Source organism: Staurois parvus, unplaced genomic scaffold, assembly GCF_062004578.1.
Source record: "Staurois parvus isolate SC_StPar_1 unplaced genomic scaffold, SC_StPar_1.0 ptg000145l, whole genome shotgun sequence".
NCBI classification, from domain to species: Eukaryota; Metazoa; Chordata; class Amphibia; order Anura; family Ranidae; genus Staurois; species Staurois parvus.
Genome location: NW_028317941.1, coordinates 16,522,721 through 17,099,436, shown reverse-complemented (window position 1 = coordinate 17,099,436; position 576,716 = coordinate 16,522,721). Strand labels below are relative to the sequence as shown.

Genomic DNA, 576,716 nt, shown 5'->3' with positions numbered 1-576,716 from the left:
GTCTGTGCTCTAGTTGCAAACATCTCAATGGGTTGCCAAAGGCAATCTGTGAAAGTGAAGCAAGGTGTTGATGAGCCTAGTGGAAAAATGTACTTTTACTTTTTGAATTTATAGCATGAATGATGTGTAATTAGCAATGAGGCATAAGTATTTTTTGTGTATTTTATTATTCTGCAAATTTACATATTTGTCCCTCCCCAACTGAATTTATTATATTACATCATATTGAGACATTCAAAGAAGGTCCATGTAAAGATGAAATTATAGTTTTACTTGGATAGGAAGATGATCTTATGTGTATGGGCTGCTTCAGCCAGTCCTGGATCAGATTTCTCACAGAAAAAAACTAATTTCCCCCAAGAAAAGTCAAAACTGGGGCTGTTAGCATGTCAACCACGTCTCTTCTGTCCATCCTGTTAGCCCAAACAACAACTCTAACAACTGTATTGCAACCCGAGCATTCTTGTTCCTGTCAATGCCATTCAATACTTTATCACATTATAATTTTCACCTAAAAATATACACTTTATGACTATGAACACAACATTTCTAAGTTGTAAATTTGTTATTTTTCACTACAAGTGGCTTTTTGACTGTTGAAAGCCTCATTTGTACATGAATTATTTTATTGTTCCCTGGGTTATTTTATCACCACCCTAAACAGGTCCTTTTCCTTTTCTCCTAAACAGACACCTTATTTAAAATTCACAGTTATCCCCAGCCTGAAGCTAGTCATGTTTTAAGGAGTGATAAGCCATTTGATAATCTTTGTAAATTGACTTTTACAACCTAGAAACCTCAAGAAACAATAAAATAGCATATGTGCTGTAATTAGAATGTGCCTGTTGTTAATTCATCTGTGCAGTACTGCTTTGGTGAACTGAAAAATCTATGCTCAGTTGTAAAAATAAGCCATTAGAGGATGTATTTCTAATAAAACTATCAATTTAAAAACTTATGAATATCCAAGTAAATTTCTGTTACAAGCATTGCCTTTTTTGGGTTTTATTCTTATGTGCTGTTTGCTTGGCATTTCAGCTTTGTTGTATTACATCTTACTAGTTCTTCATTGCTAAAGGGGTTATTGGTAGAAAAATCTCTTCCTATTTCTAAGAAACAAACAAGGAGATACGTTTTTTCCCTCCAAGGCCTTTCATGCAGCAGCTTTAATACCATGTGCCCCTGGGGTACAGAAGATAATAATGCTTCAAGTGTCCACTGAAAGAGAACAAAGAAAGTCATCATTTATCATGCAGTTTCTGAGACAGATAATTTGACAGGAGCTATTTTATTTTGACTGGAGGCTATGAAGTAGAGGGGATAATTTGGAAATATACTATAATCACGAAGAAATGCAATTTGCATTTGGAAGTCAGACAAGAAATTGTTATGTTCACAGGATGACTAAAAGGACATTACAGTTTTTGTGTAGAGGTTGTGTACATTTTTCTCTATTGTTGTCCAAAGAATATTTTCAGGTGTGATTTCTGGAAATGTGGAATGAAAATCTCTATCTTTACTGTGTAACATTTCCTTCAAGCTGGCCTATTTTATGAGGCAAAAAGCAATGTGAAAAATGGAGTATGTAACACACAGATGGCAAAAGGCAGCCATTGTCTACTTTTGTGAAACCTAAATTAATAAATGACTGTTACTGTAAGTGACTGTACATCATTGAGAGTTAAGTTGAATAAACCATTCTGCATCACTCATTGTTGAATAGATACAGTATTCTCCCATCAGACTGTGTTATGCCTGAATATTCTCTTCAGTTTCTGCTACTTAGCACAGAGTGCTCTGTCTAGTTGATGTGATTGCATCTGCCATTGTGATACCACTGCAGACACAAGTATAGACAGCTTTTGCTATGTTGCACAGTGTACCATCCTTCGAGGGAAGGGGGCACCCAAAGCTGGAAATTTACCACTTTAACATTATTATGCATATTAATATTTATCAAAATATATATTTTAAACATATTTCTAGCTGAGCTCTCTGATTTGTTTTTAGTTGGGCACTTTTGTCCTGCTAAATCCTCCCCCAACTCCAAACTGCTTTAGACCATAATCACCGTCTTTTTATTGAACTTTTGTATAGTGTTAGTTCACCTTCACAGAAAAAATTGTAAAAATGAACTAACACTAGACACCCTCCCCACCCTTCTCGGTCCCCACTGTACTTACCTCTAGAGATGCTGAGCTGTCAACACCCCCACAGCTGGTCCAGCAGTCCAGGGATTTGAAGTCCCCACTCTTCTCCCTCTTCTCCATGCAGCACTTCTTGGACAAACAAGAACAATTCTAATTGGTGAGCTCTGTCACAGTGAATCATTCTTGTCCTTCTCAGATGCTCTGCATGAAGAAGAGGGAGAATTTCAATTCCTTGACCACTGGACTAGCTGTGGGGGTGTTGACAGCTCAGCAACCCAAAAGGGTGAGTACAGTGGGGACTGGGAGGGTAGAGAGGGTGTCCTGTGTTAGTTACATTTTTTCCGTAAAAGTGAACTAACTCTTTAAGGCAAACCAGTACTTTACCCATGCCAAGAAAAGCAACAGGTTCATCTTAAAGAAGCTGAAATAAAGTCCGCTATACTCACTTCCCCTTCAACAATGCAATGCCCACAATCTCTCGTAACAGCACCAACAACTTCTTCTGTTTTGGGTTAGGCATCTTTGGTCATCCTGCACATGCACATGGGAATTAATTCTCATGTTGAGAATGTGCATTCAGCTGCACATTTACATTCTAAAGAAGATAAGAGGCTTGTATTGTAGTAGAGACATTCGGTTTGATTTGCTAAATGCAAATAGGCTGTTTTCCTTGCAATGTAATTTTCTGCTGACTTCCATCATCCAATCATGATCATGCAAGAATATCGTTGTTTTTATTTTCCTTGCACATTATTCGGTATTCTTTACAAAGTGAATTTTCACTGCATTCACTAAGCTAAAGGAAAATTCCCTTGCAAAAGGAACCTTTCCTTGAAAAGTGAACAGCTTATTTGCCTTTAGTCAACCACATAGCATGTCTCTTCTGCAATAAAAGAACCTTCCTGCTAGCAAAGTTCCATTTTAATGCCCCCCCCCCCTTCCAGCAGTACATACAGTACGCACCTTATTTCACTTCCCTGCCACACTATTTAGATATTTTCTTTACTCCTGGAGGCTGAATGCAGCAGCGGGGCAATGAAGAAAAAAAGTACTGTTGGAGGGGCAATAAAGGGAACATGTTGCTTTCCCTCCTGTTCAAAGCCTCTATACCCAATACTTCCTGGAATAAAAGAGCATATGACTTGCTCCCCTTTATCTCATATGACGGCGCTTGCAAGTTGTGAAAGGCCCAGTGCAATCACATACACAGGTCTACCTTTTCTTGGTCGTGGGGACTAAATGGAGTGGCTGGAACTAAAAAGGGCAAATCTTGAGGGCTAAATGGAGCAGCTAGGGTGCAAAGTGACGTACAGATAAGCTGCTGATTCTACATTGGCAAAGCTTCGGTTTGTTTTATGTAGAAGGGTCAGGACACCCCAGGGACGGACTGACCATTCAAGCACTCGGGCACTGCCCGGGGGCCCAGGGTCAGTAGGGGGCCCCATGAAATGCCCCTGGTACCTTTTATTGGCTTTTTCATAGGCTTTTTTGGGTGTGGGCGAGGACACAGGGGCCCCATGATCCCCTATTGCCCAGGGGCCCCATGAGTTGTCAGTCCGCCCCGGGACACTCCTTTCTATTCAGGGTGAAGAAGAACTCATAAAATGCAATTTGTATTGCACACTACTGACTTTTACTTGATATGCTGTATAACAAGGTTCTTTAGAGCCTTATCAAATATAAAGCAGCAAAGGGACATTTTCTAGCCTACTCCACAAAACAGTAACAGAGAAATAGTGAGACTTCCTTGCAGTTATCAGAACAAACCCTTTGTACAGAAAAGGATCCTGTTTCTCTGTTTGTGGAGCCATTTATCTGATAGCCAGCAGATGCAGATCAGACTCCAGCAGTGTTGCAGATCATATTGCTTATTGTGATGCACCAACTCAGCAGTATGGATTCCCTGTCTTTGGTACCCTGGTGTCACTAAGACATCATTGCTTCTCTCTGATATCAGATGTTATAAGGAGATGGGAGCTGACAGAGAGGTTCCATCCACAAGGTTGCTTTTCACAAAGTCATTATGAATGGCAGTAGTTTCAGCGAGAGTTAAAAAATGTGCTTTTCAACTAAGCTGCGGAGGAAGGGTTACTAACTGGCTGGACCTATATGTTCATATCAAATTCCTATGATTCTCCCAAAGTCATATATCTTGGAACAGAACTGGACCTCTCAATATTGAGCAACAGAAGGTTGTAACTTAGTGCCAAGGGTCAGTTGCCTACCTTGCAACATGTAAGTAAATAAAGTAATGACCCTGCTCTATCCTGCTCTACCTTAGATGCTGGTTACCCAGGCCTCACTTCTAACCATGCACTAGAAGGGAGAAGCTTGTGCAGTTTCTGCTTTAAAGAGACCCTGTCCCTTGACCATTCATTTCAACAACAACTTTCCTCTAAGATTATTTGTGCAGTTAATGTATTTTATGTATACACATACAATGAGTGCACATCAAATAAAAGTCCACAAACATCAAGTGAAAACATCATTGATGTGCAAATCTTCTAAAAAATAGGAACAAGTGAAAACATTCAACTATCCACTGACTGACTGTGAATGTATCTTGAAGAGACGACCAAGACACTCATGCCCTTCACCTCAAATAAGGTTGGTCTCTTACCAAATATGAAAGATCCCCACCACAGGGATCAGCCAGGCATGTAATTCACAGACCTCCAGACATTCATTGATGGCAATAGCAGGACACCAACTTCCAGTTTCAGTGATTCCAAGGATCAGCATGCCAGATCAGGCCACATCCACACTAATGGAGAAGAACAGAGGTTATACATACTGTAAAACTGCCAAACGGTTTATTTAAAACAATAGCCAGGTATTCACAGAGGTAAAAGAAAATACAGCATGTCACAACATGTACTGATGCCTCCCCATTGGCCACACAGTGAGCACGCTGATGTCACAAGTTAAGCCCCGATGTAACTTTTTATTGATGTGCAATGGTGGCAGCGTGGGAGCCTAAATGCATAAACTGCATTAGACGTCACAGGTATTTGCTTCTGAATCCCTGATGACACTGTTTGATGGCAAAATATGTCAGGCGGGGCTTAACTTTAGACTATCCATATCAAATTCAGATCCATGTAGCCATTACCTCCTGGAATCCATCTGCTCTTAGCTCAGGCATGCATTCTTGGAGGGTGGGCTTAGCTAAGAAAAACCCTCCTCCCCTTCTGAAGACTCCTGAGATGTATGAAATCATTTTCCTAGGTCTGGAAACCAGGAAGTAACTGAAGAAATGTAAAAAAAAAAGGCTAAAACAAGTAAATATGATATACTTTCCTATATAAATGTTGATCGAGAGTATGAAGGCCCATTTAAACGTTTCTGTGCTTTTACCTGATTTTTTTAAGTTGATGACAGGGTCTCCTTACTTAAGAAGGAAACTTAGCTTAAGTCTGCCATTTTTGCATCCTCTAGTGTGACAACTACATGTGCAGCCCCTGCACAGCAAATTCACCTATGTGATGTGGTCACCTATGTGATGTGGTGCAACTGATGAAGGATAAAGGAAGCACATTATAGAAATGAGTAGGTATGTTATTACAATAATTTAACAACCTTGTAAAACTGATTCAGTGGGTCGAATAATTGACAAGGTGGGATGAGTGATATAACACAGCATATTCATTGCTCAATAAAATTAATTAAATCTCTGGTTTTACAATACTATTATAAAGCTGTGACTAACACTTTACAATGTGAGCAGTAATGATTGAAAAAACAGCTTTTCTTTCTTCTTTAAGAATTAGTATAAAAAAGCTGGCTTCTACAATATGTAGCATTTTACCTTGTCATTGCAGACCTAGGCTTTACATTTTAGTTATTGCAAATAATTGTGATTATGTCATAATATCATTAGATATTGATTATAATTAGATATATAACACTGACGTATGTTCAGTTCAGAATAGAATCTACAATATACAGTATATACAGTGTATGTGTGTGTGTGTATATATTCACTATATTGCCAAAAGTATTGGGACGCCTGCCTTTACACACGCATGAACTTTAATGACATCCCTTAGTCTATGGGTTTCAATGTTGAGTTGGCCCACCCAGCTATAACAGCTTCAATTCTTCTGGGAAGGCTGTCCACAAGGTTTAGGAGTGTGTTGAATGTTGGAATTGGGAATGTTTGGCCATTCTTCCAGAAGCGCCTTTGTGAGGTCAGGCACTGATGTTGGACGAGAAGGCCTGGCTCGCAGTCTCTGCTCTAATTCATCCCAAAGGCGTTCTCTCGAGTTGAAGTCAGGACTCTGTGCAGGCCAGTCAAGTTCCTCCGCCCCAAACTCTCTCCTCCAGGTATTTTTGGATTTTGCTTTGTGCACTGGTGAGCAGTCATGTTGGAACAGGAAGGGGCCATCCCAAAACTGTTCCCTCAAAGTTGGGAGCATGAAATTGTTCAAAATGGTATGCTGATGCCTTCAAAGTTCCCTTCACTGGAACTAAGGGGCCAAGCCCAACCTCTGAAAAACGACCCCACACCATAATATCCTCTCCACCAAACTTTACACTTGACACAATGCAGTCAGGCAAGTACCGCTCTCCTGGCAACCGCCAAACTCAGACACGTCCATCGGATTGCCAGACAGAGAAGTGTGATTCATCACTACAGAGAACACGTCTCCACTGCTTTAGAGTCCTGTGGTGGCGTGCTTTAAACCACTGCATCCGCCGCTTTGTAATGCACTTGGTGATATAAGGCTTGGATGCAGCTGCTCGGCCATGGAAACCCATTCCATGAAGATCTCTATGCACTGTTCTTGTGCTAAGGTCACACAAAGTTTGGTGGTCTTTAGCTATTGATTATGCAGACAATTGGCGACTTCTGCGCACTGTGTGCTTCAGCATGCACTGACCTCGCTCTGTCATTTTACATGGCCTCCCACTTCGTGGCTGAGTTGCTGCTGTTCCCAGTTGCTTCCACTTTGTTATAATACCACTAACAGTTGACCATGGAATATTTAGTAGCAAGGAAATTTCATGGATGGACTTGCACAGGTGGCAACCTATCACAGTACCACACTTGAATTCACTGAGCTCCTGAGAGTGACCCATTGTTTCACAAATGTATATATATATATACACTGCTCAAAAAAATTACAGGAACACTTTGATAACACATCAGATCTCAATGGGGAAAAGTATCATGCTGGATATCTACACTGATATGGACTGGGTAATGTGTAAGGAATGTAAGGATGCCCCATTGTTTGATGGAAATGAAAATTATCAACCTACAGAGGACTGAATTCAAAGACACCCCAAAATCAAAGTGAAAAAATGATACAGCAGGCTAGTCCATTTTGCAGAAAGTTCATTGCAGCAAGTCAAAATGGTAGTTTGTATGGCCCCCATGTGCTTGTATGCATGCCTGACAACATCCGGGCATTCTCCTAATGAGACGACGGATTGTGTCTTGGGGTATTTCCTCCTAGAACTAGACCATGGCATCACTGAGCTCCTGGACAGTCTGAGGTGCAACCTGGTGGATGGACCGAAACATGATATCCCAGAGGTGTTCTATTGGATTTAGGCCAGGTGAGCGTAGGGGCAATGCCCGCTCTCTACATGAGGCCGGGCATTGTCATGCACCAGGGGGAACCCAGGATCCACTGCACCAGCACAAGGTTTGGCAATGGGTCAGGACTTCATCCCGATACCTAATGGCAGTCTAGCTTGTAGAGGTCTGTGCGTTCCTCCATGGATATGCCTCCCCAGACCATCACTGACCCACCACCAAAACGGTCATGCTGAATGATGTTACAGGCAGCAGAACATTCTCCACGGCTTCTCCAGACCCTTTCACATCTGTCACATGTGCTCAGAGTGAACCTGCTCTCATCTGCGAAAAGCACAGGGCGCCAGTGGTGGACCTACCAATTCTGGTGTTCAATGGCAAATGCCAAGCAAGCTCTATAGTGCCGGGCAGTGAGCACAGGGCCCACTAGAGGACTTCAGGCCCTCAGGCCACCCTCATGAAGTCTGTTTCTGATTGTTTGCTCAGAGACATTCATACCAGTGGCCTGCTGAAGGTAATTCCTTAGGGCTCCGGCAGAGCTTATCCTGTTCCTCCTTGCACAAAGGAGCAGATACCAGTCCTCTTGATGGGTTAAGGTCTTCTACAGCCCTGTTCAGCTCTCCTAGAGTAGCTGTCTGTCTCCTGGAATCTCCTCCATGCTCTTTAGACTGTGCTGGGAGACACAGCAAACCTTCTGGCAATGGCACATATTGATGTGCCATCCTGGAGGAGTTCCTGTGCAACATCTGTAGGGTCCAGGTATCGCTTCATGCTACCAGTAGTGACACTGACCCTAGCCAAATGCAAAAGTAGTGAAAAACAGTCAGAAAAGATGAGTAGGGAAACAAATGTCAGTGGCCTCCACTTGTAAAACCATTCCTGTTTTGGGGGTCATCTCAATGCTCCCATCTAGTGCACTTGTTGTTAATTTTATTAACACCAAAGCAGATAAAACTGATTAACAGCCCCCTCTGCTACTTAGGTTACCAGATCAATATCCCAGGAGTTTAATTGACTTGATGCTATACTCTGATTAAAATGTGTGGCTTTAATTTTTTTGAGCAGTGTGTATATATATATATAGATTGTAAGCTCGAAGGAGCAGGGCCCTCGAATCCCTCGTGTATCGCATTGTATTGTTATTGTACTGTCGCATGTTCTGTCTCCCTTTGTAATGTACAGCGCTGATCGAACCGTTGGGAGCTTTATAAATACTGTATAATATTAATATATAGTATATATATTATAGACAGAAAGCACAATGCAGAGAGCATGTAATATATATCTATTTGAACACTTATTGAAATATACTGTATGTGAACGCACAATCCCTGTTTTTAAGCAGACGTTTGCTATGATATGGAAGGACTATGATGTGATTATGTCTCTGCAGTATTTCCTTTAATATATATATATGGAAGCCATTTAGGACCTGAACACAGATACTGCATATCTCCATTTTTATTGTAAAGTACAGGTCAGTGATTAAAAGCCCTCTCTGTGCTTTAACCCCCTTGAATTTTGTGTATATTGGTGGTTTTGAGGGATACAACTGAGGATCGATATTGATCACTGTTCAACAAATTTTTATTTTTTGCCAGTTTTGGAAACAAAAGGATCCATTTCTTAATGAATTTCACATTCTGAGTTCAAATATAACAATGAAATTTGTCAATTGGCTCTAGTTTTTCTGTAAACGGAAAGTTTTCTACTATAGGCGTAATGACTACATAATGCACAATAATTATATAGATAGATGTCTTTCCACAAATATAAAGCAAGTGATATTGACTACATAACAAAGCCTAAATGGCATAATATATTGCATAGGATTACCAAGAAAAATTATAGCCATAAGCTAAGTTGAATCATTTTAATACTTAGGATTCTCACTAGTTTTGTCTTCAGTTTGTGTCGGTTTTGCTTCTCTTGGCTTTTCTCTTGTATTCGAGGAAAGGGCTATCTCTTACAACTGCACGTGACTAAACGCTTCAGGTTCTTCCTCACTTGACTCAACGACGAAGGATTCTGGTGCTTTAGGATTTGGTAGCCGCTCTCCATGAGGAACTGGACGTATTGCCGATGCAATATTTGGATAGTGCACAGATAACTTTTTCTTCTTATTTAGCCCTTTTACAATTGGAGGCACCATACAAAAGTAACAATTACTAACATGATCTGTTGGCTCTCTCCAAATCATTGGCACAGCGAAAGGCATAGATGCCTTTTTTCCATTCAACCATTGCTCCAGTGCCGTTCCACAAGAATTGCAGCATATATGTGGTGCCCAGCTCTTGTCCTGGTCTCCTATCTTGCAGCCAAAATACAAGTTGTAGGCTTTCTTAATCATTCCTGTTATCCTCCTTTTTTGTGAGATAAAAGTTATTTCACCGCAAATATAGCAGAAATTATCTGCTTTATTCACACAAGTTCGAGGCATTACTGAGTAGCCTATATAAGCATAAAACGAAATGTAAAGACGCTGTCGAACTACAATCAGCTACAGATACTGCAGCTTTTATGCAGTGAAGTGATGCAATTAAATGCTAATATTGCATCATCTCAGTATACATGCAATTTTCTATTGGTCACCAGTATCAATTGCGCAATATGCAGCTGAAGTTGCATCATCATTTTGAATGGCTTACGTCATTAGATGGGTGAATATATCATGGAAACTAGAGCCAATCAACATTTTTTAGGGTCATTTTCGTGTTCAGCACCCCAAAATTATGTAAGATTAGCTAATTTTATGCCCAAAACTTTTTACCTGTTGAACAATGTTATCAGTGGTGGTTATGGTGGTGGTGGGGGTTCCGGGACAAGATGCATCCTCCTCATCACTTCTTCAGCATTCCTATTGGTCAATGAGGTTGTCCAGTGAGGCTGTCCATCATAGTGATGTGCTAGTAGGAATTAGGGGTGATGCCGAAAGCTCTGAATTTACCTGGAAGTGTCTGAGATTTGCTTGTCACAATGATTTTACAGTTTGCTGCTGGAATTTGCAAAAATATACTATACCTGCAGCATATTTTCTTAATTTCTATGTTTCTTTAAGAAAGTAGTCAAATTATTGCTAAAAAATATAACACTGGTGAAAAAGGTCACTTTTTTATATATTATGTTAGCTTCCCAGTATGCAAACCATGATCTCTACAGAAAACATCAGTGTGTATATATTTATTTTATGCAGAGAATTAAAGACCAAGATTGAAGGTTAAGAAAATCTTCTGGGATGCCTGGAACATCTTCAAAGTTCAGTCAGGTCCTTGACACTATTTGATCAGGGCTAAGCACTTTGAATTGTCACAGATGTGCTTCCTCTCCAGTATCTATTATTCCAGAAGCATGACTGTTTTCACTTGGGCTCTACATTTTAAATGGTTCAATCATTATGCTTTATTTGTTTTTTATGAGGTTTGTGCAGAAAAGAAATTTAGGAGAGCTCTACAGGGATTAGATTGAAAAAAAAAAATGGGATAAATAAATGTTACAGTATACAAAAAAGTGAACAAATAAAACAAGATGTACTAACAGTAGCAAGGAAGGACAGCTTTAGGAAATAAATCGAACATAAACTTTAACGAGAACCTACTATCTCAAAAACAATGGTTGTTTATACTGTGATGTTGAACCTCTGGCCTCTCTAGTGTCACCAACCAGAACTAATATGCAGGTTTGGAGCAGGGGCGGACTGACCATTTGGAAACTCGGGCACTGCCCGAGGGCCCGGGGTCAGTGGGGGCCCCATGAGATGCCCTTGGTACCTTTTTTTTATAGGCTTTTTTGAGTTTGGGAAGGACACAGGGGCCCCATGATCCCCTATTGCCCGGGGGCCCCATGAGTTATCAGTCCGCCCCTGGTCTGGAGTGATGTCTTTACCGGGTTCATACTTCTGGGTTCTGGGTTTGTGTTACACCAAGCAATGAAGCTGAACAATCAGCATCACAGTCGGGCATCTAGTATTTCCAAAATGTAACCCGACTAAAAAAAAGTCAAATAAATGCTCCACAAAACACTAAAACATTCTACTCATAATACATGAAATATAAAGAATGAAGAAAGGAAAGATGAGGCTGCTGTTACCATTGAAATATAGCAGACAAACTTTTTAAATTCACCAATTCTTAAAACACCATGGTAAAATTAAAAACCCCCAACTATAGCCAAAAGATATGCAAAAATCATAATCATCTATGAATACATACAAATTGAGAAGCAATATACAGAAAAACAGTAAACATGTACAGTATGTATATTAAAAAGTAATCTAGCTCCTTGCCACAAATGTGTTTACAAGTATTTTATTGGCATGTGGTAAAATGCTTATACAAGGACATACAAATTAAACCTATGATATTATAGCATTATGATATGAACTGTAGCTAAAATATGTAGGCATGTATCAGTATTTTGCTTGCCTATTTCATACTTTGGTATTGAAAATGTCCATCCATATTTAATCCAAACTACTTTATGCCTGAGCCTCAAGGCACATAAAATGATCATCTAACTAAATGTATACAGTGTATGAGAGATTCATTATTTATGTCATTTTTTTTGTTCTAAAAGGAAACTAGTATAAAAAAAATTTAATCCGTTCCTTTTTTTCCATCCTGTACTGGTTTAAAATGTATTATATTTTCCCATATTTTACATCTGAATCCAACTGAAAAATCTTATTAGCATATTCTATAACATTTCTCTGAATAACACAGTCATACTTTATTTCCACAATCACTGGGAAAGTTAAAACAAAATCTTCTGTAGCTTTCTTAAACACTGACATTTATTATGATATATGATGAGTTTAAAGTTCTAAACTACAAGCATGACTGCCTACACAAAATTTGGTTCAGCATCATTAAAAGCCACAATTACTAAACATAGTGCTTTATGACTTGTTCTTCTAATATAAATGTACACATACAGGTTAGTAACCAAAAGAAGGAAAATATGGTCTTGTATCTTGTAAGAAAAATAATAATATTATATTTGATATTATATTATATTATATTATATGTAATAATCTATACTAATAACATTTATAGTGATTGTTCTTTATATTTTGCATGCCTCCTAGGGAGCTAAATTACAAGCTGGTTCATTATAGATCTCCATAATTCCAGTGACAAAATATTCCCAACAGAATTCATAGTTTTACACAATTGCCACAACCGTGGTGTTGTGTTTACAAGAGGATTCCCTCTAATACAATGCAGAGTAAATAATTGTTTGGGTACTCCAGCTGTATAAAGCAAAAGTCTATCTACAGCATTACAGGTCTGCAAAATGAATTACAAATATTTCACTAATACCAAAACAATAATATTTTTCGAAGTTGTTGCTTTTGTAAATTAAAAAGCACTCCCTAGCTCCAGAATTGTGCCTAGGCTGAGAGAAGAATAAGTCTGCTACAGGCAGGAGGAAGCATTTTCTCAGTCTCCCTTCCCACACTGACTAGTCCCTGGGACTGTAGGGACATTGTAGCTTTTACACTTTCACCAGGTAAAAGATAGGATTGGGGTGTTGATCTGTATGAAACAACACAGGTACACATAGCCCACAATTTCAGGACCCATTCACACTTGTGTATTGCAGTGTTCCAAATGTGTTCCTTATCGTGTATTTCTGCAACACATGGCAATGCACCTGCTCTGCTTCATTGTGAATGGCACCCCAATGCAATGTACAGTAGAGCCCAGTGCACCACAATGCATATATAGTGTGTTTTAATGTGCTGCTTTCATCTGTTGTGGTATGTTAGCAGTCCTTTCTAAACCGCCTCCCGCCTGCCATATAAGGTAATGACGGGCGCAAGGCAGTTCTCTCATTCTGGGAAGACGTCATATGATTGGACACAGCGGATCACCGATCAATGGAAATAGCCGAAGATGTCGGCTCGGTCATGTGATCAGCTGTGTCCAATCACAGCTGATCGCATGTAAATAGGAAAATGCCGGTTATCGGCATTTCTCACCTCACAAGTTGTCACGCTGACAGCTCGTGAGGAGTGGAGAGCCAGTAATCGGCATTCCTCAGAGGGGACATGTACACTGATCATCAGGGCACTGTGGATCAGTGTGCCCTGATGATCAGTGTAGGCCCAGCAGTGCCACCTGTCAGTGCCACATATCAATGCCAGTCAATGCCACCTAAGTGCACATCAATGCCACATATCATTTCCCATCTGAGCTGCCTTTCAGTGTCACCTATCAGTGCCAGTCAGTGCCACATATCATCGCCAGTCAATGCCACCTATCAGTCCTGCCAATCAGTGCCACCTATCGGTGCCAGTCAGTGCCACCTATCAGTGCCAGTCAGTGCCACCTATCAATGCGCATCAGTGCCGCCTATCAGTGCCCGTCAGTGCTGCCTATCAGTGTCGCCTAACAGTGCCAGTCAGTGCCACCTAACTGTGCCTATCAGTGCCGCCTATCACTGCCAGCCAATGCCACCTATCAGTGCCACTTATCAGTGCCACCTATCAGTGCCATATATGAGTGCTGCCTTTCAGTGCCCATCAGTGATGCCTGTCAATGCCCATCAGTGCCACCTACCAGTGCCCATCAGTGCCACCTATAAGTGCCCATCAGTGCAGCCTATCAGTGCCCATTACTGCAGCCTCATTAGCACACATCAGTGAAGGAGAAAAATCACTTATTTACATATTTTTATAACACAAACTAAGAAAAAACTTTTTTTTTCAAAATTTTCATTTGTTTTTGGTTTGTTTAGCAAAAAATAAAAAACCCAGAGGTGATTAAATACCACCAAAAGAAAGCTCTATCTGTCTCAAAAAAATGATAAAAATTTCATATGGGTACAGTGTTGCAGGACCGCGCAATTGTCATTCAAATTGTGACAGCGCTGAAAGCTGAAAATTGGCCTGGGCAGGAAGGGGGTATAAGTGCTCTGTAGGCAAGTGGTTAAATAACCAGATGCCTTAACGCAACACACATTAGCAGCATTAATACACTGAAACAGAACCCTTAACGCCCAGCAATTCCAACAAACTACCCTTGTAGACTAGACTCTGTGGGCCTGCAGTTGTCATCATTGACATCATCAAGCACAAACCAGGACCAACAGCCCTGCATTGTAAGTGAGGCAGGCAAGGGACCACCCACAACCCGAAGCAAAGGAGAGTGATGGAGTGAAGAGTAAGATAAATATTACATCTTATTCTTCATCCCCTAGCATTAACAAGAGTTTAACCCTTGCAATATGAAGGGGGGGGGGCACTGCAAAGAGCATCTTCTTGTAACTTTGTGTAGTTTGTGTTTAAGCAGTACCCTGAAAAATGTACCTTTTGTCCTAAATTCTTCAGTGAACTTCCTGTTTGCTGTCAGCAGTTGACATACCTATGTACCATCTTGTAGGGCAAATCAAAACATAATTATGTATATCAAGTATGAGGGACTGCATGCTTCCCAAATATCCTTCAAAACCCCTCTGTTCCTTTGTGCACTTTAGTCGGCCCTTTTTTTAGTCTAAGGTACAGATATCTATGAAAATATTCTATTTAACTACAAAAATAGAAGAACTTCTGCTTGATTTTTACTGTAGTTGCTGACCAATGCTTGGGGTCCAGCTCTGTCTTTTTGCAGCTGGTTCTTCTTACTGCTGCTGGTCACTGGCACTGCTGTTTTGGATATGGGAGCCAGCTATGGCCTCCGGGGGAACCTCAGCCAGCTTCCCACTGCAAATGTATGAATCCTGTAGCCTCCTGGGACATATGACATGTGAGAGGAGACTGCAGGAGGGGAGGAAACAGGTCCAGAGACACCATTCCAGGGGCAGACTGACAACTCATGGGGCCCCCGGGCAATAGGGGTTCATGGGGCCCCTGTGTCCTTGCCCAAACTCAAAAAAGCCCATGAAAAAGGTACCAGGGGCATCTCATGGGGCCCCCTACTGACCCTGGGCCCTCAGGCAGTGCCCGAGTTTCCAAATGGTCAGTCCACCCCTGCACCATTCTTGCCTAGTCGAGGATTGTAGAAGTGGGAGTGGGTTCCAATAAAAATCAGTGTTCGCTCCCCCCCTAAGAAAAACTTTAATTTAGGGAAAAGTGGAAGTGAACCAGTTAAGTTTGCTTTAATTACCTCATTCTACTATACTGCTATTCAGTTCTGTTGAAAGCCAGAAGAAAAAAATGATTGTTAGAAAATTAAAAAAAATTCTGGGTTTGTCCTATAATGTGGCAAAGGTGTTTCCATTTCCTAAATACATTGTGCTTGAAGGTGTCCCTCTTTTTCATCTCAGAAAGTTGGGAGGTAAGAGATTGCAAGGAAAAGCTCCCTCTATTCTAGTTTTATATTGTAAAGCGCTGAGCAAACTGTTGGAGCCATATAAATCTTGTATAATAATAATAATAGTAATAGTTCTACTGCAAACATTATAGCGATACCTGTTTGATGGTATAATTTTGTGTGCAGGTTTTGTACCTGGCACAATATTGTTTGCTTATTTCTATAGAATAATTGATGATAGTTCTTCAAGGTAAAGAGCATCTAATTTACCCTGACCAGTATTTCCCGTGCTACCAGAATGACCTTCTTGTATTGCTCATTTTTATGTTATTGTTGAGTGCACTATCCATGTTGATATTTCAGTCGATAATCTGCTAAGTGGTGCAGTGTGACCACCAGAGCATGTAGAAATAGCTTTATCAAGGGGCTCTGCTGTATTTAGTTACATTGTTCCAGAGAATAAGGCTTTTCATTTGTACTCTAGTGAAAATACAGTAAGAAATATTGATCTCAAAGTGACAGAACAATATGTCTAATTAGAATAGCCTATGCTGAATATATAGTACCAAAGATAAGTGATCCACTGAAAGAGCTCTATGTTGAAAGAACAATTTGTCAGTTTTACATCTCCTGTGCTTGTCAGAAATGTATTTATGTAATCAGGCTACCTTGATGTATCTATAGTTTTATTTCTCACAGTTATAATATAGAACATCTTGAAAGTTGTTTTATAAAGGTACAGGTTCCTTCATGTTTCAGGAACCAATATTCTACAGCTTTATTAGTATATTAGAAAACTATTGCATGGGCATTGTGGTCTCAAACAAAATTGCATACAGTATATGGTATAACAATGTGCTCTTTAATTGGAAGGTGGGAAGTTGTAATGATGCTCCATACCACCTCCAATCACAAAATTCCTTGAATTATTTAAAAAGAATGCAAAAGGTTTTCAGAATGGATGAGCTATAGAGCGAGCTACCCACTGTGATCAACTCCAGCTGGAACCTTAGGTTGGTATTGAAAACAGGAAAAAGGCAAAGTGCTCCCCAAATGTCCTTGACCTCTAAAACGTAAACAAGAAGTATAGACAAAGCTTGTTTGGCTCAACTTCTCCCATGGATCACAGGAGTGCAGTTTATTCTGGAACCAGTCAGAAGTTGGAATGTATCAGAAGTCAGAACCTTCTTCTAATCAGCTTCACCACAACCATTAACAGGTGAATGTGAAAATAGATATTTTAGCTGGAGTTATTAGACATTAACTATTGGTGAACCAGATGTGTGTCTACTGATGGACCATTGGGAGTTCAGTATATTTTGTAGATTATCATTGTCATACAAGTAACTAGATTATTTTTAAACTGCGCTCAGGACAATAATACTAAATGACAAATAATCTGTGAAAACAAAAAAAAACAAGTGTGTATATCCTGTGTGATATTATTATTATTATACAGTATTTATAAAGCGCCAATAGTTCACTCAGCGCTGTACATTACAAAGGGGGACAGAACATGTGACAGAACAACAACAATACAATGCAAAACATGAGGGGATCGAGGGCCCTGCTCTTTCGAGTTTACAATCTAGGAGAATATAACCTGATAATTAAATTACAAAGGCTGCCACTCCTATAAAGGGTATTACCCTCATCAACTATACAACATACATTTAGGAGTGCTGCCAAGTGAGACATACAGACCAAATCAAAAAATAAATCAACATATATTATATATATAATTAGAGATGAGCGAAGTATTCAAAAATTCGATTCGACTGATTCGGCGAATTCGTAGAAAAATTTCGATTCGAGTCGAATATATTCGCTGTGAATTTAACTTAAAAAAGGGTGTTTCTAGGCTTCAGAGAGACTTAATATTAGTGCTGAACACTGTACCTTTAATTTAAATGCCCTTGGAGTCTGCTGGGGAAGAGAAATAATACTGTCAGGCAGTATGACATGCAGATGAGTGCCGTCGATCTTAGAATCACCGCACACTTCACTCATTTGGCCAGTCACGGGGCCAAAACCAGAGTGTGGAGCCACAGTGTGGCGGTGGAGGCAGCAGCAATGGGAGGCCATACAGCACCCTATGACAAAAATGGAAACCACCAGCAGTGTGAGGAGACCTGAAAGTGGCACATGGCAGAGTGTGGCGATAGAGACAGCAGCAATGGGAGGCCGTACAGGGACCCATGACACACTCTGGACCTGGCAGCAGCATGAGGAGGCGGTACAGGGGCCCATGGCAGATTACGGGCCTGGCAGCAGCATGAGGAGTCGGTACGGGGGCCCATGGCAGATTACAGGCCTGGCAGCAGCAATGGGAGGCCGTACAGGGACCCATGACACAATCTGGACGTGGCAGCAGCATGGGGAGGCGGTACAGGGGCCCATGACAGATTACGGGCCTGGCAGCAGCATTTGGAGTTGGTACGGGGGCCCATGACACACTCTGGACCTGGCAGCAGCATGAGGAGGCGGTACAGGGGCGCATGACAGATTACGAGCCTGGCAGCAGCAACTTGGACAGGAGGACGTTCAGTTTCTGCACCGTCTGGTGCGTGCTCGCAAACAGTTGTCTCTTGGAAACGGATTCCAAGAAAGACTGCTGACGGAATCCGTGAAGAGGAGTAGCAGGAGAAGGAGCATCTGAACGAGCGGAATATGCCAACAAGCGACAACAGGGGCCCATGGCAGATTAGGGGCCTGGCAGCAGCTATGGGAGGCCCGTAATCTGCCAGCACCCTATGACAAAAAATGGAACCCACCAGCAGTGTGAGGAGAACTGAAAGTGGCACATGGCAGAGTGTGGCGATGGAGACAGCAGCAATGGGAGGCCGTACAGGGACCCATGACAGACTCTGGACCTGGCAGCAGCATGAGGAGGCGGTATATAGGGGCCTATGGCAGATTAGGGGCCTGGCAGCAGCTATGGGAGGCCCGTAATCTGCCAGCACCCTATGTCAAAAAATTCTACACACCAGCAGTGTGTGAGACCTGAAAGTGGCACATGGCAGAGTGTGGCGATGGAGACAGCAGCAATGGGAGGCCGTACAGGGACCCATGAGAGACTCTGGACTTGGCAGCAGCATGAGGAGGCGGTATAGGGGCCCATGGCAGATTAGGGGCCTGGCAGCAGCTATGGGAGGCCCGTAATCTGCCAGCACCCTATGACAAAAAATGGAACACACCAGCAGTGTGAGGAGACCTGAAAGTGGCACATGTTTGGGGCATGATTCATGGCGGATTTAGTCAGTTGTGTCAGGAACTGGTGGTTTGAAATCCAGACTAATCCACGCCTGATTCATTTTCACAAACGTCAGTCTCTCCACACTTTGGGTGGACAGTCGTGTCCTCCGCGGAGTTGCAATACCTCCTGCCGCACTAAACACGCGCTCCGATGCCACGCTACTGGCCGGGCATGACAGCCTTTCAAGGGCAAATTCAGCTAGTTGGGGCCAAAGGTCAAGTTTCGTTGCCCAGTAGTCAAGGGGATTGTCTACCTCGGTTGGCAGGGTGCTGTCCAAGTAGGCCTAAGCCTGTTGTTTGAGGTCCTGCTCCAGGTCCACCTGATGCTGCTGCTGCTGCTGCTGCTGCGGCTGGTTAGTAGTTTCCTCACTGCGCTGGTGAAGAAAGCTACTCATCATCGACTGCAGACTGAGGCAGCCGCTGCTGGTGGAGCTGCCACTGCTCCTACCACCCCACCCCTCCCCTGCTGCCATGGCAGCGGAACGCGAGCGCACAGGGCCCACAGTGTCTGAGGATGGACGTTGGCGCAGACAGGCAGAGACCAGCTGACTACATAGGTGGTTTTTATAGTACGTTATTTTGGCCTCCCTCTCAGCAGGTGTGAAAAAGGCCACCATTTTTGAACGGTAGCGAGGGTCCAACAAGGTGGACAGCCAAAAGTCATCCCTCTGTCTGATGGTTATTATTCGGCTGTCGCTACGCAAGCAACCGAGCATGCTATGGGCCATTTGTGCCAAGGAATGCGAGGGACTCCCTGCCTCCATCTCCACAGCATACTGCCACGGTGCGTCTGGGTCCTCTGTCTCCTCCTCCTCCTCCTCTACCAGATGCTCCTGCTCCTCCACTCCTGTCCGCTGAGTGGAAAAACCACCCATTTCACTCAATAATTCCTGAGCACCAATGTCCTCCTCTACCTCCTCCTCTTCTTCCTGTCCTGCCCCCACAGGGGTCATGTGGCGTTGAGATCTGTGCGCCACGTCTACCGCACCCTGACCAGCCATTGTTAACAGCATTTGTTCCAGGACGTGCAACAGAGGAATGACGTCGTTCATCCCATAGTTCTGCCGACTCACGAATAGCGTGGCCTCCTCAAAGGGCCTGAGCAAGCGCAGGTGTCACGCATGAGCTGCCAATGGCTGACATCTAAGTTACACAGGGAGTACCTTTATCCGCTTTTAACATCAGGAAATCGGTGATGGCCTTTCGCTGTTCGTAAAGGCGGTCTAACATATGTAGGGTTGAATTCCACCTTGTTGCAACGTCACAGCATGAGGAGTCGGTACGGGGGCCCATGGCAGATTACGTGCCTGGCAGCAGCAATGGGAGGCCCGTAATCTGCCAGCACCCTATGTCAAAAAATTCAACACACCAGCAGTGTGAGGAGACCTGAAAGTGGCACATGGCAGAGTGTGGCTATGGAGACAGCAGCAATAGGAGGCCGTACAGGTACCCATGACACACTCTGGACTTGGCAGCAGCATGAGGAGGCGGTATAGGGGCCCATGGCAGATTAGGGGCCTGGCAGCAGCAATGGGAGGCCCGTAATCTGCCAGCACCCTATGTCAAAAAATTCTACACACCAGCAGTGTGAGGAGACCTGAAAGTGGCACATGGCAGAGTGTGGCGATGGAGACAGCAGCAATGGGAGGCCGTACAGGGACCCATGACAGACTCTGGACCTGGCAGCAGCATGAGGAGGCGGTATATAGGGGCCTATGGCAGATTAGGGGCCTGGCAGCAGCTATGGGAGGCCCATAATCTGCCAGCACCCTATGTCAAAAAATTCTACACACCAGCAGTGTGTGAGGAGACCTGAAAGTGGCACATGGCAGAGTGTGGCGATGGAGACAGCAGCAATGGGAGGCCGTACAGGGACCCATGACAGACTCTGGACCTGGCAGCAGCATGAGGAAGCGGTATATAGGGGCCTATGGCAGATTAGGGGCCTGGCAGCAGCTATAGGAGGCCCATAATCTGCCAGCACCCTATGTCAAAAAATTCAACACACCAGCAGTGTGAGGAGACCTGAAAGTGGCACATGGCATGAGACACTGTGGACCTGGCAGCAGCATGAGGAGGCGGTATATAGGGGCCCATGGCAGATTAGGGGCCTGGCAGCAGCTATGGGAGGCCCATAATCTGCCAGCACCCTATGTCAAAAAATTCTACACACCAGCAGTGTGTGAGGAGACCTGAAAGTGGCACATGGCAGAGTGTGGCGATGGAGACAGCAGCAATGGGAGGCCGTACAGGGACCCATGAGAGACTCTGGACCTGGCAGCAGCATGAGGAAGCGGTATATAGGGGCCTATGGCAGATTAGGGGCCTGGCAGCAGCTATGGGAGGCCCATAATCTGCCAGCACCCTATGTCAAAAAATTCTACACACCAGCAGTGTGTGAGGAGACCTGAAAGTGGCACATGGCAGAGTGTGGCGATGGAGACAGCAGCAATGGGAGGCCGTACAGGGACCCATGACAGACTCTGGACCTGGCAGCAGCATGAGGAAGCGGTATATAGGGGCCTATGGCAGATTAGGGGCCTGGCAGCAGCTATAGGAGGCCCATAATCTGCCAGCACCCTATGTCAAAAAATTCAACACACCAGCAGTGTGAGGAGACCTGAAAGTGGCACATGGCATGAGACACTGTGGACCTGGCAGCAGCATGAGGAGGCGGTATATAGGGGCCCATGGCAGATTAGGGGCCTGGCAGCAGCTATGGGAGGCCCGTAATCTGCCAGCACCCTATGTCAAAAAATTCTACACACCAGCAGTGTGTGAGGAGACCTGAAAGTGGCACATGGCAGAGTGTGGCGATGGAGACAGCAGCAATGGGAGGCCGTACAGGGACCCATGACAGACTCTGGACCTGGCAGCAGCATGAGGAAGCGGTATATAGGGGCCTATGGCAGATTAGGGGCCTGGCAGCAGCTATAGGAGGCCCATAATCTGCCAGCACCCTATGTCAAAAAATTCAACACACCAGCAGTGTGAGGAGACCTGAAAGTGGCACATGGCATGAGACACTGTGGACCTGGCAGCAGCATGAGGAGGCGGTATATAGGGGCCCATGGCAGATTAGGGGCCTGGCAGCAGCTATGGGAGGCCCATAATCTGCCAGCACCCTATGTCAAAAAATTCTACACACCAGCAGTGTGTGAGGAGACCTGAAAGTGGCACATGGCAGAGTGTGGCGATGGAGACAGCAGCAATGGGAGGCCGTACAGGGACCCATGACAGACTCTGGACCTGGCAGCAGCATGAGGAGGCGGTATATAGGGGCCTATGGCAGATTAGGGGCCTGGCAGCAGCTATGGGAGGCCCGTAATCTGCCAGCACCCTATGTCAAAAAATTCTACACACCAGCAGTGTGTGAGGAGACCTGAAAGTGGCACATGGCAGAGTGTGGCGATGGAGACAGCAGCAATGGGAGGCCGTACAGGGACCCATGACAGACTCTGGACCTGGCAGCAGCATGAGGAAGCGGTATATAGGGGCCTATGGCAGATTAGGGGCCTGGCAGCAGCAATGGGAGGCCCGTAATCTGCCAACACCCTATGTCAAAAAATTCTACACACCAGCAGTGTGTGAGGAGACCTGAAAGTGGCACATGGCAGAGTGTGGCGATGGAGACAGCAGCAATGGGAGGCCGTACAGGGACCCATGAGAGACTCTGGACCTGGCAGCAGCATGAGGAAGCGGTATATAGGGGCCTATGGCAGATTAGGGGCCTGGCAGCAGCTATAGGAGGCCCATAATCTGCCAGCACCCTATGTCAAAAAATTCAACACACCAGCAGTGTGTGAGGAGACCTCAAAGTGGCACATGTTTGAGGCATGATTCATGGCGGATTTAGTCAGTTGTGTCAGGAACTGGTGGTTTGAAATCCAGACTAATCCACGCCTGATTCATTTTCACAAACGTGAGTCTCTCCACACTTTGGGTGGACAGTCGTGTCCTCCGCGGAGTTACAATACCTCCTGCCGCACTAAACACGCGCTCCGATGCCACGCTACTGGCCGGGCATGACAGCCTTTCAAGGGCAAATTCAGCTAGTTGGGGCCAAAGGTCAAGTTTCGTTGCCCAGTAGTCAAGGGGATTGTCTACCTCGGTTGGCAGGGTGCTGTCCAAGTAGGCCCAAGCCTGTTGTTTGAGGTCCTGCTCCAGGTCCACCTGATGCTGCTGCTGCTGCTGCGGCTGGTTAGTAGTTTCCTCACTGCGCTGGTGAAGAAAGCTACTCATCATCGACTGCAGACTGAGGCAGCCGCTGCTGGTGGAGCTGCCACTGCTCCTACCACCCCACCCCTCCCCTGCTGCCATGGCAGCGGAACGCGAGCGCACAGGGCCCACAGTGTCTGAGGATGGACGTTGGCGCACAAAGGCAGAGACCAACTGACTACATAGGTGGTTTTTATAGTACGTTATTTTGGCCTCCCTCTCAGCAGGTGTGAAAAAGGCCACCATTTTGGAACGGTAGCGAGGGTCCAACAAGGTGGACAGCCAAAAGTCATCCCTCTGTCTGATGGTTATTATTCGGCTGTCGCTACGCAAGCAACCGAGCATGCTATGGGCCATTTGTGCCAAGGAATGCGAGGGACTCCCTGCCTCCATCTCCACAGCATACTGCCACGGTGCGTCTGGGTCCTCTGTCTCCTCCTCCTCCTCCTCTACCAGATGCTCCTGCTCCTCCACTCCTGTCCGCTGAGTGGAAAAACCACCCATTTCACTCAATAATTCCTGAGCACAAATGTCCTCCTCTACCTCCTCCTCTTCTTCCTGTCCTGCCCCCACAGGGGTCATGTGGCGTTGAGATCTGTGCGCCACGTCTACCGCACCCTGACCAGCCATTGTTAACAGCATTTGTTCAAGGACGTGCAACAGAGGAATGACGTCGTTCATCCCATAGTCCTGCCGACTCACGAATAGCGTGGCCTCCTCAAAGGGCCTGAGCAAGCGGCAGGTGTCACGCATGAGCTGCCAATGGCTGACATCGAAGTTACACAGGGGAGTACCTTTATCCGCTTGTAACATCAGGAAATCGGTGATGGCCTTTCGCTGTTCGTAAAGGCGGTCTAACATGTGTAGTGTTGAATTCCACCTTGTTGCAACGTCGCAGATCAGGCGATGCTGTGGAATTCCGTTCTGCCGCTGCAGCTCAAGGAGGGTGTGCTTTGCGGTGTAGGAATGGCTGAAATGCATGCAAAGTTTACGTGACATTTTAAGGATGTCTTGCAGTGGGATGGTGGATTTTAAGAACCGCTTGACAACCAGATTGAACACGTGAGCCATGCATGGCGCATGGCACAACCTTCCTTGACGCAGAGCAGACACCATGTTCTTTCCGTTGTCGGTCAACATGGTTCCGATTTTCAGTTTGCGCGGAGACAGCCATCTGTCGATTTCTCTGTTCATTACACTCAGAAGTTCCTCCCCTGTGTGACTACGTTCGCCAAGGCATACCAGGTGCAGAACAGCGTGACACCGTTGCGCCCTGCACATGTGATATGCCGGTCGGGTAATGGGACTTGGCACGGGGGTGGCGGCTGAGGACACGGCGGAAGAAGAGGTGGTAGAGGCGGACATCTTTGCCGGACCAAGGACGTGCAAACGTGGAGGCAAAAGCGGCGTGACCTGTCCAAGTTGCTGGTGCGGCTGTGACGGCACCACGTTCACCCAGTGGGCCGTAAATGACATGTACTGTCCCTGACCATAGTTACAGCTCCACACGTCGGCGCTGCCGTGCACTTTGGCAGAGACCAACATGCTCAAAGACTGGCCCACCATGTCTTCTACATGTGAATGCAGGGCTGGCACTGCCTTTTTGGCGAAGAAATGACGGCTTGGCACTCTCCACCGCGGCGCGGCACAAGCCATCATTTCTCTGAAAGGTGCTGAGTCCACCACTTGGAAAGGGAGGGACTGCAGCACCAGCAACTTGGACAGGAGGACGTTCAGCTTTTGCACCGTCGGGTGCGTGCTCGCAAACTGTTGTCTCTTGGAAACGGATTCCAAGAAAGACTGCTGACGGAATCCGTGAAGAGGAGTAGCAGGAGAAGGAGCATCTGAACGAGCGGAAGATGCCAACGAGCGACAACTCCCCTCAGCAGAGGTGTTGGAGCCTTGACTGGCTGATGGAGGGCGATTGACGTCGGGTGACGGAGCAAGTAACGGAGCGGGTGATGGAGCGGGGGCTGGGGCGGGCAGAACCGCCGTATCTTTATCACGGTTTTCCCAGGCCACCAAATGGCGACGCTGCATATGCTGCCGCAACGCTGTAGTCCCAACATGGGCCCCCTGGCCACGCTTGACTTTCTGGCCACATAGTCGACATACGGCTACGTTTACTTCCTCGGGCGGCTTGACGAAAAATTGCCACACCGCCGAGTAGGAAACTTTGCCCCCGATACTCCTCACTGGCTGACTGCTGCTTCCTCCGTGCACACCGGCACCACTACTGGCCGTGGTGGTAGGCTGCAGTGGAGCTGGTGCTCTACTCCGTGGACGTTTGGCTCCACTGACACTGCTGCGACCCTGCTGCTGTCTCCTGGGCAACCCACCGACTGTTTTGCTCGCTGCCAAGCTGCCACCCTCTTCTCCTGATGATGCGGAAGAAATTGCCTGATGACGACGAGGCTGCCAAGTGCGATCAACCTCCTCATCATCAAGTAGGGTCTCCGCCTCACTACTAGCCCCCTCGGCTGCGTCTGGGTCAGGAGACAGACCTGTCTCTAGACCGGCTACCGAGCCACTCTCCTCGCCACTACTTCTTCGCCTGGCTGCTGAAAAGGCGGATGTCTCCCCCCGTTCCTGACCGCCCTCTGTTAGCTCTTCCTCACTGTACAGTGGGGCTGAGCCCACAGCATGCGATACTTCGCTTGGTGAGGGAACACCAAAGGACAGGGGCAGGTAGAGGACACGTGATTTCAGTGGGCTTGGTCCCGGGCCATGCCAACTAACGGTTGTGTCTGACGTACCCACCGACCGTTGGCTGTAGGTGTCAGAGGTGACCTGGGAAGAGGAAGACGACCGAGCCAACCAATCGACGACGGCAGGGTTGTCGGTGGAGACACGACCGCTGGATGACACCGGGAGCACTGGCCTCTGGCTGCGAATAGTGCTGCCTCGACCCCTTCCTCTGCTGCCACGTCTGCTCGCTCCTAAAACATTGCCTCCTCTGCCACTCCTCTGCATGTTGTCTGACATACTCTTTAATTAAACGATTATGTGTCCCTGAGTAACAATTCTGTGTCCCTGAGTAACAATTCTGTGTCTGTGCGAGTAACAATTCTGTGGCCCTAAGTAACAGTTCTGTGGCCCTCAGTAACAATTCTGTGTCCCTGATTAACGTTTCTGTGGCCCCAAGTAACAGTTCTGTGGCCCTCAGTAACAATTCTGTGTCTGTGCGAGTAACAATTCTGTGTCTGTGCGAGTAACAATTCTGTGGCCCTAAGTAAAGTTTCTGTGGCCCTAAGTAACAATTCTCTGGCACTCAGTAACAATTCTGTCTGTCCCTGAGTAACAATTCTCTGGCACTCAGTAACAATTCTGTCTGTCCCTGAGTAAAAATTCTGTGGCCCTAAATAAAGTTTCTGGGGCCCTGAGTAACAATTATCTGGCACTCAGTAACAATTCTGTCTGTCCCTGAGTAACAATTCTCTGGCACTCAGTAACAATTCTGTCTGTCCCTGAGTAAAAATTCTCTGGCCCTAAGTAAAGTTTCTGTGGCCCTGAGTAACAATTCTCTGGCACTCCGTAACAATTCTGTCTGTCCCTGAGTAACAATTCTCTGGCACTCAGTAACAATTCTGTCTGTCCCTGAGTAAAAATTCTGTGGCCCTAATTAAAGTTTCTGTGGCCCTAAGTAACAATTCTCTGGCACTCAGTAACAATTCTGTCTGTCCCTGAGTAACAATTCTCTGGCACTCGGTAACAATTCTGTCTGTCCCTGAGTAACAATTCTCTGGCACTCAGTAACAATTCTGTCTGTCCCTGAGTAAAAATTCTGTGGCCCTAATTAAAGTTTCTGTGGCCCTAAGTAACAATTCTCTGGCACTCAGTAACAATTCTGTCTGTCCCTGAGTAACAATTCTCTGGCACTCCGTAACAATTCTGTCTGTCCCTGAGTAACAATTCTCTGGCACTCAGTAACAATTCTGTCTGTCCCTGAGTAAAAATTCTGTGGCCCTAAGTAAAGTTTCTGTGGCCCTTAGTAACAATTCTCTGGCACTCCGTAACAATTCTGTCTGTCCCTGAGTATGAATTCCGTGGCCCTAACTAGCGTTTCTTTGTCCCTAAGTAAAGTTTCTGTGGCCCTCAGTAACAGTTCTGTGTCTGTGCGAGTAAGAATTCTGTGTCTGTGCGAGTAACAATTCTGTGGCCCTAAGTAAAGTTTCTGTGGCCCTAAGTAACAATTCTCTGGCACTCAGTAACAATTCTGTCTGTCCCTGAGTAAAAATTCTGTGGCCCTAAGTAAAGTTTCTGGGGCCCTGAGTAACAATTCTCTGGCACTCAGTAACAATTCTGTCTGTCCCTGAGTAACAATTCTCTGGCACTCAGTAACAATTCTGTCTGTCCCTGAGTAAAAATTCTGTGGCCCTAAGTAAAGTTTCTGTGGCCCTAAGTAACAATTCTCTGGCACTCAGTAACAATTCTGTCTGTCCCTGAGTAACAATTCTCTGGCACTCAGTAACAATTCTGTCTGTCCCTGAGTAAAAATTCTGTGGCCCTAATTAAAGTTTCTGTGGCCCTAAGTAACAATTCTCTGGCACTCAGTAACAATTCTGTCTGTCCCTGAGTAACAATTCTCTGACACTCCGTAACAATTCTGTCTGTCCCTGAGTAACAATTCTCTGGCACTCAGTAACAATTCTGTCTGTCCCTGAGTAAAAATTCTGTGGCCCTAAGTAAAGTTTCTGTGGCCCTGAGTAACAATTCTCTGGCACTCCGTAACAATTCTGTCTGTCCCTGAGTATGAATTCCGTGGCCCTAACTAGCGTTTCTTTGTCCCTAAGTAAAGTTTCTGTGGCCCTCAGTAACAGTTCTGTGTCTGTGCGAGTAACAATTCTGTGTCTGTGCGAGTAACAATTCTGTGGCCCTAAGTAAAGTTTCTGTGGCCCTAAGTAACAATTCTCTGGCACTCCGTAACAATTCTGTCTGTCCCTGAGTAACAATTCTCTGGCACTCAGTAACAATTCTGTCTGTCCCTGAGTAAAAATTCTGTGGCCCTAAGTAAAGTTTCTGTGGCCCTGAGTAACAATTCTCTGGCACTCCGTAACAATTCTGTCTGTCCCTGAGTAACAATTCTCTGGCACTCAGTAACAATTCTGTCTGTCCCTGAGTAAAAATTCTGTGACCCTAAGTAAAGTTTCTGTGGCCCAGAGTAACAATTCTCTGGCACTCCGTAACAATTCTGTCTGTCCCTGAGTATGAATTCTGTGGCCCTAACTAGCGTTTCTTTGTCCCTAAGTAACAGTTCTGTGGCCCTGAGTAACAATTCTGTGTCTGTGCGAGTAACAATTCTGTGGCCCTAAGTAACAGTTCTGTGGCCCTCAGTAACAGTTCTGTGTCTGTGCGAGTAACAATTCTGTGTCTGTGCGAGTAACAATTCTGTGGCCCTAAGTAACAGTTCTGTGGCCTTCAGTAACAATTCTGTGTCTGTGCGAGTAACAATTCTGTGTCTGTGCGAGTAACAATTCTGTGGCCCTAAGTAAAGTTTCTGTGGCCCTAAGTAACAATTCTCTGGCACTCAGTAACAATTCTGTCTGTCCCTGAGTAACAATTCTCTGGCACTCAGTAACAATTCTGTCTGTCCCTGAGTAAAAATTCTGTGGCCCTAAGTAAAGTTTCTGTGGCCCTAAGTAACAATTCTCTGGCACTCAGTAACAATTCTGTCTGTCCCTGAGTAACAATTCTCTGGCACTGAGTAACAATTCTGTCTGTCCCTGAGTAAAAATTCTGTGGCCCTAATTAAAGTTTCTGTGGCCCTAAGTAACAATTCTCTGGCACTCAGTAACAATTCTGTCTGTCCCTGAGTAACAATTCTCTGGCACTCAGTAACAATTCTGTCTGTCCCTGAGTAACAATTCTGTGGCCCTAATAACGTTTCTGTGGCCCTAAGTAACAATTCTCTGGCACTGAGTAACAATTCTGTCTGTCCCTGATTATGAATTCTGTGGCCCTAACTAGCGTTTCTTTGTCCCTAAATAACGATTCTGTGGCCCTCATTAACAAGTCTGTGTCCCTGAGTAATGGTTCTCTGTCCCTAAGTAACTTTTCTCTGTCCCCAATTATCGTTTCTGTGGCCCTAACTCTGTCCCTGTCCCTAGTACAGAGCGGTCTGCCTCTGTTCAATAACTGCAGGCAAATGAAGAATTCCAAAATGGCCGCTATTTATAGCTCGACCATTACACAGTGCTGGCTGGCTGGCTGCTGATAGGCTGATGCGATCACATGTAGTTGAGGAATGCATTATGGGTCAGCGCGCCTTGTCTGCGCGCCTTCCCAGACATCCCCGCTCCGTCGCCGCACATGTCAGCCGCCATTTTCTGAAAAATTTCGATTCGCGCGTCCGAATTAGGCTATTTTTCGGATTCGGCACGAATCGAAATTTTTCCGATATTCGACTCGAATTCCACTTCGGATACTTCGATTCGCTCATCTCTATATATAATATATATAATACATTCAATAAAGTCCTTGGTGTCAAACTTATTGCTGAAATAGTGCACGTGCTGCTTCCATATAAACTTTGTGATTCATGATCTGTGCTCCCCACCATTGGTCCCACTCACTAACCAGCTACTGTGGACTCCATCTCGCTTTGGTGGGGCAATATCTGGTTCTGCTTGTAATCTTCCTAGGATCGGCTTTGCATGTCACCCTCAGTCATCCCGGTATGTCAATGGAGTATGATGTTTGCGTATATAAAGAATGGAGGAAGGCATCCAGATAGTGTAATACTGTTTATTAAGGTTACAAAAATATAAATATTCCACTCACATAGTTCCAGAGAAAAAGAGACATAAAACACCGGACTAGGAAGCAACGCACCATCGTGCATTCCAAATATACGTCACCATGGTCCGCAGCAGACGCGTTTCGTCCCTCCCACTGGGCATCCTCAGAGGTATGGCATATACAGTATACTATATGGTGGGATACTTATTTAATATTTCCAGAAGTATTCTTTTACAACTTATTTTATGACAGTTTATACCTTAGTAAAGGAATAATTGCACATAGCAAGTTGTAAGATAATATATTCTTTTAGCTGGATTAAAAGCCTAGTTGTGAGAATTACACTTAATTATCACCTGTTGTGCACCATTGCTGCCCTGTTTAATCATACCTTTTATAATTAGTAATGTCACACTTATTCTTACAAAAATATCACATTCTCTCTGCCAACAAGAAAAGCAAACTGACAGCTTTTTAAACCTGCAAGCAACGTGTTTATTAGGTCATAATTTTATCTCATATTAATCATGCTGTTGTAAACTCAGCTGAAAATATATTTCTAACAATTTATAAATGTGAATGATTTCTATGGCCATGGGTAGCACTGAGGTCTGTCTAAGCTGCCAAACCAAACATTTTACGTGACTTAATATTATTATTATACAGGACTTATATAGCACCAACAGATTCCGCAGTGCTTTATGAAATGAGAGTAGACATTACAGTTATAATACAATTTGGTACAAGAGGAACCAGAGGGCCCTGACTTATGATTTGAACATATCAGAAGTTGGAATCTTCTTTTAATTAGCTTCACCACAACCATAAACAGGTGAATCTGAAAACAAGAGATATTACAGTTATGGTTTTTAGTGATTATCTATTGGTGAATCAAAGGTGTGTCTACTGATGGACCACTGGGAGTTCAGTTTATTCTAAAGATTGTCATTATCATACAAGAGACATCAGAGCTCAATGCAGTAGATTAAGTTAATTGAGCTCTATGTATCTAAGATGAATAATTATATTTACAATATAATATTCTATAATATATTGCGATAGAGGAAAACTATCCATAAATAAAAGAGTTGCTAATCTCTGGTCCTCAAGGGCTGTCCTGGGATCCTCACAGAGCCTTGGGTTTAACAACAACTACAATGAATTTAGTAAGTAGTGGTTGTATAAAAAATATTGTGTTTAATACTCAAGGATCAGAATTGTTGACCTTGCACCAGGGTTTGCTGTTGTTCTTTCAAATGATCAAGGCACATGCAAGAATCATTTTTTCACTTGATAATAAGCTTTGTATACTGTATAATGTAAGGATCTCATTGCCATCTTATCACCTTTCCTTGCACAGTTTCCTCAGATTATATTGTAGTGTTCTTAACACCTTTCACAATGTAATTGTCATACAGCAGTGCAGCTTTGTATTGTACACCCTCCCAGTATATGTGAATGTGAAGTAATGCAGTTACCACCATTAAATATATACGTAGATGAAAATACACACTGTATAAACAATGGTTTTTCCACAATAAAGAGGAAAATGGAAAAACGTTAGCCTTGTTTTTGACAGCGAAAACAACCCTTAAAAGGAAATCGGAGGCTAGAATATCATAGTCCTGGAAAGGCACAGCTGCTCCAAGCACTACATCAGCCTCAGTATTGCTTTTACAGGGCCAATAAAAGCTGATTAGTTGGAGCCTGAGTTGGACATCTACTGCAACTTGACATCTGTCCACAATTGAAAGAATTTTCCATTTTGCTGCATACTTCAGGAATCTTGTATAATGTCACATGTGTTATGCTAGCAATGTTACAGTATTTTTATAACAAAGTTTTATATGCTATTTACTAATGTATTAAACTGTATTATGGAACCATTTGATTATGTGACACACCATGTCAGTTTTAGTACCCCCACCCCCATCCTCCTTTTTTTTCATACCGAACAAGAGTAATAGATCAATTATGAATGTGACAGGTGCATCTGAAATGGTGAGCACAAACTGTAATGTAGTAAATTTAGATTCTGACAGCAGAGAACTTTCTCTTCCTCATCAGAACGTCATTTCAAGTACTTTTAAGAACCTGTTTGTCATCTATAGAGAATACATCAGGAAACAAAACACCTGTGTTGAGGTAGCTATTCCCTGGCTCATGCATTACATACTAATTATTAGATAGTGAAACTGAACCCCTACCCTGCCACTTCTGATGAAAACACTTTGGAACATTTGTTTAATTCAGTAAAGTGAGTGCCAGCTGATGATTTTATGTACTTTTTAAACAGGTCCAGTAGATAACGAAAAGGAAAAATTATTGTAAGCCTCAAAGTACTGGCTGTAAAACAACCCAAAAGCCATCATTATTAGGATAGCCAGACAGGCAGATATTCTTTAGGCCCCAGCATTGTCTTATTCCCAATTTCGTGTTGGCTGCTGTGGCTCATCAGATGCATCACTATCAGATTTTTTTTGGCCCTCTAGATTAGTCAACTCTCTATATTAACATAATGGAAAGAAATTGTACATTTTTTGTATAGTTGACCATCTGTGGCTGATGCAAACAGTTGCTCTATGATGTAAAAGCAGGGCAACCTAAAGGTATTCATAATTCTAATGCAAAGGCTTGTGGGCTGCAAACATCTAACAGAGGTTACAAACATTCCAAAATGCATGCATTAAATTAAAGCTTATTTTAGTTCTTTATCTAGGTTAATGTGTGCTTTGTATTTAAACAAATATATATATAATCACATTAATGCTCAAACCACTTGTCCCTTTAAAACACAGAATCAAATAATTTTACAGGGAGCTGAAATATTACATTACGTACAGCCTCATTAATTTAGTTTATGTGATTTAAATTCTGGTGGCAGATCCAATGTATTAAGGGGCCTGGGGCAAATGCCTTTTCAGCCCTTTTAGTAAACCATTTTTGTACAAATCTATTTTGACTGCACTGACCTTTATTTGAAAATAGAACCTATTTAACTTCAGAAGGTATTTAACGTTAGAAGGTATTATTTTAGATACAAATTCTGAAAGATCACCTTTGTACTTAGCTTAGATAAATGTTGATATTCTCAAATGTAAGTCTCTTTTTTCATATATTTCCCTTGTCAAAAAGGACTGCAAATATTTATATAATAATTTAGGGACTGTGCCATAAGCAGAAGTGTAGCTATCTTAAATTTAGTGCTGTTAGGCTATAGTCAGCTTGAGTTCTGTAAACTGTAAATTCTGCTGTGCCTGGGTTTTCCCCAAGCCCAGATTATTGTTGACTTCAGCCTGTTGTTAGAGAGTATTCTTGACAATACAGCAAGAAGATACAAGTTAGGAATATTTATGTCTCCCTGACCAACCACTAGGAGGTTTACTGCAGTGGTGCATGCTGGGAGAGGATATTCATATTTGGGTGACCTTCCAGAAAGGTCTTCTGTCCTTGCTTTCTGAGCCGTTGCTGGGAGCGAGAGAGAAGGTTGTATTGGAAGCCTCTGCCTCCTATGCCTGTTGCCTGGTGAGGTTGAAGACAAGAGTGAGCCTGAATCTGGGGCCTGAAGGGCTTGCACTACCTTGCTGGAGCTAGAAACTAGTCCTCTGATTTCAGATTTTTTAACCACTTTAGCTCTGGAAGGTTTTACCCCCTTCATGACCAGGCCATTTTTTGCTATTAAGCACTGCGCTATTTTAACAGGTAATTGCAATGCTGTAACTAAACAAGATTTATATAATATTTTTTCACAAAAATAGAGCTTTCTTTTGGTGGTATTTGATCACCACTGTTTTTATATATATACTGTATTAAAAAAAAAAAAGGATGGTCCATGAGTGGTTAAAGCTGATATCCAGGTAAACTGTTAATTACACGGATGAAATACATCTAAAGTAACACAGCTCTGGTGAGGCAGAAAGCCTAATTTTCTCCTGTTTTAGTCAATTAACACTTCCAGGTCTTGTTCCTTGCCCAGCTTGTGACTGGACAGTGAAAGGAGAAGCAGCAAGCTATTGAGCTCATCTCTCTGCTCTCTTGTTTCCTATCAGCAAGCTCCTTGTTGGCTCATGAGCACTACAGCCCACCTGACTCTCTCTCCCAGTATGAGCTCTTCTGTGCAGGGAGATGTAAGAGACTAATATCAAATAAAACTACAGGTACTTACATTGCTTGCACTAAAAAAATTTAATGATGCATTATAGAAAAGGGAGCTGTAAAAACCTGTTTTCTTTTTTCAGCTTTAAATAAGGATTGATTTTCAAACTTGATGAACTTGTGTCTTTACTCAACCTGTGCAACTGATGTATTACTTGTTTAATTTTTGCCCTTACAAGGTTGTTTTAGATTATGCATTTCATATATGCTGTATACCAGGAGTGCTCAACCCATGGCCTGTGGAGCCCTCTGATGTGGCCTGAGGTACCCTCTGATGTGGTCCGCAGAGCCCTCTGATGTGGCACACAACCTCATGTTCTGAGATGGCGGGTCTGCAAGCCTAGATTGCAGGTTGCCAACCCACCATCCTAGAGCATCAGAATGCATGGCGCTAGCAGCAAAGAAAGCAAGCGGCTGCCGAGGGAGCAGGAGATGCATAAGCCGAAGCTTCCTCTGTAGCACTAACTCCTGTACCAGGTGGAGTGATGCTAAGCGCACTTCACCTGGAACCTTTCTATCACATTTTGCTTTACACTTGGACAGGAGAAGTGGTGGGGGGTGGTATATACAGGAACTGATGCTCTCCATTTTTCTCCTGCAACCGCTGAAAGCTGGCTTCTCCTCCTCTACCTCCTGCTGACATTTAGCAGCTGCAGCAGGAAAATGTTCATAATAAAAAATTTTAATTCTGAACCATTTTATTTTCATTGTGGCCCATGACTGGTTATCAAATCACTTAAGTGGCCCTCACTCTTCAAAAGGTTGAGCACCCCTGCTGTATACTATATATTGTATAATTTAATCATTTCTAATAGAAAATAATATAGGCCTAAAAAACATACAAACCACCCAAATTTACTTTTCATTGTTTCATGTGATGGACAGGTTGATTTAAAGCTTTGCTAACAAAAGGGTAACAGAAACAACTGGTTAGGCAACTTCCAGTGATCAAAGTATATATGTAAGTGTGATGCCTGGAGACACATGAATCACAAAAATGGCTGCATGTCTTAAAACGTATTTTAAAATGACAGCAAGATGAAAAGATGCTGTCAGAGTGAGCTGTAGTTTGTGCATTTTGCTGCTATTTACTATTTATGTTGCTCAAAGACATCCTGAATGGGAAGGGCTCTAATTTAGCTATTATAATCTGCCTCGCTTTCATATTGCATTGCCCAATATCCCCCTAGGACCGTGGATATGGTAAAATAGATTTAAAAAATGAGGAATACCATACAGAGGAAGATTTCTGAGCTGATGCAGCTTGCTTTGTATGAAGCTTATTCAGATTCAACAGTCCAAGTAGCCAATGCATTTTAAATCTATAGCATGTCATCAGGAAATTGAATTAACTATACTAAAGAGACAATTTTCTTTGCAGGCTTCATGTAACATTACTGACACACAGATTAGGCAATAGTGATAGATTAGGACATCTCTGCTGGAAAAACAATCAATGAGATAAAACAAATGCAGTTTTTCAGCAGAGCCTGAGCTGCAAAAATGGAAGAGTAAATGAGTAGGTCTTTTACAAGACTGGATCGCAAGCACAGAAGCATGTACAGTAGCAAAGTCATATTCACAACATTGTTACCTTGCACCCCATTTGCAGAAAGCATTATGGAAAATTTTCTTTTTAATCACCTGGCATCACATGTCTGAAATTGACGCGTCAATTTTTTTGCAAAGGGATGTACAATGCCCCTTCATTAAACAAGGCATGGAGCAAGGCTCCAGATATAAACCGCATTTAACTATAACAAACATCCAGAATTTTTTAAAATTAAAGTCAGATCAGTATAAGATGACTTGTCATTGGTTGGCATGGATAGAAACAGTGATCACAAGTATCTTCTACATCCCAGGTATGGCGTTAGAGCCATATTTAGATTAAAGTCCAACTCTGGGCAATTTCTTTATTACTAAAATAAGCTGGAAACGTAAAGGGCTTTAAAGCCCGCATGAGGTAGTGATTGACGCACCAGAGAAGGATGCAACATTAAAGTACTTGTATATATAACTTGTACCTTTTATTTTATTTTTGCAGTGGTTAACCTTTAAGCATTTGGGCTATTAGGTAATAGAAAGGAAGGGTAAGTGGGGCACATGTGTTCCATAGTGGAGAGGAGTCTCTATAGTCTATGTTGTTTAAGTAATGTGCAGCCATCCCTTTCCTTTCAGATGTTTGTTTGTAGTCTAATGAGGTGTTACAAAAGCAGGCAGCATGCCGCATCCATTAGTCCTTCATAACTATGGTTTTCTTTAATTAATTAATAATGTACTTTGGTTGGTAACAACAAGGATGAAGCCCTTCAGAAGAATAACGTCTCTCACATGTACCTATGGCATTATGATCTCTTGTATGCAGTCTGAGGGTTGAAAAACCAAATGGAGTCTCACAAAAATATTTTGGGCTCCCCAGATTGTTAGACATTATGGTTAGTCACTTGGAATCTATTAAGTGAACTCATGAGCCATTTTAAACGTGTTAATGATCTGTGTAAAGCTACCAAACACATGACCATTCCAGTCAGATCTGCTTGTCTGTTTTTCAGGTGGGTCTGAATGGAAGCTCAACGTTAGTCTATGGGTAGGCAGATGTAAATAGATGTGCGCCTGTTTATATCCAGTTACCTCCAAGTTTTTCTAGAGCCAAAAAAAGGCAAAGGTTTGCATCCTTTGCAGTTTTTTTCAGACCTGAACATGATGGACTGGAGGTAAAAGGATGTATACAGATGCATGTCAGTTTACAGGGCATGCGCATAGACCCAATGTGGGTATATTAAACTTTGTTTTTTATCTCCACCTTCAAGATGGAGGAAGAAATTGAACAGACATTAATGTCACCAAAATTACATCTGGTTTAGAGATCCTCAGTTGGAATGGACACCACCCATGTGAAAGCACCCTAAGCCAGAAAACCCTCCCCTGTACACCAACCTAAACTGATTTGACTTTACTACAAAGGAATTGGTTTCACTGACTTCAGGAACAACTCCACTGATAGAACCCATTGATCACCTAGACACTCTTTTTGCACGGAGCATTAAAAGTGAGTGAGTCACAGAAGTTAATCTCTTAGTAACAAAAGGAAAAACACTTTGCGGTAACATATGAAAGTTTTTTCTGGTTAACAAAGATAATTGCAGGGACCTAGTGGTGACTTCTCTTGGACAGGACGTTTAAGAGGCTTAATGTCTGATAGACTTTTTTAACATAAGTGACATTTAGAACCATTTTCTGAAATGTATAAAGCCTGACAAATGGATCCAAGGCATCTCTGAAAGCTTTCACTTTTTCACATTTGCATTTAGAGACAGACTATGAATTTCTGCAACACAATTACACAGCCACTGAATTTCACGTTTGTTTATTTTTAAATTAAAATCCTTTTTTAGGTCCTTACAGGAATTCCAGCAACCCTATCCCAAGCCATGATAAAAGGGAATCCTTTGGTCCCCAAACACATTGGCTACTACATTTCTGATGATTGTCACTACACTGTCAAGAATAAAAAATATATGGACATCTGAGATGATCAGATAGACACTCTATCCCATCTGTTCACCCAAAACTTTTCACATTGGTAAATTCCCATCCAATGGGATCACCCCACCCCCCAACTTTGTGTTCTCTGAGAAGTCAAAGCAAAATTTTGCATCAACTTGCATATGAGTGTGTGAGTATAACCTGTGCAGAGGACTGATCAATTAGACTGGCTGCTGCTAGCAAAATCACAAATGTGTACCAGTGAACAAATGTGTGAGTGCAAACATAAAAATTGCTGCACTGCCTCTCCCAAAAACTACTTTAATTAATTAAATAAATGAATGAACTCCCTACTACACAAAGGCTCCCCACAAATGTGCATGTGCTATAATGTCCCGTGGGCTGGCAATTATAGCCCTCCTCCCCAGTGACTAAATCCCAAATAAACCAATAAGGTGCTTAAATGACAATAGTGCTAAAATAGCACATATACAATGCCATGAAACTGTGTATACAGTGAAATTGTATAAAACAATATATATATACTGTATATATTAAAGTCCCAATATTGTGGAAACATTTAAAAGTTCCAAAAAATTTAAAGTTCCAAAAAAAACCCAAAGAAACCCCCATCCACATCCGGTGTAAATACTAAGTGATACAGTAGTAAATCTTCTTATCCATAGCAATTCTCTGTGCTCTAATTAGTGTTCCCCCTCCAGATCCCCACTCACCACAGATAATTAACCCACTGGAATGGTAGGTCAAATATCGCATGAGATGTTGCAGCTCTCTCCTACAGGAAAGTTGGCCGTCTGTGTGGTCTTGACACCTCTATACGCTGATGACAGACTCCATAGTGGAAACACCTCTAGATCAATCGTTTGCTACAAAACTCCTCCACAGCCTCCACAGTACCCCTCCACCACCGTAAAAACATCAAAGGGAAACTTCCATAGCGTAACACCAAATTTCTTAGGTAAGAAACATTTAAAATTGCACTTACATATGACATCATCATACAACGAAACATGTAGAGCGGGGCTTGATTGCTCTACACTTGTCCCCTGAGAAGGAATTGCTTTTTGCTGGGATTTAAAGTACCATACACATGGTTTTTATGTAAGTGCAATTTTAAATGTTTTTTACCTAATAAATACGGTGTTATGCTATAGAAGTTTCCCTTTGATGTTTTTACGGTGGTGGAGGAGTACTGTGGAGGTTCTGGAGGAGTTTTGTTGCAAATGATTGATCTAGAGGTGTTTCCACTATGGAGTCTGTCATCAGCGTGTAGAGGTGTCAAGACCACACAAGACGGCCAACTTTCCTGTAGGAGAGCGCTGCAACATCTCATGAGATATTTGACCTACCTTCCAGGTGGTTAATTATCTGTGATGAGTGGGGATCTGGAGGGGGAGCACTAATTGGAGAACTTCACGCAGAGAATTGCTATGGATAAGAAGATTTACTGCAGTATCACTTAATATTCACACCGGATGTGGATGGGGGTTTCATTGGGGTTTTTTGGAACTTTAAATGTTTTTGGAACTTTTATATGTTTGCACAATATTGGGACTTTAATATATATATATTGTTTTATACAATTTCACTGTATACACAATTTCATGGCATTGTATATGTGATATTTTTAGCACTATTGTCGTTTAAGCACCTTATTGGTATTTTTGGGATTTAGTCACTGGGGAGGAGGGATATAATTGCCAGCCCACGGGGCATCATAGCACATGCACATTTGTGGGGACTCTTTGTGTAATAGGGAGTTCATTTATTTATTTAATTAATTATATAAAGTCGTTTTTGGGATAGGCAGCACGGCAATTTTTATGTTTGAACTTGCATATGAGGTTAGCCATTTTTTAGTCCAATATCTAATTTTTGTCAGATTTTTTTTCTACATCACACATCCCAGGAAGCCTTGCCCCAGATATCACACATATGTAGATACACCAGAAGCTGGCAGAGAGCAGAGGCATTTCTGTGCATGAATGGGGGACATTGTGCATATGAAGAAATGCTGTGGGCCTCTGCCAGGTTCCATAGATCCATGGCATGCCTATATAAATGCTGGATCTCCCTTCCAGATGGCATAGCAAATAAACTTCACTTGCAAGAAGACAACACTGCATTCCATGGACTAGTATTTTTTTTTAATTTTCATACAGAGACAATTTATACTGATTTTAAAATTAATTCAGGATACCTAGAGTGGAGGTCCTGTTTAAGTTAGCCAATAAAAGGTATCACTCAAACTCCAAAGTTTTTGCATTTAAGTCTAGCAAGGTGTTTTTTTACCTTTTTCAATCAAGGCACCCTTTGAAATTATGTCTTGAGGCACCCCATTCTACAATGTAAAAAACTGAACTAATATTTTCACATAACGCAGGAACATCGACACATGTAGTACACTCAACATGTAGTGACCTATTCTTCCAAAGCAAATATACTTATACACTTGTATTGACTAGCATTCCAGTGTTTCTCTTCAGTTTCTCTCTCTCACTCAGCTAATGTGACCCCAGTGCTGATAGATAGGGGCAGGGAGGGGGCATCAAGGATGCTATGCAGGACCCCAAAGTCCTTATCAACCAATGACATAATTGGTTGTTAGGACTCCGGCAACTGGAAGGTTGTAATGGTACACAATGATAGCCTTTGGCTTTGTGTAACTAAAAGGAAGACTTGATCCACCTGCTTGCTTGTATACAGTTTTGGGGCAATTTTAAGGTATTTTGCCAAGGCATCCTGTAAGAAACCTGAAGGCCCCCCCAGTTTGCCTAGTCACCCTGGTTGAAAAAAAGCTTGTCTAGCATACAGATGTCAAAGCTGCTTGCGCAGCACATAGCTAACAACTGCATTATAGGTAAATTAGATAATGTATCTTTACCAGGCTTGTGTTTTTTCTGTAATTACATCAATCCCTTATTCATCCAATTTATAATTAGACCTCAGCTGGTATGATAATTTACAAATAGACTTTTGTCATTTACTCAGGCATCCACCAGAGTAAGGCTTTATGGACTCAGTCAACATCTCAATTAGTTGTGACTCCATCGCCACTGTCTGCAAAGCAAACCACTGAGATTTTCATTGCACTAATATGTTATTTTAAGATATTATAGCTGAATCCATGGGCTGAACTATATGAGTAATTGAAAGTGCATGCTGCTAGCAATTTAACTCTTTGTTACAATCACCGAGGTGGTGGTCAGCAAGAAGGTAAATTGCTCATTAGCATAGAAATAAACTCAACCACGTAATTTAGATTTAGGATAAAGATGCTGAGGTCAAATCTGGTTAGTGGAATTTATTGAAAGGCTAGAAACAAACAGCTGACTTAATCAATCTCCAGCCAGACACCTTAAAAAAGGTTACACTTTATTTGAACAAATTTATTTTGCGATTAATGTAATGTAATTAGTGCAATTTGAATAGCAAAAAGCAAGGTCAGATGTCAGAATGAAAACTGTAGAAATTGTTTGGATTTTAAAGTACCACGGATGTTAAAAGCTTCTTCTTTTTTTAGAGTTTCTATTGTGTATAAAGGCTTTAATCTATTAGCAGCATACCTTTTGTGACTATTTTGTTAGAATGGAATGTCTCTCGAAGTAATTGTTCTTAAAAATGAAAGGAAATTCATAAACTTCCATGCTTTTACTTATAAAAAGCATTTTAATTTTAATACGTTTGTCTCAACATGCAAATGTAGGCATTGGACCCTCTTTTGTACTGTAACTGCTTATATCTGGTTGTTCCCTAATGGATAATAATGTTTAGATTTATGGTTTCTTTTTAAACTGTCACTGTTTTAACTGTCAGGGGACAGTAATTACATTCAATAAGAAATTTCCCTGGTGCTGGTGACTTCCGTCTTAATTGAAGTCCGAAGTCCCCCCTCCATCATAAACTAAAAGCACTTAATAAATGGAGGATGGACAGATGGAATGAAAGGTCCGCCCTTCATTCATAAAACAGTATAGTAAAGCTTCAATGAATGGAGGAGGGGGGTGGAAAAGGTGGGCAGAGTTGGCGCTCTTGACAAACACCTATGACAAGTCCAGCAGCTGTATTAACCCCTACAGCACCAGAAGATAACTTCTAGGGGTGTGCTGGAAGAACCATAGGACTTCTGGTTTCAACTAAGAAAGCAGCCACCAGCACAAGGGACACTTCTCATTGAATAGAAGTATGTCCCTTCTGCTGATTTAAAAAAAAAAGCAAAATGTAGGCTTTAAGTGGCAACAAAAGCCCTTATTTTGTTCCAAACCCGAGGCAGTATTTTGTAAATAGATTTAACCTGTTAGCATGATCAACCCATGTATCAACAATTTAAAGTTTATGTATAGCCACTTGGAAGATGTCCCCTTACTTTCAGGTACCAGATGAAATATTTTGTATTTACCCTTTTTCTATCCCTTTAAGTTGGTCTGGACCAGGACAGATAGAGAGGGTAAATCTACCCAGACAGCAATATAAATCTAACAGAGATTCTAACCCTTCCCTACGCATACACTTTATTTAATTACACTACATCTACACAATGGACTATAACTGATGGGTCTAATTTAATAAATTGTCACACAAAATCAATTATTCTGTGACATATGTGACATTGTAGCTATGAACAAGGAGTAAATGATTGCATTGGGTAGGTGCTAGCCACTAGAAAGCAATTATGAAATCATTGGATGGTTCATAATTGTTCACTGCTGTATAATCATAGATAAATTAATACCAACCATACTGCCCGGTACATTCACCCAACATGCACTAGAGCCTTGGTACCTGCAACCTGTGGCCCTTTATTTTGCTGACCACAGTAGTAAGACTTCCATGCTTTCCATTCCTAGATGCCTGAAGGAAAATATTAATTAGACTGTCTTCTTCTAGTAAATGTTTTTTTTTTTTTTTTTTTTTACTTTGTGTCTTTTTTTTGTACTGTCTATTCCTTTTCTCATTGTATGTATATTCTTCTCTTATCTTTTTTGCAATGGGTCTAGCAAAGTGCATTATCATATATGGTAGCATTCCCAATATGGGAGCATTGATTTGTAAAGAGGCTGTAAAGGCAGCAATCTTTAGAAGTCTTCTGTAACATGTCCCCAATCATTTCTATATCAAAAGAGATGGAGGAAATGCTTTTTTTCTTTGGTGGAGACACTGTGGTTGTATATGTCTCTTGGATGATCCAATAAAGTAACTCAGAAGAGCACAGACTGGAATGTGGTTCCTAATAATCTATTTTCATCTTGCAACAAGCAAAGAGAGGCTTTTTGAACCTGAACCCAGGGCCCCAGAAGATCACTCAAAAGTGAAAAGTCTAGAGAGGTGCATCTGGACTGGGATACCGCTAACTATTTCTATAGAATGTCAGCAGTCTCTGACCAACTTCTGTAGCACACCTACAGTATCTGGCAGCTTTCCATAGCGCTGCTTATTCTATGTGTAACTCTTTATATTAAGTGAGATAAAGTGTAAACATGAAATAAAAAAATTAATTGCAGTTTATCAGTCCCTGGATTAGGTGGCTGCTTAGTTTTCAAATTCCATAGATACAGTGGAGAAATGAGCATATCCATGAAGGGCCAGAAAGTGTGTTATATTTTGTAAGATTATCAGGGAAAAATAAAAGAAAGAATGAAAACAAATGCAGACATTACACTGAAGGGCTACTAATCTACTATATAATACATTTTTGTTTTTTTGGCTTAGATTCGCTTTAACAACTACTAGAGTTGAGGATGTGTATCATCCAAGGCATCGGCCTTCCTTGTAGAATGACTGCTAGCACTAACATATTACCAGTTTGGGCTACTAATTTTTAAGTCTGCAACACCATCAAATTTGCAACGAGCAGATGGAGAAAATAGGTTACCACTGAATTGGTTTTATAGCTCTTTTATATATGTGACTTGGGATCTGACGTCTGAGACCCCAAGTTGCATGACATGTGAAATCCCATGTTAGTCAATGAGAGGTGTCCTAGTTTGTACTACTGAAGTTGCTCCGACTTTAGACAATGTTCCTCTACTACTTCAAGACAACTTCTATCCGACTTGTGCCCACAGACTTTAATGGAAATCGCCTACAAATCGGATCATCATCTATATTGATGTGATTTGGATCCGACATTACAGGATGATTACCCAGGCAAAGTCGCATGGCATGAAAGTCACTCATTAAGTTGCATCAAAGTTGCATCAAATCGCCATCAATTCTCCAGGAAGTTGCCTGGCAAAGTTACACCGAAAGTCGGTCAATTTTCAGGTCGCAGTAGTGTGGACCGAGCCTTACAGTTTTTTATTTTCTTTGTTACGGTGCAATGTTGTAAACATTCAGTTGTGCGACCAGAGAAAAAGACTCACATAGCTCACTTGATGGCATACCTGCTCGCAAGTGTAAGATAGCTAGAAAGCTCAAATTCCCAAAGTGACATGTCTATGTAAAGCCCCCTGTGTGTTATAGCAATCCCTTAGCTTTCAGTAAAATGTGAATATGGATTTACTTAGCTCTAGCTATAAAGCTGTAGCATGATGAGCCATGTGAACTGCTGACTCCTAGGTGGGAAGCCCTGGAATTGACATGGTTTAGTCAGTGCCTTATATCAAGTGTATTTTTAATACCCCTCTCTTGCCATTTTACTGAATGACTAGGGATTGAAATAAGAATATTATAGCAGAGATCTACATAAATATAGCACTTTAGGGATTTGAACCAGTGACCTTAGATTTAGAAGACAGATGCGTTGCTGATGGAGCTACAACAGCATCACACATCAACAGAAAGTCATAATACAGCATCTTTACGAAGGAAAGACCTGTCACACACACAAGTGATTCCTTATTTTTTAGTTTTGAATCTCTGTAGTTTCCTTATGATATTCTGGCAGGAAGGAATATATTCATGAAAAAAATTGCTCAACAATTTGTCCAGTGGATGTGCATGTACATTCATTCTGTGTGAATGGTATTAGACTGTTTTCTGTGCTAAATGAATAGTTTTCATTGATTTAAAACAGAAAATTCCACATTTGCCTACTAGATAAAGCTAAGTATGTTAGGAAGTTCCTATTATACTTAACACCATCTAATGGTCGAATGCAGGAGATTCTGTTTTAAATCAATAAAAAGGTATTCATCCAGCACAGGAAATAGCTTAATGACATCTTAATGACATTCTCTCTTGAGAAGAGGAGATTAAGGGAGGATATGATCAACATGTATAAATACATCAGTGGTTCATATAGTGAACTCGGTGTAGAGTTATTCACCCTGAGGTCATCACAGAGGACAAGGGGGCACTCTTTACATCTGGAGGAAAAGAAATTTAATCTCCAAACACAGAAAGGTTTCTTCACAGTAAGAGCTGTGAAAATGTGGAATAGACTCCCTCAAGAGTTGGTTCTGGCCAGCTCAGTGGATTACTTTCCTAGATACATAGAATATAACTGGATACTAACATTTATAGGTAAAGTTGATCCAGGGAATATCCGATTGCCTCTTGAGGGATCAGGAAGGAATTTTTTTCCCTGCAGGAGAAAAGTGGATCATGCTTTGCTGGGTTTTTTTGCCTTCCTCTGGATCAACTGTGGGTATAGGATTATAACTTTTTTTTTTTTATTTAATGGTTGAACTGGATGGACTTTTGTTTTTTTCAGCCAGACTAACTATGTAGCTATGTAAACGTATAGAAAACCCTCAGCGCAATAAACCTCCTACAAAACAAATTGTGCAGCTAGCATATAATGTGTTCCCAAATGTAAACCATAACTCAAAATAAAAAATGCAGCGCAACACTATAAACTCAAATGGTGTTAATAATACAAATGTACATATATGAATAGTGAAACAGAAATGGTGTTTGTGAAAATAGATATGTGCTACACCCAATACCTTCTCAACGCATACACATAAATAACCATAGACTTGCACATAACAGTGCTAAAATGAATACAAATACCAAATAAATTGTACTTAATAGTGAACTGTCCCTTTAAATCTCAAATATCTTCAAGTGTGCTTGTGGGATGACTCCTGATGAAGTCACGTGACGTGACGTAACACGTAGGGTACGCCAATGACGTCAAGTCGCAAACCAAAAGTGCTTGTGCTTGTGCACATTTTGGAAAAGGGATTCCTGTACATTGTTCACAAGACATGCTGTATAGTGAGTTTTTACCCTGCAGGTGGACACTTTTAAATGTGAGTTTACTTTGATTGTTTTAATAAAGTCCGTTTTACTTGGCAATACTACACTATATGGAGCATTTTTTTCCTATGATTGTGGAGCATTCTGGAGAGTTTAAAGTGTTGACGGTGGGAAAAGGGTAGTTTGACCTGGCATTACGGGTCGAACCTGGAGGTGAGCGCAATAGTGTGTTGGAGGTGAATGTACACTAAGGGGTGACACAGGAGCACAGTACACGTGTATGCAGTAGTGAGATTATACTGATCCACTTGGAGTAAAGCATATTTAAAGGGGCGGTTCACCATTATTTGGAGATTTCATTTATGAGACACTTGTTGTTGGTGTAGCTGGACCACAATATATAGGAGACATACCACACAAGCACACATGAAGATATTTGAGATTTAAAGGGACAGTTCACTATTAAGTACAATTTATTTGGATAAGATATTGGGTGTAGCACATATCTATTGTCACAAACACCATTTCTGTTTCACTATTCATATATGCAAGCTTGTATTATTAGCACCATTTGAGTTTATACTGTTGCGTTGCATTTTTTATTTTGATTTATGTAACTTTGAAACTATCTGTTTTTTTGCTACATTCACACAGAACGAATGTACATGCAAATTGCTATGCAACTGTTTATAAATACACCCTAAACAGTGTGTTGTGCTCTCCCTGCTTGCATTTCCGAAACAAGACACTCTATATATTATAGTGCTTGCCCCCCCCTTCCATTTTATTATATTATGGGCATACGGTGCCTCAAAGTTCCTTCCTCTCCAGCGTTCCAGTTCACTGTCACTTACATATGTGTTATGCTGACGTTTCAGAGCCTGATGTGCTGCCACTGCTAGTCTCCAGGTCAGTTAAAGATAGCAGCACAGAAGGGGAGGTGATAGAAATGGAGCCATGTTGTACAAGCTGAGATAACTAAGCCCAGCAGTCACCTGTACTCAAGCCAGTTGGAATACTGTGAAGCATGCTACCTGGTGGCTGAAAATGATAAATAAGAAATATTAATACACTGCTCAAAAAAATTAAAGGAACACTTTTTAATCAGAGTATAGCATCAAGTCAATTAAACTCCTGGGATATTGATCTGGTCAGTTAAGTAACAGAAGGGGTTGTTAACCATTAGCCGCCCGGCCAATAGCCGTTTGGCGGCTTGAAAAGCGCTGCAGCTTTCCGGGTCCACGCCATTTGGCGTGCTCCCGCACATGCGCCGTTTGCGCTATTGCAGAGCGGCGCAGCAGCGGGATCTGTCACCGCCCGTGCACCTCGGACACGGCCGATGACAGATCCGAGTACCGGCTCCCGTTGCCGGTACCATGTGACCTGCCGCGACCAATCACAGCAGGTCACATGACAGTTGTATACAATGGATGGCTTCATTCATGATGCCATCCATTGTATACTAGTGCCTAGCTGTGAATGGTCACAGCTAATCACATGCACATGTCATGTGATTAGCTGTGACCAAATCACAGCTAAGCACAAAAAAAAAAAAAAAAAAAAAAGCTGAATGAATCGATTTCATTCAGCTAAATGCTTGCTTATAGCAAAGTAATTCTTTGCTATAAGCAAATTGTGTAAAAAAAAAAAAAAAAAAAAAATACTGATCACTTCCCCAAAGTAGTACAATGTTACTATGGTAACATTGTACTATTTTGGTCATAGTAAAATATGAAAAAAAATCTTAAAAAAAATAAAAAAAAAATGTAATAAAAAATTAAATATAATAAAAAAATAAAAAAAATTAAAAAAATATATAATTTTTTTTTTTTTCATACTGTCACCAGTCAGTGTCCCTGTTCACCGCCATGCCAGTTATATGATGATGCTGTACTGCACTGGTGACAGTATGTAAAAAAAAAAATAGTGAAAATAATATTTTTCATTTTTTCATTTTCGGAAAAATTATGACAAAAAAATACAACTTCAAAAAACTCGCCATGCCTCTTATGAAGTACGTCCGACTGTCTACTCAGCAAAAAGGGGTCATTTGGGGATATCTGTACTATTCTGACATTCTTGGACCTCAAGAAATTAGATTGGCTGTCAGTACTTCAGGATTGATCAATATTCAGATCTATACCATAGTTTGTGAACTCTATAACTTTCCTACAAACTAAATAATACATCCTAATTTGGGTTATTTTCACCAAAGACATGTAGCAGAATACATCTCGGCCTAAATTTATGAAGAACAATTATTTATTTGTAAACTTTTATAACAGAAACAAAGAAAAATGTGTTTTTTTTTCAAAATTTTTGGTCTTTTTTTGTTAATTTAGCAAAAAATAAAAACCCCAGCGGTGATTAAATACCACCAAAAGAAAGCTCTAGTTGTGTGAAGAAAATGATAAAATTTTAGTTTGGGTACAATGTTGTATGACTGCGCAATTGTCATTCAAAGTGTGAGAGCGCTGAAACCTGAAAAATGGCCTGGGCAGGAAGGTGTAAAATTGCACGGTATTGAAACGGTTAATCAGTTTCAGCTGCTTTGGTGTTAATGAAATTAACTAGATGTACTCCTCCTGGTATATGACTAGGTGTACTAGATGGGCAACAATGAGATCAACCCCAAAGAGGAATGGTTTTGCAGGTGGAAACCACTGGCATTTGTTTCCCTACTCATCTTTTCTGTCTGTTTTTCACTAGTTTTGCATTTGGCTAGAGTTAGTTTCACTACTGGTAGCATGTGGCGATACCTGGACCCTACAGAGGTTGCACAGGCAGTCCAACTCCTCCAGGATGGCACATCAATACGTGCCATTGCCAGAAGGTTTGCTCTGTCTCCCAGTACAGTCTTAAGAGCATGGAAGAGATTCCAGGAGACAGGCAGTTACTCTAGGAGCGCTGGACAGGGCCGTAGAAGGTCCTTAGCCCATCAGCAGGACCAGTATCTGCTTCTTTGTGCAAGGAGGAACAGGATGAGCACTGCCAAAGCCCTATAAAATGACCTCCAGCAGGTCACTGGTCTGAATGTCACTTCCCAAACAATCAGAAACAGAATTCATGAGGGTGGCCTGAGGGCCCGATGTTCTTTAGTAGGCCAATGGCACTTGGACAATGGAAATCCTTGGACCTATTCTCAGACCCTACACTGGTGCAGAGGGTCCTGGGTTCCTCCTGGTGTATGACAATGCCTGGCCTCATGTAGAGAGAGTATACAGGCAGTTCCTGGAGGATGAAGGAATTGATACCATTCAATGGCCCCGACGCTCACCTGACTTAAGTCCAATAGAACACCTCTGGGATATCATGTTTCGGTCCATCTGACTCCGCCAGGTTGCACCTCAGACTGTCCAGGAGCTCAGTGATGCCCTGGTCCAGATCTGGGAGGAAATACACCAGAACACCGTCCGTCGTCTCATTAGGAGCATGCCCAACATTGTCAGGCATGCATACAAGCACGCGGGGGCCGTACAAACTACTGAATACCATTTTGAGTGGCTGCAGTGAAATTTCAGCAAAATGGATTAGCCTGCTGCATAATTTTTCCACTTTAATTTACGGGGTGTCTTTGAATTCAGTCCTATATAGGTTGATCATTTTCATTCCATCAAACAATGGGGGATCCTTATGTTCCTTACACATTAATCAGTCCATATCAATCCTTTAGACCAGGGGTCTCCAAACATTTTAAACAAAGGGACAGTTAAATGTCCTTCAGGCTTTAGGGGGACAGGAGTGAGGCCAGTGGGAGTAGAAAATGTCCCGGCGTCAGTGGAAGTAAACAATGCCCCATTATTAGTTTTACCAGGAGGAATAGTGCCCCACTGTTGGTTTTAGCAGGAGGAATAGTGTGTCATGGTTGGTATCAATGGGAGGAATAGTACCCCATTGATGGTGTCAGAGGAAGGAATAGTACCCCATTAATGGTGTCAATGGGAGGAACGGTGCCTTATCATTGGTGTCAGTTGGAGGAATAGTGTCCCAAGGCCCAAATAGAGGCAAACAAAGGGCTGCACCTGGCCCCCGGGCTGCAGTTTAGAGACCACTGCTTTAGACTGTAAGCTGCACGAGCAAGGCCTCCTATTCCTTCTGTACTGAAACGTATTGTAATTGTACTGTAGGTGCTATATAAATCCTGTTTTATAATAATAATAATAATAATATCAGTATAGATATCCAGCATGATATTTTTCCCCATTGCGATCTGATGTGTTTTCAAAGTGTTCCTTTAATTTTTTTGAGCAGTGTATATAAAATGTATTTAGCAGCTTTCAACATAGACTAATAGATTAAATGAGAAACATTAATTTTATTTAAGTCAAGAAAACAAATTTAAAAAAAAATTATGAATTCCTTTTAGATTGGATCTTCAAGGGCATTTGATCATGTTTTGCTCACATAACAAGACAATGTTATCCTACTAAGACAGCATAGTGTATTTTTTTTACTGGCCTCCAGGTCAGTTGTAAAACATTAGTTAGTTTAGAAAGATGAAGAAAAGATATTTCACCTGCTTGAAGGAAAACAAGCTGAGATGCTGTTTCAAAGTATCTTTCTTTTCTGTGTAATGAAGATTAACAATAAGGTAAAATCGTATAGCAAGGGAATAATCATTTTTTCATTGTGATATGCTGTCTGCTTTATTCATTATAACAAATCACATGTATAGTATTAAAGCAGAGATTGGTCAAGAACAAATCCTGCACATGGTATTTAGCTAATAAATCTAATATATCCAGTTAAATATACCTACCGTATATATTGCAACAGGATAAATTGAAGTATGGAGGTCAAAATAGACATTGGGGTTGGTTTAATAAATGAGTACATTTCAGCTAGCCTATATTTACTTTAAAAAACCCAATCAGATTCAAGGGATTTTTATTCTAAATCACACATATTGTACCTGAAATGGCATGAATGGAATGGGTTATTAAATTGAGGTTATGGTGATGTACACACCGTTTAGGGCAAAGCACTCAGTTTGAGTCCGTCCCTCCTTTACACAACAACACATGTTCAGCACTTGGAGTTTAAAGGGACCCTGTTGTAGGCTATTCATTTCAGCAAAAATCTTTCCACAATATTATTTACATTATATTAATATTTCATATTTAATTCCCCCACTATAATGTACAGCACTGAGCAAACCTTTTGGCACTATATAAATACTGTATAATAATAATAATAATAATAATTTACCTGTAAATGCCCTCCTTTTTTGGTATAGACACCAAAAAAAGAAAAAAACAGACTGCTGATGGGCACAACCATCTTGTATGTGATGTCAGCAGCCCCAGCAGACTCAGAGCTGTCACTTCATCCCTCCAAAAGATAGTCAGGGAGGGGTGAAGATGGTGGTTCAACACAGAAATTAATTAGATACTCCAAGAAGAGGGGAGGACTATGATGTGGAAGGAGGGAGGGAGCTTCAAGAGTAGTCACATACTGTATATAGCAGATTCAAAGGCACATTGCAAGTGAATACAAATATTGCATTCTTCCTACCACTCCATCCCCCACAGCTATCTCTTCCTGTGCCACCATCCCCTCTCCTAGATTGTAAGCTTGAAAGAGCAGAGCCCTCGATCCCCTCATGTTTTGCATTGTATTGGTATTGTTCTGTCACATGTTCTGTCCCCCTTTGTAATGTACAGCGCTGAGCGAACTATCGGCGCTTTATAAATACTGTATAATAATAATAATTGCATGGAATGTAATAAAGTTACAAGTAAGCATTTAAAATACTTGATTGTATGTGCTTTTACTAAAATACTAAAAAAGTTGGTAGGAAAACCTATTTCTTGGCATGAAACTCACTCTGTGTGCCAATGCTGGGCCAAATCAATACTGTCAGATGAGGAATCCACAGCCCCATGTAAACTATGACTCTAGTGATATAGGGATTTCCTTTCACACCTAGAGGCAAAATAGAGCAAACAAGGTGAGCGATAGGAAATGAAACATTCAATGGGCAGGCCATTCACTTACAGGCCTACCACTTACGATATGGCATAGCCCAGAATTTCTTTCTTGTTCTGCGGAGGGTATTTATTTGGATATGCCTTAGATTCTTATTTACTCTAAGGGGACATTTTCTAAAAATTCTGACTAATTATATCAAAGTTATGAAATATGTTAGAATTCTTTAAAAAAAAGCTATACCGAAATGAAAGCTAAAATACAGTATAGGTACGCTGTGTTCCTTTAACCTCAAATTCACCTCCATGTTACTACAGTAATGTAATCGCTGAGTGCTATTGGAGACAAAGGAGGCTGACACACCTGGAAGTGTCATTTCCTAGCAGACTTGTGGGGGCAAATTCCATTTGACTAGAGCAGCAGTTGGCTATTAGACAGATAAGTACTAACACTTTTCTTTTACCAATGTAGATTTTCTGGAGCACTTAAGCTTAGCCACAGGGAAGTTTATATTTCAGTATTGACTGGACTGTATCAGTGAATATAATTGATTTGAAATATTGTTTTAGTATGAATATAGGCCAACTGATTCTCTTTCCCCTGTAGTTGATATCTGTTTGTTGGCATAGCTTACTTCCTTATGTTGTATGCTACAGACCTTGCCACAGGCAACAGAGATATCAAAACAGGCTTGTTGGCAGAATTAGAGCAAACATTTTGCAGTAGATTGCTTAACCACATTCCCAGTATACTGAACCCGTCTGCTAGATAAACAATTGACATTTGATATGTGACATTGGTGAGTTTTTCTTTTCATCTTTTTGAGGAAATGAAAACATGATATTTGAAAGGGGGAGCATCTGAACGACAAAACTGGATCACCATCTCACTGTATAGAAAGGCAACACTCTGCCAATCCGGCATCCCAAGGTGCTGGCTTTATTACCTTAACTCTCTTCCATCTTTCCTCCCCCTTGCCTCCCCCATTTCCATTCTAGTCGTTTCCCCTCGCTCCCTCCCCCCCTTTTTTGTTATATTTTATTTTGGGCTGCTCTGTTTTTGTCCTTCATTTCTTGGTTGCCCTGCACTGGTACCCACCTTTCTTTTGATGAGTCACTCTTTGACATACCCTGACAGTACGGGCTGCACAGTTCCATTCTTCAGCTTGTGCTGAATCTGGATCTACCATCCTTTCCAACACGACTCCTCTGCATATGGACTATTGTAGTCTCATGTGTTTTTTTGTATATCTGGTACCGGCATAGGGGCATTTGTGACCCCCTCCTGCTGTACTTTGTGCAATTTCATTATGTTCTGTACTAGGCTCTTGTAAATTTTGTAAACCTTCAATAAAAATGTATTGTAGCAAAAAGTTAGTACTCATAGAATAAAAGTAAGTGAGCATAGCAAACTCTTATGGCCTACTTAGTTTAACCAACACTTTTCTATGTCAATCACGGGGGGAAATCACGATTAGGGGAAACCGATGCCCTAAGTACAACCCAACAGTGGTGCTCCCCTTGACCCCTCCATTGCTCAATTAAAACTTTAAGGCTTAATAAATGTTGAAAGTCAAATAGAAGCTTCAAAATGTATTTGGGAGATGAAGGCGGACGAGCCCCATAGAAGTCTATGAGGCTGTGCAAGACAGGTCCTCTGGAGCAATGTAAATAAATAAAACAGGCTGCAGCATAACAATCTCGGTAAGAATACATCTGTTGAGGAAAGGGGGGAGGTTGAATCGGTTAGCTCAGGGCAAAAGGGCAAGAAGGAAAAGTGCATTTTAAAACAAAATTCAGACTAATTCTGCGAAAATATCTTAGAATTCTTAGGAATAAAATTACAGATACACCTGAAATAAATTTCAACTATAGCGTAGGTGCACTGTGCTTCTTTAACTTCACGCTCACCACCATATCACAACAGGATGCAGGGGTGATGCTTTTAAGGGTATGATAGATAGAGGGAAAACTCTGTGGTGCCCCCTTCTATCGGTGCCCCAAGCACATGCTTATTTTGTTTAATGGTTAATAAAGCCCTGACCAGCTACATGCAGTTGCAAATCGGGAAGCACAGTTGCTAAATGGTTAACACTTCCACCTGGCAGAACTAGGGTCGTTGGTTCAAATCCCAACCACGGCACCACCTGCCTGGAGTTTGCATGTTCTCCCTGTGCCTGTGTGGGTTTCCTCCAGGTACTCTGGTTTCCTCTCACACTCCAAAGACATGCTGGTAAGTTAATTGGATCCTGTCTAAATTGGCACTAGTATGTGTATGTATGAATATAAGTTAGGGACCTTAGATTGTACGTCCCTTGAGGGTTATGGACTGATGTGAATGTATATATACGTAAAGTGCTGCACAAATTGACAGCGCTATATAAGTACCTGTAATAAATAATATAAAGGTCCATTAAGACCTGTGCATTGCAGTACTGTGCTCCTAAGTGCCTGTTTTAGTGCACAGTGTGTGGTAACACAAATCTGTCATTCTCTTAGAACAGGGGTGGGCAACTGTGGCCCTCCAGCTGTTGGTGAACTACAAGTTCCATCATGCCTCTGCCTTTGGGAGTCATGCTTGTAACTGTCAGTTTTGCAATGCCTCATGGGACTTGTAGTTTTTTACAACAGCTGGAGGGCCATAGTTGCCCACCCCTGTCTTAGAATATTATCCTAAAGCACAACAGTAAGCAAATTGCATGCCTTGTGCCATGGTGCTCAGAGTTACAAAATGGTCAAGTCCATTGTTTCATGTATTAAGGTGCATTGCTATCCCATTGAAAATGAATGGGCTTTCTTCATGCAGTGCACCTTACCCCTTAAGGCGTTGCACTGACACAAGTGTGAATGGTCTGGATTAGGGTCATTACAGTGGATGAGTGAGTTTGCTTTGAACATTAAAAATGAACTAAATAGTGTTTTCAGTTTGTGGGGTTAAGATTTAATTTAAGATATTTAAGTTCTACTTTAAGGTGTTTTTTTATCTGTTAATATTTATGTAATCTTCCTTGATCACCTAAAACTGCTACTACATCATAAAAGAAACCTTTCATAAACTTTACTTTCTGTGCTCAATGTGTAATCCATTTTAAAAAGTACAAATAGTAAGTAAGGCTGGTCATAAACAAAATTCGTGTCGATCATCAAATCGTTCGTTTTTTGCATCATTTAGTGTGCCAGTTGTGACACGTAATTTTCATGCCACAATCAAAAGTGCCAGGTCCAACATGCTGTTTTTTTTTTTATTAAAATAATTGATGGCACCATCGTTTGAGCTATTTTCATTTTTCAATCAACAGAACCTTTGTTTTTCAAGTGGTCTATGACCAGCCTTAGACATTTTAATGTTATTGTAATTGTCTTTCAATCAACTAACACTTTACAAAAAGAACACATATTTTTAATTCTTGATTTTTTTTTTTAAATGATAACAGTGGGTGTAGGATTATAACATTTTTTTTTTTCTTTTAATGGTTGAACTGGATGGACTTTTGTCTTTTTTTCAACTATGTAACAGATATTGTATAATTAACAGCACACAATCCAAATCAAATACTAGGTTGTAAGAAATGAATCAATGTTCTGTATAATATATATTTTGTTGTGCTGTGTTTTATCTATGACATTGTGAATCTGTCATTTGGTCCTCTATCTCACTTACCAAGATGATCTTTTTACAGGACAGGCCAGATTTATAATATCATTGAACTACTCCCTGAACTATTTTCATATTTATTGTAGAAAATAAAATATAGAAATTAAAACCAGCTCAGACGTATAAAATTGGGGACTTGATGGCAGGGAGCAAAATAAAGCTATGTAATCTGGACAAGGAAAGGAAAAGCAATATGAGGAGGAAGAAGCAAAACAGCAGGATAGGAAAAGACTTGTAAAATCTGCTATATGTCATATTGGCTAAGTGCTGAAGTTTAATTATTACCATCCTTTTTCTTTATGGCTAGTCATAACCTTCTACTCTGCGCTGCTTGGAGGGCAGTTTATGTAGAATGAATCAGTCCAATTTATCATTTCAGCATTGGTTTTGTGCATAATTTCTAAAGTGCATGCCAATATAGAAGGAATGGTTAAAATGATGAATGTGGGAGACTATCGTCTGCTTTACAAATTATCTCAGTAGGACTCAAGTTGTTTTTACTTAAGCGCACTCTTTTCCACTATGGAACCTTAGGGTTATTCAGGGTTATTAAAACAAGAAAAAGTGGAATTTATATGTTTATTTTGCCAAGTTATTTTAAAATAATAAGTCATTAAAGGTGACAGTTGTGAGACTAATTTCTTTATTTATGTAGTACCAAAATCAAATTTGTTTTATCAAGTGGATTAGCGCATTATTTCATCCATTTATTTTCTGTGTTTTATTATGCTGCCATTCTGCTTTACTGCTTTTTATACTGAATAATATTGTTCATTTGTTGTCTGTTATGTTTCCATCTGCTTCAGTTCTTAAACTCAATATTGTTGCTAATTTTATTGTTACGAAAATGAATTTCCATACAGAATATTGGATTTAAAATTTATTTCATAAATAACTTTTAACCCTATGTGAGTTTTTGAAAATGGAACTCCAGTCAGAAATATTTTCGTCCCTGTTGTCATGACACCCAAATGAAGACTGGTACCCTGTTGTGTCTTTAGGGCAGGAGTAAAGCCAAATCACTCCAATAGAAACACACAAAAGAATGAAAACATTATTTTAGTAGCAAGGGTCAGAATTTCCAGTATTTTTCTATTTCCATGCTACCCAAACATAGAATAATAGTCATGGATATCACTGAGACTAGTCATTCCTAAATATTGTGATTTAAAACCTACATAGGATCCATGGTTTATAAAATTCAGCCAATGCCTAGCTTGCATTTTAACAGTCATCGAAACTGTGTTAACTGCTTTCCTGATGCCCTATAGTAGAACTACTGCTACAGAGCATCACGGCTGCACAAAATCACGTGATTTGTATTTCCTGGTAGGAGCGCATGCACTGCCCTACTTGCACAATGTCAATCACTGGATCCCAGCCGGAGATTCCCTGCCAGCATCCGGTGATCGCCGTGTAGAACTGGCAGGGTAGAGATCTGTGTGTAAGCAACACAGGTCTCTCTCCTGCCAGCAAGGGCATGCTGCTGTGTATTTCTGTGCGCAGCAGAGAAATACACAGCAGCATGTCTCCCTAGTTAAACACACACAGCACATCATGTAAAACAGCACACAGTACACTGTTAACCCTTTGATCACCCCAGATGTTAACCCCTTCCTGTCCAGTGTCATTAGTACAGCGTCAGTGCTTTTTATTACCACTGATCACTGTATTAGTGGGATTTTATTGGCAGTTCCCACCCAGTGTCAGAATGCTGCAGTCCTGCAGTCCTGATATAAGTCGCTGATTCACACCATTACTAGTGTAAAAAAAATAAAAAAATTTCAGTATATATACTGAACGCTATAACTTTCATGTAAACCAATTAATTTACATGTATTGGGATTTTTTTTTTAGCAGACAAGTAGCAAAATACATTTTGGCCTAAATTCATAAAGAAATTAGATTTTTTATTTTTTTACTGGATATGTTTTATAGCAAAAAGTCAAAAATATTGGGTTTTTTTTTCAAAATTGTCTTTTTTTGTTTATAGCGCAAAAAATAAAAAATGCACAGGCGATCAAATACCACTGAAAGAAAGCTCTATTTGTGGGAAAAAAGGATATAAATTTCATTTATGTACAGCTTTGCATGACCGCGCAACTGTCAGTTAAAGTAACGCAGCGCCATATTGCAAAAAAATGGTCTGGTCCGGAAGGGGGGTAAATCCTCTGGAGGGCAAGTGGTTAATGATGTTTGAGTAGTTAATGATGTTTGAGTAGTTGGGTAGTAGTAAAAAGGGATGAACTGGTGACCTTGACTTTAGGAACCATATGACCAACAGCTGGATAAAGAAGTATAGCCAGTCCCTGTGGTACCAGTTCTGTGCTCTTTGTTCTGCCAGGAGTGAATAGGGCATTGGCTTCCAGTTCATGCAGATACTGCAAGCCATATAACTGGCCATCATCTGGCGCCATCTTAATAGCATCATGGGCCCCTAGACAAAGTAAATCACTGGGGCCCCTACCAGCCTGTCCCAATTTACACACCTGCTCTCAAGAATTAATGTATAAATAGTTGATAGAATTAAACATATATATAAATTAGTACTTTTAATAAAAATCCATTTTAAACAGTAAGAAAACATGCCATAAATCAAAAACTAATCAACACAAAGGGCACAGTATCAGGAGGGCACAATACTGGGATAAGGAGGACACAGTACAGGTTCCAGGACACTGCTTAGGACACAGCCATCCTGGGACAGCTTAGTAAAAAATGTGACTGTCCCAGCTAATCTGGGACGATTGGCAAGTATAATGTAATGCAAACTTATCATGGGGCACCCATGCACCTGAGGCCCTGGCCTCATCCAGCCCAAAGGACTGAGGACATTTTTTGGCATAAAAGAAATACTGTGGGCAACAGCTCAGAATTTAAACTGAGTATTGCAAAAAGCTGTTTTATTTTCTTTTGATGTGCAACTCTTCTTTTTTTTTGGAGTGGATTGCTCTGCTTTAAGACTACAGGACAACCATAATTTAAAAGATAGATGCCATTATTTAAAGTGTAGATGGTCAGCTATAATAACTAATCTCCCTAAAATTGTTTGAGTTGCATATAATAATCCAAAAGTATGTTACAATGGTTTGTTCACATACAATCTTTTCACTAAAGAATTTGTTTCACATTCAAAGACTCTTAGGGGGGAGCACTCAGAATCTGGTACAGCTGTGCATGGTAGTCAATCAGCTTCTAACTTCAGCTTATTCAATTAAGCTTTGACAAAAAAACTGGGAGCTGATTAGTTTCTATGTAGATCTGCACCAGATTTTGCAAGCTCCAGTTTTTTGTAAATCTACTTAGTCCAATTTTCCAAAAAGTAGTCCATGCACGGCCAACCAAACATTCTGTCAATGTCAATGGGAAGACTGTGCATGTAAATTCCTTATCTCTTTCTGTATTTTATGTTAGGATAGATTTTGAGATTTTATCTTATTAATTGGTTGTTTTGACTATTTGTTTTACTTCATTTTTGTAACATGAAAACACCTCTAAGAACAGAAGACATTTTGGTACAAAAGGAAACAATTAACATGCAGTCTGAACTGTTCCAATGCAGGTAGCCTCTTGGCAAATTCACAGCGCGTCTGTTGACTGACGGAATAGGTTGACAGGCTTAACAACAGAGCCTCAGTTGTGCACGACCCTCAATGTAAATTCCATATTTTGTTACTCAATACCATGATAAAATCACCTAAGGGAAATCATACAATCTTCCCGTGATAAAGTACAGGAAGAAGGGGAGCTCACAACATCTGTTTTTAGTAATAACACTGGTATTTTTTCATTTCTAGCACATCAGCAAATATTACAAGCCACGTGTTTTGTTGAAATATTTATATTGCCCAAAAACAATTTCAAGACTTTTTTTTTAACTGACCAAACGGAATCGAAAATGATTGAGGCAAGGTTCACCAGTTTTTTGATTAGCAATCGAGAGACATATACAGTTGAATTCTGTATTCTATGATGTTCATTTCTTTAAGCAGACCTATCTCCAGTATAACAGTTTATAGGTGACCAAGCATGCACCAAGCATAGACAGCTTTATTCGATGTTTACATAACTTTCTTTCACATAAAAAAATTTCTTAAACTATGATTATCTAAAATTATGAATGTAAACATGTCTGTATCACTTATTAATTTTTACATTTTTCCCCCACATTGATATTACAGTGTAAATCCTTCTATATCCATTACTTCTTGTTGGAGAAATGGGGGTGGGCATGGGAAAAGAGGGTATCATTGGGAGATTAGCCAATATGTACCTGGTCAAATAGTTAGTTTGTCAATTCAGGAATCTTTAGTTATTTGATTATGTTATGGTAGTAGTAGTAGGTACTTTTATACACAAAAACTACTTTACTTGTATTATTTTCCCATAAGCATGGGTAAACATGTTATGAGAGTTTATGATGTGTGTGTGTGTGTTTGTGTAATTTTGTTCTGCATGAAGATATCTGTCAACCTTTTCCTGCTTATGCTTCAATAAATGATCCAGGTCTTCTAATTGATTTAATTATAAATTAGTCATTCATTTTTTCAGTTTGCTTGTTTCCTTCTCTGGTGGGCTAGGTGCCCTGTCTTCTACTCATTCTCTTGCACTTTGCTAGGCAAATTTAGTTTTTGGCCCCTTCTGTAGTCAAGGGAGCAGTAATTGTTTGCTTTAGTCTGTTCAGGGTTTGAGAGTTTGACTGAGAGTTTGACTACTTCCCTCTGCTTCTAGAAGAAGTTTCCAGAATATGGGGCTTGGAGAGTCAAATGACCAGTCTGAATATTTATTATGCTCTAGCTAATACCTGGCGGGGAGTGTGAAGAAGGTGGCTGGGAATGTGATAAATAGTTTGAAGCCCTGGAGAGATTGTTCTTTCTTTGTCAGGGAGGGGTCTGAAGTTCCTGAGGCAGCCTGTGGACTGTTTAGCTGTTCTTTTAAGTCTAGGAAAGCTGAGGGCCTGGAGAGATTTTCTAAGGTGCTGGCTTTGGGACTTCCCCAAAAGGGACCAGGTATTGAGAAGGATTGTCTCCCTCACTGGACTGTGTCTGAAGGAAGCTGGAAGGTCTGCAGATGTACTAGGGACTTGTGAGTACAGACCCTATATTGTAATCCCTGGTGACTGCGTGCTTTTGGGATGTAAGTGCCAGAGGTATCTGTGGACAGATCTCATGCAGCCTCAAAATTCTGGCCATCCCCTCATATCCCCAGAAGAACCCATGCATGTGAGCCTAGAGAACAGTGTTTTCTGATTACCGTGCAAGCTTTTTGGAGTATCCCATGCTCTAACCCATCTCCTGTTTAAAGTTCTTCCAGCAAATATTTCTATAAGACATCCCCTAAACTGAGTTATTGGAGCCAGAGTGCATGCACTGGAGCTTGTGGAGATAGGTAGCCTCTATACTGTTTGAGAAGAACCAAATATTACCAGCACCCTGTAGGGGGGTAGTGCTAAACACATTTTCTGCACGTCTGGTCTACTGCAAATAAAACTTGATGTCCTCATCTGCATTCACTAGTTTTGGCCCCCTTCTTCCGCTGCCTGAGACATTTACACCTACCCAAACGTGCAGGTCGTGGAAGGTGAATATAACTAGCCTACCCTGTCAATGACAAACATTCCTTTAGGTTTTCCCAATATATCGGTCTTCTTTCATAATGGCGTGCACTAATATGTGAGTACCTGCATGGAGAATGGAAGTTGAGGGCTAGCCAGTACCCCTTCTCCTCTTGGGCTTCATTTAAATTCTTAAATGTGATAGGCAGGCTTGTTAACTGGTAGTGAGACTCTAAAGGCTGAAATAGGCAGACTAGTCTTTGAATTTTCTTCTCCAAGTTGGTAGGTGTACAGCAGAGTGACCCGGGACCCTAAAACCTGGGGATCTCTGACATGCAAATACTGAATTGACTTGAAATAGGAAAGCTGAGAATTGGCTAGCCCTTTTGTGTCTCGCTTTTGCCTTACTGTAAAGTAGAACTTACACTGGGGGAGGAAAAAGCCACACAAAGAGCCATCAGTAGTGCAGCAGACCTGAAGGAATAAAAATCAGGTCTACTGCCATTCCAGATGCGGCCATGCTGTGTAAACCTTAGGAGTGGATGGACAGTCATATATGGAATTTGTTTTACCTAACAAAGAATTTCATTGTACTAAGCTGTTTGCCTGCAGTCCATATTTTTGTTATTACTTCAGACAGCAAGAGAAAGGCATGGGAAATTGTTTTAATTACCGAAATAGGTGCTGTGTGGTTAAAAATTGGAACAAAGGTTTGTGGTGTGGCTTAACCCCCCCCCCCCCCCCTTTTTTTTTTTAAACTGAGCTATAAAATTGATACCAAAAAATCTTTGCTGATGGTTAAGATAGAAAATAGAAAATAGAGCATAAATATTGAAAATGTAACAGTAAGAGTAATGGTGACCTAAAAATACTCACAAAATCTATCAACCATAGTTAGCTGTTGACAGCTTGATATAACATCCCTTAACTATCGTATGCTACAATTATGGCCAGTGTAGTATTCTATGATATTTTTAGATTTTGTTTGTATATGTATCACCCCTGAAATGATGATGTTGCTATCCTGCCATCATTAAACATTCTGTTTGCTATAAGGATTAGTGACCCCATCTCTTCTGGGTCACAAGATATTAATATAAAATTGAATCAGCTTGGGGTCACATGAAATCCAGAAGCCCTGAACAATATCTCACATTTTATGACCCGAGTCTATTGTCAGAAAATGTATTTCACATGTGAATAACATTTAGTAATAGGAGCTTTCATGCTGTAAAATATCACATCAGAACAAAAGAGATGATAACCTCTACACGGGAAAATCATGCATTATACAGATAACTCTACCATGATGGCATTGTAAAGTAAAGTACAATTGTGTGTGTGCTAGCCTTGTACTCTATTATTATTAAAACATAAATTTGAATTTGAATATCATTTGAATACATGAACAACTCAATGTTATCATCATTGTGCTTATGACAGAATTTGAAGACCACTACAAAAGCCTTGTGTGCATTGTATTCTCTTTTGTGGGTTTGTTTCTATGTATATTGTGTTTTATTTGTTATTCCAGTACTTTAAAAGGAAACCTGTGCTGAGAAAAATATGCATGATGCCATTCCTGAGCTTCTTTAAAAATGCTTGTTGCCAGGCTGCAATACTGATCCAATGGCTTCAGTAAGTAATTGACCTGGACCAATAATGTGGAATAGAAGTTCTGTTTTCACTCTGACACCACTTGTGGCATGCTTGTCCTGGGTCAATGAATAAAGAAGAAATCAGTAGTTTTAGGGGTTAATTTACTAAAACTGGAGAGTGCAAAATCTGGTGCAGCTCTGCATAGAAACCAATCTGTGTCCAGTTTTCTTTTGTCAAAGCTGAAGTTAGAATCTGATTGGTTACTATGTACAGCTGCACCAAAATTTGCACTCTCCAATTTTAGTAAATCAACCCCATAGCGTTTTAGTGAACTCGCAATGCTATTTACCGTGATCCTCAGCACTCAAATTGATTCTTTTTAGATTGCCTCTGGCAAAGACCACAGATGAGCTTACAGGATGCAGCCTTCCTCCCTCAAAACTACACCTTTGCTGAGGAATATGGGATGTGTATAATTACAATCAGGATTCACGTTGTGGTGGAACTCTAAGGAGACAAAGTCAGAGGATAGCCCCTTTTAAGCTCAACACACACATTACAACCTACCAACAAGTACATAGTATGGGGCCTGCCTGATTAGATACAAATTAGTTGGATAGTCCGGGTAGGTCGTCATATTTCATAGTTTTGGTTAATCTAAGGTTGATTATACAAAGATCATATGGTCAGATAGTACATGTATGTTCTCACCAGAACAGGTTTACCTAGTGAAAGATTTCCCATCAATTCTTGTAATTGCAACATTTTCTGAGATTTTCAGAGACAGTGGTCACTTGAATCAAAAGAGAAGGTGACACACAAAGCAATAAAAACCTTACAGAGATTCTAACCTTTCTGTATTTTATATGTAGCTAAAAGAAAGTTCTGGCTTTACATACACTTTAACTGCAAGCCCAAGAACAAGCATTGTTAAGGTAGACTTTGTCTCCTAAATGCATCTAAATGGTATATTTTCATATTAGACCAGAGCTTGCCTTTAAAAAACCTTAAATATGTGAATAATCGTGTGTTTATATGTATACAAAAAGGCTGGTAATGTTTGGTCTAATATTATAATTTCTATTGTTAATAGAAAACCCTTTAAAATTTGTATCCGGTAAAGTTAGGTAGCCCAAAATGTGGCAGCTTAGTAGAATAATAATGATTTACTGCCTGTAAAGCATCTTACCACCTTCTTAAGAAACTCATATGACAGTATTAACAGCATTATGTTAGGTTGGGGACAAGTAAAAATAATGACTTCATTAATGGGCTAAGGTGGGGATGTTGAATAGTTTTCGCAAAAAAAAAAAAAACAGTCATCAATGACATGATCAAGCTTTTCAGGTCACCTCATGCATGATTCATTTGTCTTTTGTCCCAAGGAACATAATTAGAGAACTTGATACTCTTTCCACATGAGCACTATACATGCTTTGCAGCATTTCAATAGGACAGAAGCTGGCTTCGAACAGGCCACTTCTGTGGGATTGCTCATCTCTGTTCTCCATCATTTATTCTTTGGATACCTCCCACTTAGATATGGAACCTCCTGTGGTCATAAATTGGAACCTGATACCTTGCACCTGACTCCATCTGAGACTTTAAATTAGTTACGGGCCAGTAGGATGCAATTCTATATTTCTTTCCTTTTTTTTTTAAACAACAAAACAGGAGCTTTAAGGATCGCCAGGCAATGAAAGACTAATAAAAAGTCCAGAAATTCATTGAAGGATTTATTCTATTTGTTTCTTGTGATTCTTTTTGGCTAGCACTAGAAAATATACTTCATGCCTTTGGTAAATTATAAAAAGTGCAACTAGCCATACTAAAGAACCACTAAAGCTATATTTTCTTACACAATGACATTATTACAAATATATACAGATATATATTCACCAGTTCCTAAATTTTAAAGCAAACATGCAATTAGGAGTAAGTCACACCTAGTTTACCTAAATGTGGCTTCTACATGCCCATTAAAGCCAAGTGTATAATTCAAATTCTGACTTGCAAAGAAGTTAAAACCTCTGGTTATGTGGATCCATCTCTTTAGGCCTGTAAAGCATGTACATTGCATTATGATGTTCATTTGGTGTGTGCCATAATGATTATAGCATGAGGTTGGCATTAAGGATGACCAGGGACACTGGAGATACTTACAGAAAAAAGCAAGATAAGTATTTTGTGATATTTGCTATTAGAACTTTAAAATAGTAAAGTAACCAGTAAGGATTGAGTTAGTTTAGCCTCCGCAGCAGGGAGGGGGGGTCAATCTTGGTCCATTCCTCACCTCCTGAGCCAGCAGGGAGAGGGTTTAAAAGGTCTGATGGACTGATAAGAATTGAGCTTTGTGGAACATAGCACCATGCAGCAAATATAGAGCTGTGCCCTTATTTTTATTAGTAAAAAATTGCAAATAATCAATAAAAAGGCTTTGTATTCTGAGCTAATCAAATATGGTTTCCCAAAGGAAAAGGTGGCTAAGAGGAACTTCTGAGAGATCTGAGAAGGAAAACTGATTCTACAAATTATTTTATTCTATTTTGTAACAATTTTAAATGTATGGTTGCCTGTGCACCTCTCAGTTCCAGCATTCATGCAGTGCACAATTATTATAAATTATTATTTATAATTTTTTATGCCAAAATTTTAAGAAACTGCTACATTTAGAGGGTGAACCCTTATTTTTAACGGCATAGTGCATTTTTTGAATGTTTAAAAACAAAGCTCAATAATACTTTCAAGTAAGCTGTGTTTTACAGTATAGTTGGCCAAAATACTGTATATTAGATTTTAAAGACGAGAATCTTTAAAGTCTCTTAGGCAAACAATAGGATATTATATAACACATTAAAGTTTGGTTCAGATCAGCCAAACATACACTGCAATGAATATTTAAACATGAAATCCTCTAACAAACAGCATCCAATTTTTCAAATAGTTTACAATAATAACTGAGCTGGCAGTGCAGCTTATAATATAATTGGCTTCATGTTATGTTGAATTTCAAGAAAATCATGTTTGTATTAAAATAACTATTTTTATCGTCTCATGACCTTGCCAAGTCAAAAGAAAAACAAAATATTATAAGAGGGTACGGTAGAAGTAATAGTTGAGGGCACTAAAACCCTATGTAATTCAATACTTTTATAGGCCTATGTGAGTATCCATAATTAATAGATATATTATAGTCTCAGGTTATGCATTGCTAGGGGCTGGGAGGTGCTGAGAAAATGTTGGTAGGTTCTTATGTTCAACATTCCTAACATTTTTCATTAGTTAGTTATATATAAAACATCATTGAATGCCTAGATGTCTAGGGTGGAGAAAATAAAATTAGAGATATAAAAATAAACTGGTGATAAAAAGGCATAAAACAGAAAGCTATAACTCCGAAAATTAAAATATATTGAACATCAGTGGATGTCTTTGTCTAGGGTGGAGAAAAAATTATAGATATAAAATAAACTGGTGATAAAAAGGAATAGCACAAAAAGCTTTGAATTGGAATTTTTAGCATGATTAGATTTACCCTTTAGAATTGTCTGTTTATTTTCCATCGTTAGCTGATTTATTGTGTTTAATCCTGAGCAAATGTTTCAATTTATGCCCTGTACTAGACTCCAATATGTGTACTGTAGCTTCACATGGTTTACATGTCCTGCCCGGCCGCTTTACTCATTCACAGTATTCTGTGAATGAGAACACCACAAGTTCCAACAGCCTTTGCAGCTGTCAGCTTGCAGTTCTCAATGAACTGCAATCCGCTGACCACTGGTGAATTGCTAGAGTGCTAGAGAGGCTCCAGAAACAAAAAATAATAAATGCACATTTTTTTAACTGCACAAAAATGGGTATTTATTTTTTTTTTTAAAAGGTGAACTTATCGTTTAAGTGGATAATATTGCAGTTTCCAATCCTTAGATATAATGGTTGCATTAGTTTTTCCTTGTTTGGGCTAAGAACATTCTCAGCATCTGCAGAAAATACATGCTTATTTTACCAGATATTCAATGCACTTTCTGTGACCTGAACTGGAAGCATAGAGTAGTTGTATCTTTCTTCTGCAAACTACAAATTTCCCTATCCCCCATGTAATGGAAATGAACAAAGGCTAATGAAGTTGTGGTCCAGCCTGCGTGTCAACCCTGACTCTCTCCATAGATACAGTGGTCAAGTATTCCCCACTGCACTCATTATATTTAACTTTCTCCTTTCATCACTTTAATGTATCTGCTTATTTCTATGAGCACCTATTACAGGTTGTATAGCCTCAGCATGCAGCCCTTATATCCAACTCCCTCCTGCGTCTTTGTTGGTGAGGGTGCTGCTTTCCGTTGTTGGACACGGACTGAGATCTTGCTTTCTTAACCTGCATTAAGGAAGACAGTATAGTGCTAACATTGTAATTAGCCATCAGAGCTTTCCCTCTAAATGAATTCCACATTACAGTTCACATGCAGAACCTGGCACCCTGGTGTTGAATCTCAGTAGTATGACTCAAACAAGGCTTAGTGATGCTTTCCCCCTTCCCCCAGGCATCTTGGGTGCTTCTTCTGCCTGCCTTTTAGCCCAATACTTTCTGGAAGCATGTAAAAGGGTACGATACTGCATAGCAATTCTCCCAGTGAAAGTGAATGTACATTCTTTCTGAGTAAATGGGACAAAACAAATGTTGATAAGCTATATCCTGTGCTTTTTGAATGCTTTTTGATTGATTTAAAATGGAAAACACTTTTATTCACTAGAAAGGAATCTAGGCAGAATGCAGTATTTTCCAGTTAAAAAAAAAATGTTCAATTGCTACAGGATATAGCCTAATAACATTTGTTTTTACCCCATTCGCACATTATGAATGTACATGCATAAACACAATATATTTATAAATACACCCCTTAGTGTAGGGAAGAGACGATATACTGTATACATATATACATATACACTATATTGCCAAAAGTATTGAGATGCCTGCCTTTGCACGCACATGAACTTTAATGGCATCCCAGTCTTAGTCTGTAGGGTTCAATATTGAGTTGGCCTACCCTTTGCAGCTATAACAGCTTCAACTCTTCTGGGAAGGCTGCTCACAAGGTTTTGGGAGTGTGTCAATGGGAATGTTTGACCATTCCTTCAGAAGCACATTTGTGAGGTCAGGCACTGATGACGGACAAGAAGGCCTAGCTAGCAGTCTCTGTTCTAATTCATCCCAAAGGTGTTCTGTTGGGTTGAGGTGAGGGCTCACATGTGCAGGCCATTCAAGTTCCTCCACCCCAAACTCGCTCGTCCATGTCTTTATGGACCTTGCTTTGTGCACTGATGTGTAGTCATGTTGGAACAGGAAGAGGCCATCCCCAAACTGTTCCCACAAAGTTGGGAGCATGAAATTGTCCAAAATGTCTTGGTATGCTGATGCCTTAAGAGTTCCCTTCACGGCAACTAAGGAGCCAAGCCTAACCCCTGAAAAACAACTCCACACCATAATCCCCCCTCCACCAAACTTTACAATTGGCACAATGCAGTCAGGTTCTGCAGCCAGTTCTCCTGGTAACTGCCAAACCCAGAAATGGCCATTGGATTGCCAAAACAGAGAAGCATGATTTGTCACTCCAGAGAACACATTTCCACTGCTTCAGAGTCCAGTGGTGGCGTGCTTTACACCACTACATCTGACGCTTTGCAATGTCACTTGGTGATGTAAGGCTTGCATGCAGCTTCTCGGCCATGGAAACCCATTCCATGAAGCTCTCTAAGCACTGTTGTTATGCTAATCTGAAGGTCCCACATGGTTTGGAGGTCTTTAACTATTGACTCTGCAGACAGTTGGTGACTTCATACACTTCCTGCACCTTCATACCTCAGATCAGCTCCAATTCCTGCAACTTTAGACCTCAGATCACCCCTAGTTCCTGTACCTTCAGACCTCAGTTCAGCCCCAATTTCCTCCTTTAGACTCAGATCACCTAAATTCTTGCACCTTAAGACATCAGTTAATCCCCAATTCCTGCACCCAAAGACTCATATCAGCCCTGATTCCTGCACCTCAGATCTCAGATCAGCCCAATTCATGTAAATTTAAACTTCAGATCAGCCCCTATTCCTGCACATTCAAACCTTTGATCAACACCAATTTCTGCATCTTTAGACCTCAGATCAGCCTTCTGTACCTTACGGCCTCAGATCATTCTCAATTCTTGCATCTTTAGGCTTAGATCAGCCTCAATTCCTGCACATTAAAAAAAATCAGTCCAGCTACAAGGCATACAAGTTCAGACCTCAAATCAGCCCCAACTCCAGCACCTTCAGATCTAAGATCATCTCCAATGCATGCACCTTCAGACCTCAGATCAGCCAGAAGCCTGTAAATATTATTCTACTTCTGACCAGATAGATTTTGGAAACCACCAACAGCTACTCGTCTCCTCTTGATCATAGCTGTGCTTCCAAAGTTCTGCTCTGTGGTTCCTAACCTTCTACATCTGCCCAGCAGCTTCCTGGTTGCCACAGTGACAACCTACAGAGTGCCTGGACAATCCTTAGCCAGAGCCACCAGTATAGGATACTGCTACACTGACAGGAAAAAGTGTCCTCAGTGCAGAAGGGGTGGTGGGTGCCATTTGAAAAGGCATTGCATGCTAGATTGGGCACTTGTGGCAGGGGTATCACTTGAATGACAGCTCTGAGTCTGTTAATGCTGCTGGCATCACATCCAAGATGGCTTCACCCAGCAGAAGTCTCAGGACTTTTGGATGTCTTCACAAGGAAGGCTTTTGCAGGTGAATACCATGTAAAAAAATATGTTGAATGTGCATACAATCAAGATTGAATGAATGGTCTGCCAACAGGGTCTCTTTAAAGGATCTAACCTGTTTTAAAACAGCTTTAAAAAAAATACAGTTTGAAGAAATATCACATGGAAATTATAAGTGGCATGGCATAAAAATAATCTGATGGGATGTGTAGCAAAAGAAAACGTGAGGTATCACATAATTTTGTAGACATTTCTGCCATAGTGTTTTCAAATTTATAGAGAATTATATTACTCTTATCTAATCTTTTTTTCCTTATGTAATGTTTTAGTGGAGATATTTTAGGCATAGTGTGTACTGACACAAAAATGTGATGGAGAGGAGATTGCTGAATAGTTATGATGAAATCCTGTACTACGACAAAGCCTCTGTCATCATGACTCAGATAACAGGTACAATTATATCAGGCTAACTCCATTCATCTGGTACATATACAGAAGAAGGGGGCTGTTCTTATAAGCAATTGTAGACTTTTGAATGCTTTGACATCAGAGATTATACAAGTGGATGATGAAGAATGAGATAAGTATGCATTTCCCACATCCCTCTGTTTATACTGTCATTCCAATTCATTGGTGGCTAGAAAAGAGCATAATAAGGTTTTACAGGAAATTATTCTGTCAAAATAGACAGAACAACTTAGAACAACCAACACTTATATGCTGCCCATAGCCTCTACCCCAAATCGTGTATCACCGGTCTTTATATTGGTGCAGAGACACAATTTTGTGCTACTAAACTAAAACCCAATGCAATAGATTAAAATGCAATATATTTCAGCTTTCAGTCCATATTTGTGGTGGCTGCTTTTTTAAGGCATAGACCATTTTCAGCAAATAAAGAAAATATCTATTAACCTTACAAGAAAACGAGTGTCCTTCTTGCGTCCTGTGAGCTGTAACAAAGAATACTTTTCTTCCTAGCTATCATCTGTAATTACTACCAATTACTCTGCCCTCCATGTAATAGATAGATAGTAACAGATAGGGACATGTTTAGAGCCCATATCATAAGAGCAGCTTAGGTTGACATTGACAACCATGGTTCACCCCATAGATACAGTGGAGGATTAACATAGCCACCCAGTGATAGGAAGTGTGTAATTTGTAGGCTTACCAGATGAAAATAAAGCAAAAAGAAGCTTGAAAAAAAGTGAATGCATCCACCAGAGCAAGGACTAGCAATCTGCAATATATTAAATTTTTGGTTTTAGGTTTAGATACACTTTAAATCTTAGGGCTCATTCACACTGTGTATTTAGGGGAATATAAGACACAAATTAGTGCAGTTCTGTATTCATCAACTCAAAATTCAATTATTTTGTTATGCAAGCAGTTAAAGTAACTGAATTTGACTTGATATCAGCCTCTTCTAGTCTCCGTACAGCAGCTGGGAAAATGAGAATAAATGCAAGAAGCCAGTAAGTCGTGCTGTAGTGCTCATCAGCAAACAAGGAACATGGATAGAGCAGAGTGGCATGAGATGGGGTGATCACTGTGCTGTTTTTCTTTCCCTGTCCAGTCACAGGCTGGAGGTGGGTACATGACAGGCTGGACTTAGAACAGGTGGGTTAAATGATATTGGCTGTCATTCCACCCAGAAGACTGAGGACATCTAGGGGTGGGAAAAATGCACTGTGGGGACAGCACAGATTAAAGGTAAATAATACAGAAAAGGCTGCTTTATTACGGTATCTTTTAATGGGCTATTCACTTTTGTTTAATTGGAGTTCTGCTTTTATAAAATTCCAATGACTGTGCAGTAGGTTGACCCGTGCATAACAATGCTTGTTAGGTAATGATTGGTAAATTTGTGCAATAGTCACTTCAATCATGCATTCATTCAAAAAATACATTATTTCCCTTGAACATGATTGCATATTCAAAATGATTACAATTTCACAGTATTCACTAAACTATCTGAACACACACTTTTTCAAAGTGAACAGCCTCTACCCCTTTAGTAAATCAACTCAATGCTGTGGCACTTTTCAGCAAATTTAATACAAAAAAGTGGGCCTGCCAGGCTAGGAATAAATCCTTATTCAATGCTATCCAAAAAGCTAAAGTTGCCTATTTTGTTATGCCAAATATTTAATGATGTAATCAATCTTATGAAATAAAGTAGCATTTCTCAGCTCTGGTCCTTAAGTTCCCCCAATAGGTCACATTTTCAGGTTTTTCTTTGACTTGCACAGGGGATTTAATCAGTATCTCTAGCACGGTAATTACTCCAGCTGTGTTTTCTGTTTGAAATCCCGAAAACATGATCTTTTTCTAGGGTTGCTTGAACACTGGAGTTGAGAAATGCTGAAAAACGGCAATATGATAATTGTAGTTCCTCTTAGCAACCAGCCATCAATAATCTCTCTTAACTCTTCCCAATGCATTTAACTGAAAAACTATAACAGTGGATATACTGTGACTGTATGGATTAGTGCACTATTCCATATAATGATGTGTATATAAGGTGTTATTAAATATAGGCCTTATTTATAAAAGGCACATTACAAAGATGAAGATGGTAAAAGGTAATTGTGTTGTGCTGCCATTGGACGCCCTCCATTTCATTACATTACAACTGAAGTACTGTGCATTTTTTAACACTGCAGGATACATGGAAGATCCCTCTGTCTATTTTACTGGTTCAGACATGCTCAACTATGACAAGCTGGGTTGGAATCATGGTGACCACATAAAAGTACACTTATTTTCACATGAAACGTTGTGGTTTTTCTGAAATGGTCAAGGGAATTATAGATATAAATAGTGCTTAGTGAAGCTTTTCAAATAGGTATTAAAAAGACACACATTTGCAGTATATGTAAAGCCAATAAGTAAAACCTCATATAATCTTTAACATATTAATATTCAATATCTTAAATCTACAGTTTTCTGTAGTCATTCTAGTGATCTTCCTCGTTCAGGCATCTCTTTTTATAAGGTGACAACTGTCCATCCCTTATCTACAGTTCTTACAGTTGCTTTCCAGTGTAGTCACCCTGTCATGTTCACTTCTTTTGGAGACTATAAATGCTCATGCTGGGCACATATGGTCCAGGTATGGTGATGCTGTGAGACTAGTTTCTCATCAGGTCCACCTCCCCTGTGATTAACAGTGAATAGCAGCGGGTGAATTCCATAACTGCTAGATGCTATGTAATTGAATGTAACTGCTGTCAAACACAATAGAGGTGGACCTGATGGGGAACTAGTCTCTCAGCATCTCCATAAGGCTCCATTCACTGTAAACGTTCAGCTCAATGTCATTGGTTGCTAGAATGCTGGTGGCCTGTGTCCTAGCAACCATTGAAACTATGTGGCCAGTGACCAACAGTGTCTTAGCAATCAGTGACAGGTGCTTGGGGTTGGCGGCGGATGTGGCCTGCCTTTGTATGCCAACTTAGACGTGAACTTTATTACACCCAGTTTTGCTGTCTTCAAATTGGTGGCTGATTCATTTTAATTTGTCACATCCATAGGGACACCTTGTGAAAGTGGCATAAATACGAACTACCCGAATCTGTTGCACATGTCAGAACTGTTAAAAGAACTATAGCAAGGCTTTCATGTATTAGATGCAGGACTTTCCTGTTGCGCCAATAGTTTTTATGTCCTTTAAACATTCAATCAGATGCAGATATTTAAACATTTCCTGAACATCAAAATATTAAAGGTGATCTTAGAGAAAATAATACTCCTTTAAAGAAAGATAAAGCTAGCACTTTCATGCCATGCCTGAAAAACCTAAATGAATTGCTACCAACTGTCTTAAATTGCATTTACTTAGCATTTTCCCTAACCCTATCATTAAATATTTTACAGGCTGTATGTGAAAACACTAGGGCAATTCCTATGTATTAAAGTGGACCTTTCCTTTCCTGCAGCATGTAATTTTACAATAATCTTCTTCCTTGGATCAGCTGACAGCTTCCCATGCTTTTCCAACACCATTTTTATGCTGATGACACACAAATCTCTCTCTACTCCTCAGCTCACCACATCAGTTTCCGCATGTATCACTAATTTACTAACAGACATATCAGACTGGATGTCACACCACTTCCTAAAACTCAATCTATCCAAAACTGAGCTCATAATATTTCCTCCCGCACATGCCTCTTCCCCTGATTTCTCGGTCAGGATCAATAGCACCACTATCAACCCATCCCCGCAAGCCAGGCTGCTAGGGGTAACCCTAAATTCTGAACTATCCTTTCAGACCACATCCAATCCCTGTCCAAATCATGCCACCTCAACCTCCGCAACATCTCCAGAATACACCCCCTTTTACCCAATGATACCACAGAGCTTCTAATTGATAATTAAGAATCTGCTTGCGCTCCTATGTAAAATACAATTGGTAAACGTGTGAAGCTGCTAACATCTGATCCAATACCCCAAGATCAAAACAATGCAGAAGAAATACAAATGATGTAGCGCTAAAACACCCAGTAAAAGCGTCAGTGCCTTAGGACATGCAGCATGATGTTAAAATCCTATATGAACATAATACATATATGTGCGTGATGATACTGACAAAATGGAAAACAGATGTGTAACCCCTACACACAGTGCACATATATGAATATAAAGTCCAGTGATCCTGTATCAATATTTGCACTCAAACAGAGTCCTTGGACTGTATGTGGGCCCGCACACCACCACGTGCAATCCGAAATCAGCTGAAGTGGCCTCTCACCTCCTCCCTGCGACCCTGCAGGGCCACAGAGCTTTATCAGATCCCCACTGAGTCAAGGTATGCTTCTTCTTGAGTGGATGGTTGGTATATCCCCAGTATACAGCTTCCACCTCTCCTGTGGTATCCTCCGAGGTGAGCTGAGCAGCCACTGTGTGTAGGGGTTACACATCTGTTTTCCATTTTGTCAGTATCATCACGCACATATATGTATTATGTTCATATAGGATTTTAACATCATGCTGCATGTCCTAAGGCACTGACGCTTTTACTGGGTGTTTTAGCGCTACATCATTTGTATTTCTACCACAGAGCTTCTAATTCACTCATTGGTTATCTCTCGCCTCGAATACTGCAACTTCCTCCTCATTGGCTTACCTTTACATAGGCTATCCCCCCTCCAGTCCATCAGGAATACTGCTGCCAGACTCATCCACCTTACCAACCATTAAGTGTCTGCTACCCCTCTCTGCCAGTCCCTCCACTGGCTTCCACTCGCACAACGAATACAATTCAAAATACTGACAACAACTTACAAAGCCATCCACAACTATGCCCCCAGCTACATCACCAACCTGGTCTCAAAATATCAACCAAACTGCTCTCTTCGATCTTCCCAAGACCTTCTGCTCTCTAGTTCCCTTGTCACCTCCTCCCATGCTCACCTCCAGGACTTCTCCCGAGCTTCTCCCATCCTATGGAACTCCCTAACCCAATCTGTCCGACTATCTCCTAATCTATCCACCTTTAGACAATCCCTGAAAACCCTTCTCTTTAAAGAAGCCAATCCTGCTTATAATTAGTAAACTGCCTTTTATTTCCTCCATCAGCTCATCCCCCACAGCTATTACCTTTTGTATCACTCAACCCTTCCTCCTAGATTGTAAGCTCTAACGAACAGGACCCTCTGTTTACTCTTGTACCAAATTGTATTGTAACTGTAATGTCTACCTTCATCTTGCAAAGTGCTGTGCAAACTGTTGGCGCTATATAAATCCTGTATAATAATAATAATAATCTGCTCTATCAGTTACTGCAAATGCATTCATTCTTTCCTTGTAATGAGCAGTCCAAACAGACTAAACAGAAAAGGGACTGTTATTAAAACTTTTTCTGCTGACCAAAAGTGAGCAGCTATATATTCATCAATATTTGTGAACACCCCCTGACCATTGACATATACACAGGGCAGTAAGACATGACTGTCACAGGAAAGGCCGTAGTATATCTGGTGTGTGATTGAGAGGCTAGCTTTACCTTCTTTTGGCTGTGCAATAGACAAGATGGCAGCACCTAAGGGTACATTCACACTAGGTGAGCGTAGTCCCAACATGTAGACAAGGCAATTTGCTATGCTGACAATTAAGTCAGTTCACACCACAGGGAGAAACTCTGCCATCTTTGGTTTCTCATATTCTCCAGACATGAGGACCACCTCAAGAAATATGGAATGTCCAACCTTTCAAAGATTTTACTGTCATAGAAATATATTGAATAGTTCTTTACAACACAAATTTCACCTCCGCTCCTCCAAACCCAACATATATTGAAGATTGTAAGCTCCAAGGAGAAGGGTATTGAACTGTATTGTTGTACTGACCAAACTGTTGGCGCTATATAAATCCTGTATAATAATAATATTCAGCACAGGGCAAGGATGTGGAACCCTACACCCAAAGGGTTCTCTTCCTAAGGCTACAGGCTTACATATTAGTATTCCAGGGGTAGCCTATTCCCATTACCCACTGCCCAATGCTCTACCAGCTCAAGATTATACAGGAAAGACTAGCTCCACCCAGTATATCTGCACAGGGGAGGTATTTCCCTAATAGGGGTATTAGGTCTGTTTACATGCAGTATGTTTTTCCCTGCAGCATGTTACAACACAGTACACTGTATTGCAACGCCGTTGTGGTGAGTAGAAATGAATGAAATGTTGCAGTGCAATGCACTATTTTAAGAGCATTGACACTGCTCCCTACATGGTGCACACCAGTGGCTGCTTTCTAATGCAGCTGATGGTGTGAATAAGCCTCAAGCATATTTGGGTATCTAGGTAAAGACTGTTGCACATTGACCATGCGCTGGTTAGTTGTTTATTAGCAGAAAAGTTCACCTTTTAGGGCTCTTTCACATGGGCGGTCAATGGGGGACAGTAAAAACAGGTGGCTGCCCCATGGATTTATTGCTGACTGGCAGCCTACCCATATTTTAAAATGACAACATGACAGTTCTTTACATATGCCACAATGCTTTGCTTCATGAGTGTGGCATTTTTTTTAACTCACCTATGGAGATGAATGGGGCCACTCTGCAATGGTTCGACAGTTGTGGTGCAGTCCCGTAATGGAAAACTGACATGCAACAATTAAAAAAAGTAAGTAACAAAAAAAAGAGGTGTTAGATCGCTTTTCAGAGGAGTGTAAACTTGCCATCTGTCTGAAAGAATCCTTACAGCAGTTTCTGGCAAAGGATTGTTTTAACATCATATGGCAGCATTTAAAAAAAAAAAAAGTCTCTCATCATTGTTGTGTGCTAGATTGTTGGTTCCAATCCCTTGCATTCTACAACATTTATAATACAAATCCAGCCAGGATTGATGTGGAGCTGTAAATGCCCATTGATATTCTGCTCAGTAAATAATCACATTGTCAGATTCATATTCTTTTTTGTTTCGTATTTGGGAACACCTGTAGAAACCATTTTCAAGCAATTTCTTATTTCATGGGATTTTTGCGCAGAGTAAAAAAAAAACTCCCCCTGATGAGAGAATTCTTTATTCTTTTTAAAGTAGTGGAAAATGTGATTTCTTTGAGGAATTTCTAATGAAAAGGAAAATAGTGAGACGTTATAATCAGCCGCGTTGTGCATGCCATGACATATTGTGCTTATGTGTAACTGCTGGGAAGAAAAATGCAGCCTGTTTATCAAATTGAAGGATCATATTAAGTCCCATAGTTACTGTACCCAACAGACATAAGGGGAATGCCAAGAGGAATGCGTTTAAAACATTGCTGTGAGCGGTGGCGGAATACCAACTACATTTTCAAAGGTTTTGGAAGAGGGGGACACTGTAGTGAAGTATACACAGGATTTGGACACCTTTGTAAAGTATTCCACATTCCGACCAATAAAATATATTTTCCACACTTACAGACAGAGTCATAGTGGTAGAAAGCCAAGTAAATACTGGCATATTGTGACTTGATAATAAAGTTTTGTCAAAGGAAAGAAAGTTTGTATCGGCTCCATTATATTAGGAATAACAATTACATCAGATGTGTAGGAAAATAAAAGGGGTTTAATAAATGGAGTGTTTAATTGTAGGCATAACCGTGCTGGTAATCGGACAAAGTTACTGTCTGAAAGTTTCAAGATCTTAGCCTTCTCCCGCCAGTGTAGTGCATATATGCGGTAGCAGGATTTGTGGACTTAAAGTATACCTAAAGGCAAAACATTTATTTTAGTTTCAGATAGAGTAGACTGGAATCCTTGTCAGGTTTTATCACTTTCTGTGTTCCTGTGAAGGAGATTCATCATTTCTATTTGTCCTGTTTATCATTATCATTGAAAGTGAAAGTAAAAGAAAATCCCAAATTTTGGGTTGTCCCCAGAAAAGCAATAGAGGGAAAATCTTCCAATTGGGACTAGTTCTGGTGACCTGGGGGTCCCCAAGGGATTCCCTTAATTTTCAGGGATTTCCTCTCACTTCCTGTTTAGTTATGGGACGGGAATTGAGGGGAAATCTCTGCAATGGGACACAGATGGTGAAAAAAACTTGACAGAGGTTATAACCTTCCCTTACTCTATCCAAAATTAAAAAAGTGTTGTCAAGAGTTCTACTTTAAAGTGAAGTGACTAGCCTCAGGTGATACATAGAAATGAAACAAATCCTTCTATAAAAGTTTTAAAGATCTAGCTGCAGTCTCCTCTTCTCTACACCCATTCAAATTGCTTATCTGAGAGTTCAGAAAAAGGGGGCAAAGAGCTGAAGTTACACTCTGCAGAGCTCAGTGAGGAGAGCTCTGAGAGCTGATTGGAAGGAAGAGACACCCCCTCCCCCCTTCCACACAGCTCACAGGAATAGAGCTGAGGCTGTCAATCTGCAGGAGGTCCCTCCCCTGTCACCATTTTTCTCTTGGTGTCAGAAATTTTTTTTTAGAAGTGTTTCATGCTGATAGCAGAGGAATGAAGCAGCAGACAGAATTGACATTTAGTGGTTTTAATTGAGACAAGTACACACTATAGAGGGATATTCTTTGTTCATATATCATGTCTGAGGTATGCAACCAATTTAAATGCCCAGCAGCTAAAACACGTAAACACTTTCTGTGTATAGGACATTGCAGCTCCTGATGGATCTTTAGTAAAGATGATTTTAAGAGCATAGGACACAGTGTTGCTGACCTTCTTGTTTGGATGCTTTATTGACATCTTCCATTCTTTCTGTCCAGAAACCAGCAGGATGGGCTTCTAATCATGTGATCCCTGTTACAACCAATCAAAGCTATCACATGATGGGGAAGCCACCTCCACCTCCTAGCGTTAGTACGCACTTAAAGGGCTTCCAGGTGGCGGCATATGGGTAAGCAAATTGAAAGTGGAATGTAAGCTATATATAGTATAAATTCTAACCTCCCATAGTACAGGTCATATGGTCTCTGCCGAAGGGCAGGGCAGACGAAGCCACTTGTCTGCTACTACATAAAACTAGACATGTGCACCCAAGAAATTTTAGTTTAGTTTTGGATTCATTCGTTAATTGGTACTTTATATTTTTTATGTTGGACCAATTTGTGTTTGGAATTCGTTTGGTATCTTTGGCATTTGTTTCATGTATTCACTGGTCTGGGTAGATTCAAACAATTGAGCCATTTTTTTTATAAGATTACTATATATTAGTTTTCGGTTTTGATATTTTGGGTGGATTCGTTATTCATATATGGAAACTATTCAATATTTTTGGACACAACAGAATAAATATCAAAATTCTGCAGCCCCAATTTTTTCAAACCTAAGAATTGCATTAAACTGTGGAACTGAACTGGTTGACTGTGATAATTACAAATTCAATGTAAATCACAACTTTACTTAAATCTAAATTATCGAACAAATTTGAAAATTTAATTCATTTCCTCATAGGCCCAAACTACACTTACATCATGTGACATCATCCAAATGAAACTAATGAAACAAATGCATTTGGTAATTTTGTTATAACTTTTTTCAGATTCATTACTAGATTCCATTTGGAGATTTGCATACATCTCTAAAAATCTAATTTTCATTCTAAAATGGATTTGTTATGAAACAAAATGCACATGTCTACATAAAACCTTGGTCCTCAAACCCTGTCAGCAGAGACCACATGACTATTACTTAATCATTCGGTCCCTGAACAACAACCAGAAGGAGCCAAAGTGCTGATTTCTGCAGAAGTTACGATCTCAGAGTTTCTCTTACCGGCTATTACTTTCATGAGCCATGATTGACAGAATCGGTAAAGGATATAATTTGGGTATAGTTCTACACTAAAGTGCATTCTACATGTTTATCCCATTAAAAACACTACAAGTACAAAAAAATGTCTGATGATCTGCCAGAAGTTCAGTGTGCTCATAACTTCATGTTTGAGCTGTCAACACAATGCCATTGCTGAAATTTCAGCCAGCATTCTCAGCTCTGCCTGTTAAGTCCTGTTCACACCATGCATTCTGAAAGGTACCCCAGCACATGGACTAGTTTTGCAGCGCTTTATTTTTTTACAGTGCACAGCATCAGAACACTCAATAGTATGTTGCCCCACCTTGTGCTGCACTGCAATACTCCTCCAACAGCAGAATGAATTCAGAATGAATGGCACCACATCATATCAATGCATTTTGGTTCCACATGTTCAGCATACAGGGTACATTTGGGGACTCGCACTCGCCTGCATGTAATATTAGTACACCTTGGCTGTGTCCGTGCAGCCCTGTGTCCCAATAGAAATCAATGGGATGCCACCACAAAACACCTGTGCACCCCTGTGCCAGGAAGACAACGACCTGCACGAGGCCCGCAGTAAAGCGCCCTACGTAAATGGACCCTTACTGTGTTGCACATGTTGCCATGTTGCACATGGTGTAAACAGGCCTTTAGACTGTGCAACTCCTCCTATTCCCACTCTTCTCTGTCTCACTTCAAATGAATACATAGATTTCTTTCTCAGCAATACATTGCTGTCTTGACTGCCAAGACCCACTGTGTGTATGGAAAGGGTCCTTGGAAGGTGTAGTTCTGGAGACATGCCTATAAACTGAGCTCCCCTGGAAGAATTTTACAACCCTGATGATGAGGTTAGAAGGAGAAATAAGAACAGGTTCTTGCTCAGGACCAAAGTATAAGAAAGTACAATGCTGGGACATACTCTAGAGGGGAAGAAGGACATTTTGGAGTTAATTTGGGTAATGCCTTAACATACACTTTAAAGGAAACTTGGGAGGTGATAAACACATAGACTGCCATTGCTGACCACCTTCAGAAAATATTTGTTGCTGAATTTCTTACTTTCTAAGTCATTGACCTGGACCAGGTATGCTGCAAATGAAGTCAGAACTCCTTAATTGCATAGTCATCCCAGATGGGGTTTCCACGCTGGTTCTTGCACATTAAAGGGACAGAAGGTGAAGTAGATTGCAGGGCTAGTATCTGAATTGTCCATAGTGGGCTGAAGGTCACATAACTACACTAAATTATGATGTCACCTTCCCCTTGGTGCTGCATGGGGAATCACCCTTTACATTAGATTCCTCCTGAATCGCGGGGGCCCAATACAGTCTACATGACACCCCCCCTCCTTCCCCAGCTGCCGCTGCTGCCTATATATAGAAGAAAAAGAGAGAAATGTATTGCTTCACATAAAACAACTTTTAATGTTGAAAAATCACCATATAAAAAAGTGCTCAAAAATGGACAGAGCCATAGTGTTCAACAAACAGTTTTGGGCTATTATGTTAACACCCTTCTTCAGATCAGAGCACATATTAACACATAGCATTTTTGTTTGAATTCTGGGACAATCCCATATTATACTAGATGAGTGGCAACACTAGTCCAAGGCCAACTGTCAACCAGGTCATTGTATCAGCAGGACAGGCCAGAAAAACAGCAGTTTTAGAATGATAGATCATCAGTTCTGGTCTCAAGAAGGGCGTTAACATAATAGCCCAAAACTGTTTGTTGAACACTATTATGTATGGCTTTGTCCATTTTTTTATCACATTTTTGTATGGTGATTTTTCAACATTAAAAGTTCTTTTATGTGCAGCAATCCTTTTTTCTATACTGTATATGGCCTTTGGGAGGGCCTGATTGCTATGCCCTGTGATTGATCATCGTTGTGCAGTTCACCTACAGTGGGGCAAAAAGTATTTAGTCAGCCACTAATTGTGCAAGTTCTCCCACTTAAAAGATGAGAGAGGCCTGTAATTGTCATCATAGGTAGACCTCAACTATGAGAGACAAAATGAGAAAAAAAATCCAGACAATCACATTGGCTGATTTGGAAAGAATTTATTTGCAAATTATGGTGGAAAATAAGTATTTGGTCAATATCAAAAGTTCATCTCAATACTTTGTTATATATCCTTTGTTGGCAATGACAGAGGTCAAACGTTTCCTGTAAGTCTTCACAAGGTTGGCACACACTGTTGCTGGTATGTTGGCCCATTCCTTCATGCAGATCTCCTCTAGAGCAGTGATGTTTTGGGGCTGTTGCTGGGCAACACGGACTTTCAACTCCCTCCAAAGGTTTTCTATGGGGTTGAGATCTGGAGACTGGCTAGACCACTCCAGGACCTTGAAATGCTTCTTACGAAGCCACTCCTTCGTTGCCTTCGTTGGTATGTTTGGGATCATTGTCATGTTGGAAGACCCAGCCACGTTTCATCTTCAGTGCCCTTGCTGATGGAAGGAGGTTTGCACCCAAAATCTCACGATACGTGGCCCCATTCATTCTGTCCTGTACATGGATCAGTCGTCCTGGTCCCTTTGCAGAGAAACAGCCCAAAAGCATGATGTTGCCACCACCATGCTTCACAGTAGGTATGGTGTTCTTTGGATGCAACTCAGCATTCTCTCTGCTCCAAACACGACGAGTTGTGTTTCTACCAAACAGTTCTATTTTGGTTTCATCTGACCATATGACATTCTCCCAATCCTCTTCTGGATCATCCAAATGCTCTCTAGCAAACTTCAGACGGGCCCGGACATGTACTGGCGTAAGCAGGGGGACATGTCTGGCACTGCAGGATCTGAGTCCCTGGCGGCGTAGTGTGTTACTGATGGTAGCCTTTTTTAAGTTGGTCCCAGCTCTCTGCAGGTCATTCACTAGGTCCCCCCGTGTGGTCTTGGGATTTTTGCTCACTGTTCTTGTGATCATTTTGACCCCACGGGGTGAGTTCTTGCGTGGAGCCCCAGATCGAGGGAGATTATCAGTGGTCTTGTATGTCTTCCATTTTCTAATTATTGCTCCCACAGTTGATTTGTTCACACCAAGCTGCTTGGCTATTGCAGATTCAGTCTTCCCAGCCTGGTGCAGGTCTACAATTTTTTTTCTGGTGTCCTTCGACAGCTCTTTGGTCTTCACCATAGTGGAGTTTGGAGTGTGACTGAGGTTGTGGACAGGTGTCTTTTATACTGATAACAAGTTCAAACAGGTGCCATTGATACAGGTAATGAGTGCAGGACAGAGGAGCCTCTTAAAGAAGAAGGTACAGATCTGTGAGAGCCAGAAATCTTGCTTGTTTGTAGGTGACCAAATACTTATTTTCCACCATAATTTGCAAATAAATTCTTTCCAAATCAGCCAATGTGATTGTCTAGATTTTCTTTCTCATTTTGTCTCTCATAGTTGAGGTCTACCTATGATGCCAATTACAGGCCTCTCTCATCTTTTTAAGTGGGAGAACTTGCACAATTGGTGGCTGACTAAATACTTTTTGCCCCACTGTATACCATTGCTTTATATATCGGTATATATATATATATATATATATATATATATATATATATGACCCCAGTGTGTCTATTCATTCCATGAGTATCACACTGTGAAGTTACAGTTTTTTTTCTAGCATCCCCCCAGGGAGCACCCTTTCCCCCGATTACGTAAAAATTTGAAAATCGGTAATACAGTGTTAAGTGGCTACTGACACTTTTTAAATGCTGGTTACTGAACACAATGTGCTTTCCTGACCTTTGAGATTAGCTCAGTTTGTTATGAATTAACAAAATTCAAAGTCAAGCAGAGATTTTTGGCCTTGGGACTTGTGCTTTTGCACCCTGCAAATATATGAGCTTCCATTAGCTTAGCCACTAATTCTACTGTCCATTAAAGTGTATGTAAACGCTAATAATGAACTTCTCTTTTTATAAAATAAATGTGATAATGTGATCAACATCTATTATATCGCACTAATTGCAACCTAAATGTGTAGGAGCTGCCACTATTTATAAACCAAAAAACTTTTTAAAATAGAAAACACCAAATGAATAAATTGTTAAAAGTGGCGCTAAGTGAATTAATCAATAATAAGTACAAAACCATATAATAAAAATCACAAGAGTGCCCATGAAATTCAATAATAATGACAAATATGTGAAAAGTCCGTGATTTCTGTAAACAATTATTGCAAACTTAAAAGTGATGGAAAGTCTATGAAAAAAGTGTGGTACTTTTGGTGAGGTTACATCCATGTGGGGTATCCTATGGAGCACTTTGTTGTCAGTTTGCTGCACATGGTGAAATAGAAGATTTACTTTCATGGACTTTTGGATTACTTTACCACACTTTTTTCATGGACTTTCCATCACCTTTTAGTTTGCAATAATTTTTTACAGCAATCACAGACTTTTCACATATTTGTGTTATTATTATTGAATTTCATGGGCACTCTTGTGATTTTTATTGTATGGTTTTGTACGTATTATTGATTAATTCACTTAGCGCCACTTTTAACACTTTATTCATTTGGTGTTTTTTATTTTAAAATGAACTCCTCTTGTTTGCTCCCTTTTGGCCAGTTAGGTATACCATTGATTTATTATATCTGTTCAATAATTGCAAAAACATGCCTGTTGTCCCTTCTGGAAATTTAGCTTTTAGCTTCCTACGCACTCTGCCATTGCTGCATTGTTTTCAGTTGAATTGTTTATGGATCTCTCTGTAAACTACAGAACCCTACACCCCAGGTATGAAGAAGTGGAGAGAGGGGAGTATTTTGCAGTTCTGTCCTAGGGGTGACAATACTGCTCAACCACAGGTACAATACAGTGAGTGCTAGGATAGTATGTGTGTTTCTGGCAGGATCGTCACATGAAAATAAATGAAAAAGCGCCTGAGACAAAAACAAATGCAGCCACCACATTGAAGGACTTATCTGGTCAAGTAAACATTTTTGCAATCAATACTAATTATTTCAATTGTAGATCATAATTTAATTTTCAGATTTGTAAATGGTTGAAAAAGGTTTACAGAAAACACAAGATTCTGTAAATGGAGGGGACAGATAAGTGACAGTAGTGCTTCCATGTATTACACCTGTAATGGACCAGAAGAACAGCGGGAGCTGTGCTATGCAGCACAAAGGAACATATTGTGATTTCAAAGGACAAAGCAGCAAACTCAGTATGGCATACACCTCAACAGAAATAATATTTGTATACACACCATTGATTTAAAAAAATAGAAAATGTGCCTGTAGTTCTGTTTTAACATTTAGGAATGGCCCAGCTTAAACCCGTGTAAGTATGTACTGTACAGTTGTGACCAAAATTATTCAACCCCCAATGCTGTAAAGGGGTTTAGGGACTATAGTGTACATTTGGAATTGTATTCAGAATCAAATCCTACAAGGACGTTGTAACTACCCAAATGCAACTAAAATGACATCAATTGTTTATGTAATACAGTAGTAAATGGTTCTTATGTGGTTTCTTCATTGCCACAATTATTCAACCCCTTAAAGACTACCACTCTGAAGAACAGAGGTTCATACAGGTGCTTTCCATCAGGTATTGAAAACACCTGTGGATGTCACCGAGCAGCAATCAAGCATAATAAGCACCAATTAGGCAGCTTTAAAATGACTGTGATACTCAGCTCCTTCTAGACATTTACTGGTGTGGTTACAAACATGGTGAAGGCAAGAGAATGGTCCAGGAAGACAAGAGAAGAGGTGATTTCTCTTCACAGGAAGGGCAATGGCTATAAGAAGATTGCAAAGATGTTAAACATACCAAGAGACACCTTAGGAAGCATCATTCGCAAATTCAAGGCAAAGGGCACTGTTGAAACGCTACCTGGTCGTGGCAGAAAGAAGATGCTGACTTCGACTGCTGTGCGCTACCTGAAGCGTAGAGTGGAGAGAAGTCCCCGTGTGACTGCTGAGGAACTGAGAAAAGATTTGTCAGATGTGGGTACAGAAGTTTCAGCCCAGACAATAAGACGCACACTGCGTAATGAAGGCCTCCGTGCCAGAACTCCCAGGCGTACCCCCTTGCTGTCTCCAAAGAATAAGAAGAGTCGACTGCAGTATGCCAAAAGCCATGTGGACAAACCACAAAAGTTGTGGGATAGTGTTCTGTGGACTGATGAAACAAAATTAGAACTGTTTGGGCCCATGGATCAACGCTATGTTTGGAGGAGGAAGAACAAGGCCTATGATGAAAAGAACACCTTGCCTACTGTGAAGCATGGTGGAGGGTCAATCATGCTTTGGGGCTGTTTTGCTTCTGCAGGTACAGGGAAGCTTCAGCGTGTGCAAGGTACCATGAATTCTCTTCAGTACCAGGAGATATTGGATGGAAACGTGATGCAGTCCGTCACACACCTGAGGCTTGGGAGACGTTGGACCTTTCAACAGGACAATGATCCCAAGCATACCTCCAAGTCCACTAGAGCATGGTTGCAGAGGAAAGGCTGGAACATTTTGGAGTGGCCATCGCAGTCACCAGACTTAAATCCGATTGAGAACCTCTGGTGGGACTTAAAGAAAGCAGTTGCAGTGCGCAAGCCTAAGAATGTGACTGAACTGGAGGCCTTTGCCCATGAAGAATGGGCGAAGATACCCGTAGATCGCTGCAAGACACTTGTGTCAAGCTATGCTTCACGTTTAAAAGCTGTTATAACTGTAAAAGGATGCTGTACTAAGTACTAAGATTGAATGTCACTTGGGGGTTGAATAAAACTGATAATGCTGTGAGCACAGAAAAGACATTTGTGGTTATTTCATTATAACTGTTATGTTATATTTGTCTGACCTACAAGTGCCTCTTTAATGTAAATGTAAGCAAGATGACTGAATGATCAAAAGCAATGTCAAACTGGCCAAAACACTCAATTTCAGTGGGGGTTGAATAATTTTGGTCACAACTGTATGTGTGTGAGGGATCCTGTGGAAGCTGGAAAATTCTGTAGTAAGCACCTCTACTCCAAGATCACCACTAGCTGCCTGGTCCTGTGCGGAAATGCTGTTCCGCTGCATTGTAAACACAGGAGGACATTTGCTTGCCGTGGATTCCATTCAGGGAATACTTAGTGGAGAAGCAGAGCAGTGACTTCACAATATCGACCTCATCCATTCAGAGAACACTTTGCATTTATTGAAAAATGCAAAGTCTCCTTTGAATGGTATTTGTGCCGATTGGGAGACTTCCTGTGTTCAGTAAGGAGGAGCCATTTGCCACAGGAACCTGGAAACTACTGGTTATCACTGCACACCTCCAGCACTGAATGATTGTAATGCATGCTGGGGTGTGCTGAAGGGGTCTATTGACGCTGGCTGCTGGGGATCTATTGTCACTAGAGGGGATTTATTTTTGCATGGTGGTCTATTGGCATGGTAGTCTATTGTTGCTGCGGAGGTCACTTGCTGCTGGAAGGGATCTACTGTTGAGGTAGGGGTCTATTATTGATTGCTGATGGGAGATCTGTTGTTGCTTCTGGGGGTATATTGCTGGGGTGATATTTTGTTGTGAGGGTCCATTGTTGCTGAGGAATCTGTTGTTGCTGGGGGGAAGGGGGTTTACAGTATTTTACTGCTTTTCTTGTTATCATTCACAAATTCCATACAACATTATACTTGGCTCTGTATTCTCTAAATGGAGTGGTACTGGGAGGTGGGTAAGGGGTGGAGCCAATGAACATGCTCAAAGGTGGATGGGGATGAAAACAAGGGGTGACTCAGCAGGGGCAGTTCCTGCACCTCAGGAAAAAAGCCCTGCATACTTAAATTAGTCCAAACTGGTAAAAACTGCCAAACCTAAACTTCAGCTTGAAGATTTTAACACTAATTTCTTTTTCATCTCTACTTCAAACTCTTAACCGCTTTTTTAAAGAAAAACTATACTCACCTCCACTCCAACAATCCGGAGTCCAGAAGCTCCCTACCAACTGTTGACATCTTCATCTGATTTTCTTCTGGATTCTGGCAATCTTCAATTGTTTTAATTGGCTGGACCAAGATGATGGCAATCCCACCCATATGCAGGAGTTCATTTATGTCGACAGGTGCCGACATTGTACACTCAGCTTGCACTCTTGCAAACAGGCAGGTAAGAATACTTTAAAGGAGATGGTTACTTCAGGAACATGTGACATATTCAGGGTGGAACTTGTAAAATGTTCCAGTTCCCGCAGCCTCTCCCCACAATGTTGCTTGCATTGTGATAGCGGGCGAGGGATCTTCTGTGCAGCTGTGTGGGGCTCTGCCCACACAACCACGTCATTCATTCACAGGATCCTGTGAATGAATGAACTACAACTACCGTCAGCCTTTGTAGCTCACAGCTTGTAGTTGTCAATGGACTGCGGGGGGAGTGGTGAGCACTCTCGTAGTTCATTTACAAGCCTTGTAAACAGTCAGTCCGCATGAAGCTATAGGCTGAGATCTGCAGAAGCTTTGTCTGCAGAAGAAGCATACTATGTTTCTTCTGTATAAAAATGCCTGTTCACAAATTTTTAAATTAAAATCCCACTTAAGATGTGATTTTCCTGTCTGCCCAGTGATGAAACCTTCATCCAGGGTCACTCATCATGCGACATCATCAAAAGTGGACTCGTTTTCAGCACCCTTCCTATGTATATAATAATATAGGTAGCTTTCATTGGTCCTTGTACTGTATAGTCTGCCAATTTAGATGTATATAGACATGTGCGAAGACCACACACTATGATAATAGAGCCTTTTCATTTAGCTGGTATATTTTTGTTCCCTCCGTACAAAGATTTTATGTTTGTCTAAATTGTGTCCCAGTGACAAATGTTTTTATCTTATTAAATTCTTCTGAAAGACACAGTTCAATTAGACCCTCACAACTAATATATTGTCACTATAAACCAAGCATGACACATCAACATAAACTCTGGATAATTATGTATCTGTTCTCTCATATGGAAACTATAATGACTCAAAACAAACACGCGTATGTTAAAACTATGCACGCTATCTGACAGGCTGTTGCAGTTCACATTCTGTCACTCAGCTGATAAATGGTTAAGGGAGTTACGCTTTAAAAGCCAGAGGAAATGGAACTGGGCAAAGCACAGGCTAAAAGGCCTCCTATTTGTTCTTTGCAAACCGTATCATTCCCATTGCAATTCCATCACTTGACATTTCCACTATATATGACATTTCAATCTGATGATAATAAAGACTTTGATGGTAAACAAACCACTAGGAGTAAATATTCATGTCCTGACATTTTATTGCCGACTTTCCTCTGAATACACAAGTACCAGTTTCACTAAGCAGCAAAGCAGCAGTCTGTAATTTAAAGACACAGTATATATATATATATATATACAGATATATAGATATATATATATATAGGTATATTTAAAAAAACAAAGCTCTTCCTTCACATAAATATATACTTTTTCACGTATCTCCATATTTTAGCTAATCAGCCCCAGGTTCTAGTACCATAAGAGCTTTATTGGCACATCAAAGTGGAATATACATAAACGCAATGAGCATAAACATCAAAGAATGCACTATATATGACGTGGGGCAACATCATGGACGCACACAGAGGTCTCTAACAATGACAGCTTGATAAAGAAGTTGTCATTATGGTCCATTACAATAAAGATAATGTTGCATATACTATATCTTAATGCGTAGGCTGCATGGTGTACAGCTGCCTAATGGTTGAACAAACTCATCCAGCCCTTTGATCAGGTACAGGATACAGAAGGAGAGTGGAAATAGGAAGGAAGGTTGACCTGAAAGCATTCTAATTGAGTGTTTGACCATAAAAATTAGACCTGGATATGCGTGTTGATAATAGTGAGTAAAGGCTGAGGTTAAAACTCAAGAAAAAAATGGGAGAAAAAAAGGAGAAGGAGGGTCCCTTGGTGAGCTACTGAGAAGAGAGAGACAAACAATTCAAGAAAAGGTACCAAGGGAGGTAAAGTAGAGGAAGAAGGAAAAAGGATAAGGGACTTCTTGCCATAAGGGAATTCGAATGCGAGTCCGTCTCAAGACGAACAGATCAAGTGGGGAGATGGCAGGATTACCAGTTACAGATGGACCAGTTGTGTTGTAAACCTAGAGACTGGTTGATAGTCGAGCCACAGCTACCAAATCAACAGAAACATTGTGTTTGTCTTCCAATACTGCCGTTAGCTTTTCATTAATAAATTGCCCTGTATTCTGGATTTCACTTTCTCAAAGTGGAGTGTTATAGATTTCAAGGCACATGCTATGGTTTGCCTAGTTGCCATAAAGATTAATTCGATCAGTATCCTGGACTTGCATGGGATCTCTTGTAACTGTCTATAGAGAAGAGCTTTGTTGTTTTTTGCGCAAGTTGACATATATGGCCGACTTATTTATCCTAGTCAAGCAGCAGGCCATTGGGCAGGACCACCAAATATGAAACATTGTTCCTGTGTTCGCACACCCTCTTAAGCAAAGGGGGTTATACTTGGCTATGCGCGCAGGGGTAAAATACCAATGGGTGAGAACCTTGTATGAATATTCCAGGAGCATTTTGAGGTGGCCTGCCAGATTGGTATCCAATCCTCCACTGATAAAGATTCTTTAAGGTCTCAAGACCATTGGGCACAGTTAGAAGGCAATACCTTCATTAGATGGTTGCGAATGGACCCATAAAACAGAGACAGGGTGCCTTTAGTGCTTGAGGAGGATTTATACATAGATTAAAAGCTTGTAAGAGTCTTTGGAGAGACAAGGTTTTACACCAAATGTTCAATAAAATTACAAAGTTGGAGATACCAAAAGAGTTCAGTAAAGTGGATGTGATCATTATCCTGAAATTGGGAAAACGTTCGTAACCCTTTCACTGTTAGCATTGAATGAATTGTCTCGAACCCCTGAAAAATTCAGCAATAGAAAGAAGTCTTGTTTAACATTCCTGGAGAAAATAGGGGACAGTCAAACATTTGGAGAAGGGGTAAATGAGGAGACATTATTCCCGCCAAATACTTGCAGGAGTCCCACACCTTCAGTGTGTGCACCAGGATTGGGTTTAGTTGCTTTGGCCTAGCTGTAGGAGGAAGCCAGGGAAAAAAGTTATGGGGGTCAGATGGACGTCTAGAATGTCCACCATGACCCAAAGCAACAAGTCAGGTCCAGCAAAGAATTGAACTAATGGTGTTTGAAATCCCAAGCCCCCCCATGTATTTTAGCGTAAAAGAGAATGTGGTGTGACAGTCACAGGTGGCTTGCGGCACATACAAAGTTCATAACTTGTCATTAAAAGATTTGTAGTATCTGAATAGGTAGAGCCCTAAGAGGGTAGAGTAGTTTCGGAAGAGATGACATCTTGATGGCATGGGTTAAACTGAACCATGATAAAGACATTGTTTCAAGAGGAAAGCAATTTCCGCAAGTGTTGTAATAGTGGCAGAATATTTGCCATATAAAGTAAGTCATATGGGGACGTAAGAGTTATTCACAGGTAAGGAAGGGAGTTTGTCCATTGATATGGAAATTGTGTTTGCAGATGGAATCAGCTCCAGGTTCATCAGATTCAATAAAGAGAAACATCAACTCTCTCCAATTAATTTAGATAGAATATGGAAGGATTAAAAGCTGGGTCCTATCTTTTTGATGGGTAGATTTGTCTTCACTTCCTATACCAGTGGCAACCTGTGACAATTTTAGCATATAGGGTTTCTCAACCAGGATTCCAAGGAACCCTAGGGTTCCTCCAGAGGTTGCTACGGGTTTCTTGAGCAATGAGCAATTGCTACCTCTCAGATAAGTTTCCACTGATGCCAGTGATCTTTTAACTATCTGTAAGGGAGTAAATCTTCCCAATAACCACAAGTGTAAGAAGCATTATTTCCACTGTCCATCACACTAATGCATCGTGAGTTGTAGATATCGTACTTTTTAACAGGGGTTCCTTGGGACCAGAAAAGTTATTTCAAGGGTTCCTCTGTGTTGAAAAGGTTGAGAAAGGCTGATACAGGGTGACAGGAAGTGAGAGAAATCCAATCCAAGATATCTCCAGCACATGTTTATATAAACAGACAGGACACTTTGTGGGACACTAATGTGACCAACAGAAATAAATTATATTTTGAGGCCACTGAACACCTCTACCTCTTACCCTCTAACCACTGCTGCTTGATGAAAAACCCCCTAAGAATTTTAATTTGAATGTTATTCTATTACTAGTCTACTATCTACTATCTAATAGTGTATGGACAGCTTTATGCTTTGGCAGCAGCATCTGTTATTGCACCACAACACCCTTCTGTGACTTGGTCTCATTGTTATATGTAGTGTGCAGAATTGTTTGTATATAGGAAGCAAGGAAAATCTCATTAGCGGGGGCCAAAAAATCCATGAAATTGTCGCAAAGATTCTAATCCTTTTCTGGTCTACTTGAAAAGCTGTGTGTCTCTTTTGGAGTTTTTCTTTCACTTATTGTCGCAGACAGGAACACCTAATTACATGGCACAGGGAATTGAGGGAAATCTTCCCAGTGGGAACAGTACAAGCTGTAAGAAGTTCTAACTCCTATCTGCTGCACTTTTATGTATGGCTTTGTTGGAAAATTTTCCTAACACTTGGCCAAGAAAGGGATACCCAACAGCATGACACGAAAAATTAGGGGAAATCTTCCCAGGCAAAAATAAGAACATGGCAGAGATACTAACTCTAGCATTACAATTTTTTTTAACGCATTCTTTATTTACAATAAGTGTACAATAAGTATAGTTAGTGACCATGGATGACAATGATACAGCTTACATACATATGGAATCAGGTAGTGTGATAGTGGTATCTACTCTAATGAGCTGTGACAAACAGTATTCCACTTTGGAGTCTGCCACTTGACTTATGAACTGAGTTTTATTTAGCCATGTCAGGTGCCCCAATCAAAGCTGTTTTTTAATTGACATTTGTCTAACATTGACAGCAAGGCCTTTTTTAGTCTTGGTTAAAGTGGGTAGGAGTTTCACTCTGTCTCAAACCCATAACCTGGGCATTAAGTACAGGGAAAACTCCACAATAGAGAAAACTAAAGTAATAAAGAGATGCTACTGCTCTTTGAAAGTTACAGGGACTATCTGAAGTGATTTAGACATGTTACAAATGACCCTTGGAAACCTTATACGGAAGTTGTTCTAATCAAGGCCACCTGGAAGCATTCTAAAGATTTGCATTGGATTGCCAAGATCACAGTGGCCCTAAGCAAGCAGATAGCTACAGTGATACTTCTAATTTCAAAATTGCAATTTTGCGATTGACCTGTTTTGACCACCTAAGTAGAAATAAAGAGCACCTCAATAGGTGCTTGTTTTTGAAATCCTTCAGGTACAATCTTTTAGTTTCATATGAGGGTAGGAGAACAAGGTAGGAGAACAATTAGGAGACAACAAACAGAACACTCTTAAACATGGATCTTTATGGCAGGATCACCAGACATTATTTTAATATACGCTGCAAATGTAAAAATATTTTTTAAATTACTTTACTTAATCTCAAAATCTCCATATACTAGCCCTCTAGTTTCAGTTTGCATATTGCATTGTGAAGCTAGTCCTACATGTGGCATTGGATAGAATTCAACTCTATTTTTGTTGAAATTGCAAAGCAGCAGATGACATAAAATGTTGGTTTTGATTATCCTCAAGGAAAAAGAATCAAAATGACTCATAATGAATCGGGCATAAAAGTCCAGTCATTTTCAAAGACAATGCTGTTATTTTTTTCCCCATTTTCCTTTTGATCTATCAATAAATTGTAATAAAGCTGTCAATTTATTGCCCAGTTTTGGCTTTACAATGAGTCTGGTAGTCAATTAAGCTGGTTGTAACTTTGTTTCTAGTGAATTTGCGATCATGTTTGCAATATTTGTTTAAATGTTAAATGGATGAAATTGACTGAAAATTTGCAAGTCTATGGCCAGATTTAGGCAAATGTCCTCAACCTTTATATGTCCCAGGAGATGCAGAACAGCAGCTCATACAAGTGCATCAATAATGATTGAACCCTTTAAGGAAAATATTTCATATATCATCTTTATTTATTATGTTCAGTACTTAAAAAAATATGAATATATACATCTTTATTTTTTAAAGTTAAAATGCAAATATTACATATTAAAATCCTGTATTTACTACTAACATCTAGCTGTTCGCAAGTTACAAACAGGAGTTCCAGCATTCTATTATTTAGAAAACACAGACCTGAAAATGAAGAATTCCAGAAAGCATGCAAGCCATTCCAAGCCTATTTATAAGAATGCCGAATGTGCTTTCAAAACAAAAGCTGGCTATGCATGCTAAACAGCGAGGATGGACAAATCACCCACTTCTGGTTGTATTCTGGCTGCAGTAACTGTTTGGCCAAATTTTTTCCATTAAGCTCTTTTGATCTCTCAACTGAAATTTGTTGAACTAGGAGGACAACCCGTTGGGATTTTGTCTGATTCAGAGGAATCGGCCAAAATACAAGCCCTGTATGGCCTACTTAAATGTCATTGTGTTTTCTGAAGTCTACTCTTGCATGCATTGCAAACAATATGACAGTTCAACTTGTGTAAATACCAGAACCTTAATCCTTGACCTGAAACAGGTATTCAGATCAGATGTTAACTTCAGACTTTACTTGCCACATGACTTTTCCCAGAAAGCATTAAAACCCAAAACAGTTAGTCAATTAGCTTTTTTATGAGAAAGCCAGGCCATGTATTTCTTCTTTGACACGTGTTCTTTAAGCCTAGCTAAATTTTCATAAACCTCACCTCTGATCTATAAAATCATACCTAAATATCTGAAAAGCCACATCGATCTGACATTGTAAACAATCCTCAGATTTGCGACCATTGTGTAATAAATGCATTATGTCTGAACACTGGAGATGCTAAGTACATCTTATGGACTTTTAATTTTTCCTACAGCTTTATTATTTTAACAAACCTTAACTTTTCAGTGTGTTTAAAAATATTTAACTATGAAACCCAAAACCACTGTTATGTGTGATAAGGCATGAAGTAGTAGATTGTATAGTTTGCACAAGAACGTTAGTGTAGCCAACGAAAAATGTGTACTATGTACATACATGTGTTATTACTTTATTTTTACCTTATTTTATTGTTAAATGCTATGCTTTTAATATTGCAAACAGATGATACTATTTTGAAAAGCTTCAAAGGCGATTGATGCATATCTTCATAATTCTTTTACACCAGCTCAGATTTTGTTTCTTAGAAATGCCTGCTCGTCAGGACCAAATGGGCCCTTCTGAAGGAAACGTGGCCCATCTTGGTAATATCAATAGTATAATAATATACACCATGTAATCCTCACACCGTGTCCAAAATCTAAAGATTTTACCATTTATTTGTACCATGTGTGTATAACGTCAATGAGCCAAGCTTTTGTGTACTCATAATAGGTTGCACCAATATTTCGAGCCAGTGCAAAAATAATCTACAACACAGCTGAAAAAAGAATCACATTTTTATGTTTAACAAATTTAACAAAGATAAAGTGGAACTCCTTTTTAGATTTGGGTAGAGTGGGGAATGGTTACATTTTGCATTACTTCCTGTTATGTCTTAGGGAGAAGAAATGGGGAAAAATCTTCTTAATAGTTTTAATCCTTCCCCCACTCTATCAAAAGGAAGAAATTGTTTTGGCTGGAATTGCACTTTAAGAGTGTGTTCCTTTTACCTATATGTGTGAGTGCCGTCTCATTGAAAGGTTTTATATGGTTTACAAAAAGTCAGCTGCTTTGTGCAATGAACCTTTTCCCTGATACCGTTTTTTGAGTGGTGGTGTATTGCATTTGAAGAAATTGCATCCTGGTACGTATGAATGGTCAAGTTGGTGGCAAGACAACTTGGTGGCAAGTTGGGTCCAACTAAAAAATACAGATAGACCTACCTAGTAATAGAATGTCCATCCATTGTGGTGAGTGCAAATCCATGTGGGGTCACCTGGAGCACCTTGGTCACCTGAATGGGACTTACTGATACACTGGACATTAGTTGGATTTTCTGGTATTGTTTATTTATCTATTTTTTGCACTTTTACATGTGGCAAACTGTTTAGTAACCTTGATTTACATTTTTGACAGCACGGTATATATACACATTTATAGGGTTCACAAGTGTGAAAGTTAGACACATTTTGAAGACTGCAGCAGCCATAGTCACATTAATCTGTGTTTCCTTATTTTTGGTTTCTTTTGATTTTGCCTGTGTCGCAGTTTTCATTATTATTTCTAAACATTTGAGAGTGTCTAGCCTGGGCACAGGTGTATTTATAGGCTGCAAACCACATATTCATTGTCCACTTTTCATAAAGGTCTTGTTGGTCTGGCTTATCACGTATTAACAAATCACAAACCCATCAAAATCAGAATCTAACAGTAATGACAGTTAGATATGTAGAGTATTCGGATACCTTTACATATTCTGAAATTTTCATTGTCAATTAAAAAAAAAAGATTTGTGTTAACTAATTCCTGGTAGATACGTACGTAACCTGCCCTGTGTTCTATGGACATGTTGTCATATTTAACAGACAGCAATTCTCTAAAGATCTCAGTGTCAATCTCCTATTGTAAGGGATATGTATTACTTACCATGCAATATAACCTTGGCCATAATAGAAAACACATTACACTGGGGTCTGCTGTAAGCCTTTTTTCCAACTCCCTTTGGTCCTTATCAGCCAGATAAAAGCCTCTGATATGGGGTTCTTTATTGCTTTTGGAAAAGTCCCAACAAGAGTTGAAATTAATGAAATGCCATAAAAATGTGTTTCATCCTAAATGTGTGTGACTTTACCCTGAACAGCAGGAATGAATTTTCTGAGACTAAGTCAGATTACTGTCTTTATGTTACACCATGACTTCAAGGGAGGGGAGTTACCCATCTGTTGTCTACATATGCTGTATTACCAGTATATATGGCAAAAAATGTCTGTTTTCAGCATAAACCATTTTATGATCTTGTTATTTTATGTTTAAATGAGGCTCACCTCAAGCAGATATACATGGAGGTGGGGAGAATAAAACATGCAATATAACCATAATGGAGTCAATTCATTAAGGTATATGATTGATGTTATTTTACCTTTTTTCGCATTATAAAATTGCATATGCTTGGAATCATTATTTTGCCTGAAATAGGCATTTAACCATTAAGGCCTCCATGATTCATGAATCAGTATACTATTAAACTTTACTGAAGATAATGTATAGAATCCCTGGAACGTTTGTGAACTGTTGCCTCATTTTGTTAAAGTGGTCGTAAACCTTACATATACCCATTGAAGTGACTGGCATCAAGTGATACACAGAGATGAAACCAATCCTCCTACGTAAGTTGTACCTGTCTATCTGCAGTCTTCTCTTCTCTACAGCCATTAAAAGTGCTGAAATTATAAGCTTATCTGAGAATTGAAATTACACACTGCAGAACCTAGTGAGGAGAGCTCTGAGAACTGATTGCTGGGAAGAGGCCCCACACACACACACACACACACACACAAAGCTCATAGGAACAGAACTGAGGCTGTCAATGTGCTGGAGGTCCCTCCATGTCACCAGTTTTCTCTTGGTGTCAGGTTAACTTATCAGAAGTGATTCGTGCAAATAGAGGGATATGCTATAGAGGGATGTGCTTTGTTCATATTTCATGTCTGAGGTTTACAACCACTTTAAGTAGGATTGTAACGTGTAGCTCTTTGGAAGTACCAGATCCCACTTGAAAGATTTCATGTATTTTACTTATTTATTTCAGGTACTTACTGTATATAGTGCCGTCAGTTTTTATGCAGTGTTTTACATATATATATATTGTACATTCACATCAGTCCCTAACCCTCAAGGGGTGTACAATCTAAGGTCCCTAACTCACATTCATACATACCAGGGCCAAATTAGACAGGAACCAAATAACCTACCAGCATGTCTTTGGAGTATGGGAGGAAACTGGAGTACCCAGAGAAAACCCACGCAGGCACAGGGAGAACATGCAAACTCCAGGCAGGTGATGCCGTGGTTGGGATACAAACCAACAACCCTAGTATTGCCAGGTGGAAGTGCTAACCATTTAGCCCGATAAAGATACCTAGAACCTTGTTGTTTATTGTGGTGTCCATAGCTAGTAAAGACATAGTACAACTGTCCTCATGCTCCTATATTGGCAGGACAGTCCCTAACCATATTTGATTGAGCATTTTTGTTAAATCCCCATCAACACCAAAGAAATAGATAAATACCCTAGATTGTAAGCTCTAACGAGCAAGACCCTCTGTTTCCTCTTGTACCAAATTGTATTGTAACTGTAATGTCATGTGTCAGCTTATTAGGGGAAAATATCTGCCCTCCGATGAGAATTTCTAACTAGTCCAGTCAGCTTGAATTGTTTATTGTGTACACCTCATTGACATAAGGCCATGATACAATGATACATACTGGTTAAAAACACCTAGATTAGGCAATTGTCATCTCATGTCTATGGATACCTTTAGATGATCTTCACAGAATGCCTTCATGTGGTTGGTCTCTGAGCGCAGCACCTTGTCCCTGGGAACACCAGCCAAGAAAGACTTCCTTCAGATAAGGACCTGTTTCAATCTACACATATGTTTCTTAGCAGTTTACACTCTAAAAGTGCATTTAAAAGGAGAATTTCACAAATCGGTATTACTTCTGAGGTGCCTTTAACATAGTATTCCCAGGTTTTCTTTCCAAAGGGTGCAGTGGTAGGGTTCATCCAGAGGCACTTACCAAAACACTTAAACTACATTCATAGATTTCCATGCAAATATCTAAACAAAGCCTAGGCTTACAGCACTTTACATATATTATAAAAACTACTATATATTCTGTTACATTATTCAAAAGTTTAAATACAAAGCGGACCTAGAGCCATGGGATGCAGTTTTAAGAGCTTTAAAATGAAGCTGGGTGGTCTACAGAAAATACACAGAAATGGTAACTGACACTGGCTGACCAGTAAAATTTCTCTTTACCATAATTCCTAACTTTGTGAGATGACAAGGAGGGACATCTTCTAGCAAAAAAAAGTATGGATGCAAAGGACATACCTATGCCATGCACAACAAAAAAATAATATTCAAAAATATTTGTTATGGAAGTCAATCAGTTTTACTGGGGAGGGACAAATCAATCTGGTTTCCAAAGAAGGACAGCTCCTCCAAATAAAGGACAGTTGGAAGCTATGCCTTTAACTAAAAAGCCACATATAAACATGGTTCTAAATTACTATGTTCACACAATCTATGTTAAATCTTCCTAATTTTTTATAGCTAAGCTTTTTTCAGATAATTTCTGTAAAGTATGTTGCAATCCATCATTCATTTTTAAATAAATAAATGGTGTCCTTTTTAATTACTTTGTATGTAGAGAGTCTATAAACTAAATTTACTGTTCATAAATAAATTAATGCATAGATGAAAGTAACTCATTCACATGGGATGCTGATTGTTTACTGTGAATAATGAAACCTTACTATGTTATAAATTACTGGTATGCATTCACATATATTAAATGTAAACACTAGACACAGGCTGTACTTTCACGCGTTGCAGTGCATTTTCCAATGCATATAGAAGAAATTCCCCTAAAAAGGAAACTATTGAATGGGATCCTTTGCAATGTCTATAAAAAAATAGCCAAATATGTCTAAAATGTGTTTATTAATATACATTACATTCAGTAAAACGCATTAAATTTGTTATAAAGCACTTTCGCCTGGCAGTACTAGGGGTCATAGGTTTGAATCATAGCCACAGCACCACCTTCCTGGAGTTTGCATGTTCTCCTTGTGCCTGCATGGGTTTCCTCCAGGTACTCAGGTTTCCTCCCACACTCCCAAAGACATGCTTGTAGGTTAATTGGTTCCTGTCTAAATTGGCCCTAATATGTGTATGTATGAATGTGAGTTAGGGACCTTACATTGTACACCCCTTGAGGGTTAGGGACTGATGTGAATGTACAATATATATATATGTAAAGCACTCCGGGTACTCCGGTTTCCTCCTGCATTCCAAAGACATGCTGTTAGGTTAATTGGCTTCTTTCTAAATTGGCCCTAGTATGTGTATGTATGAATGTATGTTAGGGACCTTAGATTGTATGCTCCTTGAGGGTTAGGGACTGATGTGAATTTACAATATATATATAAAGTGCTGCGTAAATTGACGTCAATATATAAGTACCTGTAATACAAATTTTGTCCAGTTCCTAATGAACCAGCTGAAATTCGCTCAGTGGTTGGCCCTGTCTGCCCCCTCCTGCCTGACCTCCTTTGGCTGAAAAACCATTGTCCAAACAGCACCAGTATCCAATTAGATGCAGGCACTGTTTAGATTTTTTTAAAGCTTGTTGGGCTGGTTGTCCAAATACAACAGCTGCAGTAGGAGATTCGTCCACTTATGCTGTGAAGCATGGATGGAAGATTTTTTCCTATCAGCCTGCAGAGTGAATGGAGAAAATCTATATATATATGGCTAGCATGTGATTCTGGTGCATATATACACAATTATTGAAGTCCCTGTGCTGGCACAGTAGCCTTTATGTTTTTAGTTGTGTGTACACACCTCAGCTCCTGTTGCTACCTCTAACCTTGTAAGTCACCTTGTAATGTATAGTTTGAATGATCCCTGGAATGGAAAAGACAGAAGAAATACTTTCAGCAGCAGACCGAGTACATAATTTTTCCAGATTCCACCTCTTAGACAGACAATGAGCGACTGCCTAGGTACAGTTACTTGGCTGGAGCTCAGATACAGCTGTATAATCTGAAATGTCAGAAATGTATTCCAAAATAACAATAATACTGAAAAATAATAATATCATTATATGTTCCAATACAAAACTATAGGATATGTATTGATTGTGGACAGAGTTTCTAAATGCTAGTGCTTAATTATAAACATTTTTCATATTAACATTTAATATACATTTGGTCTTATTTATCAGAAAGCAAAAAAAGTTATTAATACTTTTTCTTTGATTTCCGGTGGAGCAATAAAAGAGGATTTCTGATTAGTTGGATTACTTGCTTTATGTCTTAATAAAACAATGGATGCTTTTAAATGACTATTAACCGGATTATTTTCTGCATTGGTAAATATTCTCTAATATATACCTTGTTTTAATCAGCCAGGACAGCCTTTGTCTGTTTTAGATCTCCAAACCAGACCTGGGGCATATGGCTTCTTTACTTATATGGTGTTTACTTGACCTGTGAACTGACTTCATACTTTAATCCAAGGAACAGGCCCATGTCTACACCAACGCCCTTCCATCATGGGTGACTGACCAAAGATGAATATAGCAGGATCAGTGGAAAATAGCATTAACTGCTGTTGAATTGCATGACGTATACTGGTACTCTTTAGAATTTATGAAGCATTTGAGAATACCTTTTAATGTTTTTGCTTAAGTTATCGTTGTAATCAGTCATGTGTAGACAGAATTGTGAAATGTGCAGTCAGACGTCTCTTCATTACAATGGAGACGAAGATACCATGCGTTCAAAGTTAAAATGATCACTATACGTTTATTGGGAAAACAGCAAAAACAATCAGACATTCATCTGAAAACACTCCTGCCGTATCATTAGCAGCAGATCAGAATACTTTGTGCGGATCATTTCCAGGAGTTTATGCAATACCATGACCTCTTTGTTGCTTATCAGTTTTTTAGTGATTCAATGTGCTTATGCGGCTGATGGGAGACTTGGGGTGGGGGAAAGTAAAGCCCTTTCATTCATCCTCCAACAAAGCAGCATGTCATTTTGATCTGCAAATCCTCTTACAAATTGTTTCTATACTAACTCCAGGGAAATTCACATTGACACAAGTTGGGGGCGGAAACCAGGGAAATTCTTCCAGCCATTGGAATAGTGACATCATTTCTAATGTTTTTAAAACACTAAAACTTGATTGGCTTAATAAGTTTGCCCAGCATTAAATGCTGTTTGTCTCTGACTACTATTATGTCTTGGAAACTCAGACGGTGAGATCTCCCTTCCTCAATTCCAAACTCAGTTCCTCTTCTAACTGGATGTTTTGGGTGTTCCCACATTTCAGTGCCTCTTCTTGCAAGCTCTATAATATATGTAAAAAAATTAATAGGGAAGATAGGACTCTCACATAATGGCCATAGCAGAGGTGCAGACCCAGGAAAAGCACTTACCAAAAGATATATAGAAATAGACTGAGATATCACTACTGTATATTTCCATATGACTGAATTCTCCAGCATCTGACAAACCTGAAATGTCAACTATTGGGTTGACCGACCCTTTGAAGTCAAAGTTTGTTTTTAGCTTTGTAAGAGTGTTTTAGGAGGGTTATGTGAGAAACGTGCACACTAGAAGCCGTGAGCTTCCACTAAGTGGGAGATTGAAAATTGTCTTGTCTTCTTTATTGTTTCCACTTAGAAGAACCTTGGACTTGCAAGTGGGACTTTCTACTAAGAACATCTCATCCCCAGGCAGTTAAACGTATTTGAACTAGCAGTAAATGCAGGTGCGGTATTAAATGCCAACCCTGAGGCTATAGAATACAGGTGAAGGTGGAATACCCAAATCTGTTTAATGGCTTCCACAGCTTCTCTGACTGACAGTTGCTGTCCTGCATCCAGAAGCACAAGGCAACACCCTCTAAGCCCAGGGCCCCCGCCGTTGTGCCTCTGCAAAAAATTTTCAGATACTGTGACAAGTAAACTTTTGTTTGACCAAATGTAGCTCCAGATAAAGTACTGTAAACTGTTAAATCTAAGTTTCCACATATAACTTAATATAAATACTGACTTCAGGAAATAAAGTCAAGCTTGTCACCTCTTACCTGATGCTCTCAGTTGATCCATTACTAAGGTGGACAGTCTCATTATTCCATAGAAAAACTAGAAGATGGGAGATAGAGGGTCCGAGTTTGAAGTCAGTATTTGCATAATAGATTTTTTTTATGTTCAGGGTTACCAAGGCATTCTAGAAGATAATTAACTGTATGTGGAAGAACTACTCAAAACCTAAATTTATCCCACCTTCAGTAAAATGTTTGTCTGTGTCCCAGATTCTTAAGATCTACCCCTGTACTCCTCCTCCTCATACTCTTCTCCTCCGTCCCCTAAATCTCTTCTCTCTATCCACCCGCTCCTCCCAAACAACTATACATCGCTCCCTCACTGCTTCCATCTCCCCTCTACGGCTCTCACCACCTCCTCCTGTTACTCCACTCTCCCACTGACCTGAACGCCACCAATGGCAGAACCACACGCTCTTATACTTCCCGCTCCCATGCCACCTTTCTTACCCTTCTTCTCCTCCTAACCGCGGGGGACATCTCCCCAAACCCTGGTCCTCCTCAACCACCCTCACCCACAAGGCACCCACCTACTTCCACGAACTGCCGCAACCCCCTCAACCTAATACTGCTCCCCAAAACCACCCCTCCGTTTTCGTGTGCACTCCTGAACGCCCGTTCGGTTTGCAACAAACTTACCGCCATCCATGACCTCTTTGTCTCTGTCAGGGCAGGAACGCTGGGATGGGCAGGCAGGCCTATGGTACGGTCACGCTGCGACTGACGATAGCCACTACCCACAGACCGGAGTCCCTCAGGGCGCGGAGTCTAAGCCCCAGGCTACCTTTCACCAGGGCCCCTGATGGTGGGGATGGACTTGACGCAGCCTGAGACCAGGTCGCGGCCCCCGAGTGACCCCAGCTGCGATCACGACTGCCGCCAATGGCGTACAGCTGGTGGGAGCTAGATGGGAACACGAGTAGAGTAGTCAGACAAGCCGGGTCAATACCAACGGAGCAGACAGTACTAGACGGTAGGCAAAGAATACTCAGGTCACGGGCCGGGTTCAGCAACGGGAGGTCAGGTAAAGGGTTAACACAGAGAATAGTCTTGTCAAAGCCGAGTCGGTTACCAGGAGAGCAATGGGAACAACACAAGAGCCTGCAACAGGGCAACATACAGGACACAAGTGCAGAGCACACTTGCAGACAGCAGGTTTAAATGTGCTCAACCACACCCTTCTGAGGAGGAGCCGCAGAAGCCTGAAGGCATAAAGGTTCCCACCATGCTTTGCAGAAAACCAAGATGGATGCCAGCTCATGGAGATGCACAAGCTCTGAAGAAAGGTAGGACCTTGACAGTCTCCCGCTCCCTCAACCTCCTGGCGATCACTGAATCCTGGATCTACCTCCCCTGAAGCACTCTCCTATGGAGGTCTCACCTGGACCCACTCACCCAGACCCAGCTGTCAGAAAGGTGGTGGGGTTGGTATGCTCCTGTCACCGCAGAGCACCTTCCAAGTCCTCCCTAACCCTCCCTCTCTATCCTTCTCCTCCTTTGAGGCCGACTGCATCCGACTATTCTCTCCAATATCCCTGAGGATCTCAGTCATCTATCGGCCCCCTGGACCCGTATCCCGCTTCCTCGATGACTTCTCCGCCTGACCACCCTTCATTCTCTCCTCCGAACTGCCCACCCTCATCCTTGGCGACTTCAACATCCCTACCAACATCAATAGCCCGGCCACATCCAAACTCCTCCAACTAACCTCTTCCTTTGCACTCACACAGTGCATACAGTCCTCCACCCACTCTGACAGGAACACCCTGGACCTTGTTTTCTCCCATCTCTGCACCCCCCACAACCTCACAAACACCCCTTTTCCTCTCTCTGACCATAACCTCATTACCTTTTTCGTCTCCTCGTCCTCATACACCTACCCCTCCAAATGTCAAACAATCACCAACTGAAACCTCCACAACATGAACCCTGCCCCCTACCACTCTGCAGCTGACCAACTTTACAACTTTATCCTTCCCCTGTCCTGCCCTGACCTGGCCAATACTGTCTATAACAACTCGCTGTCAGCCGCCCTTGTCTCCTTCGCACCCCTAACCACACAAAACCTTAGACCCCAACCGCTTCAACCCTGGCAGAATGAGCATACAAAAAATCTCAAATGACGCAGTCGCGCGCTAGAGCGACTATGGCGCAAAACCAGATCCCAACAAGCGTTCTCCCGATATAAATCCGCCTTCCTCACCTACACTTCCTCCCTCCACGCTGCCAAGCAAGCCTACTTTGTAACCCTCATCAATACCCTCTCCTCTAACCCTCGCCGGCTCTTCTCCACCTTCAACTCTCTGCTCTCTCCGCCCCCTCCTCCACCCAGTACCTCACTCACCATCCACGAGATTGCTAACCACTTCCAAAGCAAGATTGACGCAATTCGCAGGGGCATTACCACTGCTCAGACTTCCACCCCACCTAGCATCCCTCACACAAAAACCCCCTCAACACTCCTCTCCCTTGACCTCGCCACCGTCCAGACCTCTACCCCGCCCAACACTCCCCACACTCAAACCCCCTCAACACTCCACTCCTTCGACCCTGCTACCACTGACGAGGTCACTAAGGTCTTCTCTAAAGCTTGCCCTACCACCTGCCCCCTTGATCCTGTCCCCACACAACTCCTACGATCACCCTCCTCCTCCATCCTACGCTCCCTCACTCACATCTTCAATCTCTCCCTCTCTACTGGCACATTCCCCTCCCCTCTGAAGCATGTGCACATCACTCCCATACTTAAAAAACCCTCCCTGGATCCCACCGACCTAAACAACCTTAGACCCATCTCCCTGCTGCCATTTACATCCAAACTCCTTGAGCGCTTAGCCTATAATCGCCTAAGCTCCCACCTCACCGACAACAACCTCCTTGATCCCCTACAATCTGGCTTCCGTCCCCTACACTCCACCGAAACCGCCCTACTCAAACTCATCAACGACCTGCTAACTGCCAAAACCAAAGGCCACTACTCAGTGCTATTACTCCTCGACCTCTCTGCAGCTTTCAACACGGTCGACCACCCCCTCCTCCTCAAAAAACTATACTCTTTTGGCCTCAGAGACTCCACTCTCTCCTGGCTCTCTTCCTATCTATCACAACGCTCCTTCAGTGTTACCTATAACACTGCCACCTCCCCCTCACTCCCCCTCTCTGTTAGGGTCCCCCAAGGTTCTGTCCGTGGGCCCCTTCTCTTCTCCATCTACACCTCCTCCCTTGGTCAACTGATACACTCCCACGGCTTCAACTACCATCTCTATGCCGATGACACTCAAATCTATCTCTCCACCCCTCACCTCACCCCTTTAGTATCCGCCCGAATCACTAGCCTTCTGACCGACATATCAGACTGGATGTCACTCCACTTCCTCAAACTAAACCTTGCTAAAACCGAGCTCCTAGTTTTCCCCCCAGCCCGCGCCCCCCCGACCTCTCCATCATGACCAACAACGCCACCATCAGCCCCACCCCACAAGCCAAAGTACTAGGTGTCATTCTAGACTCCAATCTGTCTTTCCAGCCCCAGATCCAATAGCTGACAAACTCATGCAGACTCCACCTCCGCAACATCTCCAAAATACGCACGTTCCTAAATCCAAAAACCACAAAGCAACTCATCCACTCCCTTATCATATCACGACTTGACTACTGCAACTCCCTCCTCGCCGGCCTACCCCAACACAGGCTATCCCCGCTTCAGTCTATCCTGAATTCTGTGGCCAGACTCATCCACCTCACCAACCGCTCCATACCCGCCTCCCCCCTCTGCCAATCTCTCCACTGGCTTCCAATTGCCCAATGCATAAAATTCAAAATATTAACATTGACGTACAAAGCTGTTCATAACACTGCCCCAAACTACATCACCGATCTGATATCCATCTACCACCCAACACGCACTCTCCACTCCTCACAAGACCTCCTACTCTCCAGTTCCCTGGTCTCCTCCTCCCATGCCCGTCTCCAGGACTTCTCCAGGGCTTCCCCCATCCTCTGGAACTCACTACCCCAATCCATCAGACTGTCACCTACCCTCCTCACCTTTAGGCGCACCCTGAAAACACATCTCTTCAGAGAAGCCTACCCAGCCCTCACCTAATTGCTGATCTCCTCCTCTCTTCCCACCACTCCATCCCCCACAGCTATTTCCTCCTGTACCACTCTCCCTTCCCTCCTAAATTGTAAGCTCCAAGGAGCAGGGCCCTCGAACCCCTTGTGTATCGCATTGTATTGTTACTGTACTGTCTCCCACTATAATGTACAGCGCTGAGCAAACTATTGGCGCTATATAAATACTGTATAATAATAATAATAAAACCCCACCTCCTGTCCCATGTCACTGGGGGAGGTGATCTTAATAGACTGAAACTTATGATGATATTCATTTGCTAACTGTTTAATACAATCTTTCCAAAACCTTTCTTAGGTTCTTAGAATAAATATTTGACTTGATTAGCAACAGTCCTCAGGCCACTCTCTGACGACAATAAGTAGCCAAAGTCTATTTATCTGCACAGACCAGAAAACCCCAATACACCTTCTTTGTCATTTATACTTTTAAGGGAAAGTAGGGGCAGCACAGTGGCTAAATGGTTAGCACTTCCGCCTGGCAGTATTAGGGTCATTGATTTGAATCCCATCCATGGCACAACCTGCTTGGAGTTTGCATGTTCTCCCTGTGTCTGTGTGGGTTTCCTCTGGGTACTCCAGTTTCCCTGCACACTCCAAAGACATGCTGGTAGGATAATTAGTTCCTGTCTAAATTGGCCCTAGTATGTGTATGAATATAAGTTAGGAACCTTAGATTGTACACCCCTTGAGGGTTAGCGACTCATGTGACTGTACAATATATATATGTAAAGCACTGTGTAAATTGACAGCGCTATATACAGTAAATACCTGGAATAAATAAATAGGTGCTAACAACAACTGTCTGACATACCAGCCAATACTGAGGAGAATATACAGTATATGTCATATCTGCTGAACCCCTCTTCTAAAAATGATGGTTGCCTTGTCAAGCTGATCCAATGGTTTAAAATTTTCATAGGCAAAACCCTGGGAGACCTAGGCAGATCTCAAATTTTAACTTTATTCTGACTTTCTAACCTGCATAATTTTACCAGGTTGGTACTTCAGAAAGTACTGAAGCCAGCGACAGCCAGGCAAATAGTATTCCCAGACGTCGACAGTGATGGCAGCTCACGTATTGCTCTCAGTGCAGGTTTCCTTTAACAATAGAACAAAAAGCAATAATTTGCAGTTACTTCAGTTATTTTAGTCCAGCAAATGTAATTTCTTCTTTATGCAGTCAGACCAGCTAAAATAATGTATGATTCATCACCATTAGTTATTGAAATTTGAACATTGCTCTGTACCTTGTTGTGATGTCAAGGTCACCGTGTGAAGTAAAAATAAAGGCTGTGTTAATGGAGATATTTCACTAGCAAAGAATACAAATTCGCTTTTACATGAGATAGCTTCTTTAGCAGTTTAAACAATGTTACTCAGGTTGCTACAGCTCAGCAAAAAATATAGGCAAAGTCTATTTGTTTTTGTTTTTTTTAGGGGGGGGGGCTATTTGTAGGCAAAGATAGACTAAAGCTAGCAATACAATGATAGATTTTCAAATGTACGTTCATATGAAAAACTTGATGAATGTCATATGAAAGTACTTAAAAAATTGATTTGCTTTCAACATTTCATTTTGGTATGAATGAATTTTCCAAATTCAAAATGTTTCTTGCTTTCAACATTCAAATTTGATATGAATAGAATTTTCAAAATAAAAACCACATACACTGTTGGAAATTCATTTGTTTGAGAAAAATGATCAATCAAAAACGAATGCTGTTTGTAACCAATATTAGAAAACTGAATGAACACTCCTGAAATGAACATGAACATGAAATTCTACTAGTGTATGGCTAGCTTAAATATATTTAATTACTAAATAGGCCCACAATTGCCATAAGAGCATAGTGGCTAGAACATCTGTCTAGCAGCACTAAGGTTGTCAGTTTGTATCCCAACCATGGCACTACCTTCCAGGAGTTTACGTGTTATCTATGTACCTGTGTGGGTTTCCTACCCCACTCCAAAGTCATGCTGGTAGGGTAACTGGCCCTAGTATGTGTATGTATGACTGTCTAGGGACCTTAGATGATAAGATCCTTGAGGGCAGGGACTGATGTGAATACTCAATATACATGTAAAGTGCTGTGTAAATTGATGGCACTATATAAGTACCTGTCAAAAATAAGAGATTCCCAGTCAAAACATTTTTTAAAATTTTGGATAAAGTAGAAAATTGGGTTCTCTTTGTTTACTTCTTGTACCAGGGACCACCTAAAAACAAACATTTTGAATGTTGGAGTATTTATTATTAATGCCTTCTAGACAAAGCCCTAAAAAGCCTAATCGTTGTCTAAATTGTGCACTGAATGGGGGGTGGCATTGGATAGTTTATCATCAGCTTTACAGTTGCTAAAAAAGCATTCAACATGCACCTGTGCCAAGTCCATGGACCCTTACTTATTTGCATACTGAAGTTTAGTGAATATATTTTTTGGGAGCTTGGGGTTACAGCACTAAACACATTACTTATGTGTAATGGTGTCCTATTCATAGCTGGTGGATATTGCCCTAGGTAGTTATCTTCTGGCGATGTGAGAATTAACACAGAGATACTAGTCTAAAAAGCTGCACTTATCGCCCATCTGCTCTCTTCACCATTCATGAAGCGCGTATTACTTTTCTCCCACAATGCATCACACTCTGAATAGAGGAGGAGCAGTTCAATGACAGGATTCCACTACTGATTCACAAAACATAATGCATTGTGGGAGAATAGTAATACGAGTCTTGTGAATGGTGGAGAGGGCAGACGGGGGTGGGCTAAGCAGAGCAAATTTTCAGACCAACTGCATCAGGTGGTAATTCTCACAGCGCCAGAAGATTACCTCTTAGGACAATATCTGTTGGCTATTATGGAAGCACTGAAAAAAATATTTTACCAAAATAAACAGCTAACAGGTAATGGGATACACATCATTACATATAACTAATGTGTTTGGTGTTGTACCCACCCCTCCTCATAAAAATACCAAACTTCAGCTTCAAAACAAGCCCTCACTGACCTCTAAAGCTGCTTGTACTGATCTTTAAAAGGTGAGAAGGGGAAATATATCATAGAAGCAATAGGAGTATGGGGAAAGGGAGTGATAAGAAGGGGTAGATGGTAAGAATGGGGTGTGGAGAAGCATTACAAACTGGCATTAGGGTGAGACAATGTTTTTGTTAAATAATTATCATGGAGATAGCGTATGTGAGGACTACAGAAAGTTTTTCATTGATCATTGTCAAAGTCAAACAGATTTTAAAAGCTGTGAACTAAAGGCCCCTTTTTACTTGGGTTGGACTTCGTTTTGATCAGGAGGGGATCTGTCCACTTATCTGCTGAGCAGAGCAGGAGGATGACGGGTCCATGTCCACTCAGTTTATGCAGAGCGGACACAGACAGAGCCTGCCTTGCTCTATGGGCAACCGATTGTAAACGGACAGCGCTGTCCATTCATACCCAATGGCCATTGGATCTGATTTGCCTAGACAGAGGAGGACAGATCCCCTTCTACCATTGGATCTGTTCGGGGGTTGATGGGTATAAAAAGACACAAGTCCAAAGGGTCCGATCAAGTCCACCTTGAAAACTGACAGGTGGATCTGATAAGACCCTTCATGTGCAAGGGTACAAAGTGTTATAGATTTCTATGCTGTGGCTGTTGTCAGCAGTGACCATAAGAAGTTGTGATTTTAGTGTCTGTGCAGTGAACGTTGAAAATTTATTTTTCCACAATGCATATAACTACATGGATGAGTAAGGACTTGTTTTAAAAGGTTGTTCAGAATATGCTAATAGTGTATTTAGTCTGGGCACAGGCTCACATTAGGATGACACAAAACTATAAGTCTTGTTTCAGAGACCAAAAGTTAATCCAAGATAAATGATGACTCAAAAACGAACAAACCCAGACAGTACAGTATAAACATTGTCACGTGGATGTCATCACAATAGAGTTCTTTCACATGAGTGTACATGGGCCGCAGTACTACTTCATTAGTATTTTTCTTTAAATCACATAATTACCATCCTTGCTTCATTCCTATGACTTCATCCAGGATTAGAGAACTGATTTGTAATTCTATAATTAGCAAGAGTGAGTTGAAGACATCAGGCTACAATAATTCAATGCAATCAATGTTGCCTTGACAGCGCCAGTATCTTTTCTGTGTTCCATGTGCTTATCCATTCAAATCAAATCAATGGTATCCTAAAAAGCACCAAACGGAATCACAGTGCTGAGCACTGTCTATAGACATTTCCTTCCTGTCCTTCCTTTTCATTTCATTACATTGTTGGGAAAATGTGATGCTATTTGCTTTATTACTGTTCAATATCTAATACATATTTAATAGGAGTCAAATTGTGTACTACAAGCCACAATGCTAATTATCATTGCATTCCCATTTCATTTCTGATTGCATTGCATTTCTTTAACCCAAAAAAAAACTAATAAAGCAAAGCACATTTTGCCTCAATGTTCCTGCTAAAGGATAAAAAAAAATCATGATACATGAAATACGTAAAGGATGACTATGACTGAATGCAGCAGATAGCAATGTACTGTATATCTACAAACATCGAGACTATACTCTGCTCACCATCCCTATCCTGTGCTATGCCTAAGGATGCTTTTTTAATGTTTTATTACTGCAAAAAAAGCTTTTTATATTTCTATAATTCATACATAATGTAAACATGTGCTTTTCCAATGCAGAGTTAAACAGCAGGTTCCCTTTCATGGCAGCCCCACCAGCAGCTTGTTTTGTGTATGTAAAACATATTTCTTGTTATGTTAGGATACAGTAGGAAATTGTTAAGACACCACCAGTTTTTTGTGTCCCAATAGGGAGATATAATTTCCTCTACCAGAGACACAACAAGAAATCTCCAAAACAATGGGACATCCCCTCTTTGACATTTGTCACCAAGGAATGTGTCCCTTCACCTCTGGATCCTGAAAGAGTTTAAAGATTTTGGATTTTCCACCACTTTCTCTACCAACACAAAGGTTACAATCTGTCTGCAAAATCTTCTTTAGTTCTACCAACAATTATGTAGTCCAGGGGCCTGCCTGATACAAATTGATCGGATAGTTTAGAAAGGTCCTCATACTACCATAGTTTTCATAAGTCTAAAGTTGATTGTACAGTCAGATTGTGACATGCATGGTGACCTGAAGACCAATAGAAAGGGTAAATATTATTAGAAGGGACACAGACTTTCATTAACTACTTGCCCTCCAGAGGATTTACCCCCCTTCCTGACCAGTCCATGTTTTGAGATACGGCGTTACATTAATTTAACTGACAATTGGGCAGTCATGCAACGCTACACACAAAACAAATTTACGACCTTTTTTTCCCACAAATAGAGCTTTCTTTTGGTGGTATTTGATCTCCTGTGCGTTTTTTATTGTTTGTGCTATAAACAAAAAAAGACTGTTTTGAGAAAAAACAATATTTTTGACTTTTTTCTATTAAAAATGTCCAGTAAAAAAATTTAAATAATCTAATTTCATCATAAATTTAGGTCAAAATGTATTCTGCTACATGTCTTTGCTAAAAATAAAATCCCAATATGTGTAAATTAATTGGTTTACGTGAAAGTGATAGCTTTTACAAATGGCAGTATAGATAATGGAATTTTTTTTTTTACTAGGCAGCGACCAGCGACTTATAGCGGAACTGCAGCAGCCATTCTGATACTGGGGGAACTGACTTGGTGTCAATGACATCCTCAGTGACACCAATACAGTGATCAGTGCTAATAAAAAGCACTGACACTGTACTAATGACACTGGGCAGGAAGGGGTCAACATGTGGGGAGATCAAAGGGTTAACTGTGTGCTGTTTCACAGTATGCTGTGTGAGTGCTTTCTGCTGTAAGCACACTGCTTTTTATGGCTCTGCTATGCAGAGCCATACAAAGCAGTGTGCAGAAGCTACATATAGTTACATAGTTAGTCTGACTGAAAAAAGACAAAAGTCCATTCAGTTCAACCATAAAAAAAAAAAAAGTTATAATCATATACCCACAGTTGATCCAGAGGGAGGCAAAAAACCCAGCAAAGCATGATCTAATTTTCTCCTACTGGGAAAAAAATTCCTTCCTGATCCCCCCTGAGAGGCAATCCGATATTCCCTGGATAAACTTTACCTATAAATATTAGTATCCAGTTATATTCTGTGTATCCAAGAAAGAATCCAGGCCTTTTTTAAAGCAATCCACTCAGCTGGCCAGAACCAACTCTATTCCACATTTTCACAGTTGTTACGGTAAAGAAACCTTTCTGTTTTTCCGGATTAAATCTCCTTTCCTCCAAACGTAAAGAGTGCCCCCTTATCCTCTGTGATGACCTCAGGGTGAATAACTCTGCATCGAGTTCACTATATAAACCACTGATGTATTTATACATGTTGATCATATCCCCCTTAATCTCTTCTTCTCAAGAGAGAATAAAGTCAGTTCCTCTAATCTTTCCTCATAGCTGAGTTCCTCCATGCCTCTTATCAGTTTGGTTGCCCTTCTCTGTGCTTTCTCCAGTTCCCCAATGTTCTTTTTGTGAATTGGTGCCCAAAATTGAACTGTATATTCCAGATGAGGTATTACTAATGACTTGTACAGGGGTAAAATGATATCTCTCTCTCTGGAGTCTATACCATACAAGAGAGGATTTTGCTCACTTTAGAAACCGCAGCTTGGCATTGCATGCCATTATTAAGCTTGTGATCTACCAGAACTCCCAGATCCTTCTCCACCATTGATTCCCCCAGTTGTACTCCCCCTAGTATGTATGATGCATGCATATTTTTAGCCCCCAAGTGCATAACCTTACATTTATCAACATTAAACCTCATTTGCCACATAATTGTCCAATTAAACAGTGCATTGAGGTCAGCTTGTAAGTTAGAGACATCCGGTAAGGACGTTATTCCACTGCACAGCTTGGTGTCATCTGCAAAGACTGAAATGGGATTTATAATCCCAGACCCTGTATCGTTTATAAATATATTAAAAAGTAAGGGTCCCAACACTGAACCTTGGGGTACACCACTGACAACCCTAAACCATGCAGAGTATGAATCATTAAGCACTACTCTCTGAATACGATCTTTTAGCCAATTTTCAATCCATTTACATATGGATTTTTTCAAGCCTGTAGACTTTACCTTACACATTAGCCCTGTGTGGGGAACTATGTCAAACGCTTGTTCAAAATCCAAGTATACCACGTCCACAGCCACCCCCCTGTCCAATGTTTTGCTCACCTCCTCATAGGAAGAAATCAGATTTGTTTGACAACTTCTGTCTTTCATGAATCCATGCTGTCTGTTGCTTAAAATATATTTTTTTTAGCAAGAACTCATCTATGTGGTCTTTTAGTAAACTCTCCAGAATCTTCCCGACTATGGAAGTTACACTAACAGGTCTATAATTACTTGGTAAAGATTTTGACCCCTTTTTAAATATTGGCACCACACTGGCCTTACGCCATTCCAGTGGTACTATGCCAGTCATTAAAGAGTCCCTAAAAATTAGAAACAATGGCTTTGAATGACAGAGCTCAATTCATTAAGGACCCGTGGGTGTATGCCATCCGGTCCAGGTGCTTTATTCACCTTTATTCTGTCTAAATATTTCTGGATCATATCAATTGTGAGCCAATGTGGATCATCTGGGGCTCTGTCAATACCATGCCCATTATGGACAAAGCTCCCCCATGCTCCTTTGTATACACAGAGCTGAAGAAGGTATTTCATAAATTTGCCTTCTCTTTGTCCCCAGTCACCCACTCTAGATTATTTTGTAAAGGGCCTACATGATCGGACCTGACCTTTTTACTATTAATATATTTAAAGAATTTTGGGGGGTTGGTCCTGCTATCTTTAGCAATCTGTAGTTCATTTTTAATTTTTGCGGTCTTGATTTCCTTTTTGCATATTCTGTTATATTCTTTGTTATGTTTAAATGATGATCACGTTCCTTCATATTTATATTTAATAAAAGCTCTTTTCTTATTATCTATAGCTTTTTTAACTTTGGCTGTAAGCCACATAGGTTTGATTTTTAGCCTTTTAAACTTGTTGCCCATGGTAATATATTTTGCAATGTGTTCACATACTGTCTTTTTAAAGAACTCCCATTTCTGTGTTGTGATCATCAGGAGCTGATAGGGGAGAGATCTGTGTTGTTTATACACAGGTCTGTCCCCCGTGGAGATACTCAGCTATCACCGGGTGCTGGCGAGTAATCCCCAGCCGGGACCCAGTGATTGACAGTCGAGGCCGCAAATGGAGGCACGGGTAGGGTGCCCGTATACGTGATTTTGCGCACCTGTGCCACCCTGTAGCAGTACTTCGGCTATAGGGTGGCACAGAACCGGTTAATCAATCTGTCCCACACTATCACCCACAGTCAGTATAGGGGGGTGTACAGTCAACAGTAGCACCTTACAAATCCAAAATAAAAAATTAGCCGGGGATCCTTCAATATGTGTGTAAAAAACAGAAGTTCTAGTTGCATGCTCCAACACCAGTGTGAATGAGGCCTAATACACAGTGATAAGATTATATACATTAAAGTGATTGTAAATCCATACTTAAAAAAAAAAAAAAAACGTACCTGCTCTGTGAAATGGTTTTTCACAGAGAAGCCTCAATCCTCCTCTTCTGAGGTCCCCTCCTGGCTGCTCCGCCCACCAGGTGTCCACCATAGCAACTTGCTTGCTATGGGGGCACTGTGCATGTGCTCCTAAGCTGGCTGTGTGCTCTGTGTGCTCTTTCCTCACTGGCTGTGATTGACAGTAGTGGGAACTAATGGCTCTCGCTGCAGTGTCTAAGCCAATGAGGAGAGAGAGTGCTAAGAGAGTCCCTGTTCTCATGCACATCACTGGATTGAGATCATGCTGGGGTAAGTATAAGGTGGGGCTGGGAGAGAGGAACTGCACACAGACATTTTTCACTTTAACCTCTTAAGCTATGAAAAGTTTTACCTCCTTCATGACCAGGCTATTTTTGCTATTTAGCACTGCACTACTTTGGCAATTGCACGGTCATACAATGCTGTGCCCAAATAAAATGTATCATTTTTTTGCACACAAATAGAGCGTTCTTTTGGTGGTATTTTATCATCCCTGGATTTTTAATTTTTTAATATATAAACAAAAGAGACTGAAAAACAATAAGTGTATATTAATTGGTTTTTGTGAAAGTTATAGCATCTAAAATGATGGCATATATACTATAATTGTTATTTATTTATTTTTATACTAGTAATGGTAATGATCATCGACTTATAATGGGACTGTGATAGTGCGGCAGGCAATCTTACACTAACTGACACTTTTTGGGAACTGACTAACTGCCACTGACATTTACTCCAATTAAACTAATACAGTGATCAGTGCTAATAATACAGTATACACTGTCACTGTACCAATAACACTGGCTGGAAAGGGGTTAAAGTGTTGCTAAACCCAGGATCCTGCATTCACTATATCTGGTCTCCCACGGTACACAGAATATATAAATGCAATTATTTTAGTAAATATAAACTGCTAAATATCTTTTCTCATCAGCAGTACGAGGGGCGACTGAAAAGTTCTCGGCCTACCCATGAAGCATTTGTCTTAGCCCAATTTTATTTTTACTACTCATAGTACATATCTTTGCAAGGTTCCATACCAAATTTCTCACAAATAGCATTTTCTTTGTTTCAGTTATTGAAGACTGAAGAGCAGAAGGTCATTATTGTCTGAAAGATGGAACCTTGCAAAGATATGTACTATGAGTAGCAAAAATAAAATTGGGCTAAGACAAATGCTTCATGGGTAGGCTGAGAACTTTTCCGTTGCCCCTCGTATAGCAGTCTTGTGACATCTATCATTGTCCAGCCAAGTATTGGTTAAAGCTTGCAGGAGGAGTTTTCATTTTACTCTAGGTGGATGCAGAACCCCTGACCTCTGTCTGGACAGTGCTGATTGGTCCTGTGCTGATCCCCCCCAAAGAAAAAAAACCTCTCTGGCAATACAGACTAAACTGAGCATGTGCAGAGTGACTCTTAGGGTTCTGTACTAGCAGCAGATTGATAGAGGACAGTAGAAGAAGGGGAGGTTCAGAAAATCCTTTTTTCACAATGTAGAGAATTAACCCCTTAGGATCCTCAGTGAGTATAACAAGCATGCTGTACTGCATATACAGACTGATTTTACTGTTGTGGGTTTAGTTACACTTTAACATTTAGGGGCAATCAAAGTGTGCCTAACTATATTTACTGTGTGTACTGTGTGCTGTCAGTAGAGAGCCCTGTGTCATTGGCCGGGACCCGCTGATCGGCTTGTGCTGTGGCGAATAAAAGCAGAGCCAGGGAGGAGGGCGTACTAGCACACGCCCCTTATCCGGTAATCCAAGATCACGTACATGTATGTGATCTGACGCAGGAGAGCTGCCAGCCCTCAGTATATCTGCATGGGCCAGTTGGCAAGCAATTAATGCAGAGATGTATTAATGTAAAAACCCTCAGCCTTAACCTCCCTGGCGGTATTCCCGAGTGTAGCTCAGGGTAAAGGTTTAGCATCACAAGCGGTAACCCTGAGCTACATTCAGGAATACCCTGCAGCGTTGCTCCGGGATCTCTTCTTCACTTACCTTGTCCTGCACTCCCGCGATGTCCCTCGCAGTGTCCCCGGCAATGTTCTCCGGCCGATGCCGGCATCTGTCTTCCGGGTTCCGTTCCCTGAGACGTCAGGACGTGCGGGGACGGAACGGCGGGAAATTTAAAAATGTGAAAAAGTGACATTCACTCAATACACTAAAATCACATAGTAAAACATTACCGTATCAAACCATTTCACATACATTTTGTCCCTAGTGCTTTGTCCTGTGCCCTGCCTGCATTTTTACTGTACTTTCTGCCTGGAAACTGAGAAATGTCCATGGCATCCAAAATGTGTCCCTTTAGATCAAAAGCGGTTTTAGACCAGCTAGAGAACAGCGATAGTAAATTAGAACTACTTGCAGAATTGAGTGATAATGATTCGTGGGGAAATTCGTCATCAGACACTGAAAACGATTTTGCGACTTTGCTCAGCGATGTGCGAACTTGGCGCTATATTTCAAATTTCAGTGTTTTTGGTTTGATTATATTATTGAATTAAATTTATTATTATATTATTATTTTTATGATTATTTATTAAATTATAATTTATGATTTTGTGTTTCAAATTTTAACATACCCGGTTTACTAGACTCTTGTTCGGACAGATTTCAGTGAGTTATTCCTAAATATTACAGGCCTACAATAAAAGAAATACATATTACCATGCAAAAAAATGTACCGCTTTTAGTACAGAAATACTGACATAATCAGACTGCTAGGGAGGCTACGAGCCACTATGTGGTGGTCACATTACATATATTTTTAAATATATTTTCAAAGACTATAAATGCCAAATAATTTGCAGCACGCTTATTAAAAAAGTCATCATTCACATTGGATATTTAGGAGTGGCAAGATTACAAATTAACTAAAGAGGAAACAATTGTTTAATGTAAACAATCAATTGAAAAGATCCAGCACCATTTGTTTGTTTAGTTTGTTATTCCTTTTAGAGAAATAAGGACTTTAGATTTATCAAGGCTAATTTCCTAAACCCACATATTAAGTGGTGCTTGATAAATCCTGTATTGTTTATTCTGTCTGGGGGACATATTCTCTTTGCGCTGGAATGAAAAGTTCTCCCGGAGGCATTCAGCAATATACAATGTGTTTTGACAACGGCACAGTAAATTTGCAGAGGCAAAGGCGTCCTTTATGCCAGTAGTATTGCTGGATGTCACTGGAAGCAGCTTACAGCATCTTGCTAGGTGCTGGCACTTGTCATAGCGATATCGCTGTAGGCTCTGTAGCTACGCAGTCTGCAGAACAGATCTGCTACATGATGACTGAGGATCTTCATTCCTGAAAACCCCAACAATCCATAAATCTTTATCTTGAGTCTCCACCCTATTTCATCTCAATGAATGTGACAGACTCAAGCTGTTAAGGACAAATGTGAGATTGCTACTATCTCTAATGTTGTGTTTTGTGTATAAAATGTTCATTTTTCATCACCTTGATATGAAAATAGATTTGACCATATATGGACTTATTTTATTATGTAGCTGGAGATAGGCTTTAACCACTTGTCCTCCAGAGGATTTACCCCCCTTCCTGACCAGGCCATTTTTTGAGATATGGCGTTGCTTTATTTTAACTGACAATTGCGCGGTCATGCAACGCTGTACATAAATGAAATGTATGTCCTTTTTTCCCCACAAATAGAGCTTTCTTTTGGTGGTATTTGATCACCTGTGTGTTTTTTTAATTTTTTTGCTATAAACAAAAAAAGACCGACAATTTTTAAAACAAAAAATATTTTTTACTTTTTGCTATAAAACATCCAATAAAAAAAATTTTCAAAATAAAATTTCTTCATAAATTTAGGCCAAAATGTATTCTGCTACATGTCTTTGCTAAAAAAAATCCTAATATATGTAAATGAATTGGTTTACATGAAAGTTATAGCATCTACAAATGACGGTATATATACTGGAATTTTTTTTTTTACTTATACTAGTAATGGCAGCATTCAGCGACTTATAGCGGGACTGCGGTGGGCGTTCTGACACTGGGGGGAACTGACTAACTGCCATTGACATCCCAATGACACTAATGCAGTGATCTGTGCTAATAAAAAGCACTGACACTGTTCTAATGACACTGGGCAGGAAGGGGTTGACATCTGGGGAGATCTAAGGGTTAACTGTGTGCTGTTTTACATGATGTGCTGTGTGTTTTACTAGGGAAACATGCTGCTTTGTACTGCATCTCTCTGCTGTGCTGAGAAATACAAAGCAGCATGTCCTCACTGGCAGGAGAGAGACCTGTGTTGTTTACACACAGGTCTCTCCCCTGTCAGCTTTGCCAGACGATGTGCCGGTGGGGAATCTCGAGCAGGGACCCCGTGATTGATATCTCTAGCCACCAATGGCTAGGGATATATACGTGATTTTGCACAGCCCTGTCACCCTGTAGCAGTAGTTCTACTATAGGGCAATGGGAAAGCGGTTAAACAGCAGAGTTGATTGCATAAAGTTTGGTTAAAGCTGAACATCAGGCAGATAAAAATAAGACACAAATGAGTGCAGTTATGTATCAATTAATAAATCAATAAAGTTGCTTATATTTTTTCTTACCTGGTTCCTCGGTAAATATGCCCCCCACCACGTTATGATAATGAAACTAGTAAATAAAATTCCTTTCATTTTTATTACACACCATATTTTAGACACAATAGAAAAAGAAAGCACTGCTCCAGGTCGGTCCACTGATCTACTCTTGCTAACGCACTGGGTGCAGGCCTAGCCCATAACGATCTTCACAGGAAAGGCAAAAATGGTACGCACATCTAAAACTACCTTTATTGTAGACTGACTGTCTCAGCTATGATAAAGCTGAGAGTAAGTGAGAAACATGTTAGCTGTTTTCTTCTGTGACCCTTTGCTATAGCTTGTGGTTGTGCGTTTTGTTCAAGAATCTACAATAAAGGTGGTATTTAGATATGCAACTGACTACCATTTACACCTTTTTCGCAAAACAAAATGAGGTTTGCTGGATGTTAACCAAACAGTTAAATAAACCCAGAAACCCAGGACATAGCACTTGAACCCCAGTGATGTCTATAGGAGCTAAATCTTTTTTTTTCCTGGCCTTTTTCAAAGCTGATTTCCAAGCATTGTTTGAGAAAAAGACATGGTAGTTGGACAACACCATCGAGGACAGGTATCAATGCAAAAAAAAAAATCAGTAGAGAGTAAAATTTTAATAAGGTTTAAAGGGTAACATTAAAATATACTATTCCTTTAACCCCTTTGCTGCCAGAGCCATTTTTGCAGGTTTTTTTTTTTTTGCACACATTTAAAAATCATTTAGGTCTGAAGGTTACATATAAACCCCAAAATATTATATATATCTATAACTCGTGATACATTAGTGTTATGGTCAGTAGGAAGAATGCTTCTTACACTTGTGGACATTTGGAAGAATCAAAGTAAACTAAAGGCAAAACCTTTTTTGTTTTTGCTTTTAGTTTTGATAAAGAGTAAAGATGTATTAGAAAATTTATTTTTTCATTCACCCTGTTTACAATTATCATCGAAAGTGAAAGTTAAATAAAACACCAAATGTTGGGTTATTCCCAGAAAAGTAATAGAGGGGAAATTTTCCAATGGGGATACTAATTCTGGTGAACTAGGGGTCCCCAAGGAATTCCCTTAATTTGCAGGGATTTCCTCTCACTTCCCAATTTGCGTCAGAAAGTGAAGGTAAATTTACCCAATGGGACACAACTGGCAAAATATAAACTGACAGGGTCATAACCCTCCCTTACTCTATCCAAAATGGAAAAAATAGGCCTATAGTTCTACTTTAACCCCTTTACAGATAGCTAAAAAGATCAATGGTGTCAATAGGAACTTATCCTTTAGGCAGAAATTGCTCATTGCTCAAGGAACCCCTAGCGACTTTTGGAAGAACCCTAGGGTTCCATGGAACCCTGGTTAAGAAACCCTGCCCTGTAATAAAATAGAATAAAATAGTAATATTTCCAATTTTTTTAGTAACTTGACATTATAGCAAGCCGCTGCTTAGTCCCACCCCTACTCTCTGCTCAGAGGATGTGATTGACAGCAGCAAGTGCCAATGTCTCCTGCTGCTGCCTAGCCTCCTGTGAGAAGAGGGGAGAAAAGAGCAGTGGTTCTGCAAGCGGACATAGCGCTGGATCAATATCAGGCTCAGGTAAGTATTTAGGGGAGGGGAGGGGGGGGGCTGACAATGGAAGATTTTTTACCTTAATGCAGAGAATGCATTAAGGTAAAAAAAAAATACCTTTTACCTGTACAACCACCTAAAGTCAATTTTATAGCACATATATTATCCAAAAGATGAGGTTACGCTGAGTAAATATATGCCTAATATGTCAATCCTTAAAATTTCATGTGCCAGTGAAACAGGACAAACTTCAGTACCCTATATTTTCCATAAATGACACTTTAAATTCCCCTACAGGTTATCAGTTTAGAGCAGGGGACTCCAAACTTTCTAAACAAAGGGCCAGATGACAGTCCTTCAGACTTTAGAGGGGCCGGACTGTGTCCAGTCAGAGTAGACAATGCCCCGGGGTCAGTGGGATTAAATAATGCCTCAAGTCAGTGGGAGTACAAAAATTCCATAGTGCCTGAAGTCAGTAGGAGGAGGAACAGTACCCCATCATTGGTATTAGTAGAAGGAATAATGCCATTTGTTGGTATTAGTGGAAGGAATAGTGCCATTTGTTGGTATTAGCGGAAGGAATAGTGCCTCATATCAGTGAGAGGAATAGCCCGATAAAGGCAAGCAAAGGGCCGCATTTAGCCTGGGGGCTGCAGTTTGTAGACCTCTGGTTTAGAATTAACCATAAATAATGGGCGTAGAATTTTTACATGTTCAGGGTAACATGTGCAGCACAATGTATTCGTGTGTAGGCCCTACTGATGTATCATGCATTTACATTTGTATGTATGTATATGTGGAGGTGGAGGTTCATTATACATTTTTTGGGGTGGATTTTAAGTTCTTGGTTATAGCTTTAATTTTCTACGCTTTTTTTTAATAAACTTTTTTTCATCATATAGGGGATAAAATATCCCTTATGTGATGCATTTTTTGTTATAGGTTCTCTTTATTGAGACATAAGGGGTAAACAGAGCAGCTGAGGATCCTCTTTAAAATCCATACCAGATCCTTTTATTGGTATGTCTGGTATGGACTGCAGGGGGGGACCCCATGGAAAGAAAAAACCTTGCAGTGTCCCCTAAAGTCTATACCAGATCCTTACGCTTGATAAGAATCTTATATGGGTTTTAAGGGGGAATCCCCTATACTTTTCCCTGGCAGGGTCTGAAGGAAGTGTTTCTGCAAACCCTGCACCTGTCTGCTACCCTGTGGAAATAACCCCCTTGCCGCACATTTGTGAATACTGGTGGCCATCAGTTCACAGATTTAGAAGCACTGATTTAGATAATTTCTTACCATATTTGCAAATTCCCCACATTACAAAGTTCAATCAAATTCATTCATATTATTGTTCCCATGTTACCTATGCAATTTGTTTACCTTAATTTTTAAATATATAAACTGCTCATACATGCATTTCCAATCAAAGATGATTGTTATTTTAACGCACACAGAGAGAAGAGTTTTTTTGAAAGAAGGTCACCTAGTGTGTGCTTGTATCTGCATACCTAGACATGCTTATGCATAACAGAGAGTGGAGTAACACGATAGAGCTCCTTTTAATAATTTATCACTTGTATAAGATTAATTTTCTTCTGCCCCACAAGGTTAAGGTCTGATGTAGACATGGGATTGTAGGCTTAATGTTGAACCTATCTGCTATACTTCCCTACATACTTTAAGGCTTTCACATTAGGAAAATGATCCTAACGGATTATCTGACATTCATGTCGGCAGTGGTTTTCATACCAACACCTGGCCACCAGTGAAAATGACTGAAAGGTAATTTACTAAAGTGCTTACATGGTGAGCTGAATTCTTTCTGTTCTTTTCTTGCATGGAGCTATTATCTCAAGACAGTTTGAGGCAAGTGTTGCCTCCAGAAAAGAAGCACAATTGTCAAGTATTCAAAACAAACACACGTACTAATACCATACCGCAAATGTGGTATTTCTGCTCACTATATAAACCATGACTAGCTGAAACCAAAGTCCCTCTCAGCTACTGTTATAACAATACACTGTTTACATGTATGTAGTAAAAGGAAAACTTTTTTTTTTTTCATTTACAGTTTGTTTTCCTTTTTGCTTTTTTGCTTTTTTTCCCCAATCTTTTATTTTTCCCAACAAAGGTTCATTTTAAAGGTTTCTTTGATCAAAAGTTCTTTGGAACAATACCATCACATTTAATCAGTATTAATTTGGATGAAAGCATGGTCCTTGGCACCAATGATTCGATTGCTAGCAGAACATTAGGTTTGACGTACAAATCCACAAATTTATTGGTGTCAGTCTGCATTTTGCATCTTGGTTTAGCTCTGGTTCACATCGATGCAACTTGTCATGCGATTTGACAGTTACAAATTGCATGACAAGTCGCACCCTATTTGTGCCCATGGGACCGTTTAAATCAGTGCGACTCTGACTTTGACTTGCAGCTAGAGATGAGCGAATCAAACTTGGCGAAGTGGAATTCGTTTCGAATATTAGGAAAAATTCGATTCGCACCGAATCCGAATTTTAGCAAACTTCGAATGCACGAATCGAATTTTTCCCGATCAGCCGGCAAAAAGTGTCACTGCAGAAAGCTCCGCTATTTCTGACAGTTCTCTGACAGTTCCTTCACATTTACAGCGGTTGAAACATTGTATCTATTTGTTTCCATTTAGGATACAGATGTTTTTATTCGGAAATAAATAGATACAATGTTTCAACCGCTGTAAATGTGAAGGAACTGTCAGAGAACTGTCAGAAATAGCGGAGCTCTCTGCAGATACACTTTTTGCTGTACTGGAATTCTTCTTCTTTTCATTCTTCTTCTTCTTTTCATTCTTCTTCTTCTTTTCATTCTTCTTCTTCTTCTTCTTTTCATTCTTCTTCTTCTTCTTTTCATTCTTCTTCTTCTTCTTTTCATTCTTCTTCTTCTTTTCATTCTTCTTTTCATTATTCTTCTTCTTCTTTTCATTCTTCTTCTTCTTCTTTTCATTCTTCTTCTTCTTCTTTTCATTCTTCTTCTTCTTCTTTTCATTCTTCTTTTCATTCTTCTTCTTTTCATTCTTCTTCTTCTTCTTTTCATTCTTCTTTTCATTCTTCTTCTTCTTCTTTTCATTCTTCTTCTTCTTCTTTTCATTCTTCTTTTCATTCTTCTCATTCTTCTTTTCATTCTTCTTTTCATTCTTCTTCTCATTCTTCTTTTCATTCTTCTTCTCATTCTTCTTTTCATTCTTCTTCTTCTTCTTTTCATTCTTCTTCTTCTTCTTTTCATTCTTCTTTTCATTCTTCTTCTTCTTCTTCTTCTTCTTCGTCGTGCCCCGTGACTGCCCAAATGAATGAAGTGTGCGGTGATTCTAAGATTGACGGCACTCATCTGCATGTCATACTGACTGACAGTATTATTTCTCTTCCCCAGCAGACTCCAAGGGCATTTAAATTAAAGGTACAGTGTTCTGCACTAATATAAAGGCTCTCTGAAGCCTAGAAACCCTTTTAATAAGTTAAATTCGCAGCGAATAAACTCGCATCGAATCGAATTTCTCCCGCAAATTCGGCGAATCAGCCGAATCGAATTTTTGAATAATTCGCTCATCTCTACTTGCAGCATCAATTTTGAAAAACAGTTCCTCACTATTTTTGGTGATTTCATGTGTGACTTGCATAGACATCTGTGCATAAATTCAAACAGATATCAAGCAAGCCTCACATGAAATCTCACTGACCAGTGCCTTTCAAAGCTGCGTTCAGTGTGAATCAGGGCTTACAGCCACAAGGGCCTCACACTCGCTGTAATGGCCAACACAAAAGAGTTGTTTTACATTTGAATTTATATACTAGTGCATGTTTTTTTTTATATTTCAAGAAATACAGTATAATCTATGTCTTCTGCATTCACCTTTTTTAACAATATAATTTTTCCAACAAATAATGTTCAGCCTGAAGTTCATCAAAGATACTGTCTATTACGCCATGCTACTGATTAGTCTATCATTTACAAGAAAAACTGGCAAATGTCGTTTCTAACAGCTGGTAGCAAAACCTGGAGTTAGTATTGACCCTCTGCTACTCAAGTCCCAATCTTTGGGTAACTTAAGGTACACCTGTATTGAGAAACAAACATTCAAGATCAGTGCTGGGTCATATGTACCATAAGGTCATATATTAATTTTCAGCAAAATAAGGTTGGAGTAGTTTTAAGATCCACAGTCTCACCACTACAAAAGGAAACATGTCTGGAGGCTACCATTGCTCAGCCCCTTCTAAGGATACTAGAGGCATGGCTATAGCCAAAATGCATGGAAACCACTGGAAAATGATGGCAACCAGGCAACTAGAATTTGTTTGAGAGAGAGAAGTCAGCAATGGAGGCCTTTGTATTCTCTATAACTAAAGACCCTGCCCCTCATTTCCTACTCCCATATCTCCCAACTATTTTTCCATTTGGTATACATATCTTTTTCCATGATTTTTCTGTCTGGTTATTGAACATTATGGGGCCTCTTTCTCCTCCAGCCATGAGTGGGTTCTGAATGCTGCAGAGAATGTAACTGCAAAGGGGAGGTCCTCGGGAGGAGACGACAACAGAAAGAATAGTGAAGTAGCCTAGTTTAGAGGAGACTGTTATTGCCATGCTTGAGGACAAAGATTTTATGATACATCCAGCAGGCAGTGGCTTCTCATTTTGCTTCTAAATGATGATGATGGCTCAGCTTGGCTCTAGCACCTGGGGTTTGAGTGGCAGTGGGGAAAAGCTGCTTGGAACAGAGTTTTTTCTGTTGGATCTTGCCATTGGGAACAAACATTCAGGCAGTAAAACTTTTACAGAGTCCATTTCATACTCTGTTCAAAATGTTTTTTTACCCAGTAGCTACAGTATTTTTTTTAAGAAATCTTGTCTGCTACTTCTAATATTCATTCCAAGCAGTAGTGATAATAGGACACCTCTGTATGAGGACATATGTAATGTTATCTTATACAGTATCTCACAGAAGTGAGTACACCCCTCACATTTCTGTAAATATTTTATTATTATTATTATCTTTTCCTGTGACAACACTGAAGAAATGACACTTTGCTACAATGTAAAGTAGTGAGTGTACAGCTTGTATAACAGTGAAAATTTGCTGTCCCCTCAAAATAACTCAACACATGGCCATTAATGTCTAAACCGCTGGCAACAAAAGTGAGTACACCCCCTAAGTGAAAATGTTCAAATTGGGCACAAAACGTCAATATTTTGTGTGGCCACCATTATTTTCCAGCACTGCCTTAACCCTCTTGGGCATGGAGTTCACCAGAGCTTCACAGGTTGCCACTGGAGTCCTCTTCCACTCCTCCATGACGACATCACGGTGTTGGTGAATGTTACAGACCTTGCACTCCTCCACCTTCCATTTGAGGATGCCCAACAGATGCTAAATAGGGTTTAGGTCTGGAGACATGCTTGGCCATTCCATCACCTTTACCCTTGCTTCTTGAGCAAGGCAGTGGTCATCTTGGAGGTGTGTTTGGGGTCGTTATCATGTTGGAATACTGCCCTGCAGCCCAGTCTCCGAAGGGAGGGGATCATGCTCTGCTTCAGTATGTCACAGTACATGTTGGCATTCATTGTTACCTCAATGAACTGTAGCTCCCCAGTGCCGGCAGCACTCATGCATCCCCAGACCATGACACTCCCACCACCATGCTTGACTGTAGGCAAGACACACTTGTCTTTGTACTCCTCACCTGGTTGTCGCCACACACACTTGACATCATCTTAACCCAATATGTTTATCTTGGTCTCATCAGACCACAGGATATGGTTCCAGTAATCCATGTCCTTAGTCTGCTTGTCTTCAGCAAACTGTTTGTAGGCTTTCTTGTGCATCATCTTTAGAAGAGGCTTCCTTCTGGGACAACAACCATGCAGACCAATTTGATGCAGTGTGCGGCATATGGTCTGAACACTGACAGGCTGAACCCCCACCTCTTCAACCTCTGCAGCAATGCTGGCAGCGCTCATACGTCTATTTCCCAAAGACAACCTCTGGATAGGACGCTGAGCATGTGCACTCAACGTCTTTGGTCAACCATGGCGAGGCCTGTTCTGAGTGGAACCTGTCCTGTCAAACCGCTGTATGGTCTTGTCAACCGTGCTGCAGCTCAGTTTCAGGGTCTTGGCAATCTTCTTATAGCCTAGGCCATCTTTATGTAGAGCTATAATTCTTTTTTTCAGATCCTCAGAGAGTTCTTTGCCATGAGGTGCCACACTGAACTTCCAGTGACCAGTATGAGAAAGTGAGAGCAATAACACCAAATTTAAAACACCGGCTCCCCATTCACACCTGAGACCTTGTAACATTAATGAGTCACATGACACCAGGGAGGGAAAATAGCTAATTGGGCCCAATTTGGACATTTTCACTTTGGAGTGTACTCACTTTTATTGCCAGCGGTTTAGACAATAATGGCTGTGTGTTGAGTTATTTTGAGGGGACAGCAAATTTACACTGTTATACAATCTGTACACTCACTACTTTACATTGTAGCAAAGTGTCATTTCTTCAGTGTTGTCACATGAAAAGATATAATAAAATATTTACAAAAATGTGAGGGGTGGACTCACTTCTGTGAGATACTGTAAACGTATCATTTATCTTTGCTGCAGCTAATGCTTTTAATGTATAAAGCATATATGTTTTTTTAAAACCTACTGTATATCAATAAAATATATGTTTTACATTTTTTATTTGTGTGATCTCAATACCACCTTAAAAGTTCCATCTACTTGTAATGTTTTGGGTTTTTCATAAAAATTTAAGATGTGGTGCTTTGATGTTAGTACTGGCCCCTAATGCCTTCTCTTTTCTTTATTCAAAACTACAAAATGTTTGGCTTTAGATATGCTTTAATTTTTTTTTTTTTAAGTTTGTAAAATTACATCTAATCCCTATATAAAAATGAGCATTGCACATTTTATAACATAACAATGTAATAACATATGGCTGAAACACATTTACCAGATAAAATATGTCAGTTATGGCGTATGTGAAAAGAGGTCAGCTTACACAGTAACCTTGCACTAAAAATGCAAATAAGGATGTTTTGTGTGTGTGTTTGATCTCCAATATTTTCCACACATGGAGGAGAGGTTTGCAATGTTAACTGGAAAGTACAGTTAAAGAGAGAATAATGATGCTTATCCCCATTGTCATAAGTGACTTTTCCATTTCCACATATTGTGTAACAAGGTGACAGATCCTTTCCCCCTTGGTCTTCCAGTAGGTATATCCATGAGAGGAAATAATATAACATTTTATGAATTATTCTGTAAATTTTCTTTTTATAACATCCTTGGAAAATATTGCATACATAACATTGGAAGACAATTGTCGTTTTGTGCCCAAAGTTGTGACAAGACTTGTCACATAGAAATAAAAAGAGGTCATGATTCACACCAAACTAAGAAATGATCACAGTGTGCATGACAACATTTCATAAAATATAAACTGATGCTCAGGAACAACAGACACATTCAGTTGTGAAAAAAAATTATGGAGAGTATTAACCACTTCAGCTCTTGCCTCGCATACCTTCTTAAAGAGGAATTCTGGCCCCCCACCCACAAATACTGTAGCTGCTGGCACTTACCTGTCCAGGCATCCAGTGGTGTCCTCATCTGAGCCATTTCTTTAATTGGCTATTGGGTGCTGGCGCTGCCATCTTGACTAAGTAAAACAAATTGTGCTTCGCTTTGTGAATGGACCACAGTCCTCTGGGACCTGTAAAATGTCCCAGAGAGATGCAGGGGGAAGGAAGGGGGGGGGCAAACTTCCAGCTTAGCTTACCACAGCAAACTGAGACAGAAGTGGGAGCAGGTACCTGTCAACACCAGGCACTCGTTCCACCCCAAAAGGTGCCAAATGTGGCAGTGGAAGGGGTAGGAGGCAGATAAGCAGAGATTCCACTTTTGAATGGACCTTTAAGGACCAAAGAAATTTATATATTTCAATAATGTGTTAATGATTTATTTTCTATGCAATCTATGGACAAAAAGACTTAAAAGTACACACCTTTTTGTACATTGATCATTGTTAGTGTTTGCAAAAATGAGTGTTACTGTAGGTAAAAGTATAAATTTTTTTCACTTGTCCCATTTTTAATGACACAAAAATGTCATTTCTGATACAAAGTATTGAAAAGCTATTTAGAAATTAAGCTTCTTGAGGGCAGGGACTGATGTGAATGTACAATATGGAAAGCACTGCATAAATTGGCATAAGTACCTGTAATATATAAAAATAAAACCTTTTTTTTTTAATTATGTGAATTTTTTTTTATAAAAGAAATTAACTAATAAAACAAAAAAAGTTTAAATTGTGCAAAAAATAGAAATGATAAAAGAAAAAAAAAAAAGCAAATGGGGGAAGTAAATGAGAAAAATTTGGGGGGAAGTTAATTAGGGTTAACTAGGGTTAGGTCAGGGTTAATATAGATAATTAAAAAAGTTTTTTTTTTCACTTGAATGAAACAGATCAAACTCTTACAGAAATTGAATTGGTTTTGGGTGGAAAGATCCTTTAAGGCCCCTTTAAGGTTTAAATTGAAACCTAGAATGAAGAAAGCATTTCTAAATTAATCAATAAATATTTAATACTATGGAACGCTGTTTAAAAAGGTCATGTTACAATATAAAATAAAAACATCAAGGTTTTTTGTAGTGCATTGTTTATTAGCTTTTCCAAGAAAAGAAGCACAGTTCTCCTGAGCCAAATATTTCACATTGCAAACTTTTTCATTTTTTTGTTGAACATTCAGAACAGAGAACACCCATAATGTATATACAAAAGACGTGTGCCAAAAATTACATGATTTACTTAATATGCATTAATATTTGTATAATACAATGGTAGATGTTTAGTCTCACATTAAGTAGGACAGCTTAATATGTTATAGTAAACAAAGCAAATGAAAAAATGCAATTTGCAAAATAAAAAAAGGTATCTCACTGCTTTACATACTAGGGAATGTTTTGAAGTTGAATTCCTGGCACAATATGTGACTGTAATTAACTGTAACTATATTTACACCCCTTCCTGACCAGGCCATTTTTTGCGATACGGCGCTGCATTACTCTGACATTTGCGTTCATGCAACACTGTACATAATTAAAATGTATGGCCTTTTTTCCCCACGAATAGAGCTTTCTTTTGGTGCTATTTGATTGCCTGTGTGCTTTTTTAATTTTGTGCACTATAAACAAAAAAAGACCGAAACGTTTGAGAAAAAAACAATATTTTTTACTTTTTGCTATTAAACATGTCCAGTAAAAAAATTTAAAAAATCTAATTTCTTCATAAACTTAGGCCAAAATGTATTCTGCTACATGTCTTTGCTAAAACAAAATCCCAATACATGTAAATTAATTGGTTTACTTGAAAGTTATAGCGTCTACAAATGGCGGTATATATACTGGAATTTTTATTTTTTGCATACTAGTAATGGCAGCGATCAGCGACTTATAGTCTGACTGCGGTGGGCATTCTGACACTGGGAGGGAACTGACTAACTGCCACTGACATCCCCAGTAATACTAATACAGTGATCAGTGCTAATAAAAAGCACTGACACTGAACTAATGACCTTGGGCAGGAAGGGGTTAACGTCTGGGGTGATCAAAGGGTTACCTGTGTGCTGTGTGTGTTTTACATTATGTGCTGCATGCTGTTTTACTTGGGAGACATGCTGCTTTGCATCTCTCTGCTGTGCAGAGAAATACAAAGCAGCATGTCCTTGCTGGCAGGAGAGAGACCTGTGTTTTTTACACACAGGTGTCGGCGGGGAATCTCCAGCCAGGACCTGTTGATTGACATCCCTAGTGGCCAATGGGTAGCGCGGCGTATGTGCCCCCCTGCAAATCACGTATATATACAGTATATATGCCGCCCTGTAGCAGTAGTTCTAATATAGGGCAGCAGGAAAGCAGTTAACATTTCTCCTTTAAGCCACTCCCACTGTTTTTGCAGTCTGGCCACAAACACATTTTGCTGTGACATACTAAAGCTGGCCATTCATGGATTAGTTATTTTAGTTCAACCAATGGGTTGAGCTAAAAAAAAAACAACTGATTCCCCCATCAACCTTGAATGTGTGGACTGGGTAATCCTTCCCACTGCGCTATTGTATTCTGACAGCAGGGAGACTCCCTTACTGTCAGTAGCTGCTGATCGAAACAAGCAGAGAAAAAGCCTTATAAAGCAGGAATCCCTGATTGTCACCAGGGTCACCAGAACTAGTGTAACCATTGGAAGATATCCCCACTATATCTGTTCTGGGCACAACTCAAAATTTGCATTTGTCTTTTACTTTTAGTGATAATAGTAAACAGGACTAATAGAAAGGGTAAATCTCGCTAATAGGGGCACAGACAGCAATGAGAACTGACAGGGGTTCTAATCCCTCTTCACTTTATCCAAAACAAAAAAAAAAAGTTTTGCATTTTGATATACTTTAATTGGAATTTACAGAGGTTTTAAACATTTTCATTCTTGCTAATTATGACCATGAAAACAAAATGATATTTTCCCTTTATTTAATCAGGTATATATTGTATATTATTTAATTTGCTTTTTAAGCTAGTAGGTAGAGCTTTCAGCTCCTGTGTATATGTGTATTTAGCTATTTATCTGTTTAAGGAACTTATATACAGCAATGCTGCCAATTCATGCAGCGCTTTACACTAAAGTACATTGCACATACACATCAGTCTCTATCTATTATATAAATATACTGTATAATATATATATATATACACATACACACACTGTATATATAACGTGCTATATATAGTAGAAATAAAACACCAGTCACTGACCTATCAACATAAAACTGAACTCCAGCCATTTGCACTGTAAGGACTCATGTACACTGCAGCTGCTAAAGTGACGTTCAGGAGCTTTTCTGCGTTTTTTCAGCAGCCCCTGAACTCTCCCTAATGTTTTCCTATGTTTCCATGTACACTATGTCGTTTACAGTCAGTTGAGTTTACAGTCATTTTTTGAACTCACCAAACTTGCATTCAGGAGTAGAGTTTATCAGCATTTCAAAAGCCAAATGCTTGTAAACGCGGCTAACCATGTTTATAAGCGTTTGTGTTTAGAAGCGTTTTTTAACTGTTCCATATCCAGATGCTGTCCAGATTCTTTTTTCATCATCAGAAATGCATGCAAAATGTTTTCCATGTATTCAAATGGACCTAGTACACCAATGCAGTCAGTTCCAGGTTTCGTGTGAAGGAAAATGGTAGAACGTGCTGCATTATGCTCATGATGGGATCCATAATGAATACAACCAGAAACGACAGGTCATCTCAACACATACTGCTCTCTCTGCTTCTGCTCTCTATTTCTCTCAAAATGTCTGAACTAGTTAATTTTTTACTGGTTTTCAGTGCATTCTGGGTATTTTGGAAGGTCTGCTGTTGTCTTTAAAAAACAATTCTAAACGCAAACGCTCATAAACGTGCATAAACACGGTATGCAAATGCAGCTAAAACAACTTTTTTTTACCTACGTTTTCCAGCAGTCAGTTTCCATCGTGTGTTTTCCAAACGTCCCGTGTACATAATGCCTAAATGTTAATGAAAACTAATGAAGTGTGTGCAATGTGTGGCCACTGCTGTGTTATGTATTAGGGCTCGTTCACACTTGGCTGTTTTACCAAAGCTTGCCAAACGCCCCTATAGCGTTTGGCAAGTGTTGGTCCGGCGTTTGAGTGTTTTTTAATGCTCGGCAAACGCTCCGCAAACGCCGCTTATGCGGTTTAGCGGCGGTTGCTAGACGTTTGCCAAACGTTAATAACGCCCCACAAATGCCTATAATGCAGTTTGAGTGGTGTTACCGCTCCGCAAATGCCCCGCAAGCGCACTGCAAACGCCGGCCGGGCCTTTGCGGAGCGGCACCATAGACGAGAATAGGAGGCTTCAACGCCTCCTGACTCGACCAGAGGCATCCGTTTTGCCGCGATGTGACGCAAACGCTCCCGTTAGAACAGCACCATGTGCTGTAATGTGAAGAATTGGCAGAGGTGTTTGGGAAGCGGTAAAAACACTTCCCAAATGCCTCTCTGCCGCCTGCACACAACGCTAGTGTGAACGTAGCCTTACTCTTACTTTCATTCCCCCGTACAGTACAGTCAGCGCCAAATGACTACAAGGAGATCTGTGACTGAAGGAGGGAAAATTGTGAAGTTTATCTGCACCTCCTCCAAACACAGAACACCTTGCACTCATTAAAATATTGCAAGATGTTTTCAGAATGAAGGAGCTCAAGAGTGAGTGGCCTATTGTGATTTTAGTAATCCAGATGGACCCGTGTGTTTCATTGCCAGACGTCCGGTGCTGATTACATGGGGGAAATGAATGTAAGACAATTACAATATATATATGGCCACACGTTGCACACTTTTCATTGGTATTCAATTGTTTTTTTATCTTGCAAACGTCCAATAACTGGTTTTGGCCACAGTTCAGCTTTTATAAAAACAACAAAATGCATTGAAAAAGACTGAAATTATTATAGTTTCCCTTTTAAGAAATAAAACTGACTAGAGTAGACCCAGCTTGTTCAGTTCTGTGATTTCTTGGCTTAATACAGTATATCACATAAATTTTCAGTAATTGGTGGATACAAACATGAATTTTTCTTTGTTGGAATTATATAAAATATGAGCTATCAAGTAATAAAGCCAGCGCAGAGAGCAATCCAACCCTCCAGATAAGGGAGCTTTGCTCATTTCTCATATGGGTGCGGCTAGTTACAGTGTATGAAAATCTGGAATTGTATAAATCTCACTTATATTACATACAAGTGAAGTTATTCTCATAAGGCTTCAACAATGTACATCATGTCTTGATGCAAAATATTAGCCAGCAAAAAAATAAGTGTGCATTTTAAAGAAAGATGACTAAAAATAAATCTACTAAACAGTGTGAAAGTGAATACATTACATAACCCAACTGCAATATTAGAACGTTAGAATTTCCAGAAAAGACACTCTCTATATAGGGTCCTAATTCTTCTAAATGTCAAGCACATGTGGAAACTGAAGTGTATGCAACCCTGACAATGAACGTTTATTGATTGCTTCCTTTAATTCTTAAAAAATACAGTTGAAAGCAATTTGTTATATCTGTTGGATAAAAAAAAATACTTTGCATCATAAATTCAGCGCTGTCCTGTGCAAACTTCCTGTGTTATTTCAAGGAGAGTAATTAGCCCTCTAAGTTCTTATCATGGCACTACAGAATAATTAGTCTCTATGTTGTGTAAAAGAGGTTAGGGGGAGCGTTTGAGCAGTTAAGCAAAAATAACTGGGCAGGGCTGGCATCACTCAATCCAAAAAATGTTTTATCAGCTCACAATAGGTCCTAGGACCTACTATGGCAGCAGTAAGGCCATAATGCTGCATTTTGGTTTTTCCCCTTCATAAAATCAGCACTATTGTACCTTTTAGGGTTAATTAGCTTGAAAATAAGGTTAGGGCTAAAATGGGGGACAGTGTTTGGCTTTAAGGTTTGGTTAAAGGGTCAGGTATAGGCTTTAGGTTTGGGTAGAGGGTCAGGGGTAGGGTTTAAAGTTGAGTAAAGGATCAGGTATAGGTTTTAGGTTTGGGTGGAGGGTCAGGGGTAGGATTTAAAGTTGAGTAAAGGATCAGGTATAGGTTTTAGGTTTGGGTAGAGGGTCAGGGGTAGGATTTAAAGTTGAGTAAAGGATCAGGTATAGGCTTTAGGTTTGGGTAGAGGGTCAGGGGTAGGATTTAAAGTTGAGTAAAGGATCAGGTATAGGCTTTAGGTTTGGGTAGAGGGTCAGGGGTAGGATTTAAAGTTGAGTAAAGGATCAGGTATAAGCTTTAGGTTTGGGTAGAGGGTCAGGGGTAGGATTTAAAGTTGAGTAAAGGATCAGGTATAGGTTTTAGGTTTGGGTAGAGGGTCAGGGGTAGGATTTAAAGTTGAGTAAAGGATCAGGTATAGGTTTTAGGTTTGGGTAGAGGGTCAGGGGTAGGATTTAAAGTTGAGTAAAGGATCAGGTATAGGTTTTAGGTTTGGGTAGAGGGTCAGGGGTAGGATTTAAAGTTGAGTAAAGGGTCGGCTATAGGCTTTACGTTTGGGTAGAGGGTCAGGGTTAGGCTTTAAGGTTTGGTTAAAGGGTCAGGGTGAGGCTTTAGGTTTGGGTAGAGGGTCAGGGTTAGGCTTTATGTTTGGGTAGAGGGTCAGGGTGAGGCTTTAGGTTTGGGTAGAGGGTCAGGGTTAGGCTTTATGTTTGGGTAGAGGGTCAGGGTGAGGCTTTAGGTTTCAACTAGAATTAAGCTGGCCATACATATGTAAATGTTCATATGAACCGTCATACGAAAAATCTCATCAGTACATTCAATGATGCCATCAGAGGCTTGATGAATGTTGTTCAAAAGTACTTAAAAATGTTGATTGCTTTTAATATTCAATTTGCAATGAATGGATTTTCCCGGATGAAAACTACATTCATCCTTTGAATTCTTGCCACTACAGTTGAAAAAAAATAGTTGATTTGATGTCCATTAACAATCAGAAAATAAAATGAACATTTTGAAAAGGAAAATGTTCTAACAATATTCTACTAGGTATAGCTAGCTTTGGGTTTTAATCTCAGGATGATCTATAGGACTAGGATATTGTCCTGGGGTTAAGGCTAAAGCCTCGTACACATGATGAGAATATGATCATTCATTTTTTTTTCATGCTAACCTCATATTGATTTTGTAAAGCACTGCACAAACTGTTGGCACTATATAAATCCTTTATAATAATAATATTGAAAATGAAGAGGTTACTAAAGGTATGTAAATTCTTGTAGGATATAATACAACTTCAGAAGTGATGTAATGTATTGTATTGTAATGAATTCTTTCATTTTTGAGCATGCGTGGTCTTGGTCATTCAATTTTTTTACGAACGAATACTGTAGTGATTAAAAGAAAATCGTTAGTTCTGTTATTGTACCAGAACACTTTTTGTTCTTGTCCCCTCAGATAATTTCGCATGAACTGTCATGAGCTGCTCTCAAAAGCTGAGTACTAAAGATCAGATTATCGGTTGCTCTGAAAGCTGTATTTTTCGTCTGATTTTCTCATTGTGTGTACTAGGCTTAGGGTGTTAAAAGTCAATTTTAAGGTGAGATTTAATTTCATTACTTAGAACAGTGGTTTCCAAACTGCGGTCCAGGGGCTGGACGTGGCCCTTTGCTTGCTTTTATTCGGCCCTTGGAGCATTATTTCCCCCATTGCCTGCAACAGAGGGACATAGTTGCTGCCACTGACACTTACACAGGGGCACTATTCCCCCCCCCCCCCAATACCAATGAAGGGGCACTATTCCTCCAACTGATACCAATGATGAGGCACTATTCCTCTCTCTGACACCAATGATGGGGTACTATTCCTCCTACTGACACTAATGATGAGGCACTATTACTCCCACTGATACCAATGATAGGGTACTATTCCTTCTACTGACACCAATGGTAGGGCACTATTCCTCCTTCTGACACCAATGATATAGCAGTATTCCTCCTACTGACATCAATGATGAGGCACTATTCCTCCCCCTAATACCAATGATGCTGCACTATTCCTCCCAATGATGAAACACTATTCCTTCCACCCGCACCAATGATGGGGCACTATTCCTCTCACTGATACCAATGATGGGGCACTATTCCGCCTTCTAATACCAAAGATGGGGCACTATTCCTCCCCCTAATACCAATGATGCTGCACTATTTCTCCCACTGATACCAATGATGAGGCACTATTCCTTCCACTGACATCAATGATGGGGCGCTATTCCTCCTACTAATACCAAAGAAGGGGCACTATTCCTTCCATTGACACCAATGATGGGGCACTATTCCTTCCCCTAATACCAATTATGGGGCACTATTCCTCCCACTGATACCAATGATGAGGCACTATTCCTTCCACTGACACCAATGATAGGGCACTATTCCTCCCATTGATAGCAATGATGGGACACTATTCCTCTCAGTGACACCACTGATGGGACATTATTCCTCATTCTAATACCAAAGATGGGGTACTATTCCCTCCACTGACACCAATAATGGGTCACTATTCCTCCCCCTAATACCAAAGATGGGGTACTATTCCTCCTACTGACACCAATGATGAGGCACTATTCCCCCACTGACACCAATGTTGAGGCAGTATTTCTCCCAGTGACATTTATGATGGGGCACTATTCTCTCTAACGAGCAGAGCTCTCTGATTCCTCTTGTACCAAATTGTATTGTAACTGTAATGTCTACCTTCATTTTGTAAAGTGCTGGGCAAACTGTTGGTGCTATATTATTATACAGTATTTATATAGCGCTAAAAGGTTTGCTCAGCGCTGTACATTATAGTGGGGGACAGAACATGAGACAATACAGTAACAAAACAAAACACGAGGGGTCAAGGGCCCTGCTCTTTCGAGCTTACAATCTAGGAGGGAGGGGATAGTGGTACAGGAGGAAGTGGCTGTGGGGGATGGACTGGTAGGAGGAGTGGAGGAGATCGGCTGTTAGGTAAGGTCGGGGTAAGCTTCCCTGAAGAGATGGGTTTTCAGGGTGCGCCTAAAGGTGAGGAAGGTAGGTGACAGTCTGATGGATTGGGGTAGTGAGTTCCAGAGGATGGGGGAAGTCCTGGAGAAGTCCTGCAGTCGGGTATGGGAGGTGGAGACCAGGGAGCTAGAAAGTAGGAGGTCTTGTGAGAAGCGAAGAGTACGGCTTGGGTGGTATTTGGGTATCAGGTCAGTGAGGTAGTTTGGGGCAGCGTTATGAATGGCTTTGTATGTTTGTGTTAGTAGTTTGAATTTAATTCGTTGGGCAATCGGGAGCCAGTGGAGGGAATGACAGAGGGGGGTGGCAGAAGCGGAGCGGTTGGTAAGGTGGATGAGTCTGGCCACTGAGTTCAGGATAGACTGAAGCGGGGATAGCCTGTGATAAGGTAGGGCCGGTGAGAAAGGAGTTGCAGCAGTCCAGACGTGAGATAATAAGGGAGTGAACGAGTTGTTTAGTAGTGTCTGGGGTTAGGAACGTACATATTTTGGAGATGTTGCGGTGGTGGAGCCTGCATGAGTTTGCCAACGACTGGACATGGGGTTGGAAGGACAGGTTTGAGTCTAGAGTGACACATAGTACTTTGGCTTGCAGGGTGGGACTGATGGTGGCGTTGTTGGTCGTAATGGAGAGGGGGGGGCGTGGGCTGGGGAGAAAATCAGGAGCTCGGTTTTGGAAAAGTTCAATTTGAGGAAATGGAGCGACATCCAGTCTAATATGTCGTTCAGTAGTTGGGTGATACGGGCAGAGACTGAAGGGGTGAGGCGAGGGGTGGAGAGGTAAATTTGCGTGTCATCGGCGTAGAGGTGATAGTTGAAGCCGTGGGAGTGCATCAGTTTGCCGAGGGAGGAGGTGTAGATGGAGAAGAGAAGGGGCCCGAGGACAGAGCCTTGGGGGACCCCAACAGAGAGGGAGAGAGAGGGGGAGGTGGTAGCGTTATAGTTAACGCTGAAGGAGCGTTGGGATAGATAGGAGGAGAGCCAGGAGAGAGCGGAGTCTCTGATGCCGAGGGAGTGTAGTTTATTAAGGAGGAGGGGGTGGTCAACTGTGTCGAAGGCCGCGGAAAGGTCGAGGAGTAAGTGGACTGAGTATTGGCTATTAGCTTTGGCGGTTAGCAGGTCATTAGTGATTTTGAGTAGGGCGGTTTCGGTAGAGTGTAGGGGACGGAAGCCAGACTGTAGTGGATCGAGGAGATTGTTGTCAGTGAGGTGGGCGCTTAGGCGATTGTAGACTAAGCGCTCAAGGAGTTTGGAAGTAAATGGCAGCAGGGAGATGGGTCTAAGGTTGTTCAGGTCAGTGGGGTCCAGGGAGGGTTTTTTGAGTATGGGGGTGATGTGCGCGTGCTTTAGGGGGGAGGGTAATGCGCCAGTAAAGAGGGAGAGATTGAAGATGTGGGTGAGGGAGTGTAGGATGGAGGAGGAGGGTGACCGGAGGAGTTGTGTGGGGACAGGATCAAGGGGGCAAGTGGTGAGGCGGGCTTCTGAGAAGACCTTAGTGACATCCTCAGTGGTAGCAGGGCTGAGCGGAGTGTTGGGGAGGTTATAGTGTGCTGGATGTTAAATGTGGTGGGGGGTAGGGCGATTGCGAGGTCAGAGGAGGGGAGAGTTGATGGGGTTATAGTGGGAGGGAGGCTGAGCATTGGTGATGTCCTTACGAATTGCATCGATCTTATTTTGGAAGTGATTGACAATCTCGTGGGCGGTGAGTGAGGTACTGAGTGGGGGTGGGGAGGGAGAGAGTAGGGAGTTGAAAGTGGAGAAGAGCCGGCGAGGACAGGTGGAGCAGGTGTTGATGAGGGTTACGAAGTAGGCTTGTTTGGTGGCGTGGAGGGAGGAGGAGTAGGTGAGGAAGTCAGATTTGTAGAGGGAGAACGCTCGAGGGGATTTGGTTTTGCGCCATAATCGTTCCAGCGCGCGACTGCGTCGTTTAAGATTTTTAGTGTGGTCGCTCTGCCATGGTTGAAGCGATCGGGGTCTAATGCTACGTGTGGTTAGGGGTGCTAAGGAGTCTAAGGCAGCTGATAGCAAATCGTTATATTCAGTAGTGGCCAGGTCAGGGCATGACAGTGGAAGGATACTGTCGTACAGACGGTCAGCAGCAGAGTGGAGAGGTGCCGGGTTCAGGTTGTGGAAGTTACAGCTGGTGATGGTTTGACGTTTGGGGGGGGAGGTGTTTGAGGACCGGGAGACGGAGAACGTAATGAGGTTGTGGTCAGAGAGAGGGAAATCCTGTATAATAATAATAATAATTTCCCCCCACTGACACCAACAATGCCTCCCCTAATGCCAAAGTGGGGACACTTTACTCCCACTAACACCAGGACATTTTCTACTCTTGCTGGCCACAGTTCGGTCCCCCAAAAGGTTGAAGGATCGTAAACTGTTTAAAACATTTGGAGACCCCTGATTTAGAGTATGCTCATTACCACACCAAATATCATACACCCTATAAGTATCAGTGCCAAATGTGTTGCAGCAAGGAATATTTACTCACAGGGGTTTATTGGTACTGAAAACGTATGTGCGTTAATACTACCTAGCCAAAAACAATTACGACAGTTTTTACAAGCTGAATATCAGCATACCGCTGAAAGAAATGTATTCTTGCCATATGAAGAAAAGCTGTTGTAGATACTTTCATTTATATAGCCTTTTATACCCACTATGCAGGAGATATGTTGGTTTTCCTTTATAACTCTTAGCTGTGTTCAGTGTTCCTCTCTGTTTATACACACATTTTGTTTTAAATCCCATGCTAATTCCGCACCATGGATTTCATTTCCCTTTAAAGATGTTTTTGGTAGCAGCCTGAACTTACTGCTAACCTCACATTAAGTGTGAGAGCCTGCTGCAGAACATCTTGAGTTGTTGAACTGTCACTCACTCTAAGTATTATCCAGTAGAGCACTGCACATGAACTGTCAGCTTTTTATTTACGGCTAGGAACTGGCAATGGTCGAGCTGTAGAAAGCGGTCATGTTATTATTATTATACAGTATTTATAAAGCGCCAATAGTTCGCTCAGCGCTGTACATTATAAAGGGGGACAGAACATGTGACAGAACAATACCAATACAATGCAAAACATGAGGGGATCGAGGGCCCTGCTCTTTCAAGCTTACAATCTAGGACTTACTTTTATTCATTTTTGTTTGGTTGTGGGAATATAAAAATGATGTGGGCCTGAAGCTGTTGCCATACAAACTCAACTCTCTGTACTGTAAACAACTCAGAATCAAGACAGTTTTTTTTAGGAAGAGAAGATATATGGGTATATTACATGTTGGCTGATGGACTTAATTTACAACAGTTAATGGAACTTTGTGGTCATGTAGGAGAAAAGCTAACAAAGCTACATTCTCAGCATTTTGAGGAAGTCAACCAGAAGTAAGGAAAGAAAACACTGTCAAACATGTTCTGACCTTTCCTGACCCCTCATTAACCATGATAAACTGTAAGGATTCTCAAGCATCTCTACTTAAAAGCTAGCCATACATGCCTCTGTTTCTCTCATTCAGCCCTCTATCCATGCAAATGAAATGACCCTGGGTGAAGGGTCATGTGATGCCTGATGAAGGGGTCCTGCGAGACTCCAAAACGTTGCCTTGCTGTAACTATGTGATCGTTCATTAAAACCTTTGGACCCATATTGGTGATCCTCGGTGTGCTGGTGACATTTTCCCCTCCTGAATGTGGTTTGAAACGCATCCAATTCGCATGTGAAATAACATTGCTTCCTATGGAGCCTGTGTAAATATATCTGGTGCACTGGCAGTGCAGATTGGAAAAGAGTCCTGTATGATTTCCGAGCAGTGCAGCCTGGTTCACGTGCGGATTACAGGCTATCGAGTTCTATAGGAACCAACAATATGTATAAAAACTAAAGGGATTTTTAAGGTGCCCAAAAAGTTCCAAACATTACACTAAAATTATACAAAACTTTGTTACATATTGTCATATGAAAAATTACATCATATTAATAGTGTAAAGAAGCTTAAAACCAACAAAGTGCTCTATGTGGCTTGAGTTTCACAATGCAATTTCCACTCAACATGTTTCACCAAATTTTAGGCTTCTTCGAGAGATTTACAGATAATTCCATATAATTGCCACTAGGAGAAAATAAGATGTAACAATAAACTTAATTTTAGTGTAATGTTTGGAACTTTTTGGGCACCTTAAAAATACTTTTAGTGTGTATACATATTATTGGTTATATTGTATATGGGATGTGGGACTAACTGACCTCCAGCCCACCTGCAATAATATAGAAAAGATTCTATAGAAACCGTTTTTAAACCACACATGTATAAAATCCTGACTTGATCTGTGCTGGACCTGATGTAAACCTGACATGAACCACTGAACAACTACTGTGTCAATTAGCTGTGAAACCTGGGCTATAATCCATACCGCACATGTGGAAATCAGCTCTTACATGTAACCTGTTCACACGTGGTTTATAAATGGTTCACATAGAAGGCAATAGCCTATAATCCACAGCTGAACTGGAATGCACTGCTCAGAAATCGGACAGGACTCTTTTTCAATCCGCACTGAATCCGCACTTAATACTTAAGAGACTTAATACTTCTGGGACACACAAGCTCCGGCAGCTCCTTGCCAAAGATCAGGGAAATCTCTCATGTTCATGCAAAGGAAACAGCAGGGCACCAGATCAGTGTGGATAAAAACTGCAGTACTTTATTCTATGTTCACTTACATGTAAAGAAATCTGTGTACTGCTCCAGTGGTCGGGATGTTGTGGGATTCATTCTGAGTTTGAGAGAGTAAATACTGAGAGGCTACCTAAAACTACTGGAATGTTCCCCTGTGGACACTGTTCCGTTTTCCCCTTTATAGAGAAGTTTAGGGTGTTCACAAATGCGGACCGCTTGAAATCTTGTGACATTCAGAGCTTTATAAATTGTTCAACTAAGAGGGTACTGTATATGATTGAATGTCCATGCAGGAAGTTCTACGTGGGGAAGACTAAGTAACCTGTCCGCGTCTACATTGGGGAGCACCTTAGAGCTAATAAAAGTAAACCTGAACCAAGGGAGGGCAAGAAGATGAATCCTTTAGCACTTGATTTAAAAGAGAAACATGGGGGCCTCACCTCTGGCTTCAGGGCAAAAGGGCTATTTGCCTTGAAGCTATCCACATGTTATGGCGACTTTGACAAAATTCTTCTCCAACACGAGAAACGATGGATATATAGACTGGACACCCTAATTCCTAAGGAGCTAAACTGAATTTTGGGGTATTCCTTGAACAGTAAGTTCACGATATACTAAATTATGGTTTGGTTCTTACTGGTGCTCCTTAGCCATTTCGGCTACTGAGGATCTTGGGATCTGTGTCTTAGCCTTTATTTTTATTTTCTAGATTTCATTACTATCTGAATTAATGTTTACTAACCTCTACTTAATTGACATAAAGTAATTTAAGCCATCTGTCAATTTACCAACCCATCTGACTGATGTCCACGTGGGTGGTGCTTGTAATGTCTGCCGCCTCAAAACATTTTCACAATTGTTTGGCTTGTTCAGTGTGACAATGTACAATCATACCTTTAGGCCAGGGGTGTCCAAACTTTTTTCAAAGAGGGCCAGATTGGATGAAGTGAACATGGTGGAGGGCCGAACATTTTTCCCAACATTCTTTGAACCATTACAATTAAATGCAAATAAATTATTTTATGCCAAGTTAATTGCAAACTACATACTTTTCATTTCATAACATTAAGATCAACTGACAGCTGAGTTTTCACAATGTATTGAAAAAAACTTACCTGCACTAATGTGAAGGGTGAAAAAGGTAGCTGGAGCTGAAGTCTCTGCTCGGCAGCCGGGAGGGGAAGAGAAACACACTTCACGCTGGAAGCCCGGCCCTGACGTCACCGCCCTCTGTCGCTCCCAGCGTGGTGCAGTCACGCATGCGCACTGCTCTCAAGCAGAAGACTGTCTGCCACAGAAGGGAGGGCCGTGCGACAGCCGCATTTACACAGACCAGGGAGACAGCGCAGCAGTCAGGCATGCGCACTGCCCTCTGCTCTCAAGCAGAAGACTGTCTGCCATAGAAGGGAGGGCCGTGGGAGGGCCACATTACACAGAGCAGGGAGGGCTGTTGGAGGGCCGTATTAAACCGACCCCCGGGCCGTAAATGGCCCGCGGGCCGGACTTTGGACATGCCTGCTTTAGGCAGTATAATAGATAAAACAGCACATTTTAAAGTGTAATGATAATAACAGTTTCTGATTAAAGACATATGAGGGTTGATTTACTAAAACTGGAGAGTGCAAAATCTGGTGTAGCTGTGCAGGGTAGCCAATCAGCTTCTAACTTCAGCTTTGACAGTAAAACCTGGAAGCTGATTGGTTTCTAGGCAGAGCTGCCCCAGGTTTTGCTCTCTCCAGTTTTAGTAAATCAACCTCATGAAGTCCATTTGAATATTAAGATGTGTACAGTTGGGAATATTTAAAGTGTATAAATCCAAGATCATACATTGAATATATTTTTGTGTAGCAGTCCTGGTACAGAAGTGGTGGCTGCATCAAGTTACTGTTTTCAGGCTTTAAACCTTAATTTCTACCTAGTGATCCTCCCAGCAACAAATTTCCTGTCCTAAGGTGACAACACTCACTCACTGTACTTTACGGAAGAGCGGCATTGTCTTAGTGCACCTGAACACTCATTGCAGGTCAATGACCAAGGAAAAAATTGAACCCTTGGATAAACATGCTAAACAAGAAACTAGAGAGTTCAGCATTGAGACCCCACATTTTTTTGTACTGCTTTTACAAATAACATAGACTTAGACCAGGTTCACACTGAATGCAACTTTGAAATTGTGCTACTTCAATTGAAGTAGCATGATTTCAAAACTGCAGATCAGTGTGATTTGTACCAATTTCACTGTGGCTTGCAACTTCATTTAACAGAAGTCAATGCAAGTTGCAATGAAAATGGAATAAAGTAGTGCAGGAACTATATTTGAAATTGCATCACTTCAAATCGCACTGATTAAGACAGTGACATAGAAATACATTTTATGTGACTTCAGGAGCAATTTGTAAATCACATGTCACACCTGAAGTCACACCAGTGTGAACCAGGGCTAAAGGATAGTACAGCATTAGGTTAAAACTACATGGTCCATACATGGCTCAAAATTTGGCAAATTCCTGATGAATTAGCCAAAATTTCAACTGTGGATAGCCTTGTCGGTACCACCTGTCTCAAAAAACTTCAATTGAAAAACTGAAGGAGCCAGGTAAAAAGTTGTTGGCCGAACAGTAACTGCTTCCAATGAGACACAGTTACTATCTGGGTACAAACAATCTTCTAAAGCTTTACAAGCGGTATCAGCGCTCAAAATAACAGTGGAATATAAACTCACTGGCCACTTTATTAGGTGCATCTTGCTAGTGCCAAGAAAATATCTCCTAAATCATTACACCACCACCACCAGCCTGAACCGTTGATACAAGGCAGGATGGATCCATAAAACAAAATAAAGGGAAAGAAGCCCTAAACAAGAAGGTAACTGTCGTGATCCAAGTAGTTTGACTAAGTACCAAATTTTATTGCAGAACCATGAAAAAAATCAACAAAATGAAAAAGATTTTTCAGTACAAAAATATGCACCTCCACCTATCACCATTAAAAGTTTGACAACGTTGTCAATTAAAACCAAAGTGTCCAGCTGAAAGTGACTTCAGAGCAATGTCTGACCCTCAGCTGTATCATGTCGTATATCATGAACCTCCGTTCAAAAAATATATTATGGCAGTTAGGTTAGCCCACATGCAGTGCAGTAAATGGCTTTTATGATGTAGAGCACATGCATAAGATGGCCCTTAAATCCAATATGAGGTAAAGATGGTCCTGCTGATGATTTGGAGGTGTCACACTCTCAACAATATGGACCCAGATGTAGAAGACTAAGGAGAGACTTGATAAAATAATGTCCACACAATGGCATACTGATTGCAAGTTCACTCAGAGCCACACACTGAAAGTAACCAAGGCTTAATACTGCTTCCCTGTGAGCAGGGAGCAGCTCCTAGACAGTTTAAACAGTACTTGTCACCTGTCAGATGTAGCCTTCTGGCATTACAGGGTCTGTGTCTCCAACTTACAAGCAGATAGCCTCTGTGACCCTGGGTTCAGATACCGCCAAGCAGATACAGCATCTCTCCATGGCCAAACAGAACATTGCTCTCCTTCCCAGTCTCACATCGCGTCCTCCATTGCAGTGTAAGGACCGCACATACGCAGAAATGGCTTTCCAGTACTCCGCTTCACCACCATTCATGACAGTACTCGCCAGACATCAAGTCACAGTACCAAGGACCCCATGATTGTGGAAGCTACTGTCAACGCGTTTCACCCACTTTTTTAGATGCAGGCTTCCTCAAGACCAGTAGGGGGCACCAACCCAACTTTAATTCATAGACTTTGCTAATTACACGCAACATTTCAGGCAGTAAGTGGCGCCAATTACCTGCTTCAGTCAGCAACGTTAGATAAACATGATAATAATATAATCCATGCTCTTCCAAATATTCAAATACATTGTGAAAACTCAGCTGTCAGTTGATCTTAATGTTATGAAATGAAAAGTATGTCGTTTGCAATTAACTTGGCATAAAATAATTTATTTGCATTTAATTGTAATGGTTCAAAGAATGTTCGGAAAAATGTTCGGCCCTCCACCATGTTCACTTCATCCAATCTGGCCCTCTTTGAAAAAAGTTTGGACACCCCTGGCCTAAAGGTATGATTGTACATTGTCACACTGAACAAGCCAAACAATTGTGAAAATGTTTTGAGGCGGCAGACATTACAAGCACCACCCACGTGGACATCAGTCAGATGGGTTGGTAAATTGACAGATGGCTTAAATTACTTTATGTCAATTAAGTAGAGGTTAGTAAACATTCGTTTTAAACAACCAGACATACACACTTATTATTGGATATCTATTGTATTGTATGTAGGGCAAGATTATTTTTGATGGGCCCTAAAATTTGGTGCAGGTATCAGGAGGGATACACTTTGCCTTGAATATGGTGCAGGCATTGGTAATCACTTTGCTCAAATTACTCCAATAGGTTCACATGAACTCTCCTCTCCCTAGCAAAATATACTTATCCATGTTGGCTCCCCAGTCACTGTGTTCAGCCCCTGGGAGTGAAGGAGGGCACTATGTAAGTGGGACGTCACTATAGACTTCCCATGTGACAGTGTTAATTGGCCCAACTCTGTCAGATGGGGTAAAAAAATGGTCCTCCAAACTCAGAATTAAAGGGTATATCTTATGTTCCTTGGTGCTGAATGGAGCACCAGGAGAGCAAAGGAAAGTTAAGTATTTGCTACCCATGAGGGTTAACTGAAATGGTACTTCCACGTCTGCAGTTAAATTTGCAAAAACTCCATTATATATTTGTTATGTGTTCCCATTCACACAGCACATCTAAAAACACATTTTAAAAAAATATTTATTTTCTTTTTGATGTTTCTAAGGAGAAGGTGCCATGGCTGATTCTAGGAATTTTTGGAGAGTCTCACAGTGTCTTTGTCCCCCACAGAAAGTGCGCAGTCCTTCATTAACATACAATGCAGTAAGGATGTTTCTATAGTTTTACCTCTTTGTTAGGACAGACAGTGTTCAAACTGAATTTACAGCTAATAAGGAAGAACTGTAAATACAGTACATTACTGTTATTCATTACCCCAAAGCCCCCTCCTAAACATTCCAAAGTGGGGGGGGGGGGGCATGTAAAAATATTTTTCAGTAAAATGTACTTAAAAAGGTAACCAGCAACTTTACATTTAATTTTAATTTATGTTGAGTTAATGGGAAAATGTAACAAAAAGGAAGGTGTTATCCCAATTTTGGCTGCAAAAGCGGAAATACACTTTAAAGGCACTTTAAAGATGGCTATAGAGTGACATTAGGTGACAGTCTCCTGCTCTAGGCATCCAATGCCCATAGGGTATCCTCAGACAGCCCTGTGACAGAGTACTTGGAAAGGTAATAAATTGTCTGTTTAGTAATGTTTTCCCCAAAATAAGATCATACTGGACTATCTACTCCCTTCTATGATGTAAACAAGAATGTTAATGCAACCAGCGCACGTCTGTTAAAACTACTCAGAGATTTAGGATAAAGGTTGGGCATGCAGCTACAATCTAACCTCCCTCAGGCACAGTGTATGGAAGAGCGGGACATAAACCTACAAGCTTGCTTCACCTGTTCTACAGTGCCTTGAACAAGTATTCATACCCCTTGAAATTTTCCACATTTGTCATGTTACAACCAAAAACGTAAATGTATTTTATTAGGATTTTATGTGATAGACCAACACAAAGTGGCACATAGTTGTGAAGTGGAAGGAAAATGATAAATGGTTTTCAACATTTTTTTACAAATAAATATCTGAAAAGTGTGGTGTGCATTTGTATTCAGTCCCCATGAGTCAATACTTTGTAGAACCACCTTTCACTGCAATTCCAGCTGCAAGTCTTTTTGGGGATGTCTCTACCAGCATTGCACATCTACAGAGTGACATTTTTGCCTATTCTTCTTTGCAAAATAGCTCAAGCTCTGTCAGATTGGATGGAGAGTGTCTGTGAACAGCAATTTTCAAGTCTTGCCACAGATTCACAATTGGATTTAGGACTGGGCATTGACTGGTCCCTTCTAACACATGAATGTGCTTTGACCAAACCATTCCATTGTAGCTCTGGCTGTATGATTAGGGCGTTGTCCTGATGGAAGGTGAACCTCCACCCCAGTCTTAAGTCTCTAACAGATTTTCTTTTAAGATTGCCTTGTATTTGGCTCCATCCATCTTCCCATCATTTCTGACCAGCTTCCCTGTCCCTGCTGAAGAAAAGCATCCCCACAACATGATGCTGCCACCACCATGTTTCACGGTGGGGATGGTGTGTTCAGGGTGATGTGCAGTGTTACTTTTCCACCACAGTGTTTTGCTTTTAGACCAAAAAGTTAAATTTTTTTCTCATCTGAACACAGCACCTTCTTCCACATGTTTGCTGTGTACCCCACATGGCTTCTCGTAAACTGCGAATGGGACTTCCTTTGGCTTTCTTTTAACAATGGCTTTCTTCTTGCCACTCTCCCAGAAAGGCCAGATTTGTGGAGTGTACGACTTATAGTTGTCCTGTGGACAGATTCTCCCACCTGAGCTGTGGATCTTGGCAGCTCCTCCAGAGTTACCACGGGCTGCTTCTCTGATTAATGCTCTCCTTGCCCGGCCTGTCCTTTTTAATTGGACGGCCATGTCTTGTTAGGTTTGCAGTTGTGCCATACTCTCCATTTTCGGATGATGAATTGAACAGTGCTCCGTGAGATGTTCAAAGCTGGGGATATTTTTTTTATAACCTAACCCCGTTTTAAACTTCCCCACAACTTTATCCCTGACCTGTCTGGTGTGTTCCTAGGCCTTCACGATGCTGTTTGTTTACTAATATTCTCTAACAAACTCTGAGGTCTTCACAGAACAGCTGTATTTATAGTGAGATTAAATTACACACAGGTGGACTCTATTTACTAATTAGGTGACTTCTGAAGGCAATTGGCTCCACTAGATTTTAGTTAGGGGTATCAGAGTAAAGGGGGCTGAATACAAATGCATGCCACACTTTTCAGATATTTATTTGTAAAACATTTTGAAAACCATTTTCTTTCCACTTCACAACTATGTGCCACTTTGTGTTGGTCTAACACATAAATAATAAATAAATAATAAATAAAATACATTTACATTTTTGGTTGTAACATGACAAAATGTGGAAAATTTCAAGGGGTATGAATACTTTTTCAAGGCACTGTATAGTGCATTGTCAGTGGAGCAAGGAGGGAGGCAGCAGGAACAGCAGCTGGTACCAGTATGTAACAATAGAGATTGGAGCAGATTTTCTAAGATTAGACAATTGTGTTTTATGTATGTGGGTGACCTTAAGGCAAGGGCTGTGCCTACAGACATAGTGCATGCCAAGATCATGCAAGTACATCTGACCGTTCTCTATGTTTGTGATTGGCACCACGTCCTGCTAAAATAAACATTGTCTTAAGAAGATTTGAAAATAATTATATAATAAATCATTGAAAGCACCTAAACAAGTAGAAATCATGCAGAAAATTCATTTTCATATACATAATGAATTAGCATCTTTCAAGACAACCTTTATAAATGATGAATATACTACATCATGTTGGCATTATCTACAACTACATAATGTAAGTAACATACTGTATACAGTACATTATGGACAGCCTATAATCCCACTAGAACACAAATGGAGATTACATATTATATAAAGCCACGGGTTTAGCTACAGAATTATGGGCAAAAGCAAAAACAACCTATATAAAAGCAGCACAGTGGCTAAATGGTTAGCACTTCCAGCCTGGCAGTCCTAGGGTCGTTGGTTCAAATCCCAGCCATGGCACCACCTGCCTGGAGTTTGCATGTTCTCCCTGTGCCTTCATGGGTTTCCTCTGGGTATTCCGGTTTCCTCCCACATTCCAAGGACATGCTGGTAGGTTAATTGGCTCCTGTCTAAATTGGCCTTAGTATGTGTGTGTATGAATGTGAGTTAGGGACCTTAGATTGTACACCCCTTGAGGGTTAGGGACTGATGTGAATGTACAATATATATATATGTGTGTGTGTAAAGCGCTGCGTAAAATGGATGGCGCTATATAAGTACCTGAAATAAATAAATAAAGGCAGCCTGTCAGCAGCATTAAAGGGACTCAGTCACTAAGTTTAACCTCTTCACACTGAGCATATGCAAATATGCGGCCTCTCAGAGGCTGGGCCTTGACGCCAAGCGGCCTCATATTTGTTACCATTTGTAAACAAACATGTGCTGAGAGCGCGGGCCCTGCGCACTCCCAGCACGTGTCCCACAGAAAGATCCTGATCTCTCCTTGCGATTGGGACCTTTCTGATCATGTGACTGCCAAGACAGCCAATCACAGCGGTCACATGACCCTAAACTCTGGCCCACCTCTCGGCGTCAGGAACCCCTTACAGGGCCGGGAGGGGTTAAAATGCTAAATTTGGCCAATCCTGCAAAGCAAGTAATTAACGCCCACTTTTTTCCACAGCTGTTTGAATTGAAGAGATCTTCTCTTCACACTTCTGGAAATGTTGGACGCATGGTGTTTTCTGAATGCAGTGGGCCTATGTTCAGGATCATAAGCTGGGCCACTTTCCTCAAGGAAAGAAAAAGAGGTTCATTAACACTGGTTAGAAGTGTATTTATTTCCCCCACTGCACCAGTACCCCCCCTCACTCACCATCCACCACCACTTCCTACCATAACCCCCCTCTCCAGGAACCACCATCCACAACCTACCACAACAGCCCCCCCACCACTTGATTTAAGCTCTGACCTTAAAGTGTTACTAAGCCCACAAGAGTAAAGTCAGTCTGTATATGCAGTAAAGTATGCTTGTTATATTCACTATGGAACCTAAGGGGTTAATCCTCTGCATTGTGTTTCTTGTCTCCCCCCAGCCCGGACACCACCCCCCATTGACTTCTCCATCACATCCAACAACGCCACCATCAAACCCGCCCCGCAGGCCAGAGAACTTGGGTGTCATTCTGGACTCCAACCTATCCTTCCAGCCTCAAGTCCAATCTTTAACAAACTCGTGCAGACTCCACCTCTGCAACATCGCCAAAATACGCACGTTCCTAACCCCAGAAACCACTAAACAGCTCATCCACTCCCTCATCATATCACGACTAGACTACTGCAACTCCCTCCTCACTGGCCTGCCTCGCCGCTGGCTATCCCCGCTTCAGTCGATCCTGTATACGGCTGCCAGATTCATTCACCTTTCCAACCGCTCCATTTCCGCCACCCCCCTCTGCCACTCCCTCCACTGGCTTCCGATTGCGCAACGGATCAAATTCAAAATCCTAATACTGACGTACAAAGCTGTCCACCATACTGCCCCGAACTACATCACTGACCTAATATCCAAGTACCGCCCAGCACGCACACTCCGCTCCTCACAAGACCTCCTTCTCTCTAGTTCCCTGGTCTCCTCCTCCCATGCCCGCCTCCAGGACTTCTCCAGGGTGTCACCCATCCTCTGGAACTCCCTGCCCCAACCCATCAGATTATCACTTACTCTCCTCTTCTTTAGGCGCACCCTGAAAACCCATCTCTTCAGGGAAGCCTACCCTACCCCCTGCTAACTTGCCGACCTCCTCCACTCTTCCTACCACTCCATCCCCCACAGCTATCTCCTCCTGTTCCACTATCCTCTCCCTCCTAGATTGTAAGCTCGAAAGAGCAGGGCCCTCGATCCCCTCATGTTTTGCATTGTATTGGTATTGTTCTGTCACATGTTCTGTCCCCCTTTGTAATGTACAGCGCTGAGTGAACCATTGGCGCTTTATAAATACTGTAGAATAATAATAAAATAATAATTGTGTAAAAACGCTGTTTGATCCTGACTTTGATCAAAGCGCATCCTGAATTTTTGGTTTCGGCACCAGAATTTTCATTTCGGTGCACCACTAGTTTGTACCTATCCAGATAGCAGCAAGCACGTACACTGCCAGCATTAAATGATCTCCTTTGAGATGCAGCCACAAGTGACACAGGGCTATTTTTTTCCCCAGAGGAATTTGGAGGCACCCTTGGCCACCCAGAGGAGAAGAGTGCAGTGAATAGTCAGTGTGGCAAAACTGGTCATAAGGAAGGGTAGAAAACTTGAGCCTACAGAGTGCAGGGGAGAATTATGTCGGTATAGAGTACAGGTGTAAGTGGCGATGAGGTTGATCGCCTGGACACACTAGCAATTTGTAGCAGCAGCAGCAACAAATCACCAAAGAAAACAGCCAGAAAGAATTGTAGCTTTAAAATACCTGTTACAAAGTTGCTAGTTTGACATGGCCTGACAGCAGTTTTCATTTGTCTGAGTCCCCCCTATAACATACTTTCTTTACTTGTTGATCCTGCCAGTAAATATGTTGATTTTCCACTTCCTGTAACACTCTGACTAGGCTTGGATCAATGTAGGCATGCATATCTCATATCTGATGAGCTGCTCTAGAAGCTGGCAATCACTGTAATGATGACTGCAATCTTCCAGGTCCTCTGCTGCACATTGACCGCACAGGGTTGCTTGCTCAGCACTGCCGTCATTCACAGAAGGTCTTGTATTTTTGTCATTGAATACAAGCTGTTCTCTGACTGGACAACACAAAGCTTGTTGTAAATAGTGGAAGTGCTTAGCGGCAAACACTGTAGTAGCGCCAACTTCTACACTGATTGTCAGCTTCCATAGCTGCTGCTCACGTATGAGATATTAGTCACCGGTCACACCCTTGCGATTTCAGGTGCGATTTGCGAATTGAAATCACACCTGAAATCGCATCTAATGAATGTGAATGTCAGTGTCTTAATATGCAATTTGCTGCAGCGTGATTTCTAAAGTAGTTCTTGCATTACTTTTTCTGCAGTTTTGTTGCGATTTCACATACATAGAATATAATAAATTGCACTGCAAATTGCAAGAAATCGTTGAAAATCTTCACAAGTAGCAATGAAGTCTTCAGAAGTCGCACCTGAAATTGCTCACACATCACGCAGTTCTAAATCACAGCGGTGTGAGCGGTGACTAAGGCTTGGTTCACACTAGATGCGATTTAAAATTATATTCTATGGATGTGAAATTGCAACAAAACTGCAGAAAAAGTAATGCAAGAACTACTTTAGAAATCACGCTGCAGCAAATTGCATATTAAGACACTGCCATTCACATTCACTAGATGCGATTTCAATTTGCACCTGAAATCGCAGCGGTGTGACCGGTGACTCACACTGCTGAGATTTAAAACCTCGCAATGTGTGTGCAATTTCAGCTTGATTTCTGTAGACTTTACTGCGACTTGTGAAGATTTTCAATGATTTTTTGCAATTTGTAGTGCGATTTCCATTCTTTTTATGTGAAATCGCAACAAAACTGCAGAAAAAGTAAAGCGAGAGCTATTTTAGAAATTGTGCTTCAGCAAATCACACAGGTTAAGACATTGACATTCATTAGATGCGATTTCAATTCACAAATCGCACCTGAAATCGCAGTGTTGTGACCGGTGAAGCACTGGCCGGAAAGTAGCATTGTAGCTGTATTGAACTCTCCAGAATATCTTTGTCTCCCCAGAAAATTTCTGTCTCCCCAGAATATCTCTCACCCCCCCAGAATATCTCTCCCCAGAATATCTCTGTCTCCCCAGAATATCTCTCACTCCCCAGAATATCTCTGTCTCCCCAGAATATCTCTGTCTCCCCAGAATATCTCTCACTCCCCAGAATATCTCTGTCTCCCCAGAATATCTCTCACTCCCCAGAATATTTCTGTTTTTCCAGATTATGTCTTTCCAGAATATCTGTCTTGCAGCCATCCAATCAGCAGGGACACTCTCTGAGTAAACCCAGGCGGCTCTTGTGTTGAAGTGCTTTGTGAGATAAGCGGAGATGGAGATCAATCCAGAGCCTGGTCTGTAAATCCCTCCTCCTGATAAGGGGAATGTCGCTGCCATTGGAAACACTAGGAACGCTGTGATTGCGGACTCCTCTGTGTAGTCTCTGCGCGATGACGTCACCCAGCCCGGCTGAAGCCTCAGATAAGAGCTCAGAGCTGCCAGCACCCATCTGGTTAATCCGTCCAATCCGCCTCTCGGCAGCAGCAGCCACGCCCACCCGCCGCAGATTGGCCGAGCCGCCCGCTGGCCGGGACTCGCAGGGTGACTCCGCACAGCTTTGAAATGAAGTGGAGGCGTTCAGCTGCCTCTCCCAGCTCCTTCTCACTTCTCATAGGCTGAGACGAGGGGGGACAGGATTCTACTGAACTTCTACTGTCCCAGCAGGAAAGTCTGCAAGTGGGGGGGAACATTGCTTTAAGGGGATGAGCTGATCCTGAGTGATCCATCCTTGAGTGATCCACTGTCACCTTCCTCCCAGGGAAGAGAAGATCCCTGTATTGTCTGCATTGGATGGATTATGGGATTCTAGCCATGACTCAGGTAAGGGACATGTGCTGCTCTCCTCTCTATGACATAGTCAGCCCTCTCTAGGGGACAGATCGGGACAACTTTTATTGATCAGCGACTTGCTTTGTGCCGATTTGAATGAGATCGCTGAAGGGGATAGGGGCTCATTGTCTCCTTCTTTATGTACTGCTGAACTGAGATTATGCAAATGAATCTTGGGGCGGAATGAACGTTGATCTGTGAACGAATGCGAAGTCTTGTCGCTGCTCTGCAATGGAAAGGCGGTCATATATGTTTCGATTTTATTATCTCATCGATCGATGTGCCCATCAATCAAAACCAATAGTTCCCTTCCGATTTAGGGCGCCTTTTTGGTTGCACGTTTATATGCATTTGCAGTGCGTTTTTAAAGCTGTCGCGGTGCGTTTTTTGGCATTATTGAATTTTTTACATGCACATGTGAAAAAATGCAGCGCGCTGTACTTTTTATTTTTTAATTTTTTTTTTTTTTTTTTTTTTCAATGGACTGTAATGGTGTGAACCAATACATTCGGTTTGTGCTGCACTTTAAAACACGTTCAGCCTTTAGACCGACCGTCCAGTGTGGAAAGTTGTTGACCATTGGCAGCACTGATCTGCTGTAATCATGATTTTTCATCATCTGATCGTTCAGATTATTAGATTGCATGGTGAAAATAGCGATGTGTTCGATTGACTGTATCTTCCAGCCGTCAATCAGAATCCACTTCCCCGTGTGTGTCATGCGGATGGGTTGTTGACTATAGGTTGATTATTCCTATTGGAAAATAAATCAGTTGGCATGTGGCCACCTATAGACCATTTGCCATTGGCTACAGATATCGATCGAAGGTGCAATCATTGACTACAGATATCGATCAAAGGTGCAATCATTGACTACAGGTATCGATCGAAGGTGCAATCATTGACTACAGGTATCGATCGAGGTGCAATCATTGACTACAGATATCGATCGAAGGTGTGATCAGTGACCACAGATATTGATCGAAGGTGCGCTCAGTGACTACAGACATTGTTCGAAGGTGCGATAAGTAACCACCGATATTGATTGAAGTTGTGATCAGTGACCACCGATATTGATTGAAGGTGTGTTCAGTGACCATCGATATTGATTGAAGGTGCGTTCAGTGACCACCGATATTGATTGAAGGTGCGTTCAGTGACCACCGATATTGATTGAAGGTGCGTTCAGTGACCACCGATATTGATTGAAGGTGCGTTCAGTGACCACCGATATTGATTGAAGGTGCGTTCAGTGACCACCGATATTGATTGAAGGTGCGTTCAGTGACCACCGATATTGATTGAAGGTGCGTTCAGTGACCACCGATATTGATTGAAGGTGCGATCAGTGACCACCGATATTGATTGAAGGTGCGATCAGTGACCACCGATATTGATTGAAGGTGCGATCAGTGACCACCGATTCTGTTTGAAGGTGCGATCAGTGACCACCGATTCTGTTTGAAGGTGCGATCAGTGACCACCGATTCTGTTTGAAGGTGCGATCAGTGACCACCGATTCTGTTTGAAGGTGCGATCAGTGACCACCGATTCTGTTTGAAGGTGCGATCAGTGACCACCGATTCTGTTTGAAGGTGCGATCAGTGACCACCGATTCTGTTTGAAGGTGCGATCAGTGACCACCGATTCTGTTTGAAGGTGCGATCAGTGACCACCGATTCTGTTTGAAGGTGCGATCAGTGACCACCGATATTGTTTGAAGGTGCGATCAGTGACCACCGATATTGTTTGAAGGTGCGATCAGTGACCACCGATATTGTTTGAAGGTGCGATCAGTGACCACCGATATTGTTTGAAGGTGCGATCAGTGACCACCGATATTGTTTGAAGGTGCGATCAGTGACCACCGATATTGATCTAAGGTGCGATCAGTGACCAGATATCTATCGAAGTTGTGATCATTGACCGCAGATATCGATCGAAGGCGCGACCACTGACCGCAGATATCGATCGAAGGCGCGACCGTAGATATCGATCGAAGGCGCGACCACTGACCGTAGATATCGATCGAAGGCGCGACCACTGACCGTAGATATCGATCGAAGGCACAGTTGATGAATATGTTGCATTAGGGCTGCCCAATACACAGAAACTAAACCAAAGAAGTGCTTTTTATTTTAAATGTCAACAGATTTTCTGCCAGATCACACACATATACACAGAGATGAGTTTCAAATCGACCATCAGTATCTCACTGCGATCAATTGATGGGAGAGTGGAAAGCAATGGAGAAGCTCTCTAATGGAGAGTCTAATGCAGCTCTCAATTGATGTATTTTTGTGATACAGTGTTATATATTTACATTTATATACAGTATAGCTCTCTCTGTCTCATGGACATTTGTGTGCCCACTTTCTAGGAGGGTGTCAAATGGTAGTCAGGTGGAGCTTGAATCCTTCTCATACATTTTGCTGCTGTTTTTTGTTTTTGCAAGTTGTGTTTAAATCGATTGAGCGATCGTATCGGCGCAAGCATGGCCACCATAATAAAGTGATGGCGTCTAAGAGTTCTTGACCGATCCTATGCCCATAGACAGAGACAAAGCTCATAGACCCTCCTAGAAAAGGCTGTAGTCCTCAGTGTTTCTAATGAGCTGTCATTGTTTTCCATTCCTTGTGCGATGTTTATTAAACGATGTCTGAGCTTTCTAGCAGACTTTATCAGCCGCCCCTTGCAGAGTCCTTCCCGGTGACAGGGACGTCTGTTACAGAAGGAAGTCCATCGGAGGCTCCCATAGGCACAAGTATATTAGTTAATTAGTGGCCGGGCATTTACCCCGTAGGAAGCTTGGCAGGGCTCATTGTGTGCCTGGCTTTGATCGCTTAGGTGGTAAATAGGCGAGCGGGGTAACTATGGGAACCTCTGCTGTAGGTTTGTGGGAACAGAATAGATATGGCCAGTGGACAATGGCCAGTTTGTGAACATATTTGTGGTTATGAAGAGCATTTAGAGGCCAGTAAACGGCACATTTGAAGGAGAGTTGGCAGCGATCGCTTTGCTTTTTCTGCATCAGTCCATTTGACAGCGAAAAAAAAAAAAACTTTCCCGAGCAGGGGCGCTAAACCTTCGCTTGACATATTGCACCGATTTGATCTGTTGTCAGCAAAGTTGCGAGTGATAATCATACTTTTTTTTTTTTTCTGCAAGAATGTAATGTGGAATTAAAAACCGCAAAGGGTTTGCTCTCTTCAGGCGGAGAGAGAGAAATATTTGACCGGATTCTTCTTTGCCTGCTGTAATTCTGTTCAGATTTGCTGCCTTTGAAGCTGCCATTTGTTTAGCATACTTTCAATTATGGATTAAAAGCTTCTTCCATGAAGGCATATTTCATAAACTATGCAGGGCCTTGGTGAGATGGAGCCCAAGTCAGTGAGGCACGTTAGACTGTTTACAGTGCTGATTTGCAGTTGACAGCTGACAAGGTAGGCCAGGTTTTCTTAAAGCCCAAGTCCAACCTTGTAGGGTCCCCCTCTCCACTGCAAGGGTTAAGTGCTTGTTAAAGTACTTACCTTACACACGACCTCCTGGTGGTGCGACCAGTGACCACAGATACTGATCTTAGGTACAACCATTGACTACAGACGTTGATTGAAGGTCCAACCTTTTAGGGTCCCCTCCACCCCACTGCAATGGTTAAATGCTTGTTAAAGCACAGGATGAGGTACTTGCCTTACACACCACCTCCTGGTGGTGCGACCATTGACCACAGATATCAGTCAAAGGTTGGATCATTGACTACAGACGTTGATTGAAGGTCCAACATTGCAGGGTCCCCCCTCCACACTGCAAGGGTTAAATGCTTGTTAAAGCACAGGATGAGGTACTTACCTTACACACCACCTCCTGGTGGTGCGACCATTGACCACAGATATCAATCAAAGGTAGGACCATTGACTACAGACGTTGATTGAAGGTCCAACATTGCAGGGTCCCCCCTCCCCACTGCAAGGGTTAAGTGCTTGTTAAAGCACAGGATGAGGTACTTGCCTTACACACCACCTCCTGGTGGTGCGACCATTGACCACAGATATCGATCGAAGGTACGACCATTGACTACAGACGTTGATTGAAGGTCCAACCGTCTAGGGTCCCCCCTCCCCACTGCAAGGGTTAAATGCTTGTTAAAGCACAGGATGAGGTACTTACCTACACACCACCTCCTGCGCTCTACCCCTCTGTCAGAATCTCTGGTTTGTGGGAGGAACACCAGCATCATTATGTACAGTAGATGGGCATTACCCTGGCTGGAGTGTGACTGGAGGCGGTAGACATAACCAGCATTTACACTCACCAGACACTTTATTTGGTTCACGTGTTCAGTTGCTTGGTAACACAAATTGCTAATCAGCCAATCACATGGCAGCAACTCAATGCATTTAGGCATCTAGATGGGGTGAAGACTGCTTTCTGAAGTTCAAACCAAGTATCAGAATGGGGAAGAAAAGGGATTTAAATGACTTTGAATGTGACATGGTTGTTGGTGCCATACGGGCTGGTCTGAGTGTTTCAAAAACTGCCGATCTACTGGGATTTTCACACACAACCATCTCTAGGGTTTACAGAGAATGGTCTGAAAAAGAGAAAATATCCAGTGAGTGGAAGTTGTGTGGACAAAAATGCCTTGCTGATGTCAGAGGAGAATGGGCAGACTGGTTCAAGATGATAGAAAGGCAACAGTAACTCAAACGCTCGTTACAACTAAGGTATGCAGAATACCATCTCTCAACACACAACACGTTGAATCTTGAAACAGAGGCTACAATTAAAAACGTTGCCTGGTCTGATGAATCTTGATTTCAGCTGCAACATTCAGATGGTAGGGTCAGAATTTGGTGTAAACATGGATCCATCCTGCCTTGTATCAATGGTTCAAGCTGGTGTGGTGATTGTGCAATGGTGTGGGGGATATTTTTTAGGCACTAGCAAGGTGTACCTAATAAAGTGGCCAGTGAGTGTATATTAATGGTTCCTTCATGTTAAAAAGGTTAAAGCCCAACTCAGGGAATTTTAAAAATCCACCCTTGCAGTGGGCATACCCACATGGAGGAACACAGAGGAACCATTGAAATAAATTTCCAGGCTCAAGGAATCCTGATAATTGCTATATCTACTGCTCACTAATTATTGGCCTGAAGATCAGTGGGAAGAATGCGCCTTACATTTTTGTGGTAAAAAAATCCCTCCCCCTTCTCCCTAGCAGATACCTAAAAAGATTATTGGGGTCAGGGGTATCTTATCTGAGAGGGAGACATTGCTTATTACTCAAGGATCCCCTAGCCACTTCTGGAGGAACCCTGGTTGAGCAAGGTTGATGTAGGAGCCTATAGGAAGAGCTTGTTCTGTCAATATCATCTAGCTTTGGAAGTCTTTTCAGGTGTCGAAATCACATATACATTAATTTTTTCCTGAATTATTTACAAAAATAGTGCTGTTCGTTAAAGTGTACTGTTTGCTAAAATTGTAACAGTGGTTTACTGGGGGTTACAATCAATCCTCTGACTGTACAACTTCCGATATGTGGAGGCCCATTAGGTTCAGATATGTTCTCATAGACATGGCGGCCGAGCTGGAGGCCGAACTCCCGAAATGATCAGAACTGCTGGAGGAGGCTCTGAACCTCTGGGGGCCCGGAGATTCAGGAGAACGTGAAGAGAGAAGAGTATAATAAAGTACAGAGAACAGGGGGTTGCATGGTTCCAGTTGTGAGGAGGTCTATTTTTTTCTTGGGCCCAACAAGCCCCCCACCCAATCAATGTTTTAGGCTTTTTAACCAACTGTTGAAAAAGACCTTTTAAAAGCTTCATTGGCATGGCCATTCAAGATGGTTTGATTGCTTTGACCAGTGTTAACACTGTCACTGATTATCAAGCTGTGATGTCAATTAATGATGTCACTGAGCATGTGGAATCACAGTGTTGCTAGAAGGCTTATGATATACAATTCCTCTCTGTATGCTGTGCTTTTTTTTTTTTTAACATATTCCACAGTAATCGATTATTTGATTTGTTTTGTACACAACATATTCTATAGTACTCCACCCTGTATACTGTGTAAGACATTCTGTACTCCATACCAATCCAATTTGTTCATTTGCTGAACATTCTGTACCCCACTCCTATTTTGTACACTGTGTGTTGCATGTTCTATATTCAACAGCTTTCTGGACTGTGCTGTATGTTATATACTGTATACCACTCCAGTCTGTATATCATGATGTATGTTTTTTATATAGACTCCACTCTGTACATTGTGCTGTATGTTATATAGACTCCACATCACTCCACTCTGTAGATTGTGCTGTGTTTTTTATATACTTCACACCACTCTACTCTGCATTGTTCTTTATGCCATATATTTATTGTCCACAGCACTCCACTCTGTAGATTATGCTATATGTTCTATACTTCATACCACACCACTCTGTACATTGTACAATATGTCATATACTCCACACCACTCCACTCTGTGCATTGTTCTTTATGCAATATACTTATCATCCACAGCACTCCACTCTGTAGATTTTGCTATATGTTCTGTATGTCACACCACACCACTCTGTGCATTGTTCTTTATGTCATATACTCCACAGCACTCCACTGTGTATATTGTGCTGTATGTTATATACTTTATAGCACTCCACTGCAGATTGTGCTATATTTTATATACTTCACACCACTCCGCTGTGTGCATTGTTCTTTATGCCTTACACTTATCCTCCACAGCACTCCGCTCTGTAGATTGTGCTATATGTTATATACTTCACACCACACCACTCCACTCTGTACATTTTACAATATGTCATATACTCCACACCACTTCAATCTGTGCATAGTTCTTTGTCATATACTCCACAGCACTCCACTGTGTATATTGTGCTGTATGTTATATACTTTATAGCACACCACTCTGCAGATTGTGCTATATTTTATATACTTAACACCAGTCCGCTCTGTGCATTGTTCTTTATGCCTTACACTTATCCTCGACAGCACTGCACTCTGCACATTGTGCTGTATTATTTATCCTCCACATAACTCCACTGTGTACATTGTGTTGTACATGTATACACCACTCCATTCTGTACATTGAGTTGTACGTTCTACGTGAAACATCAGATTATTGTGGTATAAACACACTTTTTTTTTTTTTGTGCCGCTAACATTTATTGTTTTAGGGTTTAGGAATTCCATCCTATTTAACAAACTGACTCATCTGTGCTAGTATTATTAACCTTTTTAGTGTGTAACAAGTTTGTACAAAATATAGACATGTTATCAAGATTGAAATGACCTTCGTTTATGGAGTTTGGGATTACAGTCCTCACCTAAGTGATAAATCTGTATAATCTTCGTAGAGTTTGAGTGGGGCCTGCATGGCACTGTGTCAGTTATGGGTGGTGAAGGTAGAGAGATGTGTTCTTGTAGACACTATTTCCGTGAGGTGAGATGAGTCCATCCTTGTTTAAGGTGACCTTAATCTCTCAGTGTTTACCCAACCACAACAATTCGATTGTGAGATAGCAGTGTGAGATGATGGTGGTGTTTGGTCTAGTGCACATGCCATACATTGATTGCAATGACTAGCCTGTAGAGGTCAGACTTGAAGTTTGGATCACACAGTGAGCTGGAAGTACATATATACAGTATACTAGTATATGCGCTCTGTGCGCTGTGTTACTGACAGTTTCCATGAAAGATTTCTTTTCACAGCTCATAATTCAAAATGTATAATATTGCAACAAGAGGATTTATATATTTATATCAGAGACTGATTTATTTACAGAATATTTCTCGTTCTGGAAACAGTGTGCTTATGTTCTTGTTCGCCATTATTATTATTATTATTATTATTATACAGTATTTATTTAGAAAGCGTCAATAGTTCGCTCAGCGCTGTACATTACAAAGGGGGACAGAACATGTGACAGAACAATACCAATACAATGCAAAACAATATGTCGTGTCATCACAATGCATCACCTAATCTGGGAAGTCTAAGATGTCTGTAATAGATGTAGGGGACAGCACAGCATTGGTTTTCCAGGAAATAAAGACCTTGTGTAACACTGTCATCTGCTCATGCAGGGAAAAGTGTCTGTTTCTGCAAAGGACCCCTGTTCCTCACCCAATATCCTCAAGTTACCTCTGTGCCCTTGCCAGTCCTTTCCTCCTCTGCTTCCAACACTGAAATTAGCGGTGTTGTTGATCAGGATGGGGGGATATAATGCTAATGTCACTTCTCTAGATCAGCCTTTCTCAACCAGGGTGCCCAGGCACCCTGGGGTGCCTTGAGGTTTCTTCAAGGGTGCCTTGGCAAAATGTCTAAATATTGGCCAAAACTTGTGTACCAGCCAGGGGGTGGAACAAGCCTGCCTTTTAGTTACACAAAGCCATGGGTTTTGTTTTCATTGTGCACCATTACAACCTTCTATCCGCTGGTGTCCTGACAACCAATGACATCATCAGTTGATAAAGAGGATGTCGGTTGCCTGCACAGCATCCTAGTGTGACCCTCCACGGTCCCTTTCTATCAGTGCTGGAGTTACATTAGCTCAGTGATAAATAAAAACTGGGGAGAAGAGAAACATTGGAATACTAGTCAGTATCAGTGTGCAAAAGTGTATTTGCTTTGGAAGAATAATTCACCTCTAATGTTGGGTGTCCTACATGTGTGGATGTTGCTGTGGTATATAAAACTATTAGAATTGCTTTTCACATTTTAGAATGGGGTGCCTTGGGACTGTCCATAATTTTAAAGGGTACCTTGGGACTGTCTATGATTTTAAAGGGTGCCTTGATTGAAAAAAGGTTGATAAACACTGCTCTAGATCATATGATAATGCTTGGGCCCAGTGATTAGCTACTAGGCCTGGGCACTGCCGCAAGGGATCAGGGTGGAAAGTATTTGCACCAGCTGCAGAGGAGGATGGAGCAGTCACGTAGCATAGGCAAGGTACATCTAATGAGGTCAGGGATGATGCTCTTTTCCCTGCATGGGCAAGTCGAAAATGTTTGTTTTTTTTTTTTTTTCCCCATGCCCCGCTCCAGGATAAAATTCTCCCCACAAGACCCCACCCGAACACTCCCCCACTCTAAGTGCTATATTATAAAAACAAACCCATCTAAAAGCCCTTTTTACTTGCCTGTAGCCATGGTCACATGACACTCTGGCCCCAAGTTTTCGCCTCTTTTGTTGACTTCCTGGTTTGCATCCTTCTTCAAAAGTCCTCGTTAGTGACTGCCTGACATGGACAGTTCCTATTGGATGGGCTCCAACAGGGTCCTCTCAGGATGGAAGAAAAGGCAGACATCATTGGAGGGGACCAGTTGTCTCAGGGGGGCATCACAGTGCTAGATCACTAGTCCCCCACCCAGAAACAGCAGTGTGGAACCTAGATGGGGAACTTAAGGCAGCCATACATGGATTGATATTCGGCTGGTTCCGAGTGGACTGACCAAATTTTGATCTATGTATGGGTAGGTTGGTTGTATAGAAGTCGATCTGCCAATCAACTTCTGTATAACCAGCCTGTCAGGTTCTTCCCACACAATCTGTTCCACTGGCCAAGGCTCCCTGCTGTCAGAATACAATACTCAGTGGGAGTGATTCCCCCATCTACATGGACTGTCTTTTTTTTTTTTTTTTTTTTTTTTTTTTAACCCATTGAGAGGGCTTGGAGAGGGGAATAAAGACACTTGGCAGACATCCTGGGGCCAGGGGGATAGAATCGGCTAAAAAGAATCAACTCTTTCTTGGAGTGAGCTTGGCGGGAGATGTTTACTGTGGTTGGGAAAGGCCAACAGTCATAAAAACATATCCCTATCTGACTGTTTTACTACTGAATTAGGCCTATAGACATCCTCAGGCTGGACATACAGTATATACACCTGGTAATTTCAATGACTCTCCATCCAGTGAAATTCAGGCTCCATGCACACAAGACATTTTGATAACGCTGGTAAAGTTAGCTGTATAAAATCACGTGAGTGTTTAGCGTTTTTGTATTAGCGTTTCGTGGAGTTTTTTTGCTTTTTTCTTTTGGGCCCCCCCCCCAAAAAAAAAATTTCCAGCCAAAAAACGTTCCTGCTAAAAAATGTTGATTACAGTCTGTGTGCATGGACACATAGGATAACATGCTGGGGAGTTTACTGGCTGTAGAAAAAACCGTCAAAAGCCAAAAACAGCCGCTGTAAAAACGTCCAGTGTGCATGAGGACTTACACATATGATCAAAAGTAGTTCCCTGAAACTAAGAAAACTAAGGCAGGCCATAGACCGGCTGTTTATCGGCCGATAAATGAAAAATCGGTCGGTCCTGTTGCCGATGCTGCCACCAATTTTCCAGCATGACCGATAAAAATAAATGAGAAGATCTGTGAAAAACGGGCCGCTAATGGCGTGATCATCGGCCGATTCTTCGTGCTGACGAAAATTCGGCCGATAAACGACCCGTCTGGCCTGCATAAGCTCAAGTTCAAATGACCACCAAAATTGGGTCAGTTGTGAAGCTGAAACTGTGAAATAAATTGACAACTTCAATACAGTTAATTGAAAGAACAATTTGAAAATATTGGGGAAAGACAGCAACTTCATTGAAGAGGATCTGATGGGTTTTTTTTTTTTTCCCGATCAGCCAGAGGGCTGATAAAAGAAAAAAAAATTAAGAGATTCCTCTATCCACACAAGCAAGGTGGATGGAAGAATTCTTCCCTCTATTATCTGACGGTGGGACTCCTCCACTGATCAGCAGCTGACACCAGCTGATTGGGGAAAAATGTTCCAGCAGGCCTGTTGAACTTCTTCTGTCAATCAGGAAGGTCCATAGATGAATCGAAATTTGTCCGGTCCCTGCTAAACTGGCCGAATTTTGATCTGTCTATGGGTAGATTAAGTTATTTAACCAGTGTTTTAATTCTGAAAATAAGGTGACCATGGATTAAAGTCTTAGCAGTATGAGATTAGCATGAGGTTCAGTTTGCTGATGGACATTAGCCCATAGATATGAGGGCTTTTCAGACCTGTGAGCCATCAACAGAAGCAAACTGACCTAGGGCAAGTATATAGATTGGACACATTGGTAAAAAACGAGATATTCTTTTGCTAAATGGGCCAAACCAGTGATTCAATACATAGAGGCGGGAGAGTTGGCATGACAGCCAGACATGTTCAGAAGCAGGTGTACAATCCAAACGCACATGTTCTTGCGTTAAAAATGGCTGTGTGTATAAGTGGGTGCTGCAGCGACCATCGGCTGGAACTGAACAGAATCCGCAAGGAAGAATGTCAGCAGCACACCGAGGATCACCAATATAGGTCCAAAAGTTTTAATGAACGATCACATAGTTACAGCAAGGCAACGTTTCGGAGTCTCGCAGGACCCCTTCATCAGACATTTTCAATCCTTGATGTTCAGAAGCAGATCTCATCTAGATTTGCCTCCATATTTCCTTCATGAGCGGTTTCCTTTTAGATGGGCTTCCCAATGTTCACCTACAGCTGGTGGCATTGTACCTACACTGCAGTGCTGTACGTTGTGGTTCTCTGCATTAAGTCCTCATGCGCACTGGACGTTTTTACAACTGCTGTTTTTGACGTTTTTTTTTTCTACAGCCAGTAAACTCCCCAATGTGTCCATGCACACATAGACTGTAAAGACTGTTTTTTGGCTGGATAAAAACCCAGGACTAGTGGGTTTCTAGATGAGTTTTTTAGCTTGAAAAACACGGTAAAACTCAGCAAACCATCGTTTGTGGACTTTTTTTGACCAAAGAAACATTTTTTTTAAAATGCCACAAAACAAACGCGGGAAAACTCTGCTAAATGCGGCAAACCGCCACTGAACGCTAATGCAAAAAACGGTAAAAAAATCTGAAAAACGCACGTTTTTAAGGTGACTTTACTCAGCTAACGTTACCAGAGTTATTAAAACGCCCTGTGTGCATGGAGCCTAAAACAAAAATGCTAAAGGGATGTATGTTCATCTCTTGCTGTGCAGTGAATAGTCTGCCCTATTGCAGTGTACATTACGTGCAAAATATGTGTGTTAATGCTCCTGCGGCAGCACAAGAGAACAGGAAAATGTGAAGAGACCCTACATATTTCTTTGGACTTCTCAGTGCAGAACACTCCATTGTTTCTTGATCCTCTATTATTAATCCTTCTATTTGTCTCTAGGAGTCTAATCCTCACAATACAACTGCTTGGTGGTATAGCCAAGTAACTAAAGGCGTGCCTGAGGCTTAAGCCCCATAAACACTTTGACACTATTGGATGAATGATCGTCCGTTTTTTTTTTTTTTTTTTTTTTTTTTTTTTTGCATGCCAGTCTCATATTGAAACTGAAGAGGTTACTAAAGTTCCGAAAATTCTTGTACGACAGAATAAAAATTCGGAAGTGATGTAATGTATTTGTATTGTATTTTCAGACGAAAACTGTATTGGTTACACGAAAATCGGACGATCTGGTATCGTACGACACAAATTTTCATGCTTGTCACTTTGAGTAATTTCGGATGATTGCTGTATCCTAGCGATCACATTATTGTACGGTCCCTTTAAAAGCGGGATTTACAGTCAGGTCCATAAATATTGGGACATCGACACAATTCTAACATTTTTGGCTCTATGCACCACCACAATGGATTTGAAATGAAACGAACAAGATGTACTTTAACTGCAGACTGTCAGCTGTAATTTGAGGGTATTTACATCCAAATCAGGTGAACGATGTAGGAATTACAACAGTTTGCATATGTGCCCCCCACTTGCTAAGGGACCAAAAGTAATGGGACAGAATAATAATCATAAATCAAACTTCAGTTCCTGCTTGTTCTTGGGGCATTTTCCCTTCAGTTTTGTCTTCAGCAAGTGAAATGCATGCTCAATCGGATTCAGGTCAGGTGACTGACTTGGCCATTGCAGAACATTCCACTTCTTTCCCTTAAAAAACTCTTTGGTTGCTTTTGCAGTATGCTTTTGGGTCATTGTCCATCTGCACTGTGAAGCGGCATCCAATGAGTTGTGAAGCATTTGGCTGAATATGAGCAGATAATATTCCCGAAACACTTCAGAATTCCTCCGGCTGCTTTTGTCAGCAGTCACATCATCAATAAATACAAGAGAACAAGTTCCATTGGCAGCCATACATGCCCACGCCATGACACTACCACCACCATGCTTCACTGATGAGGTGGTATGCTTAGGATCATGAGCAGTTCCTTTCCTTCTCCATAGTCTTCTCTTCCCATCACTCTGGTACAAGTTGATCTCGGTCTCATCTGTCCATAGAATGTTGTTCCAGAACTGTGAAGGCTTTTTTACATGTCGTTTGGCAAACTCTAATCTGGCCTTCCTGTTTTTGAGGCTCACCAATGGTTTCCATCTTGTGGTGAACCCTCTGTATTCACTCTGGTGAAGTCTTCTCTTGATTGGTGACTTTGACACACATACACCTACCTCCTGGAGAGTGTTCTTGATCTGGCCAACTGTTGTGAAGGGTGTTTTCTTCACCAGGGAAAGAATTCTTCGCTCCTCCACCACAGTTGTTTTCTGTGGTCTTCCGGGTCTTTTGGTGTTGCTGAGCTCACCGGTGCGTTCCTTTTTTTTAAGAATGTTCCAAACAGTTGTTTTGGCCACGCCTAATGTTTTTGCTATCTCTCTGATGGGTTTGTTTTGTTTTTTTCAGCCTAATGATGGCTTGCTTCACTGATAGTGACAGCTCTTTGGATCTCATCTTGAGAGTTGACAGCAACAGATTCCAAATGCAAATAGTACACTTGAAATGAACTCTGAACCTTTTATCTGCTCATTGTAATTGGGATAATGAGGGAATAACACACACCTGGCCATGGAACAGCTGAGAAGCCAATTGTCCCATTACTTTTGGTCCCTTAACAAATGGGAGGCACATATGCAAACTGTTGTAATTCCTACATTGTTCACCTGCTTTGGATGTAAATACCCTCAAATTAAAGCTGACAGTCTGCAGTTAAAGCACATCTTGTTCGTTTCATTTCAAATCCATTGTGGAGGTGTAGAGAGCCAAAAATGTTAGAATTGTGTCGATGTCCCAATATTTATGGACCTGACTGTATGTATGATTTTCTGATCATGTGTATGGTGCTTTAGTAAAAAATGTATACTGTATGTGTTTGGTAGATTTATTTATATTGTGTGTGTGTATACAATGTTAAAGCGGTAGTAAACCACCAAAAAAAGAAAAAAAAAATTCTGTCGCAAAATAATGTCATAATGTTCTAGTAGGCATCGCATACTGGCACATTATAGAAGACTTCTCTTAGAACGAAGCCCTCCAGCTGCGGCGCACTGTCACCGCTGGCAGGGCTTCCATCTTCACCCTGTCTTCCTTCTGGGTTCGCAGGCTCTGGCAGCTTGATTGGTCAAGCCGCGATGACATCACTCCCACGCATGCACGTGGAAGTCTCGGCTGCGGTACAGGGCTCTGAAGGAATGGCATACACGTGCACCAGTGATATCATCGGCTGCAGGGACACTGAATGTCTCCTAAATGGTGCACATTTAGGAGATATTCCTTGTAGGGATGCACCGAAATTCCGGTGGCCGAAACGTTACGGTTGAAATCACCCCTTTCGGCTGTCGGTTGAAATGGGGGAAAAAAGCACCGATACAGGTGCCGAAAAAACCCGGCCCCTCAAAGCTGCTCGCCGCCCATCCTCCATCCACCGCTCGGTAGTTCAGTCTTATTTGAAAAATCATCGATTCCGGCATTGGGCATAGAGATGAGAGAAGGAAAGATGGCCGCCACACATCTCTATGCCCTTGGAGGACTGGAGCGATGTCACTTACGGTTCCAGATGTTTGTTCTTTTTTTTTTTTTTTTTTTTTTTTTTTTTAAAGCACTAGATCAGTACTTCTTTTTTTTTTTTTTTTTTTTTTTTTGTTATCTAATGCTTTACATTGCAGAGGAGAGATGTGGGTCTTATTAACCCCATATCTCACCAAGAGGACCTGTCACTAATTATTTCTATCACAAAGGATGCATTCATTTCTTGTGATAAGAATAACAGTGATTACAATTTTTTTAAAAGGATCAGTGCGAAAAAAAAATAAAAAATACATTTTTTTACAAAAAATTTAAAGTGCCGCTGTCCCTCCGTGGTCGCACATGGTGGTGAACATATACATAGGCCATGTCCACATATGTAAATGGTGTTCAAACCACACACGTGAGGTATCGCCACAAACATCGGCGCAAGAGCAATAATTCTCGCACTAGACCTCCTCTGTAACTTTACACTGCTAACCTGTAGAAATTTTTAAAGCATCACTCATGAAGATTTTTAAGTACCGCAGTTTCATGCCATTCCGCGAGCATGCGCAATTTTAAAGCGTGACACGTTTGGTATCTATTTACTCGCTGTAACATCCTCTGACATATTTTACAAAACAATTTGGGGTATATATTGTTTTTTTTTTTTTTTTTTTTTTAATCAAAGTGTATTTTTTTCCAAAAAATATGTATTCATTTTTAAAAACTGTGCATTTCGGTTTCGCTTTTCGGTCAAGTGCATTTTGAATTTCCGGTTTCAGCACCCGAATTTCCATTTCGGTGCAACACTAATTCCTTGTACCTACAGGTAAGCTTTATTAGGAGTTTACCTATAGGTACAAGTTTACTTCCACTTTAAGATTGTGCCTAACTGCGATTTGTATTTCATATGGAATAAGGCATATAAAAGTATCTCCCATACATCTGGTTTTATTGCTCTACAAACTGAAGGAAAAGAAGATGGTGATTCAATAAAAAGCGTGTAGTGGACTTGGAAGTCTTTAGGCAGTAAAGGGGATCATTTTACTTGATTGGGAATAAAATCCTGCTGGGGTCCTCTAACTTGGAGTAACATATGATAGGTTTTAGAACAAATAACACTTTCATGTTGATTTGAGGTGTCAGATTTTACACAATCATAAAGTCTTTTGCTTCCTGCCTTTTAATTTCACTGCTAAACTGCGCCCAGCGGCAATGAAACCTTGCCTGACATCCTTCTTATTTAACTATTTCAGGCAATGGTGTCTAAGACCTTTTAAAATAGGATGATGCTATTACCTTCAGAATGTATTTAAATAGATATTTTGCATTTGGTGTGTTTTGTAATAGACAGCTCTTTTTATTAACTCCTTGACCCCTCATACGCACTTGACATTTTGATAATGCTGGTAATGTTAGATGTGGAAAGTCACGTTAAATACTTGAGTTTAGTGGTGTTTTCCTGCATTTGCAGTTTTTTTTTTTTTTTTTTAACAAAAACTTTTTTTGGTCAAAAAAACGCCGGTTCGCGGCGGTTTTCCAAATTTTTCAGCATTAGAGCGTTTTTACAGCTAAAAGACTTTTCTAGAAACCAAAAACAAAAAAAAATTTTTTGGTCAAAAAAATGCCGGTTCGCAGGGTTTTGCCGCATTTTTCAGCATTAGAGTCTTTTTACAGCTAAAAAACTCTTCTAGAAACCAAAAAGAATAACTTTTTTTGGTAAAAAAAAAAATGCTGCTTCATGGCGTTTTACAGCATTAGAGCATTTTTACAGCTAAAAAAACTCCTCTTCTCTGGGTTTTTCTTTCCAGCCAAAAAACACTGATTACAGTCTGTGTGCATGAACACACAGGATAACATGCTGGGGGGTTTACTAGCTGTAGAAAAAAACTGTCAAAAGCCAAAAACAGCCGCTGTAAAAATGTCAAGTGTGCATGAGGGCTTAAAGTATAATGCAATGTAAAACTTTTTTAAAATTTTGGATTGGAACTCCTGACAGATTTCTGTTTGTGTTTTTTTTCTGTGCCCCCATTAGGTCTCTTTCAGGCGGTGGTAAAATCGGGCAGCTGCACCATAGTTTTACCCCCCCATGGCTGTCCACCTGAATTGTAAAATTACAGCGGAATGTTAACACGCCGCAGTCAAAAGCAGCTGTGCTTGTCATGCTTGCCCATTGAGTTAAATGAGGCTGTGCCACAATGGCGTGCAGTGCACGGTAGTGTGGCATTATCGGGTTAAATCAGACGGTATGGAGGTAATATAACACCCTGTCAAATGCCTTCTGAAAAGCAATCTGAATGCAAATCACTCTTCGGAGGGCACCACACTCCCATGAGTGTGAAAGAGCCCTTTAAGTGAAGGTGAGAGAAAATTCCAATTTTTGGATAGGCACCAGAACAGTAATAAAAGGGAAACCTGCCAATGGAGGCACTAGTTTTGATGACTCCGGGGACAATCGGGAATTCTCTCACTGTGGACGGTTTTCTCATTTTCTGTGTTTGGCTGTGGGATAGGAAGTGAAGAGAAGTCTTCCCCGTAGGACACAGATGGCAAAAAGTTTTTACAAGGGTTATAACCCTCCCTTACTCCAAATTGAAAAAAAAGTTTTACCTTCTTAGTTGTATTTTATGTTAGCAGGATTTGGTGAGGTATGTATGGGCATGAAACAAACAAAACCCAAATTAAAGTCCAACCCCAGCAATTAAAAATGAACCTACCCTTGTAGTTACAAGTGATTAAGGCAGGCCATAGATGATGCGACTTTCTTTCCTGCAACCACGATTTGTGGGAAAGAAAATCACTCAATACTGACTGTGTTGATGGGGGAATCCCCTCTGCTGAGCTATTGTGTTCTGGCACAGGGGCATGGGGATTAGTCCGTGCCGGGACAACACAGTGATCAATGCTAGTGGTTATAGTCGCTGGCAGTAATCGCATGTAAAAATCCGACATGTTGGTTGTACCCAAGTCGATTGATAGACCGACTTGTGCACAATCAGCCCGCCCATAGATGGTTTGAATCTCTGCTGGTCGCTGAACTCCCATGGCCAGCTTAACTCTTTGGGAGTGTCTCTCTAAAAATGACATTTTTTTACCTGCCTATCTGACATATCTGTTTTTTTCCAGAGATCCTGGTAGGTCTGATTTTAAAATCAGAGCACAGCAAAACCTAGTATACATGGGCCCAATGTCGGGCGGCATCAGACTATTCAGTAGAAACTGGATGACATTGGCCCATGTATACAGCATTCAGCCCGGGTTCTGTTGATGGGGCAAGACCGAAAAAGGTATGCTGATCGGATCCAGATCAGCACTCTCAGCCAAAGTCTGAGAACACTGACCGGAGTGGTCTGGCAGGGGGGCTGCCTCCTCTGTCAGAACACAATAGCACATCAGGGGAGATCGCTGTACTAACATCAGATAGTTAGTTACTACAGTGGCTCCTCCTGAGCTGTCAGCCCACTGGGTTGAACGAAATTAAAAAACTAATAGTGTGTACCAGGCTTTCTAAACTTTCTGGCAAGGAATGTGTACAGCTGGCCATCCCATTGTATTATCCTTCTGTAATGGATTGTGGCTCCCTCCTCCAACTCTGCTTCTTGGCTATCTAGGTCATGCCCCCCATTGTATCCCGATAATGTCACACAATGCTACAAGGTCACCTCCGCAAACAATTATACTGTGAGATTTATCACCCGGGAAAGATAGCAGAGAACAGGAAAGTGATGACTTTAGAAAACATTAGAATTAACACCTTTAAGATGCGGAGGAGAAGAAAAATAACCCTTCTTTTACACAAAATGTGATAATATAAAAATAGGTGTTAGCGTCTTAAATTTGCTGCTGCCAGTGTATGTTCTACACTGAGCCATGGGTGGTGTTCAGAAGAAATGACATGGTTCTAATTAGGAGAGCTTGGTGACATAGTCAGATGTAGGTTAGTAGACCGGGGCAGTTCCAGAGTCCTAGTCCATCACTGGTTTGTGTAATGACTTCATGATGACCTCTCTTGAAATAGGTGCCCTTTTCACTACCATAGTAGATCATTACCTGCTGTTTTTGTTTAATGGTTTTTATCTTAACATTTTTATAATATATCTTTGAATTATTATTATTCTTATAATACAGGATTTATACAGCGCTTTACAATATAAGGGAGACTGTAAAATTATAATTTCAGTTCAGAAGGAATATGAGGGCCCTGCTCATGGAGCTTACAATCTAAAGGAAGAGGGAGGTGATACAAAAGGTGATAGCTGCGGGGGATGATCTGGTGAAATAAATCCTGTATAATAACTATAATCTCAATCATTTGTGATTTTCTAATATGCATGTATTTCTAGAAGTCACTTTCAATATTTTTAAATCTGAAGCTTTCATTAAAGTGGCTATAAAGGTTATTTTTTTAAAATAATAAACATGTTATACTTGCCTGCTCTGTGCAACTGCATTGCACAGAGCAGCCCTGAAGCTCCTCTTCTGGGGTCCCCCGCTGGCACTGTTACTTTTGTGAAGAAAATGAAAGAGAGCGCACAAACCTTGCACATTACCTCGATAAATAGTGACTAATTTTATTAAGGAAATATACTCACAAAGTGATGGTATAACAGGCATAAGTAACCATAATCCACACAGGGTTACAGGTAAATCCAAAAAAGAGGGGGGGGGAATGAAGGCTAACGCGTTTCGAAGGGTGCTCCCTTCTTCATCAGAGCTGGGTTGAGCAGATAGAGACTTCAGTATGGCAGAGTTCCCATGGCAAGGAGACATTCAGCCACTGAGTGTCAGTATTACAGCAGTTCAGCCTGGATCTTTGATGACCTTTGTGTCTGCCACCATAGCAAGCTGCCTACTATAGGGGCAGACCTGTAGGCTCGCTTCCAAGCTGGGCTGTGTGCATCCATAGACACACCCAGTGCGACTCAGCTCCACCTACTGCTCTCTGCTAACAGGGTTTGATTGACAGTGGAAGGAGCCTAAAGCTCCCACTGCTGTGTCTCTGTGAATGCAAGAAGAGAGCTGCTACGGATGGGCACCGCGCTGTAAAGCATGAGGAGTCAGGTAAGTATTTGGGAAAGGGGGGCAATACTGCTACTGGGATATTTGTTACCTTAATGTAGGGAATGCACTAGGGTAAATAATGTTATGACTTTAGTAAATCAACCCTGCTGTATATTCGGTTAGCATACGTAATTCTAAAGGCAAATAGACTATGCCTTTTGCAAGGGCAGTTGAACTAATTTTCCCCGGTGTGAATGGAGTAAAGCTTCACTTTAACCACTTCAATACCAGGCACTTTTACCTCCTTCCTGCCCAGGCCAATTTTCAGGATTCAACGCTCTCACACTTTGAATGACTATTGCGCGGTCATACAACACTGCACCCAAACTAAAATTTTATCATTTTCTTCACACAACTAGAGATTACTTTTGGTGGTATTTAATCATCACTGGGGTTTTTATTTTTTGCTAAATTAACAAAAAACAAAAATTTGGAAAGACCCCCACGTTTTTCTTTGTTTCTGTTATAAAAGTTTGCAAATAAATAATTGTTCTTCATAAATTTAGGCCAAGATGTATTCTGCTACATTTCTTTGGTGAAAATAACCCAAATCAGTATTTATTATTTAGTCTGTAGGAAAGTTATAGAGTTCACAAACTATGGGATATATCTGAAAATTGATCAGTCCTGAAGTACTGACAGCCAATCTAATTTCTTGAGGCCAAAAAATGTCAGAACAGTACAGATATCACATAAATGACCCCTTTTTGCAAAGTAGACAGTCCGACATATTTCATAAGGGGCATGGCGAGTTTTTGGAAGTTGTAATTTTTTTGTCATAATTTTTTGGAAAATGAAGAAATTAAAAACATTTTTTTTTTACATACTGTAACCAATGCACTACAGCGTCATCATATAACTGGTGTGGCAGTGATCAGGGACACTGACTGGTGACCGTACAAAAAAAAAAAAAAAATGATTTTTTTTTTTTTAACTATCTTTTTTTTCTTTAAGATTTTTTTTTTTCATATTGCACTATGACCAAAGTAGTATAATGTAACATTGTACTACTTTAGGGAAGTGAACGGTATTTTTTAATTTTTTTTTTTTTTTTACACAGTTTGATTCTATAAGCAAGAATTTAACTGAATGAAATCAATTAATTCAGGTTTTTTTTGTTGTGATTGGCCATGGGTAATCACATGACACAGATGGGCTGTGATTGGCCAAGCCCTGTGCAAGTGATTGCTGTGACCATTCACCGCTAGGCACACTTGTATACAATGGATGGCATGAAAGGAAGCCATCCATTGTATACAACTCTCGTGTGACCTACTGTGATTGGTCACAGCAAGTCACATGGTACTGGCAAAGGGGCCGGTACACGGTACATGGCCGGTGACAGATCTCGCCACAGCGCTGCCCTGCGGGTATGCTCAGTGCGCATCCCAGGAAGAACTCCATATGGAGTCCTCCCGGAGGGATGAAGTGTCCTATGGCGGCCGGGCGGCAACTGGTTAAGAATACCCAATCAGGTGCAAGAAAAACAAAACCGCATTTACCACATTTAAGAGGCTTTGGGCAAAATTAGTGCAACTGCACTTGCAAAAGGCACCGTCTATTTGCCTTTAGTAAATAGACCTTAATGTGCACAACATTGTTTTGTATACAGCTGTATACCAGTGTATGGGCCCATTCACATATAGCAGCATAAATGTTCCATGTAGTATAGCAGCATAACAAAAAAAAAATAAAGACAGAGCTGTTTCTAGGGGGCTGCAGTTTCGGCTATATTTTAGGCAGTATGCATGTAAACCTGATTGGTTGCCACTGATGCTCCTGGCTGACATGCCTGTGCTGCTGATGACACACTGAGGGGGGGGTTGTTATTTACTGGAGTGTGCAAAATCTGGTGCAGCTCTGCATAGAAACCATTCAGCTTCCAAGTTTTACTGTCAAAGCTTAGTTGAATAAGTTGAAGTTAGAAGCAGACTGGCTACCATGCACTGATTCTGAATGTTCCAGGGTCAATAAATCAACCCCACTGTCTGTCTGAATGAATCACTGATGTGCAGAGGCAGTGCATGCGCAGAAGGATCTCCGGGAGTCAGTCATGAATAACTACTCGAGGTCATTCTGCTCATGAATCGCTAGCCAATCAATAACCCATTCACGCTGACAGTATTTATTATTATTATTATTCAGGATTTATATAGCACCAACAGTTTGCGCAGCGTTTTCCAAGTGACAGTATGTTTTCAGCAGTGCAGGCACCACTGATTACACATGTGTAATATTGACATGTTGGCCATAGCAGTGGCCAATAGGGTCCCGGTACGCATGTTAACATTGCAATGCGGACAGTAAATTCCCAGGATCTTTCTGCCAGCAAGGCACTGCATGTCAGGCAGCACAGTGGCTAAATGGTTAGCACTACCACCAGGCAGCAATAGGGCTGTTGGTTCGAATCCCAACCACGGCACCACCTGCCTGGAGTTTGTATGTTCTCCCTGTGCCTGCATGGATTTTATCCGGGTATTCCAGTTTCCTTCCACACTCCAAAGACATACTGGTAGGTTAATTGTCGCCTGTCTAAATTGGCCCTAGTATGTGTATGTATGAATGTGATTTAACTTGTACTCTGAGAGTTAGGGACTGATGTGAATGTACAAAATATATATATACACATTGTATATATGTGTATGTATATATTTGATGTGAATGTACAATATATATGTGTAAAGCGCTGCATAAATTGATGGTGCTATACCTGAAATAAATAAATATTTTCCACACATTGTATATATGTGTATATATATTATATACAGTGTGTATGTATGTGTATTTATATGTGTGTGTATATATATGTGTGTGTGTGTGTGTGTGTGTGTGTGTGTATACATATATATATGTATGTATATGTGTATATATATATATATATATATGTATGTATTATTGTAAAGTGCTGCATAAATTGACTGCGCTATATAAGTACCTGTAATAATATATTGTGGATGTATTTTGGTGTACTTATTGTAATATGCCTGGTGATGGTGATCCTGCCATGAAGGTCATTGTCCAGCCACTTCCTGTCATAGAGTGACAATGCTCTCTCCATCTACCAGTTGCTCTAACTTTGTTATTATGTCACTGGGGCTTCTGATGGAGACATTGTTTTAGTAAGCTAAATGTCATTCAGTTACGGTTTCCATCTACTTTACGGTAACCAGCTGGAAAATATCACGTGTAAATGTCATTTTTTGTTTTGCAATGAATATGTTATGGACTTTTTCTCATGGGAAATTGTGATCGTTCCACAAATAGGTTGCTGCTTACAAAGCTGTTTGTATCCTGAGCAAACAAGTTACCACCCAACTGTCCAAATACAAAAACCATTTGAGGAAGGTTAGCACCTCACATATCCTTGTGATTCATATGTTTGCCCCAGGCTGAGCGGAGCGTATGAGCTTAGAGCCTGCGGTATTTATTTAGGCAGTCACCCTTGTAATCGATAGCTAAGCAATGGCCATTTTCTTCCAAGATTCCTCTGTCAAGGTTTGCATGTATAAATGTTTAGGGGAGAATGTAGAGAGCATGAATCTGATAACGATCGGGACCAATGGCTCTAATACTATTAGGGTTCCTTTTCTAAATATGGCCTAATTAGATCGTTTCTATACATGACTGTAAGGAAGCTATACATACATAATGACATGGATGATACAATAAAGAGGAGTTTGGAATTGAAGTTTAGATGTTTGATCAACTTTGACGGGTGTACAGATGAAAGAGATTTTCAAGGAAAATGCTGGTAATTTACTACTATGTTGATGTGCCGGTGAAGAATAATTCTGTCTGATCACAGAACCTGCAGAACCGGTTTATGCAGACTGACTGACTCACAGCTTGTGTTTGGATGCATAGACATTCACTGCCAATGATCAGACCCAAGCCTTGGTTAACTGTAATGACTTCAAATAAGGAACTACAAAGCAAGCAGCCAAATGTATCCAGATCTGGTTTGCATGTCTATCATAGCTAGAATTGAAGACAAAAAGGTTAAAATTGCTATAAAAACAGTAAGGCAGTTTGGACCATGCCAAATAGGTGTGGAAAGGTTTAGATTAAATGAATTGGCAGTTGGATGCTAAGTAACCCAACACCTAAATGCTGTGAAGAACAAATAAACATGAGTAGCTGTACTCCATTATGCATGTATTCATGGACTTTGCACTATAGTGCCTTGTGTATCATTGCACTGATTAGAGAAGCATGATGTGGAAAGAGTTAGTTTTAAACCACTGTATGGACCATTTGTTTTTTTAAAGTAGTGTTCTGAAGATATCTGTTGTGATTGTTTGTACCATATTACACTACACAATGGGTGTTGTAGCTCTCTTAGGCTCCATGTACATGGGACGTTTGGAAAAACGAACGATGGAAACTGACTGCTGGAGAATGTAGGTTAAAAACGTCTGTGTATCTGCGTTTGCATACCGCGTTTATGAGCGTTTGCGTTTAGAAGCGTTTTTTAAAGATAACCTCAGAAGACCTCCCAAAATGCCCAGAATGCACTGAAAAACAGTAAAAAATTAACTATTTCAGACATTTTGAGAGAAATAGAGAGAGCAGAAGCAGAGAGAGCAGTATTTGTTGAGATTAGCTGTCTTATTTTTTTTTTGTGGTGTTTGGATGTGTTCCAGCTCATTTCTGTGCAGAAATTATTGCAGCAGTGTGTAACATATTTTCTTTCATGCGAAACCTCAAAGTATGGTGTACCAGGTCCATTTGAGTACCAGGAAAACTATTTGCATGCATTTTTCATGATGAAGAAAGGCTCTGGACAGCATCTGGAAATGGAAGAGTTAAAAAATTTCCAAACGCTTATAAATGCGGTTAGCCGTGTTTACAAGCGTTTGGCGTTTGAAATGCTGATAAAATCTACTCCTGAACGCTAGTTTGGTGCGTTAAAAAAAACGACTGTAAACTCAACTGCCTGTAAACAGCATAGTGTACATGAACACATAGGAAAACATTAGGGAGAGTTCAGGGACTGCTGTATAAAACGCACAAAAGCTCCTAAACGTGAGTTTATCAGCTGCAGTGTACATGGAGACCTAATTTTGTCCTTTCATGGCAAAGTGACAGGATCTCCTGAAAGAACAACTCCCAACCTTTGGACACTAAAGTCAGCCATAGATGGATGAAATCTCAGGTGGTTCAGCAGGGACCGACTGAGATTTGAGTCATCTATGGGCAGTCTGATTGTACCCAACTCGATCTATCGATCGTCTTGGATACAACCAGCATGTCACATTTTTAGAATGTGATTATTTTCAGCTGCTAGCAGTAATCACTGATTCCCCCATCAATACTGATTTCCATGGGTTGCAGAAATGAAAATAGCATAATTTATAGCCTGCCATACTTTCCTCATGCTCCCCTGCTGTTCTATTTCTCCTTTTGAATCTGAGAGTCCATGGCAGGTAGTGTTGGACCTTATGCACAGCCACTGACTTCCCCTGTTTCTTTAGGTGAAAAGAGCATTTGTTCTAGCAATTGTTAAGGTCCGGGAACTGCATAGTGTGAGAATGTGGGGAAGGTCACATGCTCCCAGAAGCATGAGGCATTATGGGATCTGTGCGAGCATCAGGGGAACAAAGCAAAAGCAAGTATCAACATATTGGGGTGGACTTTCACGAGAAGGTTCAACTTAAAGTGATATTAAAGGTTCTTTAAAAATAAAGTCATACTTCCAGTACCTGCTCTGTGCAGTGGTATTGCACAGAGCAGCCCTGATCCTCTTCTTCTCGGGTCCCCTGCTGTTGCTCCTGGCTCCTCCCTCTTGACCAGTGCACCCAATAGCAGGTTAGCCAATTCCTGCATAGATGAAAAAAACAACCTATGGTATAAAATATACAAATGGCATGCAGGAACGTTTACATTATTTTCCACACATATTGAAATCGTTGTGCAATTAATCCCCAATGCATGCTGATTTTATAGCTTAAACCATAGGAAGCCATTTGTCCCATATGTAGTGATCCATTGTCACTCTTGAATCGCTATCAGGGTAGTGTGATTGAGCTACTAAAAATCACCCATGTAGTCTAGCCTTAACCGTGCTTGTTAGGATAAAGTAGAGCGATTCTTCTATAATTTGTTGCAGAATTAAAATCAATATCTACTACCTTTCGGAAGAATTTCTCTGATCACATTACTAAAATCAACTTTTCAGTCCTACCATTTAATTGTCCAAACAATTCTCCAGTCCAAAATTCTCATTTATTTAACAGATCTCCAACCTTTGTGTTGACATTTGTCTGTAAAAAAAAAACTGAAAGTGGTAAGGGCAAAAATGACCTTTGTTGATGTCGACCTACAATTCTACGGCAGGGGCTCAAATTTGTATACTTTTATTTCTGTGTGCAAATACTAGCAAGTAGCCTATTAGTGTTTTTTTACCAGCTCAATCACACCAAGCACATTTCCATGTATTTTGAATGCACAGGCAGGCAAATTATATGGACTATTAAAAATGTATTATTATTTTTTTTAAAGACTTGTTATACATGCTGGCTTTCTCATGCTTTACCCAGTGTGGTCCCCTTCATGTCAATTGAACAGGATTCTTCAAAAGCACAATATGTGAAAATAATTGCCCGTGCACATTAGAATAATGAAAGTTGCTGTATACATGTCAATGTGAACAAGCCATACAAAGGATTATTACTGTATCAAAGTTTTGATAGACATTTTTAAACAGTAATTGTAAGGAGTGGATTTAAATAGTATGTAAACCCAACATTTCATATTCCTGATATGTACCTGCTGTACCAAGTACTTGTATGAAAAAGTATCCTGTTCTTTGTATTGCTTCCTTTGTGTGAAATCCCCGGTGTTCCTGCCAGTCCCTCTACTTTCCTATTAAAAGCTGACCACACTAAGCAGGAGGGCACAGTGTGGTCAGTTATCTAGCTATACTGGCAACTCAAACTGCTCTCCTCCATTGAATAGGCTTCCGCTGACACCCTTCCCCCTGCACAGCCATTCACTGGGAATATCATTGTGGTGCTATTTCTCCTCCCACAGCTCTTATGCAGCTGAGAACAAAGGTTATGTGATGATTTATAAAAAAGGGAATAAAGGATAGTTATGTGTTTTTTTTTTTTTTTTGTTTTTTTTTATCTATTCACAAATGTTTTGACTTTCATTTCTATTTTAAACTGGGTTGTTTTACAAGGTGAGGGTTTACATATACTTTAATGATAAAGTGTATTTCCACTTTTGCAGCCCAATTTGAGAAAACCCTAGTAAATATTTATAATGTGTTCCCATTCACACAGCATACCTAAAAAAAAAAATAAAAAAATAAATAAAAAAAAAAATATATATAATAAAAATAAAGTAAAACAAGAATTTATTCTACATTAGTGGTTCTTAACCTTTTTTTGAGTCAGACCTCTTTATGAATCTGATGAAAGCTATGGGCCCCCTCCCCAGAAATATTCACATAAACACAACACATACTGCATTGAATATATGCACTTTTATTTTATTGAAATTTGATTGCCTCACACACCTATGACATACACAAAGTTTGACTAAAGAAGACAATCTTAACAAAAAACTCACTCCTTTTTCCTGTAAAGAGTAATGTCCACTCATTACAAAAATGAAATACAGTGGTACCTTGGTTTACAAATTTAATGCGTTCTCCGGGACGTTTTGTAGTGCGAAAAATTCATAAACTGAAATGCGGTTTCCCATAGGAATGCATTGAAAACCAATTAATTAGTTCCGGAGGTCATAAAAAAGTTAAAAAAAAATGTTATCTGTTCAAAACTCATAAAAAGTGCACTTCAAAGGCATAAATACTGTATGGGAACATGTTAAAAAAATTTCCAGAATGGCTCCAAAACTCGATGCAAAAACCGCTCCAACACTTCCAACACCTCCACACTCAACACCACGTGCTACCCACAGACTCCAGCATGGAAACTTGCTTCATATTGCGAAAATAATTAGTAAACCGAGGTACCACTGTACAATCATCTTATGCACATTAAACAAAACTATTTTAATTCTGCTCAAATATACTACTACTGCTACTGGAAAACAAGAATGAGCGCTGGCAATTATGGAGTGGCACAAGTTCGCGGTTGTGCAGAGAATTGATGATACAAATTTAAATGGTAAACCTGCAGAAACAACAAGTCGAGACACTTAGTGGTTGGTGTTATAAACAGTGAAAGGGCACATTTTTCTTTCAATAGGAAGCCAATGATTGAGACAAGGGAGAGGACTGTATAGTGAATGTTAGTTTTAATTTGTATCTGACCCTCATGGACTCTCGGAATCCAAAACCGTGGACCACTTAGAGGTCTGCGGACCCCAGGTTCTTCATAGAAGTGGTAATTTAAGCATATGGGTGACACTTTGGGCTCAAAGGTTGTACACCCTCAGGCTCCAGTGACATCCTTCCACTACTGCAGGTACCATTTTATGCAACTGTGTTGGTTTATCTGCATGAGTGCTATTTAACTACCTGTAATAAATAAATAAGCAGATACCACCATCTCATTTGGGACAAGGAATACTCAACATAGACTTTTAGTACTTAAAAGTACTGTAAAATAACAAACCGAAAAGATTACGGCCATCTTGATAATTTATGTGCATGTTAACGATTGCTGGTTTTCTTCACAAAATGCCTATTCAAACATGAAAAGCACAAAATCCTCTTAACTTAAACGGTGAACATAAATTGTACAAGCTGCATAAAGCTCTAGTAGAACATTAAGTTGCAGAATAATTGAATATTGGTGAGAGAAAGCATTTCTGTTTTTTCCCTCTGTGATATATGGGCTCTCTTTGATGAACGTAAGGGTACAGCTACACTTCTTTTTTTTTTTTTTTTTTTTTTTTCCTGTTTTAATTTCCTTGCAAAATACAACTGGCATAAAGTGTCAAATATGGCGCCAGGATTGTGTTTTGTGTTATCCATACAGTGTCTTAGAGTAAATGGGAAATACCCGAAAATTATGTGTCGTATTTGGAAGGTGACCAAGACACACATGATCTACCAAAAATGAGTCATACAGATTCCTTTTATAGACTAGCTCATCATATCTTGGGATAGTAAACATGTTTGAAGTTTTTCTTTTGATCTATACAAAATCCCAAGAGACAGCAAGACAGTGCACCAAAAACATTTTCATGTGTCTAGCTTTTTTTCTTTTCATGGAAACTCAGGTATTAAGGCTCTTCATTGATAACCATATAGAGATACATATTTAAAGCTGAACTTTAGAAAAAGTAAAACTAAAAGTCCTCCCTTGCAACTGCTCCTTTTTTGTCTAAGGCAGGGGTCTCCAAACTGCAGCCCGAGGTCCGAATGTGGCCCTTTGCTATCCTTTATCTGGCCCTTGGCACACTAGTGTTCCCACTGAGACCAACAATGGGCTAGTACTTCCCATGAAACCAGTGATGGTGTACTATTCTTCTCACTAATACCAATGGTGGGGCACTACTCCTCCTCCTACTGACCAACAACCCTGAGGCCATGTTTATTCTCACTGATGCTGGGGCCAGGATATTTTCTATCTTCACTGGCCCTCCTAAAGTCTGAAGGACCGTGTACTGGCCCTTTGTTTGAAAAGTTTGGAGACCCCTGGTCTAAGGGATCAGGTTAAGCAGTTTTACTTACACGAGCCTCCAATCCTGAAGGTTCCTTTTTGTCTTGTAGGACCCATCCCTCCAGCCTCTTCTCCACTGTTTTCCAGTGGTCTAAGGTCCTCTGACATCAATACTGATGCAGGAACCATAGCCCTCTTTCAGAGCATGGGGGAATGACATTTGCCTGGGGAGGAGGATCAGGTAAAAGTTGCTGTTCCCCAGACTAAACTAGCATTTAACCCTGGCAGTATGGGTGCAGCCCCACTGCAATGTAGGACTTCACTTCAGTTGGGCTTTAACTATAACTTTTAAAAGACCTGATCAGTGTTTCTATTTATTTTAGTAGAAGGCCATTTCCTTTGCTTTGATTTTCTCTTTTTTCCAGGCCCAGATAGACCGTTTTCAAAAGGGTTCATTGATTTAAAATGTATCCATACCCCAAACTTTTTTTCTTATGGGGAAAGGGTTAGGACCCCCATAAGGTATTTATTAATCTGTTTCTCCATTGAATCACCTACTCAATTTGTCCTGATGAGCATTGTCACAGGGAAAAATCTGGGAAATCCAGAATTTTACAGTTGTCCATGAACAGGAGAGGAAATCTTTCAATGGAGACATCTATGCCAGTAACGACTGTATAAGAGGGGAAGATCCCTTTATTTTGGAAAGGTTTCCATCTTCCAAATCTATTGTTGATCTTTCAATCATAACAGAGGCTCTAAGCATTACATACGCTATATAAAAAAAAATAGCTTTTCCTGTTGCTACATTTATCAGTTATCCAACTTGACAGGTTCTCTTTAAGGTAGTGAAGCAACAAAGTCCACTTAGCAAATTCTGTTTTATATTAAGTGCATCTTTTACTCAGTTTCATGAATTTGCTTGCTATTTTCTCATGGCGAGCAATTGCCTGGAATCTAAAATTCTTCTGTCTGCAGAAATACAGGCTCACTCATCACTTGACTATTCCAGCAATCTGTAATATGAATTTTTGATTCAGAAAAATACAGGTGAATAATAAACGGTATGCCGCAAGCTTTATGAATAATACAAATTCCCAGACATTTATTTTAGCTAATAATTACTGAACTGTGAACTGACTGTCTCACACTCTGGATTCTTGGAAAATTCGTCTCTGCCTTATATATTTATTTTTTTTATACTTCACTACAAAGAAAATACCACTTTCGCTGAAGAGAGATATGATTATTGTAGGAAATGTGGTACTTTGCTCTATTGAAAGCTTTGGGATCAGATATTTCCTTAGCCTCCATTCACACGTGAGCGTAGCCATGTGATTTAAAGGCGACTTGCAGTATGGGAGAAGAATTGCTCATGATTGGCTTCATAGACTTTAAAATTGAAAAGCACCTAAAATTGTGCATAAACCTGTTTTAGAAGCGTTTTTCATATGCTCGGAATGCTTAGGGTGCAGGGAAGGATTGGCGTTTCTGTAGCCCACTCCGAGAACCGTCTGCAGCAGCTTGGTCCTTGTGCTGAGATCATGCTCATAAACCAATGGGTGCCCAGCAACACGTATGGTGTGTGGGCATTACAGCTCACGCTTTTGCTGCCACAAATATGTGTCAGGCGGTTGTAAAGAGGTTAATGTCTATGGGGCCAAAAATTTATGATCCTGCCCTAGCTCATAAACACTAGCACCAAAAGAAAAACAAGCATTGATGTCCTCCAGAGGGTGTCTGCAGAGGTCACAGATAGCATGTATCCTGTGATACCTCTTGGTTGGACAATTGATAGACTAGATTGTAAAGTAGTAATTTTTTCTCAAAGAACTACTTTATGCTACAGTAAGGGCTGGTTCACACTAAAACACGTGAAATTTTGCACTTTGCAGTTTTGGCTTGATTTCAGTGGGCTGTGAAGCACGCGGGAATGCTCAGAAAGTAAGGGAGGCTCTACTTTTTAAGGGCTGCACCAAACCACATGGTAATGTAATACCAGGTGGTTTGGGGGACACAAATACACCACGTTTGCTAAAGGCATTTGGGATTCCATTAACAACTAGTGGCATCTGTGCATGTCTAGCAGGGGTGGTGTGTTTCTTGCAGTTCAAGAAAGAGACACACAGTTCCACTACTGCACAGGAATGCGCTACCCTTGCTAGACATGCATGGGTACATTCTAGTGTGAACTGCCCAGTGGATAGGTCAAATGTAAGTGAAACCTTGTGAGCTGCTATGTGAGTGATGAATACTACTGAGTGCTGATTGTGAATCGCCTACACCTAACACATACTCATACTAGTGTGCCAAACCAATATTAAATACCAAAAGTGTGCCACACTTCACTTAATATTACTCAAAATAAATATGTGCATCCGAGTGCTACTATTAATACATATCAAAATAATAAAATTAGAATCAACCAGTATCAATTTCCAAAAAAAAAAAAAGTCCATACATAAACTTCTTCAAACGTGCATAGTTCACTTTAGAATAAAATATCCCGTGCTTCTTAATTTAGATTTTTTGTGTGAAAAAACTTGCATTAGTGTGCTCCCCCACCGGTTGTGCTCTCACCTCAAGTGTATGACCACACCGTTAAGTAAGGTCATATAACGCTTGTGTCCCTTCAAATGGGCCAAAGTATGGATGGGATGGTATCTTGCTGTTTGGGGTCCTCCACCACTCAATCGATAGAGACTCCTTCCACGGTGGTTAATATAGAGGAATAATCAAATCATAGTGTTTTATCCTTTTTTAAAACCGGTTTATTAATCAAAGTGATGCCCTCACATATACTCTGTATATAAACTGCTTTGTGCACAAAATGTGTCCTCCAGATTTTTTTCAGTGGTGAAAATCCTAAAATTACCAGCTGGTGTCAGTATGGAACCATTGAGAATCATGTCAAAGCCAATCCCCTACGCGTTACGCCACCGGTCAAGTGGCTTCATCAGGGGGAATGATTCATTTTAAGTGAAGCGCAGCACACTTTTGGTATTTAGGCCCAGTGGATAGGGTTGGCCAGCGGCAAGAATCAGTAGATTTTCACCGGTGGTTGTAAAATGCTTCCTGCACACACTGTCACACAGCTGCAGTTGTCAGTGGCAGCTTTCAGATTTGTACAAATCGATGATCGGTGCTGCCACACGTCACATGTAACCACTCATCTGAGCGGTTACATGCGAATAGAGCCTCTGATTGACACTGAACACAGCCAGCGCATGTCCAGAGTCCGTATTTCTGTGGAGTTTTGGCCGCACATAAACTCTTTGCAGCTAATCGTTGTTGTTGCATTCACAGGCAACATTTATCCCCAGCAGTTTCGCCATCTAAATGTAGAATTGTGTTGTGCACTACTTTAGCGTTAATTCAACAAAAAATCGCAACTTGCAACAGATTCATGTATTTGTCTGTAAGAGGTATGTGAATCTATCACAGAACTGTCTCAGAAGATTTTTGTCTAAGGCACTTGTGACACACTTTTCTCCAACATGGAAAAGGTCTTGAGCAGCCCATAGATTATGCTATTTTCTTTCCTTCTACCACAGATGGAAGGAAAGAATATGGCTCGAGGGGGGAATCCCTCCCACAGAACACAATGATCATTACTGGCAGCTATAGCCATCAGCACTCACCACATGAAAAAATTCTGACAGGCGAAATGTACTGAAGATTGATTGGATCGACTTCAGTACAACCAGCCTGCCCGCAAATTAATCGAATCTCATCTGGTTCAGCAGAGTGGCCTAGATTTGATTCATCTATGGCCCATTTTATTTACTTCACTTTTTACTGATATAATGGTAGTTTCTTTATGAATTTGTCGAAACCATAGCGACAGACAGTAAAAGTGTCCAAAATAAGGACTACATTAATTTGTTGCATGCGTTAGTACTAACAATGAAAATATTACATGGTTTCATAAGTTTGTACAAGGCTTTGGACTACATCCACACTGTCAGTAATGTGTTGCAAATCATAATGCCTTACTGAATCACCCGTGTGTGTGGTGTCAGTGACGTGAATACAGGGGAACACTATGGAAGCACATAGAACCAAAGTAGGCCTTGTAGTGAATCTATAGCTCTCACGCACTCTCTGACACAGCATACTAGACCATATTCCAATCAACTCTGCTCTCACCTCCTAAATAGTACTAGTTATTTGGCAGTTTTTAGGGCACATGTGAGTTCTGGGCTGCTTCTTCTTCTTCTTTTTTTTTTTTTTTTTTTAACCTAGCTCTTCAATGTGGTGCGAGGATCGTTTTTTTTTTTTTTTTAACCTTTGCTGCATCGGTTAGCAATTATTCAACAGTGTCTGCAGCTACCGAGCTTCATTATGCCTATAGTCTGGCTACAGGTTCACTTAAAGTGGTTGCAAACCTCTGACATGAAATCTGAACAAAGCATATTCCTCTATAGTGTGTACTTGTTGCAATTAAGTGTAATTTCTCTCTGCTGCTTCCTTCCTCTGCTATCAGAATGAATCACTACTGACAAGTTTTCCTGACACCAAGAGAAAATGGTGACAGGAGAGGGACCTCCAGCAGATTGACAGCCTCCGCGCTGTTCTTGTGAGGTGCGTGTGTGTTGGTGTCTCTTCCCTTCAATCATCTCTCAGAGCTCTCCTCACTGAGTTCTGCAGGGTGAAATTTCAGCTCTCCACCCCGTTTTCTGAACTCTGACAAGAAATATAAATTCAGAAGTTTGAACAGATGAAGAGAAGACTATAGGTAAACATGTACAACTTATGTAGAGGGTCGCTTTACTTTGTATATGCAAGGGTTTATAACCACTTTAAAGCACTTCAAAAATTCATAGATAAGAGGTTTATGAGCCCCAAAAGGTGAGAAACTGGTGTCCGCAGAGGCACCCAAATATGAAGAAGACGCCAACCCCGGCACCACCTGCCTGGAGTTTGCATATTCTCCCTGTGACTGCGTGGGTTTCCTCCAGGTACTCCGGTTTCCTCCCACACTCCAAACACATGCTGGTAGGTTAATTGGCTCCTGTCTAAATTTTCCCTAGTATGTGTATATATGAATGTAATTTAGGGACTTTAAATTGTACGCCCCTTGAGGGTTAGGGACTGATGTGAATGTACAATATATGTATGTAAAGCGCTTCGTAAATTGACGGCGCTATATAAGTACCTGAAAGAAATAAATAAATAAGACGCTGAAAAATGGATTGAAATGGATTCTTCATTGATTTCAATATTTATTGCTCACAGAATAATATAAAACACCGTTCGTGCGTTTTGTGGCACTACACAGGACACTTCCTCAGAAAAATGCATAAAACATATTAAATATCATAGCTGTAAGTGTCATAGCTGACACAAACCGCACAAGAGACAAATCACAGCTGTTTAAAGTGTTTTATGCACCATTCTGAGGAAGTGGCCTGTGTAGTGCCACAAAACGCACGAACGGTGTTTTATATTATTCTGTGAGCAATAAATATTGAAATCAATGAAGAATCCATTTCTCAGCTTCTTCGTATTTGGGGGCCTCTGCTGACACCAATTTTTCATCTCTTGGGGCTCATAAACCTCTTATCGTGAGACCGCAGAGCATAGGATCGTCCAGATCACCCCACTGAGTATCGAGAGACCTTACTCTGTGCAAGGATAGACATACTCCCTGCAGGCTTTCACTCCAGGTTATACATAGTAAAAGATTGACGCAGAGAAGAAAGATCCTTATTCGGTCCAAGAACAAAGGAAAGAGTTTCTGGTATGTCCCATGGGAGCTGTGTATAGATTCCAAACAGTTGTCACTTCTAGGCAAACCTTCCAATGAGAGAGGAACCAATTCTCTAAAGGTACATGCAAAGAAAAGAATGAAGAAGGCGCCACTCAGTGCAGACTGTAATACACATTTAGTAAAAACAATATAAAATACACTCACATGCAGGAGTGAAATATAACCACATCTGTAATCTGGTGACAACCGGGACCAGTAAGCTGGAGGCTGCTGGTGTTGAAGTCCTTTTTTCTGTATGTTCAGGGCTGGCTAGTTGGTGAGGGGGACAGAAGGAGAAGTGGTGGCACTTGGTGGAGCGCAGATGGAACGCAGCACCAGCGTGACCACGTCAACCGAAAGTGAAGCAACTGTGTTTCGGAGCATGCACACCACAACGGTGGCGCACTCCTTTTGTCTTTAAAGCGGAGCTCCACCCAAAAGGGGAAGTTCCACTTTAAGCACTGCTCCCCATTAAGGATTGGCACCTTTTTGGGGGGCGGGTACCCGAATTTGACAGGTACCAGCTCCCAGTTTCGGTCGGCCAGTCTAAGCGATCAGAAACGGAAGGTATCCTCCCTCCTTCCCTCCTCGTAGTCTTCTGGGACATGTGACAAGTCCCAGAAGATTACAGGACCATTCATGAAGCACAGTGCTACTCGCACATGCTCAGTGGGTACCCGGCTGTGAAGCCGCAAGCAGTCACAGCTGGGTGCCCACACTGAAGATCCCGGCCTTCAGGAATACAGGGCGGCAGGTGAAACAGCTTGCGGGGGACACACCACAGGACCGAGGGACAGGTAAGTGGCTGTTTTTTTTTAAAAGTCAGCAGCTACAATTTTTGTAGCTGCTGACTTTTATTTTTTGACAGTATGAGTGGAGCTCTGCTTTAACATCGGCAGCCTCCAGCTTATTGGACCCAGTTGTCACCAGATTACAGATGTACTTGTATATCACTTGTGCATGTGAGTGTATTTTATATTGTTTTTAATAAATGTGTTTCACAGTCTGCACCTAGTGGTGCCTTCTGCATTCTTTTCTTTTCACTCCAGGTTGTCTTATCCCCATTAGGGAGCTCAGCAACCTCACAGATGTGAGTACACCATTGCAATTTACCTTCTCATCGTTTATTTCATCCAATTACTTGTCAAACGAATACAACATAAGGAACTCTCCAGCAGCCTCTCTTTTTTTTTTTTTCCTTTTTTTTCCTTTTTTTTCCTCTTATCTTTTGGAGGTACCCCAAACTTCATAGATGTTTGTTATAGGAGGAGCCTCACTACAAATGTTGTAAAACCTTTTGGTATACAGGTGAAGATTTTGCCACAATCAGACAGGACTGACTCGGACCACAAATAAAACTCTTACACAATATACTAAATCTTTCATTCCTAAAAGGACTCTTCTTGCTTCTCCAACCTTTTTTTTTTTACTATTTCATTTTTTTTGCAATGGTCATCATTATCCAACAAGTGGTTAACTATAATTGCCACTTTAAAAAAGTTTGGTTTGCATGTAAACCAGGTGTGTAATTAGAGTGGTTTCTCACTTTATTGTAAAAGGTGACCTCTTCCGAATCAGCATTCCCACAACCTTCTTGATCTCTCAAGTCTGTGAGCCCCATTCTCATATTTCACCGACAATACCACTGTAACCGCATGCCGTTTGTTAAACCCTGGCCTTTCTGAGACTGAAAACTTGGAATGGACCCAACAAGTGGGACAGCTATGAGGTATGAAATAGTCTGTGGGAGGTGTTTTTCATCTAATTTACCAGCTGGCTAAGTCTATGATAGCTTTATCTGCAACAATAATTACCATTGCATGGCACTTTTATTTAAAGAGTACACCACTAAGTATAATTTCCCACTGAGCTGGTCTCAAAATAATCCAATTGTAGAATCTGAAAAAAAGAAAAAAAAACCCATTCTGTCAAAGAAACATTTATGTCTCTATTCTGTAATAGTCACACATGTAAAAAACAAAACAAAACATAATAAGTAGCAGTGTGCAACCACTTTTTCCTCTTCAGCATGCCATAGCTGAAAAGCTTTTAATAAGGAGTAAAAAAATCTCTACTACCATTCATTCCCTTTCTAAAACATCAGCTAAACCTGATGATGTGGTGGCTCTGGGGGCACACAGATGGCACGGGTTCCCCTGACTCAATTCATTTTAAAAGGAGCTTTTTGGTGGCTTTGAATATATAAATTTGAAAGTTTATACATTAACATTTAATGTGAGATAATCTGCTTCAGTCCCTTACCCTCCATGTTTCATTGCAGGTTTTAAAAGAGACACCATGCCTTAAAAGTAGAACAACTACTGCTTTCTACTTAGAAAATATTATTTTACTGCTTTCCTCAGAGCTGATGCCTGATACCAGGCATCAACAGCGAGGCTCTTACTTTCCATTCATCATACATCAGCATCAGAGGTTGGTCATCAGCTCTGAGGAAAGGGATTCATCCCCGAAACGCGTCAGCCATTTGACCTCACTGACCGTGAGAACACCTTGCCTGCCGTTGTGGCCATTGTCATTTTTCTATGCTTTTTAGATACATGCTTCGTCTGTGAGTATGTTTGTTTTTATTATTCTTTCACTCCTACAATAAACCTTGGATAATGCACTAGGTGTGTGCGCCACCTGTTTTCTCTCTATCTAGTGGCTGATCTCCCCGTCTGAGGAGGGCTGCACCCCTGGTGCATTTCCTTTTGGTTGTCGCTGTCCTGGTACCCTTGTCTTCCCTTTTGGCTGTGCATATCCTGAGGCACTGAAGAGTACATACGATATCCGCTTAAAATCTGAATAGCTCTTGTAAAAGAACCCATGGAAGAGGTTCTGACCAAAGTTCTCCCGCAGAGGTTTTTTATTAAATAACCTGGTATGGGATGTCTGGGGTGAACTGAGGGAAATACACTCTAATACTTGGGTATTGCGTTCCATGGCTTTCAAATTACAATTAATATTAATGTCTTGTGAGCTAAATATATGCATGGCACTGTTCTAAATGATGGAATTGGCTACATCTGGCCAAGTATTCTATTTCCCATATTCATGTAGCGCCAATCAGATCACATCAGGAGGCTGTACTCTCCTACCCTCTTGCTTAGAGAAGCACACATTCCTGTGCCGTTCAGTGCATCAAGAATTCTTCTACCATTCCCACCATTCTGTTTTCTTAGGGAGAAATTGTGATGAAGCATACAGCATAATATTAGTTTTAGTTGCAGAGAAACATTCAACATTCTGTGCCCTGGTGAAACAAATTAATGTGTTTTTGTTTTAGGCAGCTGTCATCAAGTAAGCATCGTGTCCGTATTGCAGTTTATTTATTTGAACTTTTGATTTTTCCTTTCTCCTTTGATCCCACATATATAGACAGAACTCTCACATTTCCTTGTATAGCCAAACACCAATATCCTATTCTGTTCCACAAGTTCTCTCCTGTATGCTGTTGACTATTAAATTACAGCCAGTGCATAAGACTTCTAATTCTGTGCTAGCCTGGATAAGAAGTCGGTGAATGCGGTGTATGACATTTCCAAGCAGAGGTCCTGTGTTTTCTTAGCATCCAATAGCCCTTTTCTATGCTAGGGAGGCTTGTAGGGTTTCAGAATAGCAGAATGGCCTTTTGTTTGCCTAATTCTCTAGACTATTAGAATGCAATATCCATTATAAATGCATAGACACACGGTAAATCCATAGCAAGCGGAGGCTGGATCCCACACACATTTCAATGATTCCTTTTGACAGTAGAGGTCAAAAAGCCTTTCTGAGGTTTATAATACGCAGTACTTCACAGGTAAGTGATGGGTTGACAGCTGTCAGTGTGATGAATAGAGTCATAGTATGAGCAGCAAATGGATCAGAGGGATACGTTAATGTGGCTAGTGTGGATATTGACATACTATATATGTGCAAATAAGTTGTATTGGAAAGCTTGCAATGAGGTTCATTGGTGCCTATTTCTGCCCTTTTTGGCATTTTGGACTTTCCAGATGGCTAACAAGCCCTTAAAGTGGTTTAAAACCCTTACATATATCCAGTGAAGTGACTGGCCCCAGGTGATAAACAGTAAATTAATCCTCCTACATAAATTGTATCTGTTTATCTATAGCTGTCTGTCCCCAACATCCATTCAAAGTGCAGAATTTACACAGGATCTCTCATCTCTAAAAAGCAGGAGGTGGGTAGCTACAGTTAAACACTGTACACGAGCTCTGAGAACTGATTTCAAGGAAAGGTACACACCCCTTCACACAGAAACAGAGCTGAGGGTGTCAATCATGGCCTGTGCCATCCCGTGTCACCATTTTTCTCTTGGTGTCAGGAAAACCTATCAGAAGTGACCCTTGCTGCTGGAAGGAGACCACAGACAGAAATGACACTGTGCTTTAGATTGAGGGAAGTGCATACTATAGAGGGGTATGCTTCGTCACTTTTCATGTCTTCCAGTTTAAGTATGAAGGTCTTTCAAAGGAATGCCCAGTCTGAAATTTACTATTTGGCAGTGTTCCCTAGGTGTAGTGAAAAAAAAAATGGGATGAGGAGCTCCTTGCATCTCCCAGAAATCACTCTGGATTAAGTCACCTGCTAGGGCATATTTTGCATTATTTCCATAAAATGCAGTGGTGATCCTTTAAGTCTGGACTTTAGCACTGGCACAGAGATACATGCAAACAAGAGGTTAGGTTTATGTAAGGGATAGTTATCCATGACAACTACCTGAAAGGCCACATGGAAGAACAAAGATAAAGAGTTATGGAAGGCAAGGACCCTTCTCCGTTACCAAATGGAATGTTCCCAATTGTAATAGTTATCCTGTAAACTGGAAATGTAGTCTAAAAAAAACAGGTGGCCTTATAAATGCACCCCAGTATTTCAGCTTGTTTCAGGCTGGGTTCACACTGATGCTGAATTTGCAGCATTTTCTTTGCATGAACGGGGTGCGATTGTGATGCGGTGCGGAAATCGCAAACTGCTGCAAGTTTGTATGTTAACAACACCCCGAATTCGGTCCACAAAGCGCGGTGCGATGTACAGAATCGGATCGCATAGGTGCAATCCGATTCTAGTGCGGACCAAAAAAAGGGTCCTGCACCTTTTTTGGTGCGGTGCAATTGGAGCCATACAAATTGTATGGTTCAAATCGCACCACACACAAATCGCATGTGATTTGCACAGGAATTCAGTGTGGTTCCTGTGCGTATCGCATGCAGTATACCGCATATGTGTGAACCCAAGCTCAAGATTGTCTCTACATGCAAGCCCTCATAATAGTGTGGGTTAAGCAAAATACCCATGGCGTTAAGAAGATGTGAGCACAGATCTGAGATGAGCTGGAATGTGAAAAGTCATTTTTGTCTTGGATTTTGCAGCAGAGCTCCACCTGAAAGGGGAAGTTCCGCTTTCAGTACAAGTTGCCTATAGGGTCCTATGTCTAAAGCAGCCCATAGATTATGCAATTTTCTTTCCTTTCACCACAAGTTGATGTTGATGGGGAATCTCTTCCACAGCGCCATTGTGTTTTGCCAGCTGAGATCCTTCCCCACTGACAAAACACAACTGCTGGCGGCTGTAGCCGCAGGCAGTGACTGCATGAATAAAAATCTGATAGGCTGGTTGTTTTGAAGCCGATCAATGGATCGGCTTCAGTACAACCAGCCTGTCCATAGATGGATTGAAATTTGGCTGGTCCTTCCTGATCTGGTTGAGATTCGATCCATCTATGGCCAGCTTAAGCCCGCTCTTAAGATACAAGAGGCATGAAATATATTTTTAAAATTATTTTAGGTATGCTGTGTAAATGGAAACACGTAATAAACCTATAATGGAAAGATGGAAATAAGGAGGGTACATGGTTCACTTACTAAATGCATAGGGGTTGATTTACTAAGGCAAATTGGCTGTTCACTTTTCAAGGGAAGTTGCACTTTGCAAGGGATATTATTATTATTATTATTATTATTATACAGGATTTACAGTCAGGTCCATAAATATTGGGACATCAACACAATTCTAAGATTTTTGGCTCTATACACCACCACAATGGATTTGAAATGAAACAAACAAGATGTGCTTTAACTGCAGACTGTCAGCTTTAATTTGAGGGTATTTACATCCAAATCAGGTGAACGGTGTAGGAATTATAACAGTTTGCATATGTACATCCTACTTGTTAAGGGACCAAAAGTAATGGGACAATTGGCTTCTCAGCTGTTCCATGGCCAGGTGTGTGTTATTCCCTCATTATCCCAATTACAATGAGCAGATAAAAGGTCCAGAGTTTATTTCAAGTGTGCTATTTGCATTTGGAATCTGTTGCGGTCAACTCTCAAGATGAGATCCAAAGAGCTGTCACTATCAGTGAAGCAAGCCATCATTAGGCTGAAAAAACAAAACAAACCCATCAGAGAGATAGCAAAAACATTAGGCATGGCCAAAACAACTGTTTGGAACATTCTTAAAAAGAAGGAACGCACCGGTGAGCTCAGCAACACCAAAAGACCTGGAAGACCACGGACAACAACTGTGGTGGATGACCAAAGAATTATTTCCCTGGTGAAGAAAACACCCTTCACAACAGTTGGCCAGATCAAGAACACTCTCCAGGAGGTAGGTGTATGTGTGTTAAGGTCAACAATCAAGAGAAGACTTCACCAGAGTGAATACAGAGGGTTCACCACAAGATGTAAACCATTGGTGAGCCTCAAAAACAGGAAGGCCAGATTAGCGTTTGCCAAACGTGATCTAAAAAAGCCTTCACAGTTCTGGAACAACATCCTATGGACAGATGAGACCAAGATCAACTTGTACCAGAGTGATGGGAAGAGAAGAGTATGGAGAAGGAAAGGATCTGCTCATGATCCTAAGCATACCACCTCATCAGTGAAGCATGGTGGTAGTAGTGTCATGGCGTGGGCATGTATGGCTGCCAATGGAACTGGTTTTCTTGTATTTATTGATGATGTGACTGGTGACAGAAGCAGCCGGATGAATTCTGAAGTGTTTCGGGCAATATTATCTGCTCATATTCAGCCAAATGCTTCAGAACTCATTGGATGCTGCTTCACAGTGCAGATGGACAATGACCCAAAGCATACTGCAAAAGCAACCAAAGAGTTTTTTAAGGGAAAGAAGTGGAATGTTATGCAATGGCCAAGTCAATCACCTGACCTGAATCCGATTTGAGCATGCATTTCACTTGCTGAAGACAAAACTGAAGGGAAAATGCCCCAAGAACAAGCAGGAACTGAAGACAGTTGCAGTAGAGGCCTGGCAGAGCATCACCAGGGATGAAACCCAGCGTCTGGTGATGTCTATGCGTTCCAGATTTCAGGCTGTAATTGACTGCAAAGGATTTGCAACCAAGTATTAAAAAGTGAAAGTTTGATTTATGATTATTATTCTGTTCCATTACTTTTGGTCCCTTAACAAGTGGGAGGCACATATGCAAACTATTGTAATTCCTACACCGTTCACCTGATTTGGATGTAAATACCCTCAAATTAAAGCTGACAGTCTGCAGTTAAAGCACATCTTGTTCGTTTCATTTCAAATCTATTGTGGTGGTGTATAGAGCCAAAAATGTTAGAATTGTGTCGATGTCCCAATATTTATGGACCTGACTGTATATAGCACCAACAGTTTGTGCAGCACTTTACAATATAAAGGGAGACAGTACAATTACAGTACAGAAAGAATATGAGGGCCCTGCTCATGGAGCTTACAATCTAAAGGATATCTCTCCATAACTTGGTGAATGTGGTGAGATTTCTTTGCAAAATTAACCAATCACATTTAAAGGAAAAAAACCCAAAAACCAGCATTTTTACTTGCACACGATTGGATGATGGATGTCAACAGAGCTTCACCTCATTTATTAAGGTCTGGGATCAAATTCCCATGCAAAGTGCAAATTCCCTTACAAGGTTACCAATCTGTGTGCCGTTTATATGAGGTTTTATCAACCTACCTAGTCTGTTTGAAAGCTGGAGAGGGCTGCAATTGTGCTCAAAATAATTTAAACTGTAGACGTCATGTTTCTAGAGATTTAAAGTAAATGTTGTTATGGTAGCTATGGTTGTTATTAATGACAGCTCCGTGGACACAATCTTTTCCTACAATGTAGCAATAAGCCCATAAGCCATTTGACTGCGAAGGTTGATTAAATCCTATAGTTCAAGCCTATCTAATTTTATTTCTTTACATATTTATCAGCATATATCTCCAAATGCTGGATTGATGCAAAAATGTATATTGCATTTTTATTACATGGCTATATTAATTATTTATTTATTGTATATATCTAAAGTATTTTTAAAATTAGTTTTTGATGTGTTTGGCAACCAAACGGAAGGCTGTTACTTTCGCTTTTAAGTGAGTGTAGAAAATGTAATCCAACCTTTTTCAACCTGGGTTCCATGGAACCCTTGAATGCTGATGAGAGCTTCTTGAACACGGAGCAGTAGTTGATGGATCTCACGCCTATACTGACCAGCAACGAAAAGAGGGCAATTTTTCATTGAATTGACATTGAATAAATGAGGCCCTTTGTATGCTAACCAGTAATGTAAGGTGGGGATACACAGACCTCCAATGTAGGGGTGGACTTTCCTATTGACCACAAATGTTAGGGGGCATTTACACTTACTACCAATGTAAAGGGCACTATACTGGCTACCAATTGATCTTAGGTGTAAGAAGGCACTTTACCAAAAATATAAAGAAGGGAACACTTCACCTCTTACCAATGTGGGGGGTACTACATTATTTAACTCTAATGTAAGGGGACACTTATCTACTGATCACCAATGCGAGGAGGCACTTTTTACTGACCATACATGTAAAGGGGCCTACATTGACCATCAATGTAAGAGGGCTTGCACTGACCTCTATGACTAAACTCCGGTGGGTGGGGCAAAACATGTCGTGGGACATAGTTTGTGGAGGAGCAATGTCTGAGGCCGCTTCTTATCCTTCAGTCAGTCAGGAGAGTGGTGTCCTTTTCACCTACACCAATGTAAAGGGGCCTTCACTGACCATCAACTTAGGCCTACACTGACTATCAATGTCAGGGAGCATTTCTTTAATGACCACCAATCTATGGGAGCATTTCTGAAAGGACCACTAGTTGTTGGTCATGGTATTGTATTGTAAACTAGAAATATAATAATGTTAACAGAGTTTCACTAAAATCTACCAATTTTTCTAGAGTTCCTCCAGGGTGAAATGGTTGAGAAAGGTTGTTGTAGACTGTAGCTGTTTGTGATGATCGTAATGCTGATTATGATCGTATTCTTTATGCTGGGCAATGTTGACTGAAGTATACGAATTAAAAAAAAAATCTGTAAATTTATATTGTCTGTCTCACACTGCCAGCAATAATAACAGAGATGGAAAGAGTAATCTGCAATTCTAGCAAACAAACAATGAGACAACTTAATTACAATACCAGAGCTCTTGACCGAACGTAAAATATCAGTTGTGAAATGTGTTTCCTCAGAAGAATTTAAAATGCTGAAATGCTGACAGAATCTTTCTCCGGCAGCCAGTCTGCAGCCTCCCACGTAATCTGTTTTGATGAGTGAAGCCCAGCTCTTTTCTGCACCTTTCCTCTTGATTGACATAAACATGGGTTTTTTGACTAAGAATTGTTTTGTTTAAATATTTTAAAGCGCCTCAAGTAAGGCTATTTAACACTGCATTGTGGTAATTGATCGAACTCTATCCCATCCAAAAAGGTTAAAGCTGAACTCCGCCGGCACATATAAATTGACACCAGTTAATGCAGTTACACAGGATCATTTTTAAAAAATTATTTTTTTTTTAAATAAATATGTAAGTATTTGAATTTGACTGATGGGTTTCAAGTAATCCTCTTTACAGCAGCAGTCAGACTGGAATAGGGCAAGGCAGTACTAGGAGCCAACCAGATGTGTTCAAAGCACATGTGCGAAGAAGAAACGTACATCCTAGAGCAGGGGTGTCAAACTGGCGGCTCCCTCCAACTGTTGCCAAACTACAAGTCCCATCATGCCTCTGCTTTTGTGAGTAATGCTTGTAACTGTCAATCTAGCAATGCCTCATGGGACTTGTAGTTTGGCAACAGTTGGAGGGCCGCCAATTTGACACCCATGTCCTAGAGCATGATGAGCAGCAGAAAACTGGTGAAACACCTACCACATTGCTCTCATTCCAAGGAATACATTAGCAAAAATATCTGAGCTTGCTCTTGATGCGTTCCCAGGGGATGACTGGCTTGGGGTGTCTGCTATTCAATGATGATTATCTTAGGCCTTTGGCATCCCCTCCCCCTCTTCCCTAAAGCCAGCCATAGATGGTTTGAATCTCATCCAGTTCAGCAGGGGCTGGCCAAGATTCAATCCATGTATGGGCAGGCTGATTGTACCAAAGTCAATCCATTGATTGACTTTGGTACACCCAGCATGTTGGATTTCAAGCATGCAATTATTGCTCCGTGAGAGGGACTCCCCCATCAACTACTGTGTCAATGGGGGAATTGAGCGGTTTTTTGAGCAGGTTGCAGGAAAGAAAATTGCATCATCCATGGCTTGCCTAATGCTGGAAATCCAAGAAAGAGTGCAAAACTCCTGCTTCTGGGAAACAATAGACCATCCCCTCCCACCTTCAACAATTTAGAGTGATCTGGTACCAGCTTGAGCAATGTCATGTAATGTCTACTTCAGCTTTGGGAAAATTGTGGAGTTCAATGGACTCAGGTTAGGAATATTAAAGGAAAAGCATAGAGTTACAGTTGTGCTTTTTGCCTTAAAGTTTTTGCTGTGCTTTCACATTTTCAAATGCTTGCTCTTCCATATTTATATTGTATACAGATGAGCTACTAGAGGGACCTCTGTATTTGACACTCTTTACATTTATCCTCCCTGTTTGACTCATATGCTAACATTTGTTAACTAAAGGAGAACCCATTTTGGTTGATTTTACTAAAAATGGAGAGTGCAAAATCTGGTGCAGCTGTCTATGGTAGCCAAGCGGCTTCTAACTTCAGTTTGTTCAATAAAGCTTTGACAAAAAACCTGGATGGTGATTGGTTTCTATTATTATTATTATTATAATACAGGATTTATATAACGCCAACAGTTTGCGCAGCGAATTACAAAATGAAGGTAGACATTACAATTACAATACAATTTGGTACAAGCGGAAACCGAGGGCCCTGCTTGTTAGAGCTTACAATCTAGGAGATTTCTATGCATAGCTGCACCAGATTTTGCACTTGCAGTTTTAGTAAATCAACCCCATTGTGTAATACTGCAAAGCAGTATTAATAGTACTAATAGACCCCAGATCCTCAATAAAGAAGACCTGTCACTGCCCCAGCTACCAAAAAGAAATGTTGTTCATCCCTTGTGATTATTAATATATTACAGAATTTCTATAGCGCCAACAGTTTGCGCAGGGCAAATAGTACAGTTACAGTATAATTCAATACAGTAGGAATCTGGGTCCTGCTCGTGTAAAAAAAAAAAGGAAAGACCATTAAAAATAACTAATTTAAAGAGCCCTTTTCCCCCCGGGCTTGTGTGCAAAGGCGAACACATATGTAGGTAATGTGCTCATATATTAATGGTATTCATACATTTGAGGTATCACCACAAACGTCAGATAGAAAGCTATAATTCTAGCACCAGACCCCCTGTGCGCTTTTAAACTGGTAACTTGTAAAGGAATATAAAACTTTGCCTATGGAGATTTTTAAGTACTGTAGTTTGTTGCCATTCCACGAGCATGCACAGTTTTAAAGCATGACATGTTGGGTATCTATTTACTCAGTGTATCATCTTTTATATTTTACCAAACAGTTGGGTATTGTATTGTGATTTTGTGCATTTACAGTCATTAACCATTTGTCGCCCGGCCAATGGCTGTTTGGCGGCCGGCACAATCCCTCAGCGTTCCAGGTGGACGCCATATGGCGTCCTCCCGGGCATGCACAGTTTGCGTGCCTGCAGAGCCGCACAGCGGTGCGATCTGTCACTGGCCGTGTACCTTGGACATGGCCGATGCCAGATCTGTGTACCGGCCCTGTTGCCAGTACCATGTGACCTGCTGTGACCAATCACAGCAGGTCACATGACAGTTGTATACAATGGATGGCTTTATTCATGCCATCTATTGTATACTAGTGTGTCTAGCTGTGAATGGTCACAGCGATCACATGCACAAGCTGGGCCAATCACAGCCCAGCTGTGTCATGTGATTAGCCGTGGCCAAATCACAGCTAAGCACGAAAAAAAAAAAAACCCTGAATGAATCGACGTCATTCAGGTAAATGCTTGCTTATAGAAAAGTAATTCTTTGCTATAAGCAAATTGTGTAAAAAATAAATAAATGAATACTGATCACTTCCCCAAAGTAGTACAATGTTACTATGGTAACATTGTACTACTTTGGTCATAGTGAAATATGAAAAGAAAATCTTGAAAAAATATAATAAAAAGAATTTAAAAAATTATTTTTTTTCATACTGTCACCAGTCAGTGTCCCTGATCACCGCCATGCCAGTTATATGATGACGTTGGACTGCACTGGTGACCGTATGTAAAAAAAAAAAAAAAAAAATAGTGAAATTTTTTTACATTTTTTAATTTTCCAAAAAATTATGACAAAAAAATACAACTTCAAAAAACTCGCCATGCCTCTTATGAAATACGTCGGACTGTCTACTTTGCAAAAAGGGGTCATTTGGGGGATATCTGTACTGTTCTGACATTCTTGGACCTCAAGAAATTAGATTGGCCGTCAGTACTTCAGGACTGATCAATATTCAGATCTGTACCATAGTTTGTGAACTCTATAACTTTCCTACAAACTAAATACAGCCTAATTTGGGTTATTTTCACCAACGACATGTAGCAGAATACATCTCGGTCTAAATTTATAAAGAACAATTATTTATTTGCAAACTTTTATAACCGAAACAAAGAAAAATGTGTTTTGTTTTCAAAATTTTCGGTCTTTTTTTGTTAATTTAGCAAAAAATAAAAATCCCAGCGGTGATTAAATACCACCAAAAGAAAGCTCTAGTTGTGTGAAGAAAATGATAAAATTTTAGTTTGGGTACAATATTGTATGACTGCGCAATTGTCATTCAAAAGCGTGAGAGCGCTGAAACCTGAAAATTGGCCTGGGCAGGAAGGGGGTAAAATTGCCCTGTATTGAAATTGGTTAAAGTGAATTTTTTTCCCAAAAAATTGCGTTTGAAAATCCGCTGCACAAGTAGTGTGTGACATAAAAAATTGCAACACCCACCATTTTATTCTGTAGGGTTTCTGCTTAAAAATATATGTTTTGGGTTTCCAAGTAATTTTCTAGCCAAAAATGCACATTTTTATATGTAGAAGAGAAGTATCCGAATAGCCTTGGGGGCTGAAGTGGTTAAAAGCCCTGTCAGGATCTTGGGGAAGAGTTCTATTCGCTTCTTCTCCTATATACAGAACAGAAAGTGAGAGGAAATCTCTCCAAGATTATGGAAATTCCCTTTTAGACAGTTGTCACCACATGTCACTGCGTCTGCACAAGTGTCTAGCTTTGTCTTAATGCCATTTGTTATCCTGCAGAATGTACTAATGGCCTTGATTTCACTTTTTTTTTTTTTTTTTTTTTTCTGCTGTCTGCATACTTTTCCCATGAACACACCTAACCGACTTGGAATCTGTGCCCTGCATATAATGTTACCTGTGGCATGGCCACAGATTTTCCATGAAAAGTGTTTTGTTTTGTCTGAATGCCATTTGTCTGCCTATCGACTTTCCAGTTTATGTTCTGAATGAGTGTAGCATTCCTCTGTCTAAGGCAACTGGCAGTGTAAGTGAGGTTGAACCATTTATGGGCCTGTGCCAAAGCATTTCATGCTTGCTTGGACATGCTTGAGATGCCTTTGTGCCTCTGTTTGAGGATTTTACCTGCTCTTGCCATATGTTACATTAGCCACTAGAAATGCTGAATATTCATTGTACTGTATGTGTGCTATGGAATTGAATGTTTTTTTCCCCACAATCTTGTTTTTTAAAGCTCTAGCGACATAAAAAAAAATGTAAAACTAGTTTAGTGTTGGATTTTAATCTGATCTTGGTCATGCTTGTTAGATCAGATAAGAATAGCTGTGATATTTTTTTTTTAATGCGGTCTATTGCTGAACAGCTGTAACTGGCTATAATTTCAGTTCTTAACTTCCTGTTATTGTTGTTTTATTATATTTTTTATATGTGATTTCAGCACGTGGGAAATATTGTTTGCTTTTCTTGTCCAGTCAGTACTTGAAATCCTGGACCCTGGAGAATTATTCAACCATGGATGGTCATAAGGTCCCTATTCCACCGCTAATCCACTGCCTATTATGATGCTTGGGTATGGAAAGGTTGTACAGGGCAACCAGACAGTTGGAGGTGCTTGTTATTGCTCACAGCTTTCCAATTTATTGTAACATCTACATGTGATCTAGTTAATGCCTTTTTCTCACTGAGAGGGGGAAAACACAATTTATTGCTGGCACATAGTTTCAAAGATCAGTTCACCCAAACTAATTATATCAGTTCATGTAGATGCTGGAGAATGAAATCATCTGATGGTTCCTTATATCTCTTGGGAACACTGGTGGTGGGTAATCTGCACTTGAGTTCCTGGCTCTCCACTCTTGAGGTGCCATTATGAGGGGGTCCCACCTTTTTTTTGGAATAAAACAGAAGGAGCTGAAACACACAAAGGTGATCTGGAGCACTAAAACCTCCTAGGTGGTTGGTAAATATGGCTAAGAGGTATCTTCATTTGAATGTTCAGGACGCCTAAATAGCCAGGAGATTCTACAACCCACCAGGCTCTTTCAACAACTAAAATATAGTTGGTGGACCAGCATATTCATTCAAGGTCAAACAGACGTGACCTGCCTACTTTTTCAAGGGAAACATGTACAAGGCTATAGCTAGCCTTAAAAAAGAACTCTAGAAATGACTTTACTATTTAAAAGAGAAGTATGGCCAAAGCTCTTTTGGCCATACTTCTCATGTGTGTCATAGGAGTGCAGTTACACAGATCTGCTCCGGTATCTGAGAGGATCCCAACAATGTTTTGATCCAGCCAGATTCTCAAACAGCAGCTGGCTTAACTTCTCATGCTCAACATCTGCTCCTGCGTAAGTGCTGGAGAGGCAGTGCACAGAGCGGTGACTGCCTGTGCTCAGAGTAGACTGAGAACTGAATGATCAATGGTCATGTGTTTGCTCAGTTCTCGGGCTTAGAGGCAGCAGGGGACAGTTGCAGCATCAGGTCAAGTATCAGGTAGGTGAGTATGTATGTTTGCTTTTTGACAATCCCAATCTTCTTTAAAATGTTCAGGTACAATGGGTGTATGCCACCTCCTGGACTTATCTCTTTTACTTGCAGTTCCCAGTTTTACTGAGTGCTGGGAGTACAGTTAGTGCTATACTTCCCGTGATATGACACTAGATCTTTGGGTCTGTGATACAGAAGCTACAGAGTCTTGTGCAGCCTCTCTGCCTGCCCCTCATCTCCCTCTACCCAGTCACAGAATGTTTTGTATCATATGAACCCATTCACAAATTACAAAGGCTTTTGTGAATGGACAGTGGAGAGGAAGGATGGCATGCAGCAGCCCCAAGTATAGCAATAGCTCTTGGTGTTCAGTAAAACTGACAGTTGTAAATAAAAGCAATAAGTCTGCAAGGTGGAATACACTGTAAACCGGCACATTTAGGGCAGCACGGTGGCTTAGTGGTTAGCACCTCTGCCTGGCAGCACTAGGATCATCTGTTTAAATGCCAACCATGACACTGCCATGGAGTTTGCATGTTCCCCATGTGCTTCTGTGCTTTTCCTCCAGGTACTCTGGTTTCCTGCCACACTCCAAAGACATGTTCATGTGGCTCTTGTCTAAATTGGTCCTAGTATGTGTATGTATGAATGTGAGTTAGGGACATTAGATTTTAAGTTCCTTGAGAGCAGGGACTGAGATGAATGTACTATATACAGTTGTGTTCATAATAATAGCAGTCAGACATCACTAACCTGATCAATCACTGTTTTTGGAAGAAATGATATTTCTACATGGCAAATAATTTACTAGCAGGTGTGGTAGAGTAATAGAAATCCAACAGACCCAACAGTCATGACATGCATGCTGCTGATTCTGTGTAATTGAATCACTAATTGAAAGGGGCATGTTCAAAATAATAGTAGTGTGGAGTTCTATTAGTGAGGTCATTCATTCTTTGAAAAACAGGTGGCAATTATTGCCCTTATTTAAGGAAGGAAGGCAGCAAATGTTGTACATGCTGGTTACATGCATTTCTCTCTGAAATTCCGAGGAAAATGGGTCATTCCAGACATTGTTCAGAAGAACAGCGTACCTTGATTAAAAAGTTGATTGGAGATGCAAATGCTTTAAAATGGCAACCAAAACCTGAAAGACGTGGAAGAAAGTGAAAAACTACCATTCGAATGGATAGAAGAATAGCCAAAATAGCAAGGACTCAGCCAACAATCAGCTCCAGGAAGATCAAGGAAGGTCTAAAGTTACCTGTGAGTACTGTTACAATTCGAAGACGCCTATGTGAAGCCAAGCTATCTGCAAGAAGCCCCTGCAAAGTCACACTGTTGAAAAAAAGACATGTGCTGAAGAGGTTACAATTTGCCAAAGAGCACATTGACTGGCCTAAAGAGAAATGGCGCAACATTTTGTGGACTGATGAAAGTAAGATTGACAAACTGTCTCCGGCCACTAGACCCAAAAAGAACAGATGACCCCCAAACACTGAATTCAAGCCACAGTACACTGTGAAGACAGTGAAGCATGGTTGCGCAAGCATCATGATATGGGGATGTTTCTCATACTACGGTGTTGGGCCTATGCTGCCTTATGCTGAAGAGGAAATGCCCTTGAAATGGGTGTTCCAACAAGACAACAACCCCAAACACACCAGTAAACGTGCAACATCTTGGTTCCAGACCAACAAGATTGACGTTATGGAGTGGCCAGCCCAATTCCTTGGATCTTAATCCAATAGAAAACTTGTGGGGTGACATCAAAAATGCAGTTTTTGAGGCAAAACCAAGAAATGGAGAAGAACTGTGGAATGTAGTCCAATCATCCTGGGCTGGAATACCTGTTCACAGAAGTTGGTTGACTCCATGCAACACAGATGTACAGCAGTTCTCAGAAACAGTGCTTATACAACTAAATATTAATTGATTCAAAGGAAAGCAAAATCTTTAAACATTTTTCAGTTTATATAGTGAATGTTTGAGTTTGTAAAGAAGAATACAAACACTATTTTTTTTTAACAGTCTAATATTCACTTTTCTTCCATTTTTTTTTAGAGGAACACAAATTTGATATATTTTTCTTCATGTTTTGATTTGGAATAGAGTGTGTAGTGTTCCCAATGCATTTGTGTGTATGGAAATAAAAGCTATTAGAAGGATGTTGAGCTTTATTCACTTTTTTCAACACACTGCTATTATTTTGAATACAACTGTGTGTGTGTGTGTGTGTGTGTGTGTGTGTGTGTGTATATATATATATATATATATATATATGTGTGTGTGTATATGTGTGTGTGTGTGTGTGTTTATTTTTCTTATATTGCCCCTCTCCCCCTCCCCCTCCCTCCCTCTCCCCCTCTCTCTCTCCCCCTCTCCCTCTCTCCCTCCCCCCCTCTCTCTCCCCCCCCTCTCTCTCCCCCTCTCTCTCCCCCTCTCTCTCTCCCCCTCCCTCACTCTCTCATCACTGCATAAATTGTCTGTGCTATATAAATACATGTAATAACAATTTTATATAGTAAGGTTATTTGTGGAGTTCTTCTTTAAGGCCGTCATACACAGTTCAGTTCTATTTCTAACAATTCTCCTGTTGGCATCATGTGGCTCAACAAAAGTAAAATGAACTTTATGAAGGGGCTGGGTGGAAAATTGTTGGCAGATGCAGGCAATGTTTGGGTATCCTCACAGCCGCTGGAGCTGGCTGTCAGAATTCAATAGCTGGCAGAGAAGATTTGTCCAACCACGCTGTTTAACGTCGGTGGAGGAACCTGTTAGATGTCTTTCTTTCAGACCAAGAAAAAAAAAATTCTTTGTGTATGGCCAGCTTAATACAGATATTCATCATTTCAAGTGCTTGTCATTTATCACATCTTCATTGCCTGATTTATCACAGTACGGTCTATGGTATACGAACATCTTGGCTAACAAGCGTGACCATCATGGGAAATACATTCAGAATTGTTTAATGAGTAAAAGAGCAAAGTGCAGTAACCCATAGCAACTGATCAGCAGGCTTCTCTCTGTCTTCTGTCCGCTCTGCTGCTTTCCTAAAAGTCAGCATGGCTATGGAAGGCTGCACTTTACATATCATCGCTGCTCTTATTATATAAGCACGTATTTGATGTAGACCCTGGCTGGGCTCCCTTGGCATTTTGTTTCACTACACAATCTCCAGCAGACCATGGTTCACACACAGGCTGTTCTCTCTACACACGTACTCTGTATGTTACATTAAACAGTCTCAGCAGGATCATTTTCTCCTCACTTGACTGATCACCACGGCTCGTCCTGGTACATATGTATCATGAGTGCTGCAGGTGTAGACATGGTCTCTGCCTACAGTCATTTTTCTTCCCTTGTCAGTGACTGATGTTCCCAGGTTTCTCCTAGCAATGCTTCCATAATTATATGCTTGGCTAGTGCTTAACATATTATTCTGTTTACTACTTTTTATTTTTTTTTGCTAGTCAGCGGTCCTGAGCTACACATTTTTATTAAGACAGATTGTCATTTTTTTTGTGGCATGCCTGTTTTGCTGCTAGTACTTCTCCCCTAATTCACACTGATGCTTTCGGTGTTGATTAGAGACATGCACATGTTTTTGGGTTGATAACGGTTCATTTAAAGTCTAATGCAGGCCATACATGGTTCGAATTCCGAACAATTTATCGTCCGAAAATCGAAAACTTCTTTCGCTTGGTAATCCGATGGTGCCATCAATGATTTCAAAAATTGGCCGACCAAGTCATAAAGTTCACTCCAACATGCCCGATCACCAAAAAGGGGAGGAACCACGAAAATCGGCCAGTGCCATTGACCCAATTACAGAGCAAAAATTGGCCAATTATTCTTAGGCCTGACTTTCGGACAAAAAATCTGTCATTTCGACCCATGTATGGCTAGTCTTAGGTTAGGAGTTAGATGGCTACGTTTCGCAATTATGTTAAAGCGGTACTAAACCTTACTAAAAAAAAACATTTGGGCCCCTGGACAGTTTAAGTCATATTGTGCCTGTTTTCCAAATACTAGCAGATTATGACAGACTTACCCGAAAATGAAGTCTTCCAGTGGAGTGTTGTCACTGCTGTATGCTCTTCACCGGGTCCTCCTTCCAGGTTCATGGGCTTTGGCCGCATACATGTAGCCATGATCACGTCACTAACGTTATGCATGTGGGAATCACAGGCGTGGCACAAAGTTCTGAATATACGGCACAGCCCATTCAGTACGCAATTTTTTTTTTGTTCTTTTCCCCCTATCCACACATTCAAGGGAGCCTTCCCCACTGCAAGAACACGATGATCAGAGTTCCAGGCTATAGCCAGCGTCACTGATTCTTTGTGAAAAAAACCAACGGGTGTTTGTGCAGAAGTGACTTCTGTACAACCAGGGTGCTCATACTTGGATCGAAATTTGGCAGGTCCATGCTGAATCAGCTGAATTTCGATCCATGTATGGCCTGCTTTAGGGTGTCTCTACTCTGGATGGAGGAGTAACAGAAACATCCTTGGCTAGCAGCATTGTTAGTCTGGGGGAGAGGGTGGTGTTACATGCATTGGTAGATTTTGATGGGCTTGACTAACCAATTAAATATATATATATATATATATATATATATATATATATATATATATTCAAAATTGTTGTCTTTTTTTTTTTTTGTTTATAGCGCCATTATCAGTTAAAGTAATGCACCGCCTTATCAAAAAAAATGGCCTGATCAGGAAGGGGGTAAATCTTCTGGAGGGCAAGTGGCTAAGTCCAGGTTCACACTGATGTGGTGCAGGTTTCGCAGCGATTCCTGTGCGTTTCCTGCCCTGCATTACAATCGCACTCCATTCATGTGAACCGCTGTGGGTGTCAATGTTAATGACACCCCAGAAAGGGTTTGCAAATTGGTTGAATTGGATCGCATGGGTATGAACTGCAATGTGATCTGATTCCAGTGCGCTAAAATAGGTGCGTGCAACTTTTTCGTGGGGGTGTGGTGTGATTTGAGCCAGACAAAATGAATGGGCTCAAATTGCACTGCAAAGAATTGCATGTGATTTGAACAGAATGCAGTGCAATTCCCGCATTACATCAGTGTGAACCGGGACTTTAAACCTTCTTTTTGCTAAGAATTTTCTTTCAAAATTCTACCCATCTATGGCCAGCTTTACTTTGTCTTTAGCAGAAATGAAAGGACATTGCATATTGAGATTAACATTTCCTTCTTGTATGCTGGGCTTTTTTTCCAGTCACCCCTCGTCTCCACCCACCTTTGAGCACCATCCTTTGGTTCCACCGCCTACCCACCTAACCGTACCACCCCTTTTAGTATACTAAATACAGAACCAAGTATCATTTTGTGGTGTTAAGTAATTTGTAAGGAATTTTTCTAATGATGGCATAAAAAGCAGTAAAATAGATCCCCTGCTGCCAGCAACAAAAGCACCCCCAGCAACTATAGACCCCCACTAGCAACAATAGATCTCCCAGCAGCCAGCAACAACAGACCCCGCCCTCAATAGTTGATCCCTTCCAGCAACAATTGACCCTTGAGCAACAATAGATCCCCCAGTATCAATAGACCCTCCAGCATCCCTTGCCTATTCATTTATTCAGTGGTGGAGGTGCCAGAATTGCGTTCCCTTGCGTTCTCGCAGAAAAACAGAGCTGCTTGTATGCAAGATATATCCCAAACTCTGACAGGATACCCCTGATGTTCTATACAATATGGTTTAAAACCAGAGCAGTTTTTATTTTATAGTGTGCCCCCTTAAATACATATAAACCATTTTCCTATGGCATGTTAAACAGCTATACTACTCTGTAGCCTTTTCGATTAGAAAGTCAGGCGTGCCAGTCTCCTGGCATGAATGTGCGTCTGCCGTGCCAGTGTGCCGCTTAGAGCGTTTGAGTCCAGAGTCATAAAACATAACGAAGTCAGACTAACAGCAGATGGGCCACTGCCGTAATGTAGCGTGCAAAGAGACGAAGATCCAGATTTTTCAAATATTTTGAACACATGTCTATTTCTGAGCTGTCAAAAGTATTAAAAATGACTTAATGTGATATCCAGAACCTTTGTGGAAAAGCTCCTTCAGCATCAGTAAAGGCTAAAAAAAAAATCCAGGATGTTACTATTGAGTATTATAGAGAGGTGCAATGCTGTGTACAAATTGTTCCGCCGTAATTCTAGGCAGTGAGGTGTTTTACAGCAGCACCTGGCGGGGTGTAGAGGAGAAATGAACTATTCTGCTGTTACTTGTAAATGCCTCTGCCCCAAACAGCTTTTTCATTGCAGGTTGCAGCTTCCCTGGCACAGAATAATTTACACCTGAGGTGGGGAATGAATGTGCCTGAAAAGTGTGAAATAACAAAAAGTTTGGGGTTGTTATTGGTGGTTTTGGCGAGCTTTCAATCTTCCGTTGCTTCTGCGATACCATTTATTTTGGTTTTTGTTAAGTGAACCTAATGTATTGAAGTAACCTCAATGTAGAAAAGCTTGTATTTTTGGTCCCATTTACATTTATCTGTCTCAAAAAAATGCTAAAAAATTCATATGGGTACAGTGTTGCATGACCGTGCAATTGTCATTCAAAGTGTGATAGTGCTGAAAGCTGAAATTGGCCTGAACAGGAAGGGGGTAAAAGTGTACGGACTGGAAGTGGTTAAGGTCCTGGAGTGGCCTAGCCAGTCTCCAGACATTAATCCGATTGAAAATCTGTGGAGGGAGCTGAAGGCTCGAGTTGCCAAACATCAACCGCCAAACCTGAGATGTGTGCAAACCTGGTGGCCAACTACAGGAAACGTCTGACCTCTGTGATTACCAACAAGGGATTTGCCACAAAGTACTAAGTCATGTTTTGTGATGGGGATCAAATACTTATTTCCCTCATAAACATGCAAATCAGCGCATAATTTGTTAGACATGCATTTCTTTTGAATTTTTTGTTGCTATTCTGTTTCTCAATGTTACAATACAGCTACAATTTGATTTTTAGACTGATCATTTCTTTGTGAGTGGGCAAACATTCAAAATCAGCAGGGGATCAAATACTTATTTCCTTCACTGTATGCTTTGCCTTTCTTGTGTGTTGTGGCGATGTATGCGCATACTATCCTTTTTGTGCATTTGGAAGATCGGCTCACTAATGCCTTACACTGACTGTCATTGATAAACCAGATTATGATTCTGTCTGATCGTTTTCTAGCACCTTTATCACACTTTGTTTAATTGCCTATTTGAGCTTTTAGTAAATGCCCCGCTTTATTTGTGAACTATAGACCGGGTATATTATTATTATTATTATACAGGATTTATATAGCGCCAACAGTTTGTGCAGCGCTTTACAAAATGAAGGTAGACATTACAGTTACAATACAATTTGGTACAAGGGGGAAACAGAGGGCCCTGCTTATTAGGCCTCTTTCACACGGGCATTCCTATGTCCGTTTTTTTTCATCTGTCCGTTTACGGATGAAAAATGGACACCCATGTATCTCTATGGATAAGCGGTTGTAAATGGATGATCATCTGTTTATATACATTAATGTCCAGTTTTTTTGAATGGAAGAAATCCCTACTTTTTCTTCCGGTTTTTTAAAAAAAAAAACGGAACAAACAAAAAACGGATGTAAATGTATGAAAAACGGATGTAAACTGATCAGTTTTTGCTTGGAAAAAAAAGGGACTGAACTGGTGAAATAAACGGAGTGCTCGTGTGAAAGGGGACTTAGAGTTTACAATCTAGCAGTATATTTCAGCAACCCGTGAATGAGAGGCATATAGTAAGACCTCATCTGGAATATGCAATTCAGTTTTGGGCAACAAATCACAAAACGAACATTGGGAAACTAGAGAAAGTGCAGAGAAGGGCAACCAAACTAATACAAGGCATGAAGGAGCTACGCTATGAGGAAAGATTAGAGGAACTGAATTTATTCTCTTGGGAAGAGGAGATTAAGGGGGATATGATCAACATGTAAAAAAAAATTAGTGGTTCATATAGTGAACTCGGTGTAGATTTATTCAACCTGAGGTCATCACATAGGACAAGGGGGCACTCTTTACTTCTGGAGGAAAGGAGATTTAATCTCCAAATATGGAAAGGTTTCTTCACCGTAAGAGCTGTGAAAATGTGGAATAGACTCCCTCAAGAGTTGGTTCTGGCCAGCTCAGTGGATTGCTTTAAAAAAGTCCTGGATTCTTCTAGATACGCAGAATATAACTGGATACTAACATTTATAGGTAAAGTTGATCCAGTGAATATCCGATTGCCTCTCGGGGGATCAGGAAGGATTTTTTCCCCCTGCAGGAGCAAATTGGATCATGCTTTGCTGGGGTTTTTTTTGCCTTACCCTGGATCAACTGTGAGGATTATTTATTTATTTTTTTTTTTGGTTGAACTGGATGGATTTTTTTTCAGCTAGACTAACTATATGTAACTATATGTTCAAGCTACAGTTAAGAGAAGTATGGGAATAGGTTTTTTCCTGAATTATACTTACCTGGGTGGATGCAGCATTGGTTCAGAGACCCTAGAGAATAAAATAATGGTAGTTCCAATTTGCATATTACTGAAAAATTTCAAGTAAGTTAATTTTAGGGCACAAAAAGCAATCAATTTACCCTATTTTTTTGTAACCTATATAAGATGAGGTTGCACCAAGTAAATCGATATCCAACTTGTCAAACCTTAAATTTGTGTGTGCTCATGAAATGGCGATGAACTTCAGTCCCTATATTTTCTATAGGTCGACACTTTTAAAGCTCCTTATAGGTCATCAGTTTAACATTATGGAGGAGGTCTGGTGCTAGAATTATAGCTCTCATTCTTGTGTGTGTGCGGCGATATGACATGTGTATCGCAATTGACGTTTTCATGCATAGGCTCCCCAGCATGTGCTTTTACATTTGTATCTGCGTATATGTGGGGGTGGGAGCCTCAATTTTTTTTTGGGGGGATGGTATGTGCTTGGGTGTAACTTTTTTATTTTTTACAATAAAAATATTTTTTCATGTGATGATTTTTTGGTGACCGGTTCTCTTTATTGAGGCATCCAGGGTATAAAAGACCTTGCATGTCTCCCCTGTGCTACAATGAATGTAATGCAGTGCACATCATACCGCATTACATTAAACTAACATTCCCGGAACTATAGGCAAAACCTTTTTTTTTTTTTTTTGCCATCTGTGTCCCCTTGGGAAGATTTCCCTTCACTTCCTATCCCATACCCAAAACAGGAAGTGAGAGGAAATTCTGACAAATTAAAAGAATTCCTTGGGGCCCCCCCATGTCACCAGTACTAGTGTCCCCATTGGAAGATTTCCCCTCTATTACTTTTCTGAGGACAACCCAAAATTTTGGATTTTCTTTTACTTTAGATGATGATAAACAGGACAAATAGAGAGGGGGAATCTCCCTAACAGGGGCACAAACAGCTGTAAAAACTTGACAGGGGTTCTAACCCCTCTCCACTCTACCTAGAAATAAATAAAGTTTTTTGCCTTTTTAGTTCTACTTTAATATTAATATTCTATCCAATGTACTGTGACCCAGTGATCTGAAAGTCATGTTCTGAGACTGCTTACAGCCATCTTTTTTGGTCTTGGGGTAGGTTCACACTTGAATCTCACAGGAATGTGGTCTGTGTTCCTGTGCCATTCAGTGCAATGCCATGTTCAACCCATTCATATGACTGGACTGAAATCGCACTGGATCACACCAAAAGTAGTGTATGCACTACTTTTATAAATGCATAGTACACAGTACTATGCAATCCGGTGCATGCGCTGCATTTCGGGTGTCGATAGGAATACATTGACACCCGCAGCACATTGTACACCCAGTGTGTTTTGAATGCAGCGTAGGAACCGTCCCTGGCCTCAGTATTTTCTGATACTGAACCTAACAAACGGACCATGAAAATCCGGGTGAAATCAGAACTGTGACTGCAAATTTTTGTTCCAGGTTAGTGACTCAGTACTAAAGATTTTAGAGCAGCATGACTGCCAGGAAACTAGTATTTTCAGCAATGGTGGTGGGCCTCCATACTTCCTCTGTACCAGTTTCCTTTAAAGCTGAACTTCAGGAAAACAAACTTCCTTGCAGTGGGGCTGCCCCTTCACTGAAAGGGTTATGGGTTCATTTAGTCTTGGTGATTTGGAAAAGCACTTCTTACTTGATCCATCACTCCTGCAGTCTCCTTTGCACTGCTAGACTGGTCCTTGTAGTTGCCTCTTACCTTCAGTCCAGCAACCTAAGGTTCTCTGATGTCATCAAAATCGATGCAGGGACCATAGCCCTACATTGGATGCGATGATGCTGAGGGACAGTTCACCACTGGAGCATGGGTTAGTTCCGTCTGCTGCAGGGAGCAGGAGGTCAGATATGTAAAACTCCTTTTTTGTTTTTTTCCATGTGGTCCCCTAGACAGAAACAAGCAGTTAACCCTGGCAGTGGGCCTGTTTAAGTTTACCGGAGTAGGGCTTTAATGTTTGACTCATAGGAGTTTATAGGAAGTCTTAGACATTCATCTGGAGGACGACAGCCACTACAAATGAATTTCACAGGACTTTCCAGGAGGAAACAAAGAAAGCAATTACTGTTAATGGTGTTCCTAAGGGTTTAACAGTCCTATTTGTAATTGGTGGAGGTGGGATACAATGTGGTTCACACTGACTGCCAGCAATTTTTAATTTAGGCAGGTACAATCAAGATATAGGAACGGATTTGTGGAAATCCAGGCAAGCATCTACATTGACTGCTGTAGTACTTGCATGGGAACTGTGTTGACTTCCAAGGTAAGGTTAATACACTCATCGGCCACTTTATTAGGTACACCTTGCTAGGACCGGGTTGGACCCCCTTTTGCCTTCAGAACTGCCTTAATTCTTTGCGGCATAGATTCAACAAGGTGCTGGAAACATTCCTCAGAAATATTCTATATTGACATGAGTTACTGTTGCTTTTCTATCATCTTGAAGCAGTCTGCCCATTCTTTGACCTCTGACATCAACAAGGCGTTTTTGTCCACACAACTGCTGCTCACTGGATATTTTCTCTTTTTTGGACCATTCTCTGTAAACTCTAGAGTTTGGTTGTGTGTGAAAATCCCAGTAAATCAATAATTTTTTAAATACTCAGACCGACCCGTCTTGTACCAACAACCATGCCACGTTCAAAGTCATTTTGTCTTTACCACATGTAGATGCCTAAATGCATTGAGTTGCTGCCATGTGATTGGCTGATTAGCAGTTTGTTACCAAGCAATTGAACAGGTGTACCTAATAAAGTTGCCGGTGAGTATAAGTCTATGCCAGCCTTTTCCAACCAGGGTGCCTTCATGTTTCTTCATGGGTGCCTTTGCAAAATGCCTAGAAATTGCCCCAAAATTGTCAACAAGCCAGCATGTGGATCATGCCTTCCTTTTAGTTACACCAAGCCACAGGTTTTCATTTTGCACCATCACAACCTTTCAGTCACTGGCATCCTAACAACCAATGGCATAATCGATTGATAAGAAGGACATTGGACGCCTGCACATCATCCTTGTTCATCCTTCCACCCCCCCCCCCATCCCCATCCATTAGTACTGGGATCACTGTACCTAAGTGAGCAGGAGAAACTAAGGGAGAGGAGAAACATTGGAATACCAGTCAGTAGCAGTGTGCAAAAGTGTATTTGCTTTAGAAAAATGAACCGCGTATGATGTCCTACGAGTGTGAATTTTGCTGCGATATGTGACAATATTAGTTTAATTATTTACATTTTATAATGGGGTGCCTTGAGATTGTGCAGAATTTTAAAGGGTGTCTTAACTTTAGGAGGGTTGAGAAACACTGGTCTCTGCAGCCACTTCTGAGATCCAGCTACCCCTGCCTGACCTTCAATGTCGTCTGCAGCATCAGCACAACTTGGTCAAGAATGCTGGTCAGAGCACACTCCTAGTCTAATTTGGGTCATAAAGCTGGCCATCCCACTTCCGGTCTTTTTTAATATTTTTTTCTTTTTAGTGGCGTTCTCATTTAAATCGAAGTCTTTATTTATTACAGTTACTTATATAGCACTATCAATTTACGCAGTGCTTTACATATATATTATACATTCGCATCAGTCCCTAACCCTCAAGGGGTGTACAATCTAAGGTCCCTAGCTTACATTCATACATACACATACTAGGGCCAATTTAGGATCCAATTAACCTTCCAGCATGTCTTTGGAGTGTAGGAGGAAACCAGAGTACTTGGAGGAAACCCAGGCAGGCACAGGGAGAACATGCAAACTCTAGGCAGGTGGTCCCATGGTAGGGGTTCGAACCAATGACCCTAGTACTGCCAGGTGGAAGTGCTAGCCATTTAGCCACTGTGCTGCTCCATACAGTACATATGTTTGAACACTTGCCTTGCAGAAGGCTCCTGCGCAAAAAAAGTATGGTCCATATTGTGTTCACATTATTATTTTACATTTGCATGCAAAAATATTTTTATAGTTCCCAGAATGCCAAATATTCAAATATTACTATCCCACAGAGAGTCTCCCACGTTGAATAGTAGATATCTACTATTCAAGGATTACGCATGGAAAATACTAACCAGTAATACTCTTTTTTTTTTTTTTTTTTTTCTTGTTTTTTCTGATCCAAATGGGCTGCTAATTAACTGTTAATTACCTGCCTATGTGTGCAGGTCTATTGGAAGCAATGGGCTGCATTCAGATTAGTGAGAAAAAAAAAAAAAAGCACACCTAAACACCTAAAGACACAGGGTTTTTGCACCCATAGGCCAGAACCCTAGTTCTGCCAATGATTTTTTGATGCATAGACAGACATTTACATGAGGTCACATATGGGCAGGTTTCAGTTCATGTTTAATGCTAAATTGATGCTTATGCAGACAGCTTTGTTCAAAAAAAATCCCACGCATGGATTAGAAGGAGGAGGATGGGTTCCATATACTTGACATGTTGATGACATCAGAATTCTTCAGTACAGAATAGGCTTTAATAAGAAAAGGAGGGCACACTACCTTAAAGTAATTAATAGTTAATTGAGCCAATGGTCAAAGCAGTACTTGGAAGGAAACTTCTTATTAGTATCAATAGGATTACGTGGTTTGTTTGGGGTTTCCAGCAGGAAATGTAAAATAAATCTGTTTGAGACCAATTTAAAGAATTCCATGATGGGTGTGATTTCTCCCACCTTTTCCTTCCTTGATTATGGTGCGAGAGAAGCAGTTAAAAGGCTACAAAATACAGCCTGTTACAGCATGTTAACTTTTGCTTGTGTTCATTTCACGGCCAGTGAAAGAAGCTGAGTGTTGGGGAGGCATTTATTTTATAGGGAAGGTCTAGTTATAAATCCTGAGCTCTACTGTGGCCAAGCCTTACAATATACAGATAGATCTCATGTTGCTGAGCATACACTTTTTACTCTTGCAGTATTGCTTAGCCAAGAGCAGCATGTGATTGGGTTATACATACATTTTACCAAATATTTGGGCAGGTTTGAATTCTGCAATGTTGACCATCATTAGCCTTTTAGGGCTAGTTTTTATTGTATAAATGCTAATTACTCCCTGTCATCATTTTAAAACAACGCAGGAAAAGCAATAGAGTATTTTAAATGCTTACTTGCAGTGTTTTATGTTCCATTAAAAAAAAAAATTTCCCTTGGAATGTGCCTTAACTCGCTAGAAAATGTGACTACTCCAGCAGTAGATTTCGTAGATCAGCCTCCTCTTTCCATACACGTCCTAGCCTTTTGCCCTCTTGGGAGTGTCTGCTCACTGTCTGTACTGGTACAGCTCCTCTGCCCCTCCCTAAATGACCTTTTTATGTAGCTGCTGTCCTATAGAAATGTGTTTGCTGGGACTGCTGATATCACATCCAAAATGATATTGTACAGCAGCAGTCTCGAGGCTTTTTGATGTCTACACAAGGGAAGTCTTTATAGTTAAACAGCATGCAATAACATAGATTAAATACATATGTAGTCTTTGGGAATTGTTTTTGAACAAGTGGTCTGGCAGCAGAGTCTTCTTAAGTACACTGCTCAAAAAAAATTAAAGGAACACTTTGAAAACACATCAGATCTCAATGGGGAAAAATATCATGCTGGATATCTATACTGATATGGACTGGATAATGTGTTAGGAACGTAAGGGTGCCCCATTGTTTGATGGAAATAAACTATCATCCTACAAAGGACTGAATTTAAAGACACCCCGAATATCAAAGTGAAAAAATGATGTAGCAAGCTAGTCCATTTTGCTGAAATTTAATTGTAGGAACTCAGAATGGTAGTTTGGCCCCACGTGCTTGTATGCATGCCTGACAATGTTGGGGCATGCTCCTAATGAGACGATGAATGGTGTTGTGGGGTGTTTCCTCCCAGATCTGGACCAGGGCATCACTGAGCTCCTGGACAGTCTGAGGTGCAACCTAGCGTCGTCGGATAGACCGAAACAAGATATTCCAGAGGTGTTCTATTGGATTTAGGTCAGGTGAGTGTTGGCGCCATTCAGTGGTATCAATTCCTTCAGCCTCCAGAACCTGCCTGCATACTCTCACCACATGAGGCCGGGCATTGTCACGCACCAGGAGGAACTCAGGACCCACTGCACCAGCTTTGGGTCTGACCATGGGTCCAAGGATTTCATCCCAATACCTAATGGCAGTCAGGGTGCCATTGTCTAGCCTCTAGAGGCCTGTGCGTCTCTCCATAGATATGCCTCCCCAGACCATCATAGATCCACCACCAAAACGGTCATGCTGAATGATGCATAATGTTCTCCACGGCTTCTCCAGACCCTTTCAGGTCTGTCCTATGTGCTCAGGGTGAACCTGCTCTCATCTGTGAAAAGCACAGGGTGCTAGTGGCCGATCTACCAATTCTGTTGTTCAATGGCAAATGCAAATCAAGCTCTATGGTGCCAGGCAGTGAGCACAGGGCCACGTAGAGGACATCGGGCCCTCAGGCCACCCTCATGAAGTCTGTTTCTGATTGTTTGGTCAGAGGCATTCACACTAGTGGCCTGCTGAAGGTATTTTTTTAGGGCTCTGGCAGTGCTCATCCTGTTCCTCTTTGAACAAATACCGGTCATGCTGATGGGTTAAGGCCTTCTACAGCCCTGTTCAGCTCTCCTAGAGTAGCTGTCTGTCTCCAGGAGTCTCCTCCATGCTCTTTAGACTGTGCTTGGAGACACAGCAAACCTTCTGGCAATGGCACATATTGATGTGCCATCCTGGAGGAGTTGTACTGCCTATGCAACCTCTGTAGGGTCCAGGTATCGCCTCATGTTACCAGAAGTGACGCTGACCATAGCCAAATGCAAAACTAGTGAAAAAAGTCAAAAAATATGAGTAGGGGAAAAAAATGTCAGTGGCCTCTACCTGTAAAACCATTCCTGTTTTGGGTGTCATCTCATCGTTGCCCATCTAGTACACCTGCTGTTAATTTCATTAACACCGAAGCAGCTGAAACTGATTAACAACCTCCTCTGCTACTTAACTGACCAGATCAATATCCCAGGAGTTTAACTGACTTGATGTTACACTCTGATTAAAGTGTTCCTTTAATTCTTTTGAATAGTATACTTATGCAGGCCATAGATGGGTCGTTAATCGGCCGATTTTTCGTCCGATAAACGAAAAATCGGTCGTTGCTGGCAGCGATGCTGCCACCAATGTCCAGGAAAGGGACATTTTTCATGGATTTTCCAGCATGACCGATGAAAGTAAACGAGCAGATCCGTGAAAAACATCCGACGATATTGCCCCACTAACGGCGTGAATATCGGCCAATTTTTTTTTCAGCAAAAATTCGGCCGATAAACGACCCGTCTATTGCCTGAATTAGTGACTGTTTCAAGTGCAAGCAGATATTATAGTCATTATAATGATCTGCACAGCTATGGTCAGCCTGGATGTAAAAGATTGAAAGCTCCCTGAAACTGCATAGCTTTAATAGCCATGCCCTAACCTGATTGATTAATTTAAATTTAATGTCTGTAGTCCAAGCAGGAAAAATCAAAGCCCAACCCTGGGCTTCCCACCAAAGGACCTCCAACCAGGCTGTATTTTTTACACATTTTCTTAAGTTTCTCCGCATTGATAAGTAACAGTGCTGGGTCCTAGCAATTGGCTGCTTATGCACGCAACTTTATATAGCAGGTAGAGTCATAATCTTTACATACCCTGGAATACTGGGCATTCCAGTTTGCTGACCAGAGTAGCAGTGAAGTGAAAAAATGAGAGTATATGCAACTGAAATGGAAACAGCAGTTAAAGTGATAGTAAAGCTAAAAACATTTGTTTACCTAAATGCATTAAAGTGTTACTATACTCAGGACCCCGTATTTACTATATCCGGTCTCCCACAGAACATGGAAATGCAATTATTTTAGTAAATATAAACTGTTGATTACCTTTTACCATCAAGCAATCTTGTGATGTCTATCAGTGATCGGTCCATGAGGCTGCATGACACCTGACCCTCTGGGAGGGTGCATATGATCAGCACAGGACCAATCAGCACTGTCCAGACAAAGAAAAAAAAACTGAGCATGTGAGTGACTCCTAGAGCTCAGTACTATAGCAGATGGATTGGGGACAGTAGAAGAAGGGGAGAATCAGAAAAGACAGGATCAAACAGCCTTTTTACACAATGTAGAGGATTAACCCCTTCGGTTCCACAGTGAGTATAACAAACATGTTTTACTGCATATACAGACTGATTTTACGGTTGTGGGAATAGTAACACTTTAACTACTTGTTGACTGCACTATAGCTGAATGACGCGTTTGTCCAGTTCTGGGAGGGCGTCATATGATGTCCTCCAAGAATTGCGCCCACAGTCGCCCTCAGCTGCACGCACCCGGTGCTCTCTGTGGTCACTATGTCATTTGGACACAGCTGATCACATGACACGGTAAAGGGCTAATTACAGCGACCTTTTACCACGTGATCCGCTATGTCCAATCACAGCTGATCACAATGTAAGCACAGTTGCTGGTTATCAGCAGCACTTTCCTCACGCTGTCACAATGTGATGAAAGACTGCTGATAACTGGCAAGTGTGAAATGAGACATCTACACTATTTGGGGCCCTGATTGTCAGTGCAGCCCCAAAAGTGCCCAGCAGTGCTGCTAGTCAGTGCTGCCAATCTGTGCCATCAGTGGTTCCAGTGGCACCTATCAGTGCCCATCATTGCCTCCCATCAGAGCTGCATGTCGGTGCAGCCTCATCAGTGCCTCCTCATCAATGCCTATCAGTGCTCCCTATCAGTGCCGACTCATCAGTGCTCTCTGTCAGTGCCCATCAATGCAGCCTCATCAACGCACATCAGTGAAGGAGAAAAATTACCTGATTGCAAAAATGTTATAACCGAAAATAAGAAAAACTTTTTTTTTTTTAAATATTTTTTGGTCTTTTTTTTGTTTTTGTTTTGCAAAAACTAAAACACCTTTTGGTGACTAAATACCACAAAAAGAACGCTCTATTTGTGTAAAAAAAAAATTAGGTACGTGTTGCATGTGCAGTTGTCATTCAAAGAGTGACAGCACTGAACGCTGAAAATTGTCCTGAGCAGGAAGTGTGTGAAAGTGCCGAGTAGGCAAGTGGTTTAAGGTAAAAACGTATTTCTCACTAGTTCCTTCCATTAGCTCCTGCTGCTTTTAACCAAATGCAGTGATGAGGAAGCGGAGAGTCCCTCTGTGCAAGTCTATGGCGCATGGCTTCATAGACATACAGCTCGGGAACACACAGACACTGTGTGCCTCCATAGCTAACAGCTTGCTATGGGGACACACAAAGAAGAGGAGGAGTCAGGCTTGCCGATGGGGGACCTGAGAAGAGGATTGGGCCACTCTGTGCAATATCACTGCAGAGAACATGTTTGTTATTTTAATCAAAAAACTTTTCACTTTAGCAACACTTTAAAGTGGAACTACCCTGCATCTGATCACCACAGACTCTATTTATTTCATTTTTAACTTTCAAAGCAAACTCCCCCATCCATCCATGTCTCCATGCTTAATTTTACAGGGAAATCACTTTGAAAAACAACCCCTAGCATTTCTGGCCATGGCCATCTTGAGTAAGGGCAGATGATTAATGTAGCATTTACTTTCTGGAATCCTTCTGCCCTTAGCTCAGACAGGAGGGTGTGTTTAGATGAGAAAACCCCTCCTTCCCTCCTGAAGACTCCTGGGATGTATGACATTTGACTAGGCCTGGAAACCAGGAAATAACTGAAGGAATGTAAAAAAATAAGTTTAAAACAAATAAATATGTTATACTTTCTTATCTATTTGCTAATGCCAGCAGCATAAGCAATAAAAATAGTAAATGTTGATTGGGGTGAAGATTAGGTAGGTTTCATGAAATGTAAGCACTTTTCTATCACTTTTTATGAGCTTTACATTAACATTTGAATATTGGTATCATATATGCTGAAGGACAAGTGTGAATGTTCTATGTATTTGAAAGTCTGTAGATAATTGTGGGTGATATACAAATCACACAAAAAAACAGACGCAAGGATAAGTTGTTTTTTTGGAACCAGTTGCCCTTGGCAGAGCCTGCTGGAGGTTGTCCTTGGTCCTTAGCTAACTGCAATCTTGCTGTACTTCAGGATAGATGCTTTGTACAAATCAGGATTTCAAAGTTTTGTTTATTCTTGCTGTAATATAACCCCTGCTAAGAGAACAATTTTTATTATGTCCTGTCCTTTATGTCCATTATCAGAAGGAAATGTGTTTTAAAGTTTATTTTGATAACTAATGGGCTCTCTATTTTTCTTAAGCATTCTTTGCAGCCTCGAACGTCAGAAATGCTTTCCCACTTGCATTAAGTGCAAGTCTTTTGGTGGTTTCAGAAGAGAAATTTCTTTTCAGTCTTAAAACGGTGTAATCAATTACTGTCATTATGTAATCCTTATTTGTGAAACTGAATTCCCCTATAATCCTTTTGGGTAGCACTTTAATGTGCAAGGTCACCAAGGCAGCTCACAAAAATTGAGGAAAAAAAGCATTATTGTGTTTTAAATGCTGATTTTAGTTTGTTCAAATATGTATGCTTCCTTTGCCACGCATCTTAACCTTTTTTATATTTTTCAATTCTGTTTAGATAATGCTGTCTTTTATACTGTTATCCTGTTGGCATGAATTAAACCTGCCAGAAACTTGTGTAAATCAAACTGCGCAAATAAAATAAATTCTATTGATCATTCTGACTTTCAGCGAGAATGAAGGTCAGAATGATCAATAGATTTAGAGATACAGTACAGGCAGAGGACTTTATGTAAATCTTTAACCATCCTTCCCTATCCCCTGAGATTCTAATGTAATTAGCAAAATCATTGATCAATATGGAAGCTTGAGAGGAGGTAGGGCCATGATGAACTCTTATAACTAAAGTTAAGGTTTGATTATCTACTTATTTTGCTTACTAGGCCACAAGTAAAGTGTAGAGGCAGCCCACCAGGTCTTTTAAACATTTTGAAGAAGACTGGACTTCAAGTCTCATCATATCGTTCTTCTATTCCAGCTGGTGTAGGTAGAGCATTGCAGGATAATATGTTGGTGCTGGGCATGCTATGACTGCCTCATTCTCCATAGTAACAATTCTGATATTTTAGTCCTTCACAGTTTTGTGGTTCACATGGGGTGTGATAGAGGAAAGGGTGACAATACTCTAATGAAGTCATCAACTTTCATACAACATTGAGTATGTCAAAATTGTATAGGCCTTGTCTGTGTTATATTTCTGGTGTATAATCTAGGTTCTTCCCATTCGTTTTACAATTCAAGTTGGCCATTGCAAACCTGATAAGCCTACATCTGTCAGGTCATATGATATATGATCTCCAGAAGCAAATGTAGTCAGATGAAGGAGAACTTCAAATAAGCTCAGCAGCTCCAGTGAGGTGGCTCCCGCACAGGAAGGCTTCCATCCATGGACACTCAACAGTAGCTCAAATCATAGAAATACAGAAAAGAGTGCTAGACCAAAACCAGATGAAAGAGTCCAAGTTAAAAGTAACTGTTGATAACATACGTTATATACAACCAGTCAGAGTGTTTTGGGGGCAACACCACTTTCCCTTCATCACGGCTTTATTAGAACGAGTACTGAACTCTCCTCAAGAAGGAACATCTTGACAGCAGTTGCTGAGCAGCAGTGGAGGTACAGTTGTGTTCAAAATAATAGCAGTGTGTTGAAAAAAGTGAATAAAGCTCAAAATCCTTCTAATAGCTTTTATTTCCATACACACAAATGCATTGGGAACACTACACATTCTATTCCAAATCAAAACATGAAGAAAAATATATCAAATTTGTGTTGTTCCTCTAAAAAAAAGTTGAAGAAAAGTGAATATTAGACTGTTCAAAAAAATCGCAGTGTTTGTATTCTTCTTTACAAACTCAAACATTCACTATATAAACTGAAAAACGTTGAAGATTTTGCTTTCCTTTGAATGACTTAATTATTATTTAGTTGTATAAGCACTGTTTCTGAGAACTGCTGTACATCTGTGTTGCATGGAGTCAACCAGCTTCTGGCACCTGTGAACAGGTAATCCAGCCCAGGATGATTGGACTACATTCCACAGTTCTTCTCTATTTCTTGGTTTTGCCTCAGAAACTGCATTTTTGATGTCACCCCACAAGTTTTCTATTGGATTAAGATCCGGGGATTGGGCTGGCCACTCCATAATGTCAATCTTGTTGGTCTGGAACCAAGATGTTGCATGTTTACTGGTGTGTTTGGGGTCGTTGTCTTGTTGGAACACCCATTTCAAGGGAATTTCCTCTTCAGAATACTTGAAGAGGTCATGCTGCCTTATGCTGATGTATTCAAACTGATCCATGATCCCTGGTATGCGATAAATAGGCCCAACACTAGTATGAGAAGCATCCCCATATCATGATGCTTGTGCAGCCATGCTTCACTGTCTTCACAGTGTACTGTGGCTTGAATTCAGTGTTTGGGGGTCGTCTGACAAACTGTCTCCGGCCACTAGGCCCAAAAAGAACAATCTTACTTTCATCAGTCCACAAAATGTTGGGCCATTTCTCTTTAGGCCAGTCAATGTGCTCTTTGACAAATTGTAACCTCTTCAGCACGTCTTTTTTTTCAACAGTGGGACTTTGCGGGGGCTTGTTGCAGATAGCCTGGCTTCACATAGGCTTCTTCTAATTGTAACAGTATTCACAGGTAACTTTAGACCTTCTTTGATCTTCCTGGAGCTGATTGTTGGCTGAGTCCTTGCCATTTTGGCTATTCTATCCATTCGAATGGTAGTTTTTCGCTTTCTTCCACGTCTTTCAGGTTTTGGTTGCCATTTTAAAGCATTTACGATCATTTTAGCTGAGCAGCCTATCATTTTCTGCACTTCTTTATATGTTTTCCCCTCTCCAATCAACTTTTTAATCAAGGTGCGCTGTTCTTCTGAACAATGTCTGGAACAACCCATTTTCCTCAGAATTTCAGAGAGAAATACACTGTAACCAGCATGTACAACATTTGCTGCCTTCCTTCCTTAAATAAAGGCAATAATTGCCACCTGTTTTTCAAAGAATGAATGATCTCACTAATAGAACTCCACACTGCTATTATTTTGAACATGCCCCTTTCAATTAGTGATTCAGTTACACAGAATCAGCAGCATGCATGTCATGACTGTTGGGTCTGTTGGATTTCTATTACTCTAATACACCTGCTAGTAAATTATTTGCCATGTAGAAATATCATTTCTACCAAAAACAGGTTGATCAGGTTAGTGATGTCTGACTGCTATTATTTTGAACACAACTGTATATGATGTGATCTATGATGTCAACTATATTGCTTCCCCTAAGCAGTGTATTTGTCTTATGAGTTCAGATAACTTGTCGTTTCCACAAGAATACTGTTCCTTTTCTATATTTAGCTGTACAAATCTGACCTACTGGTATGATCTTTACTGTATTTCTACATTGGCCCAACTTGGACCAAAGTAAGTATGTATGCCTTATACCCAAGGTGCTTCTGGGGAATATAACTATCACTGTAGTATTTGTGCTACCATTTCCTGGTCCCATGTGAGCAGCTTATCTCTACGTTATCCCCTTCTCCTCTTCATCCAATCAGAGAATGCCTTTTATTAATTGAAAAATAAAAGGGGTCCTATTAGGCTCCTTTCACATAGGTGTCCAGATCAGGTCCGCCTGTCAGTTTCTTAGGTGGAACTGATTAGCAGATCCATGGATGTTTATGGACAGGTAGGTGTAAACTTGTGTCTGTTTATATCCACCTCACTGCAAAGTGCTGCGCAAACTTTTAGCATTATATAAATCGTGTATAGTAATAGCAATACTCCAGGTCTGATCAGGCCCACTAAGGCCCCTTTCATGCAAACATTCCGACCGCCTGTCCGTTTTTCAGGCAGACCTGATCGGAACTTCCATTCTTCTCTGTGGAGCGGCGGGTGTAAACGAACAGTTGGGGATGCCCATTCCCCTTCCGTCCAGCGGATCGGATGGTGGACAGGTGTAAATGGATAGGCAGTTCATTTAAACCTGACCCCCCAAAGAGGAGGGCAGGCTATGTCTGTGTTCACTCTACATAAGCGGAACGGGCACCTGTCATCAACAGACAGATCCCTTGCTGAGCAGGCAAATTCCTCCCCATGTGAAAGGGGGTCTAAAAAAAGAGAGGACTCTGTACTCTTCCATTTAGGCTGAGCAGATCAGATGTAGCCAGGTGTAAAGGGGCTGGGGGCACCAACTACTACAGTGATTGTCCGCTTCCCCAGCAGCTCATCAAAGTTTGTTAGACCAATGTAAAGATTAATTTACTTCCTGTACTTATATAGCGCCGTCAATTTACACATCACTTATATATTGTATATTCACATCAGTCCCTAACCCTCAGGGAGTGTACAATCTAAAGTCCCTAACTCACATTCATACATACACATACTAGGGCCAATTTAGACAGGAGCCAATAAACCTACAGCACGTCTTTGGAGTGTAGGAGAAAACCGGAGTACCCGGAGGAAACCCACGCAGGCACAGGGAGAACATGCAAACTCGTGGCAGATGGTGCCGTGGTTGGGATTCAAACCAACAACCCTAGTATTGCCAGGCAGAAGTGCTAACCATTTAGCCGCTGTGCTGCCCATATACAATAAATATGCAATAAAGATTCAGGCGTTCAGCACTTCATAGAGAATAATCCTTCTGGGGAGCAGACAATGATCTTTGCAACAACAGGAATGTAATTATGGTAAACTGGGTGTTTTTCATACAGTATAGCGGGCCATAGACGGGACAATTGGCCGTGTTTTTTTTTTTTTTTTTAAGTTGTAAATCGGTCGTTCAGACGGCCGACGTTGCCACTAATTAAAAAAAAAAAAGTTGGTGGGTTTTAGTCCCGTCTACGGCCGTCAATTAATATAATAGCGGTGTCCCTGCATAGAGACCCGCTATTGTATTTGACAGAAGAAATAGATTATGCAGAAGAAGAGAAACAACATTGTATCTATTTGTACTTGAATAGAAACATCTGTATCCGAAATGCATACAAATAGATACAATGTTGCAACTTTTTTTCTTCTCTGTCTTCTGCAAAATCAGCTTCTCCTCTTTTCTTCTATTCTCCTTCTTGATATTCTATTTCTTCTTCTCCTGCAAAATCTATTTCTTCATAGTCAATTTATTGTCAAATCGGCCAGAAGAACGGCCGATTTGACCATAAATTACCACAAAAATTGGCCGATCTAAAAAAATCATCCCAGCATTTTCCAGCTTAGATGATTTTCAAAATCTCTTAAAATGAAGAAAAAAGGCCAACATTTTTCCCCACTAATGGTACGAATATCGGACAATTTTTTTTTTTTTTTTTTATCGGCCGATAATTTGGCAAGAAAATCGGAATCAGCCGCCTTTAGTTCATCAATCTGTGATCACAATAATATGCTTTGTTGGTTTTATTCTTCCCATTACCAATACACATTAAAATTGCAAGTAGCTTATTTTGTGTAATATATGCAACTAAGTCCACTGGGCTAAAAAGGCATGGCAACCAATGCTACAAACGTTTGGTGCTTTGCAACTTATATAACTGCTTATAAAAGTAATGTTGAAATATGTGTATATAGTCCGCCTAAGGGAGCAAACAAGGGGATGTTGCCAGACTCCATAATTAATGTCTGCTTTGAGTAGACAATGTCTACAATTACTAAAATTAAGGATATAGAGAACGCCTGTAAGGATTAGGCCGGGAATGTCCATAGAGAGCTTATTCAGCAGCAAAGCTCCCTAGATCGCTTAACAACATTACTCACACGTCAACATGTAGGGGAGATAACAATACAATGGGAATATTTATGAGACTGGTCCAGCTCCAGAAATGTTTGTTTTTGTCTTTTTCACTGAATGGCTTTGTTGATTTTTTAAGCAGCTGTGAAACTTAATACATCACTAATTAAGACAGTGAATTATTGTGTAAAATGTAATTGATTATATCCACTGCAGAGCTAGTGTTACAACTTAGTATGGCAGGGCTAGGCGTGTGCCTCTAGTGGAGCATTCTCTTACTTTAGGTGAATGGCAGCAGACCAGACTTCCATTAGTCCTCATGCACACTTGACATTTTTACAGCTGCTGTTTTTGTCTTTTGACATTTTTTATCTACAGCCAGTAAACTCCCCAACATGTTATCCTGTGTCCATGCACAATCGACGTTTTTTGGAAGGGGCATTTTTGGCTGGAAAAAAAAAACAGGACTAGTGGGTTTTTAGAGGAGTTTTTTTTTAGCTGTAAAAACACTCTAATGCTGAAATACGTGGTAAATTGCGGCAAACCAGCGTTTTCGGACTTTTTTTGACTAAAAAAAAATATTTTTGTCAAAAAAACCTCTAAAAAATGCAAACAAGAAAAAACGCAGCTAAACGCTAATACAAAGATGCTGAAAAACTTGCGTTTTTAATGTGACTTTACACCGCTAATGTTCTTGAAATGCCCAGTGTGTATGAAGCCTTAACCCCTTCACGCTGGATCGTCCCAGCGTGAAGAGGAGTTCCTGCGCTGGGAGGTGGATGGGGCGTGGCTTAGTGTCATGTGGCCGCTATGACGTCACGTCACAGCCAGTCACATGATCGGGAAAATTCCCGATCGAAAGAGCGGACCGGGACCTTTCTGTGAGTGTGCTGGGAGCGCGCAGGGCGCCCACTCTCAGCACATGTATTTTGGTACATGAACGCAAATGTGCGGCCGCTCGGCGTCTAGGCCCAGACGCCGGGAGGCCGCACATTTGCGTGCGGCTGGCGTGAAGGGATTAAAATGAATATGCATGTAGGTTGCAGCTCTTTGGTTCTTGCATAGTTGCCAACATTTCACTTTTTTTTTTTCCAACCAGCAAGCAATTGTAGGTGGAAAATATATTTTATTTAAGGGAGGGGTAGGCATTTATTTACATTGGGTATGGTTCTGCAAGATGCATGTCGTTATCCTATCGTATAAACTAATTTTTGACCCCTTCGCGCCAACGTTACACACAGAACTGGGCCTTTTTCTGTGGGGCCACATATTTGCGTACCTGTCTTTCTGCTGGGAATGTGCGCACAGCGAGCTCCCAGCACAAAGACCGGGGTATCACTGAGAGCCCTGGGTCCCGTTCTAACAATCGGGACCCGGGACTCCTGATTCCGAATCACATGATCGCTGTGATTGCCTCTGTTTGGTCACTGTGTAGCCCGCCCCCCCCCCCCTTTTTTTTTTTTCCCCTCTATGAATGGGGGAGAGAGATACATTGTATCTTTAACTCCTGGCATAGAGGAAAAAAAATGTTAAAAAGATAAAAAAAAATAACATTAAAAATAAAGAAACAATACCTAGATCAAGGTTTGATCTAGTCAAGTGCCAGGGTAAGTGTTTTGGTCAGGGTCAAAGGTCAGGTTTTTTTTTTTTTTATTGGTATCCGTGTCCGTTAGGGTCACTGTTTTCGGTAAAAACTCCCCCCCCCCCCCCCCCCCCCCCCCCAAAAAAAACAAAATGCGCACTCTTGTTACTGGGCTGTACTACGGGTACAAACATTAAATAAAATACACATATATGGTATCGCTGTGATTGTCAAGAGCTAGAAAATTTATTTTGGGTTGCTGTTTGGTGGTAGGTTATGGTAATAACAAGTAACACACAGCTAAATTTAAAAAAATATATATATATATTTTTTTTACTATTTTGGGCCAGTTTTCCTTTGATAATAAAAAAAAAAATCAAGAGATATACATTACCATTTATCAACAAATGAAAGCCCAATTTGTCCTGAAAAAAAACAAGGTATACTTCACCTGGATGTACAAAGTAGTTCTGGTGATGTTATGTACGGTTTTACTAACACGTGTCAAAGTTGTAAAATTGTGCTTAGGCATTAAGATTTGTTTTACCCTTAGGTATGAAGGGGTTAAAATGCTTCCCTGTACTATCTGCCTGGAGTTTGCATTTTCTCCTTGCTCCTGCGTGGGTTTCCTCCAGGTACTCCGTTCTCCTTCCACACTCCAAAGACCGTCTGGTAGGTTAACTGTTTAAATTGGACCTAGTATGTGTATATATGAGTGTGAGCTAGGCTCAGCTCCCCACAATTCTTCCTACAATTTCAAAACATACTACTAACATGACGAATCGCACAACGCGATTTTCATATGCTATTCATTTTAATGGCACCTAAAAAAACTGTGCCATTCTACCACGATTGTCCCGTAATAAATCTCGCTGTTTTTCTTCAGCTGGAACTGGGTGGGGCCTTAGTCCAGATTAGAGGGAATTATGAACAGTTCCAAATACCAGTCAATATTGGCACAAAACCTTCAGGCTTCTGCTAGAAAGCTGAACATGAAGAGGAACTTCATCTTTCAGTATGACAACGACCCAAAGCATACATCCAAATCAAGGAATGGCTTCACCAGAAGAAGATGAAAGTTTTGGAATGGCCCAGCCAGAGCCCAGACCTGAATCCGATGGAGAGCTGCGCACAGGAGATGTGTTCGCAATCTGACAGATTTGGAGTGTTTTTGTAAGGAAGAGTGGGCAAATATTGGCAAGTCAAGGTGTGCCATGTTGATGGTGTGATCAGGGCCTTCTATATATTCAATATTATGTGAGGATTTTTGGTACTTTTATGGCCAACAGTTGGGGCCCTATAAACCTCATCATCCCTGGTTTATGCTTTGTGGGGAGTGGAGGTTTGGAGGATCATGTGGAAGGAGTTGCGTTATGTTGCCTTAAATGTAAACGGATTATTTGTTACAAACAATAGTGATGGAAAATTTTTGGGTGGTCATTGCCACAGGTTTTCATTGTATAATGCATGTGTAATAACAATGGTATTTGGGAAACACACCTATACATTGTGCAGACACCTGGAAAGTCTAGAATTGCACATTTCAGTAACCTCTGACCTCATTGACTTCCTGTTTACCTTTTTGATTGTGTAATGTAAATATTAAGGATTTGTATTGTATACATTTTCTTTCCATGAAGCAACAACATCCTCTGCTGTGTTTTACAGAGAGGAAGAGGTAGAAATACTTTTTAGGGCCAGTTCACACATACACTCCAGTGTGTTTTTTTTGTTTTTTTTCTGCATCAAAAACTCATGGATAGTAGGTTATATGTTTTCTGATGGCATAGTTCACACCAGTGCAATCAGCTCCAATGCGTTCAAGATCCTGGAAAAAAAAAAGTAGAACATGCTGCTTTTTTGTGCACTGAACTGTACTGGGACATGGTGAAACGTATCAAAAACGTACGGAAATGCACCAAAAAGTCCTTATTTAAGGTGAAGAGAAAAAACGGGGAAAAAATGCACCAGAATGCATAAAAATGCACCAGAACGCACATTTCCTTATTTAAGGTGAAAAAAGTGGGTAGAAAATGCACCGAAAAGCACTGGACCACATCAAAAATGCACTGGAACATATAAAAAATCACACATGCAGAAACGCATCCGGACTGCATTTCTATGGTGTGAACCGGCCCTTAGGGTTGATTTAGATATGCATCTATATCTACCTTTACTCTAAGGCAGCGGTTCTCAACCTTTCTAATGCTGCGACCCCTTAATACAGTTCCTCATGTTGTGGTGACCCCCAACCATAAAATTATTTTCGTTGCTACTTCATAACTGTAATTTTGCAGTGGGAGGACTAGCGCCCCATCACTGATGTCAGTGGGATGAATAGTGTCCCATCGTTGGTATCAGTGGGAGGAATAGTGCCCCATCGTTGGTGTCAGTGGGAGGAATAGTGCCCCATCATTGGTATCGGTGGGAGGAATAGTGCCCCATCATTGGTGTCAGTGGTAGGAATAGTGCCCCATCATTGGTGTCAGTGGGAGGAATAGTGCCCCATCATTAGTATCAGTGGGAGGAATAGTGCCCCATCATTGGTGTCAGTGGGAGGAATAGTGCCCCATCATTAGTGTCAGTGGGAGGAATAGTGCCCCATCATTGGTGTCAGTGGGAGGAATAGTGCCCCATCATTGGTATCAGTGGGAGGAATAGTGCCCCATCATTGGCGTCAGTGGGAAGAATAGTGCCCCATCATTGGCGTCAGTGGGAGGAATAGTGCCCCATCGTTGGTGTCAGTGGGGGGAATAGTGCCCCATCGTTGGTGTCAGTGGGGGGAGGAATAGTGCCCCATCGTTGGTGTCAGTGGGGGGAGGAATAGTGCCCCATCGTTGGTGTCAGTGGGGGGAGGAATAGTGCCCCATCGTTGGTATTAGTGACACAAATGATGGGGCACTATTCCTCCCACTGACACCAATGATACTTACCTTGCTGACTCCTGCTCCAGCCTGGGCTCGCTCTCTCCCTCTCCCATCTACAGCCTGCATACCTGGCTGCAGCAGCAAAATTTGCACTTACCTGTCAGCTGTCTTCCTTCTCTGGCCTCTCTCTTCACTCGTTCCTGCAGCTCCCTCGATCTTCTTCGATCTCCGCGCGCTGCCGCTCGGCTCCTCCTCTCCAAGCTCCACCTTCTCGCCGGTGATTGGCCGCCTGTGTGCCTCTCCTGAGCTACAGTTCCGGTGGCCAATCAGCGGCGAGGAGGTGGTGACAGGAGCAGCATATCATCCCGCCCACACATCGCCGGAGACAGGATCGGCGTCTCGGTTCCTAAGACCATCGGAAATATGTGTTTTCCGATGGTCTTAGGCGACCCCTGGGAAATGGTCGTTCGACCCCCAAAGGGGTCGCGACCCCCAGGTTGAGAACCGCTGCTCTAAGGGCCGGTTCACACCATGGAAATGCAGCTCAGATGCATGCATATTTTTGATGCGGTCCTGTGCATTTTTAATTTGGCCTGGTGCATTTTTGGTGCATTTTTTTCCCTCTTTTTTTTATTCACCTATAAGGACATGTGTGTTCAGAGCGTTTCTGGTGTGTTTTACCACATTCTAGTACCAAACAAATGCAGCATGTTCTGCTTTTTTTCTGAAACTGGAACCCATTAGAACTGACCACACTGTTGTGAGCTATGCCATTGGAAACCATATAACATATCATCTATGCATTTTTAATGTGGGAAAAAAATGCACTGGACTGCATGTGGTGTGAACCAGCCCTAGAGCATTATCTGTGTATACGTTCGGGGCGATCGACAGGCGGTGAGGAGGCAGTGCTTTAACCTTCTTTTTTTTTGCTGACAATTGTAGCGCAGCCATGTGCATTGCACACAATTGTGTTGCTTCCCCATTCACCTAAATATGTTGCATCGGGCCTGCCACCCAGAGATAGCTACATGCCAGGTAAATTTTGCCATGGGCGCAAAGCATCGCAACTGCAGCATATAAACATCCCTGTCCACTGTTTATTGCAGCCTAAGGTAAGGGGAGGGGGCAGCAAAAACGCTGCTTAACCATGCATTTTTTAATTTATTTTTTTACTGCCTCCCAGCTGCACATATAAATGGGGTCTAACAATACAAAATGGACAAATGTCTGAATGCTCATTTTACACATCCAATATGATGTCACTAGTGAAAGCAGAATTGTAGCATGGAAGTGGTGGCATCACTTGCAGTAATATGAATGTAAACATAGCATTGACATGACAAAAGTATTCATTTATTTGCTCTACTTAAATCTGAATTCCAGGCTGACTGGCTACCATGCACAGCTTCACCAGATCCTGAGTGCACCAGTTTAAGTAAATCTCCCCCAAGTGTAAGTATCGGCATGTGATTTGGTATGAGCCTCTTTTAGTTCCTGTACAGCAGAGCTTACACTGGCAGAAGAAGAAGCAGCACAAGAAGCCATTTAGATGTGTTGCAGTACTCATGTGCCAACAAACATGCCCCCAGCAGCGCACACCCGGTGGTGCTGTCTGTGATGTACGGAGAAGATAAAAGGCCAATCACAGCGGCCTTTTACCACGTGACCAGCTGTGTCCAATGACGCAGCTGATCACAAAGTAAATACAGTTGCCGGTTATTGGCTGCACTTTCCTCACACTGTCACAGCGTGAGGGAAGTACTGCCGATAACTGGCAAGTGCCACAGAAGTCATCTGCACTGCAGCCCCAAAAGTGGCCAGCAGTGCCACCCGTCAGTGGCCATCAGTGCCTGCCTGTCAGTGCCGCCTACCAGTGCCCATCATTGCTGCCTCAGTGCTGCATATCAGTGCCTCCTCATCAATTCCCACCAGTGCAGCCTCATCAACGCACATCAGTGAAGGAGAAAATTTACCTGTTTGCAAAATTTTATAATAGAAACAGACCCTTTTTCTTCCTTTTTTTTTTTTTTTTTTTTTTCTCTTTTTTTGTTTATACTGCAAAAAATAACAAAACCCAGTAAGTGGTTAAATACCACCAAAAGAAAGCTCTATTTGTGTGAAAAAAAGATACAAATTTCATATGGGTACAGTGTTGCATGACTGCGCAATTGTTATTCAAGTTGCAAGAGCATTGAAAGATGAAACTTGGTCTAGGCAGGAAGGGGGGCAAAAGTGCCCGGCATGCAAGAGATTAAAGGAGAATTCCAGGCATAGTAAACTTTACATAGTTACATTGGTCCAGCTTCGACCAATGTAACTATGTATATAATATACCTGGGCAATGCATGGGACTCAGAATCCACTGGAGATCACTAAAGTAGCATTGGCCAGCTATGCTATATGCATAGTACATTGGTCCAAGTTGTAACTATATAAAATAATCCATGTCTGGAATTCTTCTTTAAAGAAGACCTTCCCACTTTTTAAGTGAAATAACATTATAATGCTAATGTGTATTTTATAATCGGTCGTATATTAATGCACATGTGTGCATACTATGTACATATGGATTTACATTCTTTTATATTGACTTTTTAGCCTTGATATAGGGGGAATCTTTTGGCCCTCTGAAACATGCTGGCTGTTTTATGTGATCACGTTACGAATTATTAAAGTGATTGGACTCTTTCGCTTCTTTGACACTCCTGTTGTCTTTTCCTGCTTTAAGTCACATGAACAGCCCTGCCAGATCCAGTGAGCTTGTTGAATGATGATGTCTTCTCTGTTTATTTGAACAAAGACATTTTTTATGTCTTTTTAGAGTTGCCTTTGCTAACTGTTGTGAGTTACATTTGTTTGCTGTGAGTTAATTTGTCCTCAGCTATCTCTGCACACTGCAGAGCCCCCTATAGTTCATTCTTAACCCCTTGGCGCAGGCGCCTCCCGGCCCTTTAAGGGTTGCAGAAGCCGGGAGGTGGGGTTTTAGGGTCACGTGAGCGCTGTGATTTGCGGTCACATGATCGGGAAAGATCCCGATCGAAAGAGGAGATCGGGACCTTTCAATGAGTACCGAACATGTGTGCAGGGCGCGTGCTCTCAGCACATATGGTTTTTTAATAGAACGCAAAGGTGCGGCGGCTCGGCACTAGGCCCAGACGCCAGGAGGCCGCACATTTTGCGTTCGGCTGGCGTCAAGAGGTTAAGGTAACAGTGCTGCTCCTCTATAGATATAAAGTTTTGCTCAAAAGTTTACATACCCTGGCAGAAATTGTGAAATTTTGACATTGATATTGAAAATATGACCGATCATGCCAAAAACTGTTTTTATTGAAGGATGATGGTCATATGAAGCCATTTATTATCAAATAGTTGTTTGGCTCCTTTTTAAATCATAATGATAACATAAATCACCCAAATGGCCATGATCAAAATTTTACATACCCTGGAATGTTTGGCCTTGGTACAGACACACAAGGTGACACACACGGGTTAAAATGCCAATTAGAGGTTAATGTCCCACATCTGTGGCTTTTTAAATTGCAATTAGTGTCAGTGTATAAATAGTCAATGAGTTTGTTAGCTCTTATGTGGAAGCACTGACTGGGCTAGATACTGAGCCAGATACTGAGCCATGAGAATCCGAAAAGAACTGCGTAACAAGGTAATGGAACTTTTATAAAGATGGAAAAGGACATATAAAGATGTCCAAAGCCTTGACTATGCCAATAAGTACTGTTAAATCACCTATTAAGAAGTGGAAAGTTTGGGGATCTCTTGATACCAAGCCAAGTACTGGTAAACCAAGAAAGATTGCAGCCACAACTGCCAGAAGAATTGTTTGGGATACAAAGGGAAACCCGTAGGTAACCACAAGAAAAATACAGGCTGCTCTGGAAAAAGACAGTGTGGTTGTTTTGAAGGAGCACAATATGATGACACTTGAACAAAAATGAGCTGCATGATGGAGGTTCCATAAAGAAGCCTTTACTGCATCAATGACACAAAAAAGCCTGGTTAGGCATGTCAAGGTGTTGTCAGACATATTGTAACCGGGCTTTTTTGTGGCATTGGTGCAGTAAAAGCTTCTTTCTGGCACCCTGACCAAACAGCTAATTTTTGTTCAAGTATCACCGTATTGTACACCTTTAAAAACAACCACACCATCTTTTTCCAGAGCACCCTGTATTTCTTTTGAGGCTGCCTGTGGGTTTTTCTTTGAATCCCGGACAATTCTTCTGTCAGTTATGGCTGCAATCTTTCTTGGTCTACCTGACCTTGGCTTGGTATAAAGAGATCCCCGAACTTTCCACTTCTTAATAGGTGATTTAACAGTACTGATTGGCATATTCAAGGCTTTGGACATCTTTTTATGTCCTTTTCCATCTTTATAAAGTTCCATTACCTTGTTACGCAGGACTTTTGACAGTTCTTTTCTGATCCCCATGGCTCAGTATCTAGCCTAGTCAGTGCTTCCAAGTAAGAGCTAACAAACTCATTGACTATTTATACACTGACACTATTTACTTTTTAAAAAGCCACAGATGTGGGACATTAACCTCTAATTGGCATTTTAACCCATGTGTGTCACCTTGTGTGTCTGTACCAAGGGTATGTAAACATTTGATCATGGCCATTTGGGTGATTTCTGTTATTATGATTTAAAAAGGAGCCAAACAACTATTTAATAATAAATGGCTTCATATGATCATCATCCTTCAATAAAAGAGCATTATTTGGCATGATCAGTCACATTTGCAATATCAATGCCAAAATTTCACAACTTCTGCCAGGGTATGTAAACTTTTGAGCACAACTGTAGCACTGTAAGAGAGACATGATCACCATATGAAAGTAACAAAAAATAAGCCGGCATAAAAGGCTCCACATCTAAGGGCTGATAAGCTGCAATATATTAAATGTTTGTTTTGGGGTCTAGATCAACTTTAATTGCATGTTCTGTCAAAGATTAGTGTCACTTCTGAAGCCAGATAAAAATGTCTGTGTCAACTGAAACCAGAATGTCCACTTAGTGGCGTGTAAACTACTTGGGACTGAGAGGCTAGAGGAAAAGCCTTGGTTTTTTTAAGTATCAAACATACAGGGAGTTTCAAGCTATGCTAATAACATCCTTCTGTTTTACAATGTGAAAGACAAATCTCTTGGTTTTCAATTAGGAAACTTGGATTTTAAGGTCTATGTACTTGGAGAAGGGTGTGTGACCTGAACAAATGAAGGTTCCTGTAGAGTTTACATTCTTGACCACTGGCAGAAAATGGATACCACAAGGGATGTTATTCTGCTTCCCAGTGTTCGACTTCATTTGGAAGAATAAGCAAGTGTGGTAGTAAACGTGATTATGCCTCTGGGAAAATGCCTTTCTATCAAAATAGGTGATTTGTTTCAGATGCTGAAGAGTTATAGGCTTTTAAATATAGAATCACTTGAGAAGTGGATCCCTGGTCTTGTGTACTTTTCCAGTGTTTTGAGCCAAAAAAGTATGGGATAACTATCAAGTATTATGAGGTCGTCGGCACAGTTCTTGCCTCTAGAGACCGGTTTAGGAACACAAGAACGTGTATGGAGGGGAAAATAGCCCCAAATCTTGTAAGCCAATTTTAGATATAGGGAAGTCACTTTATATATTATAAAAGCTCTATAGAAAATGTTTAACTATGAATATTTGTATAGCCTGGTGAAAGTAAGATCTAAACCTTGCCTACATCAAAATAGGAAATTTATAATCTAATTGGTGTTCTGACATACACATATTAAAGCCTAAATCTGGATACATGTAAGTAGATTTTCAAATGAAATTATTTTTATTTTAAGTACGTTCGTTTGCTTTTCTGATTTAGTGGGGTGAAATCAATGTTTGTTTTCGGCAACAGTGGCAAGAAAATTCGAAGGAGCAGGATGGAAACTTTTTTTTTTTTTTTTTTTTTTTTTTGTTCTGGAAATTACACTCACCTGCCAATTTATTAGGTACACCTGTTCTTTTGCTTGGTAACACAAATTGCTAATCAGCCAACCACATGGCAACAATTCAATGCATTTAGACATGTAGACGGGGTGAAGACAATTTGCTGAAGTTCAAACTGAGCATCATAAAGGGGATTTAATTGACTTTGAACGTGGCATGGTTGTTGGTGCCAGACGGGCTGGTCTGAGTATTTAAAAAACTGCTGATCTACTGGGATTTTCACACACAACCATCTCTAGAGAGTATGATCCAAAAAAGAGAAAATATCCCGTGTGGACAAAAATGCCTGGTTGATGTCAGAGGTGAGAGGAGAATAGGCAGACTGGCTGCTGCTACATTCAGATAGTAGGGTCTGAATTTGGCGTAAAGAACATGGATCCATCCTGCCTTGTATGAACGGTTCAGGCTAGTGGTGGCGGTGTAATGGTGTGGGGGATATTTTCTTGGCACTAGCAAGGTGTACCTAATAAAGTGGCCGGGGAGTGTTTATTAATTCCAAAATCAAATGTCAAAAGCAAACAAAATTTCAAACGACATTCTTCAAGCTGTCAAAAGTACTGGGAATATTTTTAGGAATTTTCATTCCAAAATATACTAGTGTATACCCAGCTCAAGTTTTTATGTACAAAAAATATTTTAAAAAATCAGTACAAGGGATGCTACTTATATTTAATATTAATTGTCCATTGTGCTGTCATAGTGGAGTGCTCTGCTTCACTCCCATACCCTGCAGCTGATCCTTCTGGTGCTGTGGGGGTTAATAGAGCTGAGAGACCTATGACAGACACTCACCAAGAGTTCCAACAATGCCTGCTTTTCTGCCCCATTTTCCATAGAAGCTGTACTATAGCTTCTATGTATAAAAAGCGTTCTATGAATGGAGGATGGGTGGAGGAGTGAAAGGTCCTCCTACTCCATTCATAGAGCACTATAGTACAGCAGGTGCCACTGGGAGCATACAATGTCCTTGCAGGGTGTATTGCTCCATCCACCTTGTTTGTTGAATGAAAAAAAACCCCAAAACACTAGTGCATAGCCAGCTTAACCCCTTCACGCCTAAGGGTAAAACAAATCTAAATGCCTAAGCACAATTTTGCAACGTTGACATGTGTTAGTAAAACCGTACATATCATCACAACTACTTAGTATTTGTGAATTATACCGCATTTTTTTCAGGACAAATTGGGCTTTCATTTGGTGGTAAATGGTAATGTATATCTCCTGATTTTTTTTTTTTTTTTTTATTATCAAAGGAAAACTGGCCCAAAATTAGTGAAAAATTTTTTTTTTTTATTTAGCGGTGTTTCTTGCTACTACCATAATCTACCACCAAATAACCTGAAATAAATTCTCCTGCTCCTGACGATCGCAGCGATACCATATATGTGTGTGTTATTTGTTGTTTGTACCTGTAGTACAGCCCAGAAACAATAGTGCTCATTTTGTTTTTGTCTTTTTTTAGGTTAAAAAAAAAAAACACTGACATTGACACTAACTGACACTGATACCATTTTTTTTGTCAAATCCTGACCCTTGAACTTTGACCTTGACCCAAACAATAACCCTGGCAGTGAATTAGATCAAACCTTGATCTACGTATTATTTCTTTTATTTTTTATTTTTTAATATTTATCTTTTTTATTTATTTTACAAACTTTTTTTTTTCTCTCTATGCCAGAAGTTAGAGAGGTACATTGTATCTTTCTTCTCCATTCATAGAGGAAAAAAACAAGGGGCCAGGCTGCAGAGTGACTGATCATTGTGATAGCCAATCAGAGGCTATCACAGCAATCATGTGACCCGGAATCGGGAGTCCCAGGTCCCGATCATTAGAACGGGACCTGGGGCTCTCAGTGACACCGTGGTCTTTGTGCGCGCTCCCAGCAAAAAGAGAAATACGCAAATATGTGGCCCCATGGAAAAAAGCCCAGTTCCGTGAGGCTGCAAATTTGTGTGCTGCTGGCGTCAAGGGGTTAATATACCTTGAGCTAGAAATTATTCGCATAGGTTCTCTGTGCCCAGAAAGTTATTTCAAGTGATCCTCCAAGTTGTAGAAGTTGAGAACGGCTGGTCTATGAACTCTATTAATTACTGCACATCAGTTTTGTACTATATGAATACATCAACGAATAATCTATGCATGTTTAATGTGTCTTTTCAATTCAAATGGTATCACTATCTATTCACATTGCACACGTAGATGTTGAGTGCTCCTCTACCTCTGGAATGCAATGTTTCTCTCTCGGACATAGTTTCGCTCTTCTGTTCTAATTAGAAAGAAACATTATTGGCTGGGCTCAAGGCTTTTTTCTTCCACCGTGAGATTTTCTGCCTATATGTTGTAACCTACCTTCCCTGACTGAATAATTCTGTGACCTACCAACCATTCTTCTGCAAGGAGTGTTACAATGCAGCACAGGAAACCCAATATTATCCCTGGCTCTTGTGGGCTGGTACAGTATTTACGTTGGCTGGCAGTGACCACCGTTTTCCTGGACGTGCCACCCCTTTGAGAAGAGGGCATTGTGCTGCAACATCTGATCCAGACTTTTTTGTTTCATATCCATTCAGTTTAAAGGATTCTTCTCAGCCCTTTTTTGTTCATGTTTGTATGGGCCTGATCTCCTCTTTCACTGAACCAAGCACGTGATACAAAGAAAGAATTGGGAGCAGTTGGGACCATACAATAACCAGTCACTTAAAGGGGTAGTGTTTGTCTTTAACCGTTTGTGTTGAAATGCAGCTCAGTGTCTTGTGATTTTAGGAGTTTAATAATCCTTGGCAAAATTTAATTATCTGTAATTCTGCTTTTATACATTTGAAGCATTCCTATGGACGCATTAAGGCTCCATTCACCAGACGGTGCAGGGTGCGATCAGTGCAGTGCCAATCCCAGCACATCACTCTGTTTACACTTTTTTTCTTCACCAAACTTTTTGTTGAAATGTTACAAATGACATTTCATAAGGCTGTATTTCTTTGTTGGAGGTGGTTTCTCATGGTATATTTGGAGAGTTTGATGGCAGTGCGGAAAGAGTTCATGTAGAACAACCGTGCAGGGGTTGGGATCTTTCCCTCCCCCTTTTCTTGTTGATAAGGCAGCTGGGCATAGCCTTTAGCCCACTGGGATTCCTGATATCTTTGCTACAGAACAAGAAACACTCTCGTTCATTGTGTTTATTGGCCTTGCCCCACATATGAAGGATATGGAGGGTGATTTGGCTTTCCATCAGTACCACGAGATGGATATTTTACCACTCTTGCCTCTCCGATGGTTTACGCCATTGAATTTTGGGCTATGTAGTCCCATCTTGGATGTCAGTATTTTTATGACCGCTCTGATCAACATTAACTGTTTAATTCCTTTAGATCCCTTTTGTACTCTTCTTCCCTGAAGAAGATTTAAAAGTGGAATGATTGAAACACGAGTTATTTTGGGAATGTTGTACTGTTGCAACTTAAAGGGAATACATCCCTGGAATGGTTATCAGAGCCAGTGTGTTTTTAAATGTAATGTATCTTTTATCAATATTTTTGTACAATGCATGACCAAAAAGAGTTCCTTATGAGTACACGTGTAATGATATGTTTGCTGTATTAAAGTCCCATAGGGGTCATTTTTGTTTGTATACAAATGACATTTCATTTAGTTCTGTAGGCTGACGCGTGGTGACTGTGCTGTGCTGGAATAAAGTACAGGCAGCCATACTTTTTTCAGCACACGGCCCAAACATCACGTCAAAACGGTGGTTTTTACCTGCCACATCAGAGACAAGGCATTTCACCTTGTCTTGCAATGGGGGTGTGCTGGAATATCTGCCCAATGCCATCCCACCACGCCTCATGCGAGAATACCTTAAAACAACTGAACTAACCGCTTTAGGGGATAGCTGACTGCATAAGCTGCTAAAACCTTTTTCTTTAGTTTTTGATCCTCCGGTACTTCTAGGTGCATCTCTGAAATGTCTTGACTTTCTCATAGTTTGGATTAAGCACTTTTCAAATGCAGTGTCTGAGCACCCTCATTCAAACCCTTTTGGTGTTATATGGTGTTTTTAGCTATGCAACTACAGACTTTGGAAAAGTCTGTATTTGCATAGACACTTTGGAAGGGCTTCTGGCAACTCTGGGAGGTTAAAACTTGAAGGCACCCAGTGCTCTGAAGGAAACCAATTTCGTCTATGACCAGCCTTCGTTAACCACTCAGCTCAATATACATTAGAGGTGTGAACCTTTGGAAAGCACCGAATGGCCATATTGTGGTGATCCAAAAACATGTAAAAAAAAAAATAAGCTGTGCTAAAAACCACAGTATAAAGGAGTGATTAGAATTTGCCATTTTGTTTTTTTTCCCCATGGTAAAGCCATGTAAATATAACCATAAAAGAAATAGAGCACCAACAAAAGAGATCATGGAGCTTCAAGTATTTGATAGATCCATTATTCATCGTGGGAAAGTGCCAATGCCTGTCCAGGGTCAGACATGCCCGCTTCTTCTTGAGTGATTTGCAAACACAGGACCTGGATGGGCTGAAATTGTATTGCCTAAGAATTTCAATGATCTTGGGCAATGTCGCCGGGCTGATTGAAAGTAGTAAAGCTGAACCGTCTGTGCAGCATGGGTGTACAGATAGTTGACAGAAATTGTGCTTCTCCTAGAACAAATTAAAAAAAAAATATTATTATTATGCAGTTTTTTTGGATTTGACATACGTTTCGTCCTCAAACTGCCTGGTTTGGACACAATGGGGGTTATTTACTAAATCTCATGGAACTGCATATAAACCAATCAGCTTTCGGGTTTAATTTTCAATGCCTAATTGAACAAGCTGAATTTAGAAGCCAATTGGCTACCATGCACAACTGCACCTGTTTTAGTAAATCTCCTCTGTATTTAAAAAAAAAAAAAAAGACAGGTGTTGGATTTAATCGCTGCAACTTCAGCTACCGTTCAGGATTGGACTGGGTCTGAAAGCTCCCGAATGCTTCCCTGAAAGCTGGCAGAATCCCTGAAAGACCAATAATGAGCCAAACATACTGTTAAGCATGCCATACACCAATTTTGTTTGGACATTAATAAAAAATGTTCAGCACAGCATTCTTTCTTGCCATCAAGTCAAGTATTTTTATTTGAAAGCCCTTAAAGTGATACTAAAGCTTTTGTTATTTTATTAAAAAACCCCAAACATGTCATACTTACCTTTTCCGTGCAGTAGTTTTGCACACAGCTGCCTCGATCCTCTCCTTTTCATGTCCCCCGCCGGTGCCATTGCCCCTACCCCTCGAGCAGTGCCCCCAGGGAAAGCTGCTTGCCCTGGGGGCACCGCTACAAGTTTGCTCCTGAGCCGCTGCTCTATGCGTTCATAAAACGCTCGCCCCACCCTCCTCGTCTCACTGGGCTCCCACTACGGTCTCAGCCAATAAGGAAGGAGGGTCCCCATACAGCTGAGGCTACTGTGAACATTGCTGAATTGGAGGGGGCTCAGGTAAGGATTAGGGGGGCCGCTGCACACAGAAGGGTCTTAATTTTCATGCATAGAATGCATGAATGTAAAAAACTGTAAGCCTTTTAGAACCACTTTAAAATTTGGCCCAGATCTGTTGTGTGAATGGAATCCCAGACACATTAAACAGGTTTCCATCCTGCTTCTTCAAGTTTTCTCCTCACTGTGGTCAAAAATGAACATCAATTTGACCCCATTAACCATTTACAAAATGGAACACAAGTTCAAAAAATAAAAATTTTCAAGCAGAATGCCACTGGTGTATAGCCAGGTTCAGTGGGTATCTGTACTTTAAAGGAACATCTCAAATCTCCACCCTTTTTGCCTTTATCTTATTTAAAGATTGAATATCAGCCCTGGCATTTGGAAGAGTTGGACATCTCGCTGCTGTGGCCTGTCCAGGGTAGTGTTGTGTTAATGTTCCTATGGTGCTCCAGAGGTTTGTGAAAAATCTCGTCTGTGAGGCCTTAAACCCTGTTAAAGGGAACAATAGTCATCCTTGGCACAGATGCTCAACTTAGGAAGCAGATAATATTCATTCTGTATGGCTGGACTAGTCCTTGGTATCGGGAGCATTTGCAGAGACAGACACTGATTAGCCCTGTACAGGCTGCAGTAGTATAAAGAATAAACTGCATCTGAGGACTGTACTCTATTATAAAATTTGACAAGAAGTGTGGAGATGTTGGGTTTTTGAAAGTATGCTACATTTACTGATGCTCAGTTTTGATGCTCATTTAGCTGTGTCTGTGGTCAGAAACTCCATATCTAATTTTTCTCAGTTTTAGGCAGGGCCCCGTCACCATTTTGCAGTGTGGTAGAGCACTCATTATTGTAACGCACAATAATGCACTTTGCGTGCTGGCGTGATGCAATGCCATTCATTCTGAATGGCACCCCAAAGCACTTCGCTGACGAACATCTGTTGCTGTGCAGTGATGTATGTTTCAGTGTGGTATGCTACCAAAAATTCTACCTGCACCCTTTTTGATGTGTTGTGGTGCATTAGGCAGCCTTAACTCAATTCACATTAACATGTGGCACCACATGCATGCACTAGGGTGGTGCAGTAGCATAAATGGACCCTAACACAGGTGTTTTATCTACCCCAGCCTGTGGCTGAACTGTGAAAGGAGAAGCAGCACACTAATGAGCTCAATGGTTTGTGCTGCTGTCAATCACAGCCAGTGAGCCAATGAGGAGAGGGGTCAAAGCTGTGGCTCTGTGTGTGAATGGACGCACAGAGCAGTGGCTGGGGAGTGAGCCTGCTTGGGTGCCCTCATAGCAAGCTCCTTGCTCTAGGGGTACACGGCAGTAGGAAGGGGTTGGGAACTCCGGCGAGGGACCCGCGAAAAGGAGGAGCAGGGCTGCTCTGTGCAAAACCACTGTTCATTTCTTTTTTTTTTTCTTTTTTTTATGCCTATAACCACATCCCGACCACCCTATAGCAGATATACTGCTACAGGTATGGCAGGGATGCGTAAAATCACGTGTGTGTGTGTGTGTGTGTATGTGTGTGTGTGTGTGTGTGTGTGTATGTATATGTATATATATATATATATATATATATATATATATATATATATATATATATATATATATATATATAATTTTATGTTTCGGGGCCCTACCCAAGCCACCATTTGCAGCCGCAGCTGTCATTCACCGGGTCCTGGCCGGTGATTACCCACCGACGCCCAGTGTTTACCGAGGATCTCAAGCAGTGAGGAGAGCTGGTTTGTTTACGAACAGTCCTCCTCCCTGTCGGCTCAGGCACACTGCTTTGGATGGCTGTGAGCAGCACAGCCACCCAGAGCAGTGTGCTTACAGTAAAACACTCCCAGCACACAGTTAACCCTTTGATCGTCCCTCATGTTAATCCCTTCCTGCCCAGTGCCATTAGTACAATGTCAGTGCTTTTTGTTTTAGCACTGATCACTGTATTGGTGTCACTGGGGATGTCAGTGACACCAAGTCAGTTCCCCCCAGTGTCAGAATGCCCGCCTCAGTCCCGCCACAAGTCTCTGATCGCCGCCATTACTAGTCATTTTAGCAAAGACATGTAGCAGAATATATTTTGGCCTAAATGTATGACAAATTTGATTTTTTTACAATTTTTTTGCTGGACATGTTTAATATCAAAAAGTCAAAAATTGTTTTTTTCCCTCAAAATTGTCAGTCTTTTTTTTATAGCGCAAAAAATAACTCAAAGGCGATCAAATACCACCAAAAGAAAGCTCAATTTGTGGGTAAAAAAGGGAGCACATTTCATTTGGGTGCAGTGTTGCATGATCGCGCAATTGTCAGTTAAATTAATGCAGAACCTCTGGAGGACAAGTGGTTAATATTGTTTTAAGGCCCCTTTCACACTGATCCAGTGCACATCTCCTGCACACAGTGCACCCGCTGTTTTCATGTGGGTTAGCTGTGCTTTGCCATAGGCTTCTATTGTGTCCCGCAGTTTTGGTGCACCAAACCCCAAGACATAATAGAAGGCCTTGGAAAAGTGCATATAACCCCTGAGAAAATGGCAGGCACACTGCGGTGCACTTGTGCTGCAGGGAGAAGTGTACCAGATCAGTGTGAAAAGGCCCTTATATTCTATTACAGCTAACCACGTTATAATATTAGCAGCTTCTTTTTTTATTGCTTAGGAATTGCTTTATTACGTGTACATATGTGTACGGACATTGCTTAATACATAGAGCATTGTGCCAATGGCAGGTTGGCTTCCTGCTGCATTCATGGGAACTGTATAATTCAGCTATGGATTAATTACAGAGAAAGCTGAGCTTATCCTACTTTCCATATCTCCATTACTAGATCTCACCCACAAACAGGTTAGAGATGTACTGAACGAAGCTTATCCTGTACTGCCTTTCATTCTGTTTCAGCAGCTCTACCAGAGAAAAGGCCTCTCTCTATCTTTAGCTGATGCGAGGCTGCGAGAACTTTTGGCGGAGGTGATTGGGTGGAGCTGGCTTTCCTGGCATTGTAACACAGATTTTCCTGTTGTGATCCAATGTCAGCATTCTCGCATTAGCTACCCTGGCTTAGCAAAAGGTTTCGTTGTGTTTCAGTAGCAGCAACCATCAGGACCCCTGACCTGTCAGCCCTTGGTTGGTTGGTTCCCTTCTTGCACAATGCTCCAACTAAAAGAAGTTTGGCGAGATCCATCGGTGAGTATTCAAGCTGAGATATCCACATCAAAGGGCCTTCTCAGATAACTGATACTGTGCCGTTTAAGGCTTGGTCTTTCTAATGCCCGATTATAATTACAGTGCATGTTCTTTGATTTAAAGGTTAGTTTCTTATTGTTGGATTATTATTAATTACAGCACAGTGTAGGACAAGGAGGTAGAAACAGATGGCCGTACATGGATAGGGTCTGTATTACAAAGTACATGGTGGAGCCAGCATTCAAACCTCATCAGCTGTTCAGGCCGAAACTTTTAATAAATGTGAATTATGTACATCTGTATAGTACAGTAACTCTTCTGGTATATATTTGCTGACTTGATGATATAGCTTGTTTTATTTCATGTGTTAATGTTTGTTTTACAGAATTACTGTAATTTGTATGGCAATTATATGTTGCATGAGATTACAATGCAGTTAAATATATACTGGTTCACAGAACTGTATAAATGCATAGTTCCCAGGGCTGCACTTTAATTATTGTCTTCATAGCAAGTGTATCCCCCTCTCCTTTTTGGATTGTTAATTTATTGTATAGTGAATACAACAGAATGTGGGAATATTCCAGGTGCAAAAGGAAGGTTGGGACTCCAAGGTGGGAATGGTCAAGAGCTGTGATTGAAGGATCACACCTCTCAAGTCCAAAAGAGCTATAAAAAAACCCAGACTCATATCACCAGACTACAGCTATTATGTGGAATGGCCCTTTAGAGAACAGTGATTTTACCACATATTTTATAAGACACACTACACGTGAAAAGTCTATTGTTTTCTTAAACTAAAGCTATACTTGGGACAGTCAAGAACTATGATGGAGGGATCATGGTTCTGGAGTCCACAAGAGATTAAATACAAATCCAGACTCCTATCACCAGACTACATCTATTGTGTGGAGTGGCCTTTTAAATAACAGTGTTTTTACCTACATATTTCATTAGGCATACCTGTATATGAAAAATCTATTATTTTCTTAAAATATATTTGGGACAGTTGAGAGCTATTATTGTGGGATCATGGCTTTGAAAATAAAAATCCAGACTTCTCACTAGACTACAGCTTTTGTGTGGAGTGGCTCTTAGTGGTTGTAGCTATATATTTTATAAGACCTATATGAAAAATCTATTGTTTTCTTAACTATGCTTGGAACAGACAAGAACTATAATTGAGGGATCATGCCGCTGGAGTCCACAAGATATTAAATAAAAATCCAGACTAGTATCACCAGTCTGTAGCTATTGTGTGGCGTGGCCCATTAAATAACAGTTGATTTTTACCTACATATTTATGAGTTGGATATGAAAACTTGGTACCCTAAGGTGTCTATTCTTACCGTTACCAAATGTCCTAATACTTCCACATAGAGAAAAACAAGAGACACTTCCCGCCTAACTTCCAAAAATAAGCCTGGGGGACCAATCCTATGAGTCAAGCCCAACTAATTTCATGGTATTTTTAGGGCCCTAATGCTTTGGGTCAGCAGAGTGTGCAAACAGTAAGGTAAAGCTAGACCTATAAAAACACAAATGGAGCTCTCCTGCAAAATAAAAGTTATTCTACGAGGGGCATTCAAGTCAAACCGGGACTTTTGAGTTTTTATAGCTTAAAAGAACAAATTTCAAGAAGTGGAAACATTTGTTTTTCAACATATTCCCCTGCTACATTTATACACTTATCTCAGCATTTAATGCCTGGAAAGCTTTGTCATAGAAAGATTTGTCTGTATGCCTGAACCATCCTAGGACAGCCTGCTTCACTTTGCCATCAGTGCTGAAATGCTGACCTCCGAGAATGCGTCTCTTACACAATTTTGCGACAGGTTATGCGTTCCAAGTGCTGAATGTTCACAGGAATGACTTCTGTGGACTGGGAACCACCATGGCCGGGATTGTCAATGACTGATATACAGCCATCTTTGAAACGTTTAGACCATCCAGATGTCTTACTGTGGCTGATTGTCTCATCACTGTACTGTGCTTGAAGTCTTCTGTAGATAACCACAGGTTTTACGTTCACATGAAACCTCATCACCACACACTGTTCAATGCACACACTAACACTGTTGTCTGCCATCTTGATTACAGGCTCTGCACTGACCCACATGTGCCCCACCTATCAGTAATAGGACACACTTGCCGCTTGCTACTGAGTGTAGTACCGCCACGCTGGCATCCTTTTTTATACCTGTAAGGGGTGTTTGACATGAACACTCCTCGTACTAACCTCTCCAGTGGCCTATGTCTCCTTCCCAATCTCTCTTCCAGGTCTGCAGCTTCCATTAGACTCTAGAATTGAACACTTCTGGGGGGTGTTGGATGCCCATGTTCTATCCTCTAACCCCTATATCAATACAGGACTCAGAATTGACATAGAGGTTGGAGTATTGAACCAGAGTGCATGATGGTAGTACAGACAAATGACACTGTTGAAGTCTGAAGAATCTGATAAAACCTGCATTGCTGGGAAAGTGAAAAGGTAGGGGACATAAGTTGATGAAAAGGTAAGCATAATACAACTCTTATTGCAGGGAAACTCAATTTGGATTTTCTTAGGTGGCGAACAGGTTCTTGCTACAAAGCTTGAGGGGGGTCAGTTAAAGCGGTAGAAAACTGCCACAAAAATTCACAAAAAAGGTCCCCTGCAAAATAATAGCATAATGTGGTAGTATGCATTGCATACTAGCACATTATAAAAGACTTACCTTAGAACAAACCCTCCAGTGACGCGCTGACAGGGCTTCCATTTTCACCAGGCCTTCCTTCTGGGTTCGCTGGCTTCGGCTGTTTGACCGGCCAAGCCACGATGACGTCACGGCCTCTGCACGGCTCTCTTAATGGACAGCACGCCGTCCACTGAACGCAGTACGCATGTGCTGGTGAGGTCACCAGCTGCCACTGTACTAAAAGTATCTCCTAAACAGTGCGTATTTAGGAGGTATTCACTGTACCTACAGGTGAGCCTTATTTTAGGCTTACCTTTAGGTACAAGTAAACAAGGTAGGTTTACTACTATTTTAAAGCAGAACTATAGGAACACAGCCTATAACAATTCTGCAGTATAGAACAGGGTACCTTCTAAAATTTAAGTTAATGGAATTTTGTAATGATTTAAACCTGGATTAAATGTGGTCTTTAAGTATGGCTGTACTGAGTAAAGTGTAACTATAGAGTGGTAGAGTGTCAAGTTTTTATTACTGTCAGTGTACCCATTGAGGAGATTCACCTATTTATCTATACTGGTGCTCCTAACTTTCTTCTAATTTCTTGTTGCGTCTGTGGCATTGGAACTAAAGGGGAGTTTCTCTAATGGTACACAAACTGCATTTAAAACGGGGTTGCACTCACGCTGTCAAAAAATAAAAAAACGGTAGCTGCTGACTTTTAAAAAACACACACTCGCCTGTCCCTCGGTCCCGCTGTGTGTCCCCTGCAACCCGTTTTACCGGCCGTCTTCTCTCCTTGGGCGCCAGCATCTTCAGTGTGGGCACCCGGCTGTGACAGCTTGCGTTTTCACAGCCAGGTACCCACTGCTCATGGCCGAGTAGCGCTGTGCTTCCTGAATGGTCCTGTAGTCTTCTGGGGACAAGTCATGTGTCCCAAAATACTAGGGGGAGGGAGGAAAGGAGGACACCTTCCACTTCCGATCTCAAAGGTGATCGGAGTGGAAGTGGGAGCGTCTACCTGTCAAATTCGGGTACCCGCTCCCCCCCCGCCCCCCCAAAGGTGTAAATCCTTAATGGGGAGCAGGGGACCAGTCTTTAACCATTAGCCGCCCGGCCAATGGCCGTTTGGCGGCTTCAGATGTGCCTCTTCATTCCGGGTGCACGCCATTTGGCGTGCTCCCGCACATGCGCCGTTTGCGGTAATGCAGAGCGGCGCAGCAGCGGGATCTGTCACGGGCCGTGCACCTCGGACACGGCCGATGACAGATCCGAGTACCGGCTCCCATTGCTGGTACCATGTGACCTGCTGTGACCAATCACAGCAGGTCACATGACAGTTGTATACAATGGATGGCTTCATTCATGATGCCATCCATTGTATACTAGTGCCTAGCTGTGAATGGTCACAGCTAATCACATGCACATGTCATGTGATTAGCTGTGACCAAATCACAGCTAAGCACAAAAAGAAAAAAAAAAAAAAAAAGAGCTGAATGAATCGATTTCATTCAGGTAAATGCTTGCTTATAGCAAAGTAATTCTTTGCTATAAGCAAATTTTGTAAAAAAAAAAAAAAAAAGCTGATCACTTCCCCAAAGTAGTACAGTGTTACTATGGTAACATTGTACTACTTTGGTCATAGTAAAATATGAAAAAAAATCTTAAAAAAAATAAAAAAAAATGTAATAAAAAATTAAATATAATAAAAAAAAAAACAAAACAATATATATTTTTTTTTTTCATACTGTCACCAGTCAGTGTCCCTGTTAACCGCCATGCCAGTTATATGATGACGCTGTACTGCACTGGTGACAGTATGTACAGTTTGGTCTTTTTTTGTTAATTTAGCAAAAAATAAAAACCCCAGCGGTGATTAAATACCACCAAAAGAAAGCTCTAGTTGTCTGAAGAAAATGATAAAATTTTAGTTTGGGTACAGTGTTGTATGACCGCGCAATTGTCATTCAAAGTGTGAGAGCGCTGAAACCTGAAAAATGGCCTGGGCAGGAAGGTGTAAAATTGCAATGGTTAAAGTGGAATTTCCCCCTTTTGGGTGGAGCTCCGCTTTAATAACCTGATGGGTTTAACTCTTTTCTACTCTATCCAAAATATTTTAAAATGTTTTGGCTATATAGTGAATACACTGTAACTTTCATATATAGGAAAATAGACATGGGATAGATATGTCTGTTAAACATCATGGAGAATTACTGTTGCCTTCCTTTTGTTAATGTTGGTCTTGACCTATTATCAAAGTCTTTTTTTTAACAGTTTTACAGGTGAAATCTAGCATAGTTTGCTCATCCATGCTAACATAATGATGAACTCTATCTGCATGGACAGATCCAGTAGTTGGAACTCTTGCAAAGACTGCAAAATGAGAGTTCTATATTAATGAGGAAGTCTAGGCAACAGAAATTGACAGACTGCTAATGCTGTGGAATTATGTCCATGATAAGTACACCTTGTTTTCAGAAAAAAATTAATTGACATTATAGTAACAATAACAATTGAGAGCATTTTGTTCCAAACAAAGGAACCTTAAACAATTAATAAACGCCTACTTTTACTGTGGTTATAAATCCTCACATGTACCCAGTGGAGTGACTGGCTTCAGGTTATACACAGTGCTTAAATCCTCCTACACAAGTTGTACATGTTTATCTATAGCAGTGCTTCTCAACCTTTTTTCAGTCAAGGCATCCTTTAGAATTATGGACAATCTCGAGGCACCCCATTCTAAAACATAAAAAAAGAAACTAATTGTTTTGCATAACACAGCAACATCCACGCATGTTCCCCATTTAAGTGAAATCTTGATCTCACCCATGCTGTTGTAAACTTCTGGTGTGGCAGGGGTTAATAGAACTGAGGGAGCTGTAACAGGCACTAATCAAGAGTGCCCTCCTATGCCCTCCCTTTCCAGTCCTCCCCCCTTCTTCATTCATAGAAGCCAGTAGTATAGCTTTTAAAAATGAAACCGGCTCTATGAATGGAGGACGAGCAGATGACTGATAGGTCTGTCCCTTCATTTTATAGATTGCATTCATCCAAAAAAGCTGTTGTATGTCCTCTATGAATGGAAGAGGGGGGCTTAAAGGGTGAGTATAGTTGGGCATTCTTGTTGAGTGCCTGCCACAGTTCCCTTATTTCTACTATCCCCCGCCACATCCAAAAATATTAAATTGGTTGTAAAGGCCGAAGGTTTGTTATCTTCATGCATTCTATGCATGAAGGTAAAAAACCTTCTGTGTACAGCAGTGCCCCCAGCCCCCCTCAATATTTACCTGAGCTTTATCGAAATTCAGCGATGTGAATGACAACCTCGGCTGTCCCAGGTCTCTTCCTCCTCCTCGGCTGAGACAGCAAGCGGGAGCCAGTGGCTCCCGCTGCTGTCAATCACAGCCAGTCAGCCAGTGAGGGGAGAGAGGGGGCAGGTCCAAGCCGCGGCTCCGTATGTGAATGGACACATGGAGCAACGGGTGCTCCCATAGCAAGCTGCTTGCTGTGGGGGCACCCGACAGGAGGGAGGAGGGGGGGGGCAGGAGAACCTGCGGGAGACCCAAGAAGAGGAGGATCCAAGTTGCTATGTGCAAAACCACTGCACACAGCCGGTAAGTATAGATATGTTTGTTACTTTTTAAAAAAAATTAACCTTTAGAATAGCTTTAAGGCAGCAAGGGTGGGGAACATCAGAGATTATTATTATTATACAGTATTTATAAAGCGCCAATAGTTCGCTCAGCGCTGTACATTACAAAGGGGGACAGAACACGTGACAGAACAATACCAATACAATGCAAAACATGAGGGGATCAATATGGAAAGTTTTTACCTAAACCAGGCGACAGCAGCACAAGGGACTGATCACACTGATAAGTAATGTCCCTTTGTGCTGATTTATTTTTGGTTTTTTTACGAAACTTACGCTTTAAGTATTGAGCTGCAATTTTCATTCAAATACTACTATAATCCCATGTAGTTTAATCACATGGCACTAATGATTTTGTTGCAAAGAAAATTGTAATATCTGCTAAATAACTAGATTAAATGGTAATACATCAATATATAACTGTGGGGTCTAAAGGCCATTATACAATTAACTGTCCAAATAAACTTCAGTAAAATTGTTAATCTGTTTGGTATTAGGTTGAATTTATTTTTGTTTTAAAAAAAGTGATGCTGAATTATAGTAAAATATATCTTTTTTACTTTTTTTTTTTTTCCCACAGCTGTGTTTATAGCCATTAAAATAATTGTGGTTGGAAATGTCCTATTCACTAACAGGGATGCTGCGCTTTAACTGTGTGGCAAAATCAAGCTTTAGACTCAATCCTGAAATATTTTATTCTGTGTTTAATCACTTTTGTTTAAACTGGCAATAGACAAGTATACCTACCCAGTGATTACGGAATCTGCCCACAGTTATTTTGTATGTTCTCTCTGTCTATATGGGTTGACTCAATGGGCTGCACAAGCCTGAAGAATATTGGTGGTTTAACTGGCTTCTGACCAAATTGGCCCTTTTTAGTGTCTGTGATTTAGCATTAGTATGTAAGTTCCTTGGGGGAGTTTGTGTATATTGGATCATTTTTTATACATTAATGTGGTATTAAATCCAAAACCAAAAATGTAACGTATTGCAGCTTACCATTCATTATATTCGGTGGCTGCATTTGTTTTCTTTTTTAGTCTTTTTGCCCTTGTTTTCTACTGGTGATCTGCCCAGAAACACACCTCCTGTGTTAGAATGCCTCCATTCTGGATGAAGGAGCACAGGGGGCAGTTTTGGACAAAGGCATTGTCAGTGATGTCAAGGGGATTGTTAGATATACTAGCAGATTTATGCATATTAACAAATTGAAGCCAGCTATTACTTTATTAGCAGTTACAGCAAATATTTATATTCCTTTTTGGGATAAAGGTTTTATGGAAACAAATAAAACGTATCATTGTAAACACCCCTGTCAGTAATAAATGGGTTGTGTCATCCCTGTAACTGATACATCTGCAAGAGAGCTTTTAAAAAACAACTGACTTACTGGCCAAATCACCAGCTGAAAATAGAAGAAAGAGAGCCTAAAACGGCATACTACTGCAGCTTTAACATCTAAGAATTGGTAAGCTGCAATATAATACATGTTTGCTTTTGGGTTTAATACTGCTTTAAAGAATAAAAAAATAAATTCTTCTTTTAACATTGTGCTACGTCTGACTAATAAGGGTACGGGAGACACCCAAAGGTCCCAGACATTGCTTTTCAGGAATCATCTATCCCTTTCATTGCACTGCAGTAGACGTACAATGTTCCTGTGCAAATGCAGGCTTTTTGAAAGTCAATATTTGTATAGGCTTAGGCAAGCCTCCATCCCTGAGTGTTTGGACCTAGGCACCATCCAAAGGATTATTGTGATGAGGAAGGGAAGGTCTGGCACCTTGCGGTGTCTACTAGTTTGGTTGGGACATCTTTTTTTATTTAGTCAAATTTTGAGAAAACCCCACCATGTTACGTGTATCTATTCACACAGCATATCTAAAATATTTTAAAAAATCTTTCTTGCCTATCAGATGCTTCTTATAAGCAGCCCTCTGGGCAGATAGCAGGCTACTCTGAACAATGTCAAAGTGGGGACAGACTGACTTTTCCCTCCTTAACATACAATACAATGCAGAAGACAATCTTTGTTAGGGCAAGTTTAGGTTTAAAGTTGAAGTCTAGTCATTTTTTTTTTTTTTAAACCACTCAAGGGAAGCTACCAGCAGCAATGATGTGCCCCAAGTGCTAGTGTCTGCTGTTTCCAGTAGAAATCCTTAGTCATCTGCCCTTGTATACCCCCACAGCAGTGTTTTTATGGTGCTGCAGGGGTAAATATCAATACAGATCCCCCCACACCAGTGCTTTTCTGGTGCTTCAGTGGTTAATATTAATATCTACTATGCCTGCATTTCCGCTCCTTGCTCCATTCATAGCATCCGTACTATAGGTTCCCACAATGCAAATTGTCCTGTGAATGGAGGAGGCAGCCCTTTTATTAATCTGCTTGTCCTCCAATCACTGATCTTGTTGCAGAATGGGAACCTATGAACCTTTTTATGAACAGAAAATGGGTCGGAAAGGTTGGGCATAGTCTGCATTTTTGACAAGGTATCCAGTGGCAGAAGACGGAGGATTTCTATTAACAGCAGCCGCCAACTTCATCGCAGGTAAGTACTGGCCCTGGTGCTGTTTAAAATACATAAATTATTCACTAAAATTCAGCTTTAATTATGGTAAACACTAAGGGCTCATGTACACAGGTCGTTTGAAAAACTTTTCTGAACGCTGGAAACTGACTGCTAGAAAACGTAGGTTAAAAACGTCAGTTTAGCTGCGTTTACCTGCTGCGTTTTATGCGTGTTTGCGTTTAGTAGCATTTTTAAAAGATAACCTCAGGAGATCCTCCCAAATGCCCAAAATGCACATGAAAAATAATAATTAACTATTTCAGACATTTTGTGGGAAATAGAGCAGAAGCAGAGAGAGCAGTACTTTCTGATAGGTGTTGCAACTGTAGCAAAAGTGGCTCGTGAAACATGCTTGGCACTGTGAGAGGAGCTACATAGTGCTGTAATGCCTCCGGACGCATTCTGGAGTGCACACAACACTCCTTGTGCTTTTTTTGATGTGTTTTGATGTGTTCCAGTACAGTTCGGTGCAAAAATAATGCGGCACGTTCTACCATTTTTTTCCTGCACGCAAAACCTGGCACTGGTGTACTAGGTCCATTTGAATACATGGAAAATGCTGCGCATGCATTTTTGATGAAGAAAAAAGGCACTGGGCAGCATCTGGATATGGACCAGGCCAAAAACGTGTCTTAGCGCAAATGCGCATAAATGCGTTTACATGCGGTTATAAGCGTTTGGCATTTGAAACGCTGGTAAACTCTACTCCTGAACTCAATTTGTGTGCTTTCAAAAAAATTACTAACCTCAACTTCCTGTAAACTACTGTAGATGACATAGTGTACATGGACACATAGGAAAACATAAAGGAGAGTTCAGGAGCTGCTGAAAAAAACGCACAACTGCTCCTAAACTTCAGTTTCGCAGCTGCAGTGTACATGAGCCCTAAATTCCCAGTCCCTTCCTTAACGTTGAGAAAAACTTTAGTTTTGGAGTTTTAAAAAAAGAGAAATAAAGTGTAAGGCTCCATGTACACGGGACACTTCTGAACGATGGAAACTGACTGCTGGAAAGCGTAGGTTAAAAAATGTCTGTTTCGCCGCGTTTGCATACCATGTTTATGCGTTTTTATGAGCGTTTGCGTTTAGAAGCGATTTTTAAAGATAACCTCAGGAGACCTTCCAAAATGCCCAGAATGCACTGAAAAACCGTAAAAAATTAACTATTTTAGACATTTGGAGAGAAATAGAGAGAGCAGAAGCAGAGAGAGCAGTATTTGTTGAGATTAGCTGGGTTTTTTTTTGTGGCGTTTGGATGTGTTCCAGCTCATTTCTGTGCAGAAATGATTGCAGCAGTGTCTGATATATTTTCTTTCATGTGAAACCTCAAAGTATGGTGTACCAGGTCCATTTAAGTACCGGGAAAACGCTTTGCATGCATTTTTCATGATGAAAAAAGGCTCGGGACAGCATCTGGGAATGGAAGAGTTAGAAAATATTCCAAACGCTTATAAACGTGGTTAGCCGCGTTTGCAAGCGTTTGGCGTTTGAAACGCTGATAAAATCTACTCCTGAACACAAGTTTGGTGCGTTCAAAAAAAGACTGTAAACTCCACTGCCTGTAAATGACGATGTGTACATGGACACATAGGAAAACATTATGGAGAGTTCAGGGGCTGCTGAAAAAAACAAAGAAAAGCTCCTGAACGGGAGTTTATCATCTGCAGTGTACGTGGAGCCTAAGCAGCAAATGTTAAATATATTTTTTTTATTATGCCCTGTAAATAGGAACATGTAACAAACATCAAGTAGGTATTATTCCAGTTTGGCTGACAAAGTAGAAATAGACGTTAAGTGCTGCATTCTTTTACTATCCGGCAATGTGTGCAACATTATTTTCCCTTTCTTCTTTTTTCCTTTGGTAGAAAAGGTCTTCTGATGATTATTATATTTTTAGCTCTGTCTCGTAACAAGATTGCATTTTTGATCTATGTGAAAATCTCAGAGTTACTGCAGATTTAGGTCAAACAGCCCTCCCCATAGCCAGCTAGTTTACTTTTTGTTCTAGATTTTTTTGTCTTATTTAATGGTATATTTTTATAATTTCTTAACACTTAATATGACTGCTGTTATGCATTAGTATTTTACAGCCAGGTTTCTTTCAAAGTAATTTTGTGGTTTTATATTCATTTATCATTATGTGTTAGAATGAAATTTTACTCCATGCAGACGACAGAGTAAATAATAAATACATATTTATATATACTTAGCCCTGGTTCACAGTGATGCGTTTCGGAATTCGTAGCATCTTCAGTGCGAATTCCGCACAGCATCACAGTTGCACCCCGTTCATACGAACCAACGAGGGTGTGTATGTTAACAACACCCCGACATCAGTCCGCAAAATGCTGTGCGATGTGCAGAATCTGATCGCATAGGTGTGAATACCTATGCGGTCCAATTCTAGTGCAGACCAAAAAAGGGTCCTGCGCGTTTTTGGTGCGGGTGCTGTGCGAATAGAGCCATACAAAATGTATGGCTCTAATCGCACCGCATACAAATCGCATGTGATTTGTACAGGAATGTGGACCTAGGGCTAGTGTGCTTTCACACTGATGCAGTGTGATTTTCCTGCATCATGGTTGCAGCACAGTTACCTGCAGTTTTTGTGTGGGTTAGCTGCACTTTACCATAGACTTCTATTATATTGCACAGTTTTGGTGAAAGCCACATTGGAAACGCTGTAAAAATGTGTCAAAACTGCATATTAATTTTTAGTGCGTTTTTTGCAATGGGACAGTGTTAAAGGATAAGTTCACCTTTGGGAACATGCTACATGTTCCCCCCATTTTTAGGGTGGAACATGTAACATTCCCAGTGCTGCAGCCACTGCCCGAAACCGTGCGGGGCTCTGCCCACACAACCACATGGGGCTCCTTCCACACAGCCGTGCCATTCATTCACAGAATGAACTACAAGTACCAACATCTTTTGCGATACTAAAAACTAAAATAAAGAACTAATGCGGGAGCCACATCCAAGTACTGGTAAGCTGTAATATATTACACTTTAATCTTGGGTTTAGATACTTTAAGACTTTTTGCATTGCATTTTCATTTTGAATCTGTATATAGCAGCCAAATGGCTTCAGTTAAATCAGACTTATACTGTATCTCTGCAGCAAATTTAAATACTAAAAAAAACACCCTGTAAGCAAAGAAGACTTCACTCACAGAATGATGGCCACTAATGGCCATTTTAATTTGACAACACATGTCCTTAAAAGAGAAGTATGGGTTTAATTTTTCTAGCTTCATCCTATTCCCTGTGAGCTGCTAATACATAAAAATCTTTTCCAGCCCTCTGAGAAGTGACCCTTTCTGTTAAAATCAAGGTAAATACCTTTCGGGGGGGGGGGGGGGGGTTGCAGTATTCTCCGGATTCTTATGCTGACAATCTTGTCTGGATCCACCTCCTTTCCTACTCCTGTGACAAACAAACAAATGAAACCAGCGCTCAGGCCTTCATGCAGACTTGAAGGAATTCAAAATGGCAAACGAAGAGGTGCTGCCCTGTCAAATTTAAAATGAGAAAACAAAAACACACAATTAGAGGACTAATACCTGTTCCAGCGGCATGTCATGGATCTTTACTCCCTTGCACAATGCGGCGGGTATGTTAGCATTCAACACACTCACAAGTGTTGGGCGCTGACAATTCCATTAGTGGCCATCATTCTGTGAGTGAAGTCTACGGAAGGGGGTTCTTCTCCCGAAACGTGTCAGCTTATCCCCTGTTGGGGCACAGCATTGCATTGACTGCCATTGTGGACTATTCACACTGCTTTTATTATCGTTTGGTTTGTGAGTATACATCTATTTGATTACACAATAAACACGTGGTGTACCACGGTAATGCACAATGAGAGTGCGCTCATTTCCTACTCCTGTGTTTGATGCCGGCTCTGAGCTGCCTGCTCTCCCCCTCCCTCCTCACATGGCTCAGATTTATTCTCTTACAGACAGCCGCTATCTGCACACTGTGTAGCTGCCTGCTATGCTGCAGTGCTGACATGTGAAGTTCCCAGATAAACTGCTGTGCAGCATAGCATTCACATAGAGGGTGTCTGTAAGAGATCAATCTGATCTGTGTGTTGTGTTAGAAATGAGGAGGGACGAGGGAGAGAGGGGCTGTGCTGCCTGTACTGAGACAGTTCGGGGATGTGAAGAGCTCAACTTGCACAACCTACAAGGAGGATGGGGGGCAAAACTGAAATCCCGGGGGGAGGGGTGTTGGTGGTGTTCAGGTGTGTGCCTGTTTGGTAGGTGTGGCCACATCTCTCAGTGGAGGAGGGACATAAGGGGGGGGCAGCTTGCTGACATTGTAACCACCTTCTCTAAACTTTCAAACCGCAAATGGACTATTATAGGGACCTACATGACAGATGAAGTGCCTCTGCTGGAAAAAAACATAAGGACAGAGGACAGAAATAACAGCTGATTTATGGTTATGGTAATATTTGTGAATTTTTTAGCCTATTCCATACTTCTCCTTTAAACATCTTCATAAAAACTCAGGGTCTTGAAACCTGGGGCACTCCTTTGCAAACTGGCGAATCCCTTCAGACACTTTATTATTGGTCAGTTAGGCTGCCCATTGCAGTGATGCAAGTGAGTGTGTCAGTAATTTATTTTACAAGCAAAAAAATCAGAACTGTATATTAAGTTTTTGTTTAAAATGCATGAAAATACAAAGGGTGATTGCACCCTTATGTACAGTATACTGTCTATTATTTTCTATATCTTCTAGTGACATATGCATTTTTAATGGAGAATCCAAGTTCATGGTATATCTTAGACAGATGTATCGTGATAAACTGCTGTTCTTACCAGTTGTTGGCAGGAATGCAAGTTCATACTCTCGCCCTGGATGTCTGTTGTGGCAGAACAGCTTTTTCATTGTCCGTGACACCACGGTTAACAAAGTACGGGGCTTAGGGGTATGACAACATCAGCATTCATGAAAATTTTGTTTGACATTTCATATGTTCTTAGGACTTTAGGCCAAGGTTGTAGTGGGGCTGAACAGATGAACTGACATAAGAGTTTTGTATGATACTTCAGGTCTGTGAGTTGGCAGAAGCCCTGTGTAGTGAGTTTAGATTGGAAGATCCAGGACATCATATATTATAGCCATAACAGATATTTTTTATTTTAGGATTTTTCTTTACAAAATGAGTAACCTTCAGGTGAGCTCCAGGCAAATGGAAAACACAGTTTAATGCAGTTTTACGTATACTGCCTTAAGATTAACTAAATGTATTTTTACATACATCTACAAGTACTTGAGTCTGCCTTGATCAGCCTCCTGGCATCCTTTGCACACCAGCATTTGGACAAGAAGATGACTGAGCAAAAGCATCCAATCAGGCTTTGCTACATGCCCATGTGGTTATAATTACCATGTTGATAGGAGGAGAGAACACAGAGTGAGCAGAGTTTATGACTTACCAGTTTGTTGCTGCTCTATCTTCATTGAGCAGTCAAGAGGCGAACGGGGCAAGGTTGACATAACATTAATTCTAACACAGAAAGTGATGTTTAACTCCGGTCTGACAGAGGTATATGAATCACAAAAAGGGCTGTACAGAATTTCAAAATCTTTTTGGCGGAAAAAGCGGTTCACTTATGTGTTTTTCACTTGTATATTTAAAGAGAAACTTAATTCCTCCCTCCCCTTACCTTTTTTTTTATGGTGTAATCCACAAATAACATACTCACACCCTCACCTAGCAATCCAGTGGTGTCCTTTAGGGATCTGACATTCTGTTGCTGTACATTGGGTCTCGAATTGCCATCCTCCTTCTGTAATGGGAGGGAGCTGGCTGATACTTCCAGCCTTGTCTATACTTACCTGCTGTTTGCAGTGATTTTGCACAGAACAGCCTGGATCCACCTCATGTCAGGCCCCCAGCAGGTTCTCCTGGCTCCTCCTGTCTGTCGGTTGCCCCCACAGCAAGCAGCTTGCTATGGGGGCACCCGTTGCTTCGTGTGTCCATTCAAACACGGAGCCATGGCTTGGACCTGCTCCCTCTCTTCCCTCATTGGCTGACTGGCAGTGATTGACAGCAGTGGGAGCCAATGGCTCCCACTTGCTGTCTCAGCCAATGAGGAGGCAGAGACCCAGGACAGCTGAGGTTGTCATTCACATCGCTGGATCACGATGAGGCTCAGGAGATTATTGAGGAGACTGGGGCAGCTGCTGCACACAGAAGGTTTTTTACCTTCATGCATAGAATGCATGAAGGTAAAAAAACCTTCTGCCTTTACAACCACTTTAACCTTCAGCTTACCCACTTGCCAACCGCGCTATAGCTGAATGACGGTTGTCCAGTTCTGGGAGGGCGTCATATGAGTGCACCCACTGGCGCGCACCCGGCGCTCTCCATGATCACATGATGAGGTAAAAGGCCAATCACAGCGGCCTTTTACCAAGTGATCAGCTCAGTGATTGCACGTGTCCAATGACACAGCAGATCACTCTAAATACAAATGCCAGTAATCGGCAGCACTTTCCTCATGCTGTCAGAGCATGAGGAAAGTACTGACAATAACTGGCAAAGGACACAGAGAACATCTGCACCAATCATCAGGCCACTGATGAACAGTGCCTTGCACCAGTGCCCAGCAGTGCCTCCTATCAGTGCTGCCAGTCAGTGCTGCCAGTCAATGCTGTCAGTCATTGCCGTCAGTCAGTGCCCATCATTGCTGCATATCAGTAAAGTATCATCAGTGCCTCCTCAATGTCCACAAGTGCTACCTTGACAATGCCACCTCATCAGTGCTGCCTATCTGTGTCACCTCATCAGTGCCCATCAGTACAGCCTCATCAACGCACATCAGTGAAGGAGAAAAATTACCTGTTTGCAAAATGTTATAATCGAAACAAAGAGAAACTTTTTTTTTTTTTCAGCATTATTTGCTCTTTTTTTGTTTTATATTGCAAAGAAATAAAACACTCAGTGGAGATTAAATACCACCAAAAGCAAGCTCTATGTGTGTGAAAAAAAGATAAAAATTTCATATGGGTACAGTGTTGCATGACTGCGCAATTGTCATTCAAAGTGCGACAGCGCGGAAAGCTGAAAATTGGCCTGGGCAGGAAGGGGATAAAAGTGCCCGGTAGGCAAGTGGGCCGGAAGGGGATAAAAGTGCCCGGTAAGCAAGTGGTTAAAGTGGTTGTAAATCATTACATATACTCAGTGAAGTGACTTACCTCAGATGATGAAACAGATCTTCCTACACAAGTTGTCCCTGTCTATCTGCAGCCATATCTTTTCTAAAGCAGTTCAAAAGGCTGAACTTTTTAAAGCGTGTCTGAAAGTTCAGAAAAAAGGGGGTGAAGAGCTGAAATTACACTCTATAGAGCTTAGTGAGGAGATCTCTGAGAGCTGATTGGAGGGAAGAGACACACCCTCCTCCACACAGCTCACAGAGACAGAACTGAGGCTGTCAATTTGCTGGAGGTCCCTCCCCTGTCACCACTTTTCTCTCTGTATCAGGAAAACCTTTCAGAAATGCTTCATGCTGATAGGAATGAAGCAGCAGACAGAAATGACACTTGGTACTCTTAATAGAGACAAGTACACACTATAGAGGGATATGCTTTGTTCATATTTCATGTCTGAGGTTTACAACAACTTTAAAGTTATGCAAATCCTGAATGTCTTGAATTGTGCAGTTTTAAACTACATTCTACTGGCCTTTGCATGACCAACAACATTTATTTAAAAACCGGAACCATTCTCTGCTCTACACAGAGCTGCCTACATACATTGTGAAATGAATAAACCTATGCTAGGCCGTGATTTGTTGAAATGTTCCTTTGCCCGAGGCTTATGCAAGACTGGGAAAAAAAATCTGTTTCTATATAAAAACACATTAATTGAATTGTGGTGAAGTCATGTAGTAGACCAGGGTTGATTCCCAAGCTACTGCTAATGAGTAGCCTTAATGACCCATAGTTTTGTTGCATTCTCAATTTTGTTTTGTGTTCTCCATGATTCACTGCACATTTAAAGAGAGTTCATAGATTTCACAGCGTACAGTGTTGCAGCTGTGCTGGCTAAAACTGTCCATGGCCCTGGACAACAAAGCCTGTGTATGTGGTACATCTCAGCGAGTGTGAAGCATCATTTTTTGCTTCTGCTTCACCGACCTGTCTACCCGAGGCAGCAGTGAGCCCATGACGAGAGCAGAGGCAGGGAGAGCTGCATAGGGCGACTCGACAACGCCATTCCTCTCACTCGGACTGGAAAGTGGAGCAGGAATTGCAGCATCAGTAATTCCAAGTTACGCTTGTGAGACAGATTTTCACAGCAAGTTAGACTTCTTAAGTGTTCACGTTAGACTGAAGACGATCCAGGTGTGACTCGGGCAGATAGCAAGGCATATGAAAGCCTTTTTATGGGGGTATTTTCCTGCATAACATAGCTGATATTTTTCCATCCAGCATCGCTTACCTTGTATCTGACAAAGGAGATATGTCCGTCCTGTCTTCAGTTTGCGTTACTAGACCACTTTATGTGGAAGAATACATAAAACATCCCTTTTTAACCTATTACGGTCCACAGTCAGCCCTTCAGATCTGTACAAAGTTTGGTGGTTTGCATATGACAATAAATTATTTAGTTATACCCCTCCAACGTTTTTTATTTTTATTTTTTTTAGGTACTTTTTTTTTATATGCCCGAACTCTTAATTCTAAGTAGACAGCAGCGTATTTGCAGCAACTTGGGGCCATTGTTTATTCCCAATTAGCTTGGCGAAAATGTGTGTGTGAACAATAGGAAAGTTAATTGTCAGGGTAGCGAGTGTCTACATTGGGTATCTTGCAGACCTAATCAAAACAAATGTCATTGTATCCCTAATATTCATGTTGACAACCCCCCATGGTTGATCCCTCTCGCTTAATCAAACTTTGCGTTTTGCTTCCAGATAGCTGATCAGCTTCCCTGGATTTCGCTGACGACACAGGAAAGCTTTGCCTGAAGATGGAAACACTGGAGTCTGAACTGACCTGCCCTATCTGTCTGGAGCTGTTTGAGGACCCACTGCTGCTGCCTTGCGCTCACAGCCTCTGTTTCAACTGTGCGCATCGCATCCTGGTCTCCCACTGTGCCAACAACGAATCCGTAGAATCTATTAACGCCTTCCAGTGCCCCACCTGCCGTTATGTCATCACACTCAGCAAGCGTGGCTTAGAAGGACTCAAGCGGAACGTGACTCTGCAGAACATCATCGACAGATTTCAGAAAGCATCTGTGAGCGGGCCTAATTCCCCTAGTGAGACGCGGCGTGAGCGGGCATACGATACCAACAACAGTATGACATCTAGTGAGAAAGTACTCTGCCAGTTCTGTGACCAGGACCAGGCACGAGAGGCCATAAAAACATGTGTGACCTGTGAAGTGTCCTACTGTGATGACTGCTTGAAGGCAACTCACCCTAATAAGAAACCTTTCACTGGTCATCGTTTGATTGAACCTATCCCTGACTCACACATCAGAGGATTAATGTGTCTGGAGCATGAGGATGAAAAAGTGAACATGTACTGTGTGACCGATGACCAACTAATATGTGCCTTGTGTAAACTGGTTGGCCGGCATCGGGATCATCAGGTGGCTGCTCTTGCTGACCGATATGACAAATTGAAGGTAAGTGCATCAACAGCTGATGGTCAGCTAAGTGTCTGTTGGTCACTTCATAATCCTATGATGGACATTATACACATATGGGTTTGAAAGGTCTAAATCAACAGTGGTAGCTGTAAGTACCTTCTAGAAACCAATCAGAACTCAGCTTTTTTTTTTTAGTCTGCCTACTCTAAACGGGCAAAAACTGATTTCTGGTTGGTTGCTTTTGTTTTTACATATTTTTTATTTTTTTTTTACGGTTTTGTTTAATAATCCCATTAATGCCAATCAAGTGTCAATAGATTACAATCAGATGTAATATAGGAATTTCATACTGTACTGTACTGGCATGTTTTATAACATCAGATCTAACCAAATTCATTTTCATTTGGCTTGTGCAACTCATAAAGATTAAAATTTTAAGCTGGCTTTGAACAAAATAAATGAATGTTAAGTAGAATATAATGATAAGGTCATGTTAGTCCAGTGTTCTCTTGATCTGTAGAGGTAACTAATGTGGACTTTGTCAGTATTTTTCACAGTAATTAAAATAACAGATCATCAGTATGTCACCGTATGATTTTCAGTTTTACAAAAACAGTTTACAAAGAACATAGCACTTTTATTGTCTTTTTGATGGACATAAATGTCTAATCATTTTCCAAAAGTATATTTTCTTTGTTGCATTAGCAGAACACCGTATAGATTTTTTTTTTTTTTTACTGTACTCAGTCATTTCTGGCACATACAGGTGGAACCATATAATCACGCCTTCAAAAGTGTTCGCATGCACCAGTTCTTTACGTTTAAAATAAAGCCATATTTTTTGAAGAGCTATTACCAGGAATTACAGAAACACATCTTTTGTTCCATAAATAATCCTCCGGATGTTGTTGGTATTTTGGCGCCAAGCTCGGTTAATTACTTACTCTCTAGTGTTGCTAATTATTTTAATAGTAGATCATCCTTCACTAGGCGGGAAACAGACAGCTTGTGTAATCTCCCCTCTTGTAGCAGAGATGGAAGGTAACCTTTTTGATTTCTTTATTTTTAGTGTAAATACCATGGCAGTCAGCTGATTGGAATGCACAGTGATTCAGAAAGGGTGGAATGTATACGCTAGTCCTTTTTTTTTCTGACAAGTTCTAATCCATTCTGTACATGGAGGCAACTGTTGTCATAAATTATACATTCACGCCCATCAAGACTAGAATTAGTTGAAGTGTACATAGTCTCATTTATGCTACTTCATATAGGATTAGTAGAACATATGTTGCTCATTTTTTAGAACACAAATGCCCTCCTACGTCTTGGAATAAATAAACATAGTAATTATGTAGATTTCTTTTTTAACTTCTTCCAGCAGGAGCAAATTGGATCGTGCTTTGCTGGGTTTTTTGCCTTCCTCTGGATCAACTGTGGGTATAGGATTATAACTTTTTTTTTTTTTTTTCTATGGTTGAACTGGATGGACTTTTTGTCTTTTTTTCAGCCAGACTAACTATGTAACTATGTAACATGTTTGTAGCATTACAATTAGCTCATACTTCCCATAACCATATAGTAACCAAAACCATTACACAGTCCTTTCCTAAGCAACAATATACTTGTTCTGGACCATCATACTGCTGATTCCTTAGGGGGGTAGTAAGTGTTAATTAATCTGCCATTTTTGTTCTAATAAACACTTATTGGGGCATCAAACTACATAGCTACAAGTGGTTTGTCTAAGATTTCAGCTTAATCATTTCCCTTGTCCCCCAAGTTAAATTCATATTGATCAAAGAGCAGAAAAACTGCCATTTTTAGATATATTGATACTCATAGAGCACTGCTGCCTGAATGGCCTTCCTGCAGCACTGGATTCCACAATTGGGTATCTATTAAAATCCAAAATTGCATTTCCCAAGCATTGTACAAAAGTTTGTCACAGCAGAGGATGTTAAGTAAACAAAAGGCTCAGATGCAGGTGGAGGATGTATATTTAAGGTTTCGCTTTTTTGTATATAAAAAAACAAAAAACTTAAGTAACTTTTGTCCTGACTTAACTTAGGAAACATTGGGTTTGATTTACTACAGGCAAATAGGCTGTTCACTTTGCAAGAAGCAAATTTGCCCCGGGGCTTAGCGAATGAGAAGCTTTGCTAACTTCCATCATCAAAACATGCACAAACAAACATGCTGTTTTTTTCCTTGCACAAGATTAGGTTTTCTTTGGAAAGTTAAGTTTCACCAGATTTGCTAAGCTGTGGGTCAAATTCCATTGCATAGTGCAACTTCACTTACACAGTGAACAGCCTAATGGCCTTTTAGTAAATCAACTCCATTATATCACTTTGGGAGCACTTTTGCTGTGGAAAGTTCCAACAGTTTCGTTTTTTTTTTACTTTTTGCCTTTTTTTATTTTTTCAAATAAATTAAATTATTTTTCTCAGAATCACTTATATCGTATAATATATTTTCTCTAAGAACTTTTAATTCTGCAATATATATATATATATATATATATATATATATATATATATCAATATAGTGTCATTCGTGGGGTCAAATAGATGTGATTAGTGAGAATTCAATTGAACAGAATGGAAATTTTGTTTTCTCAAATGCACAGATTTCTAAGTGTATGTGTGGTTTTCTTTAATTTTAGTAAAGTCTGGTCATACCAAAATCGAATGCTAAAAATTCTCAGAATACTTGAATGTCATTGGAAAAATTTCATTTGCTTTAAGTAGGAATTTTCGCTCAAAGATTAAGTTTAAGTTTTATTGTTTAATTGCCAAAAAAACCTTTGGGTCTCAACAACACGATTATTCACAGGTACTTTATTCGATCTATTATCAACATTTTTCCATTTTAGATAGAGTAGTGAATGGGTAAACATTTTGGCAGTTTTTTTTATTTTTCTTTCGCTCTCTAACGTAAAGGTAAGTCACCTCTTTGTTTGTACCAGAACAGATGTCCCCAATTGGAAGACTTCCCCTTTACCTTCTGTTCTACTAACACTGTACAGTATTGCATTTTTTGTCACATTGATAACAGTCGTTAGGGAGGGTGAATTTCCTAAAAAGGGTCACAGACTGCTATACAACCTTTACGGAGATTCTAACTAATAAAATTATTTGTTGCATATAGATATAATTTAAAGAAGTCAGGTATGTATGTATGTGTGTATGTGTATATATGTGTGTGTGTGTGTGTGTGTGTGTGTGTGTATATATATATATATATATATATATATATATAATGGTGTTTTATGAAGATATAGCAGGTACCTTTAGCTGAATAGATTAAAATACAGAAATACTTAAATAGTGCAGTTCCATACCTTATTTTTCTTTTCCCTCTTATTCTTGCGGTGGCCATTTGTACCAAAGGCAGATGGCCACCTCCCTTTACTACCTTGAACTCTGGATCTGCCATCTGGAATACATGGAAGTCTATATTATCTCAGGAAGGAGGGAGTGGAGGTCACTGGTAATGTAGCCTTTCCAGGATACATCTGTGAGGCCCAGGTTACATCACCAGTGCTCCAGAAAGCGGTGTGCCAAGCTGAAATAATTCTCTCCCGTTAGAGAATTGTGGAGGTTGGAGTGGGTACCTGTGAGAAATAGATACCCACTACCAGAAAAAGGAAAAAAAATCATAAACAAATGTATTAGAGAAGAGCAAGAGAGATGGATGAGTAGTACTTTCAAGTTTAGGTGAAGGTACACTTTAAGTATTGAATCGGTTTTTAAAGTAAATCTAAAGCCAAAAGATTTTTTTTTTTTTTCCTTTTGGATAGGGCAGGGGGATCTGGGTCCTGTTGGGGAAACTCAGTTTCACTTCTTGACCTGAAATGTCCTCTTAATCCAGCCATTCACGGGTCAAATTCTGAAAGAATTTTCTTTAGAAAATCTTTTCTAAGAATTTTCATTTGAATTTCGCACCATTAGTGGGCCACAGAAACGGGCAATATTCGTGCGATTATCAAATCTGAGTGATTGGGCATGTTGGAAATTTTTTTAAAAACGAACAAATTTTTAATCAATGATGGGGGAATCATGCGAGAAATGTAATTGAAAAAGAAATGAGCACAAGCTGTAACCTGGAAAGAAAAGAAAATTCTTGGCCACGAAACGTCTTTTCTGTAGGAAACATGAGGTGAAATTGAAGGCTTGGCTGGTTGAATTTCAAAATCAATGGTGGCACCATCGGATTACAAAACGCACAATAGACAATTGCCACTGTAACATTTGTGCCCCTTTTGAAGATTTAGGCTAATCGGAAGGTCCATTCATCCCTATGGACAGGGGTTGTAAACGGACATGCATCAGTTGAGTTTTAAGTGTGCCTGCATTTGTTTTTGATACAAAGATCACAGTTACTAGAACAGGATTTCAGGTTTCCTCTAGAGGTTGCTAGGGGTTCTTTGAGCAATGAGCAATTTCTGCCTCTTAGATAAGTTCCCACTGACACTACTGATTTTTTTTGTTTTTAAGCTATCTGTAAGGGGTTAATTATTAATAATCACAAGTGATTATTCAATCAGCATTCTTCCCACTGACCATCACACCAATGTATTATGAGTTTTAGACACAGTAAATTTTTTTTCCCTGAGATTGGAAAGTTATTTCAAGGGTTCCTGTACTGAAAAGGTTAAGAGGCTGTACTAGCATGTTACTAAAATGAAGCTCCAATACCGTACGATTCCTTTTGCAATCTTCTTTCTCACCCTCCTACACTATGAAGTCTGTACAGAGGACACTGCAAGAGGAGTGGGATAACACCTACTTTATATTTGTTACATGTCCCCATTCACATAGCATAACTTAAAAAAAATTTTTTTTATAATAGCGTCTTTTATAAGAGGGATATTTGCCATAATTAACACTGTCTGTACTGCGCCGACAGATCCTAATTATCAGTTTAATTAGATTTCAAAAATGGTTGCCCTTACAAAGAGTTAAAGGTACAGAAGCTGGTTCTCTTGCATTGTATGTTAATAAGGACAGACTTGGGACAGACTCTCTTTAATATTGTTCAAAAAACCTTGCAGCCAGCCACTGCACCTTCTACTGAGAAACATCTGAAAGTTAAGGATTTTTTACAAAAAAAGTTTTAGGCATGCTGTGAGAGTGGGAACATATAACACACTTATAGTAGGGCTTTTACGAATCTGACTGTAATAGTAGGGCTTTTACGAATCTGACTGTAAAAGTATAAATACACTTTAAAGCACAGCTTTAGCATAGGAGGAGATTGCAAGAGGAACTTCTGCAAAATTGACTGTAACTATATTTATAGGTTTTCCCCCATCATCCTTCTTAGAAAATCATCATGAGTTATGGGCAGAAGTCTATTGTAATAGACCTTGCAAACCGATTTTACATCGCCAATGTTTTTTTATCCATGAAAGCACTACATTACGTGCCAAGCTGAAAAAAGTCAGACAGATCATCAATGCCAAACAAGTTTGTAGTTATATGAATCAATATACCCTGTCTGTTATTCGCTTATACGGTGGAACTAATCAATTAGATATGGGAGTGGAACTGCTTTAGCTTTGATCCAAACAGGAATGATGTCCCATATTATACAGTTGTGCTCAAAAGTTTACATGCCCTGGCAGAAATTGTGAAATTTTGGCATTCATATTGAAACTATGACTGATCATGCCAAAAAACACTTTTTAATTGAAATATGATGATCATATGAAGCTATTTATTATCAAATAGTTGTTCGGCTCCTTTTTAAATCATAATGATAACCGAAATCACCCAAATGGCCATGATCAAAAGTTTACATGCCCTGCAATGTTTGGCCTTGGTACAGACACACAAGATGACACACACGGGTTAAAATGCCCCACGATGAGAATATCGGACTAATGATCGTTCGCTTTTTTTTTTTTTTTTTTTGCATGCTAGTCTCATATTAAAAGTAAAGAGGTTACCAAAGTTACGAAAATTCTTGTACGACAGAAGAAAAAGTGATGGAAGTGATATAATGTATTTGTTTTGTATTTTTGGACGGAAACGTTACGTAAGGAAGGTTCGCTTCGCAAGCGGTATTTTTCGTACGATTTTATGATCACCTGTACTAGGCTTTAATACAAACTCCTCTTACAGTACAAATAGTTAAGTGATTGCACCCTTGCCATTTCAGCCTTGACGAGACAACTGTCTGGGTGCCTCCTGCCCAAGGGAATAAGGATATATCGTTAAGTAACAGAATTGACGGTACATGTACGGCTTCAGCAAAAGCTAGTTGAATTTTCTGGCAGGCCTGTCGAGTGGATATTCTTGTAACCTCTCACTGGATATCTGTCAGATGGATGGCACAGATGTCTAGAGAGGTGGAAACATACATCTTCCACTGAGTGCAGACCTCAAAATGAGTGTGTTCCTAGATGAAACCGCTTAGCAGGAACACATTTTATTTATATCTAAAGCAAACATTACATTAAATGACTACTTGAAGTGGAACTCCGGTCAAACAACTCAATACAGTTACTTTTGCATTCAGTGTATGTGAACTGTTTCTTTTACAAGAAGATTATTATTATTATACAGTATTTATATAGCGCATAAAGGTTTGCTCAGCGCTTTACATGATAGTGGGGGACAGAACATGAGACAATACAGTAACAAAACAAAACACGAGGGGGTCAAGGGCCCTGCTCTTTCGAGCTTACAATCTAGGAGATGTTCTGTAGTTCAAAAAAAGTGCACTGGGCAGGACTGATTAGTGTTTGGGATTTCTATGCATTGCTGTGCTGTCAGAGCAGTACAGTAAGTTAGGAGCTCACTGTTTTTTTGGCAAGTCAACAGATATTTTTCTGTACTTGCAAAGGTTTTAAAGAGGCAAAGCATAGGCAAATGCCCATGTATTAGAAAGATATACTATATGTTGTTTTTTTTTTATTTCTCCCAGACACGTGTTAACTACTTGTCATCTGCTACAGATTTACTGCTACAGGGCAGATGTTCTGTGCACAACCACATATATAAACGTGATTTTCCATTTCTGCCACTGGGGGGGGGGTACGCACCTACCGCCAGAGTGCAGTTTCTGCTGTGATTGGACACAGCAGAAGCCGATCAAGAGGTGCCGGCCAATGGATGAGCGCCAACACCTGTTGATCGACGAGGAGACTGACAGAGCACAGCTCTGTCTGTAAACAAGGCAGAGCTGTGTTATGTCAACCGTGATCTGGTAGATTTTATTCAGGGTATAAAATCTAGCAGATTGCCTCGTAAAAACAGCACACTGTACACACACAAACACCGGCTAGGCACACAATTAACCCTTTGATCACCCTAGATGTTTAATCCCTTCCCAGCCAGTGTCATTAATACAGTGACTGTATATTTTTAGCACTGATCACTGTATTAATGTCACTGGTTCCCACTAAGTGTCAGTATCAGGCTGTCCACTGCAATATCGCAGTCCCCTTTATAAGTTACTGAACACCACCATTACTAGTGTATAAAAAAAAATCCAATATATATACCGCCAGTTGTAGATACTCTAACTTTTGCGCAAACCAATACGCTTTTTGAAATTTTTTCATGCCTGTTTGTTTCACATGCCTGTTCATGTGTCACCACATTTCACTGTTACCACTTAGCTCAAAGCTTGACTCACACTAAGGTAAGGTCAAGACACGCTTTCCCAGCAACCTGGGTCAGAACACTTCACAATCCACCAGGAATGTAAACCACAGATCTATAATCAGCTTCATATCGCAGGATCCAGCTTGTTCAGCAAAAAAAACAAAAAACAAATAACCTCTCATGGTGTAATGTGCACCTTTTTAAATCTCAATATATATTGCCCCCTTTTCCTATGAAGAAGTCACACATCATGACAAAACACGTCAGTGGCGGGGTTACGTGATGTCGTCACTCCAGAAGTCCGAGGTTGGCCATTTTGAATGCCATTTTGGATTGATGTTTATCCATAATGGGGCAATGTATATTGAGATTAAAGAGGCTATTATTCTTTTGGACTGGATTTAAATGCACTTATTTTGTAAGTAGTATTTATTCTTTCTGGGCTAATAAAGCACTGAGTTTGTTGATATTACACCATATGAGAGTGTGTTTTCTTTTTTCTGCTGAAAGGGTTGGATCCTGGGATATCAAGTTAATGATAAATCTGTGGTTTACCTTCCTGTGGGATTGTGGAGTGGTCTGACCCAGGTTGCTGGGAAAGCATGTCCTGACCTTACCTTTAATGTGGGTCATGTTTTAGGTAAGCGGGAGCAGTAAGAGGTGGTGGCACTCAGAGGCGGAACACACGGGCATGTTATGCTGAAGCATGCATGGTGTACATGAATGTGAAAATATTTTGAAGCACATTTATTTAAGAAGATTTTCTGCAAGAGTGGGGCAGATATTATTTAAGGAATTTGCTTTTTCATTTTCTTTTTGGAGTAGGTAGCAGATTCTTTTATTCTCATTTAACCATTCATTTTTTACAGATTCTATAACTGTATTTATATCTTATATTATCAGACTTAATTGTATTTTTGCACATGTACTTTGATGAAGTAATCTCACAATGGCTAAGTGGTTAGCACATCTGCCTGGCAGCACTAGGGTTGTTGGTGTGAACCCCAACCATGGCACTACCTGCACGGAGTTTGCATGTTCTCCCTGTGCCTGGGTGGGTTTGCTCCCACACTCCAAAGACATGCTGGTAGGTAATTGGCTCCTGTCTAAATTGGCCCTAGTATGTGTATGTATGAATGTGAGATAGGAACCTTAGATTGTAAGCTCCTTGAGGGCATGGACTGATATCAATGTATAATACATGTGTAAAGTGCTTTGTAAATTGAGGGCACTATGTAAGTAACTGAAATAAATAAATACAGTCCCCTACCCCCTGAATGCAGCCTCTGGCCAAATCCCAGCTGGCTCCTCTTCATACTGTATGTTCGTGCCACAGCCTTATCCATTCATATAGGTGGGCTGGTGGCTTTCAGGTGTCCTTTGAGTACAACTTACCCCTAGGGATGAATGTGACCATGTCATGCATGCATAGCATGAAGAGTGGTCAGCCAGGATCTTGTTGGAGGAAAGATTAGAGGATTCGTTAGGAAGGTAGGTATTATTCTAGGTGGGCTCAGATTTAATAAACGGAAAATCATTAAAGTTGACGTTGTCCTTTGTGCAATGAACCTTTTCCCTGATACTGTTTTTTGAGTGGTGGTGTACTGTATTGGAAGAAATTTCATCCTGGCACATATGAATGGTCAAGTTGGTGGCAAGACCAGCCAAAAAAGCGCAGTGAGCTGTATCTAGTAATAGAAGATCCATCCATTGTGGTGAGTGCAGACTCATGTGAGGTCACCTGGAGCACCTGGAAGAGGCCATGTGTTTATCTGTTACTAATGGCATCAGCACCTGTTCGTCCATCATTTGGTTTTTAAGCAGCAATCATTTGAATAGGACTTCCTGTTACATTAGACATTTAATTGTATTTTCTGGTGTTGTTTATCAAATTTTGTCACATTAGACATTTAATTGTATTTTCTGGTGTTGTTTATCAAATTTTGTCACCTTTTATATGTGGCAAACTGTTTAGTAACTTTAAATCACATTTTTGGTAGTGTGGTCTGTATTGACATTTTGATGACTGCAGCAGTCATAATCACATTCATTTGTGTTTCCTTACTTTATTATCTTTTAATTTTGCCTGTGGCGCAGAGTTTTCTTTATTTGTAAGCGGTTTTTTTGTGCCTATCCCCCCTGGGTTATAGTGGTTTTGCTGATGTATCCCCGTTGCATGGTATATTTTTGTGCTCACATCTAGTGGTTTTATAGCTGTGAACTCAAGCATCTATTGCAGCCTTTCTCAACATTTTCAACACAGAAGAACCCTTGAAATAACTTTCTGGTCTCAGGGAACCCCTGCTAAAAATGACTATATTTTCAACTCATGATACATTAGTGTAATGATCAGTGGGAAGAATTCTCCTTATACTTGTGGCCATTGAAAAGAATTACCCCCTTACAGAAAGAGATAAATGGTGTCAGTGGTGTCAACTTCTCTGGGAGACAGAAATTGCTTAAGGAACCCCTGACAGCCTCTGGAGCAACCCTAGGGTTCCATGGAACCTTGGTTAAGAAGCCATGACCTAGTGGTTTTGTCTGGGTTCTTGATGTTGTATTTGTTTTTTTTAGTATTTAGTGTTTTTTGCCCTTGCATCTGCCTAGCAATCTATGTCTAGTATTTATTATGCTGTGTGACACTGGAAATGTGACACTGGCCACTTTATTAGGTACATCTGTTCAATTGCTTGGTAACACAAATTGCTAGTTCAAACCACACATCAGAATGGGGAAGAAAGAGTATTTAAGTGGCTTTGAACCTGGCCTGGTTGTTGGTGCCAGATGGGCTGGTCTGAGTATTTAAAAAGCTGCTGATGCACAACCATCTCTAGGGTTTACAGAAAATGTTCCGAAAAAGAGAAAATATCCAGTGAGCGGCAGTTGTGTTGACAAAAATTCCTTGCTGATGTCAGAGGAGAATGGGCAGACTGGTGCAAGATGATAGGCAACAGTAACTCATGTCAATAAGGACCAAAATCTCTGAGAAATGTTTCCAATACCTTGTTGAATCTATGCCACGAAGAATTAAGGCAGTTCTGAAGGCAAAAGGAGGTCCAACCTGGTACTAGCAAGGTATATCTAATAAAGTGGCTGGTGAGTGTAGTTAAAATTATTGGTATAGTCAGCAAAGAAAACGAAAATATCACGTTATCATGCAGGCTTTCTGCCTGAGTGAATTTTGTTTTTATCATTGGCGTTACAGTCATACAACATCTTCTATCTGTTCTGACATATTTCCCTGAGAGCAGTGGGTTTCCTTCCTTCCTCAATAGGTCAGGCAAATGGCAGACTTTAATGGAGACATAATTCTGATTACTCTGTGCTATGGGAGTGACAAGCGGGCATTAGGAACACCTTATTTGTGTATTTATTGTGGGACTCATTTTTCCTAATCAGCTCAGTCTGAAGGTCATTTGCACATTAATTAATCTGTGCTTGTACTTCCCTTTCATTTGACTTTATTTATGTTATTGTGTAGCTGGTGTTTTACATCTGATTATTTGATGTGGCTTCATTTCTCTAGGACCCTTTCCATTTTACCCTTTCACATGCAGATACATTGTCTCTGTAGTAATCTCTTGACATGCTTACACACTTCACAGATGATACATATTTGCCATCAGCTTATAGTAAGTTTATAATAAGCTGTTAGATAACAGTTTGGTGATGTGTTCATTTTTGGTCTGATTGGGCAGTGATCTAATGTCCATGGAGCACTTGCAGACACTGAAGGCCATTGCTCATCAGAGAAGTAGCGATTGGAACTTGTGTAACACTTTATTCCCTGGTAAACTGGCATGTGTGGAGTGCCCCCACTATCTTTTTTTTTTTTTTTTTTTTTTTTTTTTTTTTTTTTTTTTAGAAAAAACATAAAAGATAGCTCAATATGACCATTTGTGTTTAGGGAAACACTGACCAAGGTTGATTCCTGATGGATGGTGGTTGGGTCCTGCTCATCCAGCTGCCAATTTTATTCTGAAAGAGCTGATTATTTCAGGCCCAAGGGAAGTGGTTGTGGTTTATGGTACATCAGCTCCATGTTTACATAAATTTCTCTGTGTCTGGTCTTCTATGCTATCAGGTTCTCTCAAGCCAGAAAGAAATCACACCATTTCTGTATACAAGCAGAGCAGTTAGTCATTGAATGTAATCTTATAGGGGCCATCATGAGACCAGCAGATTTTTAAATTCAGTTACAGTAGAAGTCGGCGCACCAGAACAAGGATGCAGTTCTAAAGAGAACCCACACCCACCCTGGTTCATGTGTTAGAAATAGACTTCTAGAATCTGGATACACGATTTGGCTGTGCTGCTTCCTAATTCAAAAGATGCAATCTTGGAGGAGGGATTCTTACAAAGGCACTGGCTTGGTAACATGTAATGTACTCATAATATAAAGAATAGCCATGACACAGAGAGGTTTTATTTAGTCAGTTGTCCTCTTAGAGCAGAGATCAAAGTCGTAAAGTGCCTGAGTCTTCCAATTTCAGAGCACTCTCTGATCAATGGTAGCACTTTGTATTGCAGTGCCACCGTGACATTCATTGAAACTATTACTAGATTGGGAATGAGATATAATGCTTGGTATATCACAAATGGATACAGAGCATTATTGTAAGAGGTGAAGCAAATTTAAGTGGCCCTGTCAAGTAAATCATTTTATTGTACTGTACTCTCTAGTGAACACGTCATTGTATGAGCTTGACTCATTGCTCCACTGTTGCTCCATACAGAGACCGTCTAAAAAGAAAAAGCTACTTCTGAAAACTCTCTTTAGAAAGCCCATAATGCTCTACAAAACTAGTATCACAGGTGTACCTTGTGTTACATGTTTGTTTAGAAAAATAGATTTTATGTTATTATTAAAATACCTTGTATTACATGTTTATTTATTTAAAAAAAATAGATTTTATATTAATAAAAACTATATTAAAGCAGATTCAAAACATATACTTAAAAAAAATAAAATTGACTCCCAAACCCTTAGGGTCCATGCACAATTGCAATGTCCTTAACGCTTTTATCCAGGCAGGAGAAAAGCAGCTACAAAAATGCGTATTTTTCAAACGCATTTAAGTGCATTTATGTGAGTCAAATGTTTGGGCATTTCTTAATTTCACTGGCCAGAGTATTGGTTCATTCTGGCCATTTAAATGAAAAAATGCCCAAGAGATAAACAAGTTTACAAACTTTTTTGTTGTATTTGGCGTTTTTTTTTTTTTTTGTTTTTTTTAATGGCAAACCACTCCTCTCCTGAATGCAGAAGGAAAAGGGTTTTTTTCTGTCTCCAAACGCCTCTGCCTCTAAACACCTATGTGTGCAAGGACAGATGGCTAACATGAAGGGGCATTTAGAGGCTGGAAAAAAAACTATAATCTCCTCTAGAAGTGGCATTTTTTTTATGCCCAGTGTGCATGAATCCTTTATAGTTTCCCTTTTGCCTCTCATTAAAATATGTGACTGCTAACACTAAATGCTTCATCTTATTGGGGTAAACCGCTTGTGGTATAACATGTAATTATGGTAAGTAAGTTAATAGCTGACCTGCGGTTAAAATGTTAACCTTCTCTGAAATGTTAGTTGAGTTAGGCTATGAACAACAATATTGTTGCCATTTTAAGTAGTTAGTTACTAGCTCTAATTACATAACTGATAAGCCTAGGGGAAATATTTTCCCTGCTTGCTGTGCAAATGAGTACATTTTAGCTGAAATGTATGCTTAACTCTTTTTAAATATGCACGGTGCTGAACTTCCATACTCCATTAAACTTGCAATAGATGTAAGAAAATGTGCTACGTGCTAAATCTGACTATAAGGTGTGACTATGTGCAAATGTTAAAGTACATCCAAACCATTGGTGAAAACCTCTGTTATGCTTTTTTTTTTTTTTTTTTTTGTGTCCCATTAAGATGTCCATTCATTTCTTTTAGATACAACAGGAGTGGGAGAATATCTTTTAAATAAGGGAAGTGCCCCTTTAGACAGTTGTCACCGAAACAAATGATCCAAATGGAATTTTTTTTTTTTTTTTAAAGAATAAAGTTTTATTAAATATTTTACTCAAAACAATGCACAGGCACATAAAGGAAGAACATTTATAAAAAACAAATGGTAATATAATCCATTGGAGATTTTATAAATACGGATACAATGTTCATTCAATAATAGATAAAATGGCTAAAAGCAGGTTGCCAATCGATGTGAAGAAAGGTAAAGCAGGAAAGAAATGGGAAGAATAAGCGGGAAATAAGAGAAGAGAGAAAAGGAAGATAAGAGGGGAAAATACCTAGGTGGGAGGTCTACCACACAAAATGTCTCTTACCAACATTGCTTGAGACAACAAAGCTCAAAAAAGCACTGAAGGTCATTTGAGTATAAGAAAAGGATCCAAGTAGACCAAAAGTTCCACAAACAGTGATGTTCTTGAAAGCTTGCAGTTAGTTCCTTCATCCTCATTATATGGTTACGTTCAGCAACCCATTCCTTGATACTGGGAGTGCTACTCAAGCCACAAATAAAAGAAAGTGAAGAAGACCCTTTTTAGCAGTCACAGCTGAACCACTAAGAACAGAAAGTAAGACTGCCTCCTGGGTCTCCGATGGCAGAATTTAAAGATGATGATTCAGTACGATCTGATAGGGGGACAAGACCCCATTAAAAGATTTACTCTGTATTCCTGCTTTTCTGACAGCTACAAATTTTGGATTTTCCCTTTTCCTTTTGTCTGTGACAGTGGTCAACAAAGAAAATATTCATCTCCCTAACAGGGCCAAAGACAGCAATAAAAATCTGATTCACCTCCACCCAAAACTTAAAAAAAAAGTTATATTTGGCTGTAAATAAATTTTAACGTGAAGCTGTTTTAGAGCCACAAATGATTTTGCTCTTGATATCCCATCTTACAGTGACTGTTCATAGAGGCTGTTGTAAGCTCCTTATTTCTCCATCTGTCATGTCCAAGCTCTCTAGCAATCTCTAGACAGCAACTGTGAACCTGTGTATAAATCGACTTCAGAAGTCTGATGTGAAGATTCTGTGCAGAGCTGGTGAGGTCAGTTAAGAATTTAATTCCTAAAACAAAAACAATACTATATGAACACATTTTGTTAATGGATGTCAGTTGTGCATTTCTTAGTATTTTATTGGATGGATTTTGGTTTTTGAATGAAGATTTCACTCAGTTTGAATCAAACTCAATTTAAACAGAGATTGAATCAGTGACGCGTTATCCTTAAATGCATCTTTTATGTTGGAAATTTTATATGCGAACTAGATTGGCAGGAGACCTTGTCAGACTAGTATCTGGATATGTTTTTGATCTGCACCTGTTCGTTCCTAAAGCTTCAATTGGTCATGACAAATACAAACGAGTTCTAGGCTAAGCTCTTCAGTGACGATCACTAAACATGAATTATACAAGAGATTGCCTGGCCTGAAGCTGGGATATGTAACCATGTAAACATATTTCAACAGCAGAATGAAGACTTGGGATTGTCTGCCAGCGAGCAGTGACAAGCAGTTCAGCATCTTTTTTAGGTCACTGGTAAATGATGTTTTGACAGACCTCCCAGTTATGTCTCACAAGCCCAGTCTCTTGCTCTTAAATTTTTTAAGTATCCTCATTCATTTTGCTATACAATATTCTCTTCCATTTGGTGTTGATATTAATTTACTTTAAGATGTTGATTTAATATATGTCAATCAGTGTCATTTTCCCTGTTTCTAGGCCTAGTTTTTTTGCAATCACTGTAATATTCTGAAATATGATTTTCCAAGGATATCACGTTGGACGTACACTCCAGGCAAAGATTTTGCATTAAAATGACTCAGGCAGTCTACCTGTTGCATGTATCTCATTTTCATCTTGACATGAATCTTCTGTAAGTAGCTGTCCTGCCAGCTATATTTATATCTGTGTAGTTGCCAGGGTCGACTCTTTACAAAAAGGCCTTAATCTGAGCCTGAAAAATTCTGTGTTTTAAAGTGGTTCTAAAGGCTTAAGGGTTTTTAGATGGAAGAAAATGTCCATATGAGTCGCACATCTCTGCAAACCCCAGGTAAGAAAGTGTATTAGCCTCAGCCCAGGCAGTAGGCAGGCCACGACCCCAGCGCGTTTCACTCCGCCCCAGAGCTTAATTATGAGGATCTTGATCCAGGACAGAGTAAAAAGCAATGGGGTGCTTGGCCTGGCTAGAGCTGTTATAATATCTTACTTGGGGTTTGCAAAGATGTGCTGCTCATATGGACATTTTCTTCCCTGTACATTGTGGGATGAGCTTCGTCCTAGCCTGCTCTCACAGTGGTTGGCTTTATTGATTTGGATCCTGACAGCCTGAGCAGCATCCACAATTTTGGTTTGGACTTAAGGTTTCTGACAATCATGCCTTCTATGCATGAAGGTATAAAACCTTCTTTATGTAGCATTCCCCCAAGCCCTGCCTAATACTTACTTGAGCCCCATAGCGATCCAGTGAAGAGCACAAGACTCTCGGCTCTCTGGGGATTCTCCCTCCTCTTTGGCTGAGACAGTAGCGGGAGCCATTGGAGGAGAGAGAGGGGGCAGGGCTGAGCTGTGGCTCTTTGTGAATGGACACACAGAGCAGCTGCTCGGGAGCGAGCCTGCTTGGATGCCCCCATAGCAAGTGGTTTGCTCTGGGGGCATTTGGCATGAGGGAGGGGCCAGGAGTTCCGATGGGGGCCTGAGAAGAGGAGCATCGGTGTTACTCTGTGCAAAGCTATTACACAAAGCAGATAAGTAAAACATGTTTGTTGTTTTATCACTTTAAAGTTCCAGAACTGGCTGTACTTGTGTGTTACACAATTAAAGCGTCAAAAACATAAATTATAAACTACATATATGCTGTACATTTCAATTTTCAGTTATTTCATCCTGTTTCCTTAAAATTTTGCGTACATTTACACACACATACATTTCAGCATAAATTATATATATTACTATTACACAGGATTTATATAGTGCTAACATTGTACAAAGTGAGGTCAGACAGTACAGTTACAATACAATTCAATACAGAAGGAATCCGAGCGCCCTGCTTGTTATAGCTTACAATCTAAAAGGGAGGGTCAAGTGATAAAAAAGGTAATAACTGTGCGGGAAGAGCTAATGGTGAAAATAAAAAATGTAATTGTTCGCTGAAGGCGGGTTATGCTTCTCTAAAGAGATGGGCTTTCAGGGATGGCTTCAAAGGTGGATAGAGTAGGAGACACTTGGACCAATTGGGGTAGAGAGTTCCAGAGGACGGGAGAGGTTCTGGAGAAGTCCTGGAGGTGAGCATAGGAGGAGGTGACAAGGGAGCTAGTGAGAAGGAGGTCTTGGGAGGTTGGTATATTGTAAATAAATAAATCCGGTGAATTAACAGACAAGTACCTAGAGATGTAGCTGGGGGCAGAGTTGTGGATGACTTTGTAAGTTGTTGCTAGTATTTAAAATTGTATTCATTGGGTGAGTGGAAGCCAGTGGAGGTTAAGGAGGGATAGGAGAGATATTGTGAAGGTTGAGGCAGCAACATTTGGACATTTGTACAGTGATTGGATGTGGGGCCAAAAGAAGAAATCAGAATAAAGGACTACACCTAGTACCCTGGTATAAGGGTATTGGCTGATAGTTGTGTCATCAATCTCGAAAGAGAAAGCAAGGGAAGGGGCACAGGGAAAGTAAAATTATGAGCTTAGTTTTGGATAGATCGAGTTTGAGAAAGTGGTGTCTTCTGTGTAGAAACCAATCAGCTTCTAACCTCAGCTTGTTCAATTAAGCTTTGGCAATAAATCCTTGGAGCTTACTGGGTTCTATGCAGAAGTGAGCCTGATTTTGCACTCTCCAGCTTTAGTAAATAAATCCCAAGGTTTCCAGTGATTTTAAATTGTCCCAGACTGAAAGGGATTACAAACCATTTTATGAAGTAGTGTGGGTATCCATAGGGTAGTCTCAGTGGAGACAGTCTAGTATAGATGGTCTTTATAGTTATGATATGCTGTAAGTTGAGCTATTTGCATTGATGCGTAGTAAAATTATATATTTGGGACTGCAAGACCTCCTTTTTGTCTTTTAGTTGAAAGAGGGTTTTTTTACTATTGACACGGTGTTTAACCTTGTTCCAGATAAAGGCAAATATAAGGTTTTGAACTGATCTTAGTATATGGGAGGGTATCTTAACTGGGAGTACACAAAATAAATAGAGCAGTTTAGGGAGGATTTTTATTTGGTATCTCTTCCAGGTCTCAAGAAGGGTGAGCAAATGTATGACAGAAAGGTAGTTTGCAGCATATAGAGACTCTTAAGATGGACACCTATATAGGGTAATGAGGTATAATCCCAGGGGAAAGAAAAGTTTGTTTTGATATGGGAGAGAGTTCCATCAGGGAGATTAACATTGAGGGCCTTAGATTTTTCATTATTGATGTGCAGGCCAGATATAGATTGAAAGTTGTTCAGTTCTTTTTGTAAGTTAGGCAGAGTAGTGAGGTTTGTTATGACCATAAGGACATCGTCTGTTAAGAGGCACAGTTTACTATAACCTGCAAATTCAAACCTTTAATATTCATGTTATTTCTTGGAGAAATTGCTAGAGGTTCAATAGCAAGTACAAATAATAATGGTGAAAGAGGGTATCCTTGTCTGGTACCACTCTGATTATCTAATTAAGATAAGCAAAAACCAGCTTATTGAACAAAAGCTGGTGGATTATTATAAAGGGAGTTTAACCAGGTACAAAAATGTGCTCCAAAACCCAAATTTTTCCAAAAGGAAAGTCAGATATGGCCAAAGAACTGTATCAAATGATTTCCTGATGTTTGCAAATAAGAGGAAAGCAGGGAATTTTGTAGGTTAAGAACTTTAAATAGTGCCATAGAACTGTCTGGCCCAAGTTTTTTGTCTATAGTGCAGATTTAAGAAAAATATTCCTCCTGCCTCTAGTATGGTAAATGCCATTTATGCTCTTTTTGGTTGTCTCTTTAGTTAGTACACAAAGTTCCTTTTTCAGTTATAAGAAACCTGAGACAGACCTACAGGGAAGACACTTGTCTATTGTGTTTTAACTACTTTTATGTTTAAGTATAAATCTAACCTTCTAGGTACGCATCTAATGTAGTGCAGGGTTTCTCAACCATGGTTCCAAAGGACCCTAGGGTTCCTTCAGAGGTTGCCATGGGTTCCTTGAGCAATGAGCGATTTCTGTCTCTCGGATAAGTTCCATTGACACCATTGATCTTTTTAGCTATCTGTAAGGGCATAATTCTTCCCAATGACCACAAGTGTATAGAACAGATTTTTCATGACCATCATATTGATGTATCATTAGCTGTGTATATATAGTCATTTTTAGAAGGGATTCCCTGAGCCTGGAAAGTTATTTTAAGGGTTCCTCTGTGTTGAAAATGTTGAGAGAGGCTGTTGTAGAGTGTTGTGCATTTTTGTGTAATCCAGATCTCAGATAAGACTGTATATAAATATTGGTTTATCTTCACTTTGACTGGTTTTAAGGAGTGCCATGTTTTTTCCATCCCATTTAAGTCTAATTCTGCTCCTGTACCTCAAGTCATGCAAAAAAAAGGCTATAAATTGCCTGGCTATGTTCACACTATGGCAAAATGTAAAACCAACTCAGGCACTACCCATGACTACATAAATGTGAATCTGACCTGGCCTTAATGCTGAACTTCAGATATGATTGCAATCTTACATTTGTCACGCTTGGACCAATATAAGTTTACATAGCTCAAACCTGAGGGTCCGCTAGGGAAGCTGACCGTCACTGTAAAAGTTGACATTACTACAGTGACAGCCACCAACTTCCAGGTTCTGTGCCAAGCTGCTTTCCCTCTGCACACTGAACACATGGGATGGTTCACTTGGCACTGTTGCCATTGACAGAATGCCTTGAATTTATTTTAATTCATTCAAGGCTTTCTATGATTTGACTGGGTAGAGTGAAATGGTGATGTACAAATCTTCATCTTGTCCAATAATAGAGCTCCTTGTATTAATAAAAAAAAAAATACAAGATTCTCTCTGTATAGTGGATGGACTTTTTTGTCTTTTTTTCAGCCAGACTAACTATGTAACTAGTGCCCAGCGAGTGACCCACTGGACCTGAAAGATGGAGAACTTTGGTCACCTGTACCTACGTTTTTCTCTCCAGCTTTGGGCTGTAGGTGGGCTTCAGTGGCTCAGAAAAGTCTGAATGATGTGACATGTAAGTACTGATCTATCCAGGCAGTAAAAATTATCAGATTGCATGATGACGCTAAGGCTAGGGGGTTTGTCCTTGACAGCCTAGACTCACAGGATGGGGTTGGATGACAATGGGCACCATTCAGTTTGAAAACTGAGCAGCCACCATTGTATGCAAAGAGCATCATTGGCCCTTGGCCAAGGGAGGTAATGTATTTACAAAAAAGACGTATATGTAAGCAGTTAAAAGGATAGTAATGATTTTGGGGAAAAAAAAACATTTTTGCTCAACAGTTTCTAAAGAGGGAAGCTGTTTACATCCTCCGATGTACAGATGACCACTCATGGGAGGATTGCAAAATCTGCATTAAGTGCTGCAGTCAAAATATGGAACAACAAGCTAGTGAAAAGGTATTCCTAAAAACCCACTTGTTAGGACTGAGGAGAATGAATCGAATGTGCTCTGTTAAATATTGTATTGTGATGTAGTAATTATGCTTAAAAAGTTAGTTCACCTTTGCTAAAAAGCATGCTTTGCACACTGCATTTAAAAGAAGCCTTCATAAAGCAGAACTAAACTCTCTCAATCAACATTAACTATTTTTAATCCTTATACTGCTAGCATTAATAAATAGATTGGAAAGTACAGTATATTATTATTATTATTATACACTATATAGCGCCAAAGGGTTTGCTCAGCGCTGTACAATAGCAAGGGGGGCAGAACATGAGACAAAACAGAGACAATACAATACACGAGGGGTTCGAGGGCCCTGCTCTTTCGAGCTTACATTCTAGGAGGTCATACATCCCAAAAGTTTTTGTGGGCATTTTTTTTTTTTCATCTGGAGTGGAGGAGGAATTAGCTCAGGGAAGCAAGCAGGAGGGTGTGCTTAGCTGAGAAAAGGACAAATGGATTTCAGGAAGTAAATGCTACATAAATCATCTCTTACTCAAGATGGCAATGGCCAGAAATGCTAGGGGTGCTTTTTCAAGTGATTTCTCAGCAAAATAAAGCATGGATGGATGGGGAAGTTTGTTTTGAATACTAAAAATTAAATAAATATCGCTTTCAGTTTGTATTGCTCAGATACAGTTTAGTTCTGCTTTAAAATCTTCTACAACCTGTTTACTCAGTGTGTATGTGCTACCCCATGCATAGGACAGTGTTCCCTTCTATGGCATTAGAGGGGTGCTGATCCCAATCACTGCTCCATCCTTACAAGGTCATATTTTAATGTTTCTTTACATTCTTTCAAAAGAAAGGAATCCCATGCTGGAAAGTAGGTTTAGCACAGTATGCTGCTATTTCCATATTGGACAGCATAGTGTGCATTTTATTAAAGGTGAACTAACCCTTTAAAATATAACAGCTTAGAATTTTAACAGTTCACCGATGTGGCTACACTTTCAGCATGTCATGTCTAAAGAGTCTGAAAACATACTGGTAAGTTACATAACTTTCACCAAAAATAGATGTGTGTATGAGAATGGCTGGGACAGGCCTGGACAAATCTCACCCAAACAACTAAGAGAAAGCTTTACGTAGGAGCCAGCGCTATGCAACCTAGTAGGTAGCTGACTGATACATAACTGAGCGACAGTTAAAAGGAAAACATTTGTTCTATAAATTAATTTTAACAATAAAAATACAGAACAAAATTATTTCATTACCAGTAGGATAACTTTAAATCATGAACAATAATAAACGCAAAGCACCAAATGTTCCCGTGACTTGTCTGCATGGTGGTAGCTGCTTCGGTCTCTCACAAGTCATGGTCCTGAACCTAACAAATGTCGGTTTGAGAAGGAGGAGGGAACACTTGGGCATGAGGTTTTCCCAACATGCTGAAATAGCTTTTGCTTGTGGGGATGTGGTTGCTGAAATGCTGAGGTTATCATTAGATAAAGCCGAAACTGTGTGAGTACGTAGCAGCTAATATGACTGAATTCACAACTGGTAGGGATGCACAGATACCATTTTTTTTAACAGCGAGTACGAGTAGGGATACTTTATTTTTTTTTTTTACTTTTTAATACCAATCAATGACACCTACTTGCAACTGTTTTGTTTACACTTCAGCTGTGAGCAAAGGAACAATGAGTGATCAGTTGTTAAGAATGTGGCAGCCCTGCTCTATAACCACTGTTCACGCTCTCACACCTGTTCACGCCTTATGGACCAGAGCAATTTTTTTTTTTTAAGCAGTAGATGGTTCATTGAATTCTCAATAAATCAAATACAGCTCACATCACAAACATTAAATTCCAAAGTAAGCAGTATAGCACTGTCATGGAACCAAGTAATACACAGTGTAACAAAAAATAAATTGAATTTATATACTCACTAAAAGAGTGCATGCCCGAGTAAGACTACACAAACCTAGATCTGGAGAAAGGAAACAAAAAGGACAGGGGGGTCAGTGGCAAAGGGAAGGAATGGAAAGAAGCAGAAGGACAAAAGAAGGGGGGTGGGGAGGAAGGTTATGGGGGGGGGGGGTCAAGGCAGCGGAGAAGAAAGGACAAAGTCAGAAGGTCATCATTTAGCATCATTCACCTTCTGTCCTCAAGTATCCAAGCTGACCAGATCTTTTTCACATTTTCTACTCTCATATGTAAGATTGTACAAGGGTAAAACTGAATTAATGGTCTGTCGCCGCAAAGACACGGACAGAGGTGTAGGAGACTTCCGGTGTTCAAGAATCTCACGCCTCACAGAAAAAAAGGCATAGATAATAAACAGCTTTATATATTTACTCGCCTCCACATCTTCTAACATACTCAATAGTAATATAAGAGGGTCCATTTGTAAGGCCAGATAACAAACGTCATTGAGAGCGCCAACCACCGATTTCCACGAAGGGCCTAGGACAGGGCAGGACCACACCATGTCTATAAAGGTGTCGGAAGAGACAAATCTATTAGAGACTGACCTTGGGATATATATACTAGCCAGCTTCTGAGGGGTATAGTATGCCCTATGGATAAACGTCAACTATATGTATCTGTCTTTAGCAGAAATCATAGTGGTAACATGAATGGATATACAATCATCCCAGTCCTCTTCTGTAAGATTAGGGATGTCAGCACGCCATTGCTGTCATGTTTGTGTCAGCTTTGTGTCGTGGTATAGAGAGGACAATGGTTTCCCCATCACTCTGGAAATGAGGAGTCACTCAGTAGGATCAGACTCCTGGGTAACAGGCTCTGGGAACTGAGCTTGAAGAATATGTCTCAACTGCCAGTAGCAGAACCTCATATGGTTAGGTAAGGAGTATTATTATTATACAGTATTTATATAGCGCCAAAGGGTATGCTCAGCGCTGTACAGTAGCAAGGGGGACAGAACATGAGACAAGACAGTAACAATACAATACACAAGGGGTTCGAGGGCCCTGCTCTTTCGTGCTTACAATCTAGGAGAAGCATCAGGTTCTCAAAATCCAGTTCTCTCCCATTAGAAATGACATGTTTAACGTTGTCACCCCTTTTCTCGCCCACATGTAGGGTCAGGAATAGAGGAAAGATGGGGTAGACTCTGGTTACCCCACATGGGGGGAGAAGGTAGCAGGTGCTTCCTTCTAGCCTGAGTCCACACATCTAGAACCACAGCTATAGGATCTGTAACTGGAGGGTGAGCTTGAGGTCCCCTAAAGGCTAGGTTACTGAGAGATGCACACAAGCCCAAGAGTGCCACTTCCAGCATTACTGCTGGGTTGTGTATAGGCTTGGAAAACCACCAACGCAATGCAACCAACACTGCCGCCCAGATAAAAAAGTTAGAAACCACCAATCTGCCACGGGATAAAGGTAACTGAAGAGTGGCCAATCTAGGGATTCACCCAGTCCACACATAATAAATCACTATGCAATCTAGTTTGGTAAAAACTGATTTTGGGAGCAATCACCAGGGTATCTCGGAAGAAGTATAGACATTTTGGTAGAGAAAATCCCTACCCAGGGAAAGGGGGCTGAAAGATTACGATTAGTCTACACCCTAGCCCTAGGATGAGCATACAATAACCAGGACAGAAACTTAGGGTCAAAGCCCTTCAGGACTGCCGAGAGGTAGTCCCACTCAACAGAATCAAATGCTTTCTCAGTGTTTAAGCATGCCACCACCTCAGGACAGTCCAAAAAGGCCAAGGCCATATGAGTATGTAGACGTCTGATGTTAATATCAGTACCTCTGCCCAGCATGAATCTGGATTGGACTGAATAGATTAAAGCTGTAATTACTTTATTGAGGCGAGCTGGCAAAATTTTTGTTAAGAGCTTTGCATCCTCATTCAGCAGAGAGATGGGGTGATAAGATGAGCAAAGATCAGGGTTTTTCCCAGGTTTCGAGATCACTACAATCACCGCATCACTCAGAATCCAGGAGGGAAGCCTCCTGTTAGGAATGCATCAACATCGTGTAGGCGTGGAAGCAGCTCTTCAGCATAAGTATTATAAAATTCTACTTCGAGCCCATCTGGGCCAGGGGACTTCCCAGAGTTATGAGCACCCAGAGCCTTCTTTACCTCCTCAAGAGTGATAGGGGAATTTAGCTTATCCCGATACAGAGGTGTCAAAACCGGAAAGTCATTCTTGGACAAGACGTAAATCGTCAGGAGAATAAGACACCGTAGAGTAGACCATTGTAATTTTTAAATTTCTGCTATGGACCTGTTTATTCGGTGATAACTTGTCATTACTAACGATAACGATGTAATACATATATTGTTTTTTTTATAGGCAAACAAGGCTTTCTCTTTGTGAATATTGTCTTTTTAGTTATTTTTTTTAATGTGAAATGCGTAAATAAATGTATGTTAAAGGTGTAAAAATATTAACGAACAAAGCAAACAAAAAAAAGTTTTAATTGTTAATAGTTTCTAAAATAGATATGAACAAAAAATCAGCAGGAAAATAATAATTAAATGGAGAAGGAAAATAAGGAGTTAATCAGGGCTGATTAGAGTCAAGGGGTTAAACAGGAACATTTAATGTAAAAAAAGCTCATCCCTTTGATCTGTAGTTGAATAAACAAAGATACAAAATGAAACAATGTTTCTTTTTATCTTTCTATTTTTTTGTGTATAAACATTGTCAGGCTGCTTCTTTCTTTTTTTTTTTTTTTTTTTTTTTTGACAGCTCCATTGCCACTTCATCAGCGGATGGCTGAACTACTGGTAATTGTCAGCTTCTTTTTTTTTTTTTTTTTTTTTTTTTGATTCTGCTGGCTTTTTTTTTTGTTTATATTTCAGCTGTGAGGGGGAGAATCCTGCTGACAGCTGAGAGAACTGAGCATTAAAGTATCGGTTTCAGGTATTGGAGTATTTGCACGAGTACCAATACTCATGCAAATGGTTAGTATTTTCACCAATGCAACCTATAACAGCTGGCATTACGTGAGGCAGAATAGGCCAAGTTTAACTTTTTCTCATGGGTCAGGACTTATCTCAGTCTGTTTTGTACAACGCCAGCTATCCATACAGTGACATTAGCTGCTACGATCTCGTGCATGGCCTGCTTTACTCAACAGTAGTCCTAACGTTGCAGCACTGGCAGTAGCTCTCAATGACCTAGTTGCCACAGATATTTTTTTCAGTTTCCAGTTGTCATCCTTCTCTCCAGGTGTCCTCCCTGTACACTGTCCCCAGGTGTACCCCTTTGTACACTCTTCCCAAGTGTACCCTCTGCACCCCATTCCTAGTTTTTACCTTCCTCTCCAGGTGTCCTCCTGTACACTGTCTCCAGTTGTCATCTATCTCTCCAGGTGTTCTACCTGTACACTGTCTCCAGATTTACCCTTCTGTAAACTGCTTTAATTTGTCATCCTGCTCCTTGACTACCGGTCTGTGTGCTTCTCCATGCTGGGTGTGTGAGGTGAGTGGTGGCAGGCCACTACACATAGTGGAGTGAGGTGGGGTGGAGTACCTCACACCTCCACTGCATGATGAAATCCCATCTGAGACCACTGTCAAACGGAGACACTACATAACTGTTGGTTCAGGAGAGGAGGAAGCACAGAGACCATCTTGTTACCCATACTAACCCTGACATTTCAGCATCTGGCAATAGTCAAATGCAGGTAGAATGACTTTCTACCAGCAATAGATCTCAATGGCTTCCTGGTGACTAGGAATTATCTATCCTTGGGTTGGGGTATTATATTATAACCTTCATTGGGGCTGGCACTGATGTAAATGATCTATGTACTGTACTGCAAACATTTTTCAACAGGATATTAAACAATCAAATAGATTTTGCTTTAACATGACTTATCCGTACCGCATGAGTTAAATATGATATAAATGGAGAAGTGCAAGCAGCTCTTATTCCTTTGGCTATCATTGTAATTGAGCTGCATTGTGCCAAGACAGATGAAAGATTTTAGGGGTCTTTGTGAAGAGCAAGCCATTCCACAGGTAGCTAACAGGACATCATTATCTTCACACATGGCTTCCAACAAGGACTCCAGTGTGCCTGAAACTAAAGCTGTTGAGTAGAGTTACTGAGGCAAGTTAGTGTAACGGAAAGGTTTTTCTCCTTTCAATCCTTTCAACCTTTCATACTTGTGTCCATAGGATGGCTACATTTCCCCAAGCCCCCATTCAATGCTATACCTTTGAAACAGTAAGCTATTTTGTGTAACCTTTCTCTATTCATAACATTGTTCAGAGTGGTTGATTCTGCTCTGTGCTACAATTTGTTCTCTGCTTTATTCATCCAAATCAGAATCTCCAAATCAAAACTCTCATAGATGGCCTAATATTGGTTCCCTGCCTTTTGCCTCTCTATAGCCAAGGCCCTAGTTACATGATCTCAAGTGACATCCGGCATTGCGCATATGCAAATTCTTTGTGCATTGTTGCACTACATGCGTAGGGCAGCCCATTTTATTTCAATGCACTGCCCTAAGTTCAACAAAGTGCAGCAAAGTAAAAACACATCATACACTTCTGAATGCCACACGCCTGTAGATGTGTATTTACGTGCCAAAATGAGTATTTTTTTTTATGCTTGATTTTTCTGCAAGCTCCTTGCAGAAAGATCCAATGTAGATAGGATAGATTTTGATATGCATGATGCCTAATACTAAAGTATAAAGTAACTAAATGTACAATTTCAGGATTGAAAAGGCATCAGTGTAAAAAGAGATAGCAAAGCCCTTCAAATTAAACCCTCCACCCATCCAAAGTAAACATATCTCATTCTTGTTACCGTATGTGGTTGCATATGGTAAGAAGAGTGAATTGAGTTTACACTGGGGCACTTTTTATAAGAGGTATACTGTTGTTTTTTATGTTGTATAGAAATGTTTAGCTGCATGTAGGTGTTAGGTCCTTTTCTTGAAGTTATTAATCTCTAAAAAGAGAAATGTTTCAGTAGTTTATCTGTACAGGGCTTCTGACCACTTTAATTTCCTGGTGTCTAATTATTATTATCATTTATTATATTTTTTCTTTAATATCCACCCATGCACTTTTGTAGCAAAAGACTACTTGTAATATTGATTTTCTGTTATAATAATAATATCATCGCTCTTAGAAGTGTATTTTTAAAAAGGATTGCATAGCTGTTGTCCAGTGAAACTGTTGGAGAACATTTCATTTTGCCCAAATTGTACAGAATAAATGTATCTTCTATTTTTTCTGCAGGTTGAATGGTATTTACTCAAAAAAATATTGCAGTAAAGAAAAATACCGCATTATGGGCGAGAGATGGAGCTGAAGATCATAAGATATAAATACTGATCCTCAGCTCAATCTAGTGGCCATAATGCAGTATTTTCCATCACCACAATTCTGTTTTATGAATGAATATCATTGAAACTTGTTTGCTGAGTGCTTTTTTTTTTTTTTTTTTTTTTTTTTTACACACCTTAGAGTGATCTGCTAAGGGACAGGAGCCAACAGTCTTAATAAACATATGTGTGTATATATATATGTATGTGTGTGTGTGTGTGTGTGTGTGTGTGTGTGTGTATATATGTATGTATACAGTTGCAAGAAAAAGTATGTGAACCCCTTGGGATTACATGGCTGTAATTTTTACTTCCTGGTGTTTTGTAAAACCAAGGGCACCTGTCTCCACGATTATATGGCCATGAAGGATTATGCTGTGATGCCCTTTTGTACTGCTATTCATCTCTCTTTCTGTGTGTGTGTGTGTGTGTGTATATGTGTATATGTGTATATATATGTGTGTATGTATGTGTGTATGTGTGTATATATATATATATATATATATATATATATATGTGTGTGTGTGTGTATATATGTGTGTGTGTGTGTGTATATGTGCTCTGACTGGGCCACTCCAGAAGGCGTATTCTGTGCTGTTGCAGCCATTGTTTTGTTGAATTACTTGTATGCTTTGGGTCATTGTCCTGTTGCATCACCCATCCTCTGTGGAGCTTCAGTTGGTGGACAGATGGTCGTACGTTTTCCTGCAAAATGTCTTGATAAACTCTGGAATTCATTTTCCCATCAATGACAACAATCCGTCCAGGCCCTGAGGCAGCAAAGCAGCCCCCAAACCATGATGCTCCCTCCACCATGTTTTACAGTGGGGATGAGGTTTTGATATTGGTGTGCGGTGCCTTTTTTTCTCCACACAAGGTATTGTGTGTTCTTCCCAAACAACTCAATCTTGGTTTCATCTGTCCACAGTATATTTTGCCAGTAGTGGTGTGGAACATCCAGGTGCTCTTTTGCAAACTTCAAACGTGCTGCAATATTCTTTTTGGAAAGCAATGGCTTCCTCCGTGGTGTCCTCCCATGTACTCCATTCTTGTTTAATGTTTTCCTTATTGTAGATGTGTCAACAAAAATGTTAGCATGTGCCAGAGATTTCTGTAGGTCTTTAGCTGACACTCTGGGATTCTTCTTTACTTCATGCAGCATTTTGCGCTGTGCTCTTGCAGTCATTTTTACAGGACGACCACGCCTAGGGAGAGTAGCAACAGTGCTAAACTTTCTCCATTTGTAGGCAGTCTGTCTTACCGTGGACACATGAACATCAAGGCTTTTGGAGATACTTTTGTAACCCTTTCCAGCTTCATGCAAGTCAACAATTCTTGATCGTAGGTCTTCTGAGAGCTCTTTTTGGCAAGGCATGGTTCCCATCAGACAGTGCTTCTTGAAACCAGTAAACCCAAAACAGGTGTGTGTTTTTTAAGGGCAGGACAGCTGTCAGCAACACATCCAATATCATCACACTGATTGGAGTAAAGGTTGGCTCACTCCTGGCTCCAATTAGCTCTGGGAGAAGTCATTAGGCTAGGGCAGCAATGGGCAAACTACGGCCTGCGGGCCGTATACGGCCCGGCGGACCTTTTAATCCGGCCCGCGGAGCTAGGCTCCCGCTAGGCTCCTCAAACAGTCCGCCCTGAAGACTGGTGTAACATGAAAATCTGTCTCCTATGAGGATCTGTTCCCCTCGACGTATCTGCGCATGTGCCGGAGATCGCTGATCGGCTGCTAATGCCTGAAACTGGCACATGTGCAGATACGTCGAGGGGGACAGATCCTCATAGGAGACAGATTTTCATGCTACACTGGAAAGGTGCGGGAACACGGCGAGAGGAAAGGTAAGTGAACTGACACAGGGGGGACTTGGGAACTTAATATGGGGGATGAATTACTATAGGGGGGATGAATTACTATGGGGGATGAATTACTATATGGGGGATGAATTACTATAGGGGGGATGAATTACTATAGGGGGGATGAATTACTATGGGGGATGAATTACTGTATGGGGGAGGAATTACTGTATAGGGGATGAATTACTGTATGGGGGATGAATTACTATATGGCGGATGAATTACTATATGGGGGATGAATTAGTATATGGGGGATGAATTAGTATATGGGGGATGAATTAGTATATGGGGGATGAATTACTATGGGGGATGAATTACTATATGGGGGATTAATTACTATGGGGGAATATTACTATACTTACTATGGATGACACATACACATCATTCATCTACTCTTGGTCCGGCCCCCGGGTCCAATATATGAACCCATTGCGGCCCTCAAGTCAAAAAGTTTGCCCACCCCTGGGCTAGGGTCTTACATACTTTTTCCTCCCTGCACTGTGAATGTTTACATGTTATGTGCAATTAAACCATGGCAACATCTAATGTTTGTGTAGTATTATGTTCAGCAGACTGTGTTCTTCTATTGTTGTGACTTAGATGACGTTCAGAGCACATTTTATGCCCAACTCATGCAAAACTCCACATAATCCCAAAGAGTTCACATACTTTTCCTTGCAACTGTATATATGTGTGTGTGTGTGTGTGTGTGTGTGTGTGTGTGTGTATATGTATATATGTGTGTGTGTGTATATATATGTATATGTGTATATATGTGTGTATATGTATATATACACACACACACACACACACAGAGATGAATAGCAGTACAAAAGTGCATCACAGCATAATCCTTCATGGCCATATAATCGTGGAGACAGGTGCCCTTGGTTTTACAAAACACCAGGAAGTAAAAATTACAGCCAGCAGCACAATTCTCTGTATACCGCCAGATGATAGAACATTTCTGGGATTTATGACATTCCTCCCTCAGGCTGAATGTAATGACAGCATTAGTCTGCACCAGCTGCAGGAACATTTTTCTTACTTTTACTGTTGCTGTAAGCAGGTGAATTGATTCTTGCACCAAGTCAGACTATTTTCTGTTATTGGTTGTATTATATATATTGTGTAATGCAATCTATTTAGATATGATGGTTGTGATATCCTGTAGAGTGATTTCTGTAGTAGTAAGATAAATGTTGGCTTGCTAATACAGACCTATCACCAAACTGTAATTTTCTATATGCTGAAAATGTTAGGAGAATTTGACTTCTCTTTTCTCATTACTAAAGTTTAATAATTTACACCTTTTTCATCAAACTGCCTGGCTGTATAGGTGTAAGCTTTCAGAACTAGCCAAACATGGTCCCATTGGAAGAAAACCCCAAAATGTCTATTTGCTAGTTAAAGGGATTGTGTTAATAATTTAAAAACATGCTCATATTGCTAGCGCTATGGCTAGAGGCAATGGTTCTTTAGTGCCTGTTTTTGTGGTTTTCACAAATCTCCACCCCATTAATTAATGTGTTCAAATCCTATTATCCTTGCCAGAGGCAGTGATATATAACATGGTCATAGGAAGAAAAGAATGATGTTGCAAAGAAATGATGCAGTCTGTAGAAATATATTAGTCATAGATGGCATTATTTAGGTGCTTTAGGGAAGCACTATCACCATAATTTTCAAATTCCTATTGAATTCCCCAGCGGACCAAATGCAAGTTTTGTTCTGTTTCAGCTAGCTGTCCGCTCCACCCCAGGCTAAAGCCCAATTTATGGATGTTCCTATGGGGGAGCTACAACATAGTACTGTAGCCAATGGCCCCTCTCTCTGTAGAGTGATAAGCTGGCTTTAATTTAGATTACATTATTTTTACACATATTAAGTATTTGGCACAGGAATGGTTTTTGTGTATGCACAGGGCTCTGTGCTGGATGGGACTGGATCATAGCTGTATTCACAGTATGCATAGGGTTTTGGGCTGGGATTCTGCTCTCATTCATGCTGCTTGTTGGCTGTCTGTCTGGGGGAGCCTAGACACCAGGTAGGTGGGATGTCTTTTTTCTTTAATAGATCCCAGTACAGACAAAGGGACCACATCCATTGGCTGACTCTCTCTTCAGAGCTGGCCATGGCATTGATGGACCTTTTCCAGGCAGTGTACTAACTGGCAACTTCTGTGTGCGCTGTGGTCAGCAATGGGGGGACATAATGTCGACCAAGCTAGCTCAGCAACCAGAGATCAGCGCAGATCAGAATGTGAGAGGTGCGTAATTCAAGGATTTAAATATACAACAACACAATAAAACTCCAATATTTTTTTTCTAGACTATCCAAATAACTTATCTTTAATGAAAACCATCCCCATGCCCAGATCACTGTAGTTTACTGTAGAAATCATAGTTTCATTCACTTCGGATATAACATACAGTGCTCCTCTTCCAGTGCTGCACCTTAGAGTTCTGGCTCTTGTATAGTGAAGGGATGCAGTCATATACCCCCACCCCCTTCTCTCCCCTCGTCCAGTCACAAAAGGCCTTGTATTCTTTTCAGAGAATGCAAGGGATTCGGTGAATGGACAAGGAGAGAGGGGGGGGGGAGTAGATGACAAGATCTCTCAAACTCTCTTGGGCTTATCAAATTTTGATCACTGACACAAGAATAAACTGGAATAAATTACATGCCAACACTATTCTTTGGCATTTAAATCTGGCTCTAATTGGCTGGAATAGACAAAAAGCCAGAATTCCTTTTTTCTATATGGTTTGAACATGATGAAAAATCCTGTTGTGTAAAGACTACTTTTCCCCCTGTTTGTAGTAATCCGTGCTTTTTTTTTTTTTGTCTACTGCACAATCCAGTCTTCACCGTGTTAACACATTTTGACATTTGAATCCTACAATCCATTTTACAAACATTTCATTTTATGATTTACTGCATCAACTATCAAGGTTAAATTGGGGTTAGCATAATGCAATGGTCTGTATTCTTGGTTTCAAGACCTTTCTATGTCAGCTTGAATTCCTATACCCTTTTTATTCTTATATGCATTATTCCCATAATGCTTAGCTGTTTAGCGGCTATATATTTATTTTACTTGCACTTTTATTCTTGGGAATGTTGTGTGGTTGTTAGACTTCAATAAACAGCATAGACCACAACACCATATTCCCATGGGACGTTCTTTCTGGTTTATAAAACACATGATGGTTTATTCAATTTGACTTTAATATATCACAGGGGAGTTAACCTTTAAATACTGGGTAAATCATAGGCACACCCTGGAATGCTTTTTAGTTCCAATAACGTACATGTAAATCCTGGAACAGAATATATAATGAATGAAAAATGGACAAGCATGACAAGTATCTACAGCTTTCTGCAGTTAGTAAAATTATTTTGCTTTCTATACCACTTGAAACTAGCTTTTTGTTTTGTGTAAACCAGCTACATATTGAATGTGTTCTTATTTCACATGTATTTTATTAATTTACTTTATGTAGTGGGAATGTATTTCTCAAATCGTAAGATAACATTAACATTGAACCATTCACATCAGTCTTTGGTCTATTTAGAATGTTTAAACATGCTAATGCACGCTCAAGGACTAACTTTTCAAAGCTGGAGTGCTAACTGCTTAGTCACTATGTTTTGTTTTAATGCTGATTTAGATAGAATGCTCAGATATATCACATGCTGAATACACACATAGCAAACTGTATTGAGATTTAAAGTGCACCCGTGGTCTAAGCTATGGTCATTCAAGTACTTAGATATTTTAAAAAAAAAGTAATTAAATTTAAACCTAAAGTTTCATTTACTCATATTGTGGAAAAAACATTACACTGGATAACAATGTATGTTAAAAAAGAGGCTTTAGTTGCACAACTTTTGCAAAATATGCTGTATGTGGAAGCTGCACTTCCTTGTCAAGGCTTACTCCCTCCCGTCATACGCTATATTGCCAAAAGTATTGGGACACCCCTCCAAATCATTGGATTCAGGTGTACCAATCACCTCCATGGCCACAGGTGTTAAAAAAAAGAACATAGGCATGCAGACTGCTTCTACAAACATTTTTGAAAGAATGGGTTGCTCTCAGGAGCTCAATGAATTCAAACGTGGTACCATGTAGTCTATCCGTGAAATTTCCTTGCTACTACATATTCCAAAGTCGTTCACTGGCTATATTGAAACAACTTCTTTATTTAAACAGGCACTGCAATGAGTCTGGTAGCTCTGAGAAATATGGACAAACATTCATATTTATCTGTTAGACTTTATGTCTTATCCCTCATGAAAAGGTCGAGATGAAAGCAGGAGACAGTTGCTTGATTGTATTGTTGGTTGATACCCTTGTCCTGGTCATAAAAATGCCATTGTTTTTTACGTATTCCTGCCGACAAGATCTATAAACATTGTGTAAACCTATAGCATGTATTACTGGGAGTCTAATTATATTTTATGGCCTGTCTGGAATTTATTCAAAAGAAATGCATCAAAATGTCCTGCATAGTGAATATTTGAAAAGTCATTTGTTGCTTGGTTTATATAGGTGCTCTCACTTTGTCTTTTAAAACTCCGGCCACTGAAATCCTTTTAAGTTTGAAGGCTTCAAAAATAAATGAGTTATTTTGTATTGGCATTGGGTTAAGAACATAGCACAAAGGAGTTGAAAGAAAATCTAAATTTAAATGACACTCAATTTAGCTCCCTAAAAGGACTCCTGAAACTCTTAAATTTCTTGGGAAAAAAAAACAGGATCCCATGTAGGTTGGTCAAGTAACCAAATCATAATTACATTTAAAAGTGTCTAAAGTCAAGAGCAAAAATGTAATACATTACTTGTAATACACTATAGATTTCCAGTCCTTACATATGGTGGCTGCTCCTAAGATATGGTGGCTCCCTTTTTCTTCTCTCCTTTATTATTTACCTAGTGATCCTGACAGTAACATACTTTCTGTGCTTGCGGGAGCAACGCTCACTCACTACCCTAGGATTGGAAGTATGATAGAGCTGCAGAACACCTCCCCAATGCCTCATCTTCGTGCTCGGCAGGGCTGATAATACTGCAGAGTGCACAGAAGAAAAGACAGCACTGGATTTTTGGCAGGATCAATGGGTTTATTGTGCTTATCAAACAAATATACGAAAACGCTTTTAGTGGTGCATTTAACATACCAAAAGGGAGCAACAAAGTTAATTTCTAATGATTATAGATGGGGATGCACCGATACCATTTTTTTTTTTAACACCGAGCACGAGTACCAATACTTTAAAAAAGTACTTGCTGATACAGATTGCTGATACCTATTGCCTAAGTAAAGTAGGTAGAGGGGTGATTTGGAAGATTTTGAGGGGAGTTAAGGAGTTGGAGTGGTAAATTGGGGTGGTAGAGGATTAAGAATTAATGGCACCCATGTGTGCCTGCAAAAGGCAGCACAATTTTTTGCGATACGGGAAATATGTGATTTTGCACCTTACCGCACTGCACTTGGTATAAACAAACCCTAAAATGTAATCTGTGGGGCAGAGTTCAGTTGTCTGTAGGTTGTACATAACCCCTCCTAGCACAACCCTCCCTAAATCTCCCTTCCTAGCACAACCCCCCCCCCCCCCAACCCACCCATATCACCCCCTCCCAGCACAAATCCTCCCTCCTAGTACACACAGAAAATTGATGTTGCGCTAATCACAATAATGCCACAGACATTCCAAGACAAATAATGAGATGAGAAGACAATAGATAATACACCATAACATAATCAATAAGTGGAAGGAATATAAGAGTGAAGGGACAGGTAAAATAATAAAGGTCCAAAAGGTGAAATAATAAAGGTCCAAAATGCGGACCAAAAGGTGTAACAGACAATAAACCGTGAACGTGGGAAAAACGCACGGAAATGATCAGGGAAAAATAAAATATTAACTAAATCACAGTAATAGTGGGACATATGAGTCCATCATATAAATACCATACATAAATGTGGCTAACATATATAGAGTGCAACTAGTATAAAATAGAAAATAGTAATATAAACGCACAATGAAACCAAATGAATGTATTACTGTGCAGCGTAAAATACAATAACACAATGAAGACATAAATAACGTGACTAAAAAAAAAATATCATAAATGCAACATAAAGTCCATGTGCAAAAACGTCCAACAAAACCGCATCCAAAAAAAATAAAACAACATGGATAGGTAAATGATTAGTGAATCCCACACTGGCTAAAATGCCTCCTCACCTCCATGCCCAGACCGCAAGGGGCCAAAAGGCTTTCAGGACACTCACTGCGTGGGCCCTTTAAGTGGAATCCTAAACAGCTATGTAGGGATGATATCCCCCTCACTGGTGGACCATACTGCTCAGCGGTGGTAATATATCTTTGACCTTTTGGACACAGAAATCAGCCAACGCACAGAACTCTTGCCAGGGGCAGGGGCTAACTGACAACTCATGGGGCCCCCGGGCAATAGGGGATCATGGGGCCCCTGTGTCCTTGCCCAAACTCAAAAAAGCCTATGAAAAAGGTACCAGGGGCATCTCATGGGGCCCCCTACTGACCCCGGGCCCTCGGGCAGTGCCCTAGTTTCCAAATGGTCAGTCCGCCCCTGGTCAGGGGTCCGTTTGGACCAGAAAAAGCCAGCTCACAGCACTCCCAGAGAGATAAGAAAAAGTGCTTCCATAGTGTAATATTGTAAATGAATCAAATTTATTGTAAAGACAAATGCGCACTTACATGGGAACAGATCAAACAAGGAATCAATCACATGTTGATATGGGTGTACTGGGTGTACCAATATGACTGCGGCCGCTCGTGTCGGAAATTACGTCACCACATTCCGCTCTTCGACCTACGCGTTACATCACTGTCACATGACTTCATCAGGGTCAAATGATGTAACGCGTAGGTCGGAGAGCGGAATGTGGTGATGTCATTTCCGACACGTACCAATCATTTACTTATTCACGTTGTTGGGTTTTATTTTTGGATGCATTTTTTTGGACGTTTTTGCACATGGACTTTGTCGCATTTATGATTTTTTTTTTAGTCACTTATTTATTTTTTCATTGTGTTATTGTATTTTACGCTGCACAGTAATACATTCATTTGGTTTCACTGTGCGTTTGTATTACCATTTTCTGTTTTATATTAGTTGCACTCTACAGTGGGGATCGAAAGTTTGGGCACCCCAGCTAAAAATTTGTATTAATGTGCATAAAGAAGCCAAGAAAAGATGGAAAGATCTCCAAAAGGCATCAAATTACAGATTAGACATTCTTATAATATGTCAACAAAAGTTAGATTTTATTTCCATCATTTACACTTTCAAAATAACAGAAAACAAAAAAATGTCGTCTGCAAAAGTTTGGGCACCCTGCAGAGTTAATATCTTGTACTGCCCCCTTTGGCAAGTATCACAGCTTGTAAACGCTTTTTGTAGCCAGCCAAGAGTCTTTCAATTCTTGTTTGAGGTATCTTTGCCCATTCTTCCTTACAAAAGTCTTCAAGTTCTTTAAGATTTCTGGGCTGTCTGTCACGCACTGCTCTTTTAAGGTCTATCCATAGATTTTCAATAATGTTGAGGTCAGGAGATTGTGAAGGCCATGGCAAAACCTTCAGTTTACGCCTCTTGATGTAATCCCCCATGGATTTCGAGGTGTGTTTAGGATCATTATCCATTTGTAGAAGCCATCCTCTCTTTATCTTCAGCTTTTTCACAGATGGCATCAAGTTACCATCCAAAATTTGCTGAAATTTTATTGAATCCATTTTTCCTTCTACTCGTGAGATGTTCCCTGTGCCACTGGCTGCAACACAACCCCAAAGCATGATTGATCCAACCCCATGCTTCACAGTTGGACAGAGGTTCTTTTCATTAAATTCTGTGCCCCTTCTTTTCCAAACGTACCTTTGCTCATTCCAGCCAAAAAGTTCAATTTTAACCTCATCGGTCCACAGAACTTGTTTCCAAAATGCATCAGGCTTGTCTATATGTTCATTTGCAAAGTTCAAACGATGATTTTTGTGGTGAGGACATAGAAGGTTTTCTTCTGATGACTTTTCCATGAAGACCATATTTGTACAAGTATCTCTTTATAGTGGGATAGTGTACCACAACTCCAGTGTCTGCCAGATCTTTCTGGAGGGATCGTTCAGTCAAACGCGTGTTTTGAATTGTTTTTCTCACAATCCTGCGAGCTGTTCTGTCTGATATTTTTCTTGGTCTTCCAGATCTTGCTTTAACTTCCACTGTTCCTGATGACTGCCATTTCTTAATTACATTCCGAACAGAGGATATTGACATCTGAAAACGCTTTGCTATCTTCTTATAGCCTTCTCCAGCTTTGTGAGCGTCAACTATTTTCAGTTTCAGTTTTCTAGACAGCTGCTTAGAAGAACCCATGGTGCTGATTGTTGGGGCAAGGTCAGATGAGTCTGGGCATTTAAAACCTTTCAGATTGACATCACCTGGTCTTCCCAGACGATGATTGAGAACAATCCATGACACTGGCAGGTCTCAGCTTGGCAAAGGGGGCAGTGCATGCTATAAATTCTGCAGGGTGCCCAAACTTTTGCAGACACCATTTTTTTGTTTTCTGTTATTTTGAAAGTGTAAATGATGGAAATAAAATCTAACTTTTGTTGACATATTATAAGAATGTCTAATCTGTAATTTGATGCCTTTTGGAGATTTTTCCATCTTTCCTTGGCTTCTTTATGCACGTTAATACAAATTTTTAGCTGGGGTGCCCAAACTTTCGATCCCCACTGTATATATGTTTGCCACATTTATGTATGGTATTTATATGGTCACTTATTAGTCGTTTTATGTCACATGGCCTTTTGATGCACATTGTCTTATGATTCTTTATTCTCATGGTCACATTTTTTGGCCTCACTGTGCGTTGTTATTGTCATTCTTCTCTGATAAGTGGTTTGTCCACTATTAATATTTAAGCACTTAATTTTGTATTTTTCACATTTTGCTCCACTTTGGCTATGTTCACACTAGCGTTGTGTGCAGCCGGCAGAGAGGCGTTTGGGAAGCGTTTTTACCACTTCCCAAACGCTTCTGCCAATTCTGCACATTACAGCACATGGTGCTGTTCTAACAGGAGCGTTTGCATCATGTCACGTTGCGTCGCGGCAAAACGGACGCCTCTGGTCGAGTCAGGAGGCTTTGAAGCCTCCTATTCTCGTCTATGGTGCCGCTCCGCAAACGCCCGGCGTTTGCGGTGCGGTTGTGACGCGTTTTCGGAGCGGTAACACCACTCAAACTGCATTATAGGCGTTTGTGGGGTGTTATAAATGCTCGGCAAATGCCTAGCGACCTCCGCTAAACTGGGCATGCGGCGTTTGCCGAGCGTTAAACGCTCTGCAAACGCCGGACCAACGCTTGCCAAACGCTATAGGGGCGTTTGGCAAGCGTTGGTAAAACAGCCAAGTGTGAACGAGCCCTTTCTCATTAGTTGTATTCACGATTTTTCATTTATGTTATGATGGACTCATATGTCCCACTATTACTGTGATTTAGTTAATATTTTATTTTTCCCTGATCATTTCCGTGCGTTTTGCCCACGGTCACTATTTATTGTCTGTTACACCTTTTGGTCTGCATTTTGGACCTTTTATTATTTCACCTTTCCCTTCACTCTTATATTCCTTCCATTTACTGATTATGTTATGGTGTATTATCTATTGTCTTCTCATCTCATTATTTGTTTTGGAATGTCTGTGGCATTATTGTGATTAGCGCAACATCAATTTTCTGTTTGTTGTTTTTTTGCTAGTGGTATAGCCAGGTGTGTGCTGCTGTCCCAATAGTCCCATCTTTTCTAGTAGCAGCGCGAAAAGTTTTTAAAATATTATTCCCCTTCTAGCACAACCATACAGAAATGTTGGCTTACTGAAAGATATGTCCATGTACAGTATAGTATGCACTCAATACTTGGTCGGGGTTCCGTTTGCATGAATTACTGTATCAATGCGGCGTGGAATAGAGGCGATCAGCCTGTGGCACTGCTGAGGTGTTATGGAAGCCCAGGTTGCTTTGATAGCGACAGCTCGTCTGCATTGTTGGGTCTGGTGTCTCTCATTTTCCTCTTGACAATACTCCACAGATTCTCTATGGGGTTTAGGTCAGATGAGTTTGCTGGCCAATCAAGCACAGTGATATCATGATCATTAAAGCATATATTGGTACCTATGGCAGTGTGGGCAGGTGCTAAGTCCTGCTGGAAAATGAAACCAGCATCTCCATAAAGCTCGTCTGCAGAGGGAAGCATGAAGTGCTCTAGAATTTCCTAGTAGGGGGCTGCGCTGACTTTGGACTTTAAAACACAAGTGGACCAACACCAGCAGATGGTGAGTGTGGTGGCTCTTGAAGCACTGACACCAGCTGTAGTCCATTACTTTTGAATCTCCCCCAAAATTCTTGAATGACCATTGCTTCACAATCCTCTCAAGGCTGCGGTCATCCCTGTTGCTTGTGCACCTTTTGCTACCACACTTTTTCCTTCCACTCAACTTTCCATTATTATCCACATTTCCAGCTTCTTTATCAATGACCTTTTGTGACTTACCCTCTTTGTGCAGGGTGTCATTGACTTTTTTTCTGGAGAACTGTAAAGTCAGCAGGTTTCTCCATAATTGTGTAACCTACTGAACCAGACTGAGAGACCATTTAAAGGCTTAAGAAACCTTTACAGGTGTTTTGAGTTAATTAGCTAATTAAAGTGGGACACCATGAGTCAACAATATTGAACTTTTTCACAATATTCTAATTTTCTGAGATACTGAATTTTGGGTTTTCACTAGCTGTAAGCCATAATCATCAAAATTAAAAGAAAAAAATGCTTGAAATATATCACTCATCTATATAAAATGAGTTTCACTTTTTTAATTGAATTACTAAAATAAATTAACTTTTTGATGATACTCTAATTTATTGAGATGCACCTGTAAATACTTTGAAGGGTATTCCACCAAAAACAAAATTATTCCATAAAAGCTAGGCTGCTTACACTTTTTCTTGAATCTCCCTGGGACTTTTGTTGGCTAGAGGTGAAATTTTAGAGACTGAGTCCTTGGGTCTGCACACATTCTGCGATTAGTGTGTGCGCGTGTGTGTGTGTGTGTGTGTGTGTGTGTGTGTGGGGGGGGGGGGGGGAGGGGGCACTTATAACTCCGTTGGATTTATCATTTCATTTATATGACAGAATATGCAGGAGAAGCTAGAATGTGTACAAGAAGGAGAAACATGCAAAACTCCCTAGTCAACAGGATGTTGGAAATGTTACATGACGGACTGGTGGTTTAGGATAAACTGCATGGCTGAAAAAAACTCATCCGGACAAAAAGATGCCGGGTGGAAAACTATTGGCTGAACAGTGACTTCAGTAAGATACAGCCATTGTTCGGGTACTCAGACAACCGTGGGTGCCTGCCTGTCAAAATACAATAGCCCACAATGGGATATTTGTCCATCTACACAATTCAGCATGGATGATAGAATCTGCTGAAATTTCTTTTAATAAACCTGCAAGCTAGACAAGAAAAAAAACTAAAAGTGTATGGCTAGCTTTAGAGTATCCATTTTGTATTTGAAACAGTAGACTGAGTCGGCTACTAGGCTCTACCTGTATCTTTTAAATATAATGGTCCATTAAAGAGAGGAGTGCGTTGGGGGATTTGGATTCTTATTTTTCTTTAAGGCTGCTTAGAACAGGCACTAATCTAAAGTTGACCATACGTAGTCAATTCTCACATATTCTGTATATTTTTTACATTTTAGAACTGTATTGTTTTTTACCATTTTGTGTAGGATGCTATTGACAAAGGGGAGGTGATTGATTGTAGAATGTTGTTAAACAATTGGAAACATCTTGTGAGTTCTCCTTTATGTAAGAAATCTCTTTAATTTGTTGATAATGTTACATGTAATATTGAATTATGATACAGGAAACGTATAACTGCCTGGGTATAAATGGAGCCTTTAACAACTTCACCAATAATACTGAATTTATTAGTTTATAATGGTCTTTTCTCTCCAGATGTGAACTTTCCCTCAAAGCCATGACATTGTGCAATTATTGTCTGGTCTCATTTCCTATCTCCATATTCTAAAGATATATTTTTTTGGTGCATACTCGCTTGATGTATTATGTCTTTATTCCAACATGTCAACAGTTTCTCTGTTGTGCTTCTGTCTTCTGCAGCAAAGCTTGGAAAGCAACCTCACCAGCCTCATCAAAAGAAACACCGAAATGGAAATGCTGCTAGCCAAGCTTATTCAGACCTGCCAACATGTCGAGGTGAGTACGAATCTCTAATCACTTTAGTTTTGCACTGTCGTGTCATCTGTAGTAAGATGATCTACACCCTGGATTACTGAAGTCTTGTTTTTTGAAGAATTGTTTAGATCTTTGGAAACAAAAGGGGATTTTGCTTGTTGATTCATGAAAGCGAACCCTTGTGAACGGGTAATACGACAACAGTAATTGTTTAGGAAGGAGGTTTACTGAGTGTTATATTTATCTTGGTTGGTGAGCACTCATGGGTTTGCATTCTGTTTTCAAAGGAAGTATCCATTCCAAAGTACTTTAGTGCTGGAGTCTAGGCAGGTTTAAAAGACCACTGTTTACTGCAGATATGCATACCTTAAATTTTTTTTTTTTTTTACATATAGCTAGTATAAGTACCTTAATATAACCAACTGTGATCAATCAGCGCAATCACACTCCCCACCTAAATCCAAAATACTATTAAATACCTCTTTGTTGCTTGCTGAACACAAAAACGGTGGATTCCACCTCAGTATCTAAATATATTCACAAATTACTAGTGCAGCTCAACTCTCTAAATTAATAATTGTTAGAAAACATAAATACTCCTGTGAAAAACATACAAGTGATAAACTAAAAAGTTCATGAACAATCCCCTCAGCAAGGAGTATCACTTCCGTGAATATCTTCTTCTTTAATAATATTCAGTGATCCTCTACCACACCAGGTGAAAAACTTGCTCACCTCAAGAAAAGAAAATATGCTCATCTGGGTATGCTCAACTGCTCAGTCGCAGTGACATATCTTCTTATCTCCTCTCACCTCCCACTCACTCTGACATCAGGCCAAAATGTATCTCACGCAACAGAAAGACTGAAACATAGTGCTCTCTGTATAACACTTGATTGTATCCCCCACTAAAATAACACTTACAGATATAAAAGCATGAAAAGCATAAAATGTGTATCCACATCTAGCTCACCGCTCCGCTAGCAGGATAGTGGCAGCGTGGTAACACAGTACTGGCTCCTCCTTCCTAGACAAATTGCGCCCCCTCTCAGGGCTTCCTCATTAGGTGGAGAGCCATTATAACACAACCTTTTTATAGCCACATATTCCCCCAACTTGTGTTCAATTGGTCATGGAGACACAGGAAGTGAGTCATCATCTTTGGGCGGAAGTGCCAATACTGGCCTCTTCTCCACTCATGGACTGCACACCCCAAAAGGAGAATGAACTAGAAGAGAAAAGGAGGGGGGGTCAGTTGAATCATCAACACCATATAGGTATGGGAGTGAGAGTTTCCCAGTGAAATCGGAATAGGAGAGGAGGATATCGATTCCAGGATTGGAGATTCCCTCTAAATGGGAGAACACATCAACCCCCGTTCAATTATGGATACGAAGGAAATGGACCCCCTAGGAATGGTTTTAACCAATGTGGATATCAGCAGTCATATAGGAGGGATAATCACGATCAATATGAGGTCCCAGTACAGAATAGGTTTACGCCCCCAGGGGGATATGAAGGGGATCAGAGGGATTTTTTTTAGGTCCACAAAGGAACCTAGGGTGGGGGGTCCACCAGGGGGATACACTGGAAACAGATTTGGAGCGGGAGATGGAGAAGAAGGGGGAAGAGAGCAGGAAAGAGAATCCAAAAAAAGAAAACACCAGTAGTGGAAGGGATTTACAATATCAGTGGGGTCTCTTTATCTGTGGAAGAAATCAAAGTTTTGGATAGGGGTCTTAAGTTCTCTCCGGTAAAAAATGTTAACAAATTTGATACCTGTATCGGTGTTCATAAATACATTAGGTCCCTCAATATCAATATTTTCTCTCCAACCCTATCAGCAGATATACTGATGGTGAGGAGGGAAAGTGCACTAAGTTGAGAAATAGATCCACTTTTAATCCATCTGTTTTTGATAATAAACATATAGAAGTGTTTAAAAATATGGTAATGAAGGATTTGGACATTCTGGACATTAAAAAAGTAAAAAAAAAAACCGAGTACAACAGGGGATAAGAGCTTTAGAGGCGAAAAAAGATGTAGTGATCAGACCAGCGGATGGGGGGGGGGGAGGGGGGTATTGTCCTCATGCCAAATGAATAGGATATTAAAAGATAGGGATACATACAAGTTACTAAACAAGAATCCGGTTATATAGTACAGAGAAGAGCTTTGTAAAGTGATAAGAAAAGGAGTTAGAATATATTAAGCAAAAAAGAAGCCCAATACCTCAATCCTTCAATGTGCAGAACTCCTGTAATATATTTCCTACCCAAATTACATGAGAATATGGAGACTCCTCCAGGGAGGCCAATAGATAATGGGTTGGATTCTAGGTAAGGGCAATACATTGACATTTTTTTGCAACCATTAGTTACTAAGACGGAGGCATTTTTGAAAGATACTAAACCTCTATCACAGATTTTGGACAAAGTTAAAATAGATAAACCATGTTATTTAGTAACTGTGGATGTTAGTTCGTTATATACAATTATCAAACATACCGATGCTATCAAGTCGGTGAAATGGGCCCTTGACAGGTCTACCCTTAGGAAGCAATATCAGAGGTTTTGGATTGAGCGTTTACGATTTGGTCTAAGTCATAACCATTTTTGGTATGATAATTAATACTTCTTACAGACCACCGAAGTAGCTATGGGAGCCTGGTTTGCTCTCAGTGTGGCGAACTTGTTTCTAGCACACTGGGAGGAACAAGTGGATTTCAGTGAACGACCACATCAGTTGGTCTGTTACAAAAGGTTTATTGATGATCTGTTCTTGATATGGGTGGGAGATGAGAGTAGTCTGTGGGCATTTATGGAAAAGTTAGACTTCAATGATAAGAATATTTTTTTATCATGGAAATACAGTAATAGTATTACTGTTCTTGATTTGATGATTTTGAGGAGGGAAGGAGGTATTTATACCAAGAATTACTGTAAGCCAATGGATAGGAATGGGTATATAGCCGTTGATAGCTGCCATTATAAACCCTGGCTTCTTAATATCCCCAAAGGGCAGTTTGTTCGGTTGCTGAGAAATTGCACCGAGGAGGATTTTTTTGCAGCAAGCAGAGATTTTTGAAAAAAAGGTTTGTACAGAAAGGTTATGATAGAATGGAATAAGTCAGGAATTTAGAAAGAGTAACACTTATTGAGGACCAGGAAGGGAGTTTGAGGGATAAAAAATAAATGGATTTGTATAGGATTGTTTTAGATTATAATGCACAGTCATAAAAGGTGGAGAATATTATAAGTAAGTACTGGGATATTTTACGGAATGTTAGGGTGTTAAAAGGGGTATTACCGGAACATCCCAAATTTGGTTATAAAAAGGCCACTAGTTTGAGGAATTTAATTGGCCCGAGTGTAATAGACCCTCCTTCTAATAATGTATGTAAAGGATTTTTAGATTTTAAAGGTTTTTACGCATGTAGGAGATTCCTAGCATGTAGAACATCTAAAGTTAATAAAAAAATAATTAGTGAATTTAAGGCAACAGCCACAGGTTCCTTTTATAAACTGAAGGACTTCATCACGTGTACCACTGAAGGGGTGGTGTATATGATGGAGTGCCCTTGTTCACTTCAGTATGTTGGGCTTACCTCTAGACCTTTACATGTGAGGATTAGGGAATATATTAATAATATTAAGAAAGGTAAGAAGGAACAATAGTGTCTCTAAACATTTTAGAGTAGTCCATGGGAAAGACCCCACAGGATTAAAATTCTGGGGGATGAAAAAAATCAGTAAACATTGGAGAGGAGGTAATTTTATACGGTTTTTGAGTCCGTGGGAATCCTTTGGATTTTTGAAACCAAGGTTCTGTCACCTAGGGGTCTTCATATTGATTTAAATTGTTTTATTAGTAATAGTTGAGTGTTTTAGTCGGTATATATTCTTGTATGAATGTGCATTTTGAAGTATTTAAGTTGGGTACTGTAATGATACAGCCCAGATATATGCATATTATTTATCAGTTATGTTTTTATGTATCAGGATTTTGGGGAGGTAGCCTGGGTAGATGTGGGGCTAATGTGTAGACGTGTGGTCTTGTGTGGAGGAAGGGAGATAGTGTTTTCTGCCAGAGTTTGGTGGGAATCTCCTGTCACCCTCACTTAAGATGGCCGTCGGTGTACTTGTGTGTGTGTGTGTGTGCAGTCCATGGATGGAGAAGAGGCCAGTATTGGCACTTCTGCCCAGGGATGATGACTCACTTCCTGTGTCTCCATGACCAATTTGACACAAGTTGGGGGAATGTGGCTATAAAGAGGTTGTGTTAGAATGACTCTCCATCTACTGAAGAAGCCCTGAGAGGGGGCGCAACGTGTTTAGGAAGGAGGTGCCAGTACTGTTACTGCACCCCCACTATCTTGCTAGCGGAGCGGTAAGCTGGATGTGGATACACATTTTATGCTTTTATATCTGTGTTATTTTAGTGGGGGATACAATAAAGTGCATGAGATCAATTTTGGCCTGATGTCAGAGTGAGTGGAAGGCGAGAGGAGATAAGAAGATATGTCACTGTGACTGAGGAGTTGAGCACACTCAGATGAGCGCATATTTTTCACCTGATATGGTGGGAGGATCACTGAATATTACTAAAGAAGAAGATATTCACGGAAGCGAAATACATCACTGAGGGGATTGTTTATGGACTTTTTAGTTTATCATTTGTATATGTTTTTCACAGGAGTATTTGTTTTCTGGAAGCAAGAGGCGGCGCCCTCTAAGTGCAGTATGAAAGCTTTTAATGGATAAAAAGTGTAGTAATACAGTCCACTCACAAAGAATAAGTAGGTTTGCGCTTGTAAATTAAGAAGCATCCCCTGTAGTGAAGGGGTGTGAAGCCTTTGGATGCATGGTGGTTACCGGCATCTGGTGCTGCTGCTGGTGGCTTCCAGCACGTCTTCCTAGTTCTGGGATTCCCTCAGTTGAGACGTCACTTCCAATCACATGATAGGGGTTGGCGTGTGGCGTGCGTTCGGAACATGCGTGCTCCCTCATCAGGTCGTAAGGACGCCATCTTGATGTGCCGCATTTGTACTCTTAGCGAGGGGAGGAGTAAGGGAACTCCTCCTACAGGCAGACACAGCTTGAGCAGTAAACAACCCAGAACAAGAGAGCTATCATTAAGCGCAGGACTGGATAGGAATATGTTGGAATATACATGCTTGCCTACATATATGTGGAAAATTAGATCTGCATGCGTGTGCTCATTTTGCACATCTATGTAGGCAAGCATGTATATTCCAACACATTCCTATAATTGCATCCATATCCAAACTTCACAATAAGCACATATGTGCACCTTACATTTATCAAACTATTGCATCAACCCGCCAAATATAGGATTTAGAAGAGGGCTAACAACTGTTTTTAAAAAAGTAATATTTAAACATTTTAAAATTACAGTTGTGTCCAAAATTATTCAACCCCCACTGAAATTGAGTGTTTTGGCCAGTTTGACATTGCTTTTGATCATTCAGTCATCTTGCTTACATTTACATTAAAGAGGCACTTGTAGGTCAGACAAATATAACATAACAGTTATAATGAAATAACCACAAATGTCTTTTCTGTGCTCACAGCATTATCAGTTTTATTCAACCCCCAAGTGACATTCAATCTTAGTACTTAGTACAGCATCCTTTTACAGTTATAACAGCTTTTAAACGTGAAGCATAGCTTGACACAAGTGTCTTGCAGCGATCTACGGGTATCTTCGCCCATTCTTCATGGGCAAAGGCCTCCAGTTCAGTCACATTCTTAGGCTTGCGCACTGCAACTGCTTTCTTTAAGTCCCACCAGAGGTTCTCAATCGGATTTAAGTCTGGTGACTGCGATGGCCACTCCAAAATGTTCCAGCCTTTCCTCTGCAACCATGCTCTAGTGGACTTGGAGGTATGCTTGGGATCATTGTCCTGTTGAAAGGTCCAACGTCTCCCAAGCCTCAGGTGTGTGACGGACTGCATCACGTTTCCATCCAATATCTCCTGGTACTGAAGAGAATTCATGGTACCTTGCACACGCTGAAGCTTCCCTGTACCTGCAGAAGCAAAACAGCCCCAAAGCATGATTGACCCTCCACCATGCTTCACAGTAGGCAAGGTGTTCTTTTCATCATAGGCCTTGTTCTTCCTCCTCCAAACATAGCGTTGATCCATGGGCCCAAACAGTTCTAATTTTGTTTCATCAGTCCACAGAACACTATCCCACAACTTTTGTGGTTTGTCCACATGGCTTTTGGCATACTGCAGTCGACTCTTCTTATTCTTTGGAGACAGCAAGGGGGTACGCCTGGGAGTTCTGGCACGGAGGCCTTCATTACGCAGTGTGCGTCTTATTGTCTGGGCTGAAACTTCTGTACCCACATCTGACAAATCTTTTCTCAGTTCCTCAGCAGTCACACGGGGACTTCTCTCCACTCTACGCTTCAGGTAGCGCACAGCAGTTGAAGTCAGCATCTTCTTTCTGCCACGACCAGGTAGCGTTTCAACAGTGCCCTTTGCCTTGAATTTGCGAATGATGCTTCCTAAGGTGTCTCTTGGTATGTTTAACATCTTTGCAATCTTCTTATAGCCATTGCCCTTCCTGTGAAGAGAAATCACCTCTTCTCTTGTCTTCCTGGACCATTCTCTTGCCTTCACCATGTTTGTAACCACACCAGTAAATGTCTAGAAGGAGCTGAGTATCACAGTCATTTTAAAGCTGCCTAATTGGTGCTTATTATGCTTGATTGCTGCTCGGTGACATCCACAGGTGTTTTCAATACCTGATGGAAAGCACCTGTATGAACCTCTGTTCTTCAGAGTGGTAGTCTTTAAGGGGTTGAATAATTGTGGCAATGAAGAAACCACATAAGAACCATTTACTACTGTATTACATAAACAATTGATGTCATTTTAGTTGCATTTGGGTAGTTACAACGTCCTTGTAGGATTTGATTCTGAATACAATTCCAAATGTACACTATAGTCCCTAAACCCCTTTACAGCATTGGGGGTTGAATAATTTTGGACACAACTGTAGAATATCCGATCCAACAAAGCCCAGTGTAAATATTTGCTTGCATCACAGTACATTCCATTTTAGTACACAGATTGAGAGTTGAATTTGCTGAATGGAATGTTTTGTGGCATGTCAAAGCTTTCCGGTTCATTGTAATTGCACAGATTTAAAACTTTTCAACATAATCAAGTTCCCAAGCATGTTTCTTAAATTTAATATACAAAGTATACATGTTGCTAGTTGCGGAAATTGGTTCCTCCTTGGGATTACTTTCATCAGCTCTGCTCTTTAATGATTTTTATTCTGGACGTTTAGACTTCTTACGCGTACTAGGCACTTGGCTTCTTATACATCTGCTTTTACTTTCCCGATAAACTATCACAGGAATAGAAACTGAACATGAAAATCTGAGAAAATCACTTTTCCTCTACTGTAATGTGTTTAGAGGCACCGCTTTGAAGTAGCCGATTTTTCTTTTTTTTTCTTTTGCATCCTTAGAAAATTTGACAGATACTGTCTAATTAGAAGTTTGACAGAACTTGATCAAAGTGTAGGCTCAGAGTGCTTGTGTTACCTGACATATGTGGAAGTGCTGACAATTTAATAGGAAGCCATGATGTGATTAGAAACAAAAGCTTATTTTTATTTCACAGCCCAACTTCCTTTGTGTGGATGTAGAGCGGTTGTATTGCAGAGCTGTTTGGAAATAGACTTGATTTTTGAGTCATCTCTGCAAAATCGTATTCAGGAACCTGTCAAAACAGGTGTGTTCAGTTGGAAGTCTGTTTGCATCTTTAAGCAAAACTGTCTCAGACCTGGAGAATATAAACTGTACTCTAAATGAACAAATACACAAGCAGAGGTTTATTCGAGCAAAGTAAATGCAGACGCATAGGCAACTGAAGTTACAAGCAACTGTCAATTTTCCTGAAAAGCCCCTACCAGTTCTTGTCTATCAAGCCTCCCTATTGGTCTATCAAGCCTCCCTATTGGTAATCATATTAAAGTACCAATGGAAAGACCTTGGAGGTAGAATGGATAGGACCATTGTCAACTTTTATAGAATTAGTCTGGATTTACGTATAAATGCAGCTGCATCACTTGATCTGCTGATCATTTTGCAGATTTTACCAAAGATAATGTCTGCTTATGCCTTATTTTTTTATATGTTAAATTGCCAGGTTCGTGACAAAACATTGATACATTCATTCAACTCTGATATATTCACATCATAAGTTATGTGATATATATCTGTAGTCTAAAGCAGTAGACTCAAACCCTTTTTGGCTCATGAGCCACATTCAGTGGATACCTCTGACAAAAACAGCAGACACAGCCAGTGAACAATTTTGCTTAAAGTGATTGTAAAGGTTCTTTAAAAAAAAAAAAAGAAGAAAAAACATGTTATACTTACCTGCTCTGTGCAATGGTTTTGCACAGAGTTGCCCCAATCCTCCAGGGTCTGCCTGCTGTCACTGCTGGTTGCCTCTTATTCTCCATGTGCCACTATAGCAAGCTGGTTCCTATGGTGGCACACGTGCAGCCTCAGTCCCGAGCCACACTGTGTGTGTCTATTCAGCCCCCCCCACACACTTCTTCATCACTGGATTTGATTGACAGCAGCAGGAGTCAATGGTTCCCTCTGCTCTCACTGAGCCCACTGAGGAGGGAGAGAGAGTGCAGTGCCATTGTTCTTGGGCGCAGTGCTGGATCCAGATCGGGCTCAGGTGAGTATTTGGAGGGCTGGTGGGGGAGCTTACCATAAAAAGTTTTTTACCTTAAAGCAGAGAATGCATTAAAATAAAACATCTTCAGCCTTTACAACCACTTTAGGCTGGCAATACACTGAAAAAATTTGGGCTAGTTCCTGGTGCATAGGCCTACATTCACTTGGGATTCCCTCCCGTTGACATTCTTTGAAATTTTTAGTGGAAAATTCCACCATGCAGTTAGATGCAGCCTCTGGTCAGGCATTCTGAAAAGCCTTTAGATTACAGTAGGCGACACTGCAGATTTATCATCTGCTCTGTGTGATTTTTTTTTTTCTCTGTAGGCTGAACCAAAAAATCAGTCATATAGCCAGCTTTACTGTATGTTTCATTGGGTTTAAAGTAAAAATCCCCCCAAAAATCATGTGTGTTCCTATACTTCCTTTTATAACATGCTGAAGATTGGTTTTATCGAGCAGGTATGGGTCTTACAACATCATTGTTCACATTAGTTAAATTGCAACATGTAGAAGAGTACATACCAAGACTGAGACACTGGAACTCATTAAAGACTGGCGCAGGCAGATTTGGCAAAAGTGTCTCTAAAAGTGGTGAAGAATGCTACAAATTCATGTACCTGTCCAGAACTTGTACTTGAATTTGGCTCATGTTGCACCACTTTTAGAATTCCCCCCTACATATTGTATGAGTGAATGACAGTTAGAGACGTACCATTTGTAAGGAGGCTTTTAGCTACGTATACCTTCTAGAGTACAAACATGGCTGTACCCTCTGCAGTCCTGGTAGTATTGCAGCTAAATTTACACCAGAGGAATCATATTTCAATATTTAATTTTACTATAAAGCCTTAGTGAACAATTTAAAAAATATCAGCACAAGGGATGGATGAATGAATGAAAGTTCACCTCCTGCATTCATAGCTTTCATTCGTGGAAGCTATAGTACGGCTTCTGTGAATGAAAGAGGGGAGGAATGGTGGGCATAGTAAACACTCTTGATGAGTGTCTGTCACAGTGTGTAGTAATGCAGTAGCCTTCAGCACAACGGACACTTCACATTGACAGTAAGTACTGTCCCTTGTGCTGATTTAAAAAAAATGTTGACTATACAATATATGTAAACCGATGGCTTTATATAAGTATCTAATAAATAAAAAACTAAACTATGTATTATTACTATTTGCGTTCCTACATGCACATCTCTGTTGGATCTGCTACAGGCTTGGCCTGACATATCTTTTGTCCCTAATATATGTGATTTATGGAACAAACTGAAATGTTTTGTGAAGTACTCTTTGATACTAATAGAGTTTGGCTTAAAAAAAGCATACACTTAAGATGTAAAAGGCAACTGCAACCAAACTGTTGTATATGCAGTTGTATTATATATACAGGGACTGTTAAACCAGCCTAAAGATTTGTAAAGTAATACAATATTTTGTTCCCTATTTGCAATACTGAGTTACTGTATATGGCTGTATACAAGCTGGCATGGTGTAACATATCCTAACATAGATCCCAGGTAGTTAAACCTGCAGACTCGGGAAATAATTTAATGATTACTGAAGAAGTACTTCCCATATTCTGTAAATACATTCAAGTATTTTGCATATTCTTACCAAAAACTAATGATCTGTTAAACCAGCTCTGATTCTGGAACTTCAGGTAAAGTGGAGCAATTAATCTTCAGAGATTGCAGCAGAAGTCAGGAAGTTATCCAAGTCCTTCTCTCCGCTGCTTTTGCCTTCACTTGGTTCCCCTCTCACTATTGATTGAGCAGCCTTTTAAACTCTAGGGTAGGGGAACAGAATGAACTAAGCTGCAGAGAGAACAATATGAATGATCTCACTGCTTCTGCTGTGAAATGTTTGGATAAATTGTTCACTGTGCCTGCAGCTTAAGAGGTCAGTGAAGACTTGTTTCAAAGCTTATTTACTTCTTGTTAAGAATATGTATACACTTTAATGTCCACAGCCTAGTCACAGGTTCACTTTAATGACCTTTAAAGACCAATTATAATCAAAAACCAATCAGTGATCTTCTAGTGTTATTTAGTAGCTGGTATATTGCAACTGCAAGTCTGAAGAGTTGTAAACTGATTTTTATGTAATCCGATTTGTACTAGATTCCACCAAAATTCCACACGTGCTTCTGTGAGATTTGAAGCCTCTGGTCACTTGATTCTTTGCTGTAAAATTATTCATATCACTCTAGGAAATAGAAAGTGATATACAGTAGGTGGTACACAAAACAGCAGGCTTGTATAAGCACATGGTTTGCAAATAACGGTTTTACAATACCAGACTATGGGCACTACGGTTGTTTTAAGTAGCAGGGTGGCCTGGAGAACTACAGCTATGCCTGGATGAAAAACAACGATTCTGGGCAGGTTTGGAATTTGAAATATATCATTAACTATGAAAAATAACCAGTACCATACATAACAAATTACTAGGGCCTACTGCAAATTTATTAGCACCATTTGCGTTAAAACACTACTAAGATCAGTCATTTAAAATTTGGTTAACAGTAATGTTGGCAGCAATGGGAGCATTAGGGTTTGGCTCCCTATTTTCTGGCACTGGTATTTCATTATAGATGAACTTATATTTAATGATTCAGTTCTTTAATTCCAAAATAGTTTACAAAAGTTTTTTTAAGAAGTGTAGCAAAAGCCATTATGAATTGGTTATGTGTGGCCAGGGTTGGACTTTTTGTGCCACAGGTTTTTTTTTGGAAGAATGTTTTTCGTTCTAACATGGTATATTGGGCAGCAGCCAAAAATACATGAGAAATATGCGTTAAATATTTTAATGGCCCATTATAGAATACTTAAATTATGGCTTTGTTTGGCTTCTTGGCATTTTTCCCAGAAATAAGGATCCAGAGCCACCAGCACTCTGGACCTACCGGAATTCCCAAGTCTGCCACCCAAGACTCCTATTAAGTAGTTTCTCAATGATACCGTTCCAGGTCACCAGAAATGGTCCTCTTTATTAGCTCGTTGGATTTAGACCTAACAGTCTATGAAAAAATAAATATACCACAAATTGGATCGACCTATGGAATAAAATATGTGATTTTAGTCTGTGTCTTTTAAGAGTATATTTGATTCAGAACTCTAAGATTTTTGCATGTTTTCATTTGGTGCTTTCAAGTGTTTAGTCCCTAATAAGGTAACCTCCACCGTAAAAGTATATAAACACCTCTTGACCTCCTCTTTAATTGTCCTCTTATGGTAATATTCACTTGCCAAAATGGATTAAATTTGATCAAACATGCCTTGGAGTCATCACATGCACACATATACTGTATGATGATTGAGTTACACCAGAGCAATGAATTAAATTATGTTTCAGCCAAACCAGCAGAACAAAGGGGAATTTGTTGTAGGTGAAATATCATTAATAACTGCATGGGGTTTGTCATTTTTGTAGTCTTCTTTATTAAAAGTACAGAGGTTGCATAAGTAGGCATTTGTAAAGAGAATATATGGGCCATGCAATCATGTGAACTTTACATATTATAAAAAACTTAGACATTGATGGTAATGGTGTATAGTGCAAAAATGTTAGCAGGAATAGAAAAGGTAGAACTTAAAGGGGTCCAGATATAAGTGGGTAACATGGAGAGAGGATAGATATAGGGCATGAGATTTGGCTGGGGAGAATTTTCAGCGATTATGTGTAATATAAGTGACGAATGACCTATATCATAGTTCAAGGTGACCCATAGTTCCTAGACCTTATAGAATTTGGCATTGTGCCTTGCAATTTTGCTGTTAACATCTCATTGAGTAAAGTTCAATGTAGCCTAGATAACCGTTTGGCTTTTTAAATATATTATTATCAAACCTATTGCACAAAATTCCATATTGCATAGTACATATTTGTTTTTGCATGTTTGCTTTCTTCTTAAATCTGGATTCTATGCCCAGACTGTATAAATGGTCTTGACTTTTTATGTTTAGTAACCCCAACCCCTTCCAATACTAAAGCTGGCCATAGATGTATCGAATCTCAGCCAGATCGTCCTGAGATTCAATCTATTTATGGGCACTGATCAACTTGGGTACAATCAACCTGTCGATATTTTATAGCCATAATCATTGTGTTCTTGTATACAGCCTGGTTAAAGGATACAAACTCCTCTCCAAGGTCAAGTTAACTGCACTTTACTAGTAAGCTAATTTATACTCTCTAGTTGACATGAATAGTTTCATGTTACTTAGCAGTGTGTTATGGCTGCACCAACTCCATCCTGAATATTCTTTCTTAACTCTTCATCCCTGAGAGCGTTAGTAGATTTTGTTTTCAAGGACTAGTTAGCAGTAGATTCAGACTGTAAAGGGGTATACAGTGGGGCAAAAAAATTCGTCCTGGAGAAACCGCCCCAAAGCATGATGTTGCCACCCCCATGCTTCACAGTAGGTATGGTGTTCTCTGGATGCAACTCAGAATTCTCTCTCCTCCAAACACGACGAGTTGTGTTTCTACCAAACAGTTCTATTTTGGTTTCATCTGACCATATGACATTCTCCCAATCCTCTTCTGGATCATCCAAATGCTCTCTAGCAAACTTCAGACGGGCCCGGACATGTACTGGCTTAAGCAGGGGGACACGTCTGGCACTGCAGGATCTGAGTCCCTGGCGGCGTAGTGTGTTACTGATGGTAGCCTTTGTTATGTTTGTCCCAGCTCTGTGCAGGTCATTCACTAGGTCCCCCCGTGTGGTCCTGGGATTTTTGCTCACAGTTCTTGTGATCATTTTGACCCCATGGGGTGAGATCTTGCGTGGAGCCCCAGATCGAGGGAGATTATCAGTGGTCTTGTATGTCTTCCATTTTCTAATTATTCCTCCCACAGTTGATTTGTTCACACCAAGCTGCTTGCCTATTGCAGATTCAGTCTTCCCAGCCTGGTGCAGGTCTACAATTTTGTTTCTGGTGTCCTTCGACAGCTCTTTAATCTTCACAATAGTGGAGTTTGGAGTGTGACTGTTTGAGGTTGTGGACAGGTGTCTTTTATACTGATAACAAGTTCAAACAGGTGCCATTGATACAGGTAATGAGTGCAGGACAGAGGAGCCTCTTAAAGAAGAATGTACAGGTCTGTGAGAGCCAGAAATCTTGCTTGTTTGTAGGTGACCAAATACCTATTTTCCACCATAATTTGCAAATAAATTCTTTCCAAATCAGCCAATGTGATTATCTGGATTTTGTTTCTCATTTTGTCTCTCATAGTTGAGGTCTACCTATGATGCCAATTACAGGTCTCTCTCATCTTTTTAAGTGGGAGAACTTGCACAATTGGTGGCTGACTAAATACTTTTTTGCCCCACTATACATAGTCTAAATTCAGTCATCCATGGTCTAAATTCAGTCATTCCACTTCTTGTGAGCCAAATCTGCCATGGAAACATCCTCAGTGGTGGGGCTGTGGGTGCCAGGCTGGATTTGGGCTTTAAACAGCCCAATAAAAAGCAATGTTTGTATTCGCTCCAGAATAGGAACAGGTAGAAGTTTTCAATACCTTTATAAAAATGTAGCCCATTGGTGTAGTGTACAAAATGTTATATAAGCTAATGCATTAAAAAATGTACATCATTTTTTTTGTCCAACATTCGGAAGACGTTCAAGTAATGCCTTCACCATATACAGTATGCCATGGTCAAACTAGAAAAGCATTGTCATGGACCTGAAAGTGCAAACATAGCAAGAAAACAAGAACAAGCAAATATGACCTCTAGTGTAGTCAGTGAGAGATCAGTTCATTGGTGGATAAACTCAGTCACTCCTTTGTTGAGCTTAGGGCTCAGTTCATACTATCCGACTCGAAACTTGTGCGATTTTCAGTGCAACGTTGGAGTCTGCTTTTGATACAACTTTTACACTCTCTCTGGCACGGAAGTCGTTTCTAATTCAGATTCAGATTAAGTAGTGCAGGAACCTTTTCTGAAGTCGCGACTTCAGTAGTGTCAATTAAAACGGCTCTCATAGAGATACATGACATTTCACAAGTCCTGCAACTTTGGGGATCACAAGTCAGATCTTAAGTCACAGGAGTGTGAAACAAGCCTTAATGTCTTCTGTGTGGTTTAGTGATAAAGGTTGCAAAGTCCACACTTTATTCTAGAAAATGATACAATTTGTGTTCCTTTTTCTTTTCATCATAGACAAAACATAGACAGCAAAGAGCTTATTCAGATTGAAATACTCTTGGCAAAGTGAAGGCTGCAAAAAACAATGCCATGCTGAGGTTTTGGAAGACAAATATGGAAGTCATAAGTCAGTGTTACTTATAGTTAAGGTTCAGAGACCCACTAATTTATTTTTACAAGTATATGTTTCTGATTCAAGGCCTGTGTGGAACTGACACTCTTTGTTGTGTGAGTAAAATGTGCTCTGAATACATTGTTATTATCAAGTCGCAATAGTTCAAGATTCCTCTTTGATGTCTTTATAGTGGAGCAGAGCAAGTCCTGCTCAGTTTTATGTTACAGAAATAAACACGCCGGTTTGTTCTGACATGAGGCTACCCCAAGGACATAGTCCATTTTGTAACAATTTCCTGAAATCCTGCTTTACATTCAGGCTTCTTTGATAAGGAATAAAAGGGAAATCGAAAACATGATTACACCAATCGCTGCTGTTGTTGTCCTGGTTTGAGTTAGTTTTTTCGTACTTCTATAGTAGCCATCACTTGTGTTTGTTTGGAGCAGATAGCTATGATTAATTGGCAGAAAAAGGGTGAAGTTTTCATTCTTTGTGCAAGGCAGCATGCTGTATATGCAAAGTGAAATGTGCCTAAGATCTATTTATTAAAGTGACTGACAAAATAACTGTCTGCATTGCCCAAAACCGTGTATTTTATTTTCTTAATTTTCTAGGGGACATCATAAAAAATTTTTTTCTAGGATTGGGAAGTATATTTTATGAAAGCTTGCATCTAGCAAATACTCCTGCTTGGATTATTGCTATATTTACCTATTTTTAAAACCCAGCTCCAGCAAAATGTTTTGTTTAGTTTTGGACGGAGTATGGAAGAGACAGGACCTATGCAGGCCATAGATGTGGGGTATATCGGCCGTTTTTGTTTTTTTTTAAATCGTAAATCAGGCGTTAAGACAGCTGATGTTGCCACGAATTAAAAAAAACGTCGGCTGGTTTTGGTCCAGTCTACGGCCATCAATTAATATAATAGCGGTGTCCATGCATAGAGACCCGCTATTATATTTGACAGAAGAAATGGATTATGCAGAAGAAGAAGAAGAGAAACAACATTGTATCTATTTGGACTTGAATAGAAACATCTGTATCCGAAATGCATAGAAATAGATACAATGTTGCAACTTTTTTTCTTCTCTGTCTTCTTCTGCAAAATCTGTCATCTTCTCCTCTTTTCTTCTATTCTTCTTCTTGATATTCTATTTCTTCTACTCCTGCAAAATCTATTTCTCCTGTTTACTTATTTTTCTTCTTAGTCAATTTATTGTCAAATCGGCCAGAAGAACGGCTGATTTGACAATAAATTACCACAAAAATCGGCCGATCTAACACATCGTCCCAGGATTTTCCAGCTTGGCCAATTTTCAAAATCTCTTAAAATTAAGAAAAACGGCTGACATTTTTCCCCACTAATGTACCGTATATCGGCCGTTTTTTTTTTTTTTTTTTAATCGGCCAATAATTTGGCAAGAAAATCTTTGACCTGCACTAGTGTCAAGTTTTTATTGTGATTTGGGCCCCTGCTGGGGAAGCCATGGGAATTCTCTTCTGTGAGACACAGGCTGCCATAAAACAAGTGTTTTAGTAAAATGGGAAAGTATTAGAACACTCTGTGTGTCAGGGCATTATTGCTGTCTATATCTTTCTGTCCAGGTGACAACTGCTCCCCCCATTTCTTGTCTTGCTTTCACAGGGAGAAGAATAAATCTCTCCTGACGGAGATTAAAACTTATTATTTATTCCCAAGTTTATCCAAACTAAAATCTGGGATTTACGTCTTAAAATGAATGTTTCCAAATTCAATAGAGATTCAGTAGGCAGCTATATATGATTTATAGAACTGCAAATTTCTCTAGCTAGAAAATTGTCAACAGTATTTCTCAATTTTTTTTGGTCAAGGCAGCTTTTAAATATCTGCACCTCAAGGCACCCCATTCTAAAACGTAAAAAAATGAATAGTTTTATATAAGGCAGCTTCCACACTCGTAGGACACCCAACATTAGGTGTGACTTACTCTTCCAAAGCAAATACACCTTTACACACTGGTACTGACTTGTATTCCAATGTTTCTCTTCCCCTTCAGTTTCTCTCTCTCCCTCACTCAACTAATGTGACCCCAGTGCTGATGGAAAGGTGCTTTTGGGGCACCTTTGATGTAGGGGTCCTGCGAGACACCAAAACTTTGCTTCTGTGATTATGATGTGATTGCTGAATAAAGCTTTGGACCAATTTTGGAGATTCTGGTGCGCTTGCTATGGGGGCAGTCACAGAAGAGGAAGCATGCCGGCGGGGGGACCCCAGAAGAGGAGGCTCACAGAGTAGGTTTTTTATTTCAAGAAAATAGAGCCTTTAGAGATGCATTAAAATGCAAAATAGTAACAGTATGTGTTTTTTTTCACAACATAAGCATACAATTTTGACTAACTGGGTATAGAGTCCAAAGCAGACAATCTAGGGTGATCCTTTTTAGAATTACCAGTACAGAGAGAAACCAAATATAATTTATTGGCCGAGCAGTCCAGATCCTTTCTGTTAGACCAATGAATTTCAGTGGAGGGAGGGGAATGAAGAAAAGAGAGAGGGAAGGGCAAACATATGGGTGAAAAGGGTGGGTAAAAGGCCCACAGTTAAACCAGACCTAAACACCCAGCAAGCCCATGTCAATTCCAAAAGAAAGGAAATGTGTGAACCAGGGGTTCAAGATAGTGGATTTGGACATACTGTATACTTTTAGCAAATGTTGCAATTCTTCAACTAAAAGGTTGCATGCTCGTGGCAGTTGTGCCTGTCCACCTCCATGGCAAGTGGGCAAGTGATATCACAGTGTGGCAGAGCAAGGCTCTGTCACTGTGGAAGTGGGTATGAAAAGGGCACAGGACTCTCAAACCGTCAGTTTGAGAAGCTTTAGCAAATGTTTTGTGAGCAGAGAAAGCTATGTTTTAATCTTTCCTAGGATTTGGTAAGTGTGTGTGTGTGTGTGTGTGTGTGTGTGTGTGTGTGTGTGTGTGTGTGTGTGTGTGTGTGTGTGCGTGCGTGCGTGCGTGCGTGCGTGCGTGCCCGCCCGCCCGCCCGCCCGCCCTGCCAGGAGAGCTGGGAACTCCTGGTGGAGACTTCAGCCCTTGTGAGGGGGATTCTGGGCCCAAGGACTGGGAAAGTCTGGCCAGCTATGAAAGTCTGGGAGACCAGGAGAGGGCATGGGAGTCGGAGGAAGCTGCAGAGGCAAGTGAATCCAAGGAGCTGGAGGGAATCAATGAGTCTCTGGAGGAAGCAAGCTGAGGTATAGGAAAATCTCTGTCAAGAGGCCATGTGGGGCCTGAATAGCAAGGAGCTGTCACCTAGGCTGAGAGCGGCTGAATAGCCAGTGGTCTCGGAGACCCAAAACCGAGCAGAGGTACTGATAACCAGAGAGACAGGTGGCTGGGCATTTTTCATTGTGTATTATTTTTGAGTGAAACTGAAACCCCCTGCGTGGGAAACCTTGTGTTAAAAGGACTTTTAGTTTTGCATTTATTAAATGTGGGCTACCAGGTCCTTTAAGGTTCCTGTCTGGCATGAACTCGCTTAAAAATGCATCTACCACTGAGCTAAACACTCCCCATATCACAACAGATATAACTACTTCATCACTTTTGTGAAAATGTGTTTTTAACATTTGTATTCGATGCTTCAAGTATCTGTTTATGAAGGTTGTGTAGCAGCCATGGTGACAGTCAATTACTATAATTTCCCTCAGTACATTTTACGTGCTATTTCATGTGACTCGAGCTTGTTTGGCTCTTCATTAAGCTTGGATGTGACTTTTATGTGTAGAGCTCAAAAGAGGTGCATTGTCTCCCGCTTGTTTTTCTTGCCAAATCTACCAGGCATTAACTGTCAAACTACGCACCAGCTGATCCCATACTTGCAGGAAAGCACAGGTGTTGTGATCTGGATTGAACACTATGCTGGGAACCAGGAAACTTGTTATTGTCCTTGAGGACAATGAGGGGAATTCATCAAAGTCTTTTCTTCATCCCATTTTAATTCACATTCCTACTGTAGCTTTATGTAAAACATGCCTTTTACAACTGAACGATCTGTGGCAACTTTTAGGTTGAATGTACAGCCCTGGCCAAAGGTTTTGAGACAAAGATATGAATTTTTACAAGGTTTGCTGCTTCAGTGTTTTTAGATCTGTTTGTCAGATGTTACTATGGTATACTGAAGTATAATGACAAGTGTTTTCATAAGTGTCAAATTCTTTTATTGACAATTACATTAAGTTTATGTAAAGAGTCAATATTTGCAGTATTGACCCTTCTTTTTCAAGACCTGACATGCTGTCAATCAACATCTGGGCCACATCCTGACTGATGGTAGTCTATTCTTGCATATAATCAACGCTAGGAGTTTGTCATTTGAATTTGTGGGGGTTTTTTTTGTTCACCCGCCTTTGAGGATTGACCATAAGCTGTCAATGGTATTAAGTAGAGAAAAAACAGGTGGCGCACACACCTAGTGCATTATCCAAGGTTTATTGAAAGGAGTGAAAAATAAAAACATACTCACAGACGAAGTCACAACGGCATCACCAGCAAGGCTCCCATCGTCCATCTATTACACATCTGCATCAGAGGCTGGTCAGTAGCTCTGAGGAAAGGGATTCGTCCTCGAAACACGTCAGCCATTTGACCACACTGACAGTTGGAACACCTTGCTTGCTGTTGTGGCCATCGTCATTATGCAAATTCTTTTTAGATACATGCTTCATCTGTGAGTGTGTTTTTATTTTTCAATCCTTTCAATAAACCTTGGATAATGCACTAGGTGTGTGCGCCACCTGTTTTTTCTCTATCTAGTGGCTGATCTCCCCGTCTGAGGAGGGCTGCACCCCTGAAGCATTTCCTTTGGTTGTCGCTGTCCTGGTTCCCTTGGCTTCCCTTTTGGCTGTGCATATCCTGAGGCGCTGGAGAGTACATACGATGTCACTGGGATTAAGGTCCGGGGAGTTTCCTGGCCATGAAGAGGCCCAAAATTTCGATGTTTTGTTCCCCAAGCCACTTAGTTATAATTTGTGCCTTACTGCAAGGTGTTACATCATGCTGGTAAAGCAACCCCGCACATGAATGGTCTCAGGGTGCTTTACTGTTTGCATGGCACAGGACATTTTGTTCTCCGGACAAGGTTTTTTCCGGATTCCCCGAACAATCTGAAAAGGGGATTCATCAGAGAAAATTACTTTACCCCAGTCCTCAGCAGTCCAATCCCAGTACCTTTTTACAGAATATCAGTCTGTCCCTGATGTTTTTCCTGGAGAGAAGTGGCTTCTTTGCTGCCCTTCACCAAGCCATCCTCCAAACGTTTTTGCCTCACTGTTCATACAGTTGCACTCACACCTGCCTGCTGCCATTCCTGATCTCTGCACTGGTGGTGCCCCGATCCCACAGCTGAATCAACTTTGGGAGACGGACCTGACGCTTGCTGGACTTTCTTGGGTGCCCTAAAGCCTTCATCACAACAATTGAACCTCTCTCCTTGAAGTTCTTGATGCGATAAATGGTTGATATAGGTGCAGTCTTAGTAGCAGCAATATCTTTATCTGTGAATCCCTTTTTGTGCAAAGCAACGATCACTGCACGTGTTTCCTTGCAGGTAATTTAATTTGTCTTTCTCAAAACTTTTGGCCAGGAGTGTATTTTTATTTTTAGATTCCCCCTTCTTCCTGCCTATGTATAAGGAAAAATTGCCAATCTCTACTTACCTTCCCCACTCTCCAGTACTGTCCCCAACTCCTCAGACCATAACCTGCAGTACTCTTTGGTAAGTACCTCACTCACATCATAAACATAAAAGACCGTTCACTTTTTTTCATTCTCGCAGAATGCCAAGCTGTAAAATAGCTCAGACTTGATAGGGAGAAAAGCCAATGCTTGTTCGTAATTTTCCGGGGCCGAGTATCTAACTTGCGGTTTGTCCAGCCATCTCCAGGGTGGAGAGGGGAGGGCAGTGAAATTAAAATATGAAAAAGTAAGCATTCTTTTCTAAATGGAGCTGTCACAGTCAGGTTCAGAGACCAGTAGCTATAGCAGTAGAGAGGCTCCCACTGGCCAGCCAGAAGGTCACCTTGGTGGATGACATGGGCTCACCCGAGGCGCTATGCTTAAGCATTAACTGGTGTTCACCAGACCTCCTGATGGTGGAGATGGGATTTGCTGCATTTTAGTACCATGATATGGTCCTTAGGATCGAGTCACCAAGAGGTGAGCAAGCCAGGGTCCAGTAGCAGATATATCGGGAAGGGATCAAGCAGAAGCATAGTCCGCAAACAAGCCAAAGGTCGGTAACAAGTGGTCCCAGTTTGGGATCAAGCAGAAGTTTAGTCAAGAAGTGGTAGCAGAGATACGGACTGCAGCAGGAGTGACAAGAGCGAGATATTGGCTGAAGGGAGCACAATAATCTGGTAAACAGTAAGTGCAAAGGCATGGTTAAAAGAGGATGTTCATGAAAGGAACAAAGGGTTCAAGACAAACTAGGTTCAAGGCAAGATAATCCAAGGAATTGTCCAGGGAGCTATCCAGCATCCCTGGAGGCTCAGCAAGAAGAGACATCATCTAATATAGCCGAGGTCACAGGTTCAGACCTGGGTCCTGACAGGAGCACTGCATGTTAATGTACTGAAGACGCTGTAATGCTTGGGGATGTCTTTATTAAAAGTCAGTAAAGGTGAATTAACCCCTTATTTAGTTTATATTTTGCATTTTCTGGTTCCTCCCTGCCATGCTAAGGACATTTTTAAATAAAACTATTATATTTTTTGATTACATACCTATTTTTAGACATAGTGATGTTATCAGTGGGTCTCTGTGCGTCGTTACGCAGTGCAGGCAGATCATAGCCAGTGGAAGGGGCCAGCAGGGTGGTATACATAGCTTCCTGAAAACATCACAGCTGCCTGCCTCAAAACCCCTTAGCCATAATGTAAGCAGTAGGATGGTTCTTGGGAAGAGTTGCGCAAATATTCAAATCTTGATGGGCACACAGTGTCAGTGAAATCTCACAGTATGCTGGGAAATAATAGGAGTAAAGCTGGCCATAAATTATACAATTGTGTTCAATTTCCTTTGTAGTGCAAGGGCCTGCCTGATTGCCTACAAATTGAAAGTGTTTAGGTTTGACTTCATATTATATGGTTTTGGTAAATCTAAAGGAAAATTGTACAAGAAAATTGAATAATGTATAGCCAGTCTATGCAATTTAGATATTGAAAAGGAACCTGGACAACTTTGCAAGACTGAAGGTAAGGCTAGAGTTTATCTTCAAAACTCGGCACTGAAAGAGAGTTATGATAATAGACATTTAGTGTTGTGTGTCACCCACAACAGCTGGTCAGACTTCTAGACTGATCAGGAAGATGTGAATTCTGGTTAGACAAGGGTTTCTGTACTTTGCACATTGTTGATAACCACATTCAATAGGCCTAATGAGCTTGCACATTGAACTGAGAATTGCATTGTGAGACTTTGCCATCCAATAAATGTTTCAATGTAGTTCCTTTTTTGAATGCCCTCCCCTCCTTCCCATAGATGATGTTTCCTAATCCTTGGGACAAATCTGGCATTTCCCTAAATCCCTCCTTGACCTGATGCTATTTTAAGAATGTTGGAATGTTTTTGGAGGAAGGAATCAGTTAAACATACACAAAGCAAAATAGGCTATATATGTCGAGCATGTCCTGTTTAAAAAAAACACAATAGAAGAAGAAAAGTATTATGCAAAAGTTAAAAAGCAGACACCAGAGTTTAATTTTCAAGCCTGAGATAGAGGCACAAGCCTCAATTAAAGGGAGGTGATCTATAAAGGGTTCGTTTATAATAAAATTTGCAGTGCAGTCAAGGGGCCCAGTAGGTTAGAAATCATGGAGCATTTTAGAAAAATGCAGTTTTGTTTAAAGGATATGTAAATCCTCACCTTGTAAAACAGCCCATTCAGTTTATAAGAGAAATGAAAGGCAAAACATTTGTGTATAGATAAAAAAAACATTATACATACCTTTTTTCCCCTTTTTTATAAGTGATCACATTCTCTCTGTTCTTAGCTGCATAAGAGCTAGGGGAAGAGAAACTTCACTTCAGTACACTAGTCTTCCTAGTGAATGGCCACGGAAGGGAGGGGGGATGCTGTCATGACAAGCCTGATCATTGGGGGAGGCCCTTCTGAGTTCCCATCACAGCTAGAAAACTGACCACTGTGTGTTCCCCTGCCTAGTGTAGTCAGTTTTTAATAGGAGAGCAGAGGGACTGGCAGGAACACCAGGGACTTTATGTAAAGGATGCAACTCTGAGAACAGGATTAATTTTCAAGTACAGCAGGCACTTATCAGGAATATGAAATGTTGGGTTTACATATTCTTTAACTGCCACGCCAAATGAAGCTTCTGCAAAGCCTGACTTACAAAAATGGGGTCCACATTGATCGGCTCTATCCTGCATATAAGCTAGGATGTATGGAACGCTGAACGTGCCCCCATCATCACAGTGAGAAATGTGGAACTGCTGTTTTGCTCATCCACAAATCAGCACACGTGCAGTGTGCTGTCCCCTGTCACAGCAGTCCTGAATTTAAGCTAGGATGAGACTAACCATCCTAGCTTATATTCAGTATAGCTCCAGTCAATGAGGATGCTTGATTTTCACCTTTGGCTGGCCAGTTTAAGGCTACATGCACACGATCGTAAGTATGGCGTTTGGCTATACAATATAAAATATGCCTGTATTTACAGCACCAAGAAGTCTCAGCTGTGGTGTATTTCTGTCCATATTACTATATTACAAAATATGCGGTGTGCCTGTAATTTTGTGTTACCACTGGTGCATGCGATTGCACACACATAGAGGTATTTTCCCTAATGCGCAAGTGTTGTGTTTGGGAAAATATGTCCATGCTAGTATAATCACAAACATTGGTGTTTACACGAGATTATCGTTGCACATATGAAAACATCCTTTTCGGATGAAACGTACATTGGGCGGAGTCTGTGTTGACATCATCATGCACACTGGAGCTGGTACTAGCGGTGCTGTTTACTGATGCACATGTGCGTACTGATGCGTATGCATTATGTGCATTATGCTGGATATATTGTAAGTAGATACATAGTTTTTTCCAATAAACCAAGCGGTTTTACACTATTGGAGGCTGTCATCTGTTTCCTTTGCCAGGCTGTCATTGTTGGATTGGAAGAGATCTACAGTTCGGTCTCCCTCTGGTGTGCTCTGGAGCTCTCTGTTGGGTGATGCATCGCCTTAAGGTCCATACACCCCTGAGTTTTTAAGAACTAGCTATAATTTGGGTTCTTATTTTGGTAAGAGGCTGTGTGTGACATGGTGAGGGACTTGGGGGTGGCATTCCAGACAAGACATTTTAAGGATGGGTTTATTAAAATATGTTTACATGTGGTGTTAATAACTTTTCACATATAGTGATTGTGGTTTTATCACATTTTATTGAGGTTTTGTATAGTTGAAGTCACTTACATACAGCACAACAGTAGTGGGATACAGGTGCACATATGCCTGTGTGATATAGCCTAAAGCAACCCCCCCCCCCCAATAAAAACCACAGGTGCGTGCTGATCTGTAATCACGTGAAATAAAATCTTTCATTGCAAACTTACCTGTTTATATATTGTACTACCTTTTCTTAGGTATATTGTGTGACGATCGCTGCGTCAGACCCCAGCCCTTCTTATCAAACTCGTGACCAAAGGACTAGCCAATCTAAAACCGTGCTGTCACGTGCGTAACAATGCCACACCTAGCTGCACCCTGCACACAGATTTTCCAGTTAATGGACCACAACCTGTGTACCTTCAGCCTGAGAGCGACTGTTACTGGGTCAGGTTAATTACGCAATTAACCCTTCACACTGCCACCACCTCCTTTTTGTACAGAGAAAGAGGAAACTCGGCAATATCAGCAATAACACTATGATGTTTGAATAATCACCGCTATACCACTGTCACCACAGGCAGAGATATGCCGAAGTATAAAACACACACACAGTAGCGCTCTTCAGAGGCAGGGGGGCTTAGTTTGCATTAAAGAGCTTTAGAAACAGTTCAACACTTTCAGAAAGTAACATTTATTACTAAAAGGTCAAAAGGGTGATATAAAAATATTTACAGAAAAAGATGTAGCCTATATATATATATATATATATATATATATATATATATATATATATATATATACATATATACAGCAGAGAACAATAGCACAGCAAAGAGTTAGAGGGATAAAGTACTTGCCGTCAGCCTTGGGTTAAGCAGATCAGGTTTCAGAGCCAAAAGGGTCTTATCTCTGAAGTTAGTTCCTATGTTAAAAGGGAGATTCTTCAGCTTAGCTTAGCTTTTTCTAGGAACTCCACAGGGTGTCTCCCTGAAGCAGAGAACCAATCACCTCATTTGGGGAGGGGGTTGTGTAGGCAGGGAGCTCAGGCTATGACCAAAGCCTTCACAAATTATACTATGGCCAATAACTTTTCCTAGGTACATATAACATTCTATCCACAAATAGATTAATGCACAGAATCTTCTGCTGAACGTCTACATATGAAATATGAGATAACTGCTTGGATGGTTAAGGAGATATAATTTTCTGCTCTCCTGTATGTGCTAGCTAGAGGGTGTAATATACCAGGCGACTTGTCATAAAGTGAGCCGTCTGAATATGTGCTCCATGTTTATGTAATTGTCCTATTTGAAGATATTAAATTATATGAAAAAGTGAGTTTTTAAATGTAAGTCTGTTTTTTCAATTACCTGGAATGTCTTTGAAGCTCCGTGAGGGCTGGTTTATGGTTTTACGATCCCTTCTCCAGCAAGAGTCTTATGGACATAGGGGCACCAGCTAGTAAGGTTTATAGCCATGACACTCTCCCAATGAGTTTGCTGCCTGTGATCTCTGTCATCATCCAGACCACATGTCACTCAACAGAGAGGGAATGGGGGATATCGGAGGAATCTGATTTGAGAGAGAGATACAAACTGGATGACCGCGTCCATCTCTGTGTGCATGATTGCTACATATTGTACTACCTTTTCTTGGGTATTGGTGATGTAGTCTTTGCCTCCCAGCTGCCCCCTGGGAAGGCTATGTCTTCAGTGCCTTCCAGGGAGATCTGCAAGATTCTACAATATCTTGCAAGATCTCAGGGGAAAGCCCTATTTTCCCTTTCCCTATGGCAGAATGTAAACAAAGACGTTTCCCTGCTTTTGTGCAGGAAAGATCGTTATCGTCCTTTGCCCTTACTGCAAATGACTGTTCGGATATGAACAGTGCATATAAAAAAACAGAAGTATGCACAGAAACGGAGCATGGCGCTCACAGTAAATATCTCATTTTAGTTTGCCATTTCACCACAGTTGTATTGGTGCCCTTATTCTATTTTTGGTGGGTGATTCGAATTAAGTTTCTGTTTTAAATAGTGATGAACCCAGTAATGGAAATTGGGATATTAGTGACTTGGTAAACATTGGCGCAAAGTACACTTATCATTTTACTAAGGAGCAGAGTGGCAGTGGACTCCCCCCAACTGGAAGCTCATGCAGTAATGGTGATCTGAATTATAGAGCCAGTGGGGCTTATACTGTAGGTGGAAAATGACAGCTACAATTGTATCATGATGGGTGATCATTGGATTTTTTTTCTAATTTAATTAAACAATGGTTTGCGCAGTTGAAATATTAAAACGGTGACTACTAAAGAAGTGAAATTCCTATTCCCAACAAATTATAGCAAACTGGTCAATTTTTGAATGAGTTCTGACCCGCACAACTATGCGTTCATCCCTACCCAAGAATGTATGCTACATTTGTGCTGTATCATTTACGTGCAAGCTTTGCAAAGTGTTTCACTGTTATATTTTTTGGCTTTTGTTGGAATTTTCTCCAGTTTAAATATGTATGTCTGGGATCTGATTTTACAAGTGTTTGTATTCTTTAGTACTTTTCTGTTTCAGGTCACCCAAGGCTTCAAAAGCTCAGGCACATTTGAAATATGGATGTAGATGTAAACATGTCACTTTCAATACCATGTCATCATGACCAGGGACTCAGAGTGGCACTTACAAGTGAGAGTTTTGCAGCTGAATTTGTTTACTGGCAAAGAAAATATTCAGAAAGCCATGACAGTACACAGAGTTATCTGGTTCATTTCACTTGGACACCTACATTTTTCATTTACTTTTTGGGTGGTATAAAGGTCTTAAAATATTAAGGTAATAAATGAGAGAGGAATCCTGTGCAGACGCACACACAAAATATAACCTTTTAAACACACGCTCCTTTGGATATGAAGGCTCAACATGCATATGCTGAGCACATGCCTACCTGAGCAGTATTTCCTTCCATGGTTTACTGCACTGGACTAGCAAATAAATCTGCTTTTTCAGGAGCAAAATCCGCAAGTGCACTGTGTCCTGTTTGCTTTGCCTCTCATGCAGAATGTATTATGGTGTGAAAAAATGCTAGCAAAAATTAGACTCAAAACAAAAATCTAAAATGTAAGCTGCACTCCAAAACGTAGCTCTTCTTTGGAGTGTGGCTTACATTTTTAATATTTTAGAAGTGGAGAGTGGTGATGGATGGGCTGTCATAGCTAGCATCTGGGTTGTCCATGTGTAATAAAATCTGGAAGCTGATTGGTTTCTATGCAGAGCTGCACCAGATTTTTAACTCTCCAACTTTAATAAATAACTCCCAATGAGTTCAAACCAGCCAGGGCTTGATGGTCCACTTTTATTTATTTAAAGGAAAAGTAAAAATTCAAAAGTAACTTTAGCATCACCCTCGCAGGGGTTTCCAACACAGTTTCAATACACAAAAGCAAATAGTTTTTTAGCCTCATGGTTTCTTCTTGCAGTACCACTGCTCAGGTCTCAAGATTATCATTATTATTATACAGTGTTTATATAGCGCCAAAAAGTTTGCTCAGCGCTGTACAATATAGTGGGGGACAGTACATGAGACAATACAGTAACAAAACAATATACGAGAGGTTCAAGGGCCCTGCTCTTTTGAGCTTACAATCTGAGTAGACCTGTCTGGTTCCTCAGTCCATCTTTCTGCAGCACTGTACTCACGTACAACACTCTGTACCTCTTGCACTTTCTGTTTTATTACGGCTCCCTGCTGATTTGACCCACTTCCTGACTTTTGGGCAGGGGACCTCCTGTCTCCTGGCTTGAGCCCCAAATCACTGCTAGCTTGTTGACTATAATGGCTGTGCATACCTACACACTCAGATTCTTGGTCTCTGGTAAGACCTGGACCTAGGGTTAGAGGCGTCTTCCCTTCCAAAGCTCTTCAAAGCCTCTGGAGTTCAAAACCCAATTTGGGGATTAAAAAAACAGAACAAAACTGAAAAACCCTAATTTTCTTTGCTCAGAACAGATATTTGACATAAATCAATCTGCTTCTGAGGGAACCCTGTGTGCTGTATACATTGTCCAACACCATGGCAGAGCATAGCACTGTCACAATAGACAAAAGAGAAAATTCAGAAAGAGAAGAGTTTGACAAAAAGCGTATCTGTGGGCAAAATGAAAAATCATGTTTTCATTTCCACATTGTATTTCATATATTTCTAACATGTTACTATTATCTGAACAATCTTTGTTTGTAAACTTACTTTGTGATGATCCCCACACATGTACTTCCTAAAATTCTGTGCCACATATTTACTATGCCTTAAAGTGTTACTAAATCCAGGTCTCTGCATTCACTCTGTCTGGTCTCTCACGGTACACACAATATGGAAATGCAATTATTTTAGTAAATATAAACTGCTAAATACTTTTTCTCATCAGCAGTTAGAGCAGTCTTGTGACTTCAGCAGAACACTGGTTAAAGCTTGTAGGAGGAGTTTTCTTTCTGCTCTTGGAGGATGTGAAACCCCTGACCATCTGTCTGCACAGTGCTGATTGGCCCTGTGCTGATCACGTGCACCCTCCCAAGAAAAAAAAAAAAACCTCTCTAGCAATACACAATAAACTGAGCATGTGCTTGTGACCACGGATTCAGTCTGTATCAGGTGGTCATTTCAACAAGAGGGGCAGAGAAGAAAGGATCAAACAGCCTTTTTATACAATACAAAGGATTAACCCCTTAGGTTCCACAGTGAATATAACAAGCATGCTTTACTGCATATACAGACTGATTTTACTGTTGTGGGTTTAGTAACACCTTAAAGCAGAGCTCTAGGCTCTACACAAAAAAATAAAAGTCAGCAGCTACAAATCTGATGTAGATGCTGACTTTTATTATAAGGACACTTACCTGTCCACAAATCCAGCGATGTGCTCACCCGGGCTGATTCTTCAGTTGGCTTTGGGTGCAGGAGTCAGCATCTTAAGTAAGGGAAACCGGCAGTGAAGCCTTCCGTTGTGTGAATGGTCCCGCAGTCTTCTGTGAACTGGCCCAGAATGTTTTGTGGGAGGGAGGCCGAACCTGTGGCTCAGATTTCCGCGGAGCATCTGACCGGAAGTGGGAGTGGGTACCTGTCAAAACCAGGTACCCGCTCCCTCCTCTTCCACAAAAAGTGCCAGATTTGGCAGTGAAAGATAGTAAAAAAGTAAGAAGTCAAAAATTAAAGGAACGCTTTTTAATCAGAGTATAGCATCAGCTCAATTAAAGTTCTGGGATATTGATCTGGTCAGTTAAGTAGCAGAGGGGGTTGTTAATCAGTTTCAGCTGCTTTGGTGTTAATGAAATTAACAGGTGCACTAGATGGGCAACAGTGAGATGACCCCCAAAATAGGAATGGTTTTACAGGTAGATTTTCCCTAATCATCTTTTATGTCTGTTTTTCTCTAGTTTTGCATTTGGCTAGGATCAGTGTCACTAAGCATGAGGCAATACCTGAACCTTACAGAGGTTGCACAGGCAGTCCAACTCCAGGATGGCACATCAATACGTGCCATTGCCAGAAGGTTTGCTGTGTCTCCCAGCACAGTCTCAAGACATGGAGGAAATTCCAGGAGACAGGCAGTTACTCTAGGAGAGCTGGACAGGGCCATAGAAGGTCTTAAAACCCATCAGCAGGACTGATATCTGCTCGTTTGTAGAAGGAAGGACAGCATAAGCACTGCCAGAGCCCTACAAAATTACCTTCAGCAGACCACTGGTCTGAACGTCTCTGACCAAACAATCAGAAACAGACTTCATGAGAGTGGCCTGAGGGCCTGACATCCTCTAATGGGCCCTGTGCTCGTTGCCTGGCACCATAGAGCTTGATTGGTGTTTGCCATTGAACACCAGAATTGGCCGGTCCGCCGTTGGTGCCCTATGATTTTCACAGATGAGAGCAGGTTCACCCTGAGCACATGTAACTGATGTGAAAGGGTCTGGAGAAGCTGTGGAGAATGTTATGCTGCCTGTAACATCATTCAGCATGACTATTTTGGTGGTGGATCATTGATGGTCTGGGGAGGCATATCCATGGAGGGACACACAGACCTCTACAGGCTAGACAATGGGACCCTAACTGACATTGGGTATTGGGATGAAATCCTTGGACACATTGTCAGACTCTACACTGGTGCAGTGGGTCCTGGGTTCCTCCTGGTGCACGACAATGCCCGGGCCTCATATGGCGAGGGTATGCAGGCAGTTCCTGGAGGATGAAGGAATTGATACCATTGAATGGCCCCCATGCTCGCCTGACCTAAATCCAAAAGAACACCTCTGGGATATTATGTTTCGGTCCATCCGACGACGCCAGGTTACACCTCAGACTGCCCTGGTCCAGATCTGGGAGGAAATACCCCAGGACACCATCCATCATCTCATTAGGAGCATGCCCCGACGTTGTCAGGTATGCATACAAGCACGTGGGGGCCATACTACTGAGTACCATTTTGAGTTGCTACAATGAAATTTCAGTAAAATGGACTAGACAGCTGCATCATTTTTTCACTTTGATTTTCGGAGTGTCTTTGAATTCAGTCCTCTGTAGGGTGATAATTTTCATTTCCATCAAACGATGGGGCATCCTTACGTTCCTAGCACACTACCCAGTCCATAGATATCCAGCATGATATTTTCCCCCATTGAGATTTGATGTGTTTTCAAAGTGTTCCTTAAATGTTTTTGAACAGTGTATAATTTGAAGCTGCAGTTGTGCATCCTAAGCAGTGTTTACAGATACGTATATAAATTTCATAACCCACTAAAATGTCAGGTGTCAGGTATATGTTATACTATAAACGTAGTAATGCATCCATGAAACAAACCTGATGTAAGTATGGAATAACAAATCGGAGAGGTTATTTACTTATTTATTTTATAGTCTATATGTTATTGCATAAACATTTTTGACATTTACCGTACATGCATGTTTTGAGTAATGATGACATGTGTTTATACTGGGTTTTCGATTTGTAACAGTTCTGTTCCTTTTTTGCCTGCTTATGGTAACTGTACAGGGAAATGCTTGAGGATGGGTGCAGCTTAGGATGTAGATAGAAGCTGGAATTTGGACCTTTGCACTGTAAATATACTGAGCTAAGCAACTGACCTTCACATTCATAACTTCGTCTAGACAAGGCATTTGTGTTCTCTCTAATCAAGTTTCATAAAGGTAGAAATCCTTGGTCAAGACACTTAGATGCTTTCAATAGCAGTATAAACTAATTAAACCCGTTTTTATAGATTTCTTCACACACACAAATCATGTCAACGCATGATGTATGAACATGATTAATGTAATGTCCTCTTAGGCATATATTACCATAGCAGCCTTAAAGCAAATTCATAAAAATTAAAATTCACACTCCCTACCAATGCTTAAACTTGGCCAACTTTCTAGGCCGCTGAGCCAAAATCCCCGTAGTTCTGGGTTTTGGAGAGAGAGCATGTGACAGGCCCTCTTCCTACCCACGATGCAGTGTTCCTGTCTTGAATGGCTAATGGAAAGGCCTCAGTGCTGTCACATGGGTATCAAGGGGCATACGGAAGTATGTCTGACATGTTCTCTTCTGACATGTTTTCAGTTACGTAAAATAAAGAATTAAATAGGGCCCACAATTAAACAGTTAATTACAAGATATAACTAGAAGATTTATTTATTATTAAATGCTCTTTATACAGCTCTTCACATTAGTTGCACAGCTAATGCTCTATTATTGTGACAGTGTGACATTTTCCCATTATTTTCTTATTCAGGTGAATGCATCACGTCAAGAAGCGAAACTCATGGAGGAGAGTGATCAACTAATTGAAATTATTCAACAGAGAAGACAAATTATTGGAACAAAAATTAAAGAAGGAAAGGTAAATGTAAACCCTTTAAATTATAATAGTTTTGGATAGAAAGGAGATGGATTAGAACCCCTGTTAGTATTTATTGCTGTCTGTGCCCCGGTTAAGGAGATTGACCCTCTCTATTTGTCCGGTTTACCATTATCATTGAAAGTAAAAGTAAAAGAAAATCTCAAATTTTGGGCTGTCCCCAGAAAAGTTAGAGGGGACATCTTCCTGTGGGAACACTAGTTTTGATGACCTTGGGGTCCCCAAGAAATTCCCTTTAATTTTGCAGGGATTTCCTCTAAGTTTCTGTTTGGCTATTGGACAGGAAGTAAAGGGAAATCTCCCATCAGATAGGCTGTGTCCAAAATGAAAAAAAGATTACCTGAAGTTCTGCTTTAACCATTAGCTGCCCGGCCAATGGCCGCTTGGCGGCCGGCAAAATCCTTCAGTGTTCGGCGTCCTCCTGGGCATGCACAGTTTGCGCGCCTGCAGAGCTGCGCAGCGGCGCGATCTGTCACCGGCCGTGTCCGAGGTACACGGCCGATGACAGATCTGAGTACCGGCCCCGTTGCCGGTACCATGTGACCTGCTGTGACCAATCACAGCAGGTCACATGACAGTTGTATACAATGGATGGCTTCATTCATGCCATCCATTGTATACTAGTGTGGCCAGCTGTGAATGGTCACAGTGATCACATGCACAAGCTGGGCCAATCACAGCCCAGCTGTGTCATGTGATTTGCCGTGGCCAAATCACAGCTAAGCTCAGAAAAAAAAAAAAACCCTGAATGAATCGATGTCATTCAGGTAAATGCTTGCTTATAGCAAAGTAATTCTTGGCTATAAGCAAATTGTGTAAAAAAAAAAAAAAAATTCTGATCACTTCCCCAAAGTAGTACAATGTTACTATGGTAACATTATACTACTTTGGTCATAGTGAAATATAAAAAAAAATCTTTAAAAAAAGAAAAAAATTTAATAAAAATTAACAATAATAAAAAAAATTTAAAAAAAATGTATATATTTTTTTTCATACTGTCACCAGTTAGTGTCCCTGATCACCGCCATGCCAATTATATGATGACGCTGTACTGCACTGGTTACCATATGTAAAAAAAAAAAAATAGTGAAAATATTTTTTTTTCATTTTCCGAAAAATTATGACAAAAAAATACAACTTTGAAAAACTCGCCATGCCTCTTATGAAATATGTCGGACTGTCTACTTTGCAAAAAAGATATATCCCATAGTTTGTGAACTCTATAATTTCCTACAAACTAAATATTACATACTAATTTGGGTTATTTTCACCAAAGACATGTGGCAGAATACATCTTGACCTAAATTTATGAAGAACAATTATATATTTGCAAACTTTTATAACCGAAACAAAGAAAAACATGTTTTTTTTTTTTTTTGTTTTGTTTTGTTTTTTGTTTTTTTTCAAAATTTTCTGTCTTTTTTCTTGTTTATTTAGCAAAAAATAAAACCCCCATTGGTGATTAAATACCACCAAATAGTTGTGTGAAGAAAATGATAACATTTTAGTTTGAGTACAATGTTGTATGACTGCGCAATTGTCATTCAAAGTGTGAGAGCGCTGAAAGCTGAAAAATGGCTTGGGCAGGAAGGGGGTAAAAGTGCCCGGTATGGAAATAGTTAATAGCAATGAATTAATTTCATATGTAAGTGCAGTAACTGTGATTCATGTAGTATATTGTATTTACATACATGTACTGTGTGTGTATATATGTATGTATATGTATATATATATATATATATATATATATATATATATTTGGGTCACTAGTGTCAACTTTATAATCTTTTAAAACTACAACTGGATAATCTCATAGATAGCGGGCTCCTATATTTCTGCCTATATTATACAAAAAGAGAGTGAGATATCCTCTTGATGCAAACAAAAATCTTTACTTCAAAAGTCCCATATGAGTACACACAAAAAGGATTAAGCCAAGCAACTGTACAATTTTTCCAGCAAATATATATATTTTACTTGCATAACAGATAGTGGCATGAGACTGGGACAGCCTGGAACAATTTAAAGCAGGTTTGTCCTGCAGTTTTATTCAGGCAGAGCTTTTCAATGCAAGAGTGTTTTGTACATCAAGTCCAAAAAACAAACAAAATATCAGAAGTCAACCTTTTCACCCAGCTGTACACCCTTACAGCAAAGAGAGCCCTGAGCATCAGTCAGCTCACATATATAAAGATGGCTGAGACTAATTACTGAGGTCTGACTAATGGGTAAGATGTGAACTCAGGGATGAAGGCTTCATTCCACCAAAAGCTCTACAAAGCCTCCGGGCTCCAAGACCTAGACCAGAAACGATTAGGATCAGAAAAGTCCAAAAAGTTTGTTTTGCCAATAACAGACAGAAATCCTTGAACTTCTCCACGTGTGTATGTGAGAATGCTAGGTCACACATATACACCACCCACAATCCTGCCAGCCAATGCCTATATATGCAGTATTTTTCTTCTTTTCTTTCTAGCATAAAATGTAACTGTTCATAGAATGGGAAATTGCACATTGCTAAAGATTCCTAATGGTGTGAGTTTATAACACAGTCTACAGCGTTCAAAGGTCTGAGAAATGTAACTTATATCTCAGTGAACAGCAGTTGGGTATGTAGTGTATATCAAGGCATACAGTGAGGAACAGAAGTATTTGAACACCCTGCGATTTTGCAAGTTCTCCCACTTAGAAATCATGGAGGGGTCTGAAATTCACAGTGTAGGTGCATTCCCACTCTGAGAGACAGAATAAAAAAAAAAAATCAGGAAATCACATTGTATGATTTTTAAAGAATTTATTTGTCTTGCACTGCTTAACATACGTATTTCAACATCAAAGAAACAGCAAGAATTCTGGCTCTCAAAGACCTGTTACTGTGCCTTTAAAAAGTCCACCTCTACTCCACTCATTAATCTAACTTAGTAGCACCTGTCTGAGCTCTTTAAAGACACCTGTCCACCCCACAGTCAGTCAGACTCCAACTACTAGCGTGGGCAAGACCAAAGAGCTGTCAAAAGACACCAGAGACAAAATTGTGGACCTCCACAAGGCTGGAAAGGGCTACGGGACAATTGCCAAGCAGCTTGGTGAAAATAGATCAACTGTTGGAGCAATTGTTAGAAAATGGAAGAGGCTAAAGACGACTGTCAGTCTCCCTCGGACTGGGGCTCCATGCAAGATCTCACATCGTGGGGTATCACTGATGACAAGAAAGGTGAGGAATCAGCCCATAACTACAAGGGAGGAGCTGGTCAATGACATGAAGAGAGCTGGGACCACAGTTTCAAAGGTCACTGTCGGTAGAACACTATGCCGTCATGGTTTCAAATCATGCATTGCACAGAAGGTTCCCCTGCTCAAGTCATCACATGTCCAGGCCCATCTGAAGTTTGCCAATGACCATCTGGATGATCCAGAGGAGGCATGGGAGAAAGTCATGTGGTCAGATGAGACCAAAGTAGAACTTTTTGGTCTAAACTTCACTCGTCGTGTTTAGAGGAAAAAGGATGATTTGCATCCCAAGAACACCATCCCAACTGTGAAGCATGGGGGTGGTAACATCATTCTTTGGGGGTGCTTTTCTGCGAAGGGGACAGGGCGACTGCACTGTATTAAGGAGAGGATAAATGGGGCCATTTATTATGAGATTTTGAGCAACAACCTCATTCCCTCAGTCAGAGCATTGAAGATGGGTCGTGGCTGGGTCTTCCAACATGACAACGACCCGAAGCACACAGCCAGGATAACCATGTATTGGCTCCGTAAGAAGCAGATCAAGGTTCTGGAGTGGCCTAGCTAGTCTCCAGACCTAAATCCAATAGAACATCTTAGGAGGGAGCTGAAACTCTGTGTTGCTCAGCGACAGCCCCGAAACCTGACAGATCTAGAGGAGAGCTGTGTGGAGGAGTGGGCCAAAATCCCTGTTGCAGTGTGTGCAAACCTGGTCAAGAACTACAGGAAACGTTTGACCTCTGTAATTGCAAACAAAGGCTTCTGTACCAAATGTTAACACTGATTTTCTCAGGTGTTCAAATACTTATGTTCAGCAGTGCAAGACAAATAAATTCTTTAAAAATCATACAATGTAATTTCCTGAATTTGTTTTTTAATTCTGTCAGAGTGGGAATGCACCTACAATGTGAATTTCAGATCCCTCCATGATTTCTAAGTGGGAGAACTTGCAAAATCGCAGGGTGTTCAAATACTTCTGTTCCTCACTGTACATATTGCATTGATATGGAGTATATAATATACACCACAGAATTCTAAACCGTGTATCATAAAGCAAAACATGCAGAGCTCATCAGTCCACTGCTTGTAACACAGCATGTCTTGTAGAGCGTGATGCAGTCATCCAGATTATTTCACTTGCAGCATAGAGCACAGAACACAATGGTTTTGAGTACAATGTACAGCACTGTGTACAGTGGTTCAGAGTATATAATGTACAGAAATCAGAAGTCTGAATTTGCATACAGTTTTTTTCCTCCATGTAAGTATCTCCAAGATTTGAAGCCAGGGGACAGGAATCTTATTGGTAGCTGTCAAAAAAAAATCTAAGCATTAACATTTTGATATATTAGGGTTTCTGAATGTAAGAGGCACAATTTGTGTGTTTGGGAATGCTTCTCCTGCATTTGAAAAAAAGGTATGTTTAAGGGGTTCTTAGATCACCAACAAAAGAGTTGGACTGGTGTAATATGGCCAGGCAGCTACCCTTGGTAATACAAAATAAAGCATGAGGTAGAAGGTTGTTTTCCATTTTCAAAATTGAAGTTTAGTTTTTGATTGGAGTGGGCCCTTTGAAAAATAAGTGTTATTGAATGCTAACATGCTGCAATATCAGCGTTTGAACATTGCTTAAATTGAACCTGTGCAGGACAAAGCACCAGATTCACTTACATGCTGCCCTCCCCAGCTGCACATACCCAGCCAACAAGACCAAGAAATCCCTGTACTTCCAGGTATGATGAGCATGCGACTTTCTCTCCCACTTCTGTAACAGCATTGGTGGTTTTTTTTTTTTGGGGGGGGGGTTGTCACTCAGGTACCCAGTGCTGTCATAGGGGACAGGCAAAGATTCCTGAGCTTTGTGTATATGCTCTAAGTCACATTGGAGCTTATGCAGTTTATATTTTTTTTGTTCCTAGTGGCCAAATGGAGCAGCGGAGGAACAAAAGCTAGACAAGTATGTGCAGCTGAGGAGGAGTGTAGTAAACTGAGCCCACTATTACATATGAAATCTCCCACACTACCACAATAAACTAAAAATAGTGTAATATAAAAAACAAAAATCAATAAAAATAATTGAATATGATTGCTGCGGCAAAGGATGTGTTCCCACACCAGCGGAATATCATATAAAATGAATTCTGCACAATCATAATATCATCTCTGTGTGTACTCTCTTAATCAAAATGTATCTCAAAATACAATAAGCAAATAAACATATATATCATCACATCTATCTCAAAGAATTCCAATGTGAAGTCCAATATTTATATCCACTCTTGTGAAGTAATATACAATTAGTGAAGGTCCACTTCTTCTTCCACCATCAAATAAGGATCCTAATCAATGTGCACAGTGAATATTGAATAAGTGACCACTATGGTTAGTGTTTCCTCCACCTTCCAATCAAGCCGCTTACATCAGATATATAGAACATTAGGTAAAAATGCGCCTTGCCCTTTAATAGGGAATATCTTTACAAATGGCTCTTAGCTGCAGATCTCTCCATTTAACACTCAATCATTCTGCATGTTACTCCCAAATTTATTCTCAAGAATAAATATAAAATCTTCATTGCGCAGTATATCTATTTATTAAAACCAAGGGGATAAAATATGCTGATAAAACAAGTGCACTCTGTCCAGTGCACAGAGAATAAATCACCTCTTTAAAATGACATTTCTCCTTATTCAAAGATGGCCAACTTCCAGTTTCGCTTAGCATGATGACGTCATCCAGCCACGCCCTTGACGTATTTCATCATCCAATCATGACTGCTTCAGAAGGCGCTCCATCTGAATCAGCCATGATTGGATGATGAAAAAAGATGTAGAACATTTGGTTGAAGATTTCTGGTCCAAGAAAATGGTAACCTCCTAAAAAAAACATATATCAGACTTGTGCATTTTAACACACCTGCATTATGCACACCTGAAGTATTGTTATATATTATATATTTATAAAGCGTGCCTGAGATTTCAGAAAACCGGGAGAGGAGCTGAAATTCCAGACTGAAGAGCTCAGTGAGGAGAGCTCCGAGAGGTGATTGGAGGGAAGAAACACACCCTCTTCATACAGCACACCGGAACAGAGCTGAGACTGTTAATCTGCTGAAGTTCCCTCCCCATCACTATTTTTCTCTTGGTGTCAGGAAAACTTGTCAGAAGTGACTCATGCAGATAGCAGAGGAACAGGGCAGCCAACAGAAATGACACTTAGTGCTCTGGATTGAGACAAGTAAACACTATAAAGGGATATGCTTTATTCATATTTCATGTCTGTGGTGTACAACCAATTTAAGCAAGCACAAGTGAAAGCACCTGCTATAGTGTGTAGTAGCAAACATCACAGCACTAGAAGTGAACTGGCCCTTATAGATCTAGGGATAGGACAGACTGAAAGAAGTGAGAACGAATGGACCACACCAACCCCTCTTTTTACAATGTTCTTTGGATTTAAATGCTTTTGTAGGAAATTTTAACTCCTGATAAGTGAGGGATTTCTTTACCCTTAGATCCCAATTACTTTATTTATACCCTGCAGCTAAGAGAGCCTTTATTTTGTAGCAATTTGCTGGCCCAGCTGAGCCCTCCTGGTATGTGGTATTCTGTAACTTCCAAAGTTAACTTTAATTGTCAAGCATGGTAGAGCTTTTGTGAGAAAGCTGCTTTCTAAGAATAAAGTCCGTTGCAGGTTTTAATGGTTCACTAGGCTGTCATGCACCTTTAATTAACTTCAAATAAAAGGCTTGTTGGCCAATAACCGAGGTAAAGCTGTTTGAAGAGCAGTCTTCCGAGAGGTGAAACTGTGAGGGCTTTAATGGAAAAGAAAGAGAGGAAAAAAAAAATCTTTACTGTTTTAAGAATGTTTCTTGGTCTCTGACTTAAACTCACATCCTTTTAACAAGCTGTATTGATAAACGATGTGAAACGGGAAAGTTTATTTTTAAAATTGACCTATTGAAAATAAAATCTACTATTAAAGAGCAGTGCCAGACACCAAGCCAACTGCTGCTAACTATGCAACATTGGAGCTGTCCTAAAGGCAAAATGTCAGTAGGCTTTTTGCAGTGCTTCTAGATTCGAATGCAGGCTTTTGTCACATGGTGCTATATTGAGCAGTCATAGGAATTAAATGTATTGGGCAAATAACAGGGCCTATTTGTAACAGCTGTCTAAATGCTTGAGACATTCACACTGCAATTTTTTTTATAAATGGCCTCTTTAAATTGATTGTAAACCCATACAAATACCCACTGAAGTGCCTAGTCTGAAGTGATACACAGAGATTAAACAAATTCTCCAAGATTATTTTTATCTATATATCTACAGACTTCTAAAACATTCAGCTCAAAGGCTATATCTTAGCTCCAGCAAGCTGGGGTGGAGATCTTATGTCACACACTGCACAGCATAGAGAGTAGAGCTGAGTGTAATCTGAGATCTGAGTGGAGGGAATGGACACAAACCCCCACACAGTCTCATAGGGAAACATGGACAGCAGAGGCTGTCAATCACCTTCAGTGTGCTGGAAAGGTGACAGGGCCTCTCTCCTGAGATTCTATGTCCGCAAAGACTGCCAAAAGTGAGTAATGCAGAGAGAGAGAAAGCAGAGAGAAATCACACTAGGTGCTTTGGATTGGGGCAAGTACACACTACAGAGGGATATGCTTTGTTCATTTTTAACTTCAGAGGTTTACTTCTACTTTAATGTGCACTATAGCTGATTGGAAAAGGATACTGGAATCCTTAAAGATAAGGCACATGAGTTTAAATACAAGGTTAAAGAAAAAGACTGACTTGTAAACATGTGTCAGGAATGGACTTGCCAATAGTGGTGGGACTCACCTGCCTTGTGGGCTGCAGTACCAGGGCTGGCCAGCGGGTGCTTTCAACAACCAGAGGTTCACTTCAGCAATTAGCCATCACCTGGGGCTGATTGCAGGTGGTGTATTTAAGGGATGGCCAGACCTGCAGTCTGTGCCTTGGTGTGTGTTTTTCCATGGGCCTCTGTATCATGTAACCTGCATTTCTGTTCCTGTTTCTGCCTGACTTGTTGCCGACCCTGCCTGATCCTGACCTCTGCTGACTTCTCCTGTTTGATCCCTGGCTTGTGACCCTGACCATTCTCTCCGCCTGCTCCTCCTGTACCTACCTGCTAGTTATCGACCCGGCCTGCCTGACTACGTTGTGCTCTATATGTGTATGTACCTGTGTATCTATATCAGTTTAGGTTTGGGTTTGTTTCACCTTGTTGTATGTATTTGTGTTAGCTTGGGGTTTGGTGCACTGCGTTTATATTTGTATTGTTAGTCTTAATAAATTGTCTTATTTATACCATATCTGAAGCCTGCGTTTCCCTGTGTCAGTCCACACACTTCTGGTCACACCCGCTTCCCTGACAACATGAGTCCACAGACTTTCATCTTTGAATGAAAAGATCCATTTTAGATCCATTTTAAAGAAATCTCTTTGGTCAAAAATGAGCAAACTAACCATAAATGCTAAAAGTAGCCACCACATATTGCCTGGCCTGCTGGATACTATTCCATAAATCCTTCTATGTGTCTGGGGTGCTCCTGGTTCTGTGGCACAATTTAACTAGAGGTTTGGGCTTCTGCTCCAGTAGTTTTCTAATTCACAGAGGACTGTGAAATTTTGACAGCTAGCGGGGAGAGAAGATCCCCACTAGCTGTCAAAGAGGGGGAGCGGAGAGCGGTCCATTCATAACATGTTACATGTTACACCCTGAATATGGGTGTAACATATTATGAACAGTGAACTTCCTTTTAAAATCTGCTCTTTTGGATATAAAATAATTAAAACCCCTTAATAATATATATTTTCTGAAGGCAGAGATCCTGTAAAATAAAAAGATGGTAGTTGCAGTTTTTCCTGCGGCACAATATTTGTGCAACTGTTTATTAAAACTATATTTTCGATAAATAATTAACTGAAATAAATGTTTTGTGCACACAAGCACTATTTCATCTCCAGGGTTTTTTTTTGGACAAGTAAATAAATGTAGAGTAAATAGATGATGCCTTTATAATAATTTACCCAGTAATCAATATATAAAGCTTTAAATTCCATTACAGCTCATCAGTTTTGAGTTAAAGGATAACTAAACCCAAAATGTATTACAGCTTATAGTCCTTAAATGTGGTGGCTGAATTCGTTTTCTTTTTTTTTTTTTTTTTTTCAAGCTATGAACATTTTCAGCAAATACGGACAATACCTGATGATCTTGCCAGAAGTGTCCTTGTCATTTCCTGTACCAAAGATTTTCTTCCTTTCTAGCAATCTACTGTAAACTACCAATTGCCCTGCCCCCATATAATGGAGATGCTTGTAGTTCATATCAGAAGAGCAGCCTAGGGTGACAACCACAGCTCCCTCCATAGATACACTGGAGGAGTGAAGTAGCCACCCAGGGGTGATGGACCTCTTTGAGATCAAATGTGTCTTAATGGCTGTACTCTGGGGAACGAAGTATTAAGATAATTTTACACCTATGGGAGGTGGAGACCTCATTGAATTGCTGCATATGGGTGTCCCAGTTGCTTAACCCTTTCAGGCCAGTGCCTCCCCGGCCCTTTAAGGGGTTTCTGATGTTGGGGGCGGGGTTTAGGGTCATGTGATTGGCTGTCACGGCAGTCACATGATCGGAAAGATCCCGATCACAAGGAGAGATCGGGACCTTTCCATGAGATGCTGACACGTGTGCTGGGAGCGTGCAGGGTGCGCGCTCTCAGCACGTTTGTTTACAAATGGTATGCAAGTTTGCGGCCACTCAGCGTCAAGGCCCAGCCGCCAAGAGGCCGCATATTTGTGTACTGTCGGCGTGAAGAGTTTAAAGTGGTTCTAAAGCATACATTTTTTTTTTCTACCACACTATCTGCCCTAACCCCCCATGCCCCTAAACACTTACCTGTCTCCTGTCACCATTCCAGCACTGTCTCCAACTCCAGCACCACTCCCCACACTTCTTGCTTTCACAGGAGAAGTTGAGAGCAGCAGAGTCATAGGCCCCTGCTGTTGTCAGTCAAACACCTATGAGGAGGAAGCAGAGGTATGGCTTGCTGGCGTTGTATGTTGCAGTAGACACACACAGCCCAGCCGGGAAGTGCGCATGTATAGGTACCTCCTTAGCACTTGTCTTGCTAAGGAAGCATCTGGAGCTGATAGTGTAGGCAGGAGTCTGCCAGAACAATAGAGGAGGGTGCTTTCTGAGCAATATTGTTGCACAGAGCTGATGAGTATAAACTTTTTTTTTTTTTTTTTTTTTACATTAGACTTTAGTGTCCCTTTTAAAGATTTCCATTTTTCTTGAAATATCCTGTAGATCTGTAGGTAGATCCACTATTATTGTTTTAGCTCTGACGAAGGGAGGATGTCTCCCGAAATGCGTTAGCCTACCTCACTAAGGGTCTACCGTCACTTTGGACTGTCATCACGGACTCTTCTTCTTTGTTTTTATCCCCCTTTGGTTTGTGAGTATGCATGTATACTACATATTCTACGTCCAGCGTAGAAGAAATGAAGATTCCATTTTTAGCTGGGTCAAGGAAGTGTGACACACATCTCCAGCTGTGCTGCCCATTTATAAAGCATGTTTATTTGGATTCTTAATTCAGACACAGCACATTATGAGCCATTCAGGCATTCATCCACAGCTGACCCAGGATACTGCTTGTGGTTTTGCAGCATAAGGTCTTTCAGGGTTGAACTTGCAAGTCTATGAAATATTTGACTTATGAGGCACTGTATGATTTGCCGGAGTCTGCCAGATGGATCATTTGTTCTAATAGAAGCTCTGTCAGGCTTTGGCAGGGATGGAGTCTGTAGGCCCGAGAACCAGGGTGGGAATGAATAAATGCAGCATATTTATACGAGTGACAGGTTTAATCGGTTAAGTCCTGGTGATTGATTTCTCTTTTCTTCTCCCTCCATAAAGTAAGCAATGAGTAAGTGGTTTAAATTCTGGAGAACAGTGTTTCTACCTCTCCGGGCTCAGTGACATTGCGATAATATTTGTTTTCTGCCTGTGTCACAGCAACGGTATGAAGTCAGCTAGAGGGCAAAGCTGGTCTTACTGTGAAGGCAAGCTCGAGGAATTAAGGACAGCTTCTCGAGCCACATACAAATGCTACACAATGTCATACCTATCAGTTAATTGGGCATGACATTTCACACCAACTGTTTGTTCTATTTTTTCTCTTTTCCATGCTACAGTTCACGAACACTTATAGTTCTCCTCCCTATCCCCATCCTGGGACTGGACAGTCAAAGGGGAAGCAAGAGACTGATGAACCCTGCTCTCTCCTCTTATGAGCAACCGATAGGTTCCTTGTGCTGCTTTAAACACTGGCAAAGTTCAGTTTCTTGCGTCGATTACATTTAAGGAATAACTTATTGCTTGTAAATTTTTTTTACAGAAAGAAACACAAAATACAAATAACTTCCTAACTATTTCAATAGAAAGCTTGAACTCAGCAGGTTTCTGCTTATATCCACACAGGGCCAGTTGGTGCTGTCCAGAAAGAGGGTCAGGGGTTATACAGCCTCATAGGACAATCAGGGGAGAATGAAAACTCCTCCTACAAGCTTTAACCAGTGCTCTGCTGGATACTGATAGAATTCACAAGACTGTTCTAACTGTTCTTGGTCTCCAGCGGTGGATGCTGTGTGCAGGAGAGAACGGACAACGGCTGGAAAGTGACGTCACCCATAGACTTACTATAGGGCTTCCATTTTCAGCAGCCTCTCCCGCACACGCCTACACACTGAAGCTGCCACTGACAGCTAAGTGTGAGACCGGAGCGGCTGCAGAACAGGTAAGTAAAGCGTTTTCTTCTTTACAAGGCTAGATAGATTGGGTTTAGAATGTGACTGCCAGTAGTTTTAGAGTTAAAGTGAAGTAAATAAGTATTTCATCCCCTGCTGATTTTGAATGTTTAGAAAATAAAAACAGAAAACTATGGCAGCCACGACATTTAAAATGGAAGTTTAGCCAAATCCTAACTACAGAGAAGGAAATAAGTATTGATCCCCTGCTGATTTTGAATGTTTGCCCACTCACAATGAAATTATCATTCTAAAAATCGAATGGTAGGTGTATTGTAACACTGAGAGACAGAATAGCAGCAACAAATTCAAAAGAAATGCATGTCTTTACAAATTATGCACTGATTTGCATGTTCATGAGGGAAATCCCCTATCATTCAGCAGGATTTATGGCTACCAGGTGTCTTTCATACAGGTAACAAGCTGAGATTAGAAGCAGTCTCCTAAAGGGAGTGCTGCTAATCTCATTTTGTTACCTGTATAAAAGACACCTGTCCACAGGAGCAATCAAACAATCAGATTCCAAACTCTCCACCATGGCAAAGACCAAAGAGCTATCCAAGGATGTCAGGGACAAGATTGTAGACCTACACAAGGCTGGACTGGGCTACCAAACTATCGCCAAGCAGCTTGGTGAGAAGGTGACAACAGTTGGTGCAATCATTCCCAAATGGAAGAAACACAAAACAATTGTCAGTCTCTCTAGGTCTGCTGCACCATGCAAGATCTCACCTTGTGGAGTGTCAATGATCATGAGAACAGTGAAGAATCATCCCAGAACTACGCATGAGGATCTTGTTAATGATCTCCAGGCAGCTGGGACCACAGTCACCAAGAAAACAATTGGTAACACACTACACTGACAAGGATTGAAATCCTGCAGTGCCCGCAAGGTCCCTCTGCTCAAGAAAGCACATGTCCAAGCACGTCTGAAGCCTGCCACTGAACATCTGAATGTTGTAGAAGAGGACTAGTTGAAAATGTTGTGGTCAGATGAGACCAAAATTGACCTCTTTGGCCTCAACTCGCCATGTTTGGAGGAGGAGGAATGCTGCCTATGACCCCAAGAACACCATACCAACTGTCAAACATGGTGGTGGAAACATTCTGCTTTGGGGGTATTTTTCTGCTAAGGGGACAGGACAACTGCACCACATCAAAGGGACAATGGACGGGGCAATGTACCATCAAATCTTAGGTGAGAACCTTCTACCCTCAGCCAGGGCATTGAAAATTGGTCGTGGATGGGTTTTCCAGCATGACAGTGACCCAAAACACACAGCCAAAGCATCAAAGGAGTGGCTCAAGAAGAAGCACATTAAGGTCCTGGAGTGGCCTAGCCAGTCTCAAGACCTTAATGCGATTGAAAATCTGTGGAGGGAGCTGAAAGTTCCAGTTGCCAAACATCAGCCACCAAACCTTAAAGACTTCGAGAGGATATACCAAGCGAAGTGGGCCAAAATCCCTCCTGAGATGTGTGCAAACCTGGTGGCCGACTACAAGAAACTTCTGACCTCTGTGATTGCCAACAAGGGATTTGCCACCAAGTACTAAGTCATGTTTTGTGAAGGGGATCAAATACTTATTTCCCTCATGAACATGCAAATCATTGCATAATTTGTTAGACATGCATCTCTTTAGAATTTGTTGTTGCTATTCTGTCAGTGTTACAATACACCTACCATTCGATTTTTCGAATGATAATTTCATTGTGAGTGGGCAAACATTCAAAATCAGCAGGGGACCAAATACTTATTTCCTTCTCTGTAGTTAGGATTTGGCTTAACTTCCATTTTAAGTGTCGTGGCTGCCATAGTTTTCTGTTTTTATTTTCTTATTTTCACCTGGTGATCTGGCCATTAACACTCTTCCTGACTTAGGGTAGCTCCTCTATCTATGGAGCAGCAGTGGATACACCCTTTAACAACACTGTCTTGTGTGTTAGGTAGACTAGTGGATTTAGACGGACGTTACATAAATGAACAGCAAATTAAAGCCTGACCTCTGGTCTGTTAAAGCAGGTTAAGAAAAAAAACCATAGGATCAACAGGTAAAAAGTTACAAGGGGGGCTCATAAAAACAGACTACATTGTTAAAGCTTGTGACAGACTGCACAATAGTTGTCATTTTTAATTTTACAGTAAAGCAGAGCTCCACCCAAAAGGGAAAGTTCAGTTTTTAACACTTTGTCGCTCCCAGTTAAGGATTGGCACCTTTGGGGAGAGGGGGGTACCCAAATATGACAGCTACCCACTCCCACTTCCGCTGTGATCGTCTTGACGATTGGAAGTGGAAGTTGTCCCCCCCGTAGTCTTCTGGGATATGTGACAGGTCCCATAAAACTACAGGACTATTCACAAAGCACAGTGCTACTTGTGCATGCGCAGTGGGCACCTGACAATGTAGAAGCAAGTAGTCACAGCTGGGCACCTGTACTGAAGATTCTGGCATTGAGGACAGCCGATGAACCCGTCCGGTGTGACACACCGCTGGATCGAGGTACAGGTAAGTGCCTGTTTTCTAAAAGTCAGCAGCAGTTTTTGTAGCTACTGACTTTTATTTTATTTTTCATTTTTTTCATTTTGACTGGACCTCCGCTTTAAGTACCACTTTAAGGTAAAAATGGTTTCTCCAGGTACTGCAAATATTCTTTACACCATTTGTTAAAACTTCCTATTATAAATGTTATTCCCATGTAAGCCTAATGCATACAAAAAATCAAATGGTAATGTAAAAGTATTTTTTATACATAAATAGACAAGAATAACTGATGCCTTAACAAATAAAAGCATTTTCACATCTGCTCCCAGCAATTCTAGTTATCAAACTTTTTGTTATCTCATCCGTCAGGAAATGATGTGAATTGCAGAGGGTAATAGGCCAGCTGTGCTTGTTTTGGCTCTTATGTTTTTGGCAAGATTGGCAGATTATAGACAAATCTTTCCGCTTAACAGTGAAATTATAATTGCTGTTATGTATTTGAGAAATGTTTCTCTGCTTCGAGAGAGGCCTGTGAGACTGTCAGCCTCTTATTTTCTCTGTCACAGAAATCTAAGAAATATTAATAATGTGAATGTTAATGTCTGAAAAGGCTTTACTGCCAAAATGACACTTAAACATGAACTCCCACACAGCCCAGAGTACCATGCTGTGGGGCCGCTTTGTGCATGACTTCCTACGTAACTAGCTAAATTCAAATTATCTAAACAGATTATGTAATACCCAGTGGTGTATTAGAATTTTAATGTGAGTGACTTGTAAATCACACATTTAACTGAGCTTAGAAGTGCTATCCAGACATACATTGTCTTACATTTCATTAGTGCCTTGTGCCTTCTACACTTATACAATAAATATGAATCAATTTTGCTTTTGTCCATCTTTTTCATTTTACCAACGGCATTCAAGGCTTTTATGCCAAAATAACCAATGGATGTACTGTATCTAAATCCAAAGCTTTTTTTCATCTTTGGATAGAGAAGGGAAAGCTTTGTTTTGGGGTTTTATGATATTTGTTTCCCATTTTAAATATTTGCCTTCATTTCTTGTCCTGAACATACAACAGAAAATGTGTAAATATCTCCAAAGCGAGGGAATTCCCTGCTTAGACAGTTGTCGCCAGAACAAGTGTCCATATTGGTAGATTTCTACTCTATCCTTGTTATGGTGACAACTCAGAATTTTGGATTTCCTCCTATTTTCAGCCCCAGTAACAACTTTCTCCAGGACAAGAGTGTTTGTTCCGCTAGTAGGGGACACATATGGCAATAAAAACCCAATAGGAGTTTTAATTTCTCTGCAATGGAAAAATGATACCAGTCTGTTCTCAGCCTCTATATTCTTCAGCTCTTTCCCCAACTTCCCCGAGAATAGTAATTTTGCCTGTGTTCTGTGAGCCTAGCCTGTTGTTTACAACCCCCCTTTCCAAGAAAGCACGTCATCATGCAGACTGGGCTCACAGTGCTCCAACATTGAGCAGTGTTCACCTGTCATTACATGACGAAAAGAACACCCTTGTGGGTGGGCATGTGTCAAGCAGTTGCTGAAATCCTGGAGTTCTTCTTTCAATTCACTTTCCCAAAGATGTTTGTATTTATTTATTTTAAAAATGGCTAAAAAGTCGTCCTGTTAAAAGTACTTTCAAATTTTAGTAAGAATAAGATCTACAGGAAGTATTCATACAGCAGATTTAGATTATACTTTCTGTAAAGTAAACTTTTAAAATTAAATTCCAGGTTCGATTGAATTGTTGCGATTTAACCAATTAGTCTGGTAGGTAGCAGCTACTGTCTGCCATAATGGTCTAATTCCTATCCCCTGGTAATTTTTTTAGTCCAGGCATAATGTGATGGCACCAAGGCATGGAAGTGGGTGTGCCCTATTTGGTCAGTTGCTGTTACCAAACCCTCCCATCTCTGCCTGAGTGTTAAAAATGGCATCACAAGTTGTCACCTGAGTATAATTTATCTGCGCCCTAGGTCAACTCTTCTGTCAGGACTACATTACTTGAAAGCTGCTTGTGGCACAGTGCAGCAAGGCAGCAAGCTGTGCAGGTACAGTGCTCGGCATAAATGAGTACACCCCTTTTTGAAAAGTAAGATTTTAATCAATATTTCAATGAACACAAGAACAATGTCCAAAATTTTGACAAAACCTCACAACAAAAACTACTTCATCTAGTATTTTGTATGACCTCCATGATTTGTAAGGACAGCACCAAGTCTTCTAGGCATGGAATGAACAAGTTGGGGACATGTTTATCTTTTTCTATTTTTCAAGAACGACCTCTTTTATAGCCTGGATGCTGGATGCAGAATGATGCTCAACTTGTCTCTTCAGAATTCCCCATAGGTGTTCGATTGCGTTCAGATCAGGAGACATACTTGGCCACTGAAGCACTTTCACACTGTTCTTCTTCAGAAATGCAACAGTGGCCTTAGATGTGTGTTTTGGATCATTGTCATGTTGAAAAACTTCACAACGGTCATGGGCATGGAGTGATGGTAGCATCTTCTCATTCAATATAGAGCAGAACATCTGTGAATTCATAATGCCATTAATGAAATGCAGCTCTCCAACACCAGCAGCACCCATTTAGCCCCACAGAAGGACACTGCCACCACCATGTTTCACTGTAGGCACCATGCATTTTTCTTTGTACTCCTCACCTTTGGGATGCCATACAGTTTTGAAGCCATCAGTTCCAAAAACTTTTATTTTGGTCTCAACACTGCAGAGTACAGAGTCCCAGTAGTGTTCTTTTTCAGCATGGGTCCTGTCAAATTCTAGGTGCCCTTTTCTGTGCATGGGCTTTAAGAGAGGCTTCCTTCGTGGACGACATTCATGCATGCTATTCCTTTGCAGTGTACGCCATATTATGTCAGGGAAACAATCACCCAGTTTGGCTTTATACTTCTTTATCTAACTGCAGTGAACGTGCATGGCGATTTTCTTCAACCCTTCTCATCAGAAGATGCTCCTGTCAAGGTGTTACTGTAACTACTGTGAATGGCCTGGACCTCTGTGAGATGGTTGCATTCCATCTTCGTTACATTTTTTTATCACTTTTGCTACAGTATTCTGACTGATAAGTAAAGCTTTGCTGATTTTGTTCATCTTAGCCTTCACCTTTCTTGTGTAAAGAAATTATTTTCTTTCTCAGGCCTTGTGACATATCTCTTCCATGTGGTGCCATTGCTGGCAGCATGAAATGGGAAGGGATTGTCTTTAAGCAATGCCTTTTTATAATCAACTGTCTGCTGGACACCTGTTTAATGAATAATTAGACTCACCTATAGTTGAATTTTTGCTAATTAGGATTTTGTTGTCTAAAGTTTAGCTTTGCTCCTAAGACTTTCTTTGGGGTGTATTCATTTTTGCAACATGGTCTTGAATGAATTTATTAGGAAAAATACTTTTTTGTGTGTGCAAATTAACAAATCTTGTTTGCAATCAATGGCCCGCATTTGTGGGAGTATTTTGTATTACAGTGTCCCATAGAAAATGTTGATTCTGATAGGAAAGTAAAGACAAATCTGTTTGGGTGTACTCATTTATGCTGAGCACTCTAGGAGTGATGTACCTTAAGGCTACTTTCACACTGATCTGTGGCATATGCTGTTTTGCCACAATTTTACCGCGCTTGTGATGTGCTTTTAACATGACATGTGACTCAAAAACCTTGTTTGCATACAAATTGAAAGTGTTTAGGTTTGAACTTGTATTATATGGTTTTGGTAAATCTAATAGAACATTGTACAAGAAAATTGTATAATATATGGCCAGCTTAACCAGGCAAACCGATACATAAATATTTCAAATACATACATGAACTGTCTTGCCTGCAAAAAAAGTGCATAATTCAATTCAGCCAGTTGACCAATCCAGGCCCTATATAAAGACCTCCTGACCATTTACTTTATGCCTTATATTACTGTTCAGAACTGTGATTAGATCGTAAAGTAGATGCAACTCAACTCTATTCTCTCCTGCAGTCATTAAGCATCATTTGGTAGAATACAGTGCCTCCTCTTCCTCTGTTGATGTGTGGGGGATTACCCAAGGCATTGCAGATTAATGTACTTTTTAAATATATTTTTTTAATGTGTGTATTAATGGAGATCTCTTGTAATGTACACCTAAATGTATACTTTTATCTCTTATTTTTCTTTCATTGTAGGTGGTCAGGCTGCGAAAGTTAGCCCAGCAGATTGCTAACTGCAAGCAGTGTATAGAACGGTCCACGTCCCTGATATCTCAAGCAGAGCAGTCTCTGAAAGAGGCGGACCATGCTCGCTTCCTCCAGTCAGCCAAGAGCATTACAGAAAGGTACCTTAAATTCAATCATGTTTTTAGGAATGTCACTTTGTTATTGGTCTCCTTGAAGAGCAGTTGTCACTTAACTGTCACAAAGTGACAGTTGCTCCTGAAAAGGCCTTACCTTATGATACTAGTATTTGCCATGCTCCTCTGTTGCACCATTTATCTGTCATGACCCTCAGAAATATCCATAATGTCTGTTTATGGGAGGAGCATTTACATTTCTTGCTTGAAGGTTAGACTCGGGGCATCCACAGGAGACCAGGGCATGTGGGAGATCAGTAAAGTTGAGTGTCAGTGGTGTGGGGCATTGGCCTATCAAGAGAACCTGTCGCTTGCCCTAGTTCTTGTGCCATTTATTTTGAAAATCTATGCAACCTTTAAGGCCACAAAATATCCAATTTGATATTGATTGGCCAAAAGTAAAGCTGGGTACACATGGGCTGAAAACGATTGGTTTGGCAGGAACAGGCTGACTTTAGGTCCTTGTGTACAGCTGTCTGCTCTACAGAAGCCAGTCTTACGATCGGCTTCTGTTGAATGGACATGCTGGAAAACCATATCTGATCATCGATGGCAGGCAATGGCAGAATACAAAGACACGGGGCAGGGGGGAGGAGATCACTGTACTAAAATCACTAATATCGCTTGTGTTGGTGCGGTGGTATCTCAGGTTTTTTTCGTTCAGCCCACTGGGTTGACCGAAAACAAACTTCTTATGTGTACACCACATAAAGATGTGGTAGCCCATGAGTGACTGATTTTGTTGTCCTCAAACGTTGTATGCTGTAGACACATGCCTGTCTGTCCATGCCTCATAGATTTGGTCAGCACTATGAATGTGCATATCTTTTTCAAAATGAACTTCTTGCCATCATACACTCCATAAAATGGGAAATTAACTTACTTTTATTTAAATATTTTTCTGTTCTTAAAGTGGAGCTTTACCCAAAAGGGGAAGTTCTGCTTTTAACACTTGTCCCCCATTCCCCATTAAGAATTGGCATCTTTGGGGAGTGGATACCAGAAATTGACAGGTATCTACTGCGATCGCCAGCGGAACTTGTCCTCTTCCCCCTCCCTCCATGCAGTCTTCAGGGACATGTGACAGGGCCCAAAAGACTACGGGACCATTCAGAAAGAGCACGCTACTCACACATGCGCAGTGGGCACCCAGCTGTGAAGCCGCAAGCTGTCACAGTCAGATTCCTGCACTAAAGATGCCAGTGCCGGGAACACTGGATGGCTGGGGAAACGGGCTGCGGGGAGGACACCGCGGGATCGAGGGACAGATGAGTGGCTGCTTTTTAAAAGTCAGCGGCTACAAAAACTATTTTTTCACAGTGTGACTGGAACTGAATCTTTAATTTACAATCTATTTTTTCTTAAATGCGTGGGAAAGGTTCAAGCATTGATTGTAATAATATTGTAGCATAAGAGTAACAATAGGGTAGTGTAAGAATGGTAAACGTCAGGGATTATTTTCTCAGAATAGGTGCAGGGGGTTTCTTAATCACTTCTTGTCTCCGTCCCCTACGCATCTCCAAGGCCCTTCATTTAACCCCCTACCCACCCCCCAGTACAGATCCTTATAGAGAATACGGAGCAATTAGCATTTTGTGGTGCCAAGTAGTTTGTATGGACGGTGTTAAATGATAACAAGAAAAGTAGTAAAATAGACTCCCTGCAGCCAGCAGCAATAGAGACCCTCCCTCGAGCAACAATAGATTCCCCCAGCAACAATGGACCCTTGCAACAAAACACCACCTCAGAAACAACAGACCCCCCCCCCAGAAGCCAGCATCAATAGACTCTCCAGCAGCAAACAACCATAGACCCCTCCCTCAACAGTAGATCCCTTCCAGCAACAATAGATCTCCCACCAGCAACAACAGACCTCCCCAGCAACAATAGACCACCATGCAAAAATAGTTCCCTTCCAGTAACAATAGACCTTTCAGTACCCCTTGTCATTACACGCATTCAGTGCTGGAGGTGTTGAAACCGCGTTTCCCCGCGTTCCCGCTAAAAAAATCAGGCAAAGAGCTTTGTTGGTTAAAGTTAATAATACATGTTAGTTTAAGCAGTAACAAATATTATTACATCACAGTTTTACACAACTATCTTATGAAAAGCAGGGAAATCCTGTCCTAATGCCGTCCTTTTATTTATTTATTTTTTATAAATTCTTTATTTTCAAACTCCAGCAGAGCAAATTGTTACAGTAGAAAACATTACTGATTGACACACAGGGCAAACATCTTTCCTTTCAAGTATAGAGGGAGTTCAAAGGCTCTAAGATATTCACATTTATCGATGTTCTGAATATGTACAAAAGAAAACAGGCTTATATGTTCAAGTGCAATTGCTGCTTTGACTCTCGGTTTTCCTGTTTTCTAAGAGGGGAATGTAGAGAATAACAGATTGAGAAGGGGACAGGGTAAGCGAAAGGAGAGGAAGAGAAAAAGAAAGGGGGGGATGAGGGTATAGCTTCTGCAGCTTCCAGTGATCCACCAACTCATTCATGAGGGCCCAGGGTCCCTGTAAAGGAACAACGGGGTCCAGATTTTAAAATGTTTTTCCGTATGTTCTCTGACATCGGCTGTCAACTGCTCCAACTGTATGTCAGCCATCCAGTGTGCAATAATAAGTGGAGAAGAATTCTTCCATCTTTTTTGCAGTTTAAAAAAGAAAAAAGTGGCAATTTTTTTGTCGACTTGGACATTATTGATCTACACGATTTTAGTGATAGGTCATCAATAAACAAAGTTCAGCAGTTGTCCAGTGTTTGATGCACATGCTTTCAGCCTGCGTATATTTTTCAAGCTACAAAATCAAAATGCCATAGTCCATTGCAATACTATATCCTGCTTACCATGTTACTAGTTACTATTGTAAAGTTTGGAAAACATTCATTCTCAATAAATCAGTCATTCAGAATATCCGAATATAATCATTTCAGTATAATATGTTATTATGTCTTTTTTTATTAGATGTTGGATACTGCTTACTTAGTCAGATTATATATAGACTACTCTTTCAGTATAATTCTTGTGTATCCCATTTTACCACGTCCCCCTCCCCTTCTACTTTCTAGCCTGCAACAAAAACAAAGTCTGATTTGTATAAGGCAGTAACTTGTTTGTAGCCAAAATATTTTGGAGAGAAAAACTGCATATGTGTATAATTTATCAAGAAGGTTTCCCAGAAATACTAAAGTTGGCTTTCGTAATCACCAGACTTGGCTCTTCATCCTTTAATTTTTTAGCATGTGAAAGAGATATTAACAGGAAGGAGATCTCAAACACATAGTTTAGTTATAGGAAACGTAGAAATTACATAGATTGCTAATTTAACTACAGTTGCTGGGGGCACATTTAGAGAGGGAGCTATCCAATCAATGCCTCTGCCTGACCACAATCCCACCCTTTGACAGGCTTTGAGGGCGGACATGTCACTCCTTGCTGAAGGGAGCTCAGAGCTACAGGTATTAGAATCGTATTAGCAGTAGTAATGGTGGACATACTATTTGTGCATGATGGCTCTCCCTAATAGAATCAGTTGGGAAGCAGGAGGATTTCTTCATAGTGAACTTACTGTGCTCCAGCAGCGGGCACCTTCTTCACTCCCTACTGGACCAGCAAGGCACAGAACACTGTAGAGAGGTGAAAGGAACATTTGCTCTCTGACCCCCAGTTGTATATTATGAACGATGACATTGCTCAGGGTGGTGCAAAGGCTGCCTCTTTCTGTTTAGCTAGCTATCTAGCAGTCTCTTTATACAAAGTAAATAAGTGTTTGTGCTTGGGCAGTAGTTAAATGTGGGTCCTCCAAAAAATATTCTTGTACATGGGTCTTTTGGTGGCTTTGGCCACTGAGCACAAATTTTAGGTCTTAGGGCTTAGGAATATCTTTGTAAAGGGTTTGGTTCTGCTTTAGGATTGTGCCACACTATCTAATACCAGGTGGCACTCTTTAAACCTCTTTTAAACCCCCAAAATCCCCTTTAAATTATTTCACAATACGAATACTGAAGAAAGGATTGCTATTTTCTGCTATTTTTTAGTTCCCTGATTGTTCTTTGAGGGTTCAGCATGCTAGATTAATGGCTAGGAATATTGTTAATTGATAAGTTGGTTTTATTCATGGAATGTTTGTAAATATTTCAAGAACTTCAAATATTTAAGTGCAGTTTAGATTTTAATAGCATGTTAGTCAGCTGTTTTCTGGTTACACAGGATACCTATGTCCAGGGACAACTTGCACCATAAGCAGACTGTTCAGGACTTTTGAAATAGTGACTCACAAATGAGTTGATAAAGCCTCCACTTCAATGGAATTTTTGGAATGCTGGAAATTTTTTTAACCACAAAGAAACAAAAAAGAGAAGCCAAGACATGTCCTGATCCCACCTAGTGTATAGTGTCCAATGGATGGGACATGTGAGTTGAGTAGTTGATCTCCTGTGCGGTTGGTCATTCCTGCTGAAGAAATCAGATGCTATCTGTGAGCATTTATCAACACAACTTTAGCATGCAGAGTGCAGCAGCACCCGCCTATGTAAATGAGTTCATGTTCTAAACTCATTAGAGCGCTGATATTTGTGAATTGATAAAGTGTTGCTTTGTTAAAGTGTAATGGATAAAGTGTATTTAAAGCCTAAACTTGCTGTCACCATAACAAAAATAGAGGTAAATCCTGTCAATGGGGATATGTGTTTTGATGACAACTGTCTTAGGCATGATTCACATGGGCTTCACCTTGTACACTATCTAGCAAAGAGTATTGGGACGCCTACTTTACACACCCATGAACTTTAATGGCATCTCAGTCTTAGTCCGTAGGGTTCAATATTGAGTTGGCCCACCCTTTGCAGCTATAACAGCTTCAACTCTTCTGGGAAGGCTGTCCACAAGGTTTAGGAGTGTGTCTATGGGAATGTTTGACCATCCTTCTAGAAGCGCATTTGTGACGTCAGGCACTGATCTCGGATGAGAAGGCCTGGCTTGCAGTCTCCGCTTTAATTCATCCCAAAGGTGTTCTATCTGGTTGAGGTCAGGACTCTGTGCAGGCCAGTCAAGTTCTTCCACCCCAAACTCGCTCATCCATGTCTTTATGGATCTTGCTTTGTGCACTGGTGCGCAGTCATACTGGAACAGGAAGGGGCCATCCTCAAACTGTTCCCACAAAGTGGGGAGCATGAAATTGTCCAAAATGTCTTGGCATGCTGATGCCTTAAGAGTTCCCTTCACTGGAACTAAGGGGCCAAACCCAACCCATGAAAGACAACCCCACAAAAACCACTTAGCACAATGCAGTCAGGCTCGTACTGTTCTCCTGGCAACCACCAAACCCAGACACATCCATCGGATTGCCAGACAGAGCAGCATGATTCGTCACTGCAGAGAACACGTGTACACTGCTCTAGAGTCCAGTGTCAGCTTGCTTTATGCCACTGTATCCGACTGACGCTTTGCATTGCACTTGTGCTGTAAGGCTTGGATGCAGCTACTCGGCCATGGAAACCCATTTCATGAAGCTCTGTATGCACTGTTGTGCTAATCAGAAGGCTACACAAAGTTTGGAGGTCTTTAGCTATTGACAGTTGGCGACTTCTTCGCTCTGTGCACTTCAGCATGCGCTAACACCGCTCTGTCATTTCACATGGCCTACCACTTTGTGGCTGAGTTGCTGTTATTCCCAGTTGCTTCCACAGGTGGCAACCTATCATGCTACCACGCTTGAATTCACTGAGCTCCTGAGAGCTACCCATTATTTGTACAAGCAGTCAGCATGTCTAGGTGCTTGATTTTACATATCTGTGGCCATTGAGGTAATTGGAACACCTGAATCCAATGATTTGGAGGGGTGTCCCAATACTTTTGGCAATTTAGTGTATAAGAGCAGTGTGAACAACAAGCTTTACAAAGCATTTGCAGAGCTATCAGCAAGCTTTGTTTAAGATTTTAAAGTACCATTATTTCCAGTTTGTAAATGCTGAACACAGATCCTAATGGGAGTATCGAATTGTAAACAAGCTGCTCAGTGCTTTTTAAAGCTTGCGAAAAGCCCGCTAGCAGCTTTCTTAAAGTGGTTCTAAAGCCTCAAGGTTTTTTACCTTAACACATTCTATGCATTAAGGTAAATAAAATATAATGGTAAAGAGCGCTCTCTGTAATAGCAGCTGATACACTCAGGTAACCAAATAAAACCTCAAATATACAATAAATCATAAAGTGCAGCGCTGCACTTTATGATTATTTGTATGCATTAAGGTAAAAAAACAGTTCCTAAAAGAAATGTAATATTATTTATTTATTACAGGGACTTGTATAGCGCTGTCAATTTATGCAGCACTTTACATATATTGTACATTCACATCAGTCCCTAACCCTCAAGGGGTGTACAATCTAAGGTCCCTAACTTACATTCATACATACACATCCTAGGGCCAATTTAGACAGGATCCAATTAACCTACCAGCATGTCTTTGGAGTGTGGGAGGAAACTGGAGTACCTGGAGGAAACCCACGCAGGCACAGGGAGAACATGCAAAGTTCAGGCAGGTGGTGCCCATAATAAAAGCAACACGTTTTGTTAATGGTCTAGCAACGGTCATAGTGAAAGCTAATACAATTCTGCATTCTAAAAGTGTAATGGGTGTGTATTTACCATCTGGTGCATTACTTTGTATATAAGTTGAAAGTGCAGATGTTTCATGCTGGGATTTGTGATAGAAGACTAATAGCAAGTTTACATTTACATGTGGTTAGCTAAGAAAAAGTTCTACTATATAAATTACAATACGGCAGTGTTCTTCATGTTTTCAGCTCATATACGTTTCCTGACCCAGAGCATATAAGCCAGATATAAAGAAAACATTTCCTTGAACAATGGAACAGTAAATCACATGTTGCTGTGTATAGGTAACATCCATTTATGTATTAATCATTTTGTTTTGTCATTTTAGAGTTTCAATGGCAACAGCATCATCTCAAGTGCTGATCCCAGAGATCAACCTGAATGACACCTTTGACACATTCGCTTTAGATTTCTCCAGGGAGAAGAAGATGTTAGAATGTCTTGATTATCTCACAGGTAAACTGTTGGTCAGCTGCTATTATTTAATCATTCAAATGATGTAAGCTAATCATGATTCCCTTTACTGGGCTGCACTTTGTCATGAGGACAGGATAAGAGATGTTTCCTACTCCAAGGGAACATTTACATGTGAATTTCTCAGTGTGTCATTATAAACTGATTACAGCTACACCTACATTACATTACAAGAAAGATATTAAAGTAAAACTGAAGCCAAACTTTTTTTTTTTTTTTTTTTTTTTTTTTTTTTTTAACTGCATAGATTATGGGAAGGTTATACCTCCTGTCAGTTTTTTTTCCATCTGTGTCCCATTGGGGAGATTTCCATTCACATCCTGTCTCATAGCCACAAAAGGAAGCTGACTCCGAAGTGAGGGAAGTCCCCTCTTAGGTAGATGTCACCAGGACCAGTGTCCTTATTGGAAAATGTTCACTCTTGTTCCTCTTCTAGCCACCAGGGCAAATACAGAGCGGGTGAATCTCACTAATAGGGGCACAGACAGCAGTAAAAGCCTGACGTGTTTTAATCCCTCTCCAGTCAATCTAAACTATAAAAAGAAATGTTTTGGCTGCAGTTGCACTTTGATAACCCTCTGTTTTATGCCCAGGGGACATCCTGTAGATTGTATCTGTCTTAGCAGCAGGTTCTATCAGAATGCACAGTTTTTTTTCAGCCTAAACACAATCTGAAACTTGTCAAACTAGAGTTTTTAACAGGTGTCAGACTGTGATATGTTTGAGTATCATGTGCTAGACCCAGAGTTGGTTTTGCTTCTCCGTGTGCAGATAAGTCCATACTAAAGGGTACAATGACTCTGCAGCTGTCTTATATGGAGGGACCTAGAACATGTCTATGGTAAATACAAGATAGTATAGGAAAAATCTAGAGCACCACACCACAGATTTAGAGTCCAAAAGTATGTTATTTATCATCAAAGTGCAAATATAACAAGCCAAGATGTTTCAGGTCTACAGAGTTCCCCCTTAGGGCCAGGTCACACCAGAACGCAGTGCTTTTTTCGCACTGCATTCAAAACACACTGCAGCTGTGGTCTGCAGCAGGTGTGAATGTTAAAAGATAAGTTCACCTTTTAGTAAAAAAATTATAAATGCACATTTTTTTGCAGGTACAAAATGTGTATTTATTATTTTTGTCTGCAGGGGCCTGTAAAGTATTGCACCAGCGATCTGCTGATCCTGTCAGTATATCTGCTTGCCTGTACGGGATGTAGATATACTGACAGGAAGAATCCATGAACTACCACGGCACTCCACAGTGCCATGGTAGTTCATTTAGGACTACAAGCCAACAGCCGCCAAAGTTGTCTTAACTTTGTGTCTCTCATTCACAGAGGACTGTGAATGAGTGACGCGAGCGGAGCCACGTTTTCTTCAAATTTGACAGCTAATGGGGGGGAGATCCCCCGCTAGCTGTCAAAGTGGGGAGTGGGGGCCGGTCTAATCCTAACATGTTACAGCCTGAATATGGATGTAACATGTTACGAAAGGTGAGCTTATCCCTTAAGTTAATGATACCAGAAACCCAGGTTTTCAAAAACAGTGCATTTGCCGACATTGGATCATATGGTACAGAAGAACCATCCGATCTGTTTGTAGTGAGTTTCCAAAAGTAGTGCTTGCACTACTTATAGTTCAGTGCGATTTTAGCCCATTTAAAATGATTGGGCTGAAATCGCATTGCACAGAACTGCAATTGCATTCCTGTGTGATTCCTGGTGTGAACCGACCCGTTAATCAGAGCTTTCAGTGATGGTTGGTTAAGCTTGCATGAATTAATTGGATTTAGCTGACGAGCTGGCTTCTTTAATCTTTACGCCAAAAATACTTCACAGCCACTCTGTACTAGTATGAGCTTTGGTGTATTTTAAGGAACATCATACCCCTGCTCTAAATTTTTTGGATTCACTTTGTAGTTTAGTCTAAATCTAAATCTACTTGGCCTGCAATCTTGTGCATTTATATGGTCACTAAACTTCTTTGTTTCTTATTTCCGCCTTATAAACTGCTAATGCCCTTTTATATGCCTTTTAAACCAGAAAATATTTTACCCCATGCATAATATGCTTTGGAAAATTATTTCTTTTACAGGATTATTTATTATAATAATTAGTAACTGGAAAAAAAAACCCCATCAGATTTCAATTACTGAAGTGAAATCAGTATAGATAATTGGTTGGTTACTACAGGTTACCAGTGAATAGTATTTTGAGTTAAGTCAATTATCTATCACTATCCATCACTCATCTATACTTCTACATTCCCCACCACATAGATTCATTTTTCTGGAAGGATGAGATGGCAGGGGAAGATCAGGTGCAGAGACCTCACTGTGAAAGATAGCAGAAACATGTGTAGGACGCAGATCGATCATATTCACTCAACAATATGAGCTTCAGTACATGGGGAAATAGGCTGCTTTAATGGCCAATGTAAAGGAAACTTGTACTATGTGAACATACAGGATGAGGTTTGTTACCTCTCTTTCTAAAAATGCTAGTTGCTTGACTTTTATGCCAACCAAGTGGCTTCAGTTGTCCCCGACTTGGAACAAAAGTACAATCAGTAATTCTGACTTTGATTTGACTTAACTTGCTGCGTGTTTGTTCCGGGTCAGTTGATAAAAGCATTAAAGCCAGAGGCAGCCAGGTAATATTTTCAGATGGAGGTCGGCAATGGCAGCATCTATATTTCTCCTGGTGCAGGTGAATCTTACGTTTCTGTTGCTGTTCTTATTATTATGTTCTACATCTACAGTATGTGCGTGAAAATGTTTGTTATTGTTATGTCTTTTGACAGCTCCCAGTCCTCCAGTCATCAGGGAAGAACTCTGCACAGCATCTTATGACACAATTACTGTTCACTGGACATCTGATGATGAATTCAGTGTTGTTTCCTATGAGCTTCAATATACCATATTTACAGGACAAGCCAATGTTGTCAGTAAGTATGTCTGTGATCATGTATTGCTTTACTGTTAGGACTAAGTATAGATTTTATAAGAAATTGCTGAAGTAACTTCTTATTTATGTATTTATTTCAGGTACTTCTATAGCGCCGTCAATTTACGCAGCGCTTTACATATATATTGTACATTGACATCAGTCCCTAACCCTCAAGGGGCGTACAATCTAAGGTCCCTAACTTACATTCATATACTAGGGCCAATTTAGACAGGAGCCAATTAACCTACTAGCACGTCTTGGTATAGATATACTCCTGTACGGTTGATCCTGTACTATGGGCTCCTTGAAGATCTTAGTTTACCCTTGCATCTATAGCCTATTACAATTTCATAGCTTGTTCTGGTTTAATCTTTTCCAGATTGTTGAACTCCTCCTCCCATTCATCTCCGCAGTTGCAGTATGTTTTGAATGATACCGCTGAAAGGGAGGTCAGACATGGGAGCTATATGAGATCACAGGACTACACCTCCCAGCATTTAATGGCATTACATGTATGCTTGCTCTCTGGGTGGTGATAAAATTACTGACAAGGATCTAGAGAAATCTTTCACCAAGCTAAATTGTTTAGCAGATAGAGGCCAGCTCTTTTTCAGGAGGAGGTTAAGCTGTGCAGAGATGCAGCAGTTGACATTAAAGCTAGCCATAAATGGCTCAGTTTTTTTTCATTCAGCCAGTGGACTGAATGAAAAAAACTCTTCAAGGTGGATGGGGTAATCCTCATCATTATGCTGCTGCATTCTGATAGTGTTACGCTACTGCATTCTGATAGCAGGGAGACTCCTCTGTTGTTAGAATACACAGATCAGTGCTGCAGTCATCAGCTGCAGACGCTGATTGAGCGGCTTTTATCCAACAGGGCGGTTGAACAGAAGTCGATCTGTAAATTCAGTGGCCACACATGGATCAAAATTCGACCGGTCCCTGTGAACTGGCTGAATTATGATCCATCTATGACCACCTTAAGTCTGATTACGTGAAGATATGCACCCTTGTAGACCAAGCAGGCTAACTGGGAAGGTGGGAACAAGATTGTTGGTGCTTTATGAGGAAAAAAAGTAATGTACTGTACAAATACCCCTGTACAAATCATTAGTAATACCTCATCTGGAATATGCAGTTCAGTTTTGGGCACCAATTCACAAAAAGAACATCGGGGAACTTACAAGTACAGAAAGTACAGAGAAGGGCAACCAAACTGATACGAGGCATGGAGGAGCTCAGCTATGAGGAAAGATTAGAGGAACTGAATTTATTTTCTCTTGAGTAGCGGAGATTAAGGGGGGATATGATCAACATGTATAAATACATCAGTGGTTCATATAGTAAACTTGGTGTAGTTATTCACCTTGAGGTCATCACCGAGGACAAGGGGGCACTCTTTACGTCTGGAGGAAAAGAAATGTAATCTCCAAACACGGAAAGGTTTCTTTACAGTGAGAGCTGTGAAAATGTGGAATAGACTCCCTCGAGTTGGTTCTGGTCAGCTCAGTGAATTGCTTCAAAAAAGGCTGCGATTGTTTCATAGATACACAGAATATAATTGGATACTAACATTTATAGGTAAAGTTGATCCAGGGAATATCTGATTGCCTCTCGGGGATCAGGAAGGAATTTTTTTCCCAGCTGAAGCAAATTGGATCATGCTTTACTGGGTTTTTTTGCCTTCCTCTGGATCAACTGTGGGTATAGGATTATAACTTTTTTTTTCTATGGTTGAACTGAATGGACTTTTGTCTTTTATTCAGCCAGGCTAACTATGTAACTATGTATAATAATCAAATCACTTACTTTTTAATTTTTTTAAGGTTTTTAGCTGTAGGCTTTAGCTAGTTTTGTCTTTACTGCTTTGCGTGGAATTTAAGTTTAAGCTTCTAAGAGTTATTTCTTAGAATAGCATCAGTTATTAATAGCAGTCTGTCAGTCAATTTCTTCCTTTAGTTTACGCTACCCATAGACGAGCTGATGTTCCCATGGCAGTGCCGGGATCCACTCCTATTTCTTGTACGCCTGACTGCCACTCTGTAAGCTTATCCTGACAAGATGAACCCATGAGCTTAGTTGGGCAGATGTTCCAAAAAGTTGTAAACAACAAGAAGTGCTTGTTAAAATATCCTAGGGTCATATCTTATGTGTCATGTTCCTCTTCCTTGGCTTTCTCTCACTCCCTTTTAAAGCTGAAAAGCTGAGCAAATATTGTCTGAATACAAGAGTCATATGTATTCTTGCATAACTGTTAGGGGTTGATTTACTAAAATTTAAGAGTTCAAAATATGGTGTAGATGTGCACGGTAGCCAATCAGCTTCTGACTTAAGCTTTTTCAATTACGCTAAAAAAAAAAAAAAAACTGGAAGCTGAATTCTGTGCAGAGCTGTACCAGATTTTGCACTCTCCAACTTTGATTGCAATAATCCACCTACTGCTCTCACTTCTTGTGTCTGGTCTTGCATCTGACCCACCAACACAGTGAGGTAATATCCCAGATCGACAGTACTGCTGTCAAAGGATGGCTCCGTTCATCCTCCATCCTGACTGGAGCCATCCTAAGACAGGAAGCATGTTATTGGCCAGATCACCAGGTGAAAGTAGAGAAAAAAGAAATGCAGCCACCATATTAAGGGATTGGTAAACTGCAATATGTTACATTTTTGTCTTTGGGTTTAATTCCATTTTAAATACATTTTTATAAAGCAGGTACAGAACAGTGCATTGAATAGCTATGCCATCAGTTTGAATTTCTGCAGTGCTTGTATCATGCAACGGAAGCTAAGTTTTTTCATCCAATTAATTTTTCCCAGTATAATAGTGAGAACTGCTAAGGGGCAGTGCCCCCTATTCATTTGACACAGTGCTATCTATTGAGAGACCCCAATTTAACTTTTTTGGCTGGTGTACCCCTGGGACTCGTCGAAGCTAAGATCCTTTAATTTTGGTTTCTACAATTTTTAGCTACATACTATTTCCTAAGTAATCTTTAATAACTGCCTTAATAACATAATTTTCCATGCAAGAGGGTTAATGCTGTCATGATTTTGCATTTTACTTTTAATTTCAGAAGCAAGCTAAAGACTAATTGCTTAATTATTGAATGATAAATGAAACGCGTGTAGACAAGTACTCCTGATATTCAAAGTATGTGTTAATAAGATTTTCTTGTTGGGATGTGCTAATTGCTATACTTTGAGGATTGCACAGTAGGAGGCTGTCACCCACCACTCTCCACTTTAATTACTGCACTGTGTATCATCTTTTGAAATAGAAGATAATTAAGGAGATGGAAGGATAATTAAATGGAAGTTGACGTTTCTCATACAAGCGTTAAACAAATAGATGGCAAAATCAAATATAGATCAAGCAGAAATTATATTTCTAGTAAAAGCCTTATGTTTCTGCTGTAGTTTTTATTAGCAGGAGTGAATTATAGTAAATGTAGAACTTGCATGACAACTTAAGCTCTCTTGGTTCTCCACTTACACCCTTAAATTAAAATGTTGTTGTGTTTAAATTTGAATGGCTGAGCAAAAAATTCATAGCATTATTTAATTATTTAATGTAAACTTGCTTGTCCTCTGTTGCTACTCATAGTCCCTAAAGACTTTTAACTAGGTTGTTTGTCAATGCCCATCCTACATTAAATCACTGTGGGCCCTTTTGATTGCATTTTGTGAGTCACATGTCCATATTTAACTTTTGCATGCCAACCAGAAAATGCACTAAAACATTTTTTCAGCAGAACAATGTGAAAGCACATATGTGAACAGGCACCGTAGGAAGCAATGTTATTTTACATGTCATTCGGATTGGATGTTGTTCAAACTGCATCCAATCCGCATATATGTGAACTAGCACTTCATGAAAATGAAAAGGTTCTTATCCACTCCATGATTTTTTATATATATATGCTTTCCTTGGCTGGCTATAAAAATGTTACTGCTGATATCCTCCTCACACTTTCAAGTCCCCACACTTCCCTACCAATTTTACATAAGACCTTGCGACAATTCGGGGCCCTGTCAGGTTACAAAGTTAATACATCCAAAACTGAGGCACTCCCACTACACATTCCACCCGTCATTCTGTCTTCTCTTCAGGAGTCCTTTCCTTACCGGTGGTGCACCCATTCTTTAAAATATTTAGGTACTAATCTTACTTCCTCCTATCACTCCATATATGAGGCTAATCCCCCCCCCCCCCCCCCATTTATAGCTTTTTCACGCTCGAAATTCTGGGATTCCCTGCCCATTTCTTTCCTCGGACGCATCAACGTACTAAAAATGACGGTGTTACCCAAACTTCTATATTTATTTGTGACCCTCCCCGTTTCTGTCCTTATGTCCAAACTTCACTTCCTTAAGAAATCCCTTATGCATTTTATTTGGCACAACAAACGGCATAGAATTGCACGTTCTGTTCTACTCTCCCTGTGTTCTAGAGCGGGCTTGGGGGCACCGGATATAGTAACCTACTACTATGCTACTCATTTTCGTTTTCTCATGTCATGGTCCAATCGTTATCCTCCCAACATATGGACTGAGATTGAATCTTTGCAGTTATTTCCGGCCCATCCTTGCTCCCTCCTTTGGTCGACCTCAGCAATGGATGTCTCATCCTTTCGCCACCTATTCCTTGGTCCCATGTGCTTTTCTCTGACTGGCAGAAATGTAAGGCTAAACTTGCATTGGTCTCTGACTGTTCCCCACTGACACATATCCTCTACAGCCCCAATCTCCCAGACAAAATGGCCATGTCCCGGATGTCCCCTTGGGTTGCAGCCAACCTTTTCCAACTGCGTCACTTGGTACACCCGGTGATTCGGAAACTACATTCATTCTCGAATCTCCAGAAAAAAGTTCTTCTACCATCCCAACATTTTATATATTTACCTTCAAATATGCCACTTTTTTTTTTACCATGTCACCCTCATTGATCCTGGGGAAGCCTACTCCCTTTAAACATTTATGCATACAGGGTCCACACCAAAGGGGTATTATTTCTAACACATATAGACTCTAATGACACTCATCTTTACATGCGCAAGTGGTCTAAATTTTTACAATGTTTCATTGATTTGTTAAAGTGGAAGAAAATTTGGGAAAACGCACCTAGATCTTCTGTCTGTGTAGTCTTTAAGGAAAATACATACAAGATCATGATGTTGTGGTACGAAACGCCTGAAGTTCTCCACGCTTATAACCCGAATGCTTCTCCTGTCTGCTGGTGCTGTGGTAAAGACCTTGATTCTCTCTACCATATTTTTTGGACATGCAGTTCCAATACTCCCTTTTGGGAAGAGGTTTTGTCCTTGTTACAATCGCTATTGCATACCTCTCTCCCATTTGAACCATTATATTTTTTACTAAGCCTACCATTCCCGGGCCTATCTAAAACATCCAGGAAACTTTTCTGCTAGGAGAAGCATTCCTATGTGTTGGCTATCCTCTACTCCCCCTTCAATGTCGATCTTGTACAAAATTATTGCTGATGTGAGACAGATGGAGTATTGACCACTCCACATACTTGTTCGATTGCTGTGTTTGAGGCAGTATGGAATCTATGGGATACCTTCATTTCTTCTTTACCAGCCCAAAATGTACGGTCCTAATAACCTCTACACTGTTATTTTATGACATTATTTGTCCTGTACCTATGCAGTTCTTTATCGATGTACCTTCTTGTTATGTTTTTTTTTTTTCAAACTTGCTGTTTGTATACTTACGTGAAAACCAAAAATAAATTATTAATATAAAAAAAAAAGTTCAAAGCTGGCTGAAATATGCAGAAATTTATGAAGATTGCAGCACCCATTCTTTAACATTTTCATCAACATTTTGAAATTTTTGTACGAAGCTTCAAAGATAAAAGCAGTATTGTACTGTGTAAGATCTACAAAACATTACTCCTCATTTATGTATTATATTAGGGCAGGGGTGTTCACTGCTTTCTGTGCTGTGGCCACAAGTATCTGTATAACAAAAAACAAAGAGGGCACAAACGCTTAGCACATTATCTCCAGCACTTTATTACAGGATAAAAAATGCATATTATATTTACAAACCAAAAAGGACTAGTAGCATATCAAGAAAGCAGACACCAGAAGGTGTGGATGATCTTACCAGCTGACATGTTTTCTAGGACTGGCCCCCATCTTCAGAGCAGTGGCTGAGGAAGGTGGCCAGACCCCCGAAATTGGAGAGTAAACGTCTGGATTCTGCTTTCCTCATATGCTACTACTCCTTTTTGGTTTGTGAGTATAATATGTATTTTTTTATCCTGTAATAAAGTGCTGGAGATAATGTGCTAGGTGTTTACGCCATCTTTTTTTTGTTGTGCTGTACTGTATTTCCCGATATGAGTAGGGCCGCAACACTTTAACCTTTTAGCTCTAGTTACATGGTGGCCATGCTACATGTATCTTCAGTGGCAAGTGTCCTTACCATTTCTAAACGCTGGACTGCCAAGTTTGCAATATTCTATAAAAAGTATCTGTTTGTCCATTTCTATTCACAAACGTATTAGGAAAATGTCTTCATTGTATTTTGAAATAACTTATAAACATGTTCTTAAAATGTATGCGTGTGGAAGAGTATTGGACCTCAGGTCAGGTATTATTGCAACAAGGGAATAGGGTAAAAGAAATATACAAATGGGTTTTTTTTTGTTTCTTTTTTTATAATGTAGTTCTCACTTTGTAGATTTTTTTTTATAATATAGTTCCTATAGACTTTTTTTCTATTAGTTTACACCTATTCCTTTATGTATATTTGAATTAAGCTAATCTTACTAGTTTCTAAGTCAGAGATCCTTATATATACATAATTGCTCCCGGTCAGTGATTAAAGTTTTGAAACACAAGGATCAGCAGGGCAGCCAGCAACTAGAATTTTCTGAAGGAGATGTCAACAGTGGCATCTTTTCTAATGACAGGTTTCTTTTAATTATTCAGATCTTCTTTTGAAATCATTTTGAAACTGGTGATTTTTTTTCTCTTTAAAAATACATAATATTGTTGCTTTACTGCTTGCATATAATGAACACAGTTTTTGCTGGCCCACAGAACAAGTACTAGCTATTTATACCATTTTCTTTGCTACTTAAACTCCTTCACACCAGCTGTTAATGGCTCTTTAGAAAAATAACACTAATTATTTAATAAGACAGAAGGCAGCAGTAATAATTGGGGTGTATTTATAAAATTGCCTTGTGTTTACAGGATTATTTTCACTATACCATTCTCAAAGTAAAGTAAAATTGTAGTACCTTTCCCTCACTTTCATGTCTCTGTTGATGCATTGGGGAGATGGAATGTGACTGCCTTGTACCTATTACACTTAGTAGCAAAAGAGTATGTTACAAGATAGGGATTATTTTTATTAATTTTGGTCAAAGGTGTAAATCACACAATTAATTATATTCATTATAAACACCATTTACATGTATGGTTCACATATATTAGTATATCATTTACTTGTATTCTGTAATTCATATATATTCAACTATGTATATTTGAATATATTTATTGATGTATTTTAATGTATGTTACTAAACCCACAACAGTAAAATCAGTCTGTATAAGCAGTAAAGCATGCTTGTTATACTCACTGTGCAACCTAAGATGTTAATCCTCTGCATTGTGTAAAAAGGATGTCTTCTCCTGTCTTCTCTGATCCTCCCCTTCTACTGTTTTCCCGCTATTTGACCCCTGTAACAGGGGTCATATGGTTCTGGTGAGTGAGCAATTCACTTTTATCCTATGAGCACATGGTGAAGACATAAGAATTCATGGTTGTGGCACTTTAAGGAAAAGAGACTGCCATCTGTATTGGTCCGTAAGTGCATCACGGGTCCATATTTCTTGGGACTTTATTTTGGGAAAATGGCATATGGGCTTGCATATTTTGTTGGTTGATGTACACATATGTCATTTAATTTTCTTTTTACACATTTTTTTTATTGTTCTATTAGGTTCTGGTACATTATAGACACTTCAATAAGGGTTTGATCACAGCGCCTTTCTATTTTATTTATATTATGTGATGATTCTCCGCTGCTTTGGTAAAATGGAACTTCACTGATGCTGTGTTCACTTCAATCATCCACTCAGGCACTAGCAAAAATCCAAATTTGTATCTTCCTTCGCATGTATTTGGGTAGTCTTAGTGAAAGCAGCTTCACCTTGTTCACTATATTAAAAGTACATTGACTTTCCAAAGTGAACTGTTCATTTTTCCTTAGTGAATAGTGTCTTCTTCTTTAGTTAATCAATCCCAATATCACAAACTAGAGAATATCACTTCCACTCCCCAAACATACATATTGCTTTGGTATTATAAAAAATTACAGTTATTGCCAAGTCAACAGGTTCGTTAGCTTACATTTTAAAATTGTTTTTATCCTTTAGAGATTTACAATCGCTGTGCAGAAGTGGTTAACTAAACTTGAAGGTTTTGCTGCAGTAAAACTCATGGCCATATAAGTCATACCAGAGCCTTACGGTTCCTAACTTATTCATGCTCTCTTCCCTCCATGGATTATTCTTTTCCATTATACTTTGTTTCCTGCCTCACTGCACTTACAGTCTAAATCCTGATTTAAGATCACATGTTGATATAGTAGATCTGGGTGTTAAGGGAAACCACAATATTGTAGTTTCAGCATTTCCTCACCCTATACAACAACACCTGCAGCCATCTGTGGTTAACCTTGAGTATTTTTTGTGTGCGTCTGTTACAGTAGAAGTGCACCTGTGCCAGATATCATTACGTGAACATTAAAAGACTAATCTAAAAAAAATGAAACCTCAGTATGTTAAATTTAAGTTGAACAATTAAATATAATATATTGTTTTTTTGCCTAAAATATTCCTTATAAGATAAATAGACAAATAGCAATATTTAGGGAGACTGTAGCCTTTATTGCTGTGTGCTGGCTAAGCAGTGGAACCATGCTGGCACATTTCTTGTCTGTAGTTAGTAGCAAACCATTAGTAATATTGTTGCCTCTGGCACTATGAAAGAAATACACCACAGGACGTGGTTCATGAAACCAAGCTATGTGAGATTTTGACACCAAATCCAAAATATAGCAGAGAATAGATTTTTACAAAGTAATTTTAACATAATTTTCAACATTAGCTGAAAGACCAACCCTACTGTATTGAAGGGATTCTGGCAGGCTGAAACACCTGACAGATACTCATTTTTCTCTCAGGAACTCCAATAGATTGTGTCCACCAGAAGTTCTCAAGTCTTTTGTCACACCCATTAGAGTCAAGTGTCACACTCACCCAATTGACTCTGCAGCTTGTTTTCAGCAAAGATGGAGGCGAACACAGAGCCTGGTCATTCTGCTAGAAATAAGATTTATTTAAATAAGGGAAATCCATTATACTGACATATATCAAAGGCTGCAAAATGAGTACAAAGTGCAATCATACTTTAATAAGAATTTATTCTTGCTTTAAATCGATCAAAGTCAAAATAGACTATATTTATAATGAACAACTGGTGGGATTCTGTAGGGTTTACACCCTCAGAATTGTTTGAGAAATCCTCAGTTCTGGACAACTATAGTTTAAAACTTCTAGGCTGATCAACAATTAAAATTAAGGGCAAATTTAGATATGCCATAACAAACGATATATGGGAGAAAGTCAGGTGGGATCATTCTGCCCTCATTATGTCTGAAGTTGGCATCTGTTAATGGAAAAGCTATGTGTAGACTTGTGTAGACTTTTACTTTTTGTGTTGAATGGGGCTGCTCTACACAGTGAGGTGGCCCTGCTGAGAATGGCATGCAAGATTTATCTTCCATCATTAAAATGATTCGGTTGATGTTTTCATACTGTATACAGTGGGGCAATTTACTAAAACTGGAGCGTGCAAAAATCTGGTGAAGCTCTGCATTGACACCAATCTGCTTCCAGGTATTATTGTCAAAACTTAATTGAACAAGCTGAAGTTAGAGGCTGATTGGCTGCCATGCCCAGCTCCACCAGATTCTAAATGCTCCAGTTTTAGTAAATCTCCTCCACTGGGGTGAATAACAATGAATTTCTTATCAATTGATTTCTAGTTTAGGGAAAGATCTAATATCAAGACATTTGCCATGCGGCCACATCACTGCTCCCTTACCTAAACTATCACCAAGATATTTGTAATACTCAGCATGTTACGGCTTTTGTCTTCCTTCAGATACCATCAGGCAGGATGCAATTAAATAAAATGTGTTTTTGAGATCCAAAGTCCTGAATATGCCTTAAAAACATCTTTTTTATAAGAAAGGAAAGTAGAAAAAAAGGGACCAGGGAGCTATCCAGCCTAAAAATAAACTGTATGCCAGCCAGAAATGTCGGTATGTGTGATAGAAATGTGAAAAACCTGGCTGAGGCTCTACCTCTATACCACAATATCAATCCTTCAAGACCATTATTGACAGAATATGAGACCCAGGGGACAGCTCAACATCTGTCTAGGTAAAAACCATGTATTTTATAAAGAAATCTAAACGTACAAAACCTGAAACACCAAAACCATGATAAAATCATAACTGGCCAGTTATAAAACCCAGCATCTGCAGACAAAATAGCCCCTTAAAAAATAGGTGGTACATATAACCAAAATATGACACCACTTTCACTGGTAATGATCCATAAAAATAAACATGTAGTGTAGGAAGTACCACAGTCTCTCAATACATAGGTAAACAGGTCAGTCCCAAGATGGAGTCTCACTGGGATCTCATATATATCCACATGGGCTATAACATTTGCATATAAATCCTACTGGAAGACTCCAAGGAAAGTAGTGCCTATCAATAGCCTGGGTATACCATAGTGTTTTATAATCTGTATATTGCAGTATGGCACTCTGTTATCTTCCCAGATATATTATACAAGTTAATTATTGTAGATACAATAAATGTGTTGCTATTACAGCTAAAAAAAAAGGTTGGTTAAGTGCTATGAATAAAATTTGCCTGCAGGCTAATTTATGTTTCATACGAACTGCTTGCTTTGAATACTTGCACAGCTTAATGTAATGTGCGGTAGTTACACACATCTCCTCTGAACTTGCTGTCCAAATGAATAGTTCAGCCAAGTTTTATAATTGTAAATTGAAGTTGTGAATTTTACTCCTAATTATGATTTTTGAAACCAATTAAAAGTTATATATTGCATAAAAAATACAGAGGGTTTGAAAAAGTGGTTACTGACACACAGTAATAAGACATTAAAAATGTTGGCACTGTCTGTACTATCTAGATGAATTATTGCTATGAAAACAGTTTTAACATTTATGCTGTTTAGTTTAGTAAACCTTAAAAATAGTACTGGTGGATTATTTTTCAATTAGTTTGCAGTTTGAGATCCAATAATCTGCAAACTGTTGGCGCTATATAAATCCTGTATAATAATAATAAAAATAATATATGCTATTTTCCTTCCTATACGTAAATTATGATATTAGGAACTAAAAATAACGAAATTTTTCATAAAGCTTTTCTTCTCTATGCTGAAGTGGAAATTGCCTTTAGTCACATGCTTTCAGTCCATGGCTTATTAAAACTATCTTGTCAAACACTGGGGACTACTAAGCATTGGTAAGAAGGAGTCAGCCATGGATGAGACATGACTTCAAATGCATACAGTTGAGTAACTAACTATTATGCCTTGTAGCATGTACCCCCTAGCCCATCTGATGGCAAACTAGAAGACTATTCTGATTTAACCAGTGTCCCATTTATGTTTCAAGATCTTAGGGAATATGATGATATAAAAATTGTGCATGGGGCAGCAATCACACCTTTGAATTAAACGTAACTATTGTATTTATTATGCTCAAAATATAGATGTGACTTCAGTAGATTCCACACTGATTAGTCTCTGTAAAAGAGCAGCTTATAGCCAACTGTCCCTAAAACACAGTGACATGTCAGTTTTGGCAGAAATAATTACAATTACTAGGGTATATGTGGTTTGAGAAGAAATGTAAGCTCCCCCAAAAAATAATCCATGCAAAGAGAACATGCAGTATACCCTCTATATATCCTATGTTTTGGGCATAAATAATCTGATGTTTTAACATATTAATACTAAACAAATAGTAGTATTGTGCTCTCCAGGGGGGCTCAGCACATTTGTTTAAGTGTATATGCTAGAAAACAGGAATGTAACCTATGCGACTCGGTAACATAATTATGCATAGAGTCTATGTTATTACATTATTTAGCATCCGTTGCATTTCAGATTTCAATGCAGTCAGAACTGGAGAAGTAGTAGGGTTCACCATACCCACGTCTGTGAAATTTTTCTGCATGCAGCCACTATAAGGTCAATACGATAAGGAAGTCCTATTGACTTTGGTCTGTCTGTGTTCCTTCAGTGTGCTTGAATGAACCTTGTAAAACAAAGCAGCTCTGCCTATGCTCTGTTTGCAAAAAGGCTTGAGCAAACCATATGTAGCCATGTATCTTAGCCATTACTAATCATTGCTGCATTATCCCAGTACACACATTTTGATTGCCTATAGGTTTTTAAAATAAGACAGCACATTAAGCACAAGTATCCTATTTATGGAAAGTAATAAAAGAAACATACCCCCTAGAGACCATGCTAAAACAAACATTTAGTTACCCTGTAGATAAAACTATATAGGAATATGCCCAGAAACAATATTAGGCTGCCTGCACAGCAAATAATATAACATTACTCAAGTCCTTTGTTTACATTGCAGTGTATCCACCATCCCTACCATTTTCCATTCTTTCCTTTTCATCATTTGAGCAGGTTTCCTTTCTGCTTCTTACGGCTTACAGACAGGGTCCAGGACTAGATCCAGATCTCCGGGGAAGCAGACAGACTTGGCTTCAAGTTTGTGATATCTTCCTGAAAAATGGGATCATATGGTGCAGATGGAACTGAGATATTTTTCTTTAGCTGTCATTGATGAATTTGGGATTGGTCCCATCCGGTGTGCAGAGTATGTCAGTATCAAGCCCAGAGGAAATAACTTTCTACATTATTACATCCAGATTGTAAAGGCTGCACATTGTCAGTTGGGAAGCCATACATCCTGTACTCATTTGCATTTTACAGCTGCAATATCCCATATTTTATCAAAAATAGCAGCCCACAACAAATGCAGCTCGACAGTGAGCCTAAAGTTAGGTCATTTTATGGTAGATCCTGTTGTTTGTCTTAAATTTAGTACATTATCAACACCTTTTTTCTACATTATGTTAGGAAACAAAAGCTATTAGAACCCAGATTGTTACCTTCTTATAGTGTAGGAAAAGTACCTTGGATTCTGGTAGTCTTTAGCATATTTGATGCTGTGTTGGTTAGTTTAAACAGTTCTCCACTTCCTTTTGTTAACTTGCATAATCAAGTAGAATGTTTCTTTTTTATGCTGTACCTTATACTATAGTTGTTCCCTCTTGTTTTAGTTACATAGGTTGAAAAAACATATTTATTGAGTTAAAGAACTGACAAAAATCAGTTAAAAACTCTGAATCCTTAGAACCCTGGTCCAAAGTTGGACTAGAGGAAGGCAGAAAACCTTCATAAAGCATGCTCCAATTTGCTCCAACAGGAAAAATGTTCTTCTTGTTCCCATAGGGCAGTTGGATACGCAACTGAATTAATCACTGCTTCTCAAGTTCATTTAATTTTTTTCTTGTAACTTATGTCCTCCTTGCCTTATATTTAGTTGTTGTTCTCTTCATACTGTAGTTCCATAGCGTCCCGTTTGTTAACTGGTGCATTCAAGATGGGATTTTTGTGTTCTACATGCTCCTGGGCTGATAACTTGAGCCAGCACATTTTGGATCTTGACCATCATTAGACCTGCCTCCTCCTAACTTGAGAGAACATGGATGGTTGTAGAGCTCCACAGATACATCCTTCTAATTGCATAAGTAATGTCCTCTCACACAACAAGAATCGAACAACATCCTGGCTGAAAGTGACTTTTATAAATTAATGTCAAAAAGAAGAGCTCATGTAGAATATACAGCATTCCAACTAGAGGAAGCCTTCAAGAGCATGGACATTGCTTTCATTTGTTTTGCTTGTTGTCCTATTTTGTATCTATAGTGCTATAGCAAGTCTTCCGTTCAAAGTCAACAAACATACAGTATATCTATTATACAACAACAACAACAAAAAATTGGGAGCACAGATGAAAATGTCCATAACGACAAAGTAGACCCATTTATCATGCATTTTTTGTTCCTCTTTTTCTTCAATGTTTTTCCATCACTTTTTATAACACATTAACAAAAACATGCATTTAACCTCCCTGGCGGTATTCCAGAGTGTAGCTCGGGGTAAAATGTCAGTGCCACAAGCGGTAACCCCGAGCTACACTCGGGAATACCATGCGGCGCTGCTCCGCGATCCCTCGATCACTTACCTTGTCGTGCGCTCCTGCGATTTCCCTCCTGCAGTGTCCCCGGCAATGTAATCCGGCGGATGCTGGCATCTGTCTTCTGGGTTCCGTCCCCTGCGAGCATCGGGACGTATGGGAGACGAAACAGCGGGAAATTTGAAAATTACAAAAAGTGACATTCACTAAAATCGCATAGTAAAACATTACTGTATCAACCCATTTCACATACATTTTGTCCCTAGTGCTTTGTCCTGTGCCCTGCCTGCATTTTTACTGTTCTTATTGCCTGGAAACTGAGAAACGTCCATGGTGTCCAAAAAGCGTCCCTTTAGGTCAAAAGTGGTTTTAGACCAGCTAGAGAACAGCGATAGTAAATCAGAATCACTTGCAGAATTGAGTGATAATGATTCGTGGGGAAATTCGTCATCAGACACTGAAAACAATTTTGCGACTTTGCTCAGTGATGTGCGAACTTGGCGCTATATTTCAAATTTCAGTGTTTTTGGTTTGATTATATTATTGAATTAAATTTATTATTATTATATTATTATTTTTTATGATTATTTATTAAATTATAATTTATGATTTCGTGTTTCAAGTTTTATCCTACCCGGGATGTTTACTAGACTCTTGTTCGGACAGATTTCAGTGAGTTATTCCTAAGAATTACAGGCCTACAATATAAAACGCCAAATTTCCATGCAAACTAATGGTACCGCTTTCAGCACCAAAATCTGAAATAATCATACTGCCAGGGAGGTTAAAGCACATGTGAGAAAACACTTACAGAAGGTATACTTACTTACAGCCTGTACTGCATGAATTATGTAGACTGCCCTTGCTGAACTCTTTTTGAGAAAGTATCAATTCAATGGCTGTCGTGATCATCTAGTGTCTTCAATACTGGCTAAGAACAAGTTAGCTGATCAGCATACTTGTTCCATGTCAGTGACTGAATAAATATAAAATTCAGAGAAAAGCAGGCAACTGGCATTTTCAAATGGCCAGTAGTGACTACCTTCATATTGTTCTATGTACAGACTTCCTTTACTAACAGGTTCCAATGATTTACTTTTCTAAAATTTCATTTGTTACATTTAGCTGCTATGGTAATTGCTTGTCAGAGGTTAACAAACCATGAATCCAAGCAGTTTTCTTTCCATGAGTGCGTGTGCTTTCAAAAAATTATATATGAGAGCCTAGTTGACGTCTTCTGCTGCTTATAAACAGCAAAGCACTAAAGTGAAAACTCATAATGCAGTCCATTTGCATGTAAGTAGGTTATAGAAGCGAGAAAGTGCCGCAAGTTGATTACTACATATTAAACATGTGCAAGTACTCAGCTTTTCCTTCAGTATTTGCAGGGGGAAATAGCTGTCTTATCCTGGAGTTTTGCTTATTAGTTTTAAAAGATTTTTTTTTTGTAATAACATAATGACTCTGTACCAAACTGATGAGCTAAATGCACAGTACTTTTCACATTAGGCACAAAAAGTTAAGTTAGAAAAAACCTTTAGCACTGTTAAATGAAAATAGTGTATTTATTTATTTCAGGTACTTATATAGCGCCATCAATTTATGCAGCGCTTTACATATATATTGTACAGTCACATCAGTCCCTGACAATCAAGGGGCGTACAATCTAAGGTCCCTAACTCACATTCATACATACACATACTAGGGCCAATTTAGACAGGATCCAATTCACCTACCAGCACGTCTTTGGAGTGTGGGAGGAAACTGGAGTACCCGGAGGAAACCCACGCAGGCACAGGGAGAATATGCAAACTCCAGGCAGGTGGTGCCGTGGTTGAGATTCGAACCAATGACCCTAGTACTGCTAGGCGGAAGTGCTAACCACCATTTGCCTACTGGGCATTGGGAATGAAAATCGCGCGGTCATGCAACACTGTACCCAAACAAAATTTTTATCATTTTTTTGAGACAGAGCTTTCTTTTGGTGGTGTTTAATCACTGCTGGTTTTTTTATTTTTTGCTAAACAAACTAAAAAAGCCTGAAAATTTTGGAAAAAAAGTTTTTTCTTAGTTTGTTATAAAATGTTGTAAATAAGTAATTTTTCTCATTCACTGATGTGTGCTAATGAGGCTGCAGTGATGGGCAGCACTGACTGGCACTGATAGTTGGCACTGAAAGTCAGCTCTGATGGGCACTCATGTGGCATTGATGTGCACTGATAGGCACTGGTATGTGGCAATGATGGGAACTGACAGGTGGCAATTATGGGCACTGACAGGTGGCACTGATGGGGCTACACTGATAATCAGGGCACTGATGATCATTGCCCTGATGATCAGCATACATGTTCCCTCCGAGGAATGCTGCTAACTCACTTGCTGTCTGCATGAGGAGAGGACTGCCGATAACTGTAATTTCCTATTTACATGTGATCAGCTGTGATTGGACTGGATTGCTTTGATTTTGAAGCCTTACAATTGCCTGTTTCACTTGCATGGACAGCTCCTTTGAACGCATGATGTAGGTTCACAGCAATAGATTCTAAATGCAAATACCACACAGAGAATCCACTCCAGACCATTTACCTGCTTAATTGATGAAGAAATAACGGAGTAGCCCACACCTGGCCATGAAACAGCTTTTGATTCAATTTTCCAATTACTTTTTTTCCCTTGAAAAAGGGGGATGGCTACTCTTAAGAGCTGTAATTCCTAAATCCTTCCTCCAATTTGAATGTACATACACTCAAATTATACCTGAGAGTGTGCACTTTCAGCCCATATCCATTATATAACTATAGCTTGAATATGTTTTGGTAAATACCTGAAAAATCTAAAATTGTGCCTGTGTCCAAATATATATATATATATGGACCTAACTGTACTTGGAGGAGTCATAAACAAATGTCTGGTTCAGTTTTTCTGTAGCAAAAGGCTCTTTAGAGGACCAGAATCATAGGTTTGGAATATTTATTTTATTTGCACTAGTTGATGCTTATTGGAACTTTGAATATCTTCCATTTAAAAATAATATATATATTTTATATTATTATTATGTACTGATCATATCCCTTTTTTATTGTTTTTTTAAAATCAACTCTTTCAAAGATTTTCAATGTCTCTACACAATCGGAATTTCCAATTAATATTTCTGGAATTTACCAAATAACTTTAAAGATGCTTAGGTGCTGTATGTAGATGTTTGTTTGAAGGACATTCTTTGGTCTTGGATTGTTTTTCTACTTTATCTACAAGGTCAACAAATTCATAACTGAACCTTTCATTTTGAAGGGTTACTTAGATATGGGCTTGGCTCAAGTGGAATATGTTTAACCTCAGAACCTGTTATGTACTTAGCCTTGTTCCATGAAATATATTCAGTATTTTTTTTTTATCAAAATGCATAAAGACAAGATCTGAAAAGTGTGTAGTGTCTGTTTCTTGGCTATAAAAGCATACTGTGCAGAGTGTAAACCATAAATAAAGAAACATGATTGATAAAAACATCAATAAGTGGAAAATCCTTAAGAAATATAAATTGTCTTCTAAAATCAATTCACATGAGCTAGCCGCCCTGGTTCCTTTTTAGAAGATGCAGATAAAAGAAAAAAATGCCTGTTCTACATTTGGGTGGGGGGACATGTTTATAAGCATATCATTTGTATGGTACGATGTGCTAACGGATGCTTGTTTTGCAAATGGTGGACAAAAAGGGATTCAATATTAATAGATCATGATAATCTATGTATAAAGTGTTGTGGAATTCAGTCAAGACCACTTATTTTGTGGTGAACAGAAAGCAGGCTTATTACCACATAGGAGCACAGACATTATCCAAAAGGAGAATGCCTAGTAGATGTTTTGTGATGAGGGTGTTTATACAGGGTAGAAAGGACATACATGATTGGTCAACAGTATTTACAGACATTAGAATGCTTTCTGTCCAATTTCTGCCCAATTTCCTTTAGATTTACCTTCAACTGTGTAGTGCAAGGACATGCCTAATTGGATACAATTGAACGTGGTGTTAGGTTTGACCTCATGTTATATGGATTTTGGTAAATAATAAATAATATATATATAATAATAAACCAAAAATCTCAAGAAAATTGTATAATGTTTGGCCAGCCTAACCTTTGGCATATGCTACCAATGGCCATGGTCATAAAACATTCACGCTTTCCCATTTTAGCTAGTCCCAAAAGGTCTTGGAGAGTTCATGAAACAAAATTGAACCATTGATTGACTCGGGCCTATTATATAATTTATTTGATAATTTGATAAAGTTGCTTTATTTATCAAAAGATAAGTGATATCACAGATCTTATAAATGTAAAGCATATTTATAAAGGAGTGATTTCAAAATTTAGCAGACATTTACTGCAGGTGAATCTTTTAGGTCCTTGTATTTTAAATGCCGGTAATTGAGTCTTTTATTCACTGCTTTATAATTAAACCCCAAAAGATGTTACTATAAGGTCATTTACATTCTGTGTTGGAGATAGTGACTCTATGGGGAGATTTACTAAAACTGTTGCACACAGAATCTGGTGCAGCTGTGTATAAAAACCAATCAGCTTCTCACTTCAGCTTTTTCAATTAAGCTTTGGCAATAAAACCCAGAAGCTGATTGGTTACTATGCACAGGTGCACCAGATTTTCTGTGCACCAGTTTTAGTAAATAAAACCCCCATATGTTTTAGAACCTTTAGTAATATACTGTTGTATTTTATCTACTACTGTTATTAGAGATCTAATAATTAGAATGAAAATATCATTTTTAAAAACATATAGATATTAACCTGTATGTCTGACCAATCTATATAATTATATCTTCAGGTTTGTGTAACTCTGCCGACAGCTGGATGATTGTTCCAAATATCAAACAGAACCACTATACAGTACACGGCCTGCAAAGCGGCACCAAGTATATCTTCATTGTCAAGGCCATCAATCAGGCTGGCAGTCGGAACAGCGACCCTGGAAAATTAAAGACAAACAGTAAGTTATCAGAAAAGTAGCAACTCTTATCTTCTAATATATATATATATATATATAATATAATTTTTTTTTTTTTCATATTTCTCTCTCTCTATCTCTTTCAATCCCTCTTTATATTATCTCCTTTATTTCAGCCTGTCTGACTTCTATGCTGTCTCTAACACTCTCTTTCACTTTAATTTTTTGCTATATATAAATTAAACAATGTATTTTCATAACAATGCTGCTGAAAAATAGAATTTAAAGGGACCCCAAAGGTTTATGTTTTTATTTTTGGAAAATTACAAACATGTCTATACTTACCTACTGTGTGCAGTCGTTTTGCACAGAGCAGCCTGGATCCTTCTGTTCTTGGGTCCCCCACAGGCTCTCCTGGCCCCTCCCACCTGTCGGGTGCCCTCACAGCAAGCAGCTTGCTATGGGGCACCCTCTGCTCACTGTGTCCATTCACACACAAAGCCGTGGCTTGCCCCCCCCCCCTCCTCACTGGCTGTGATTGACAGCAACGGAAGCCAATGGTTCCCACTTGCTGTCTCAGCCAATGAGGAGGCAGAGACCCAGGACAGCCTAGGCTCTCATGCACATCACTGAATCACTATGCGGCTCGGGTAAGTATTGAGGGGGCTGGGGGCACTGCTGCACGCAGAAGGTTTTTTACCTTCATGCATAGAATGCATGAAGGTAAAAAACCTACATCCTTTACAACCAGTTTAAAGCCTGACACCAATCCAAAGTGCTTTTAGTTATTAGGCGGTGGCTCAGTTTGAAGATATATGAGCCCAGAGATTTACCTTGAAGAAAGCCTATACTAAGAGAATATGGAGGCTGAAGTTGCTAATCTCTATTTCTGGGAATGTTAGTCATCTGGTTGTCATATTGATCCAGTGGCTTCAATAAATTCTGGAGCATTGGCCTTAAACAAGTACTATATGAAAATCAGGAGTTCGGAGTTCTTACTGACGTTCTTATAGTCATGCTTGTTCGAGGCAAGAGGTTTAGAAACTGCTGAAGCCAGAAACAATCAGACAACAAGTATTCTTGGAAGGAGGTCAGCAATGGCAGGTCCCCATATTTTTGCCAGTAGAGGTTTCCTTTTAATGATAAAAATTATCAATTCCACTTATCCAGTAAAGGAGAAATATATTCATATGATAAGAGATATGTTGCTTTCACTATATGGTAGAACTATAGGCAAAATATAACATTTAAAGTGGTATTGAATTAAAATTTCTACCAAACCCAAAAGCAAACCGTTTTATGTTGCAGCTTGCCATTTCTTAGATGTGATGGCTGCATTAGTTTTTCTTTTTAGGCTTTCTTTTATTTTTACCTGGTGATCCTGCCAGTAAAGCCTATTACACACAGTCAGAAAATTGTGTGAAAAATATCACTTTCATACCAATCATACGATAATCTGATTGCTACTACACAGCTTTCGTTTGAAATTATTTGAAGGGACAAGCACAAAATTTTTTCTCATATGATACCAGATCGTACGATTTTAATTTAATCAGTACAGTTTCTTGTCCAAAAATACAATACAAATACATTACATCACTTCTGAGTTTTCTTTTGGTCGTACAAGAATTATCGGAACTTTAGTTACCTCTTCACTTTCATTATGAGACTAGCATGCAAAAAGAAAAAATGAACGGTCATTCATCCAATATTCTCATTGTGTGTACAGGGCTAAAGTCTGCAAATGTAGCAGTTACCAGGATGGGAAAAAACATTCAACATTGGCAGGGGGTTTACATGATCAGTTTTATTTATTTATGTAAAACTGGAACACTAGAGTGACGCTACCACATTTGACGCTATAACGTTTTTGGGACTTGTTTGCATGCTTGTCATATTGATCCAATGGCTTCAATACGTTCTGGAGCATTTTTGGAGCTGTGCCATTCACTTGAATAGACCTCCCTCCACTCTGAAAATGCGTCCAAATTATGGACATGACTCAAGGGTGTTTTGCATTGCACATTTTTGCACATTTTGTTGTGTGGAAAAAGTTCAAATGTGCAATGGCACTGCAAGAGCATTGTGCGTTTTAGTGCATTTTTTGTGCATTTGAATAAATGTGAGTAAAAACGTTTGCTTCTGCCTGCGTTTCTGCTACTCCCTAGTGTGAACAGGGCCTAATCCTAAAAGGAAAGAAACTGTTTGCTGTAACTGCTTAAAAAGTGTTAGATGGAGTTCAGCTGCAATTTGTTAGTGTAGTACACTGAACACTCCGCTCCCCTGGACTGACAATGCAGCTGTCCAAAGGTGCCCCCTGTGCTCCTTCATCAAGAGTGGAGGCTCTCTGACACAGGAGGTGTGTTACTGGCCAGATCACCAGGTGAAAACAGAAAAACCCTTAAAAAAAGAAACCTAATGCAGCCATCACATGTGATGATTGGTAAGCTGCAATATATTACGTATTTTGTTTTGAGGTTAGTGGTGTTCTAGGCATCATCCCTAAGCAATGGAAAGAACTAGAGGACTGTCAGGCTTGCATCACATTATGCCCTGGATCAGGGGTGGACTGACAACTCATGGGGCCCCGGGGCAATAGGGGATCATGGGGCCCCTTTGTCCTTGCTCAAACTCAAAAAAGCCTATGAAAAAGGTACCAGAGGCATCTCATGGGGCCTCCTACTGACCCCGGGCCCTCGGGCAGTGCCCGAGTTTACAAATGGTCAGTCCGCCCCTGCCCTGGATAGCAATGAGATATGGTGATGTAAGCAGTGGGCATGAATAGCACATCACTTTCATTGAGCACCCTCTAGCTAGTCAATCTGTGTTTGGTCACACCTAACCGCAGGGGCGGACTGACAACTCATGGGGCCCCCCGGCAATAGGGGATCATGGGGCCCCTGTGTCCTTACCCAAACTCAAAAAAGCCTATGAAATAGGTACCAGGGGCATCTAATGGGGCCCCCTACTGACCCCGGGCCCTCGGGCATTGCCCGAGTTGCCAAATGGTCAGTCCACCCCTGCCTAACTGCAAACCTGCCCAGAGTTCTCTGTGTAGGAAATTATTTAAAAGCTCTTCCACTCATACTCCTTTTTCTCGCCAACATCTGATATCACGTTCATATGCCCCAGATTTCTAAAAGTTGCTTCTAAATAATAATAAGATTAAAGCAAGTAAGTCAATTTGGGGAAAACTGAAATTTTACTTGCCAAGCAGTAATGTGTAAAATAGTGGCCAAAAATGTTGGCATTTTGATCTGCTTTAACACAATCATCCCGTTTTTGTTTATTCCTCTAAAATCCTCTAAAAACTGTTCCAATAGCCTAGTCAAGCCAGATGTGCCTCAATATAAAATGCAACATCTCTGCATATGAGCACCACAAACTAAAAAAAACTATATATTTCCAAAAATGATAATCCTTATATAATAGTAAATAATCTAAAATTTGTTTGACCATGGATCGTAAAATCCACAATTCGCTGCAAATCAGTTTAACAAATGTGCTTCAGAGTATTTCTGAGGTCTGCACCTTAATGTAAAATTAAAAGTCACGTGTTGCAGGTTTCATCTGCTCTATGCCAAACAGAACATTGTGTAAATCATGGAAACCGAATAGCAAAACACAAAGCAGCCAAAGGGATGTTGTTAGGGTAAAGAAGATAAAACAGGAAGATTTGTCTAAATTTTGCTCCAATTTTAAATGGCAACAATTTGTATCTGGCAAGCATCATGGCTTATTCAGGAAAACCCACCCACGGAATCCTTAGAAGTTCATATTTTTATATCCTTTAGGAACGTTGTGCAAGCTGTTACAGCCTAGTCATATGTGTCAAGCATTAAGGCGCACAGGTGTAATCTAATAGCTTGGCTGAAAGTTATATATGGTAGTATATATAATTTTTATAGGTTGGGTGGAAATTGTAGTTGTAATATGATTTTTACATATGCAAGCTGGTATTTCACATATGGTATTTCGCTTGAAGTAGGATTCAGTCTTGGGTATGATTTAAAGCCCAACTCTACCTACCTTGTTTGATATACAGTATTAATGCAGGATAAATCATTTATTTATCTACTGAAGGTTTGTCTGTAATTTTAGCAAGCACCTGCAGAATATGGAACTTACTGTTTCCTAAGTGTACATATCTAATTGTTAGCCTTCCAAATTTTGCTTTTACTTGTTTCTTATTGCAAGTGCCACTGTTATCAAACCTTCTGTATCAAAGGGCTTTACATTGGATGTATACTATAACTGAAAGACATTTAGGTTGCCAAAATACTTTATCACAAACCATTGGTCTATTTTAACCTCCCTAGCGGTCTGATTATGTCCATATTTCTGTGCTCAAAGCGGTAAATTTTTTTGCATGGAAATATGTATTTTATTTATTGTAGGCCTGTAATTTTTGGAATAACTCACTGAAATCTGTCCGAACAAGAGTCTAGTAAACATCCCGGGTATGTTAAAATTTGAAACCCCGAAATCATAAATTATAATTTAATAATCATAAAAAATAATATAATACATTTATTTCAATAATATAATCAAACCAAAATCACTGAAATTTCGCCAAGTTCGCACATCACTGAGCAAAGTCGCAAAATGGTTTTCAGTGTCTGATGACGAATTTCCCCACAAATCATCACTCAATTCTGCAAGTGGTTCTAATTTACTATCACTGTTCTCTAGCTGGTCTAAAACCGATTTTGACCTAAAGGGACGCTTTTTGGACACCATGCACATTTCTAAGTTTCCAGGCAGAAAGAACAGTAAAAATGCAGGCAGGGCACAGGACAAAGCACTCGGGACAAAATGTATGTGAAATGGTTTGATACAGTAATGTTTTACTATGTTATTTTAGTGTATTGAGTGAATGTCACAATGTATAATTTTCAAATTTCCCGCTGTTCCGTCCCCCCGTACGCCCCAATGCTCGCAGGGGACGGAACCCAGATGACAGATGCCAGCATTCGCGGGAGTACATTACAGGGGACACTGCAGGAGGGACATCACGGGAGCGCAGGACAAGGTAAGTGATCGAGGGATCCCGGAGCAGCGCCGCATGGTAAGCCCGAGTGTAGCTCGGGGTTACCGCTTTTGGTGCTGAAACTTTACTCCGAGCTACAATCGAGAATACCGCCAGGGGGGTTAAGAAATATTTGTTTTCACATTTTATCATCTTTTCTTGCATCTCATTCTTTCCTACAGTTGCTTCTTGTCTATATGAGGAAGAAAGAGGCGCACACTCACAAAGCATAAGTGGGTTTGCCCTTGGAAGTGAATAAGCATCCGCTGTAGTGACGGAGTGTGAAGCCTCTGGATGGATGGTGGTCACAAGCATCTGGCGGTGGTGCTGGTGGCTTCCGGTCACGTGATGGTGTGATGAGGAAGCACGCATGCTCTGAACATGCGCCAACCCCCCACCATCACGTGACCGAAAGTGATGTCTCAGCTGAGCGAATCCCGGAATTAGGAGGACGTGCTGGAACCACCAGCACCACCACCAGATGTCGGTAACCACCATCTATCCAGAGGCTTCACACTCCTTCACTACAGCAAATGCTTATTAATTTACAAGCGCAAACCTACTTCTGCTTTGTGAGTGGCCTGTATTACTACACTTTTTATCCATTAAAAAGCTTTCATACTGCACTTAGAGGGCGTTGCCTCTTTCTTCCTGATCTTCAACAGGGCCTCTCTAGCTCGTTATTGGCCGGCTGCCTCCACTCCATGATGCATCAGAATTACCTATAGAACTCTTTCTGAGGACATTTTATTTGTATATTTATTATAGTATATTGTTCATGATTTATTTTCCCTAATTCCATCACCATTGATTATATGTGTATACATACTATTGTATGCTACATCTACCTCCTCACTCCATCTCTGAGTGTGACAAATATCCAACTTGCCTTCTTGTCTATTAGGAAGCACCCCACTATTAGTTCCATAGTATTTCTCAGGGTAGACTTTCTGATGGTGGCCATGTCTACCAAATGTGTTGAAATGGCCAATTGTAGTCTCCTTTGAAAGCCAATTTCAAAAACATTCTTTAAAAATATTCCTCAATAGCCACAAAGGATATAAATCCACTTTGTGTACACGAAATGCTTCTGCAAACCCAGATATTACCTTGTGATAAAGTGTATCATCACTGTGCTGTACGTAGTTTGTGCAGTTCACTCTGGATTAGGAAGTAGTGCAGGTAGCACAGATAGACCTGAAACAGGTTTGTTTGCCCTATGAATGTGGCGCACACCATTTCCAACAGTTTCCTGCACCATTATAATGGCACAAGAAGTTTTGTTAATTTCCCGGTATATGCTTATCTCAGAGTTCAGCTTTAGACAGAACCCAAACCTTTAAGGGCCTGTGGACACCAGTGTATCTTAGATGGGATGCAACTAATATAATCCTGCTTGTGCCATGTTTGTTGTATAAGATGAGAACTAAGGCACTGATTTCTCTGACTTCTATTTACAGATGTAACTTGGTGATATCACTATGGATCTGACAGGCTTCCTAAATATCCCCCCTTGCACTTAAAGTACTTATAGCTGAAAACATCTAAACATACCTTTAACCTCCCTGGCAGTCTAACTAATCAATATTTTTGAATGTCAAAGCGATACATTGGTTTGCATGGAAATGTTGTTTTATATTGTAGGTTTGTAATTCTTAGGAATAACTCATTTAAATCTGTCCAAACAAGAGTCTAGTAAACATTCCGGGTATGATAAACGCACAAAATCATAAAATATATTATAATAAATAATTATAAAAAGTAATAATATAATAATAAATTTAATTCAATAATGTCATCGTCTGATGACGAATTTCCCCACAAATCACTCAATTCTGCAAGTGATTCTAATTCACTATCGCTGTTCTCTAGCTGGTCTAAAACCACTTTTGACCTAAAGGGACGCTTTTTGGATGGCACGTTCTCAAGTTTCCAGGCAGAAAGGACAGTAAAAGTGCAGGCAGGGCACAGGACAAAGCACTAGGTTTGATACAGTAATGTAATTCTAACAGATTACAATGTATTGTGTGTATGTCATGTTTTTTACTTTTTTTAATTTCCCGCCGGTTCTGCCCCCGTGCGTACTGATGCCTGCATGGAATGGAACCCGGAAGACGGATGCCGGCATTGGCGGGAGGACATCGCGGGATTGCAGGACAATGTAGGGATCGGGGGGGAAAGCAGGAGAAGCACTATGGAGTAATCCCGAGTGTGGCTCGGGGTTAACACTTTTGGTACTGATAACTAACCCCAAGCCACACTCTGGATTACCACTAGGAAGGTTAAAATACACATACCAAAGATTTTGTAATTCTGTCCATCCAGCCCTGAGATTTTTACAGCCCTACCAGACAGTACAGACATCCTAATGACTGATAAGGTGATCTCTCTGCTCTCCCATTCCTTGAGGGTCAGTTCACATCAGTGCGTTAATCTGAGTTTTAGCGCAGCTGTAAAACACGGATCAACTGATGGACATCTGAAATACAATTATTTCCAATGTTTCCTAATCACACCAGAACACTACGTTGACCTGTGTTGCACTAAAATGCAACATGTATGCGTTTTTAGCGCAGTGCCGATGTATGTGGATATGAATGTGGAGCAGCTGATTGCCCTCATTGTAGGCCTTCCCAATGGTGAGTATTGCTGTTCTAATATTTCAAGAGGCTGAAACAAAGTTAAATTCAGGTACTTACTGACTAAAAAGCAGCTGTAAAAAATATTAGAGTTGAAAAGTATAAATATTGAGGTGCCGGAAGTTTAACTTTTACTTGCTGTTTCCACCTTCGGAGTATTTTAGTATGCTATGTAGTGTCTATTCTTACACTCAGAAAAATGGTAAATGGTTGTGTCTGTAATTCATGGCTACAAACCAAAAGTAAAGACTTTATGGAGTTGAGTTACTAAAACTGGAGTGTGCAAAATCTGGTGCAGCTGTGCATGGTAGCCAATCAGCTTCTAAGTTGTTCATTTGACCGCCCTATAGCAGATATACTGCTACGGGGCGGCACAGGTGCGCAAAATCACACACACACACACACACACACACACACACACACACACACACACACACACACGATTTCTCATTTCCGGGTAGGGGGCGGCTGTCAATCACCGTGATTGACAAGGATCTCCAACGGGGAGGAGAACTGTATGTAAACAATACAGTTCTCCTCCCTGTCAGCTTGTGCACACTGCTTTGGATGGCTGTGCACAGCACAGCCATCCAAAGCAGTGTGATGACAGTGAAGCACCAACACACAGCACATAGTAAAACACCACACAGTTAACCCCTTCCTGCCCCTCATATTAACCCCTTCCTGCCCAGTGCTATTATTACAGTGTCAGTGCTTTTTTTTAGTACTGAGCACTGTATTGATGTCAGTGACACCAAGGCAGTTCCCCGCAGTGTCAGAATGCCCGCCGTAGTTCCACAGTCCCACTATAAGTCGCTGGTTACCGCCATTTCTAGTGGGAAAAAAATTCCAGTATATATTCCGCCTTTTGTAAAGCTATACATTTCAGGTAAACCAATCAATTTACACATATTAATGGGGTGTGCAGCGCTATACAAATAAAACACACTGTCACAGGTATGACAAAATATGACAAAAAGTCCTATAAACTGAATGATATACAGTCCAAGGTAATATGATATCAGTCCAAAAAGGTATATTCCAGTGATGGAGTATAAATGACTTCAATCCAAATGGGTATATTCCAGCATCCTAACATGAAGGTGTAGAAAAATTGCCCACTCACCGGAAGTGCAATTTAATGTGCACATAGAAATTCCATGAAGCCGGAAGTCCTGTGAAGGAACAGCCGGATGATAAAGGTGCCCTTTGGTGGTAAATGGGGTGAAGGCTGCCAGAGATGATGGTCTGGACCTATATCCCAAATTCTCCTGCCTGGGTGGACTCCTAGAATGCTGGGCTGAGATGTGAAGGCTCAGTGCCAGGTAATAGAGATGGAAACGCTCATGGTGTAGTATTATGAAATGTATTTATTAAGTATAGATCATTATGATAAAACAATAAACGTACAGGGTTAAAGTACCCATACAAATATAGTGTGAATGAGCTCTTTGAATGCACTAACCAGTGGGTAAAAAATGATGGCCACCGGACCTCCTGATCCGGTGGCGTAACGTCAAAGCGTGCAGAGGCTCCTCCTAGACACGCTTCGTGTAATAACACGTCTCCTGTAGGGGTGATGCCATGCATGCCTGACGTCTCCTTACTCCTATTTATAAGAAAGAATTGTGTCCTGGCGCCGTTTTGCCGTTTTTCGGCCTATTGCGCATGCGCAGGCGCCATTTTGCCAGCTATTCGGCCTAATGCGCATGCGCGGGTGCCATGTTATCGATGATATTAAAATCATCTGAAAATGGTCGGCGCACGGTACACTGCGCATGCGCGAGAGTTCCGGCGGCCATTTTATTGGTTTGAAAGCATGCTTCAGACCTTCAAACTGCGCATGCGTGAGCCGAACGATCGTAGCTAATGCCTTCAGATCAGTCTAGGCGGTATCATACTGAGCTGATGGCCAGTATATACCCAACCTAGCAATGGAAAATGATAGTTATGGATATGTCTGCAGCAGGTGTACCCAAATAGTATATGAAAAATATGCATATGAAAAATTTATAATTTACACATATTGGGATTTTTTTTTTTTTTTTTAGCAAAGACTTAGCAGGATACATTTTAGCCTAAATTTATGACGAAATTAGATTTTTTACATTTTTTTGCTGGACATGTTTAATAGCAAAAAGTAAAAATATTTCTCAAAATTGTTGGTCCTCATTTTTTTTTATATAGTACAAAAAATAAAAAACACACAAAAAAAGGATGCAAATTTCATTTGGGTGCAGCGTTGCTTAACCGCGCAATTATCAAAGTAACGCAGTGCCATAACGCAAAAAATGGCCTGGTCAGTACGGGGGGTAAATCCTAAGGAGGGCAAGTGGTTAAGCTTTGACAAAAAAAAAACCTGGAAGCTGGTTTCTGTGCAGTACTGCAGTAGATCTTGCTCGCTCCAGTTTTAGTAAATCAACTACTATGTAGTAAATATAGCATATGATACAAGTATACTTCATTTTTCTTTTTTGTTCAGCGCAGCGTCTGATATGAAAATACATAGACAGGAATACTAGGTCAAGTGTGTAATTTGCTTGGCTGTGTTTGGAATGCTTGCAAAAAAAAGGCTTCTGCAGTGTCTTATTACTATATGACTTACTGTATCTGTAAACTACCTCCTTTTCGATTTCTTGTGTTGACACTAAATAACTAAGTTTTAAATGTACATTAAAATACATTTCTGTAACCTACATAGAAAACAAAGTACTAATTTAAATGTTCCCTAGGCAGTTATGACAATATAAAGGTGAAATGAGGCCATGATTCTTCATTTACAAATTCATGATGGTTATGATTTGTTGTTGTTTTTTTACTTTTTTTTTCTACTTTGGAAAGCAACACTATTTTATTAGAAGCTGGATAGCAAAAATACGTCTGGCACATCTACGAGACTTGGAGGCCTCCGGGCTTTGCTGACCCCAGTTCATCTGTTCTGTAGCCTCCAAAAATTTGTTGAGCATGAACGTGCATAATTGGGACCCAGCTTTATTTTCTTTTTTGCTGCATCGGGGCCTAACCATTTCCTGGACAAATGCAGCTTTCTGGAAATAGTATATTATAGATACCTCTAACAGCAACAATAGAAAAACAGTATTTACAGTATGTCCACTTTACGGTTTAGTGAGCTAATTAGTTTATTAGTGGTGTTGTATTTAAATTTACTGAATCGTTTTGCGGTTGATGGCTTGATTTCTAATTTTAGCCCTGGTTCACACTAGAATGCGGTGTAGGAAATCCGAAAACTGCGGATGTTTCCTGCACCACATTCAAATGCGATCTGCAGCTGGTGTCCGTGCAGTGTTAATGGCACCCAAAATGCAGGTTGCAAATACAGTATCAGAATAAACCAGTGCAGCGCTATAACATTACACAGTGTAAGCTGAAAAAAATATTGAATAATAATTCTCGATGATATTAATAAGTCAATAAATCATTAATAAATAGTGATAATAAATATAAGTGAATTAAGCTATGATGGGCACAATAAAGTATGTGAAACTGTGAAAGGTCTTATAACAAAAAAGTGTTCATGAAATCGTGAAGGCTTGACACAATCAGCTCAGCATACAGTGCTCCAAACAGGTCCTAGTGCACAAGTGGTATTCAATAATTCCGTGTGGCTTTATCTGTGCGGAAGATTGTAAGAAATGCGCACTCACCAGATGCGCATAATTAAAGAGCAGTATGTTGAACAAGAATCTACAGGAAGCCCCCTTTAAATGGATCTGACAGACAGCATGGAACCAGAATCCCTCCTCTGGATACAAGCCTGCTCTGCAAACACGCTTCCATTGGGGTCCTGGAAATCATTAGCTCAAACTGTGGAACCCAAGGGTTAATCCTCTGCATTGTGTAAAAAGGCTGTTTGATCCTGTCTTCTCTGTTCTTCCCTTTTATCTCCTGACAAGACAGGCTGAACCATAGGCATTTGCACAGCTGGTTCACATCAGTCCCTAACCCTCAAAGGGAGTACAGTGTAAAGTCGCTAACTTACATTCATACATACACATACTAGGGCCAATTTAGATAGGAGCCAATTAACCTACCAGCATGTCTTTGGAGTGTGGGAGGAAACCAGAGCACCTGGAGGAAACCCATGCAGTCACAGGGAGAACATGCAAACTCCAGGCATGCAAACCCTAGTACTACCAGGCAGAAGTGCTAACCATTTAGCCACTGTGCTGCCCACATCTACCTTTTTTTTTCACTCTAAGAAACTTTTTTAACAAAATAATAAACTTAATATCATCCTCATTTTAGGGTTAAGAGTGTAGAATCTTGTTTAATTAAAGCATATCTAAACCCAGAAACAAAAATCTATAATATATTGCAGAACCAGTCCTTAGATATGGGGTCAACATTCAGATCTTTTTTTCAAGCTTTTTTTTTTTCATTTATGTTTACCTAGTAGTCCTGGAGAAAATACATTTTCTGTCCCTGGGAGGCTAAGCTTTTTTTTCCACTGTATTTATGGAAGGAGCCATGCTTGCCACCCAGGTTGTATTACTAATTTTTCTGCCTTTGTTCATTTCACATAATGGTGGTGGATAGGATTAGGAGTTTACATAAGAAAAAACATGACAAAACCACTGTCATTCTGTCCAGATTTACAGGTGTTTTCCATACTTGCACAAAATGTGACTAGCCTCTAAATGAAAACTAATGCAGCCAATTTATTTTTAGGACTGGCAAGCTACTATACATGTTTGGGTTTATTTATGCTTTAACCCCTGGTTCACATCTGTGTGGGTGGTGCCACTGCGGATCCGCACAAAAATCTGTGCAGCCGCACCACCCGCACAGAGAATTGCAGACCCGCAGGTGGGTGCCATTCGTTCTAATGGCACGCTGCCCGCACTGGAAAACGCAACCGTACTAAGAAGTGTGGGCTGCGTTTTACCAAAGAAGTGCAGGGACTTATTTCCTTGTGTGTCACAGGGCACGGGAGTCCATTAATGAATGGGCTCTCGTGCCCGTGCAAAACGCGGCCCGGCATGGCCGTAGAGATGTGACCTGGGGGTAACAAAGTGAATGTTCCATGAGCTTAGTAAATAAGGTAAACGTGTTTATTTCAGTCAATCAAATATATATATGGAAAGATTCTGTCTTTTAATTATCCTTGCATGTGATTGAATGACAGCTTCACCTTGTTTGCCAAGCTTTTGCAAATGAACCCTGATGTCTCAGACTTGTCATTCATTTGAATCCCTTAAGATATACAACTGTCAACGTGCTGCCTGCTACTGACACAGGCACCTATAAAGCCTCCTGGTGTGGAATGAATTTTTTCCATGAATCCAACTGACACCTAGTTTTTGTAGAGCCTAGGGGGGAGTATTTAGCCCCTAAAACATGTTGGCTGGATAGTGACTGCTGTTTTGTGGAGAGCTGCCAAGCACAAGCCATCTGGAGTTATAGGGACCGCTTCCATTATATATTGGGTATCCAGTGCTTCATCTTCATCTCTCCTTAGGAAATCTTTTAGCTAGGTGTCTAAGGTGACACCCGTATGCTCTCTGCCAAGACAGTGTTTGTCCATGCAAGCACACAGCCCCAGCAAGCCATGCCCATGCTCCCTCCTCTTAGACAGCAGCAGGAGCCAAGCCTTCCCCTGCTCTGGCTGTTGCATCCTATCACGAGGAAGTTTGGGGAGCAGTGTGGACCATGGAGGACTCTGCAACAAGGACAGCAGGCATTTGGAACTTGGGGGTGGAATTGCATTGCAGCCTTTGTACCTTAATGCTGTGAATGTATTAAGGCACATGTGTCAAACACAAGGCCAGGCCATTTTATGTGGCCCTCACACCTGTCCTGCAGCTGCAGCAGCCCCTTCCCACCCACCTTGTCTTAGCAGTCAGCAGCAGAAAGGAGGACATAAATCCTCCACCAGATCCTGTGCTTCTCTGTGCAGCCGTGGAGAGGTTTTGTCTTCGCCCAACACCCCCTCTCCCATCTCAGCAATCGGCAGCAGAGAAGATAACAAAACTACAGACCCTGCGCCTCTCTGTGCAGCTTCAGCACCCCCTCATCGCCACCTCCCCAGGTCTCAGCATTCAGTAGACTCTGACAGCTGATTCAAGCTCTTCTCTGAAGGTCCTCCTCCAGACCCTGCACTTTCTGCATCCCAGCGCTGCCCCCAGCTTCTTCCTGTCAGCAGCACAAGGTAAGGGGGTACATTGTGATGCAAGGGATGGTGGGGGACTCTTATCATCAGCTGTAAGGAGGGTAGGATGCTCTGAACATCTAGTCTTATAGATTCAACTGGCCCTTTGGGGGAAACCAAAATGCTGATGTGGCCCACGATGAAATTGTGTTTGACACCCCTACATTGAGGTAAAAAATGCTTCGGCTTCGATACTACTTTAAAAATAAGACTAATGCAGCCACCCAGTCCTTAGATAGGTGAGCTGCAATATGTTATATTTTTGTTGTTGGTTTTAGATATACTTTAACCACTTGCACTCCAGAGGATTTACCCCCCTTCCTGACCAGGCCATTTTTTTGTGTTACGGCGCTGCATTACTTTAACTGACGGTTAATTGTGCAGTCATGGAATGGTGCACCCAAATTAAATTTATGTCCTTTTTTTTCCCACAAATAAAGCTTTCTTTCGGTGGTATTTGATTACCTGTGCGTTTTTTTGTTTTGTACGCTTTAGACAAAAAAAACAATTTTGAGGGAAAAAAATATTTTGGACATTTTTCTATTAAACGTCCAATAAAAAAAATTTCAAAAATCAAATTTCGTCATAAATTTAGGCCACAAAAATCACAATAATGTGTAAATTAATTGGTTTACGTGAAAGTTATAGCATTTATAAATGTTGGTATATATACTGTAAAAAAAAAATTTTATTACTAGTAATGGCGGCGATCGGCGACTTATTGCGGGATTGTGACACTGGGGGGAACTGACTTGGTGTCACTGACATCCCCAGTGGCACCAATACAGTGATCAGTGCTAATAAAAAGCACTGACACTACTAATGGCACTGGGCAGGGAGAGGTTAACATGTGGGGTGATCAAAGGGTTAACTGTGTGCTGTTTCACATTATGTGCTGTGTGTGCTTTCAACTGTAAGCACACTCTGCTATGCAGAGCCATACAAAGCAGTGTGCAGGAGCTGACGGGAAAGAACTGTATTGTTTACATACAGTTCTCCCCCCCCCCCCCCCCCCCCGTAGGTAATACTCGGCAATCACCGGACGCCAGAAAGTAATCACCGTCTGGGACCCGGTGATTTACAGCCGAGACTGCGAATGGCGGCGCCGATAGGGTGTGCACAGCTAGCGCCCGCCCCCTCCCCGGAACGGCAAAATCACGTGTATATACGTGATTTTGCGCACCTGTAGCAGTATTTCTGCTATAGGGTGGACGGGAAGCAGTTTGACATCTGATGTACAGTAAGAGGGTAGGGTGCTCTGAACAACTGTTTTTATAGATTTAACTGGCCCTTTGGGGGAAACCAAAATGCTGATGTGGCCCACAATGAAATTGTGTTTGACAACCCTGCAATAAGGTAAAAAAAATGCTTCGGCTTCGATACTACTTTAAAAATAAGACTAATGCAGCCACCCTATCTAAGGACTGGTGAGCTTCAATATGTTATATTTTTGTTGTTGGTTTTAAATATACTTTAAGCTTTCTTACATACGCTTGCTGGCCTGAACATCTGTGAGCCTAAATTTAATTCCTGGAAAATCTCACAAGCTCTAATGCGTGTTTTCATGTTCCTGCGTATTGATCCTAATATTCCCTCCTATCAATAAGCTTATCCCCAGATAATAACTACTTAAAGTGCGTTTAGACATTTATACAGCTGTGCAAATCTGTAAAATGGTAAAAGTTGTGAGCAAAGTCTCATAGGAAGTGTGCATTATTAGCAGCAATTGTTAAACTGCTCTTGAATCATGTTTAATTTCCCATACAAAAACACGAACATGAGCCTACTAGCGCAGGAAGCCAGATATTATCTGCAGTGAGCTGACCCATGCTGCAGCTAAGATTGGGGGTAAGTGGGCTGCTGCATGATTTTCCGCACAGAAAGCAGTTTACGTCTGATTTAACAAGCACACAGTCGTAAAATGCACGTCCCTGAAGTAACATTCCATTTAGATTGAAACCAAATTCAGCAGCAGCTGTAAGGGAAACCTTTCAATCACAGAATATCGCCTTTCTGTGTGATAAGTAGAATCTCATGTGCTTTCTATAGGATATGTAGAATTTAAATAAAGGGTCACTATATCACCCAAACCTTTTGGGTGTGGACTATGTTAGCAAAATTATTTTTTGTTATTAACCTGATATCTAATTTGACTGTACTAGTTTTTAACCATTTGCCTTGTATAGACAATTGCACAAAAATAAAAAGAAAATGTGACTTTCACGGTACTATACCTTATACCCATGCAAAGAGGTTTTTTTTTTGTTTTAAATGTAATAAAATCAGGATGTCTACAAATACACATATACAAAAAAAAAACATATACAGTTGTGCTCAAAAGTTTGCATACCCTGGCAGAAATTGAGAATTTTTGGCATTGATATTGAAAATATGACTGATCATGCCAAAAAATGCTCTTTTATTGAAGGATGATGATCATATGAAGCCATTTATGATGTCCTTTTCCATCTTTATAAATTTCCATTACCTTGTTACACAGGACTTTTGACAGTTCTTTTCTGATCCCCCATGGCTCAGTATTTAGCCTAGTCAGTGCTTCCACGTAAGAACTAACAAACTCATTGACTATTTATACACTGACACTAATTGCAATTTTAAAAGCCACAGATGTGGGACATTAACCTCTAATTGGCATTTTAACCCGTGTGTGTCACCTTGTGTGTCTGTACCAAGGCCAAACATTCCAGGGTATGTAAACTTTTGATCAGGGCCATTTGGGTGATTTCTGTTATCATTATGATTTTAAAAGGAGCCAAACAACTATTTGATAATAAATGGCTTCATATGATCATCATCCTTCAATAAAAGAGCATTTTTTGGCATGATCAGTCATATTTCAATATCAGTGCCAACATTTCACAATTTCTGCCAGGGTATGCAAACTTTTGAGCACAACTGTACTTCCAAGCCTATTCTGAAATTTTTTTTCCTAGTGTTAATGTCAAAACAAACCAGGGTGAATATACTTAAGGGAAATAGACTGTGCAATTTGCAAGTGCAGTTGCGCTCATTTTCCCCAGAGCTTAGTAAACTCTGCTCATTTCTACTATACAATCATGTGCAAGCAAAAATACAATTTTTTATTTTCTTTGCAGCTGATTGGGCATTCTTTACACAGTGAAGCTTTACCACACTTATAAAAACTAAGAATAAAGAACCAATACGTTGCCACAAGTGAATCCTATGTAGAATAAATAAATCAACAGAGGCTGCTGCCAACACATAGTAAATAAATATAAATGTGTAGCGCTGCCCCTATATAAGTGTTGCAAACTAATCCAACTGTAAATCAGAACAAATATCCTCCAAAATTATATATAAATAAGCGATAAATACGGTAACAATTAGTACATCAAATAAATCATTCTTCCACCAAAATACAATCAATAAACAAATAAAGTGATATAATTAATTTATAAAGTGCAATCCATATTCATAATCACAATTGCTACTTCTTATTCTAAATTTCATCAAATAGCAAATCATGAATCCACCCAAATGAATATATTCAGTGATAGCAACAAACAAATAGTTAATTTATAATGGTGTAGTCCATATAAGTAATTCATAATACAATTTTCGTTGTGTGTGTGTATAACCACAAACCTCTGATGAAGCCACGTGGGGTGTGGCGTAACGCGTAAGGAAGGAGTAGGCGGGTGACGTTGACTGATGCCGGAGGCCGGTGTAGGGATTCTTAACTGGCTATATTAAATGTATTTGCCTTATCACCACTGGGGAAATGTGAGTGCTCGAGTACAATTTTTTAATAAAGGTTCACTTTTGATTTTACTACACTATGGTGGGAATTTTATGATTTTAAGTATCTAGATCATTTCCTGGTGAGCAGTTTGATGGTTGTAGAGCTGAGTAGGTGTATCTGAAACATTGATCTTGCGAATTAAAGTGCTATTGGACCCCTGTGGTCTAACCTGAAGGTGAGAGTCCACTTTGAGCACAGCTGGTGTTTGCAAGTTTACAGCATTGGGGCTTTGTGGTTATACACCTAACATTGAAACTTGTATTATGTATTACTGATATGAACTTCACAGTTCTAAATTAACTATTTTATTGTTGCTATCACTGAATATATTCATCTGGGTGCATTTTATGATTTGCTATTTGATGAAATTTAGAACAATAAGTGGGATATTGATTATGAATACGGACTTCACTTTATACATTGATTATTATATCACTTTATTTATTATTGCATTTTGGTGGAAGAATGATTTGTTATGCGATGAACTAATTTTTACTATATATATCACTTATTTATATATAATTTTGGAGGATATTTGCTGTTTTGATTTAGAAAGTAAAATTATTATAGTGAGCACTCTAAAAATAGCAGCTGTAACACACAAGGTAACCACAGTAAACCTCCGAATAACAATAAGTAAAATAAAGTGCAGAGCTAATAATTAGTCATAAGGATAAATATATAAATAAATCATGAGCATAAGTGGTGAGTAAGTAATAGTTCATCCAATGAAGGAATAAAGTTCAAATAGCACTGGTGGGTGATCTCTTCAACAGCAGATTTCTAAATATACTTGTGACTGGAACCAATAGAAAAAATGTGCACTCACCGAAAGCGCATAAGTTATGCGCATATAAATAAATACCCACCAAGGATCTCTAAGATGGGCGGATGGTGAGCTTCCTTCTTCATGTTATGGTCATCCAAGCCTGGGGCAGTATGGAAATCTGCTGGGTCTAGAGGTCCCCTTAAGGATAGATAGGTGCTTAGCCTGGGTACAGGGCTCCCTACTCTGGATGCTCATTCCCGCCTACTGTGCCCACTCCTAGGAGCTTACATCTTTTCTACGGGACTATATATAACTGGAAACTAGTGTGCCTTTTATTGTTCTGGGCATGATGGTGCTTGTCTCTTTTCTAGCCCCTGCAGCTCTTCCTTCATCTTCTTGCAGGTTGTCTTCCCTACTCTCTGCAATGAGTTGATTTCTTAAAACTGGAGAGTGCAAAAGCTGGTGCAGCTCTGCATGGAAACCAGTTTCTGGGGGGTGGGGTCAAAGCTTCATTGGAAAAGCTGAAATTAGAAGCTGATTGGCTACCATGCACAGCTGCACAATATTGTGCACACTCCAGTTTTAGTAAATCAACCCCTATGTGTTTTTACACTAAGTCTAAGGGTGAATTTGGGGTGTGGGCTGTGAGGTACAGTATATGTTCTGTTTTTAGTAAGTGTGTATGTAGTGCACATTCTTACTTTATTGCAGTTTTTAATAAAAAAAACAATAGCTTTATAAAAGAAAGATCTTTCTTTGTATGCAGATATATCTATATAGTCCTCCCGCGCTCAGACTGTCACTCTATATACAGCCGACCAACACAAAGCTTCCAGCACAAAGACAGAGACGCAAATATGCGGCCTCACGGAACTGGGCTTTTTTCCGTGGGGCCGCATATTTGCATGTCTGTCTTTGTGCTGGGAGCACGCCACTTGGCGCGCTCCCAGCACAGACCGCAGTGTCACTGAGAGCCCCGGGTCCCGTTCTAACGATCGGGACCCAGGAATCCTGATTCCGGGTCACATGATTGCTGTGATAGCCTCTGATTGGCTATCACAGTGATCAGTTACTGTATAGCTCGGCCCCCTTGTTTTTTTTTTTTTCTCTTTCTATGAATGGAGAAGAGAGATACATTGCATCTCTCTAACTCCTGGCATAGAGAGAAAAAAAAAACAAGATAAATATTAAAAAAATGAAAAAAGAAAAAAAAATACCTAGATCAAGGTTTGATCTAGGTTAGTGTTTGGGTCAAGGTCAGGGTCAAAGGTCAGGATTTAAAAAAAAAAAAATCCGTGTCAGTTAGTGTTAATGTCAGTGTCGACAAAAGCAAAATGTGCACTATTGTTTCTGGGCTGTATTACAGGTACAAACAACAAATAACATACACATATATGGTATCGCTGCGATCGGCAAGAGCTGGAGAATTTACTTTGGGTTGTTCTTTGGTGGTAGGTTATGGTCATAACAAGAAACGCACAGCTAAATAGAAAAATATTATTTTTTTTTACTATTTTGGGCCAGTTTTCCTTTTGATAATAAAAAAAAAAATCGGGAGCTATCCATTACCATTTACCAACAAATGAAAGCCCAATTTGTCCTGAAAAAATTAAGGTATAATCCACCTGGATGTACAAAGTAGTTGTGACGATATGTACGGTTTTACTATCACATGTCAACGTTGCAGAATTGTGCTTCGGCATTTAGATTTGTTTTACCCTTAGGCGTGAAGGGGTTAAGAGATATATTATTATTAGCGCGGCACCAAAGTATTCTATTTCTTTGTATGGGTATATACTGTAATTGACATGTATAGTACCATGAAAGTCTCATTGTCTTTCCCTTTTGTGGTTGTGGGTACAACGCTTGAGTTCTGTAATCTACTCACCCTATGATATGTTAAAATGTTTATAGAGGCATTTGAAGCTTCTCCTTTACATACCATAGCGTCCTCATTGGATGTAGTAGATACAAAAGTAGTGACCCAGCCACACATCTCGAGAATTTACATACCAAATCTGCAATGGCAGTCTCCATATTGCTCCATTTGAATGCATTTTTATTGTCCATGCAGGGTAAATCAACAGGTTCAATTTAATAGCAGTCCCAGCAGCAGCACCTAATCCCTTTCCTCCCACTCACCCACTCCTATGGGTATGGTAGATTATATGACTCACTCCCCTTCCTTCCATATATTAGAGCGGGTGCTGAGCAATTGGCTACTCAGGCACCTGGCACTGTCACATGGGGGCCAAGAGGTAGTCCCCAGGTTAATTTTCTTTGCTCTCACCAGCCGAACAGAGCAGCAAAGAAGGTAAATCTGTGCAGTTGGTGGTGCTGACATTAATGTGAACCTGTTGCTCTGCTTTGCAGAGAACCCCAGGTTCACATTAAGGTGATAGACCACAGTTTTTATTATATGTTACATTAAAGAGTATTTTGTGATAGTGCAAGGCCTACGGCCATCCCTTAACCAGACTTAGTTGGGGGCCACCAGTGCACAATTATTACATGGTATGTATTGGATTGCTAACAGACCAGAAAGAACACATCCGTGTTTAGATTACTGAAAACACATTATTTTAACATTTACATTTTAAATTTTATTTACAATAAATATAATTTACAGTAAATATATATTTTAATAAAAACTGACCCGAAACCATTAGTGTTCCTTGTAAAGCCAATGGGATGTGTATAAGGAGTAAATCAAATTATCTTACAAAAGGCTCAAATCACAAAGCCAACACCCGAATGAGGATTCTTCTTTTCCATTAATGACAGTTATTTTTAGGTGAGTCCAATTAAATTTGCAAATCAGGTGGATGAATAAAAGATCCTTATCTTTGTGCGAAAGCTCTATGAATGGAACCTAAGGCATTGAAAAGCACTATACCATAGACGCCCATTCCTCTGCATTTCATGCATGTCATAAAAGTTTCCCTTTTGTGCTATAAAAAATATTTTTCTTAGCACGGTATTTGTTGTTGAGGATGATTTTTTTTTACTGCATAAAGTGGTAAAGCATTTTTGGCAGTGACTATATTGCTCTTTCCTTTGTTTATATCCTGGCATGGTATGTGGCAGGCCGTCCCTTGTGCCACCATTTGTTGACACTGAACTGTAGCCAAGAACATTTTCATGTTGAGAATTCACTAACAAAATATCCATACATAGTTCATCTTCCTGTGTCACGAACCTTGTGAACATTCAGAAGCTTGGGATCAATAAAGCAAAATGAAACAATTGCCAGTTAATATAGCTAACATTTAGTAAATGGAGATTGATATTTTTTTCTCCTTTGTACATGTTTAGAGCTTTAAATGAGTGGTGTTCCTGTTGAATTGCTGTACCTTTTCTCTGATACTTTCAAACCTGATAGTGGGGCAGTTTATATTCCTTCAGACTTTAGGGGGGTGGCCAATGGGAGTAGAACATATCCTGTTGTCGGTGGGAATAAACAATGCCCCATCTTTGGTGTAAGTGGGAGGAATAGTGGCAAATAATTGGAGTCAGTGGGAAGAATTGTGTCCCATTGTTGGCGTCAGTGGGAGGAATTGTGTCTCATTATTGGTATTAATGGAAGAAATTGTGTTCCATCACAGGTGTCATTGGGAGGAATAGTGTCCCATTATTGGTATTAATGAAAGAAATTGTGTTCCATCACAGGTGTCATTGGGAGGAATAGTGTCCCATTGTTAGTATCAGTGGAAGGAATAGTGACTTATCACTGGTGTCATTGGAAGAAATTGTGCCCCATTGTTGGAGTAACCAGCAGGAATTACCGGTATACCCCATTGTTGGTGTCAATGGTTGACTAGTGCCCCAAGGGTTGGATAAAGGCAAGCAAAGTGCCGGATAAAGGGAAGCAAAGGGCCAACCTTTGGAGACCACTGGTGTAGAGTAAAGCAAAGCTTCTCTGAGTTTAATAAGTAAAACTTCAATCATCTAATCATTATCTTACTTGTACAGTACAGGACACAAGATCTGTAGTCATAGACCTTGGGTTATATGCTGCTACCTTCAGGTGATTGGACACCCCCCTAGTGCCCCCTCATATTACCCTATCCACTTCTCGGGACTCCATTTTTTGTATTTGTTTGTATCTCAAGGCAAATCTAAATACTTTAAGAAATTAGTTTTTGTAATTTCTTTAAATACATGCACATTTTCCCATGTACTATCTCTTTTAAAGGTTACAAGTACAGAAAAATACCTGTTGATCTGCTAGAATTCCACTATATTCCTGAATTTTAACTAAGTGTTATCACCCATTCCCAGATCTCTTTTTCTGAACTACAGAGCACGTTGTCCTTATGTTTGTGAGATGAGTAGAGGGGAGTTATTTATAGTCCAAAATGGGAAAGCTCAAGCAGGGCTAACACTGTATTTGAGATTTTAATGCAGCAGAGGCAGTGTTATCAGCGTAAATAGGTAGTTAGACGTTTACTGGATTTTTGGCAAACCAATAGGTATTTTTCTGTACTTACAGCCTTTTAAAGGGATAAGGCATACATTGCAAAAATTTAGTGCATGTGTTTATTTTGGGGGGGGGGGGGTTGTTTGTTCTTTGTTTTTTTTGCAGAGACATACCTCTTAACCTCCCTGGCGGTATTTCCGAGTGTATCTCGGGGTAAAGTTTCAGTACCACAAGCGGTAACCCCGAGCTACACTCGGGCTTACCATGCGGCGCTTCTCCGGGATCTGTTCTTCTCTTACCCTGCGCTCCTGTGATGTCCCTCCTGCAGTGTCCCCGGCAATGTCCTCTGGCAGATGCCAGCATCTGTCTTCTGGGTTCCGTTCCCTGCGACGTCAGGATGTACAGGGACGGAAAGGCGGGAAATTTGAAAATGACAAAAAGTGCCATTCACTAAAATCACATAGTAAAGCATTACTGTATCAAAGCATTTCACATACATTTTGTCCCTAGTGCTTTGTCCTGTGCCCTGCCTGCATTTTTACTGTTCTGCCTGGAAACTGAGAAACGTCCATGGCGTCCAAAAAGCATCCCTTTAGGTAAAAATCGGTTTTAGACCAGCTAGAGAACAGCGATAGTAAATTAGAACTACTTGCAGAATTGAGTGATAAGGATTCGTGGGGAAATTCATCATCAGACACTGAAAACAATTTTGCGACTTTGCTCAGTGATGTGCGAACTTGGCGCTATACTTCAAATTTCAGTGTTTTTGGTTTGATTATATTATTGAATTAAATTTATTATTATTATATTATTTTTTATGATTATTTATTAAATTATAATTTATGATTTCGTGTTTCAAGTTTTATCCTACCGCTTTGAGCACAGAAATTGGGACATAATCAGACCGCTAGGGAGGTTAATTTACCTTGCACATGACTTGGACCTAAAGTGACATTAAATGCTGGTTTCATATTTCCCAAAAGGGTTTTTGTAATTTTCCCGTTTTCAAGATAGTATAAAGTGAACGTTTTTATTAGACATAATTGTACAATGTCACCAAATAAGGAAGTTGCTCTAAAAAGTACAAATATTGCAAGCAAAATGTAGTTAAACTCAGTTTTGTTTTTTGTTTTTTAAGAATTCTATTCAAGTATGTACTCTTAACTTAAAGTGGTTCTAAAGGCTCAAGGTTTTTTACTGCCATTGTTGACCTCCTTCCAGGAATACTTGTTGTCTGATTGTTTCTGGCTTCAGTAGTTTCTAAACATTTTGCCTTGAACAAGCATGACTGTAAGAAAGTCAGCATGAAGTCCTAACACCTGATTTTCATATAGTACTTGTTTAAGGCCAATGCCTCAGAAAGTATTGAAGCCATTGGATCAATATGACAACCAGATGACTAACATTCCCAAAACAAGAGATTAGCAACTTCAGCCTCCATATTCTCTTAGTACAGGCTTTCTACAAAATAAGTAAATCCCTGGGCTCATATCTTCAATCCCAATAACTTAAAGCACTTTTGGGCTGGTGTCAGGCCTTAAAGTGGTTGTAAAGGCTAAAGAATAGAATGCATGAAGGTAAAAAAACCTGTGTGCAGCAGCCCACCCATCCCTTACCTGACCTCCATCCAATGCAGAGATGTTCACGATAGCCTTGACTGTATGGGGACTCTCCCTCCACATTGGCTCCTGCTGCTGTCAATCACAAACAGTGAACCAATAAGGAGAGAGTAGGGAGGAGCAGAGCCTTAGTGTCTTATGGATGCATGGAGTGTGTTATGGATGCATAGAGCAGCGGCTTTCTCTGGGAGCACTGCTTGAGGGGGAGGAGCCAGGAGCGCCGCAGGAGACCCAAAAAAGTAGAGAATCGGGGCAGCCGCGTGCAAAACTACTGCACAGAGCAGGTAAGTATAACACGTTTGTTATTTTATTTAAAAAAAGAAAAATTAACTTTTAGTATCACTTTAAGGGCTCATGTAGACGGGGTGTTTGAAAAACTCTTCTGAACGATGGAAACTGACTGCTGGAAAACGTAGGTCAAAAATTTTCAGTTTAGCTGCGCTTGCATACCACGGTTATGTGCGTATATGTGCGTTTGCGTTTAGAAGCGTTTTTAAAAGATAACCTCAGGAGGCCTTCCCAAATGCCCAGAATGCACTGAAAAATAGTAAAAAAATTAACTATTTCAGACATTTTGGGAGGAATAAAGAGAACAGAAGCAGAGAGAGCAGTATGTGTTGAGATTACCTGTCTTTTGTATTCACTATGGATCCCATCATGAGCATAATGCAGCACGTTCTACCATTTTTTTCCTTCACGATAATCCTGGAACTGACTCGCTGGTATACTGGGTCCATTTGAACACATGGAAAACGCTTTGCATGCATTTCTGAAGATGAAAAAAGGCTCTGGACAGCATCTGGTCATGGAAAAGTTAAAAAACGCTTCTAAATGCAAACTCTTATAAATGCATTTAACCGCGTTTACATGCGTTTGGCGTTTGAAATGCCTGTAAAATCTTCTCCTAAACGCAAGTTTTGTGTATTAAAAAAAAAAGACTGTAAACTCAACTGCCTGTAAACTACTGTAAACAACATAGTGTACATGGACACATAGGAAAATATTAGGGAGAGTTCAGGGGCTGCTGAAAAAACGCTGAACAGCTCCTGAACGTCAGTTTAGCAGCTGCAGTGTACATGAGCCCTAAAAAGTGCCTTCTCTCAGCCGCCTCCAAATCTCCAATTTTTATTTATTTATTTTTTTTTTTGCTGCTGTGATCCAACTTTCTGGGTGGCTATGTTCATTCTCCATGGCCTGAGCTTAGTGTATATAGGAACATAGCACCCTCACTTGCTTGCTGCCCGATGGACTATGGAATATTGGATGTGTAGTGTGCATAAAGCAGTGTACATGGACTGCGCCTTGCTCATTCTAAACAAATGGAGATGAGGGGAAAAGGGAGAGGTTCAGGAGCTCACAGAGGGTGTTAAAAGAAGGCAGAAAAACACATGAAAGCACATTTCCTGAAAAATAGATTTTAATGCCATTTAGTAGTGGATATGCATGGAATGTTTTTGGAAAATATTTGCATTTGCAAAAGGGGAATATTCAACAATCAAACAAATTGTTTTTAGTGAATGAAAATTGAGAAGTGGAAACCAGTTGGGGAAAGTGGCAGTCTAACCATATAGGGCCTTAATAAATAGCCCACAGTGTTTTCAAGACCTAACCACACACCATAATAGCAGCACGCCATCAGGCTGCAGATCCCGGGCTGACCACATATAACAAGTTATTCTAACAATGTCATTGCTTTTTTAATGGCATGTAAACCCTAACAACAATGAAAGTCTCTTATTTGCTCCCTTTTGGTCTGTTAAATATGCCTTACCCTAGGTTCACACCTATACAGGTTGCATTTGAGCTCTTTCTGCATTGCATTTTGCATTTTTGTACTTGCGTTTTTGCCACGTTTTTGCTTTTTTCTTTTTTTTTCTCAATTTTTTTTTTTCTTGTTGCTAGGCAGATTTAAAATGCAGATGCAGCTACATTGTAATACATGCTTTTCTGCAGCCTTTCCATTGAAGTCTTTAGAAACAAAAACACAACTTTTTGCATTTAAAATAGTCTCTGACCCTTTCCAAAAACTGCACCTGGTGAAATCGCACAGGTGTGAACATGTCCCGTAGGAAATCATGTTAAATGGACTATACTGTGTTTCTGCAAAATCCTTCCAGAAATTGTCAGCTAATACTTCTTGTATTCTCTGGCACTGCTACACTTTTATTATTCCTAGCTACCTCTGAGGACTACAGAACCCCTCCCCTTTATGTTATAAAGAAGAGCTGGGAGGGGAGTTATTGTAGTCATGTCCTAGCGTGACAATACCACTCCTCCATAAATATGGCTCACTGCAAATCAGGGGCGGACTGACCATTCGAGCACTCAGGCACTGCCCGAGGGCCCGGGGTCAGTAGGGGGCCCCATGAGATGCCCCTGGTACCTTTCATTGCTTTTTTCATAGGCTTTTTTGGGTGTGGGAGAGGACATGGGGGCCCCATGATCCCCTATTGCCCGGGGGCCCCATGAGTTGTCAGCCCATCCCTGCTGCAAATGCAGCCATCACATCTAAGGACTGGCAGGCTGCAATATAAACAATCTGTTTGTCAAATGAGATGTACACATAGAAAACAAATTCGAGTTTATAGACTTCATAGACATGTTGAAATGAGAGCAAATAATTCTGATGTTTTGTATGCCCCAAATATCCAGCTTAGTGGGTTGGAGTAAAGACTGTCATTGCCCATCAGTTCTTGTCTGAGTGTTGTCCATATGCTTTCAACCTGCTTCCTAGCAATGTGTAATTTTATAACATTTATACATGCAACGGGATTGATTTACTAAAGGAGTAGTGAAGAAATGTTCAATTAGTTTAGTAAATAAAGTATAGCTGTTTTCACTTAAATTAATCCAATTATGTAGGGCGGTTTTAAAAATTGACCAAATTTTGTAAGTTATGCAGACATAACTTCATTGTATTCTTTGTATTTTCTTTATGTGAACGTTCTCTGGTGTTTTAGTAGAGTAGTAGGGCTTGTGTAGACAGGCTTTGTTTATAAATGCTGTATTTTGTGTGTTTGGTGCACAGGCTGTGTTTAACCTGTTTTTGCCTGCAACATGACTATATCTCAAAAAGGACTGTCTGGGTCAAGAGAAATGCAAAGCATATTGAATGCAGCCTCAGAATGGTCATCTAAATCATATAGTTAGGCCTCTTGCACACAGTGGTACTTAACCGTACACACATGCAAAGGCCATGTTTGCCCACACAGGGATGCACAGGTGTCTGCGTAGTCTCTGCATCCCTATAAGCATTAGCACAGGGATGCATGGAATTTCTGTGTATCCCCATGCAGGCAAACTGAACCCTCGTACAGGCCTACACTTAAGTAGGCTTGTGTGAACAAGGCTTTACAGTAAAAAGAAATTGATAGATGTGCAGTAAAGCATGCTTCAAATGCAAGTCAGATGCAAAAAAAACATAGCTCTTACAGCCCAACTCCAGGCACAAAAAATACCCTTGCAGTGCAGCTTCTTCATACTACAAGGGTTAAATGCTTGTTACGTCTAGGGGTAGAGGAATAAGGTGTAATACGTACCTTTTATACTACCTCACTCTGGCTGGCTCTCTCCATCATCTTTCTAAGCTCTGTGGCCTGTGGCCCCATTAAGTAAAATGCAGGACTAATGGCCATGCATTGAATGTGATAATGCCAAGGGCCAGCTCACAGCCCAGAGCTTCAGAATGATGTGGAAAGTGCTGGTGGATAGGAAAGTGAAGAACACAGTAAGTAGTACAGCCTCTTACTAGTCTTCCCTAGACCTAATGAGCATTTAGCCCTTGCACTGTGGGTGGCAGAAACTGCTGTTGCAATTCCTAAGTCTTGCAGCAGCCTCCCAAACTTTCATGTAATGGCCATACGCTTGGTTCTTTTGACAGGCAAAGCTTCGAACCCACACATTTATATTGCTTCATTACTATAATGGGATGTCTCACTAGCCAGAAGGAAAGCTTAGGATGCAGGTAAGGCAGGCAAGCTTCGGCAGTATTTCATGTCAAAATATCGAGAGATTTGGCCATGGTTTCTGGACCCCCCTAGTAATATGTAAAAATATTGTAATACTAAATATGCATGATGCCCTGAAAAAGTATTCATACTCCTTGAAATTTTCCACATTTTGTCATGTTACAACTAAAAACGTAAATGTATTGTATTGGGATTTTATGTGATAGACCAACACAAAATGGCACATAATTGTGAAATGGATGGAAAACGATAAATGCTTTAAAATTTTTTTAGAAATATCTGAAAAGTGTGGTGTGCATTTGTATTGAGCCCCCCTTTACTCTGATACCCATAACTAAAATCTGGTGAAACCAATTAACTTCAGCAGTCACCTAATTAGTAAACAGAGTTCACCTGTTTGTATTTTATCTCAGTATAAATACAGCTGTTCCATGAAACCCTCAGAGGTTTGTTAGAGAACATTACTGAACAAACAGCGTCATGAAGGCCAAGGAACACATCAGACAGGTCAGGGACAAAATTGTGGAAAAGTTTAAAGCAGGGTTAAGTTATAAAAAAAATATCCCAAGCTTTGAACATCTCACAGAGCACTGTTCAGTCCATCATCCAAAAATGGAAAAAGCATGGCACAACTGCAAACCTACCAAGACATGGCCATACACCTAAACTGACAGGCAGGGCAAGGAGGGAATTAATCAGAAAAGCAGCCCAGAGGCCCATGGTAATTCAGAGATCCACAGCTCAGGTGGGAGAATCTGTCCTAAGGAAAACTATTAGTCATGCACACCTCACATCTGGCCTTTATGGAAGAGTGGCAAGAAGAAAGCCATTGTTGAAAGAAAGCCATTAGAACTCCAGTTTGTGAGAAGCCATGTGGGGGACACAGCAAACATGTGGAAGAAGGTCCTCTGGTCAGATGAGGCAAAAATTGAACTTTTTGGCCTAAAAGCATAATGCTATGTGTGGCAGAAAACTGCACATCACCCTGAACACACCATCCCCATCATGAAACATGGTGATGGCAGCACAATGTTGTGGGGATGCTTTTCTTTAGCAGGGACAGGGAAGCTGGTCAGCGTTGATGGGAAGATGGATGGAGCCAAATACAGGTCAATCTTAGAAGAAAGCCTGTTAGTCTGCAAAAGACTTGAGACTGGGATGGAGGTTCACCTTCCAGCAGGACAACAACCCTAAACACAGCCAGAGCTACAATGGAATGGTATAGATCAAAGCATATTCATCTATTAGAATGGCCCAGTCAAAGTTCAGACCTAAATCCAATTGAGAATCTGTGGCAAGACTTGAAAATTGCTGTTTACAGACGCTGTCCATCCAATCTGATGGAGCTTGAGCTATTTTGCCAAGAATGGGCAACAATTTTACTCTCTAGATGTGCAAAGCTGGTAGAGACATACCCAAAAAGACTTGCAGCTGTAATTGCAGTGAAAGGTGGTTCTACAAAGTATTGACTCAGGGGGGCTGAATACAAATGCATTCCACACTTTTATTTGTAAAAAATTTTGAAAACCATTTACCATTTTCCTTCCACTTCACAATTATGTGCCACTTTGTGTTGGTCTATCACATAAAATCCCATTAAAATATATTTACGTTTTTAGTTGTAACATGACAAAATATGGAAAATTTCAATGGGGTTCGATGCTAAGTCCAAATTTCACAGGCTCTAAGTAGAATTCGATGAACCATCCTCTAGCCAAACCCAGGCAGATTCACTTTGTGCTTACAGACTAAGTGCACAATAACTATTCTCACAACTTAGAATCCACAGAAGTCTTCCAAATATTTTCTACCTGGGTGAAATGTTTTACTTTCATTCATTCAGCTGTCTTCTGTAAGCATAGTTCTCTATGCAAATTGAAAGCAGTTATTTCATTTTACATGAGTTTGCCATTAAATAAGGAGTAAAATATGGATAAGATCTAAAATCTGTGAGGCCTCTCAAGTCAAAATATTGTTTTAAACGGAACAGCCTCACCAAAAAAGACAAGTCAGCGGAAAAAAGGCGCACTTTCTATATTAGGATCTAATGCTAAAGAGAACATTCTGAGTATGGGCAAAGGTCTAATTATTAATGGGCACTTATTATTAAAACAATCAACCATCAACATGATAGCACAAAATAGAATTTAGGTAGAACCCCAACCAAAATGTGTTTTTTCTTTTTGTTTGTTTTTTAGGCTACAGTGAGGATGTGTGTAGGATCTCTTATAACTTTTAGTTGCTATTATTATAATTATTATTATTATTATTATACAGGATTTATATAGTGCCAACAGTTTGCTCAGCGCTTTACAAAATAAAGGGAGACGATACAGCAACAGTACAGTTCAATACAAGAGGGTTAGGAGATCCCTGCTCCTTGGAGCTTATACTCTAAGACTTTTATATTTGCTATCAGAAGTTCCAACTCTTACTTATTCTAATTAGTGTTTTTTTATGTGTCTTTGTTAGGGAGATTTCTCCTCAGTTGCTGCCTTAATGGCATTTGTCACCAAGTAAGGAGAGGTCAACACAGACATAGACAGCAAAAAAAAAAGTGTTGGAAATTTATTTATTTTTTTATTTATTTTTTATTTATTTATAGATTGACCACAGTAACATATTTTCTCAACTACCTTGAGGTCTGCTAACTGCAGAAAGTTTAAACCAACATGAACTTTTGGACTCATTTATACTTGTGTATGGGGGAACAGTAAGAAAGCTGAGTTGCATTGCTTCCCCATGACATATTTCCTACCACTGATGCCAATGGTCAGGGCACTGTTCCTCCCACTGATAGTAATGATGGGGCACTGTGACTCCCACTGATACCAATGATGGGGCACTTCTCCCATTGATGCAAATAATGGGGCACTATTCCTCCCATTGATACCAATGAATCATTCCTTACGCGCACTGACATCAGGACATTTCCTCTTCCACTGGCCACAATTCGGCCCATCTAAAGTTTGAAGGACAGTAAACTGGCCCTTTTGTTTAGAAAGTTTGGAGACCTCTGTCTTAAAGGTAAAACATTACTATCTATACTGATCTAATTCCCACATTTTTTTGAGCAACTCTCTTTTTAAAGGTAAGAATAAAATGCTTATTAACAAAAATCTCCACATCCCAAATTTCAGCACGTTAGGGTAGATTTATTAAAAGATTAGTGACTGCTCTCTTAACTAAATGACTTCATGCAACTTGCACCTGAAATTGATGAAAATAGTGCAGAAACTATTTTCAAAATCGGTGTGACTCTTAATGGTTCTATTGCCTACAAGTCGCATTGGTGTGAACTTCAGTTGTTCAATTATGTGCAAGCCTTTTTTTCATTTCCTTTGCGTTTGATTTTGTATTCAAAGTCATCACAGTTTATTAACCTTATTTATTAAATAAATTAAAATGTTCAAGGTGAACATACAGTACACTTTGCTAAGTGAAGAGTCTCGGCTCTTTTAGTAAACAACCCAATGGTCTTCTCCATCAACTGCAACATGCAGTGCTGTGACTGCACACATGGCTAGAGATGAACATATCCTTTAAGCTGCATTGATGGAGGAAGTTCTTTTTAAATAGTTGTGCATGACATTGAAATGAATGAATTCTCCTCAGTAAGGCACCCACCCAACTAGTTGAAGGTCTTAAGTAAAGATCCTTTAGGGGAAACAATTATGGGCTAAATGGTTGTTTTCTGCACCCTCTGTCCTTCACATGTAATGACAGTAATTATGCTAATCACTGCCCTTCCTCATCATTTTCCTGTTAGATGACCATGCTTGGCCAGTTTATTATAGCATAATCCCAGAATGTTACCCAGAGCTAATGGTTAAGTGTCTGCTCTTAGATTAAACTGTTATCACTGATACAAAGGCTTGTAATTCAGTACTGAACATACAGTATATACAAACATATCTTGTGTAGCTAAAGATTTCCTTTCTCTTAGCCTGTTCTTTTATTATCCCAGGGTGATAGCCAAGTATAATCCTGGATTTAAATTCTAAAGTATTAAATACAAAACCGGGAATGTTGTTTTGCTATTTACAAGTCCTCAGAGAGTTCTTTTGATCTGCAAAAGCTTATAGACGTGTCTCCTTTAAGCCTCTTTAATTTCCTATAGTAGTTTAAGGTCTAGAATGTCTAGAGCCATATTTTTGCACTCTTTTATGGGCAGCTAGCTCAGTGGAAATTATATATGTGGTGCTGCCGGAGCCTTTTTTTTTTCAGTAAAAATAGACCTGTAGGGTGAAAGTTTCTCATTCAGCTAAAAAGATCAATTAAAAAATAATTTTAATAGCCAGCAATATTGTATAAACCTCATTACTCTGGGTAATTGCACACACAGTATATGCATTTTATTTGTACAGAATCTGTTTCTTCAAGCAAGACTGCGGCCAATTTTTTTTTTTAATTGCATATGGGTATACGCCCATTGAAGAGGCTTTCCCTCACTTCCTGGTCATCGGGACAGAAAGTGAGAAAAATCTCCCTAAGTGAATTTTAGGAAACCTAGGAATGGTTAGATGTTTGATTTTTCATTGCTGTCTCTTTCTCTTCATTTTTGAGGTGTCGCAAAGACAGAAAGAGGGGGGAAAATCTTCCAACTGCTTTGCTAAAGCTTCAGAGTCCAAAATCTGGTGCAGCTGTGCATGGTAGCCAGTCGGCTTCTAACTTCAGCGTGTTCAGCAAAAAAAAAAAAAAAAAAATGGAAGCTGATTGGTTCTATTCAATGAGTGTATACCCATAATTTGCACTCTCCAGTTTTAATAAATCAATCTCTTTGTATTCTGAAGTCTGTAGATATTATGATGATGATGATTATGATCATTATTATTGTTGTTATTCAGAATTTATATGGCACAACCAGTATTTGGTCATTTCCAAAATTTATCATAGTTTTGTTTGGTTTAATCATGCGTTATATTTTCTAATCCTTTGTCGAGTATCTCAGTCTACAGGAGCTTACACAATAGCTATCAGCACTCCTAGAAATTTCCCAAGTTATTTCCTGTTATTGTAGTTTTAATGCCTTTCAAAATAAAGCATGCTAGCACAAAACCGAGCTTGTAGCCATCCTAACACCTTAATGCTTTGACAGGACAGTAATGTATTTGTCTCTTTTTTTCAATAATTATATTCTTCTGCACAGTTTACATGCTCAAGTTACTGCGTGTAGTGTTAATCCATTAAGCAAACACAAAAAAAAGCTAGCAGATGCATAGGTAAAATATAGGCAATAGGTAGGTACACCATGCTGAATGAGCCAGGTTGTTTATTCTAACCCATACTGAGAAAATACATAAGCCTGCAAAGTTTCACTTTTCAAAGAATACCCAATAATGTTCGTGGGAAACAAAAACAACATTTTTGCTTTTACATGATTGGGTGATGGCAGTCAGCTTAGACTTACCTTGTTCACTAAACTCTGGAGGGTAATTCCCTTGCAAGGTGCAACTTCCTTTGCAGAGTAAACAGTCTATTTTACCTTTAGTAATTCAACCCTGTATCCCTTACATCATATAACTCTTACTACCCTTGGCCAATATATCACCAAAGATGTGTTTGTTATTTCTATAAATCCTAAGTACATTGATAGGTATTGAATGAGTTACACACGCAGACTGATTAGAATTCTGGAAAGTGTTGCACTCAGTACAGTTGCATGTTTTTTTTTTTTGTTTTTTTTGCATGGAAGTGAACGTAGCATTTTCTGCTGGTTTTATAAAGTCATGGGTTCAATTTACAAAGTTAACCAGGGTAAGGAAACTTTTCTTCAAAAAAGTGACAGTTATTTTCTGGTGAGTCCAATAAGATTTATAGTCACATGGCTAAAATAAAGGTTCTTATCCTTGTGCAGAAGCTTTGTGAATTGAGCCTCACAAAGTGCATTTGAATCCCTTTTTATTTTTACAAACGTGGATTTTAATTTAAGGAAATATAGTCACTAAATTGGTCAACAGTCTTCTTGTAGAATATTGTGGGACATTGTTTAAATATGTAAAGGAATCAATGGCTTTTCTTCAGTATCCAGATTTTTTTTTTGTACCAATAAAACATGTACTTTCTTATAATTGCATCTTCATTTATATATGTGCTTTCCTCATGGCTCATTGTATGGTTGCATATTTGGCTTGGCTAAACAAAAGTCATCTATTTTATCTAATTATGTACTGTATGTATATCTGTTGTCCTGACTGAGTACTGAGTAGTGGGCATTTATTCTTGCTCATAATAATAAAAGTTTGAACTTTACTTAGCCTTTGCAGTGCACAGCTGTGCACTGTGGCCGTCAGCTCAAATCTGCATCAGTGACAAATCTAGTCTCAATATGCCACTAACCATATTTTATATCTACGTTTCGCTGCAGGAGCAGTTTTTGACACATGCTGATGTGTTTTTTTGTTTTGTTGCCAAAAGAAATTTACTATCCTATTTTATTTTCTCTCTAGGTCAACCTTTTAAGCTAGACCCCAAATCTGCACACCGGAAGCTAAAAGTTTCACATGACAACCTGACTGTAGAAAGAGACGAAACTTCTTCGAAAAAGAGCCATACACCAGAGCGTTTTACAAGCCAAGGAAGTTATGGCGTAGCTGGCAATGTGTTCCTTGACAGTGGCCGCCATTACTGGGAAGTGATTATAAGTGGAAGCACCTGGTACGTATTAAGTATCGGCCCCTGAGCTTGTATGCTTTGTTTTCTTTGCTTTCTTTTATAAGAAGCCTATACCATAATGAAGAAGAAATAATATTTGAACAGTAACACAAGCAGGGCTGGGTTTTACTGAACTATTTTTACATACCTGCAAATCAATGTTTAGAGGAAATTGAAGATTTTAACCTTCTCTGTAAAAACTTGCTCTCTTGGGTCTTTTTATTGTCAACTGTACCAAGTTTATCCTGTTTAAAATGGCTTAGGGCTGGTGGTAGTGATCTGAATGTGTCCAAGACTGAAACCAGGGATATTTTTAAATTGTATAAACTACCTACACACAAAAAGTGACACCATTCTGTGGTTGAATGCAAGTCCAGCATATCATATTGTGGCAAAATAAAAGGGGGTCAGCCATCTCAGTTGTTCTTGAGATTGGAGTCTTCCAATAGTGTGTAGATGTAGCTTGTAACTTCACCATGACCTTTGGTGGATATGTTTTGTATTACCAGATCTGAGAGATACTATTGTATGAACTTTGCTTTCAAGTCATACAAATGCCAAGGAAGAAGTTGAATGTTTACCACTGAAACCAGAATACCCATCTCATTCTGTATCAGAGCTGGGCTGGTCATAGATAAGTTGATGCTTCATCATTTTTGACAGTAGATTGCCTGGTCTTTGTCAGACATGCATCATCCACGTGCTTTTTGTGACTTTTCCTACCAATTCAAACTATTTTCTTCTGTGACATTCTTCTTATAATGGGAAAAAAGCAAGGTATGTAGGTGGTTCGCATTTGTGGCTTGCAGTTTCAGGTCCTAAGTTCAATACCTATCATGGAAACAATCTATGTACAGTGGATGTTTGTACGTTTTTGTGGATCTCCTCCTGTTCACTCCTAAAACCCAAAAACATAATGTTAAGTAAATGGCAGTCTAAGCTAAGTGGCTCTGATGTATGACTGGAACTTTAAATTGCATGCTCCTCAGGTGCATAAACTGATGTTAATTTTTTTTTTTGTAAAGTGTGAAATTTCAGTGCTGAATAAATGCAGGAAGCCTGACCCTACCAATATTGCCTGCAGAAAAAGAGACTCTAAGTAGAGCAGTTATTGTAACATTATAAAATATCATGCCCAAGCATCATGAAATAGTTAAAATCAAGTACAAAGGTGTCAAATCTAATGATGTTAAGAGCATTGAAGTATATGAAGTATGCAATTCACTAAATATAGGATTTATGGAAAAGTCAAAAATGCAACATATCTATCCAGTAGAGGGCAGAGATATCAATGGGCTATCCCGTTGAAAATTGGTAATGTAGCTTTAAAGAAAGAATGTATGTAAAATTGTAGAGGCCAGTGATCCCTCATTTCAGTAACTGCTGTAGTGTTCCAGTATATATTGAATATGTTTTAAAATATGTTTTATCATTCATTGTTTAGGTACGCTGTTGGCATTGCATACAAGTCGGCACCAAAGCATGAGTGGATAGGAAAAAATTCTGCCTCTTGGGTATTCTGTCGCTGCAACAACAACTGGGCAGTAAGACATAACAATAAAGAGATTATAATTGAGCCCTCACCACACCTCCGCCGCATTGGAATTTTGTTAGACTATGATAATGGCTCTCTGTCATTTTATGATGCATTGAACTCTATTCATCTCTACACTTTTGATATTGCTTTTGCACAGCCTGTGTGTCCAACCCTCACTGTGTGGAACAAGTGTCTGACAATATTAACAGGCCTTCCTATACCAGATCACCTGGACTGCATTGAGCAGCTTCAATGATTCATCCTTGTGCAATCAGAACTTCTATTGAGTGCATTGTTGCTTTGAAGATTTTACTTTCCTTGGTTGAAGTTAAAAACAGGAATGTTTTATTGGTTATTTATGGATTTTTGACTATTAATTAGAATTTTTTTTCTGTTTTGCACATTGCCTTTTTTTTCAATCTGCCCCATCCTGCTTGTGATGCTCACAATAGAATGTGATTGACTAAGTCTGCAGGTCTTGGATTTATTCTCTTTGCTTTTCCGTAAAATGCCACTTCTCCAGGTGCCAATACCACAACGGATATTTCTGGAGATTTGCTGTATTTTTAATTTTATTTACAATACAACCAGAAGCAGAAATCAAGCTAAAAAAAATCATATTATTGAAGCATATAATATACGATCATTATTGGTGCATTAAAAAGTATGACTTATACATACTGTATTTTCATGTGTTATAGGAACCAGCTATGTGGTTTTGACTTGTATAGGAATGTGTTGATTAAATCCGAACTGTTATGGAATAGTTAAGAGAAAATCACTGGTAATGGAGCAGAACAATATTGAAAGACTTAGATTGAATGTATAATGTATGACCTTTCCTTTCTTTCACTAGAGGAAGCATAGAGGTTCCTCACCTACAATGCTAAGTCCCACAAAAGGCATTGACCACAAGCCCCCCCCCCCCCCCCCCCCAATCCCTTTCAGTCCTGGCCAAGTTTATATCTTATCACTTGAAAGGTGGCCACAAACACAAGATGGTAGTCAGAGCATGCATGGTACAGAAACCTTTCGGGAACTCCTCTATCAGAGTGCTGAACAGGCTATTGGCTTGTATGCTTGGTTCTGCCAAGGTGACAAGTAACACATGTAGAGGGGAGCTGGTGACAGCTTATCAGTGGGGGAAAATTGTGATAAGGGTAGGTTTTCTAACCTACCTGCTGTTCCCATGGCAGTGGTCACCAACTGGCTCTTAGGACACTGACAGACAAACAATCCTATCCTGCTCAAGCTTAGAACAGGAGACTGTTGTGTTGGTGATTATCTTCAGAGGGTGGCATCTAAGACTAATTTTACTTTTTCCACAAAAGAGAAGTCTTTCATTATTGGAAAAATAATTGTATTCTCATGCCTTTTGACCACTAATATGCAGTCTTTATATTTTTACTGCATGTCCACCATAGTTGTTTCACCCATTTCATGTTAATGGTAGAAACCGTTTTATGTACACCATACCGCTACGAATCACTGAGATTACGGATATGTGCTGTTGATACAGGTAAAATTTTCAGACACCACCACAAACATAGAAGTGATATTTATAGTAAAGCGGAATTCCAGCTGAAAAAAAAAATAAAAGTCAGCAGCTACAAAAACTGTAGCTTCTAACTTGTAGAATACAGCGACTTACCTGTCCCTCAGTCCAGTGGTGTCCTCACCACTGCTGGTTCACTGGCCGCCTTCTCTCACTGGTGCCGGCATCTTTAGTGTGGGCACCCGGCTGTGACCGATTGCGGCTTCACAGCCAGGTGCCCACTGTGCATGCGCGAGAAGTTCTGTGCTTTGTGAATGGCCCCGTAGTTTTCTGGGACCTGTCACGTGTTCAGAAGACTATGGAAGGAGGGGGAAAACAACTTCCGCTTCCGATCGCCTATTCGATCACAGTGGTAGTGGGAGCTGGTAACTGTCAAATTCAGGTACCCGATTTCCCCCCCCCCCCCACTCCCCAAAGGTGCCAATGGTTGAGAACCACTGGCTTGTGCCCTGCACACATGCATTAAAGTGGAGTAAGTACATGATACCAGTCCCTGACACCTGTGCTATACACAAAATCCCTTAACAAAGTGTTAATCTGCTGAAGTGCACAATAGTTAAAGCTGTCTGTAACTCTGCAGACTTTATTGCCCTTGGTGTCCCACCAACGGATGGGAGTCCTGATGCATTGGTAGGTGATGAAGTGTTCAAAAACTGGAATTATCTTTGCAAGCCCCTTTTTTCAGGGAGCTATGATGATCAGAGGTTAAAAGTGCCTTTTGCAGATCTGTTTTTTGATTTGGCATTGTAAACCGCTGTAAAACTGTAAATTCCGGTTAACTTTGTATAATTATTTATTTTACCATTAGCATACTCCTTGTTTTTTTTTTTTGTTTTTTTTAACTGAAAATTTGCTTGCTGTGGGCAACTGAAAAAACTTTAATACTGGAATTTAATGATGTGTGCACTATCGGTATGTCTCAGTAAAATTTGGCAACATTTTAAAATGGCCTCCTTCAAAGACAGTGAACATTTTTACATTACATTTGCGAAAAGTCTTTTAAAAAGTCTATTTCTGCTCATTACCAAAAATTGCAGGGTGGAAAAGTTTAAAGTACTGCAGATAAAAGGTTTAGGAGATTAACGTGTTCTAAACAATAGAAGTGATACATCATTCCTCAGACAGATATGAAGCTGACATACCACACCTGGCTAGTTAACTAAGATTAGATTGCAAGGATTTATTTCTGCTTAATCAAAAAAATCTAATTATTTTTCCCAATGAAGGTTGTTGTTTTCTACTTTATTATTTTTCAAGAGACCAATATTCTTAATCCAGAAAAATAGAATTTGAACTTTTCTTAGATAATAAATCTCTAAGCAGATTGCACAGAAAATGAGCTCTTGTTCATGAGAGCAATACTCTAGCTGTTACTATTTTTTATAGCATGTAAAAACTCAAAGAGCAAAGTCAGCCAAAAACTAATTTCAGTCACATAATTTTACTTTAGTTAATTAACCACAAAATGTTAAATGTGAAAAAAGCTCACACAAGATTCACTCAACTTTCAGCCAAGATTCGCATGTTTTCTAATTGTATTCAATCCTGGAATAAAGTTGTATAAATGTTACGTGAAAACATTTACAAATAGACCTAGATAGTGAGAGCCCTTTTAATTGGTCGTAGCAGGTAGGCGGAAGTTCAAATTGAGGTGCTGAGATGTGGCAACCAGATTTCCTTATAGATATAAGTAGCTAATGAATGATTCACCCCATCAGCATCTACCTAGAACTGACATGTCAGGTTTGGATCAGTTTGCCCTTTAAGATGTCATGCTAAGCTGAGGGGGAAACTAAAAATGGCATTGGAGAACCAGAAATAAACTGTTGTATCCAACGGTGAAAAGTATATACATTTTTCATCTACAATTGATTGGGAATAATAATACGTTGGCTTTATTACCAATGCATTATAAATCCATGCAAATACTGCTGTACATAACATAATTTACCATATATCAGAGTAAAGTAAGACTTTATTATTATATCTGTTAGTAACATTACCAACTGGTTTCAGTGCTCAGAATTCCACATGAATTTGTCAAGTGTTCACTGTTCTAAATGGACTTCATGTTTAACTTCAGTGCAGATGATAAAGTCAGGAGTTTTCCATGTGGGAAAATTTGTGGAAAAAAACCCTCAAATTTAATTTATATTTTAAAAATACATTTAGGTATTTAACATACTATGATAAACCCTAATTATTGCATGTTCATAGACACACAACATAAAACTCAAGAAAACAACATTTTCGATTTCTATGAAAAAGTACAAATTCAAACCTGATGCTAATAGGCACGTTTCAGTGTAATTCACATATATATGTATACCTGCAGATAAATGTAAATTATTTCGGAATTTTTTTTTTTTCAGAAAAGTTTAAAAGCGATTAAAACTGAATTTTTTTTTCCTTTAGAAGATCTATAAAAAGGGAGTTTACGTTTGATGCTAGACATTTTTATAGCCTTTGTTTTATCATTATTTTAAGTTTGGAATGAATATTGGCTTTCTTAACTTGGAGCCTTGGCTGTAGTAAATCACTTTTGAGTGTCTGTGGAAAGAGCAGTTTAATGCACTTTGTTAACAAATCCGTTTTAGGTTAAAGGGTAACTACTTCAGAATTCTTAGCAGTTGACTATGAAGGCACCAATAAGTACTCGTTTTGCATTATTTATATTGCCGCTATTAAAGAAAGCCCAAGAGCAGGATGTTTCCTATTTTATAGCATACCGTTTAGTCACTGTACTTTTTCCAGTGTTCTCATCTTCAACTGATGTTATCCATTTGGGGGAATGCATCTCTAGTTACATTGTTTTATGTGGGACTTTAATTTCTTGGCAATTCACAGTCAATGCACATTAGTCTATTTTCCAGTCATCAGTCTTGTACCAAATGCATTTCTTTATATCATGCATTATTTCTAATGTATTCCTCAAGTTGTGGAAGAAAATCATGAGAACGTCATGCAGTTCCTTTAGGAATACCGACAATTCTGTACTTGAAACTTGGGAAGACCACAAGATTACAGAAAAGAAGTTGAGTAGTGGTGGCGAAATGTTTTATGTTACCAGTCAACAGCTCAAAAACTCTTTTGTTCTGAAGCAAAGTGGCACCCCAGCCTACTGTTACTAAGGACTTTGAGTACCATAAAAATACTAATCAAATAAACTTTGTTTAAAGGACATTTTTATCTGATGAAGAAAAAGCTCTTCTAAGAAATCTACTCTTTACAGGATTATAAAGCAAAACTAAGACTACGACCTAATTGCAGGCCTGTATACTTTATTCACAACACATTAAGTGATCTGGTATAGAACTCGTATAACCTTGGGCTCAGTGTCAACAACCAGCTTTGGTAGAATGAACTTTGCTTCTCTCCATGTCTCCGTTTTCTTGCTTTTGTGAGAAATTTGGAATAACACGGGTGTTGACTTGTTTTACATAATTCAATGTTGGGTTTATCTGTAAACCGTTTAGTTTTACAACTGTTTCTTTTACTATTTTGTATTTTAAAGAAAACCTGTATAATAAATCAAAGTTTTATTTTAAAGTCATTTTATTTCTTTGTGATGTCTTTCTTATTTAAAGGTAAGGTTTACTGATTGCCAAAAACGACAGACAGCATTGCCTCCCCTTTCCTGTTTTCAAGCTTATTTCCAGGCAGATGTAAAAGACACAAATTAACACAGCACTATATTTATTATTACATCATGAAATTTATTTTTTTTATTGATAGCTGTCTAACTGCCTGTGTTTCACCTGGTATCAGTCTCCTTTAATTCACTTGTACTGTAGTTTTCGTGTTAAAAAGGAGGAGAGAGCAGAAAGCTAAAGCAAAGTTCTGCACCCATTTCCTGACCTGGGAAAATACCACCCACCTTTGGCTGACCCAAATGTTATGGAATGGTTCTATATCTGCCCTTCTGTTTATCAAATCTCAACCCCCTATCTTTGCTGAAGTGGTTGGCATAACAAGTTATTTTGCTAACTCCGTCTCCAAAAACACAACTTGTCCTTTAAACCAACACCCCTTAAATTCTTCCTTCTACAAAATTCCCTTCCAGTGCATGTCATCTGTTTTGTCTGTGCTATCTTACATCCACCCTTCATTACCCAAATACTGTGCACTGAACAGTGGTCAACAGAATTGTGCACCTCTCCTTGGTCAGAAGACTGTGATAAAGCTTTTGTCCTAACCCACTGTTTATCCTTATCTAGAGCAGCCCAGGAAACTAGCTTCAAGATTTTCATTCCCTGGTATAGATGTCCTAGCATTCTCCATGTAATCTGTCCTTCAGTCACTGACCAGTGTTGCAGGTGCCATAATGACTAAGTAACAGTATCCCACATCTAGCAGCCCTGTGCCCCTACACAAAAGTTCTGGGACATGCTCCTCACATATATTCCGGAACCAGTGGCATCATTATCCCCAACATTCCTCATTGTTCTGATATCCAGGACCTAATAAAGCTGCTAAAAAGGGAAATCTTTGACAGTTACTGGTGGAATCTAGAGTGGTGCTTGCAAGACATTGGCACTCCCAACCACTCTAGTGCAATGTGTCGTAGAAATGCAGATGCTCGCCTTATACGAATGGAGCATCCTCTAGCCCAAGAAAATGGCACTCAAGAAACCTTTATTTAAGCTTGGGCCTCATTTGACTGTGTTTCAAGACACTCGATTCAATTCTGCAATTTCTTAATGACCAGGGGAATTTTACCATATCCTACCTCCAGGTAACAGCCAGGAAATCCTTACCCTCCATTCCCTACCACACAACTACTTTACTGAAATACTTACTCCCTCCAGCTCTGCCCCTCCTCCTACCTCACCTTTTTTTTCTTTTCTTTAATTTTTTGCCTCTTTCATTTTCTTTTCACCTCCCTCCACCTCATACCCTATTCACCTATTCCTCATCTAGCCCTCTTCCCCACATTCCTACTGCACTACCCCTCTAATCATACACAGCCAGCTTAAGCTACATCCACCCAAATCCACTTTCGATTTTTTGTCTGCAACTAGACTTATTTTGATCAACATCCTAACCCGGATTAATTTAGGATTCCACCACATGACCGAGCTAATTTGCATTCACATGCCCTCATATTTTTTATTGTATTCCACTTTGATATACACCAGGAAAAAACAATGTCCAGGTTCCCCAATTCATCTGTCCGCATCCACAGGTAACCACTGGATGTGCAGATCTATACGAACTGCCGAGGCTCTTGGCAGCCTGTGCTTACTTTGTACTGGTTTCCCAACCAGGTGTTTGCATACATCTGTGATCCAAGCTGCAAAAAGCTGCTGATTCTTGCCATATGAATCTACTGTATGCCCCTTATTGACCATATGAATACAGCACGATTTTACAGGTGATGAGTCTTCATTTCCAGATGTACATCTGCTCCATCTACTGTACCTGTGCACATTTTCCTTTTTTTCAATTGTGTACAGGAGACGATATATTTGCATTGCTTTAAGCACAGTTGAACCTTAATGTTTGTAAATGCTAACAATACATTTTAACAACAATTTGCTATATTATGATCTATTAAATATGCCATTAAAAGTATTTTGTTATATCTGTTTGACCAGTGCAAAAAAAAAAAATGGCTAATTCAGCCAGAAATGGTGTGAGAAAACGTCCTGTGCTCTCTTCCTTTGTGGACAGTTATCAGTTAGCATTGCTCCCAGATATCCCAGTTGACTACAAAACACTTTCATGTGTCACCCTTCGTTCACACCTATGCATTTTATAATGTGTTTTTCAGAAACACACTACAGTCAATTAACCACTTCATGTCCCGACACTTTTACCCCCTTCCTGTCCAGGCCAATTTTCAGCTTTCAGTGCTGTCGCATTTTGAATGACAATTGTGCGGTCATGCAACACTGTACCCATATGACTTTTTTTTAGCATGTTTTTGAGACCAATAAAACTTTATTTTGGTGGTATTTAATCACCACGGGGATTTTTATTTTTTTTGCTATATAAATGAAAATGTCCAAAAATTTTGAAAAATATTTTTTAGAAATTTTGCAAATAAATAATCTTTCTTCATAAATCTTGGCCAACATTTATTCAGTTATCTTTTTAGTAAAAAAAAAAATAACCCAAATTAGTTTATCACCAAAAATTATAATTTTTCAAAAGATTTTTTTTTACATTTTTATTTTATTTTTTTATATTATTTGTTTTTTTTAACATACTGTCACACTAGCAGTACAGTGTCACCATAGTGACACTGTGCTACTTGTGGGGGATGATGATTTTTTTTATTTTACACTGATTGCTTTTACACCCATAAAGCCTTTTACCGTGTGATCTCTGTGATCATTCACGGATTTCCCAAGTAGTAAGGAATGATGTCAGAAGTGACATCTTGCTTACATCTATTCATGTGATCACTGATTGCCCAATCAGTGATCACATGATCGGGACCTCACACAGAGGTCCCATATAGCGATCAGTGTTCCCAGGGAGCGCGCACAGTCCAAAATGGCAGGCGCCATTTATGAATGGCAACCCGCCCCTGCACTGTGACCGTCTGGCTGTTTATATACAGCGGCCGGACGAGAAGTGGTTAACATGGTTTCCTATAGATCTAGTACATTTTCAACCAGTGCATTTTTTGGAAAGGGTCAGGAAGTATTTTCCCCATAGCAGAATGCATTTTGCACGTAAAATGCAAGTGTTGTATTTTTGATGTGTTTTGCTTTTTTTTTTTCTTTTTTTTGCTAATAGGCAAGTATGACGGTCCTGTAGCGCAACTTTGATGTGACTTTATACTCAAGTTGCATTAAAGTCGCATCAAAGTGATTTTAAAGGCTCCAGGTTTTTTACCTTCATGCATTTTTTACCACTAAGTTGGCATCCAAAATGTCACAATGAAAATACAACTATATAAGCCATGGCAGTAGACATGAGGACCAAATCCAGAAACAAAGAAATTAATTGTGTGAATATTCACTTTAATTATTCAATAATGTGTGGATGAAATAAGTAAAAATTTATTTTCCTTTTAAACAATTGAAAATTGAAGCGTATCTTAACACATTTTATTGTGAACATTGTCAAATCCTTTAGTAACTAATAGGCTGCCTACGTCAAGGTGCTAAAGACAAGTAACATTTTACTAGTGGTAGCATCCTAGTGCAAATGTGGCTTTTATGGTGCAATTAGCAGTTTTTACCAGAGTTATGTCACAAAGCTGTGTCATCATACACCTTACTAAGCTATTTGGAGCTTCAGTATAAAGTCTTAAAGTGATTATTTTATAGTGATATGTAATCCTGATACTTAGAAGAGCTAAGATTTCATTTCCAGTTTCAAATTCCGTGATACGTTCCCTTTGTAGTTTACATTATGAGAGCCTCTGTGAAGTGGGTTGTTTTTTTTACATTACCTAAAGATCTGACACCTTCAGCCTCTAATATCTTGCAGGATAAGGTGCTAATTCTTACAGGATTTGGGGTTTATACACTGTTGTTTCATGCATGTGGATAGGTCGCTGTGAGGGATCATAGGATCTTCCCATCCTGCACACCTATTAGGAGACAGAGATACTTGGATTTGAACATCTACATTTCATTTCTAACCAACCACTAATCAATCCAGTATCCTGGCCTGGAGTAATCTTTCAAACTTTAGAACACCTTCAAATGAGAGATGACCTCCACAATATTAGGTGCTCAACCAACTAATTTTGATTCTAAGGCTGCAGATAACAACCATAAATGGATCTGTGGTGTGCAGCTTCTATTGCAACAAACAATTTATGCCACAACATCAGCTCTAGAACTTTTTATAATGTTTGCAAATCTTCTATAATCTGGAGTTCTCCTTTGAAAAATGTGCATTTTCTATAGCAGAACTCCAGATGAAAATTTCAAGCTAAGGAGAAGCCCATTAAAACATGAAGTAACGTTATTTATTGAGAGATTTCCTTTTCAGTATTTTTTTTCTCCCATTAAATGTTTTCAGTCAGCTGCAGCATTTTTCAACCCATCTCCTCTGAGCCTAGGTCTTCCTGGATCCATCCCAGCCTGAGACTGGAAAGTGAAAGGAGAAGCAGCACAGACACAAGCTCATCTCCCTGTTACTCTTCTTGCTCTTCCAATCAGAATGCTTCTCATCAGCACATAAATTGGTTAGCTTCTTGTGCTCCTTCTTTTCACACTCCAGCCCTGTTGTACAGGGGCTGCTAATATCAAATTGAGGTGATTGCAAACCTTGTATTTAAAAAATAAATGTAATGATGCAATAATGAATACAGAGCTCCAGTCTTGTGTGCCTTTATATCTGCCTAGAGGTCAGCTTTAAAGATAAACATTCATAAACCTAGATAATTGTTTGATTATTGATGATTGTAATAAAAGCTGAACTTCAGGTAAATAAAAAAATCCCCACTTTATGCAGTTATGTATTCATCAACAAATCATTAGATGTAGTCAGTTATGTATTCATCAACAAATCATTAGATGTAGTTTTATATACAGCTGGCAAAAGTACCTGTATCTGTCATAGCATCAGCCTTCTGCAATTTTTTTTGTACAGCACTAACAAATGGGTCAGATGTTCAGTAAAACTATATTGGGCATTGACACACTGTCAAATTCCTTAAATCCCTTCCTCACTGGAGCACCATCAGCATCCTTTACAAACAATCCTTTGCAAAAAAAACTTTTTTTCCAGATGTTCAGTGACATCACAGTTCATCTTTCTCTGGATCCATATAATGACATGGGGCCATGCTCTACATCACTCTCTTGTGATTTCAGGGTGGATTAACAGGCCCTTGACACTCTTCATCACTCAACCCAGAAGAGGACTGGCTGAGGACCAGAGCTTTATTTTTGACCCAAGTTGAAATTTGGCTTTATTAATAGAGATGAACAGGAAGGATGAGAAGTCCTCAACTGCAGCCAAAATGGAATATCAGAGCAGTATCACTATATTGGACTTGAGGAAGGGCAGCACAGTACTCCAGTTAGATTCCACTGCATTGCAGTGTTGTCCATCTAAAAGTGACAGCATCCTGAGTAGAAGACAGAACAAAGTCATGATCTCATCATTGCCCATTGTAGATTGGGGTAGGTTCTAGACCAGGGGTCTCCAAACTTTCTAAACAAAGGGCCAGTTTACTGTCCTTCAGATTTTAGGGGTTCCAGATTGTGACCAGAGGAAGTTGAACATTCCCCCAGCAGCAGTAGGAGTAAACCATATCACTGGCTTGGTGGTCAGTTGGAGTAAATAAATTGCATATCGCCTGTGGCCAGTTCAAAGAGGAATGGTTGGTGTCAGTGAGAGGAATAGTGCTCAATCATTGGTATTAGTTGGAGGAATTATTTCCCACTGTTGGTGTCAGTAGAAGAAATGGTGCCTCATCAAATGCGTCAGTGGAAGGAACAGTGCCCAAAGGACCAGACAAAAGCAAGCAAAGGGCAGCATTTTGGAGACCAACAAGCTTACTGTAATATATTGTGCAGAAAGGTGTCAGGGAGGTCCAGCACCTGACTATGCTGTGTGGTGGGGTGCCTGATTCCTAGACTGGATGCACAAGATTAAAAATGTTTTAGCAGGTAAAACAGATCTCATATATGAATTTTTTGAACAATGTATTTATCTGTCTTCCCCACGTTCATTTACAAACTGTGAGCCGGTCTTTCACATAGTACTATCCTAACAGCCAAATATAACACTGTTCCTTTCATAGATAAACAAATAGCACATTTACAAGGTTGGCCCCTAACTCACCTTGATCTAATTTCCATCTGAAAATGCACCTTTAAGAATGAGACCTTTTCACCACAGAATGACATTTCGGCATGTTCTCATTGGCTTGTTTTAATTCTGTTTGACATACAATTTGAGTATTCAGCAGAAGAAAAACACACTTAAAGAGTTAAACCATATAAACACCAGATGGAAGAGTAAACATTATAAAAAGTAATCCCAGGCTTGAAAAGCTTAAGATATAATTGGCGTTGCAGAAGACATATATCATTAGTGGCACAGGAATGGAGGCCGATCAAGTGTTAAAGTCATTGGTGGTTTCAAGGTTACATGTATACTTCCGTGGAACATGGAGTTTCAATTCAGTATTCAGAAGAAGAGTTTGGCAAAGGTTGAAGGAAAGGGTGGCCTGGCTGCTAACACTAACAGGAAAAGATGTACATAAGCGTACAGGGCACTGCTTAAATAAACAGTTCTGTTCATGGAATCACAGGAACAAAGTGTTGGCTTAATTCAGATTTCATACTTATTAAAACAAGGTCACTACAACCTTCCTTCACATGGCACAGAAGTGTGCATAATGTTAACTGCTTATTTGTAGCACTACGTTTTATTCCAAAAGCATCAACCCTCTCTGACTTTTGCCTGTGGCATAGCTAACAGTTCATCACTTTCATGTAGAATTTCGCAGAGCGTTTGGCTTTTTTAATGAGGCAAAGGATGATATGCAAAGCATGGAACAATCAGAGGTAATTCTTAAAATTTATTTATAACCAATTTTTTTTTCTAGAAAGAGTGAACCTCTGTCAAGTTTTTATTGCTGTGTTTTTGTTTGTAGATTAACTACTTGAGCTCCATAAGGTTTTATTTCCTTCATGACCAGGCCATTTTTTACTGTTCGCACTGTTCTGCTTTAACTGGCTGTTGCCGGTCATGCAACACTGTACACAAATTAAATTTATTTAATTTTCTTCACACAAATACAGCTTTCTTTTGGTGGTATTTGATCACTGGGGTTTTGTTATATACACTAAAAAAGACTGAAAAGTTTGAAAGATAAAACAATATTTCTGTCTCAAAGCATATCCAGAAAAAAAAAATCAAATTATGGCCAAAATGTATTCTGCTACATGTCTTTGGTAAAAATAAAATCCATATTAACTGGTTTGTGTGAAAGTTATAGCATCTACAAACTATGGTATATATGAAAATGTATCAATTCTGATGTGCGGACAGCTTATCTCATTTCTTGAGGCCCTTAAAATGCCAGGACAGTACAAATACCAACACCCCCCCTCCCCACACACACACACACAAACGGATGACCCCTGTTTGGAAAGTAGACAGTCCAAGGTATTTAGTAAGAGGCATGGCGTCTTTTTTGAAATTGTAATTTTTTATCACAATTTTTTGGAAAATGAAGAAATTAAATACAATTTTACATACTGCCACCAGTGCAGTACAGTGTTATCATATGACTGGTGTAGTGATGATCAGGGACACTGACTACTGACAGTATGTTGAAAAACTTATTTTATTAAAATAAGTTTTAATTTTTTAAAAAATTTTTTAACTTTTTAAAACTTTTTTTTATATTTTTACATTTTTTTTTTTACATACTTTCATCATAGTAGTTCAGTGTCACCATAGATACATTGTACTACTCTGGGGGATAATCAGGGATTTTTTTTTTACACTTTGCTTTGCTGTTACAGTGATGATCACTGTAACAGCAATGTTTTGCACTGTTATGAATGGGTTACATTCATGATAGTTGTACTAGTGACCTGTGACTGGCTACTAATCATATGGTACAAAAAGCTGTGATTCAGGTACCAGGTGATAGCAGTGCGCCAATCACATTATCACTAAAGGAATTACAGCTGTTATGAATGAATTAAAGTGTTACTAAACCCACAACAGTAAAATCAGTCTGTATATGCAGTAAAGCATGCTTGTTATACTCACCGTGTGACCTAAGGGGTTAATCCTCTACATTGTGTAAAAATGTTGTTTGATCCTGACTTCTCTGATCCTCCCCTTCTTCCAATGTCCCCCTCTATCTACATCTCATCTGGAGTCACTCTGCACATACTCGATTAGGTGTGTATTGCTAGAGAGGTTTTCTTTTCTTGAACTAGTGCATGTGATCAGCACATGGCCAATCAGCATTGTCCAGACAGAGTTCAGGGGTTCTGCATCCTCCTAGAGCAGAAATAAAACTCCTCCTACAAGCTTTAACCAGTGCTCTGCTGGGCCCTGATATAAGTCACAAGACTGCTTTAACTGCTGATGAGAAAAGGTATTTAGCAGTTTATATTTACTAAATAATTACATTTTTATGTTGTGTGTACTGTGGGAGACCAGATAGAGTGAATGCAGGGTCCTGGGTTTAGTAACACTTTCGTTCATAACAGCTTTGTTGATATTGAGATCATCCAACCAGGCTATACCCAGCAGCACTGATCAATTGGGAACAAGTTGATATGCCAATTGACTTCTGTACAATCAACCTGCCAATACTGTACATGGATAAACATTCTGTTGATCCCTGAACTGGCCAGATTTTGATTAATGTATGACTGGCTTTAGCCCCTTTATTTAACCTGGTTACAATAAAAAGTGGCGTGGAATTTTGCAGTCATCAGCAGAATAAGAAGTGAGGGTAAAACATCCAATAGGAAGACCTGTTCCCATAAAAACCTTATAGAGATTTTTCTTTCACTTCCTGTTTTGTTGATGGCACTGGAAAAGACGAGAAATCTCTCCAATGGGACACAGCAAAATTATAAACTCACAGGGTCCAAAAAAATCTGTATCAGCCCTCTGCACATTGCTATGCACCCTTAGTCCTCATGCACACTGGACATTTTTTCTATTTCTTCTAGGGGCTTATGGTGTTGCTTTCTTTTTCTGCCTCAAACGTCCCTGTATTTTAGCCAATGTGCCCATGCACAGGCAAGGGTGTTTATAGGCAAAAAAAAAAAACACTACTGCCAGCATGTCCAGGAGCAGCAGCGTTTTGGCAGAAAAAAAGGCCTGACATGTATAAATGCGTCTAAACATACATTAATGCTAGTTGCATTTATTGCTTGAGTGTAGTTTCAATGGTCAGAATAAACTATTTTTCTGGCCGATGAAAATTAATGCGCAAATGCTTGACACGACTAAACATGCCTAAATGTGTTAAACATGTTTACAAATGTCAAGCATTTTTTTCTACCAAAAACATCCACTGTGTGTCTGGCCTAACACATTTCTAACAGGGATTTTTGGTTCACATACATCTGATTTCTGTTGCTGTGGGAGCCAATCACAGCAATCACATGATACAGAAGCCACACCTGGGCTATAAAGACCACATAAAGGGCCATGCTACCCTCATGAGACATGGGCCCCCAAAGGTTGCTCTGACCTTGCAAGCCATCTGACACCCTGGGTTCAGACATAATGCACACAGGAATCAGTTACACAGACACTTGAATGCAGTAATGCAATTGAGTATTTACTAAGAAATATTCAGTCAGCAAACAGTGAATAATATTTAGGAGAATACCACTTTAGGCAGTAATCACATTGCTGGAAATTCACTGTTTGCTGACTGAATTGCTGGAAATTCAAACTGTGGACACTGGTAAGATAAACACAATAAATCAAATAAGGTTTCAAGTGCGGGCAGTAAGGGGCCTCTGACTTCAGGTAGAAAAAGGGAAGAGGAAGACTTTATAGTGTCAGCCTGCTCCCTCATAATCCTGATGCCACAGATCTTGAAAACCGCACACTCTGTATATTAAATGTATGTGCTATGCTATACACAGTTCTAACTTATGTACCGAAATAAATACAGAGTCCTGGGATTGAGGTGTATCAAGGAGAGTCCTGGGGGAAGAGATGCCCTTGGTCTTCAGCTAGCTCAATAAGGGTCCAAAGGATTGCTGTGCAATGACAGCCAACAATAATGGATATTTTATGTAAATTATTGCAGGCAAAGGTCTTGAGTTGTAAGCAGGTTTGAGGTATAAAAGGTGTCTTCATGCAGTGTCCCTTAGTGAAGAGTGCACACAATGTGGGCTTCTGCCCACTCACCAATCCTGATGACAGCACGACTCAAGGGATCCGGAGTGTCCTGGAAAGCTACCACAGAATCTGCAACCGGCTTGGGACACCTAGCACCTTGTGACATTGGGATTCTGTTGTGGATGAGGATGAGACTGTGATGATGCTCACGTCTTGGCTCAGTCATGTCTGCCAACAGGAAAATGCAGACAAGTGCTCAGGTGGATAGTCTATATCTCACACGAAAAACTCCCGTTCCTTCTGGACCGCAAGACCTGCTCAGAGCTTCACAACAGCAAGGTCCCTTCTTGCAGCTTCAACCCAGAGTCCGACTTATATATCCTTGTCCAGCATTAACCTCTCTTCTTCCAGCCAGGTGGAATCTGTGGTTCCTAGCAAATCGCTCACATTCAGACTATGTGTCCCACAATCCCAGGATCTCGGTGGGATCCTCTTCTCTCTCAATGCCACTGAACACAGTGTCCCTATTACAGCTAGACACCAGAGGGGGCATTAATTCAACACCGTTCTTATTCGAAATGCCTGGCGATGGCACAGGTAAGTTGACCAGTACTGGGACTGACTCCCTCTCTCTCTCTCCCTCTCTCTCTCCATGCCCATGAACTTTAATGGCATCCCCTTTGCAGCTATAACAGCTTCAATTCTTCTGGGAAGGCTGTCCACAAGGTTTAGGAATGTGTCTATGGGAATGTTTGACCGTTCTTCCAGCAGCGCATTTGTGATGTCAGACGAGAAGGCCTGGCTCTCAGTCTGTGCTCTAATTCATCCCAAAGGTGTTCTATCGAGTTGAGGTCAGGACCCTGTGCAGGCCAGTCAAGTTCCTCCACCCCAAACTCATTCATCTTGTTATGTCGCTCATGTCTATATGGACCTTGCTTTGTACACTGGTGCGCAGTCATGTTGGAACAGGAATGGTCTATCCCCACACTGTTCCCACAAAGTTGGGAGCCTGAAATTGTCCAAAATTTCTTTGTATGCTGATGCCTTAAGAGTTCCCTTCACTGGAACTAAGGGGCCAAGACCAACCCTTGAAAAACAACCCCACACCATAAACCCCCTCCATCAACCGCCAAACACAAACACATCCATCGGATTACCAGACAGAGAAGTGTGATTTGTCACCCCAGAGAACACGTCTACACTGCTCTAGAGTCCAGTGGCGGCGTGCTTTACACTACTGCATCCAATGCTTTGCATTGCACTTGGTGATGTAAGGCTTGGATGCAGCTGCTCGGCCATGGAAACCCATTCCATGAAGCTCTCTATGCATTGTTGTGCTAATCTGAAGGCCACATGAAGTTTGGATGTGTCAGGAATGGACTTGCCAATAATGGTGGGACTCGCCTGCCTTGTGGGCTGCAGTACCAGGGCTGGCCAGTGGGTGCTCTCAGCAATCAGAGACTCACCCCTGCAATCAGCCAAACACCTGAAGCTGATTGCAGGGGTTGTATTTAAGGAATGGCCAGACTCACAGTCAGGGCCTTGGTGTGTGTTTTTCCATGGGCCCCTGTACCTTGTATCCTGTATTCCTGTTCCTGTCTGACTTGTTGCTGACCCTGCCTGATCCTGACCTCTGCTGACTTCTCCTGCTTGATCCCTGGCTTGTGACCCTTACCATTCTCTGCCTGACCCTCTGTACCGCGCTGCCTGTGAGTTACTGAACCCAGCTTGTGACCCCAACCACTCTCCCGCCTGTTCCTGGTACTCCGTTGCCCGTTTGCTACTGACCCGGCCTGCTTGACTACTCTGTATTGTATGTATTGTTATCAGTGGGTGGTTTGGTTTGGTTTGTTTGCACTGTGTTTATGTTTAGTTTTGCACTGCGTTTTGTATTGTTCGTCTTAATAAATTATATTGTTTATACCATATCTGAAGCCTGCGTTTCCCTGTGTCAGTCCACACACCTCTGGTCATACCTGGAGCCCTGACAGGATGTCTTTAGCTATTGACTTTGCAGACAGTTTCCGACTTCTGCACACTGTGCGCTTCTGCATGTGCTGACCCCACTCTGTCATTTTACGTGGCCTACCACTGAGTTGCTGTTGTTCCCAGTTGCTGGGAGTTGCTTCCACTTTGTTATAATACCACTAACAGTTGACTGTGGAATATTTAGTAGCAAAGAAATTTCACAGATGGACTTATTGTACCACGCTTGAATTCACTGAGCTCCTCAGTGGTCCATTCTTTCACAAATGTTTGTAGAAGCAGTCTGCATGCCTAGGTGCTTGATTTTCTACACCTGTGGCCATGGAGGTGATTGGAACACCTGAATCCAATGATTTGGAGGGGTGTCCCAATACTTTTGGCAATATAGTGTATATATGTAAAAAGGGCTTGTGCAGAGTTCAGCTTTAATATCAGCATTTATGAAAGGGACAAGACCGTCTTTGTATATGTATCCTTCAACATTTTTCAGACCTGCCAAAATATAAAAAGTGCACACTACACCTATTATAAAGCTGAAACAAAATGCCCACTAGAAAGCTCCAAACGCTACAAAGGATAAAGCCATACAGCTAATGAATAAAACATTCTGTGCTCAGTATGCTTAAACAACAAATATTTGCCAGTTCCTTCTTGATCTTATAAGTGGATCCAGACTGTCTTTTGACACTTTCCAATTTCTGACAGTCTGAGCGCCTCGGGTGCTGGAAGAAAATAACCATTTTTATATCCAGTTCAATCAATACTCATAAAAGGCTCAATAACCCCAGCCCCATAATCATCAACACCAGCATCAGCATATCACAGACAACCTCAAGGTCACAAATAACTACAATCCAAGCTTGGAAAATTGAACTGCCTAAATTACTGGAGTTAAAAAATAATTTCCAATACCATGTACTTAATGAATGTATTGATTGGCTATTTAATACTTACAATATGATCACGGACAAGGACAATAGATGTAGGACTGGATGATAGAGATAACGCTTCTGTTCTTTATGTGTATTTGCTATTACTGTGAAAATCATTAATATTAGCACTTCTAACACCTGCTCAATGTAAGTTCCCAACATATCTTAACCACTTCAAGTCCAGACACCCCTTTCCTGTCCAGGCCAATTTTCAGCGCTATCACACTTTGAATGACAATTGCGCAGTCATGCACCATTGTACCCATATGAATTTTTTAGCATTCTTATGAGACAGATAAAACTTTATTTTGGTGGTATTTATTCACCACTGGGATTTTAATTTTTTTGCTATATAATTGAAAAATTCCAAACATTTTGAAAAAAAAAGTGTTTTTCTTAAAAAATTTGCAAATAAATAATCTTTTTTCATAAATCTTGGCCAAAATGTATTCATCTATCTTTTTAGTAAAATAAATAACCCAAATTAGTTTATAACCAAAAATTATAATTTGTAAAAAAAATTTGTTTACATTTTTATTTTATTTTTTTATTTATTTATGTTTTGTTTTTGTTTTCTTAACATACCGTCACCCTAGCAGTACAGTGTCACCATAGCTTACAGATTTTCCCAGAAGTCTGCTTTAAGATACAAGTCAGGCATCCTCTGCAACATAAATGTCATTTTTGGTGAGTTAGTCCCTAAAGGTTACTTCTAAAGGGATTCAGGTGATTATAATGAACCAGACCCTCCAATTCAGAATCAATCTGCACAGGACATGGCCAAAGAGCTATTTCAGGTAGGACTTCGTACATCTTGGGAGTAGCATCTTTATATCTGCTACCCATTTAAAAGTGTGTGAATAGTTATTTGGTGCAAGGAGTTCTGCTAGAGAAAAACGTTTCAGCAGACAGGTCAAGAGCAGGTAAGTATAAAGCGGTTTTCTTCACTAGGTACTACTGATGACAATTTTAAGCCCCTGTTAAGGCCACTGTTACCCCCAAAAGCATCCTGGTAGTTCTCTGCAGAAAAGGAATGTTTTAAAGCATATGTCCACTTTTGCAGCCAAATTGGGGAAACACCTACTTTATATTTGTTACATTTCCCCATTCACATAGCATATGTTTTTAGAAAATTGCAGATTACCTTTAATGTTCTATTTTGGACCCCCCCAGCAAGGAAAAATCCTATATAGTTCTCTTAATTTATGAGGAAGCTGGGCAGCATTATTTGGTATAATTAACCCTGTCTGCACTGTGCAGGCTGATCTTAACCACATGCCGCCCAGCCACTGTATAAATACGGCGGCAGATTGGCATGGCTGGGCAAAAGCACGTTTTAAAATGTGTGTTTTGCCCAGCCGTGCAAGTAGGAGGCGCGCCGCCGCCCTACCTGTCCCGCCGATCACAGCCGCGGATGTCAGTCGCAGGGTCACAGCCGGTCGTTACCGGCTATGTCCCCGCGATCGGCGGCAATCACTGACAGAGAGCACAGCTTGCAGTAGCTGTGCTTTCTGTCAGTTCCCTGACAGATCCAGGACACGCTGATCGGGACAGAAGAGTTTCTCTCTTCCAATCAGCGGTGTTCCCTGCAGTACACAACCCCGCCCCCTAGTAAAACACTCCCCTCACACAGTTAGTGTTTTTTTTTTTTGCACTGATCACTGTATTGGTGTCACTGGGGATGTCGGTGACCCCAAGTCAGTACCCCCCAATGTCAGAATGTCCGCCGCAGTCCCGCCATAAGTCGCTGATTGCCGCCATAAGTCGCTGATCGCCGCCATTATTAGTATAAAAAAAAACTAAAAATCCCAGTATCTTTCCCACCATTTGTAAATGCTGTAACGTTCATGTAAACCAATTAATTTACACGTATTGGGTTTTTTTTTTAGCAAAGACATGTCGCAGAATGCATTTTGGCAGAAATGTATGACTAAATTTGATTTTTACATTTTTTTTTACTGGACATGTTTTATTGCAAAAAGTCCAAAATATTGTTTTTTTTCCTCAAAATTGTCAGCCTTTTTTTTGATAGCGCAAAAAATAAAAACCGCACAGGCGATCAAATACCACCGAAAGAAAGCTCAATTTGTGGGGAAAAAAAGGATGTAAATTTCATTTATGTACCATATTGCATGACCGCGCAATTGTCCGTTAAACTAACGCAGCGCTGTATAGCAAAAAAATGGCGTAAATTGCAGTATCTATACCATAGTTTGTAGACGTTATAACTTCCACACAAAGCAATCAATATACACTTATTGGGATTTTTTTTTACCAAAAACATGGAGCAGAATACATTTTGGCCTAAATTTATAACCAAGTTTGAGTTTACTATATATTTTTTATAGCTGAAAGTAAAAAATATTGCTTTTCTTCAAAATGTTTGGCCTTTTTTTGTTTAAAGCGTGAAAAATAAAAAGCGCACAGGTGATCAAATACCACCGAAAGAAAGCTCTATTTGTGTGAAAAAAAGGACGTAAATTTTGTTTGGGTGCAGCATTGCATGACCGCGCAATTATCAGTTGAATTAGTGCAGCGCCGAGTAGCAAAAAGAGGCCTGGTCATTAAGGGGGGTAAATCCTCAGGAGTGCAAGTGGTTAATGCTCAAGTATAGCTAGAATTGAATACTGTCTTTCCTAACAAAGGGTTAAAGGTGTAGATCCTGGGCTTCTTGCATTGTATGGTAAAGAGGACAGACTTGGGGCAGGCTCACTGTAAAGATGACCATAGATGGATCAAAACTTGGCCGCTTCAAGAGATACCAGTCTAGATTCGATCCATCTATGGATAGGCTGGATGTAATGAAGTCAATCCATCATTCGACACCAGTACAACCAGCCTGTCAAGTTTTTTCTTTCAATCAGTGATCATTGTGTTCTACTGGCATGGAAGGCTCCTCTTCCCTTCCCGGCAGAACACAATAGTGTTTCAGGAGGGATTCCCCCCATCAGCACTGACCATGTTGATGGGGGAATAAAGTGATTTTATTTCCTGAAACCAATGGTTGCAGGAAAGAAAATTATATAATATATGGCCTGCTTAACATTAAAAAAGAAAAAAACATGCAGTCAACTATGATACCCCCTCCTGACAATACATCTAAAAGGTAAGCATTTTTTTTTAATTAGGCATGCTATGCGAATGGGAACAATTGCAAACATATAGCAGAGCTTTGTCAAATTGGACTGCAAAATTCAGACATATGCTTTAAGGCAGCTCTTTCACTTTGTCCCAAAGAACCTTCAATGAGTGAAGTGAGTCTATTTTCTATTGTGCTTTTTTAAGTATTTCTGTTCTATACTGCATTTTAATATGGTATACGTTGTTTTAATACGTGTTATAGGTTCCAATCTATGTTTAAAAGCAGCAAAACGCATGCTTAAACACAGTATAAACATTGCAATTTCTATAGACTCTAAGCCAGAACCTTTTTTTATAATACTACAGGGTGAATCACATTTTAGAGTCACTCCACCTTACACTTTGGAACATGTTTCTAAAGTCACGTACATTTGCTATAGTATATGCTCTTATTAATGCATGCTGGTCATGATCTCAGTACTTACAATGTGGCCAATGGCTGTCAGGGAGCATATAAAACACAGAAGAGGCATTTTTGAGTAAAAACTGTAGTATATCTGCTGTGGGTAAAAAAAAAATCTTGAAACCTTAGCTAGGCTAAATATTTCAATATTTAAAATAAAGTACTATTAAAAAAATAAGATGAGAGAAAATAAGAGGAAAGAATGAAAGGGAGCTATGTGCCCGGCTTATGCGGCCCTTGCTTTATTGGTCAGATGTGAAAATGCAGATTGTCTACTAATTGGCAGCATGTGAATACCGTCATGACTTTAACAAGCCTCTCACTGTATAACAAACACCTTCAAAATACCTTCAATCTTACTTTTAAATTTCAGGAGACCTGACGTAAACTGAGACACAAAAACACTCCCCGAGGAAGGTAATATTAAAGGAAATACTATTTCTTTATATTAACAATGCTTTCCAGATGCGAAACTGAAAAATAAAGCATGCAGAAAATATCTAATGAACTTATACCCAATGCTTGAATATTAATGAGCTCTCAACTCAGTGAATAACCCTTAGAAAAGCAGGATGTCTATTCTTTCTCTACTGTGGCAAACAAAATACTAAACATAATAGGAGCACTTGGTATGTAGATTGCCCTAGAGATGAGTCATGTGCTCAACAGTCTATTATTCCAGTATATAGTGAAAAACATTGTTGCTTTTCTTCTCTTTTATAAAATGGTTAATGTACAGTTCACTGAAGTTCACCAATTTTGTTATAAGAATTTTATCTATGAGATGTTTTGAATATTTATTAATGTGACTATTACTAAATTGTAGCCATTTGGTCATGTGATCTCATATTAAGGGCAAAATCAGAATTAGGACTAGGTGATCCTCCTATTTAGCAGCAATCTTGTGTCTGAAATACCCAGATCGTTGGCCACATGAACATCCTAGGGTAACATTTGTTACTAGAATGTAAGCTCCAAGGAGCAGGGTCCTCCAATCCCTCTTGTATTGAACTGTATTGTTACTGTACTGCCTCCCTCCATAATGTAAAGCGCCGAGCAAACTGTTGGCGCTATATAAGTCCTGTAAAATAATAATAATAATAGAAAGGTTATTTTTTTCAGCCATTCTATAACTCTTTATGCATTTATTCTAGCATGTATTACCACTACAATACCAAACACTTTCACCCCCTTACTACAAAGGCCAATTTTAAGATTTCAGTGCTGTCGCACTTTGAAATTTGTATAATGTTTTGAGACAGATTGAGCTTTATTTTGGTAATATTTAATCACCACTTTTTTTTTGCTATATAAATGAAAATAAAAATTAAAGAAACACTTTTTTGTTTCTGTTATAAAATTTTGCAAACAAAAAATCTTCTTCTCATAAATTCAGGCCAAAATGTATTCTACTACATTTCTTTGGTAAAAATAACACAAATCAGTGTATATTATCTAGTCTGTAGGAAAGTTATACAGTCTACAAACTAGGTTTTATATATATATATATATATATATATATATATATATATATATACACACACAAAAAAAATTAAAGGAATACTTTGAAAACACATCAGATCTCAATGGGGAAAAATATCATGCTGGATATCTATACTGATATGGACTTGGTAATGTGTTAGGAATTAAAGGTTGCCCCATCGTTTGATAAAAATGAAAATGATCAACCTACAGAGGACTGTAGACACCCTGAAAATCAAAGTGAAAAAATGATGCAGCAGGCTAGTCCTTTTTGCTGAAATTTCAATGCAGCAACTCAAAATGGTAGTTTGTATGGCCCCCACGTGCTTGTATGCATGCCTGAGAACGTCAGGGCATGCTTCTAATGAGACGACAGATGGTGTTCTGGGGTATTTCCTCTCAGATCTGGACCAGGATATCACTGAGCTCCTTGACAGTTCGAGGTGCAGCATGGCGGTGTCATATGGACCGAAACATGATATCCCAGAGGTGTTCTATTGGATTTAGGTCAGGCGAGCATGGGGTCTATTCAATGGTATCAATTCCTTCATCCTCCAGGAACTGCTTGTATACTCTCACCACATGAGGCCGGGCATTGTTGTGCACCAGGAGGAACCCAGGACCCACTGCACCAGTGTAGGGTCTGACAATGGGTCCAAGGATTTCATTCCGATACTTATTGGCAGTCAGGGTGCCATTGTCTAGCCTATAGAGGTCTGTGCATCCCTTCATGGGGATATGCCTCCCCAGACCATCACTGACCCACCACCAAAACAGTCATGCTGAACGCTATTACAGGCAGCATAACATTCTCCACGGTGTCTTCAGACCCTTTCACGTCTGTCACATGTGCTCAGGGTGAATCTGCTCTCATCTGTGAAAAGCACAGGGAGCGCCAGTGGTGGACCTACCAATTCTGGTGTTCAATGGCAAATGCCAGTTGAGCTCTATGGTGCCAGGCAGTGGTCACAGGGTCCATTAGAGGATGTCGGGCCCTCAGGCCACCCACATGAAGTCTGTTTATAATTGCTTGGTCAGAGACATTCACACCAGTGGTCTGCTTGAGGTCATTTTGTAGGGCTCTGGCAGTGCTCATCCTGTTCCTTCTTACACAAAGAAGCAGATACTGGTCCTGCTGATGAGTTAAGGACTTTTTACAGCCCCGTCCAGCTCTCCTAGAGTAACTGTCTGCCTCCTGGAATCTCCTCCATGCTCTTGAGACTGTGCTGGGAGACACAGCAAACCTTTTGGCAATGGCACGTATTGATGTGCCATCTTGAAGGAGCTGGACTGCCTGTGCAACCTTTGTAGGGTCCAGATATTACTTCATGCTACCAGTAGTGACACTGACCCTGGCCAAATGCAAAACTAGTGAAACACAGTCAAAAATATGAGTAACGAAAAAAATGTCAGTGTCCAACATATGTAAAACCATTCCTGTTTTGGGGGTCATCTCATTGTTGCCCATCTAGTGCCCAGGAGTTTAATTGACCTGATGATCTACTCTGATTAAAACGTGTTCCTGTAATTTGTTTTGAGCATTGTGTGTGATATATATATACACTATATTGCCAAAAGTATAGGGAAGCTTGCCTTTACACGCCCATGAACTTTAATGGCATCCCAGTCTTAGTCTGTAGGGTTCAATATTGAGTTGGCCCACCCTTTGAAGCTATAACAGCTTCAACTCTTCTGGCAAGGCTGTCAGCAAGGTTTAAGAGTGTGAAAATAAAAATGTAGTATTGCGCTCACAACCTTTCAATCTTATATATCTAGACAAATAAATGTGTATATGATATACATAAATGACTGCATTTGTGAATCTGTAAAAATCAACTCACATAAGCAAAAATAAAAAACACTGAACAGTTAAATAAAAAAGAAATAGTAATATAATATAATGATAATGTCCCATAGAGAAATAAGTGACTTTGTGCTGAAAAATCTTCAATATCTTTAAATAGGTGACTGCTTGTGCCTCCTCCCTTAAGTGAAGATGTGCGCTCACCTCATGAATAGCCTGCAATTAGGCTATTAAAGCTTGCGGTTCACCTCCTTGGAACCTACTTGTTTAGGAACTGCTGTAGATGAGATAACCATGAAATGCGACATGTGTTGTAGAAAAATATCCTCTCACTGGGTGCCACTCCACTGTCTTCTTATTTCCATGCGGTTCTCCATAAATAAGAAAAATCCTGACATGGTGCTTTATCGTTTTTAAAAAAGCTTTAATGTGAAGCTGACAGGTGGCACTCACATAAATCGTATAGTGGTAGTACAATTATCTCAGACCTCCGCTGACTGTCGGAGCTGTGCGCTCGTAGTCCGATGGCCGGACTGACTCCCTCCGAGTGACGTGAACAGTCCCACCCCTACGCGTTACGCCACCAATCACGTGGCTTCATCAGGAGGATTTGATTCAATCAAATCCCCCTGATGAAGCCACGTGATTGGTGGCGTAACGCGTAGGGGTGGGACTGTTCACGTCACTCGGAGGGAGTCAGTCCGGCCATCGGACTACGAGCGCACAGCTCCGACAGTCAGCGGAGGTCTGAGATAATTGTACTACCACTATACGATTTATGTGAGTGCCACCTGTCAGCTTCACATTAAAGCTTTTTTAAAAACGATAAAGCACCATGTCAGGATTTTTCTTATTTATGGAGAACCGCATGGAAATAAGAAGACAGTGGAGTGGCACCCAGTGAGAGGATATTTTTCTACAACACATGTCGCATTTCATGGTTATCTCATCTACAGCAGTTCCTAAACAAGTAGGTTCCAAGGAGGTGAACCGCAAGCTTTAATAGCCTAATTGCAGGCTATTCATGAGGTGAGCGCACATCTTCACTTAAGGGAGGAGGCACAAGCAGTCACCTATTTAAAGATATTGAAGATTTTTCAGCACAAAGTCACTTATTTCTCTATGGGACATTATCATTATATTATATTACTATTTCTTTTTTATTTAACTGTTCAGTGTTTTTTATTTTTGCTTATGTGAGTTGATTTTTACAGATTCACAAATGCAGTCATTTATGTATATCATATACACATTTATTTGTCTAGATATATAAGATTGAAAGGTTGTGAGCGCAATACTACATTTTTATTTTCACGCTTTTTTCACATTGGTAGTTATGTGTTATAAGTTTGCGATCCAACAATAGGAATTTTTTATTACTTGGCTCGCAAGATTTCTTTCAAATAATTAAGGTTTAAGAGTGTGTCTATGGGAATGTTTGCCCATTTGTGTGGTCAGGCACTGATGTCAGATGAGAAGGCTTGGCTTGGCAGTCTCTGGTCTTTATGGACCTTGCTTTGAGCACTGGTGTACAGTCATGTTGGAAGGGGCCATCTCCAAACTGTTCCCACAAAGTTGGGAGCATGAAATTGTCGAAAATGTTTTGGTATGCTGACTCCTTAAGAGTTCCCTTCACTGGAACTAAGGGGCCAAGCACAACCCCTACCCCTGAAAAACAACCCCACACCATAATCCCCCCTCCACCAAACTTTACACTTATCACAATGCAGTCGGGCATTGTACCATTCTCCTGGCAACCGCTAAACACAGACACGTCTATCGGATTGCCAGACAGAAACGTGATTCATCACTCTAGAGAACATGTCTCCACTGCTCTAGAGTCCAGTGGTGGCGTGCTTTACACCACTGCATCCGAGGCTCTGCATTGCACTTGGTGAAGTAAGGCTGGGATGCAGCTGCTCGGCTATGGCAACCCATTCTGTGAAGTTTGGAGGTCTTTAGCTATTGATTCTGCAGACAGTTGCCAACTTCTGCACACTGTGCACTTCAGCATGTGCTGACTTCTCTCTGTCATTTTACATGGCCTACCACTTCGTGGCTGAGTTGCTGTTGCTCCCAGTTGCCTCCACTTTGTTATAATACCACTAACAGTTGACCATGGAATATTTAGTAGCAAGGACATTTCATGGATGGACTTATTGCACAGTCTGCAATCTATCACGGTACCACACTTGAATTCACTGAGCTCCTGTGACCCATTCTTTCACAAATGTTTGTAGAAGCAGTTTGCATGCCTAGGTGCTTGATATAGTATATATTTGAAAATTGATCAATCCTGATGCACTGACAGCCTAATTTATTTCTTCCTAAAATGCCAGGACAGTACAAATACCCCCAAATGACCCCTTTTTGGAAAGTAGACAGTTTGAGGTATTTAGTAGGGGCATGGTGCGTTTTTAAAGTTGTAATTTTTTGTCACAGGTTTTGGAAAATTAAGATATTAAATACATTTTTTTTCACAGTTTTTTTATATACTGTCACCAGAGCAGTACAGCATCATCATATGACTGGTGTGGTGGTGATCAGGGACACTGACTGGTGACAGTATGTAAAAGAAAACTAAAAAAAAAAAATATTCAATTTTTAAGAACTTTTTTTTTACTTTATTTTTCAATTTTTGAAAACTTTTTTCACAATTTTTTTTAAACAAATCTTTTTTAACATACTATGACCAGAGTAGGACAGTGTTACCATGCTGACACTGTACTACTCTGGATTTTTTTTTAACACTGTGATTGCTTATATCAGTGATGATCATTGTTATAAGCAATAATTTTTATGAATGGCATTCATTCATTCATTCATTACTATTGTGAAAGCTATGATTGGCCACAGCTATCAGATGGTACAAATACACTGCGATTGGCCCTGTCTGTACCATGTGATCACTGTGACCAATCATAGAGATCAACAGAATAGTACACAATGAATGGCTCTGTATGAAAACCATTCATTGTGTACAACTGTTATGTGATTGCAGTGATTGATCACAGTGATCACATGGTACTGGACCAGCCTGGACATTGGAAACAGTGGGTGAAAAATAGTGCTGCCACATGGCTCCAAAGGTGCGTGACTGGGAAGACATCATATGACATTCACCCAGGATGCGAAAGCTCCCACTCGGCCGTCATTTGACTATAGGCCGGGTGGGAAGCAGTTAAAGGAAATTTATGGTCACAGCATACACGTTCAATTTATAACATCAGCATTGTAATAGCAATGCAAATAGTAATTATATGTGATAACCCATTTTAAAAATCTCCTTTCGTGTTGTGAGTCCTTCCTGTCTGCTCGCCATCTTTTTCCACAACGTCTTGGATTCCCTGCAAGCTTTGCAGCTTCTCCTTACTTTCAATCTCTGCCTGCAAGTAGTGATTCCTGTGATGACCCCTCCCCCCCTCCCAAAACTCCTCCTCTCAGAACCTTTGTAGTTCAGGAGGCAGGCTCTGTGAAATGTGTCCTACTCACAGGGCATAGTGAATATGTGTCACAGAATTCATATTAGTAAATGTGTAGGAAGCTTCACAATATAAGTATACAGACTTCAAGATTGTTCAGACTATCAGAAATAGGCTAGGAATAATTGAAATTAAATGTGGAAACGAATATATAATTTTACATTTTGAACATAGATACACTTTAACATAGATATAAAGGAAATCTAAATAACTTCATTTATGGTACCCCCAGCTGTCTAAGCCTAAAGTAGAACTTAAAGCCAAAACTTTTGTTTTTTTTCATTTTGGATATACTAAGGAAAAGTTTATAACCCCTGTCACATGTTTTTTTTTTTACCATGTGTGTCCCATTGGGGAGATTTACCCTCACTTCCTGTCCCAAAGCCAAAACAGGAAGTGGAAATCCCTTCAAATTTGAGGGAATTCCTTGGGGACCCACAGGTCACCAGAACTAGTGTCCCCACTGAAGAATTTCCCCTCTGTTACTTTTCTGGGGACAACCCAAAATTTGCAATTTTCTTTTACTATCACTTTCAATGATAATGGTAAACAGGACAAATGGAGAGGGTGAACCTCCCTAATGGGGGCACAGACAGCAATAAAAACCTGACAGATAGTAATTATACTTTAAAATGTCACTAAAAGCAAGATGGATTAGAACCCCTGTCAGTTTTTATTGCTGTCGAATCACTAACACTGCCCGCTTATAGATTCCACTCCTGCCAAGGCTGAGAACCAGCAACTGGCCCTGCCAAAAGTTGAAATAGATAATGTTCATATTTGAAGGACAAGAATACTTTTGTATAAATATTCTTTAAGTTACCCCCCTCCATCCTAAGTCTTACACTCATCTGTCCACACTCATGAGAGGTCCATACCATTAGGCCCATCAGCTGCCAATGCAAACTCTTGGGCTGGTACCTCACACAAAGAAGTGAAGGATCAGCTGAGAGGGTACGAGTTACAGTCCTGTTTTACAAGAAGTTTATTGAAACTTTTAAAGAAACAAAGATGCAAATAGACATCAAATGACAATGGTGTCAGAGAAAACAGATGCCAAAAGGACTATAAAATACAAAGAGATGAAGAAGATAGGCTGATAGGCCTATTATTACAACGGCAGCACAAAGACAGATAGACGGAACAACAGAAACCTCTGATGTAACCAATACATCCAGAACATGAATGTGGGTTAATTCAGAAAAAAAACTCAAGTATGTGAAATTTCCACGTCAGATATGGTCAGAATAACCCACAACCTGGAGGGAGAGAGTGAGCCAGGTATTCCATACAAGACAGCAAAAAAGAGGGACTGAGGAAAGCCAGAAACCCCCAACAAAAGGCTGATAAAAAAGCAGGAGGAAAGAAGAGAGGAAAGAAAGGGTGAAGAGAAGGGAGGAGGGGGGTGCTGGAAGGGTAATGGAAGCCAGCTGGATACAACCGTAGTTCCATGGCACAATCACATCATAGCCATTATGTCAAGAGCAAGGAGTGGTCCAGGTTCAAATTGTCATTATAGGCTACCCATGATTCCCATACCTTTAGGAATTTGGCATGTGTGTCGTTCAGAACAGAGTTGAGCTTCTCATTGACCATGGTCCCCCAGGGGTATGTTTAACGTTAGTTGGATAAATGAATTATTGACGCCAGACATTGGCCAAGGTCTGGCAGGCTGCCAGAAACACAAATACCACTCACTTCCATTGGTGTTTAGAAAAGGTCATGATAGGCTTATGCAGCAGCTTGAGTTGCAGGCATCACAGTGTATAAGTATAAGGTTTGGAGAAAAGAGGGGGGGTACTGGACTGGGTGGTAATTTAAAGGATAACTCCAATGTCATGGGAAAACAATAGCAAATACCAAAAAATAATATACTGTAGCATATTGTAATTGAATGGTTTTAATTTTTTACCTTTCATTTTCAATCTGTAGCTCTGTAATTTTATGTAAAATGCAATGCAATATTGCTACCTGGAGGTTTTCTGTACACAGAATGTATACATAACACCCCCCAGAAACATCATTTCCTGCTGGTGTGATTGGCTCACTGATTTTCCCAGAAGTCTGCATTAAGCTACAAACCAGATTTAAGGCATCCCCTACAAAAACTAACATACTGGATACTAACATTTCTAGGTAAAGTTGATCCAGGGAATATCCGATTGCCTCTTGGGGGATCAGGAAGGATTTTTTTTCCCCTGCAGGAGCAAATTGGGTCATGCTTTGCTGGGTTTTTTGCTTTCCTCTGGAGCAACTGTGGGTGTAGGATTATAACTTTTATTTTATGGTTGAACTGGATGGACTTTACAAAAAAAGTATTGGAGTGTACTTGGTTGTCAGGTCACTTCCAATTTTTTTGATACACTAGTGACACTTCATCAAATCAAAAAATGGGGGGAAAAATAGGCAAAGGGAAAAAATGGACTTTAGAGGCACAGAAACCATAAACACATATCAGTAAAATCAGTGTACTTTATTATGACGATAAGTCATGACACCAAAGAAATCTTTTTGTTAAAAATTCCATTATACAATATGCCCACAGACAATGTCACACATCCCACCATACTCGAAGGAACAAAACTAGTGATAAGACATACTATAACCACCAGGAAGGTCCTATGGAGGGGTGAGGGACATTAAGCCGCTAGAAGAATTGCCCAACATGTTTCGCGACAACAATCGCTTCTTCAGGGGGTAAGTAGTAAAATCTAAAAGAGATATACATATACAGTGAGGAACAGAAGTATTTGAACACCCTGCGATTTTGCAAGTTCTCCCACTTAGAAATCATGGAGGGGTCTGAAATTTACATTGTAGGTGCATTCCCACTCAGAGACAGAATTTGGAAAAAAAATTCAGGAAATCACATTGTATGATTTTTAAAGATTTGATTTAATTGCACAGAATTTATTTGTCTGTGCAATTTAAACCATATATCTATAAATGTTGCGCTCCTATTATCCAACTATATAAAGTGTGTGAAATATACTATTATATATACAAACTGACAAAATATTTTCAATATATCAATAAAGTGATCATAATAAAAAACAAAAAAATAAATCCATTATCCAAAAAAAGTCCAAATTTGTGATAAAGTGATTAAAACATAATACAGTGACTTTCCGTGAATCCTTCAGTGAAAATAGATGTGCACTCACCTCCTTCTAAGCCTATTATACAGGCTTAATAAGCTTTTGGTTCACAAAGGCTTCTCGGCCTTTTGGCTAAGATCAAGTGTAGTATCTGTTCTTATCAGTGTCCAGTGGGGGTGCTCCCGGCCATTCTAGCTTTGCGGGGATGGCTGTTGTATAGTACCCTCACTGGTATGATGGGGGTCCGGAAGGCTAGTACCGGAGGCACAGAAACCAGGGAGCGCCATGATTCGTTCTGGGGCCTTGGGAGTAATTCCTCCGGGAACACTGGAAAGACCCAGTACCTCCTGATTTGGACGGATCTACCTTGGTCTGGCCAGGGGCTGAGGAGGCAGAAAGTCCGCAAACTCAGTGCCCCCTGAGTAGACGCTCTCAGGGGTGCCACTAGTAACACCTGGGTGTGGGACCCCACAGTGTGAAGATGGCACATGGTCACTGTTTTTACACTCTTTTTGCACAGCGCCCTAAGGACCAGGCCTTTTGGCTAAGTCCAGGGCAATTTTTGCTTTGGGCCTCAGGGCCTGGTCTGTGCACAATTTGGCACGGTACCACTTTTTTTATTTTCTATTTATTTAATTTATTTCACCTCCCACGTTTGTCACTTTTTCTTTCGCTTATGTGTGTGTTTTCACGGATGGAGGGTGTGGGTCCTCAGGCCTACCCTGATGTCTAGGGGGAGGATGTGTGGCCTTTTGGTTCCTTCCTCCCCTGATCCCTAGGGGGCTTTTCTTCGGGAGAGCCCCCTGACCAAGTACTGTGTGTCTGGCTTCGGCTGGACACAAGGAACGGTGGTCCACCAGGCCTTTTGGCCAGGAGGACCAATTGGGAACCTTGTCCCCGTCAGGAGCTTCATGCCCTGGGGGATCAGGGTAAGCGGTCCAAGCCCCTTTAGGGGTAGGACACAGCACACCCCTAAGTGCACTTTTTCGTGTGGTGTTTTGCACTTGCACTTTTTTTGTGAACACTTACGGGTTTTTACGTTTATAGTTGCACGTTTGCGGACTTAAAAAAAAAAAAAACAATTGTGGAGTTTGGAGTGTGACTGTTTGAATTTGTTATCAGTATAAAAGACACCTGTCCACAACCTCAAACAGGTGCCATTGATACAGGTAATGAGTGCAGGACAGAGGAGCCTCTTAAAGAAGAAGGTACAGGTCTGTGAGAGCCAGAAATCTTGCTTGTTTGTAGGTGACCAAATACTTATTTTCCACCATAATTTGCAAATAAATTCTTTCCAAATCAGCCAATGTGATTGTCTGGATTTTATTTCTCATTTTGTCTCTCATAGTTGAGGTCTACCTATGATGCCAATTACAGGCCTCTCTCATCTTTTTAAGTGGGAGAACTTGCACAATTGGTGGCTGACTAAATACTTTTTTGCCCCACTGTATATGGTTTAAATTGCACAGTTGGAGTATGTGCTAATTGTTAGTGATCCCTAAGGTTTTTTTGTTTTGGCTCGCAAGTTACACACACCTGTATTTTATGATAATACCACCCCCATGCTTCACAGTAGGGATGGTGTTCTTGGGATGCAACTCATCCTTTTTTTTCCTCTAAACACGACGAGTAAAGTTTAGACCAAAAAGTTCTACTTTGGTCTCATCTGACCACATGACTTTCTCCCATGCCTCCTCTGGATCATCCAGAGGGTCAATGGTAAACTTCAGTCGGGCCTGGACATGTGTTGACTTAAGCAGGGGAACCTTCCGTGCAATACATGATTTGAAACCATGACGGCATAGTGTTCTACTGACAGTGACCTTTGAAACTGTGGTCCCAGCTCTCTTCATGTCATTGACCAGCTCCTCCCTTGTAGTTCTGGGCTGATTCCTCACCTTTCTTATCATCAGTGATACCCCACGAGGTGATATCTTGCATGGAGCCCCAGTCCGAGAGAGATTGACAGTCGTCTTTAGCCTCTTCCATTTTCTAACAATTGCTCCAACAGTTGATCTATTTTTACCAAGCTGCTTGGCAATTGCCCCGTAGCCCTTTCCAGCCTTGTGGAGGTCCACAATTTTGTGTCTGGTGTCTTTTGACAGCTCTTTGGTCTTTCCCACTGTAGTAGTTGGCGTCTGACTGACTGTGGGGTGGACAGGTGTCTTTAAAGAGCTCAGACACGTGCTACTAAGTTAGATTAATGAGTGGAGTAGAGATGGACTTTTTAAAGGCACAGTAACAGGTCTTTGAGAGCCAGAATTCTTGCTGTTTCTTAGGTGTTCAAATAATTATGTTCAGCAGTGAAAGACAAATAAATTCTTTAAAAATCATACAATGTGATTTCTTGAATTTTTTTTTTAATTTTGTCTCTCAGAGTGGGAATGCACCTACAATGTGAATTTCAGACCCCTCCATGATTTCTAAGTGGGAGAACTTGCAAAATCGCAGGGTGTTCAAATACTTCTGTTCCTCACTGTATATATTAGTTATATCAGATTACATCATATAAATATGTAAAAATCCATATAAATAAATCATAGAACTTACATAGAACATCAATGTGTACCAAGCAACAAAAGACCTCCTAATCCGAGAGGGCCGACCTCCTCCACCGCTCCAACAAGGTAAAGGCCATCCACAAGCCAGATATGGGGGCGCAATAGTGGCCAACAACCAAAGGCCTCACAGGTTTTTTTATATATATATTGTGTTTACACTATTATATGGATTTAATTTAAAAAAAAATTTATGATATTTATTTAATAACAATTAGGAGCGCGGCACCATTGTGATATTTGTTGGATTTTTATGCACATTGGATGAGTATGTGTTTGGTGCTGACGAACCTGTCTTATAATTAATTGGTGGCTCACAAGATTTCTATTTCATTTCATACTTTCTCGCTATACTACTGTGATTGGGATTCATCTCTTTTACAACTTGGTAGGCTACCCAAATTGATATCATTAAATAATGGGGCATTCTGGGGAATACCCCTCCTGAATAAATATCATGCATTAACAATATATGTTATATTATAATATTTCAGGGAACATCTCTACCTTCCAAAGTTGTTTTATTGGAATATCTTCCCGGTCTTTCCTGCCTTTTTGGATATTAAGGGGTGAACCCCTTCCTCCTCTGTACATCCTTTGCTCAGGCTTGGGAATAAGGCCTTCTTCTAATTGCAAGAAATCCTGATTTTTGCTACGTAACATTATTTTAAGGTAATACTAACTACTAACTAGTCTAGTCAGCTAACCATGACTACTATTACTTGTATGGCCTGGTATAAAGGAAGACCTGCAGCCCATATTTTGTGCATATTTTGGTTTGAGATTTAGTATATATCATGACCTTTCCGCCTTTTTTCCCCCTTTTTTATGGGATATTTCAGACCTGTGAGGCCCTTGGTTGTTGGCCACTATTGTGTCCCCATATCTGGCTTGTGGATGGCCCCTTACCTTGTGGGAGCGGTGGAGGAGGTCGGCCCTCTGGGATTAGGAGGTTTTTTGTTGCTTGGCACACATTAATGTTCTATGTAAGTTCTATGATATATTTATATGGATTTTTACATATTTATATGATGTAATCTGATATAACTAATATATATATGTAAATCTCTTTTAGATTTTACTACTTAGCCCCTGAATAAGCGATTATTGTTGTGAAACATGTTGGGCAATTTTTCTAGCGGCTCAATGACCTTCACCCCCCCCCCATAGAACCTTCGAGTATGGTGGGATGTGTGACATTTTCAGCGGGGACATTGTACAATGGAATTTTAAACAAAAACATTTTTTTGTGTTTGATGACTTATCGTCATAATAAAGTACAAGTGATTTTACTGATATGTGTTTATGGTTTCTGTTCCTCTAAAGTCCATTTTTTCCCTTTGCCTATTTTTTTCCCCCATTTTTGGCTGAAGGGACTTTAGTCTTTTTTCAGCCAAACTAACTATGTAACAAAAAATATAATTTTTGGTGAGATACTCCCAATAGGGAATCATGTCTAAAGGGATGCAGACCCTGCAATGTTCCTCATTAGAACTCTGCAGGTGCAGCAGCTGATTGATAATTATGAAATCACTCCCAATAGATTTACTTTGCACATGAACACAGCTAAACAGCTTTTTCTTCAGAATAACAAAAGGCAGGAATCTTCAACAAAGTTTGTTAAAATCTTTGTAATGTACATAGATCACCTAGAGGGAAAGCTTTTTTTCTCAGCAAAAGTGAAATTCCACTTTAAAGGATAACTACATAAAAGTATTGTTATCCTTTAAGTTAAGTCTGCTTCTTTAGGTGTCCCAACTGAGTATAGGTTTGTTTTAATGCTTTTAGTAGTCCCATTAAAACGAACTGCAATCATCTCACAGGTGGCAGCCATATGCTTAGGCACAAAATAACTGGTGACAACTTAGCAGTTTGTGAAATCACCAAGTGGCTTACACATCTGCTTCGGGATTACATTTCCTAGTATTAGCATCACATTTAATATTTATATGTGCCAGTTTCATTGTTAAATAACTTAAAAGAAATGCGCTCACTTTTAATGCTCCGTATGAAAAATGTTGCCATATGCAGAAAATGAAGCAAACTATAGTGGCTGTCTCACATTTCTAAGAGCCCCAACATAATGGATCAAAGGTATTATTGATACACGTTACCACACTTTGATGTGACAAAAAAATTGTAACATCGCCTAAATGTTTCCTACATTTCACCCACCATTTACACAGTAACTCCACTTCTGTAAAGAAAAAAAGCATTCCCCTCTGTACATTCCCCTGTGTGATGAAAGGATTTTAACGTAGTTCTAAAGGCTGATTTTTTTCTCCTAAAATAAAAAAGAGGTTTATACTTACCTGGGGGCAGCACAGTGGCTAAAAGGTTAGCCCTACCACCTGGCAGAAAATAGAAGTAAATTCAGTTTTGGAATGAAACACAACACTGCTTCTTTCAGTTTGTTAGCTATCGACTAACCATTAGTAGGACAGCATAGACCACTTACAAAGTGGTCAGTGCCAGAGAGCCCCCTTATATATGTGGTCAGTGGGAGAGGGACCTCCTTTGCATTGGTGGTCAGCTAAAAAAAGGGCCTCTTACGTTGGTGGTTAGTGGCAAAGGAATAACTTAAGGCAGACACATGTTAATATTAGTTCTATAGTTTGTATGTGAATAAAATCTTAGCAATGATTCTTCAGTATTCCTGAGCTTTTCTCAAAAAACAATTATGAAAGTTAAGATTTTTGAGTACTTTGGTGTTTAAGCAGAAATAATTATAAGCAATAATAAAATGTAATTATATTTAAGTGTCAACTGGAAGGAGCTTTTATGAACCGTTCTAGAAAAAAGCATGGATTTTCAAAAGAAAATCAAAAGGGAATTTGTGTGTTATTTTAGGTTGCCATGGACAAAATGCAGATTTAATGTGTGATAACGCATGTTGAAGTGGAAAGTCTACTGCAGCAGCTGCTGGAGAACAAGATCCAGAAAGTGGTAATCATTAGGGACTCACAGCTTTTAATGAAACAGATGTAGTAGGAAAAATGTATTGCACTGTACTAAAGAACCTACTCACTGTATAAAAGTATTCTTTTTCTATGCAATGTTAGCATTGGCACTGTGCTCCTGTGGGCGTCTCAGAGATTGCTTGCAATGACTGCAGCAGATCCTGTGGGAAGATTCCTCTGGGTAATGTGTCATTTCTGATAAATTCAGTGGTTAACTATGTAATTCATTGTTATTTTCTGGCACGTGTTTAATAAAAAATGCTAGTGTGTTAAAATCATCCAGCTTTTAAATGGTATTCCTAGTCTTTTTTTTACATAGCGATGTTTTAGCACCATTGATGTGAACCTGGTCTTTGTCCACTAAAGGCAATGCAGCTGGTTCACTTTATTTTAGTCCTTCCCAGCACCCTGTACTTACCTTTGTTTAGCTACTCTGTTCCACCAGGAGTGAAGGAAAGGCTTATGTTTACTACAAGTCATCAGAGTCATAGCATATGCAGGCCATAGACGAGTTGTTTGTCGGCCGAAAAACGAAAAATCGGTCATTCTGTTACCACCAATGCTTATGAAAATCGTCCGTTTTTCGTAGATTTTCCAGCATGACCGATAAAAGAAACGAGAAGGAACTGCGAAAATCGGCCGACGACATTGCCCCACTAACGGTGCGAATATCGGCCGATTATTCTTTCGGATGAAAATTCGGCTGATAAACGACCCGTCAATTGCCTACATTAGACAGGGTCATGGACTTCCAGTTTGATAACATTGGTTAACCAAACGCTGTCACATGAAGTGAGACACATTTTCCTCCATATCCAGAAGTATCAACATATTTCCACTGGCTTCTGGTGGGAAGCAAAGAAAAAGTAAGCATATCCTGTTGCGTTTGCTTCAAGTAGTCCCCAGAGCATTAATAGAACCACATACCATATAATTACAGAAGTCTACACTGTCCAGTCTTCCTAATGTCGGCACTGTTATCCATCTACAAGCCAAATTTGAAATCCATAGATCCAAAATGATGGTCAATCCAGGTACATATGCTGGGTTAAAGATGACCATTCTGCTCCATGGCCAGAACTGATGCATTGGTCAGATTCCATAGGAGGATGGGATACCTGGAATATAGAAGATAGAATGGCATATCCCTGTAAAGTTTGCTTTGTTCAGATTTTTTTCATGCGGTCTCAATCACAAGAGGGTGGAGGATGAAGGATGGCTTAGTCTGGGACCTTGATAGTTGTATTTAAAGTTCCCCTAGACTTTAAAATGAGAGAGGCACCAATCTGATAGTGTGTCAGTTCATGAGCACATATTTCAACATAAACATGTTGAGATCTACTTGTCTACCTGTCATTGTTGAATGAAGGGAATACTCTTTTATAAAGTGCAGAATGTCTACAGCGTGATGAAAAACCAAGTTATGAGCTAGACTGACACTTACAGCACATGTTCAATATTGGCATTTTACCACTACAACAACTAAGTTATTACATGATTGGTTTCATTAGAAACCAATAAAGATCAAAACCTATAAAGATCAATACATCTGTAGATACACCAATGTATTTGGACTAATCTCAACATATAAGTATAACTATCCATAATCACAGACTGACCTGTTCTCTCCATGTGATCAGGGGCTGAACTGAGCTTTTTTCTGTGGGCCATAGTCAGTGGATAAAAGCCCCTGCCCCAGTTGGGTCTGTCACTGTCTTTTTATTATTATTTTGGTTACAGTAAGGGAAGGGTATAATCCCTGTCAGTTTTTTCCCATCTGTGTCTCATTGGGGAGATTCTCTTCACTTTCTGTCCCATAGCCATGGAAATCCCTCCAAAGTGTCAGGAAATGCCTCCAAAGGGAAGGAATCCTGGAGTGTCACCAGGGTCAAAAGAACTAGTGTCCCCATTGGAAGATTTCCCTCCTAATCTAGCAATAGAACAAGATTAGGAGGAGACAATGTACTAGAAGATTTAAATACACTAAAAAAAAACAAATTCCTGCTCACACTTTATAACCAGTTAAAGCAAACATTTTTTTCCTTTTAGGATGTCTCTTTTGAAAAACAACAGACTTACTTGGCTGGATCACTAGATGAAAATAGACATAAAAGCATATAAACGTAAACGAATGCAGCCTTCACACCTAAGTAAGCTTCAATATAATACATGCTTGCATCTGGGTTTAATACTGCTTTAAAGGATAAGTTCACCTTTGGGAATATGTTACATGTTCCACCTGTTTTTAGGGTGGAACATGTAACATGTTTCCATAGTCACTGCCGCCACCCCCCTCCCTTGTCTGGGTGCAGGTACACATGCAGGAACATTAGCTGCAGGGGAATTAGCATGGGCTGCAGAAGAATTAGCATGAGTTCCTGAAGAATTAGAATTAACTGTACAAGAATTAGCATTAACAGCACTAGTTTCCTAACAGTGCTCACCCCTCTCCCCCCCTAATGGGCAGTCTCAGGCTGCCCATTCTGGCCATATTTTTTGGGAACCTGTTGGCAAAGTCCTTGTAACGGACCACCTGACAGCACCTCTATCAGTCCCCTGATAGAGCCTCCCCAGAGTGCGGAGTCTAAGTACCGGAGCACTTGTTCACCAGGGCCCCTGATGGTGGAGATGGACTTGGAGTGCTCCGGGACCAGGTCGCAGCTACTGGGTATCTCTACGAGAGATAGAGGAGTCTGCCAGAGGCTCCTGTGGGTTAAGAGTCTGATGTGAGGGAGCCCGGGGATCCCTGAGGGATGGATGGATGGATGAGCAAGATCAGAGTCAAACAGGCCGTGTCGGTAACTAGCGGGTCGGTGCGGTACAAGTTGGTAGGCAAGGGATAGTCGGGTCACACGCAGGGTCAATACCAGAAGATCAGATCTATAAGGGAGCATCCAGGAGCAGAGTCAGGCAAGCCAAGGGGTCAGGACAGGAGAAGGCAACAAGGTCAGACAATCCAGATCAGAGTACTCACAACACAGGCAACAGGATACGCAAAGACCATTCGGCAACAAGTGTCTGTTCAGGGCTGGTTTAAGTAGCCCGCCTTGCACCTGACAGGCACAGCCTAGGTCCTAGTGCCTGCCCAGTACTGTCATAGACGACGGGTGCGCCTGGGTCCTAGTGCCCTGCTGCCTGTATGTCTTGACAGACACCTACGCATGTGTAGACCCATGCGTCGCGATGGTCCCTGACAGTCCTTGAGTAATAAATATTCTCTTCCGGCTCCCAGGAATTCTCTTCAGGGGAGTAACCCTTCCATTTTATGAAATAATGAGTTTGAGCTGCAGAAGAATTAGCATTAATTGTAGAAGAATTAGCATTAGCTGCAATAGTTTCCTGACACCCACTCTGTTCGTAGATGTCGAGTGTAACAGAATATCTAATCGGCCAAATGATCAGACAAAGGTTAACTGTAACGTGAAGTTTGCTAAATAGGTGCAGAATGGGATTAACAATACAAACAGGGTCAGAATGGCAAAGAGTATGCCTACAGTACAGAAAAATGTTACACAGATTATGAAGCTGTACAAACAGGAGCTTCTGAAAGCAAAGTCTCTGCAGCTCAATCAGGACACTGGGTGGTAGCACAGTACTGTCTCTAAAAGGTAAAAAAATAGAGAAAAATAACTACTCACTACAGTACACAAGCAGTTGCTTGGACTTCTCCTTACAGACAGACCCTCACAGTACAGTCCAGGTTAGGTCTGGGTACAGTTGGAAGGATCTCTGGGCTTGCAACATAGGCATGCACTGGAGAAGCCTTAGGGCTGGTAACACAGGTGAGTGGCTGGAGATGCTGGAGATGCAGGGCCACCCCACTTGAAGCACAGTACTCTGGTAGCAGTTGGAGAAGTGCTTTCCACAGTGACTGGGTCTTCTGCAGAATCTGTGTGCTATTGGGCTCCTGTCCAGCTGCCCACAAACTGGGACTAAAAGTACGGAACTGTAAACCAGGCAGATCACATGCCCTCTGCCACCTCTGCCTCATCAGGTGTGGTCTCTCTCAGCGCATGAAGGCTGGAAACATGGATAAGCATATCCCCTGGGTATATTCAGGAGGCCAGGGGTTTGTGGGAACCCATGGAATTGTGGGAAGAGTAGACATGGTGCCCACATCTGCCTCTGAGCAAGGTGAATAGAGGGGAACTCCGCTACAATGTCACTTACTGGAGCATTGCTTGCAGAAATTGGGCTACATTGAAGTTATTAAGCCACAACAGCATTCATGTTGATTAGAAACACTCATTACGACATGCATTTCCAAATACATTGCAAAATTACAACCTGTGGCCCTAGCAAGATGTCTTTGGATGACAAAACGCGTCAGCTGGAGCTACGCACAGACGTCATCATGCACTAGGAAATGGATTGTCAATGCCAGCTTTTTGTACTGTGATTACATGTGCATGTTGTCTGTGAGTATATTTTTATTAAATAAATTAACTTCTAAGAATATTTTACACTGTGGATAGGCTCTTTTTTTTTGCCTTACATGACAATACTATACTGGGAGGATTATTTATTGCCCATTTATAGTATTCCTGTACATCACAAGGGCTGTTGTGGGAGCATCCCTGTTATCGAAGGATATTACATAAGCGTTTTTTGACCATTCTTACTATTAGATGGTCATTGGGAGCTGGTAAGCGTGCATCCCATTACCACTTTTGGGTGGAGGTGTTGTGTATCAGCACTTTATGTTATTTGGAAGGAATTTCCCATATATCCTTGCCTGCACTTTGATGGGACTTTTTTTTTAAACATGGACTCTGTTTCATTCACATTGTACTGATTTATGTGGTTATTTTATTATGAGATGTTTGTATAAACTGAGCAGTGTTATTATTTATTTAGGTTAATTGTGACACATTTGTAGACAAAATCATAACCTGGTGCTAATTTTTTCCTCCTCTGCGATGAAAAAAGAACAAGCTTTTCACCTAACATATACTTATTAATAGATCTCCATAGATTAAAGTAAAGGTACTGGTGGGTCATCTCCCCATCCTTAGTCAGGCTTATTCCCCTAGTGTACATGAATTGCCCGCACTGCCGGTAGCTCTGACATTTGTCCAAAACAGGCATACTGGCATGCTTAAAAAATTCTAAACAACTACAAATTAAGCTATTAGGGAGATTGCATGCTATTTCATAGCAATTATGTGCGTAGTTACAACCATTATTTGAAATTAGAATGTTTTTTATGTCCCAATATTTTGTAGCTTTTTACTATAAACCAGAGGCTTTTTTATTTTCAATGTAAAATGTTCAGGCAGTGATGTAATGTACTGAAAGTTCACTGATGTGTAATTCACATTATTTCAATTGCAGCAAAGGGCTTCACATGATACAGTGACTGCAAGATCTCTGCAGACCTATCCAGAGGCTGTTTTTCTAGTTATCGCCCTCCAACGTTATATGACCTTTTTGCAAGAGCCAGATACATGTTTCCTTATTTTCCTACAGCTAGACTCCCACAAACATCTTGTGCCTTCTCTGACAGTTTAATCGTATTAGAAAACAAATATTTTTGATGAGGAGAGACTTCCAGTAGCCTTCTTAAAGCATTTCTATATACTAGTACATTATAATCTGACATTGAGTCATACTCACTTTACAGGAAACTGCGTGAAAATTCTTTTTACAGAACTGTATCATTTTACCCAAATTCCACTGAAGTTGAGGATAGGACAGTCTGATTTATTTAAAACTGGGTTCAATTAAAATTTGGTGGGAATCATTCTAACATTGTGGTTGAATTTCCCAGTACTGTGAGTAAAAAACCCCCAAAAAAAACAGAGACTAACACATGTTCATAAGCCACAATTCAATTAAATTGTGGTAAAGACAAAAGATTTTACATGTTTATGCATTGTATTTCTAGTGATCTTGACAGTTTATGTTAAGTCTGATAATGTTCACAAAAGATGTATAAACATTGTAAACATTTTTGCATTCCATGTGGCTCCAATGTGACATGATGCCTCAACTGTAGATAAATTCGATGGAGGCAATTAGCAAGGTTAACTGGGGTAAAGATAAGTAGAGATAAGCAGATCCTGGCATTTAGCAACAGCATTGAGTGACAAGAATGACCCCTTCATGGCCAACAGCATTGTGTGCCTAAGGGAGTGGACTAGGAAGGCTCACAAAGGAGGGTAGAAGCAACAGACTAAAACTTTCACACAGATACAAAAGAATAGTAAAGGTTATACAGAATATTTCTTAAAATGTTGGTAATACACTATAAATCCTCATGCACACAGGATTGTTTGCCTCCCCTGAATGCATCTGTTCCAGGGGAAAATGCACCTGAAAACACACCTAATGCATGTTAATGCATGTTTATGCACAGTCACACAATTGGCGTTAATGCTGTTCTAATGGCTAATGTTCTATTAGCCAAAATATTAATTTATTCTGGCCATTAGAATGCATTAACAAGCAAATGTACAGACACACTTAAACACTCTAATATTAATGTGGATTTGGCATTTTTTTTTCCACTCAAACACTCCTCTCCTGAACACACTGGCAGTGCATTTCTTTTTCTACTTCTAAGCTCTCCTGCATCTAAATGCCTGTAAACACCTATACTATATTGCCAGAAGTATTGGGACACCTCTCCAAATCGTTGGATTCAGGTGTTCCAATCACTTCCATGGCCACAGATATATAAAATCAAGCACCTAGGCATGCAGACTGCTTCTACAAACATTTGTGAAAGAATGGGTCACTCTCAGGAGCTCAGTGAATTCAAGAGTGGTAACGTGATAGGTTGCCACTTGTGCAATAAGTCCATCCGTGAAATTTTCTTGCGACTAAATATTCCATGGGAAACTGTTAGTGGTATTACAGTATAACAAAGTGGAAGCAACTAGGAACAACACCAACTCAGCCACGAAGTGATAGTCCATGTAAAATGACAGAGCAGGGTCAGAACATGCTGAAGCGCACAGTGCGCAGACGTCGCCAACTGTCTGCAGAGTCAATAGCTAAAGACCTCTAAACTTCATGTGGCCTTCAGATTAGCACGACAGTGCATAGAGAGCTTCATGGAATGGGTTTCCATGGCCAAGCAGCTGCATCCAAGCCTTACATCACCAAGTGCAATGCACTGGCCACTGGACTCTAGAGCAGTGGAGATGTGTTCTCTGGAGTGACGAATCACGCTTCTCTGTCTGGCAATCTGGTGGACGTGTCTGGGTTTGGTGGTTGCCAGGAGAATGGTACTCCTGATTGCATTGTGCCAAGTGTAAGTTTGGTGGGGGGGATTATGGTGTAGGGTTGTTTTTCAGAGGTTGGGCTTGGCCCCTTAGTTCCAGTGAAGGGAACTTTTAAGGTATCAGCATACCAAGACATTTTGGACAATTTCATGCTCCCAACTTTGTGGGAACAGTTTGGGGATGGCCCCTTCCTGTTCCAACATGACTGCCCACCAGTGCACAAAGAAAGGTCCATAAAGACATGGATGAGTGAGTTTGGGATGAAGGAACTTGACTGGGCTGCTGCCCGGACCTCAACTTGGTAGAACACCTTTGGGATGAATTAGAGTGGAGACTGTGAGCCAGACCTTCTTGTTCGACATCAGTGCCTGACCTCACCAATGCACTTCTGGAAGAATGGTCAAACATTCCCATAGACACATGGTCCACACGTCCCAGAAGAGTTGAAGCTTTTATAGCTGCAAAGGGTGGGCCAACTCAATACTGAGCTCTACAGACCAAGACTGGGATGTTATTAAAGTTCATGTGCACGTACAGGCAGGCATCCCAATACTTTTGGCAATATAGTGTAGAGCTGGATGGTGTGGACTAAATTTGGTTAACATCCACCAGGGGGCATTGTGGATTCATTAATTTATTGTGGGGACACTTGGACTCTTGATAATAACATACAGTATGAGCATGTCTGAATGAATGGGGAGAAATAAATTTTTGGGAGGAGAAGAAAGACAGTCACATGACTTGGACAGGTCATGTGACCAGATTCTATATAGCATTCTCCACATTGTTATGCAGAGAACACTCCAATGCACACCACAGGCTCCACAGTCTGCATTTTATGAATGACATGTAAAATACAGGCACAGTAAGGAGTAAGCACTGTGAATTCTTGCCAAGAGCAGATAATGTATTCATTTTATAAATGGGTCCCTACGAGTTACATGTAGTAGAGTTGTCTACATACAGTATGTCTTCTAGAAACAAATCCTTCTTATTTGGCCATCATTCATTTGCAAAATCACATAGCTGTTTAATAACAGAAAAAAAGCACTGCAATGGCATATCGCAATGTATTGCAGTGCGCAACAAGGTGTGTTTACATTGTACATCAACACACACATTATGTTATATGCTGCTTGGTGTGGACAAGTCTTCATGAAATGTTTTAGAGACTGAATGTAAATCCATCTATGGTCTTTCCTGTTGATCTACTGATCGACTTCTCTCAAATAGGACTGTTGGTACATTTTTGTTTGATCAGTGCTTCAGCCAATTGGCTGTAGCACCTATCAGTATATTCTGACAGTGAGTGGTCTCTTGTGTGAATAGGGAAATCTGTTAATTATTTTTCACTCAGCCTTCTGGCTGGCTGGCTAGCTGAGTTGTCTATGGCCAACTTAAAGCCCAAGTCTAACCCAAAATGTGCCCAAATTTAAAACTGTTAGAGCTGAACTGTGGACAGAGATAAAAATATTACATTGAATATAGTTCTGTACACTATACTGTACAGTATAGAAGTATAGAAAAGAGTCACCCCCCTTTAAAATATTCACACATCCTGATCCAGGGAGGATCTGTGTAGTACCAAATACCATGCACTTCTTAATATCAGACTTCATTGTGTTTCTAGGCATTGATAAAGCCTTTGAATTTTTTGTATCCATCTCCTGACTTTATCCTGGAGATCTTTTGACAGTGCCTTGCCACCCATAGTTGAATGTTTGCTTCAGTTGCACTACCTGGGACTGAAATGCTTCAGGAAAGCTTTTTTCATGCTGAGCTAATCAAAATGACCACAAAGTTGAAAGTCAAATGGCTTTGTCTGCCTTTGAGAAGTTGATTAGCTGGACTTGATTGAGTTTACAAGTCATTTTTAGAAGGGGGGTGACCCTTTTTCCAACTCAGTGATTCTATTTTTGATTTTTTTTCTGACATGTTGTTAAATCTTTCACTTGTATAAAATTCACCTGTATAAAATTGCATAATGTATGGCTGGCCTAACAGTAGAATGGGCTTTATTGAAATATATTGCCCTGTAAAGGATGTTCAGTTAAAGATACTGGAGAGGGATTAAAGAGTTAAAGGAGTGGAGGAGACAGAATCACCTGTCAGGTTTTTTTCTGCTGTTCCCCCCATTAGGGAGACTTACCCTTTCTATTTGACCTGTATATAATTATCACTGTGAGTGAAAGCAAATGAAAATCCTAAATATTTGGGATGTCACCAGAACAGGAATAGAACGTAAATCATCCAATGGAAACACTAAACCTGATGATACTTTGAAGGGATTTCCTCTCACATCCTCCTTTTTCTATTGGACAGGAAGTGAAGAGAAATCTCCCCAATGGGACACAGAAGGAAATAGAGACCTGACAAATGTTATAACTCTTTTTTATTCTATCCAAAATGGAAAGAAAGTTTTGCCTTTTAGGTCTACTTTAAGTTATATGAAAGTCAGATCTATGTACCATGTTGTACAGATCATTAAAACAATCACTGCAGGGGCTTTAATTTGAAGCAAAATGTTTATCAAATGGCATGACAGAGAGCAGAGTTAGATCCACCGATAACCAGTCTAGTCCAGATAATTGTGTGATTTCTCCTTGAAACCTACAGCCATAACCCCTGCAGCAATGGCAAAAATATAATGTAATATTTTATAATACGTATATAAACACAATGTAAGGTTTGACAGAAAGAAAACACAGAGGAAGAAAGTAAGCTACAAATTACAAGTGATCCAAGACCAAAATCAACAAAAAATGTTTAGAAGGAAGTTTCTTAAGAACTTAATTGGTCCCAGTAACTGGATAACTGACTTCAGCCTTCCTGCAGGGTCTCTTCTGCCACAACCACATGAAATCAGACCATACTAGTAAAAAGTGAAAGATGATTGCTGTCATGTGCTTTGTTGCCAGATTGTGTTTACTCTGTTGGCTTTATCACCGTATAGGACAGAAAAAATACAAGGGGGTATCTGTTTCTTGTTTATTCATTTAGACAAGCCATTGTAGAGTCATGGAAGATGATCCTTCACTCCTAAATGAAAGAACCAGAAAACAATAACCAACAACAAGAAGAGACATACATAATGCATTATATCGCAAGAGAGGCTCTTTGATGAAGAAAAACATTTGTGTGCAAAAGATACTTCAAGCTGAAACTAATAAATAGCCCGTGAGTTGGGGAACAGCTGCTTCCATCAGAGCCTTCTCACAGAGGTGTTTTTTTTATTCCACATTTATTCCTCTATACAGAAGGATCTCGGATGGGAGAGGAAGGAATAGCACTAGAATGGCCCATTCATACTGGTATGTTGGCTAATGGCACATAATATTGCATCATTGTATTAACATGAACCTTCCCCACTCCTCCAGTAATGAACTCTTAAAGTGGGAGATATCGGAAAAGGATACGTTTGTTGCCAGCATCCTTATGTGTACCAACCATATATTTCCTATCTCCATAAGACTTTTCAGGCAAACGATATTGACAATATGTCATAAAACATAATGGGCTGGATTCACAAAACGGTATCCCAAGTAATCCAATGGGATCCAATAGTGCTCCAAATCAAACAAGTAAGTCACAACAGGACTCAATGTGCTAAAAAAAAACAAAAAAAACAAAAACCTCCCACCAGAACTAAAAATCAGTTCCCACCATATAACACAAAACACACGTGCATCCCCATAAACGCATAAACTAAGAACTGATCATGCAAACAAACATGAATAAATGAACAAATATATAAAGTCCTGTGAGGTGTAAAACACCTGACAACATACAAAAAACCATATATAAAGTCCACAGCAATTCTTGAAGAAAAAAAAAATTGCTGATAAATGTGCAGAGATATCCAAAAATGGCTGAATTGCCCGCTCACCTCCCTCTTGCGACCCGCACAGGGTCAAAAGGCCTTCAGGATCACTAAGACATGGACCCTTAATAGTAGGTAATCCTCCACAGCTCTCCACACTGACCTCCCCTCATGTACAGATTCAAGCACAGGCTCACAGGGCAGCAGCTCTCCTCTTCAGGCACATAAGGTGGCTGCAGCCACTTGATCCCTCAGAAAATATAAGTGAATGCTTGCATAGTGTAAAACTATTTATTCACCAAACAAAGTATCACATATCGAATATGCTCACATTTAAAATCATCTTGTACATCACATGTAAATCAAACCTCAGATCAGATGTACTTGCATGGGTGTCCAATGTAAATAAAGAAGGCGTCCGACCGGAAGTGCGTCACCGCCAACGCGTATCGTCACGCTTAACACGTGACTTCATCAGGGCCCAGGGGGATGGATACAGTAGAGAATTAGAACCCCTGTCAGTTATTTTGCCTATAAAGATGTAATATGGTTTAAACAGTAGAAATATGCCAACTCACTAAGTCAGTGTGGCCTCTGCAGCAGATGTATTAATACAAAAGAAAAAAAGGTGACTGTAATAAAAGTCAAAGGGGGCTATTTCCTAAAACTGGAGAGTGCAAAATCTGGTGCAACTCAGCATAGAGACCAATCAGCTTCCAAGTTTTATTGCCAAAACTTAAGTGAACAAGCTGAAGTTAGAAGCTGATTGGCTACCATGCAGAGCTATATCAGATTCTGAATGCACCAGTTTTAGTAAATCTCCTCTGGTATATAAAAAACAACTAAGGTAAATTAAGTCAATACAAAATATCTTTTTAGATTTCAAATATCGAATAAAAATAGTACCAAAAATCACACACCTATATAAATACCCTTCTTCAACCAATAAAAAAGGCAACATTGTCTTTAAGAAAATCAACCCCAATGATTCTGTGTTTTTCCATATTTAGGTCTCTTTGTTGAGAGACTGATCCAAAAAAGTAGAGACTACTCAAAATTTTATCTTTACATTTCTTAAAGCGAAGCTCCAGTCTCCTGTGAAAAAAATAAAAGCAGCTACAAAAACTGTAGCTGCTGACTTTAAAAAACAGACACTCACCTTTCCCTTGATTCTGCGGTGTGTTCACCACAGCCGGGTTCACTGGCCATCCACAGTTCCCACTGCCGGCATCTTAAGTGTGGGCACCCAGCTGTGACAGCTTTTGGCTTCACAGCCGAATGCCCACTGCACATTTGCCAGCAGCGCTGTGCTTTGTGAATGGTCCCACAGTCTTCTGGAACCTGTCACATTTACCAGCCCCCCCACTCCCCAAAGGTGCCAATCCTTAATGGGGAGCGGGGGAAGAGTCCTTAAAGCGGAACTTGCCCTTTTGAGTGGAGCTTTGCTTTAAATACTGCATGCCTGGAGCCAGGAGCGGACTGACCCGGGGTCAGTAGGGGGCCCCATGAGATGCCCCTAGTACCTTTTTCATAGGCTTTTTTGAGTTTGGGCAAGGAAACAGGGGCCCCATGATCCCCTATTGCCCGGGGGACCCATGAGTTGCCAGTCCACCCCTGCCTGGAGCACTGCATATTTACAGCATGCATTTATTTAACTATTTCCTTTTGTGAACTGACTTTAACAGCATTTTATGTGGTATTTACTGAGCATTTTTGGATTTTGAGGTAAATATCACACAATGGAATAGTGAATTGATGCTTTCAGAATTGCATGCGATATTTGGGAAAAAAGTGGCAGATCACCTTAATACCGCATGTGATCTGCATTAGTGAATGGAGCCCACAATCTTTATTAATATGACATAAAATGTGCACACAATTAAAAACATAAAATGGCTGACATAATTTTACATCATAACAACTTTCAATCATACAGTACATCATATCAAATACACAGAATGGGGCCATAGTTAAACTATTATATTATCGATGTTTCAGTATTTGTCCCATAACCCTGAGTAATCCAACGCATTTTGAATACTATCATTATCAGGGGTATGTAAGTATGTTGCGTGATGTCATTATGTTGCAATAGTGGGGAGCAGGTGGTGCTTTACATGCAGAAACTCTGTGGGATTAGGGTGGACAGAGTCATACTTTCCTCCCATTTGAAGGGTGCAGGTGGCTGCCTACACATGGCAGATGATGTCATTTTTGGCAATATACCTCCCCACCATCCAACCCCATCATGGTGGAGTTTGGAGGGATATAGTCTTTAAGTAATGGGAATGGTCCCCTCACTGCTGGACACAGTGACTTAGATGTAAGTGGTTGGACTAGATTGGGCAAGTGTACAATATCTGGTTTGATAATGTGCTGGACTATATTTTATCTAACTGGGTGGGATAATTAAATGGAACATCTGAGATAGCTTTGAGTCCCAGCTGGGCAATAGATTCCTTTATTATATCAATGTTAACTCCATTCTTTCCCCTGTTTGTGGGGTGAGCTTTACAATGCAGGAATCTTCACCCTGAATAATTCTTATAATAAATATTATATGCCATAACCGCTCTGTGTTTATAGCCTTACTATTCATACTATTGACATAAACTTTATTGCAGCTGTCTTTGGGATCCCACATGATCCCTAGTGTGTATATGCGGTGGTCATTGGTGGCCACTTTAGTCCTTGTGGATGAAGAATAACGAACCTGGACATTTAATAGTAGTTGATGTGTATGTATTTACATCATAAATGTATACTGGTATCCAGGGGCGGACTGACAACTCATGGGGCCCCCGGGCATTAGGGGATCATGGGGCCTTTTTGGTACAGGTGCGATGCCATTTGAGCCATCCAAAATGTATGGCTCAAATCGCACCGCACAGACATTGCATGTAATTTGCACAGGAATGCAGTGCAATTCCTGTGCGAATTACATGCGATGTCCCACACCGCATTAGTGTGGACCCAGACTGAAATGTAACTGTGGGCAGCACAGTGGCTAAGTGGTTAGCACTTCTGCCTGGCAGTACTAGGGTCATTGATTCAAATCCCAATCATGGCACCACCTGCCTGGAGTTTGCATGTTCTCCCTGTGCCTACATGGGTTTCCTCTGGGTACTCCCTAAATTGTCCTTAATATATGAATGTGGGTTAGGGACCTTAGATTGTACACTACTTGAGGGTTAGAGAGTGATGTGAATGTACAATATATATGTAAAGCGCTGTGTAAATCGATGGCGCTATATAAGTACCTGAAATAAAAAAGAATAAATAACTAAATGTAAATGTTTTCTAATACTTCTGATTTAAAGCTTGGCTACTCCCATTTCTTTCTTTTGGATGCAATAGAAAAGGTCTGGAACATCTGTCAGGGTTTATTGCTATCTGTGTCCCCACTAGGGAGATTTACTCCAACTTCCTGTCCAGGAATTTCTCTCCAGGTGCTTTGGTTTACATGCACAGTCCAAAAACCATACTGTTGGATTAATTTGTTTCTGCCCAAAGCTTGGCTATAACATATATGACTATGGCAGGAGGGACATTAGATTGCAAGCTCCCTCATGGGGAAGGGATTGATATGTGTTTGATATATTCCGTAAAACATTTCCTTATGTGCTGATTCTAGTTGAACAGATTAAATAAATCCTTGTGCGCCATATTAAATTCCTTGATGTAGCACCCAGCATAGAATAATATACATATGTCATATTACAAATTGTGGCTATCAGAACACAGTCAGTGGTATTTTATTAGTGCTTTTTAACAGACCACTATTGCTGGGGGAATTCCTTGTGCAGAGCAGCTTTCCTAGTTTACCTTGCAGTCTGCAGTACTGTTTGCTATAAAAATACAAAACTTGCCATCCTGAAAGTGATACATTTTACATGAGGAACAGTGGATTTACTTTTTTAAATTGATACCATCATTGTTGAATTATTAGCACTAGAAAATCACCAGTTTTGAAGTTTTCAGTGCTGTAATTTGGGTGTTGCCTTTTAGGTTCAGAGGATTTATGATAATAGATTCTAGCAATGAGACAGTCCTGGAATCCCTGATCATATGATCACTGTGTGTGATGTTTTTGGTGGTAACAGTGGTCACATGATCAGGAGCCCATCCTGCTCTGTTAATCATATCAAGAGAGTGAGAGCTGTCTATTACAGCTTGGGCAATGTGCTGGGAGTGTGCATTGAGCATGCCCTCAGCACAGAAACCTCAGCTGCCCATGGACACATATACTTTTGGCATAGTAATCCCATAAATACCCCAACAAATCCTACACTTAAGTGCCCTGCTCACACTGGGGGAAGATAGACTCTGCAGGAAAAGAGTCCTGGCTGGGCCACTCATGTGCAGTTGAATCCACTCTAGAAGGGTTGTCCATTACTGGAACTAATCATGACAGTCTTTCAATAGATATGAATTGGGATTATACTAAACATGCATGGCCGTTAGGACTCTACGTGGCTCTTAGTGGACCATATAGTGAAGATCAACAAGAATCATAGTTCAGTATCAAAGAGGCGGTTCAACATTACCTATGGTTTAGGTTATATTTTAGGGCTTCAAGGGTTAAACTGTTAAGCTAAAGTTAAGAGTTAGGTGGTGTCAGTCTAGAAAAAGGAAACTTGTGGTGCTGCAACCCTTAAATTTAATGTCCACTGAGACAGGTACGATAGTCTATGCCAGGATATACACTGTACATACTGTAGACAAACTTTAAGAGTTAGAAAATCTGAAACAGACTTGAGTGAGGATAACATGATCCAAGCTTTATTAAGTATCCATCAAGACATAAAAGTATCCATCATATAAAAAATGAAATCATTTTGTACCAACCTTAGGGCCATAGTCATAATAAATGTTGCATTTATAGCGTACATAGTTGGTTTAGTGTAGTTAAATGCTTGCTAAGAGCTTAGGTATAGTTCAAGAGTTTAATTCAGGTCAGGCTGGAGGGCTGTACAGGTCAGTCCCCTGGTACCCCCCCCCCCCCACCCGCTCTAGAAGCTAGGAGAAGCTTCTAGAAATCAGTAGGTGAAGTCAAGGAAAAACTGATGTACATATTCATGGAAGCCTGACCAATCGCAGGCAGGAGGCCTGGCAGTGTAGCAGACTAGCCCATAAATATGAGAAAGCCTGGCCAGCAAGAGGAGTCGGGTGGAAGGTGGATGGTTTAGGTCCTGCTGGGAGGGGGCCTGTGAGAAGGGGGTTCTGCCTCAACTGGAGGTTGGAGGTTGGAGGAGGAGGAAATCTTAAAAAGGAAACTCTGCTGCCTTGCAGTCCACCAGAGAAGGACAGCCCTAATAGTCTGGAAAAGAACTAGTCCAGCAGAATGCCTGAAAGCAGTTCTATCCACAACTACAAGACAAGGCATCCCATAAACCCTTTTTCCCTATCCAAGTTGAAATCCTTAATAAATACAAAAAACCCAAGCCCATGGACTGCTTTTTTTGTGTCTGGATACAAGTTGGAAAATGTGTGTTGCCTGGCTGTGCAGGAAAATAGGAGGACCCAAATCCAGCGGCTCTCAAGGAGGTAGTGCTACATAAAATATAATCACTGAACAACTAAAGGGTGGGGGAGTAGAGGGACACCCTTTTTATTTCATAGCTAGATTAGTGACCTTCAGGGGCGGACTGACCATTTGGAAACTCAGGCACTGCCCAAGGGCTCGGGGTCAGTAGGGGGCCCCATGAGATGCCCCTGGTACCTTTTTCATAGGCTTTTTGAGTTTGGGCAAAGACACAGGGGCCCCATGATCCCCTATTGCCCGGGGGCCCCATGAGTTGTCAGTCCGCCCCTGGTGACCTTTATAAATTAAATAACTCAAGCGCTTACTATGTTAAATAAAAAGCAAAAAATACACACATATATAAATATAAATACTGTAGCCACTAGTGCACACAACCCATGTCCCAGTGGGGCAATTAATAAGAATAAAAGTGAAGAAAAAATGCTGTGCTACATCAAAAAAATACTCGAGACCTGTGAATAAAAAAATTTAAAAAATAAGAAATTAAATATGAAAACCAAAAATCACCCAAACCAAAACAAAGAATAATGCTATTGAATCAACCAAAAAAGTCATTATAAAGTGAAGTCCAATCAAAAGTGTTCTTCTGTAAACCCTCCTGTGGATAACGAAAATATGTGCAGCTGTCACAAATTCCAGTGAGAAAACACCTTCCACCATATATCTGCTCACCTCACACAGTGTGACCTCACATTGTACAATGTTACGGTTGTGCTGCCACGCAGCTTTACTGTTTAGCAGTTGTTATTTGCATGTTGTGTTGTAGTGTTATTTGGTATCATCCACACACCCCTGCTGTTTCTGACTAGTTGGTTGCTTCCACCTTCATTTCCTGTTGTAACACCATTTTAGTTTAGTGGTTATCAAGATGCTGTAGAGTGAGGAGGCTATGTGACAGCACTGGAAATTTACCTATGAAAACACCTTTATGTTCATACCTTTGTTACCTTGAAGCATAAAGAAGCATTGGAAAATACCTCTGAAGTTGTTATTCATTGAGTAAACTATCTGTTAAGGCGATCATTCAACTTGCTGCACACATTCTGACAGACTGGGTCTAAACGAATCTCGCCACAAGTACAACCGATGCCAAGACAGAACAGTAAATTTCCAAGTAAATCTCCAAGATAATTCATCACACAGCCATCTCTGCAGCTTCAGAACTGTGAGTAACCATTCTCCTGTATGAAAAACAGTAATCTTGTCTGTGCACTGAGTGAAGCATCCAGTGTGAGCCAGGCTGCTGCTCTAGCTGCCTCATTGATACAAATATTCAGCTCCCTAGCTCAGCCTGCTTGCAAATAAAAGCAACTACCTACAGAACTGAGCTTCTGCAGATTTCCAACAAGACATTAAAACTACAGCACTTGTCATTATGTCTGTCAGAGATCCCACTGATGAGTCACCTGCATGTAATCAAGATAAAACAGACACCATGCTGCATTCTGCCCGTCCTGTTAGAGCCCCTCATCCATCTTTGAAGGCAAGGGAGGCTTATGATGCAAGTAAGGAAGAGACATACAGTAACCTGACTGCATTATGGGAGAAAACTTTAAGTTGTATAACAGCCAGTAATGAAACTAGCAACAATTCTGAGCAATTGAACACTGCCCTCTCAAGGGTTAAGAAGGCATTTGAGAATTATAAAAGACTTTCTGAAAAGTACTCTTCCCTTTTGTCACATTCCAATGTAGAGGAAGCTTCATTAGAATTAAAGAACTTTATTGCTACTGACAAGCAGAGACATATCACTTATATTGAAGCAAAGACACAGATAGAGGGTAGATTAGCACAACTACATGAAACTACATCCTGTATATCTGCTTCTTCCAGACACTCAGGAAAATCAAATAGATCTGCCCGCTCATATCATAAATCATCTTCTAAGTCATTGCGGTCCTGCTCTGTAAGGTCAACATTGAGCGACCAAATACTCAAAGCTCGCCAAAAGGTTGCAGTAGCCCAGGTTCAAGCCACCTGTTCTGAAAGAGAAGCAGCCTTCAAGGCAGAAGCTAAATGCAAGGAAGCAGAAGCTAAATGCAAGGAAGCAGCCTTCGAAGCAGAAGCTAAATGCAAGGTAGCAGCCTTCGAAGCAGAAGCTAAAAGCAAGGAAGCAGCCTTCAAGGCAGAAGCTAAACGAATACAAGCAGAATCAGAGGCCCAGCTAGAAATCCTTCAGAAGAATAGAGAAAAGGAAGTAGCCTTAGCAGAATTATCCGTCTTGGAACAAGCCCTTTTAGAAGAAGAAGGAGCATATTGTCCCAGCTTGGCTGCTTGTCAAGACCCTGTTGAAAGGACCCTACAGTTTGTCTTAACCCAGAACCACGATGATACAGTTCCACCTACAGTTGGAGATTCTTCCCATAATCATCCAGCAAGTCAATCAGAAGGCAACATGTCATCAAAGCAAGCTGACCAACCAGACGCACCTTCCAACAGAGACACTCCACAACTACCGTGTGCCACAAAATTAAGTGTACCAACCTATCCAGCTCATGTGCCACCACAACCATATGTGAACAGAGATTACAAGGGCACAACAGAAGACTACAGAGTGAACTCTATACCTCCTGTAATACAGTTAACTTCAACCTCAAACGCACAGAGATCTTCAGACACCAGACCCTTACCTGGATTGAACCCATCTGCAATACCTTTCTCTCCACCTATCAGCCATCATCAGATACCAACCATGATTCAAGATGGTGCACCATCAGTATCACCTGTGGATGTAAAAACTGAAAGGGTTGATATTGCAGAGTTCAGCAAGTACATGATTCGGCGAGAGTTAATTACTACTGGACTGTCTAGATTCGACGATCACCCAGAGAACTATAGAAGTTGGAGATCTACATTTAAGGCGGTAACCAAGAACTTGGATATTGAACCTCAAGCAGAACTTGACTTACTAATAAGGTGGTTGGGGCGTCAATCTTCAGAACAAGTAAAGAGAGTTAAATCTGTCTACATTTATAACTTTGAAGCAGGCCTCAATGCTGCCTGGGAACGTCTGGAACAAGACTATGGGAGCCCCGAAGTCATTGAATCTGCCTTATTCCAGAGACTAAAGGACTTTCCTAAGATTTCAGTTAAGGACAATCATAGGCTTAGAGAGTTAGGTGACCTCCTTCATGAACTTGAAATTGCTAAGTCAGATCCTAGTTTGCCAGGTCTTAGCTATTTAGACACTGCTCAGGGCGTAAATCCTATTGTAGCAAAGTTGCCTAGTCATCTCCAGGGAAAGTGGACTAGCGTAGGATCAAGGTATAAATATGAACACCATGTTTCTTTTCCCCCCTTTTCCTATTTTGCAGAGTTCGTCAGGAAGATCGCAAGAACCAAGAATGACCCAAGCTTCCTATATCCAGATACAACCATCTTTCCTTCAACTACTTCAAAGGGTATTGCCATCAACAGTAAATTCAGGGACTTAAGGCATCCTATTGCCGTGAGGAAGACCGCTATCACATCCAACGTCTTGTCTACAGGCACTAAATTACAAGATACCAAGGCAAGCAATCTTGATCAACAGTGTCCCATTCATAATGCGCCACATTCTCTCTCCAAATGTCGTGCATTTAAGGACAAGCCTATTGAAGAACGCAAGACATTTCTCAAAGAACATAATATCTGTTTCAAGTGTTGTGCATCTTCTGATCATTTCGCTAGAGACTGTAAGATCGCCATCAGATGTTCCCTGTGCAACAGTGCGAGGCATGTGGACGCACTCCATGCAGACCTGTTCAAAAGGAAACCTTCACCCGGCAGCAACCCCAAGACCACCTCAGATGATGGCGGGGAGAGAACTGAGCAACATGCCAACCCCGTAACCACAAGATGTACAGAGGTGTGTGGAGAAGGGCTTCATAGCAAGTCTTGCAGCAAGATATGTCTTGTAAGGGTTTTTCCTGAAGGATGTCCACAAAATGCCATAAAAATGTATGCCATACTCGACGATCAGAGCAATCGCTCGTTGGCAAGTACAGAATTCTTCGACTTATTCAACATTCGTGGAGAGGCCTGGTCCTATACCCTGCAGACATGCGCAGGAAGGGTCAATACTTCTGGAAGAAGAGCCCATGGCTTCATAGTAGCATCAGAATATGAGAACATAGAGTTTCCTCTTCCTACTCTAATCGAATGTGATCAATTACCGAACAACAGAGAAGAGATCCCCACACCTGAGGTTGCACGTCATCACCCTCATTTGAGCCACATTGCTAAATGCATTCCTACACTTAGCAAGGATGCGAAGATCTTGATTCTTCTAGGGAGAGACATTCCTAGAGTTCATAAAATAAGAGAGTTATGTAACGGTCCAGATGATGCTCCTTATGCCCAGAAACTTGATCTTGGATGGGTGATAATAGGAGAAGTTTGTTTAGATCGATCTCACAAGCTCTTGGATGTAGCTTCTTACAAAACTAATGTGGAGGGATCATACACCTATCGATCGATGAAATGTCCATTGCACTATTATGTGAAGGAAAGACTTGATTTCAATCCTGAAGTTCCATATCAAGCACTCCAAGGCATTACTTGCAAGCTCACTTCTCACAAGGATCTTGGTGATGCAGTGTACCAGACTACTTGTGATGACAACAAGATTGCTCCTTCGGTCGAAGACAAGGAGTTCATCAAGATTATGAATGAAGAGTTCTTCAAGGACAACTCCAACAGTTGGGTAGCTCCATTACCCTTTCGTGTACCAAGGCTTACTCTCCCTAACAATCGAGAACAAGCTTTAGCCAGATTTGCTGCACTTAGGAGAGACTCCTTGAAAGTATTGGAAGAACTTAATATCCCACGCTGCTATTCACCTACTTCAACTTCAAGAAGTCAGAGGAAAGAGATTCATATCTTTTGTGATGCGTCCACTGAGGCTATAGCGGCTGTGGCTTATCTCAAGATCATAGATCCCTCCGGGAGATCCCATGTCGGGTTTCTTCTAGGAAGAGCCAAGTTAGCTCCAAAACCGGCTCACACTATTCCAAGATTAGAATTGTGTGGAGCAACCCTAGCTGTTGAAGTTGCAGAATTCCTGCAAAATGAAATGGACACTGAAATTGATCAGGTTAAGTACTACACTGACAGCAAGGTCGTACTTGGCTACATATGCAAGTACGTAAGAAAGTTCTATGTGTACGTGGCTAACAGGGTAGAACAAATAAGAAAAATCAGTAGACCTGAACAATGGAACTATGTCCCGACTGGTTTGAATCCCGCCGACATTGCCACGAGGTCAGTGCCAGCAGTTGTCCTCACGCAAACCATTTGGTTTACAGGACCTAAGTTTTTAACAGATCAGTCTTCTACAAACTCAGAAGAAGATATCGATTTCTACCTGGTGGATCCAGACACTGATCAAGAAATCCGCCCTGAAGTTATAACATTGAGTTCTAACATCTGCTCAAGAAGAAACTTGGAGGTAAGACGTTTTGAACGTTTCTCTTCTTGGAAAAGATTGGTGAAGACTATAGCAAGACTGAGTCATATTGCACAGATTTTCCGCAAGTCCAACCAGACATCATCTTGTCATGGATGGCACACCTGCAAGGAGTCACCCAATCCGTTAGAGTATGAGAAGGCAGAGTTATTCATCATACGTCGTGTGCAAGAAGAAGTCTTTGCAGAAGAGATTAAGTGTTTGAGAGGCAATAGACCAGTCTCAAAGGGTAGCCCACTATTCAAACTGAACCCAATAATTGACAATGAAGACATGCTTAGAGTTGGGGGACGACTCAATAAGTCAAACCTGCTAAGAAGGGAACAGAACCCTTTGATAGTACCAAGAAACCACCATTTGGCAACCTTGAGGCATTACCATGAGAGAGTCAGACATCAAGGAAGACACTATACTGAAGGTACCATCAGAGTTGCAGGGTTCTGGATAATTGGAGTGAAAAGACAAATAGCCTCGATTATTCATAACTGTGTCAAATGTCAGAAGTTGAGAGGTAGACAGCAGTATCAACAGATGGCTGACCTACCCGCAGACAGACTGAGTAAAGATGCACCCTTTACATATGTTGGAATCGATGTGTTTGGACCATGGATAGTAACGGCTAGAAGAACTCGTGGTGGTGAAGTCAACAGCAAAAGATGGGCTGTAATGTTCACTTGCTTAAGTGTCAGAGCTGTACATATCGAAGTGATTGAGTCAATGAACACTTCAAGTTTTATCAACGCTCTAAGGAGATTTATTGCTCTAAGAGGTCCTGTGAAGTTGTTGAGATCAGATTGTGGAACTAATTTCATTGGTGCTTGCAGAGAGTTACAGATAGACCAACAACAAGTTGGAAATTATTTGAGTGATCAAGGCTGCGTATGGAAATTCAACCCACCACACTCTTCGCACATGGGCGGAGCATGGGAACGCATGATTGGGATGGCAAGGCGCATACTGGACTCAATGTTGCTTGACGTGAGTTCTTCACGCCTTACTCATGAGGTGCTCACCACATTCCTTGCTGAGGTTGCATCAGTAATCAACTCAAGACCATTGACTGCCGTATCTACAGACCCAGAATTTCCGACTATCTTAACTCCAGCTACATTATTGAGCCAGAAGATTGGACAGATTCCAGCGACAAAAGGTATTTTCGATGAAAAGGACGTATATAAACGTCAGTGGAGATACGCTCAATACCTTGCAGATCGTTTCTGGGACAGATGGAGGAAGGAATACCTCACTCTTCTCCAAGGACGTAAAAAGTGGCAAACCCAGAAGCCCAACTTAAAGGAAGGGGACCTGGTCCTGCTAAAAGACCAGCAAACTAATCGGATCCAGTGGCCAGTTGGACTTATTACAAAAGCAATTGCCAGTGATGATGGAAGAGTCCGAAGTGTGGAAGTCAGGATCGTTAAGGACGGAGACTCAAAAACCTTCCTCAGACCAGTCACTGAGATTGTCCTAATTATGCCTGCTTCTAGTAATTCTGATTCAGTGTTATGTGAGGGAGTCACTTAAGACCTCTAATATAGCTAACTTGCAGATTTGAGAAGGTTAGATAGTATTTTACTGTATGCAATGTTAATAGTATTTTATAAGGAAGAAAATAATTGTGTAGTGGTATCTCTCGATACCAGATGGGGAGTGTGCTGCCACGCAGCTTTACTGTTTAGCAGTTGTTATTTGCATGTTGTGTTGTAGTGTTGTTTGGTATCATCCACACACCCCTGCTGTTTCTGACTAGTTGGTTGCTTCCACCTTCATTTCCTGTTGTAACACCATTTTAGTTTAGTGGTTATCAAGATGCTGTAGAGTGAGGAGGCTATGTGACAGCACTGGAAATTTACCTATGAAAACACCTTTATGTTCATACCTTTGTTACCTTGAAGCATAAAGAAGCATTGGAAAATACCTCTGAAGTTGTTATTCATTGAGTAAACTATCTGTTAAGGCGATCATTCAACTTGCTGCACACATTCTGACAGACTGGGTCTAAACGAATCTCGCCACAAGTACAACCGATGCCAAGACAGAACAACGGTCTAACTGCACTTTTGCTCCCAATCGGACTCAGAAGATCAGCTTGTTAAATGGGGTCTCCAAAGTATGCTTCCTCCTTATAAACGTCTTGGTGTCATCCGTATTCCTCATTAAAAAGAACTCCACATAGTGCTTTATCCTTTTAAACTTTTATTAAGCAATAAAACATAGGAAATGCACTCATGTTCTGGAGGTACATATCTGCACCACCTATGATGAACATCTGGTAATATATCGATTAAGCACAAGATGGCAGTATTACCTGAACAGCAGAATCCTGTATGAGTTTGGAAAACCGTCACCATACGGAATGAAATGCAAAGCAAACCACGGGCCCTTCTCTGTAAATGCAATTGCCTGTTAAAATGCTGTTCCTGGAGTGGTTTCACAAATACTACAACCACTGTCCCCATGAATGGAAATGTTGTGACATCATCCGTATGCTCCTCTCAACGCGTTTTGTCACTAGACATGGGACTTCATCAAGGGGATATGATTGGACCATCCGACTTACATTCAGTATATATAGAGAACCAGCGCCATTTTGTTGTAGACTGGCCTAACACTTGATAGTGGTACCGATCGGCGCCATTTTAATGAAGACCACAGGGCGAAAAGAAAAAACCACCAAAACCAGATGCTGTTCATTAAAGACAATATATCAAGAGCTGTGGAGAAGTCACCCATTCACCATCTATAGCCCTCAATACATTTTAAACAGAATGTTCATCACGGCAACAGAAGACAAAAAGTCACAATATTATGGCTACAAAATACATTAAAAAATATATCATTAAAATTAATCTAAAATTACATTAAAAATTTGTGAAAATTTCATAAAAATTAACTCCCTTAACCTACTGGCAATTACTGAAACTTATACAAAAAAAACACCTGCAAATATACTAATAAAACTATTACTCCCCCACAACACAATAAACACCCTCCCCTGAAGATGTGAAAATAATATATATAAAAGTGTTGTTAACAAAATCTCATAGTACAATAATAGTGAAGTCCAATCCATAATTAGTCCATCAACTAATAACCATAACTTCCCTTTCTCCTCAGTGAAAAATTATAGTCCCAACTTAAGATATGATAAGATCAATCCTTCAAACGATCTCCACGATGTATGTACCTCAAAAAAAGAAATATCATATAGTGCATTACCTTTTATAAACAAATAATATTGCTCTGGTGAATACCCCATACAATTTATGCAGTGAGTATTAGTGAAAATTAGTGAAAAACCGTGAAAAATACGTGAAACAATCTGTGAAATCACTGTGTGTGTGAATCACTCTTCAGTGCCACAAAAAAATTTTTTTTCCAAACTGGTGTGCACTTCTATTTAAAGTAAAGGTACCCTTACCAACAATCCCAATAAAGCATGCCTCTAATATTCCAGGAACTAGACAAGATAGCCCTCCTGTGGATCTTCCCCAGGTATATATGCTCTTCACGACACTCCCTGTATTCCTCAGTCACACTACTCCAAGTGTCTACAAACACTTCACTCCATCCATAGATAAAATATGAGGGACAACAATAGTGTAATACCGCCAATTATATTATAAAATAAGCTTTAATTTAACTGCTCACATTGGTAGCTTTTAAAACCGCTTAATATAAAAGTGAAGGAAAACCTCTCAGTCATCCAGGGAAAACGTCCAGGTGATCACATCCGATCTTTTTCCCTTCTCCAAAATGGCCGCTGATCAATTTCCGGTTCCAGTGTGCGTCTTGACGTCACTCCCTTGACGCGTTTCGTCATCGACTTATTCATAAGGGCCCTTACAAAAGTTCTTGATGAAGTTTGTTAGATGAAACGCGTTGAGTATACTGTAATGATGTGTTCATGTTTTGACTTTTTATGCATTTAAATACATTTTAATGCTAGGATCTCTCTATGCAATTTCGTCTTTCCTCCCATATTAAGCAGCTCTGAGTCATGACAGCTGATAGAGATACACAGACACCAGGGCCCTGGGAGCTATCACAAGAACACAGAGATTGCAAAGGTTTCCCTGAAGGGTCCAAAGTTGCCAGAGAGGAAGATTGTGATATCTCCATAAATCAATCTTAGACGAACTGCCAAAGCTGGCCATTGTTATCTGGTCACCTGATAAGTTGTAGGGGCTGGTGGGAGCTATAGTGTTTAGAGATATATTCCAATTGACATATTCTTTCTGTAAGTGGAGAGTGGCAGCTATAAAGGAGAGGATTTAAAGGAATTGCAGTGCTATGTAAATGAGTGAAATACAGTTTGTTCACCTAATGAAGAAGAAGCTCCGGCAGACTGATGACGTCATCTTCCTCCTTTCTCTCTGTGTCTCTATGTTCTTTGTCAGAGATTGCAGAACATCCTATTGACTTCCATTTGATATGCACCAGCTCTAAGTAGAGTTCTGCTGTACACAGGACTACAGGAGGCCTAAACATTTACAAATTCAGGTACTTACATTATAGGATTTTAATTAGACATTTTTAATTAAATACATAACCGTTTAAATCGCAGTTTGTTTTAATATCTGCATAAAGTCTAGCTATTCCACTGCACGAATGAGCATAGAAGGAAACTAGGATGCTATGCACATACTGTAGCAAAGTACTGTGCAAAGAAGATGGTGCGATATCTAGGTAGCCTGGTGATGAATAGGAGATGGGGGGGAGGGGGGGTTGGAGGTGCACATTTCTCCTTGAGAAAATGTAACCAACTTGCATGAACAGTTATCCAGTACATGTATGTCTGAATCAGAAAATGTAATTGCGCAACCTGTTGATAATACAGTATATTGTCACTGTCAACTGTCACTATTAGTACTGCAAAGGCCAAAAAGGCTCAATCTCTAGTCGCAAAGCAGTGGGAACGTACCCTACTTTGCTATGAGCCAGTGGACTTTGCCTCTGCCATACCACATGACAGTTGGCTAGGTCTTGATATGCCATCTTTAATCAAATGCTGCAGACTGACCCAAGTCTGGAACAGCAAAGAAACCTATCTTCTAGCTATCCAAAAGAAGGAGAGAAACAAAAGGTGTACTGGGACAATGAAAAGCTGTACTGAGAAGATCTGCCTACCAAAAGCTCATTGTACCCAACAAATTTAGAGGACACTTGCTGAAGGTGGCACACAAAATTCCTCTAGTAGATCACTTGCTAATTACTCAGACCAAGGTCCAAGTGATGCAAATTGTTTTCTAGCTTAACATGGATAACATGGGAACATTCCATCTTCTAAATGAGCAGGAATAATCTCCAGCTACACAGCATATGCTTCTATTGAAAAGCAGTGCCTTGTAATCGTGTAGGTGCTGCAGAAGCTGCACACTGCCTGTAGGGCCGCTGTTTCACAGTAATTAACCACAATTCACTTAGCTGGTTGAACCATGTTGCCAAAAAGGGCAGTAGTTGCTGCAATGCTGATGAATTGTCCTGGCATAGTGGAGCAGAACACAATACCTCATAATTTAAAAGTCAGTAACTAGACGATCCAATTAAAATCTGTTGTCTGTGTGAAGCAGCCAAGGAAGACAGCACATTTGACAAAAAAAGTCCACTTAGAAGGAATGCAGGGTATCATAAATCTTCACTAGACCTGAGTCTTCGAAGGACTTCTGAAGAGGCCTTGTAGTATACGGTCCCCTTATAAATAGTCTGGTACGCAGTTTAGGAACACAGCTGTGAGGCTTTTTATGCTGACCTATAGCTGAACTCCCCATAGTCAAACTTTCCACATCCGTATTCCATATGTAGTGCTACCTTCTTGAAGGCTGCTGAGTTTTTTTGGGTGCCCCTAAGCTCTGCACAGCCAGGTGACACACATTTCCCACACTTCCATCCAAAGTTAGTAAACAGTTCTTGAGCTTGGTTTTTGTTGTTTTACTAGGATTAACAACTTGGATGGGGTATAGGGGTATATGGGATGCCCAATGAAACTGAATAACTGTGGAGGATAATGTCTTGAGCAAAAATGGCAAGAATCCAATAAACTGTACAAGAAATGGATCCTATGCTCTCTACTTCTTCAGGAGTGGCACTTCCCTTCTGAAGAATCAGCAAACAGCCTCTACAAGGAGAACTTGGTCCCCTTAAATAAACCTCTTCAGACCCCGGATGAAAATCTCATCCATCTGGCTGTCTTGAGAGTGTCCCTGAACAAGGGATTACAAGACATACCAATTAAGTATTTCCAGGAAGAACTAGTTGGGTATTGCACCTGACCGCCCTCTCCCTTCTTTGGCCCAGGTGGTATAGAAGCACTCACATTGTCCTGTTCCTGTAGCTTAATGGTTGAATTTGCTTTCTGGTCCTACTCTGAGCTGGCTTCTTCCTTGCTAACAGGCTGTCTATCCTAGGTAGATTGTGGGACAGTGGAGGTCCTTCTGTCCAGCTTTAGCCTGTAGGCAGACCCTCCCTCTTCTGGGACCCCCTCCCAGGCTTCACTCCATCTTCCACTAGACTCCCCTGCTGACCAGGTTCTCTCATATTTAAAGGCTGACCTAGCCACCATGCCAGGGCTCCTGACTGGGGATTGCCAAGATTTTCCTAAGTTTGCAGATCAGCCCCTTCTCACCCCGCCCACTGCTTCTAGAAGCTTCTCCAAGTTCCTACAGCAGGGGAAAGTATCAGAGAACTAACTTGCAGAGGCTTTCATCCTAACCTGAAGTAATCTCACTGACTCATACCCAGGCTGGCTCATATGCAGGCTTCCAGAAAGCCTCTAACTAAACACAAAAAAAAAAACTTATGTACATTAGAGGGTGTGTGTTTTGTATTATCTTTTATGTAAATCATTTTTGCGCTGTTTTTCTTTCTTTTTTTTATTAAAGCAATACTTAAAAATTGTTAAACTGAATCTCTGAAGACTCTAACAAGGAATTAGGAATTCTGAAGCTTCTCTGAAGAAGCTACCATAGTGTAAAATCTATTACATTTCTGTCTGAACATTGCAGCAAGGGATGCAGATATTTTATTCTTATAAAGATAAGAGTTTGTACAGCAGAAACTGAAAATGGTGCATGTTTCCATTAAAACACATGGCAGCTGCTACAGTATCTGTCTCCAAGACAATCATTCTCAGTCTGCTTGTAAGCAGGTGCTCCCAAGGGGTTAAACGTTTTTTTCTGATGTGCTGACTCATGCTCTGAAGTTATCTGGGTCAACTGTGTTTTTGTGCAAACCAAATGTTGCAATGCATGTTTCTGCAGCATATGTCCTTGGTTGACTCACTGAGCTGGTGATAAATAAACAGGATGGGTTAATGTTTTTTTCTGCACTTTTTTGCAAGATTACTGCCCTCTGCAGGTCATACCATATAAAAAGGGGTTCTACAGTACCCTTGAAGTCTTCTACTGGAACCTCTGCCAAGATGTAGGCTGTTACTTTGCTGGACTTTGCCCCCATCTGGGGGACATAGTTGGGGTTCCCTATGGGAATGAGAACCTTTGGACTTTCGTGGACTACCACGTGTAGCTACCTGTTATGGACTTATTGCCTTCTGTGAATTACTGCCAATTATGGACTCAAAAAAGGACTACTTGGTACCTGTGGATCTGACTAAGGTACAATCACTTTATGGGGCCCTTAGAGAACTCTGTACAAGAATGCACGTGAAGCTGGTTTGAAAGAACTGTTCCTGTTTGCCTTTGCACTACTTCAATAAAGACTGTTGTTGTTCCTTTAATCTACCTGGTCTGAAGTCTCTGAAAGGGGTGCATGACTGGAATACCTAAAGAACAGGGCTTACATTTAGAGCAGGGGTGTCAAACTGGCGGCCCTCCATCTGTTACAAAACTACAAGTCCCATCATGCCTCTGCCTTTGAGAGTCATGCTTGTAACCAGGGGCAGACTGACAACTCATGGGGCCCCTGAGCAATAGGGGATCATGGGGCCCCTGTGTCCTTGCCTAAACTCAAAAAAGCCTATGAAAAAGGTACCAGGGGCATCTCACGGGGCCCCCTACTGACCCCGGGCCCTCGGGCAGTGCCCGAGTTTCCAAATGATCAGTCCGCCCCTGCTTGTAATTGTCAATCTTGCAATGCCTTGATATGCCGTGCAATGGTCTTGTAGTTTGGCAACAACTGGAGGGCCACCAGTTTGACACATTTGATCTAGAGGTTAGAGTAGATACAGTATATTTAGTCCAGCATGAGGGATGGTGTCTAGCATAGGCTATATTGCTGTTGCTAGGGACAACCATATTTGTATCTTTTTCTAATGGCAGCCAACCAGCCAGGGAAAAGGGGACTGGCAAGGGTGACAGTTACTCTGCTACTGAAGGGGTATTATGCTTGTCTCCCCACATACTAGGACCGGATCTGTGGCACAGTGTACCTAGGGACCTGGCCTGGGAATCACAGGAGAAAGAAATGTAGAGGGGCTCCTGGGAAGAGAACAAGCATGTAGGTATAGTGACGTGTATCCAGTAGCAACAGTCAGACATGTCACCAGGAGTGAGATGACAGGAATTGCTTGGATAATGAAGACTGGTACATGCTCTGTGGTACAGGTTCCTAAATGCTGCACACCTGGGAAATGGTGTTCTCTAATAATCAATTGCATCTAGAGTGCTTGGTGCTAACAATGTCACAAGCTTGGCCCTCCTAGGGAGCCTTAGGCCCGTCCACATGCTGGCACTTAGACTGTTGTCTCGCCAGCTCAAAACTCTCTATGCAGGGTAAGGCTGAGAGTGGATACACCACACCAATGTCTTTCAGCATTCAATTCAGTATTGTGTATTAATTTAAAAAAAAACCTTAGGAGCCAAAAGGGGTGAAACTGAGTAATTTTATATTTCCCAATTATGAAAAAATGTTTTCTTTGGTTTTTGAGAGGAGCTTGATTTCTCTTAGTAAAGGGAAACATCCCAATGCTTATTGAGCTTCTACCAAACCAAGGGTTGTGGTCCCTAGTTAATACAAACAAGAGAAAGAGGGTTCCCTTAGATTATGTTTCTGTAAACTCCCACCTACTTGCCATCATTTGAAAGGGTTCTTTCTGAATATAATTTTTTTGTAATTACAGACTCCTCTCATCCTTTGTTTCAGCCCCAATTCTCTACTTGCTAATGTCTATGTCTGCTTCCTGTTGCCTCCCTGTAGGCTCCCAGTGTTTCTTATCCCCCCAACTGCATAATATCCCTTCTACTCTTCTCTCTCAGCCCTCATGCACACTGGACATTTGGAGAATGCTGGTAACGTTAGCTGTGCAAAGTAATGTTAAAAATGTGAGTTTTTCAGCTTTTTTTAGCTTTTTTGCATTAGCGTTTAGTGAAGTTTTGCTGCAATTAGTGGCGTTTTTCCGTGTTTGCGTTTTTTAGAGTTTTTTGACCAAAAAAATTTTTGGTCAAAATAACATCCAAAAACACCGGTGTGTGGCGTTTTACCACGTTAGAGCGTTTTTACAGCTAAAAAAACTCCTCTAGAAACCCACTAGTCCTGGGTTTTTTTTCCTGCCAAAAAACTTTGATTACAGTCTATGTGTGCATGGACACATAGGATAACATGCTGGGAGTTTACTGGCTGTAGAAAAAAAGTCAAAAGCCAAAAACAGCAGCTGTAAAAACGTCCAGTGTGCATGATGACTTAGATTGCTATTCCTGCATTCAGTGTTCATCACACCCCAGCATGTCAATAGTGTGTCATTTGCCCATTAAATCTTGCTTTTGTCCCTGAAGTGACTTCCAATACCTGCTTTCTCTTCTCAGATCCTCATGGTGTCACATCTAGATCCCTCTCTCCAATAACTTGAAATCATGATGCCCATATGTAGCAATATCGCTTATAGCAACTATGTGAGGTCACTTGTTCCATATCATAGTACATTCCTTGCCTTCAAATTTTACTAAAACATCTTTGCAAAATTTGCAAGCAAGTACTGGGATTGCAGTTTTTTGAAGAAAAAATGATTTAGCTCTCATGCTACTCTTTTCTCTTAGATTGCTATTCCTGCATTCAGTGTTCATCACACCTCAGCATGTCAATAGTGCGTCATTTGCCCATTAAATCCTGCTTTTGTCCCTGATGTGACTTCCACTACCTGCTTTCTCTTCTCAGATCCTCATGGTGTCACATCTAGATTCTTCTCTCCAATAGCCTGAAATCCTGATGCCCGTATGTATCGCTTACAGTAACTATGTGAGGTCACTTGTTCCATCATCATAGTACATTCCTTGCCTTCACATTTTACTAAAACATCTTTACAAAACTTGCATGCAAGTACTAAGATTGCAGTTTTTTGAAGAAAAATGATTTATTAGGAAATTGGCTCAGCTGGGACTGAACTTGCCTCAGCTGTGCTACTAGCAATTGACATTCAGCAAAATATAACAGTTGGTAAAACAGATTTCACCACACTCTTGCAGCTCCCCTCCAGCAACTCTTATCCTTATTCACTTTCCAACAAATAGTTTAAACTTCATTACTTTATGCTAAATACGCACTTCTTTATTTTAGTAATTAAGCAGAAGGATCCCTGTTCAGGCACAGGAGGGACTGGGATGATTGAAGTGATATTAAATCCTCCAGTTTTTATAAAGCACTTTCAGCAGCTGATATGATCACTTATGAGGCTTCTTAATCTTTCATCCCTGGTTCACATCTGTGCAGATGGTGCCGCTGCGGATCCGCACAAAAATCCATGCAGCCACACCACCCGTACAGAGGAATGTGGACCCGCGGGCGGCTACCATTAATTCTAATGTTGTGCCACCAGCACTGGAAATCGCAACCATACTGGGAACTGAAGTTCCCGTGCGGGCTGCGTTTTCCAAAGAAGTCCAGGGACTTCTTCTCTGCGTGTCCCGGGGCACGGGGGTCCATTCAAATGAATGAGCTCTCGTGCCCGCGCAAAATGCAGCCCGCAGGAACGTGGAGATGTGAACCTAGCCTTAATCCTTGCCTATGTAGTACTACCCCCGCAGAAGCCGCTGGTTATTTTAGGGTTCTGCTCCTGTCCAGCACTGGATGAGGCCTGATACTCATTGACAGCACCAGTTAATCTTTCTGCAAACATTAATGAGCACACAAGAATTAGACTTACGACTTTATGAAAGAATAACAAAATATATTGACAAGTTCGAGTCAACCAGCATGAAGCATAATAATGAATACACAAGCAGCTTCACAAAGCCTAGTGACTCCACTTTCGTGGAAAAAAATATAGCAAATAAGAAAAAAAAAAAAAAACATAGCGTATATACAATTGCGACTCAAATCACTTGGTAATTGAAAGTTATTACAAATGAACTTTTGTTTTCAATCAGCAGCTCTGTATTTTTCTGTAAAATGCAATGCAATATAGCTACCTGGAAGCATTCTGTACACAGATGGTGTACAGAACGCCCCCTGAAAATGTAATTTCCCACATGAGTGACTGGATTAGAGATTTGCCCAGAAGTCGGCACTAAGATACAAGTCAGATTTTCGGCATCCCCTGCAACAAAAATGTCCAAAGGGAAATCATGTCTAAAGGGATGCCAATTTCCTTATTAGAGCCCTGCAGGTGCTGCAGCTGATTGAAAATTATAAAACCACTCCCGTAAAGACTCACTCTGCACATAGATCCAGACAAACAGCTGTTTTGTTTTTCAGAATAACAAAAGGTAGGAATGTGCAATAAAGTTTATTAAAATCTTTGCAATGCACATAGATCACCCAGAGGGAAATGTTTTTTTCTTAACAAAAAGTGGAGTTACTCTTTAAGCTCCAGCTTATACTGCGACTCAAATATCATAAACAGTAGCTGTGTTCATGGTGATCTCTCTCTCTCTGTCTCTCTCTCTCTAGCATCTCTTTCTCTGCAGCTCTCCTGGTGTTCTCCCCAAATGCCCTGCTCTTTTACAGGTTTTCTCATTTTTATGGGTCCTCCTGCTTTCCGGTATCCCTGGGTACAGTAGTACAGTAGTTGATTATCTAGTATTGGCAATGACTCCGATCTCCATCCAGACTAAGTCTAAAGTCAATCTCAAGAAAAGAAAACCTGCTGCTACCATTTTGTGGATGAAATGTTGTGTCCTGCATAGCCAGTAACATTGCCTCCTGTTACACCTATGTTCCTGTTTAAGTTGGTGCCACATTACCACTGCCCCAGGCTCCTGGTTCAGGGTGGCTTATTAAAACCTGCAGTGTTCCATGAAGCCACCCTTGCATGCAGGAACAAGAACCGTGTCTCCCTACACTGTGTGCATTAATAGAAACACACAGCCCCATAGCCTAGGATGGCAGGACACTCCCCTGCTCCTCCCTCCAAACTAATTGACTGCAGACTGCACTGTCCACTGTAAACTCTTTCCTGTAAAGACTGGAAATTCCAGTAAGCAGCACTGAGAGAGCAGGAGCCATCAGTACTGAGTGCTGAGCAAGTTGTAAAACTGCAAGTGCTGGATAAGAATTTTAACAAATAGGTTACTAGAGAACATGTATTTTATTGTGCCCAATCAGGGTTTTTACCTTAACAGAATTAAATGTGTAATGGCTCAAAGCGCCATGGGATAAAGCTGGAGTTCAGGTATGCTCTTTTTTGCATAGTTACATTGGCCTAGCTTGGACTAATATAAGTATGCTATGTATGTTTCATACTTGGGCGATCCCCATGCAAACTGGAAATCACTATATTAAGCATTGCTACTACAGTGATTGCCACTAGCTTTTGAGTCTTGGGCTGAGGGGCTGCCCTACTGCTTAGTGAACATAGGAGGTCCCTTGCTCAACACTGGTGCTTCATTGAATGCAAAGGTGTAGAGGGGACAGTGATGTCACAACTTCCACCTTGACCAACCGGTGAATGCTTTGCATTTATTGACACCCGTGCCGAGTGATCAACCTCCTCTGTTGACTACTACAGTAACTTCCAGCTTCCACAGTGATTGGTCAGGTATACCACTCACTAATTGCATTGGTCCAAGCTGAGCCAATGTAACTATACATAAAACAATCATACCTAATCTTTAGCTTTAATATTAGTTGAAAGGTAATATATATTTTGACAACCAAGGTGAACGATTAAATAAACCTATGAGCAGGGTTTTTCTTACTGTACCGATCACCCCCAAAAGGGACTGCAGAGAATAGACAGGTTCGCCCAATGTTGTACAGAGGATGCCAGTCACACATGCACAGTCCCACACACATCAACAATGCAGGCTCAGTTTTTTTTACATTTATTGAAGAACTTTAACAGGAGAGGTGTTTAGGTTCATAGGATACTCCAAAAAGATCAGTAGATCAGTAACAACAATGGGAGGACAAACTTCTCTCTAATCTTTCAAAAGCAGCTTCCTGGACGTAACAGGGAATGGTCAGTATATCTAAGACACTACAGCAGCAGTCCATAAAGCCAACTCTGGCACTTCATTCCCTTATAGAACTTGCACAGGTATCAGTCCCCTGTAAGGTCTTTACTCACAGAGTCCTCAGAGCTGTCTGCCATCTTGCATTCAAAGGTAGATCCTCAGTTAGGGAGATTACAAAGTCCTTCTCCAGACCAGGACTTCAGTGCCATATCCTGCAGCAAATGTAATCCTCTGACAATCTTTCCCAGGCCCTTAATCCAGCAGCTGCTGAGACTCAGACTGCAGATTTTTGGCGTCTTAGTGGAGCTGTCTCCAGGGGCAGCAACCCCAAGAAGACCAGAACCCTCCCTTGAGGGAAAGAACACTCTTCTCAATCCTCCTGCACATTTATCAGCTCCCCAGCCGCCTTCTGGATTCCTACTTCCAGGAATTGGCTAGGGCATGATAAATATTCAACTGATCATTTGAATCTCCCTGCCCTATGCTTTAGAAATTTCTCTCAGAGGCAGGTGGGAGTAATCAAAACTCGCAGCTCAGGAAACGCTGAACAGACCAATACAATTAATCAATGCTCCACTCACTACAATAGAGCCAAAAACTGCATTTACTAAGCAGCCTAACTAGAGGAGGGTGCTACATTACCTAGATATTTGTCTCCCTTGTCTAGATAATATAGATTAATATGCACACTCTAGACAACTGTTCATCCTCCAGATGCTTCCTGTGCATGGATTAGGCTGATTGCCTTCTGAAAATGCTTCCCAACTTGCTGCTATAGCTTCAATACTTTCCAAATCACTGACCTGGGAAAAGCTTGCAGCAAATAAAATGAGAGTGAAGTCAGACCTCCCGATCCGCATTCCTGTTCTGCATCAGTAATTCAGCAAGTATTAAATTAATTTAAACAACATGACAGATAAGCGACTTGCATTTTAAAAAGCATGGCCAGCAATGGTAGTTTATATATTTCTCTCAGTACAGGTTTATTTTAATGAAACCAGCTAAAAGCTTAGACCCTAAAGGGAAAAGTCTACCCAAAGAAAAGTATAGAATCAATGGATCATAGCCAAGTTTGTGATCATCAACCATGAAAATTCCACATTGAACCATAAATCATAAGACTTGTTATGCTTGCTGTCTGTATTCCTTCTCCTATGGTATGTACAAAGCAAATTACATTTCACTCCCCCAAGGGTCACAGTATATTTAATCCATTTGGCTTTTTTTTTTGGAGATACCAATGTTTATTAGTGTCTTCGTGAGTCAATTTACAGTTTATTAAATCACACAATATAGTAAACAACCAGGGGACACTATCGTGGCATCGGCAGAAGCTAATCAACCACCATAAGTATTTTGTGTTGCGTCTCTTTTGACGCAACATGTCTTGTTGAGATGCGAATAACCCACATGCAAAGCTGGTCATATGAAGTCTTTTCTTTTCAAATGCAGATGCATGCATTTGAGTGGAAAACACAGAATTTGGCTAGAACACCCTTCAGTATGAACCTTAATGTGTGTATGTCAGAATACCAACTTCATTATATATTTTCTATAGGCATAGTCTACACAGCATTTGACAAGAACACCCACTGACATATGCCCTAACATATCTACATGTAGCCCCTCAGAAAGGTTGTTCAACTTGTTAGGTAAACTTCGTTTTTGGCTCCTCTGCAATCAGTGAAGCAGCATGTGATTGCTTTTGGCTACTCTGGACTCCACTGGTTACAGATGGGATTTTTTTCCCTCTACCTTCTGGAAGATTCTAGAAGGTAGTGGTTTAGAAAGGCAAATCAGTATCCTGAATATTTATGCTGTCTCAGTCAGTCCCTGGAGGGGTGTGTCCAGAAGGTGGCTGGGAGAGTGCATAAATAGTTTGCATAAAGGGTTTGGAACTGCTTGGTTCTTGTCCTGGAAGGCTGCTGCCCTTCTCAGCAGCCCAGCTGGAAATCTTCTCCTGCTCATCAAAGTCCCTGCTATGTTAAAGCTGGGGGGCCTTTTTGTGGAAAATCTCTGAAACTAATCAAGGAATGTCGCTGAGGATCTGGTCTGGAGATTTCACTGGAGAATTGTTTGTAATATTGGAAGGAGGCATGCAAGTCTTCAGGTTCATGGTGAGCATAGACCTACATGTAGGATCTTGTGACTGTTGCTGCTGCTATCCCATATGTAACAGTACTAGCGTTTGCCTGGCCTGGGATATTTTTGACAGTATCTCAGTGCTGTTTATTTTTAAAAGGACTGTGTTAAGGAGTAGCGACAGGGTAAAGAGTGTCCTCAGTCTACAGCTCAGCATTCATGGAGTATCCCACAGCTCCCTATGCCCAATCCAAGTTATTCAGCAATACATTTAAAAAATCCCTAGCCTGTTCATTGATCCAGAAGAGTGATTGTTGCTGTGTGCCTGGCTGCTGTCACATTATCAGGAAAAGGAACCTAGGGCAAAACAGGGGGCCCTTTCGGGGGTATGCGCTACATCCAAGTATTAAACTCATATCACATGCTTACGCTAGGTTACTAAATATTTTTCTACAGGACTACCCCTGAAGGGTGGTCTCCCAGTGGGAGGATATAGGGAACCTAGAGGTGGAGCAGTGGGAGGAAGCCCTCTTGGCGGTTCAACAGTGCTCCTTAAATGTGACCCAATGCCTATCCCAACTATACCTACTTCTGAGGGTCCACTTTACACCAGCACGGCTTTTTCGTATGGGCATAACAACAGACCCTCTTTGCACTCATTGTAGTAGGGATCACGGTGACCTGATACACCTGCTGTGGAGGTGCTCAAAGCTACATCTTTATTGGAGGGAGGTTATTGCTACCCTATGTAGGGTTTTTTCCAGGTACAGGTCCCAGAAGACCCTAAATTCTATATTTTGGGTATCCTGTGTGATCTTTCTGTTGAGGATATCCTTAAACAGGCCATAGCCAGAGCCCTCTTTCAGGCATGAAAGTTTATTCTGAGACACTGGATATCTGCTGACCCTCCCACACTGAAAGAATGGGTAGCCCAAATGGGGGATACCATTAGGCTTGAAAAATATATATACCAACACAGAGGCTGCACTAGTAAATTGACAAATTATGGGCCCCATAGTTAGATACTCCTGGTTTAGCACCAGTAGACCTGGTTATAGACCACATATTGTTATAGCTTGATAAAGGTGATATTATATTGTTAATTCTTCGCATAACATAATGTGTACTGGCTTGGTATTTGTGCCTTTCTCCTATTCCTTTATTGTCTTTGAATACACTTTGAATTCTCTTATAACTGTAAGTGATGCCTTCGAACAGGCATCACTAAATGGTGGACCGAGATGCAGACCGAGTCACTGTCCCATCCGGATCCATGCAGTCTTGCCATTTAAGAACCTTTTCTTCCCCCAGCTATCTCACAGTAATCCTCACAGAGTGGACAGCAGGAGGCAGGACAGTTCTGGATGGAGGGAGCTGCCCAAGTTTAACAAGCAGTTGCTAGGATGAAGGGCAGTCCTAGCAATCAAACATTGTCTGTCAATCACTGTCTGTGTAAGGTAGGACAGTGGGGGGGGGGCGAGGTTAAAGGGACTAAGGACAGTAGTGTGAAGGGGGGCCGAGGACAGTAATGTGTGGGGCTAAGGACTGTGATGTGTGGGGGCTGAGGACATTAAAGTGGGAGGGGCTGAGAACGGTGTGTAACTGGCAGGATCATCAGATGATAATAAAGGAACAAAGTCCCAAAAAATGAACATAAATGCAGGCGTTACATTTAAGCATAGGTAAACTGTAATATTTTTATTTTAGGGTTTAATGTCAATCTAATAAAACTATATATATTGAGGTATGATACCAAATGTACTGAAAAATAGATTTAGGGTATATATATATATATATATATAGCTTCCGATTGCCCAACGCATAAAATTAAATTTACTAACATTGACGTACAAAGCTGTTCATAACACTGCCCCAAACTACATCACCGACCTGATATCCATTTCCCACCCAAAACATACTCTCCGCTCCTCACAAGATCTCCTACTCTCTAGTTCCCTAGTCTCCTCCTCCTATTCCTGTCTCCAGGACTTCTCCAGGGCTTCCCCCATCCTCTGGAACTCACTACCCCAACCCATCAGACTATCACCTACCCTCCTCACCTTTAGGCGCACCATGAAAACCCATCTCTTCAGGGAAGCCTACCCCGCCCTCACCTAATTGCCGATCTCCTCCACTCTTCCTACCACTCCATCCCCCCACAGCTATTTCCTCCTGTACCACTATCCCCACCTCCTAGATTGTAAGCACCAAGGAGCAGGGCCCTCGAACCCCTCTCCCATTATAATGTACAGCGCTGAGCAAACTGTTGGCGCTATATAAATACTGTATAATAATAATAATATAAACCTAAAAATATATAAAATGTATTCTATAGTAAGTACCCTTTCACATGGGCAGACTGATAAAATCTGCCTGTCCATTGTTCAGGTGGACCTGATCGGTCCATCCATTGCCCTCTATGGAGTGGCAGATGTAATGATGTAACTGCCTGATCTGCTGAAAACAGATAGATGGGGTATCTGTTCCCCCAATCTGAGGTTTTTACTAAGGAACAGATATGCTAATTCCTAATCTGTGCACTCCATTTCTCCTAAGGTGAAACTTTAGAGAGGGTTTGATTTACTAAAGTGTGAACAATGGCAGTTGATTTTTCCACAAGTGCACTTCACTGCACTTTCCCTAGATTTACACTTTAGTAAATCAGGCCCAGTGTGTGAGGTTGTGACAGGTGGGCTAATGATCATTATGTAAATACTCCTGACCACACAGAAGAATTTGCTAAAACCATTTTACATGTTTTATGAACATAGCTGGCACGTTTACAGGGAATATAATATTTAACTGTAATAAGTGTTTATATAGTTTACATTTCACCAAAATGTGCCTGGTTATCAAATTCTTCATGCTTTTAATAATTTCCTGTTTTAAGAGGGAACACATTTGAAAAGTTATTTGCTGCTTACTGTCGGTATCCATGACATCAGCCGTATTACAATAGGCACAAACCTCAGAAGCTGACTCATGTACTGTCCCAAGACTCCAGCAGCATTGTTAACATTCTTCACTATAATTCAGGTTTCTGCAAGAGAACCATAACATTATGGATATACTGCATGTGGAACTGGTGACTATTTTGCACCCTAGGCAACACCAGCTACTTGCACCCCCTCCAAAAAAGATAAATAAACAATTTTAAAAACGGTAAAAAATATTAAAATCAACAAAACATGAAACTGCTAAATTTCTTTTACTTTGCAAAAATAAGTGTCATAAGATCCCATCAGCATCAATATTATAGTCAGTGCCATGGACAGACTGTATCTGTGGCTGGCAGTGGCAGGGTGACAGTTGAGTGGAGGATGATGGATCCACACTCTGACAGATCCCAGGTTGGAATTCCCCAGGCAATGGGGGGAGATAAGATGCTGTCACAGCAGGCAGCCCAACGCACACACAGAGAATACCTGAACTGAGCGATCCCACACAGTGACAGATCCAACACAACAGACCACGACCAACACCGACACAGAGCAACAGGCACTAGAAGAGTAGGCAGTGGGATTGTGATGATGTTATCAATCACTGACACATTGTACATGTGTTGGATGGCGGCTGACCGGGTCACACAGACACAAGACATAGACATTACCTTCCTGTGCTGGCGCAGTTCCGCTTCTGCTGCTGAATAGGAAGAGAAGGGCTGGAACTCCACAGTGATCAGCAGCCACCAGCCGGCTTGCAGTAAGGGATGGAGTCTGAGAGGAACACTGGAAGGAGTGGCAGCTCAGCTGCTACACTGGCTCCAGACACCTTCTTCTGTCCTTTCTCCCTCCTCTCTGCTGCCCCTCCTCTCAACTGGAGGATCATTCATGATGACGTGGCGGCATTACACAAAGAGAGAGTGCCGGCCTGTGCTGCGCCCTTAAGTGGCAGTGCGCCCTAGGCAGCATCCTAATTTGCCTGACTGTATGTATTTACATAGGAACAAAGACAATTACTAAACTAAAACAGTGAGGACAGAAATATTTACTTTTCATATGAAACCTCTTCATTTCAACTAGCCAGTTTATGATAGCTCAGGGTGTAGTTCCCCTGTGGCCTCTGACAAAACTATCATTGATGATTTTTGGGTTTGCTGCTACCATCATATGCCTGATGAAGGGGTCCTGTGTGGAATTCTGACAGGTTGCAATTTACTGCTATGGTATGATCACTTTAATACATTGTTGAATGTTATTTTGAAGATCCATGGTGTGCTGGTTATACAGTTACACAGTTACATAATTACATTATTAGTCAAAATGAAAAAGACAGAAGTCCATCTAGTGCAGTGGTTCTCAACCTGTGGGTCGCGACCCCTTTGGGGGTCGAACGACCCTTTCACAGGGGTCCCCTAAGACCATCAGAAAACACATATTTCCGATGTGTAAAGAGCAGCTACTGTGTATAAAGCAGCTGCTGTGGTGAAAGCAGCTACTCTGTTAAAAGCAGCTACTGTGTTGAAAGCAGCAGTATTGGAGGTAAAATGACACTCATGAAGTATAATTACTGGGTAAATAATTTTATGGTTGGGGGTCACCACAACATGAGGAACTGTAGTAAAGGGTCACGGCATTAGGAAGGTTGAGAACCACTGATCTAGTGCAACCAATAAAATAAATAGAAAACCTCCATACAATCCTGTTCCACAATTGACTCAGATGAAGGCAAAAAAAGTCAAAAACTATACAAAAAGCAAGGTTCGCTTTGCTACAGGGAAAAAAAAAAAATATCTTATCTCCCAAAAGGCAATATGGATATATGCTTTAACTGCTGCCACCATGGGTATCGAGGTAAAATCTGTAAATTCAAGATTCACAGTCTCAGTGAATGTTTGTGCAGATTAATCCAGGAGAATTTTTTTAAACAATAATGCACTCATGTTTCCCTTTTGCACTATGACAAGCAGGCTTAGAAGGGCCAATAAGGGGGTTCCCTCACTATAAAGGGGTACAAAGCAGTCATAGTGTCAGTAAATTGGAAGCTGTTGTAAAGCATAGAAAAAGCTGACAAACTGCAAAGGGAAAGATTAGAGTCAAGTAGGAAACTGATTGCAAGCTGTTTAGGGCAGTCAGCACATTTGTTTTATTTTGTGGTTGATTTAAGGTCAGTGGTCACTTTTATCTGCTGTCCTTTATATAGCAAACTTTTTTTGCTGCAAGGCTTCTCCTATAAAAACAAATTCCTTTTTTTTCAGAGGGTTGTGTTTTGGGGTTTAAGTTTGGAGTGCTAAAGTGAAATAATCAGCTGTTACTGACCATCTTTTAATCACTTGTCGCCCGCTTAGAGTACTTTTGGGCCAGGAATGTAAAAATACATTGGATGGCACATGCGCACTGGCGTGCCCGTTGGGGCACTGGGGGCATCGCTCCAACAACTTCTGTGTCCACAGGACACAGCGGAATACAGTTCCCAGTACCTGGCCACTATACAATCACATGATCATAATGTGTACACAACTGTTATGAATGAGTTTAATTCCAAATTAGATATGGTGACAAGCTGCTAGCATCTACCAATGTTGACCAACCACATTTGTGCCTCTTACACAATATAAATACACAGTATAAATAACAGTTGTAAAACAACTGTCAGCCAGTCCTTCCCTGGACTGGTCCATGCATGTGTATGATCTGAATAAATACTTCCTTTGTTCACCGTAAGAGTGTGGTCTGACTGAATTCCACAACTGCAGCTTATCAATGCCACATATCATTGCCTATCAGTGCTGCTCCATCAGTGGAGCCTCATCAGTACCCATCAGTACCGCCTCATCAGTTTAGATTAGCAATGCCCATCAATGCAGCCTCATCAGTGCAGTGCATTAGTGCACATCAGTGTCCATTAGTGCAGCCTGATCAGTGCCTATCAGTGCAGCCTCATCAGTGCACATTAGCACACATCAGAGCAGCCTTATCAGCACCCATCAGAGCAGTCTGATCAGCACCCGTCAGAGCAGCCTCATTAGAACCCATCAGTGCAACCTCATCAGAACCCATCAGTGCAACCTCATCAGAACCCATCAGTGCAGTCTCATCAGCACCCATCAGTGCAGCCTCATCAGCGCCAATCAGTGTAGCTTCATCATCAATTGGTGCAGCCTCATCAGTGCATTTCAGTGCAGCCACATCTGTCCCAGTGTCCCCATCACAGCAGTGTGTCACCACAGCCCACAGTCACCACTATGTCTTAAAAATCCTTTACTAGTGAAGAGACATACCAAATCCTTAGCATGGCCAACAAGAGCAGCGGGGAGCTCTCTGTGTCTGATTCGCAATACAAACAGGTGTTGAGTAGTGGGTCTGTAAAAGAATCAGAGGAGGAGGAAAGTGTGCCCACCAAACGAAGGCATTCTGGCGAGGAGCAGGCTACCACCAGTAGTGAGGGATTTTTGTTTTTCTTTGCTTTTCTTTATATGGTTATATGTATAACATTGAAGAAATCATCATTGAAAATAATCCCCTGAAGAAGACATATGCTAAGTCAAAACATGTTGGGGTTTTGCACTATACTCTTGATCTCTCCCCAGGGTTATGGTGTCAACGCTTCATATTGTACCATTGTCATATGTTTTTATGGTGTTCACTGTTCGTAAGAAGCTGCATAGCTTTATGAGCTTTTTATTATATTAATAAATTTTTTTTAATTTTTTTGGTATTTTATGTAAATGTATCTTGTTACTAGGTACCCAAAAGGCCCATATCCCCCCTTTTTCGCTGCAGTGTCAACCACCGATTGTGCAGTGACAACCATCAGAAATTGAGTACTTCTGTATTAAAGGCCAGGTACTAGTGGGTGTCACGTCAGCAAAGGGTTAGGGCCCAAGCCAGTCTACCATATGCTCTTCAAAACCATCTATGGCTAGGAAAAAGTGGAAAAGTCATTTGGGACCTTGTATTCACACTCTTTGAAAAGGGTTATCCTCTATATGTTGATAACTATTATACCAGTTTTCCTCTTTTCTGCAATCTTTACCAGAATAAAACACTAGCATGTGGCACATTAAGAGCTAACAGGATGGGCTTCCCGCAAAGGCTGGTGAATACAAGACTAAAGAGGGGAGTCGGTGAGTGTGTGGAATGAAGAAGTGTTTTCTATGAAGTGGAGGGACAAACAAGCCATACATATGCTTTTCTAAATCCACGATGACACCTCAATTGGTTCAAGAAAGTCTCTATTTATCTTTTCAATTTGGCAGTTTATAATTCCTATGTGATCTATTGTAAATCCACTGAGAGACCCGAGTCCTTTCTTAGATATAAAGAGGAAATGGTCACTGCCCTTTGTACCAGGCAGGCCCACCAGAAAGCATTTGCTCAGATGTAGTGAGCAGACTCCAGGAACGCCATTTTAACATTAAAGTCCCTCCCAGAGAAACAGGCCAAAAGACGTAAAAAAAAATGTTGGGTGTGCTCCAGAGGGGTAATTAGATGAGACACCAGTTTTACTGGGTAGTGTCCTTTCCAACCAGGCCTCTGCATAGGTGACTGCTTCTGCTATTACCCTACATCACTACAATATTATTGCAGTATAGTGATGGTAATACTGACTTTCTGCTGTTTGCCTTCACACTCCTTATACCTCTGCCTGCTCCTGAACAGACCCTAGCCTACTATTTTACCACGCCACTGCCTGCCGCCTAAACTAACCATGTCTCTGCCTTCTCCTGAACTGACCCTGACCTGTTGTTCAACCACACTTCTGCCTGCCTCCTAACTGACCATACCTCTGCCTGCTCCGAAACTGACTCTGGTCTCTATATTGACAATGTATCTACTTGACCCCTGAATTATCGACCACATTCCTGCCTTCCACCTGAACTGACCTCGACATGTTAATTGACCATGTTTTTTTGCCTGCCGTTTGGACTGATCTTTTGCACCGCTACTGTAGTAGTGGGATTCAAGATAACACGGGGGTCTCATGTATGTGAGGGGCTCCAGAGTAGTTTTTCCAAATTTTTGGTTTTCTCCGGGTTTTCTAATTCCTGTATTAGGGTCTGGAGACCGGAGGCTTCAAAGAGAATTGGGTGGGAAGAAGTCTCTACCCCTGTGCCCAGGTCTTTCCTGACCAAGGCTCTTATCCTGATATTTCTGCCTGCTGCCGACTTATCCTGGCCCGTTCATGCCTCTGCCTGCCCCCTGAACTGACCACACCTCTGCCTGCTACCTGTACTGACTATGAACCATGTTCCTACCTTCTGCCAGGACCAATACTTTGGCTGTGCTGACTATGTCTCTTCCTTCTGTCTGGATAATTTCTTTGGCTGTTGCTGACAACATCTATGCCTGTTGCCTGCACCAATGCTTTGGCTGTTTTATCAATATCTCTACCTGGCTGTACTGACTAAGGACAGTATTCCTGCCTACTGCCTGAGTGATTCCTTTTGCTGTCGCTGACTACATCCCTGCCTGCTGCCTGGACCAGTGCTTTCCTCTGTGGACAACTGCACTACTAAAACCACAGGTAATCTTTTGTTTACCCTTTGCTCATCATAATGTATTTTGGGGTGTAATTCTTTGTTTGTACATGCTATGTGTTAGAAATATGAAGGGCCTTCAAAAATGTGATAGGTTGTCAGGAAATCACAGTATCTATTTGAGCACACGTATCAACAAGAAGGAGAGATATTGTTTGACTATGTACAAAGGTTGGACAAGATCCTGCACCAAGTAGTCATCCAAGGAGTGCTGAAGGAGGAGAGTGCTAGCTGGGTCCTCTGGACCCAAGTACAGACAGGGCTCAACCACTCAATCCAATTGTACAGTATCTCAGGGTCAGCTACCATTATGGTGCTGTTATATATTCAAAGCTGTTATAGACCATCTTAGAAGAGGAAGCCCTAATGGCAGCCAAGGTCAGGAAGGCAGTTCAGGGTGGAACCCGGCCGAGGGCCTTCTCTTGTGTCATTTAAGCTATTCTGACCATGGAGGGGGTACCTGAAGCACAGCCCATAGCTGCAATGGATGGCATAGTACAGACTCTATCCCATTTGGCCCAGGCCCAGTCCTTCTGTGAGGTTCAGAAGACTGTGGGACAAGTCATGGAGGCTTAGGTTGCCATGCAGAAGAAGGCCATATCAGAAATAGGACAAACATTGTTGGCAATGGCAGCCAGTCAGTGGGGGATCCAACCCTGGGTCCCTCAGACCTTGTTTCCAGTGTGGGGAACCAGGACACTTTCAGGCCCAATGCCCCCAGACTGAGCCAATGGCTGACCTTACGGCTGAAGTAGTATAAGCATTAAAGAAATTATTCTTCCCAAAGATGGCGGAAAAATTCCGGGGACCACAGTGGAGGAACCATCTGAGGATCTGAAGAAAATTGTGAGCTCCAATTCTCAGGAACCCAGACCCTAGAGACTAAAACCACTCAAAAATATGACATTAGTTGTCATTTAGAGCCAATTCAGCTTCCAACTCCGTTAACTGGTACTCCAACATGGAATTGATACACACCACAAAAATTTAGGGAAGCTAAGAAACTCAACCTCTAAGAAGAGAGCCATTCAACCAGGGAATGCCCTGATCAGAAATGCAAAGTCTCAACCCGAGGGACTTCCAGACAAGCTAGTAGATCCATCCCCAGTGGCCCACATTCAAGTGGAGGGAGTCTATACCAAAGCTTTGCTGGATACTGGAGCTAAAGTGACCCACTCTATAGGGACTACAATAAATACTTTAGGGACATACTCCTTCGGAAGCTAGAAAAGCTAGAGATTTTGGGAATTAGGATCCATAAATGTCCTTATGATGGCTAAATACCCATCTGCCTGGTTTTCATCCCAGCTTTCTCCAGGAGAATAGAAACATTTGATACAATGGCAATAGCCTGTTCCAGGCCCTCGGGGATAAAGCAGTGCTCCTTACTTATCGGGACCAATACCAACATAGTACGCAGGCTACTCACTCCATTAGCCAAGCAGAACACTGTATTCATAGAGAGCATCCACCCGCAGCTGCGCCACATTTATCAAAGGGCGGTCAGAGAGTTGCGGTCTCCGGAGGAGGAGTGGGGAAGGTCTGGAAGAATGGGCCTGAAGAGAAAGTGCTCTAGCCAGGGGCAGTCACCTATTTGAAAGCTCGAGTTAAGTTGAGCTGGGACCAGCTGGGACCCTTTGTAGTGCTGGAGACTGAGAACAAAGGAGAGATGGCTGGTGTAGAGATCCTTCCAGAGGTGATCACCACAAAGGCTCTGCAGTGGAGCAGGGATACTGTTCTGGTTCAGGTTTTCAACAACACATCAGACCCCATAACCCTAAAACCCAGGGCCCTGCTGGGGCAAGTGAATGTGGCCTTACCAGTCAGTGCACCTGAATTATGAAATAACCCTGTCAGGGGAGGGTGAGGCCTTCAAGACTCCCCTCTGTCAGAGGAATGGAAACGAAGGGCAAGAGATTGACTGACCAGTTGGGAGAGAGTCTTCTCTAAAAACGACTACGATGTTGGGTGCACCAAGAGTGCTCCTTATCGAATTCAGCTTAAAGCAGGCCAGACAGCCCCCCCTGGGAGACCTAGAGGACCTCCAGGAACTTTTGGCAGAGTTGAAGAGGTCTGAGATCATCTGGGAGTCCAGGAGCCCCTACTGTCATAGCTGAAGAGTGAGGAGTTAGCACAGCTCACCACTAAAGATATGCAAGAGGCCCAGGATCAAGACCCACTCTGCCAACAGACAAGAAGGGCCCTTATGGAGCAGCGACCCGATTTACTTAGGATGGAAGATCCCCCAGATGCCAAAGTCATCTATAGAGAGTGGGAGAGATTAGAACTGAGGAATGGGGTGGTCTACCAAAGGGGCCCCTCGGAACGAATTAATGATCAATGGCAACTTTTTTTGCCTACCCAGTTCAGAAGAATGGTGCTGAGATCACTGCATGATGAACATGGTACTTAGTGTCAGGGCTCCCAGGTGTGACCAGAGGTGTGTGACTGATGCAGGGAAACGCAGACTTCAGATATGTGATAAACAATATAATTTATTAACACTAACAATACAAACATAAACGCAGTGCAATACTAAAACATAATACAGTGCAAACGAACCAAACCAACCACCCACAGATAACAGTACATACAAGCAAGCGTCGTCAGGCAGGCCGGGTCAATATCAATAGGGCAGGTAGGTACAGGGGGAGCAAGCGGAGATGGGTCGGGGTCACAGGCCAGGTTCAGCAGGTAGCTAGCAGCGTAGTACAGAGGGTCAGGCAGAGGGATGGTCAGGGTCACAAGCCAGGGATCAGAACAGGTAGCAAGCAGCGTGGTACAGAGGGTCAGGCAGAGGGATGGTCAGGAGTGAGCCGGGATCAGAGCAGGAGAAGTCAGCAGCGGTTCAGATCAGGCAGGGTCAGCAAAGGAACAGAAACAGGATGCAGGACAGATACAGGGCCCAGGACAAACACAACACCAAGGCAGAGTCTGCAAGTCTGGCCATCCCTTAAATACACCAGTATCATCAGTTCCAGGTGTTAGCTGGCTGAAAGGTTGAGTCTCTGATTGCTGGGAGCACCCGCTGGCCAGCCCTGGTACTGCAGATCAAAAGGCAGGTGAGTCCCACCATTGCTGGCCAGTCCATTCCTGACAGTACCCCCCCCTCAAGGAGCGGCCTCAGGACGCTCCAAACAGTCCTAGCTGGGCAAAATGTTCCACCGCCCGGGTCTGGTAACTGGCGGGATATCAAAGACTGGCACACCGGGCAGGACTCCGGGCAGCGGCATACCGGGCTGGACTCCGGGCAGAGGCACATCGGGCTGGACTCCGGGCAGAGGCACATCGGGCTGGACTCCGGGCAGAGGCACATCGGGCAGGACTCCGGGCAGAGGCACATCGGATTACCAGGCGAAGCAGCAGGCAGCGGGCCACCAGGCGGAGCAGCAGGCACCGGGCCCCCAGGCGGAGCAGCAGGCAGCGGGCCCCCGGGCAGAGCAGCAGGCACCGGGCCCCCGGGCAGAGCAGCAGGCACTGGGCCCCCGGGTGGGGCAACAGGCATCAAGCCCCCAGGCGGGGCGACAGGCATCGGGCCCCCAGGCGGAGCGGCGGGCATCGGGCCACCAGGCGGAGCGGCGGGCGCCGGGCCCCCAGGCGGGGCGACAGGCATCGGGCCCCCCGGCGGGCGACAGGCATCGAGCCCCCCGGCGGGGCGACCGGCATCGGGCCCCCAGGCGGGGCGACAGGCATCGGGCCCCCAGGCGGGGCGACAGGCATCGGGCCCCCAGGCGGGGCGACAGGCATCGGGCCCCCAGGCGGGGCGGCGGGCGCCAGACCCCCAGGCGGGGCGACAGGCATTGGGCCCCCAGGCGGAGCGGCGGGCGCCGGACCCCCAGATAGAGCGACAGGTCTCGGGCCCTCAGGCGGAGCGGCGGGCTCCGGACCCCCAGGTGGAGCGACAGGTCTTGGGCCCCCAGGCGGAGCGGAGGGCGCCGGACCCCCAGGTGGAGCGACAGGTCTCGGGCCCTCAGGCGGAGCGACGGGCGCCGGACCCCCAGGTGGAGCGACAGGTCTCGGGCCCTCAGGCGGAGCGGCGGGCGCCGGACCCCCAGGTGGAGCGACAGGTCTCGGGCCCTCAGGCGGAGCGGCGGGCGCCGGACCCCCAGGCGGAGAGACAGGTCTCGGGCCCTCAGGCGGAGCGGCGGGCGCCGGACCCCCAGGCGGAGCGACAGGTCTCGGGCCCTCAGGCGGAGCGGCGGGCGCTGGACCCCCAGGCGGAGCGACAGGTCTCGGGCCCTCAGGCGGAGCGACAGGTCTCAGGCCCCCAGGCGGGGCGGCGGGCGCCGGACCCCCAGACGGAGCGGCGGGCACCGGACCCCCAGGCGGAGCGACAGGTCTCGGGCCCCCAGGCGGAGCGGCGGGCACCGAGTCACCAGGCACGACAGTGGGCTCCGAGTCAACTGGTATGACCGCGGGCACTGGGTCAGACATTGGATCGTCTGACTGGACAGCGGGCATCGGGTCACCAGGCATCAAGTCATTTGGCTCGACAGCAAGCACCGCATCATCTGGCAAGGCAGTGGGCTCCGAGTCAACTGGCATGACCGCGGGCACTGGGGCAGACATTGAATCGTCTGGCCGGACAGCGGGCATCGGGTCACCAGGCATCAGGTCATTTGGCTCGACAGCGGGCACCGCGTCATCTGTCAAGGCAGTGGGCTCCGAGTCAACAGGCACGACAGTGGGCACCGGGTCATCAGGTACCGGATTGTCTGGCTCGACAGCGGGCATCGGGTCACCAGGTATGACAGCGGGCACTGGGTCACCAGGCATCAGGTCACTTGGCTCGACAGCAGGCACCGCGTCATCTGGCAAGGCAGTGGGCTCCGAGTCAACTGGCATGATAGCGGGCACCGGATCATCTGGATCAACAGCGGGCATCGAGTCAACTGGCCTAATAGGATCGTCAGGCTGGATCAGTTCATCATGCTGGGTAGAGGCATCAGGCTGAATGCCGGCGTCCGGCTGAGTAGAGGCTTCAGGCCGAGTAGAGGCTTCAGGCCGAGTAGAGGCATCAGGCCGAGTAGAGGCATCAGGCCGAGTAGAGGCTTCAGGCAGAAGAGAGGCATCAGGCTGAGTACAGGCATCAGGCCGAGTACAGGCATCAGGCCGAGTACAGGCATCAGGCCGAGTAGAGGCATTAGGCCGAGTAGAGGCATCAGCCCGAGTACAGGCATCAGGCCGAGTAGAGGATTCAGGCTGAGTAGAAGCTTCAGGCTGAACCACGGAAGGCAGGTTCACCGGTTTGGATACTGGCAGGATGGTATTGGTTGGAAAGAATTTTCGCTTTTTTCTGGTTTTAACTACTGGAGCACTGCAAGTAAACGCAGGTCTGCAAACGAATGGAGCAGCTGGAGACAGAGAAGAACTGGAGGATGGAACAGGAGAGGGAGCAGTTGCTACAGAGGGCTTTTTTACAGGGTTAAAGGCAGGATAGGTGCAGCGAGTGGGAACAGGGTACTGACATGCGGTAGATAGCAGGGCAGGAGGAGCTGTTGGGAATGCAGGAATAGAGTTTTGAGGAAATAGATTAGAAGCAGGACTGGGTTTTTGTAAGCTGACTGAGGCTGGGTGCAACAAATCTGTCCATGTCTGCAGTAGGGGTTGAACAAAGCTGAGCTTACACAAAGCCTGTCTGGTCAATGACTGCACTGCGTTTATACAATCTCTTAGTACCTGTGGTGAACATGTGGAATAACGCTCCAGAAAGTAACCCACATCATCCTCTAATAACCATACCAGGGACTCTACCTGGTCTGCACTAAATGGTGGCAAAAATTCATCCCTGCATTCGGGGGTACCAGATGAAACCAACTCAGCACAAACCTCAATCAAAGGCTGCACCTCAGAGAACTCTGTGCCCTGATCTACTAGAACATGAGCGAGCCGTATACATTCTAGCAGTTCATCCCGGGGATACTCCTTCAGAGTGTGATAAGCATACTCCCTGTCATCAAACACTAGCAGATATAAATACGCAACCTCATCCAGATCCATCCTTCCCATCAACAAACCAAGATGGCTTCCCTGTGCAGCCACTTCTGGTCAGGATTGGCCTTGGTGTAATGTCAGGGCTCCCAGGTGTGACCAGAGGTGTGTGACTGACGCAGGGAAACGCAGACTTCAGATATGTGATAAACAATATAATTTATTAACACTAACAATACAAACATAAACGCAGTGCAATACTAAAACATAATACAGTGCAAACGAACCAAACCAACCACCCACAGATAACAGTACATACAAGCAAGCGTCGTCAGGCAGGCCGGGTCAATATCAATAGGGCAGGTAGGTACAGGGGGAGCAAGCGGAGATGGGTCGGGGTCACAGGCCAGGTTCAGCAGGTAGCTAGCAGCGTAGTACAGAGGGTCAGGCAGAGGGATGGTCAGGGTCACAAGCCAGGGATCAGAACAGGTAGCAAGCAGCGTGGTACAGAGGGTCAGGCAGAGGGATGGTCAGGAGTGAGCCGGGATCAGAGCAGGAGAAGTCAGCAGCGGTTCAGATCAGGCAGGGTCAGCAAAGGAACAGAAACAGGATGCAGGACAGATACAGGGCCCAGGACAAACACAACACCAAGGCAGAGTCTGCAAGTCTGGCCATCCCTTAAATACACCAGTATCATCAGTTCCAGGTGTTAGCTGGCTGAAAGGTTGAGTCTCTGATTGCTGGGAGCACCCGCTGGCCAGCCCTGGTACTGCAGATCAAAAGGCAGGTGAGTCCCACCATTGCTGGCCAGTCCATTCCTGACACTTAGGCCAGGAGAGGACCTACTTTCTGGTGAGAGATTGATTCTACTGACTGCAGATGAGGACAGAAGTGGAGGAGTACTTCCGCACTTGCCTAAATTGTATACAAATGTAGTGATGCGATCATTTCTTTGCCAGATTTCCAGTGTATACTTCTGTTATACAGTGTTTGTTTTGCCCTTTTCCAATATGGCTGTTATGCTCTCTGGGCACTGAGGATGAGGTAATCAGAGAGAGCACTTGTGGGAAAGAGAGGGGTGTGGATTTCCTGGGAGAGAGAGAGCTCAGACTGTAAATGTTGCAGCCTCCCCTCACTTAGACATGCAAAAAAGACTGTTCATGCTTTAATGTTCCTGTTTGGAAAATACTTTATGTTGGATGGTTCACTGAATGTGATTTCTTCAATACATGGACTTTAATATACAATGGACTTTAATATACAATGCTGTGTGGATTACTGTCTACGTGGATGATACATTTCTCAGTTGGGATTTCACTTGTTATCCACAAGCCCCAATTGAGTGGAGGCACTAGCGCTTGTTAGAGATCTTGTCCTGATCACACCGATTATAAGGACTCTACTCCTAAATACCATACAGGTGGTGCCATCATACCCCAGTATTGATTTCTTGTGTCTAAAACCAGATTCTAGCAGATGTGGGAATGTCTTGGTAGTGACAGAACATTTCACTAGATATGCTCAGGCATTTCCCACAAAGAATCAGCAGGCATCCACGGTAGCCAGAGTTTTAGTGGAAAAATTATTTATGCACTACGGACTCCCATTCACTGAGATCAGGGCAGAGACAAAGTAAACTGATCAAAGAACTGCTAGCTTTGTTAGGAATAAAGAAGTCCCAAACTACTCCCTTTCACCCTCAAGGTGATCCTCAACCAAAGCGGTTCAATTGAACACTCTTTAACATGCTTGGCACCCTGCCATTAGAAAAGAAGCAACAGTGGAGCCAACATATTACTGTAGTGGTGCATTCCTATAATAGCACCAAAAATGAAGCCACTTTTCCCCATATCATCTAAGTTTGGACGAGAGGCCAAGCCACCCATGGACCTTTGGCACAGCTCTTGATTATCTTACCCCTTAATCCAACCAAGGGGTATGTAGAAAGACTGAAACATCAATTAGAGACTGCTCTTGAGAAGGCTAAGCAGGCTTCCAAATTTGCAGGAGAAAGGAACAAGTGGCGTCATGATTCCAAGGTGAAACTATAGGATCTGCAGCCAGGAGACAGAGTGCTGCTAAGGAACCTTGGGGTTCCAGGGAAACATAAAATAGCAGCTAGCTGGAAATCTGCGCCATACATCATCTGCCAGAAGTTGCTGGACTTGGCTGTCTGTCATATCTGCCCAGAAGAGAAGAAAAGGTCCAATGAGATCTTGGCACTGGACTCATCTTTTGCCCTTGTCTGATGCTGTGCACATTCCAACACCAGCAAGCAATCCTCCTACTGTGAGGACTCGGACACACAGGCCTCCCCTGTCCCCTCCTCAGCCCACTGCATCTCCAAAAGAAGAGGAGGGGACCGATGAGGAAGAGGGGGTGGAAATAGGGATAGATTGGTGACCACTCCTAACTGCCAAAAAAGACACTATCTTGGCACCCACTCCTGCTTCAGGCCTGCCCGCCCCTTCAACAATCTCCCCTCCAGAGGCTTCTTCCTTTACAGAGACTAGCTCAGCAGTAGTTGTTGAGCCTACTCTTCCACCCTAGAACCCACTCTTGAAGATTTCCTCAATCCTGAGCCTGTGATTGACTCCCCAAAGGGTTCTTAAACAAAGTCTGTGATAGAAAAAGCTTTTGAGCTCTTAAAGTGGAGAAAGGAGATAGTGTCACCAGACAGAAGGCACCCAAGGAAAGAATGGAGATAAAAAGCACCCAAGAGACTGACTTATGATGATTTTGCTGAGAGTTCCGAAGGAACCTTCTATACTAGCCAAAGAATTTTAGAAGCTATCATTTACAGATTATTGGATGTGCTACAATATACTGTAAGCCCCCTGCTGACATCATCCCCAAGGAGGTGTTCAAACCAATGACCTTACCTCTTGATCAAGCAAAATCTCCTAATCCTTGGTGGAAGGAATTTCTGCAGAAGTTAATTGAGCGCCTCCACACCACCCTATAGCAGAACTACTGCTACAGGGCAGCACGGATGGCAAAATCACGTATATATACACACACGTGATTTTGCAGTTCCGCGTAGGTGATTTTGCGCCATTCGTGGCCTTGGCTGTCAATCACTGGGTCCTGGCAGATGATTCCCCGTCTGGCTCCCAGCATTCTCTGAGGATTTCCGATGGGGGAGAGACCTATATGTAAACAATACAGATCTCTCCCCTGTCAGCCCCTGCACACTGCTTTGTATGGCTCTGCACAGCAGTGTGCTTACAGTGAAGCACTCTCACAGCCCCCATAGTAAAACAGCACACAGTTAACCCTTTGATCACCCCACGTTAACACCTTCCTGCCCAGTGTCAGTAGTAGTGTCAGTACTTTTTATTAGCACTGATCACTGTATTGGTGTCAATGGAGAAGTCAGTGACACCAAGTCAGTTTCAGTTCCCCCCAATGTAAGAATGCCTACCGCAGTCCTGCTATAAGTCACTGATTGCCACCATTACTAGTAAAAAATGTTTTAAAAAATTCCATTATATGTACCGCCATTTGTAAACACTATAAATTTCACATAAAACAATTAATTTACATGTGTCGGGTTTTTCTTTAGCAAAGACATTTAGCAGAATGCATTTTGGCCTAAATTTATGTCAAAATTATGCAAAATCATGTATATATACACACACACGTGATTTTGTGTACCCCTGTCGCCCTGTAGCAGTATTTCTGTTATAGGGCGGCGTAGAAGCAGTTAATCTGTGTATGAGTTTACTTTCTTGTGTCAATTTACTCTTCAGGGGTTAGTGCTACAAAATAAGAGAACATTTTGTTAGCTTTATAGAAAAGATTTTTGACCATGACCAAGCAGAACCTGCCCCACAATTGAAACCAGGTGAGAAGAGTTAGTACCTACCAATCTTTGGCATTTATCACCCTTAAAAACCAGGGCACATCAGAGCAGCTTTTGATTACAGTGTTCAGTATGAAGGAATCTCATTGAATGACATACTTCAGTTGCAGTTTCTACTGATGTGCAGCAAATGTTTTACTGCTCTATGGTTAAAGAAGATTACTGCAATAACAGGATGAAAGTATGTGTCTTGTCCTTCGTCTTCCATAGCTATTTATTTATAAAGATAAATAGCTATGCAGTGAGCAAGGGAGTATGGAAAAGATGTAAAACAGTTAATAAAAATTTCAATGTAGATGATGGACTTACCTCTGGCCTACTGAAACCAAAGCAGTCAGTGTCCTGCAGAGAGCTAGGGAGATGCTTGCAGACTCGAATCTCAAGCTACACAAGGTGGCATCCAAAAGAAGCTCAGTAATGGAACTATTTCCTGCAGATGACAGAGCTAAAGAGTTAAAAGACCTTGTTCTAGGTGTCGATCATCTGCCCCTTCAATGGAATTTAGAAGTAAGTTGGAATCTACAGACCAACAGTTTTACCTTTCAAGTGTCCAGAGATTTAAAGCCATACACATGGAGTGGTATCTTAGCCACAATAAACAGTCTTTACAATCCAGTCTGGTTTGTGGCCCCAATCACTATGCAAGGTGAAGCCTTATTTAGAGCACTGTCAATAGATCAATGTGACTGGGACTCCCCATTCTAGCCAGATAGAGAAACTCACTTGAAAACATGGACAGAAGACTTGATTCGTCTTGAAGATCACATTATTCCCAGACCCTATGTGCCAGTGTCACCAACATCTACAGTGTGAAGGAAGTACCAAGCCAAGGTCTGGTATACCAAGAAAGATTTCAGTCACAACTTCCAAAAGAATTTTTCAGGACGCAAAAAAAAAAAAACACCACAAGTAACCTCAGGAGAAATATTGGTTTCTTTGAAAAAAGACAGTGTGGTTGTTTCAAGGAGAACAATATGACGATACTTGAAGAAAAATGAGCTGCATGGTTAAGTTGCCAAAAAGAAGCCTTTACTGCATCAATGCCACAAAATAACCCTATCACAATATGCCTGGCAACACCTTGACATGCCCCATTGGTCTTTTTTTGTGACATTGGTGCAGTAAAGGATTTTTTCTGGCAACTTGACTATGCGGCCCATTTTTGCAAGTATTGTCATATTGTGCTCTTTGAAACAACCACACCATTGTTTTCCAGAGCAAGCCAGGACTTGCAAGTATTTTCATTTCTCACCCCTTTTTCTTGCTGTTGCTAGTTGTAGCTTTTTTGGTAAATATTTTATTTGCACCATTTTAACCTTTTCATTATTAAACCATATTTTGAAAAGTGTTAGGATTGTCTCTAGTGTACCAACGCAGAACTAAAAGAACCCCTGTCTCTTTGAAGAGCACTACTTTAGTGAAAATCTCTGGACATACCTGTCTGTGGTGACAGTGTGTGTTGCAAATGTGTGTTTAAAAAAAGAAAAGTGTGTTTTTTTTTTTAAATCATACTTTCCTAGGTGGATGCAGCATCGGTCCAATGCTGCATCTGTCCTCCACTAGCTCTAAGGTTTAGAATTCAGTGATCACATGATTGCTGATCATTGAGTTCTCACAGCCACTCTGAGCAGAGAGCGGTGACCATCACCACTGTCTGCATTGCCCCCAACCCTCCCCCTGCAGTCATTGGCGCGCTGGGCTGTGGAGGGAGAGTACGCAGCTGGAACAGAATCTCAGCAGAGCCTGAGCCAGGTGCTGCTGCAATCTTTGGGGTGGATGATGACTTTAAAGTCGGGATCTTTCCCCAGACTGGACTGGCTGAGTGATGTCAACCGACACGGGCTTCAGCCCGCTGTCAGCTGAAAATGGATCTCTGAAAAGAGCTTTGGCTGTACTTCTCCTTTAAAGTCATCATAGGCATTGCTGTTAATGTGAAAGGTTGGTAGGCCTAAAAGCTATCTGGTGGCAGTTTGAGGTTCAAAGAGTTAATTGCTTAGTTAGTAATAAACCTAGTCACAATCACTCCCACTCTGCTACCATTTAGATTTGGATCCTGCAAGTTGGAAGATCTTTATGCAAGGTGAGGCTGAGAGTGTCATTGCTGCAAATCAGTGAGAATAGGGCGGGGCCTTGGAGGTGACGTCGCCACGTATGGGTGAGTTGCTGATGTCAGATTGTGACCTGAGAAAGCCTATCACCAACATTGTTGTATGGGATATATGTTAGTGTCGGCTGTGACACTTCTCAATGTGAGTGTATCTGAAGCTTTAAACTTAATAAAATGTCTGCATGATTTTACGCTACATAGATTCCTCTTCCTTTCCTTTATGGTCCCATTTAAGTGCAAGAAGATTCAAATTAAAGAGTTGCAATAGTCAGCGTGATCTCTGCAGATCGTTGCTCCCAGAGCCAAAGCGCTTTCAGCTGGTATATAACCTGGGGCGGACTGACCATTTGGAAACTCGGGCACTGCCCAAGAGCCTGGGGTCAGTAGGGGGCCCCATGAGATGCCCCTGGTACCTTTTTCATAGGCTTTTTTGAGTTTGGGCAAGGACACAGGGGCCCCATGATCCCCTATTGCCCGGGGCCCCATGAGTTGTCAGTCCGCCCCTGTATATAACTTTACCAGCATGGAGTTCTGGTGAGTGTATTTAATTTTTTTGGTGGGGGGTTTCATGTGGTGTTGGGTTTTACAACACAGAAGGTTTAATAAGAAGAATTTTGGAGGAGAATACATATATATATTTATTTTTCACAATAAATATTTATGGACATTTTCTTTGGACATTTATTTTTGAATATTGATTTATTTATTTAGTGATGGAGTTACTGTTTTTGTATGGTTTATGATTTTTTTTTAGTTGCACCAATGTATTTATTCATTTATTGATTTTTCCTTTATTTGCACCAATATTGATGAAATTTTCTTTGGCTGCACTAAGAGGTATATTAGTGAGGAGCACTGTCTTAATTGACCATTCATCCCATTCAACACCTTGATTTCAAGGATCAGATAACTGCTCTTCCGTGTTTTTGACTATATTCATTAAAATTTTTTCTTTTGTGTTTTTTCTAGCCAGTGGCACTATCCACATTTTTTAGTAAAACTCCATGTTATGGCTTAATTCGTTTAAACACATATTAAAGGATAAGTTCACGTTTCGTAACATGTTACATGTTACACCCATATTACAGTCAGACTGCCCCCCCCATTCCTCCCCGCTCCCCATTGTGGGATCTTCTCGGGACCCCCCTCCCCGCTAGCTGTCACAAGCTAGGACGCTCAGCCGCGTCACTCATTCACAGTATTCATGTGAATGAGAACTCTACTGTACAAGCTGCGACAGCCTTTGTGGCTGTCGGCTTGTAGTTCTTAATGAACATTGAGTCTTCCTGTCAATAGGTATCTGCCTGCCCATGCGGGATGTACAGACACACAGACACCGACAGTCTGCAGGAGACCTGCATGGCACTAGTGATCTGCCAATTGCTGGTGCAATGCTTTAGTGGCTAAAGAAACAAAAAAGAATATATACACATTTTGTACCTGCAAAAAAATGTGCATTAATAATTTTTTGTTAAAAGGTGAACTTATCCTTTAAAATATATTCCTTCTAGTAGATCCAAATCTGATTTTTAAATATGGAAACTTTTAGATTTTAAACACATTACCCATCATTTCTGTTGTGCTGTCAAAATATCAAGCAATCATGAAGACAAAAATAACTGCATAAGCTCACTGAACCTAAAATAATTCAGTTTGTGATATAAAACAGCTAAAATAGATTCAATTCTCCTCGAAAATACACATATTGCATTACAATTTAATGAAGGGTGGGACTTAATTTGCACACTAGGCTTCCTGTAATTATAATAGCTGAATTACATTGTAGCAAAGAAAGTCTGCACGCATGCCACGGAATTTAATAAAATCTTGAGCTGAAAGAATTAGATTAGTCATAATCCAAGTTAAGTAATGACTTTGTGTCCTTTAAGCATCAGTTAAAGCTGGAAGAACTACATTGGAAATTTAAAGCTATCAAGCAGGTTCAGTTTTCCCTACTAGAGGGGTTTTCTTTTGCATAGTGTAATATGCTAAATAAGAGGGGTGTGCAGAGTGTGAAAACCAGCCTTGAGCCTTAACAAGGTGTTAGTGGTTTACTAAACCTTCTTTCACTTGTTTTAATTTGTTCTTTTGTACTGGTTCTGATGCTCTTATCTTTAGAAGGCTTCATGCACACTGGCTTAAAAGAGTTCAAAGTTCATCTTTGGGAACATGTTACATGTTCCACCCATTTTTAGGGTGGAACATGTAACATGTTCCCATAGCTGCAGTCGTGCCCGCTTTCCCACTGCCTCTGACAGATAATACAGGGAAAAGTTTCCCTGTGCTATCTGTCAGATTTGAAAACAGCAAGGCCAGCAAGATTTGAAAACAGCTAGATCCAGGTGGGACATCCACCTGTGGGTGGGACATCAAAATAAAGCTTGGAGAGCAGAGTCTGAGGTCTGAAGAAGGAGCATATTGAGCATGCTCCGAAATGCATTACCGCTCCCTTTACCTGCTACTTCTGACTCTGCTCTCCAAGCTTCATTTTTGATGCACAGGCACATCCTGGACTCTACTTCCTGATCCTATAGGCATAGTTTGCTGCTGGACGGCTGAATGTCCCACCTGGATCTAATTACCACACGATGAGTCTTTTTAACCATTTATCTTGTAAGTGCAAATTTTCCATTGTTTACTGAATAAATTGTCAATGCTGGACTTAGAGGCGCCTTCCTCTCTTTTTCTTGTTACTTTAAAAATCACTGCCTCTACAGGAGTTTTGTGTGCATGTAGAAGCAGCTCAGTGTTTTCCTATGTGTCCATACACATTAGGACAATGAGAGCCTTATTTAAGCTCAATGTTTAGAGGCAGGAAAAAAACCCATCTGGTTTGCATTTTTTATTGGAGCTTTCTGGCAGAAAAGATGCTAAAAGTTTTAAACTGTGTACAAAAACGCTCTATATCAGCATTTTTCTCCCAAGGGAACTAGAGTTTTTTTTTTTTTAAGCCCCGTGTGCATGGAGCCTTAGTGAACAATATAAAGTGCATTTTTTTTTGTTAAATCCAACCTTGCATCAAAATGCAAGGTACAGATGTGAAGTAGACCCCTATTTAGAAATAAAAAAAAAAAAGTAGAAAGTAGAAAAAAAAAAAGTTACATACCGTACACCTTTACCTCCAAATTCCTCGCTTTGGGGTTGGTGACATAACTCCAGTAGGGTTCTGGGAAAGTAGGGTCATGAGAGTGCACTCCTGCACTATGCTGGTGTACAAAATAAAGCAAAATAATATTGTATTGAATAAACGATGGAACACTTATGACTAAAAAACAGGAGTTTTTAAAAAAAAAAGTTAAATGTTTTGCATGCAAGGGAATAAATTAAGGGGATAATTTCACCAAAGAGTTTCAACAGTGTTATGCAGAGCTCAGCTATGGTCTCCATTTGTATATGGACAAGGTTGTCCTGGTACGTCCCAATGCGAAATACTTGCATTTCACAAGGTTACAGGTGGATTCCCTGGAGCAATGTGTGGTGTTGTTAATGACCACGAGGTGTGGGGCAGGAAATGCCCTGGCTGCACTTGATAGGGGATGATTTGGGGGAAGTTTTAGTTTCCATGTAGGTTAAGTTAGAACCTAAAGTAGCTCTACTCCTGTAGGAGCCACTGGATGGGATAGATCCTCTTGTTCTTTGCCTAGACCTTCTCAAGAACCTTGACCCCTCTGACACATCTGCTTGAGTGTACAAACATACAATACCACAGAAACTCACTGCAAGTAATACTTAGTACCCAATTGCAGTGCTAGATCAAGGAAAACATGCACCAAACCAGGAAAGAAGCGTAAACGTAATATAATATTCCTCAATATGATTGGTAACAAGGCAGCATAAAATGGATTGGCAATGGTAAGAACATTAACCAGCATATGGGATTATCAGTAAGAACTTGGCATAAGATGGCATCTAATATCCAGATCAGCATAAACAGTAACAACACTGCCTGAAGTGCAACAGCAAGCAGTAATAAGTTCTGATCTACCAAACTGCAGGAACTATACTAGCAGTGTGCACTAATGGTGGCTATGCGAGGCCTAAATTTACTGGGTAGGCACTCTCCATGTTTAAATAATTAGAAGGGATAAAGAGGATGAGGGGGATGTGCATGGTAGTTTATGGGAGGGCAGTCCTTAAGGTTGTTTTTCTGCCAGCTGTTGCTGGGGACTTTTAAAGTGGTAGTAAACTGCAGCTTAAAAAAATAAAATAAAATAAAATCTCCTGCAAGGTAATGTCATGATGTGCTAGTATGAATCACATACTAGCACATTATGAAGGACTTCCCTTAAAATGAAGCCTTCCAGCGGAGCGCTGTCACTGCTGCAGAGGCTTCCATCTTTACCCAGTCTTCCTTCTGGGTTCGCGAGCTCCGGCCATCTGACTGACTGAGCCGCGATGATATCACTCCCGCGCATGTATGCAGGAGTCCCAGGCCACGGCATAGTGCTCTGAAGGAACGGCATAATTATGCCGTTCCTTCAGAGTGCATGAATTGGTTCTCAAAAAGAGCGAATATCTCCTAAACGGTGCACGTATAGAAGATATTCATGTTACCTACAGGTAAGCTTTATTATAAGCTTACCTGTAGGTAAAAAGTATAAAAAAAGAGTTTACTATAACTTTAAGAAGCATTGGTGTACTTGATGATAGTCTTTTAAATCTGCATGCAGTGAAGTGTGGAGAGGTGCTGTATAGTATTAATATGAAGTGTTGTGGATGCAAGCCAGATGTGGTGACAGTTCGGCATAACCACAGCTCAGAGCTGGTAAAGGTGCAGTATGGAGTTGGCGGAAGTGCTAGCAGTGTAAAGACAGGTCTGTGGCCATCTCACTTACTCCTGGGAAACAGCGACAGACTCTCGCGGTGGAAGGGTCTCCCTCGGTCTTCTTTTTACTTAGGAAGAATATTAAAATATCAGCATGTATTTTTCTCTACCATGCTATTACACTTTTTTTTCAGCATCTATTAGATGCCAAAGAGTGAGCTTCATGTATTAACTTCTTGCCATCCGCATAACACACATGCATCCAAGGGTGACAAAGCTTTCAGTAAAGAGAGCGCACTCACTGCATTCTCCCAACACTGTAACCAAGCTCTCAACAAAAGCTCTTGGTCTGAAATAATGATCAAGTGTTGGATGGACTGACTTTCAATCATGTGACCACTGTTACAGTCAATCAAATGATCGACCAACCCTCTTAAAAAGAGATATGGGGGCTGGAAGGAGTTAAGACATACACAGCCATGGGTTTAGCTGCAACCTGCTCAGCAAAGGCCTTTAAATCCTAGAAGAAACCACCCAGCACTGACACATGGAAGAAGATGGTGCTGGAATCATGGACTTCTCTTGTTTGGTCCCTTTCGTGGTGCTAACTACAGTATATAATTGAAAGTGTTTTGTTATATCTGTTGTAAAAGTGTTGATCCTGCCAGAAATCCTGCCGCTAATAACTTTCTGTGATTTCTGTCAGGACTGAACTCTTATCAGTTACATTGTCCCTAGCTATCTCTGAGAACTATGGAACCTCCCTGCTCGATGCTATGGAGAAGAGGAGAGAAGGAATTGTTCTGTAGTTCTATATTAATCGGTTTAAATACACTGTAAGCCAACATTTTCTGTATGACATGGTTAAGCATCGTCACAAGACCAATAATGAGGCCAAATCCCTCCAGTGTAGACACAGCCAGTAATATTAATCTGACCCAGTTCTAACCCTTCCACATTCTAATGCTGGGTACATCAGATCAGAAAAATAAAAATGAAGTCAGAACTCCAAATCTGCATATGTATTCTAGGGCAGTGACAGGGAAAATACTGAAACTTTTAGAGCAGCATGACCAGGGGCGGACTGACCATTTGGAAACTCGGGCACTGCCCAAGGGCCCGAGGTCAGTAGAGGGCCCCATGAGATGCCCCTGGTACCTTTTTCATAGGCTTTTTTGAGTTTGGGCAAAGACACAGGGGACGCATGATCCCCTATTGCCCAGGGGCCCCATGAGTTGTCAGTCCGTCCCTGCCCTCAGCCATATGAGAAGGTGAGCACTCTTCACTGGGGATGTTAAAAACTTGACCATATCAATGCTCTTTTTTTGCATTTTCATTGTTAACAATTTAGTATATATAGTACTTAGTATATTTTTTGCCAACATATTTTAACCGTAAGTGTTTAGGGGATTTTCCATTGTACATCAATAGGCAAACGTTAAATGTATATATCTCATGAAAAGACATTTTAATGTGTATTTCCACTGGAACATATTTTACTTGATTAATTGGCTGATAACATTTGAAAAGGATCATATTAATGACACTTAGTTGGCGTACATAAAGAGTAGGCGTATTTACTATTAGAGAAGCAATGTCTAAGAATCCCCGGGTGATGTTTTTTCCATCAAACATCACTTTATAAGTATTTCTATTTCACTTTTTTTATTTAACATACTAAACCCAGTAGACATGTATATCATACTATAGCTATAACATGATTGTATGCTATTAATTAAAAAAGGATAAAAATAAATCCTGTAGTTAGTTAGGTGTGTTGTGTTAGCCAATCTTTTCTTCTGATTACTTCTTGCTGATGTTACTTTTCACCCTGTCACATTTTCATATAAGTGTCAGCGAACCATCTGCTTGTCAACTGTTGTTTCAACAGACATCTGGGATACATGTTATTATTATGTATCACCATGGCAACATTACATTTACTCCTATATTATGAAATGGTTTAAATTGTACTTTTGTTTTAGCAGAAACTTTTAAGAATTTAATGGCCAAGTTCACCTTTTCCAGAAACTAGGCTGTGCAATCAAGGATCCCTGGTAGATAGTAAGAATTTGGGTAGTTTTGTAAAATGTTCATTTTATTGTCATGCTGGTAAACCATTTGAGTGCCTCCAGAAGCCTGGCTTAAAAACTCCTAGTTAGCAATCCCCACATCCTATCTTACTTCTATGATATGAAAATAATTTGGATACTCACTCCCAGCATTACAAAAGTAAAAACCAAAAGATTTTCATTTCCTAGCAACAAGGCGGTAGGATGTGGGGTTACTAACTGGGAGTTTTTCAGCCAGGTGTCCAGGAGGACCCAAATGGCTTACAGGTATGATAATAAAATAAATATTTAACAAAGCTGCATGGTTTTTTAATAACTACTGGGGCTTCTTGACTTCATAGCCTATTTTCTCGAATAGGTGAACTTAGTCTTTACTTCCTTCTTGTATTTTCCTTACATTGTCTTAGATCGCACAGATAAGGAAGTATAAAGTTTGCATTTGCATGCTCACATTAAAAACAGACATCTATCTAATAAAAATCAATTTAGATCTATTCTTGTGTGTTTTATGTGCTTCCACAGGCATCAGCCAGGTATGGTATATGCATACTTCCATTGGTCCGAGATGAGCTAATGTAGCTAGGACCATATTTAGACCTCGGGGGGCCCGGCGCACTTTAGGTTCAGGGGGCCCCTCAAACACAGAGTTGGTTTACATTCTCAATGACAGTCACACATTTTCAAAATGCATCATTCTGGGGTCATTTGTGCACACACACATGCAGTCATAGTGCTCTATGTTTGGTTCACTTGAGCTGTCAAAATGATACAATATTCCTATATTTTTAAATGATACAATATTCCAATCCAGGAGTACACAATTTTACAGAAGATGGCACGCAAAATATTACTTCACAAGATTTTATTTAATTATTATTTATTTTTATTCCTTTATATAATTTTTGTATTCCATTTTAGATTATTTTTGTATAAAGTCAGGCCTCTTCTGTTAGGGGGTCCAGGGCAGTTTCCCCTCTTGCCCCCTTATAAAGTTGGTACTGAATGTAACTATGCATAAAATATCCATACAAAAGTATCCCAAGTAGAGTTCCAGGGCACAGGACCAGTAAAAGCCATCACTTTCTTCCAAATAGTACATATCCACACTTATATTAAAAACTCTGATGTGACAGTTTGGCAGTGGAAGGGTATACACAGAAGCTAGTGCAGGAACCGCCACCAGCCTCTGAGCCAATACCATGCAGCTGGACCCATTAGAAAGTGATGGAAACAGAGACATCTCTCTGCCTCCTAACCACATACAGCAGATAACCACCGAGGATAGTGGATGGGCACTATGCATTTCAGGAGATCCAGACCTTTTTTCAAGTGAGCCTTCAGATAAAGAATTGTTTGGAATAAAGTGATACCATTTACTGATCCTGCGCCCTGGAAATCTGTCTTTAGTTTATGCCTTTGGACCATCCCAAGGTCTGTTTCCACCAGGAGCTGCGGAATACAACTGCTGCCTCTTGCTGCCCTTCTTCCTTCTAAGAACCATGGCTTAACCATGGCCTCCATAAGTGTATATTGAGCACCAAGACAAATTTGCATGGTAGTACATGATTGAAATATGCATAAAATATCCATACCTGGAATTCTTCCTTAAATTGTGCCACCTGGACATTTTTCTTGCGCTGTCATTCAATTGACCATAGTGAGAAACTTTTTCTCTTCTGTGTGTGCCTTATAAAACACAAGATAAGCGGCAAATGAAGTGCATTAGTGTGCATAGTGTCTAAGGAGTTCATAAACATTAGACCCCTGGTGGATATCATGTGTAATTACAGATGACGCTGTATCATGTCAATGGAACAGAGTTTGCTCCAACATCCTTCAACACACTTCAGTAGTAACAACATAGAGTTGTAGATCTTACTGCAACCTGATATGTTTTTTTTCCTTACTTCAAAATTACAGCAATATTAGAGTCATTGTTCTTAAGAACTAGCATTTTCTGACATATCTACATGTATCAAGCTGGAATCCAGATGTGAAGTTAAATCAGCCAAAATGTGCAGCTGTATAACTTACATATATGAAAAATAGATCTGGAATTTAGCACTGACACTGCACGTTAAAAGATTTCTTCTACTTACCTGTTTTCTCAATTTTCTAAATTTATAGCAAATGCCATCTCAGTTCAACAGCTTCTAAATTTATAAAACTGAATTATTTTTGCAGCGTTTCATCGGTCAATAGGTAAACATAAATTAACTTATGTAACATCTTAACCTTTTCAAGAATGCAATTGCAATAAAGCTTCCAATTTGTAAAGGAAAATTCAGCTAGAGGCTCACAGCAGATAAAAAGGAAAAGTTATGAATAATTGCTGAGTGAAAAGTCATGTTTTATAGTCACTTTGCCCTTTATCAGCTCGTCAGTCAGTGCAAAGAATTCCAGAGGCAACACACATCACATACTGCTTCATGTTCTACAATACCTGTAGTCTGATAATGACTCTAATGAAGACAATAGACTTCTGTACTGCTGAGCATACACTGCCACAGTGAAGTCAGTATCACCAGCTACAATGATGGATGAGTCCTATCTAAAAATGCTTTCAAATGTCAGGAGTGTGAAGGTTGTTACATGACTGTTGTTAATTTAGTAAGAAACAGATGACAATTTAAAGATATATTCAAGTCAAACATGCATTTAAACTCTGGGACACCGATAGCCCGAGCAGCTCTTAAAGCTATAGTAAACTACACTTTTTATCTTGTATCTACAGGTAAGCCTACAATAAGGCTTACCTATTGGTACAGTGAAAATTTCCTAAACATGCACATTCAAGGAGATATTCCAAGGTGTAGCAGCGAGGGACATCATCGGTGCATGCACACTGCTCTCTCAGTGGATGGAACACTCGAGCATGCTATCCATTGAGTGCTGTGCCGCGATCGTGACTCATACGTGCAAGCACAGGAGTGACATCATCACGGCTTGACCATTCAAATGACCAGAGCCCTTGAACCTAGAATGAAGACCGGGTGCAGATGGAGTCACTGTCAGCGGTGACAGCGCCCCGATGGATGGTTACATTTAATAGGCAAGGCTGTCATAATGTGCTATTATGGTTACCATTATCCTCTGCTTTTTCCTCTGGCTCAAATCTTCAGAGTTCACTGAAATAATAAGTCCATCTTTTAACAGAATATTTTTATTTGCAGAATGGAGTATAACCACGTTTCCACTTTTGCCTTGGCTTGCTTCTTAAAATGGAAGGGCAGTTGTTGGGGAGACACAAAACTCATGGGTTTCAGTAACACTTTGACTGCTGAAGCCAGATTGAAAAGTAGATGTGTTTATTATACAAGCATGTAGCTAAACCTACATGCAATGCAGGGAGAGCAGAACAATACATAGTGTTGGATTCAAAGTAATGCGCTAATTGCCTTGGAAATCTAATACAATTTATATGTCCTAAGATCGGTGGGAACCTAGCTATCTGACTGCTTTGAAGTTGCATTCTGGTTTCTGGTGGAGTTCTTTGAAATGTAAATGGACATTCACACAAGCATGTTACTTCCCATAGCTCCTTTAGATAGCAATTTTCCCAGCTTGTGGCATGAATAGCATTCGAACACAAGAAATACAGCTGTTACACAATAAGACTTATAATAACAAAAGCATACATTCAATATATCCACTTAATAAAAACTAAAATGTTTGATATATAAAATGGCTGTTCCACTTTCCCTCACAGTAGTTATCTGCCTATGTTTGTTGCTAGAACTGCAACAGGAACCTGGGTCCAGCACTAAGTTTAACCATTAGCCGCCCGGCCTATAGCCGTTTGGCGGCCGCAAAAATGCTCTAGCTTTCCAGGGTGTACGCTATTTGGCGTCCTCCCGCACATGCGCAGTTCGCGCGGTTGCAGAGCCGCGCAGCAGCGCGATCTGTCACCGGCCGTGTACCTCGGACACGGCCGATGACAGATCTGAGTACCGGCCCCCGTTGCCGGTACCATGTGACCTGGTGTGACCAATCACAGCAGGTCACATGACAGTTGTATACAATGGATGGCTTCATTCATGCCATCCATTGTATACTAGTGCCTAGCTGTGAAGGGTCACAGCAGGTCACATGCACATGTCATGTGATTAGCTGTGGCCAAATCACAGCTAAGCACAAAAACAAAAAAACCTGAATGAATCGATGTCATTCAGGTAAATGCTTGCTTATAGCAAAGTAATTCTTTGCTATAAGCGAATTGTGTAAAAAAAAATAAAAAAAAAAATACTGATCACTTCCCCAAAGTAGTACAATGTTACTATGGTAACATTGTACTACTTTGGTCATAGTAAAATATGAAAATAAAATCTTAAAAAAAAAATTAAAAAAATGTAATAAAAAATTAAAAATAATAAAAAAAATATATATATATATTTTTCATACTGTCACCAGTCAGTGTCCCTGTTCACCGCCATGCCAGTTATATGATGATGCTGTACTGCACTGGTGACAGTATGTAAAAAAAAAAAATTATGACAAAAAAATACAACTTCAAAAAACTTGCCATTCCTCTTATGAAGTACGTCGGACTGTCTACTCTGCAAAAAGGGGTCATTTGGGGGATATCTGTACTATTCTGACATTCTTGGACCTCAATAAATTAGATTGGCTGTCAGTACTTCAGGATTGATCAATTTTCAGATCTATACCATAGTTTGTAAACTCTATAACTTTCCTACAAACTAAATAATACATCCTAATTTGGGTTATTTTCACCAAAGACATGTAGCAGAATACATCTTGGCCTAAATTTATGAAGAACAATTATTTATTTGTAAACTTTTATAACAAAAACAAAGAAAAACGTGGTTTTTTTTCAAAATTTTTGGTATTTTTTTGTTAATTTAGCAAAAAATAAAAACCTCAGCGGTGATTAAATACCACCAAAAGAAAGCTCTAGTTGTGTGAAGAAAATGATAAAATTTTAGTTTGGGTACAATGTTGTATGACTGCTCAATTGTCATTCAAAGTGTGAGAGCGCTGAAACGTGAAAAATGGCATGGGCAGGAAGGTGTAAAATTGCCCGGAATTGAAATGGTTAAGTGCTGAAACAATCAGTTCTCGGTCTTCCAGTTCAGCTCTGTAGCAGTATTTAAAGTGGAGCTCCACCCAAAAAGAGAAGTTCTGCTTTAAAGACTGGTCCTCCACTCCCCATTAAGGATTGGCACCTTTGGGGGGGAGGCGCTCCCACTTCCGCTGTGATTCCCTAGGTGATCAGAAGTGGAAGTTGTCCTCCCCCTTCCCTTATTCTTCTGGGTCACATGACAGGTCCCAGAAGACTACGGGACCATTCAGTAAGCTCAGTGCTACTCGCACATGCGCAGCGGGCACCCGGTTGTGCAGCCGCAAGTGGTCACAGCTGGGTGCCCACACCGAAGATACTGGCACTGGGAACACTGGCCATCCAGTGAAACGAGCTGTGGGGAGGACATCGCAGGATCGAGGGACAGGTGGGTGGCTGTTTTTTAAAAGTCAGTAGCCATAGTTTTTGTAGCAAACAGTAAGATGATTGGTGCTGAGAGGGGACACTGGTAGTACACTAAATAAGGTAACAATAGAACTTGCAAAAAACATTTTTTTATCATTTACGAAAGATCCATAAAGATCCTAAGAATCCACCAGCACGACCAATTGTTGCTGCCAAGGAGAGAATTACCACCAGCTACTCCCTGTAGATTGATAATTTCCTCCAGCCTCTAGCACAAACTCTACCTTCTTATATTCGAGATGGTACCCATTTGCTGGAACTTCTGAAACCACATTCGTGGGAACCATCCTACATATGGGTATCATTAGATGTCAGTTCTCTATACATTATTATTATTATTATTATACAGTATTTATAAAGCGCCAATAGTTCACTCAGCGCTGTACATTACAAAGGGGGACAGAACATGTGACAGAACAATACCAATACAATGCAAAACATGAGGGGATCGAGGGCCCTGCTCTTTCGAGCTTACAATCTAGGAGGGAGGGGGTGGTGGCACAGGAGGAGATAGCTGTGGGGGATGGAGTGGTAGGAAGAGTGGAGGAGGTCAGCAAGTTAGCAGGGGGTGAGGTAGGCTTCCCTGAAGAGATGGGTTTTCAGGGTGCGCCTAAAGGAGAGGAGAGTAGGTGATAATCTGATGGGTTGGGGCAGGGAGTTCCAGAGGATGGGTGACACCCTGGAGAAGTCCTGGAGGTGGGCATGGGAGGAGGAGACCAGGGAACTAGAGAGAAGGAGGTCTTGTGAGGAGCGGAGTGTGCGTGTTGGGTGGTAATTGGATATTAGGTCAGTGATGTAGTTTGGGGCAGTATGGTGGACAGCTTTGTACGTCAGTGTTAGGATTTTAAATTTGATCCGTTGCGCAATCGGAAGCCAGTGGAGGGATTGGCAGAGGGGGGTGGCGGAAACGGAGCGGTTGGAAAGGTGAATGAGTCTGGCAGCCGTATTCAGGATCGACTGAAGCGGGGATAGCCAGCGGCGAGGCAGGCCAGTGAGGAGGGAGTTGCAGTAGTCGAGTCGTGATATGATGAGGGAGTGGATGAGCTGTTTAGTGGTTTCTGGGGTTAGGAACGTGCGGATTTTGGCGATGTTGCGGAGGTGGAGTCTGCACGAGTTTGTTAAAGATTGGACTTGGGGCTGGAAGGATAGGTTGGAGTCCAGAATGACACCAAGTACTCTGGCCTGCAGAGCGGGTTTGATATTGGCGTTGTTGGATGTGATGTAGAAGTCAATGGGGGGTGGGGTTCGGGCTGGGGGGAAGACAAGGAGCTCGGTTTTGGAGAGATTCAGTTTAAGGAAGTGAAGCGACATCCAATCTGATATGTCGCTCAGTAGGTGTGTGATTTGGGCAGAGACCGAGGGGGTGAGGTGGGGGGTTGAGAGATAGATTTGTGTGTCGTCGGCATAGAGGTGGTAGTTGAAGCCGTGAGAGTGTATGAGTTGGCCGAGGGAGGAGGTGTAGATGGAGAAGAGAAGGGGCCCAAGGACAGAGCCTTGAGGGACCCCAACAGAGAGGGGGAGTGAGGGGGAGGTGGTAGCATTATAGGTAACGCTGAAAGAGCGTTGTGACAGGTAGGATGAGAGCCAGGAGAGAGCAGAATCTCTGAGGCCGAGGGAGTGTAGTATTTTGAGGAGGAGGGCGTGGTCAACTGTGTCGAAGGCCGCAGAGAGGTCAAGGAGTAGGAGCACTGAATAGTGGCCATTAGCTTTGGCGGTTAGAAGGTCGTTGGAGAGTTTGAGTAAGGCGGTTTCGGTGGAGTGTAGGGGGCGGAAGCCAGACTGTAGGGGATCGAGGAGGTTGTTGTCGTTGAGGTGAGAGCATAGGCGGGTGTAGACGAGGCGCTCGAGGAGTTTAGATGTAAGTGGGAGCAGGGAGATGGGTCTGAGGTTGTTCGGGTCATTGGGGTCCAGGGAGGGCTTTTTAAGTATGGGGGTGATGTGTGCATGCTTTAGTGGGGAGGGGAAAGTGCCGGAGGAGAGGGAGAGATTAAAGATGTGGGTGAGGGAGCGTAGGATGGAGGGGGAGGGAGGTCGTAGGAATTGTGAGGGGATAGGGTCGAGGGGGCAGGTGGTGAGGCGGGCATCAGAGAGGATCTTGGAGACTTCCTCGATGGTAGTAAGGTACTACATCGATCCCTCATGAAGTAGGCTTATGAGCCATGTCCCATTTCCTTATGATTGATCTTCATCTAAATACGAAACAAATCCATTTTCTTCTTATAGCCACCAACTTTTGTTTGGAACACAATTATTTTCTTTTTTGTTGGTTAATATTGCCTACAAACACAAGGAAGAGGCGTGGGAGCCAATTTTGCTCCCAGTTATGCTAACTTAACAATGGGCCTCTGGGAGAATCAATATGTGTGGAAGAACAATCCCTTCAACAAACATTTAGTCTTTTATGGTCAATATATCGATGATATTATTATCATCTGGGATGGCCCATACACCTTGATACAAGAATTCGTTAATTTTTGTAACTCAAACACCTTTGGTTTAACCTTTACCTATGTGGTCCACTATCATTGTCAAACATTACAATAAACCTACTGCAGGCAATTTCTTCCTTCATTTCTCCAGTTGTCATCACCCCAGGTCGGTCCACACTGTCCCAGAAAGCCAATTCCATCACCTTAGACAAAAATTGCACCAGGTTGGGTGACTACAAACAACAAAGTATGGCTCTAAAGAATAAATTCCTTGATAAAGGATATCCATCCAAATTAATCGAGGAAGCCTACTCTTTCTACCTTATCGATGCACCAGTGGCTCCAAAAGGAAACCAAGAACCTACCATCAGATTCGTGACCCAGTACGATTCTACATACAAAAAAAATGGAAAATGTTTTTAAAAAGCATTGGTCCATCTTGTGCCAAGACCCATACCTTGTATCTTCTATTCCATCTCATCCCAAATTTGCCTACAGAAAGGCACCTAGTGTCAATAATAAGATTGCACCGAGTAAAATTCAAACTGTGACGAATATCACTACCTCCAGACAACTTACTCTCATCCCATTATTAGGGATGTTCCGTTGCAATAAAGCATTATGTCACACATGTGCACATGTCCCTCCATTCCAATGAAAAAACTTTTTCTATCAATTCATTCCACAATTGTTCATCAACCTATGTGGTCTACTGCCTCTCCTGTCCCTGTGATTTACTCTATGCCAGCCAAATCATTAGAACCCTTAGAAAAAGGTTTGGAGAACACTGACGTTTTGGTCAGGATGGTAACCCCAAACATAGAACACTATTATTATTATTATTAATACTGTATAATAATAAGAACTAGAAAAGCTACAATTTCTGGGGAAATTGTGTGACGTGTTCTTGCCTCCACCAGTAGTCTAGGGCTTGAAAATGAGGGAGTGGTGGCAGTTTAGAAATCATGTCCTGATTTTTCAGCTCACACTCTAGCTTTTGTCACTCTGCTGCCTGCTCACACACCTGGGTTCCTATGGCAACTCACTCTACAGCAAGGGCAGAGAAGAGCGGTTAAAAACAAACTGCTCCAACTTGCTCACTTCACTGGCAGTTGCCATTTTCAAACGGTTGTATTTAAAAATTATAAATCCTACACTGAAGAGCTTTATATTGTGAGAATCACAAGACCCAGACCTACATTTTGATGCATAGTATGTCTCTGTAATATTAAACATGAAGGCACAGTCGCAATTTAGAAATTGCCCTTCAAATTTGAGGTGGCTAGAGTGGAGTTTCAATGAATGTCAATGGGCGGCGTGAGTTGCAAACAAATGGTCATATTGCGAAAACTATCAGGGCTATGGCTTAGCCGTGGACATTTTTAGTGGCAGCAGGGATAGCTGCACGTTTTGATATAAGATTTGTGTAGGTGGGCTTGAAAATGAGGGAGTGATGGCAGTTTAAAAATCATGTCCTGATTTTTCAGCTCACACTCTAGCTTTTGTCAGCTCCCACTCTAGTTTTGAACATTCCACCATTCATTCCTATGGGACCAATTTCACCACAAAAACGCCGATATTTTGTGAACCATTCAGTGAAACGTTCCACAAAGTAATAGCACACCAATCGGGAACAATCCGCACGTTTCGGTATATTACTGTCTATGTAGTGTAAAAATTGTGGGAGGAGTTAGGGTGGTAAATTTGGCTATAATAATAAGAATATATATGTGAGATAACAGTAAGTAGTCTTGCAATGCAAGAACACTTAATAATAATAGTGTTCTACGTCACTTTTCGGAGAATCATAATAAATCCATTCATGATCTTCAAGTATGGATTATTGATTCCATACCAGACAAATACTCCATAGCCAAACGATTTATGTAAGCAAGAAACCTTCTGGATATACATCTTAAATACATTAGCCCCCAAAGGGTAAAATGAGGAAATGGAGGTCCATACCGTCTTTTGATATAATTCTTTGATTATTGTGCTTATATGCACTTCCATAACATCTAGGGAGATACATGCATCCCATTTTTTCCCCATTTGTCATTAAGCTCCAAGATATTCTTGCTGCACTTATTTTATGGTTATATCCCTCTATGCCCCATTTGTGTTGACACTAAAAGGTACATGTACATATATACTCCGGTTTTTTATGGTTATATATCTTTTACTGAATATATATATATTTCTTGATTATAGTTTCTAAGAATGTTAATGCCCGATTATTTGTCATTTTTTATACATACACATGTTTCTTTAATAATTAATGCTTTTATCAGTGACCGTTAATATGCCTCAGAGTTTGTATCCCTTCAGTAATTTACTGTGTACTATATACATGGTTTTTCCACATTGTGTCTGCCGATTTGTGCTGTTATCCCCGTCTTTCAAGTACATTGCTGTCAATCTACTCAATTAAGCGCACCTTGTCTGTTCCTCCTCCTATAAGAGAGTGACATCATAAACACCCAACCAGGTCTGAAGAAGAAGCAGATGCTTTGAAACGCTTCACCTGACATCACCTGACCCATCCTTGCCATGCCATTGGTTGCCCGTTTGGTCCGGACTTCCATGTGCTTCACACTGGTCAAAGGCGCTGGCTTCCAGCATCCCCCCCTTTGACAGCTGATGGCTCTCTCTCCACTCCATCCCTGGGACCCAGGCTCATACTAAAACCATTGGCCCCCCACAGGCCAGTTGAGGAATTGCTATCTATGCCTATTATTCTCCTACCTTTGTGAGTAGCTATTAGCTATAACTTTTTTTAATAAATTATTTTAATCTACTGCACTTAGGTTGGCACCCCCTTATGTTCTTTTAGAGTTTTTGTAGCTACTGACTTATTTTTTTTTACAGAGTGACTGGAACTCCGCTTTAACAGTGCTTCCAAACTGGGGTTATTGGGAAAATCCTGTGACATTAGATTCTTTGCGTTGCCTTGTTTAAGCTTGAGTCTATGTCTAAGTCATGCAGATCCTTGCTTTACTCATTTTTACAGCAAACGATCACGACAACAGTGATCTATTGCTTGCTGATAAAAGCAATAAATAGGTCATTGATGGGTCTATTTATGAAGGACTCACTGGGAAATTGTCCCAGTTAAAATCTTTGCCGACATTCACCTAAGTGAGATTCAACAGCAGTTGCCTGGCATTTATTCCATTAACATAATTTACAAAAGGATAAATGTGCAACACACAAATGCAGCAGCTAATGAACAGCCATCTTACTTGTACAATAAATGTAAATAAAGACATTTGAAGTGGAACAAATTCTAACTAGTCCTAAACCTACTCCTACCCCAAAGAAAAGATGCTTATACTTACCTATCCTGAAGTCACTCCTGTCTGGTCACATGCACCAGCTTCAGTGGAGAGGAGGGACAGCTGACAAAGGATGCCCCACAGGAAGTTTATGGGTGATGTCACAGCCCAGGCTCTGGAACCCCTGTCACTGCCTCTCATCGACACTGTAGGCAGCATGGGACCCGATCATGTGAGTGTACCAGAGTGGCTTCAGAATAGGTAAAAGGGTAGATAAAAGGGTTAGAATAGGGATGGAAGTAGGTTTAGGATTTTGCCTGGAATTCCACTGTAACCTACAGGCAAATCTGCCCGCAGAAGCTCTCCATAGTGCTGAAACGGTGCTTCTGAACAGTTTCAACAACACAAAAGCTAAATGTATTTTTTTTTTAATATAAACAAATAAAAAAAAAAAAAACACAGTATGTACCCTCCACTTTCTGAACTAACCAGAAACCACACAAAGCATGCAAGCTGATATCCCATATCTGGGAACAGTGAGCATACAGCTTCTCATCTATGCTGATACCAGTCTGCATATTTTTCAGCTTTGGGGGAAGGGGAATGTTGTATTATGGGTCAATAGCCAGACCTAGACCTGGTAGCTCTACCCCACTTTGTCTTTTCCCCTATATTGGCATTGTGTCCATAGTAGCATTTGCATAGGCAGAGTAGAGTAGGACTGGCCATAGATGGATTACTTTGACGCAGTTGGCCAGTTTAAGCATGTATTGCAATATGTGTGAACCAAATATCCCTATTTATTACAAAGTCTGCTTGAAAGGGTATATACCAGTGTGCAGAGGGTCCTTCAGAATTTCTGGTGTTAATATGTGGTTAAACCCTTTAGCACCTGATGGATAAATGCATGTATTAGCTATTGGGATTTGAGCACAGGTATATCTTGTTTGTTCCAAGTGGGGTTCTCTTGAAAAACAACGGTAGCCAATCATTGTAGTTGAAAAAAAAACACAAAGATTTGCCTGCTCAACCAGGTGAAGAATTTTAGTGAAAAAAATTAATTCAGGGAATGTCTGGTGAATGTTCAGGGAAAGTAATATTCACCATTTTCTTACAAAGAGTGAATATTACAGTAAAGACCTTTTCCTAATGAAAAACATATGTTGCAGAATACATTTTTAATGGGCCATTCTTGGCACACTAATTTATCTTGAAACATAGTGTCACGGTTTAGGTGCTCTGTCAGTATTGCCCCAAATAAAATCACATTTCGGTCCCAAATAAAATCACATTTCAGTCCCAAATAAAATCACCTTTCATCCTGTTGCTCCTCTCTCCCCCCTCCCTTGACCCGCTCAGTAATGACCCCCCTCTGCCCCCCATCCTGCCGCAGCACTTTGAAGCCGGGCCATGCAGGACAAGAGGTGTGACTCCTGTCACCCCCTGTCACTATCTTCCCCCCCTCCAGGGAGGCCGGAGGGAAGAAGATAGCCTCCTCACAGTGAGGTTCACACCTCTCCACAGAGAGGTGCGAACCTCCCGTGGGGATGTTTCGGGCCGTGGTGTCAGGCTGACGCCGCACGGCCCCGGCATCCGCAGCGCGGGCACGAGAAGTTCCCGTGCTTGCGGATACCTCCAGACAAAGACCGTGCTCTCAAGAGCATGGCCCGTGTCCAGGGGGGCATGCCTCATTGCCGGGCGACGAGGCAAGCCGCCCGGCCCGCCCACAATTGCCAGGACGACCGGGGAGCATCCTGCATTGGCTTAAAAAGCCGAAGCCGGGCTCCCGGATCGTCTGTTCCGCTGCCAAGCCACCGAGGGATCTCAGCTGAGGCAAGACCCTCATGGCCACTCTGCAGCAGCCCCCAGGATAAGGGGGGGGGGAACAACGCTAGCTGCTGCTCTGCAAAAGCCCAGGATAATGGGGAGAACTATGCCAGCTGCCACTCTGCAATCACCAAGGATTATTACCCGAGATTACGTGCGGATCAAACGGAGTACTATGCGGTGACCCCAGAAACTTACCGGGTGCATTTCCGCGTCCTCCCCTGCCTTGCCGAATAAAATGCATGCTCACAAGATGTCACAGTCCTGTCGGCGGTGGCTAGAAGGGGAGAAGGCCTACACCGCCGAGGAAATTATTCAGGCCTTCCTGAAGGATCAATTCTACACTCAATGCCCTGCGGAGGTGCGCGGATGGGTAAGAGAAAGAGCCCCTTCCACCCTTGTGAAGGCCGTTGCCCTGGCCGACGAGGTCATTGCCATCAAGCCCCATTGAAAGAGACGAACCCCTGAGCTGACAAAGGCCCGCCTACCGCCTGGCCACCTCTCAATCCTGCCACCACCTCTGCCAATGCGGCCCCCCTGCCTGCCACAGCCAACCCCGTGGGGCCACCATACCGGGCCCGGTTCACAAGGCCACCCTTGGACCGCCGCTGCTACGGGTGCAACCAACTGGGGCATCTCCAGGCCAACTTTCCCACCTCCAGGGGCCGTTGCTTCAACCGCCCTGTCAACTACCTGGAGCTGAACCCCGCGGTAGAGCCACTACCTCCACCTCCCAGTGAATGGATGAACCCTCCAGAAGCCAACAACCCTCGGGGGGGTCTACAGTGTCCACCCCCCGGGAGCCACTTACCCGGCGCAGAGGCAGCTGCAGGCCATGCGGGTAGACGGGCACCCGCCACTGGTTTCCCGGGATACGGGGGCCTTCCTTACCATATCCGACCCCCGAGTGATAAGGCCGGAAGCCATACAACCCGGCCCTGGATTTTCCATCGAGCTGGCGGGAGGAGCCAGACATCATATCCCCAGGGCGTCTGTAGGCCTCGACTATGGATTCGGAGAGCAACGGTGCCAGAGTGGCCACATGGGCGGCCTCCCAGTGGATCTTCTTCTCGGGAATGATCTAGGGGAGCTACAGTGCCAGTACATCAGGGCAGTGACCAGGAACCAAGCAGGTCGAGGTCTTCTCACAGACGAGGCTACCACAGGACCTGCCCCCCTCATGGACCCAGTGAGTGACCCCCCCACCTGACCCAGATACCACCCTGACCTGGGACCGGGAGACTTTTAAGAGGGAGTTAGACGCAGACCCCACCTTGACCAAATAAAATCATCTTTCATCCTGTTGCTCCGCTCTCCCCCCACCCTTGACCCACTCAGAAATGACCCCTCTCCGCCTCCCATCCTGCCGCGGCTCTTTGAAGCCGAGCCACGCATTACAAGAGGTGTGACTCCTGTCACCCTCTGTCACTATCTTCCCCCCATCCGGCGAGGCCGGAGGGAAAAAGATAGCCTCCTCGCAGTGAGGTTCACACCTCTCCGCGGAGAGGTGCAAACCTCCCGTGGGGATGTTCCGAGCCACAGCGTCAGGCTGACGCCGCACGGCCCTGGCATCCACAGCGCGGGCAAGAGAAGTTCCCGCGCTTGCGGATACCGCTGGACAAAGATCGCGCTCTTGAGAGCGCGGCCCATGTCCAGGGGAGCATGCCTCGTTGCCGGGCAACGAGGTACGCCGCCCTGGCTCGCCCACAGTTGCCAGGATGACCGAGGAGCGCCCTGCATCGGCTTAAAAAAGGCCAATGCCGGGCTCCCCGATCATCTGTTCCGCTGCCAAGCCACCGAGGGACCCTCGTGGCCACTCTGCAGAAGCTCCCAGGATAGGGGGGAAGAACTACGCTAGCTACCGCTCTACAGAAGCCCAGGATAAGGGGGAGAACCATGCTAGCTGCCGCTCTGCAAAACCCCAGCATAAGAGGGAGAACGACGCTAGCTGCTGCTCTGCAAAACCCCAGGATAAGGGGGAGAACTACTCTAGCTGCCGCTCTGCAAATCCCCAGCATAAGGGGGAGAACTACGCCAGCTGCCACTCTGCACAAGCCCCAGGATAAGGGGGAGAACTACGCTAGCTGCCGCTCTGCAAAAGCCCAGGAAAAGGGGGAGAACTATGCCAGCTGCCACTCTGCACAAGCCCCAGGATTAGGGAGAGAACTACGCCAGCTGCCCTCTGCAGTCACCCAGGATTATTACTCACGGACTACACTACGCACACTCATACCCAGGGCAAGTACTTGCTGTCCTACTGCCCTGTTCTACACCCAAGAGAGCGGTCACACTGCTGCTGGAGAGTCAAGCCTGGTCCCTGCTGCCAGGACCACCTGTGTGGCTGGCGTCCGCTGTGAACCCAGGCATCCCTGCCGGACCCGTGAGTGTATGCTTCCCTGTTTTATTCCCCTGAACTGTTCCTGTACTCCATTCCCATTTCCCTGTTTGGATTGCAAACTGCTGTAGAGACTCTTTGCCCCTGGGGCCGGACTACCATTGCTTTGAGCCCTCTCCTTGCTACTTCCCCATACCGTGTACTGCCACACTCCCTGCAAACCCCAACTGAGTGACTGTCATTTGCTTTAATAAAGCTTTGTGTGTTTGCCATCTTCTTTACGTGTTCTGTCCTGCCTACCCTCCGTCACATAGGTTGAATGTCTACCATGTAAAACTGTGTGAATATCAGGCAATGAAACCGAGTGTAAAAAATTTTCAAACAAACACACTGGGGGTTATTTACTAAAACTGGAGAGTTCAAAATCTGGTGCAATTCTGCATAGAAACCAATCAGCTTCCAGGATTTTATTGCCAAAGCTAAATTCAACAAGCTGAAATTAGACGTTTATTGGCTACAATGTGCAGCTTCACCAGATTCTGCGTGCTCCAGTTTTAGTAAATCTACCCCTATGAAGGCTCTGCAGGTGACACTTGCATTTTTTGAATGAGTGTCAAACACTTGCAAAAGCCTACATTATGTTGCTCAGCATTTTTATGATAACACGTTTACACAAAATGTGGCATTGCACCAGTTCCCTTCTGCTTAAATCCAACAGATTTTTACCTGAGTGCTACACTAACAATTTATGCAGGTTTTTTTTTAATTTTGGACCACTCTGATATGTCTTGAAAATAATACATGTATGTGGTATTCTTGTAGTCATAAGCCTTTGTTGATCATATTATGGGATAAATATCTGGGGCTGCGAATTACAAAATAATGAATAAAAATAAATAAATCACATGTAAATGTACCTTTTCTAATTTTTCCTTCTTTCTGCCTAATTATAACCCTTAAAATAAAGCATAAGCATTTGATTTTTCTAGAGAATCAAAACCTTATCTGCCCTTTTCTTACAATTGTATAAAATATTTGAAAGACTACATATAAAAGTTAAATCAGAACATGAAAAAAATTTAAATGGTCTAAAAAGTATTGGTATAAAGTACCTAGCAGCCAACCAGAGTTTAATATAATGTTTTCAGGGAATGGGCTCTAACTTCCTGTTTGCCAATTAAAAAATTTTTGCAAACCATGTGTATTTTTTTAGCTAGAGGCCGTCAGTGTGTTTTTATTCATGCAAATTTACTTATGTTTTATGTAGGCATGAAAAGAACAAAATCTTTGGAACACTGATTTTTCTTATGCTGTTGGAAAACATGTAATGCTCACATAAAAAATGTCCTCGTCATGACTTTACAGATCTTATGCTGTCTGCTTTTCAAAGGGTTCATGTATAATAAAAAAATAATTTTGAAATGAAATTAGCGTTGGCTTTTTTCTCCAAGCGATGTGTTCTTGAGCCCCTCCAGGGTCAGGAAAAGGCTACACAGTGGAGTCAACTTGTTTCTGGTGGGGTAAATACTCGGTTGAGGGTTGGGGGGCTTTAATGTCCAAATTTGGATATGTACAAATCCCAGTAATTCCACACAGCTTGATTTTGTCTAAAATCACACCGTTTTTTCTTTAGTTGAATTAAAGTCCTGCCTGGCCTTTAGAGTTTTAAAATAATTCGCTAATATGACCCAGTGATGACTTCTTCTCCTGCAAATTCTAGTTACCTGGCTGGTTATGTTGACTTCAGTAGGTTGGACTGTAATGCTGAATAAGTATGCAGGGCTGGGAGGAAGCAGAGGTAGCAGAGACATGCACCTTGCGCAATGTCTTGAGGTGGATGCAGCTGGGGTGGGAGCATCTCCCGCCTATGCATTGCCCCACCATTTTCCGCTCTGTGCAGGACCAAGCTGTCAAAATGACAGTTCATTCCCTCAGATTAAACTGTGAGAACCTCTTCCTGTATAATCAGTAGAGCTCCTCTGTTAGTATGACAGTCACCTGCTTTGTATCAGGAGCTGTGTGCCCTCCTGATAAACAGGTCCAATCACTCCCAACGCACACATTCCTGAAAATGGCTGTTTATTGTTGGTGGGTGCTGCAGTCACTGGAAACCATAGACATTCAAAGCGAAAAATATGTCACCAGCACACCAGAGATTCCTCAAACGGGTACCTTTCAGAGCCACACAGGGTCCCTTCATCAGGCAAGTGATGCTTGCCAGATGAAGGGGCCCTTGTTCGGCTCCAAAACGTTGCCTTTGTGAATATCATGTGACCATTGAATAATGCTTTTGACCCATTTGGTGTGCCGGTGACACATTTTTCGCTCCTGGCAGAGCACAGTGAAAGGTTGTCAAAGTAATAGAGGATCTCCTGCTAACTACACAGAGAAAGAGGTTCTCCCAGTTTATTCTTCAGACCTAAGCTGCCAGTGTGACAGCCCAGTCCTACTCTGTATTTATGTTTGAAAGCTGCTATTGTAGCCTTCATTAATACTTTTTTGTTTTACCTATTAACCCCTAGTTAACTCTAATTATATGTTTAGTTTTTTTAATTTATATTTTGTAGTTGGTCATTTTTGTAATACTTGATTAAAAACTTTAGACCAGAAACATAATTTGAGTCCCCATTTAAAAAAGGAGCAACTCCCCTGTATGCAGTTTTGGTGACTATTCTTGGCCTTTGCCCACTAGCTCATTGGTCACTACTTGTTTGCTGTTAATGCAATTTATAGTGTTTCATTCCATCCTTTTATAGATTGTGTTTTTGTACTCCGTTTCTCTCCGTGTTAATACTTCAGTGCATTTGTTATGTCCTTCATCAACAGAAATGTACACCTTATTTTTTTGTGTCAATGAGCTTGTCTCTGACTGTTTCCGTGTTGTTGTGCTGTCTATAATAAAATTCATTGTAAAAGAAAAGAAGCAAATCCCAGTATGGATTTTGCCCTTTTAATGAGTTCTATACTGCCCCAGTTCCTAGATGGTAGAACAAATATTGGTTACAATAACGTTAATAAAATTTGGCTCTGATTCAATATGCTAATTATGACTGAATTACACTGGTTTAACCACTTTGGAACACCTTCCCCCATTCAATTTAATTGCTTCAGGGACCAAAAAAAAGTTGATACTCCTTGGACTTGGAGATAGTGGATGTTATTTCTGTACCTGCACCACTTTATTTGTGGATAATCAAGCTCTATTCTCAGCTCGGGTAGTACACTTAGCCTTGACCTGGTAGTACACGCACTGCTCAAAAAAAATTAAAGGAACACTTTGAAAACACATCAGATCTTAATGAGGAAAAATATGCTCGATATCTATACTAATATGGACTGGGCAATGTATTAGGAACAAAAGGATGCCCCATCGTTTGATGGAAATGAAAATTACCAACCTACAGATGACTGAATTCAAAGACACCCCAAAAATCAAAATGAAACAATTATGCAGCAGGCTAGTCCATTTTGCTGAAATTTCATTGCAGCAGCTCAAAATGGTGCTCAGTAGTTTGTATGACCCCAACGTGCTTGTATGCATGCCTGACAATGTCAGGGCATGCTCCTAATGAGATGACAGATGGTGTCCTGGGGTATTTTCTCCATGGCAACACTGAGCTCCTGCACAGTCTGAGGTGCAACCTGGTGGCGTCAGATGGAGCAAAATGTGATATTCCAGAGGTGTTCTATTGTATTTAGGTCAGGTGAGCATGGGGGACATTCAGTGGCATCAATTCCTTCATACTCCAGGAACTACCTGCATACTCTCGCCACATAAGGCCAGGCATTGTCACACACCAGGAGGAACTCAGGACCCACTGCACCAGCGTAGGGTCTGACAATGGGTCCAAGGATTTCATCCTTATACCTAATGGTAGTTAGGGTGCCATTGTCTAGCCCAGAGGTCTCCAAAATTTCTAAACAAAGGACCAGATTATTGTCATTCAGACTTTAGGGGGCCGGACTGTGGCCAGTGAAAGTAGAAAATGTCCTTTGTCACTGAAATGAAATAATGTTTCAGGCTTGGCTGTCAGTAGAAGTAAGAAATATACATAGTGCCTGTGGTCAGTAGGAGGAGAAATAGTGCCTCATTATTGGTATTGGTGGGAGGAATAGTGCCCCATCATTGTTATCAGTGGTGAGAATGGTGCTCTATCACTGGTGTCATTGGTAAGGATAGTGCCCCATGGTTGGTGTCAGTGGAAGGAATGGTACCTGATCATTGGAGTCAGTGGGAAGAATAATGCCCCATCATTGGCGTTAGTGGAAGGAATGGTGCCTCATCATTTTTGTCAGTGGAAGGAATAGTGCCCCATCATTGATGTTAGTGAAAGGAAAAGTGTCCCATTATCGATGTTAGTGGAAAGAATGGTGCCTCATCATTTTTGTCTTTGGAAGGAATAGCGCCCCATCATTAATGTTAGTGTAAGGAATGCTTCCTTATCATTGTCCTTGGAAGGAATAGTGCCTGTATCAGTGGCAGGAATAATTCCCCAAGGGCCGGATAAAAGCAAGTAAAGGGCTGCATCTGGCCCGCGGGCCGCAGTTTGGAGACCACTGGTCTAGCATGTAGAGGTCTGTGCATCCCTCCATGGATATGCCTACCTAGACCATCACTGACCCACCAACAAAATGGTCATGCTGAACAATGTAATAGGCAGCATAACCTTCTCCATGGCTTAACCAGACCCTTTCACAACTGTCACATGTGTTCAGGGTGAACCTGCTCTCATCTGTGAAAAGCACAGGGTGCCAGTGTCAGACCTGCCAATTCTGGTGTGCATTGGCAAATGCCAATCAAGCTCTATGGTGCTGGGCAGTGAGCACAGGGCCCACTAGAGGACATAGGGCCCTCATGAAGTCTGTTTCTGATTGTTTGGTCAGAGACATTCACACCAGTGGCCTGCTGGAGGTCATTTTGTAGGGCCCTGGCAGTGCTCATTCTGTTCCTTCTTGCACAAAGGAGCAGATATCGGTCCTGCTGATGGGTTAAGGACTTTCTACGGCCCTATCCAGCTCTCCTAGAGTAACTGCCAGTCTCCTGGAATCTCCTCCATGTTCTTGAGACTGTGCTGGGAGACACAGCAAACCTTCTAGCAATGGCATGTGTTGATGTGCCATCCTGGAGGAGTTGGACTGCCTGTGCAACCTCTGTAGAGTCTAGGTATTGCCTCATGCTACCAGTAGTGACACTTACCCTAGCCAAATGCAAAACTAGTGAAACACAATCAGGAAAGATGAGTAGTGAAAACAATGTTAGTGGCCAACATATGTAAAACCATTTCTGTTTTGCGGGTCATCTCGTTGTTGCCCATCTAGTGCACCTGTTGTTCATTTCATGAACATCAGAGCAGCTGAAACTGATTAACAGCCCCCTCTATTACTTAACTGACCAGATCAATATCCCAGGAGCTTAACTGACTTGATGCTATACTCTGATTAAAATGTGTTCCTTTAATTATTTTGAGCAGTGTATAAGGACTTTTCTCTGACTTTCCTGATATGATTACTCATTGCTCATCCAAGCAAAGCAGCTAGGCCACTGGTATTTTCAGGAAGAGGTCAGCAATAGCAGCCACTATAATCCTCCCATGTCTGGCTTACTGTAAACGTTCATAAACAGCAAAGTAAGCAAATTTCCAAAGAGCGAGCTGAAATGCGTGCGTCTACATTGTTTTCACTGACTACACAAAATCATCCAGACAGACTGAAGAGGTGTGGGAGATGTATTGATGGTAGACTCTTTGTGCTTCCCAGCTGTGTTTCTTCAGGATCCAGAATAGTCATTGATTGATTCACTGTTATTTCTAATTGTATCAAACCGTTGATGTTTCTTTGGCTTTATAAGCAGTTCTCATTGCAGAATGTCAAGCAAAATCTACATTTTATCATAGAATATAAAGCAACTTTCCAGTCAAACATTCCAGGACATTTTACATTGGCATTTTTTTTTTAAACTGGTGAAAATCAATTGACAAAAAAAAAAAAAATTATGATGAATTTCTAAAATAATCAAAACCTGTAGTGGTAGTAACATTATTATGATTCTATACACATATTAAAGAAAATGGTCATGGAAGTGTTTGTGCTTCACATACAGTACTTATAATAAACTATATGTATGGTCAACCATTTTTTAAAATTTTGGATAATGTGGAGAAGGATTAGAAGCTGTTTCAAGTTTTTTTTTCACTGTGTGTGTGTTCCCCATTAGTAAGTTTCACCCTCTCTAATTGTCCTGATGACCTTTTGTCCTTGAGGCAGAAAATCCAGATTTTACAGTTGTCACAAGAACATAAGGTGAAGGTAAATCTAATGGTAGCAGCCGTTCCAGTGACAACTATCTAGGGTAATTCTTCTATATTTTAGGTTAGGTCTACCCACAGCAAAGCAATTTTCCATTTTTCTCTGCAGGTAGTGATTGGACCTACAAACAAAGGGGAGGGATGGTGCTTTGTGTTTTTACAACACAAGGTGCCATCTCCCCTTTTTTTTAATGAACTTTAATGGAATTTCACAAACTGACATTCCATTAATTTCTAAGCTGCCATGCATAGAAACACAGGGTTGTACAGAGACCCCTGGAGCAATGTTGAAAAATACAGACATGTTGCATTTTTCAGCACTGCTCTGCCCCGCAGTTTACAGTGGCAAGGAAGTGCAAATGGGGCACACAGAAAAACATTGTTTTCTGTGTGACCTTGCAGAAAAAAACGCTTCCCAAAACGCCTCTCTGTCGCCTGCACACAACGCTAGTGTGAACGTAGCCTTAGAGACAGAATGTGAAGTGTGATCTTCCCAGCTGGACACACATAGCAAAATATAAATTGCAAGGATTTTAACCCTTCCCTACTCTATACAAAGCTAAGAAAAAAAAGTTTGGGCTAAAACACACGCTTTAACCAGTACAAATTTACAGCTATGAGCCTTATAATTTAGTAACCAATTAGCTATCACTTGTTACATTTTGATACAATATATATAGCTGTTTTGGGACAAACAAGGCTTTCTTTAGGTGATTGTGCAGAAAATGAAATACATCTTTGAATACACACAGTATTTTAAAAAGGCACAAATGGATATGAAATACAAAATATTTCATTTTTCTAGTGTGACATGTAATTTTAAAAAAAGTATATGCATAAAGCATGGTATGTGATTTCCACCAGACATTCAGTGGTGGTGAATCAATCACTGTCATTTAAACCACATGCACTTGGAAGAATCATCTGCAGTGAATGCTTGGTTAATGTTACTATAGATATTTGGGGGACAAAAAGCCTCCACCACTCTTCAAAACTTTAGAAGCGATCTGTTCCCTGTTCTTTGTTGTGTCCAGGGGCGGACTGACTATTTGGAAACTCGGGCATTGCCCGAGAGCCCGGGGTCAGTAGGGGGCCCCATGAGATGCCCCTGGTACCTTTTTCATAGGCTTTTTTTAGTTTGGGCAAGGACACAGGGGCCCCATGATCCCCTATTGCCCAGGGGCCCCATGAGTTGTCAGTCCACCCCTGGTTGTGTTGGTTACCGACATGGCACAGATCAGTTTAGCTGGAGCTGCATGGTCTGGATTCCTCTGCCTGTCCCCCCCACTCTCAGGGCTCTATCACATGGGACGAACCCATTTAGCGGATCCGCTTGCTCAGTGGGGGGGGGGGGGTGGACTCTGCTGATCCCCGCTGAGCAAGCAGATGACAGCTCTGTGTCCATTCCGCTGCTGCAGAGCAGACACAGAGCTGCTTGCTCTCCTCCATGGGCGGTCGGATGAAAATGGACCGCCTGAGCGTTTTCATCTGATCCAACGGATGGAAGGGGAATTGGATCCCCATCTGTCCCTTTTTGGCGGATCGGATGTTGGCGGGTGTAAACGGCCCCATGTCCGATTACACCCACTGCTCCATAGAGGAGAATGGAGGTTCCGATCGGGTCCACCTGAAAAACAGGCAGGCGGACCCGATCAGAACATTCGTGTAAAAGAACCCTCAGAGTGCAGGAGGGCAACAAAGGCTGTTAACTGCAGACTATGCTCGTGAGATGTTATTACTGCATCAGCAGAGAAAGGTGGTGCAAGCTGTCTGTTGACAGTTCACATTCACCAGGTCCAACTCTGCAGCAGTTTTCTATATTGAAGACTACTGCATTATATTTGTTAATTAGGTGCAGACTCTGTACCAATTTCTATACCTCGGTAAGAGAAACTAGTGTGGATGGCTCACAGAGCCCTGAAACAGGCCTAGTTAATGTGGCGCATGCTACAAATACCGGTTTCCTGGTGGTTTTGCAAACATTTTCTATGTGCAGTTTAACAGTCTTCCTAGTGTAATAATTCTTCATACATTTGCCTGGCTAGCCTGTATTTCCAAATTAATTGTTTACAAGTATTGGTGTCTAAATATATATATATATCTCCTAGATTGTAAGCTCCAAGTAGCAGGGCCCTCCTATTCCTCTTGTATTGAACTGTATTGTTGCTGTATTGTCTCCCGTTATATTGTAAAGCGCTGAGCAAACTGTTGGCGCTATATAAATCCTGTATAATAATTATATATATATATATATATACATACACTACTGTGCAATCACTTTTGGCAGGTGTTACAAATAAACTTAACACTTCTGTTTTTGAAAAGATGTTTGATTTGCAGCATTTTTTATCAATTAACAAACTGTAAAGCAAATGAACTGAAGAGAAATCCACGTCAAATCAATATTTGGTGTGACCACCTTTTGCCTTCAAAAACAGCATCAATTCTTTTAGGTGCACCTGCACTTTTGAAGCAACTCGTCAAGTAGGTTGTTCCAAACATCTTGAAAAACTTACCACAGATGTTCTGTGGATGTAGGCTGCCTCAAAGTCTCTTCATGTAATTCCATACAGACTCAATAATGTTGAGATCAGTGGTAAACCATCACTTCCAGAACGCCTTGTTCTTCTTTACGCTGAAGATAGTTCTTAATGACATTGGTTGCTTGTTTTGGGTTGTTGTCCTGATGCGGAATACATTTGGAGCCAATCACATGCCTCCCTGATGGTATGACAGAGAAATATTTGCCTTTATTTCTCAGCAATGAGTAGTTAATTGATCCTGACCAAATCTCCAACTCCATTTGCAGAAATGCAGCCCCATTATTGTACCGCTGTCCAGCCCTTCGCAAACAAACTGCCACCTACTACATCCAAATATTTTAAATTCTGACTCATTAGTCCACAGCATCTGCTATCATTTTTCTGCACCCAAGTTTCTATGTTTCTTTGCATAGTAGAGTTACTTAGCCTTATGTCAATGTCAGAGGTATGGCTTTTTAGCAGCAATTCTTCGAGGAAGACCACTTCAGGCTAGACTTCTCTAGACAGTAGATGGGTGTACCTGGGTCCAGGGGAGCAGATAAGGGGGAGCCAGGGGGGTCCAACCCCCCAACTCCAGTGCCTCCTGCCAAAATACATAGTCAGTGTCCCTGATGCTGTGCTGCTCAGCCCCAGAAACAGAACAGTAGAAGCAATGAGAGTTCCAGAGTGATCTGTCAGCCACAGTGCTGCTGATAAGATGGTACAGCAACCAGCCACTCTGCACGGTACCAAAGCCCCATCAGTTAAATACGGTGGCCCCAAGAGGCATGAAATGCTCTAGTTCTGGACACCTAACCCTCATCTCCTGTGAGGTCCTAATGCTTAGAATAGATGCACACAGCCAGATACTAGCAACTGACAGTGTACAGCCGAGGGAACTCTTAGACTCAGTTCTGATGTGTCATATGGCACAGCCGAGGGGAGACCTGGGAGGCACAAGTTTTCCTGCCTCTAAGCTGTGCGGAATCTGAGGTCTGGTAGGTGGAGAGGCATAGATCTTCTGTTTGGAAGAAGGATGAGGGGAAATAACAGTGGGGAGGAGTTTTCTGGGGGGTTAAGTAGAGGGGGTGGGTTTACTTTTTTGGAAGGCATGGGAGGAAGATTGTGGGGAAGATTACAGGGGGTGATTAATGACAAAGATTTGCATCTGGGAGGGGAGTTTGCTTGAATGAAGGGGGTTTTCTTCAGGATTAGGAATCTTTGCTTTTGGGGGGGAAGGGGGGTGGTAGAGACAGTCGGTTTAATTTTGTGAGCATATTTAAGGGAGGGAAGTGTTTTGCAGTGGGGGATATTTGCTTGGGGAGGGTCCTTAGGAGAGAGAGGGTTTTTTTTCCTTTAAGTGGGATGTTTGAGGGAAAGTAGGCTTTGCTTTAGGAGGGAGTTTTGCTTGGAAGGGCATATTTTTACTTTTAAACAGTTACTGGAGGGAACGGGGTGCTTTTGGTAGGGTTTTTGTCTGCTGTAGGGGGGATTTTTAATGGCACATATTTTTGATTGGGAGAGATATGTGGTGATATTTAAGAGGTACATTTTTTTCATGGGAATAGTTTGCTTGCAGTGGGGGGTTATGGAATGGGGGAGATGTTTACTTGAACTGGATGTGGTAGTTTGTGTCACAACTTACTGTGCTGAAAAAAGTACTGCATGCAGTACTTCTTTGCAGCCCACACTACTGCAACACAGTGATATGAGCTAACTATATAGTAAGCAAACAAGTTGTCCCTGTATTGGGACTGTACTGGGCCAGCCTCCACAGTACAGCCAAACACAAATGGTATGAACAGGCCCTAAAATTAGAACTATAGTTTGTTTTTTGAACATTGCAAGGTGATTTCCTAAATTCTGCTAGAAAGACAATCTTTTCCCCTCTCCCATCGACAATATTTGCAAAAATGTAATAAATGCACTCAGATTAATGAAAGAAAAGCTGTGAGTGCACTGCTCACCACAATTTGGTGCCCTTTGCAATGCCCATCTTGCATAGTAATTTTAGTTATTATCTAGTCTTAGTGTGCTACCAGAGCGGGTGTAAAGGGCACCACATGGTGTTAGGCAGTTAACTTCATAAAATGTCTTATGAAACAATTATTAAAAGGTTAAAAAAATAAATCAGTAAGTGCACTGCCTGCCATAGTATAGTGCCACTTGCACCTGCTCAGTTGGCACATTTCCACTTCAGCCCCAAGCCTATTCTGACACTTATCTCCTACATCAGGGGTCTCCAAACTTTTGAAATAAAGGGTCAGGTTAATGCTTTTCAAACTTTAGAGGGGCTGGACTGTGGTTAGTGGTTTTGGAAAATGCCCTGGAATTGGCGGAAGTAAATATTGCCATAGACTTGGTGTTCATAGGGAGTAAAAGATTACATAATTGGTGTAAGAAATAGTGCCCGATAATTGTTGTCAGTGGGACGAATAATGCCCCATAATAGGTGTCAGTGGGAGGAATAGTGCCCAGTCATTGGTGTCAGTGGGAAGAATAGTGCCCCATCATTGGTGTCAGTAGGAGGATTAGATCCCTGTAACCAGTGCCAGTGGGAAGAATAGTACCCCATTGTTAGTGTCAGTGGGAGGAATAGTGCCTATCTTTGGGGTCAGTGGTAGGAATAGTGCCTCAAGGGCTGGATAAAGACTACCAAAGGGCCACAGTTGAGACTAGAGATGAGCGAATTATTCAAAAATTCGATTCGGCTGATTCGCCGAATTTGAGGAAGAAATTCGATTCGATGCGAATTTATTCGCTGCGAATTTAACTTATAAAAAGGGTTTCTAGGCTTCAGAGAGCCTTTATATTAGTGCAGAACACTGTACCTTTAATTTAAATGCCCTTGGAGATGAGGAAGGAGAAGGAGAAGGAGAAGGATGAGAAGAAGGAGAAGGATGAGAAGAAGGAGAAGGAGAAGGAGAAGGATGAGAAGAAGGAGAAGGATGAGAAGAAGGAGAAGGAGAAGGATGAGAAGAAGGAGAAGGAGAAGGATGAGAAGAAGGAGAAGGAGAAGGATGAGAAGAAGGAGAAGGATGAGAAGAAGAAGGATGAGAAGAAGGAGAAGGATGAGAAGAAGGAGAAGGATGAGAAGAAGGAGAAGGATGAGAAGAAGAAGGATGAGAAGAAGAAGGATGAGAAGAAGAAGGATGAGAAGAAGAAGGATGAGAAGAAGAAGAAGGATGAGAAGAAGGAGAAGGATGAGAAGAAGAAGGATGAGAAGAAGGAGAATTCCAAGTCGGCAAAAAGTGTATCTGCAGAGCTCCGCTATTTCTTAGCGGAGCTCTGCAGATACACTTAGCGGAGCTCTGCAGATACACTTTTTGCCGGCTTGGAATTCTTCTTATTTTCATCCTACTTCTTCTTCTTCTTCTTCTTCATCCTCATCCTTTTCTTCTTCTTCTAAGGATGAGGATGAAGAAGAAGAAGTAGGATGAAAATAAGAAGAATTCCAAGCCGGCAAAAAGTGTATCTGCAGAGCTCCGCTAAGTGTATCTGCAGAGCTCCGCTATTTCTGACAGTTCTCTGACATTCACTCCATACAGCGGTTGAAACATTGTATCTATTTGTTTCCATAAATGGAAACAAATAGATACAATGTTTCAACCGCTGTAAATGTGAATGTCAGAGAACTGTCAGAAATAGCGGAGCTCTGCAGATACACTTAGCGGAGCTCTGCAGATACACTTTTTGCCGGCTTGGAATTCTTCTTATTTTCATCCTACTTCTTCTTCTTCTTCTTCTTCTTCATCCTCATCCTCAGAAGAAGAAGAGGATGAGGATGAGGATGAAGAAAAAGAAGAAGAAGAGGTAGGATGAAAATAAGAAGAATTCCAAGCCGGCAAAAAGTGTATCTGTCAGAAATAGAGGAGCTCTGCAGATACACTTTTTGCCGGCTTGGAATTCTTCTTATTTTCATCCTACTTCTTCTTCTTCTTCTTCATCCTCATCCTCATCCTCTTCTTCTGAGGATGAGGATGGAGGATGAGGATGAGGATGAAGAAGAAGAAGAAGAAGTAGGATGAAAATAAGAAGAATTCCAAGCCGGCAAAAAGTGTATCTGCAGAGCTCCTCTATTTCTGACAGATACACTTTTTCCCGGCTTGGAATTCTTCTTATTTTCATCCTACTTCTTCTTCTTCTTTTTCTTCATCCTCATCCTCTTCTTCTTCTTCTGAGGATGAGGATGAAGAAGAAGAAGAAGAAGAAGTAGGATGAAAATAAGAAGAATTCCAAGCCGGCAAAAAGTGTATCTGCAGAGCTCCGCTAAGTGTATCTGCAGAGCTCCGCTATTTCTGACAGTTCTCTGACATTCACTCCATACAGCGGTTGAAACATTGTATCTATTTGTTTCCATAAATGGAAACAAATAGATACAATGTTTCAACCGCTGTAAATGTGAATGTCAGAGAACTGTCAGAAATAGCGGAGCTCTGCAGATACACTTAGCGGAGCTCTGCAGATACACTTTTTGCCGGCTTGGAATTCTTCTTATTTTCATCCTACTTCTTCTTCTTCTTCATCCTCATCCTCAGAAGAAGAAGAAGAGGATGAGGATGAAGAAGAAGAAGAAGAAGAAGAAGTAGGATGAAAATAAGAAGAATTCCAAGCCGGCAAAAAGTGTATCTGCAGAGCTCCTCTATTTCTGACAGATACACTTTTTCCCGGCTTGGAATTCTTCTTATTTTCATCCTACTTCTTCTTCTTCTTCTTCATCCTCATCCTCTTCTTCTTCTTCTGAGGATGAGGATGAAGAAGAAGAAGTAGGATGAAAATAAGAAGAATTCCAAGCCGGCAAAAAGTGTATCTGCAGAGCTCCGCTAAGTGTATCTGCAGAGCTCTGCTATTTCTGACAGTTCTCTGACATTCACTCCATACAGCGGTTGAAACATTGTATCTATTTGTTTCCATAAATGGATAGTTTCAACCGCTGTACATGTGAAGGAACTGTCAGAGAACTGTCAGAAATAGCGGAGCTCTCTGCAGGGACACTTTTGCCGGCTGATCGGGAAAAATCCGATTCACGCACCCGAAGTATGCTAATATTCGGATTCGCCGCGAATCGAATTTTTCCTGAAATTCGAAACGAATTCCACTTCGCCTGGTTCGATTCGCTCATCTCTAGTTGAGACCCCTGTCCTACATGTATAAATCAGAATTTTTGCTAGAAAATTACTTAAAACATTAAATATTTTTTTTGCAGAGGCTCTAGAGAATAAAATGGTGGGTGGTGCTATATTTTATGTCACATAGTACTTGTGCAGCGGGTTTTCAACACATTTTTTAAAAAAAGTACACTTTAATGAATTGTAAAGCACAAAAACACAATATAATACCAAATTGTTTGGTAAAATATAAAAGATGATGTCACGCCAAGTAAATAGATACCCAACATGTCATGCTTTAAAATTGTGCACACTTGTAGAATGGCGACAAACAACAGTACTTAAAAATCTTGATAGGTAATGCTTCAAAAACCTTTATAGGTTACCAGTTTAGAATTATTGCTCTCGCTCTGATGTTTGTGGCAATACCTCACATATTTAGTGCAATTTGGCATTTTGTTATATAATTTACATTTTTAAACTGTCTCTAAACTTTAAAAAAAACCAAAACACTTTTATTGCTATTATAAGTGATAAAACAACATCCCTTATGATAGCATGGACAATGGCAGAATCTTTAAATTGAGACACCTGGGATCTGTTAGACCCCAAATGTCTCCTCTGTCCTTAAAAACATCCAAGATTGGTTTGTTCGGATACTTTTGCATGCCAGTAAAGACTTAAAATACTTGTTGCTTCCAGTTTCTGATACCACAAAGATAATCGGGTATGTCCTGATCCTCGATCATATGTACGGTAATTTGGCTTCAGTCCTGGGTTCCCCAGTGGAATGAGAGCCTGGGAAGGCAGCGGAAGGTGGCAGGGGGGGCCCTTCTGCCGTATGTAAAAGTGATCCAGCTTCTAATTAGCTGCTAGGACCTCTTTTATATTTACGGCTATGGCTATCGATCACCGGGTCCTGGTTGGTGAATCCCTGCCAGCACCCGGCGATCTCCGACGGGGGGGGGGGAGAGACCTGTATGTAAACAATACAGGTCTCTCCCGTCAGCTTCTGCATACTGCTTTGTATGGCTGTGCATAACAGAGCCATACAAAGCAGTGTGCTTACAGTGAAACACACACACAGCCCACATTTTAAAATAACACACAGTTAACCCTTTGATTGTCCCACATGTTAACCCCTTCCTGCCCTGTGCTATTAGTACAGTGTTAGTGCTTTTTATTAGCACCGATCACTGAATTGGTGTCACTGGGGATGTCAGTGACACCAAGTCAGTTACCCCCAGTGTCAGAATGCCCGCAGCAGTCCCACTATAAGTCACTAGTTAAAAAAAAAAATCCCAGTATCTATACAGCCATTTGTAAACGCTATAACTTTCAGGTAAACCATTTTAATTTACACATAATGGCATTTTTTTTCCAGCAAAGACATGTAGCAGAATACATTTTGGCCTAAATATATGATGACATTTGATTTTTAAATTTTTTTACTGAACATGTTTAATAGCAAAAAGTCAAAAATCTAGTTTTCATTTTCAAAATTGTCTGTCTTTTTTTGTTTATAGTGAAAAAAATTAAAAAACACACAGGCAATCAAATACCACCAAAGGAAAGCTCTATTTGTGGGGAAAAAAAGGGACATAAATGTCATTTGGGTGCAGCTTTGCATGACCGCACAATTGTCAGTTAAAGTAATATCTCAAAAAATGGCCTGGTCAGGAAGGGGGGGCGCGCGGGGGGGGTTATCCTCTGGAGGGCAAGTGGTTAAACAAGTAAAATTCATATTTTGGAAAAGCAATATTAACTTTATAGCATTTCTTAATACCTGCCTAAAACTTTTTCAGTGTACTGCATATATATATACTAAGAGGGCACTTTATTAGGTACACCTTCCTAGTACCGGGTTGGACCCCCTTTTGCCTTCAGGACTGCCTTTATTCTTTGTGGCATACATTTAACAAGGTGTTGGAAACATTCCTAAGAGATTTTGGTCCATATTAACATGAGTTACTGTTGCCTTTCTATCATCTCAAACCTAACACAGGGCCAAGGCAACAAAGGAGTGGCTCAAGAAGCACATTAAGATCCTGGAGTGGCCTAGCCAGTCTCCAGACCTTAATCCGATTGAAAACTTGTTTAGGGAGCTGAAAGTTCAAGTTTCCAAACATCAGCCACCAAACCTTAATGATTTGGAGAGGATCTACCAAGAGGAGTGGGCCAAAATCTCTCCTGACATGTGTGCAAACCTGGTGGCCAACTAGAGGAAACGTCTGACCTCTGTGATTACCAACAAGGGATTTGTCACCAAGTACTAAGTCATGTTTTGTGAAGGGAATCAAATACTTATTTCCCTCATGAACATGCAAATCAGTGCATAATTTATTAAACATGCATTTCTTTTGAATTTTTTGTTGCTATTCTGTCTCTCAGTGTTACAATACACCTACCATTTGATTTTTAGACTGATCATCTCTTTGTGAGTGGGCAAACATTCAAAATCAGCAGGGGATCAAATACTTATTTCCTTCACTGTGTGTGTGTGTATGTATATATATATATATATATATATATATATATATATATATATATATATAAAATCACAAATTAGTTAAAGGATATTGAAGAAGAAAAGAAACAAGAAACATCTAATAAAATGAATTGAAAGGTCATCTTGGAATACAAAGGACATCACAGTGCTGAGGGGAAAGTCTGTTCTTAACAGGAGTAATGGATAACATCAACTAAGATAAAATGCAACCTTATTTTTACACACATATGTTTGCAATTTGAAATATTTTTAAAATTAGTACAAATCTAAGCCTCACAGATTAAAAACAGTTGTTCTATGACTTAAAGGCCATGAGGCATTCTGGAAGACTGAACTTTGTTTCCCAATTTTGTACAAGGACCTTGGCTTGGAATATGTAAAAGGACATTAGTAAGTTCTGCAAAAGAAGATTGTAATGCTCCCTGTGTTGTGCTTATTGGGTTAGTATCCTATTTTCTGCACATAATAATGGGAGTACACTGTGTAACATCTGGCAACAGGGGACACGATTTAACATATCATATAACCATGAACACATACATGAGATCATTATATATATTTATCTTTCAACTTTAAGTGCACCTGTGTTTTAGCAGCAAACAGATTGCTATAAAGGATGGAAATAGGGAAGGCAGACACTTAACTTCAGGGTTGCTAACCTATCCCTTTATTTGCTGACATACTGTATATACGTAGGTCAGTAAATATCCTTGATATAATTTAGAGTAATGTGAAAAAGTGTGTACACCCTATGAGAATTGCTGACTTTTTCAACATATTTGAACAAACATTGATTAGCTCTTAAAGTGTTACTAAACCCACAACAGTAAAATCCGTCTATACAGTAAAGCATGCTTGATATACTCACTGTGGAACCTAAAGGGGTTAATCCTCTGCATTGTGTAAAAACGCTGCTTGATCATGTCTTCTCTGATCCTCCCTTCCAGTGTTCCCCTCTTATCTCTTGATAAGACATATCCTGTGGAGTCAACTGTGCACATGCTCAGTTTGGTGTGTATTGCTAGAGTGTTTTTTTTTTTCTTGTGAGAGTACATGTGATCAGCACAGGGCCAATCAGCGCTGTTCAGACAGAGGTCAGGGGTTATGCATCCTCCAACAGCAGAATGAAAACTCGCTCCTATAAGTTTTAACATATGCTTGGCTGGACACTGCTAGAGCAGTCTTGTGACTTCTATCTGTTGATAAGAAAAGGTATTTGCAGTTTATATTTACTTCAGTCATTTCCATTTGCTGGGCCTTGTTAAAGTAACTCTCATGCATGCACAAGAGTTCATTCATCTTGGCATTGCTGAAATTGTACACTGATCTGCATTTACACAGCTCTGTGCTCAGAGTGGACAGGTGGGTAAGAAGATTTATTGCAAAAGAGATATAGTATGACAGTTGTGCATTAAAAATCCTGCCTGTTCAAGTTTTTCGTTTCGCTTTAGGGTAGTTCTTAAGACTAAATACACTGCTCAAAAAAATTAAAAGGAACACTTTGAAAACATATCAGATCTCAATGGGAAAAAATATCATGCTGGATATCTATACTGATATGGACTAAGTAATGAGTTAGAAACGTGAAGATGCCCATCGTTTGATGAAAATGAAAATGATCAACCTACAGAGGACTGAATTCAAATACACCCTGAAAATCAAAGTGTAAAAATTATACAGCAGGCTAGTCCATTTTTCTGAAATATGCAGCAACTCAAAATGGTACTCAGTAGTTTTTATGGCCCCCACGTGCTTGTATGTATGCCTGACAACGTCGGTGCATGCTCCTAATAAGATGACGGATGGTGTCCTGGGGTATTTCCTTCCAGATCTGGACCAGGGAATTACTGAGCTACTGAACAGTTTGAGGTGCAACCTGGCATCGTCGGATAGACCGATACATAATATCCCAGAAGTGTTCTATTGAATTTAGTTCAGGCGAGCGTGGGGGCCATTCAGGGGTATCAATTCCTTCATCCTCCAAGAACAGCCTACATACTCTTGCCACATGAGTCCGGGCATTGTCTTACACCAAGAGGAACCCAGGACTCATTGCACCAGTGTAGGGTCTGACAATGGTTCCAAGGATTTCATCCCAATACTTAATGGCAGTCAGGGTGCCATTGTCTAGCCTGTAGAGGTCTGTGCGTTCCTCCATGGATATGCCTTCCCAGACCATCACTGAACTACCACCAAAATGGTCATGCTGAACGATGTTACAGGCAGCATAACATTCTCCACAGCTTCTTCAGACCCTTTCACGTCTGTCACATGTGCTCAGGGTGAACCTCATCTGTGAAACACACAGGGTGCCAGTGGCGGACCTGCCAATTCTGGTGTTCAATGGCAAATGCCAATCAAGCTCTATGGTGCCAGGCAGTGAGCACAGGACCCATTAGAGGCCCTAAGGCCACCCTCATGAAGTCTTTTTCTGATTGTTTGTTTGGTCAGAGACATTCACACCAGTGGCCTGCTGGAGGTCATTTTGTAGGGCTCTGGCAGTGCTCATCCTGTTCCTCCTTGCACAAAGGAGCAGATACCAGTCATGGTGATGAATTACAGACCTTCTACGGCCCTGTCCAGCTCTCCTAGTATAACTGACCCTAGCCAAATGCAAAACTAGTGAAAAACAGTCAAAAAAGATGATTAGGGGGAAAAAAAATGTCCGTGGCCTCCACCTGTAAAACCATTTCTTTTTTTTTCAAGGTTTTTCTGTTTATTTACTTGTAACTCTTTGTGGTAATGGGTAAAGGATTTTATTGTACCCCTGTACTCCTTTCCCAGGGAAGGGAGGGATATCAGGGAATCACTTTATAATAAGCTTCATTACTGTTTCAGATGCATTTCTTTCCATAATACAGGTGAAACTCGAAAAATTAGAATAAAAGTTCATTTATGTCAGTAATGCAACTTAAAAGGTGAAACTAATATATGAGATAGACTCATTACATGCAAAACAAGATAGTTCAAGCCGTGATTTGTCATAATTGTGATGATTATAGCTTACAGCACATGAAAACCCCAAATCCACAATCTCAGAAAATTAGAATATTGTGAAAAGGTGCAATATTCTAGGCTCAAAGTGTCCCACTCTAATCAGCTAATTAAGCCATAACACCTGCAAAGGGATCCTGAGCCTTTAAATAGTCTCTCAGTCTTGTTCAGTAGGAATCACAATTATGGGAAAGACTGCTGACCTGACAGTTGTGCAGAAAACCATCATTGACACCCTCCATAAGGAGGGAAAGCCTCAAAAGGTAATTGCAAAAGAAGTTGGATGTTCCCAAAGTGCTGTATCAAAGCACATTAATAGAAAGTTATGTGGAAGGGAAAAGTGTGGAAGAAAAAGGTGCACAAGCAGCAGGGATGACCGCAGCCTGGAGAGGATTGTCAGGAAAAGGCCATTCGAAAGTGTTGGGGACTTTCACAAGGAGTAGACTGAGGCTGGAGTCAGTGCATCAAGAGCCACCACACACAGACGGATCCTGGACACGGGCTTCAAATGTTGTCTTCCTCTTGTCAAGCCACTCCTGAACAACAAACAATGTCAGAGGCGTCTTACCTGGGCTAAAGAAAAACAGACCTGGTCTGTTGCTCAGTGGTCCAAAGTCCTCTTTTCTGATGAGAGCAACTTTTGCATCTCATTTGGAAACCAAGGACCCAGAGTATGGAGGAAGAATGGAGAGGCACACACTGCAAGATGCTTGAAGTCCAGTGTGAAGTTTCCACAGTCTGTGTTGATTTAAGGAGCCATGTCATCTGCTGGTGTTGGTCCACTGTGTTTCATTAAGTCCAGGGTCAACGCAGCCGTCTACCAGGAGATTTTGGAGCACTTCATGCTTCCTTCCACAGACGAGCTTTATGGGGATGCTGACTTCATTTTCCAGCAGGACTTGACACCTGCCCACACTGCCAAAAGCACCAAAACCTGGTTCAATGACTGTGGGATTACTGTGCTTGATTGGCCAGCAAACTCGCCTGACCTGAACCCCATTGAGAATCTATGGGGCATTGCCAAGAGAAAGATGAGAGACATGAGACCGAACAATGCAGAAGAGCTGAAGGCCGCTATTGAAGCATCCTGGTCTTCCATAACACCTTAGCAGTGCCACAGGCTGATAGCTTCCTTGTCACGCCGCATTGAGGCAGTAATTGCTGCAAATGGGGCCCAAACCAAGTACTGAGTACATATGCATGCTTATACTTTTCAGAGGTCCGATATTGTTATATGTACAATCCTTGTTTTATTGATTGCATGTAATATTCTAATTTTCTGAGATTGTGGATTTGGGGTTTTCATGAGCTGTAAGCCATATTCATCATAATTATGAAAAATCACGACTCAAACTATCTTGGTTTGTATGTAATGAGTCTATCTCATATATTAGTTTCACCTTTTAAGTTGCATTACTGAAATAAATGAACTTTTGCATGATATTCTAATTTTTCGAGTTTCACCTGTATGTGCAGCCTAAAAAGACTAAATGGCACAGTTACTTAGATGCAAATTTAGACTTTTTTGCCAATAGTCCTTAGCTAAGCTTTTATGTCTATTACCTGCCAATCCCTCTAGAACATTAGAGAGCAATAACATATGACAGTCACAGGAAGTGGAGAGGTGTGTTTGACATGTGGACCATGATAGAAAACCTGGCTTCACCTCCTCCCTACTGTAGGGAGAGGCAAGACTGCCAAAGGCTAGGGTTGTTTGAAAGCTTATCTATAGCAAGAACAACCATTAAATACACTATATTGCCAAAAGTATTGGGATGTCCGCCGTTACACGCACATGAACTTTAATGGCATTCCAGTCTTAGCACTTAGGGTTCAATATTGAGTTAGCCCACCCTTTTCAGCTATAACAGCTTCAACTCTTCTGGGAAGGCTGTCCACAAGAATTAGGAGTGTGTCTATGGGAATGTTTGACCATTCTTCCAGAAGTGCATTTGTGAGGTCAGGCACTGATGTCAGACGATAAGGCCTGGCTCGCAGTCTCCGCTCTAATTCATCCCAAAGGTGTTCTATCAGGATGAGGTCAAGACAGTCAATTCCTCCACCCCAAACTCATTCATTATTATATTATTATACAGGATTTATATAGCGCTAACAGTTTGCTCAGTGCTTTAAAATATAATGGGAGACAATACAGCAACAATACAGTTCAATACCCCTGTGGACGTGCATGCGCACGAAATGCATTGGGTAGAGCCGCCATTTGCTGACGTCACGCTGCCGATGGTCGGAGCGGTGGCCATCTTGGTACCCTTTTTATGCTTTTTGATTTCTATCTCCACGTGGATATTTTTTAATGTTCCAATAAATACTACACTGTATGCCACTTTATTGGCTCCTGTGGTCAGCTATTCCCTCTAGGACAGGGGCTGACTTCCCATCCGAGTGCCCAGGACGAATTTGGTCCTGTTTAACCCTTTGCCAAGGACGAATTTGGTCCGGTTTAACCCTTTGGACACCTTCCATTCTCAGATGTTTAATGCCTGATTGCCTGTTGCCTGTTTTCATTTGTTGAGTGTACATCCAAGAGAGGTGGTGGATTCTTTTGTGTGATCATCAGCACATTTGCACTCTGCACCTTAATTATACTGCGCCTTATGGTTTCACGGATAATTGCTTCCATTTATGGATATTTGACTATATAAATAGCACATTTAACCACGGACATTGATGTAGAGTTTTATCCCATTTATATATCTCTGATTTTATATTCTAACATCATTTACTACTGCACTTTACTTCATGGATCACCACAGAGATTATTGCATTTAGATTTTGCCTGTGATATGCTTTATTATTTGGTATTTGCTTTTTGAGCTGTTTAGCTGATATTTTCATATTTAATTGATGCAGTTTACTGTTTCAGTCAGCTCATTACATTCATGATGCACTTTACCATACTGTTTGATTTTTAGATTTCGCATTTACTAATGTTTTTTGCACTTTTATGTGTTGCACTTTACCATTCCGCAATAATTGTTTTTTTTTTTAGCGCTGCACTTTTTTACATATATTATTGTAGGGGATTGTTACCTTCACCTTTGTATGCTATCTGCTCCCCAGATATAGCCAGCACTCACCTATATATTAGATTCTGTTACATACTTGTTTTTTAAATTATTTGCAATGTTGTAAGCAGTGAGTGAGGTACTTGGTGGAGGTGGAGAAAGTAGAGAGTTAAAAGTAGAGAAGAGACGACAAGGACTGGATGACAAGCTATTGATGAGAGTGACAAAGTAGGCTTGTTTGGCAGCATGGAAGGAGGAATTGTATGTTAAGAAGGCAGATTTATATCGGGTGAAAGCTTGGTGAGATTTGGTTTTTGGGTAATTGTTTGCTGCTTGGAAGGATAGGTGTTTGAAGATGAGGACACTGTGAAGGTGATGAGATTGTGATCAGAGAGAGGAAAGGGGGTGATTGTGAGGTTGTAGGGAGTGCAACAATGGGAGAAGGCAGGGTCTAATGTATTCCCATCAGAGTGAGTGGAGGACCGTATCCACTGTGTTAAGGCAAAAGATGAGGTTAGGATGAAGAGTTGGGATGTAGCCGAGTTGTTCACATTAGTGGGAATATTAAAATCTCCAAGAATGATAGTGGGTAGTTCAGAGGACAGAAAATAGAGTAGCTAGGCAGAGAAATCATCAAAAAAGCGAGACACCAGTCCAGGAGGCCGATAGATCACTGCATTCCTCAGAGAAATGGGAGAAAACAGTCAAATGCAGTGAGTCTCGAAAGAAGAGAAGGATAGAGAGGGAGGGTTATGGAGGACTTGAAAGGTGCTCAGTGGGGATAGAAGCAAACCAACCCCACCTCCTTTCCAACCACTGGGTCTGGGTGAGTGGATCCAGAGGAGGCCTCCAAAGTGCTGCAGGAGAATCTGCTGCTTGAAGCCAGGTTTCTGTAATTGCTAGTAGGTTAAGGGAGCAGTAGACAAAAAGGTCATGAACAGAGGTGAGCTTATTACAGACAGAGCAGGCATTCCAGAGTGCACACAAAAAGGGGAGGGTGGTTTTTAGGAGCACGGGTTTGATATTAAATTGAGCGGATTGCGGCTATTCCCAGAGGAAAGAGGGTGCCTGGTGTGGGGGTGAGATAGTGGAGGACCAGGGTTTGGGGAGATATCCCCAGAGGTTAGGAGAAGTAGGACGGTGAGGAAAGTAAGGTGGGAGCGGGATGTATATGAGTGCACATGCCTTCCTGTCCTGGTGTTTGGGTCAGCAGGTGAGTAGAGTATCAGGAGGTGATGAGAGCAGTAGTATGGAGATGGTGAGATGTATGAGCTCATCCATATCTGTATGGACCTTGATTTGTGCACTGGTGAGCAGTCATGTTGGAACAGGAAGGGGCCATCCCCGAACTGTTCCCACAAATTTAGGAGCATGAAATTATCCAAAACGTCTTGGTATGCTGATGCCTTAAGAGCTCCCTTCACTGGAACTAAGGAGCCAAGCCCAGCCCCTGAAAAACAACCCCACACCATAATCCCCCCTCCACCAAACTTTACACTTGGCACAATGCAGTCAGACAAGTACCGTTCTCCTGGCAACCACCAAACCCAGACACGCCCATCAGATTGCCAGACAGAAAAGTGTGATTCGTCACTCCAGAGAGTGGACTTTAGAGTCCAATGGTGGCGTGCTTTAAGCCACTGCATCCAACGCTTTGCATTGCACTTGGTGAAGTAAGGCTTGGATGCAGCTGCTCGGCCGTGGAAACCCATTCCATGAAGCTCTCTACACACTGTTGTTGTGCTAATCTGAAGGCCAAACAAAGTTTGGAGATCTTTAGCTATTGATTGTGCAGACAGTTGGCAACTTCTGTGCACTGTGCGTTTCAGCATGCGCTGACCCAGCTCTGTCATTTTACATGGCCTACCACTTTGTGGCTGGGTTGCTGTTGTTCCCAGTTGCTTCCACTTTGTCATAATAGCACTAACAGTTGACCGTGAAATATTTAGTGGCAAGGAAATTTCATGGCAGGACTTATGGCAACCTATACACTGAGCTCCTGAGAAGGACCCATTCTTTCTCAAATGTTTGTAGAAGCAGTCTACATGCCTAGTTGCTTCATTATATACACCTGTGGTCATGGAGGTGATTGGAACACCTGAATCCATTGATTTGGAGGGGGCGTCACAATATTTTTGGCAATATAGTGTATATTGCAGCTTACCAGTCCTTAGATGTGGTGGCTGCATTAATGTTTTTTTTTTTTTTCAGGCTAAACACATTTTCTACAAGTGCAGAAAAATACCTGTTTATCCTGAAATCTTAGATATTGTCAGCTCTTTAATCCATCTTCTGTGAACTACACAACCTCTCCTCCCTATGAGGTGGTGATAAGGAGGAGAGGTGTTATAGTCCAAATCAGGAAAGCCACATAGCTACAGGTGGATGTTGTCACCCTAGGACAGGAAGTGTGCTATCAACAGGATCACCAGGTAAAATTTCTTCAAAAGTTTACTAATATGGCCATCACATCTAAGTTCTCCTAACCTGCAATCTATTAAATTTTTGCTTTTGGGCTTTGAAACTCTTAAATGTCTGTCAAATACAGAAAGATACATCTTTCAAGTAACTGGAATGTGAAGAATCTCCACAAGAATACATTAATTCTAGGACTTGTCAAGTAATTATCCTGCTCTGCCAGAGTATAATACAGGAACTAATCGTAATGCTATTGTCCTAATATGATCAGTCTCATTCATTTAATGTATGTCTAGTTGCCTTTTTGAAAGGCATTAAATAGAAACTGATTACTAAGAGCAGCAGACAGTTACAAAATGTAAAATACAATAACCTTTATCTGTTTTCTAGACAATGGATAATAAAGAAGGCATTGGTTTAGTGAGAGGAAAAGAAAATCAGAATTTCTTCATGTACAGAAGACACCTTCTTTTTGGTGACAATGCATCTGTATAAATAACCCCTTTTGTCAGCCTCATTCTACTGACCTGTAATAAATAAAAATCTCTTCTGGACTGCCAATTACTCATATACTCTAAAAAAAAAAAAAAAAAAATGCAATTTCAACTGTAAAAATACACCTACTATCATCTACTCACAGAGAAAGTGTAATCTTCAAATTCAGAATGTCACCCCCAGTCCAGCCAAACTTTCTCATCTGAAGAATAAACCTCAAACACTGTCACACCTGTACAAAATTACACACACTGGTGCATTAAATACTAATCCACCCCTAAATTCCCAATATATACTGGGCACAGGGGTGGGGCCTACAGGTGGGTGCTAGGCTTTACCAAAAAAAAAAAAAAAGGGCTTGCATTCGGAGGACCATAGGTAGGTATAAATTGGTGGATTTTTCCCCTTATCCCCTACATGCAGGCACAGTGGCATCACTAGGGTTGGTGTCACCTGGTGCAGTAAAATATGGTGTCAACTCCCAAACTGGCCCCTGTAAATGATGCAGTTGATGCTAACATGCTGATCTGTGCACTGTCATGGATAGGGGTGACACCATCGCTGTTGGATATCACTTGATATCACCTACTTGATAGTGTCACCATGGGCTGCCGTTAGAAATCACAGGGGCCCCATACAGCCTACCTGACAACCCATCCCTCCCTCCTACAATTAAAAAAAAAATCAATTTAAAAAAATATATTTTTCTACTTTTTTAAAAAAAAATTGTACAATTTAAAAAATTATATTTCACAATTTATTTTTTATACTTTTTAAATGTACCCCCCTGTACACCAGTTCCCCACTGTGCCCCCCCCATTCCACACTATGACCCCCCCCCCCCCCCCGTTCCCTGGCCTCCAAACCGTCCCTGTACACCAGTTTTCCATACCCACCCTGCACACCAGTTCCTCACTGTGACCCCCACCGTCCCTACACACCAGTTCCACACTGTACCTACCCCGCACACCAATTCCCCACTATGACCACAACACCCCTCCCCCACACCGTCCCTACACACCAGTTCCCTTCTGTGACCCCCCCACCCCTACTACCAAACACTGTCTTTACGCAGCAGTTCCCCACTGTACCCCCCCCCCCTTCCTTCTGAAGAAGACCAGCATTGCTGCCTGTCCTCATACTACAAATCCCTGATAGTCTGGAAGGAGATTGAGGGAGATGATATTGCATCAAGCCAGGACATCCAGGGCACCCACTCTGCAGTTCCCTATATTATGCTGCATATCGGGCTGCTGGCTTCTCTTTGTCCTGGCTCTCTCCTCTCCTGCTCAGGCTGCACTGCAGTGAGAGACCCGGACAGAGTTGCAGATACAGGGAGAAGAAAGGGCAAAACACTCGAGGGAGAAGAAGGGGCAACAGAGGAACGTGAACAAAGCCCTGCCTGCTGGGAGAGGAAACCGGGGAGAACCTGGTGTAGACAGCACAGGGAGGGGGATTGGTAAAGAGGGATAGGAGGACAATTAAAGAGCAATGCCCTGTGTTTCTGTCTCTCCCTCCAGCAGCTGAAAGCTGGTGAGAGGGAAAAGGGAAGAAACCGACTTTCAGCTACTGGAGGGAGAGACAGAGACACAGTGCATTGCTCTGTAATTGTCCTCACATCCCACTCCCTTATCGGCGGCCCTGGTGTCATCCCTCTGGCGGGTGTCACCCAGGTGCAGTCCACACCCCCATAGTGATGCCCCTGTGTAGGCACCAGGTGTTACAGCAAGGAGGCAAATAACGTATTGCTAACATGTATGAATACTATTGTTATTATATATATTCGGGAACTTTTATACTAAATGTTGGTATATAGCTGTCGATATGCACATTTATTCCTTTGCTATGGGCTCTACATACAGTCATGGGCAAAAATGTTGGCACCCCTGCATTTCTGTCAGATAATGTACCACTTTGCCAAGAAAACTGTTGCAATTACAAATATTTAGGCATTCTCATGTTCATTTCTTTTGTTTGTATTGATATGGCACAAAGTAGAGAAACAAAAAGCCAAATCTGGCACATTCATCACAGAACACCAGCAAATGGACTGGACAAAATTATTGGCACCTTCTTACAATTGTAAGGAATAATTGAATTCCAAGTTTGTGATGCTCCTGTATTTTGTAATTAAACTCACCTGTATCAATTAATAGGAGCTGACAATATAGAAATCAAAGTAATAAGGAAAAACGTGAGCGCTCTTAAAAACCGCAGCTATAGCCAAAGGTAACCAATAAAACCTTCAGAAAATCAAAGCAAATAAAAGGTGCAGCGCTATATACAGGTGAAACTCGAAAAATTAGAATATCATGCAAAAGTTCATTTATTTCAGTAATGCAACTTAAAAGGTGAAACTAATATATGAGATAGACTCATTACATGCAAAGCAAGATAGTTCAAGCTGTGATCTGTCATAATTGTGATGATTATGGCTTACAGCTCATGAAAACCCCAAATCCACAATCTCAGAAAATTAGAATATTACATGCAATCAATAAAACAAGGATTGTACATAGAACAATATCGGACCTCTGAAAAGTATAGGCATGCATATGTACTCAGACTGAGAGACCATTTAAAGGCTCAGGAACCCTTTGCAGGTGTTATGGCTTAATTAGCTGATTAGAGTGGGACACTTTGAGCCTAGAATATTGCACCTTTTTCGCAATATTCTAATTTTCTGAGATTGTGGATTTGGGGTTTTCATGAGCTGTAAGCCATAATCATCACAATTATGACAAATCACAGCTTGCACAATCTTGCTTTGCATGTAATGAGTTTATCTCATATATTAGTTTCACATTTTAAGTTGTAATACTGAAATAAATGAACTTTTGCACGATATTCAAATTTTTCGAGTTTCACCTGTAAATAAATTTAATATAATAATCAATGTCCACAAATAAATATGACAAATATAAAATTGTTCCTCCATGCAGATCTGGGTATAATGGTGCTCCAAAAAGATATGGTAAAATTACGCACTCACCAGATGTGTAACGTAAACATGCATTATATATATGTGTAGCGGTCCCCTTAAGGATGTGGATAAGGTCCTGCCACAGGATAATTCTTCCTCTAGGTATGGTGGTGCTGGTTGTTTTCTTCTGGAGTAGAAGGGTACTCTTACCTTTGGTGACTTCCTTGATATAAGCATCCAAGAAGTTACCAAAAAAGACATTCCCCATCAAAGGGCATAATCCGTCTATGCAATATCGCAAGGTCATGGGTGGGAGGTATTGGTGGAGAGATGGATCTGACAAAATGAAACCACAGTTCTGGACCATATCCAAACAGCAAAAGTCTGGCAGATTGCCATAGCTGTAATAGCAGGATACTGGTGAGGACACCCAGAGAAAATTGAAAGAGAAGTTCTGCTTTTTCTGATCCTCCCCTTGCCACTAACATTCTTGCAAGATGTGTTTTGTTTTGTTTTTTGTTAGAGAGTACATATTTCTGGCAGGTACTCACTCCCCACCAAGGTGATCTGAGCGGATGTATGGCCCCCAACCACCCACAATCTCTGGAGACACATAACAGGTCCCAGGAGGCTGCAGGTCCATTCACAAGGTGCAGCACGACTTGAGCATGCACAATGGGGAGCCAGCTGTGAAGCTGCAGGAAGTAACAGCTAACCTCCCACATCCAAGATGGTGGCTCCAGAGACCTGAAGACCAGTGAAATACTGGCCCAGGTGAGGACAGCATTGGATCCCTGGACTGGTAAGTGTGTGTTTATTAAAAGTTGTCAGCTACAGTATTTTTAGCTGCTGACTTTTATCTTTTTTTTATGACTGAAGATCTTATTTAAAGAGGGCTTCTAACCTCTTGTCTAACAGGTCCTTCAGAAAGAGACCATCCTCAACAGGGACCGTTAAGATTTTGTTAAGACAAGAGGTGAATAGGTTTATGACAGGGATTGCTCATCTCTTAAGTAAGTCATCCTCAATACCATATTGCTGGGGAAGGGTTTAGGAGGTGCAGACATTTTTTCAGGGTAAGGTCAGTCCCCAAACAAAAGGGTTCTAAGAGTAAATGTACTAAGGTCTTAGCTGCTTTAGGCATTTTAGAGAACCTTGCTGGAGTCCTTAGCATGGGCTGATGCAGGCTGCTCCAAAACAAAGCATGTGTGCACTGTATCAGTAGAGATCACACTACTACTCTTAAAGTATTAAACTCAAAAAAAAAAACCCAAAACAGACAAGTAGGGTTTTAATGACAGAGGAGCCCTAGTGGTTGCTTCTGCCATAAATGCTTCTCCTGCCCTGTCAGTGGGAATAAACTTTACATTGAGCTACATATGCTCAGAGTATGTTTATGGCACCATTCACATAAGTCAGACATGGTGGCTGAAAACTTTTCTCTAGATAGGCAAGAAGAGGGGTGTGAATCAAAGGTAGAATCAAATAGTAGAGGCCTCAGACAAAGGTAAAGACTTGGGGGCAATAGTCAGGACTAAGAGAACTAGGGCCAAGACCCTAGGTTTTAGAACAGGGGTTGAGACAGCAACCACCTAGAGTTGTTAGCTGGACATGATCTGGTGAGGCCCTTAATCCACCATCATGATTGCTCAGCTCTCAGCATTCAGAGAAATCACTTGGACACAGTACCGCCCACCATCATTCAGTGTCAGACCTCAGGGCAGCGGACTGCGGCTAAGAGTACCACACCTTAACGCCTTCCCCTGACACCCTACTACAAGAAAGCACAACCAGATTGCTGATCTTGTTTTTCTACACTGCTGTTAAATAGCACTGTTTGGGCACTCTGCTTTCTCCAGACTGTATGTAGAAAATGTGGACACCAACACACATTCTGTTCTCCCCTTCTGTCAGCATGTTCCTTATTAAAGCATTAATAAACAGCAAATAAAAAATAAATACATAAATTAAAAATCCCCTGTAAGGAAAATGTCATTAGCACATTATGAAGGACTTACCCTAGAAAAAAAGCCCTCCAGTGGCCAGCTGTCACCGCTGCAGAGGCTTCCATCTTCACCAGGTCTTCCTCCTGGGTTCGCGAGCTCCGGTCGCCTGACTAGCTGAGCCACGAGGACATCACTCTCAGCATATGCGCGGGTGTCCCGTGCCATGGCACAGGTATTCCGTTACTTCAGAGCGCATACTACGGCTCTAAAAAAAGAGCTAATATCTCCTACTGTAAATGGTGCACATTTAGGAGATATTAATTTTTCCTAAAGGTGTCACGGATTCACCCACACACCACACCCACAGCTACTAGCTAACCGTGGCGCACGTGCGGCCGTGACTTGGGGTAAGAGAGAATAAGGGGGACTTAACTTTGAATATATAAAACCATATATAAGACCAGGCGTAATATACTTTCACAGCCCGCACTACCTCTTGGTCACCACCGGGGGGAGACTCAACTCCAATCCAGATGGCTGACCACACACTGGCAGATACAAATCTTACATACAATCTGATGCACTAACTAGGGTTGAGGAGCAGCCCAGCAATCACACACCCTTCTATAATTCCTCCAGCTATACTACAGCTGGGCCTCGTTAGGAGGAAGTAGGTGTGACTGGTGCACAGACTGCTGGAAGAGCAGAGTTTGTGTCTCTGCAGGAGATTTAGGCCAAACTTGAAGCCTGGGCCTTTATTTTACTGCTAGGCCCAAGGCTGGATGGCCGAGCCCGAGGCCAGAAGGTCTAGAAACATTTTGGATAAAATTTGAGAACCGGTGTAAAGGGACCCCAAGGTGGGAGGGGCTAGTACCTAAAGTGGTGTTGCGTCAGTCGTTAACCAAGAATATAACCATCTTGGTGAGAAATGAATCCATCCCGGCAGCTGACATTACTATCTGGTTGGGGAAATATGGGGATGTCTTGGCCCCCATAAGGAAGATTACAGATGATAGGGGGATATGGACAGGTGGGTGGGTAGCAACAGTTAGACTACATACGGAGGATAATAAGATCAAGCATATGCCCACTTCAGCATTCCTAGAAAGAGACAGGCTGACCATTTTTTATGCCGGCCAACCTAAAGTCTGCCACCGGTGTGGAAACAAGGGGCACTTTGCAGCGACATGTAAAATCCTGAAATGTTCTCTGTGTCGGGGGGGGGGGGGCATACAGCCAGAGAGTGTAATTTAATAAAGTGTAATCTTTGCCAACAGCTGGGGCACTCATACAGTAAGTGCCCAGAGGCACTCCACAATTTGTCCAGGCTCATGGAGGAGCTGGACCGGATGGTTGCTGAGGAGAGGGGTGAGGAGCCACCCCCCTTCCCCCCTTCCTCAGACAGATCTGACACCGAAGGTTCTTTGGTGCTGTCGGTGCCTATTGTGGCCCCTAATGTGTCTGTACCCTCTCCCTCTGGAGAGTCTTCCACTGTCTCTGTGTGCCCCCAAATATCTTTCCCAGTGTTGTCTACCCCTGCCCCCAGTGTTCCTGTTCCCAGTTAGGAAAAACCGAGGCGTTGAAGCCAAGAAGGTGTCTGGAGCGCCTTCGGTGATGCTCTCCCCGTACTTCTCCCACGGCGCTGCCGAAAATCTGGTGGTGATGTGGTGGCATCTGAGGTGGTTGGGAAGGATGCAGGATTGGTATCTGTCCCTAAGGAAAGTGGGTTAGGTAAAGTGACCAAGGGGGAGGGGTGGTCTGTGGTTGGGAAGGGAGGGAGCAGGGTAGGGTTGTCCCCTGCATCGTCTGTTTCCTCTTTGGAAGTAGAGATTATATCTGGCAACAAGTTTGAGGTCCTCTCCGGGGAGGAAGGGGATTCTGGAGGTACCCTCTCCCCTATGGATGATGGGGTTGGAAGGGGAACCCAAAAGAAAGTCAGGTCCTCTGCAAAGCAGAGAAAGACAAAGGTTAAGAAACGACCATCTCAATTACCTTAATGGCAGTTCCCACTCTGATAAATGTGGCAACCATTAATGTTGCCAGCATAAAGTCTGTAGGTGCTAGAAGTGCGGCCCTATTTTTGCTCAGCAGTATTTGTGCTGATGTTTTGTTTTTGCAAGAGACCAGGCTCAGCAGTCTGGCTGATGTCCATCTGGCGAAGAGGGAGTGGAGGTGTGGTCCCTCCTTCTGGTCTCTTGCGGACAAGCCTTACAGCGGAGTTGCGGTACTTTTTTCCAGCATGGTAACGTGTCGGTGGGTCATTAAGGTGGCGATTGGAAGATGTATGGTCTTGGACATCCTTGTGAAGGGGCAAGAGCTAAGGCTCATTAACATCTACAGTCCCCAGTCTACGTGGGATAGGAAATGCCTCTTTACAAGGATTAAGCCTTTCCTTTTTACATCCCGGCAAGTTGTCTTTGGAGGAGACTTTAATACCATCACTAGGCTTAAGGACAGGAAGGGCTCCAATGACAGGCTGGAGTATGACAGCGTTTTTTTTAAATGCGATAGTTAGGGAAGCAGGTCTGGAGGATGCCTTAATTAAGCGCAACCCAGACAGCACGGGATTTCCTTTTAGGCGAGGTAGAAGTCAGAGTAGAATAGGTTTTTTTTAAAGGGGGATTCCGCCTTCTCGGCACCTGTGTGTCAGGCAGT

The 576,716-nt window shown here is 40.9% G+C and overlaps 1 protein-coding gene and 1 pseudogene across 1 annotated transcript; both read left to right on the top strand.

Annotated features, from left to right (window-relative positions):
* Nucleotides 1-154,971: 154,971 nt before the first annotated feature.
* MID1 (midline 1) lies at nt 154,972-431,711 on the top strand. Its single transcript, XM_089673900.1, has 10 exons — nt 154,972-155,243; nt 267,018-267,736; nt 309,345-309,440; nt 341,589-341,696; nt 360,471-360,619; nt 367,581-367,708; nt 370,529-370,672; nt 389,896-390,057; nt 424,862-425,069; nt 426,511-431,711. The coding sequence occupies exons 2-10, from the start codon at nt 267,074-267,076 to the stop codon at nt 426,857-426,859; spliced, it is 2,007 nt and encodes a 668-aa protein (XP_089530026.1). The 5' UTR covers nt 154,972-155,243; nt 267,018-267,073; the 3' UTR covers nt 426,860-431,711.
* A 26,642-nt stretch (nt 431,712-458,353) lies between these two features.
* LOC149464946 (U2 spliceosomal RNA) lies at nt 458,354-458,469 on the top strand (annotated as a pseudogene).
* The last annotated feature ends 118,247 nt before the right edge of the window (nt 458,470-576,716 follow it).

Bases quoted from the DNA above. Each gene is read 5' to 3' on its own strand.
- MID1 (XM_089673900.1), top strand. From the start codon at position 267,074: ATGGAAACACTGGAGTCTGAACTGACCTGCCCTATCTGTCTGGAGCTG. The intron at 390,058-424,861 runs GTAAGTTATCAG...TTTTCTCTCTAG, and splicing joins TGGAAAATTAAAGACAAACA to GTCAACCTTTTAAGCTAGAC. The intron at 425,070-426,510 runs GTACGTATTAAG...TTCATTGTTTAG, and splicing joins ATTATAAGTGGAAGCACCTG to GTACGCTGTTGGCATTGCAT.